Below are 568,825 nucleotides of genomic sequence, written 5' to 3'. Positions count from 1 at the left end.
TGGGTCTGGCCCAGTTTGGCAGGGATAACCACGAGCAGAGAACAGTCTGGCATGAATTTACCAATTGTTCATACATAAGGAACTTGGTACTTCCAAAGTACTAGCAGGGACTTGAAACCGTATGTTAAACTTCTCATTTACATCCTTACAGCCATTCATTTGTCTAGTTCAACCAACCAACCAATGAACCAATCACTCATTAATCAAACCTTCTTCCTAGAAGGTGCCTGAGGCCATTCCATCTTCCTCTTAAAAGGATCTTAGATTCATTGCCACATTGCCCGAGGTGGGGGAGGGAGGCACAGTTCCAACTGTTTCTGTCTCTGAGCCTCAATCACTTCATCTGTGAACTGGGGTTGCTGACACTGGTGAATTCTGGCTCCCAGTGACAAAGTTAGGAAAAGGCGGTGAAGACCGTCTGCTTTATAGGCAGTGCGAGGATTCATTGCTCTGTATCACACTTATTAAGTAGATGGAGATTAATCACCGAGCATGGAGACTGTGAATTGGATTAACTGCTCTGGGCTAGATTCTATTATCATAAGGGTAATCATTTGTTCATCCAATGAATATTTACCAAGTGCTTTTCCTGTGTCAAGCACCTTTAAAAAGGGTCTGTCCTCCTCTATGGAAGCCATTGGAAGCATTTTGCTTTCCAGATGTCTCTGGGGAATGCACCCAGGGCATGGCAGATCCTCTGCAGGACCTGATGGTGGGGGCTGAGACAGCCTTCGTGATCCCTCCTCCCTCCTCCCCCCTGCCTTGCAATAACCTCACGGGGGGGGGGGGGAGGGATGTTGCTGGGAGCACAGAGGCTGGAATCCATGTGAAGAGTGGCCGCCGTCTGCCTCAGTCAAGGCTGTAAGTGCTTTGTATCCGTTAACACCTTTCACAACACAGCACCCATTTTGCAGACAAGGAAAATTAGGTTCACAGATCACATTTTCCCATAGACTTGAAGCAGCTAAGAAACGGAGCCAGGGTCCAGCCAGATCAGTGCCGCAGCAAAGCCTCTGAGGTCTCCTGAGTGCAGATATACTCAGGAACATGTAGGTTCCAGAATGTGCCCTCCTTCCAGCCATCCTTCTACCCCGTGCCTCCACCCCTGCAGCGGTGGGTGTTAGGGAAGGAAGGGAGCTGCCTGCCACTTCCCCAGGGCTGTTCTGGGTGCTGTGATCCCTCTCTTTTAATGGCCACGGTAACAGAAACACTCAAACAGGAGACGGATGGGCAAACAAGTGCGTTTGGGAAACGTTTCTTTAGACCGAACTCTTTCCACCTTGACATTACGGACATTCAGGCTGGACTCTGGTTTATGGGGGAGGGGCTGTCCTGTGCACTGTGGGCTTGTTAGCAGCATCCCCACTGGATGCCAGTGGCACCCCTCCCCCCAGTTGTGACAACCAGAAGTGTGTCTGAACATTGCCAATGTCCCTGGGAGCAAAGCCACCCCCAGTTAGAACCAGTGCTGAGGGAGCCCCAGGGGCGTTGTCCCCTCCTAATCGAAAGGGGAAGGATCTTCTGAGAGCCACAGGGATATCCCAGCTACCTGGGCCTGGTGCCATGACCTGAGACATTTGACAATGCGACCAGCATGAGCGAAAGCAAAGGCAGCATCTATCCTGGGCCGGGCAGCTTTGGGTCTGGCCCAGGAGGCTGGCTTGCACACCTGCTCAGAGCCCCCAGCCAGAAGCCTGTGCTGGGGCCTCAGGCTTCCCCCCTGAGCCCATCCCCTGGAGTCCCCGGGCTGGCTGTCCTTGCCCCTTCACTTGGCCTAATCCCAAGGGCCCTTTCCATGTTCTTATGACCATACTCTGCCTACAACAGCCCCAAGCCACCAAATGTCACTCCTCCTCACTCCTAGTGTCAGTTTTCCTGGCCTCTGTGCATTTTGAACCACATGTCCCTCTGTGTCTTGCTTTTCCAATAGTGTCATGGGGAAGGGGGCCTCTGGGCTGCTCTGCTTTCAACCCTCACTGTCCCAGGCAGGTGTTCCCTCTGTCTGGAAGGGGCTCTTCCCTTCTCCTCTTGCTGAACTCTGCTCTGCCCTCAAAGCACAGCTTGCATGACACTCTCCAGGCGGGCTTGTGGTCCCTGTGCCTGCCTAGCACCCCAGGCTCCTGTGGTTTTTGTTCAGGAACCCCCTCCTGCAGCCCTGCGAGTGCCCCACAGATCTGGCTGGGCCTGGTTCCTTTCTGGTCTTGGCTGAGATATTCAGGGCCTGGCCTGGTTCTGGAGCTGGACTTAGGTGATGTCATGCTGCCTATGGTCTGGGGGACACCCTACACCACTGTCCTGCCCCGTGGTGATGTGGACACCACGAGAGGGACAGACAGAGGACAGGGCATACCCAGAAGATGTTGGAGCCCTCACAGTGGAGGACCCATGCAGGACTTCCTGGTGGCCAGGCCCCAAGTGGTGGTGCGAGCACTCTTGGACAGGCAGAGGCCCTGAGGAAAGCATCAGCAGAAGCCCAGATGGGGTGATCACTCCCCTTCCTGGAGTTGAGGGGTTGCAGGGAGTGGCACAGAATTTTGAGGTCCTGGGTTCAAACCCACTGTGTAATCTTGGACAGTTCCTGTCCCTCCCTGGGCCTCAGTGTCCTCACGTATAACATGAGGTTGCCAGTAGTACCCCCACTTCAGTTAGTCATAGGGGACTGGGGGGAGCTGCCCCACAGGGCTCAGCACAACAGCTCGTACCCCGTGCCCACTCCTGAATCTCCATCACCAGCACTGGTCAGGGGGTCCATCCCATGGCTGTGCTGGGAAGGGCCAGGGGCAGATGTATGGAGGCGGGACTTAATTCCCAGCTGTTCTATTTGGGAAGCAGGTACAAGCCCTCCTGGAACTGTCCTTTAGATAGATGTTGGTGATGTGCCTGTTGGACCCAAGGCAGGGAGGCTGCTGTGGAGGATGTGGCCGGAATTCCAGGGTCATGCAAGTCTGACAAATGCTCCCACCCTTGCAGCTCTGAGCAGGAGAAATGCCGGCCGCCGAGCCACCAGAATGGCTTGTAATTACCTTCATTGATCTGTTTGTTCTGTTTCACTCATCCCTGCCCATGGTGGCCGGGGCTGGGGCGCTTCAAAACCTGTCCAGGATTTGGCAGTCTGTATTTACTCCCCTCATGTAAGGAGCCGCCAAGAACACACCACATTCAGGGAGTGGGGGTGGAGAAGGTGATGGATTGATTTTTCTCCTGAAAGGTAATTTCTGGGGAATTCTTTGTCTGGAGGCAGGGTGGTGGGTGGGAAGACAGAAGACAGACTCTGCTGTTGTCAGAAGGCACTGTCTTCTCTCTCTGGTGGCCTGGCTGGCTGACTGTGCCTCCCAACTTTCGGCCCCCTGGGGTGCTTTTCCCCGGGCCATCGGGAAGAGTGGCAGAGAGAATGCAGGGACAGGGCTCCCCCCACCCTGATCCTGTCCTGGGCACAGCCAGGTGCAAAGGAAGGTGAGGAAGCCACGGGGGCTCTGGGCACATGCCACCTGGCCGTGGTGGCGGCTCCAAGCCCGAGACCCTCCCCATCACTTCCTCATGCCTGCTGCAGAGCCGAGAAGTACATGCAGGTGTCACTCTTCTTTAGAACTTAGTCCTTTTAGGACGGCATAATGGGGTCCATTAGCATGTTGATAACATTGCTAATCTCCAAGAGGTAGACCCTATTTCCCCACCCACTGGGGCTGGCGTGCTGCTTTGATCAGTTCAGAAATTGAGGTTTGCCAAGCAAGACGCAAATGGAGAATTCTAGTTAGTGGCTTCAAAAAGCGAGACCAAGTTAGCTTTGGGGATGGTAATTAATGGGCAGCAGCAGTGGCGGTGGTGGGGGGGGTACCTAGATTTGAACACAGACTCCTTCTGTGCCTGGCCGCCTTCCGCATGCACCCCGTGAGCCATTTGGATGTCACCTCATCCCCAAAGCCTTCCCAGATGGCCTCAGGCCATTGCAGCTGCATCTCCCACCCAGCCCAGGGGAACGCCGGTGTCCAGGAACACCACCTCTGGGCTCCCACGGCAGCTTCTCCCTGTGGGACCTGGGGCCAGAATGCGGGGCACATGCTACTTTGTGCAAACCCACCCTGTTTTTGATATGGTCACATGGGGCCACCGGGGCCTGGAGTGGGAGGATCCCATGAATCTCAGGCCAGGCAGGTCCCCAGCCCAGGTAGGATCCCAAGACTAAACTACACACAGAGAGAGCCCTTGGAATTAGGTCCGTTCACGCATTCACTCATTCCTCCAACAACTATTTCTACAGGACTTTACTGATCTGCACAAGGCACTGGGTGGGTCCTGTGACTTCACCCCTAGCCCAAGGAGTTGACAACCCAGGGTTGGAGCAGGCATCGAGGGAATGATCACTTGATTAATTACAGATAACTATGGATTCTAATTAATTATCACCAACTGGTCCTTGTTCTTGGTTACTGCTATGATGGTGTTGAAGAGGAGGTCACACTGTCCGGGCAAAGGTTCCCGGGTGGGGGGGTGGGGGCGAGTTTTCCGACCTCTTCCGGCTTTTGGTGGTGTCAGCAAACCTTGGCTTGTGGCCCCATCTCTCCAGGCCCTGCCTCGGTCCTCACATGGCTTTCTCCTCTGTGCATGTCTGGGTCCAAATTTACCTGTTCCTCTAAGGACACAGCAATGATAAGGGCCACCCTGTTCCCGTATGACCACATCTCCACCAGTCATGTCGGCAAAGACCCTGTTTCCAAATAAGATCACATTGTGAGGCTGCAGAAAGGATGTGATTTTTAGGGGGCACTGTCTAACCCAAGATACAATCCTTTAAAAATATAAAAAGAATTCTTAGTTGCCCAGCCAACACAGACCAAGGGCAAGGTCCAGCCTGCAAATGGCAGTTTGCCAGGCTCTGGTCTAGACAAACAGGATGCCGTGGATGGGAGCCCTTCCTTCTGCACTGGTGTGTGTGTGTGGGGGGTGTTTGAGGGATGAGACTACAGGATAGGGAGGAGAGAGGGGGGTGGGGACCAAGGCAGGGCAGGCTTGGACGTGCAGGACTCCTCCTTTCTCTATTCTGCGATGAAGCAAGTAGTTTCTGTGTCCTGTAGGTCAGAACTTCCTTCCCTTCCTACTAGATGGGCAATCCTTCCAATGGTGGAGAAGCACGCACCCCAGAACCCCAGCATTTGGAAGGGAGACTGACGCCCTCTGCCTCTTCTTACATACTCCCACTAACAGAGGGCTCACTGCCTTGGATGTAGAGCTTGGCTGGGGAGTTCTAGCTAATGCAGAGAACACTTATTCCCTCTCCCCGCACAAACACAACCCCAGAGATAAACACTGCTTGTTTACCTCTGTGCACATACGTGTCCCAGGCCCCAAAACATTCCAGTCACTTACGTAACTTTGTGACTACATAAGGCTCCACTGCTTTTGACTATCGCTAAGCTACACAAAGTGGGAACAATTTGACTAAAATGTAAACAACCTAATTTTGGTGAAATGGCACTTGTTAGAAATTACTTTATGAAACATAAAATGTCAGGTTAATTTATTCGATAACATGTTTCTCTGGCTTTTTTCCCCAAGCTGGGTGTTTCTTTTTGCCTTAGCACAAAGTAACCAACCACAGAGAGCTCGTAGGCTGCTTGTTGGTGGGAGATGAGAGATCCTTGTCCCTAGCTTCTGGGAGACCTTGGTGGCTGGGCTGTGTCCGACTGTGATGTGGGTTGTGGGGCTGCAGGCTGGGCCTCTGTCTCTGCCCCCCCGAGTGTCCAGCTGCGGCTGGGTGCAGGCTAGTCTCACAGCTGAGGCCGTTTGCCCCCCTGGGAGACAGAGATTATTCTGTCCCCTGCTCTGGGTGGCTCAAGCCCGAAAGGAGATGACAGCATGTAAAATCTCGAGGTGTGGTTGCTTAAACAGAGTCGGTGCTCAGCAAAGGCTCTCCTTAAATGTTTTTGGTTTGGCATTAGCACATGATTGATTAACCTTCTAATGGTAGAAACAATGATTTCTTTTCATTGCTGGGCCTGGGGGCTGTGGAGCTGTCTTCAGCATGAAGGGGGCCCTCAGTAAGCGCCTGGTGAATGAGCAGAGCACTGTGGGGAAACCAGGGCCATTGCGATCAGACCAGCTCCATGCTGCATCTTAGGCCCGGCTCTCGCAGAAGCCCAGGAGGGGAGCAAGGCCAGCGGGTTCCTCCTCAGAAAGCCCCGCCCTTTCCTTCCCCACCTGCCTCGGAGCTGACACCCATGACTGTGAGCCGGTACCGTGCGCAGGGCCCCCCGTGGGGTCCTCCTGAGGAGGAGTGCCTGTATTTTTTCTCCCTGGGACATGTGTGTCCCCACTGCTCAGAGCAGGAAGTCCACTCAAGGGGACTCAGTGGGTCTGTGGGGATCAGATTCGAAAAGGGGACATCTTGGAACAGCAGCTCTGCGAGGGCTCCAGTCAGTGGTTGGGGGTGGGGGCAGAGCCGCCCTGGTGTCTGGGTGTCCTTGCCAGCAACCACCTCTCACAGCTCCCAGCCAGTGGAGGGAGACTCCCTGGCTGCCTGCAGGTCACAGAGGATACTCATGACCAGCCTGGGGCTCCTCCATCACCTCTTCCAGGAAGCCTCTCGCTGCCAGAGCTCTTGGGACTCTGAGGCCTGCCGTCCGTTTGCCAGGCTGCCTCCCCAGTTCTGTCCCTGGAGGAGAGTGTCAGCCCTTCCCAGGGGAGGCAGGCAGGAGAGTGCTTGGTGCACCCCTAGACGAGTAAGCATCTCTGTGGTCTGTTGTATTCCAAGGTACCCCGCTCCTGCCTGTCCGCACACAGCAGAGCTCCAGAACACTTCCTGGCAGTGAATGAACAAGACAGGAAGGGGAAGGACGCGCTGGGAGGGAGGACAGGATGGAAGGAAGGGGGCAGACTTTGCCGGTGGTCCTGGGGTCCTGGGGTCCTGGGGTTGCCCTCGGCCAGAAGTCCAAGACTGACACATCAGCAGATGTTCCCCCTGAAGCTATAGGGGAAGATCCTTCCCAGCGTCTCCCCCAGCTTCTGGGCTTTGCCGTCGTCCTTGGCGCTCCCTGCCTTGTAGACAGTCCCCCGTCTCCGCCTTTGCCTCCCACCGTGTTCTCCATGTGTGTCTGTGTCATCATGCCCCCTTTTCATAGGGACACCTGTCCTGTGGAATCCGCACCCACCCCTAATGACCCACTTTAGCCTGATCACTTCTGCAAAGACCCTGTCCGCATCAGGTTGCATTTGAGGTAGTCAGGGTTAGGACTGCCCGTGAATTTGGGCCCCCGACTTGCGGTGCCATTGCCCCCACTGGCCGCTCTTCCTCCGTGTCTGAGGGCCCCGGGGGACCTCAGGGAGAATAGGAAGTCTTGTCTGAGTGCTCAGGGGGAGTGACTGCTACCTTGCCTTCATCCCGGACCTGTCCCCGTGGAGCAGGCCCCACGAAGCTCTTTGTAGAAGGGAGCCCCGTAACACGGTCCCTGTCACAGTGAGTATTATAGATACTGGATTCCAGAGAAAGAGAAGCGAAGTCCCAACAGTGAAGAGGAAACACCCCAATTTCCCGGCAGCCGTCTGGCCTGTTCTGGGCAGACGCCTCCTGCTTGCCTTCCTGGCATCCACGGGCTCGTGTGACCCCGAACTTCATCACAGGGGCTGAGCTTCCGCAGGGCCCTCCGCTTCTGAAGTTAATCTCCCCTCTGGTGTGCCTCCACCTGTCACTGGGATGGCTTGCTTGTTAGCAGCCAGGAGTTGGGAGGAAGGGGGAGCCGGGCCTCCAGCAGCTCTGGATTCTGCGGGAACGCCCACATGCTCTGTGCATTTGTTTCCCCGGACTGAAGATCGATGAGACATGATTTTAAAAATAAATAACTGATCCTGAAGAAGAACTGTTTTATTTTATTTATTTTTGAAATAGAGCGCATGCACATCCGAGTGGGGGGAGGGGCAGAGGGCGAGAGAGAATCTCAAGCAGGCTCCCCTCTGAGTGCAGAGCCTGACGCAGGGCTTGACCTCACGACCCTGAGATCATGACCTGAGCCAAATTCAAGGGTAGGTCGCTCACCGATGGGGCCACCCAGGCGCCCCAGAAGAACTCTCTTAAAACAGTTTCCTGGACTGCCCTGGATGGGACATGCCTCCGTCGTCCGGGGCTAACCGGCAGGGGAGAGGCTCGCCCTGCCCTTGGGGTGCAGGCTGTGGGCCGCGTCTCATCAGGGAGCGGTGGTAGTGGTGAGGGATGATGATGATGAAGATGATGGTTGGTTCATGACACCATGAGGGGTCATTTCTCCCCTGAGAAGTCTGGGGGCTGTCGCTGTCTGCCTTCCATCCTGGGTGAGGCACTCGGTTCTTTGCTCCTCTGGTTGGGAGGTGACATGCCCACATCGCTCAGTCAGGGGGCTACAGCCAGTAGTCACGCAGTCACGCTTCCAGTAGCTTCCAGTAGCTTCCAGTCACGCAGGAGACTGGGAGCTAGGGGCACGTGGGAAGTTTGGTGGGCGCTAACTTCTCCGCCACCCAAGCCTCTATTCGGACACGGATCTGCTGACTTCAACACCCACATTTATCTCTAAAGTGTATTCTTTCTTAGAGTTCTACATTTTGTAGCCGTTTTAGATTTACAGAAAAATTATAAAGATAGTGAAGAGAGCCCCTGCATATCTACCGCCCAGTTCTCACTGTTACTAATTTGGGACCTTGGTCACAAATAAGGAACTGATTCTGATGCATTATGACTATCTATACTCTATTCTGTGTTCGGATTTCCTCTGTATTTCCTCAGTGCCCACGTTCTGTCCCAGGACCTCATCCAGAACGTCCCAGGACACTTAGTGGTCACGTGTCCCAAGGCTCCCCCACAGTGTGGTGGTTCTCGGACTTTTCTGCCTGTCAATGACCTTGACACGCCTGAAGAGTGCTCATCAGGAGGTGTTTTTTTAGAGGGTTTCTCAGGATTTGTCTGATGTTTTCCCTGTGATTAAACCGAGGTCATGGTTTTGGGGAGAGGAAGACCACAGAGGTGAAGCGCCCTCCTCGTCACATCATTTGTGAATGTGACCTGTCACCGTGGCATTGACCTTGGTCTCCTGGCTGAAGTGGTGTTTGTCAGGGGTCTTGACTGTAAGGTTCCCCTTTGCACGCTTTGCTCTGTGGTGGGAAGTCATCGGGGCAGCTCCCAACTTAGGGAGTGGGGAGTTGTGGCCCCCTTCCTAGAGGGCAGGGTGTCCACACCAAGTACTGAGAATTCTTCTTCAAAAGATGTTTGTGGTGTCCCCTGCCCTCCATGTGTTTATTTATTCCATTGTTTCTTTACATGGGGATGGATGCATGAATGTTTATTTTATGCTATGGGTTATAATCCAGTCCTTCTGTATTTACTCTTTGGCTCAGATGGGTCTAGCATTGGCCTCTGGGAGCTCATTCAGTTGGCTCCTGTCCTGTGGGCACACTCCCAGCATTGTGATTTTTGTTTTGTTTTTAGCACTTCCTCACTTTCTGGTGATGCACTGGGCTCACTGTCCACGTTCCCCATCCAGTCCCAGAATCAGCTCCTTCCCCCCTGAGCCTTGGCTGCTCTGTTGAAGGCTGATGGTAGAAGCCAAGGTCAGAGCATCCTCACCCCCAGCATGGGCTCCCAGAGCTCCGTAGCTCACGGGGCCCCCGGTGTCTCTGTGGATTCTGCACCACAAAACAAAGTCGACAAGGTCTATTTATTCAGTAGTCAGGTCCACACAACCTAGTTTTAAGTGTGTATGTCCTGACAACATCACAGTCATCTTGAAAAACACATATAGCCCGAAGGAGTTTATTTCTGTTTCGTTCCTCACCATGACTTGTTGATGGGAACGCACACATCCGTCAGACTCTGCTCCTTCTGGAACCCTGGGGTCACAGCCCTGTCACACGTCAGCACCCTCCTCTCCTCCTCCACTCCCTCCTCTGCTCTTCCTTCTTGTCACAACACCTGCCAGAAACCCGACTTGGCAAAGGGAGGGTGTCATCGAAAGGGATATGGCGTGATCTCATGTGGAAACTGGAAGTGGGTGCAGAATCCAGAAAATGTTGAACCTCACTGTGTTTTTCTCAAAAAAAAAAGAAAAAAAAAAAGCCACTGCGTCCCTGTGAGCTCGCTACAGCACCCTCAGGTGCCTTGGCCCGCAGTTTGGGAACCGTGGCACTGAATGGTAGCCTGTCTGCTGCTGTGACAGAGTGGCAGGGGGACACTGGGCCAGAGTGGCCAAGGTGGCTCATCTGTGCCCGTAGGGGTCAAGGAACACACATCAGGAGTTGCAAACCTTTGCTCAGCACCTGTAGAATGCTCCCTGGGGGTCATAAGGGAATGGCTCTGAGCTCACCTGCATCTTGGATCTGTGGGGACCGTGGCATCCCACCATCCTGCCGGGGTCTTCCGTCTCTTGTCAGCATCTACATCTGTAGCCCTGTGGTCAGCCGAGGAGCCAAGGAGGCTGCCCAGCTCCCTGTATTTTCAAGGACAATGCTGTCCCCCTTTTTCCCACACCTGCCAGGTGGCACTGATGATGCAGAGGTAAAAGGTCAGGAGGCATGTGTTCCGGGCTGTATGCAGGCTCAGTGCGGTGCCCCATGCTGACCCCTTTGCACAAGCCCCCAAGCATCCATCCGGGAGGGGTACAGGCAAGGGCCCAGCTTTGCACAGCCTTTCAGGGTGTGCTCCTAGGGGCCGGGCTCACTGCTAGCCAGGGCGAAGTCCAGCCTCGGGGGATTCTCTGGTAGAAAAAGTGGCTGGACAAAGAAACATGGGGACTGGCCTCCCAGGCACTTTCTGACCTGAATTCTACCTGCCCACTTTCCAACAGGTGTGACTCTCCCTTTTGAGGTCAGGGGCCGACATCCAGACTCCCCAGCCTATCTGCTCTCTTCATGTCATGCTTCCAGATCAAGCCCTGGGGTGACAGCAAAACCAGGGCCACTGAGGGAAGTGAGCGGCCACTGAAAGGGACCAGGAGCTGGGCAAGGGGTAAGCTAGAGTTATCAGTTAGGGCTGGGCTTGGCCACTTTCTGACTGTAGGACCTTGGCTACAGGTCCCTCTGAGCCTCAGCTTGCTTCTCTGCGAAATGGGTAGCAGTGCGGCAGCACAGGGACTCACATGTGTGTCCCTGTGGGCAAGTAGAGTGACAGCAAGTGTGGCACAGTGCAGGTGTTGCCCACCCCCCATGTGGAGGACAGATGCCTTAGGGTGTGGATGGTGGGACACCCTGCGTCTCTGTGCTCAGAGGTGCCCAGGTGACTGGCAGGCTGAGCCCCTCCCTCTGCTGAGTGTGAGGCCAGAGCTTGGAGAACCCATGTGGTCTGGCTGTGTTTCATAAAGTATGCGTATTTTATACTGTCCACCCTGCAAACATCCCCCATGTGTGCACGTGTACACAGACACAATGTTCCATCCATCATGCGTGGACATGAGTGCTAGATATAATGCACCATTTGTAAGGGGCGTGTGTCTTGCCCACACAACATGGTGCTCCTCCCTTTGTGGAATTTTAATGGCTCTTCAAGGTCCTTCTAACTTTCCCAAGCCCCCCCCCCGCCCCCCCCGACAAAGGGCTCTACCGTGCCCCCGGGGTATGGCAGGGTGAGTATGGGATACAGGGGGAAGAGGGTCCTTTAAGTACTCCTTTAAGTGCTCCAGTAAGTGGCCCTTTCTGAGCCAGTGGATGGATGCGTCTGTGTTGGACCCTCCTGTTCCCCGCTTGACAGATGCGACCTTTAAAGACAACCGGGGCGATCAGTTAGCAGGGGACAAGGTGCTTTGTCTCCAGGCCTTCTGGGAACAGACGAGGCCACACAGCCCTATTCCTGCTGCTTCAGAGCATGAGAGCAAGGACCCCGAATCCGGCCTGGCTCGGAATGCTAATTGCCTGGTCTAAAGTGTTATTGATAAAGGCGGCCAGAGAGAGCGGGTAATTCATTATTTAGGGCTTGTGATGTCCATGGAGGGAATGGCAGTGAGTAATGGATTGGGAAACTGTCTGTTGGCTCTGGAGTCCCAATTTATGGGCCCGTGAAGCAGCAGCCAGCAGAGCCCGGGGATGGCCAGGCGCCAAACATGTGTCTCACAATGTGCGCGGGCCCTGGACCCTCTCCGGGCACAGCAGGTGCATTCTGAGACTTGAGCCTTCACCAGCCACTGCTGGAGGCTGCCGGAGGGCCCTCCTTGTCACATCGATGCCCATGCATGGTCCCCTCGTCTGACACCTGCCCTCCTGTGCAGCCCAGGCGGCACCACCAGAGAGCCCCTGGGCCCATCCATGTCCCCCACATGTCTCTGTTTTCAGAGGGAAGTGAATTTATTTCCATAAGCCTCCGCGCCTCCGCCCTGTGGGTCAGCCACCCCTTTCTGAGGACCCAGAGGGAGGTGGAGGCCCCCCAGGAATGAAGGGGGTGGATTTAGCTCTCAGGCACCCAACTTGGAGTGTGGGTTCCTGGCACGGACTTCGCCCTTTCCTCCATGCCAGACCGCATCTGCCATGCCTTGGCACCAGACCTCTGGGTCTCCAGCTTTCTTCCAGAAGGGAGGTTGTCATGGGTGTAGGAAGCCACGCTCCATGCAGCATTCAAATATGGGCAGGACGGGGGCGGGGAGGGTGGCTGGCGGTGCGTGGCTCTGTGATCCAGAAACGAAATTCCTGACGGGTGTTATTCGGAGAAAGCAATTCAGCAAGCTTATCTCCCTGTGTGATGTGGTTGCGCTGCTGGGAGGAGGGACAGCATCCCTGGCTGCCGGCCACCCGCTTGTCTGTCCCGCATCAGCCCAGAGGGATTTCAGAGGCCAGGGCGGGCATGGGGCACTGCTCTCCATGGGGATCTCTGTTTGCAGATTGAATGGCCCCATCTTCCCGGCTGGAGCACCCTGTATTTATTAAAATAATGAACTCCGGGGAGCCTGGGTGGCTCAGTCTTTTGGGCATCTGCCTCTTGATTTCAGCTCAGGTTGTGATGTCAGGGTCAGGAGATGGGGCCCTGTGTTCAGCTCTGTGCTCAACAGTGAGTCTGCTTGGGATTCTCTCTCTCCCTCTGCCGTCCCGGACCCCCCACACATGTGCTCGCTCTCTCTCAAATAAATATATCTTTAAAAAAATAAAAACTAAACTAAACTAACAAATCCTGGAGGGCAACCCCCAGCCCCAGACACCCCTTAATGCCAGTGTTTGTTCTAGAAGCTGACAGAACAGCGAAGAGCCTCTACATATTTGCTTGTTGGGTTTTTCGGCAGATGCTCTCCTTGCCTTGGGCTGGGGGCTGCAAACACAGAGAGAGGGCTCAGACATAGCCCCAGTTTCAGGAGAGGCAGACAAGATGTCTTTGCTGGCTGGAGAAGCCTTGAAACTGGACCATGAAGCAGGATACTTGCTCCTCCGGGAAGGAGGGGTCAGGCGGGCACTAAAGGAAAGACTTCCCCGGCATCCAGCTTGGAAGAGGCAGAGACACAGAAGTGGGAAACCGAGCGGCAGGTCCGGGGCAAGCCTGCGCGGGGAGCCTCCGCTCACCCCTGTGTTTACTGATTGTACACGGCTGGGCTCGCCCCCTGACCAGTGAGGCGGGAGACACTGGGGGCCACCAGTGAGTCCAGTGTGATCTGGAAGGGGAGGAGGAGGTGATGGGGACTGGGAAGGGAGGGTCAATGTGAGGAAGGGGAGGAGCCCGCTGCCAGCAGGAGAGGGCCCCTGAGGCAAGCGGTTTCGGAGCCTCACAGCTTTAAATCATGAACATTACTCAGTGTTAATAATGGTGATTATCATCAGTAATGGAAAGGGACAGATGTATCCTGTTAACAAGACCAGCTAGTTGACTTCCTGGGACCCGCCAGCCCCCGCGTGGGGATGGAACCTGCTCGTAATTGCTCTTCAGAGAGAGAAGCAGTTTCTGGTTCCATTCACTGGGCATGAGGAGGACGCAGCGGGAGCTGCCCGCCTGCTCGCTGCTGGGGGGCGCTGGGCAGCACGCGAGTGCCAGCGGGAGGGACTTAGCAGTGCGCATCTCCCGTGTTCATATCTGATGCCATGTCCCTCCAAGCTGGAAGCGCTGCGATGCTCCGCACCATCCCCAAATCAACCACGGACCCTTCGGCCTCAGAGCCTCGTCCTGCCCCCCACCCTGCTCCCTGTCCTCAGGGCTCCTGACCTGCTAGGCCTGAGCGGGGAGGAGGGATGGGCAGCAGCCCTGTCCCTCTCCTTTCTTAGCTCCTCCCCATGCATCCTGATCTCTCAGAACCAGCTGCCTCCTCCAGGCAGTCCTCTGGGCCCAACCAGGCCTGGTGTCCTTTAGAGGCCCTACATACTCTTTCATGAGCCAACACGGTCTTTCATCTCTTGATGGGACAATGAGACTCTTTTCTGTGTCCTCCTCCAGCCCATTTGCTCCCCAAGAGCAGGGCCTGCGTTGGTCTGGTTCACAGTTGGTGCCCATTGCTTGCCAGTGCCTGGAACCCACCTGGCTCCACACCTGTCTGCCTGGGGACCACAGACTGCACGGCAGAGGGGCCGGACATCTCTCTATCCCCCTGCACAGCAAACTCATGGAGAGGTGTTGCATTTTTCATATTTTTAACCAATGGGCTCCAAAACATACTAAACCCCTTTAGAAGACTTCAAAACAAGATAGAAGTTTTTGTTTCCCAGAATTTATGGTCTGCACATTTGAGAGATTTCGTAAGCGACGCACATTTCCTAACACTGGCGAGACTGCCAAACATCCATTTTCAGAGAACTCCCTCCAGAAACGACATCTCATTGGAAAGGAAGGGTTTTCTCACTTATTATTAAAGCAATTCTTGATCGGAGGGGACCAGTTGCATGTGTTGATTCTCTGTGAAAACATAAGCAGGGTAGCATTGGAGTGATAACAGCCTGCCTTGGGTTCCACTTGGAACTTGTGTCTTTTGGTAAAAGAAAAAAAGCATAATTCATCTTCCAGCTCAATGGCCCTTGAAATCACCTTGCTTAGGAGACGCACCTGCAGCGGGGTCCCGGGGTCTCCATGGCCACGCCCCCTCTCGTGGTGGATGGCTTTTGTGGAAGGGTGCTGTCTTTATAAGGAAGCCCCCCCAGGGACTCCCCTGGGTGGGTGAATGTCAACAGACCGGACTGCGGTGCAGCCAGGGGGTCCACATCGGTCTTGCAGCTGAGTGGGTGAAGCCACTTTGCGCCCCATTTTTCAGATCAAATAGAAGCACGCATTGAATTCTGCTAGTTACGTGTTGCATGTCAGGGTCCCGCTCAGCGGTGAGGAACAAGGACAGAGGCAAGCCTAACACAGGGCAGCCACATGTGCTGAGCTGTGGCTCAGAGCCCTTGGCCTCTGCTGGGCTGCAGGTTCTCTGCCCCTTACAGTAACTCACGGCCCCTTATGGTAACTAACACACAGGGAGAATTTCAAACAGCGGCCCCGCCCTCAGGGCCGGGCTCTGCATGCACACTACGTCCCACCAGCCTCCTGGCTTTTCCTGGGAGGCACCAGCTGTCCTCGTGCTGCCCCAGCCTGTCCACCCAAGGCCCTCAGTCCCAGAGACTCCCCGGGGCCTCCCTCTGTGGCCAAGCTGTCCTGACTGGCGTGCCTCGTCTCCCCCAGGCCTTCTCTTTTCTCTTGCTGACTTTTCGTCAAAGCACCTGTCACCTTTGGAAGTCATCTTCCTTTTGTGCGAGGCCCACGGGGAAGACTCTGTCCCATGTTCTGCCTCGGTGACAGGACACCCCTGTACAGATCCCCCCTTCTCCCCGTGGTGACCTTGATGACCTGCCTTACTGTCTGCAGAGCTGGGCTGGGACAGCATGAGCCAAATGCATGTCTTCACTTAGAGGACAGTGAGGTCTTTAAGAGCGAGATGAAATTCAGCTCCCTGTACCCCACAGGCACTCCTCTCACAGTTCCCCCGATTTCAGACACACTCATGTCACACAGAACGTCAGAGTGGGGCAGGGGGTGATGGGGCTGTTCTCGTTATAGGAAAGGGACAGGGAAGGAGGAGGGAGGGGGAGGGGAAGAAAGGGAGCAGGAGGAAGAGAGGGAAGCTGGCCATTTGCAAAAGGAAGCAGAGTGATCCTTCTCCCCCAGGGCAGGACTTTTAAAAGTCAGTGTCTATGGACTCTGAAAAACAACCTGAGGGTTTTGAAGGGGCAGGGAGGTTGGGGTAACCAGGTGGTGGGTATTAGGGAGGACACGTATTGCATGGAGCACTGGGTGTGGTGCAAAAACATTGAATACTGTTACGCTGAAAATTTAAAAAAAAAAAAAGTCAGTGTCAGCCACAGACCTTGTAGCTTCCTTGACTGAGTCCATGGAGACAGCCACATTGGTGTGAGAGGTGCAGCACGCCACAGGCTGTCCTCAGCTGTGCCATGAGTAAATACAACGGTCCTCAAAGGCTTTCTCGTCCTCGGACTCCTCTAATCTTACCATCATCTCCTTGCCCAGAGGAGGAACTGCCACCGACTGACCTGCCTATGGACGGCTCTTTTCCTCCTGGGCCTACTGCCTTGGACATTCCAGAAGCTGTGGGTGCTATGTGGTCAGAGCTTCAAGGGAAGGTGACAGTGAGACAGATGAGGGTTCCCAGGTGTGATGTCACACAATAAAAGTCCGGGGGCTGGAGGCAGGATGCCCTAGCAGGGGGCGGCCATAGGGGAGGGTGGCCACGGCAGAGGGCAGCTGCAGGGGAAGGCCGTGGTCCCTGGAGTCCGCCACAGTCACCCTCTTGTGAAATGAAGAGTCTGTGAGGAGATCTCATGCAGCTTTCCCCCTAAGTTCTAGGCTGGCTCAGTGCATAGAAATATCATGTGAGCACACAAATAATTCCACAGTTTCTAAAAGCCATGCTCAAAAAAATTAAGGAGAAACAGTGCAATTGCTTTCAATAGTATATTTTACTTAATGCAATATTATGTTGTAGGGGAGGAGAAATTTTCCTCTATAGATTTTTCTGACTGGTCTAAGATTTAAATTGATGTGAGACAGATTAACAGAAGAAAATCAAATTTAATTTTTACATTTGGGAATCCTCTCACCCCCATACATGAGAGGATCAAAGTCGGAAAGGAACAATACGGTGTGGGTCCCATCCTGACCTAGGGGATGGGGTGGGGGCCTGGGGCTTCAAAGGGGAGGAGGGCAGGTAAGGGAGGGGCCAAAAGCTTCCCTGGAGCCCTCAGGGTCTGGATTGCCTTTGGCTGAAAATAGTCAACACACTAATGTGGTATGTGGTGGGGAGACCTGCTCTGAACCCCTTCTGCTGAGCTTTTGAGATGTGAAAGAGGTTGCGTGGTCCCAAAGCTGAGTGGGTGGATTGCTCCCTGTGCCGTTAAGAGCTCGGTCCTGAGAATGGGTCAGGCCAGTTAAACCGATGTGACTGGTTTCACGAAATGGTCTTGTGGGTGAGCTCCCAAAGTTAGGCCTCAATCGTGCAAGCAACCGGGTAATTAATAAGAGGTATTTCTGGGGCACCGGGGTGGCTCAGTGGGTTAAAGCCTCTGCCTTCGGCTTAGGTCATGATCTCAGGGTCCTGGGGTCGAGCCCCACATCAGGCTCTCTGCTCAGCAGGGAACCTGCTTCCTCCTTTCTCTCTGCCTGCCTCTCTGTCTACTTGTGATCTCTGCCTGTCAAATAAATAAATAAATAAATCTTAAAAAAAAAATAGAGGTATTTCTATGGAAACTAGACACACACTGGTTAGCAGAGCGAATTCCAAGCCCCATGTCTGAGTGCCGTCGGTGGGATTTCTGGGTGTCAGGCTCAAAGCACGCGCACGCACAGAGAGGGCAGGCGGTGGCAGTCTGGTACGGCGTCGTGGTTTGCCGTTTGCTGATCGCTGGAGGTCCCTCTGCGTGGCCCACGCAGCAGCAGGCAGGGGTCTGTCTGAACAGGGCTGTTGCAATGATTCCTCTCAAGCTTGCATCAGGCTGCCTGGTGTGCAGGGCCTCGGGGGGAAGGGGCAGTTCTCGTTCTCGGTGACTCCAAGTCAAAAGGATGGGAGAGGATCGGAAATGTTGGTTTGGAGAGTCATAAGCAGATATTTGAGGACATCAGAAGAATTCAGGATCTCATCCAGTTTAGGAGCAAATAGCAATGCCTGAAAGACCATTCATCAGATCTAGAATCATCTACTACCCAACAGGGTATGTCGGGGAGACATAATTTTTCTCTATAAAACCACCCTCCTTCCCACCAAAGATAGCCAAATGAAGATTCATTTGTTTGCAAAATAAGTCTGGTTTCGGGCAGACTTGTCCTGACAACTTGCAGAAGTGCCCTGAGAATGGTCTTGGGCCATGTAGGCTGTTTTTAAATCTGCTTTGCTGGAACTTTCCATAAGGAATCTTCAGACCGAACATTGAACGGCCTCTAGAGACAAAACCAAACTCTGACCTTGCGCCAAGTGCACTTTTGGCGTTAAAGCTCGCTGACTTGATTAAGTCCATCCCTATCTTAGCCAGTCCTGCCCATGCGTCAAATCCCCTTCCGAAGAGTCCTTTCCCACAAGCCTTCTACTCCGCTCTGTGTTTTCCCTTTTAAATAACCAGACTCAACTTTAGGACCAAACTACTTTCTTCTCCCTCAAGCACAAAAAAAATTCGTTTCCATTCCTTATCCCGTTTCTTGCCGGAAGCCCACATCTCTGTCTCTCTGCCCACAGAGATGTTTCCCTTATTGTTTCTGGTAGTTTACGTTCTTTGTCAACAATTAATGTTTCTTTATTTTCTCTTATTTGGAATCAAACTGGATCTTCAATGAATTTAACTTCACTCAACGCTCAATAGCAAAGTTTGAAATTTCAGGTTATTACCAAAAAGATTTGGGGAGACTGGCTTAGAAATGTACGTCTGTTCAACTTACTTGTTCTTAACAATTGTGTTTTGATCAGTCACGAAAATCTTACAAAGCATGAAACAGCTAAACTGCGATACTTATGTTGTCTTTCCTGCTGACAAGCCCTCTAATGGAGGTGACGGGAGCTGATTTTACTTTCAGTGAAGGTAAGTAGCATAAAAGGATTATGTTTAATGCTAAGGACTCTAAACCCATGCTGATTTCATTATACCAGCATGCTTCAACCAGCTTTCACGTGTTAGAGACCAATCCTAGATCACATGAACTTGAAGAACACTTGGGTTTGTTTTGATAATTTCTGAGAGTTTTGGAACAGCCAAGCCTGTAAGCTCATGTCTCAAGACAGCTCTGTGAAGTTACTTTACAAATGAATTTTGGCAATGCCATCCAGACGTAGGAGACTTAGCACACACCCACGATACACAGGCATGGACACACATGAACAGGGCAAACAGAGGTCTTACACTTTCTAATGTATGTGCTCATTTGCCCCATCTCCAAAGACATCCTCTTTCCCTCTGTCTGTCTCTCTCTTCTGGTAAGAAATCTCTCCCTAATGTGTGTGTTTCAAAGAATGGCTCTTGGGTCCTAGAGGAGATATGGGTAGAAAATCTCTATCACAAAGGCACTAAGTTTCTCTAGGAAGGACTTGGGATTCCTAAGGACAATACTTACAAGAGTTTTGAGATAAATAGGAAGGGTTTTAGGATTGGTAAAAAGGACAGGTTAAACAACTCTGAATTATTTCTGAGGCTGTATTTCTAGTTTTGCAAATATTTGTAAGATAAGGACAGTTGCCTGCAATCCCTTAAGAAATCCCTTTGGTTACATCCCCTAAATGGCATCACGGGTTGATCTCCCCACCTAATTATCTTCAGTTTGCTTCTTTCCCTTTGGGAATGTAGCTCTAATTTTAACTCAGGGGTGAAGGCCTTAAGAAATTCCAATCACGGGGGCGCCTGGGTGGCTCAGTGGGTTAAAGACTCTGCTTTCGGCCCACGTCATGATCCGGGGGTCCTGGGATCGAGCCCCACATCGTGCTCTCTGCTCAGCAGGGAGCCTGCTTTCCCCCATCTCTCTCTCTGCCTGCCTCTCTGCCTGCTTGTGATCTCTGTCAAGTAAATAAATAGAATCTTAAAAAAAAAAAAAAGAAAAGAAAAGAAATTCCAATCACGTTCTGAATATCAGCTTCCAGTATGGCTAACTTTTAACTACAGGGCCACTTAAAAATAAAAGCATTCTAGACACCGCCTTTGGGGTGATCCATGGTGAACATTTTGAGGACAGCTGACGCGCAGCCTGTGCACCCTGGTCCGTCCCCCATGGAAAACTGAGCGGGCTGTGTAGCTTTCTCCCTTTGTCTCATAACCATGTCCACCAACGAGAATGCTAATTCACCAGCTGCCCGCCTTACCAGATTCAAGAACAAGGGGAAAGACAGTATGGAAATGAGGCAGTGTCGAATGGAAGTTAACCTGGAGCTGACGAAAGCTAAGGTTGACCAGATGCTGAAAAGGAGAAACGTAAGCTGATTTCCTGATGACGCAGGAAAACTTCAACAACCCGGGCACCGTAAACTGGTCTGTTGATGACATTGTCAAAGGCATCCATAGCAACAACTTGGAAAGCCGGCTCCAGGCTACTCAAGCCGCCAGGAAACTGCTCTCTAGGGAAGAACAGCCCCCATAGATGCCATAATCTGGGCTGGTTTGATTCCAAAATGTGTGTCCTTCTTGGGCAGAACCAATTGAAGCACCATTCGGTTTGAATCTGCTTGAGGCTCACTACCGTTGCTTCCAGGACATCAGAACTGACCAAGGCTGCTGTAGATGGAGGTGCTGTCCCAGCATTCATTTCTCCATTGGCATCTTCCCATGCCCACGTCGTTGAACGAGCTGTGTGGGCTCTAGGAAACATTGTGGGGGCTGGCTCAGTTTTTCAAGACTTGGTTATCTCCTTGCAGTTCCTGGCGTATCATCTTTATTTAGCATGTGGCTACTTATGTAACCTTACTTGGATACTTTCAAACCTTTGTTGGAACAAGAATCCCACAGCCCGGTGAGATGCTCTTGAGCGGATTCTTCCTACCTTAGTTCGTCCCCTGCATCACGATGATCTAGAAGTCTTGGCAGATACCTGCTGGGCCATTTCCTACCTTCCTGATGGTCCAAATAAATAGACTGAAATGATTGTGAAGACAGGAGTTGTGCTCCAACTTGGGAAGCTTCTAGGAGCTACTGAATTGTCCATTGTGTCTCCCGAGCTAAGAGCCATAGGAAATATTGTCCCTGGGACAGAGAGACAGACTCAGGGTATCATAGATGCAGGAGCACTTGCTGTCTTTCCCAGCCTGCTAATGAACCCCAAAACTAATATTCAGAAGGAAGCTATGGGGACAATGTCAAGCATCACAGCTGGTCGCCAGGACCAGATGCTGCAAGTTGTGAATCGTGGATTAGTCCCATTCCTCAGTGGTGTTCCCTCTAAGGCCGACTTTAAGACACAAAAGCAAGCTGTCTGGGCTGTGACCACCTATGCAAGTGTCGGGACAACTGAACAGATTGTATACCTCGTTCATCATGGCGTAATAGAACCATTCATAAGCCCCTTGGAGGCCATTTCAAACATCTTTCCAGCTGCTGAGATGCTAGGTGAAACTGAGAAATTTAGTATAATGTTGGAAGAATGTGGAGGTTTGGACAAAATGGAAGCTCTACAAAACCATGAAAATGGGGCCACCTGGGTGGCTAGGGGTTAAAGCCTCTGCCTTTGGCTCTGGTCATGATCCCAGGGTCCTGGGATCGAGCCCCGCATCGGGCTCTCTGCTCAGCAGGGAGCCTGCTTCCCTCTCTCTCTCTGCCTGCCTCTCTGCCTAATTGTGATCTCTGTCTGTCAAATAAATGAATAAAATCTTAAAAAAAAAACCAAACAAACCCATGAAAACGAGTCTGTGTACAAAGCTTCCTTAAATTTGATTGAGAAAGATTTCTCTGTAGAGGAAGAGGAAGATCAGAAAGTTGTGCCAGAAACTACCTCTGAAGGGTATTCATCCCAAGTTCAGGGTCACACTCCTGGGATCTTTAAGTTTTAGACTGTACAGCTGTGGCAGAAAGTTGTTTGTTGTGTACTCTGTTTGGCAGAAGTTTTTCTTCCTGTTTCTCTACTAAGAACTCTTTTTAAATGTGTTTTGTTATTGTAGCATTTTTAAAAAGATTTTATTTATTTATTTGACAGAGAGAGAAAGAGATCACAAAGAGGCAGAGAGGCAGGCAGAGGCAGGTGGGGGAAGCAGGCTCCCTGCTGAGCAGAGAGCCTGATGCAGGGCTCAATCCCAGGACACTGAGATCATGACCTGAGGCAAAGGCAGAGGCTTAACCCACTGAGCCACCCAGGCACCCCTTATTGTAGCATTTTTTACAAGGAAATTCTACTTGACCAGTTCCAAACCATATAAACGGTATGAAGTTCCTCCTTTCAGTGGGTTTCTTATTTCTGTGTGGAATCTCTTATCTTGTGGTGTCCTGTAGATAAAGGTCAAATTCTGCCCTTTTCTTTTACTTATATATATATTATATTTAATTCCATATTTTATATATATAATATTCTAATATATATGTATATATTCTAAATATCTTGCCAGTTTTCAACGAGGACACACAGTAAATATTCCGGCAGTGTTGAATAACCTCCCCCTTCTCTTGGGTCTCCAAAGAGGGTGCAAATGATACCATTTTCCCAAGATCCAGAATCACTCCCAAGTATCCCAAAGGAAGAGCCAGCAACCTACCTGTCCAAGGCAGACACAGCCCAAGCCAGGTTCTCTCAGGAGGTGAAGTGAGACCATCCACAGGGTCAAAGCTGTCCCTGGGAGAGAAAGGATCTGTAACCGATGGGTCTGGATTTGGAAAGGAGGGGGCATCCTGAAATTTTATTTTCCTCTTCTGCGAGTTTCTGAGCAACATCTGGTCATGTGTGAGAGAGCCTAGGAGAAATTCTGGTCATGTTTCCTCTTGGGACAATGAGGGGGATTCGTGAGGGGCTATCAATCTTTCTTTTCTTTTCTTTTAGTTTCAGAGGTAGAGATCAGGGGTTCATCAGTCGCATGTAACACCCAGTGCTCATTCCATCATGTGCCCTCCCTAATGCCGGTCACCCAGTTACCCCATCCCCCACCCACCTCCCCTCCAGCAACCCTCAGTTGGTTCCCTAGAGTTAAGAGTCTCCTGTGGTTTGTCTCCCTCTCTGATTTTGTCTTATTTTATTCTTCTGTCCCTTCTTTTATTCCTCTGTCCCTTCCCCTATGATCCTCTGTTTCTTAACGTCCACATATGAGTGAAGTCTTACAGTATTTGTCTTTCTCTGATTGACTTATTTCACTTAGCATAATACCCTCTAGTTCTATCCACATCATTGCAAATGGCAAGATTTCATTTTTTGATGACTGAGCAATATTCCAGTGTGTGTGTGTGTGTGTGTGTGTGTGTGTGTGTGTGTGTGTGTGTCTGTGAGGTGATGTATCTTCTTTATCTATTCGTCTATCAATGGTCATCTGGGCTCTTTCCATAGTTTGGCTCTTGGGGACATTGCTATTATAAACATGGGTGCCCTTTTGAATCACCATGTTTGTTTCCTTTGGGTAAATACCTAGTAACGCAATTGCTACCAGTCTTTCTAATTCTTCTCCAAATTTGCTAGAATCTCTTAGAAAAGATCTGCTGTTGTCCAGGGGACATTTATTCTTCTGGTGGGGTTCTAGGCTATATTCACGAAGGACTTGCACAGGAAGACCAGAAGCTGGTGGAGCCTGATTTACAGGGCAGGCCCTGCTGCCCATCCCACTGCCTCCACTAAGCCCACCTCCTGGCTTTCAGCTTGTACGTGAGTAACCCGTGGACGCCAGGCCTGGAGATGGGGCTGTGGGACACTCTGTAAATCTCATAAGAAAAAAAAAGGAAGCTGAAATAGGCAGGTGGGGCCAGATTTTGAGAAGGGGAATTTCTGTTGAATTTACTTTTTGTTCAAGTCTGATTTCTCTTCTTTCATCCTGCTAAGGGAGTCCCTAAGAGGATTTGTATTTCCTTGTGTCCTCTTTTTAATTCGGTCTCTCTGAAGGTGCCAAGAAATTGTTTAGGATGAGAGATCTTTAAAATATTTTTCTTTGCTCAAATACAGCCAATTCAGAGAATCAGTCATTTGGCCATCAATGAATAGGATCTGTCAATAGTGATTCAGACTAATAAGCCTTTTCATGGAACGACCCAGAGGTAACTTTCCAGGCTCAAGATAAATCTGTCTTGGATGCAGGTAGCATCCTTGGGGTGGGTACAGATGAGGTACCCCCATGAGCACAGAAGTTTCTTCTCAAAGCCAGTCTCAGAAAGCAAAGGCCTTTGTCCCACCAGTGGTCATGGGTGTCCAGTCTCCCATGACAATGGGATGCCTCCAGTCTGAGACCCACTGATTTGGGACACTGGGCAGGTGCTCCTGGAATGGGCTTTTTCTAACAGTAACAGTGAAGGTCAAGACAGCAACAGCTTCTCATGAACCGGGATCTCTGATCCTGACACAGACAAAGATTGTCAGATCCACAGCCTCTGGGGGTGCCCAGCAGATGGGCAAAGACACCCATCCTCTGACTGGCAGACCAGAGAGGGCATGCTCACTGGCCAGAACGCCAAGCGTTCGGGCCAAGGAACAACACAGCAGACAGAAGCAACGTCCATTTCTGGGAGGAAAAGGATGGAGAAAAACATGGAATACTCTTGCCAAATACTAGACTCACCAAGCCCAAGGAGCCAGCTCCCCCAATATTTTCTGCTTCTCTAAATTTTAGAAAAGGGTCAAAAGGACCCTCACTGCTCTGCTTCCTTTGGACTCTGCAGGTATAGACCCAGGATCTGCTGTGGGAATGCTGACCTTTTGCCAGCTGTCAGAGTGTTGAATGTATCTCTGCTGCAGCCACCATGGGGTAATCCGTAGTCAGCAGACGGGGCTCACCAGAACTGTAGGGGAGGAAAAATATAACTCTTCCCCTCAAATGTTCCTCTGGCTCGTCTAAGAATCAAATTGACATGAGACAGATTAAGGGGGCGCCTGGCTGGCTCAGTTGGTTGAACATCTGACTCTTGATCTCAGCTCAGATCTTGATCTCAGGGTTTTGAGTCCAAGTCCTGTACCAGGCTCCATGCTTCAAAACAAAACAAACAACAACAACAAAAATAAATAGACATGAGATAGATTAACGGAAGAAAATCAAACTTAATTTCATACATTTGGGAACCCCCCTGTACATGAGAAGGTCCAAGTCAGAAAGGAACAATATGGTATCAGTACCATCCTGAGCTAGGGAGTGGGCTGGGGGCCTGGGGCTTCAAAGGGGAGGAGGGCATTCACAGGGCAGTCAGAAGCAGGTGTCTGGTGGTGTCATGTCTCCCTGCCTCATGGATAGGTCTCTCAGATAAATTTATCTCTGTACTAATTCTCATCCTGGGGAAGATCCTCCACATAGATTCTTCCGGGTGTTAAGGGAGGGATCAAAATCTTCCCTGGATCCCACAGGGTCTCGATTGCCTTCAGTGGAAAATAGTCCATGTGCTAACATGGCACGTGGTGGGGAGACCTGCTCTGAACCCCTTCAGTGTGGACGAGTAACTGATGTGACATTACCAGTGAGATCCTTTCCACTCTATTTTCATTCTAAGTCTTTGAAATCCAGTCTCTCTCTGGGTCTTGCAGCACATCTCCATTTCTTTAGCCACTACAATGTCTTTGGGAGTACTTGGCTGATATTTTGACCTACGAAATTTACAGTCGGAGAAGCGGACCCACGTGCCCGAGTTGTTCCGCAGATACTTCAGTCTCCCAATAAGCAAACAGAAACCATTTTCAAAATTAAAACTAACTTAATTACAATTGAGGTGAATTAACATTGCTGGTCCTCATCCACGCTGGTGCATTTCAAGTGCTCAGCTAAGTAGTCCCCAGATCGGATGGCGTGCTTCTCACTCCTCGGTCTTCCGAGGCCTCAGAATTCACCTGTGTGTTTAGACATTGCAATTGCTGCCCTGTGTTTCCTGCAATTGCTGCCCTGTGTTTCCTGTTCTAAGGGGAATCAAGCAGAAGTCCGTGTTTGACTGGTGAGGTGTTTATCGAGGGACGAGGAATAGGAATTATTTGATGTTTCTGTTTCTGTTCAGTAATTTGACAAATGAATGGTCTGAGTTCATAATTAAGAAATTAGTTTTTAGAAAAGCTTCATTGGCTCGTGAATTGATGAAGTTAAGACTGTCACATTGCGGCGGAGGGGGAGTCACATCTCGGCAAATAAACAAGATTCTAATGACTGGTCCACAGCTGTGTGTGTTAGGAGGTGGCAAGTTGAAAGGACAGGGAGGAGCTCCAGCGTCAGAATATTCTCCTAGAAAGCAGGATTAATGGCACCAGAGAGTTCCACTCCAGCAGCATTCCTCTTCTGACCAAAGCCACCCACCCACTCAGCCAAAAAGCCGTTGTAGCAAAGGAAAAAACCTTGTCTTCTGGCCCCGTGGATCACGGGGAGGAATTAGTTGCCTACATGCAGTAATAAGCCAGTAGGGACCTATTACTGAGTCATTTCATTCTAAAAGTATGAGCTTACTCTCAGTTATCATTTTTAAAAGATCTCTTTACAAGACGTATTGGCCTCCCCTTGGATTTAGCAAAAGAAAACAGTAGGAGAGGGCCAGTCAGTGAGAACAGCCCTTGAGTGCCTACTGGGTGCCAAGCACTATGTAAGTGAGGAGGAGTGGTACTCAGCCTTGTGTGTCTTACTACCAAGGTGACTTTTATGCTGGACATCAAGGGATGAATAGGAGTTGGCTGGAAAAAGAGATTTGAAGAACTTGTGATCAATTTGGGAACTGGTGACAGATGTAAGGCGTGGAGGTGGAGAGTGGAGAGAAAGAGTAGAATCTGGAAAATGTGGCTACTGTTGGAGAGGAAGGTCCCAGAGCACCAAGGCAAGACATTGAGACTGTCTTGGAGAACTAGAGGCTGCAAACTCCAGAGGCTACAGGGTGGGGCGGGGATATAGGTGAGCAGGGCCGGCCCAGCTGTGATGCGAGCTGGGACTGTGGCAGGGGAGTACGTAAACATGGATGGGGCTTGTCGCCCCAGTCTTTTGAGAATTGTGGTATTCGTGTGAAACGTCACAACTGTCAAAACCTTGTGAGGGCAGATGTGGTCTTCTGGCAGCCCGTTTGCCGTGTCTGTTAGATTCCAGCAGGGGAGGCTGAGGTAGGGTCCCCGTAGAGCCGGGGTCAGGCTCTGGAGAGACCACAACCACTGTGGCAAAAGACCAAGTAGGGGGCGTGGACTTCCAGTGGCTCCAGGTGGGAGATTGTGGTGTTTGTCCAGAGCAGAAAAGGTAGAGACAAGGTGACAGGTATAAGGAAGGAAGACAACGTGCCTGAAAGATGACACCTTACAACTTCTGCCATCAGCTTTCTGGTGGGTAGACACGTAAAGCAGGTGGGCAAACCATGAAGGCAGGTGGATGGACAGGTAAGGCAGGTGGGCAGACAGGTGAAGGCAGGTGGGCAGATAAGGTAAGAGCTAGAGTACTAAAGTACTTTGAAAAGTACTATGATCTGAAGTCCTTTAAAGGTTTTCTACTGAACTGGAGCTCCTGTCTGTCTCTGTGAATTATGACCAAATTACCCATCATGATTACTTCCGGTTAATTTGTCCTGCTAAGCCTGAGCCGGTTGATGAGTTTTCTTAATTTTGATTATATGCTCAAGAGAGTGTTTAGTTCCTGTGCATCTGAAGGGTGTCTTAAGGCAAACGAAGTCAACAATGAGGGGCGGCACCTCAGAAGCCACCTGGGCTCCTGTTCCAATTCCACGTCTAATGACCTTGGTTAAGATATGTAAGCGCTCTGGGACTCAGTTTCCCCATCTATAAAATGGAACAAGGGGAGTACCTGGTCTCAAAGTTTCCCCCAGCCCTGGAATCATATTCAGTTTCCTAATTTCTGTGAAATGTTGGTGATTTAACCCTGATGTCTCTGTTTACTGGATACAAGCCCACCTCACCCCTAAGTTAACCCCTTGCTGACTCTAATGTCTAGCTGAGGGCGATATCAGGGTCTTTGAGACTGACTTGCTGTCATTCCAGCCACACACAAGTCTTTGTGTCTCTCCCACGGTGAAATGAATGAATGAATGAATGAATGAGTAGTTGTGATTTCAGTGCTCATGGAGCCTGAGCATGCCCACATGACAAACCAGCTCTCCCAGGCTTTCCCATCCTAGACTCTATCACAAGGGTTTGCATCCCTCAATGAAGAGTTCCCTTTTCCTGACCTTGAATAGCCAAAGGAATATTGAAAAAGAAAGCCAAAGTTGGTGGCATCATAATTCCAGACTTCAAGCTCTATTAAAGCTGTCATCATCAAGACAGTATGGTACTGGCACAAAAACAGACACATAGATCAATGGAACAGAATAGAGAGCCCAGAAATAGACCCTCAACTCTATGGTCAACTAATCTTCGACAAAGCAGGAAGGAATGTCCAATGGAAAAAAGACAGCCTCTTCAATCAATGGTTTTGGGAAAATTGGACGGCCATATGCAGAACAATGAAATTGGACCATTTCCTTACACCACACACGAAAATAGACTCAAAATGGATGAAGGACCTCAATGTGAGAAAGGAATCCATCAAACTCCTTGAGGAGAACACAGGCAGCAACCTCTTTGACCTCAGCCTCACCAAATTCTTCCTAGGAACAGTGCCAAAGGCAAGGGAAGCAAGGGCAAAAATGAACTATTGGGATTTCATCAAGATCAAAAGCTTTTGCACAGCAAAGGAAACAGTCAACAAAACCAAAAGACAACTGACAGAATGGGAGAAGATATTTGCAAACAACGTATCAGATAAAGGGCTAGTGTCCAAAATCTATAAAGAACTTAGCAAACTCAACACCCAAAGAACAAATAATCCAATCAAGAAATGGGCAGAGGACATGACAGACATTTCTGCAAAGAAGACACCCAGATGGCCAACAGACACATGAAAAAGTGCTCCATATTACTCAGCATCAGGGAAATACAAATCAAAACCACGATGAGATACCACCTCACACCAGTTGGAATGGCTAAAATTAACAAGTCTGGAAATGACAGATGCTGGCGAGGATGCAGAGAAACACTGTTGGTGGGAATGCAAGCTGGTGCAACCACTCTGGGAAACAGCATGGAGGTTCCTCAAAAAGTTGAAAATAGAACTACCCTATGACCCAGCAATTGCACTACTGGGTATTTACCCTAAAGATACAAATGTAGTGATCTGAAGGGGCACGTGCGCCCGAATGTTTATAGCAGCAATGTCTACAATAGCCAAACTATGGAAAGAACCTAGATGTCCATCAACAGATGAATGGATAAAGAAGATGTGGTATATATACACAATGGAATACTACGCAGCCATCAAAAGAAATGAAATCTTGCCATTTGCGACGACGTGGATGGAACTAGAGGGTATCATGCTTAGTTAAATAAGTCTGTCGGAGAAAGACAACTATCATATGATCTCCCTGATATGAGGAAGTGGAGATGCAACATGGGGGGGGGTTGGGGGATAGGAAAAGAATAAATGAAACAAGAGGGGATCTGGAGGGAGACAAACCATAAGTGACTCTTAATCTCACAAAACAAACTGAGGGTTGCTGGGGGGAGGGGGGTCGGGAGAGGGGGGTAGGGTTATGGACATTGGGGAGGGTATGTGCTATGGTGAGTGCTGTGAAGTGTGTAAACCTGGCGATGCACAGACCTGTACCCCTGGGGATAAAAATATATGTTTATGAAAAAATAAAAAGTGAAAAAAATTAATTAAAAGAAAAAGAGTTCCCTTTTCCCATCCACGAGTGATGACCTGTGGGTGGTTTCAATGTTTACTTGTGTTATGATTTTTTTTAAAAAGTTTATAATAGTGCCCACACACTGAGTACCTAGAAGATTCTATGCACTTGGCTAGGCCACCTCCACCCCCACCCACACACATGCATGTAATCCCATGACATTCTCACATTTGGAAATGGGCATTGTTATCCCCATGGTATAGACAGAGAAACTGAGGCCCAGAGAACTTACTTTGCCCACATAACTAATCTTTAGAGGGGCCAGAATTAGGACATTGGTCTGGATTCTTTTAATCTCCCAGGCTGCCTTCTTGGATCCCACTTATCTTTTAGGATGGCCTCAAATGTCGCCAAGGTCCCGAGACCAGTAAGACACAGGCTGTGTTTCTCCATGTGTCTTCTATGTCATGTTGGCTCTCAGTGCAATGCACTTCTGATGAGTGCTTGTGCTTTCTGGGCCTTATGAAGCACCGAGTATGCAGGGGTGAATGAGGCCTGACCTGTCTTCGGGAATTCACCTTCTAGTGGAGGACACAAACCGGTGCATGTCTGGGGCTCCCAGAACACAGAGACACAAAGTGCCAGGAGATTGTAGATAAAGATTTCTTCTACCTCTAGGGATGTAGGAGAGCTTCCTGGAAGAGAAGGCAGCTATGCTTATCATTAAGAGCGGGATGTGATTTGTTCATGCCAGAGCAGAGTGGCATGATTCCAGACAGAGGGGAGAGGGTGAGCAGAGGCAAGGAAGAGGGGACATGCAATTAGTTGTTGCTCCTGAAGGTATGTATGTAGATGGCTATTTGGTTAAACCAGTTCACCCAGTCAGCCATGCAGCCAAAACCCAAGCTTCCTGCAAATGCTTCCAATTCATGGCACATTTACTTACCATTTTCTACACAAATAGACAAGAAATACTTTTTTTCCTAGCTGGTATAAATGGCTTTGCATAGTAACCTACTTCTTTATGAAATTGTCTCTTGATCTTTAAAATTTTCCCCATAGAAAGTCTCAAGGAGGAACTGACAATCTTTACTGTCTACCTGATTAGGAGTTATTTGGGACAACAGCAGAGGCCCTCACATAGCAGTGGGGCTGGCTTGGGGAGATGTGGGAAGAGTTGGGAAAGTGTCTGGACCAGGGAGCCAAGTGTCTTTGGGTATGAATAGAGACTTCTGGACCAGAATGTCAATCTCAATTTTAGGAGATACAGAATAGTGGAAGACCACTCCTAACTTACAGTAATAACTATTGCTGGGTTGTATTCTTTGTTTTGTACTAAAAGTCATACAATAGTCTTACGAGGAAGACACATTACCATTTTATGGGTGAGGAACCTGTGTTTCAGAGAAAAGAAGTTATAGGCAGCTGGAGAGGGTAGACTTGAGAATCAAACCCAGATCAGTCTAGCACAAAAGCCTTCTGGCCTTCCTATGTCCTTAATTAAAAAAAAAAGTTACAAGAAGAATTTTTTAAGGGAAAAATTAAAAAGTCACTTAAAAGGCAACATACAGAAAAATAGCACGTTCTAATACAAATTTTAAACACGCATGTGAAAAGATGTTAAGCCTCAATGTAAAAGCAAACCAAATAACTAGATACCTCTCTTACTCCTTACATTGGCAAAAACAAAACAAAACAAAACAAAAAACAAACTAAGATAACAACAATAATGATACCCTGTTTGACAAGGATGGGAGGGAGTAGAAATTCTGCTGCGTTCATCTGACTGCCTATGTTATTGTTACTTCGTTGTTCAATGAAACACTAAAGAAAAAAGGCATCTGCCATCTTCTGGGCTGTTGTGACATCCGGTGCTACGGGAATGCGGGAACCTGTCGAACAGTAGCTGGTCCTGGTCTTTTGGGACCCCCAAAACCATAAGAGAAGAGCCTCCATGGAGACAAGGCCATTGGTTGCCCTGAGCGCTGTCCGTGGTGCTGACCCAGCTGAGCCTCTCTGGCCACTTGGTTGGTGCCCTTGGGAGGCACAGCCTGGCCCTGCTGACCCCAGCATGGACTCCTGCTGCCAGAAAGCTGCCCAGAATCTAAGTCCTGCCCCTCCCCCAACAGTAAAGATTGCCTACTACAGAGAGCTCAAACGCTGAAAAACAGAGTCACCTGTAAATCTGCCATCTATTATAACGTTCTGATGTATTTTCTTTCTACAAATCTTTGTTATATAGTTGAGATACTTTAATACTCTTAAGTTTCCTCTTGGAAGTATTCTCCCACATTATTCAGAATGCTTTGTGAGCATCATTTTAATGACTTCAAATAATCTGAGATTCTGTTAATGATAATTAGCCATTTTTGTAGTTAGGTACTATTTATTGGAGATGTAGTATGTTCTTAGCATAATACTAAGGCATTTCCAGATACTACTTCTCATATGCAAGAAGACTTTGAGATGAAGGTGTTATTATCCTCAAGTTTGCTGATATTGAAACTGAAGTTCAGAGAGGGAAGTAACTTGCCCAAGATCACACAGCTAGGTAATGGGCAGAGATGGTTTTGAATCGATGGGTGTCTGATGACAAAGGCACTGATTTTGCCATTGCCCCACACTGCCTTCTATAGTTTTTACATAAGATGGTTTAAAAAAAATCTATCTATCACAATTTAATATTCATTCCCCAGATACTTGGACATCTAGATGGCTTTGCACTGTCAAATAGAAGGTTGTTAAAGACAAAAAGATCACAGAAGGTTGAGATTAGGATATCCTCAGGCAATGTCAATGTCTTCTAGTGCCCCTCCTTGGGCAGGTCACATCTTGCAAGAAAATGTGTAGCCTCTACTTGAATTCCTCCTTGCACTGAAAACTCACTATCTGGGTTAGAGAGTTGTATTAACAACAACAACCACAGTTTTAACCAAGAAGCAATCTGAGTGGCCCGGTTAATCAGGGTCATTTCCCTGCCTACCCTACCCACCCCCCAGTGGCAGGTCCCCATCCACTCTGGGCTCATTGTTGAGCATGGATGGATGAGCTGTGGCTTCAGGACCTGTCACATAGCCAGTGTTGATACACATGTGTTGACATGAAGGTGGCTGGCTCCAGGTTCCCAAGGACCTTGGGAAACTTTCCAGCTCCAGCATTTGTCCAGAAGTGACTCTGCCCAGGTCAGCCTTGGTTGTAGCTGCCTCTGTGGGGAGGTAGGGGTGTTGCAGCACACCTGCCCTTGTCATTCTGAGCCCACTCTAGGTGCTTTCTTTTCCTGAGGGCCTGAAGGGCACTGCCAGAGAGGATGCCTTAGAGAGAGGACAGACATCACAGGTGGCTTGCTCTGGGTAACATGACAGGGCCATGTGTCCCAGTGTCCCTCCATTCCCTGAGACTCAGTCTGCCCAAGCCACCTAGCCATGGAACGATAAAGCGGGGCTACAACGCGGCCTTATCCTCAGGTCACGGCTCTTTGATCTCACTCTGAGCCTCAGCACAGCACAGAGAGCCCAAGCTCTGGGGCTGGAGGACCTGGATTCAGCCTCTGTGATGCTGTGTCTCATGTGTACATGTGTCTCATTGTCTTAGCGTCTTCATCCACAAATAGGATTCAGGAGACCTGTTCCAGAGGCTAGATGCTCAGGACTAAGTATCTGTGGCCGTGCTTTGCAGACTCTAACCTGAGAATGTCCCGTGTTATGGCAGCATCACCATCTTCATCACCTGCCATGTGCTGCCTCCCGACATCATGTCTGTCATGCAGCAGGTGTTTTATAAATGCTGGCTGAATCAACTGTCAGTATTAAGAGTGGCCAATAAGTGTTGCTGATAAGAAGGAATGGGAACAAAGAGTGGGTGAGAATGGGAATGCCTCTGGTTTATGAGTCCAGGCACAGAGGGGCACAGATGGAATGGAGAGGTAGGGATCTTTGAGGTGTGGTCTTTGGACACTATAGCTGTGTCTGTGTCCAGCAGGGCTCCTGTTTGGAAGCCAGAAGAGTGCATGGAGAACCAGGTGCTTCAGTGCCATGGCAGGCTGAAGGAGATAGAAAGAGCTCAGAACTCTCGGGAGGGTGGACAGAGTGGGCTGGGCTCCGGGGAGTAAATCTGAGTCTGGGTAGGTTTGCAGGCAGAGTTCTGAAAGCATCATAATTCTGCAGCCTGCAACAGACTGTGCGAGATTTTCTAACGTGGAATAAATTCTGCCATTACCCAGTTGAACTGAGAAAATCGATGTCATTAGCCTAATTACGTGGGCTCTGTTTATAGACTCTGATGCTAGGCGCTAGGGGGGTGTCAGAATAAGGACAGTGCATTGCAAAACACGGAGGGAGGTGGGTGTAAATATCCTGCTGTGATTCTTGGTGCCACTTGGTTTCTCAGTGTGTCCATACCGACAGGGAAAGGGATGACATCATTCTGGTCTGATATGTAATAGGTCTTCAAAACTGCTTTGTTGGATGGATGAAAAGAAGAGGGAGGGAGGGAGGAAAGGAAAGATCTGAGGCAGTCGTATAAATCTGAAAAATGTAATTTCCCCTTTGGGGCCGTGTGATCTTCAGCAGGAAATGGACATAACAGGCATGAAAGCTCTTGCATCTCCCCAAAACGCCTCCTAATGTGGGGGCCGGGGCTCCTCCAGGGAAGAATGGGGGTTGGGCTGAACTGTCACCCCTAATGGGGTCTGCAATTCTGCCCCACACCTCAAAGCTATCGGACTTCAAAGGAACGGTCTGCGGTGGCACATGGGTGGGGAGATGGATAGATGGATAGCAGCTGGAGGAGGAATGTCACCCTGGCCACCCCTCCGGGCTCTGGAGACAAAGGGGAGCCTCCCCCCTGTGCATCAGATGCCCGTTTCTTGGGTCTCCTGCTGACTCCGGAGGCAACAGCAGAGTGTCTGCCGGCCGGGTCCCATGTGTCCTACCTCCTCTGGACTATATAGACACAATTTACAGACCATGGTCCTTACATGACTACCTCCCTATCCTGGATCTCTGCGCTGGAGAGTGGACTGCAGCACATTCAGGGTTTAGAATCCCATTGGCCGAGACTGTGAGCCTCACACATGAGCTCACTCCCATTTGATGTGTCCATCCCCCTCTGGGTTGGTAATTGTGGTTCCCCTGTCAGTGGCCAACAGACATCTTCAAACGCTGATGCTGAGGACGTGTGAGGCTAGGACCATGAAAGCTTCAATGGTAGAAACGGGGACAAGGTCAGGATTCTCTGACCCGGGTGTTGGTCTTGCATTCTGGGATTCTTCTTTGACTCCAGCCCGGTTGGATGGTGCCCTCACCAGATATAGAATTTCAAACATCTGGAGGGGGGTCCTCTGGTGGTCTAACACTTAGCATTAGAGAGGTATCTTCCGCCAATCCAATCATTCATTCATTTGCCTGGTTTTCTCTCTCCTTGTGGTTAAATATCTCCCCCAGGTGGATCTGATGGCCAGTGTCTTCTTGGGGACTTTGTCTGGGGCGTGCTGAGCTGCTCCCCGTGCAGACTTCATTCCGTGTCTCTGACCATCTCTCTGTGACACCTGTGACTCCTTCCTTGGGAACACTTTCAGTTTTGAGGCTAGATTCCTGTGTTCTAACCTCCAAGGACACATTTTGGTTTTTTTCTCCCCTCCTGCTTATTTTATTTCTTTGTCTTCTTCTGCTACCTTCTGGGAACGTTCCACATTCTGCACTGTCCCTGATTCCTTTTCTACACATAAACTCTGCCTTTCCCTGCCCCCCTGCCCCCACTTTGGCAGTTTTATTTCTGCTCTTACCCTGAGATTTTCCTTTCACGTTTCTCTCACTCCCTCTGAAAGCCCGAGGGTGCCAGCCACGAGTTTCCTTACATTTTCTTCAGCTTTCGGGGATAAATCCTTTTCAGAGAGGATGCTTTTCTCTGAATCTTGAGGGTTTCATTCCTTTCAACTGGGCTGTCATGTCCCTTCACAAGCACCATGCTGGGGTTTTCTTCTGTTTTCCTGCTTGCCCATCTTTGACAAAGAACATCGCCCACAGCAGAAGGAGACGTTTATCTTCTCAGCTCCCCCGCTGTCCACTTGGGCTTGGACCCACCCCCAACCCCTACCACCGTGGCCCTGGCAGGATGGTCCCTGCGGTTGGAAACCTGTCACAGGGTGTCCACAGCGCTGCTGGACCAGCTCAGATCTTCCCCTTGATAAGTCCCTCCCGCTCTGGTTTTTGAGAAGTGACCAGAAGTCACAGACCCAGCATGCCCTGCTCCTAGGGGGCTGTCTGCCTCCAGCCAGGATGCAGTGGTCCCCTTACCAGACCCCCAGCCCCTGTCACATGTGCACAGAGAGTTGTGGCCCCTAAGAGAATGGTCAAGGGAGGGTCCTATAGCAGGACTTGGGTCCCGTCACAGTAGCCCCCACTGTGGCAGGGGTCACGCAGCCCAGTGGTCCCGGCTTGGGTGTCCGTGGCAGACGGTGGGCGGGGCAGGGCGGCCGTCTGCCTGATGGGCTAGAGCCGTCCATTCAGCGTACACGGGGGCTGCCCCACTGGCTCCTCGATCCAACTCTCGCGGTGTCATGGTCGGTGGGCGTTTCTCTGGTGTTTTGGCAGTGGGTGGGCTGTCGTTGGGATTCCTGTCCAGGTGGAATTCATCATTTTCTGCGTGTCTGTGGGCCAGGTGCGGCTCTAATGAGGGAGGCTGGGGCAGCGTTCTGGACTCAATATTTTGTGTGCATCACCACAGGGAGCGGTGTTCTCATGGTTGTGATGGCCCCCGGAGCTGGGCGGGGCAGGGCCTGTCCCGGTCCCCATTTCTCCAGGAAGAGACAGAGACTCAGAGACAGCTAGGTGAGTGGGCAACCAGGGGCTGGAAGTCAAGAGTGCCCCATTCTTAGCTCTCGTTCTTTTCCCTGCAAAGAAAGGAGGGAAAATCAGACCAGCGCCTCTCCAGCAGGCCTCGCCATGCTTACTGTCTTGTGCAGCTCCGTATAATTGCAGGCAGTCGGAAAGTCACCAGGTCCTTCGTCACACATGACGTCACCCTCCCCATCACAAGCTGAGACCAAGAAAGACTGTGGAAAGGAGCAAGAAAGCTCCTCTGTCTGTATTTGAGTGCAAGCGTTGTTCCAGATGCACCAGTTGGCTCATTTTCTGTGGTCTTGGGCTACTCTTCCCCATGGGGAGGATGCTCCCCTGCAACCCCGGGACTTCCCTTGAACTCACTGCTGTGTGACCTCGGGCAGGTCACCTCACCTCTCTGTGCCTTCGGCCTCTCTGTAAAATGAGCACGATGGGGCGCCTGTGTGGCTCAGTGGGTTAAAGCCTCTGCTTTCAACTCAGGTCATGATCCCAGGGTCCTTGGATCGAGCCCCGCATCAGGCTCTCTGCTCAGCAGGGAGCCTGCTTCCTCCTCTCTCTCTGCCTGCCTCTCTGCCTACTTGTGATCTCTGTCTGTCAAATAAATAAAATCTTAAAAAAAAAAAAATGAGCACGATGGTTCCTCCCTTCCAGGGCTGTGGTGACGATGAAGTCAGCTAGTCCCGTAGAAGAAAGCGGGAACACATCCGGGTACAAAACCACAATAGTATTATCAAGAGAAATTGCTCCTTACAACCCGATGCAAAGGCAGATCCCCCCAGCCCACATCGTGGGGCCTCCTTCCCCCTCCACATGCCTCATGTGTCACAGTGGAAGGGCCAAGGCACACCCCACCCTACGCCTCTCCTGGCTGCTCTGTTCTTGTTTCCAGAGCCGGCCAGAGCATCTTTGGAGCTGAAATAACCAGAAGGCCAGGGAAACTCAGCTGTGATGTTTCAGTCCTTGGGGACCAGAGGTGCTTAGAGATACAGAGTTCGCTCCTTCCCCCAGATCTCAGAGGCACAGGGGAGCCGATGAAAGGCGGGCAAACAGCTTGTCTGGAGGGACTCCAGTGCATGGATTTAGGTCCCTTTCTCGGAAAAGCCTCCTTGACTGTGAAGAGGGACCCAGCTTGCTCAGCAGACCCAGCTTCCCCTGCTCCCAATTAAGTGGCCTGGCCATGCTTTTCCAGCCTGGGGAGGAGTCCAGGTTTGGGGCCCGGGATGCAGAATGCACAGGGGAGGGACTGACTCGAGGGGGGCTTAGATCCTCCCCCTCCCGCCTTGCTGGCCATCCCTTCCACCTGCCTCCCTCCCCTCCAGACCCACCACGCCCTCTCCTTAGAGCCCACCATCCCTCGCAGCCCCCGACCCTTTGTTCCCGAGGTTCTCCCGGCCAGCGCTTTGTCCCCTCCCTCTACTGTAGGTCACCCCCTGGGTGACAAAGTGGCTGGTGTCCTGTGTAGGTGGAGAGGGAGTGGGTATTGGGACTCCTGCGTGGGAGGACCTTCCTCAGGTTCTGGCTCAGGCCACAAAGCAGCCATGGAGAGAAATACAGGCCATGTTCAGTCCTATGATTGATAATCAACCTGGAACGTCTGCAGGAAGGCGAAGTATTCAAATGCTTAAACGCATGATTTCAAAGAACCTTTAAGACTATAGGAATATGCTTGCGTGAAAAAGCCAGTCACCAAAAATATGCATGTCAATCTCCTAATTTTCTAAAAGTGGAACGTATGTGCAAAGAATAAATCTCATTTTTATGTATTTCTCTACATTTTTCCTGTGTTGTCACTAATGAACATGTATTTCTTCTACCTGGAGAGAAAGGACTAGACTTTTCTCTATGTCGTCCTCCCTATGCAGTAGCCGTTTTTGTTTGTTTATGAAATTCACATAACATAAAATTAACCATTTGAAAGTGAACAATTCCGTGGTATTTAACACATTCCCAGCATTGTGGACCCATCCCCTCCACTTAGTACCAGAACTTTCTCATCTCCATGGAGCCACCCCTCCTGGCTCACCTCCTGCCATCCTGGCTGCCATCTGGACCCTTTCCTATCCGTGGATCGGTCTGTTCTGGAAATTGATCTCTGCATCTGGCTTCCTTCCTCACTGTGGTGTTCCCACGGCTCATGTGCCTTGCAGCCTGGGCCCCCATGTCATTTGACTTTATGATCGAACGATGTCCCACTGGGTGGATATGCCACAATTTGCTGATTCCTTCACCAACAGATGGACATTGGGTGGTTCATACCTGTTGTGAAGGCGTGTGTGCCTTACCTCTTGGAGTACTTCTTTTCTGTTCTCTGGGGATATAATTCATGGACGTCTGTTATTCTCAAGAACCTAGAGGCCTTTCACAGAGGAAAGGAAGGAATGGCAGATAAGAGGGTGTCTGTGATGGATGCCGGGGCCAGGGCGGGCTCTGAGCACCTATAGGAACGTGTTCCATCCGCAGGATGGCCCTGCCAAGCAGAGACCCTGATCACCCCATTTGGAGATGAGGTCACTGAGGCCCCAGGGATTTTGGCTAACTCCCCAAACCTTAGTCAACCAGTGAATGGCAGAGGCAGGTTTAGACTGGGCATGCTGGCTGGTGGATGAGGTCCCAGGCGGTGGCCCATGGGGTTTCCATAGAGACCCACCCTAGCTGGAGTCACCTGCACTGGGCCTCCCAGGTGGGTGCTCACAGCAGGGAAGGTTGGGGTACAGTCACGGCCTGGGTTCTATTCTGTTTGCCCATCTCCCCATCACCTGACATATATGGGCTGGCGAGTTGGGGACAGTCTGTCCTGTTGCCCCCCCTTCCTGCAGAGGGGCCTGTCTGACGGCATTGTCTTTGAGGCTGGGGTCTCCGGGAGCAGAGCTGGCCTGTGCCGAGAATGCTTCCGACACCCTCCTTGGAGCTCCGGCTTCTTCCCAGCAGGACAACCCTCGGAGAGCCGGCACCAGGACATTTTTTTTAAAAGAATCAATTTGTCATCACAGTAGCAACAGCTAAGTAAAGATGGATTGTTTTTCTGGAACAACAGAACACTTTATCGGGCCTTTAAAACCAATTTCTTTAACTGTCAACAGTGGCCCTGCGGGACTTGTCAGAGTGCCTGGGGACAGAGCTCTCCTGTCTGTCTGACAGTCCACAGCGTCCTTTGTCCTCTGTCCCAGGGTCCCCAGAGAGGGGCGGAGCGGGCATGACAGCGGGAACTGCCACCCAGTGCCCGGCAGCATCTCTTTGACTTGTCACCGAGAACAACTTCTGTGGCCCGAAAACCCTGTCTTCTCTGCCAGCGGCCGACCCATGCTGCGGCCCCATTCCCTAAGCAGCTGGCTTCGGGCTGTGAAATGTCCCGCACCACACTGGCCTTGGGATTCTTCAGGGGGATCTAACATGTGGCCTCAGGGTTGTGTTTGTATTATTATTATTATTATTATTATTAGAAGGAAAGGCTGCATTTTAACTTAGACTCCGAGCATGTGGAAATCTCTCCACGTCTCCCTGGTTGTTAGGCTCAGAGCCCAGGGTCTGCTCTGGCTCCTGCCTGTTTGATGCGCCCCCGAGGAACCAGCTTTTCAGAACATTTTGGGTCAATTTGGTGCCAAGGGAGCAACAGCAGGAAACCCAGTTTGGAATCTATTGGGCGGCGCTGAGAAGCTAGGCTTCGTCTGGGGCCGAGGACACATTTCTGAGGGTTTGTGGGGGCCCTGCCTGGTCCACTGACTCACGACCATCCCTGGGGTTCAGAAGTCCTTGTGGGGACCTTTTATTTTCCATTTTGGAAAAGTAGGGTCCGATATGCCTTCAGTGAAGAACTAGTCTGGACTCGGAGGGAGGGGGCTGGCAGGGAAGACTGACACGTGTTGGTCTTCCACTCACTCATTCATTCATTCATTCATTCACTGTGCAGTGTGGCGAATGCTCAGATGACAGTGTGGCCAAGACTTCTGTGTTGTCTGTGTTTTGGTTTCTTTGTTCTGCTTTTTTTTTTTTTTGAAACTCTAAGCAACTCAGCCCAGGTCAGGACTCTTCACAGAGGATGTGGAAATCTAGTTGATTCTCGGGGCGCCTGGATGGCTCAGTCGGGCCAGCATCACCGTCTTTACTCTTGGTTTCAGCTCAGGTCACCATCTCAGGTTCATGAGATGAAGCCCCGCCCACTCAGGACTGTGCTCAGGACAGAGTCTGCTTCTCCCTCTGCCTCTGCTCCTCCAACCCCTGCTCATTTTCTGCCTCTCTCAAATAAAGAAATGAATAAATACATCTTTTAAAAAAAGGAAAGAAATCAAGTTAGTTCTCTAGGGGCCATTGGTAATTCAGAGCAAAGAGGCCAAGCATTGGGGGCCCAGGAAACACAGAGGGCGAGGAGTGTTGTCTTTCGGGGAGAGGGCAAGCCTCTCGGGGTGCCTGGCACACGGGGGGTGTGGGACAGACTGCCGGGCAGGGTGGGTGGGATCGTGGGGCCCCTGGGCGCCATGGCACTGATGCTAGGCTCCCCCTGGCAGAGCCTGTGCATCCCATCGGGGGGCCAGTGAGATGAGCGTCGGAGCCGTGGGTGGTGAGCACAGCCTGGAGAGTGAGGACGAGGAGGCTGTGCTGGGGGCAGTGACAATGGCAGCGGCATGTTCTTGGGGGCACCCTTGTCATAAGTACCCTTGTAAGCCCCATGCTCTGGGGCTACCCACAGTGACCTCTGCAGGGGGAGCTACTGCACCCCCTTCTACAGATGAGGGGACCGAGGCTCAGGGAAGCCAAGGAAGGTGGCACAGCTGAGAAGTGGCAGAGTGACGTTTGAACCCGGACCATCTGGAACCCCCACCGTGGTGCAGATCTAGCAGATCTGTGGGTGACCCCGGCGAAGGGATGACGTCACTGCCGGGCGGGGGGTGGGGGTGGGGGTGTTGGTCAGAGGAAGTGGGACAGTGTTCCCGGCTGTCCTCTGTGGGCGCGCCTTCAGCATGAGCAGAAAACCAGAAAGAAACCTGTAACTGGAGCACGTGTTCCCCATCAGGGAGTCAGCCTTGCTTATTAAGAAAAAAACATTAAACCGAAAACATGACCTTCTCCAGCGATTTGTCCCAACATTAAATAATGACTAATTTGAATTTAAATATGTGGCAGCAAATTATGCTCGGATCCCTTCTTCTGGAAAGGATTCGGGGTGTTTGATTGCTGAATGCGTCATGCATATTCATAACTGGGCTTTAATCTTGCCAGTTGGATTCCCTGCATTGTTTGCTGACTTGGACGGAAAAGCCTGTGCAAGCTCAGTGCAGGGAGGTGTGAATCAGGGCGCGTGCCAGCATTCCTGCAGGACGGACAAGAGCACTGAGCTTGGAGTCCAGGGCCCAAGGGGCTGCCCCACTCAGGAGCGGGGATGGGGGCATGCGGGGTGCCTTGTAGTATGCTGTGGGTCACTCACATGCTGCACAAAGCTCTGTGGCGAAGGGAGCTGGATAAATGGACCCATTCTTGAGATGTGGAGACTGAGGCATGGAGGGAAACCGGTAAGGTCGAACCTCTAATAGGGAACAGGACTGGGCTCAGCGTGACCTTACGTGTGCTTTCTTCCCTGCCCCTGGAGACCTCCATTCATTCCTACAGTTCACAGAGATCGCTGAGCTCCTTCCAGGAACTTAGCACGGGGACGGTGGCTACCTACCTGCGTCCCCAACGCACAGTGGCCTCAGTCAGCAGTGGACGTGAGCCGGGTGGCTTTCAATTACGTGCGACGCCTCATTTTCCCATTGGCGGGGAGAGGGTAGCCCAGACAAGCGGTTGCCCACACCGCCTTCCAGCCAAAAGTGTATGAGCTGGTTGTTGGCTGGGGCGGGGGTGGGGGGTGATGCAAAGAGCTGCTTGGCATTAGGTTTTGTGTTCATACGCTGTGCGCAGCCCCACGTGGAGAGCAGCGCCCCTCCCAGTGGCCTGGGCTCTCATCCTGGGACGAGGACAGGGTGGAAGGATGATCTCCAGGGATCCTGGGGGCCCGGGCCGATAGTGTGCGTCCCTCAACACAGAGACCCTTTCCAGGCTCTGGTGAGAGGGAGCCTTGGCCGTGGACAGAGGGCAGAGATGTGCAACTTGGCCAAGTCCGCTGGTGGGTGAGGGGCCCCAGGTCAGCTGGGCCTGTTCCATGGGAGCTGGAGCTCCCGGGCCTGGGGGCCCACCGTGGGGCTGACCCGCGCCCTCTCTCTCAGGCTCTCGCCAGGAACCTCTTGGGAAATCCGGCTTGTGAGGATTAAAGGAGACGCTGGGTGGGGTTGGCTTTGGAGGGATCCCTTCCCCACCCCGTGGGGCCCGGCCTGTGGGAGACCTCTGGGCCGTGGGTCTGTCATCAGGGGCCACCACCGCCACCAGGAGGGATGGGCCCGCGATCTTCAGCACCCGGCTGATTATCTGGGGCACTTGGGAGTGGCTATGACACTGTGCTTGTGTGTCAACCTCCAGAGCGTATGCAAGGCGCCTCAAAGGAGGACATGGGGTCATTTCAGAAAACCCCAGTGGGCCGCGGCAAAGGGGAAAAAAGCCGCTTTCAACGGGCAAAGCAGCCAGGCAGACGGCATGGCTTTCCTGCGGCCTTGAGCGTCTCCCCTTTCTAGTTCAGAAAGACCGGCCTCCGGGTTTCGGCCGCTCGACAAAGCTCCTTTCATTTTCTCCAGGGCTCTGCTGTTTACAGAGCCCCTTCCTCTTCATTAGCTTTGTGGGTTTTACCAATAGGCCACATGCATCACGCTGTGGCTACTGTCATTATTATTTAACCAAAAAAAAAAAAAAAAAAGGCAGGGTCACCTGGGGGTCTCGGTCGTTAAGCATCTGCCTTCAGCTCAGGTCATGATCTCCGGGTCCTGGGATTGAGCCCCATATGGGGCTCCCTGCTCAGCGGGGAGTCTGCTCCTCCCTCTGCCGCTCCCCCTGCTTGTGCGCGTGCTCACGCTCTCTCTCGCAAATAAACAAATAAAATCTTTAAAAAAAAAAAGGGTACAGGCTGTTCTGGGATATGATGGTGTATTTGGAGATGAATGGGTCAGTCTCATGGGTGACTTTGCAGCCCTGTGGCCGCAGCAGTGAGCTGAGTCTCCTCCAGCCTGGGCTCTCCCATGCCTGGATCCTCTTCCCCTGTGGCCCTAGCCCCCCACGGGCGAGCACGCTCCTCAGCCCCCATAGGGCAGGTATGTCCACAAGGGAGTGGAAGGGAGGAGGGTCACTTCCAACCTGGGACCATGAGAAGCTTCGTTCTCTGTCCCCGTCACCACAGCCGAGAAGGTCGAGGGTTGTGGGGTCCCAGGCTGTGTCAGCCTGGATCCCAAGGGGCCGTGTGGAGCCAAGCCTTGGTGGGCCCACCACAGACACATAGCGTGAGTGAGTCGCGATCCGCCAACGTGTCCGAGTGCCGGGCCCACAGCAGAGTTTGCACAAGACCTAGCCTAGCCTTCCTAAAATAGAATCCCCATTTCATAGGATTGCGGGAATTTTTTGAATGAATGAATGAATGAATGAATGACGTAAACCAGCAAATAAAAGGTCTGGCTTCCGGTACAACAGAAGCCAGTCATTTCCCTGCTAGAAGGTAGATCCCAGTGGGGGGCTGCTGTGGCCCCGTACTGCTGCATGACAAAGCTGCCCAGACCAGCTGGCATTGCCTCCTTGGTCCTGCGGGCTGAGCCAGCTCGTCTGGGGTGATTTCACGCATGGTTGCCATTCGATGTGAGCTGCGTGTGACCATCACCTGAAGCCGGGACGCGGCCGGATGTCCAGATTGGTCACTCCGTTGATGCTGGCAGGTGGCTGAGGGTCCAGCACCTGGACACCTCTGTGTGGCCTGGGCGTGGGACGTGGGAGTCCTGCTGGCTGGGTTCTAAGAGGGAGCGCCTCTGGGCGTCCTGGGAGGGCTTCTTACATTCAAGCCTCAGACGTCCTGGGACATCACTTCGCTATATTCCTTTGGCCAGGGAAGGCAGCGAGGCCAGCCCTGAACCAGGGCTGGGGAGATGGGCTCTGCCACCAGGAGTCCTGGTCCCTTCCGGGGCCCTCCAGTGGTTGCTTCTGCTATCCACGTCCTGACCAGGCCCCAGCAGCCCCGGGTCAGTTCCAGGTGACGCTGCTGCTGCTGCTCAGAGTCCTGGCCAAACTGTGGGCCCAGGGAGGTGGGGACAACCCTAGGGGGACCCTGGACAGCACGAGCGGAGGCTGGCACTGACCGGCAGGGCTGTCACTGCCGATTAGTTCCAGAATGCTGGAGCCTGGCAGTCGCTAACTTAGTGTACAGAAACTGCTCAGTTTTAAGTGGGTGATATTGTCATGATAGTGGGGCTCCCTCCTGTGTTCCCTTGCCGCACCTCTGCCCCCAGGAGCCGGCAAAGAACCAGGGGCTGCTCAGGCCACCTGCTTGTAAATCAAAGCACTCTCATTGCGGGAAGCCCATGGGTATTTACTGAAACCCTTCCCGACGTTCTGCACTTGGAGGCAGGTTTTAGTTCATTTTTCTAGCGTCTCTTGAGCATTTTTGTCTGCCTGGACCCGAGCGAGATCCAGTGATCAAATAAAGATACTCAATTCCTGCCTTCAAAAGGTCCCGGTCTCTGGAGAAATAAAACAGGAGAGAGAGGGGCTGGGCTATCAAGAACAAGGGTGCTGGCCCCCACCCCAGCCCTACCCTCCTGGCTGTGTGCAGGTGCCTTGGAGCCTCAGTTTCCCTCCCGTGTTTAAGACAAGGATGCCTGTCGACCTGGGCGGCTGTGGGGTTCACAAGTGTGTATGTTCCTCTCCTGATGCCCTGTCTGCACGTGGCCTTGAGTGGGAAGGAAACAGGAATGCATTTTCAGAAACTGCAGAATGAACGAGGCCCGCTCTTCTTTCTGCCCCCATGTGCTGGCTGAGGGGCTGGCCTGAGGGGGAGCCCCAGGCCAGGCCTTCTCTCCCGTGGTTCTGCCCTGCCTGCTTCCAGGATGGGTTTCAGGGTGGGCGGGAGATCGGAAACCAGTGGGTGCGAAGGAGCTGACCTCCGCCTGCAGGGAACGGCCCCGCCTGGGATGGCATGCTGGGTCTGCCATGCAGAGGCTACGTGACTTCTGACGGGCTGCTCCCCTTCCTCCTCTCCCTCTTCCTTTCCCTCCTCCTCCTCTCCCTCCTCCCCTCCTTCTTCTTCCTTTCCCTCCTCCCCCCTCCCTCCCCTTCTCCTCCTCCCCCTCCTTCTCCTCTCCCCTCCCTTCCATGCTTCACCGTCAGCATGCAGAGGACTTGCTGTGTGTCAGGTGTTAAAGCTGCAGAGGTTAGGAAGGTATGACAATATATGGCCCCCAGAGCTTACATCACACAGACAAAGATGGACCCATGGAGCTCAGGAATGGCCATGAGAGCCAAGGACCAGCCCCCATGGGACATGGTGGAGACCTCTGGCTTGCGGTGTCGGGGGGTGGGGGTTCCTCCTCAACACAGACCGTGCAAAGGGGTATGAGGTGGAGTTCTGAGCATGTGAGGGAGCGTGCCCGCGGTCTGTCACTCACTCACTAGCCGTGTATCCCCGGGCAGGGGTTGCCACAACCCTGCCTCAGTGTTCTCACCTGCACAACCAGGACAGTAACAGCAGTGGCTTTGCTGAGTTGTTCTGAGGACGGAAGGAGATGGGACGTGGACTGCACCCAATTGACACCGGTGACCGTGTCCTCCAGCCCCATCTCTCAGCTCTGACACTGGCAGACCCCTGACAGTTCCACTCCGTCCTAATGCCATTGACCTGGACTCAGCATCCAGCCCTGCAGCCAAGGGCTTAGGCCCATGAGATTGCCAACGTGCCAGGAGAGAGGTGTGCCCGGAGAGGGCGTGGAAGCTTCATACATTGGTGTGCTCGCCAACCAAAAGGCCCTGGAGACTTATTTCGGGGGGTCTTACGGGGGTTTCCTTGCTTGGATGTGATTGATTAGATCGTTGGCCACTGGTGATTGGCAATCAAGCCCCAGCCCCTCTCCCTTCCTGGAAGTCAGGCTGCGGGACAGACAGCCCTCCCAGCCCAGGTCTTTTGGACCACCAGCCCCATCCTGAAGCTCCAGGGCCTCCAGCACCCAGTCCTCCCATTAGCACACAGAAGATGTCCCTGTCGCTCCAGAGATGCGAAGGGCTTTATCTGCAGCATGCCAGGAACAAGGGATGAAGACCAGATGGAGATGTCCTACGAGGCCACGGTACACGGAAGCCCTGGCACGAGGCCCAGGACTGGCTATGCGCTCCGTTCCAATTTGCCACCCCGATTCTGTGACGCCCTATCTTGGTCGTTCTACCTGCGTGGGGGGTATTCGTTCTAGTACTCACGCACCTGCCCGTGCTTATTGAGCACATACTGTGTGCTGGACCCCGTGCCTCCCCTGGCTGTTGCAAGAGGGAACAGCCAGCCCGTCTCCGCCCTGGGGGGGAGGGTCCCAGCCCAGCATCTGTGCCCTCCCCACCCCGGGCCCATTGGGGGGTACATGGAAATGCCCTGCAGCTGCCCCTCCCCATCACGTGGTGTGCTGTGGAAAACAGCAGATACCCATGAGGGCCGCACCCCTGCAAATGAAGTTTCAGTTGGCTGGAGGGAGCACTTCCTGCTCACAGAAGGGACTCAGCGGCACCCTGTGGTTTTTGATGGGCCATTTGCTGCTCTTGGAAGATGCAAAACAAATGGATTTTGCGTGAAGCAGAAAGAAGACGAGAAAGGAAGGGGTTTGTGGCCTGGTATGGGTGTGCGCCTGCAGGACAGCTTCCTGCTTGGGAAGGGGACTCCGGAGGGTTCCGGTGAGATGCCTGCCCACCAGCTTGGCCGGGGTGGCTGGGGGGCCCAGGGAACGGCTCCTTCCAGGAGGAGAGCCTCGCCTCCCAGCTGACGTGCATGCAAGGAGCCTTCGACCAAGGAAGGTTGCTTCACACAGGGACTCGCCAGACCCGTGTGTCACACTGTCTGCGGAGCGCCCTTCGGGTGCCAAGACTCAGCTCTTTGACTCGGGTAAAATGCTGGTTAATTATCCGGCTCCAAAAGACACCCAATTAGGAGGGAAATTGGGCTGGAAGGACCTATTTTTTCAATTTTCTCACCTTCTGTGCTGAAGCCCATTCCATCCCTCTAAGACCCACTTGTTAATTATTTAATGTAACTTTAAGTGGAAGTTCTAGGAGAAATTCACATTCTTTTGGATATGGGCTGAGAGCTGTGTGCTTGCTTCAGCAGCTCATGGCTCACTGGGGATGCTGGTGTCTCCATCAGGGTCTCTCCACTCTGTTTGCTGGGTTAGGGGCTTGGCCCCACACCCACATGGTCCAGCATTTCAGAAAACTGTCTAAGGCTGCTGGGCTCCTCTGTGCCATCGCCGGCCCCCATCAAGCTCTCACAGGTGTGTAGGAAAGATGGAAGGAGGGCTCCCTCGAGCTGGAGCAAGAGGGTCACCTTCTCAGAAGATACCCAGGGAGGAGACTACTGCCTCCACCCTTCCGTGAGGGTCACGCTCATGGTCACGGTCCCCTGTCTCCATCTACCGGGGGCCACCTGCTGTCATACCCGCCCCAGGCAGCTGTGTAGACAGGTGTGGGCGGCCCAAGAGGCCAGTCTGTCCACTGCACTTGGTGGACTGGTAGGGACTCAGCCACCAAGGGAAGAGATCCCCTAGACCTCCAGACTCAGGTGGCGAGGGGCTCACGGGACACTCTGGGGGTTTTAGAAGAGGAGGGGCTCAGCTCTTTGACTCTGGAAAAATCCCAGCAGGAGAGCCAAAGGACCTTGGCATGGTGTCACACGGACGAAGAGGCACTACTGACCCTGTGCCTGGGGCTGGTCCCTCTGTCACGTACACAGCAAGCTGCACTCGGGGCGCCTGGGGGGCTCAGTTGGCTGGGCATCCAACTCTTTATCTTGGCTCAGGTCATGATCTCAGGGTCGTGAGATGGAGCACCAAGTCGGAGTCCTGGAGATTCTCTCTTGGTCTCTCTGCCCAGTCCACACCCCTCCCCACCCGACCCGACCCCTGCTTATACATGCACGCATTTTTCTCTCTCTCAAAAAAACCAACCAAACAAAAAAAAAGTAAGTCCGGACCAGGGAACCAGAGACTTGATTTGAAGACTATTGCAATAGTAGGAGATCTTAACACGCCTCTCTCAGAAATAGACAGATCATCGAAGCAGAAAATCAATAAAGAAATAAGAGCATTGAATGACACATTGGACCAGATGGACCTCATAGATATATACAGAACATTCCACCCTAAAACAACAGAATACTCATTCTTCTCAAGTGCACATGGAACCTTCTCCAGAATAGACCACATACTGGGTCACAAATCAGGGCTCAACCGATACCAAAAGACTGAGATTATTCCCTGCATATTCTCAGATCACAATGCTTTGAAACTGGAGCTCAATCACAAGGAAAAGTTCAGAAGGAACTCAAATACCTGGAAGCTAAAGACCACCTTGCTTAAGAATGCTTGGATCAACCAGGAGATCAAAGAAGAACTTAAACAATTTATGGAAACCAATGAGAACGAAGACACTTCACTCCAAAACCTATGGGATACAGCAAAGGCGGTCCTAAGGGGGAAATTCATAGCCATCCAAGCCTCCCTCAAAAAAATTGAAAAATCCAGAATACACCAGCTGTCTCTACACCTTAAAGAACTGGAGAATCAACAACAAATCAAACCAACTCCACATGTAAGAAGGGAAATAATCAAGATTAGAGCAGAGATCAACGAGGTAGAAACCAGAGATACAGTAGAACGTATCATCGAAACTAGAAGCTGGTTTTTTGAAAGAATCAATAAGATCGATAAACCATTGGCCACACTAATCCAAAAGAAAAGAGAGAAAGTCCAAATTAATAAAATTATGAATGAAAAGGGAGAGATCACAACTAACACCAAGGAAGTAGAAACAATCATCAGAAGCTATTATCAACAGTTATATGCCAATAAGCTAAGCAACCTAGATGAAATGGATGCATTCCTGGAAAACTATAAACTCCCAAAATTGAACCAGGAAGAAATTGACAACCTGAATAGACCGATATCTAGTAACGAGATTGAAGCAGTGATCAAAAACCTCCCAAAAAACAAGAGCCCAGGACCTGACGGATTCCCTGGGGAATTCTATCAAACTTTCAAAGAAGAAATAATACCTATTCTCCTGAAGCTGTTTCAAAAAATTGAAGCAGAAGGAAAACTTCCAGACTCTTTTTATGAAGCCAGCATTACCCTGATCCCCAAACCAGGCAAAGACCCTACCAAAAAGGAGAATTTCAGACCGATATCACTGATGAATATGGATGCTAAGATTCTCAACAAGATCCTAGCAAACAGGATCCAACAGCACATTAAAAAGATTATCCACCATGACCAGGTAGGATTCATCCCTGGGTTACAAGGATGGTTCAACATTCGCAAATCAATCAATGTGATAGAACAAATCAATAAGAGAAGAGAGAAGAACCACATGATCCTCTCCATTGATGCAGAAAAAGCTTTTGACAAAATCCAGCATCCGTTCCTGATTAAAACGCTTCAAAGTATAGGGATAGAGGGAACATTCCTGAACTTCATCAAATCTATCTATGAAAAACCCACAGCAAATATCATCCTCAATGGGAAAAAGCTTGCAGCCTTCCCATTGAGATCAGGAACACGACAAGGATGCCCACTCTCACCACTCTTGTTCAACATAGTATTAGAAGTCCTAGCAACAGCAATCAGACAACAAAGAGAAATAAAAGGTATCCAAATTGGCAAGGAAGAAGTCAAACTCTCTCTCTTCGCAGATGACATGATTCTTTATATAGAAAACCCGAAAGACTCCACCTCCAAACTACTAGAACTCATCCAGCAATTCAGTAATGTAGCAGGATACAAAGTCAATGTCCAGAAATCAGTGGCTTTCTTATACACTAACAATGAAAATACAGAAAGGCAAATTAGAGAATCGATTCCATTTACTATAGCACCAAAAACCATAAGATACCTCGGAATAAACCTAACCAAAGAGGTTAAAGATCTGTACTCGAGGAACTACAGAACACTCCTAAAAGAAATTGAAGAAGACACAAAAAGATGGAAGACCATTCCATGCTCTTGGATGGGAAGAATAAACATCGTTAAAATGTCTATACTGCCCAGAGCAATCTATACTTTTAATGCCATTCCAATCAAAATTCCACCAGTATTTTTCAAAGAGCTGGAGCAAATAATACTAAAATTTGTATGGAATCAGAAGAGACCCCGAATTGCTAAGGAAATGTTGAAAAACAAAAATAAAACTGGTGGCATCACGTTACCTGATTTCAAGCTTTACTACAAAGCTGTGATCACCAAGACAGCATGGTACTGGCATAAAAACAGACACATGGACCAGTGGAACAGAGTAGAGAGCCCAGATATGGACCCTCAACTCTATGGTCAAATAATCTTTGACAAAACAGGAAAAAATATCCAGTGGAAAAAAGACAGTCTCTTCAATAAATGGTGCTGGGAAAACTGGACAGCTATATGTAGAAGAATGAAACTTGACCATTCTCTTACACCATACACAAAGATAAACTCGAAATGGATAAAAGACCTCAACGTGAGACAGGAATCCATCAGAATCCTCGAGGAGAACATAGGGAGTAACCTCTTTGATATCAGCCACAGCAACTTCTTTCAAGATATGTCTCCAAAGGCGAAGGAAACAAAGGCAAAGATGAACTTCTGGGACTTCATCAAGATAAAAAGCTTCTGCACAGCAAAAGAAACAGTCATCAAAACAAAGAGGCAACCCACGGAATGGGAGAAGATATTTGCAAATGACAGTACAGATAAAAGGTTGATATCCAGGATCTATAAAGAACTCCTCAAACTCAACACACACAAAACAGATAATCATATTAAAAAATGGGCAGAAGATATGAACAGACACTTCTCCAATGAAGACATACAAATGGCTACCAGACACATGAAAAAATGTTCATCATCACTAGCCATCAGGGAGATTCAAATCAAAACCACATTGAGATACCACCTTACACCAGTTAGAATGGCCAAAATTAGCAAGACAGGAAACAACGTGTGTTGGAGAGGATGTGGAGAAAGGGGAACCCTCTTATACTGTTGGTGGGAATGCAAACTGGTGCAGCCACTTTGGAGAACAGTGTGGAGATTCCTCAGGAAATTAAAAATAGATCTTCCCTATGACCCTGCAATTGCACTGCTGGGTATTTACCCCAAAGATACAGATGTAGTGAAAAGAAGGGCCATCTGTACCCCAATGTTTATAGCAGCAATGGCCACGGTCGCCAAACTGTGGAAAGAACCAAGATGCCCTTCAACGGATGAATGGATAAGGAAGATGTGGTCCATATACACTATGGAGTATTATGCCTCCATCGGAAAGGACGAATACCCAACTTTTGTAGCAACATGGACAGGACTGGAAGAGATTATGCTGAGTGAAATAAGTCAAACAGAGAAAGTCAAGTATCATATGGTTTCACTTATTGGTGGAGCATAACAAATAATATAGAGGACAAGGGTAGATGGAGAGGAGAAGGGAGTTGAGAGAAATTGGAAGGGGAGGTGAACCATGAGAGACTATGGACTCTGAAAAACAACCTGAGGGTTTTGAAGGGGCGGGGTGGGAGGGTGGGGGAACCAGGTGGTGGGTATTAGGGAGGGCACAGATTGCATGGAGCACTGGGTGTGGTGAAAAAACAATGAATACTGTTACTCTGAAAATAAATAAAAAATTAAAAAAAAAAATGAAGACTATTGCAATGGGGGAGGGGCTCTCACAATAGGAGGAGGGGCCTCAAAACAGGGGTGGGGCTACCACAAGGGCTGGGGCTGTCAAAGGGGTGGGGCTGTCACGGGGGTGGGGCTATCAGAGGGGTGGGGCTATCACATCAGGAGGGTTTTTTCCAATAGAGAGACCTTCTGTTCTATCATCCAGAGTGTATTCAAGGCAGGGAGAAAGCTGTTTCCTTTGGGGAGGAGCCGGGGGACGGGGTGGGGGGGGGTGGTGAGGGGCTGGCTGGAGGCAGGAGCAGGTGGCAGTCTGCTTTGCAGCTGCTGGCTCTCAGGAGGGCTATGCAGTGGGCTCATTCTGTGTTCCAGAGCTGGGCAACTGCGGTCCAGTGGGAGTTGGGCCCACTATGGGGAGAGACACCTGACAGAGGTCCATCTGGCTTGCTACCAGCGTTTCCTCTGGCGTGGTCTGCTGGGGCCAGAGTCTGGCTAATCTTCTAGGAGCAGAGAGTGGGACCTTGGGGATCCGTGTCTGGCCTCATCACGAGGGAACAGGGGGTACCAGCATGACGGGTCTAAGTCGGGCTGGGCTGGGGCTTCTCGTGATGGCTGTCTTCTGGAGCACATGCTTACTCCCAGCATTTCTGAGAGCTTAGGGCTCAGGGAAGGTGCAGCACAGTCACCGCAGCACGGGTCCTGGCCACTGCTGTCCCGGCTCGGATCAGTGGTGTTCCTTGGGTTCCAGAGGAAGAGCTGCGCATTCTCCCCAAAGGCCACCACGGAGCCAGCCCTGCAGACCGCACTGGGGCCACCGTATCGAGCCCCCCCACTCAGCTCCCTGGCTCAGTCTGGGGATCTGTTCGCTCTCCACACTCTGTTGTGATCACGTCTCAGGCTGGGTTGGACCAGGCCCAGCGTAAACCCAGGGAGCAGAAGATGCGGGAGGCCCGTCAAGCATGCGGGGAGCCCTGGTGCCTGCAAGACGCAGGCGGGCTGTTGGCAGGCTGGGGAGCGGCGTGCTGGAAGGCGAGAATGGAAGCAGCCCGAATGCTAATTTCCCTCATTTCTGCTTTTCTGGCACTGAAACATTCTTCCTGCCACGCTTGCTTAAGCTTTTTTCATGAAAACCTCATGCGATGGTTTCTTCTACTCTATGTGGTATTCCTCAACCTCTCAGAAGCGGTGTGTGGAAGCCACAGTGTGTCCCCTGGGACTGGGACTGTATTGGGAGTGGACGGTGGTGGCATCCTCTTAACCGAGTTAAGGGTGAGCTGCACGGTGTCCCATAGTGACGGTCCTTTCCGTGGCCCGTGAGCCCCTGCGATGTGGGGGGCCCCAGCCTCCCCGATGGTCTTGATGTGCTTGGCATTGGTGCTCTCGCAGGCAGAGAGACCAAAGTGAAGGTCTGCGAGGAAGGGTGCAGAGAGGCTGCTTGTGCCAGTGGGGCCTTGTGGAGACCCATCCTCCAGGAGCACGGCCTACTTCCTTCTGCAGAATAATGTTCACAGCGCCCTGGAGACAAGGAGCCTGGCTCACCCCGGGGCCTCACAGCTCCAGACTCCCCGGACGGGTGTCAGCTCACTCCAGAGGGCAACAGAGAGGATCTAAGCAAGGCACTGGGCACAGAGGGCTCCTTGGCAGCCTCAGGAATGGCCCCGTCCTTACCCTAGCCTCCTGGCCTCCACTTGGAAGTGGATCTTAGGAGGTGGGTCTCAATGGAGGGGGTGCTGTGAGGCACCAGGGAGACAGGAGTACTGATGGAAAACTGGATAACCCCAGGCACCTCACCATCCACCACGAAAGTGCCCTGGCCATGGATTCTTTTGTTGTTCTTGCCGCCTCCAGGCTGCCCCCCAGATTGCATGCATCTCCTCTGTACACGGTTCCATTTGGCACCTCTGGCTGTGGTTGGGGTATAGGCCAGGAGCAGAGCATCCCTGGGGAGAGATGAGGGGGCAGGCGGGGGCAATCTCAGAACCCTGGGGAGATCCAGGGAAGGTATCCTGAATGTTTAAATGTACGTGGGGTTTTGTGCGACCTTTCTTTAGTTAGTTTCTAAGCTGATTGCTTGTTGTACAAGCTTCCCTTTGCCGCTGTCACCAAGTCATATGCAGTCGGTGGCTCAGAACAAGAGGAATCTGTTCTCTTACGGTTTTGGAGTCAGCAGTGTGAAATGGATCTCACTGGGCTGGGATCAAGGAGTCTGCGGGGCTGCCCCCTCCTGTCGGCACCACGGGAGAGCATGCTCTTGGCTCCTTCCGCCTCTGCACAGCCTGTCCTTGGGACTCTGGCCTTCTGCTTGCCTCACCATGCCCCTGTCACACTCTGACCTTCCTGCCTCCCCCCTGTAACGACCTGGGGTTACAAGAGGCCCCCCAGATAATCCAGGGGCCTTTCCCATCTCAGGATCTTAAATTCATCACATCTGCAGAATCCCTTTGGCCATGTAAGGTGAGATATTCATGGGTACTGAGGATCAGTGCACAGACATCTGGGGGGAGGGGGGCATTGTTCCGCCAGCTGCGCAGGTGGTCAGGGAACATGGCCTGATGAGTCCTTTAAATCAGCAGAAACAGGCTTTTTGACGGAGTGCACAGTGTATTATCCTGAGTGTTCCCAAAGCCCCCGGAGAAGCTGTGCGTTTTCCACTATCTGTTGGTTAGAACGCTGCAGGTATATCCTTGGATTGAGCTCATTAAAACTGTGCCTCCAATCTTCTATATTCTTACTGACTTTTGTCAGTTTAGCTTGTGTTGAGAAAGGCATGGTAGGATTTCTCCACTGGGTGTGGATTTGTGAATTTCTTTGCTTGAAGTTCTGTCCACTTTTGGGTTGTTTTGAGGCTTATTCTCTTATAAGATGGGCACATTACAATATGTATCTTTCTTGTAGATTGAACCATTTATCATCAAATCAGGGAACTTTCATCCATCTAGCAATGATTTTGTTGTGTGTGTGCGCATGTGCTTTTCTCTTCTTTCCAGGGACAAGGTAAAGATGGGTGGGTTTCCTTCTACACTGTGGATTTATCTCCAGTTCACACTAGTACCAACCATGTAGGCCTTTGGGCCCCAGCTTTAGGCAGAAGCCTTGTTATAAAATTGTTATAAACTTCTTGTTATAAGCTTCCTTTCTTGGCTTTGTCCCCTGATCCCCAGCCCTCATGCGGCCATCAAAACAGAGATCCAGGATCTCCTGTTATATTGGGGTCCACTTTAGCCATGAGTAAAAACCCAAACCAGAGTAGCCTAGTTAAGATAGAAGTTTATTAGCTTCTTTCTTTCTTATGGGCCAGTAAGGCCGAGGTGGTCAGTGCAGGGCTGAGAGCTCTTCTTTATGCTTCAGTCGGCATGACTTCCAGTTCCAGGGGCCTCACAGTCCAGAATGGCTGCTGCTGTACCAGGCATTGCATGTGTATTCCAGAAAGGACTAAAGAACAGCATGCTGTCATTTCTAGGACACTCCCCCCTTGCTTCACGCAGTACTTCTGCTCACATTCTTGGGCCAAACTTAGTTACACGGTCACCCCAAGTTTCAGAGGAGCCTGGGAAGTATAGGCTGTATGGTGTAAGATCGCATGCCCAGCTGAAAACTGAGGGTTCTGTTATTAGGAAGGAGAGGAGGATGGTCCCTGGGGGCCATCGAAGCTAGCTCCCTGCTTTCCATCTCCATGACCTCTTTAGGATTTGACCCCCAAAGATTCCTATTTCCTTAACAGGTCAACAATGCACATTCAAATATTTTAAGATACATTCAATCAAGCTTTATTGTGGCTTCCATGGGAAGGATGTTTAACGTCACCGAGTGTGCCATCTTGCTGGTGAAAGGGAGTCTCCCCAGGCGAACTTTTCTGGATAACGTGCTATTTCACACCTGCCTCTGTTCTCCCGTACTCATGCATTTGGCAGTTGGTGTTGGTCCCTCTGGGGCAGAAGTCAGGGTGGGGGTGGGGCACGGGGCACTCTGCTGGGGGAGAAGGGAGGGGAGGCTGCTGCTCCCGGAAGATTGGGCAGTGGAACCATCTGGAAGGCCCACATACAGTCCTCTGGGCAGTGATCTCAGTGGGGATGGTCTGGGGACCAGCAGGGGCCATGGATACAGAAGGGACACATGTGGGACCTCCGGGCTGGACTGAAGGCTCTGCACACTCGGGCAGGCTACGAGAGTGACCCAGTGAGGCCCCCTTCACACCACAGAGTGCGTTTCTTTTTATGACATGAAAGCCTCGAGTCCGTCCAGCCAAGGAAAATACCCATGCAAACCCATTCGACTGGATTTCATTTTCTAAGAGTATTTATTAAGCGACTGTCTCTGTGGCCTTGAGACTCCAGTGATTGTAATTCAAGCATCAAAAGGGTCCCCTAGCCTTCTGGCATCTTGCTCTGACCCCCTGCTCTTGGCTTTTTGCTGGGACTGGTGGTTCCCAGACCTGGAAGATTCATTTGTCCCGGGTGGAATTTTCCAGAGCGCCTCTTTCTGGTGGCAGGCTTCTGAGAAGGGACAGCTTCTGCACCTTCTCTAGAACGGGGCACTGTTTCCTTTAGCTTTGGGGCTACCTCCTCGGGTCCTGCTGGATTTGGCCCTTTCGTGTCCACCCCACCTGCCTTCTGCACAAGGTACATGGCAGTGTCACTAGGAAGGTGAGAGCCCAGGTGTCGGTGAGGACCCTAGTGTGGCCTCCGCTGGCACATGTGTGCCTGCAGTCATACAGTCCGCTAAATGTTATGGGGGCCCCTGGGGCTGTTGGGGATCCCTTGACTGCATTCTGGAACAAACAGGGTGGGTGGGACTGGGGCGGCTGTTTGGCCCCTCGTGAATCACACACTCCCTACTGAGCTCTTCCTTTGAAAGAGGGCCGTGCTTAGAGCCCCAGACCCCCGAGACCAGAGTCGGTCTTCCTGTCACCTGGTCATTCATGGAAAGCCCTGCTGAGAGCTTCTGACTTTGGCATTGTAATTGACGGTGTGACGCAGCCCCAGACAATGGGCTGTCATCCTTGAAACCCAGCTCTCTGTGTTTCTGGGATCATTGCATGTCTTTGGTTGAGTTTCCTGTAACAGAAAGGAAAACTGTGTCCAGCATTTGCTCATCTGGATTTGAGGCAGGTCCCCTTGTGTGCCTTTATGGAGACGAGCTCCGATCTAGAGGCTGGTGCCCCCATGGTGAGGGGAAGGGGTCACGGGGAGGAATTCTGTCCCTCCTCCCTGCTCAGGGCCTGTCACTCGTCCTCTGCGGAGCCAAGCCTCCAACCTCCTACCGTTTCTGCCTCACGCAGCCTCTAGGATCAGCCCTGCTCCAGGACCAGTCCTGACCACGTCCCCACCCTGCCTCAAGCCCAGTGGACTTGCCCCTTCTTGGCGTCCCCCTTCACCCCATGCCTGGGCAGGAGCTGGCCTCTGAGGTCTGCCAGTGGCCTCTCCCAGGACAATGTGTCCTTTATCTGAAGGTGGCTCCTTCCTACTTTGGGGGTCCTTAAAGGGTCCTTTCTTGGGGTGCCTGGATGGCTCAGTCGATTGTGTCCGATTGGCTCAGGACATGATCTCAGAGTCATGGGATGGAGTCCCCCATCAGGCTCCACACTGGTGGTTTGAAATTCTCTCTGGCTCTCCCTCTGACCCTCCCCTTGCTTGCACGCATGCATGTGCATGCTCTCTCTCTCTCTTTCTCTCAAATAAATTAAAATAAAATGTCCTTTCTTCTTTTTTTTTTTTTAAGATTTTATTTATTTATTTGACAGACAGAGATCACAAGCAGGCAGAGAGGCAGGCAGAGAGAGAGGAGGAAGCAGGCTCCCCGATGAGCAGAGAGCCCGATGCGGGGCTCCATCCCAGGACCCCGGGATCAGGACCCAAGCTGAAGGCAGAGGCCTTAACCCACTGAGCCACCCAGGCACCCCAAAATGTCCTTTCTTCTATGAATTGGTTGAGGATAGTGGTTTTCTTTTAATAACATCCTTGGAAAAATAAGAGACTGCAGTTTAGTGGGCCCCACTTCGCTATTTCTGTAAATCGTGATGGTTGGCCTGCATTTGCACCTGCACACTGGCAGGCCACCCATCACCCCTGTGGGGCTTGCCCACCCCCCACCTGTCTACCCTGCTCCCCCTGGGGAGTTTTCCATATTCACTGTCACCACCTCCCGGAAGCCTGTCTGATAGCGCCCTGCAGACTTAGATGCTCCTCCTCTGGGCTCTACCTCCACAGCCCCTGCGACTCCTTCACATCCTTTCCCTATTTGGTCATCAAGGGTGTTTCCTTTTCTGGACCCTGAGCTTCCAGAGGGCGGAGGGCGGGAACGATGTCCTCTAGTGTGTCCTTGGGCCAGGACCATCTACAAACCACCAGCCAGGAGGCAGCAGGACCAGAGCAGTGCTGACAATGGCATGGGCTCCAAAGCATGGGCTGGGGGCTGGTCGAGTCACCCCCACACCCCTGTTCACTCGGGACAAGCTTCGGGAGATAGAGGGGGCCAAGCTGGCCTGAGGGGTTAGCTGGACTTGCTGGACTCCCTCTGGGCAGACCGCTGACCGCACTGAACACAAAAGCTATCTGCCTCTTGCTTTGTATTTTATTTTTGGCTAATGCAACTTGGCATCTTATTTTCCTTCATTATTTGGCAATTGTGCTCAAGGCAGAGAGCTCCAGTAAATTCGTGACCGTACTCATCTGCGGGTCTGTTTTTCAATCTGAGGCCGATGATTAGCCCCCTAATGCCCTCTCCCCGACGGTCTCCTCGGGGCCCCAGACTAATTAGTGCAAGACGTGCTCGGTGATGTTCGGGGCTGTGGATTGTTGTGGAAATCTTTCCAGCTCTGAAATCGCAGAACATCCAACGTATTCAGAAGAGGCCGTTAGCTGTGGTCGGTGGGGGTTTGTTGGAGGAGGGGCCTCAGGGGTCAAGGACACCCCCGACCCTGCAGCCTGAGCACTGTGTGTGTGTGTGTGTGTGTGTGTGTGTGTTAGCTGCTTACTCCATGCCCACTTTTCCCAGGCAGCCAAGCCATTGCTCCCATAAGCCTCTCAAAGTGTTCTGAACCCGGCAGGGTCCAGCATCACTGGTTGAGCAAAGGGCCCCCAAGTGAAGAGATGCTACGTGTTAGGATGTGGTGGGTGCCGGGATTGGCATAAAGCTCCCGGAAGAGAGCACCTGCCTGGTCCTGGGGGAGGCGCGCAGGGAGCAGGAAGGCGGGTAGGGGTGTGAGCAGCAAACCCCAGGAGTACAGGACTTGGTGTCGGGGCAGGGTTTGGATGTCTTCTCTTATTTCTGTTCCTGGCGTTCATAAGATTTCCGGCAGCCCTCCCTCAGGCCCCTGCCCCCAACACCTCTGCACACACCTGGGTGAAGCAGAAATGGGGGCGGTGGGCCCACTGGCGCCCAGAATTTGGGAAGATAGCCTACACTCCGCACTCAGCACAGCGCCCAGCAGCCGTGAAGGCCCACGACAGGCAGCTGCCCGAGATAGAGACCGTGAGCTCCTTGGCACCTTGCCATAGCACCTGCCTTGGACCTAGTGTTCTGCGGCACTTGGTGGAACATTGCATAAAACCAGAAGCTCTGAAGTTAGCAAAACCTGGAGGGACTTGGGCCTTGGAGCTATGGACCTGCAGGGGTTGGGGGGTGAGGCCCTTGGCCGTCCCAGGACCCAGCTGCATGGGAGATCCCTTGCTGCTGCCGGGTCCCTCTGGAAATCTGACACGACTGCCCAGCTGTACCTGCCTGGGGGCGTGCGGACCATCTTCTCCTCTGCCCTCTGCTTTTGCCCAACTCACACGACTCACATGCTCACGTACACATTTGGATCAGAGATCACTGCACTGACCGTCAGCTCACAGACATTTTCGAGGCTCCACCTGTGTGTGCCACAGCCGTTTGTCTAGAGGCTGCTGTGGCTCTCTTGGCTCCGTGGCAGAGTGGCTTGGTTAGGACTGGGGGCCTGTGGCCTGCAGGCTAATGGGTTGACTCTGCTCTTTTCAGAGCAAGTGTGCTGAGCCTGGTCCCTGGAGGAGGCAAGTGAGGTGGGAGCAGGGATTCTGCTTGGCCCAGGCTCTTCTCTACTTTTATATTTAATATTTAGTCATTTATTTGAGAAAGAGAGAGAGAGAGCATCAGGGGGAGGGCAGAGGGAGAGGGAGAAAGGAACTCAAGCAGACTTCTCGCTGAGCAGGAAGCCTGGTGCGGGGCTCGATCCCAGGACCTTGAGATCATGACCGGAGTTGAAGGCTGACGCTTCACTGACTGAGGCCCCAGGCACCCCTGGGTTCTGCTCTCGATTCTGCTCTTCACTTGTCATACTGGGAGCACCTGCAGAATGGAGGGGGACATGGGGATGGGACGTGCTCAGCTTTGCACTGGCGTTTGGAGGGAGGCCAATGTGGGGACAGGGGGAGCCGGCTGGCCCATGTCCATCTCCCCGAGGAAAGACCTCTGCCTGAGCCCCTTGGTGTCCCCAGCAGGTCGAAGGAGATTGTCACCTGCAGCCCACGGGAGGTCCTAAGCCAGGTCTGCTGTGCTGTCCTCGTCCTCCCTGCTGTGAATGGACAGAGTGTTCAGGTCCCTGCAGGAACCCTCCTCTTGCCCTCCGCAGCCTACCCACACCTCGGCTCTCCATCAGCGGCCTGGCGTGCTGGCAGAAAGTGCCATCTGTAATAACCCTTCACATCGCTACAGCGATTTCCAATTTGCCGTGTACTTTCCCATCCATTATACCATTTAATCCCGCCCCGTGGGTAGCTGCTGGGATAAGGGAGATAATGCAAGCTAAGCTCTGGTTCGGGGCCTTCCCCACCATCGGCACCTGCGAGAAAACACAGCTATAACTCCAGGGGTGGGTGGAGGGAGGGGAGGCGGTGGGCAGGGGCAGCTGTTCTCCAAGCTGGGCTGGGACCAAGGCCAGCAGCACGGGCTCTCTGGCCAGTGGTCCCTGCACCTAAAGGCAGGGCCCTTTCTCCCCACCCCTCCCTTCTGGAGAGGAGCCTCAGGTCCCAGGACCAGCCAGGGCTGGAGACTTTAGCTACTATGCTCCAAGGGGGAGCCTAGCATTCTGGGCAGAAGGAGGGTTTGTTGAATACATGAACAAGCACTGGGGATCCCAGTCATGGTCGTCTGCCTGAAAAATACATCTTTATTCCACATGAAGGATTAAAAAGTATTAACTGGTGCCCATTTCTGTGTGTGTGCTCACACACACAAGCACAAAATGCAAGGGGACTTCTAAGATGACCTAAATAACCCAATGAGTAAGACAGAGCAGAAAGCATTGAGAACAAAGAGGCAGTGGACAGCTGCTCAGTGGGGCAATTGAGTCTGGTCATCTCTGTGCTGTCCCTTGGAGACAATCTGTCCCCACTCATAGGAGGGTGGAAAGTCATATCCACCAACTAAGGTACAGACTAGCCCCAATATACACACATAACTCTGAGGTTAGCCTCAGAGAAGGGGACCCACTAAAGACCAAAGGAGCACATGCATCCCACACAATTTGCCAGATATGACCCTTAAGAAAACTGCTTGTGGAAATAGCCCAGGTCCTGGAAAATGGGGGTCCCTCCAATTCCACTGCTGTTCCTTGATTTCCTAGTGCAAGCAGCTGCTCAGCACCTAGATGTGAGGCCCTGGATGGAGGGTCTGAATCCTGCCATCCTGAAACTTGTGATTCGTCCATCCGCTCAACCACCCATCCCTCTTTCCATCCATTCATTCATCATCCACCCACACTTCTCTCTATCTGTCCATGTATCCATTCATTGATCATCCATCCAGCCATTATCCATTCATGCATCTTTCATCCATCCATGCATTCATCCATCCATTCATGTATCCATCATCCATCCAATCCATCCATCCATCCATCATCCATCCAATCCATCCATTAATCTATCCATCATTCATCCCTGTATTTATCCATCCATCCATTCATCCATCCATCCATCCGTCATCCACACATCCATCCATTCACGCATCCATCATCCATCCATCCATCCATGTATCCGTCATCCATCCAATGCATCCATCCATCTGTCCATCATCCATTCATGCATCCATCATCCATCCTTCCATCATCTATCCATCCATCCAGTCCATCCATCTATCCATCATCCAACCATGTATCCATCCATGCATGCATCCATCATCCATCCATCCATGTAACCATGTATCCATCATCCATCCAATCCATCCATCCATCCATCCCATGTATCCATGATCCATCCATCCATGTATCTATCCATCCATCCATGCACCCATCCATCCATCTACTCACCCTCACCCACTCAATACTGACTTACCAGAGATTTATCTGATATAGCAGTGAGCAAGATAGACAAGGACTCACCCATGTGGGGCTTAAAGTCAGGGCCACCACACACTATTGGGCAGGCTGCGCACTGCACAAGGGCACTTCACTGTGGGTGAATGCGGCTGAAATCTACTTGCCAGGCTATGAACTCTGAAGTGGGCTACCTTGGCCTGGAGGAAGGGAAATCTTTTTCCCAGTAAAAAGATGCCAACCATTCCTCAAGGAACATGCCCTGGGGGCTACTTGCACCTTTTAAATGGCAATAGGAGCCATATTGCATCCTGGGCAATCTCAGAGGGAAGGTGTTACATCCCTCTCAGTCCCAATGCCCTCCAACTCCTAACATATCTGTCAAGTGTCCTTATGCCCACCAATGTTACTTTTCTAGCACCTGAAATAGCTTTCTCCTAAAATAATACTCCCCAAGTAACTCATTCATCCTTCAAGGAAACCTCCTCCAGGAAGCCCTCCTTAACTACCCTAGAGAGGCTCGGTGACTCCTCTGAGCTGCCACAGATCCAAAGAATTATCCTCCATCTTGGTGCTTACCACTGAGGCAATGAAGGGCCACCACTGGCCTCAGGGCCAGCCAGAGGTGAGCAGCAGGTCTGTATTATCCACTCCAGTGCCTCGAGTCCTTCACAGGGTTACCAGATTGAGCAAAAACAAAAACAAATGCAGTTAGTTAAATTTAAATTTCATCTGAACAGTAAATTATTTTCAGCATATCACAAATATGGCATACTTGTACTAAAAATATGCAACATTGGGGAACTACTCAGACTAAAAGCTTACTTGTTTATCAGAAATTCAGATTTAAACAGGCATCCTGTGTTTTCTGTCAACCTTCACTTCGGTTGGACTCCAGCCTCCAGAGCAGGCCTGGAGCAAAATGAGGTTGAACGTGCTGGATGACCCCAGCAACACTGTGCCACGTCCCTGCCCCACAGCAGCCCCAGCTAGAGAACAGCCTTCATCTGGAGGCTTCCTTGACTCTCCCCATCCAGGCTGGGTGGGATGCCTCCTCTGAATGTCCCCGTACACACCTACTTGAACACCCACATATGTGCACGTGCACACTCACACACAGCCTGTGCCCCTTGCTGTCCCTCCAACCCATCCAGGCTGCCCTGTGTGTTGTCCATCATCCTCTGCACCATGAACCCCTAAAAGACTCCTGCTTGGTCTAGGTCCTGAGGAAGCCCCATCTCTGTAAGTTGGTGAGGTCTCACCAGACCAAACAATGAGTTTGAGAAAGTGTCCTCAGCCCAGGAATAGATTTTTTTTTTCTGCCTAATTATAAAATCCATTGCAACAGAAATCACAAAACAGAACAACTTGGCTATTATAGGGACATGCTTTATACTCAAAACTTAAAGAGCTTGTTTTAAAAACTGACTATAAAACCACTTAATTACTTGGTTTTAAAGCCAGCCATGTGGAAATTATGTCCTCTCGATGTAAGTTTTGGAGGTGATTTCTGGCACAGAGAGCTCCATGGTGGTGCGTAATGTGCCAGGCTCCCAGGGGCTGCCTCACGTGTCCATAGCCCCGTGCACTCCCTGAGTTGCTCTCATGGCCCCGCTGAGCCTCTCAGAGTCCCAGCAAAGAGACAACCGGTCACTCATAAAGGTGAGGAGCCCAGGGTCCAGCCCTGGGGGCCTTGTGGTGCCTGCCACCCAGCGCATAAGAGGCCAGGACTAAGTTCTGAATGTTTCGACTGCAAATCTTAATGTCTTTCCAGCAAATCTTATTGTTTTTCAGATGCCATCCATCTATCCAACCACCCACCTAAGTGCCATGTATCTGTATATTTAGCTGTCTGTTGATTGTCCCATCCATATATACAGTCCCATCCATATATACATCCATCCATTCGTCTGTCCATCTGTCCATCCATCCATCCACCCATCCATCCATCCACCCATCCATTCATCTGTCCATCTGTCCGTCCATCCATCCTTCCATCTATCCATCCATTATCTACCCACCCATCCATCCATTCGTCTGTCCATCTGTCTGTCCATCCACCCACCCATCCATCCACCCATACATCCTTCCATTCAACAAGCCTTATAGAGTTCCTCATGTGCCAAGTTTCTGGGTAAGCAAGGAGGTGGAGTAGGAATAGAACACATTCTCTGACCTCAAGGAGCTCACAGCCCAGTTAGATTACAAGTCCCTCTCCTGAGGTGGACTAAACACTGAGGTGGAGGTGGGTATAAGCTTCAGTGGACCTGCGATGGAGGACTGATCACCATGATGCGGCAGGGAGTGTTTCATAGGAGAGGAGAACTTTGGGTTGGCTTTTGAAGATGTACAGGTGTTGACCATGTATAAGAGGGAAGCATATTCCAAGCAACACTTCTGGTTCTGAAGTTCAAGTTTAAGAACTTTGAGCTCAAAATCTGCCCCCCCTCCCTGGCTGTGTTTCTGGGGATGAGTCTTTTGAGCTCAGTTTCCTTACCAGTAAGAGGGGGAGAGTCATACTTACTGTGTGTTGCCCACTTTCCTTCCATTCTGCTTCATCTTCTCAGCTGGGACTTTCCCTCTGGGGTGGGATGTTTACCAATCCGCCGGTTGTCCCCCTCTCCCTGTGACCCTACCAAATCCCATGGCTTCACATACTGCAGACACACCCCAGTTAACCTCCCAGCCCTGCTGTCACCCTCAACTCCACACTCAGGTCTCCTGCTGTCCCCATGACCCCTGGAAGCCATTACTAATGGGCATCTCAGACACGTCGTGCTGCACTCAGAAACTTCCAGAGGGTGGCATCACTCCCAGGCAGGCCAAAACCTGGAAGTCAAGTGCATCAGCAAGTTCTGAGCTGCTGTGTCCTGAGCACACTGCCCTTGTGCCCGATCAGCACCCTGGTCCAGCCACTCCACATTGTCATGCCCCATCCCAGCAGGTACTTCTCTTCAAATAGCCTGGAAGCCTCCTGGCCTGCAAAACCTGCCCTGGACTGGCCACCTCTTCAGTCCCTACCCAGGGACAGGACAGGAAGTCTCCTGTGGGGAGGGTCTCTCATCCTGGCATTTGTGTTAGGCAGCCTCGAGTGTGGACTTAGGCGAGGTGGGAGATGGCTCTCTCTCCTTGGTCACTAGTGTCCTCAACAGTAAAGTAAGGCATTTGGACTAGGTGACTGACCTCCCTGCTCCAAGTCCTGATGGGAAACAATCTGGTGTGGTTGCCCTGCCTTCCCTCCTAAGGGGGGTCTAGAGGCTTCACCAAGAACAGGTGTAAGGCTGCAACTCGTGTCTCATACTATGCTTGTGTTAGGGGCTGCTTTTTGGAACGTAATTGTGTGTGTGTGCACATGTGTGGACGTGTGTGTGCTTCTCTGTGTATGTGTGTGTGACTTAAAACACATCAGGATTTTGTCAGCCCTCCCCCCACCAGGCCCAGACACTTAATTTCCTCCCACTTTGGAAGCAGAGCTGCCTCGGTGGGAGTCTCCCACCAGCACCCCTGGCCCTCTTCCTCCTCTTCTGTATCCTGGGCTGGGGAACTGCTGGGCATTTCTCAAGCCTGGTACCTCTCCTGCTGCTAAAAGTTTTGCTCCTGCTGGAGAAGAACAATACAGGATCACCTGCTTGCCAAGATCAGCCCCCTTTCTACGTCACTATTGATTCTTTTCCTTGGTCTTAAAAATAGGAGAAAAATGGCCCTTGTTTTTGCTAAGAGTTTTGCTTTATTACATGGCGTGATTCATTGCACGGACACCAGCGTCCAGTGGACCCAGTTTTCACAGGGAGTCCTCATCCTTTCCCACAGTGCACACTGTGTGGATTATGGAGTCCTCCCTGCCACATGCCAGACCCTGGGGGACACGGAGTGACCAAGACTGCCAGAGCCCCTGCTCATCAGGACATTCCAGCTACCTGGGGAAATGGCTGCTTTGAGAAAATGGAGCAGCGTCAGGTCGGGTTCCCAGAAGCAGAGCCTGAGGCAGGGATTCAGTGCAGCTGTTGTACTGAGGGTAAACACTCAGAAGGACCCTGAGAGAAGAAGCAGCTGAGGAAGCATGTGCTCTCAGGCAGTGTCAGACCTAGGTCTGATTTGCAGCAAGTTCAGGAGCACAAAAGAGAGTGGCCTCCTTGGAGGCAAGGAGGCCAGCCTTCCCCCTTCTCTTCATAGAGCTCTGCCTGTGGACCACCAGGGGACAGTTTAACTTCCCAGGTGAGGGGCTCCTGTCAGCGGAGGGCAATTTTCTGGGAAAGAGGTTTGCTGTGAGATGTTGGTGGCCGGCCCCGATGGGGTAGGGGGGTGGTACTCCCCGCAGGGTCAGTCACGAGGCAGAGGTATCTGCCAGCCTGGCATCTGTGATAGGGGCTTGATGCTGCTGGCAAGTCTGGGTTTGTCTTGGTTTCCACAGGTCGGCCTGCAGATCGACTGATCACTCTCTTCATATAGATTAGACACGGCAGTGCAGGCCTGGGGGTCGGTAAGCAGAAGGACCAGGATGGCAGGTCCCACTTCAAGGGTCTCTTCCCCACTGCTATGCTGCCTTCTCCACCTTGGGCAGGCAGGCAGGCAGGTCAGTCTTCCAGGCTCTCCTGCTTCTCAGAACAAAGAACGGGTGCTCTAGGGGGCTCCCCTCACCAGCTCGGCCTCCTACGAGCTGACGGAGTTCTGGGCAGGGTGTTCACCCCTCAGGAAAGTGGACATAGCCCTAGAAGATCCTCTCAGGAGGAGCCAGTGGGTGAGTGTGCTCAGAGCACTCAGAGCAGTGTCTGGACTCAGTGAGTGCCTCCCCCCATGCATGGTTTTCCTATTACTGTTATTTCTATATTCATTGTTGTTCCTGCCACGATCAGTGTCATTGCCGTGATGCCCACCAGGCTTGGTGAGTTCTGCACACGCTCACATCTACACATGGGCACAGCCAGTAAATCAGAGACAGGGTGGGAGTTTAATGGCATTTTGGGCTGAGGAGGTCCCAGAAATACCCACATCCTGTCCCAGGGCACAGCCCTTCACCCAGGTTGGCTCCCACGGGGGACAGAGCCACCATCGAGGAAAGCCAGGGACCACCATGCTCTGTGCCAGGCTCTTCTACCAACCTGAGGCTTGGTTGAAGAGAGAGGCCAGAGAGGGGGGCAAGGAGGGTGGATGGTGCCCCCACTTTTCCTGAGACCACTGAACTGAGTCAAGGTCACCCTGCTGTATGCTCATAGCCAGAAGTCAGCAGAGGTCTGCCAGATTCTGAAGCCGTTTTTTTCTGTGCCTTGCGGAGTTGAGCTTGTTTTAAAGAAAAACACTGATGCCATCTGTGAGGTAGGGAGCCCCTTGTCACTGGAGGCATCCAAGGGACACGGCTGTAGCAATTCCAACATCAGAAGTATGCAGGTCTGGCTGGCACCAGCTGAAGCTCTGCACCTTAGCCTGCCATCTATTTCTGGGTGTTACTGCCTTAAGTGACAGGAAGCAGCTGGACCTGCCCCATTCCAACTACCCACCCCGACCTTCTCCTTGGTCTGTGCCTATGGGAGCGGGGAGGGCCAGGCCTCCACCCTGAGTGCTGTGGGGGTGGGGTCTTGGGAACCTGGATGCTGGCCACTTGTCCATATGTCTCCATCTGGAAACATCTATGCTGAGGGTCCTCGCCGGAAACCAGAGCCTTGGTTCACAACCGTTTCCACATGACCGCTGAAAGCCCTCAGGAAACCTACTCCAGAGCTCTTTCCCTGAGAACTTTAATTAAATCATCGTTCATTTGCGGTGGAAGGATGAGAAGGAATTGACAGAGGAGACCACTCATCTCTCCTGTTATCACTGTGTGTTTGTACAGTTCCCTACCACTTAGGAGGTGTCTGTGGTAACCCCTGGGGCCATTCCTTGACCCTATGGAGTAAAAGCCACAGGACTTACTGGTGACTGATGGCATGTGGCTAAGAAGACAGAAAGAGGGGATGAAAGATGGCACTACCCTGCACACCATCTTTCCCCATGGACACAAGCGCTCATCTTTGATGATCAGTGATGCCCGGGGACATCAGGACCCCACCTTTGACTATCAGTGGTACCTGGGGACACCAGAGCCCCACCACTGACCATCTGTGATGCCCAGGGACACCAGTGCATACCTTTGACCATCAGTGGTAGGTACCCGGGGACACCAGAACCCTACCTTTGACCATCACGGGGAATACCAGTTCCCCATTTTTGACCATCAGTGGTACCTGGGGACACCACTGCCCACCTTTGACCATTAGTGGTACTTAGGGACACCAGAACCCCACCTTTGACCGTTGTCCTGGGAACACTAGTCCCCCACCTTTGACAATTAATGACACTACTGCTGGCCCATGGCTTCCCTCGCAGTGTCCTCTCTGGTCCTCACCTCACATTCCTGCTCAGTTGTTAGTCTCTACAGGCTCTTGTCCAGCACCAGGAAGCACCCAGCCCCCTTAGTTCACTGCTTTTCTTCCAGCGCTGCAGGCAAGAGCCGGAGACTCTTCCAGATTCCCAGCTGCCTCCCCTAGGGGACACCCGGTCCTGCTACCTCCACCCTCTTTACACCTGCAGCCCTCTCCTTGCCCCATGGCCTCCTCATCCTCCTGCCAGACCTGGCCCATCTCACTGTCTCTCTGGTCTAATGGGTGCCCTCCTAGACAACGCTCCCCCCCATTGTTAAATGGCTGGGCCCTCTTTAAGGTTCATAATTGGTCATTCGTGTACGTCTTTGGTCATTGTCTCACCACGAGACTGTGGGCTCCATGAAGCCCAAGGACAGCAAGGCTGCCCCACTCGGTCCCCAGCATGAAGTGACATCGGTTCCGTGGACACCTGAGTGAACAGTGACGGGAAGAGCACTCTGTGCCCCTTGCCCATCTCTGCAGGTGCAAGGTTCAGCCTGGATGCCTTGGCGGTAGCCTGTCTCCAGCTCACCACCTGTGTGTGGTTGCTGCCCTCCCTGGGCACTCCTGCTTCACCCACCAACAGGGGTAATGATAGTAACTACCTCATTGGAGGGCTGTCCAACATATAGGGAACATCTAGTGTAGTGCCTGGTATACAGTAAGTGCTCAAGCCATGCTACGTACAAGCATGTCATGACCCGTCCTCACCCAGAAGAGGACTTTCCACTTGAATCTGTGACCACGGAATGTCAACAGCCCTCGTGTTGATGACCGTGGCCTTGACCATCTGGTGTGGACATGGATTCATGTCAGACGTCCACCTCTAGGGAAGGGGAGGAGAGTGACTGCTGGTTGACTCTATTATGACATTTTCACCTGCCTGACCGGTGCTGGCAACCCTGCCTTGGTCTCCATTCTCAATTCTCAAATGTTTGAGGAGAAAGCCTTCAGCAATCCCACAGTTACTTCTGAAAGCCGCCGTCTTTCTCCCGGAGGCTGCTGGGTCCCCGTCGAAGAGGCGTAGCAGGGACTGACCTACGTCCTTTTGCATGCCACTGTTCAATCAGGGAGCGGATGAATGAGCAAATTGTTCACAGATCTAATCGTACGTAGTTAATACAGCTGTCCTGATACAAGACAATCTTCCAGAACCAGTCATTCCGGAGAATTAGCCGTCCACCGCACTCCGCCCCAGCAAGCGGGCTTTTAGCTCTGTCTGCAAAATACCTTCAGACAGCCAAACAAAACACAATTAGACTGTGCTCACTCCAAAAACTCCGTGTGAGCCCTTTAGAGAACAGAGATCATCAATAATTACGGGGGAGGGGCCGGGGGGGGCCTCTCATGTCACAAATGCGGTGGGCAAGATTATTAATAAATCAAGGATATAAAACAGTGGCGATGAGCTCTTTTTTTTATGCCCTGAAATATGTTTGCCTTATCTAGTTACTATTGATCGACGCCAAGACATTCCAAGTCAGCCTCCGGCCAAAGGGAAAAGGTTCACCTCTCTGTTGAATTTACAAATGCTCTTGGAGAGGTTTCCTGGCACGTGAGTGATTGTCAGGCTGGTAATTAAGTCCGAACCAGCCCTTTCCTGACAATCCATTCATTAATTGTGTTTGTGTGGACGTTTTCCTAAATTGCGCTGGATGCCCGTCAGCTCGAGGGTTGACCTGGAGGCAGGGGGAGGTGGTTAGCCTCAGCCAGTGTGGGGTCTCAGTCCTGTGTCAAGGTTCTCAGCCTGTGTGGGTCTGAGCGGGTCCTTTCCCCCTCTTCGCTTCTGGGTGTTCTCTGTGAAACAGAGCCAAGCACATTCGCCACCTCGTCGCTGTTGCAGAAAAATGAGAACCTATGTGTCGAGGCCAAGTTCAAAGCCACTTCGGGGTCTTAGCAAAAGCCCTGGATGCTGGTAGGTAAGGGCTAAGATGTCTTAAGGCTTGGACCTGAGCCAGCCGAATGACCTTTCTGACGCGAGACAGTGGCTGGAAGTAAGGCCTGCGATGGGTTGGCCCGAGAGAAAGGAACCAGGGTTTGCTCCTTATGTCGGGTGGAATAGTTCCAGAGAGTTCTGCATGGTCAGGGCTGGTCCGGAAGCCCTTGGGACATCTGAGCAGGGATTTGGAGGCTGACGGCTCAGGGGGCTCTGGGTAGGGGTCAGAAGGCTCAGTCCCAGGAGGCGGGGTGGGGGGCTCAGAAGGGCTGCTATCAACCACCCCTCCCCCCTCATCTGTTAAACATTTGCCAGAAAGAGACTTCAGTGTTATTTGGTCAAGAGTGTTCCACACTGATCAGCTCAGCACCTGCTCTGTCCCAGGTGGGGGTTTGGGATCCAGCAGCGAGCAAGAGAGATGTGATCCCGACATTGTGGTCTTAGGGGGGGCAGACAGTAACGGCAGGGGAGGCAATGTGAAAGGAGGGCATGGGGAGCTGGTTGGGGAGATGGAAAAGTGCCAGGACCAATGACTGACATCACCCTGACTCTGTCTAATGCCGCTGAACCGTGTGCTCAAAGGGTTAAAAGGGTGAGTTTTGTGTTACTATCTTCACCGCAATTAAAAAAATAATGTAAGCAGATGTTTATGGAGAGTGTTAATAATTGTCTTTAAGACCAGAGAGTATGTTGGCATCAGGGCCTGTTTAAGTGCGGAAGGAAGAGCCCCCCACCCCCCCAGAAGGTGGTCTCTGAGTTGAGGGTCTGCCCTGTGGTCAGGAAAGTGCCCTTCAGAGCGGGAGCCCCAGCAGGAAGGGCCTGGGGCCAGCAGGACTGAGTGAGGGAGGGCTGGGCTCTGAGCCCGGGGTGCAGGCCCACAGGAGGTGGGCAGGCAGAGGTGTGGGGCAGGGTGGGGGGACTGGGGAGAGGGTGCCCCCTGTTGGCCCCCAGGTGCTTGCCTGTCCCGCTGCCCCACCCCCTCCTCATGGGCTCCTCTTGGCTCTCTTTCCCCACCCCAGCTAGCACTTACATCATTCTCACTACCCCAGGTGGGCTCCTCCACCCCCAGGACCCCCAGCCCATGTGACTTCCAGACACCTGTCCCCAGTGCAGATTTCCAGGGAGCTGCGCTCCCCCCGGATGTCACCCCAAGCCCCTTCCTCCACCAGGTGCCCCTCAGGGCCCGCCGCCCTGATGCGGGGCTCCCAATGGACCACCCCTCCGTCTGCCCTAAGCCGGCTCTTCCTCCTGTGCCCTCCTCTCCGGCAGCTGGGCCAGAGCTTGGGTGAGTTCCCACATTTCCTCATTCTGTTCATTCCGTGCCGAACCCACTAAACTCCCGATTCGGCAGTGTGTTGGAGCCTGGCCCCTCTGTGGCGTCACGGGGCTGTTTTACCCAGGTGACCTCCGTGGCCTCCATGTCAGCCTCCGGTCTCCCCAGGCCTCAGCCTTCACTTCAGTGGAAGGGAAGACAGCCAAGGGCGTCTGGGCGAAGTGGGAAGCATTCTTAAGTTGGGCGAAGTGGGAAGCATTCTTAAGTTGATAGTGAGCGTGCTGCAGCGGTGGGGGTGGGGGGTGGGGGGTAGGGTGGCTGGAGGCCATCCAGGGTGGTGGGAACTCAGGCTGTGGGCTGGTGAGGTCACCCGGGTGAGGTCATGGGACAGGGTCGTGAATGTCACCCTCAGGAGTGACCCTGAAGGGGTTTCAGCAGGCTTGTGTTTGTGTAAATTCCGATTATCCTGGACTTCTCCAATAATGGATCTTTCTGGTTTAAGAAAGCACAGAAATAATGATGAGCCTTTGGGTAATTCTCCAGCACTTTCGAACATGGTAGCTAATTTGGGATCTCATCACGGAAGAGATTACCGTCTCCAATTTAAGGTTGAGGAGAGCGACTTGCCCAAGGTCATGGAACACAGAGATGGCAGAACCCCCGGCGCAGTCAGACTGTGTCCTGTGACCTCTTCCATGCTCCTGGTCACCCACACGGAGACTGTCGTGGGGTGATGAGTTCCGACGACTGTGGATAGCTGATCCGAGGGCGTGCGGAACCCCAGCAGGACGCATCCGTCCACAAGAGCGAGGCTCTGGGTGGGAGAGTTATTTTTGCTCATCATGACTCACACAGGCGTGGATGAGACGCTGTGCGCGGGTGCTAATTTAAGACCGGAGGGTGGATGCTGCTGGATCTGTTGGTCTCCGCTGTCTGCCTCTCCTGGCGTCAAAGCCGTTTTCTTCGTCCCTCTCTGGGAGCATCTGTCTGGCCAGGAATAGACCGGGTGACTGGGTTTTAAATAGGTAACTGCAGATGACAGGGAGCCGGGGGGCCGGGGTGGGGACCCTTGTAGGGATAAACTTGGTAAAGGGCAGACTAAAATAAGAAATCCTCTCCTTGCTGCAGTTCTGAATGGAAACCAGAGATCTGTGGCGCATCCAAAAGGAGCCCTAGCAGAGGCGAGAAATAGTTTCTGGATGCTGTTTGTTTCCCTTTTTAAACGTGGAGCTCTGAGAGCCGTGACGTAGGCGAGTGCCGTGGCCACACAGGCTGGGAGGCTGGCACCACCTTTCGGAGGAAAGGGGCTGGGAGATCTGCAGGGGGAAGCCTTGGCCTCGGGAATGCGATTTGGCGGCCTGAGCGGGGCGGGGCCACATGCAGTTCCCACGGCGGGGGTGCGGCTCAGGCCGGCTTGTCCTAACCGGAGTCAGGGCCAGCGGGGGCGGGAGCCGGCCTGGAGGCACACGTATGGGAGGGTCAGAGAAGGGCGTCTGGGCCCCTGGGTTCAGATAGGTCTCCCGACCTGGTGGAGAGGAAAACCTGAGTCCCGCAACAGGATGGCACATGGGCAGCTCTGTCCCCCTAGAGTGTCTTTCTGCATGTGGCTGTGACCCATCTCCACTGGGAGCCTGGGGTGCACCTCCTGCAGAAACTTCCAGAAAGTCTCCCGTCTACTCCAGTCCAGCCTAGGGGAGGGCCCCCTGCCTCCACTATTAAACGCCTTCCACTGTCTTCTGTGAGCTCCCCCGTGGCAGGCATCCTGAGGGGCTTGTTTCCCGGCTGAGGTCTGATGTGCAGCTCAATGACTCAGTTAATGATTTGTGAGAACAAGACCAAGACCGTGGGACAAAGGAAAGAAGGGAAGGATGAAGAGGAACGGAAGTCCCCCGCCCCTCCCTTTGCGTGGCCAGAAGTCCATTCCCCATTCCCAAAGCTCTGGATGGACCTGCAGACCTCTGGAGGCCAGTCCTCATAGCCCTTGAAGGTGGCAGGGTCTCTCTGGACGGCACAAGTGTGTTCCTGCAGGAACCCTAGTGTTTACTGCTACTTACTGAGCAGACCGGCCATGCTGTGTGCTAGCGGTGCGGGCAGGTGATGTCGGGAGGGATGAGGCCGCAGACTCCGGCTGGCAGTGTGACCTTCCACAGGCCCTTGGCTTCTCTGGCCATGCTCCAGCCCATGCGCCGGAGAGAGAGGGGTCATTCCCCCGGGGGCAGCGTCTGTACCCTCTGCCCACGTCTGTCCTGGGGTCTCATAGTGCAGGGGGGCGTACGCTTCCTCTCGCTCTCATCACCGCATATGACCTGCCTCAGCAATGTGATCCTGACTCACAACAGGGCTTGGTGACCTCCTGCAGGGAGAGTAATCCGAGTTGTCCCATATGGCGAGCTCCCGCATGTTCGGGATGCTCGCTGTGTCCCAGGCACCAGGCTGGTCTGCTACACACTTTGTGCATTGACTCCTCTGGTCGCCTCGGCGACGGGGATTCCTCTCTACTTACAGATGAGGAAACAGCAGCCCAGAGAGGTACACTAGCTTTCCTAAGGCTGCACACCTCACAGCTCAGGGGGGTAACAGTGGCCTGAAGCCCCACTCTGCGTGCCCCCCATGTTTGTGTTGTAGCCTAGCTGGACTCCTGGGGCTCTCATCCGTATTTTCCCCACCCCGTGGAGCATCTCATCAGAGCATCTGTGAGGGTGGCCGTGAGCTACAGAATCCCAGGGAAGGACGCGCAGCATGGGAGGCATGTGGCTTATTTCATGGTTACTCGGTGGGGAACAGAGCAGAGTCAGCCACTGTGCTCAGAGTCACACAGCTGGTGGGCTCAGAGCTGAGAACCAGCAGGAACGACAGCCCAGAGCAGATGTCCCAAGGCTGGGAGCTCAGGGCTCACCAGGGACTTTGAGAAAGTGCTGATTTCCACCTGGGTGGGGCGGACACACTGTGCTTCCAGCAGCTTCCATGCCACTGGGGCTAGGGGTCCCAGAGTTTATTAGCAGAATCCCTGTGGGATGATGGAGGCAGGCTCCAGACCCAGACCTTGTGCTTGCTGTAATGCTTGCTTGCCCCCGTGTTGGAATTCCTTATTCTTCTTGAGCAAGGAGCCCTGCATTTGGGGCCCCGCGGATTACATACGCAGTCCTGGGACTCACACTCAGTGGGGCTGGCCGCTGGTCCTCTAGAACCTGTCCCATATTTCTCTCCAACGTATGGCCTCTGATTTCCAAACACCCAGCCTCGTGGGCCCCCGGAAGCCGGTGCAGGTACCATATGCTGGCCCGGAATAGTAAACAGTAAAAATACACCGTTGAAAATAGTCTGGTTCCCAATTTGGGAGAACAGTCTGCCAGCCTCCGCTCTGCACTATGCTAATTGATTTGTTTTCTTTGCTCTAGTAATCCTCTCGTTGTCAGCACTTTCTCATCCCCCAATCTTTCCTGGCTTACTTGTCCCACTCCGAGGCCCAAAATAGCCCCCGATCCAGATTGCTGGGCCCCCGGCCAGAACGACTTCCTCGGGTTCCTGTTTCTCCACTGCAGTTCCACCGTGGGTGGGGCCTCGGCCATCAAGGAGGGCCGTGATGGAGCGGCAACCCTGTCCCCGAAGCCCTGATTCTGTGTGGAAGTGGCACCAACACCTGTTTATGGGTACCTGGTGCCTGCTCTGGACCAGGCCCTGTAGTCCTGGCTGGAGGCATGGCCCTGACGAAGACACAGGGCTTTCCTAGAGGGGGAGGCAGACTCCCAAAGAGAACACTAAGAATGCTGGGCTGGGGCAGATGAATGCCTGAGATGCTGGGGGGGGGGGGAGGAGGTATTGGAATAAATCTACTGGAGGACTTGTATCATGGAGGGCTGCCTGGAGGCAGTGACCTTTGAAATGAGCCTCAGTGGATAAGGAGGTGTTAGACAAGCAGATACAAAGGGGAAGGGCATCTCAGAATAAAAACAGGCTAAACTCATGCTGGAGGCATCTGCAAAATTAAGTGAGAAATATTCAGCTTTGCGGAAGCGGCCCAGAATTGGGGTCTCTGATCATTTTCACAAGCTGTTTTAAGTTCATCACATGTGGGTTTTGTATCATTTTGAAATTGTCGGATCTGAATCTGAATTATCTGAGATGAGGTTGGGGGAGTCTTGGTCCCACCACATGTTATAGCCCAAGGGAACCGTGCGTGAAAAGGCAGTCAAGATGTGAACAGTCTCGGGGAACTGGAGAAACACAGCAGGGCTCTATGGGACTGACACCTGGAGGCTGAGGTGGGGGGTGGGGGGAGAGGCGGGTCAGGGACCCCCACCCTCCCGTCATGCTGTTCTCTCTGACTGAAAAACCCTCCCCTGGGTCTGCCAGTCAAATTTCCATCCATTTTTTGAAGCTCACCTTGGGGTGGGGGGTCACCTCTGCTAGGAAGCCTTCCTTTGGGCCCTGTACCTGGATTCTCCTTTCCTCCTTGGCTCTGCTGCCACAAAGTCCTGGTCACACCTGAATCTTTGCTTGACTCTGTGGTCTTAGCACCAACGGAAGAATGAAGGAATGAATGAGTGAATGAATGAGTCTTCTCTGATGTATGAAGCTCTGGGTAATGGGGAGAAGTGAATGAGGTTTGTTATGACGTCCAGTCTCCAGGCTTCTGCCATAGCTCTAGGAATGTTCTCCTCCCAAAGGAGAAGAGCGGACAAACAATTCCTCACGGAATCAAGGGTTGAGATGGACTACTTTATTCATTCACGCGTGCATGCATTCAGTTGGTATCCATCAGGCAGGGATTAACCCACAGTGCTCTGGGCTCTGTGCCAGCACAACAAAACAGGAGTTAGATGCCATCCCTGCGCTCAAGGGGCACAATCTCCTGGGGGAGGTGGATAAGTCAATTGTTGCATCATAAGAACATTGAGAAATCGTCATCATGAAAAAGCGTTTTGATGAGTGATGTTTGGGTTTCCCGGGCCAGATGGCCCCCAAGGAGCCAGGTGTGTGGGCAGCTGCCCTGGGGTGGGGCACAGAGCCTGGGCCAAATGTTTGGGTGGATGCTGAGTGAACCCAGCCATCTCCAGTATGATGGGTGAGAAATCTGGGTGACTTGTTTCATTCTTCCCGATTATCCAGGGAGACCAGGTGCAGCCCAGAGCAACATTTAGAAGTAGAAGCTGGGTGTTGTGGCAAAGGAGACCGCCCAAGGCACCCCCCACCCCAACTAGCCAGAGCGGGAGCCTTGGGGCAATGAGATGACAGAACAGCCTTGAATTACAACTCAAAGTCTGACATAAATATTCATGAGTTCATAGTGACGTAAATAAATGAGTCAGTAAGTGGGGGCGAGGAGACCAGTCTCCCATGCAGAAGAATTCACAAGAATGCTCACAGCTCCTCTGCCTCAAGGAGGGGAGCCGCCCTCCCCACCGCAGGTGTGGGCTGTGCAGGGGGCTGTCCTCCAAGAGGACATCGTGGACGCGGGGAGGAGAGGAGGGCCCGTTCCCCTGGGGTGAGGCCAGCACCATGGCTGTGGGCTCCCCTCTGGGCCCACTGCGGCAAGGAGGGTCCTCACCTCTGTGCCTTTCCTTCCTCAAACCCCTGACGCCTGTGTCACCGCGAGGAAAGCCTAGATAAGCCAAAATCAGAGTCAGTCTGCAAAAGACCCAACCAGAGGTCCTCAACACTGTCAAGGTCAAGAGAAACAAGGTGCGTCTGAGAAAGTCACCGCCCAGAGGAGCTAAGGCGGTGTGACGCCTGAATGTCATGTGGGCTCCTGCGTGGGATCCCAGACCAGGAAAAGCCACTCGTGGAACGTAGCGTGTGGTTCAGACCGTACACATGTGGGTATGCTGGCTCCTTAACCGTACAGACGTCTGACACCGACCTGAGCTGTCCTGGCAGAGGATACTGCATCAGCGCTGTGGGACTCTCTGTCCTATCCTTGCCACCTTTCTGTAAAGTTAAAACTGTTCTAAGCTACAGTGTTCATTGAAAACAAGAACAAACTCCTTCTAACTCCACCACTTAAAAACAACCACTATTAAGGTCCTCGTGTTGCTTTCATTGGTTTTTTCAAAATTAAGGTGTAATTGACATGTAACATCACCTTAGTTTCGGGTGTAGGACATTATGATTCGGTCATTACGGGGAAGCGATCGTCCTTGTACGTCTGGTTACCATCTGCCGCCACACGACGTCACAGCGATGCTTTCCCGCGAGGAGACCGTTCAGGATCCCCTCTCTCAGCCACGTCCAGACACGCAGTCCTGTGTGTCACCACACTGGGCCCACGGCAGCCTGAGACCCGCTCACTTGGCAATGGGCAGTGCAGGCCTTCTGACACCATCACCCCTCGCCCACCCACCCCCTGCGGCGTCCACCTGTTCTCTGGAGCTGGGAGCTCAGGCTTTGCTTTGTTTACAAGAGTCTACCTGCAAGCCTGATCTCAGGGCATTTGTCTCCCACTGGGCATGATGCCCTCAAGGTCCATCCCTGGGGTCGCAAGTGGTGGCGTTTCCTCTTATATGATGGCTGAACAGTGAGCCCTCCACTCCTGTTTCTGTGCATCTCTGCTGATAAGATCACGTGTACTCTCATACGGTAACCATTGGCAAAATTATCATAGGCTTCCTGACGTTTTGTCTGTGGGAGATACATAGTTTCTCGTAAATTTGTACTTGCTTCTTTTTGTGAGTGCGTGAGCGCCCTTGTCATTCCACATTTCCTGAGATGATTATACGTGGCCGTTCTCGGCCCCTCCACTTCTCCTGTGTGGAAACCACCCCCGAGGGACACCTCCCACAAGGCTTCTCCACCTTCCGAGAGCACGGCCGCCTAGAGGCAGGCACCGGGAGCGCCCTGCCTGCCCTTCTCCTTCAGCCCCCTTGGTTGGCCGGCGCAGGCGGGATCTGTGCCAGGGGAGACCAGCTGTGGCTTGCACAACTCCTCAGGGTTCCCTGGAAAGAGCGCATCAGATCCTCGTTTGTAAAGACAGGAGCTCGTGAAATTCTTGATTTCTGGCCCATGTGCTTCATCGTCTTCTAGAGGAAATGTTGGGGTGTGGGGAGCCCATCGCAGTGGGGCGTCCACATGATGGGGGCTTAGTGTCCCATAGACCCCGCCCCTGGGAAGGAAGAGCTCATCTAGGTGCCGGGCTGGTCCCACCCCCTTGCCCCACCGGCACCCCACCCTGCATGGGCTCCCTCTGAACTCCAGACCCTGGCTCCGTCCTACACGGTGTGTGACCTCAGGCAGTTTGCTTCCCCTCTCTGTGCCTCAGTTTCCCCATCCACCGAGCAGAGATCATAACTGCCCCACTGAGCTCTAGTGAGGATGTGGTCTTGAACACTCACAGTAGACTTTAATTGCAGGCTCGCCCAATGCCAGGCACCATATTATTTCCCCCATTTTACAGACAAAGAAACTGAGGCAGGGAATGGCCAGCCAGCTTGCTTCAGGTCACACAGACATGGAATTTGAACTGGGCTATCAGGTTGAGTGTGCCCTGACCCCTATTCTATCAGCACATGGTATCTGTTTGTTCATTCATTCATTGATTCATTCGTTCATTGATTTATTCATTCATTCAATAAGTGTGTGGAGTCCCCAGGCCCTGCAGGGGTGGGGGTGGGGAGGAGGATAGCAGGAAACTCCACAGACCTGGCCGCGGTCCCAAGGGACCACAGTCCTGGGAGAAGAGGCTACCTCCATGACAGGTGGTGAGCTTTTGCTGGGCAAATACCAGGTTCCCTGTGGCCTTGAATCAGGGGGCTCCACTGGGCCCCGGGGGTGAGGGGGAAACAGAGGTAACAGGTGTTGGGGGGAGGGGGCTGTATGTGGGTGGACCCTACTGGCTGTGGCCAGCTCACAAGCAGGAGGCAGGGAGGGAGGCCAGTCCAGGAGGAGCCTGCAGACCCTGTCACAGAGGTCACAGTCTCCTTGGGGCCGTGAGGAGCCCAGAACTTTCCATGAGGTGTGTGGGTAGGAAGACCACCCCCAGCTTCATCGTGGGAACTGGGTCTTCCAGAAGAGGGTGGAGGTAGAGACTGGGCCCACCCATGCTGCTGGGGGCTGACCATGTGGTCTGAGGGGGTGGGATCCACTCACAGTGGTAGGAGCCCACATCACCTTCCCAACCCTCCAGGCTGGCCGACCCTCTCTGGCCTCAGAGGAAGGAGGAAAGCCTCTCCCTCTCCCCCTTTTCTCTCTTTCTGAGGGTCCCTTTGGTCCCCTGTGTGTAGTTAGCAGGGCCAACCTGTTCTGACCCATAGTCGGCCTTTCCTGAACTTTCTGGAAGGCCTGGGGCACCTCACAGCCCAGGAAGTCATGTACCTGTGTGCTTGGGAAGTGGACAAACTCAGAGAGGGCCACAGGCTGGCTTCCCCAACTTCCTTGACCCTCTGGGCGGAGCCAAGAGAGGCCTTCCGGGACCCCCACCCACGGGAGAATTCTGCAGGTGGCCGGGCTGTCCCTCATCCTCTCCATGGGCGCCTTGCCTGCCAGTTCCCAGGATGACCTCATTCTGAGATGGTTAACTTGATCCCACCTGTGCAGACCCCGTTTCTAAGTGAGGTCACCTTCATAGGAACCAGGGTGAGGACGCGGGGACGTGGTGTCTCTCCGGGGTCCCCGTTCCACCCACCACGGTGCCCTCTAAGGCCTCATGGAGCCAGACACGCTGTTACTTATCCAGTCCCCTCTCCCTCGGCCACCTCACATCCAAGTTCCTGCCCGGCGCCTGCTGTCCTGGGTCACCCCCCTACCTGGTCCAGTGCTCTGCTTCTGCACGCAGCCCCCAGCCCGGCCTCCCCAGCCCCCTGCTTTGTCTCCTCAGGCCGCCGGTCAGGCCCACAATGGGCGACGCGGTGATGTATCTCACACTGCCCCCATAGGACGGACTATTCACGGCAGAAAACCCCAGCTGGTGGTCAGCCTCGCCCTGTGGACGGTGCCTGGCTTGGGGACAGAGTTGTGGAGGGAATTAATGAGTGACTAATTGGCAGGAGTGGGTGGGGCAGGGTGGGAGGAGGGGGCGTGGTTCCGGCCTCTCCCTTGGTGGCTGAGCACAGGGGCTTGGTGCGGAGTGGGGAGCTCACGTCTCCCCTGCTTTCTGTTCCAGATCGTCCTGCTGAGCTCCTCGCTCAGCGACCGGGACCAGAGTCTATTCCTCAGTACGGACGAGGGGGCCACCTTCCAGAAGCAGCTCATCCCCTTCTCGGTGGAGACTCTGATTTTCCACCCCAAGGAGGAGGACAAGGTCCTGGCCTACACCAAGGAGAGCAAGGTAAGCAGAAGTGGAGCCGGTGTCTGGGCCCCAGGGCGCCCACAGCTGCTCTTTTGGTGAGGTCACGGGGCAACGCAGGCTGCTCCTCATGGGGCCCTGGGAGCCCTTCGCCCCAAGGCCCGGGGGTCTGGGTGCTGCCATCGTTGGCCTCGGGGTGTAGGAACCAAGCAGGCCGAGGTGAGAGGTGTACTTGGCACAAGTAAGCACATGAGACAGGATTGAAGAACAGTAGGTAATTATTACCGCGCTCCCCCTCGGCCTCCCCTCCGGGTGCACCGCCATAAGGCCTTCTTCCACTTCCAGAATATTCCACACACCCTCCCACGCTACGCCTTGCCGGGCCCTTCTGCTGGCCTGGGATGCTTTTCCATCTTCAGTAGGTGTGACTTGTCCTTCAGATCCCAAGTGCATGTCCTTTACTCTGGGGGCTGTGTCACCAGGGCCCCACAGGAGCCCAAGGGACCCTCCATCGGCTGATGGAGAGAACGTGGTGGAGGGTTCTTTCCAGGCCCAGGGAGCGGAGAGCCCGGGGCTGGCCCCAGGAGGGGGTGAGGCCTGAGCAGGAGGTGAGGCAGGGCGCAGAGAGCACGGGAGGACGAGGACCTGCCCTCACTGCCACAGAGACCAGGATCCGTTCCTATCACCAAGTGCTCCGTGGCTGGCCAATCCAGACGTGGGGTCTCCCACAACTTGGGAGACCAGATGTCCAAAATGTGTTTCGCTGGATCAAAATCGAGGTGTCTGCAAGGGACACGCTCCCCCTGGAGGCTTCAGGGTGGGGGTGGGGGACTGGGCCTTTTCTGGCTTCTGGTGTCCATGTGGCTTGTGGAGGAGCCACTGCAGCCGGCGTGGGGACTGCTCCCTGCATACACACTCTGGGTAAGCCCCTTGCGGGCACAGACTCTGCCCAGTTTCTGCAGCATTTCCTCACAAGCTCCTGGCTGAGGCTATTTGTTGGCTGGATGGACATGGAGCTGAGGATGGGTGGAAGGGTGAGTGGGTGACGGACAGGGGCTGTGGGGTGACGGACGGGGGAGGTGGACAGATCGATGGAGGGGTGTCCGTTGGTTGGATCAGTCGGTGAGTGAATGATGGATTTCTCCCATGAGGGTTCCCCCAGGTCAAGGGCCTCCCAACGCCAATTTCGGCTGGTCTGAGCCATGGCTTGCTGCAGGACCTGGCCTCCTTGCCATGGTCTGGACCTCACCGACTGGCATCCCCAGGATCCTCTTTGCTCCCAACGCCTTCTTCTGGGACAGCGTGTGCTTCTGGGTATTAATAGCACTACTTAGCCTTCCATGTAATTAGACTAAAGCACAATCACGGAGACTTATTTTCCTGCAGAAATTGACTGCGTTGCAATTGCTCTTTAATTTATGGTGCCCTGAAAAATTAATGGAGCTGAAATCTCAGTGATTTTCCTCGGTTCTTTGCTGTGACTCTAAGGAAAGAAAAGGGGAGGAAAAAGGGCTTCGTTGTAGTTACAAAAGGAATGAAGAGTTTGAGGAAATTAGTAATAGCAACAATAGGGCCTTGGGGTTTTTTGGTTTTGGGGGGTTTTTTGTTTTTTTTTTCTTTTTTTTAGGGTTGTATGGTTTTCAAAGCTCTCTGACTTCCAAGAGGTGGATGGTCATGTGGTACCACACTGGCTCTCCATTCCCACAGACCTGGTGCGTTAGGCAGGCGTCTGCTAATCAGAGGAACACACAGCCCCAAACCTCGGTGGCACCCAGCGGCAAGCCTTATTGCTGGTCCCGGGTCCTGAGCTGGCTAGGGTTCTGCCTGGTGCTGCTATGTAGCTTAGGGTGCTGTGAGGCTTCCTTATTCGGAGCCTGGGCAGTCTGCTGAGGGGAGAGCCTGATGTGGTAGGTTTTCTTTCAAGGCTCAGCAAACCGCACTGGGGTCCTGAGATCAAAGGAATGTGAGAGCCGGGCAGCCCCTTCCCACCCCAACTCTCTGAGAACCACGGGCGCCAAACTGACTCGCCTGGTTCCCTGTGCTCGTCCCTGGGACCTGCTTACAGGTACAACCCTCTAACACTGTTAAGTGTTATTCTGCTCCCCATCAAGAACCCCTTCCATTTCCCAGCACTGTGAGAAATTAATCTAAGCCTAGGACTGCCTTCCACAACCTTAGTAGTGAAGAAAAGACACCTTGGATGACCAATCTGGGAAGCCTTCCTGGAGGAGGGGGTGTGAAGAAAGGCATAGGGAATGGATTGGGAATAATGTTTACTTTTTTTTTTTTTAAGATTTTCTCTATTTATTTGACAGAGAGAGAGATCAAAAGTAGGCAGAGAGACAGGCAGAGAAAGAGGGGAAGCAGACTCCCTGCCGAGCGGAGATCCCGATGCGGGGCTTGATCCCAGGACCCTGAGATCATGACCTGAGCTGGAGGTAGAGGCTTAACCCACCGAACCACCCAGGCACCCCAGATGTTCACTTTTTTTTTTTTTTAAGATTATTTATTTTTTTATTTGACAGAGAGAGAAATCACAAGTAGGCAGAGAGGCAGGCAGATAGGAAGGGAGAAGCAGGCTCCCTGCTGAGCAGAGAGCCCGATGCGGGGCCCGATCCCAGGACCCTGGGATCATGACCTGAGCCGAAGGCAGAGGCTTAACCCACTGAGCCACCCAGGTGCCCCAGATGTTCACTTTTTACTTCAGAACAACAGAGATGACTGCACGAGTGGTTCAGGAAAACCGAGCACCCACCATCCTCTAGCCCCCGTGAAACCAGGTCTGCGTTTATACGCGTGAAGCAAAATGGAGTAGCTGTCCAGGCAGGGGCGGTGGGGGGCCAGCAAGGGTTCCCCTAAGAAGGGGCAGGCAGAGGCATGGGTTCACAGCAGCTGCCGGGAGCGTCCGTCGGCAGACCTACTGGCTCGCATGTTTTCGAATGACCTTCCTCTGACCTCATCCTTCGCCTTCGTTTCTCCCTTGCCCTGACTTCCAAGCGTGTCGTCTCTGTGTCGGAGTGGCCTCTGTTGTTCTGGGAGGGCCGCCTCTTATACTTTCCTGGACAAGTGACCTGGAGTCAGTCAGCCCTTGCACAGGACATCACTGGGTTGGGGTCCGCTGCAGCGGCTAGGATGTCCCCCGTGTGTTTATTCTTATTTATTTGCCAGTGTTTGTCTTGTATTAAGTGGGAAATGGTCTATTTCTGCTGCAGTTGATGGTGCATTATAAAATCACCTCCCACAAGAGCAAATTGGAAATGCTTCACCGTGTCCCGGGGCGGGCGTCCTCAGCGCACGTGGGCATGGCAGGCATCATGCCGTCCACGAACGCCGAGGCTTTATTACCAGACTCCCGGAAATTGATGGCTGCACGCCCATTTTTAATTGCTCACTATTCGAGGACGGGAACGGTTCTCTCCCGATTTGTAGAGGGGTAAATTAAGACCTGAGGTGGAAGGGGCCCCTGGCTGGTCACTCAGATGGCCCAGAGAAAGGACGAGAGGGGATCTCGCATCTTTCCCAGGGGGACCCCTCAGCCGCAGGGGTATCACGGTCAGGTCCACGAGCAAACACTGTGTGACCTTGAGCGGCTTAATTACCTCTCTAAGCTCCCATTCTTTCACTGGTAAAGGGACAGAGGCCTGTCTTATATGCCTGCGCATGTGGATTAAGTGAACGGAGACTGACAGGCTCTTAGCGCAGCACCTGGCCTCCATGAAAGGCTGTACCTGCTGCTGGGCTCTCCCACTGAGGCCCTTTCAGAAATTCAGGACCTCCAGCCGCTCGAGCCATTAGCTATTTACTAAGCACCTACTTCATGACTTGGCATGACTCCACGTGCTTAGCAAGAAGGGATGAGTTCCTTGTGCTCCTGGATCTTACGTTCCAGGGCATGAAAACTGTCCCAAAAGCCCTTTTTAAATAGGAAAGTGATAATTTCATATCGTGTGACCTGGAGCAGGCATCAACAGACGGTGGCCTGGCACCCACTTTGTAAATTAAGGTCTCGCTGGCACACAGGCAAGCCCATCCGTTTCCGTATTGTCTCTGGCTGCCTGCCTGCTCCAGGGGCAGAGAGGAGTCGTGACAACAGAGACTGCACAGCCTGGAAAGCCAAAGATATTTACCGTCTGGCCCTTTCCAGAAAAGTGTGCCAGCCCCTGTGCTAGAATTGAATTTGTCCGTTCCTTCAGCACACCCAGTGGCCATCAGTCCAGGACTAGGCTGGGGGAGAGGTGAGCCACAGAAGCTTAAGCAGAGGAGCAGGAAGCAAAACTGCCAAGAAGGGGGAGAAACCAAGCACAGAGCTCTGGGTTGGAGGGTGGGGTTCTCTCAGCCAGTGTGAGGCTACGGGTCCGGAGAAGCTCCCAGAGACGCAGGCAGCAGAAGCGGGCCTGTGGCAGGGAGGGAGGGAGGACACCAGAGGTGGAGTGGGTAGGAGGTTGGCTTCTGGGATGTGCTGTGTTGTGTCCCCCTCCAAAATCTATATACCACTCCCCAGCACCTCGTATGTAACCATATTTGGAGATGAGGCCTTTAAAGTGGTATTTAAGTTAAAATGGGTCATCTGGGTGGGACCTGATCGGGATGACAGGTGTCCTTAGAAGGAGGGGACATCAGGACACAGATGTGCACAGAGGGTTGACCACATAAGGACACGGGGGAATCATGGCCATCTACACACCAAACAGGGAGGTCTCAGAGGGAACCAACCCTGCCCACACTTTGGTCTCAGACTCCCAGCACCAGGATGGAGAGAGAGTCAGGCTCTGCTGCTTAGGCCCTATCCATGGTGCTTTGTTTGGGTGACCCCGGCATCCACGATGCTCACAGACGCTCAGCCTCCTTGTGGAGCAAGATCTCATCGTCTTGGGCATTTTCTTTGTGCTGCTGACAGCAGGGGATGGTGGCCTAACAGAGGAAATCCCCGCATGTGTTAAGAACAGGGACAACCCTCACTGTTGCCATGGACTCACAAATTCGGGAGTCACAGCCACACAACACGACTCTCCAGGGGCTGTGGTTGAGTGTCTGGCAGGGACAGCTGTCCTGAGGTGGGGCATCTTCTTATGGTAACCTGTGGTTAGGACACCATGGTTAGGATGATGTGGTTAGGGTGCCATGGTTAGGATGCCATGATTAGGACACCTTGGTTAGGATGCCATGGTTAGGACACTGTGGTTAAGATACGTGATTAGAACAATATGGTTAGGACACCATGGTTGGGTGCTGTGGTTAGGACGCCATGGTTAGGACACTATGGTTAGGATACCGTGATTAGAACAATGTGGTTAGGATGCCATGGTTAGGACACTGTGGTTAGGATACCGCGATCAGAATGATGCGGTTAGGATGTCTTGGTTAGGACGATGTGGTTAGGATGAGGATAGCTCACTGAGGTGGGATCCACAGGATCTTCTTTCTAGAGCTGTGGGGAAGGAGTCCTGAAGGGGGTCTTCCAGGGGTGGTGGAAGAATCCAGAATGTGGGACTTGAACCTGTGGCCTGAAAGGTAGGACATGTACTAGAAGCCAGGTGGCGAGGAGGAGGTCCCAGGTGGAGGTGGAGGGGGACTGACTGAAGGGTACAGGAGGGTCCTGGAGACAAGGAGTGGAAGCACCAGGGCCTTCGGTGCCAGGTGGATGACAGCACAAGGGGGCATGCCCTGGGACCCTTTTTCCAGGCCAGAGTGGAGTGTATAGCAAAGGGAAGGCATTGCAGCCCAGTTCTCTCTGGGTCCTGGGCTCTGAGCCCTGACACAGGCTTCTTGACCTGAGGGACTGGGTTCTGAGCCTGGCTCTGCAATACCAGGACCTCTGAGCTTTGACCTTGGCCAAGGCCTGACCAACAGGTGACTTTCGATGGAGTCCTGAACACTGAATGAAGACAAGGAAGGGCATTCCAGCCAGACTGAACAGCAGGTGCAGGTGCTCAGAGGACCTCATGAGACATATTAGCACCACCGTCACTCAAGAGCCCAGAGCTGGGCATGATGGAGGCATGGGAGTTACGGGGGTTGTATGGGCCGGGCAGCCCAGGGGCCCTGAGTGCCCACACGAGGAGTGTGGGCTGTATCCCAAGGAAGGTCTGTGGCATCCCCTGGCAGATCTAATGCAGGAGAGTGATGTGGTCAGGTGTGTGTCCCAGAAAGAGCCCGGTGGCTCTCTCATGGAGCAAGGGCTGGATGGGAGGGCTGAGGGCTGCAGGTAGGAGACCCAGAGGAGGGGTGCAGGAAGCCACAGAGATGCAGGTGGCTCAGTAGGCTCAGGGTACAGCAGCTGTGGGTTAGGTGGACGACATTAGCTCATTTGGACTCAGTGAGTTACTGGGGTGGTGAGGACAGACCTGGAGTCCTGGCCTTGGGAGCCAGTGGGGGATCGGCATTAGGCAGGTCTAGGGCAGGCTTCCGGGATGGGGGTATGTTTGCCCACACTGAAGGCCAGGGCGGCACAGGGCTGATGCATGAAGAGCCCGTTTCCCTTCAGAGATTCCATAAACCCTTCTTTCGGAAACAACAGCAGGGACAACACCATGACCTCACTTCCTCTCCATCACTTGGGTCCCTGATGGGGACAAGCTGGGTCAGAAGAGGAGCATGTGTCCTGCTGGCCCTGAAGCTCCAATCCTGGCGACTCTTGTCATGTTTATAAGACCCATTTCACAGACAGAAACACTGAGGTCCAGTGGCTGCCTTCAGCCTTCCTTCCTCTCGAGGTCTGGCTGTGAAATTGCTCTGCTTAACTGATTTATCCCAGACAGGTCTTGAGTGCAGAGGAATGAAGGAAGGGGCATTCAAAGCACGGAGAATTCAAATCCGGCCTCTGCCAGTGAACTACCCCAGGGCAGATTGCTCAGCTGCTCTTAGCTGCCATTCCTGATCTGAAAAACAGGTTGATAAAAGCGTCCGATTCACAGAGATGTCATGAGAGGGTCTGAGAGGGGACAAGCTCGGCACACGCTCACACGGTCAGCCCTCGGCAGCAGCCCTGGGTCGATGAGATCCCTGCATGACAGCGACGGGATTCAAGGGGAACGTCATTTGTGCAAACACTTTGCCACGGTGCCTGGGATCAGCCCACACATCCCAGTAAGGCCAGAATCTGGATCCCCGTTTTAGGAAAGTAGGGACCTGAGGTTTAGGGAGCTTTGGGGGGTCATGCATCTGGGTCATACAGACTGTGAAGTCTCTCGTGAGCTACAGCTACGGGACCCCATGATCTCTCAAGCCACGGACTCACCCCTGTAAAACATACCATCTTCTCAATGGGGAAACTGAGGCAGCACAGCGACTGCCAGGCAGAGCTCAGGGGAACCAGGTCTTCTCTGTCCCCAAGCACAGCGGCCCTCTCAGCTGGGGAGTGGGCGCCGAGTGTCCCCGCCCAGCCCTGCCTCTGCAAGACAATGCTTGGGTCTCTGGGCTCCGTGTAGGCTGTGTAGGATTTCCGTGTGTGTCCTGCTTCATGGGCGTACAGATCCCTTAACACCCTCGCGGCCTACCCTGCTCTCAGGAATGGAGGGGACGTTTCAGTGTTCCCACGAACCGCCCCCCGCAACCACCCCCCAACCAGGGAGGGTGGCAAAGGAAATTTGGCAAAACCACCAATGAAAGATGCCTTGGGACCTGGACTGTAGACCTGCCCACGTCCCAGCTCGGGGGGTGGGGTGGGGTGGGGGGCAGCGTTAGTTCTTGCCCCCAGGCTGACTCAGGGCCTAGCTGGAGGGAGATGAGGGGAGTGGCAGACAGGGCGCCTGTGTTCTGGGAGTCCTGCAGCCCTACAAGGGCCTCATCCTACCAGCTGCACGCAGCCCGGAGGTCTCCGCGGAGCTGGATGTGTGCCCTGAAGGGTCCAGCATATATGAGAGATGTTGCAAAGTCAGGAAAGCCTGCAGCCTCTCTCAGCCCAGCCTGGTGGGCTGCTTCTATTGCTGGAGGGACCCACAATGCTCCATCCGTTTCTGGCGTCCTGCGTAGTGACCGGGCAAGTCCCTGCATTATGCTGTGCTCTCTGCAGGTGTAGCTCCCACCTGTCACCACGCGACAGTATCCCAGTACCCCTGACTGCGTTCCCTCAGCTGTGGCTCTCTTCCCCTCCAAGGTGGGCACCGGCAGCAAGGGGTTGGGGGCAAGCTGTCACGGTGCTTTTTACGGGCTATTTAACATCACATGGCCCTGTGCCCAGGGACACTGGTGTGGCAAGTGCAGACCCCTACCCCCAGGCTCCCACAGCCCTGCCTTGGGACTCAGCGCACAGGAGGCTCACCCTGACCGTCCCCAGCCCAGGCCTGGCTTGGGGATCTGCCTGGCCAGTGTCCCTCAGTTCCTACCAGCAGGCCTGGGGGGTGAGAGTGGCTCTTTTTGGAGCTCCTCTGCCTGACCCTTGGCCTCTCAGAGGTGTGGGTGCGGGGCCTGCCTGGGGCATATTCGTTGTCCAGGAGGGGTCACGCCAGCTCAGAAGAGGCTCATCCTCAAGGCATGACCAGACTTCTGTTTCTCTTCTCTCTGCCAAGCTCTATGTGTCATCAGACCTGGGGAAGAAGTGGACACTTCTGCGGGAGCGAGTGACCAAAGACCACGTGTTCTGGTGAGAGCCTCCCCACACTGGGGACCCCCCAGCTCCGAGGGCCGGGGTTCCCCTTCCCTCCCCGCAGCCCCCAGCTTAGGGCTCCCCACCTTCTTCTGCCTCTGACCCCAGCCATGGACCTCCTCACCCCAGGGGGACCTCCAGGTGCTCTTTCCACTCTGCCGGGAACTTAGGAAATGGTGGAGAGGCCAGGCTCGCTGTCCCTCAGGTCAGCTGTGCCCCCGTGACCCAGCTGTGCAGCCTGATGTGGGCTGGTCCCTCTCTGAGCTCCTGCTTCCTCCAGGGCACAAACAGGAGCCAAGTACCTCAGGCTGGCACAGTGCCCAGCACACAGTAGGCCCACCACCTGTCTCCCCGCCCCACCTGCCCTCTTCCTCCTCCCTGCTCCCCTGCCTCCCCCTCCTTGCCTCTCTGGCCTCCTCCTCACCACCCCTGCCTCTCCTTCCCCAGCACACCTGCCTCCCTCTCCTTGCCTCCCCTGCCTCCCCCTCCTTCCCTCTCCTGCCTCCTCCTCCTCACCACCCCTGCCTCTCCCTCCCCAGCACACCTGCCTCTCCCACCTCACCTCCCCTGGCTCCTCCTCCCTGCCTTCCCTACCTCCCCCTTCTCACCTTCCCTGCCTCCCCCTCCTCACCACCCCTTCCCTCTCCCCTCCTCACCTCCTCTCCTTCTCTCCCCAACACATCCTCTCCCTCTCCCCTCCCCAACTCCCCTGCCACTCCCTCCTCCTCTCCATCTCTGCCCTCTCCCCTCCTCCCCTCCCTCCCTCCTTCTTACCCCTCCCCTTTTATCCTCCCCACCTCCCCTGCCTCCCCTTCACCACCCCTACCTCCCCCTCCTCACCTCCCCTCCTTCTCTTCTCTAAACCCCCTCCCTCCTTCTTACCCCTCCTTTCTCCTCCCTACCTCCACTTCCTTCTCCTCCTCACTACCCCCTTCTCCCCTTCTTCACCACCCTGCCTCGCCCACCTCACCACTCCTGCCACCCCCTCCTCACAACCTGCCCTCTCTCCTCCTCACTTTCCCCCTCCCCCCTCCACACCTTCCCTCCCTCCCTCCTTCCTACCCCTTGCCCTTCCTCCTCCCCACCTCCTCTGCCTCCCCACTCCTGCCCCAGGTCCTAACTCAGCCCCTGACTAGCTGCCCCCCTCCCAAGCAGCCTCCTCTACCCCATGCTTCCTCCACCCCCACCTGCCTTGGCCCCGCTCTCCCGCCAGATCCAGTGCCCGGGCTCCCCTCCCACACTTGGTCTTTCTCTTGGGAGCCACTCAGCGATCCATCTGAGCCATGTTCTAGCCTCACTGCGTCAGTGGGGAGACTCTGGCACTCAAGACTGGTCAGTGGGGCTGCGTGAGTGAGGCCCGTGCGGGCTGAGTGCTGGAGGGCAGTGGGAGGGCGTGGAAGCTGGGAGTCCCACTGGCTCAGGACCCCCATTTGCCGGTCGCCAGCCATGGCCATGGTCCCTTCTTCTGCCCAAACTGCCCCTGGAGAGACGTGGCTTACACACATGTTCCTCCGACCAAATGGCTCTTTCTAGCACGTGTGCACACACACACACGTGCGCGTGCACACATGCTCCTAGCCTTTCCCTTTCTCATCTCGTTTGTAGGACAGACTATGCACTGGCCTTCTCACTGGGCGACAGTCCTGTCTCCCCAGCAGAGAAGCCCAGTGGCAAGAGCTCTCCTTTCCCTCCCGCGCTCTGTGTGTCAAGCAAGGAGCTTGTTTCCTGGTTTACGGCCTCGAGGCTGGAGGGAAGCCCGCGTCACTAACCGGCATATTGGCGGCTGGCCTGTGGGGCTTCTGCGGGTGGGGAGGGGGGCTGGCTTCCGCCATGTGGCCACCTGTGGGAGGGCCAGGTTCCTTACTTGGCACCCCGAGTGCCTCATCCATCACTGGCCTTGTCACTGATGTCAGCTGTGGCCACCCCAGAGCCCCCAGGAGGTGGGGAAGGGCAAGGAGGTGCCATTTCCCAACAGCCAGGGCCTGAGAGGTTGGCAGAGTGGCGGAGCACAGCCATGCGTCGGTCCCCAGCGGGACCAGGTGTTCGGGGATCTCTCAGGCCCGAGAGGCAAACCTGCCCACAGTTACTGCAAGGTATATTGGCACTAATTCAAACATGTTATTATCTTGCACAAATCAAATTATTTCTCCCCCAAGTTTCTCAAATTGCCCTGAGTTGTTATGTGTGAGAGATTATCAGGCTGGACACTTGGCCCCTGGGGCCCAGGAAACTCTCCTGGAATGCAGTGACAGGCAGCCGCAGGCCCTCCTCTTGCAAGCAGTGAATAATGCTGTTTTGACAGCGTTTCTAGGGCGCTCTTTGTCCTTGAACTGACAGCGGGAATTGCCAAAGCCTGTGTTCTGTCTGAGGCTCGGACCCCTTCGTGCTTTGGGCGGCCGAACAGCAAGCAAGCTCATTAGCGTGATCTTGGGGGCCCCTGGGAGGAGCAGCCCGGGGGTGGGAGGCCTGCTGCGTTCTGGGCCCACCAGGGGCACTTGCTCACTGCCTTCCCTGTGGTTTCTCAGTGGGCCTGGAACAAAACCAGAACATTCTTCCCCGGGAGTGGCCACATCATGGATGCTGACCGTCTACCAGGCACCAGACTGGGGGTCTGCATGCGTTGTCTTCTCAGACGCTGGTCGTCTTCCCCTCATGTGACAGCAGGGGAGACTGAGGCTCAGGGAGGCCAGGGCACAGTTCTAGGGTCCTGCCGCCCATAAGCAGCAGCCCGGGACCATGGCTGCCTCTGTCTGGGGCGGGGGCATGCTGATGGCCACACATCTGGGTCTGATTCTCTGCTGGGGCCTGAGCAGACCCACAAAGCCGCAGTCTTCCTCTTCCATCAGCTCAGTGCCTGTCCAGGTGTGGGACAAGTGGCAGGGCCTCGGCGGTGGAGGTTGGGTGAGGAGAGACCTCGCCCCACTCCTGGTCTGGTGCAGAGTCCTTGAGGGTTTATAAGAGCTGGTGGTATTCAGCAGGGGTGAGAGCTGACCGCCCGTGTCCCCAGAGCACTGAGGTTTCCAGAGATCTGCCTGCCTGGGACTCGTCTCATGTGTCTGCTGTTTCTAAGCAGTACACCAAGGAGCTTCCCCACAGGCCATCTTTGGGGACCCCAACAAACCAGAAGGCATGGAGTCAACACTGGGTCCTTCCCTGCAGGGAGCTGGGCTCTATCTGCGTGGCTGGACACCCAGCCTTGAGTGGTCTTCAGAACCCATAACCAAAGGTGTCTGGGGAGGGACCCCTACCCGCTGGGCCCCTGCCTGGTCCAGGACCTGATGTGGGCTCCTGGAGTTCAGTTGTGGGGATGTTCCAATGGGAGAGCCAGAGAGTTGGGGGGGGTAGAGCCCTGCTAAGGGGAGGCAAGTGCAGACTGAGGGGTGAGTGAGTCTGTGCAGGAGTGAGCAGGTGAGTGAGGGAATGAGGGAATGAGGGAGTGAATGAATGAGAGTGAGGAAGGGAATGAATGAATGAATGCGAATGAGTGAGCCAATAAATTAATGAGTGAACGAGGGAGGGAGTGAATAAGGGAGGGAATGAATGAATGAATGAGGGAGGTAGTAAAGGAGTGAGTCAGGGAGTGAATGAATGAGGGAGGGAATGAATGAATGAGGGAGGGAATGAATAAATGATTGAGGGATGGAATAAATGAATTAGGGAGTGAGGGAGGGAATAAGGGAAGGAATGAATGAATGAGGGAAGGATGGAGGGAATTCATGGGGGAGTGAGGGAGGGAATGAGTGAATGAATGAGAGTGAGGAAGGGAATGAATGAATGAATGCGAATGAGGGAGCCAATAAATTAATGAGTGAACGAGGGAGGGAATGAATGAGAGAGGGAATGAATGAGGGAGGGAATGAATGAATTAGAGAGTGAGGGAGGGAATAAGGGAAGGAATGAATGAATGAGGGAGGGATGGAGAGAATTGGTGAGGGAGTGAGGGAGGGAATGAGTGAGGGAATGAGTGAGGGAGTGAGTGAGGGAGTGAAGGAGCCAGCCGGTGTGACTACCGCACCTGCAGATGACCGGCAGTCACACTAAAACCCCACCAGCCGGCTGAGGACCGGTCAGTGCCCCTGTTAAAGGGAACAATGCCACTTTATTCAGAAAAGAGAAAGGTCAGGCAGGAGACCTCGCTCCTGGGAGTGCACAGGAGTTAACAAAAGCCTGAAGCAAACCTCACCTTGAAATAGACCCGGGGGCCTAGCGGCTGGTGCCACCGGATTGGAGCACCAGTGGACGGCAGGGGGCGCCCCCCCCACAGGGTCTTCTCACTTGGAGAGTGTGCCCTTGACTTCTCAGGTGCCAGGCTCTGTGCTGGGTGGGTGCCAGGTGCCGAGGGTCCCAGAGGCTGTCGGCCCCGTCCCTGCCTCCCCCGCAAGTGGAAACCCAAGGATGCACCTTCGTCTGTTCTCCTCGGCTCTTGTGGAAGGCTCTGTGGGCAGGCACAGGCCCCGCTGCGTCCTGGGTGCTGCCTGAGCCCTGGGCCCACGTGGGCAAGGGAGGAGCCGGCACCGTGGTGGGTGGTGGGCAGGGAGCAGCGTGGTGGAGGCAAGGGAGCCTGGAGTGAGTCCCGGCTCTGCCTGTAGAGCTGTGCGCCCCTGGGTGGGAGTTGGGGGCCGTTTGGCTCCTCTGAGCCTCAGTGTCCTAATTTGCAAGCTCAGGGTGATATTCCCAAGGCCCACCTAGTCTCCTCGGAGTATTTGGATCACCAACAAAACAGAACAAAAGCAACCATGGTCAAGATGCAAGGAATGTGAAGGCCTTTGGTAAAGGGGAGTCTTTTATAAAAAGTACCACAAAAAGAAGAATACCAAGTGAACCCTGAGTTCTGGCTACCTCCCCAGGAGCAGGTGGGGAGGACTGTGCCCTCACAACCACAGAGTAAGAGTGGCTCCAACCACGGGAGGCCTGGTAGCTACCTGGGACTCAGGGACGGACATAGGAACTGGGAGAGGGGCTTGGGACTTGGTCCAGCGCTGGCCTCCATGTACTCTCTTCCAGGGCCGTGTCTGGGGTGGACGCCGACCCTGACTTGGTCCACATGGAAGCCCAGGACCTCGGAGGAGGTAAGCCGGAAGGGGTGTGTGCACCCAGTGTCCCCTGGTGTCCTTACATGCCCTCGTTCCTTTCCTGGGCTGGCCTTGCAGAGCCGACCTCGCTATGTTATGATGTGGTGTAACTTTCGATGTGCTTGTTTTCCAGCTGGGAGTAAATTGAAGTCAAGGAGCTCGACTCCAGTGGAAAAGTCCATTAAGAGGGTGATTTGTTTCGGCCCCTAAGCACTAAGTGTTTCCTGCTCTCTCTGCCCCCACCCTTGCTAGTGAGTGTGGAGGCCTCTGATGGCTTCCCCTTTAGCGGGGCAGGGAGCTTGTCCACCCCAACCCAGCTGGCTTAATGCCAGAATGCGCCCAGGGGCCTTACATGCTATGAGAGAGATCTTTTGTGCTCCTGACAGAGGAGCAACGGCCCTAGAACTATGGAATATTCTAGAACCATGGTGTCTTCCAGGATATCAGAGCCCACTATTCAGCAAGGGCTTATTGAGTCCCCTGTGGACCAGGCCTAGTGCTGACCCTGCCAAGGACACAGGTGAACAAGGCACAGCCCTGCCCTTTTCATGGTTGGGGACGGTTGGGTGCCGTCTACACTGCAGAAGCCACAGGAGCAAGGAGGGGAGGAGTGCAGAGCGGGTGCCGTGCCAGTGATCTCACAGCTCTGACTGCAGAACCCCGCAGCTGGGGACGTTAAGCCTCCCCCTGCTGGGCTTCTTTCTGAGTGAACCTCTGTAGGTTCACATTTAACAAATAAATGGTAGGAGTTGACAAGTGCCAAGCTGCAGAGCTCTCTGGCTAGGACATACTAGGTGGAAGGCAGACTGAGGGCCAGGCTGCAGAGAGACCTGGCTAAGCACAGAGCAGTGGCATCAGCTCCCAGCCTGCCACGGGCCAGCTGCATGACCCTGGGACGTCACCTCTCCTCCCTGCTCCCCGGTGTCCTCATCTGGGAAAAGGGTCAGTGCACACGTGGTGCTCAGTGTGGGGACGTCATGGGGGAGCGCTCGGTGCTACTGGAGGGAAGCTGCAGCCGGGGCCCTTAACCTTCTCCAGGCCATCAGCTCTTTCTAGGATCTACTGTCCTGCGGGGAGGTGAGGCGGGTGTTATGGTTGCTTCTGCTTCTCCACAACAAGGCTCAGAGGGGTTCCAGGCTGGCTGCACTCACAGGGTTGTAGGCCGGTAGAGACCACAGCTCCCACTGTGCTCCACCCACAAATCCGAGATCATCCCAGGGTGATATGGGGACTGACCCCCCAACCCAGGGCTCAAGGTGGCAACGACGGGCATGGTTGTCTCTCGGGATATCCCCACATCCAGCGAGGAGGGGGGACAAGCCAACATCCTGGATGAGGGGAGCCATTTTCACCAAGCGGTGATGTCTCACCACTTGCCCTCTTCAGGGGGAGGAGGCCTTAGCCGCAGACCCCCCAGAACCGACGTGCCACTTGAGTGGTGTCCCCTCCACCAAAGACCACATGTGCCCCTGTGCTTTCTGACTCGTGGCACCCCCACCCCAGCCTGGGAGCCCCGTTAGAGTCCAGTCCAACACGCTCAGGGACATGGCGCCTGGACCTTCTGGTCCTTCCCCCAGTTGTCACTCACCTACCCAAGCCAGCCTGAGCCAGTCACTCCTCATGCTCCCCGGCTCTCACCCCTACTGGTAGTGCTCACCCCACCCCTCCTTCTTGGGTTTCTTGTTGTTCTTGGACCACCTTCCCTGCCTGTCACCTTCTCAGTGCCTGGGCTGCTGTCACAGCTCTGTACACCGCCCCACGCCTGGAGCCCTGTGGGGACAGGGTGGGGTTTGACTGATTCACCTCCGTGTCCGTGACAGAGCTGCCACGTGACTCAGCACATAACCAAATGCCCGCTGCCCTGAGCAGTCGCAGGGTCACTGTGAGCGAGCGAATGAAGGAGTGAGTGAGGGAATGAACGAGTGGGTGAATGAGTGAGAAAATGAATGAGTGAATGAATGAATGATTCAGTGAGAGAGGGGTGAATGACCGAATTAATGAAAAAGTGAGTAAATGAACAAATGAGTGAGCGAGTGAATGAGTGAGTGAAAGACTGAGTGAATGAGTGAGTGAATGAATGAGTGAGCGAATGCGTGAGTGAGTTAATTAGTAAGTGAATGAGTAGGTGAATGAATTAGTGAATAAGTGAGTGAATGAACAGATGAATGAGAGTGGGTGAATGAATAAGTGAATGAGTGGGTGTATGAGTAAGAAAATGAATGGAGTGAGTGAATCAATGAATGAGTCAATTGGTGAGTAGATGAATGAGTGAATTAATGAATGAGTGAGTGAATGAACAGATGAGTGAGTGAATGATTGAGTGAGTGGGTGAGCCGGTGAACGGGTGCGTGAGCGGATGGTTGGCCTTGAATTGGGCCTGGAGGAGTATGCCCACCGTGTGCCCAGCAGGCGAGCCCGGGACCGGAGAGTCCATACTGAGCGCAGGGAGTGGCCAGGCTGTTTGGCGGGGAGGTGGCCGGGGTTCAGGTGCAGTGGCACGGCCGTGCTCACTGTAGGCCCCCTGCATGCCCTCTCCCTAGATCTTCACCAAGTCGTTTTACCACAGAGCACCCGAGACGGAGATTATCCTGCCCCTGAACGAGGGCGTGGGTCTTCTTGCCCTGAGGCGGCCCCTGGGCACTGTCCACACTGTCCAGCCATCCAGGGCCGTGGGCAGGGCGTGCTCCGAAGGTGCTGACGACCTGGAGTGCCTTCGTGGGCTCCCTTCAGTGCCCAGGGTTAAACCCTGCTGCGGCCCTGCAAGCTGGGAGGGGTCGTTTCCTGCGGCATGTAGGCTCACCCCTGCCCTGCACAATTTCGCTGGATCCCCCAAACCCTGGAAAAACAGGGCTTGAAGTAAAAACAGTGGCCACCTGTGAAGTGTGCTTTCCATTTTGCCTGGCTATAAACACTTGCAAAGGGATGGAAGTGTTCCCCTGAAGTTAGTGTCCCGCCCACAGTCTGCCTGGGTTTGTCAGAGGTCCTTCTCCCAGCAAGACAGAGCCTGCGTATGAGATGAGATGAGATGAGATGAGATGAGATGAGATGAGATGAGATGAGATGAGATGAGGTGTGAGATCTGAGATGAGAGCGAGCTGAAGGGGGACGAGGTCCTCTACTCACATCCTGGCTCTCACTGGCACAACTTTGGCCCAGGGTCCACAGACCTTCCCCATCAAGGGCCAGCTGCTGGATGCTTCCAGCGTGGCAGCCTCTGCCATTGCCGCAGGAGAGCGACTGTCCCCGACCCCCAGAGGAGCAGGTACAGCTGTGTGCCCGTGAACCTCTCTTTACAAGCAGCTGGCGGCTGGCCAGGCGACCCTGCTGTAGATACATTACCTGACCTCTCTTGCTTTAGTTTCACCATCCTGAGGATGGGACCATGGTAGGGCCATCCCGAGGATTCAAAGTGCCACTGCTGAGCGCTCCTGGCACATCACTGCCATGGATCAGCAGCAGGTGCCATCCCAGGGCGGGTCCTTCGAGCCTCAGCCCCACAGCAGGATCCGGCCAAACCCAGAGCGGGCCTATGTTTCTCCGCATCTGAGGCTGCCGGGCTCCTCCTGTGGCCAGAGCCAGAGTACATGAGATTCATGTGTTGTGCTGGCTCTCATCACCTGCAGAGTTTCGCTATGTCACCTGCCGGATCCACAACTGCTCTGAGAAGACTCTGACGGCTCCGTTCCCGGGCCCCATCGACCAAGGCTCTCTGACTGTGCAGGACAATTACATCTTCTTCAAGGTCAGGCTTCTTCTGGGCGCCTCGGGATGGGCAGTGGGCAATCGGGAGGGCAAGCCACACAGGGGAAGCTGGACTCCCCGTTTGACTTTCAAGCGCTGCTTTGTTGGTGCTTTCCCCCCCCCAGGGCGTGGTGGCCTCGGGTCACCGCAAGGCTGGCAAACCCACCACCTCGGGGCAGGGAGGGACCTCCCCTAACTCGGAGTCCCCGAGCCCGAGCCTAGTTTGCTCTGTTTGGTTTCGCTGACTTTGGAACTGATAGGGGCTGTCTCTGGTTATTGCCCTTGGTGGCCAGGCAGCAGCTGGGCAGAGCCCAGCACCCAGGACCCTGCTGCCTGTGCACACAGGTCCTCAGGTCCCAGTTGGGACCACCCGTAAAAGACACAGGGCCTGACCCTTTGGAAACCCCAGTGAATAGCTGCTCACACCACTTCTTGATGACTTCCACGGATGGGGAGCTCACTCACTCCTTCCCAAAAGCCTAGCGCTCTCCTGGAGAGCTCAGATCTTTAGAAAGTTCATTCTGACACTGAGACAGAACGTTTCCTTTTCTTCTGTCGGGGGCCCCTGTCCTGCCCTCTGGGACTCCTTGAGACAAGTCCAAAAGCTCTTATGGAGAAGGCTCCACACCACTCCTAGCCCCTCCTTGTCCCTTAGGGCTGTTCTATTACCCCAGCTGCCCTGTCCACCCACAGAATACACCAGGATCTCCTGGGAAACTGACAGGGGCTTCACAGCCCATTAGAGCAGGCCAGCCAAGAAGATCTTGTCCCTGTTCTTCTTTGGCTTCTGTGATGTCCCATGATTTCCAGTCTCCTCTGTGTGATTACATACTCTGGTTCCTGTCCCTCAAATGCCCATGTCTCTTTCTCCACCTGTGCTGCCAAGGCTTACTCACATGCCACCTCCTCCAGGGAGCCTTCCCTGACTTCCACCTCTATCTCCTTCAGGTCCACTGGCACAGCTAGTCCTTTGCCTTCCTTGGTCACAGCCAGGCCACAGGTGTCATCCTCTACTGTCTACATTAGTCTCTATATTCAGGGCGTGAGCTCTATGTACATACTTAGAGGGAGGATATGTGCCAGGGAGCTGGGGGGCAGCTCAGTCAGAGGCCTGACTGTAGGGTGGGGCGTGGGGAGAGATGGGGCACATGCAAGGACGCAGGGCGCTCTGGGATTGGGCCTCTGGTAAGTCTGATCTGGAAGAAGCCAGGCTCGCCAAGGCCACAGATAAGGTGGGATAGGACGTGGAATAGGACCCACTCACGGCTGCTGGGACGGGCGCCTGGTCATTGCTGGGGTTTGCCCTGTGTGTTCTCAGATGGAGCTGCAATTTGTGCTTGGCTCTGTCTCCATCCTTACAGCCACAGTGGCTTGCTCTGACCTTGGACATGCCCTACCTTGTGAATGCGGGCTGCCCCCAGCCCCGACTCATGCCATGAGGGGCTGCGGGTATCCATCAGACTCCTGTCCTGAGTTGGTTCTCAGCTTTCTCAACAACTGCCCAGAAAAGTTGTTCCTGCGCCCCGGAGGTCGCCCAGGGGCTGCCCCTCTGCAGACTCTTACCATGGTGGGTTCCCTGGAGCCCACGGTCAGCCCTGGGACCTGTCCTGCCTCTGCCTGCCCTCCTCCCCTCCCCTCCTTCCTGGTCCTTGGAGGACCCCGGCGCAGAGCCCACTGGCCCCTCCCGCCACTCCCCCTACCAACGAAGCGTGCGATGAATGTAAAGGTTCACTTCCCAGGCCCCCAGCCAAGGCACCGAGCAGTTCGTGATGCTGCTTCATTTGCTAAAGCCATGCTGTGGGCCGGTGATGGGACTTTAGCCTCCAGAAAGAAGGGTCTGGGCCTCGGGGGACAAGGGTGACACAAGTGAGGGTCTGACTCTACAGGTGCCCCTGCTGGCTTTGGGAAGAGCCATCATTCTGCCTCTGAGCCTTGATGTGCTGACCTATCAAATGGGCCTGACTGGTCCTGGCCGCCCAGAGGCCCGGATGGACGCCAGCTGTGCTCCCGACCGGGGAGAGGCCCTGCGGGATCTGGCAGAGGACCTGCCGCTCAGGGAAGCAGTGCCACGGGTCAGCCTTCTCGGCCTGCTCCTACTGGTCAGTGGCCCAGTAGGAGGTTGGCAGTTTTCGAGAGGCAAGTGCCGTGCAGGCCGGCTCCCCCATGAAGGCGTTGCTGTGTTCAGTGTGACCCACTCCCCAGGCACAGGTCACATTTGCATCTCAGGGATGGCTGTGTTCCTGCTCGTCCCCCCTCTAGCCTCAGGCCTAAACCGCAAGCCCCCTCAGCCTGTGGCCTGCCAGTAGCAAGGCTGGCTCTTTGGGAAAGGTTTTCTGGCCTCTTTCCTCCTGCACTACGGGCTGCCTACACCCCCAGCTCCTGGCAGCAATGGGCCCGGCTGGCCCTGGCTGGCTGAGCATCCCCCCAGGACTCCCCAGAGAACGCGATCTTGTTGAGGCTGAGTCTGGGAGGGCTGCCGAACTTCTGCACCATCCAAGGACCTCAGCTGCCGGCAGACGGGGCTCTGAGAAGGGGCACTGACTTCCTCAACCTCCCTCTCCAGCGTCCTCCCTAACCTGCTAAGCAGGTCTTTCTCTGGGCTGCATGGCTCTTCCTTCTGAGGAAGCAGGGTGCCCCCTCCTCCAGGAAGTCTGCCTGGCCTCTCCCACCCCAGGGTACTCTCTCTGAGCTCCATGACCCCTGTGCTTCCCCCATCCTGACACCGTCTGCTCAGGGGACCCCGAAGGCCAGACCACCACAGACCTCACAGCCCCTGCCCTTGGGATGGAAATGCCTAGAGAAACCTGGTCAGCCTTGTAATCATGTTGCTTTGCATACCGTGGGCCTGTGGTAGTTCGTTGATTTGTAGTAACAACAGTTCCTACCAGGGCCTCGTGCTGCCCCACGTGCTTCCTGAATGCTAATCCCCACAACTGCCCCATTGCTTTGCTTCTGTTCTTGTCCTCCCCACTTACAGAGGGGGAAACTGAGACTCTGAAAACTCTCCCAAGGCCATGTGTCTTTGGTGGTAACACTGGAACTTGAGCCCAGGCTGTGATGCGTGATGGCCCAGGCTCTTAAGCATGGCACTGCGTTGCCGCGCATATATGTGTGTACACACATGCGCACGCACACATGTATGCGCACACATGCACACACATGTACATGTGTGCACGCACACATGACTCGGGCTCATGCACTTGTTCATAGAGTCCACCTCCACATGCCTGCACATAGCAGACACACATGTGCGAGGTTATGTGTTCACACTCACACGTGTGGTCCCCACACCCACACACATGCACACACACAGTGAGATGCAGAGGTCACCCATCGTCTCCTGTTGGGTGGCCGCCCTCTCCCAGCCCGTTTGCTGCCCTCACCCCTCTCCTCCCACTCTCTTCTCCTCGCCCTGTTCAAGAGAGAGCCACCGTGATCACCGTCGGTGATCACGCACAGGAGACAAGCAACTCATCTCTGTGCTCGATATTCTCTTTACAACAGAAGCGATCGCAGTTTGTGGGGCTGGTTGTCAGAGGAATGGCACTCAGGACAGTGCTGCCATGTGGACCATCTCAGCATGGGTCACCCCTCATTTTGATTCTCATGCCTCGTGGCTTGATGGTTGTTTTTGTGGTTTGAGCTTAACTTTGGCCCGTCTCTTCCTCCACCCCGTACTCTCCCCAAGATCATTTCTGGGGAGGAGAACTTCCCCACCTTATTCTATAACATGGATATAGGGAAATGGGTGCCAAGAGAGCATGGGGACAGTGGTTGGTTCTAACAGAGAAACATAGAAGGGGAGGGGTTTTTGGTGTGGGGCTTTGAAGGGTGAGTAGGAGCTTGTCCCTTTTGGGCAGAGCAGGTCTAAGCAAAGTAAAAGGGCGTTCTCACCAGCTGAAATACAATTTCTAGTTTTTCATTCATGAAGACCTGGCTTGAATGGAACCTAGCTTCTTAAAAGGATGTTTTTCTTTCCTGTTAGGCAACCTCAACCAACCAGACCAAATACTACATCTCTTATCGTCGCAGTGAATTTGTCCTGATGAAGCTGCCGAAGTACGCACTGCCAAAGGTATGAGTTGTTTCCCTGTCCCACCTGACCCTGTGGCCAGGGCCCGAGTCTGTACTGACTCATGCCTGGCTCCATCCGGTCGTCAGGCCTTGGCCGCACTCTCCCCTCTGCCCGGTCAACCTCTACCCCAAACCCCGGCACATGTGATGTTTCAAACGTCTCTTACGAGGGCCTCTCCAGGCTGGTCCAGCCCTTGGTTTCCATCTTGCACCCCATCCCCCACATTCCTGATGCTCAGTGTGCTGGTGAGCCCCTGGATCCATCTCCTGCTTTCATCTGGAGTTCACAGGTGTGGGGCGGTTCTTGTTTTGTTCACCTCTGCATTCCAGCTGCCCCAATTTGGCCGCGGTGCCTAGTAGGTGCTCAGTTAATGTTACTTCTTTCCCCTTTGCTGGGCAGGCAGCGAAGGGGGTCTTGGGGTTGCGCAGACCCTGCCCCAGGCCTGCCCCAGGACCAGACTCCACAGTGCCCTCCCTGCTGATGTTGTTCCCAGGTCCCAAAGGAGGTGACGGACATTCAGAGAGGCTGAGTAACCTGTCTGGGGTCACACAGCTAGTAAGGAACTAAAGTTGGTCTGAGAACAGCCTCATACCACATCTCACGCCAGAGGACCTTGGATGGCCCACTTCCCAGACCTCCATCCTGTGTGCTTATGATTGAGAAGCACAGATGGGAGCAGCCCTTCCTCCTCCACATATTTATTGAGCACCAAATATAAGCTGGGAAGCATGCTAGGGTCTGAGGCTAATAGCTGTGGATCATATACCCCGGTTCCTGCCCTTGGGGTTTTCTAGCAAGGAAGCAGGCAGAAAACCAAGTAGACAGAAAAACATGACTTGATCTCAGGGTGTACTTTGCCTGGTGAGGGATAGAGGGGCAGAGGCCAAGGCTGATGGGATGGGGGGACATCCCCCAGGGGGTATTTCCTCTGAAGTCGGAAGGTTATAGGAAAGCTGTGCAGGTGGAGGTCTGGGCTTGTGCAAAGGGCCTGGGACAGGAAGGAGCCTGACAGTAAAGCAGCAGGTGGGAGTGGAGAGAGGAAATCTTTGCTATGGGCCTTGCAAGGCCAGGGGCCGTGCACTATTGTAAAAGTCCACCACACCTGCCCCTGTGCTGGGCTGCACCGGGCATGGGCACACCTTTCCTGAGCCAGGAACAAGGAGAGTACTTGTGGGTTTTCTTTAAAATTTTAAGAAAACTTTGTAAAAGTTCTTAAGAAAAGGAAAGGGGATAGAATGGGAAGGGAAGGAAGGAAAGAAAGAAAGAAGGAAGGAGAGTAAAGAAAGGAAGGAAGGAAGAGAGGGAAGAAAGAAAAGAGAGAAAGAAAAGAAGGAAAGGGAAAGAAAGAAGGAAAGAAAAAAGAGGGAAAGAAAGAAAGAAAGAAAGTTGCAGAGATTAATTCCAGGCTGGACTGAGCCAGGAAATAGAAAGCTAATGGTTCCGAGGAGGGCAAATGCATGCGTGTTCTTGGGGTTGAAGGGCCCTTTCAGCTTGTGGGGCTTTTCTCCCCCACCCCGCCACCATCCCGGGGTTGGGGGGCCACAGCATCAGAAGCACCTGTGTCCTGGGCCCTATGTCCTGGAGTTGGGGATGGGGGCCCTGGGCACTGGGGCAGCTGGACTAGCAGCCAGGCCATTTCTGAAGGAATTCTGAGGAGCTGACGGCCACAAGTCATGACCTCTGTGGCCTCGAGTGCTGGCCTCAGAGTCCTTGTCTGCAGAGGGGCTGAGGTGGGAGTGTGTGTTTCTCCAAGTCACCCGTGGGGTTTGCAGAAAGCACCCTGTGTGTGTTCCACTGTGACCCCTCAGTGGTCGTACCACCTGCCAGCTTCCTTTGTCTCCAGGTCTGGGGACAACGGGGGTCATTGAAAGGAATCTTGAGGCTCTAATGGAAGACACAGCCTTTGCATCATCAGTGGGTGGCAGGAGTGAGACTCCTACAAGTCCCCACGTCATTGGTTTCAAGGGAAGACCAGGCACCCATTCGGATCATGGTGATCACATGGGCCCTAAGTACACTCGCCTGGGGCCAAGCCCGGGACCCATGACAGGCAGTGGGGAATGATGGCTGAGCCGGACTGCTCTTGGGAGCTCTCCCCACCCCCGGAGACCATGTTTCATCTTGCTGAGCACTTTGCCCAGCCACACGGCCCATCTGCTTCCTCTCCCCCAAATTCAGGGAAGCGGCCAGACCGCAGGGTTTCCCGCCAACAACCTGTAGAATTGGGTAGTTTAATTTCCTAATCAGATTTTGTTGTTCTTTGGTAAATTTAAATATCTGTATAGCTTGGCGCCTTCTAAAAGGGTCCCCACCTTGCTACTGGCCAAGTTAGAACAGACTGGTGTCCACAGATCTTTGCTAGATTCCGTGTTGGGTTGGTTCTTCCAACAGTCCTTCTGCTTCAAAAGGCATGTTTGGTACCATTCTACTATTGTAATTTACCTGTCTGCAGAAACTGGAAAAGGTGGACAGGTTTTATTATATTTGCCAGCATCCTTTGCTTGAATTACTTACTTGTAATGATTTTTTTTTTAAATGTCATGTTCCTTAACAGAGGAAAAAAAATAGGCAAAGGCTGTAAACAGACAAGGGGGAAAAATCCAGAGAACCCTTGATTATATGAAATCATTCATAAGCATGGAGTACATGCAAGTTTACTTTAAAGTAAGATATTCCTTTATTTGTAATAACCTTTCTACAATAAAATGAAACCTGTAAAACATAAGAAGGAGGAGGGGGTGCCTGGGTGGCTCAGTTGGTTGAACATCTGACTCTTGGCATTGGCTTGGGTAGGGGTCTCATGGGTTCATAGGATTGAGCCCTGTGTTGGGCTCCCCACTCAGCAGAGGGTATGCCTGGGAGACTCTTTCTCCCTCTGCCCCTCCCCACGTGCATGCTCTCTCTCTCTCTCCCCCAAATAAATAAATCTTAAAAAAAAAAAAAAAAGTAACGAAGAAGGACAGGACGGCACGGATGGTGGTCGAATGCCAGCATCTCAACTTCTCACTTAGAACTCTGGAGTCTATTCAAGGGCTTGCAGTACCCAGGGGAATGTTTGGACAGTAAATCAAAGTTAATTTCCACAATTTCAGCTCTTCCCATGATAGCAGGAGCCCATGCCCCAACATCAGTCTTTTTTTTTTTTTTTTAAAGATTTTAGCTATTTATCTGACAGAAAGATCACAAGTAGGCAGAGAGGCAGGCAGAGAGATAGGGGGAAGCAGGCTCCCCGCTGAGCAGAGAGCCCGATGTGGGGCTCGACCCTAGGACCCTGAGATCATGACCCGAGCCGAAGGCAGAGGCTTAACCCACTGAGCCACCCAGGTGCCCCCAACATCAGTCTTGCGGCAGGCAGCTGTGCTCATGGGCCCAGAGCAGCATGCACACCACTTACAGGAGCCAGGGTGGCTGTGGGGACCTTGTTCTCTGAATACCGGGGGTCTGCATTGGGGGTTGATGGCTTATTCTGGTCATGGAAGTACAGATATCCTGGTGGAAACAGCCATTTTTACCACCCGCACCAGCCAAAGCAGCTTCCACAGGATTTAAAGGACCAGACCCTGTTTCCACCCCCCACCCCCTTGGACATTTAGGGACCATGACATTCAAAAGCAACAAGTCGTATGTTGGAATTTAGCAAAGTCACCGTGCATACCCAGGGAAAAGCTCAGGCTCAGGTAACTTTCTACCTCCACCTGATCCCTGATACAGAAACAAAAAACCAACACACCCTGGGGAAGGGAGAGAACATGATTTCCAGAGTTACCACATTATCAGATCACAGTGTCCAGTTTTCAACAACAAATTATAAAGCATAAAAAGAAAATACGATACAATCACAGGAGAAAAGGCAACAGAAACTGTCCCTGAGAAGACCAGGTGGCGAACCTACCAGACAAAGACTTCAATACGACTGTCCTACAGATGCTCAGAGAGCTAAACAAAACCATGAGGCAAGTCAAGATAGCCAAGTACAAATGACCAAAATAGAAATAACCAAGAAATAGATTGAATACGTAAAAAAGAACCAAAAATAAATTCTGTAGCTAAAACGAACAATGATTGAAAGCAAAATTGACTAGGTGGATTGAAGAGTAGGCTTGAGCAAAAGGAAGGACTCTGAGAACTTGCAGGTGGGACCATTGACATTAAGGAGTCTGAGCGACAGAAAGCGAAATGGATTGAGGAAAGTGAGCACCCTCTGAGGTGCCAGTGGGACACTAGCAAGTAAACCAACACATACATTGTGGGCATCCCAGAAAGAGAGGAGACAGGTGATGGCGGGGGATTATCTAAAGAAGCAATGGGGATGTGGTGGGGGGGGTGGTGCTCCTAGGTGGCTCAGTTGGTTAGGCATACGACTCTTGATTTTGGCTCCAGTCATGATCTCATAGGATCCAGCCCTGTGTCAGGCTCCACACCCAGCATAGAGTCTACTTGAGTTTACCTCTACCCTTCCTCTCATTCCCCTGCCCTCCCTGCAAATATATAAAGTATATTTTTAAAGGAGCAATGGCCCAAATTCTCCCAAATTAATGAAAGACATGAATATAAATGTCTAAAAAGGCCTGATGAACTCCAAGGAGTGAAACACAATGTGTTCCACACCGAGATGCATTGTAATTAGACCACTGAAAGACAAGGAAAGAATCTTGAAAACAGCAAGAGAGAAGCAGCTTGTCACGTATGAGGGTCCTTAATGAGGTAAGCAGCAGATTACTCATTGGAAACCTCGGAGGCGGAAGGTGGTGATTTGCTGTATGCATGGATGGAAGTGGCGGTCTCTCCCATGTGGTGGGCATGGACAGAAGTGGAGGTCTCTGACATCTGGTGGGCACGGACGGAAGTGGAGTCTGTAACATTTGGTGGACATGGACAGAAGTGAAGTTCTCTCCTATCTGGTGTGCACAGATGGAAGTGGAGGTCTCTCCCATCTGGCGGGCAAGGATGGATGTGGAGTCGCCATCAGAGACTTCCCAGAGCCCCTCCCCCCCACTTTAAAGATAAGCCTTTGTCTCATCTTTGCTTGCAAGATCTTGCTTCCAAGTCCACATGGTGGCTGCAAGTCTAACCATCATCTTGGACAAGGGCCATGACATGGGGCAGTGGAATAATGAGCCAGAAGAAGCCTCTGTTCCTGGTGACTTTGTAACGGTTCCATACCAGACTCTCCACCTCTGGGCATCTCTTACATGTGGGGGAAGGCGCTATTGTGTTTGAACCTCTTTTCTTTTCTCCGGTTTCTGCTACTGACAACCAAACCTGATTCTACCTGATGACACGTATCAGCAACGTTGGTGTTTCCTTCCACGCATGTCTCCAGGCCATCCAGACACATATGTATGTATTTATATACACAGATGCACATCATGAATCCACAAATACACATGCGAACATCTGTTCCGTGTCCTTTGTTTAAAGTCGGAGTCGACAAACGTCTCTGGCTTCTGACTTTCCCTTTCAGAGATCGAATTCCATAAACTCAAACGTAAGCCACCACCACATGTATTTATGTCTTCTCTATTATCCATTATTGTAATTCTCTAATCAGCAAAGATTCTTTAAAAACCATTCTTGGGATTGGCAGGAAGTGTGGTGGGCCCCCTCCAGCTGTGTTGGCGAGGCAGGAATGAATAGAAACTCTCAGGACGGTCATTTAACAATGTAAGCAGAGCTTTAAACGTGCTCGTACTCTCCCACGCAGCAATTTCCCTTAAAATTTATGTCTGGGACGTGATCGGAGAGGCAGAGACGTCTGTCTAGAAACATTCGTAACTGGTTTTTTTTTTTTTTTTTGCACGTCATGTTGGAGACGCTAAAGGCTCAGCAGTGGGGAAATCGTTCAAAGACGCCCAGCACAACGGGGAGCTGGAATAGCATACACTATTAAAAATGGTGTTTGTGCATAATTGTAATGAGAGAGGGACATGTTCCCCATATCACGTGAGAGAACAGGTGGCAAACTGTCCATGAACAGCACACGTGAGTCACATGTGGCAGAAAGCCCCAAGGTAGACGTTTGTAAGTGTTGGAATTCATGCTGTAACAGTAAGTGCTGGTGGCGTGCTAGGTGTGGGCGCTGTTTGAGCTGGAAACCCAGCCTGTGCCCCTGGAGCACTGTCCCCTGCTGAGGCGGCAGGATGGCCAAACCCCAGTGGGCATGGTGCGGCCTGCCCTGTGGCCGAGAGCGGAAAAACGGGAGTGGCGGGGGGAGAGAAGGATAGCGATCAGCTTGCTTTTGTGCCAGGTGCCATGGGACCTGGCTGGGACTCCCCACCACTCTCCTCTCTCCTGTCATGGTTGGGGATGGCCAGGCCCTGTGGCCCTGACCTCCACAGTGTTCCCTAGTGACAAGCTTCTTGGTTGCAGTGATTTCTGTGTGTTGGATTTAAGTCCGTAGACAGAGGGCGCCGGCTCGTGCTGCCAGGGGTCCTCCCTAGGTGGGAAGGGCCTAGTTGGGGCTTCACACCACCAAGTCCTTCTTCTGCAAAGCCTCTGCTTTTAGTGGCACAGCACTGCGGCTGGGCAGGGGGTGGGGGGGCAGGGCCATCAGCACCGGGTCCCACCCAGGCAGCCAATCCTTCCCTCCACTGGAGGACACGCCCCACCAGACGGAATAGAGACTCGGCGTGTTGTTAGAGGACCGAACCTGCCTGTCCACGCCTGCCCTAATACCAGATGGGAAGACGCAGACAGAGGATTCCCCCCAAAGGGCCGCAGCCCTGCACTGGGCAGGGGGGAGGGGAGCGCCTCTGCTCTATAGGTGCTGGGTGGCGGGACCAGCCTCATCTCTGCCCTCAGTACCTGTCTTGGGAGCTGCCTTGCCAGCCCAGCGATTGGAGTTTCAGGGTGATAGAAGGGGAGTCACAGACACTGGAGGAAACGCTTGTTACGGCTTTGAAATTGGTCTGTTCCCGGGGCTCCCATGCAGCACCAGGCGCTGGCTGGGAGAGAGAAGGCAAACAGAGCAAGGGCGGCCCTGCGTTCCATTTTCTTCCTTTTTATATCACTGGGTTTTGTTCTGATTATAAATCTGGAACTAAGCCTTGAGCCTCGAGAGGAAACGCGTGACTTAATCCGGTTCCCCAACCACCCCCAGGGTATGTTCCCAAGGGCAGAGCTCACCTGTGGCTCCCCGCAGAGCCCTGGTGCCTGGTACAATACCTGGCACACAGTAGGTGCCTAATGAATGCATGCTGCGTGAATGTACCAGCAGAGGACTCGCCTGATCCTCAGGGGGGGCCAGTGGGGGGGGACCGGTCCCCTACCTCCCAGGGGTGACTGCTGAGGGTGCATGGAGGAAGAAGTCCTCTGCACAGGCAGGACAGACAGGCAGACAGCCTGACGTGGGGTGGGAGGATGAGCCCTCAGGGTGCCCGCTCCATGCCCGGGCCCTCCCTCCCCCAGCCCAGTACAGAGGACTGGAACATCACCCCCATGCTACAAGGGGGGAAATGGGAGGTCAGGGGATGTGTCTTGGGTCACAAGGCTGAGGCAGAAGCAGGGTGAAAGTCTAGGTCAGCCCGATTCCCAGAAAACCAGGACCAAGCCCGGCCAGGCCCGAGCCCTGCCCTGCCCCCTTGAGCTCAGCCTCCTGCCCCTGACGCTGCGCTCTCCCCTCCTGTCCACAGGACCTGCAGGTCATCAGCACGGATGAGAGCCAGGTGTTCGTGGCGGTGCAAGAGTGGTACCAGACGGACACCTATAACCTGTACCAGTCAGACCCACGTGGCGTGCGCTACGCGCTGGTCCTGGAGGACGTGCGCAGCTCCCGGCAGGCGGAGGACAGCGTGGTGATAGACATCCTCGAGGTGGGGCCCAGGGACTAATGTGGGGGCCCCAGCAGGCGTTGGGTGTGGGGCCAGGCCTCACCCTGTCCTTGCTCCCTCCTCTCTCCTTCCCTCCTCCCCCATCCGGCCCCATCCCTCACGTGCTCCCTCTGCGAACGTTTCCAGAAAGCACACCTATCTGAGGCTTTGCGGGCGAGAGAGACTTTGTTCCCTTGATGACTGCAATTCAGTCCCAAAGTGGGGTTTCTCCATGATACAGATCTACCTCGGAGAAGAGTCTTTGGGGAGTGTCTTTGGGGAGTACTGTTTTGCTGATCTGGGGATCCACGTTCGTGGTCCTTGTTGTGGGAACGAGCACAGGCCGTCATCCGTAAAGCTGCTCCGGGTTTACGATCTGAGGCATGAATGCAGGTGTGGTGTGGTTTAGCCTGCGGGACAGAGGCAGCAACTCTGAGTGTCCCTGCCTCTCTACCTCTCCCCCTACACTCCTCCCTGCCTCGGTTTTCTCCCTCGGAAGCTCACGCTTGCTCTTGGTGGACGCGGGGCTCTGGCTCCCAGGCCCCCCTGCACCATCTCGCTCTGTACTTGGATTCCACGGACATCCATGACCCTGGGCCCCGCCTGCACTGGGCTCTCGTGGTCACCTCCTCTGTCCCGGTCCATACCAGGGCCAGGGAGGGGCCGCTCAGCCCATTTCCGGGTCAGGAGCCTGAAGCTCAGAAAAGGTAAGCGACCTGCCTGGACAGACCCAGGAAACCAAGCAAGGAAACCAGAACCAGCCCAGGCCTGTCCCCACCGAGCTTGGTTCCAGACTCTTAGCCAGCCCTCCCCAACTATGCCCTTCACCTTTACGCTCTCCCCTCAGGCCTTGCCTTCAGGGATCCCCCGCCTGTGGGAACCTCAGTAAGTGCCCTGATCACAGTGGGTACGGGGGGTGTCTGTGGGTGCATGGGTGAGAACGGAGCCTGGGGCAGACAGCGGGGCTCATCAGCATGGGAGGCAGCCTCCCAGAGAGACCCAGGACTCCAGCCTTCACCTCTGAGCTGTTCACGAGCAGCAGGGAACCATTTTCCCCAAGAAAGTAATGAATGTCATCATTTGTTTACAACAAGAGCTGATGGTCAGGGTTCACTTCTCTGCTGGAGGACCCAGGGGACACAGTGAGCGGCGATTGCCCAGCCCAGGGTGGGAGTCGGGGGATGCTTCCTGGAGGAGGGGGTGCAGACAGAGACGAGGCGGAGCAAGAATTAGCCAGCTGGGGAATCAGGGAACATCTGTGGACAAAGACCACGAAGGAAGAGGACATGAGGAACCAGAGGCCACGTGCCAAGGGGATACCTGCTGTCCACCCACTGGGTGTGCTCCCAGGAGACATCTCTTCTCTGAAATCCAACTCACAGGGGTCATGGGTGGTGGCTACAAGCACAACTCTGGAGATACACTGCTTGTGTTCAAATCCCAGTTCTGGTATGTGTTTGCTGTGTGACCTTGGGCAGGTTACTTAACGTCTCTGTGCTCCAGTTTCCCCATTGAGAAATGAGGATGGCAGTAGTGCTTTCCCCAGGACTTCCATGCAGTTTCAAGGACATAGTCCTCCTCAAACATGGAGACCAGCGTCTGGTGCGAGTCAGTGCTTGGCGGGCTCTCCACGGCTTTCCCAGTCCCTGGGGATTTGAGCTACTGTACGGGAAGGACCTGGCCCAGAATCCAGCTTGTGAGGTCCTGCACACGAGCCAGTTATTGTCAGGGTTATCATTCTTCCTATGGTGTGTCTGGGAAAAACACGTTGTCCCAGCCGTCCCAGGCAGATACTGCCCAGAAAGTGCAGGCTGTCCGGGGCCCTAAGTTGACATCTCAGTGCGGTGCTCCCTGGGTTCACGGCAGGATGGTGGCCCTTTTCTGGGCACCTCTGTGCTGGAACTTAGGTTAGGAAGGGGGCTCAGAGGACCCCACTCTTGCACCTGCCCGTAAAGAGCCCCGGCCACAGTTGGGGAGGCAGCCACTGTCAGGTGCTGAATGGGGCCCTACAGATATATGGCCGTGTCTGTCCCTGGAACCGGTGACCATGACCATATCTGGAATAAGGGTCTTCGCAGTTGTCATTAAGTGAAGGACCTTGGGATGAGACCACGCTGGATGGCCCCGCTGGGCCCCAGATTCAATGACAAGCATTCTTCGGGATCAGAGGAGGAGATGTAGGCACAGGGAGGCGGCCACGTGAAGATGGGGGAAGGGGAGGAGAGGTTGGATAGACACAGACAGAAGCCCAGGGCCCGTGGAGCCTCCTGAAGCTAGAAGAGACAAGGGAGTGTCTTCCCCGGGGACCCTGGAGTAACTCCTCCATTTTGGCCTTCTGGCCTCCAGAGGGTGAGAGATTTCTGGTTAGTCCCCTAGTTTGTGACACTCTGCCTCAGCAGCCGCGGCCATGAATACCACCCTGGACAGGGCCCGTAGTGAGCATGTTGCTTTTGGGAGCTGGTCACCCTGTGTGGGAGAAGGGGCTGTGGTCCTCCACACCCCGGGCTGTCCCCGTGGGGGGACCCGCCCCAGCTTCCTGGGCAGACACCCTTCCCACCCACAGCACTGTCCTGCATAGACGCACATGACCTGGGCGATTAGGGTTGGCAGGGCCCGTTGTAACCAAGAGGGGCCCCGGAACGGGGCCAGTCAAGGAGGATCGGAGAGACCCATGTGATCATGGATGACAGGCCAGAAAGATGCCGCCCCACCTGCTTCGGGGCCTCCAAAAGCTGGGAAGGCCAGGACCTGATTCTCGATTCTCATCTGGAGCCTCCAGGTCAAGCTAGCCCTGCGACCCTGGGGACACCTGTGCTAGACTTCTGACCTCCAGAACTATAACCATATTACTCCATTACGGCAGCTGCCGGAGGCGTGTCCACCCTCCACTTGTCTGTCTTTCCGCCCATCACCTGTGTTCTCCCCACGTGGGGGGCTTGCGGTGGGCCTGTGTGCTGGGTATGGGGGAGTACTGGCCCCAGGCACCGGGGGAGCTCCTGGATGGCCCGCCACAGAGAAGGCACTGGGGAACTGTGCATCGTGACCTTGACGTAAGCAGATCCCTCAGCCTCGGACCTCGGGTACATTCTTTGGCTCGTCGAGGCTCCATTTTCTGGGCTCGCCTTGAAAAGCAGTGACGTGATGCCCACGCAGAAGACCCAGCCGCAGGGACATGGGAGGCCATGCGGACGGGTCTCGGAGGCTGTGGGCCTGAGGCCCCTGTGCGTGTGCAAGGAGCTTGCAGGCACAGGCAGCCTCTATGGGATCAGGAGGCTGACCGACAGACGTTTGCTGATCTCTAACCTTTCTTACCGGCCGTTCCGTAGCCGACTATCGGCTGTCTTTGGGTCATTACACGGGTGCTTAGGAAACCCTGAGAAAGGGAACGAGGTGAATCCGAGCCCCTGGCCAGGGCGGGGGGGGCGGGGGGTGAGGGGGGTAAGCACCCACCTCGTGTCCTCACTATTTGGCATTTCCGTGCAGGGGGCTGAGCTGAGTGAGCCTGGAGGGGAGCCCACAGCAATGGACCAGGCCCTGTGGGTCCCGTGGAGGGAAGCAGGGGCTTGGGGGCTGTGGAGCCAGAGCTCTGGGGTGTAGACGGGGTGACTGTAACACACAGGCATGGCAGGACCAGGGCTGTGCTCCTTGTCTAACAGCCACCGTCTGGATCTGGGAGGACAGCACTGTGTCATGGGAGCACCCAGGCTTCGGGGGTCACCGGGTGGGCTTCCCTGAACCCCACTCATCTCCTGTGTGTACACAGACAGCCTCAGCTCTGGGACTCTTGCCGGTGTGACACATGGCCCCATGGGCAGGGCTCGGAGCAAGCGGCTGGTCCATGGTGGGAGCTCCGTGGTCAGAGAGTTCCGGACCCATGTGTGTGTGACACTTCTTATCCTGCTGTCCCAGGTCCGAGGGGTGAAAGGGGTCTTCCTGGCCAACCAAAAGACCAATGGGAAGGTGGTGACACTTATAACCTACAACAAGGGCCGCGACTGGGATCACCTGAGGCCCCCGAGCACGGACATGAATGGAAAACCCACCAACTGCGAGCCCGTAAGTGCCTCTCCCATCCCACACCTTCCCTGGGGCAGCTCAGGTAAGGCCATCTGGAAGGGCTGTGTGAGAGCCGGGGGCTGCAGACATCTCCCCGCATGGCAGAGGCTCCTGTGAAACCCTCTGCTTTACAGAAGGGTCCCCTGGGGCTCAGAGAGGGAAAGCGTGTCAGTCAGCATGGGCACAATGTTGCTGCATAACAAACTGACAATCCCAGGTCTGGGCTGGGTTCCTCACCAATGTGGGGGTTGGCCAGTGTTGGAGGGGGTCTGCTCCCTGTATCTGGCCTCCTCTTCATCCTCCTGGGACCAGCCCTGGCTCCCTCTCGTGGTGATGGCAGAGGGCCAAGAGGGCGAGCACAAGCGGGCAAGCAAGTGGCAAGCCTCTGTTACGCCTGCTGCATCCACAGGCCTGCTCGGAGGACCAGGAAGTGCACTCTGTCTGTGTGTGTGTGTACACATGTGTGCCTGTGTGTGGGGGTGGGGGAAGGGACTGAGATAAGCCGCCAGCCCGGGCAACAGCCCAAAGGCTCTGAGCTCCAGGCAGGTCCTGCTCTCCCCGTGGGGCCTCTCATAGGAACACTGGTGGAGGCAGCCTTAGTACATCTACTGCCCTGGGGAGCTTGGCCCCTGGGAGGTGTGGATGGCAGGCAGATCCCTGTCTGTGAGGACGGCAAGAGGGAGCACCAAGAACCCTGGCTTGAGGCAGGCTGCTCAGCTCCCCACGGACCCGCCTCTCCTTGCTCCATGGGGAGCTCACCACCAGTACCAGCACCTGGCCTTCCCCCACAGGGGACCACTCTGAGTGGGGCCCAGTGTTAGAGCTGCATAGAGCAATCAGGCAGGGGAGCACTCATCCCTTCGCATTTGGACTGCCCTCCTTCCCATGTTGTCTTGTAGCCTGGAATGCCTTTTCCTTTTTCCTTCATCCAGCAAACTCCTATTGATGCCTGAAAACCTTGACCAGATAGCCCCTCCCCTGAAAAACCTACGCTGGGCATACTTGCTTCTCTGTTTTCCACTGACCTTGACTATAAGTTCCTTTGCAAGTAGGGACCATGCTCTTGGGATGCCTGAGCCCAACCATGTCTCTGTCTCCACAGAAAGGACAGTGTCTGTTTTACAGGGATATTCATTCAAAAAGCTATATGGGTAGCTACTATGTGTGAGGCTCTGTTCTGGGTATCGGGAATACATTAGCACACCCAACCCTGCCCTCCCAGGATCCTGCCTGGATCTCTCTGCAGGGCCTCTCAATATGGTAGGCCCCCAGCCCACCAGCCACGGTGTGGACATAATCCAGACAGAATCAATGCCTTCCTCCTACTTGGGGACGCTGACACCCGAGAGCCCCAGGGCACCCCTGCCCCAGCCTGGCAGGGACGGCCCTCGCTCCATGAGCCCAGGCCTGGGCTGCCCCTCACCCCCCACCCCGGGACCTGCACCCAGCCTTGGCGTGAGCCCCTCCTGCTGAGACCCATGGGGGTGGTGGCGGGGGTAGGGGGAGGTGGGGAGTCGCACCTGTCAGCCTGTGGGAAGAAGTACTTACCTCCGCTTGTATAAAGTCTGCGGAGAACAGGAGTGCTATGAAGGGCTCAATTCCATATCGTCCTCAGCCAAGTTAAGCCATATTAATCTGTCAAAGCAATTTTTTTTGCTAAGAATAGATTCTTGTCTGCAATTATGCAGCTCAGCGAGGAGATAACGTTCCTGAGATCCATGTCCTCGCTTTAAAATAACACAAGTGGGAGCCGACTGGTGGGGCGTGCGGTGCCATCAGCCTGTGGGGGGCCCGGGGACCTCCAGGCAAGAGAGGATGGGGTCTAGGCCTGGCCACTCGCCTGGGTTTCTTGTCTGTGTCCTCCACGCGTCCTCTGCAGGAACGGAGGGTTCGCTTCTCCGATAAGAGGTTCCCGCTTTTCTACCACATCTCCCACCCGAGTTCTGACCTTGGCCCCCTTTCTCCCTACCCCTGCAGCCGGACTGCCACCTCCACCTGCACCTGCGATGGGCAGACAACCCCTACGTGTCGGGCACCGTGCACACCAAAGACACTGCCCCGGGCCTCATCATGGGTGCAGGTAAGAGCTACCATCAATGCCTTCAGGAAGTTCTGTCCTCAAGGGGAAAACTGGATGTCTATGGGCCTGGGACCTTGCTGTGTCGACTGGGGGGCAGGGGTGCAACATCTCCAGGGAGCTCAGCAATCATGGTTCACTCCGAGGGATGAATATGTGGCCCAGAGTGGGCATGTGATACATGTTGCTGTGTGGGAAGCTGGATGGAAGTTGGAGGGATGGGTGGATGGTTGGACATATGGATGGATGTATGGATGTTTGGATGGATGGGTGGATGGATGGATGGGTGGATGGGTGGATGGATAGTTATTTTGACAAAGAATGATGGGCAGGGGTGAACAGTGGAGGACAGGTGAAGGAATAGGCAGGCGGCTGAAAGAGTGGACAGTTGGATGACCAGGTGGAGGGATGGATCACACAATGGTGAATGGGTCAAATGAGGGATGGGTGGATGGGGGAATGATTTGAGTCATGGCTGACATATATTGATTCCTGAAGAAGATTCTAGTTTAGTCAAGGAGAGAGACACATACAACTAGCATGAGGAAAAAAAAGATCAAAGCAAAGTCGTGCCTGTGGCTGTCAACGTGGGTAAACTAGAGCCTCCTTTGGGGGTGAGTACATGCGCACAGATGGGACAGGAGCTAAAATTACGTTTGACTTCAGAGAATCTTTCAAAATTAAAAGCATGTGTTTTCAAAACAAATTGCTAGTCAGTGGCTGGTGTCTTTCTTTCCTTGTTGTGTTCAAGGTTAAGGGCTGTCCCGCACCCAGCACTAAGACAGTCCCCACCTGCTCCCACTGCTTAGGTGCGGGTAGGAGCACTCGGGCCACTGATGGGATGGAAGGGAGGACAAGACGTTGTAGTGACCGGGCCTTTCCTCCGTCCAGGCACTGAGTTCCTAGTCACTGCACCAACCCTGAGACCTTTGCCCCTCTCTTTACAGGAGAGCAGGTGGGAGCTGGAAGAGAGGAATTCCCTGCCCCACCTGCAAGGTGTCACTCAGGAAGCCCGAAATCCAACCCAGGCTCCCGGGGGAGGGGACACCCATAGGGCCCTCCTGCCTCTCAGCCCCTCAAAGTCACTATCCTGGTGGTCTGAATCCCCAGATTCTTGACTAAAATGACAAATGCACAATTTTAAATGTTTCTGTCACCCAAAGTCCTTACAAACCCAGAATGAGCTTCCTGGCTGTCCAAGCAAGCCTCACGGATCTGGAGGGGGTCACTCACCACGCTCAGTCTCATGGAGACTGTGGAGCCCAGCTGACCTGCCGGGCCCTACAGAGAGGAGGCAAGCCCATGGCAGCCTCCCCGCTTCTCCTTTAGTCACATCCTTGCCCCACACTTGGGGCTCAGTTTCCCCATCTGTAAAATGAGGGCACTGCCTCCGTGTTGCTCAGGTCTTTCTGCTCTGACAGCCTGGGGACACATTCTGTGGATTTCCCTTTATTTTCCCCAGTGCCTGTTGGGTGACTGGCAGCCTGACAGCTTTGGTAGACGAAGCAAGGAGAACAGATAGCGTCCCTTAGAAGACAGACATCTGCACCACAAAATCACAGGAGCTCGCCTGCCGAGTCTTGTTGACACCGCGACATTCGCCTCGCAGCTCCGTGTGCCATGTGTGCATCCCAGCGTGTCTGCTGGCGTCTACCATGCTGCGGAGATAAAGGGCAGCCCTCCTTCCTTCCCACCCCCGTCATTCCATTCATTCATTCATTCATTCATTCAACTTGCTCCTTTCATGCATTCACGGCCATCTCTCAGCACTGGCGCCGGTTTGCCAGGCAGGGAGAGGGGACCTGGTTCAGCACCCGCCCCTCCACCCCCACCTCTGCTGTGCGCCTTCCCACCTCCATGCCATTAATCCAGCCGTTCCTTCCATCTGGCACACCCTTTCCTTCTCTCTTGGCCAGCACGCATTTGTCTCCCCAGGCACAACTTGGAGGTCACTCCCTGCAGGAGTCTCCTCTTGATGGCCTCCCTTCCTGGGCCCATTAGCTGTCCCCTGTCTGCTGTCACAATTCCGTGGGCTTCCAGATATCCTGGCTCTGTGTGCAGTTGCATGGCATACTTCTTTCCCAGCTGGATTGAGAGCTCTCTGGGAGCTGGGGCTGTGGTTTATTCAGTTCAGACCCCCTGTGGCTCAGGACAGGGGCTGGGCAGAGAGCAGGTGCTCAGCAAATGGTGTTGAACAAATGCAGGTATGGATGAGTGGGTGGGATTGATGAAGAAGAGAAATGTGGGGATGGAGGGATGACGGGTGGGTGGATGGATAGGTAAACTAATGAAGGATGCATTGGTGGATGATGGATGATGGATGAAGAATGTATTGATGGATGATCGATGGATGGATAATGGATGGATGGGTAGATGGATGGATAGATGATGGATGGATGGATAGATGGGTGAATGGATAGATGATGGATGAATGGATGGATAAATGATGGATGGATGGATGGATAAATGATGGATGGATGGATGGATGATGGATGGATGGATGGATGGATGGATGGTTGGATGGGTGGATGGATGATGGACGGATGGATGAATGGATGGATAGATGATGAATGGATGGATGGGTGGATGGGCAGATGATGGATAGATAGATGGATGGGTGGGTGGATAATGGATGGATAATGGATAGATGGATGGTTGGATAATGGATGAATGGATGGATGAATGATTGGATGGATGGACATATTGGTGTTTGGTTGGACTTCAGCTAATATGGCAGGCACAGAAACTGTCACTCTGCTTAGAACTCATATTCACTCATCTCTTTGAGGACAATCCATCTCCTTTGGAATTTTCCAAAGACATACAAACTCAACTGTGTATAAGATGCTCCTGAGAGTACCCCATAAACAATGCAGCTAATGGCCAGTGATGTACAGGTCATGCAGGACAGAGGCCTCTGGGGCTCTAGGCTAGGATCCAAAAGGGCTTCAGTGTCCTTATTTGTAGGCTGGGATTGGCTTGGACACTGAGCTGGGCATCTTCCCACTCTGGTACCACCCCAGGATTTAAGTCTGAGTCTAGAGAGTGGCCTTGAGGGTGGTGAGCCATCAGCCAGCCTAGTACCGGGCTTAAATGAACTATGGATAGATAGTTTGGTGCCCACCTCACATTCCTCCAAACATCACTGAACATATTTAATGAGTAATTCCTTGGTGCTTAGCCTGCCTCTCACCTGTACGTCCCATGCTGCCCCGGACTTCTGGTCTACCTCGCACTGCTGCCCCCGGGAGCTGGCTCCAAATGCAAACCCAGCTGTGTCCTGGCCTGGTGTGAAGGCTGTCAGGGGCCACCACAACCCCACACCAGCCCACCTGGAGCATGTCCTCTTTGCCACTCCCTGATCGGCCCTCCACAGTTGTTCTTGAACCCCTCACTCCCCGTGGACCCCTAAAGCACCCAGCGCAGCCCGACACTAGCTTTCCTTGCAATGTTAATCCTTCCTTGCACAGACTGGGATGCAGGCCCCAAACCCAGTGGTTCCACAGGCTGGTCAGCATATGAAGAATGCAGAGAGGGCATGTGCACGGGCAGCTTGGGTGTGAGAGATGTAGACCTAGTGCACACGTGACTGTCACGTGGGCATTTGTCTGGGCACAGACCTCGGTGAGGCCAAAAGTGGGCTGGTCCTAAGGGCAACCCTGCCCCTGTTCTTTCGGACCAGGTAACCTGGGCTCCCAGCTGGTGGAATATAAAGAAGAAATGTACATCACGTCGGACTGTGGCCATACCTGGAGGCAGGTAAGGAGGCCGGGGGCCTGGTACCCGCCACACACGGTTTCTGCCAAGAACCCCTGCTGATGCATCCGATCTGTGGTTTCCCTGCCCCCTGCCCCAGACGTGTCCCAAGACATGAGTCTTCAGCCTGCAGCCAGCCTGCCCAGCTGGACAGGGAGCTCCTCATAACAGGTGTTCATGTCTGCTGCATAAGCCCCTGCTGGGGAGTTAGAGATCTGACATGCATCTTTGATCGTTCAGACCCGTTTCCATCAGGCTCTAAGCAATGGGAGTAAATGCCAGGCCCAGGGGGTCCTGGCGCATGCCACATGGGGCCTTGGAGGCTGGGGCTGAGCTCTCCTGGGAGCCTAGAGGCAAGGAAGTGGGGGCCAGTGGTGCTCCCCAGGTTCCCATCGGGGGCGGCTGTTGAGGGAGAGCAGAGATGTGGAAGAGAAGGAGAATCTGGGGGAGAGGCCGGCTCAGGGGCCCTTGCTGAGTCTGGGTTAGGGAGGCATCTGCGGGGGGGTGATTCGAGGTCACGGCAGGGCCTGAGAAGAGAAACAAAGCCGGGAAGCTGCTAGCCACGAAGGTACCCTGTTTACCTACAGCCTGGGTGTAAGGCCCTGACATTTTTAATAATATGCAAGAAACAAGGAATTCTGAAAAGGGCACAAGAGACTTACTGTGCTAGAATGTTTCTATTTCATGAAAGCCCGTGAAAGATGCCTAAACTTCCTGAAAGGTCACCATCCATCCATTTATTAGAGAAACATGCCCCCTGTTAGATGGAGGAGGCCAGGGTGAAACAGACAAGTTGTCTGAATATTCGAGAAAACGATGGGAAGGTGTTCACAGTGGGCCCTAGTATCCTGCTGTTTGCTGGCATTCCATGCTCGGGGAGTGTGGGGATTGGTTGGGGTAGAACAGGGGCCTGGCCTCCGTGGGTAGGGGCAGGGGGGCTGGAGCCGGGGAGAGGAGAGGTGCTCCATGGGGATTGGAGCTGGGGTCGGGGGGAGGGGTGGCAGAGGACGGGCTGAGACGGTCACCCAAGGCAGGACAGCGTACTGGGCGCATGCAGACTGAAGGATGTAATAACACGTGTCTGAGAGGAGAGCTCTTAGAATATGAATTACAGATGACTGCGTGTATACTGCTCAATGGACATAAGCTTTTGAAAACACAAGTTCCCTAGGACGATAAAAAAAAAAAAAATTAAAAAAAAACCCCAAAACAAACGAGAAGACATTCAGGAGCCCGGGGTGCGGGGAGTGGGGAGAAATGGGGATGGGAGGCCCCCTGCCCCTGGGCCCTGCTGCCGGGGGCTGATGAGCCACAGAACGACCCCGTTGGTGGGGGTCAGACCCCCACCCCTCTTGCAGAGTCCCAGGCTTATGGGAGTGGAGTCGCTCTGGGTGGTATCCAGGGGGGTAGCTTGGAGACCCCCCATCTTTGGGGTGAGGGGACATGGTCAATGCTGTCTGTCCTCCGGGGAGGAGCCCCCAGCTATTTGCACACACAGAGCTGCACCAGCGGGTATGAGCCTGGGCCTGGGGTAGAAGCGGCTCCTGCTCTGGGACAGCCAGGCCCTGGGAACCCACACATAGTGGTTTCATGACTGCATTCCGCTGCTCCACGGCCTGAGCACCCCAGGAAGAAAGTGGAGTAGGCCCCCCACAGAGCAAGAAGCTGGGTGCCCAAGGTGCCAGCAGAGGTCTCTGCAAGTTCAGAGCGACAGGACCAGCGCCCCCGGGGAAACAGCTGTGTTTGCGGCAAGGGGCCCCCAGCACAACCCGAGGACACAGCGTGGTTCTGCCACCATGCCTGGCAGCCCGGGGGTCCCAGAGAGGAGGCTCCTTGAATAGTCCCTGGAACAGGGAGCTCTCTCTTTCCTGGAGGAGAAGCCCGGCTGCTTGGGAATTCAGTTTCCTCAGGTGGGCCTCTGTCCCTCTGGCCTGTTGTACCCCAGTGCCCCAGGATTCCTGGGGCGCAGACGTTCATCTCTGTCGCTGGATCCCAGCACCCAGACGGAGAGGACCTGGAGCACCAATCCCAACGCCACCAGAGGTGTCTCCTCCTATGTGAGCCCTGTCCGGGCCGCTTGACTTTTGTCACCTGGAGACTTAGTGACAACTCATCCATTCATGCCCTTATGCATTCATTCATTCATTCCCGCACATGCTCCCTGAGCACAGGCCCCCTCACCTCTGAGCTGAGTCGTGCTGGGCCATGAAGAGGACCCAGAGGCAGGCCCCGCCTGGGAGGACCTCCCTGGCCAGAGGTGACAAGGACAAACAGTGTAGTAAGTGCCCCTGCCGGGGCCCAGAGGCGCTCCCCGCCCAGCCTGGCTTCAGGGAGGGCTTCCTGGAGGAGGTGGCACATCTGCTGGGGATTACTGTCAAATAGAGGTTTGCCGAACTCCCTGATCTTTTTCTTGCCTTCACGCCATCCACCGTATTGGTGCGCGAGCCCTTCCTGTGCGAGGCTGCCTGTGGTGTTTATTCCCAACGTTCTCGCCTCAATGGTCTCATTCAATCATCCCTCACTCACGGAGTCTGGGTGGCGTGGGAGAGCATGCGGAGGGCCTGGGGGACGCAGGGAGTCCTTGGGCTGGCCCTGCCTTGGGGAGCTGGCATCTGCTGGTGACCCCCAGCCCGTGCATTGACAGCTCTGCCCCCAGAGAGAGTGACCTGCCCTCGGGGTGTCACCCGCCCCCTCTGCAGGTGTTCGAGGAGGAGCACCACGTCCTCTACCTGGACCACGGCGGCGTGATCGCAGCTATCAAGGACACCTCCATCCCCTTGAAGATCCTCAAGTAATGCCACAGGGGCCCAGCATGGGGGGTGGGGGCAGGGCCAGGCACTGGGACACAGGGAAACAGGGAACAGCAACGCAGCATGGTCTGGGGGACTGGAGGGAGAGCTTCCCAGAGAAGGTGATGTGCCAGCATCCACAAGAGTTAGTCAAGTGGAGAAGGTAGGGCCAGGCAAGGAAGCCAGCTGGATGTGCCCAGGTGAGAGGGCGTTTGGATCAGCTTCAGACCTCTGAAGGGTGCTTGTGGGGGACTGAGGGCAGGTGTGAACTCTGGACTCAGAAGTCAGAGGACGCCTGGGTGGCTCAGTTGGTTAAGTGCCTGTCTTCAGTTCAGGTCATGATCCTGGAGTCCCAGGATCGAGTCCCACATTGGGCTCCCTGCTCAGCGGGGAGTCTGCTTCTCCCTCTGAGCCTCCACTGCCTCATGCTCTCTCTCTCTGTCCCTCATTCTCACTGTCGAATAAATAAATAAATAAAATCTTAAAAAAGAAGAAGAAGAAGAAGAAGAAGAAGAAGAAGAAGGCAGAGGTGGGGGAGCTGCCAGGAAGTCAATATCACTTTAGTCTGAAAAAGAGTTTTCTGCACTGCAAGCTTATGACACCATGATACAATGCATTGGGAGGCAGTAAGCTTCTGTCCCTGGCCTGGCACCCCTGGGCTGGGCTCAGGCATCGCGTGGGGCTGTCCTGGATGTTCCAAGACCCTGATAATTGCCATCCACGGGCTGCAAAGCAGCTTCATGGTACTCAGACAACACGCGTGGAACTTCTTGGTCATAGTGTTACTAAGGAGATGCGGAGGCCACTTGGTGCTGGCGGGTGGCTGATGTGACCCCACAGCCCCTTAGCTGGGCAGCGCTGGCCTCGGGGCTCAGGCAGGGCTGGATCCAGGGACACGGGCCGTGCTCCCGCCTGCCTACGGTGGTGATTCCCCACTCTCTGCAGGTTCAGTGTGGACGAGGGCCTGACCTGGAGCACGCACAACTTCACCAGCACCTCTGTGTTCGTGGACGGGCTGCTGAGTGAGCCAGGGGATGAGACGCTGGTCATGACGTGAGTGCAACAGGAGGGGGACGGGCAGATGGCCTTGCTGCTCCGGGGCGCATGCAGCGCTGGCCTTCCTACCTCCCTCCCCGTCCTCCTCTCCTCTCCAACCTCACGCCTGTCTCCTCCTATCTCCCTGTCCCCTGCCCACCTCCCCGCCCCTGGGGACGTCTGTCCCCTGCCCAGGATCGCCTGGGTGGTGAGGGCTGGAACCAGGTCAAGGGCAGCTCCTGTCCACCGCCCCAAGCTGCCTTTGGAGCTTTCGTCCTCATCATCACCATTATTATTATGAGCTCCTGGCACTCCGAAGGGCTCCCAGGCCCACTGCGTAGGGAGGACCCGACACACACACATGGACCCATGCAGGGAGGAACCAGGCTGTGGCCGGGGGCAGGCTGGGCTCTGGGGCTGCAGCTCTGGGCTGTGAGGCCTTTTGCCAACCCGCAGGGGGTGCCAGACCTTACTCTGGGCCAAACTCTGCCCTGGGCACGGTGAAGAGGGGTACAGGGGCAGCCCTGTTTGGATATGAGAGAGCAGAGCTTGACTGCCCTCCACACGCCCTCATATGCCAGGGAGAGGGGCTCTAGCTCTCGAAGTCTCTTCCTGGGCAACCGCCCTCCTGGGGATTTGTTCAGGTCGATCCAAGCACCGGGGCGGGGCCTGAGAACCAGCATTTCTAATAGCCCCCGATTCTCGGTATGCCTGGTCACGCTTGGCATAACCTGCTTTTACTGATGACACCTGTCCTAGGGAGACCACGTTCCCCAGAATGCACAGCGACCCAGAACCTGTGACTTTATTTGGAAGCAGGGTCTTTGCAGATGTCAGGAGGTCACACTATCCTGGGGGGAGGGATGCAGACCGACCCATGGGCAGACAGTGACCCAAGGCGGACACTGGGGGGGTGGGGGCCATAATCCCAGGGCTGCCCGGAGCCCTGGGAGCTGGAAGAAGCAGGAGGGACCCTCCCCTAGAGCCTGCGGATGGGGCCCCGCACTGTGAACACCTACATTTCGAATTCATGGCTTCCAGGACGGGGAGAAAATAAGCTTCTGTTACTCGCGGCCCTCAGTTTGTGGAAATGGTTGGGGCAGCCCCAGGAAGCTCTCGCAGGGCCCTGCAACCTTCCCTGCTCTGCTCAGGGCCGGGGGCTGCGGCTTGTGGACAGGGTGCCTCCACTGAGACTTCCGACTCACTGCGTGCAGTCAGCCTCCTTGCGTTCTCTTTGTCCGGGTGGACGGGGCCGAAGCTTCCCCAAGGCCCAGAGAGTTGAGGGAAGTGCAGCACCTCCTCCCGCTGACCGGGCCCCCTGAGCTCCACACCTCAGAGACTACGGAGGCCAGTGCTTCTCCAGTCTTTCCAGCATGGCCCGCCATGTGCCGCGTGCTGTTCTGGGCACCAAGGATCCCGAGGACCCCCAGAGCTGGCTGTCTGGTGGGCAGATGTCGAATTTAAGTAGAGAGTGGCCCCCTTTCTCACTAGTGTGAATGATGCCGGTGTCCCAGGGCCAGCTGGTGGGGTGGGGAAGGGCCGTGCTGGGGCCTGGCAGTGTCTTGGGCATCTTGGGGCAGCTGACCTTGAACTGGGATGGGGTGGATAAGACACAGGCTCAAGGACGGGCTGTGGGTGGGGAAGGAGTCAGTGCTTCCCCCACGTTAGGATTTGGACGGCTCATCTGCTCTGCTGGCTCCGTGTTTCCTGGAATCGACAGGCCTGGCCAGGAAAGCAGCCGGCAGCAGGACCCCTGTCCCTGCGGGCGCAGCCTGGGGAGGCCATGTGCCCTGCGGCAGGCCGGCTTTATTGCCTGGTTAGAGAACAGTTGGCATGTTGTGTGCTTCCAGGGGGCCTCCAAGCCGTACCCCCACCGCCCTGCAGAGGCCTACGTGGATGAACCCCCAACCTTAGACCCAAAATAACAAAAAACTGCCCAGCACAGACAGTACTACCCGCCCCGCCTGGCCTCCCTCCGCTCTGAGCAGGGCCAGGCTGTCCCTCCATTAGCGGGGAGACTGGGGGAAGGGAGCCCTGAGCTCCTCTGCTACCTGGGGGGTGTGGCGGGGAGCACGGGCCTGGACAGCCCCCCATCACTGACCACCACGGACCCCCCCCACTCACCACCGCGGACCACCCCCACTTCTGCACACACGTCCCAGGCTTCAGGGAGCTACGGATGGCATGGGTCAGGACAGGAAGCAGTGAGTGTGGGCTCCTCTCTTGGGCACTTGAGATGATCGGGGTAGGCAGCCATCTGAATTCCTGGCAGATGGAAATCCAGCACAGTGACCCTTCATCGGTGGGGGAGGTGTGGGAGGGAGGACCTTTCCTGTCACCAGGACAGAGGCAACGTGGTGCCCTCCCAGCCTCTTGAGCAGTGTGGCCCCTTGCACAAGGGCTCTGGGGACGCCTTGCTGAGCACCCACTGCCTGTTACATCATGTCCTTTTGTCCTCATAAGAAATGTACACGGAAGGAGGTGTCATCCACCTCACTTCTGTAGGTGCTTAAATCTCAGTAGTTCGGCACCAAGGGAGTGGCAGGCAAGGGGCCCCTGTCACCTCAGCTCTGCCTGGTCCCCAGAGCTGGAGGCGACCCCATCATGCTGTCCTGGAGACCTTGGCTGGGGTGCTTCCCTGAACACCCAGCCACCACCATGCCCCCACCTGGGGACGTGATATGTTCTCTGTGGCCCCGCGTATCTGTGCTGTCGCAGGTTCAGGTCTGGGTTGGGGGAGTGGGTCCTCCTAGGAACACAGCAGAGTGTCAGCCTGTGTGGGAAGCGGAGGGAGGGCTCCAGCCTGGGGTCCGACACAGTGCTCTCCGTCTGGGGTGTGACGAGAAGGCTGGTGTCTGCCTCGCAGAAATGCCAGTGCTGAGGGTGGCAAGCCTGCCGGGCCAGAGGCCTCAGTTTCCCCAGCTGAGAAATGGGGACACTTTCGATCATAGAGCATTGGGCTTGGCGCTTCAGGACGCCAAGTCCCTGGTCCCACGTGTCACAGCACCAGGACTGGGTTTGGTCCCAGAAACAGCCCTATTTTTCGTCTCTTGGCCACAGACAGAGTGTTTGATCCCCAGAATGCCAATGGCCAAATTCACAGGCAGATACTATAACTTGTTAAGGAGGAGGGATCCTCCCTCACGGAGCTGCGTCTCCACACGCTTTCCAAATGCCAGCTGACACGGGCCAGGTCATATGGCACAAGAGGGAACGCACGGGAACCTGAGAGCAAACGTGTATGTCTCTGGGCTGTGGGAGTGTCCTCGCTGGGACCTGACATCCTCCCCCCAGCCCTTGCTCCTTCCTCTCTCCCTCTCTGTATCTCTGCGTCTCTCTCTCCCTCTCCATGTCTCTGTCTCTCCCCTGCTGTCCTGTTTCCTACAGTTGAGAACATTTTCTCAGGTGACTTTTATCCAAATCTACCCAAAGTTCATGTCCCAGCTGCCCGCCGCCGCCGCCTTTCTGGACGTGTCCCCCCCAGCTGGCTCCCCATTGCCCACCTGTACCTCCTGTGCCGTGCCCAGGGCCGGGGGGCTGTTTATGGGGGGGGGCTCCTGGCCCACATTGCCCAACGTGGCCCCTTCTCCCCTATTAACCGTGAGGCAATTCACGGGCTGCCTTGGGCTTGTTCATCCTAAAACTCAGAATGAACGGGGTGACAGATATTTCTGCATTTCAGCTGCGTCTCTGGGAGGACTGCCTGGAGCTGACTATGGAGATCAACCCAACCAGCCTCTTTGGGATCAGGGCGGGAGCACAGTGAGGCTGAGACTTTCCTGGGTGGGGACAATGCTCTGTGACAGTCTCACCCCGCCAGCACTAACCGTGCTTCCCCAGCACCTCGCCCCAACTCCAGCGGCCAACAGGGCTCCTCCGGGCAGTGGCCTTGGCTGCGCCATCCTCAGCAGGTCCCTTGCCAGCCTGTTTCCTTGTCTGTAAAGTGGGAATGGCAGCAGTATATTCCTCACAGTTTGGGAAAGGAGAAGGTGAGACACTGAGCCAGCACCTCGCACGTGGTCAGTAGGTCGTGTCAGCACACGTCCGATGTGCACTCGCTGTTCTCAGGATAACGTGATTTTCAGGAGGGAGACCGGTCCACTCGGCATCAGGGGGCGCCATGAGTGCTCCATAGAGAGTGTCCCTATTGAGATAGGATCCCCACACTCTGTTTCCGTAAAGCCTAGCAGGCTTTGTTCGGGAGACGGGAGACAAGGCTGACCATAGGGGTGGGTCAAGGCTGAGACAATGGGAGGCTCAGGGGCCCCAAGGACCCGAGGAGGCCCCGGCCAGCCTGCAGAGCTGGGGGCTTTCATCTGCAAAATAAAGACAGTAGTATCTACTTCAAGGCCTGTTTTGGGGAGCAGAGGAATTGCTTCGTGTGCATGTGGGTGAAGCCCCTGGTGTGTGCCTGCATACCACACAAACCATTGCCAATCCGCCAGCAGTCCTAAAAGGCCAGAGCTATGGTCTCCACTCTAAAGCCAAGGAAATGGGTACACAGAGAGAATGAACCTGCCCAAGGTCACAGATGCAGGAAAGGGGGCATTGACCCAGGCCTGCCTGGTGCAGAGCTGCCCTGTGAGAGCAAAACTCTTCAATATCAGCCTCGGACCTTCAGAGCCAGCTGTCAGGTCCCCAAGAAGATACTCAAGACACTTCTCACCTACCATCCTAGAAGGGGGTTAGGATCCTTCCAGGTCATGATTGTCCTTCACTGAGTATCCCGTCCCTGTCAGCCTGCTTGGAAGGGGATCGAATACAACAAGGTGTATCACCTCCGCCACCCAGATGCTCAGCCTCTGGTGATATATCCCAAATGCAGCAGGTTGGACTGGGAAAGGACCCAAGGAATGCAGGCTAGGCCCCTCTTCTGTGGTGGCCTTTGGAGCCCCTGAAATAGCAGTCCTTGACGAAAGGAAGGGATCTATATACATGGTAGGTGCTCAGCAAGTGACTGCTGAGGGAGAGGAGATGGTCCAAGCAAGCTGTGTGACCTAGGGCAAGTTACTCAACCTCTCTGTGCCTCAGTCTTCCTTTCTGTGAAATAGGGGTGGACTCATCTCACGAGGCTGTGGTGAGGATTAGACCAGACAGCATAGAAGGGACCCCTAGCACACCATGGGTACCCCGTACACAGCTGGCCTTTTAAGAGCACCCATGGTGTGCTATTGCCCTGCTTTCTCCACTCACCAAGGCGGGGTCCACATGATGAACAGGAGGTGAGCACAAGGCTGGGGGGTCTTCCCATCCTGCTACGGTGACCCCTTATGGTGGCTTGTTACCTTTCCTTGGATGGCTGGTTGCACCTGGAAAAAACAGCCTGTGGCCCAGCTTTGCAGAGTTGGGTGTCCATGGCTCAGGTCCCTGGCACGGTGACCTCGGTATCCGGGGACAGACCCCCCCAACACCGTGAGGCCAGCCTGGGTGTCTGTGGGTCAGCCCCCCGGTGTGGTGATGCCAACAGAGGCAAGAGAAGCACCCTGCATCCAGCTGACCCCTGTCATTTGGTGGAACAGAAGCAAGGACCGTGGAAGGCCGTAGAAGGGCCCGGGCGGCTGCTGCGGGGTCCAGGCGGCCGCTGGGGGGCCCGGGCTCCTGACACGACTGTGCCCACTTCCTCATCCACTGAGGGGAACCATGGGGGTGACCTCTACCTGTGCCGTCCGCGAGCCACAGACAGCTTGTGACCCTTGTGGGGACACTGGGGGCACCACCGCCAGGAACACAGGCCTGTAGAGGGCTGGGCACAGTGCTGGCTGGGACTCTGGGAGAGTGCAGGAGAGCTGTCACTGGGCCCGCAAGCAGGGGTGCCCCGAGGCCCCGAGGGGAAGCGGTTCCCACTGTGACACGGGCCGGGCCAAGGTGATTTCCCTTCCCTCTTCCTCCCTCCCCAGTGTCTTCGGCCACATCAGCTTCCGCTCCGACTGGGAGCTGGTGAAGGTGGACTTCCGGCCCTCATTCTCCAGGCAGTGCAGCGAGGAGGACTATGGCTCCTGGGACCTGACCGACCTGAAGGTGGGCTGGGGCCCGGGCTGGGGCAGGAGGTGGCCTCCTCTGCCCAGGCACCCCCTATCCTGCATGGCACTGGGAGCCTCACCTCCAACGGGCCCCCCAGAACCCCAGCAGCTCTGAGATACGCAGTCCTTCGGCTGGATTTTCTGACCCCTTTGGTGCCTCTGTCACGCTGAGTGTTCAGGGACACGGGGTCACAGGCTGTGATCCCACTGTGCAGTCCAGTGTGCTTGGGGTCCGGGGCTTGGGACATGGTGGGTGGATAGCACGGGGCCTGTGTCATAGATTACCAAACACCCGGGGGGGAGGCGGTCTGGGGCATCCCCACCCCGTAAGCTCAAACACATAGATGTTTCTAGAACAAAAGGTAGACTGGTCACACTAAGTGAAATAGGTAAGGGCTGGAGCGGCAACAGCACAGTGACCCCTCAGGCCCAGGGGAAGAGTGAACATAATGGGTGCTAAATGGATGCTTGTGGGTCAGGATGGGAGAGAGGTTGCTCCCGCTTGACCTCAGGCATACCACTTCTGCTCTAGCCCTCAGTTTCCCCATCTGGGAAAGGAAACTCACCCCTGTCCTCCATGGCTGCCTGGGTGTTGAGACTCAGCTGTTTTCTGGGGGCGGGCATGAACTGCAGTCCAAGCCACTGGAGGGCAATGGCCCTTCTTGGCCTGTCCTCACCCCGCGCTCCCATGGCAGGGCGACCGCTGCATCATGGGCCAGCAGAGGAGTTTCCGGAAGAGAAAGTCCACGTCCTGGTGCATCAAGGGGCGGAGCTTCACGTCGGCGCTCGAGTCCCGGGTGTGCAGGTGCCGGGAGTCGGACTTCCTCTGGTGAGGAACGCGCCAGCGGCTGGGCTCTCCATTGCCCCAAGCAGCTTCACGACCTGGCAGCTGCGGGTCAGGACTCAGTCCTCCCACCACCTTACTCTGTGCCTTAGAGCCAGGCGTGAAGCCCAGCTGTGTTCCCGGGAGGAGCGCGGGGAACTCAAGGGCACTCGGCCCCCACCCACCACAGTGACCCGCTCGCAGCAGGAGGGGCCCTAGGAACCGGGGAGGGGTCCCCAGGTGCAAGCAGTGCCCACCCAGCCCTTCTGCGAGTTCCAGAGCCTGGTTCACGAAGACTCAGGCCGCCTGCCTCCCTGGCCACCCTCAACCCTTGCTCTCCTGCTCCCCCTCATGTGCCCAACACCTCCACCTGTACCTCCCTCACTGGCATTGATGGGGCTCCTTGTGCAGTGCTCCTCCCCTGTCTTCCCCCTGGCTGTCCACTGTGCTTCCTTTGAGATTCAGTGCACCTCCTCCAGGCAGCCCTCCAGGACACCCAGGCTGGGGTCAGTGGTCTCCTGGATGTTCCTAGAACCCCTCTGCAACCCTTCTTACCTGGAATATAACCCTAATTTCCAGGCTGAGTAGGGCTGTGTGTCCCCACAAATGGGTGTATTGCAGACCCTTGTGGTGCGGACCCCCACCCGCCCCTGACCACTCCCATCCCCGCCCAAGCCTGTCTCCTGAACCCTTCTCCTCTCCTCCAGTGACTACGGATTTGAGCGCTCCCCCTCCTCGGAGTCTGAGGCCAACAAGTGCTTTGCCAGCTTCTGGTTTAACCCCCTGTCCCCACCAGATGACTGTGTCCTGGGCCAGACCTACAGCAGCAGCCTCGGGTGAGTATGGCACGGCCTCCTTGCGGTGCTGCAGGGGCAGAGCTGCAGGAAGAGAGGTCAGCCGAGGCTGCCCTATTGGCTGGGCCCCTGGGTCACCCTGGGCACCGGGCCTGCAGGGGCTCTATCTGCACCCACATGGGGCAGCATCAGGGACAGAAGGTGCTTTGAGATGGCTCTGAACAGAGAACGAAAGCGTCGGGTACATGAAGCTGTGAGCCTGTGGCTTCAGGAGGTCCCAAGGCGCTCTACCTTAAGGTTTCTGTTTCACTTTGAGGCAGTTTTGGGAGGGAAGAAAACGTCAATGGACTTATTACAAAATCCCCATTACCTCCCCTGGGGATGGGGCAGGGGCAGAACTTGAGGAAGCAGGATCAGATGTTGTAGATTTTGGCCTTAGCAATGTAAGTTCTACCATCCATCCATCCATCCATCCATCCATCCATCTTCCTTCTATCCATCATTCACCCATCATCCCTCCCTTCATCTTTCCCTCCCTCCCTCCTTTATTCTTCCATCCATCATTCACCCATTACCCATCAATCCATCATCCATCCATTCCCCTTCCATCGATCCATCCATCCAGCTCTCTCCCATCTATTATTCACTCATCATCCATCTAGTCAGCAGCCACAGCCACCTCTCTTGTGCACCCACTAGGGCTTGGCAAGCAGGGACTCTTATCAGAAGTATCAGAGCCGGGCCACACATCATGGATGAAGGATTGCGTGTCATACCATGTGACATTCTGGGCATCAAGGCACCAGGGGGGTGGGGTAGCTCCTAGACTCTATTTTCTTCTAAATTAATCTGATGTGTTCTTGTGATAAACCCCTGAATGTGTGTCTCACTGGTTGAGTTCTGGGCACAGGAGGGGGCACCAGGCTCAGGGAAGGGGGCAGAGCCAGGCTCTTGGGCCGTGATGCTAGTTTTATGGACCCAGAGTCCTAGTGTAGCCCGAGGGAACTTCACAATCAGCAAGTCAGGTGATGCCACTCTAGGCATGGTTCGCCCCGGGGTCTCCTAACACGTTCATCAGAGCCCATGGTCTCTGGACCCCAACCCCTGTCCAGCCTCCTCCCAGTCCTGTTCTCTACTCTGGCTCCAGCCGCCCATCCCAGGACCTTTGCCCATGCCAGTCCTGCTGCCTGGATGCCCTTCCCTCTCTTGCTCACCCTTCCGACTTCTGCCGAAAGCTGCTCTCTCGGGGACCGGTTCCCAGAGCTCATGGGTGGTGATTTTACCTTGAGGGAGGTAGTGTGGCGCAGTCTGCCACTCCCACTGGGCGGTCCGCCCGGCAAGAGCGGGGGCTATATGGTCCGCCCGTCCCCCTGCAAATACGCTATATGAAGGAGGCACTGGGTCAGGTGTCCTCTAACTGGATGGTGGGGGAGGGAGCCCCGAGGGGGTGCGGCAGCGTCAAGGCCACGGCTGAGCCCCGGTCTCTCTTGGGTGCATTTCTCGGCAAGGCCCCAGCATCCGGACTGTGTCCAGTCACACCCTCGGCCACAGGGACAATAGGTGTTGAGGTTGTCACAAGTCCTGTGGCCGCACAGGGAAGCGGCCAGCGCCGGAGCCGACCCCGCCCTTGCTGGCTGCCCCCCCGCCATGCCTGGCCTCTCAGCTGCGACACAGGGCAGCGATGGCCCTCGGTGGGGCTGAGAGGTGGCTGGGAGGCCAGAGGAAGCCACCAGTGAGAGCCACATCTCGCCACCAGTGAGGCCCCACCAGGCCGTGGGGCCCATGCCCTCCCCCCACCATCCCACCACAGGTGCAGACCCTGACCCTCCCTGTGGCCACAGGTACCGGAAAGTGGTGTCCAACGTGTGCGAGGGCGGCGTGGACCCCCGGCAGAGCCCTGCGCAGCTGCAGTGTCCGCTCATGCGGCCCCGGGGCCTGCAGGTCAGCATCCGCGGCGAGGCAGTGGCCGTGCGGCCTGGAGAGGACGTCCTGTTTGTGGTGCGGCAGGAGCAGGTGAGCGCCGCGTGCTGTCCCCCTGGGGCCACTCCCACCGGACAAGCAGGGGTGGTGTGGGGGGTAGGGTGTGTCTTTTCTGCCTACTGGTGCTTTGGAGCAGAATCTTCTAGGCGGGCCTTTTCCGAGCTGAGGGGGTAAGAGGGGGCCGGAAGCCCCTCCCCAGGCCCCAGGCAGTAGGGAGAGGACGGAAACCAGATTACAGAGAACTGTGAAATATGGGGTGGGTCACTGGGCCGCCGGCACACACGGCGGGGACCCTTCTGTGCACGGCAGACTGTTTACTGGACTCTGAGGCTTCTGAGATGTACTCATTCCTGTGGACGGCAATTTTGTTAAACCTCTAATTATATTGATTTAATTAATCTGGAATCTTAAGAAAAGCAGAAAATTTAAAAAGCAAAACAAAACTATTATTTATAATCCCAGAACCAAAGATAAATCCTGTAGGTAGATGATATTGTATGGATTTAATTCTATATCATATATACAAATATGTAAATTCCCTCCCTACGTTCTCTCCTTTTCTCTTTAGTACAAGTGTTACATATTCTTCTGTCTTAAAAAAGATTTTATACTCATGGTAGAACATTGGAAAAACACCCAAAATGTCAAGAATATAAATATCCCCCCAAACTCTGTTCTCCCTGAAAAGGTAACAACTGCGAGGTTTTGTATTTTCTTCTAGCCTCTTAAAATTAATATACAGCATGCTTATTTTTCTGATTATAAAAGCAGCAAACTCCCTGTAGAACATCCAAAAACAGAAATCAGAAAAACTTACCAAGAGGCAGGAAATTCAAAGCGACAGAATCGCACAGAGGAGACGCTGCTCCCACCCCCAGGGAGATCCGCCCCCCAACCGCTGTCCGCACACATGGCTCCGTTGGACACTCAGATCTTTGGTTAACAAATACACTGAATGAAGCCAGTTCAGCTTTATAACTGTGTGTGTGTGTGTGGTTTAGCACATGTCCTTCCAAATATGGTGCCCAGGTGATGACAGAAGTCTCTGGTGTCCAATGTGTGCAGATGGGGAAACTGAGGCCAGAGGGCACAGAGCTGTATGTGTGAGAGCCCATGGGCCGTGCTGGGGAAACCCCGGCTCAGAGAGGTACAGTGACTCTCTCGAGGCCACGCAGTATCAGGTGACAGAGCTCCACGTGGACAGGACCTGGTCTGTGGTCCCCAGACTTGGGCCTGGCCCGGGGCAGGTCCCAGATCCACCTGCTTCCAGGCCCTGTGCTGATGAGTCTGGTCCTGAGATTCATGCTCAGGGCCTTGGGGGTGGCCTCAGGGTAGGGATCGGGCATCTGTTACAGCAGCATCTTGATGTGGCGGGAGGACAATGCCCCCTCCCAGGGTGGGACCCCTGGACCCTCAGAGTGGACCCACCAACTGCCCAAGTTCTAGCACAGACTTCCAGGAAAAATGGCTGTTTGCTGCCCCCTAGAGACTTCCATCTGGGCAACTAGGTCACTTTGGCTGATTCCCTGGGCAGGAGCCAGGCCAGGCCAGGCCAATCAGCCCCACCGCCCCGTGGTCCCCAGCCTTGCTGCATGGGGTCGCTGGCGTGACCGAAAGGTGTCCTTGCAAGAGAGGTCTCCCGGCGCACTCCCCTATGTGGAGGGGCCGCTGACTTCCTCCTGGAGGTAGCAGGGGGAGAGTGGGAGCTCAGTGGGGGTGAACACGTACTCACGCCTGCTCACACACACTCAGTTCTCACACACTGACCACAGGAACTTGCACATGCCTTCCCCACGTGTTCAAACAGTTGTAACCAGTCACACAGACACTTCTTCATGCTGACACACAAGTCACACCCACGCGCCCTCCTGCATGGGCCAAACTGCCTGCGGAACTAGCTGGATCTGGGGCGGGGGCCAAGTTCTGTAAGCATCCGAGACTTAGAAGTAAGAGCTGATAGAGATCCCAGAAATAGATGCGCACAGAAACAGGAGTGGAAGTGTCCCAGGGGAGGGAGGACGGTCCTCAGCAAATGGACCGCCAGCAAAAATGAGCCTCAGCTGGAACCTGACGCCTGATACCAGATCGTCTCAGGATGGACCACAGAGGTCAACAGAATGTGAAAAACTAGCCGTCCTTTGGGAAAAAGATAGAAAATATGCAGATCCAGGGCCAGGCCAAGGGTTCGTAGAGTGGATGCCAAAAGCAGCATCCGTAAAGGAAATTTAGTGAATCTGACTTTGAGTGAGACACCCGTGTGCTGAGGAAAGCCCTGTAGAGAAGGTGAAAAGGGGGCTATGGAGGAAATACGTGCCTGGCACGCATCCAGTGAACGCTGGGAACTAGAACACAGAGAGTAGGAAGAAACAACGCTCCGGTTAGGAAATGGGTCAAGGACATGGAGGGTCAGTTCATCGCAGATGAGGAGCAGGTGACCGGGGAGTCCACAAATGTCATTCAGCTTCACTGGCCATTAGGGGAGTGTGACTCTAACCCCGATGACAGGTCCCTGCAGGTCTAGGAGAGTGGCCCAAGTAAGACATAGCGATACCACCAAGCTCTGGCAAGGGTGCGGAGAAGCCGGGCCCCTCATACTTGGCGGCTGGGAGCAGAGGAGGGGACCGCCACTCTGGAAAACCGGGGGGCAGTTTCTTAGAAAACTGAACACGCAACCACCCTGTGACTCAGCACATGTGCTCCTGGGCATGTGTCTCGGAGAAATGAAGGCCTGTGTCCACGCAGGACCCTGCACATGAATGTTCCCAGCAGCTTTCTGGCTGGAGAGCCGGAACCTGGGAACACCCAGACGTTCTCCAAGGGGCGTCTGTCTGAACGGTGGCAGCGGCCGCCGACTGGGACACGACTCCGCGGTGAGAAGGAGCAGATTACAGACACACCATGACCCGGGTGGGGCTCCGGAGAATTAAACTGAAGGAGAAAGAGGCAATCCCAGCGAGTCCGTGCTGTCGGATTCTGTTTATGGGATGTTCTCAAGATGACAGCATTACAGAAATGGAGGACAGAGGAGTTGGGGGCGTGACGGCGGGGGCCGGTGGTGGCTCGGTGGCTCTGTGTCCCGACATTCTGGTTTCGATGGGCGTTTGCTCCGGGCGTGCGGTAGAGGGCAAACGGGCTGTCTTGGTTCCTACAAACTATATGGAAACTGGCGGTTGTCTCAGAACAAGATGTCCACATCTCCTTGACGTGCACAAGATGCAGCAGTGTGCAGGACGGGATTATGGGGATGGGTCTCCTTCTCTATGGCCATGGCTGCTGGACTCTGTTCTGATCGTTGGCAAAAATGACAAGTTATTTTAATGAAGTAAAATGTTTAAATCGTTCAGCGGGCACCCGTCAGTGGCCTACAGGCAGGAACATGGGGTCCCAAGGCACGCAGTGACGCCCTGCGCACCTGGGAGCCACGGGGCTTCCCAGGTACGTCTGGCTTGCAGGTGGTGGGCACCAAGACCCTGTCCCCCTGGAGCAAGGCAGGCTTGAGACCGCGCTTCCCTGGTCCCCATGAGCCCGTGTGTCCACAGGAGCCCTGGACGGTGAGCCGATCTGTCCCGTGGTTCTTGCCCAGCACATGGGAACGATCGGATGGCACGTAAGCTGTCGTCCCAAGTGACGTGTGCTGCAGGCACAAAACCCCACAGGCTTCTCTCCCAGTTTCAGAGGCTTGAAGCCCGAAATCAAGGCATAGGCAGAGCCGGGCTTCCACTGGAGGCTCTGGGGAGGGATTCTTCCCTGTCTCATCAGTTTCTGGGGCGCTGGTTTCCTTGGCTTGTGGCTCTGTCTCCACGGTCTCTGCCCCATCATCATGTGGCTGTCTCATCTGTGTCCCAAGCCCCCACCTCTGCTTGTAAAGACGTGGCCACTGGCTGGGGGCCCGTCTTACTTCGGCGTGACCTCATGTTAACTAATCGCTTCTACAAAGACCCTATTTCCGAATAAGGTCCCATTCTGAGCTCCCCGGGGGACGTGGATTTGGGAGCACAGACCCTGTTCAACCAGCCACCGTATTTGTGGAACAAGTTGAGTGAACATAATTTATGGGAAAGATTTCAAGGCTCCACAGGTGTAGAATGAGGGGATCATAAACAGCGTGAATCCTGTGTCACTCTGGGTCAGCAGGAGATTATTTTGGGGGTGTTCCTGCAGGGGTAGGACGGCAGGAAGGGGTGATGGGGCAGGGGAGAGGGGCAGAGGGAAAGTGCGAGAACTCTTTCTTGACACCAAGTGGAGAAAGATACTGTTTCCATTTCCTTTCCTGGATTTCCTGCGCCACAGCCCATGCCAGGTGGCGGGTGTAGCTTCTGGGGGCCCCGGGGCCCACGCCCTTTGAGGGGAGGAGGGACAGGATGGAGAGTATGCAAGCTGCTGCTGATCCCTTGGCTGTGCCAAGGGATCCCTTGGCTGATTGGCCTTGCGGGATTTCCTGCAGGGTGACGTCCTGACCACCAAGTACCAGGTGGACCTGGGGGATGGCTTCAAAGCCGTGTACATGAACCTGACGCTGACTGAGGACCCCATCCGGCACCGCTACGAGAGCCCTGGTGTCTACCGCGTGTCTGTCAGGGCGGAGAATGTGGCTGGGCATGACGAGGCTGTGCTCTTTGTCCAGGTCAACTGTAAGTCAGCACCCCCTTTGAGGCCCAGAGTCCCCACTTCCCGGGGCAGAGAGAGAACCTGGGCCCCAGGGGCATGCAGGGAGTCCCCTGGGGCGGCAACAGGACCCCAGGCCGGTGAGCCCGTGGACAGGGAGCAGGCAGGCGGGCTCAAGTCCACGTCCTTGGCGGTGTGTGCGGTGGTAGGGTGGGGGTGATGCGGGAGGAAGTGATGAAGGTGACCAAGAAGCCCCCTCTGAAATAGCCAGGGCCTTGGTGTCCCCTAACCCCGGGCTTTCCCGCGACCTGCAGCCCCCCTACAGGCCCTCCACCTTGATGTGGTTCCTGTGGTCGGCGTTGACCAGGAGGTGAACCTCACGGCCGTGCTGCTGCCCCTGAACCCCAAGCTCACTGTGTTCTACTGGTGGATCGGCCATAGCCTGCAGGTGCGCGGAACCCCAGGGTGGCCCCTGCTGAGAGCGGGGGGCCGGGGCAAAAGGACACGTGGGGTATGACTGTGCGGAGCTGACACGAGCACAGCCTGGACTTTCTCCGGAGCCGCTGAGCAGGTCTGGCCATGTCTGCATCTGGCGGCTGCGGAAGAAAGCAGACTGGCCCCTGCTTTTTCCTGGGGAAAGAGATGTGAACAGAGCAGGTGACCTGAGTTGTGATGAGGATCACGGGAAGGGGACTGGGGGGTGCTGTGAGCCCCAGGGAAGATCGGGCCGTTTCTAGTCTGGGTGTTGGGTGTGGTCAGGGAAGGCTTCATGGAGGAGGGGACCCTTGGGGCTGGATCGGATGTCAGAGGCCTCACCCAGAGCCCTAAATTGTGTCTGGAAGCAGTGGGGAGCCACAGACAATGGCCGGTTGGAGGCCTAGAAGGTCTCTTTGGGCAGGGCTGCCCATCCTTAGCCTGAGGCCCTCAAGACCCATAGAGGGCTGTCTTTTCCTCATTCGGAGGGCTGCTGCCCTGCGTTCCATGCAGAATGACCCCAACAGTGGCTGAAGGCCCAGACGCAGAGGCCCGGGTGGGGAGGAGTGGTAGGCCCCAGGTCATGTTTCTCTGGAATGTGGAGGGTTGAGAAAGGTGCTAGGCTCTGGATTTAAATCACAGCTCAGCTACTTCGAGCCCAGCAATTCGGTCAGGTCTGGAAGGAAGGGTACACTGGGACACTTGGTCCAGGCTGCATTGGCTTAGAGCTGGTGGCTGGGGGTGGGGGGCCCTCCCCATGCCCCCCAGTGCTGCCCCCACGTTCTGACCGGAGCAGGGGAGACTGAGCATTCTCGGTGAGGCCCTAGGCAGCGGGGCGGCTGGCTGTCCCATGTGGGGCTGCCCCCTGACCCCTGGGCCTGACCCCTACTCACGTCCCCTGCAGCCCTTGCTCTCCTTGGAGAACTCCGTGACCACGCGGTTTGCAGACCCAGGGGATGTGCGCGTGACGGTGCAGGCGGCCTGTGGAAGCTCAGTGCTGCAGGACTCCACGGTGGTCCGTGTGCTGGGTGAGCCCCTTCCTCGGGCGTGCCACGTGTCTCGTCCCTTTTGGGGACCCCAAGCTCAGGTGACGTAAGCCACAGACGCCCTGGGTATGCGGCGGGGCAGCCGCAGGCTCGGGGAGGAGCCAGTGAACACTGCTCAGATGCTCCCCGGCTCCCCGGGCTCAGTTTCCCCCATCTGTAAAATAAACACAGACACGTCTCTGAGTCTGTGGCACTCATGGGCCTCACACAGCACAGACCAGGGGATGGCTGAGTGACCTGTCGAGGGCACCCGGCGATGCCTCCCAGGAGCCTGACCTTTCCTGCCACCTGTCACTTGATCCCCCTAACACAGCCTTTGTGGAGACTCAGTTCTGAATCTGCACCCCATTTTCTGTGCTCACTGGGGGTCCCCCGACCCTCAAGGGAGACATTTACCATAGGAAATTCATCCTAAGCATGGAAGAGACCCCACCCCTCACCCAGTGTGCTGTGGCCCTCCTCAGCCCACCAATGAAACCTTGTTTGGCTTTGAGAACAGCCTCGCCCATGGACAGCAGCCATCAGTTAAATATTTAGCAGGCCTGCCCGTGGCTGTTCCTTCATTCACAAACACATGCGCAGAGGGTCCTGAGCCTAGAGCTCGGGAATAGCCCCTCCCTCCCAACCCGCTGTGAGATGCTGAGTTCTCTGCCCCCCGAAGCACGCGTCCCTCAGGCCATTAATCCCAGCAAAGCCTCTCCCGTTTCCCAAGTGGGAAACCCAGGTTTCAGGAGGAACGTGGGGAGTATAGTGAGCCCCAAGTACCACCACTGGCAGGTGGCTCTGGAGTAGGCCTCTGAGCCAGGAACCCCGGGACATGTGCGGGAAAGGGAAGGTGGGGCCTCTGTCCTCGCAGGACTCTTATTCTGGTGGGGGGACCAGCCCAGTGAAGTCCGTGGATCCCTGGGGGATGGAAGCCCAGCCTCATGGGGTATGCGTGTCCCTGAGAACAAAGGGGCAGATCTCATGGTGCAGTTGCCTGGCCCTCCCTCCCTCTCTCTCTCCCCAGAGGGCACCGTTCAGCATTGTCATCGGTGCTGCAGTGATCACTCCTTGGTGCCGGTCAGTGAGGTCGGCCCTGCCTGGGCAGCTGCCAGCACAGGGAGGACTCTCATTTTCCAAAAGCAAGCTGCCATGTCTGACCGTGGGCGGTCCTAGGCCATCCCGGGCTGGCGGTTGCCGGGAAACAGAGCCCCGCTGCCCAGAGCTAACCGGCTCCCCATCTCTGCATCTCTTCAGACCAGTTCCAGGTGGTGGCTCTACGCTTTTCCAAGGAGCTGGACGCCCACAATCCCAATACCCCGGAGTGGAGAGAGGACGTCGGCCTGGTGGTGACCCGGCTGCTGTCCAAGGTGCCCCCGCCCCCGCGGGTACCCAGGAGAAGTGGGGGGTGGGAGGGTAGGGCAGAGTGAGGGGGCTGGTCTTTCTTTTGCTGCGGGACCAAGGTATCTCTGTGACCTCTGCCCACCCTGAGTCATCTCTGCTGCCAGAGGCCAAGCCTCGCTCTGGCCATGACTCCCCTCAGTCTCTTAATAATGCTGGTGATACCATCCTGAGCATTGAAGAGCGAATAGGAGTTCGCTAGATGAAAGTGCACAGAGTGGGATTCTCAGGAGGCAGAGGGACCTCTGGAAGCTAAACTCCGTGGGTTGAAGGATTTGTATGGTCAGGAGCCCTGATGTCTGGGAAGACGTTAGCCAGAGAGGGGCCTGCTCTCCTTTACCCCGGCCATGGTGTGAGGAATGGACTAGAGGGGGCAGGCCTGGCCCAGAGGAGGCTGGTGTTGGTGGGGGCAGGGCAGAGGGACCAGGAGAGCTGCAGGAGGGGAAACGTGGTGCTTCAGGGTCCTGGGGCTGTCCCCGTGTGTTCAGGGGTCAGGAATAGCTCACAGGACAGACAGCTGGGACTTGGCCAGGCCAAGATGAGTGAGAGGATATTCCTGGGGGCCCTGGAGTACGGCAGGGGACAGAGAAGGCAGGTGGCTCAGAGAGGCACGTCTGTGTCCCCACAGGAGACCAGCGTCCCTGAGGAGCTCCTGGTGACGGTGGTAAAGCCAGGACTGCCCACCTTGGCTGACCTGCACGTGCTCCTGCCCCCTCCCAGGCCCACAAGGAAGAGGAGCCCCACCAGTGACAAGGTATCCCTGCGGCCATGGGCCCCAGGTTCTCTCTGCACTGCCCAGGGTTCGAGGCCTAGTGCTGGGGGCTTGGGGGAGAAGTCTCAGTGGCTCATCATCACGGAGAGGCCCATTTCTCACAAGTCACTGCCTGACACAGGTGGCTGGCCCTCCTCCATAGGTGGCTACCCCCCTCCCTGGGACCCAGATGGCCTTCAAGGTCACTTTTGGGGACTGGGGAGGCACAAGGGCACCCGGTGCCGGACTGCCCCACAGGGGGACATGCGCCATCTCCTTTCTCATTCTGCTGGCTGGCGCTGGTCACCGCGGCCCAGGCTGACAGGGAGAACCATGGACTCCCATGGTGCGGGTCTCAGGACAGAGCAGAACTCAGCCTCCATCCAGTCTGCACACGTCTTCACTGCGTGTCTCAGCCTCCGAGTAATAGCCCTCACCTGGAGGGCCAGGCCAGGCATGGGGTGGAGACCCGAAGAGAAGTTGGAGCTTCTTCACGCCCCCGGGATGGCTGTCACTCTTCCCGAAACCAACAGCACTTGGGGTCGCGTGCAGAACCAGGACCCCTCCCGCGCGGCTGAGCCTGCCCTTAGCTGCTCCCCGAAACCGCAGGCAGAGTTAGCAGACGGCACAGACATGGGAGCACGCAGCTGTCCGTCCACATGCATGCACACAGGGAGGGTCACTGCAGCCTGGGGTGGCCACGTGTGCCTCCACAGGCCTTGTTGGATGAGATGCATCCCCGCATACCACAGGCTCTTACTCGGCTGTGAAGAGGAGGGAGCTCTGACACCTGCTACCATTTGGACAAACCCCGCAGAAGGGGTGCTGAGGGAGGGAAGCTGGTCAAAGAGGCCACCTGCTGCACCAACTCATGGATGGGAAATGTCCCTATTGGGCCAAGGCCCGGGGCAGAAGGTGGAGGTGGTTGCTGGGGGCCGGGGGCAGGGCTGCTGGCGGGCACCAGGTTTCTAGAAGGAAGAATGAAGATGTTCTAGAATCAGTGGTGATAGTTGCACAGATGCAAATAGACCAAAAACAGTGGAATTGTGCACTTGAAGGAAGTACATGTTATCTCAAAAAAAAAAAAAAAAAAAAAAAAAAGAGGAGCTCAGCTACTCCCAGACTAGTCTGAGAGAGATGCTCAAGGAGGCCATCTGGAAGACAGAGCAAGGCCCATGGCACCTCGGGGGCTGGGCAGGCGTGTCTCCTTCTACAGCTCAGTGGGAGGTGCATCAGGAAGGTCGGAGGGGACACAGACCCCCAAGGTCACTCTGGCTGCCACCCTGCCACACCCAGGCTGCCTCCTGGTCAACATGTGACTGCCTGGGCCTGACCCCCAGCATTTCCTGAAGGGCATCTGCACTGGGACCTGGGGGTCCCTGCTTATGAAGTGTCTCTGGGGGTGGGACGGCTGATGATGGAGAGTGACTGTACCCATTTCTCAGATGGGGCGCTGACTGCAGAGGCTCGGCACTGCTTGGGGAAGGCACGGCAGGGCTCAGGGACTCCCCTCGCTCTTGCCCCCCAAGTTGGTGGGAAGATGAACTAATTTTGCAGTAGTCAGGTGTGGGCACTCAGGAGAGATTTGGAAGGAGGCGGGGGGAGGACAGACAGGTGCCCCCACCCTCGTTGTCCTGAGCGCTGAGAGTAAGCCGCGGGCCTGAGGTTGGTGAAAAGTCACAGGGACTCATCCTGGCCACGGACGACACGGCAGGCCCCTGGCCCTTGCTGGGTGCCAGGTGCTGGGCACGGGGCTGGAGGCCTCCCACGAGGTGTTCCTTTGAAGCTTCACATGGACCCCCGGAACAAAGAGGTGCTGGGGTTCCCCGCAGGACAGAGCTGTGTGCCTTCCTAGATCCTTCAAATCTGGGCTGTTCTGGCTTGTCCGGGCCCGGATGTGGACTTCTCTTTTCCACAGAATGCCAGGTGCTAAAACGCTGTGCATGGAGGCTGAGTCTGGCCCCTGGGAATGTCCTGCCCAAGGCACCCTGGAGGGGGTGCTCGGGGACCGCCAGCTCTTGGGAGGCCCCCTTCCCCAAGGCCTCAACATCTGCCTGTGCGGACGAATGACCCCTGGGCACCCACAAGGGCCAGTCGGTTCCCTTCTGAGCCCCAGGAAAGCTCCCTCTCGTGAGACGGCAAGCCAGCTGTCTCTCCCACCCCATGGTCCAGCCCCATCCCCTCCTGGGCTGGCTCTCCCTCGCTGGTGGGGTCACTCCCTTGCCTGGGTCACCTGGCCTGTCCCCATCTTCCTCTCTTCTTGGTCCTCCTCCTCTGAGAAGCCTTCCCGGACCACTGCCAGGCCTGGGGGCCCTCCTGGAGCACCCCTGGTTTCCCCAGCTTTGCCACACACTATGGTCCCAACCAAAACAAGAGGCTTTAGGCCCCTGCTGGGTCACCTTTCTAAACCATTGTCGGCTTTCGGTGAAAGCTGGCTGGTGGGTGAGCATTCCCATGTTACAGATGAGGAGACTGAGACCCAAGGAGGCTGAGTGGCCCCCAGCCCCTTAGCTCTGAAGAGTCAGAGTGGATATTCGCCCAGCTCTCCGCTCCCTCCAGTGGGTTCCACGGGATCCTCCTCACTCTCCCCCTCCTGCTTTCAGAGACTCACCGCCATCCAGCAGGTGCTGAAGGCACAGAAGATCAGCTTCCTTCTGCGGGGCGGGGTCCGGGTCCTGGTGGCCATGAGGGACACGGACACAGGTAAGGGGCTCTCCCCTGCAGGGTAGGGTGGGCATGCAGCTGGATGCCCCCCACCCCGACCACCAGCTGCTTCCCTTACAGGTTCTCAGAGGCTGGGAGGCACTGGCGGCTACTGGGCAGTGGCGGTCCTCTTGGTCATTGGACTCTTCGCGGTGGGCATGTTCATTCTCTACAAGTTCAAAAGGCAAGGCCTCTTGGCAGGCCGGGCACGAGGTCAGGCCTTGGGTAGTAGCGGCAGGGGGCAGGGACTTGCGGAGACAGAATGGTTCCAGCCCCAGGAGCGGGTGGGAGACAGCTGCTTTGGACCCCACAAGCATCTTCCAACCCCACCTTCCTCTCTGCCAGCATCCCGGCCTTATCTCCCCCAGGTCCACCCTGACTTGGAGGAAGGCCCCTCGGAAAGTGGGATTTGTCATGGCTAGGAAGTGGCATCTGAGACTAGGATCCCCGGTACTGAAGCGGGGGCCCTCCTCCCAACCCCAAAACAGCATCAGGTTCCAGCTGGTATGGACAGAGCCCAGGACTTTAACCACGGGTGTCCACTCTGTTGCTCACCCCAGGCTGGGCAGACCCCATCCGGGACCCCCTGAACGGCCAGGTCTTCAGATGGATGAGAGATGCACTTGACCCTTCAAGAAGGGGCGTCCCTGCTCCCGACCCCACTCCCTTCTTACTGCTTCACGCTGTTCCAACAGGTTCCCTCAGAGGCCACGGGAGTGTGGCCTTGCCAAGTGGGACTTGTTTTAGAGCCTCGGTTTCCCGCCCTGTGGAATTGGTGCACCAGGTCTCCCTGCAGTGTTAAGGGCAAGCATCCGGCCAGCCCCTCCCATATCATGCAAGTGTGTGGGGGAGCTGGCGTCCTGGATATTTGCAGAGATGAAACAAAAAAGGAGAGGCTTCCAGCCATATCTGCCCTGTCCGGGTCTCTGTCTCAGAGTACCCTTCCTTCAGCCTGCGTGCAAGGCCCCTCCAGACCGCGGGACGGCCCAGCACAGTGCCCAGGGCCCAGCTCCTGCCCTGCCGCTGACCAGCTCCATGGCTGTCCCCACCCTGGGCCTCAGCTTCCCCATCTGTAAAAGGGGACTAAGAAGAAGGGGGTGGGAAAAGGGAAGGAGGAAAAGAACAGAAGGAAAGGGAGGAGGAGAGGAGAGGAGAGAGGAGCAGAGAGGGAAGAGGAGGGAGGAGGACAGGGAGGACGCTGAGTGGGCCCCAAAGGTGCCCTGGACAGGGGTGAGGGTGGTCTGCTCTGGAGGGACAGGAATTCGAGACCGCACAGCCCCAAGACCTGGGCAGGACTCAGCAAGTCCCTCTCGGACCCAGTGGGCATCCCGTCTGCCCCAGGAACCCATGTCCCTCCCACCCGTTCAGAGCCCGGAACACTGCTCTCCCACAGATGCTGGATGACGGGGACTAAAGGACAGTGAAACACCCCCTCCCTGCAATATGACCTCAGTCCAGTCCCAGGGGGAGCCACACAATGCACACTCGTGCCCTGGGGCTGAAGGAAACCCTGGGGCTACAGGAGCTTGCAGGAGGGAGGGCTTCCTGGAGGAGGCGGTCTGGAGCAGAGATGGGGCAGGAGAGCAGATCCAGGAGCGCTGTCTGCCCTGCGCACAGGAGTGGTCCAGGGCCCAGTGGCCCCGGGCAGCCTCCCCTGAGCCCGGCCTCCACCCAGCAGGAAACGCCCCGGGAGGACCGTGTATGCCCAGATGCACAATGAAAAGGAGCAGGAAATGACGAGCCCCGTGAGCCACAGCCAGGCCGTCCAGAGCGCCATCCAGGGTGAGGAGTTTATAGATGATGATCTCGACTCGCAGACTTTAGGTAACGCCCGCCCTGAAAACCCCCTCCCCACCCTCCTGTGGGACCTGCCGGGCCACCACTGGCCAGCTAAGGGCGAGGACGAAGCCCAGGCAGATGGTGGCGCTGTGTCCCCTCCGTCTGATGGGGGAATGACCGGAGCTTTGATCGGGGCCTGGGGACACGTGGCCCCGGAGCGCCCCTTCCAGCCACCCTCACCTGGGGGAAGGCGTCCTGGTCACTAGAAGCGATGACTGTGTGAGCATGTGTCCACCACCCTGACATGGTGCCCTGTTACTGTGGTCTGCCTGCGTGGCCCAGCGCATCTCCCCTACATCTTCCTTGAGGTGGCACTGACAGTGGCTTGAGTCCCCTCCGGGCTTCTGCGCTCAGCCTGGGCCATTGGCTCAGCGGTCAGCAGTGCCCCGCCCCCTGGGGTTGTCCCTGCAAACACCTGCTGTGGCCTCTCCATGTGGCTTGGGCTCCACACAGAGTGGCGGCCATGTCCTCAGAGCCCCTAGAGAGTCAGCCAGCTAGGTGGTAGCCACATCACCCTCCATGACCGTCACCACTGTCACTTGTGTCACGATAGATGGGTGGAGGCGACCACAGAGTCTGTTCCTCTTCAGGGGAGGGGACACGGTCTGTACCTGCGGCAAAGAGGGCCCAGACCACACTGTATAAGGAGCATGACACGTCCCCAGAGGGGAAACTGAGGCTCTGGGAGCTTCCCGGACCTCCAAGGTCTCTTGGAGCTTGTGCTGATGGGGCCATGGCTCTGCTCAGCTTTGGGGGTGGGGTGCGTTGAGCATCTCGTGGATTGTCCCACGTCGGCCAGCCTGGGAGGCAGTCTCCTTTCCAGAGGCGAGGACACCCAGGTGCAGGGAGATAAGGTCGCCCCACTGGTGGGGAGGGACTGGGATCCCTGAGCCCATGCGCTCCCTCTGGCCCTCCCAGTTCCCACTGGTGCCCCGTGGCACAAGGGCCCTCATCTCCCACACTTGCCAGCCCTGTCGCACTCCCCGGGGGTGGTGCCTCTGTTCCCTCCTGGGACATGGCAGCCACTCTGACGTCCTGAGCGTGGGCTGCATGTCGGTCCCTGGGCTGAGGGGCTGCCAGGAGCCAGGTCACTGGACAGATGAGAAACCCGAGGTTCAGAGTGGTCACACAGCCTGCCACCTCCCTTAGCTGATTAGAGCCTAGTTTAAGCCCAGCTCTGCAGCTCCAAAGCCTGTGCCGTCCCCAACACTGCAGCGCCCAGGCTTGGGGTGCCATCCCTGTGCACCCCAAAGGCCCCCTCCACCACCCTCCCCTGCTTGGGGCTCCCCACTGCCTCCCACGTCAACTGGTCCCTGCCTTCATGCAGGTGGTATCACAGCCCCATGACCAGCTACAGAGGCTCCCAGGCGACCCGGGGCCTCCCAAGCTTGGCCGGAGGGCGGGGTGGCCTGGGAAGACCCGAGCTTAGCTCTCCTGCCTGTGGCCCCTCTTTGCTATCAGGCTCCTGAAGAACAATGAGGGCATAATAACAGGTTGTTTTAATGGCACACTTAGTATGCACCAGGTGCTTTTTCCCATGTAATCCCCATGCGGTCCGCAGAGGGCGGCACCGCCATGCCCATGTTTCAGATGACAAAACCAAGGTCGCAGGGTGATGGACCTTGACGAGGGTCTCACCCAGCTGGTTGGGCTCGTGGGCCCGGCATGCTGCAGCTGGGCAGCTGCCACAGAACTGTGAGCCGCCTTCTCCTGGTGCCCCTGGGGTGGGGGGAGGCAGCGCACAGACACCACTCTGGGTCAGGCTCCTCCCCTCCACCAGCGGGCCAGGCCTCTGTCCCCTGACCTCCTGCAGCTGTCCCCTCCCAGGACCAGGCCTCCCCAGGAGTGTCCTGCAGCGCCCCACCCCCACACAGCCCTTCCCACCACACAGCCCTCCCACAGCCCCTCCCCCCGCAACCCCTCCCCCCAGCCTCTCCCATGGCCCCCTGCCCTCCCTGCTATGGTGCAGGTGCCTATCTGCTGGCCTTGGCATCACCTTCTGAGGCCTGCTGGGGTGCAGGGCTCAGGAGGGCACCGGGAGAACCCACCCTATCACGCGCCCAGGAGAGACCCCCACACCCCCAGCGCGCTCGGGCACCCCCCGCACGCCGGAAGGACCCTCGGACCCGTGGGATTCCCCCCAGGTTGGCTGCGGGCGCTGCTGAGGCCACCCTGGGTCCCCACGCCGTCTGTGGGGGCGGGGGGCGCGTGTGCTCACGGGCGGGCGTGTCTGTCTCCCAGGGAATCACTCCGGCGTGGTCCTGAGTATCAACTCCCGAGAGATGCACAGCTACCTGGTGAGCTGATGTCCCCGACGCCCTGCATGGGACACTCGCCTCTGCGCCGTCTCAGCCCCGGAGGGCACCGGTGCCCGGACCCGCGTCCCCTCGGAGACCTGCGGAAGCACCACCTCCTCCAGCTGTCCCCACGCATGGGGGACAGACGTCCCCTCTTCAGCTCACGCCCGCCCAGCCCACAGGACGCACGGGGAGGGGCCTGCAGACCCCTTCCCCGCCCCCACCCCCTGGACACCAGGCCCAGGGCGCCTCCCTCTCCCCACCCCGCTCTGGGCTCGTCTCTGCCCCTAGCCCCCTGTGGACCACCAGCTGCTCATGCCCATTGTCCCAGCCCGAGGCCTGGCCTCCCTAGGGGGAGGTGAGCCCATCAGGCTGTCCTGCCGGGCCCTGTCCCAGCACAGGGCATGGGAGTCCTGCTTTCTTCTTCATCACCCCGTGGAGGGCAGCTCCTACCCCGCATGGCCTCCTTCCTGGGATGTCCCCCAGAATCCAGAAAGCCTCTGCCCCAGGCCCCACCCCTGCCCCAGGCCCTCTGAAACAGCCCTCCATGTCTCCCTCTTTCCGCCTCTTTTCAAACTGCAGATGATGTAAATACCTCTCTAGGCAGCTGTTTGCGTTTTGGGGGGTCGCTCCCCTTTCTAGTCTCAACGGCCAGGCAGTAGCCATCTGCGCCAGGCAGTAGCCATCTGCGTTGCTTTCTCAGAGGCCCCTGCTCGCCGACCCTTCCTGGAGGGCCCAGCACCACTCCTCTGCTTCTCCAGGCTCCGTTCCTAACCTAGGGCCCAGAGGGGCCAACACTCTCCCAGCTTTGTCCCCCCTGCCCCCGCCCTTGCGCTCCCCAGACTCCCCGCCCACCCACCAGGTCTCCTCCTCCCCACAGGCATGGAGGGAGTCCCCCCGCCCCAGGGGCACCACGGGTCCCATGCTTCCCAGCAGTTGGAGGAACCTGGGTGGGAGCCCAGGGACCAGCCAAGGTTTTGGATGGCAGAGCGGAAGGGCCCTCCAGGAGTCCGCCCCTCCTTCTGAAGGTGGAGAAATTGAGGCCCAGAGAGGGAGTGACTTTCCCCAAGTCATATAGCAACACCACAGCCACCGAGGTGCCCCAGGGACCAGCCCTGCCCCTGTACCCCAGTGCAGGGAGTCTGCTCACTCACAGATGCCTAGAATCAGGGACGCTAGCCTCAGTCTACACATGTGAATATATGGGGGGGGGGTGTTCACCTTTTGCCTTGAAACCGGAAGTCAGTATTCTCCCTCCCTCCCTCCCTCCCTCCACCCTTCTGCCTCTCCCTGTTGTCTTCCCTCCTTGCCCTCCCTCTACCCCTCCTCTTCTCCCCTCCCAGCAGGGCTCTCCCTGGCCCAGGGCCTTTCCTTAGGGGATGGGGACACCAGAGCCCAGACTAGGTGCTCCCGGGCTCCTAGTGAGTCCAGAATGAAGCCTAGCAGGGCACTGCCCCATGTCTCCTAGAAGAGGACCATGGCCTGCGGGAGGGGAGGCCCAGGGACGCACCCTCACACCTGCAACAGCCCCCCACCCCCCCGCACGCAGGAGTCACTTAGTCTTTGTGTGTTACAGATAGGGACTCTGAGCCCCTGGGGAGGAAGCGGTCACAGCACGTCACCCGCCAGGGGGAGGAGGCCCCCTGCTCACCAGCTGGTGCTCCCGGGCCCCACTCCAGAAGTTACCCTCTAGGTTGTTCTCAAGACCCTCAAGAGAAGGGCTGGGGCCTGAGGACCCGGGAACAAGTTGCAGGTGTGGTCACTGTGGGATTCTTTGGACTTTTGCCACCACCTCCTTCCAGCCCATTAGCAGCCTCCAAAGAGAACTTCGGGAGCCCAGTGTCCTGCTGTTCACCCCCACCCCACCTGCCCCATGAGCATTAGACGCACAGGGTCAGACACCTGTCAGCACCATCCAGGTCCAAGGTCAAGGTCAGCATGGAGTCCCCTGGCCACAGCTCCCCACCCCCCAGCTCACCAGTGCCTGCGGGTGACAACCCCTTGATCTTCTTTGACCACTCGACTTCATTCTCTCTCCTGCTTGGGTAGGGTTGTGGTTGTTCTTCTCCCTTAGTTATTTGTGTTTTTCTGGTATTTTATTATTTCTACGAAGAGTATTTTGAGCGTGTGGACCCAAGAGTCCGGGAATCAGGCGGCGTCTAACATGACCTTATGTGTGTCCATGCCCATGACCGTAGAGATGAGCGTGTAGGTCTGTGGGGGAGCGGGGTACACACTTGAGGTGCTGCACATCTGCAGGCCGGTGTACAAGGCGCTGGGGACACGGCGCGGTCTGCACAGGCAGCCGACGCTTCATTCGAACGGGCTATGCCCATACTTGGTATATGCACATAACAAAGATGCGAAAAATCCTTTCTTATTTTTCCTTTTTAAAAATCAATAAATCATTTGTGATGCTTTTAACAAAGATTAAATGAATATAATCAGCTTTTGCCTTATTATGAAGCGATTCTTCCAGATTTGCCTAAATACACAAACACACACACACATACACACACACGTGCGTGTGCAGACCCCCAGAGCTGTGGTCTCAGGGACCGGGACGAGGCTGTGGGGCCGTTCCCGACACTGGGAGCACGTGGCAGTGACATTAACCTTTTCGGTCTCTGGATCTGGGACTGTCCACCTGTCCATCTGCGAAACCACAATACTGCCCACCAGCTTTCAAAGTTCTCATGTGCGGGCTGGCGCCCCTCCTGCCCTCGAGGCCAGCAGAAGGGCCCGCAGGCATCAGCCTGTCTGCCGGAGGAGGGACAGAGCCCAGCTAGCCCTACAGGGCACACTCCGGGCTGACAGTCTCCTGATCTCTGAGGTGTCATCTGGCCTGTCTCAGAGGAGATGGGGCTAGACTCCCCCTCCTTGGCCCAGGCTCTGATGTCGGCACTGCCCAGACTGCTCAGGAGTTTCCTCTGGGAGCACTCAGCGGGCAAACACTTCCTTCCCGCTCTCATCCTGGGTCAGAGCTGTGGAAATGCGCCCCAGCCAACTGTGCAGGTGCGCGCACATTTCCCACGTGGTCGGAGCAGGAGGTGAGGTCCGTGTTGGGCCGTGGGGTGGGGGGAGGAGGGTTGGTGGGGTGCTGACCGCCTGCTGCTCATCCTCGAGAGGACTTTACCGGGAGCTGGCTCTGGGGTCCCTGGGAATCTGCCTTGGGTGTGAGCCAGTGTCCATGGAAGCCCCGGAGCGAGGATTTTCCTCTCGTTGGTGCACATCTCTGCTGCATGTACATTTGGGGCAGCTTAGAAGGAAATCTGCATTATGGATTCGGGTCAGCACTGGGCCTTGAGGGGATGCAGCACCGCAGGGTACCAGGGGCTCTAGGATGGTGACTCGTCCAGGTCTAGGAACTGGGAAGTGTCCTAATTACTCTGGGGATGTAGCCGCCCCATCACTGTACCCACCAGGCCTGGACTATGCTTGCTTTGTGGGGGCGGAGCTGTGACTTCAGGGGGCAGTCCCCTATTCCAGTCCTGGGGAGGCTGCAATCAGTGCATTAGTCCCCGTGCACACTCCTGTGGGCTCAGCCACCACGACCACGGCTGAAACTGGCTTCCCACCAAATGTGCCAGGCCGACGGGTCTCTGGAGGGTGCCAGCTGCCATCCAGACTCTGCAGTCTGGGGTCCCACATCCCCATGGAATTCGGGGACCCAAGCTCTGTGCTGACAGCCCTATTCTCAGCTCCCACCTACGAAAAGCAGCCACCACACACGTTTCCACAATGTTCCCTGCACCAGCAACCCTCTTCTGTGTCGCCAGTGAAGGGAGTGTCTCCTGGACACTGTGGGTGCAAGATGATGGGGGATGGGGAGTCATCCACCTAAGTCCTGACCTCAGGTTTCCTCACGGAACGTGGTTCCATGGTCCTAGCACGCTGCAACCAGAGGGCGACATCATTCCTCATGGCTCCCACGGTCTCTGGTTGCACATGTATTAGTGGGGTTACTGCTTCACATCCACCCCCATACCCGGTGGCTGCAGCGACGTGAGGGTTCTGACTGCTTCTTCCTCATGTGTCTGCAGCCCTCCCCCCGCCCACAGTGGGCATTCAACAAATGGAGAAATGAATGAAGGATTCGTTGAGCAAACAGAGTGTCTATCTTGTGGAAAAGACACCCCACAGTGAGGGGGTTTGTGCTCCACTGAAGCCCTGCGGGGGCAGCTGGAGAGCACATAGACCAGCGGCCTGCCCTCGGTGCGCACGAGACGGACAGTCAGGCCACCGTGGAAAAGTGTGGGCTCAGTGCCTGGCTCAGTGCCTGGCTCAGCGCCTGGCTCGCTGCGTGCCAGGCACTGAGCCTGGGGCCAGTGTGGCGGTTGTGGTCACAGCTGGCGTGCTGTTGTCACACTGGTGCTTTGGGACGGCTTCTCAAGGCAGCCTGGGGCTCCCAGCATCGAGAAACATGGAACGTGTTTAAAAACAAGAGCAAAAGGCTCAAGGGCTTTGGACATCCCCTCCCCCCTTCCTGGTGGATGCATTCAGAGGGAGGGGACAGGAAGGCACATGCATATTGTGTGTGGCAGCAGCACACAGGGGTGGGGGGTAGGGTGGGCAGGGAGGGAGTGGGCAGGGCACACACCTGGGTGGCGCCCTGATCCCTAGGGATGCCCAAATTGTTCTGGGGATGCAGATTCTTCACCAAAGAGAAAGGGAAGGGACAAATGGGAGGCACAGCCACTGGTAGGGACATTTCCTCATCTTATGGTGGCTTGTGGAGTGCTCTGGGATGGGACAGGAAGGGGAGGGGGCTGGAAGGGGAGAGGGCTGGAGGAGGGGCCCAGGGGCCCCCCAGCGGGGTAGGATGGACACCATAGAGCACCTGCCAGGGGCCTAGGGTGCCTGCGATTTCCAGGCCTCACCCACTGACTTCTGAGAGCAGGCAAGCCAGTGGGGGCTCCCCTCTTACTCTGTGGGGGACGGAAGTCAGAAAACGCTCCAGAATGCCAACCAGAGACCCGCGGACTTTGGGGTTCCTGCCGATCGCCTAGGACTGGGATGTCTTAAAATGTAGGCTTTGTTGTGACTAGGAATGGAGAGGCTTCAGATCAGGGGAAGGTTGCCATGGATCAGCTAAGCCTGTCGTACTCAGTTCTCAAGAGGACGGCCACGCCACGCCACATGTGGGGCATGTGGAGGAGGGGTCAGTGATGGGAAAATGTGAACAGAAGCCTCTGTTGCAGGTTCACAGGAAGGAGCAGGTGGGCAGAGCAAACAGGCTGAGCACTGGCTAGTGGGAAGAATTTCCGAGGGCTCTGGGCCGGAGGGGCTGACCCAGGGTGTCTGGCACCTGGCCCTGCAGGAACTGGGGAAGGGGGTGGTGTCCCTGCACTGGAGATGGTTGGGAAGTGGGTTCCAGAATGGTCAGTCTGCGCGTGCAGGCATGCTGGTGGGTGAGCCCTTCCCCATCTGTAGGAACCGGCTGCCCTGGGAGGGCAGTCTGTCTGTCTAAGGCTGAGGTTGGCCACCCCTGCAGATAGCTCCGGGATAGACCGGCCCCCTTGGGGGTCAGGACCAGCTGGCACTAGTCCCCCAGGTCACGAGGTGGGTGTACCAGACCTGCTGCTCTGTGGACGCCCTCCCTCTTGTGCTCCCCACCCCACTTCTCTGCTAACTGGTCCCTTTGTACGAAAAGATGACCATTTTAGCAGCATCATGGAATTGACGAAGCCTCCATCGAAGCCTCCTTTTCTGGATCACACAGGTCAGCTAATGTTCTCCCTGCTTCCCAGTAAGGAAGCTCCTGATTTACACTGGGGAGGCTTTGTGTCGCCTGCCCCCAAAACCATAACACGTGCGATGAATGTCCCCGAGTCATCTCTGTGGTTTTGAAGAGCCAAGGCAGGAGTTCTGGCCTCTTCTAGCTAAGTTTGAAAAGAAATAGGAGGCACCTCCCTTTCCTTCGGCAGCGCCCCAGGACGTGACCGGGGTGCGGGACCCAGGGAGGAACATCAGTTAACACAGTCTTAACCCGCCTCCCCGGGGAGGGGGACAGACTGCCCATGCTGAACAGCAGAAGTTGGGGCCCAGAAGACTCTGTCCCTGGTTTTGCACCTCCAAGTGCACAGGGTGCGCTGAGAACCCCTTCTTCTAAGACGGATGAGAGGGCCCCCCTCCTGCCTCCCACTGGAACCAAAAGGGGCCCTTCACCATCCGTGATGTGCCCAGGTCCATCCCACACCACAGGGAGACAGAATTTGGGTTGTGGGGTCCCACGGGGCTGTCTGGCCCTAGAGCCTGGAAGGTAGGTCTGGGGGGACACTCAGTCCCCCACAGATCCCTGGCCCCGGGATCAGACCTGGCCTTTCCCCCTCATTGACCAGGGTGTCCTGCAGACTCCGGTCCAGCGGGCCCACACCGGTCTCTCCACCTGTGCGGCCCTTGCCAAGGGCCACTCCTCTGTGTGTTCTGCCAGATGCAGGCCAGCCCAGTTCCTTGGGCTGGGCCAAGGAGAGCTCTGGGGGAAGAGCCAGCCACGTGGGGTGGGGTGGGGGTGCTCGGTTGGCTCAGACTGGGTGTGTGCACCTGCAGGTGGCCTTTCTGCCTTTCTGGCCCTCCCTGCCCCCCAACCCGGGCAAGTGTGGCCGCATGGACCTGCCACAACGTCATTGTGACTCATTCTGGTCCCAGCCGGCAGGGGGCTTCCCCAAACCAGAGATCAGGCCATCCCACCCACACGGGGAGGCTTGGACCCTCCAATCTGACTCCAGCCACTTGTCTAGACTCACCTTCCACCTCCCCCTGCCCCCGGCTGCCAGTGTCCCGGCCTCACGTGGCTGCTGGCTACGTCCCTGGTCCTCCCCCTCCACCCCCTGCTCCTCCTGTTGCCCCCAAGGCAACATCTTTCCTTTGCCCAGCTCCCTGCTGAACTCCTGCTCAATCACCATGACCTAGCTCCAGGACCCCCCTCCTACACGCCCCACCCACCCATCCAGAGGGCGGCTGCATCTTCCCAGGAGTGGGAGGGGGGCGCACGGATGTCTGCACGCAGACCTACGTCCCCAGGAGGCACTGAACTGGCTGTTTGTGAGAAGGATCTCCTAAGAGGCAGGTACCATCTGATTCACTCCTTTCTCCAGCACCTGGCCCGGAGCTTGGCCCTCAGTGGGGGCACAAAGGTTTCTACATTGAATATTCTGATCCGTGGACTAAAAACCACTGGAAAGCACAGTAGCTGAAGCTCTTCAGGGAAAGAACATCCTTGCTCATAGAAACAAGGCAGAGCCCCCACCCTCTCCCTCACCTGCTCCTTCTTACTCTCCCCCCAACAGGTGTCCATCAACCCTGTGCCTCCATCCAGCGGATGGTGAGGCCGGCGGAAGCAAGACACGGAGGCCAGCTGGAAGCATAAAGCTTTATTGATAACACACCAACGAGGCACGCCGGAGGGCGCCAGTCCGTGGGCTACACTCCTTCAAACAGTAGAAAAATCCGTTAGTAAAGCAGAAAATTCAGGGGGAGGGGACTACAACATGGAGCAGACAGCCTGAAAACTGGTATTTCCGTTGGAAGTTTCCTTTGATAAAAGTCCTTGATGAATTAAATACATTGAGAAACACAGTGAAAACATATTTACAGTCCTTTGAAACGGGCACCGCCAACATATTTAATTAAAAAAAATCTTTGCTGTTTCTTGCTGGTTTCGTTCAAAGAGAATTTTAAATACGACTTTAGTGTTTAAAAAATACAGTAAGGAAATAATTACAATCTTCATATGAAAACATTTTACAACTTAGAGCCATGGTCAGTGAATGCTAAATATCCATGATTTAAAAGTTGGTGTTAGAATTTAAAGTCACTATTTCCTTTCTCGTTAGAAAATCAAATAGAAAGATTATCTTATTAAAAACACCTTTGGTCCCTAAGAATTGCGATCTGATGATCCCACGTTGGAAACGCCTTCCGACACCCAGTGATGCTTGCCAGCGGGGGGAGGGAGGCAGCCAGCGCTGTTCCCTCCCTGTTCCCAGCACTGATCCCCGCACTGTTCCCCGAAGAGGGGCCAGATAATGTTTGGGCGCCCCTGTAGCCCTGGCCTCACGGGAGACGAGCTTCCTGCAGGGGGCGCTGGCGGGAGAGGCTGTGCCCGCCAAGGGACACAAGGTAAAGTTCACCTTCAGGTATTCACAGTGCGGACCCAGCCCGTTATGGGGATGGTGAAGAGCCAGCAGTGACAACAGGAACAAAATAAGGAATCACTCTCTTTAACATGACGCCACAGATATGAAAAATTTCCCGTTAAAAATTTATTTTAGAAAAAGACAAAATGAGGAAGGCAACAGTTTAACATCTGAGAAAGCCAGGTGGGCGGGGGGTGGGGGGTGGGGTGGTGGAGATGACAGCCTTCCCCTGGGAGAGGCCGCCTTGAAGGGGCCCGTGGGCTGGCTGCAGGGGTCTTTTCTGGCACCAGAGGCCCCGCTCTGGGCACCCACCTCGCTGCCCACCCTCGGGAGGTCCCGTCGCACAGCTGGGCCAGTGAACGAGGGCACCCACCGCCTGCTATGAGGCTGTGTCCCTTTGCAGCCCCCAGACTCACACCTGTCCCCGTGCAAACCTGCACACGCGTTCCCAGTTGTTGCCACCGTGAAAATGGGGCTGGGTCTCCTTTCTGGGGGCAACCCTCACGGCCGAAAGCATACACTGACTTTGCAGAAGGTGGCACATCTCCAACCTGAGTGGCTTGGGGTTTCTGGATCTCGGACAGTTGAAGGGAACGAGAACGACAGTGAGGTTTGGCAACACGGAGGTGCGCGAACGGGGGACAGGACGGCTTTATACCACGGCTATGCACGGTCACCCAGAGAAGACTCCAGAAAGGTCCACGCCCATCTGGACCCTTCCCCAGACCCGTACTGGGTACCAGGCAGTGGAACCATCCTGAAGCCCGGCGAGGGCGGGGCTGACTGCTCTGACTCCCACAGAGGGACTTGCCCCCTCCCCCACTGACTCCAAAGAGGGGAAAAGTAACCGCTCCCACCTATCCCACGCCACAGGTGACACAGTGCACCCACAACCACCGTTTTGTTTCTGTGCAAAAGGTCAGTGAGTTATAAACACACAAAACTCAAGGGGATTTGAAGGTTGAAGATACCTGACCAAAACAGAGCTGGAGGCCGAGCCCCAAGGCTGACGGTGGGGCTGTGGGGGGTGGGGGCAGGGAGCCGCTGTGATCCCCAGAGGTGGCCCCATGGGCACAGCTGCCACGCTCCTCCACTTTGGGTCAGGATTCTGTCACGGTCTGGGCAGCGCTCGGTGAACAGGTGACACCTCGAAGGGAATGGGACTTCTCCTGGAGAGGCAAGCCTCCCGTGGCCAGCCTGCCCCGTGCCTCATCTGGTGGCCGCCGGCCAGGGGCTCGGGGAGGGCCCTAATGACCTCACCACCTGAATCCTGACAAGACGTCTCATGTGTGTCTAATATGTACAGATATAAATTAAAAACTCTATTTATTGAACATATACAAATAAATAACTTATTTGGAAGCAAATCCTTTCGCCTTTCTGATTAAAGACACCGGGGGGAACACACAACACAGCAGGAGCCCACGGGGGCGGCCGCGGCCTAGGCCTCTGTGTGACCCGCTGCCAATGGCTCCGAGGAACCAGCAGGATCCGTCTAAGCTTGCCATCCTCTTTACAGGGCTGATGGTGAGGAAAGGGAGTGTGAAACCTGGGTTCTGCAGACACGGAATGCACACGCCAGAGTCTGAGCCCAGGGTCCAAATCCTGGCTCCCACTCCGACGGGCCGTGTCCTTGGGCAAACCCAGGGGGTGGGGTCCCTGTGCTGCTTAGGGTCTCCCTGGCAGGGGCATGGGCAGCTCACGCTTTTTCCTCCTGACGGTCGGAACCTGTCAGTTGCTTGGGCTGAGTTGGCTGACAAGCAGGGAGGCCCAAGAGCCTTACTTTGAGAAACCTTCTTTGACTGGAAGGCAGCAAAAATCTACAGGGGATAAAACCTTTTCGTTTTACAGAAAATCAGCTTTGTAGAGTGCAGGGCGGCCCAGCTTCCCATGCAGACAAAGAGGACAGGGTTCCTTCCGACAGCGCTGGGAAGATGGACCCGGAGGCTTTGGGGGACATCCTCCCTCGATTTCTTGGGGGTGCTCAGGCAGGAGGGGGCCTGCATCTCCACTGGGCTCTGCTGCAGCCCCCCGCTCCCTGTTGGAAACTGTCTCCTGCCCGGGAGGCCGCTCACTTGCTCTCCAGCCAAAATCTCATGGGGCCATGAGGGCCCTATGCTCGCCTGACTCCATGCAGAAGGAAGGACTGCGTGAGTGTGGCCAAGCCCGGGAGGGACTCTGGAGGCGTGCCGGGGGCATAGGGGAAAACATGGGAGACCGTTTCTTGCCTTCTATCCCTAAGGTTGGTATGAAAGCTTCTAGATGCGAGGCTTGCTCTCAGCAGAAAGCGCCCACATGTACTCCTGAATCCATCTGTAGAGGAACCCCAGTGTGACTGACTCTGCCTGTCCCTGGAACTGAGGATCCCTGAGAGGGTCTCTCTGGAGGCCCAGCAGAGTTGGGTGGGTCTCAGAAAGGCCACACGGGTGCAGAGACCTGGCCTTGGCCCTCAGGCCTGGGAGCCACCCAGGAGCACCGCGCTCTGGGCCTGGGTTTGCAGGGGAGGGGGCAGGGGCCCGGGGAGGGACTGGAAGCTGTCGTTCTACTCGGGATGCCACGGTTCTATGGCCCAGTGACTTCCAGAACCTGTTTCCCTCTTGGGGAAATGGAAATCCCACCACTATCTGGGGAGGCTGCCCGGGGTTCTGCGGGTCTCCTGCAGGCTCTGAGGGGCACATGGGGACGGAGGGCGGGGACACACATCAGTGAAGCAGCAGAGATGCTCCGCCACCTTTCGAAAGCAGTACAAATAATTAATAAAATAGGCTACAGAACCTCTGAAAAACCCTTAGAGCTAAGTGCAACACACGATAAAAAGAGACATTTTTAAAAAGTTTTAAAAGAATGGCAGCTTTTCGCATCGTGGCGACAAAAGCATTTGTCCAGAGAAGAGACAGTTAAAAGATAACAGACGCTTCACAGCACGGGTTTCCCACGCACCCGCCTCAAGTGACATGGGGGACGGGACGGGCACGTGGGGAGGGGATGCCGAGACACAAGGAGGACGCGGCGCCGCTCCCCCGTGAGGGGCCTCTGCAGAGACACCTGCAGTCCGAGTGCGAGGGACCCAGGGAGAGCACTCACTGAGCTCAGTCAAAAGACGCAGCTTCCCATCGGCCCCGGGACTCCTCTACCTCCCTTTCTGCTCTTCAACAGAGAGAGGTGGGAACCCCGGTGTCACAGGTGAATTTCTTTACAGGGACAAGTACAGTAGGAGAGGACACGCGGGCGGGTCTGGGCGCTGGCGGCGTGGGGGCTCGGCCACTGGCCCTGTGGCATCCGGCGCGGTGGCCACGCAGGCGGGGCTTCCTGCGGCAGCGGGACAGCACCTGCGAGCGGGGCGTCCAGCCGTCCCTCTACGTCCCATTCTTCAGCTCCCATTCCTGGTGTGGCGAGAGGAAGGGTACGGGTCAAAGCAGCAAGGTGCCAGGAGACAGGCCTGTGGCCGTGGATGGTGCGGAAACCCGTTTGGTGGCTGCTCAAGAGTTCGGGAATCACTGTTGAGCCGGGAGTTAGATCAAGGAGGGGAGTGTTGTCCCGGGGCCCAGAGGCCAAGCCACACCCCTGACCCTGGCTGCAAGTCCCTTGTCACTGTTCTCAGGAGTCCCTCCCTGAAGCTGTGCGCATGGTTGCTGGCCCCATGAGCAGGGACGCCTTGGTCCCTCCAGGTGTGTCGCTGGGTTCGGCGTCACCACGCACTGACCCACCGAGACCCCATGTTTATCCTGGGGAAGTGGCAGGAGCTGCAGTCCCCAAGCCGGTGACTGCTGAGCACCTGCGGGACACATGGCTCACGCATGGGCTGCAGCAGTGCCCTCGCAGGTCTGACCTGACAGTCAAGAGACCACATAAACCAGACCCTTTCCTGCACTTGTCATCTGCAAATGGTCAGGGGGGTGGCCCCGGACAGTTCCCTCCTGAGACCCCTGCCTCCACAGCCCCCCCCGCCCTCCGCACCTGCAGGGACAGGCACAGACCCAAAACACTCCATGCCTGCTGAGAAAGGGAACAGAAACCTGTGGCAGCTCTTCCTTCCCCAGACTTGGCGGGACCCACAGCTTTGGACACTTGCCTGGGAGGGCACGAGGTCACAGACGCGTCTGCAGCCATGGCTGCCAGGGCTACCCTGAGAGCAAGCCCCGGGGGGTACCACCTGCGTTCCTCCATGCCACAGGCAACCTCTCTGAAAGCCGTGGACTTCTAGCCAGTTTGGCCCAGGTCCTGACGTGGCCCTGGGACCAATGCCACGATAGCAATGCAAGGCCTGGAGGCCACGGAGGGAGGCCGGCTGCCTTCACACCCACCAGAGCAAATTCAGTTCCTCCACTGAACTAATGTAATTCTTCCAGGCATGGTTTTTCTGAATGACATACTTGTAGTGACCACCGTCAAGAACTGTTTGCTTTGATAACCTACAAATGGTCTTTAAGTTTTCTGAGAACTCTAAGTTCAGCATCCAAGATTCTCAGGGCCAGTCCCATGTGGGGACTGGAGACCACAATAGGCCCCGGGGTGGGGGCTCACTGTATGCCCCCAACATGAGGTTCTGGGCTTTTCACTTTTGAAAAGGAGGCCCCCTGTGGAGACTCGGGAGACAGTGAGGACACGATGTCTCCCCCCACCCCCCCCACATCCCTCTCAGGGCGGCAGGCACGCCTCAGGGCAGGTGTCCCCACTGCAGGAGGGCGAGCTCACCTTTGCCTTCCGCAACACGTGTCCCCGGCAGGGGGAGCTGCCTGCCGGCTGGCTCTTCCTCAACACAGCCGCGCTGTTCACCGGCACGGGGCCCTCGGCGTCGCTGGTCTCACAGCTGGACATGGGCGAGCTCTCCAGAGTACGATGCCTAAAAACTGGAGACTGTCCATGCAGACAGAAGACCCCACATGAGGCGTGGTCACCAGGCCCGCTGTATGTCCCAGCGCTCAGGAAAGCGTGCTGGCAGTGAGTGGGGTCTGCCTGGAGGAGCCCCTGGACCACACTCCCCCTGCCCCCGTCACTGCTGTGCAGCATATGACCCAAGAGGAAGCCGCCAGGCCCCCCGGTCTGGGTGGGGAGGTGCAGACAGACTCATCCTGAGCCTTCGGAAGGACAAGTTGGCTATTTGGGCCAAAAGAGAAGACCTGACAAGAAGGGCCAAGATTGGGACCCCTGGGGGAAATACGGAGCACCACTGGAAAGAGGGGACCCCCGACGGGTGATGGGGCTCACCCTAGAGAGAGGGGACCCCCGGGGGGGTGTAGGGTCATGCATCAAGAAAGTAGCCAGTGTGGAGAGATACCTGGAATTTGGAGGCAGGGGTGAGGTGGGGGATTTGTAGTTTGGAGGCAACCGAAAGGGAAAGCAGGTTCAATGAGTGGTGGAGAGAGCAGGTGAATAGGACATCGTGGAACAGACATCTGTTTCCAAAAGCTTAATTTGGAACGGGAGGGGCAAAAGGTAGGAGGGGAGCCGCAGGAGGATGGGGTGGGGCCAGAGCCCAGGGAATGGGTAAGGGCTCTGAAGGAAGGGAGTGGGGAGGAGAACCTGGGACGTGGCAGAAGAGACCCCAAGGTGGGTAGGCAGCCACCCCTACAGGCGGCCAGAGTCCATGGGGTCCACAAGCCCGTGTGCCTCCAGCAGGACCCCCCCTTCCAGTTACAGCTGCCTTCACTGTGCCCGGTCCTATTCAAGCAGGACGCTGAGACACTGAGGGCGAGGGTGGTGCCCGCCCTTGAATGCCAGCTCCCGGGATACCCACCCTCCCTGCACCTTGATCTCCCAGTGGGACTCCTCCCTTGCCAGAACACAGGCTCCACGGGGGCCCCTGTACCTGGGACAGTGGCCAGCACCCCGCAGGTGCATGGCCTGGGTATGTCTTCCTAATTCATTGAATGAATGAATGAGCTAACTGCCACATGATGAGCCCACACCATCCGGCCAGGTGCTGTGCCCTGAGCTGTCCCAGATGCAGCCATGCCATCCCCATTTTGCAGATGACCAAGTGAGGCCTCGAGAAGGGAGGTGACCCCAAGCCCTCTGAGCCCCGAGCCTGCTTTCCTACACACTGCAGCTAGAGGAAGTGGTACGCAGCAGGGGGTTCTGGGGTCCTGGTGTCTGGTTCTTGTTGCTAGAACCCGCTCTGCCAGGCAAGTGCCAACTCTATAACGTTGAGGGGTGGCCAGTGGAGAGGGATGAGGGGCTGTTGTTTCAGAGACGGACAGGCTTAATGCAGTGGTGGGATTTCAGGGAGGTGGGGATGGAGAGCTGGGGCCCCTGGAGACAGAGCCCGCATCCGGGGCTGCCTGGCTGGCCTCGAGTGCTTGGGCGGCTTCACATCACTACTCTGGGCCTCTGCTTCCTGGTTTGTAAGATAGAAGCGGTGACCTGTGACTCCCCAGGCCCCAGGGACCCAACGGCACTGTCACGAGAAAAGGACAGCAGTAAATTCTCAGTGACTGTTGGTCCAACGAGAGCGAAGGTTAAGTCACTGAAGGGGATCATGCGTATTGGAAAGTGATTTCCATTCGTTCTGTGAGATTGGAGGGGGACGCTGTGTTTCCTGCCCATGTTTCCCAGCACCCAGCAGGACCCCCGGGCCGCGAGGCACGCCTCAATCTACCCGGCTACATGGGATTAACATCTTTAGCTGATGAACTGGAATCGAATTAGGACATGGTTCCAAAGGGATCAGAGACCATGCCTTTGATCAGTGGCCCAGAGGAGGGAGGGGAAGGGGGCTCGAGTGCCCACCATCCTCCCGCAGAGAGAAGCACTGGGCACACGGCCCAGAACACGTCTAAGGCCGACCCGAGGCTGTGTGTCCACTGGGAGGGCGCAGACTTTACCTGCGGGCTCGATGTCCCCGACCTGGGCTCAATGGCCAGCCCCAGGGTGACCCCGCCGGCCAGGGCCTTCTTCAGGCTCTCCGTGACCTCCGTGAGCTCCAACTCCAGGTTGACGCGCTCGGCCTCCTTCTGCTTACATTCCTCCTCCAGCCGCCTCAGCTTGTCCTCCAGAACCACCTGGGTCTTTCTGCCTGAAACCCCACAGATGCATGGCTGCTGTAGCCACTGGCGAGAGGCTCCGTGGACGGAGGCCACACGTAACCCCGCACAGGACCCCGCGGAACTCTCCAGCTCGAGCAGCCCCGACCTGGGCCCTTTCTACAAAACAAGTCCAGCTGTGCTTTCACAGAGCCGAGGCCCTTCCTAACCACTCTGCTCTCCTGCAGCTGGGAGACCCAACCTGGAAGCCGGAGCCCTCGAGTCTGAGAGCCCAGACAGAACTCTAGGCCCGAGCCACGGTGTGCTCACCTGAACACACGGGCTCCAACGGACGGCCTGCAGGGGCGCCTTGGACTTGGAAAGTCTGGCTATTTTCCCCGTTCTGCTGGTTCTGCCTGTTCTTCCCGAGTCCTCTCTCTTGCCCGGGGGGGGCGACTACAATAAAGCTTTGCCCCTCGAGGCTCCACGCACACTAACTGAATTGCTTTTGTTGAAATGTGTGTCAGTGACACAAGGAGACAGGTCACATATCCACTGCACGTGCAGGATAATGGGTGCCAGCGGGTCTCCTGACTTCTGTGCGCAGCCCCGGCCTCTAATGCTCACGGCGTGGGAGCTGGTCTAACCTCTCTGCGTCTTCCCTATCCTGCAGGCTTGGGATAGCAGAAGCAAGAAATCCTCCTTCTGTCTTGTTGAAGCTCCTCCCAGGGTCTCTGACTCGGCATTCGGTCCCCCCACAGGCGGCCGGATGTCACATCCCCCGTCCCTCCTAGGGGTTATCTCCCACCTGCTCAGCCTGTACCCGACCCTCCAGACTCGAAACTCCAAAAGCACTTCCTGTCATAAGGGTCACTGAGGCACAAAGTCCGGAAGTGCCGACGGACTGTTCAGGCACAGGTGCACCAATGCCTCCTTCCGGATCCCTTGCGCCCCTGAGGCCTGCCTCGCCCAAGCCTGAAGAGTGGGTCTTGCCCAGGATAAGAGCCAGTCTCAGGCTGAGGTGACTACGTTAAACAGGTCCATCCCCAGAACCGGGAACCTCATTCCCAGCTCCTGCTGGAGACGCCCATCTGGGCCCGACTCCACTCTCCAACAGCTGCTGTTACTCTGACTTGCCCTTTGAGAGTGTCTCTGCTAACCTGGCCTATCGTCCTGCTCCCTTCCAAGAATTCAGACACACTGTCCCTTCTCGGGCATGGTGGGCCCCTTCTGTCCCTAGAGACCTCTTACTGGGTTCCTGAATCTTACCTGTCCCTGTGGACTGTCCTCTTGCCAACAACCACCATCCCCCCACCCCCCCACCAGCTGCTTCATCAGACACATGACATGAAACTCCTGAGCATCTCTGTGGCCAGCACCTGAGGCTACGACAGCCCCCAGCACCACCGGCCTCCTCCAGCCTGTCCCAAGGTCCCCTTCCCCCTGACCCCATTGCCGCAGCACTGGCCCCAGGCTTACCCACGAGGCTTCCAAATGACAGGCAGCACCACACGGGGAGGTGCGGTCTTCCTAAGGTGAGAGCCCGTGGGCAGAATGGGAGGAAGAGGAGGCGCTATGCAGGGAGGTGCCCAGGCCGCCCAGAACCGTGCCCCTTGCCCCGTACCAGCGTTCACTTCGATGGCAGCCCGCAGGTCCCTCCTCTCTTTCCGGAGCTGGGCCAGCCGGTTCCGCAGGGTCTCCTTCCGCTTCAGCAGCTCCTCCTCTTTGCTCTGCAACCGCTTGGCATCAGCTTCGACCCGGTTCTTGCCGTATTTGTACTGGTCAGCATCTTAGGGGGAGAAAAGGCAGCAAAAGAAAACTAGGGGTTTTTTTGTTTTTGTTTTTTTTGTTTTTTTTTTTAAGAAAACTAGGTTTAACCACCTAACAGGGTGAATCATAAAGCCTGTTTAAAATCGGCCAACGCAGGGAAAGAAACTCTCATCCGGTTATATCGCTAGTTCGGTAAGAAAAAGAACGAGGCCAGTTTGGACGGAGCAGAACGGGGAGTAGTTCCCATTTCCCGGCGCAGGCAAGAATGGGAGGAGACGTAAGGCTGGGATGAGCACCCCACCATCAGCATCGAGGGTCACCTCTTGGGTTTGCGTACTTCTGTTATTTTCCAGAATGTTTCCATAAGACGGCCACCCCTGAGCCCAGTGCCTGCGCTGTCTGGCTCTGGCCGACTGGATGGCAGCTCTGTCCCCGGGGCCTCGGTTGGTGCCCGGCCTGGAGCAAGCACGCGGGCATCTGCTGAGTGAGCGAATGAGGAACGGAGAGCTGGGGAGTCCACGCAGAGCAGCGTCTGGGCCTGACCGGCTGGGTTAGAGCCCCGCAGCGAGGCCCCTCGCCTCTCTGTGCCTCAGTTCCCCCATCTGTGAAGTGGCCACTCTCAGGGCCATTTTGAGGGTCCACTTAATATTTACGAAGTACTTGGGACAAGCACAAGATGGGCAGGATGCCAGGGCTCATTAAATAAAAGGAGTGATGGGGCGCCTGGGTGGCTCCGTGGGTTGAGCCTCTGCCTTCGGCTCAGGTCATGATCCCAGGGTCCCGGGATCGAGCCCCGGGTGGGGCTCTCTGCTCAGCAGGGAGCCTGCTTCCTCCTCTCTCTCTGCCTGCCTTTCTGACTACTTGTGATCTCTGTCAGATAAATAAAAATAAAATCTTAAAAAAAAAAAATAAAAGGAGTGAGTGAAGGAGGTGGAAACCAGTCTTCGGGAAACCCTTCTGAGAGTTGGCCAGTGTCACCCTAGTACTTAATGTCACCTTAAAATCCCCACCCCAACCTCTTCTCCTCTAATCACACTGGCTTTTGATAAGTATTAAGCTAGAAGGACCCTCTCTGGAAAAAGCCCGTGAGGCGAGGACGATGTCACAGGCGTGATTTAGGGTCACCGATTTCTGCCCTTCTGCTTGCCTCCCACACCTGATTCCCCCCCGGGGGGCCTCCTGTGCATCACCACCCCCCAGGCTTCACACCCCACAGCACACCCCACCACAATGTTGTTGTTGGCCTGCGTGTCTGCAGCCCCACAGGACATGCAGCGACTTCTGGGCAGGAGCATGGGGTGAGAGTCCCCAGCGGAGGCAGGGGCCAGGGAGGCGGCCATGACCCTGGGCCACAGTGTATCTCCCGGAGCCTCAGCTCTAAAGTAGGAGTGGGGTGTAACCAGCCACATCTTTGTTCCCCATGCCGGAAAGCCTGTCCGGTCTACAGTGCAACTGGCTGAATTCAGCAAAAACACAGAACGCAATTATTTTTCTCTTTTGTCACCATTAGATGTCACCAAAGTTAATAAAGAGTCCCTACAGAAGGTCTCGTAGGGAGACCGGAAATGCAACGAGCACAGGCACGGGGAGGAAAGCTGTTGAGAGGAGATCCCATGAGGGTCGGGTTCCACGTTGCAGAATTTCGGGGGCCAGCTACCCCCTCCCCAAGTGCACAGCACGGAAACTTTAAATGACTATAAAGAGACCCAACTGCGTCAGGGAAACAAGACTGGCCAGAAAGATAAGGTCAAAATAAGCACAATAAAACTGGCTCCTGAGCTGTGTGCTTGAAATGCAGATGTGAGGACGAGGGGAAGTGTAGACAGGCGGACGGACAGGCTACACGTTCCCTCAGGGCAGAAGTCCGAGGCTTGTCCGCATACATGGCGAAGGAAGAGGCCGGCCTCCCCATCCCCATGTGCTCTCAAACTCTGAACGCCCATCACGGGGCCCAGAGGGTCAGTAAGTCAGGGAGGGGTGCCTGCCTGCAGCCAGGTGGCCTCGTCTTCATGGACATGGACGCTGGTCTCCTGGCCACACGGAGCCAGATTCTGAAAGTGTAGACACTACTTACTTCCCAAGCGATCCTCTCAAACCCATCACTGGCATCTGACTCCCATCCTCCCTGCAAGCCCCTTAGGAGCTTGAGACCCTTTTGACAGCCTGCAGCTCGGCCTCTCCTGCGAGCCCCAAGCAGCTCGATGCCCATGGCCCAGCTGACCGTGTGGCCCCGGCGGCAAGGATGCCTCACTCGGGTAAGCACTCCCGGCTGGCCAAAGGGATGGGCGCCCACCCCCCAGGGCTGAAGCAAACCCACAGTGTTGTCACTACCACGAATCCTTCTGTGGGAGTCCCTCACTTGTATCTGCTGCTTCTTGGCTCAGCCCCCACCCCCCAGATTTGGAGCATGACGCCTGCTCGTCCCTCTGGTTCTGTCACGTGCCAGCTGTGAGGTGCAGTGGGAGCCCCTTTGGTGTCTCAGAGAGGATTTCTGCCTCACATGGTGGGGCAGGGGATGACACCTACCTGAGGACAAGGCTGGGAGAAGGGAGACTGTTCCTATGAGCTCGCAAACCACAAGGCGAAGTGGGAACATGCGTCCCTTAGTGACCCCTACAGGGCTGTGGTGCCTGGAGGCCCGTGCGGCATATGGATTCCTTCAGTCCCAGAAACCACGGCGGCCACTGGTCTACACCTCCCACATAGGGACCTGAGCTTAGAGTGTCTACATGGCTTGACCGAAGTCACTACGTCACTTGTAGATCAGGTGCTCATGCCAAGGTCTCCTGACCTGAATCCCCAGACCCCTTGCACCTATGACCACCTCCTCCTGAAACGATGAAACCCCTTTACACAACGGTCATAAGAGCTGGGTGAGAAACAGCACCGTCCTGCAATCTGGCAAGGAGGGAGGGTGACGATGAAGACAGTCCCCTGTCTCCAGCTGACCCCCACACCTGGCGTCTCTACCTGTGCAGGTGAGGAGGAAAGATGGCTCTTATGGCTCCACCTCTGTAAACCACACCTGAAACTTGCACTGAGAAGCTGAACCTTGAACTTACTTGAAGATGTTCGCTTCACACCGGCTACAGAATCCGCCTTTTTTTGCTGGTTGCTCGGGATCTTCCCTTTTCCCATAACTCCATTGGAGGCCACTGGGGGCTTTTTACCCTTCAACTGTTGAAATAAACAGTAAGAAAATTTAAAAACAAACCATAAAACAAAAAAAAAAAAACCGAAAAAACAACTTTTCTTCTTTTTCAGTAAGTTGTCTCAGTCCCTGAATCTTGCATTTAACCCACCACACACAGGAAACAAGAAAGGAGTAGAAAACCTGTCTGGCTTCCAGATACTGAGCTGCTGTGGTTTTCCTGCGCTGGCCGAGGGGTCTGGAACTGAGGTCCAAGGCAGGTGAGGGACTCGGACTTGCCCAGTGGGATGCAATAAAAGTCATAGATTTCTATGGGATCATGAATGCTCATCAAGAAACTGGACGGGCAGTTGGTATCCAAGAGCATTTGGTTGTGATTAGTGAAAGCTTGGGTTTCTAAACATGGATGGCTTTTCTTTCCAAAGGATGCTCTTTAGGGGAGCGGCTTGGCTGAGCTCCAGATTTCAGCCTGAGTGGCTATGCTGTTGGCTAATGTCCCCATGGGACAGAAAACCACCTTCTGCTTCACTGACAGGTCAGAGGGTGGAGGCAAGGGGAGAACACGGAACCAGTATGAACGGGGTCTGAAGTAGCCACAGGTTCTTAAGACCCAACCAATGGCACTTTCGCCCTTTTGCTACAGGCTGACAAATGCCATGGGTCCCCCAGCTGTGTCATCGATCGGGCTTGGTCGCAGGTGCTGACGGGTGCTGCTGCCGTGGGACTCACTTTGGGAAGAATGTCTTCCCTTCAGATTCTGGCTCTAGGATTTGGGACACACTGGAGCAAGTCGTTAAAGTTTTCTGAGCTTCCATTTGCTCATTAAAAAAAATAAATAAATAAAGATACTGAATCCTGTCCACAGCATTCCTGAAAAGGGGCAGAGGACACACCAGACAGGGGTACAACCTGTGGCACGCTGGGGGTGCTTGGTAATTGGAAGGTGTCTCCATTAACCAATAGGTGCCCTATGAGAACGACCAAAGGAGCACAGGAAAATGAAAGGTGCTATAATTCCACTTACAAATGTGTTCCCACTGAAAATAGTAAAGATGAATCAACACAACACACAGAAACAATGTATCAGACCATTCCAAACTAATCTGGGGACAATGCAAGCACGAGGTGTCATACTCCGTCCCACGATTTCTACCTAACAGAAGCAAGTATGGAGATAGATGCATATTCAGTGAGTGAATCTTGGTTAAAAATCAGAAACAAATCCTAGGCTGTGATTGGATGGAGTCGACAGGCTGCGGGGAGCTGCCTTGAGCTAGCAAACCTGAGATGTTAGGACCCTATCAGGCACTCGGTGTTTCTGAAAATTACCCAAGAAATGGAGGGGAAAGAATGTGAATTAAACTGTGTCCCTAGAGGGGCCTGTAGTTTAAGCCTCTGCTTTTGGCTCAGGTTATGATTCCAGGGTCCTGGGATCGAGCTCCGCATCGGGCTCCCTACTCAGCAGGAAGCCCGCTTCTCCTTCTCCCTCTGCCTGCTGCTCTGCCTACTTGTGCTCTCTCTCTAGCTCTCTCAAATAAATAAATAAAATCTTCAAAAAAAAAAAAAAAGTGTGCCCATCTGTTTCACGTTTGCAGAGAATTCTCATGACACCTGGACTCGTGAGCAAAGCGCACAACGTTCGTGGGCGGAAAGCGCGTGAACACACGCAATGAACATTTACACTGAGCCGTCATTGTTTGCCGTAACTATGGGGTACAGTGCCAACAGCAGTTCAACACCAAGGTCATCATTGATCATTCAATCACAATCCAAAATTCTCATTACCATCGACTCGTTTTTAGGCATCCCACTTTCAGACTCATTACAGAAGAACCCTGTCGTACCCTGAAAATCCTGCTTAACATGGAATGATCGGAAGCAATTACTACCTGGAGTCCAGCATTCCTCGTGTACCTGTGATGGAAATCTTTATAAAAAAGCTTGTGGTGCAAGAATTTTCTGGAATGTTTTAGTGTTCCTGTCCTTGTTTAAAATCTTTGGCTTTAGTCAACGTACCGCAAAACTCACAGGGGACTTTTCCGGGAACAATAAGAGAGCCAGATTTAGACCACGAAATACTGGGCTTCTTCAGCCGCGAGCTAGTTCGGGGAGCTCCATCCGCCCCTGGGCAGCCCCACGGGGATTGCATTTGCAAACTCCATTCTGGTGGAGACAAAAATCCCACCTGACCCTTGATGAGTCTCATCTGCTACGGGCCAGTGACCACCCCCGCAGAGGACCGTGATTCAGACAATTCTAGAACAGGATGGAAGGAGATGCTGTACCTGAGTGCTGAGCCCGAGAGACGCCCTCCCCAGAGATGAGGTGTTAGTGGGAGGCAGACTGCAGGAGGGAGGGTATTTGTAATGGTTACAGGACAGTTTGTCGGGAGGCGGCCTAGAAGCCTTTCTGTCAGCAGGCGGGTAGCGCGCAAAGATTTTCGGAGATGGCAAGTTATCATACAGGACCGCGTTATCATAGAGCACCTCTTCTCCCAGGCCCCTGGCACCGGAAGCAGGAGGGCCGTCTTCGGGGTCCCACTGCAACACACAGCTTCGTCGTTAGTGCCCTCGGTCACGGAAAGCATGGCAGAGATTTTAGTACATTGAGATATTATTAGTACCCCCAGAACACATGCACGTACCACGTAAAACAGGTCAGCAATGGAATGCACACGCACACACGTGTACCCCCAGAACACATGCACGTACCCCGTAAAACACGGCCACTGATGGAACACGCACACACACACACACACACACACACACACACGCAGAGGCAGGCAGACAACGTTTCAGCTTCGAGGTTTCAGCCAAGGTTTCTTTTTCCCTTGAATCATTCCCAGGGTAACTGGCTTAGGAAATTTTTGTGTCATTCTGTTTTTTTAAGATAAAGGGGAAAAAAAGAACTGATTTGACATTTCTTTCTTCGAAGAGCCAGATTTTGGAAGTCCTAATCTGGAGAGCAGAAGCCATGGGACATAAGGAGAGGCCTGCCAGCCCCGGGCGGGAGGTGGGTAGGTGAAACCCAGAGCTCTGGCCGCCTCCAGAAAGCACCTTGTGATCCCAGCGAAGCACTTTCGTTTATAGTCGTGACTACACCTGGATGTTGTTTGAAGTCCTTCACAATTGCTGACCCATGTGGTTCCCACGGGACTCTCAAGAGGCGGGGGAAACTGAGGCAGGGCCGGGCTCCTACCCGCACAGGGAGCTGCCTCCAAGCTGCAGGCTCTCCCAGGGGAGAAAGGCCCCTCCTGACCCTCCCCATCCATCGGGCAGGCCCCAGGGACTTGGGTGGCACAGGTGACTGTCACTGTGCCCCCAGGGGCCACACTCTTATGCCTCAAAGAAGCCCAGCGACCAAAACATAGTCTGTCAAAAGAAAGAAATGCAATCATCGTAGAAAAGAGGACCTTTCAGCATATAATGGATATAATGGCATCGTCTTAGCAGAAAACCTTTTTACAAAGGACTAAAATAGCTACAGGCCGCTTCAGAGCCTGGACATGAAAGCATAAATGGAAACCTAAACTTACAACTGCAGCTAAAGCCCTTTCCATTTTAAAGGTCTTTGTAAATTGCTTTGCATTTACCAAAAGGAGAGAGAAATATTAATTCCTATGTTGTGTTCATCTTACCCTATTTTTGTACCCCTCTGGCAGCGGCTCCTTCTGCCAGACTGTAATCACAGCCTTTTGTTACGGAAATAGGAACAGCTTGAAACCTCAAGGGAGGGGCACTCTGTCCCTTCGCAGCCACTTTGAGGGGTCTATTTCTGTGACGCGGGGACACTCCTACCATCTAAACACAGCAGCCCACGCGCCCCGTGAGGGTGACCGGCACCTGCTCGTCCAGGCTCATTTCGAAGCTCTAGGAGGACCATTCCCTCCCCACACACCAGAGGATCGGGCTATAGGGGGCGCTTCAAGAACAGGCTCCATAGAGGTTTCGGGTTAAATCCTTTTGGAGACTTCCATCTGGGGCTGGTGTCACGGGGGCCAGGGTGACAGAAATCGATGAAAGGTCAGGGTTCAGCTCAGAAAGTCCAGCAGGAAAGGACTGCCTGGTACTGGGGCCCAGTGTGGAGGAGCAGACTTTAAGGAGAGGCCCGAGCTTCAGGACAGCCGTCACTAAAGCCAGTGAGCCGCCGACACCACACACAGGACCTTGTGTTGTCTGCCATCCTCGTGCAGAAGGAATGGCTCACAACTGCTGAATGCAGAGCATTTGCAGAAAGGTGGGCCTTTCTCTCTGAGACAGAGGGCGCTGTGGGGACCCTAAAGCAAGCTCCTTCCTGGGGGCTGGCCTGAACCCGTGGGACCCACGCCGAGGTGCATGGGCCGGTGGGTGGGGTGGTGCTTGGGTGGGCCTGGGGCTCTTCCGGGCGCTCAGCCCGCCCTACAGCTTCCGTGTTGAAGGGAAGGAAGGAGGGAGAAAACCCTTTTAGGGAAAGAGGCCCAAAGGGGGCCCGGGGCGGGCAGGGCCAGAGGCAGGTTTGTGTTACCGTCCAGCCGCGGAGGCTGAGGGCCCAGAGCGGCAGAGCGCTCCGTGGGAATGGGTCTGGGGGCTGGGCCCACAATGAGGGCAACACTGCTTAGGGGAGCTGTAGGCACCCAGAACCGTTGGGAGCCAGCATCGCCGGGGGCCACCCTGGACGTGGCTTGTGTCCAGGAAGATGCAGAGAGACTGCTCGGGATCCTGCTCTCACAGAGGTCACCATGCAGCCATCCCTAAGTCAGGGGAAGAGGGCTGGGGCCACTGTGGGCAGCAGGAGCACCTCAAACTCTGGAGATCCCGGGAGTGAGGGTGGAGGTGGGGATGGGGGTCAGGAGTGCACATTTTCTCATTGGGCCGGGACTCACTCCCCACCCCAGCCCTGACCACCCCAGTCTCAGACAGGAAACCAGCTCAGGGACCTGTAGGCAGGATGGGGTTGTGCAGTGGCTCTGCTCCAACCCCTCCCCCATGTCTCAGCGTGGCCCCTGATCTTCATGTGAGCCTGCCAGGCCTGGCCCTCACTCTGCGCTACACCCCCACCCCCTCTTCAGCCCTGCTGGACCAGGTGCAGAGCCCGGGTGCTGGGGGACGTGCAGAAAATCGGGAAGGAGGGAGAAAGGATGGGACACGGGACACAGGACACATGGCATCTGGTGACTGGCTGGCCACCTCTGACCTAGACCACAGAAACCTTCTTTTCAGTCTGTTTCTATCTCTGAGATCCAGGAGTCCTTGCCTGACCCCTGCACTTCCCTCAAGAAGGCTGGGGTCTCCCCATTCCTGCCTCGGGCAGGTGTGGATTTTATGACCCTGGAAAACAGGGAGCCGACTGGGGACTGCCACCGAAGTATGGAGAAAAGAATGGGTGAGCAAAACAACAAGAAAAAAATCTAACAGACTTTCCAAGCTTGAAAAAAACCAACAATCAATACATCCTATGAAAACTTTCGAACTAGATCTTGACACAGATGCCCAGACTAAGCCCACCCAATCCTGGGGGACCAATGGCAGGCTCATATCTTGAGTGCCCCTCCAGGAGTCTGCGGACTCCGCGGGCCTCATGCCTGGTGGCCCAGGAGACGGCTCGGGGCCTGGCCCAGGGAGCATTTAGGGCGGCCTTGGCTGTGGCAATACTTCCTTGTGATGGGTGTTCCCTGAGCTCTTCTCCAAGCACTGACTGCTGAGCGATAACCTGTACTGTACTCTCTTGTGATGTATCTGGGTTACAGACCCTAACGTGCTAGCCTTCACTCGGTATTCTGGGCCGTGCAGAGACACTTAAGTGATGACGAGGACCCTGAATGACACTCAGGGTCCTGAGGTCTGGTTTCCTACTTGTGCAGATGCAGGTGGATGGCTAGTCAAAAACCAGCAGAGGCGGGAGGGGAAACAGTTTTCATCCTTGCCCCAGAGCATGGCGGAAAGCTCTGGGGTTCCGGGCTGGAAATCAGGGGTCCCCAGGCATAGGTGTGCTCCCACTGCCCCACGTCTAATGCACCAGAGCCCGGACTGTTGCCAGGAGGATGCACTCACCGAGCCGTTAATGCACGGGACGTCGTCGTAATGCAGGGCCGTGCCGCTGGGGTGTGCGTAGCCGTTGGCCGTGCTCCCCAGGTATGGGTTGGCAGAGATGCCGCGCCTGTTCATAAAACTGCAGGAGAGGAAGGGGGTTAGACCCTCCCCCAAGCAATCCAGAATCTTCCCTGAGTCCAGCTGGATGCTCAGGGCCCAGCCGGAGGTGGCAGGGGACGCAAGCACCAGCACCCCCAGCAGACATGGTGTGTCCAGTGAGTACCGAGGACAGCGTCGAGAGCAGCCACCCTGCAGGATGGTGGCAAGGACGGTGGTAGAGCATGCTGGACATGAGACACCGTTTGGCACGGGACCGTGCTCAGTACATGCCATGCGTTCGGTGTCTGCAGGGCGCAATGAGGGTGTCTAGCTGGCCACTGGCCAGCTGGGGCACTGGCCCCACCCTCTGAGGGGCACATGCCATCTGTGGCTACTCTCCAGCATTTTCCCGCCTGCCAACGCCAGTGGGCAAAAGTGAGGGACTGACCATCTGACGTCTCTCGGGAAACTTCATGGACCCCCAGCTCTTTACAGTACCGTCCACATGCATTGCTCTGGTTCCCGTGTTCGTGTGGCACCACCGCCGCCCACCTCAATGCCACTCACCTCCCACCGGCCCTCCCACCGCTGAACTTTGGGGAGGTGGCCAGCAGCCAGCGCACATCTCTGGGAGGCCAGCTGGGGTGGTCACTCTCTGCGCACACAGCACTGGCGTCCACTGTGCGCCCAGAGCAGTCAGAGCACCGTGTGGCCTGCGGGGCTAGGTGGCCACCCGCCACCTCTCTGCTTCTCTGTCACTCCACGGTCCCCTCAGCCCAGCAGCTCTCCTCCCGAGCCCCCCACGGTTCTTCCCGCCCCGGCGGGGACTCACTTTCCCAGGAAAGCCCCACCTGAGCCCCTACAGTAGGCAGCACTCCCCTGCCCCTCGGTGTCGCTGTGCTTCCCATCCATGTGTGTGTTGCTCATCACCCCTTGATGTGTCCTGTGATGAACTCGTCCCCCAGAACATCAGCCCCCACAGCACAGCCGTGGTCCCTCCTGCTTGTTCTGGACCTCACATGTTGGATCAGGAGGCTCTTGGTCAAGGCCTGCTGCACCCATGGATGTGCCAGTGGCTGACTCATAAAGTTATGTTTGTTAGAAGTGGGTGATATGAGTGCCTAGGGAAGAGAGGACCCCGAGAGCACTTCCTCTGAACTAAAATAGCTAAACAGCTAAACTACAATAGTCTGCAATATATATATATATATAAGCTTTATTTTAAGCCCCATACTGGGTGTGAAGCCCAACGAGGGGCTCAAACTCACGACCCAGAGATCAAGATCTGAGCTTCAATCAAGAGTTGGAGGCTTAACCCACTAAGCCACCCAGGGGCCCCAACCCCAAAATGATACTGTGTTCCTTCGCAGGATCTTACATTTCTGGGATAACCAGATGCATAACAATGGGACGAAAGTACACTGATGAGGGCAGGACAGGGAATGAGGTCTCTGGGGAAGCCAGCCCCTGGTTCCCTGGGGAAGCCCAGGAGCCAGCTGTCCAGGGGACCCCCCCCCCTCTGCGGTTCCGCGTGCAGGTGCGCCCTCTACTGGGCGAAGGCGGGCACTGCAGTCCCGCCTCACGCAGGCTCTTCAATGTATAACAGACAAAACCTATAGCATTATTCTGTACCTACAATACAGATAATTATGTATAGGAAAAGGAAATGTGTAGACAAGGAATAAGCAAGAAGGAAAGACAGAGAAATTTAAGCACGTCAGTCTTCTGCCACGACAGAGGATTTTTTGTTTTGAAATACATATTTAAGTTTTTCTAACGTAAACGTCTCATTAGAGGGGATTTGGGTGTTAGGCAGCAGAGGCACAGCTGACCCTGCATGGCAGTCACTGACTGGACAACCAGAGCCCTGGTGGTGGGGACTGTTGCATGCTTGCTGGGTGCTGGGACACCAGTACAGATCGGGGCCCACCAGGGACGGACAGACCTCGGAGCAGACACGAGCAGGGTGCTGCGAGTCAATGGGGTATGGGAGGGAGCGACGTCCCACACATGGGCGGTCCAGCTGGAAGTGGCCTGGGCCTTTCAGAGAGGGACCTGTGCTCCCAAAACAGACATCTGGGCCCCAGGCAGCCTGGGAGCCCCGTCTGCGGCCCGGGACCCCCTCCTCTTGCCATAGAGGCTTTAGCCACATATAATAGTGGAAATGACATAAGAGGGCCCAGGCCACTTGTTGAAGACATAAGCCTCTCCAAGGAAGTACAGATACTATGTGAAAAGACAACGTAAGGTCTACTGTCTAACCATGGCCAAGTGTATGGTTCTGGGGCAGGACGGGCGTTGCTGTGGCTGGGAGGCCGCCCCGCCCTCCACCCCCAGCGCCTCTCCACCCACCCCGCAGGAGCCCATATCTGCCTCCCGTCTCTGTGGACTGGTCACAGCAATGCATCAGACAGAATATGTCCCCTTGCCTCTGTCTTGTTCCCCCAGCACAACACCCTCGAGGTCAATCCCGTTGTAAGGGGTTCCGGTGAGAAGGCAACTCCGGTCGACGGGTGCCTCCCCGTCTGTCTGCTGCCCTCTCTGCCCACACTGATCCACAGCCTTTCAGACCCTGTGCCCCACCCCGCCCACCCACTATGACTAGCAATAGCTCATGGGTCTCCAATGGAGCATCACTTAAAACGGTTTCAGGGAAAAAATCCAGAATGTTTCCCTTGTGTCATATAATCTATGCACCTCATTTAAAAACAGGCTAGGCCTGGGGAAAATAACTTCCAACTATTTACCATTATTGATATTCCTAAATACACCACTTCTCCCGGGAGAAGTTAAATGACTGTTTCTTCTCTTACTGCCTTCTTCCCAAAACATATCATTGTCCTCCCCCTTCAGACAGATCCAGCTCACAGACACTCCCCCGATGACCTTGAAAGCTTTCATTAACCAGCTGCCAATTTGCATAAAAGCAAAAATTAATTTAATCCCAGGACATTTATGACACTCGCAAGCTGCCATATTTCATATTTTGAACATCATTTGCTTGTTAAATCTCTTCTCTCCAGTTGTATGCACGTGTTCAGCTAGAACACCAAAAAAACGAAAATCACCTTTATTGCAAACTAACATTTATAAAGGTTTTAATGAGGTAGCAAAATTCCTGTAGCCCTAAACTCCTTATGCATGTATTTTTAATAAGTAATTTTTCAATGTTGCCATCTACGTCCTTTCTCAAAACTGGGACCTTCCCCCATTTGGTTAGATGATTACTCATCTGGAAGGCAGAGGCGGAGTTTCGTTCTAGGGGAACTGTTCTAGGGGAGTTTCTTTTTAGGGGAAATGCTGTTACTCGGGCTGCTCTGCGGTGTGGTTACCAGTGGCTAATCACAGCTGGAGACACACATGCACAACGACAGGCTCTGTGCTCCATGAGTGAATCAAGTTCCGAAGAAGCAGTTAAGCACCACAAACTCCTTTCTCTCAGGTCGCTCTAGATGCAGAGATTTTGCAAGACCCGGTTTATGGATATTACATTTCTTGAAGAGCCACTGGATTAAATGTGCTCGTTTACTGCATGTGCTGAGTGATCAGGGGGCTCGCTGTAACCCACGTATCCGTGGCTGAGGGGACAGAGTGTGGTTATGGAAAAACAGTAAATAAGAACAGAAGAGTCAGTACTTGACTGTCACCCCGATTTGACACAAAGGACAGTCTATAAGAATGGGGCGTCTGGACTTTAGGAAACCTCTAGGGTCACTGGAGATTTTCTGGAAGAGTTGTATGCAGAAATTAATTCATGTGGTCAAGGCTATTCACCTGAGTTGGCTGTAGCCTGGGCCTGATCCCTCCTAGGAGCCCACATTGTCTCCACTGGCCCCAGAGCGTCTCCACCAAGCCCTAAATGTCCCTTTTATGGCACCACCTGAGAGACACACGGAGACTGTGCGAACTCGCTGCATGCACCACGCGTGTGTTCAAACTAGATGGTGGAGCTCCTGGAGAACAGGCCAGCGTCGCATGGACACTGGGTCTCCCCATCGCAGAGCACCGGCGGGTCTGCCCACAGCAGCTGCTATGTCCACCATCACAGGCGGACGATACGACCCCATCACCTGCTTTGTTGCGAGCCACCTGTCCTCAGCCTCCAGTGCAGACTCTACCAGCAAGGGAAGCAGAAGCAGGGGTCCAGGGATTGGAGACACGAGACCAGGGCAAGCTCCCCACATTGCCTCAGATACTGCCTTCCCAAGCCTGGTCTCTACAAAGGACAGGAGGCACTGAGAGGTTACAGATCCCTTGTCCCGACTTTCCACTAAGTAAAAAGCACACAGGACCAGAGCCCGAATTCCCTCCTCGTCCAGCACCTCTCCCCTCTCAGCCCCAGGGCACAGGCCTTCGACCAGCACTGTCACGAAACCAGTTTAGGCCTACTGGGCTGTCTGAATCTCAAATGCCCTCGGGGTACGTGGACCTAACCTCGAGGACTGCTGCTATGATTAGCTTCGTTGCCGCTACATTACAGAAATATGGTTCAGAACAATGTTTTCATACATACATGCCTTCTTAAAAAATAAAACCACAACTTAAGTTTTGAAAGTACATGACTGATGACCTTGAAAATTCAGCCCTCCTTACAGCAAATGTAAATCATTTGTTGCACAGAATTCTCCCCTTAGTACATGGGTCAGCGAACTAAGGCCATGGGCCACGTCCTGTCCGCTGAGTGTTTCCGCAAATAAAGTTTTATGGGAACACAGCACATCGGTTCCCTTACCCACAGTCTGTGGCTGTGATGGCAGAGCGGGTAGTTTCAACAGGAAACATTTGGCCCCTGAAGCCAAAGATACTTACTGTCTCGCACCTCACAGAAAAAGCTCGCCACCCCTGCTCCGATAGAAAACACGGAGGGAGGAAATGACAAATATTTCAGCGGAGTCTGGATCAATATTACACAAAAGCGACAGTCTTTAGTGGGTTTCTTCCCCAAGTCTATGCATGCAAAAAGTAACAATTAGGGAAAGAAGAGAAGATCTTACCAGAAGGTCTGTTTGGCCGTCTGGATGACATTTGCAGACGTCTCCACGTCGATGTAGTCATAGTGCAGGGCCCCGGGGTCTGTGGAGGACCCCGTCTCGGCCAGCAAAATCCCAATCCATCTGCCCATGTCCTCCGAAGAGGAGGCCTGGGGAGAAGGGAGAAGTGGGCACGTATTTAAGTGGCAACAAGGAGTCTCACATTCCCCCACACGTCTGCCCAGACCCTGCGTAGCAGCAAAGGGCGGGCATGCGCCTGGAAGCACATGGGGAACACGAAGAGGCACAGAGATGCGCTCCGGCCCACGTGATGCCCTCACATGTGTGCACACTAAGTCCTGGCACAGGATGTCACGGCATGACTTCCACCTGCGGAAACAAAATCGGAGTCCTGGGGTGCCGTGCTGTCACTTTGGGGAAAGGCAGCAGGTGTGCGGTGTGGAAATTACCATGGGGAGTTAAATCTCAGCTGAAGGAAGTTGCCTAGAAAGCGTCATTAATTCAGCAACAAATTCTGGCCAGAAGGAGGAGCTCCTCTAGCCTCTGCTGGCCTGACCTGGAAACCCCATGGGGCCCGTGCCTCCCTGGGCCCCGAACTCTGTCTCTAACTCCCCAGACCCTCTTTAGCCCTTGCTGGGGCCTCCTAACCCGGCCTGAAAAGGCCATCTTAATTCTCTTGATTAGATGGTACAAACAACTTTCTTTCCATCCGTTGTGTTTGTACCAGTGGGATTATGCTTTCTAGTCAGCAGCTGCTTTACGCGTGACATTTTTTAAGATGTTTGAAATGGTCCCCACCCCAAATTGAACCTGTTGAATGTGCAGGTTTGAGTGAGAGCCCTAAGATCCTGCTCGTTAAATTTTTAAGTTGTCTTTATTATGTGATTTAGAAAATCAGAAATTTTACATTTATACTGGTATTCAAAACATCTGATTCGTCAGAATATAATGTTTAAGGTTTAGGGGACACTGAGCTATTAATAAGTGCGTGAGTTAATGGAATGTGAAAGAAAAAACAAATTTTTCATTAAAATTACTAATTTTTAATATAAAGATCTATTTTTTAAATTTGTTTATTTGAGAGACACGGAGAAAGAGAGAGCACAAGCAAGGGGAACGGCAGGCAAAGGGAAAAGCAGGCTCTCCGCTGAGCAGGGAGCCCGACACGGGACTTGATCTCAGGACCCGGGGGATCATGTCTTGAGCCAAAGGCAGACACTTAATGACTGAGCCGTCCGGGCTCCCCAGAAAGATCTATTAGGTTTAGCTTAAGGACTAAAGAGAATGAGATTTTCTATTTATAGCCCTGACAAGTTGAACATAGCTCAGGATACATGTAATCGTAAATATTCCCAGAGCCGTTAACGTGACAGAAGCCATTTTCCTGCACTCATGCAGTTGGCTGTAACCAGTCCTCCCCAGCCAGGACTGAGTGAGGCCCCAGGACAAGCGGCAGGCACTCCAGTCCCGCGCCTCATAGAGGGAGAGTATAGCCAGTGTTCGTGGAATTAAAATGAATTCATTTGAACACTTGGGTAAATAAAAATCCCATATGTTATCTTCACCGGAGGTCCTCCTGTCCTTCCCCAAAACAAAATCTGCAGCCAGGCTGTGTCTGCGACTGCGCCCGTACTGACTGGCTGCTACTATTCTATCTAAGCATTTTTAACAAGTATTTGAACGCTATGTAATGTGAGATTGATACAATTACTCTGGAGCTTATTAACTGTTCCCTTCATAAAAAAATATTCTTGTAAAATATTCTCTTGTAAAGCCTGGGTGGCTCAGTGGGTTAAACCTCTGCCTTTGGGTCAAGATCTCCGGGTCCTCGGATCGAGCCCCTCATCGGGCTCTCTGCTCAGCAGGGAGCCTGCTTCCCTTCCCCTCTCTCTGCCTGCCTCTCTGCCTACTTGTGATCTCTGTCAAATAAATACATAAAATCTTACAAAAAACAACAACCCTGTGATGTTGGGCTGAAATGAGAGGTATTAGTTACAATCCCACGGCTCTTAATAAGAAAGATACGGAAGTGTATGTGTGAACGCACATCCATGTGTCTACGAAAGCTCACAAATACGTACATGTGCACGCTCACGAAAGCTCACAAATACGTACATGTGCACGCACGCGTGCACACACACACACACACACACCTGTTTCTGAGTCCCACCAGGAGTCCTGAAGACATGGCTTCATGGGCTTCATGTCCTTGGCCTGGGCCAAGGAAAGGTACAAGCTGAGCCTAGAACATTCTTACCAAAGAATGACAGGGCCCATCGCTTCTTATCACAGGGACATAGCAAGGGCCGCAGGGCCTAGTTCGAAGTACCTTCCACTGACCCAGTCTGGGATGATTCCACCCAAGTAAATCACAATAAGAAAGCATTACAATCACTGATTAAAGCGATACTCTCAGAATCCCCACCGATATACAGAAAGGGATTAATAATTAAATGGGAGGGAGGGGAAACCTTTCTCATAGCAGATGCGAACAATAAGCATAGAGGCGTAATGGGGTTACAAGGTCCCCACTGAGCACCCGTCATTCTGGTAACTGCCCCAGGCAAGCATCATTACTGGAAACAGACATTAGCAGGTGTAGCTGGGAGGCTAATGGGCTGTTTACATAGAGGGCCTCGAAGTACCTTCCCACGTGAGGCTTCTAGAGACGAAGGGGAAGTCTGGTGAGTGTGCGGTGGGAAGCACACAGACACCCTGCCCAAGGGGGTGCAGTCAAAACCCCTGGCAGTGGGGCAGAGCGACAGGTGCGCCTGCCGGTGGGAGGTGCTGTGCCACCCACCACCACCTTCATGGGTGCAGGCCAGGAAGCCCGCCTGGAGCCCAACAGCTGGGAAACGGCATGTGCACCCAGACCAAGTGGGCTTCTACACAGGAACTGGTCCGTACCCTCCACATGTCTCACCACCGTGAAACCAGCCAGCTGGAGAAAGGGACAGCGGCTGAGGCAACACACCGTCTGGGGTCTCCTCCTGCGTGCAAGGGACACCATCCAACTCGGAAAAGCTGATTAAGGTGCACAAGGGGGACTTCCTCCCCAGGCTGCCCCCAGGGCTGCCCCCTCCCCCTCCCGGGATCAGGCATGCGCCAGCTCAGACCTCCGTCCCCTTGCTCCCTGTCCCTGGGCTGCTGTCGAAGCTCACACGGGAGACCTGCCTTGTTTCATGCCAAGGCCACAGTTTCCCTCTTTGTGTTCTTAGCTTTCTCCCCAGCACCCACACCACAGTTTTCAGCCTGCATAAATCTTACTAAGTACAGACTTTGGATCAGTGCTCACATTTTACAGGTGAATCAAAAAGTTGAGGGAGATAAAAAGATGTGGTGTGATCCCAGTGTGGGCAGAATGAGGATGAGGGCCCAGACTTGCAGATTCCAGGAGGTCCCAGGACCACGAGTCTGCAGTCGGCCGCAGTCCATACAGGCCAGACTCACGGGCTATCAGCCCGGGGCATGAAGAACTACCCCCCACCCCCCCGGCCAAAAATAGTCATTTCTGCGAAAAGAGTCTTGGAAACAATCTCCTATCTCCTATCAAGACCTTTGAGATGGGCTCATGAACCACCGTGATCTTGGCTCCAAGCCCTGGACTCGCTCCCCATCCATCTATCACTACAGTTGGTCAGAATCTGGCTCTACGCTTGAGTGAGTGCCCACGAGCCATTCCAGCAAACCTAAGGCAGCCTCGTTACCGCCACCAACGCGGCCCTCATCCGCCAACTCCGAGGGTTCACACCCCTGGTACGCGGGCCCAGGTGTGTGTGCGTGCAAGTCTTTGCATCTTAGTCACGATAACGTAAATGCACAAAAAGAGAAAAGGAGGTCTGAATTCACAGTGGGCAGAAAATATATAGTGTAACAGAGGGAAATAAAACTGCCAGTTTTCAGCAGAGAGCTAAGAAACCAGCTCCATTTACTATTCTGCTCTGGAGAAGAACTCATTCCAGGAGAGCAGGCAGACATGGAACGAACGCACACAAAGCCGAGGGCTCTTCAGAATTAAAGACGTTCTTTCAGTTTCTGTAGGACTGGCACATGAGTCACAGTCTATAAGGTTGTCTAAAAACCCGTGTTTCATCTGTATAGAAGGATATTCCTAAGGGCAAGTTAAAGAAATAACGTTGTTTCACAGTGGACCACAGTCAGGGGAAAAATGAGTTATTTTTCTGCTGCTTTTAGGAACCAGTACACTGTACACAGTCCTGTATCTCATCTCCACACAAAGGCACGTGGGGGAAAGGAAGCCTGGTGGAGGGCTGGCACAGGACAGCCAGTAAGAATGGGCACCGGCCCAGGGAGGAGGTGACAGAAAAGGCTGGCAGAGGCCACCACCGGGGGTATGAAGGACATGGCTGGAAGCCACGGTGCCCCAGGGAAGGATCTTGGAGCGTGGCCGCGGATGGCACCTTACCTCCAGCACGGCCACCTCTTGCCCGTTGCGAAGCAGTCGGAAGGTCAGGGGATGCTTGGAGTCCAAGCCTGGGATCACGTCACAGCCGCGGAGAGGAACAGATACGATGTGGGTCTTGAGATCGGTCCTGTCCTTGTGGAAGATGAGTCTGTTATCCTTGACTCGGCACCAGCGCTCCCGCCAGCGGCTGTTGGAGAGCACGTTGAGATAGCCTGCAAGGGGACCGATGGTGGGCGATCAGCATGCGGAAACCAAACCTGCACCCTCCGCGGCCCGGCCACTCCCTTCAGCCAGCTCTGGGGCTCCTCGTGAGGCAGACAGCCCACCCCAGAAGCCCCCGCACTCCTGCAGTTTGAGGATGTTGTCAGACAGATGAAGCCCACCCAGATGGGCTTGAAAGGCTTCGGTCTGAAAGCCCATGTCTCTGACCCTGCATGACACCGTTACCGCTATGGGGAGACCCGCGTACCCCTGTGCACGGGATCGAACTGTAAGAACAGCAACCGTCATTTCTAAAAGAGGAAGTCTCAAATACGAGAAACTGATCGCCCTCTTTTGTCACAAACAAATGAGCAGGCAAGCACACACCATGGGAGCTGAGGAGGCATGGGATCCAGGTTTCACGGGGTGGCGGCCTTGCGTACCAGCTCCATAATGCGAGGAGGCGACCGCCCCCTGCCTTTGACACGGAGGAAGGCAGCGACATGGCACAGAAAACTCAGGTCCAAGAGGAAGAAATAAAACGAGGATGCTTTAAGTCATCCAGCCACCTTGTCAACTTATGCACGTGTGCGCACATGTGCCCATGCCCACACTCCCCGAATCCTCTCCAGTTCTGATTTTTAAGATGCCTTCCCAAAGGGTTTGGGAGGATGGATCTGGCTTTTCTCTGGGTCTCTACCACACTTCATTTCTGCAACCACACGTGTTAGCCATGGATAAGTGCTAGGCAGTCCCATAAAACAGAACCCCAAGTACTCAGGTAAGTTACAGGGCTCCATGACACTCTTTGCCCGACAGATAAACCTTTGCTCAATGAATTCCTGAGGTGAACACGCAGAGTGGAAGTTTGCCTTTGGTTCAGGGTGACATCCGTTCTACTGATAACCCCTAAATGTCAGAAACGCTGCTTCTCCCGGAACCAAAGCTTACACTTGGGGCCCATGTGGCTGTGTTTATGAAATAAGTGAGAACGGGGAGAAGCCAACCCAACGGCTCAAGGGCCAGGGACCCAAGTCCCTTGTATTTTGCATATTTAGGAGGGAGTGCAGGGAGGAGGAGAGAGGCTGGGGTCTGACTGGAGTCTGAGGGGGCTCCTCTGCAACGGAGTGGGGTTACTCCTGACCTGGGACTGGGGCAGGCTACCTGGCAAAACCGGACCTGAAGCTTTTTAAAAAAATTTTTTTAGAAGATTTTTATTTGTCAGAGAGAGAGAGAGAGCATGTGCGCACAAGGAGGGGAGAGGCAGGCAGGGGGAGAGGCAGGCTCCCTGCACAGCAAGGGCCAGATGCGGGACTCGATCGATTGGGACCTGAGACGAAGGCAGACGCTTCACTGAGTGAGCCCCCAGGGCACGCCCCCCCCACCCCCCAAATCTCTTAAAAGTTGAAAATGCATATAGAGAGTGGTTATTTTCATTCTGTAAAATACTATTTGTGAACACTGTTCTCATATACTTACTCTAAAAAAAAAGAGAGTTCTGCTTAAAAACACAGTCAACAACCGCATCTGACCCGAGTAGCGGCCGTGAGAACTGCAGACACCTGCGATCACAGTACCGCCTGTCCGTACAGAAGCACACGGAAAGCCCTCTTCTTCGGAGGGTTTTGAGAGGACTGTGCCAAGCATGAGCCACCACACGGGGCCAAGGCCAGATGTGGTGGCATATCTAAGAGGAAGCAGGCAGCACACGGCAGATGTCCAGGAACTCAGGGAACTCACAGGTGAGTGAGCTTCACAGGGAAGTCCTACACTCTAGGATACTCACAGACCTTGTGGCTGGGGCTGGCGGGAGGGACACCCCCTGTGCCCGAGTGGTTCAGGGGCAGGGCGCCCTCACCAAGTTGCAGGGACGTCTACAGGCCTGGTGGCAAGCGAGCACGGGAGACAAAGGCTTGGAACATCCAATGACTGGGTGACAGGAGCCTTGGAAATGACCGTAGGAGCCTGGCCTCAACGCACAGGGGACAGGGAAGTGAGGTGTTAAGATGTCTCTTGAGGAATCTAAGCTGTAAGACCTAAGAGCACAGCGGACTTCTCGGTGACAGTGACCAGGTTCCATTCAAGCTGGTACGCGACTTTCTACTGAAGAACTCGGCACTTGGGGACATTCTGTCTCGGGGGCCCTGTGGCCATGTGGAGGGAGCAGTTACTGAGCACACTCTACTCAGCAAGGGGATGGTCATCCCTGGGACAGGTCAAGGCACTCTCGGGACATTTCCTTCCCCAGCTGAACCCGGCCCAGTCACCAAAGTTATGGATCTCTTGACATTTGAGTCATAAAAGGGATGATTATATTGGACAAACCCTCATTTTATTAGGAGCATGACATCATAGGAAATGACCACGTCTTAATGCCTTTCTCAGATTTGTTTTCAGTTCTGAAAAGGGAAGAGCAAAAAGAAAATCACAGCGGGTAAGGCCCGGTTCTACAAACAGGAAAGCCCGTGGTAACCAGGCTCACTGCCCTTTGCTCTTCTCTGAGAGGGGCAGCCCTATAGTCCCATTTTCCGGCGGGGGGGGGGGGGAGCCCAGGGAAATGAAGACAGTCCATTGGAGGCATCTGGGGTCACAGGGTAGGTTCCCATGCCCCATGACATGCTGATGGGGTGGGGACACTGGGTCCCAATGGGCCCCAAGCATAGTTCAGCTGGACCACAAACCGGCCACCAGGTGGTGCCAGAGTGCAGCCAGGCCTGGGGATGTGGGGACCATGGGGTCCTGCAGGAGTCCTCCAGGGGTCCTCCAGTGAGAACGGCACTCCCCACCCCAGGCTCACCCACCAGCCCAGGGCAGTTCCACGAACTGCATGAGGTAATTTCAATGCAATTTGATTTCTTTTTAGATCCCATCCGTCGTGCTAGGTGAGATGTTATCGGTAATATCTTTGCAGTTGGGAATGTCACTGGTGTTTTGAGATTATTCTTGCTCTGAATTCGAAGATTGCTCGCAAAACCATGGCAAGAGGCTCAAGGTTTCATTAAAGCTATAAAAGTAACGTTACGGGCCCGAGATTAAACAAATATCCGAGCAGAGTGGGGACAGACACAAACGCTCTGGCATTCCACCATTTTGAGCCCCGGCATCCTGGCCTCCGCGCGAGCTGCTCTTGAGTTCAGGCAGCTACAGAAGGACAGGCAAAGTGGGGCCAAGTGTCCCCAAGTTCCCCTCCGTGAGGCGGAACACATGGCGTCTGCCTGCCAGGCCTGTCTCGGTTTATAATCAGCTGCGAGGAGACATCAGGGGGAAAGGGGGGCCGGGGATACCAAAGGTCATGATGCTGCCAACGGCCAGACCCTGTCCACCCGGCGCCCAAGCCCCCACCTAACCTTCTTAGGGGACTGTCTGCCAATAGGCACACACGCCCCAGAACGGGGATGCTGATGCCCAGCTCAGTGACTTATACCAAGAATTCCTTCCACCTCTTTGATGAAAGGTCACCTGATTTTTTGTGGGGTAGATTGTGATAGAAGGTAAGAAAACCCCTCCCGCTGGAAACTACACAAAGTCCCCGAACAGCTGAGCTAGGAGGGGCCCTGGAAACATCCAGCAAGGCCGTGAGGCTAGGTCAGCTTCTGCTGCCCCCTGGGGCCACCCACCTGGGACCTGGGACCATGTTTCTGATGACCCAGGCCACGCACCGGCGCTGCCGTGATGCTGCCTTGAATCCGTCTGCGTGCTCAGGTCTTTTTAAAAATAAGCACATCAGGGGATGCCTGGGTGGCTCAGTGGGTTAAGGCCTCTGCCTTCAGCTCAGGTCATGATCTCAGAGTCCTGGATCGAGCCCCGCATCCGGCTCTCTGCTCAGCGGGAAGCCTGCTTCCCTTCCTCTCTCTCTGCCTGCCTCTCTGCCTACTTGTGATTTCTGTCTGTCAAATAAATAAATAAAATCTTTAAAAAAAAAAAAGCACATCAGGTGAACCAATGAGTAATCACAGCAAGCGTTTACTGAGCGTAAATTACGACCTCATTATGAAACACCGAGCTTAGCGCTCGTGATTTCATCTTTAATTTCCTTAGGAGAGCAAGGTAAGGGAAGAACCCGAGGCTCGAGGAGACAACGCAATTTGCTTAAGCTAATTCATTCTGTCCGCAAGCTGGCTGAGCTGCCCTTGTCTGCCAGGCTCTGTGCCGGGCACCGGAGCACGGCTGGGGCGCTCAGTAGTTCTTGGTCTCACCGCGGAAAGCGGAAGAGACCGCTGCAGCGTCACCCTGAGATAGGACCATCAGAGGCTCTGACCCGGGGCCACACAGAGACTTGGGTTTCAGTGCAGGACCCTGTTTGCGCAGCTCCCAGCTGGTAGCCGGGACGGTGCAGAGAAGGTGGCCAGTCAGGAGGCCGGAGTGCGGGTCCAGCGGGGGACAGATGGGGCAGAGAGGGAGAGGACATGCATCTCCAGACAACAACTGCTGAGTTCATAGAGAGGCTCATAAGCACCAGCAAAGGGCAAAGAGAAGGTCCTTCTTTGCTCAGGGGACTGGCACCCACCTCTGACCATGGCATGCAGTGGCTATGCACAGCGCTCACCCAGCTGACACTCCCATCACTGCCCAGCCTCAGGGCAGGAAGGAGAAGCGCTGCCAGGCTGCCTAGGGGACTCACTGCCCCCCTCGCTCCCTGGGGGAACGATCTCCGATCCCCCAACAGGATTGTTATTATGCGTCTAGAGGCCCACCTGCCCAGCTACATTTCACAGAAGAGCTGGACTCGAACCCAGGTCTTGGTTGCTCTCGGGAGCTCTCCTCTGCCTGCCTAGCAGCACGGTCCCTCTGGCCTGGCCCGTTCGGCTCTGCTCACCATGCACGGACCATGGCTGCACGGCCCCAGCTTGGCACGGCAGGTGTCTCGGGCCTTCATCCAGCTGACCTTTCCTGCCTACGACTTTGCAGCTATACCCAAACTATTGGGAACAGTCATTTCCCCCTTCCTTTCCCTACAGGTCCCTTCTCTGGCCCCTGGAAAAAGGGAAGAGCCACATGACAGTCTTAAAATCTTTTGGACAGAGGAAGTTCTCTTAATAGAGGCTAAAGATGTCCCCTAAGCTGTTTGGTAGAAATCCATACATGGGTAATTACAGGCTCCAGATTCCTCCCTTCCCGCCCTCAGCGCAGCCGACTGTGTTTCCAACAAAGTGCCAGAAGCAGGATTTCCTGTAGGGCCTGCTCACCAACGCAGGGAGGCTGGTTATGAGGGTTTATGAGTGGGCAGTTGCCGAAGGCGGGGGCAGAGCTGGGTCAGCAGGCCAGCTTACCCCTCTACCCCCCATTGGCTGTGCCACGGCTTTGCGGGGCTCTGCGTTCTGGTTTGTAATGAGGGTCTGGACCCCACTGTCTGCCTTGCCTGCCACATGAATGTGGTTTTTCATGAGAGAATTCCTACTTCTGCTGCTGACCTAGAGCAGTTTAAAACACAAAAACAAGGGCCTCCTGGGTGGCTCAGGCGGTTAAGTGTCTGATTCTTGGTGTTCTGGCTCAGGTCGTGATCTCAGGGTCTTGGGATCAAGCCCCATGTTGGGCTCCACACTCGGTAGGGAGTCTGCCACAGATTCTCTCTCCCTCTACCTCACCCTCTGGCCCTCTCCCACTCCTGCACACACTCTCTCTTTCTCGCTCTCTCAAATAAATAAACCTTAAAAAAAAAAAAAGTCACAAATGAAGCTGAAAAAGCAGTTCCCTTTGTTGGATAATTCCTTCCTTTCATTTTTAATCTCTGACTCCGCTGTGGGGCCAACCCGTGAGGACAAAACATCCCACACCAAGTGCTTCTTGCAGCACCGAGGAAGGCAGAGTAGACAGGAAAGAGCACTTCGGCTCCAACAGATTCACGTTTTTCCTTCTGCCCCTTGGTGCCAGAGCTCTGTGTGGTCCAGTGTTGTTCTGCCCCTCGGTGTACCACCACCCAGGGCGGCCAAGGCTTGACAAAGGATGCGACCGTACTGGGCCCACTGGAGTCTCACGCATGGGGCTGCCTAGATCCCCATCCATCAAGGCCAGAGGGAGCAGGGACCTGCCCCAGACCTGCTGTCGGGGCTCAGCTCACACCTGGCTCCTGTAAGCTCTGGCACCCACCCACTGTGACACCCCCTACACTCCCCCTGCCACAGCGCCAACTCCTCCTATCGCCCTGACACAGTTCACACCCTGGGACATGATGGCTGTCCAATAGGTTCATATCTGTCTGTACAGCCAACGTTGGGCGCTTGGGGCGGTGTATCCCCCAGCTAGGCCCCATCCCCTGGGCAGACGGATGCTCACTGTGACACCAGGGCGAGCAGAATGAGTTTGCAGAAGGACGAAACCGGGGACCTGGTGACAGGACATGGGTTGGGCCACTGGGGTGTCTGGGCACCACAGCCCAGCCTCGGTTCCTAATAGAGGCCAAAGCCTCATCGCCCAGCTTCTAGGGCTGTTCTCCCTCAAAGGGCTGCACGGTGGCCAAGGAAACAGGACCCCTGTACAACCCCAGCCTCCGTCCCTCCCCAGCGGCCGCCCTGTGCGCCTCTACCTCAGGGACCCGGGGAGACGCTCGCACTGCCCTGGTTTCCCTCCTCTCAGTCATCGGGTCACAATGCACGTCTCTGCCCGTGACCCCTCATTCAGACCCGTCTCTGCCATGTAAGCAGAAACCCTAGGAGGGCTGGGGTTGCATTGCCGGTGCCCACCCTATCCTGGGGATGCAGGGGGCAGCTGTTCAGACAGGACTCCCGTTGATTGGCTGAGGATGGGGTGGTCCAGCAGGCTGCACTTGAAACTGAGGTCTGAGACATGCAGTCTGTCAGGATGCTCGGTTTCCTGCGTCAGCCTGGGGAAGAGCACCAACTGTGACCCTGCTCTTGTGCCACGCTCCGTGCTCCTGCCATCGCTCACCAAGGCACATGCCTGCACCCCAGCTGAGAAACGCTTAAAAGGAATTTGGGAGAACTTCATGGGTTCAAAGAAAGAATTTTTTTTTCGTCTTGAAAGAACCTGAGATCAGGCCAAACCCCTGCGAGATCTTTTATTACGAAGCAGTAAGACACCGCATATCTCCCACTCTCCTGCCATGCTGAGGATCACCAGCCTGACTCGAGCAAGCCCACAGGAAGCAGAGGCCACTGCAGAAGAGGCCACGCTCATGGCCAGGCCCCCTCCGTCTTACCGCAGGTGGGGACATCCTCCTCCGCGGATGAGGTCTGCTCATCCGTCGAGGGCTTTTTCTTCCCCAGGCCGATGATCTTGGTGATCTTCTTCCCAGTGACTTTGGACACAGTGCCCTTGGCCTCTGATTTGGAACTTTTTTTCCTCTTGACTGTCAAGAACAATGATGAAAATAAAAAAGGGTGTTTTGATTACAGACTTCAACTGAGAACATTTTTTAAAAAGCCTAAATCATGGTCAATTTTATCTTCCTTGTTTTTCACTCACTGAGCACCTGCTGTGTGTCAGCGATTGGTGTGGGCCCAGAAGAGAGCAGGGTTCCTCCTCATGGCTCAAAGCAAAGAGGTTACATTTACTTTCAATTCTGCTAGCGTTTGCTCCTATTGGAAAAGTACCTGCTGGAAAGAGATCTACGAAGAAAAGAGATCATACTTTGAATTCCCTGAAGACCCCTGATTAATTTTTTGCAAAAGCAGAAGAAAGGGACTCCTTGGAGGAAAAAGCCAAAGTACAGAGGAATGTGAGAATACGTGTTGCTATTTACTACACGAAGGCAGCATGCGGCACGTGTAATAAAATTATGAAGAAACCCTCAAAACTTAGGATGTTCAGCCCAAGTCAGAGCAGGAAAGCCACAGGGGTCTGAGCGGCACACGCCGTGAGCGCACGGCCTGCAGCGAGGGACAGGCTACAGAGGCAAAGCTAACTCCCAGTGTTGGCAAAGTCGTAACTGTCATCAGCGCGGACACTGCCTTGCAGCTTGTGGAGAATCTGAGCGACAACACAGCTGGGATCGGGGGAGCCCTGCTGAGATCTGTCACCTGCAAACAGCTTGATAGTGAGCAAGGGGAGAAGCTGAGGTCGAAGCCACAGTGTATTTAAACTACCGGCTTCCTTCAGCAACGACTTAGCATCTGCAGGACACAGAGCAGAGCAGTTGCGAACCCGGGTCACCGTCCTCGTGGAAACAAAGCAGGGGAGTTCTAGATACAGATGCATTCTCTGACACAGACACCCAGACATCTGTATCTTTCTGTGAACCTGATTTCCAGCAGGGAGCCAGGGAAGAAATGGCAAACGAGGACAGGGACCAACAAAGCCTGTGTCTGCCACGCCCCACGCCTGCATGGGAACCTGAGATTGTAGGTTTTTCTGTTTCAGGGCAAAATTTAAAGATAGCTTTCCTGGCTTTGATTATACGTTATGTGCCTGTGGGAGGACACAGACGATGCCTTCCCCTGAGTAACTTCCGATGGCGAGAACTAAAACTGCACTCTGACGCGACCGCGTCAGGGAATCACATGGGCAAATGCAGAGACCGTGACCTTTTGGCGTGAACCTGGTCGTAGCCCAAGAGTCCAAGTTACTTGGATTTCAAGGTTCTCAGTGGCCTGGCTTGCTGTGTGGTTTAAGGGGATGTCATTTCAGAGCTGGGGGGTGTCTGTTCCCTTCTAGCGCAAGAGCACAGATGAGCTGGGTTGGCGGCCTTCTCCTCTGGGATGCAGAGGTCCCAGGGCCAGGAGCACACAGGCTGTTGGCTTCGCACAAGGAGAACTCCCCTGTGACCTGCAAATCCTACCATCCTCTCGGTCCACACCCCGGGAAGGAAAGTGAAAGTCAAGCCATGTACCGGGAAAAGTTCTATGTGAGACACGCCAATAAAGGACTTGTATTCAAAATACATAAAGAGCTCTCAGTGGTCAGTAAAGATGAACAAAATCCAATAAAAATACGGACAAAGATTTGGATAGACATTTCATCAGATACGTGGTTGGCAAAAAAAAAAACACATTAAAAAAACTTCAACATCGTTCATCTTTACGGAAATGCAAATTAAAGCCACAATTACAGAGTACTACATTAAAATGGTCATAATTTATGCTTGAAAAGCTGACTTAGAAAAAAAAATAATTCAAAACCCCAATTCCCATGTTCACAGTAGCATCATTCACAATGGCCAGAACATCGGAGAACCCAAGGGTCCACTGATGGATGGACAGATAAACATAGTGTGGTCCCTCCGGAGGCTAGAATGTCATCCAGCCTTAAAAGGAAGGACATTCTGACACCTGATAACCATGCGACAGCCAGCTCTCCTGGCTGCAAAGTCCTTTCAGTGACAAGTCAGGTGAGGAAATGAGCTACGGGAAGCCTGGGACTCGGAATATAGGCAGGCTGCCAATGCCCGTGCCAGGGATCAGTAGGACGGCAGGTGAAGACACATGGGGCTCCCGTCAAACACAGGGGTTTCTCTGCACTTCCCATGTGTGACCCAGACCATGCCATCTCTGTCGCCAAACTTCCAAGGAGACCTGTCACACAATCAGGGCCTGCGGAGCTGGCCCCCGCTTTTTGTTGATTACTCTCGTTTTCGTGTTTCAGTGTTTGAGGTCGGGGTGCAAGTAGAACTCACCTTGTTCTTTTCCTTCACACATGGTGACTCCGTTCTCCATGACGCCCTCCCCATCCGAGCTGGGTCTCTCAGAAGACAGCTTCTGTGAGGGTAAAAAGGATGAAATTACTCTCACCGTGGCTCGCACTGGCCACGTGATGTCTCGTGGATGCGTCCACAGTGATCCCCACAGTGGAAGGAAGTGTGGCCAAGTCCACAGCCGCACAGAGAAGCCAGGGCTCGGGGACAGACAGGCTGCCGGGTGGCTCGCTGCTGAAGCCTCAGAAACAACAGAGGAACGAAGAACAAACTCACCAAAGTACAACAAACATGCTCTCTAGTACCGCCCCTATCACATCCAAATCCTGTTTGCTTGTAAGTAATTTTGAAAAAATATTAAGATTACAAAAGATATTCCCCTCAGCAAACCATGTTATCCTTCCAGAAATAGCTCACCATGCACTCAATTTCGTCCTGTCGCCAACCAATAACCGGGTGAGGTCAGACATCGCCCGTAACACACACCCTCCGAATATACTTGCTGAGATGAGCTACTGTCGAAACCGCCCAAGAGCACGCCTGACAACTTGAAATTCTTTCAGGCTTGAGATCTGGATGTAAGGAGCATGATTAGGACCCCAAGCTGGCGCCTGAAGAGGAGATGTTGCTGGGAGCTGGATCCTCCATTCTGGTGGGAGACTGTGGCATCGGGGGGCGGGGGGGAGGAAGAGGAAGTGGGCTGGACCCCACCCCGCCCTGGTTCTGTGCATCATAGCCCAGCGCCACAGAGCCTGGCCAGCCGGAGACAAACAGAACGTCTGGACGACACGAGGGCAGCAGGGAACACGACGACCAGCTGCTATCAAGGGGTCCGGGTGGTGGTGACGCCGGGAGGAGTCGCAGGGAGGGAATTCGGGCATTTAGAGGGTGCCTATCATGGGCCAAGTACCCCAGGGACAGCATCACGAAAGCCAGCATTGCCCCAGCTCTCAGGCCAGGAAGCAGCCCTGGGGCCCGGGTTGGTGGGTCCAGCCAGGTGCTCAGAGGACGGCCTTAGACGTCAGAGATCAGAATGGCCAGCACCCATGGGGAATGGGAGCCCTGACGTGCTCCGCAAAGAGGCATGGGGGCAGCCTGTCTGGAAAGCGGAGTGCTTAGCAGCGTGAGGCAAAATCATAAGAAATATCTCCACCGTTTGGTCTAGTAAGCCAGCTTCTGGGAGTCTCTTCTTGGGTCACAGAGACACGGCGAAGACTCGTGAGCGAGATGCCAAGGACCGCGCTGTGTTAAACTGTCTGAAGAAGGAAGACAGGCCTGGGGCAGGGAGCTCTGATACAAATAGCAGAGATGCACAGATCCAGGGTAACGTGCCTGGTGAAAATGTAGACGCGCTTGCTGGTTATTACAAGTTTTCAAAAAACTGGAACACTGCTAACAGGATAGAGGGAAGGGAGGGAGAGGCAGCGTAAGAAATTTTATGCACCAGAGCACCCCGCTGGTTAAACCTACACAGAGTGCTGCGGGGGGGCTGCCTCCTCTGGGCGGCAGACTCACTGAGGACTTCTTTACTCCTCTTCCTGTTCCTCTGCGCTTTCCGAATTTCTAAAGTGAGCAGGCATGGGTTTTGTCATCAGGAGAAAAACAAACAGGCCAGCTGCGTCACAGTGTCTGGGTGAGGACTGGGAGGTTAATTTATTGTGTCCGCTTGAAGGGGGCTGGTGATGAGACTAACACTGAGATCAGTGGATGCGAGTAAGCAGGCTGCCCGCTATAATGCAGGTGGGCCTCACCCAATCAGGTGAAGGCTTGGAGCGACTGGAGAGATCCCCTTTCCCCCACAAGAGGAGATTCTCCAGAAGACTGCCTGCAGACTTCATCTGCACCATCGGCTCCCCTGGGTCTCCAGCCCATGGACCTACACTGTTGAACTGGACCTGCCAGTCCCCATCATCACATAAGCCAATTCCTTATAATAAATCTCTTCAGGGGCGCATTGGTGGCTCAGTTGGTTAAGTGCCTCCAGCTCAGGTCATGATCCCAGGATTCTGGGATCAAGTCCCATGTTGGGCTCCCTGCTCAGTGGGGAGTCTGCTTCTCCCTGTGCCCCTCCCCTTGCTCCTGCTCTCTCTCTCTCTCCAATAAATAAATAAAATTTTAAAAAAATAAATCCTTTGTGTACATATATATATGTATTTGTGTGTATCTGTATACATACTTACATAACTTTGAAATATAAGCCATATTTTACATTTAAATAGTATATGTACTTAATCACACACACACACACACACACACACACACACCCATATCAGTTCTGCTTCCTGGAGAACTTGGGCTGAAACAAGAACAGACAAAAAGGGATCTGTTCGCTGGCAGCAGGGGTTAGCCAGGGAGGACTCGGAAGTTTCCAGGGCCACAGGGTGCTCCACCAGACCACCGCCTGGCCTGCAGAGAGAGGAGATGTGTGTGTGTCGTGTGTGTGCCGGCATGGAGGACACAGCCAGAGAAAACCGGGCATGGCGCCCAGCAGTGCCGGGTTCACACATTTCCTGCAAGAAAGACCAACCCTTCAGCCCCACTGCTGGGCTCTCATTGCACCTTCCAACCAGCTAACCGAATACAGAGCAGAAATGGATGGGGAACGCATCCTGGTCTGTGGGGAATAACCCTTCCAGAAGGCACACCGACATGGTGCCCACCGCCTTCCAGACATATGCGGACTAGCACGCAGAGTTCAACTCCGCCACAGGCCAGCGAGCTAGCCTTGAACCCCTGAAATCCTTCTGCACGTTTCAACCCATTTCTGCAGCTATGGCTGGGGGATGATCAAACCAGCCTTATGGTCTGTGAAAGGACTAACTGAAGCTTCATACAGAAGTAGGCACTCGAAATGCAGAAACAGAAGGATTGCACTTTTACTCCTACCTCCAAGGGCTAAAATTCTCAGAGAATGCTATCACAGCACCAAGGGAGGACTAAATCCATGGCTAGAGCACTGTTCCTGGGGAGAAAGATGTCCTTACCTTCTCCAGCTCTGTCTTGTGCACCGGGGAGCTCGACGGGGGAGGGCCTTCTGACTCCGCCTGCCCGCTGCAGCCGCTGTAGACGTCTCGGATCACCTACGAGAAGTAGAGATGGGCCTGAGTGCTCTCAGAGGTGGGGATGCTGACCTACAGGGCTGAAGCCGGCATGGACAGACAGAGGTGTACAGCGCGGCGGGGAAGTCTATGGGCCCAGAGGCACTTGCTCTAAGTCCCAAGGTGCCAAGTGCTCATTTGTTGACTCATTCACTCATTCACTCAGCAAATGTCTCTCCAATCCCAGAATGGATGCAGGGTTTAGGATACAGGGAGAATGCATGGCCTTGCTTTCCTGGGGCCTGCATTCCAATGGAAGTTAGATATCACAGCAAACGGTGAGGATCACCCAAACACGAAGGTCAAGTAAGATGGCAGTAGGGCTACAAAGACTGGAAGGTGGTGTTTAACTAAAAGGGAACAGCGAATTGACAAGATCAGGAGGCCTCACTGGGATGACAGGTAGGCTGGGAGGCAAATGCCCAGAAGGACCCAGCCACATGAGGAACCAGCAGAAAAGGCTTCTAGACAGAGGGGCCAGCTGGTGCAAAGGCTCTGTGGTGGATTGGAGTGTTTAAGGATACTGCCTGGTGCCGTGTGGCAGGAAGTGGGGGCAGGCCACCAGGAGGCTTCCACAGTGCCTTCAGGCCCAGTGAGAAGGCTGGGTTTGAGCAGCCCATGCCCAGGAGTGACGGGAGTGATGTTCTGGGAGGCTGTATGCACCAAGGCCCAGAGAGCTCCATTGTCTGGGGTTTTACCCCAGCCTTCACCTTGGGCCAATTTAATTAACTGCTTGGTGCTCCAGTGCTCCCACCAGTAGAGCAGACACAATGGTCCTACCTGTGGGACATACACAGCCTGAGACAGTGCCTGTGACGCAGGGGGACACCAGTGTCAGAAGTCACAGACAGCACACAAGAACTAAAAAGGAAACATGCCAGGCCTCCTATAGTGGCCTGGAGCCAAGAGTGGGGCGGTGCAGGCTGTGGCAATGGCAGGAGGGAGCAAACCAGTGGTTTGCGGAGGATTCTGAAGACCCAGCAGGCCCTGCTGGTGGGTCAGGCGGAGCAGGAGGAAGTGTCACCTCCCAGGCAGCTGGGTGCTACCATTCAGATGGAGGAGGCAAAGAGAAGCAGCAGGTAGGGGAGAAGCGAGGCAGGTGACAGCAGAGCAGAGGAAATCTAGGCAGAGCTGGAACTAAACTGGGAGTCAAGGGAGAAGAGGCTTGCTCCCAGCCCAGGAGGGGGTGAGTCGCAAGAGGGAGGGCAGACAGAGCAGAATGCAAGTCCAGGACAAGGACCAGAGTCAAGCCAAAGGGGAGAGGCTGGTGCAAGAATGAGCTGGAATGGCCAGGGAAGTGGGGGCGGGGTGGGGGAGTGGTGCAGCTCCCAGGAGCAGGGAGGAGGAGGAGGGAGGGGCAGGCCCTAGGAAGCCCCTCCAATGCGGAGGAGGGATGGGGGGCGGGAGTGACTGGAGGGGCTCCCGGAGCGGAGATGAGCAGAGGAGGAATTTCCAGAGGAGGCCTTTCTGGAGAAGGCCAGTGTGCTTGGTGGCGGGAGTTTGAGGACACCCCTGTCCGGCTGGTTCTGTCTCTGGTGAAATGCGAGACCAGAGCATCAGCTGCTAGTTCAAAGGCCCAACCTTGCTGAGCCTACTTCTCCTCACCAGCAAAGAAGGAGCATCTGGATGACTGTCCTGCTATGTCAGAACGGTGACATCCATAAAAAAATGAGACTCTCTCTGCAAAGTGCCCAAGCCAGTGCCTGGCATGTGGCGGCTGCTCCTCAGGCCAACACCGTCACTACTGTGAGTGTCCTCACCATTGACACGGAGGGCTCAGAAAGGATCCCGCCTGAGACTGATAAGCATGGGGGGTCTGGGGCACACAGGTAGTGGTCCTTGGCCGTGCCAGTGCTCACAGAGCCCCCAAGGTCACCCACTGTCCCCGCTGTCACTACTGAGCTCCTGCCACGAGCTGGACATGGTTCTGATGGCTGGGGACGTGCAGGGAGCAGGACAGAGTGGGATCCCAGGTCGGTGGAATTTGCAGGCTAGCAAGGGAAAAGTTAGGCAGCAGTTCCTTCAAAACATCTTCCGTTCTTTTTGGAATGAAGCTGCAAGTTGAGTCCAGCCCATGTGTCTTCAGGGCAGAACTGAAACACCAAAGTCCCAGATATCTGGGTCGTCATTTTGCAACACGATCTCTGCAGACATGCCCGAGTGCCCTGGCTTATGCTGGGGTTGGGATCAGTGCCAGGACCCGACGGGGCCCCAGGACAGTGTTTGCAGCCATTCTGCTGCTCAGCTGTCTTATGGAAAAGCTATGGAGCAAAGTCCACATTTGAGACTAAAACAGGACAGAGGGAAAAGAAAGAAAAGCCCAGAGAGTTTGCTGCCATGTTTTTCTCCCTATCTCTTCCAAGGAGTGAAGCCGTTGTCCAAGTGACATCCACCCAAGGACCTGGGCCTTCTGGACGCCTGCGTCTCTGTCCATGCGGATTCCGCTCCTGCCACTCTGGCCGGGTCTCTACTCCCACACCTCCCCCGGGACGTCATCAGGTCTTTAGCTGACAAGGCAAATTCTCACTCGATCTAAGGACAAGAGTTTGTCTTTTCTCCAGGGAAAGAGCACACTGCAGAAGAATCTCCTGGGCTCTGGTGTCGAACAGACACCTAACTCTACCTCCTGCTGCACAGGGGAGGCTGAGCGGTGCAGACTCAGGCCCGATGTCCTCGTCCAGAACATGCACAAAAGAAGGTCTCTGGCCCACCGAGGAAAGCAGGATCATGCAACGTGAGGTGCCCAGCCCAGCTTCTCCCAGAACAGGCACGAAGCTCGCATGCGCCCCTTTCCCCAGACAACAGCCCTAAACAGAGGGTGTGGCTCCGACAATCACACAAACTAACCCAAAACTTACAAGTTCCTCATCACGCACCAGAAGGCTGAAACTCACAAAACAGAACCTGCAGAATCCTCTCTCTGGCAAAGGCATATCTGCACAAAGCAGCTTTCCTCTTTCCTTCTCTCTTTTTCCAAAGAGCGAGGGGCCACAACGTGCGGCACCGTTGTTCCTAGGAACCCCCGGTCCCAGCCTCATGCGAGAGTGATGTGAACTGCATCTTCAGGGATGGATCCGGCTTGCTGGATCGGGTTTGTCCTGCAAGCCTCAGCCTCTGTCTCATGTGCCCTGGAAGCAGGCTCTGCCCCCACAGGGCACATGGCTCAGCTCTCCCTGCCCTTGGCCACAGCCAGCCGCGCGTGTCTCACATGGACACCACTCCTGTGCCCTGTATGCCCACGGGGCTCTTTCTTCTCTTCAGCTGGGATTGCTTTCAGAGACGGGACTACGCCTTGCTTATGCGGGCATTTCCAAAGCCTAGCACAGAACAGCAACCTAAAAAGTGTGATGAAAGAAAAAAAAAGGCGGGAACAAGGAACCCAACTGGACTTGACCTTTTCTCCAGGCAAGAAAGATGAAGGAAGGAGTGAAATCCAGAGGGGAGGAAACCAGGCCATCACGTCCAGTAAGTAAACCCTCAGGACAACCTTCTCCCAGTCCTCTGCAGAGGTTTCTGAAATCCGTGGAGGGAAAAAGGAAAAAAAGAGCATTCAGCTAAGACCCATGCCTGCGGCACCCGGGCGAACTTCCTCGCCCTCTCCTGGTCCCTGGAATGTCTCCTTTCCAACCCCCCACCCCCACCCCGGCCACACTGGGGTCCGTTCTGCCTGCAGAACGGGCAAACACAGGCTGGAGGAACGGCAGACTCGTTGAATGGCCAGATGAGATGACCTGGCCATGGAAGCGGCAGAGCATCCCCGACTTCCCTGAGAAGACTTCCCTCGTAAACCCAACCCATGCATCCGTATGCTTCGAATTCTGTGTGCAGATAAAGGATACACTTTTGTTCTCTACTGGGGTCCCCCCGACTGACCTTACGCGGAGTGCAGCATCACCATGGTGCTTAGGAAACAGACAAGACTTCGGTGGCCACAGAGACCCAGACACACCTAGGGCTAGGCCGGTGTGTCTGGGAAAGAGAAAAGCGCTACTGAAACATCAGGGAGTGTAAGCCCGTCTTTACTCCCATGGGTTTCATCCACTAGCCGGGCCGACGGGTGACGTCCGTGAAATGGTCTTTCTCCTCTGATTGCTATTCATTGCCCAATTGCCCCCACAGAGTTAATACAGAAGGAATCAATAAAGGGTTTATCGCCCAAATTCTTTTAATAGCTGCAGGTGAAGATTCTGTATTAATATATATTAATATATTTAATATATATTTATATATATTTTTTAATATATATTCTATATTTGTATTTTTATTTATTTATTTTTAAGGAGTCCTGTTCATGAGAAGTTAAGCATGTATTTAAGAGAACTGGGTCCAAGTTCAGAATCACATATCCTTCAAAAAACAAATTGTTATATGTTCTGTGGTATTTTTGTTTGCTTTTAACTTGGGCCCTCATTGCCAGAAACACAATCTCTGCACATTTTTTAGGGAAACCTGACCACTCTGTTTCTGGGAATATTGGCTGTTGTCTTCTGACTGACCCCTGCAACATGGCTCATGTTTTCGGCATCTGTATGCACATGCACGCGTGCACACACACACACACACACACACACACACACACACGGAGTCAGTCAGCTTTGGCAGGAGCTGCTGGTAATGGAAGTTGCAGACTTAAGGAAGAGAAACAAATCTGGCCGTGATGCTTGAAGAAGCGTGGGTCCAGTCAGGTGCTGGCCACATGCGGCCCTCCTGCTCTCCACGCCAGACAAGAAAGGCTGAGTGTGACTCACATTAGAGACTGTCAGCTCTGACTTAAAGCCACATGTCACAATACCAAAAGCCTGGGTAATCATTTGGGACGTTGTGGATAACAGCAGTTGACATTAACAAGGACTTAGCCCCTATTTTGTAAAACAGTTTGTGCCAGAGAGTTGTTCTAGGGTTTTTACGAAAGGAATCCTAGGGGGTGACTCTCATGGAACCACTGACATCGCAACACTTCATTATAGTTCTGGAAGCACATTTGTGTAATTTTTTCATTCTGCCTTTGTGATCATTCTGATCAGTAGTATTTCCATTCGATAAGTGGGAGTTTGCTGACCCCAAAGATCCTGATGAGTTAGAGGACTTCCAGGACTATATTCCAGATTTCCAGACCCTTCCTTCACGCTCCATCACTCTAGCATGCTATCTTCAAGATAAATAAGGACTGTGCCTCCAATGAGAGTAGTTCTTTAATTTGGGAAAAAAAAAAATCTACTCCAATCATAAAGATGTGGGCTTGACCAGACAACATAATAAGCTATGACAACAGCATTGACTTATTTTACAGAAAACTGTCATTTCAAAGTTTTAAATCATTTCGAAAAAAAAATAGAGCAAAGTTAGAAGGTACAGGCTAGCTGATTTCAAGACTCTGTAAAGCTGCAGCCATCAAGACAATGTGGCATTGGCACGGCCACGTAGACGCAGACTAATGAAGCAGACAGGGGCTTAGAGAGGGGCCCACATGTATTCAATTGGTGGATTTCCAATCCAGGCAATTCAGGTCCTCAGTGGGACTGAAACAGCTGACTACCCATATGAAGAAAATCAATTTTGACCCCTACATGCCATCCTATACACAAAACCAATTGTATGAATCAGAGACCAGTCCATAAAGACAGAGCCATAAATATCTAGAAGAAGACGCATCTTGGTGAATGGATTATGCTAAGATTTTATGGACAGAAGGCAAAAAGCACCAACTGTAAAAGCAAAGACTGAAGTAATGAAGAAATAACAACTTCTTCTCATCAAAGGGCACTCTGAAGGAAAAGAATTCATCCGTGGCTTAATCAGAGTCATTCTTTGAGGTGAGACACCCTGACATCAACAGGAACATTTCATATTCTTGAAAGGGTTTCAACTACCATAAGGTATCGCCACTTAAACTCTGTATGCAACCACTAACATTGCCTCGAAACAAATTAAGCAAGAACTGATGGAAATAGACAAAGAGATACATTCATAATCAAAGAGGTAGATATGACCACATCTCTCCCTTTTATTAGCTGACAAAATGAATTAGTAGAAGATCTGAAGATGACAGTAAGTGTGACCTGACAGACCCGTGTAGACGTGTGCACCCAACAACTGCAAAATGCATGTCCCTTGGTGTAGACACGAGCATTACCCACCTTGACTACATGTTGAGCAACAAGTCAAGTCTACAAATCTCTGCGATGTAAAATCATATCAGGTTCTGACTACAGTGAACTTGAACTGGAAACTCAAGGCAAATAGATTATTTTTAAAAACCGGAATGTTCGGAAAGTGGACAATATATTCCCGAAGGAACCAGTCATCAAAAAAGGAGTCACAACAGATTCTAGGAAAGATTTTGAACTAAATGACGATGAAAACACAAACAGCAGAACTTACAGGCCACAGCGAAGACTGTGCTCGGGGGGCAATGGAGAGCTTTAAATGAACGTGTGTATATAAGAAAAGGACTGAGAATCAATTATCTAAGCATAAACGTCAAGAAGTTGGCCTAATTACAACCAATGAAGCCAAAAGAAAGTAGGAGTGAAGAAGGGAACTGAAAATAGAACACGATAGCACCACAGAGAAACACCAAGAGCGTACATTTGGCTTTCTGAGAGAGCTGGTACACTGGGGTCCATCTGGAAGGACCACTGACAAAGTAAAGGTGAACAGGTGTCTCCATTCTGGTGACCACACAGAAAGGCACCCAAGACCGCCACTCTCCCCCTGACAGATAAAACGAGGTGGGTATATTTAAAAAATCAGAGCCATTTTTCACTCATTGGAGGACTAGGATGTAAAGAAACCTGGACACACCATGTCCTCACAAGGGAAGAGCACTTCGCAGGAAAGAAATGACCAGGCTGCCCCCTGGCTGGCAGGGTGGCGGGAGGCAGGGGTGCCCACCACAGAGGGTAGGGAACAAACCAGCCACATCCTAGGAGCGTATGCAGCCCAGCGTAACGGTTGTGGGCAAGGGAGTCGAGTTTAGGGACGTCCTCCTGGGGGACACACACGAGGCGTCCTGGCGGTCCTGGTCCAGGAGGGTGCGAGGCCATGATGTGGACACCCCTAGCTTGGGCCCCTGACACATCCCACTATCATGATTTTTAAACTGTTTTCAGCCAGAACTTGTGAGTTTACTGGGACCTAGAAGTGGTAGCATAGCGATAACAGGAACCAAACAATAGTGAACCAGCTTACGCTTACCTGTGGGCTCACTGCAAGCGAGGTGTTCTTCTAAATGTTTCTATCTTGTTATTTTATCCTCACAACAAGTCAGAGAGGCAGGCACCATCATGACCCACCCTCCCTCCCATTGCATGGAGGAGAAAACTGAGGCACAGAGGAGCTAAGTAGCTCAATCGAGACCATCGAAGCGAAACGCAGATTCAAGAGAGGGAGACCCACCCTTCCCCATCTCACTGGTGAGCTCCCCATGGCTTGCGGACAGACAGTGGGCGAGGCTGTGAGGGAAAGGCACTCAGATGTGTCGCTAGTGGGAAGCCGAGCTGGCAGACCTCCCGTGCACATGACGTGGCTGTGTATCAAAGTCACAAGTGCCTGTGACCTTCACGCAAGCGCACATCCTCTCTGGGAAGTCAGGCCACATGCCAGCAAGAGTGTGAGCTGAGATGTGCATGGGGTCGATTATTACAGAGTTGTGTGCAAACAACCCAATAGCCACGAATCAGAGAATAGTTTTAAAAAATTATGGTCTATTGAAACAATGAAATGGTAGGTCCTGTAAAAAAAAAAAAAAGAAAGAAAGAAAGAAAGAAAGGAAAAAAGAAAGCGAAAGGAGAGGCTCCATTCTCTAAATTGGAAAAATCTGCAAGACACATTGTTTAGGTGCAAAAAGCAAGAGGCAGAACACCACATCTTGTCTATGGGGGTGGGAACTAAAATCTGCATTTCTCCTTGCCTGCATATATATGTAAATAACCTCGGAAAGGATACGCACAAAATGCTCGCTCTCACACGTGCTGGCAGACGGTCTAATGGCACAAGCAAACCTGGAAAGCCATTTGTCAAGATCTAGTAGGGTTGAAAATGTGCACATACTAAAGTCAGCCATGCCCCCGTAGACAGCCATCCCAGAGAAGCCATGACACGCGAGACCAAGGACCATGCACAACAACGCTCCCTGGAGCGCTCCAGAACAGTGGCGGGGGGTGGCAAACCACACGGCCATCGACCCCCCAGAGCAGACACGAAACAGTGAGTGGAAAACGCAAGGGGCAGGAAACGTGCAGTTTGAAGTCGTGTACATGGACGTGTTTAAATATTAAAAAAAAAAAAAAACCACTTCTGATTTTTAAGTACATACATAAGTGAAAAAAAGTATTTTTAATGCATACCTCAGTAATAATATTCAGGATAAAATTTACCTTTGAGGAGGGAGACAGAGTTAGTAGGGGAGGCCTGTTCCAATCCTAGCTGCAGCATTTGAGGTCTTGAACAAGAAGATACAGGGTGAAAAGGAGAAGGAAAAGATTCTTAGAACCTTCATGAGTCTGAGTCACTGGGAGTCTAGGCTTCTTGAGTTTCTAGGCGATATCGATAAAACAGCCCATCTAATAACAGTACTGAGAAAACATGACCCCATGTCCTCTCCTGTCTCTGCTGGTCTTAAAGCAAGAAAATTCTCTGACTGAAGGTAGTTTTGTCTCTGTCCATTTCTCTTCGGGACTTCTTGGCTTCTCCCACTGACACACGTTTAACGGGAGCAAAGCATAAACATTGAACTAAAAAATTAATTCAAACTCTTTAGAAGAAAGTAACTTACCGTGTAGTATTTACTTCCCTTTTAAGAAATACCAGCAGATGTTAAAAAAATTCCTTGCAATCAAGCTTCTGTCGGCAGAGTCATCACTGTGTAATTAGCTGAACGGCTCTGATGTGCATCTCACATCTGGCCAAAGAGGAGGTAAGACTGTTCTGCTCCATCGGTGCCCCACGTCTTGGACACATTTTCTCTCTAAGCGCCTACTTGCGAGCTGCGTGGTTAGCTCAGGGCCAGGTCCCAGGGACACAGAAGCTGGCTATGCTTCCCAAGGCTCTGTGTGGAGCGAGTCACAAAGAAGGGACCGGGCAAGGAAGAAAGCCCAGGGTTCAGGGTGGCCCTTCTTGCTTCTCCGCTAGGGAATAGGGAAACCGGAGCTTGCGGAAGGATGGACACCACTCACCCTGCGTGGGACCAGGCCAGGAAAATAGAATCACAATGAAGCCTCCTTGTTTCCTTCATCTTTTTCCCCTCCTTCCTCAAGGGATGGTGCTGGGACCCAGGAAGTAGGAATGAAGGGAAAATGGCCAAGTGGTGGGCAGCCCAGCACAGGAAGGCGGGATGCGAAGGGGGAAAATCCAAGGTGGACTCCTGGCTCCGGCACTCGTTGGCCACTGTGTCACCCGCCTCCCCGGGACTTGGCCTCTCGCCTGAACAGTGAAGCTGTTTCTGAGAACACCACCCTCAGGCGGCCGTTCTGTGTGCTAGGACATGATGACGGCGGAAATGCATTTTGTAACCGTGAAGGGGGCTTCAAAGATATTGCTGACAGACGTGGTGGTGTGCAGCACACTCAAATTGTGTGTGGGGGAGGCCAAGCACACCGAGCCACAGGACTCCAGGAAGAAGACAGACACTCTGTTCAGGCTCTCCTGGGGCAGCCATGAGAAAAGCCAACTGCATGTTTGGGGTGATGGTGGGACACTCTCACGGGGGGCGGAAGGCAATGAGGCTCGAGGTAGAACGGACACCGGCACATCGGAGAGCCACTGTTAGAGAGAAGGTCTCATTTTCCAAGGCCTTTTCCCACCCCATTTTCCCAAAGCAGGTACCGGCCGGCAGTGAGGGACTAGACGGTCCGGACTCCCCTTCCTGAGGAAGACCATCAGGAAGGCCAGAGAAAACAGACACAGCTTCTCCCTAGAGCAGGGAGGAGCTATTACTGCTGTGGGGGAACAACTGTGTCACAATGTGGAAGAAGACGGAAACGTGGAGAGGTAGGCTGGCCATGGGATGGCCTTGGCCTCCGGAAACAAGGCAGTTGGGAGACCAGGCAGCGCCTCTGTGGGTCTGGGGGGCCAGGAGGCAGAGGCTGGAGTCCGCGGCATGCCAAAGATGAGGTGTCTGGCAAAACCCCCACAGTTCGGCTGGGGACTGCCAAGGAATGGACCCGGAGTAACAGTGCAATGAAGATCAACCTGCCCTTGAAGCAATCGCAGGCTGACTTTGACTTCTCTGCGGGGCTCTGAAGAAAACTCAAGCGCAGAAATTATAAACAGATTTTGGAGAGCTAATACCCTCCAAGCGCACGGCAGAGGCAAAGGAAAATGCCGTCTGACAGAGGAAAGCGTAGGGCCAAGGATCCAATTATTTCTGCAGGGACAACCAGATCCGTGCAAGAAAAAGATCGGAATTGGACCCCTATCTCCTGCTACATGCAACAATGAGATCAAAGTAGACCACAGATGAAATTTAAGGCCTGACATCACAAAACAATCAGAAGAAAACACCGGTGTACGTCCTTAGGACCTTGGAATAAGCAATGGTTTCTTAGATATGGTCTGAAAGCGACACAAAGGAAGTACTGATACAGTTAGCAACATGGATGAACCTGGGAAACATTACGCCAAATCAAAGCCGCCTGTCCCGGAAGGACACGGGCTATTTATATGAAGTGTTGAACACAGGCTACTCTACAGGAACAGAAAATGAAGGAGCCTGGGGCTGGGGTTAGGCTGGGCATGGGGGCCAGGGCTGCTCACATAGTGTTTCTCTTCGGGGAGATGTAGAGGCTATGAAAAGTAGGTTATGGTGAAGAGACTCATAGTCACCGAATCGTACTTTAAAATCGTAACTGTATGGTATGAATGATACTTCAATAAAGCTGTTATATAAAAATTACTGAATTAATTTTTTACCCACGTAGAAGGCGCAGCATGATCATCAGAGAACCCGGCATGCAGGAAGGACAAAATGACAGGAACAAGCACACTGACAAGATGACATGGCCAGGTTTCCACACCACCCCAACCACTGTCCAACAACCAGGCCTGTCACCTGCCTGCTGTGGAGATAAGGTACAAACATGTCTACAGGAAATTTAACACTGTGTTAACTGGCATTCCCAGGTCAAAAAAGAAACTCTAGAACTATTAGAAGTCCCTAACTGACATTCAGAACCCAGTGGAGAGGGACAATTTTAATAGCAGATTTGGCACAGTGAAAGTGAAAGAGTGAGCGGGGAAGTAACAGGAAAATGTTAACCAGATTAAGGAGAAAAGAAAAAAAAAAAGGATACTAAGATACAAAGCAAAGATAAGTAGAATATAGTGAAAACTTCTAACATGTATTTAAATGTAGTTGAAGGGATGAGACTAAGTTGTATTTTTAAGAGAAATGGCTGAAAATGTGTTTTCTAAACCTTAGAAATATGACAATCCACAGATTTAGAATTTCAGGGAACTCCAAGAAGAATAAATAGAAAAGAATACACCTCCAGACACATAAGAAGAAAGAACGAAAAAAAAAATCAAAAGCAATCAAAGGAACAGAGAAAGTCATAAAGCAGCCTATAATCTTGAGGCAGACTGCCTTCCAAGGACCAGAGCTGGGGAGATCAGCAGCAAAGAGATCAGGACACTCTGCTACCAAAGACAGAACTGCTCATCTAGGTTCATCTAATCTTGCCTACGCTTGAGAAATAGACAAACTGAACCAAACACAGGTCTGGGGGAGAGGACTGGCCACATAAAGGGCTCAGAGGCTGGATAAGCGCCTCACCTTCAGCCATTGCTCGGCCTGCTCCTTGCTCTGGACCGCAAGAACCAGCGGGTCCGTGCCTTGCTGGGTGATCTTCAGCTCGTGCTTCTTCTTCTTGCTGTCCTTCGGGGTGTAAGTGATGTTGCAGCCTTGGAGGGGCAGTTCCATCTGGGGCTGCTGGTCCTTGGAGCTTTTGTAGCACTGCATTTAACACAAGAAAGCAGAGTTAGGCCGAAGAGAGTTCGAGGAGAAACACGGATACAGCTCCGGCAGGATGGGAAGGCCGGTGCCTGTGAGGTCCCCGAGGTCTCCCGAAGACCCCAGAGGGAGGGTCTGCAGATGCAAACGCGTCACCCACGTGGGGCGTGCTCCACACCACACGTCACCCCCACGTACATGAAAATACTCTTTAGTTTGGCCAAGTTTACTGAGCATCGATGACGTGACTCAGCGGGAACTGGAAACTCCTTCCTCCCCCAGAGATCACAGACCAGTGGAGCCTCCTCACTAAGTCACACGAATGTGACATACTAAATGTGCCGAAAAGCACAGCCCTCGTGTGGGCAGATAGTCATCTGGATGCCTTCTTCTACAACCTGTGTCATTTGGTATCTGCCAGTCTCCTCTCTATCCCCTTTTGGAGAGATGGATGAAGGACTTCCACAAGAGTATCCAGGGCAACAGTTCCCAGGCCCCATGTCTGCAAAGGCTGGCTTTCCAGTCGAGTATGGGATCTAGAACTCACACCGCTCCATTTACGCAGCAAGGCGTCCCTTCTAGAGCTCAGTGCCATGGCAAACGCTCAGATTGAGTTCCCATCGTTTGTGCGTTGGTGCTTCACCTGCCTCTGTGAGACCTGGGGTCGCATCCTGTCCAGAGGCTTCCCCTCCCTCTTTGGGCCTAATCCTATGACTTGGGACCAAAAGCACACGTCTTCATGGAAATGGACATCTGAGGATGCAGACGTCTGGGTCCCAGCTCTGCCCCTAATGTAATCCAGCTCCTGGCAAGTCTTTCCAGCTTGCTGAGCCTGTTTCCTCATCTGGAAAATGAACTATTGCCAGGAGCATCGTGATTTTATAGGGTCACAATAAATGATTAGTTATAATAACACCTGCTGGGGGGCTTCACACTTTCACTCGATGGCCACTGTTGTCCATTCTGCAGATGAGGAAACTGAGGCTCACTCGGTTACGTGGTTTGCCGAAGTCAGATGCGTGAAAAGTGACTGACTCCAGCCCCAGATGGCGAAAGCTCCCAGGGGTCCCTCCGTGGGGCGCCATCTACCAGGGAGGGAGCGAAGGAGGAGACACCTGTTTTCAGAAATGACTTCCAGAGTCCTCTCATATATTAAGGTTCTAAAACCCTGGTTTCTGAGTGCCACACATATGGAACAGAGCCCCTTTTTACAAAAATCCCAGTGATAGTGGCCCTGTTGGAAACAGAAGAACAAAAAATACACCAAAACCAATTAACCCCAGATGGCTATGAACAGTCACCATTTGGCAGGTTTTTGTATTCTCAGTAAGTGCAAGAAAAAAACAGAACAGCGAAAAATAAACTAACAGCACAGTGGATGGAGTTAGACAGGCAATGCCTCAAAATGGGTCTGTCACCAGCCCTGCGTTAAAGTGTGGGCTGGACATCCTTGCCGTCGAACCCCCAGGGAGCGGACTCTCAAACAGAGAGTGCAGTGTGTGCCCTGAGAGCCAGGCCTGCAGGAGGGAGGGGCAGGAAGAAGCGGCAAGGTTGTCTTGGCGCAGAGCTCAGGGGAGGGAGCAGGACCTGGGCAAACTGTCCTGATGGGGGTTCTGCCTATCACCGTGTCCACCAGTGTTGCCTGGGCCTGGAAGAGCACAGAAGCCAGACATGTACCCAAAAAGCCACGGAGAGCAGTGCCCACGGGAAGACAGGCTGGGAACATAGAGAGAAGAGCCTGATTTGGGGATTTCTGTTTATAGGTTTCTGTGCTATTCAGACTTGGAAAGCATTTATGTGTTTTCATTTTTTTTTTTTTAAAGATTTTATTTAATTATTTGACAGAGAGAGACAGCGAGAGCAGGAACACAAGCAGGGGGAGTGGGAGAGGGAGACGCAGGCTTCCTGCTGAGCAGAGATCCTGATGCAGAGCTGGATCCCACGACCCTGGGATCATGACCTGAGCCCAAGGCAGACGGTTAACGACTGAGCCACCCAGGCTCCCAAGCATTTGTTTTGATCACTGTTAATTTTTTTTTTTTCAGTGTCAACAGGGGTCATTGGGGCAGTTGGGTCATTGGGGATTTTTGAAATAAAAAGAGCTTCATAATAAAAATAATTAACTTTGATTCTGCATTTTATCAAAGGCAGTGTTTTCACATGGTTTTCCATTAATTTCTCCTGAAATGTTTACCACTACTCTGAATGGTAGGTGTTTTCATCCTGGTTTTGAAAGCAGAAATGCCAAAAATTCGGAAGCAGACGAAGGAATGAGGAATGAGAGGGGAGGGGTGGGGAGGGGAAGGTGTGGAGGAGGAGGGCTGTTGGGGAGGACGCTGACCCCCACCGCACAGGCACAGGGTTCCTTCCCGGGGGCCAGAGCTCCTCTGGTACCTGAGAGCCCCCTGCAGGTTTTTTTTTTTTTTTTTTTTTTTTTTTAATTTATTTGTTAGAGAGAGAGAGCGAGTGAGAACAGGCAGACAGAGTGGTAGGCAGAGGCAGAGGGAGAAGCAGGCTCCCCGCCGAGCAAGGAGCCCGATGTGGGACTCGATCCCAGGACGCTGGGATCATGACCTGAGCCGAAGGCAGCTGCTCAACCAACTGAGCCACCCAGGCGTCCCAACACGCCCACATCTTGCCTCCATTATGTCCGACTGAGTAAGGACCACATGAATCCTTTTCATCCTTTTTTCTTTCTTTCTCATTCTTTACTTTAAAATTCCCTCATGGCATCATTCTTGGCATATTCTAAATTTGGGAGAAAGTCAGGCCACACATGTGGAAAAAATATGTATCCTCACTGTTTAAAAAAATTTTTTTGAAAACCACTAATTTAAAAATATACAACATCCTCAGACTCTAGTAAAAGAACATTCCCATAATTCACAGATGGAACTATACAGAGTAGGGTTAGCCACTCCACTGAAGAGAGATACACAGAATCATACACTCTCCTGGGTTCTGTTTGAAGGATAGAATTCTGTGATTCCCGCCCCGCCCCCTAAAGTTAGCTTGAAGGAAAAACACCATGCAGAAATGCTCTCTGAAATTCTTCATCCCAATAATCAACCACTGTTCCTAAAGCTGGCGGGACTGGAGGAGGTGGGAGGAAGGATAGTCCCACGTGCTCAAGGGCTCCAGCTTCCTAACGGGGCCCCTTGTGAGAAGGACGGCACAGCAGAAGGCCCAAGCATCCCCGCAGCCCGAGCCTCTGCTACTTAGTCCATCTTCCCACTCAGCCCCTTGGATTCAACCAGAAAAGACTCTGCCTTTAGCTTTCCAAAAGAATTTCCTTTCCTGGACACTCTCCTCCCGGCCGCAGCTGGCCTGCCCGTCCCACTCGATGACCTGGCTTTGAGGAATTCACTGACTCACTACAAATGAGAAAATCCATCCTGTGACTTCTGGTGAGTTAAAGCCTGTGCCTGTCTTGCGGCACACGCTGGCCCAGGACGGGAAGGACTCTGCGTGCTGGTGGCTGCAGGGACTGAGACCCAGAGCGTTGAAGGCTCAGAAAGCCCCAAGGGCTCGGACCATGGGGCGCTCAGGCTGTGCCCAGGCCAAAGCCTTCCAGCCCCCCGCCAGCTGATGCCCGCCCTGCCCGAGCCCCACCTGAGCGCCACTCCCATCCCACAAGGCTGCTGGCCAAGCGCGCCAACCACACGAGCCCGGGCGCCCGAGAGGCCTCACCAGCAGCCTGGCGTCCTTGACCACACACAGCAGCTTGCTCCACTGGCCAAAGCGCTTCTTCCTCAGCAGGAATGCACAGATCTTGGCGTCCTTCACCAGGTCCATGGAGGCCTCCTCGGAGGGCCACTGGTGCCGCGTCTTCTTGCCCTTTCCGTCCTCCTCCTCCTCGTCATACGACTCGTAAGAGCTGCTCATGGCATCCGAGTCATAATCTGTCAGAAGGAAGGACAGAAGGAAAGGTAAAGGGCCTGCCCACAGACAGCTGACCCGGAAGCCGGCCTGTGGGGCCAGGAGCACGTTTGTGGCACCTGTAAACGAGGAAGGGGCCTCTGCGATCAGCATGCCGGGGAACAGTTAACTAGCAGAAAATGGGGAAAAAATAACCACGCTAGGTGGTGCAAAGTAACGCCAAGTTTTTTTTTTTTTTTTTTTAAAGACTTTATTTATTTGACAGAGATCACAAGTAGGCAGAGAAGCAGCCAGAGAGAGAGGAGGAAGCAGGCTCCCCACTGAGCAGGGAGCCTGATGCGGGGCTCAATCCCAGGACCCTGAGATCATGACCTGAGCCGAAGGCAGAGGCTTTAACCCACTGAGCCACCCAGGCGCCCCAAAGTAACGCCAAGTTTTAACCTGAAGCATCTTAGAATTCTTTCTCTGGGACAACCAGTCCTAGATGGCTCAGTGAGGGCTGGGCTGTCGGCAGAACCCGCATTGTCCGATTCTGGCCATGCCGCCGCCAGGCGAGGGGACCCTGGCCAACAGGCTGTCCCCTGCAGGGTACGGAGCTCCCATGCCATACATCTAGGTCAAGGTCCTCTAGGTCTGCAAGGTCCTGCCTGCACACATCGCCACATGCAGGCCCTCACTAACCATCCAGATCAAGCCCGCGGCCTCCCTTGCCTTGGGACTTCCGGAAAGACTTTTATACCTCTCCTTCTCAGTGTACGAGGTAGGAACACTTCCTATCAGATTATGTCCCATTTCCCGAACGCAGTTCTCTCTCTCTCTCTTGCTGCTGGGGCCCTGCACCTGTTGTCCTCTCCCACAGGTTTCTGGCTCATCTGTTCAACCTCTTGCCTTTACCTGGATAAGTGCTCTTGCCTTTCAGGGTTCAATTACAGACACTGCCTCCATGACGCCCCCCTCGAATCACCAAAGCTGGTGCCTGGACTTGTGTTCCCCCGCCCCAATTCACCCCAGTGAGACTATATTTGGAGACAGGACTTCTAGGAGGTAATGATGGTTAAGCAGATTACATGAGTGGGGTCCTAACTCAACAGGACCCATGTCTTTATGGAAAGAGGGAAAGAGAGATATTGCTCTCTATCATGTGAGGACATGGGGAGAAGGTGGTTGTCTGTGAGCCAAGAAGAGGTGGGGGGCAGGCTGGGTGCCAGGAAGTCCCTGCAGAGGGCTGCCCAGGATGGGCCTGGATGCCCTTGTGGGGGGCTGACTCCAGGCCCACAAAGGGCCCAGCCTGGACTACCATGGCCAGTGCATGAGAGAGAAGCGTCTGACACACAGCCAGCCAGCCACGGTCGAGCCTTCTCCTCGAGTCCACGTCTCCCTACCCGCACACATGCACACCGCCATCACCGTTATACGTACTAGCCACAGGGGGCTACTTAAGTTCAGTTCAAGTTAAAGTCCGATGAAATGATCTGTTCCGTTCCCTGATGGCAGGAACCTCATCTCCAGCACTTAGCGCTCTCTGGTGGCTGAGGGATGTGACACCAAGGGCACAGACAGGGAGGCTGTCCTGGCCTGGGCTGGAAGGACCAACATGTACCAGGGAGCATGGTGTAGGCCGTAGCACACACAGGGCAGGGACCACAGATTACACTTGACCTAGATCTTTCGTGAGTCAATGCAAACAGGACAAAAAAGTCTAGAAGTAACACAGTGAGCAAAAGCACTGAAAAATATCAAACATTTAAAGAACGGAGTGGATCTTTTCATTTTCCAGTAGCATCTAGGTACTGGTCACAGATGCCAAGTCAGTGGTTGCATTTGTGGGGAGGGGGCTATGACGAGGAAGGGGCCCGAGGGAGGCTTTCAGGGTGATGTGCTCTAGTCCAGACTGGGTGTCCAGAAATAGGCTATCTTTCTCCTATCGTAACATGAGGACGTCGGCAGTGGCCTCACACTGCAGCACGTGCCCACGTCACCGAGCCCTGCATCTCCTCCTGTGGGCAGTTTACCATCTCACGTCATCGCAGGAAGAAGGGTGAGCGCGGGACAGTAAGATCAGAGACAGCACGACCACCAGTGCATCCCTCAACTCGGCCACTTTTAGGACAGTGTGTTGTTACACTTGTTCTATCGTCCATCTCCTACTGTGCCTCATTTATTCATCACACTTGGTCACACGGTGTGTGGATAGGGAGAAATGCGGCACATGTAGGGTCAGGTACTATGCGCACCTTCCGTCAACCACTGGGGGTCCTGGGACATCTCCCGCGGAGGAAGAGGTCTGCTGACAGAGCCCTTGGCACCTAACAGCCCATACAGACGTCTGTATTTCTTACAGAACAAGGGGGCAGATCCAGGTGCCAGCCAGAGATCTGTGGGGACCTGTGTGTTTATGGGATTTGCTGGTTAGGGAATGTTTTTCACACCAGACACTTTTCCATGGGTGGTTCTGGCGGAACTGAAGAACATTCCAAAGAATGATGACTTTCAACTCTAAAACATTAGAATGTGTAGGGGCACCTAGGTGGCTCAGTGGGTTAATCCTCTGCCTTCAGCTCAGGTCATGATCTCAGGGTCCTGGGATCGAGCCCCGCATCAGGCTCTTTGCTCAACAGGGAGCCTGCTTCTCCCTCTCTCTCTCTCTGCCTGCCTCTCTGCCTACTTGTGATCTCCCTCTGTCAAATAAATAAATAAAATCTTTAAAACAAAACAAAAACATTAGAATGTGTATTTTAGACATAGACCCTTCAGCAAGAAATCACAACGGGTATTTCAACCAGTTGACCTTGAGGAGGGACAGGATAAGGGGCGAGGGGAACCAGAAAACTGAAAATAACATGAAAGCCAGGTCTGAGCTCCAAACCCCAACAAGATGTGCAGTGAGGGTGCCAACAACCAGCCCGGCTAGAAATAGCTCCCCAGGACTCCCGGCCACTATGGCCAGGTGGGGTCAGCACCAGGGAGTGCTGTGGGGAGATGGGACTGCGGCAGCCACCACACCTCCAGTAGCTGCCACGATCGCGTGAGGGCCAGCCCCTAGAACATATCTGTTCCACGTCACAGTGGCTCTGGGTCTCTGATCGCACCCTGTTCTTGATGGTGACAGAAGCCCGATGGCAGCAGGCTCCTCAGGTGAAGCTCAGCACAGACCTTCAGGATTTCAGAGTGCGGCTAGATAAACCTCTGCAAACAATTATTTTACCCTTGAGAAACTGCTTTTGGCTCTCTGACACCCAACAGCTTCTAAAGGCTTGGTCATAGGTGCCTCAGTTGCCCAGCAAGGGCTCTGGGTCACCTCTCCCACCACAGAGCCAAGCAGTCTGTATCCATTGGGCTCACAGGCCGTAAGGAACAGGTGCAAGCTTGTAGTTCAAGGGCATGTGCCCCCATGCCTGCTGCATGGGCTCCTTCCCTCAACACGGACTCCTCAGCCTGGGCTAATAGTTTGGTTCGATGGTCAAGACTGGGGGGACCTTGCAGCGAGCCTGGACTGCAGGAGGGACTGTGAACAGACCTCCCAGATGGGCTCAGAAAGTGAAGATTTACACAGCAGGTGAGCGCTTAGCAAAGCCTCAGATTTTCACAATCAGGTACATAGCACGGTCTGTTACACGGATGTTGGGCGGCCTCTCTCCCCAGACTTCCTGTCCAAAGGGACTCCCAAACAAGTCACCAGGGCATGGATGGACCTCCACTTGGCAGGATTAGTCTGACTCCTGACCCTTCTCAGTGGCCTGCCTGCACACGACACTGTCCCCTGGGGTGTCAGCCAGCCACCTAGGACTGGACCACCACCATCATGGGAGGGATAGCAGGGACGCTCATTGGAAAAGATCACTGAAGAAAATTTGCCTTCCCTGCCACAAAGCTCCTGCCCAAAGCACCAGCCACCGTCTTGTAGAATGCCCTATTCACTAGCCTGGCATCCTGCGGCAAGGCTTCCGACCAGGGAACTCATGTTCTATCAAATGGAAGTCCACGCCATGGGTCTGTGCTCCGGACAGTCACAGGTCTCACGTGTCCCCATCACCTGAAGCAGCTAACCCAGCAGACCAGTGGAATGTCTTCTGAATATTCAGTTCCAAGACCAGCTTGACTGGCCGCCCCTGGGAGGCTGGGGATGCTATCTTTCAGGACACCTTTGAGTAGATCCTGCTCTGCCCCACTAGGGCTCTTTCCCCCAGATCCGGGGCTCACAGATCTGGGAACCCAGGGCTGAAAATGGCAGTGGCTCCCCTCATTGTTACCCCAGAGACCCCATGGACAACATTTCTGCCTCAAGCCCCCAAGTCTTAGTTTCTAAGGCAGAACGTTCCCTCCAAAGGACACAGTCATTGCTCTGTTAGCCCGGAAGTGGGGTCAACAGGCAAAGATGGCATTATCGGCAGACCAGTCACGGCCACACCGGTGGGGAGAGGAGGTCCCTGGGGGGGGCTCTCAGTACTCTCGTGCCCCATAAGTGAGCTATCCAATGTAGCCAGACCTTCCAGGAAGGAAAGACAAGTCATCTCACCGGGTGATCGACCAAGGGGCTTGCCGAGGGCAATGAGAGCATGAAGGAAGCTGTCGGTATGCGGTATGACCATTGACTGGTTGTAGAAATGAGGGCCAGGCTGGTGACACAGCAGTCTTTTTGTCCTGACGCTGATACTGCGTGTGTAGAAAGAAGTTCCCCTCCCCACCCCATTCCCCACCACCCCTGGCAGCTGGCCAGGGACCTCCACACTGAAGCCACAGGCTCTCCAAGGGGAGAGAGTGGATGTCACCCCAAAGTCAATAAAGGGATTTTGTGTCCCCTGGAGCGGTTAGGGAGTTTTCCATGAGGCTGGCAACAGTGGAATGATGTTCACCTGCGCTGTCATTCTGCTCTTGTCCTTAGCTGGAAATTCAGTGTGGTTAAGAGAAGCAAGCTCGGTCACCAAATGGGCACAGGAGAAACGGTGGTGGCTTTATACCAAGGCAGCTTGGCACGGCTGGAGTTACCTTGCCCCAGTTCCCTTCCTTGGGTGGTGCTGGGTTAGGGTCGGCTGCCAGCGAGGTCTGTGAGCAGCCTGGAAGCTGGGAGGGAAATGGGGCAGCTCACACCTGCCGTTGCTGGTCGGTGCTCTGCTGGGCCTACAGCCCCTGCAGGTCCCCTCCCTGGTCATCCGAGGCCTGGCCGAGCTCCGCGTTGCCTCCCAATGGCCAGCCCTGCTCCACGGACTTTTCCACCAGTTTCAACGGCTATATCAGGTCTTCCTATCATGGACCCTTTATTCCTCTGCTAGAACCACACCAGATACAGGGTTCAACAGAGCTGCCGCCGAGTCCCGAGCAGGAAGGCAGCTCCCTGCACTGCTCCTCTGCAGGAAGGCGAAGCCCTCGGCGCCTGCTGCTCAGCCCCCGATACCTGACTGAGGGAGCCTCGGTACTCTGTCCCTGTGGCTGCACTGCCCTGAGCCTGCGTCCTTCTGTTACCCTTTCTTCTGGACCTCGTTCCACAAAAGCTGCCCACCCATCAGCCGCTACGGGACGGCCTCTCTGAAGAAGGGGACAGAACACAGCACTAAGGTGAGGCTTCTCAGATGGAAAACGGCCTCAGGCTCCCAAGCCAAAGGAAATACTGTTTTCAGCCTTGCAAGTGTATTGGTGGGAGTGGGACGGATGGTGGGAGCAGGCTAGAGCCCCATAGTCCCGGTGCTGGCAAATACCCTCGTGGAAAAGCTTTTTTTCCCAGACACACTGCTGAGAAGGAAAGGAAGCCAGTGAGGTTCTGCATTACACCGAGAGCCGCTTCAAGTTCTGGGTTTTCTGATTAGTCTCCTGACTTCTGAAATGGTGGCCATGTAGAAATTACCTGAGTGCATTTTCCGTGGATGGTTTTTAAATAACAGAGAAACTAGAACAACTTGACTTAGAGGCCTTGAAACCTAGCATGTTGGAACCCCCTCCAGAACCTGTTCCTTTCCCTCTCTGAACACGACCGCTCCAGAGGCTGAGCAGACCAGCCCGTCCTCAAGGGGCGGCCATCCAGCTCGCATGCAGAAAGCATGTGCAGAGAGGCTCTCCAGGGACACTCCTCAGCTGCAGCGTCTCTGTCTGTCAGCCGCCGGGGAAGACAGAGGCAGAGACGTCAGGCAATAGGAGGACGGCCCCGGGAACTGGTGTGCACTTCCATCAGAAGACAGGATAGGTCACCATGAGTTAATGTGCCCGAAGCCTCGTGACTAAAACAAGCAAATCTTGGGGCGCCTGTGTGGCTCAGTGGGTTAAAGCCCCTACCTTTGGCTCAGGTCATGATCTCAGGGTCCTGGGATCAAGCCCCACATTGGGATCTCTGCTCAGTGGGGAGCCTGCTTCCCCCTCTCTCTTTGCTTGCCTCTCTGCCTGCTTGTGATCTCTCTGTGTCAAATAAATAAATAAAATCTTAAAAAAAAATTAAAAATAAAACGAGAAATCCCCGACTTTCTGTTTTCTCTTTTATGAGAAAAGCAAGGTTTCCTCATCCACGGGGATGAGGACACCCTCCCTCCACTGCACTCAGAGACACAGCTCCTGGCCTGACAGAGCGTTGAGTGGGGAATGAGGCCAGTGATCCCAAACCAAACCACAGAGGTTCTTGTGATAGAAGACCAGAGCTGGGCCAGGACAACTCCAGCGCGGCAGGAAGGTTCTAGAAGAACCTGTATGAAAGCAGGAAGAGACGGACAGGTGGTTTTATACCCAGGCTCTTTCAGCCTCCTCAGCACAAGGAAAGCAGGCATGGGGCCACAAGGGGCACCACAAACACATGCCATGCAAGTCTCTGCCTTGTGATCAAAGAGGACACATTTCACTGAGACCCAAGACCCAGAGCAACAAGGTCTCACCCGGCATGAGTCAGAGAAAGACGACCATCTGAGTTTCCAAATGCACTGCAGGCTTTCAAAGCCCTGTCTCTGTTTACCCTTTGGGGTCAGCACTGCCCAAGCTCCACATGCCCCGGGTGTTCGGTACTGCCCCGACGCCCTTCCACACCACAGGAGCAGGCCATGCTTCCCACAGTCCCACACTTCCAGAGGCTGGCGGGGCCAGGCACCCCAACACTCACTTGACGTGATGTATTCTGGAGCCTTCCCTGGGCTCAGTGGCACAGCTTCCTCGTAGTAACCTTCCGGGAGAGAGGACGTCGGGAGCGGTGGTGGCCCACTGTCAGGTGGCTGAGGAGAAGAAGGAAGAAGCCACAGAGATCAGAGCCATGACGAGAAAATTCTGTAGCCTGGACTAGAATGTGTTGACCGGCATTAGCCATGTCCCTTTGTCAAGTCCACGGCAAGAGAGAGCACTGAGCAGAGAGCTTCTGAGTTCCGTTCCTGACTGGCCTCCTCTCCTTCCTCGCCCATGTCCACCATCAGCTCAGCCATGGCCACACGCCACTCAGTCCACACTGGCTCACTCATGGCCAGCAGCCTTGAGCATCCCAGCACAGCCTGCTTCAGGGGCAGGGGCTAACTCACAGCCCTCTCTTGGGCCCCACCCAGAGCTGAGATGGGGGTCTCCCTCCTCTGTCCCCCCACGCCACTGACCCTCCCGCATCCCCTGGGCCCACACCCCTGCATGGGGCCTCTGGGGCATGGGAACTGTCCAGATTCCCTGGTGCTTATAACTATGTCCCACCAGGTGAGCAGCGGCTGGATAAAGGAAAGTGGCTTGCCCACGATCTCACCACGCTCCCAACACGGGTGCACTACTCCCTAAAAGAAACTTGTGTCAAGAAGGAATCTGCTTATAGCAGAAACCAAGCACGTCATGGCTTCCTCTCAGACTATGGGACTGACGCTCTGGTTTGAAAGCCACGACGTGGGAACACAAGAGTCGGCAGGACTGTCCAAATGTGAAGCCCCGCTCTGCTCATGTGCTCCCAACGCCTAGCACACGCTGACCCCTCTTCCAGGAATACCTGGGAGCCTGCTGCTCCTGTCACTCGCCAGCCCTCTCCACAACAGCAGGGTTAGATGGGAAGGGCGAGGAAAGCCAGCATTTGGCAAATGCCAGCTATGTGCCTGCTGCTGCACCAGGTGCTTCTGCATTGGCAACAGGTGGCGTCAGGCACACCCCTCATGGCAGGCCTCAGCTTACCTCCTACGTCACGACACAGAGTGGGCTCGGTGTCCACAACAGCCTCCTCGACATCGGGGGCAGGTAAACGACCGAGCTGGCTTCTCCCGCAGCAGGTCTGTCCACTAAAGCCCTCTTTCTGCTCATAGTCAGCCCCTTCCTTTGGTAGCTAGCTCACATAACCTATATGCTGTACACACAGTGGACGGCATCACCAAGCACGGAACAGAACAGCAAGCCCAAACTGAAGATCTACCAAGTTAAGTTTCTAAGCAGAACGCTGTTCCGAAGGAACCAGAAGGATTTACACCCATATAAACTCTCTAGGATGGGAAACAGCTCAACTCTGAATCCAAGAAGCCCTTTGTGAGTGACTAATCAACCTCTGGGCATCCAACCCACTCCTTCCTCCAGCCAGATGAAGGGTCATTTACACAATTTTCCTCCATCTGCTGGAGACCAGTTATCTCCCCTCCAGCCCCAGGCCTAGGCCCCAGGCTAAATAACCCCTGGCCCCATGCACGCCTCCTGCAAGGCTGCCTTCCCTACTGTCGTCATTCTGTGGTCATGCGCTGGATGGTCTCCAGCGCCTCCCTACCCTCCCCAAGAGGCAAGGCTTAAAAACGGAACCTGATCTACAGTGCTCAGCCCCAGGCGAGGTCTGAACAGCAGCCCATGCCCGGGTTAAAATCTCTGCTTGTTGCTTTTGGAAAAGAGCTGCTCGATTCACTGGGTGTCTTTATTCATGAAACAGAGAGTGTTTCAACTTCCTCTTGGTATGTTGAAACAGTCGAATGATTCATGTCCTGGGAAAGCATCACGAACAGCTGAGTCGGACAAACGCTTGTGAAACAGCACAGACTCCCTTCCTAGGGCCATGAGATGAGCGAAGTGTACCAGCTGAGGCCGCCGGCTGCCTAGCGCACGGCCCTCTCAGTGGGCTCTCGGACCCTGTGGGCGGCCGTGTGTGTGCGGCAGCTTTTCAACAGCTCTGCCCTTAGATCCAATCATTCTGCTTCTGGAAACGCATGCTGAGAGGTCAACTGGTCAGGCAGGCAAAAACGTGCAAAGATGTTCTATAGAAGATTGTTTAGCAAAATTTGAAAACCACCTAAATCTTCACCCAGAGAAGACGGCGTGCGGACACCTTCATGTGTAGTCATTGGAAAGGACGGTGCTTACGTGTTGAAGTCGTTTCCGTGAAAACCCTCCACCAGACACCGTTTAGTAGGAGGAAACAGGTATGCTAGGAGCCCTTGAAATAACTGTGTGTGCTGAGGCTCAAAGACAGGAGGTCATCCAGCAAAACGCTGTAAGAGTTTGTGTATCTCTATGGCTTGGCTCTCCTGCACAAAACGTGTCATTTCTAAAATTTAAAAATTTATCATTTTTAAAAACAGAAAAAAATTAAACCATTTTTGCTTTGAAGTAATGCCCCTCAAAAATGAATTCTTTTAAGATTTTATTTTTATTTATTTGCCAGAGATAGCGTGTGTGCACAAGCGGGGAGGGGGGGCAGCAGGCAGAGGGAGAGGGAGAAGCTCCCGGATTGGGCGGGGGGGGGCTCGATTCCAGGACCCTGGGATCATGACCTGAGCCAAAGGCAGGCACTTAATCAACGGAGCCACCCAGGAATCCCTCAAAAACAAATTCTTATAGAGGAACACCCTCTCTCTCCAAAGGGACCCACGCTCCTCTCCCAAATACCACTTACCCATGAAATTCTGGGTTTCAGACACTCAAGTAGAGAAATTATGGCTTGTTAAGGGCAAGTGGGGGGGGGGCGCAGGATTAAAAAAGGTCCCCGAACTGTTAGTACCATTTCTTTCAGAGGAGAAACTTCCTTCAGAGCCTTTACAATAGGTAGGAATTCACTGAAATCACCATCAACAGGAGTTTTTTAAAAGTACAAAACCATGGAAGACAGATTTCCAAAAGGGGTCATTGGAAAACCCGAGAAAGCAGAGTATGGGCAGGAAGCGCGAGCACAGCACGATAAAGCGAAGCTCGAATCCCCACGCCGACCTGAGGCCGAGCGACCTCCCACGTAACTCTGGGCCCCAATGTCCTTGCTGGGAAATGAGGGCGCCTCTGACGTCCAGCCCTGTGCTGAGATTCTGATGCCGCAGTTCTTACCAAGTCGCAGGTCAGCAGGCCATGCCAACTTGACCAGTCTCAAGACCTTCATGAGAGCTGATGTCAGGGACTCGCTGAACAGTAATGACATAATGACATGATGGCCACTGGCTGGGGCAAGGGGCTGCGGTGTCCCTCTACTGATGACACCACGCACTAGCGTGGCACCCCTCCCGCTGGATTGCATACCTCCCCCCAACACCAGAAGACAGCGAGTCTGTGCACGGACCCTGACCGCCGTCCTGCCCCCGTCACCTGTTTCCTGCACTGGTTCCCACAAATCACTCCAAACACACAGCCTCGGAGGAGACTAGAGAAGAAACATGAGAGACCGTCCTCCCTGAGGAAGGGCTGCTGGTGGCTCGGCCGTGCTCCAGACATGAGAGATGGGAGCAGCCCAGTGCCAGGCACTAGGCAAGGTCAAGTACTGGAATGCTTCTCTGACAGATTAGGTTGTCAGTGGCAATAACTCTACTTTAGGGAAGATTCTCCTGCCAGGGGTCCGTGTCTCATTAGAGAAGCCCAGACCTACAACTGGATAGGAACACAACCTACAGGCTGACTTGGCCATAACTGAATTCCCAACTTTTGCAGAAAAAAAGCCCATTAGAATTTGCCTTTGCTGATTTAAGGAGAAGCCTGACATTTTCCCATTGCTAATAATAAATTTTTTTCCCATTGCTATTAATAAATGTCATGTTTATATAATTATATGGCAGAGACATAGTTATCATTGTTATCGTGACTATTTGAGCACTCGAAGAGTGATTCCTAATGTTTCTGGTTTGTCTGCATGTGGCAGACACTGCCCTGGGACGCTTTAGAGAGATTTTTCTCCTGCTCAGAAATTAACACTGAGATATTGGCATTTTGATAGATCTTACAAAGGAGGGAACAGAGGCCCAGGAGGTGAGTGGCCCCGACAGGTTCCCACGTGAGGACGTGTGATGAGCTGACCACTGGAGGAGCTGGAAGTCTGCCCGAGTGGCCTGGGAGCAGAGCTGGAGCCCAGGGAACGGCACGCACCATATTTCTGTGTCACGACTGGACTGCACGGTCCCTGCTCTACCCACTCCAGGAGGCAGCCAGCCAGCCCCCTGAGCCCACTGGGTCCAGCCCGCATACTCGTGTGTCCTCCACCATCATTCCCTCCTGCTCTTCAGGAAAGCAAGCATTCCTCGTGCCCTGTGCTCTTCACAGCTCCCTCTCTGTCACCACGGGCATCTGTTCCTCCATCCTCCCCTCCTCCCCCAGCCATCACTCAGCCTCTGCACCAGAATCACCAATAAATGAAGAGCCCTGATTCTAGCAGAGGAAAGTATCAGCCCAGGATCGAATCACTTTCAGACCTGAATCCTGTGTAGACGGTGGGTACCGGACTGTTGTGCCTACACTGACTGAACTCCATTAAGAATAACATAATCAGAACCCAGAGAATCAGAGCTCAGGGTCCAGATCTGTTCCATCACTGACACAGAGACTTCAGAAGCTCGGCAGGCCCCCATGTGTGAGTCCGAACCTCCTCCATGGCCGGGCCTCATTAGGGAGGTGTCCATGCTGCTGGGCGAGCCTTATGAGTGGGGCAACAGAATTTTACAGTCTCCACTGCAAAAGGGGCTCAATCCTAAATAGCCCGAATCCTGAGCACTTTTCTTGGCAAAATAAAAGTTTTTATCCAAATTATGCCTTGCTCCATTCCGCTCACTACTCAACTTGCATTCCACAGGGCACGTGCATCAAGAGAAGGCAGTGAACCGCGTTGTCAAGCTCCCTCTGGCTTCGTTCATGCACACAAAGCGGAGCCCCGTGGGGCTGGGTCATCTCCCGCCTCCACCAGCAGGAAGGCAGCTGCCAGAAAGGCCAACAGCCCAATGGGAGTGTCCACAGGATATGTATCTGGAGAGCAGCCACAGATTAAATCTTTAAAAGATGCCGCAGGAATTACCCATGAGACTGAACTCCTCAGAAAGACAAGAGGAAAAAAAAAGAACAAATGATTCATGTTCACTCAGAGGATCACATCTGATTTCACCAGGACACAAACGGTTTTCTTGTCTTAAATCTTGGGCTTTTGTCTCAACTTTGCAACTGGGACAATGCTTGATTTTGTCATATCATCTCGAAGAGCTCCATAAGCTCATCTATCAGACAGAATGCGGTTGCCATGAACGTGCTTTAGAAGGTCTCGGTCAGGGTGCGCCTGGGTGGCTCAGTGGGTTAAAGCCTCTGCCTTCAGCTCAGGTCATGACCTCAGGGTCCTGGGATCGAGCCCCACACTGGGCTCTGCTCAGTGGCGAGCCTACTTCCCCTTCTCTCTCCACCTGCCTCTCTGCCTACTTGTGATCTCTGACTGTCAAATAAATAAATAAAATCTTTAAAAAGAAAAAAAAGAAGGTCTTGGTCAGGCAGTGCGCGAGGGTGGGATGGGGGCAGACTGCATGTTCACAGTTCCAGGAACACAGGCAGGAAGCAGAGTGGATGCGGGTGGGATGGGGGGGTGGGTAGTGCTCATGGGGACAGAGTTCCAACGGGGGAAGATGGAAAAGGTCTGGAGACGGCGGGTGGGGATGTCTGCACAACACTCTGAAAGCTCTTGCCGCCACCCAACGGGACACCTGGCAGTGGTTAAAATGGTAAAGCTTATGTCATGAATATCTTACCACAATTAAAAAAAAAAACCTTCATTATTATCTGTTGACCTAAGAAACGATCACATTTATGTAATAAACTCTGGCCCTATACTATCAAAGAGCTTAGTTGCTCTCCCACACCCCATCTGAACACCGTGTAACACCCTGCCACTAAGGGATCAAATAAAAGAATTTCTACATGCCTCAATGGGGTAGCATACCGATGTGGAGTCCCAGAAGGGGTCCCATTGCTCTCTTTTCTCAACCACAAAGATCTGAGAGACTCCTGATCGGGGTTCTGTGCTGTTCTGAGAAGAGGGGGGAGGAGGAGGCATGACAGGTGCTGTGGGCATCTGGGCCCCTGGGAAACGGCTGCCTGAGCGTGGGCACTGGCCAGCAGGAACATCCACACGGACGGGATCTATTTCCCAGGGAGGAGGCCGCCGCTCACACATGCTCCACACCCACGCTCTACACAGAGAATAGCAGCGGGATGGCTGCGCACTCTCAGTGGGAAACAAAATGAACCGTTCCCAGACAGGCTCTGATGAAACACACGCATAGCTGGGCCTAGTCCAGTCTCCCGTCGGAAAGTGAGGGAGCTCAACTAGACGGTCCAACATGTCGCTTAGCCCGTCTGCCGTTTCCAGGATTCGGGAGAAGTTGTGAACACACACACAGCATCCCCTGCTGCACGTTCCCATGGGCACTTGAGTAAGGTCTGCTGGCCTCGCTGAAGGGCCACCGGGTCTCATGGGACACCCTTGGCTGTCACCACGTCACTCCCAGGACCGGACAGAGAAAAACAGTCCAACGTGCTCTCCGCACAGGGAGGCATCATCAATGTTACAAGACAGACGTTTGGACGTGCTCCCCGCCCTTGACAAGAGGTCGGCCATTTTCTACCGCACAACTCAAGGAATCCAAGGAAGCATAGAAACAAACACCATCTCCACAGGTGAACATTTAGTTTAATTAAAAGAACATGAAAATGAGGTCCCGCTGTTAGATCTGCAGGTGTAGAGTCTCAGCTACCAAGAGGAACAGATCTCAGCGATCCCTCGGGGAGGAGGAATGGAAGGAGATGGTTAGGGGTGGTTGCATGAAGCCCTGCTGGGCACCGAAAGGGATAAAAAGCTCAAAGATAACTCATCATCTAGAGTCTGCAATGCCAATCCGAGGGAGAAACGGCAGCCTGCGTTCTATCGTGTACCACAGATGAGGCAACAGGGAAGAGCGGTTCAAAGGGAGAAGGCCTGCTGGGAGTGTTGTTCATCCTTCCATCCTTCTGCCATTATCAGCGGCATTGCTGGGACATCCCGTGGGGCCCTCGTGACTGGCCCCTGCAGCCTCATGGGCAGACCCTGCCCGAATTCCTGCCCCCAGCACCCAGAGCCGCATGCCCCACTCCAGGCGGCCCGTGTCTTCCTTCGTGGGCCCTCCATGCCTGGCCATACCATCTCCAGCCCAGCACACGCAAATTCACCTGAAAGTCAACCTGCAGACAGATGACCGGGCGGCCACAGCCAATCTGCCAGCAGCAAAGTGAATCTGCCCAATGTTCACCTTACTTGCTGAATAATGAATTCAGTGAAAACTCTCAGACAAATACAGTAGAAGCATCGTCATCAGTCTCTGCTTCCCTGACTTGCAAAAGGGACATATGTTCTTTGTTTCCTCTGCAGAGCGCCCTGACAAATGTCCACAAACAAACATTCAAGATCCGTGAAAGGCTCCCCTCCAGAGTGCCTCGCACAGAGTCCTCCGAGCTGAGCTGCTCATTTACCAAGGCTCAGCCTCATTCTGTGAATGCTTGTACTCACTACTATAGTTACTTCGTTAACTTGATTAGCTATTACATAAATAAGCCAGTGAAATAATGAGTGCAAAAGGAGAGGTGATAAATCCCCGAGATGACCCTCTTTAGAAAGCTTCAGCCAAGGGGCACCCGGCTGGTTCACTGGGTAGAGCGTATGACTCTTCATCTCGGTGTTGTGAGTATCAAGCCCCATGAGGAATACAGAAATTAGATAAAAATAAAATATGAAAAAAAAATAGAAAAGAGGGGCACCTGGGTGACTCAGTTGGTTAAGTGCCTGCCTTTGGCTCAGGTTATGATCCCGGGGTTCTGGGATCAAGTCCCACACTGGGCTCCCTGCTCGGTGGGGTCTGCTTCCCTCTGCTCTGCTCCCTCTGCCCCTCCTTCTTGCTCGTGAACTCCCTCTCCCTCAAATAGACAAAATCTTAAAAAGATTAAAAAGTTTAAAATACTAATAATAAAACAACAAATGACACATGGAAAAACTGAAAGTCAATCAAGTCAATTCCCATAACAAACAGGATGAGTTAAAAAAAGGAAAATAATGAAAAAGAACCTTACAAAGAGGAAAAAATATATAACAAATAATGTTAAAAAGATAAAAACAGCACACAAAAATTCTGCATTCAGTATACTCTCAATTGCAGAAAGATTAAATATATAAAACAAGAGCTAAACAGCGAAGGTCTCCTGTTCCTCATCCCCAGCCTTGCGAGCCCAGTGTGCCCGCGGCACTCCCAGCACATCTCCACACGGACTGGAGGTCCGTGGCCCGGCCCCAGCTCTGCACAGGTGAAGGAAGTTGGTGGCTCTTCCAGCAAGAAGGAAACAGAGATGGCTTTTATGCCTTTCAGGGCTTCTCCCCAGTTTTCTATGGTGATCTTGTTGAAAATGCAGCACTTATGGCCCCATGCAGCCCTAGTAGTGCGGAAAGTTCCCTTTCAGCAGATCCCTGGGGACTTGGGGACCGTCAAAGCTGGAGAGGCCCTGCTCTGCTCCACAGCAGCCCGCTCTCGCACAGGGCACAGAGCCGCAAGGCCCCTGCTCTAAGCCCTCAAGGTCTTCCCGGTTATCCCGTCGCACGGGCACCACTGGGACAGTCTCTTGGGAACTTTGGCATCTGCAGCCAGAGACACTGTGGACACCGAGCCCCGTCATACAAGGACATGGCAGAGCTGGTGCTGGCGATGGCAACGCTCGGTGTCCCGCCGCCTCCCCAGACCCCAGCTCGGGGGCAGGCTGCCAGTTCCTGATACAACTTTTCCTGATCTGCAGGCTAGGCCTGCCTCGGCTTTGTGGCCACACCACCCAAGTAGTATTACGGAGAAAAGGCTGCATTTGAATCCAAAGAACCATGACAATTTCTGCCTTTTCCTGCCTAGTGTCTGATCTTGAACAAATCACGTATATTCACTGATCATAAATTTCCTTGTCTGGAAACTGGGTGTGTGTACTCTTCACATGGACAGGCTCTCTGAGTTCAAGCTGTGAGGATTCAGTGAAATTACAAGGGAAAAAGTAATGAGTGCAGTATGTAATACGCGGTAGGGACCTGTGAGCACTAATGTCTTCCGTCCCCCTCTAAAATGGTAACGAACGGCATCTCTGGACATCAGCCACTGTGCTGGGGTGCAGGCAGAGCCAGGGGTAAATGGAACCCAGGCTGGGTCTCCTGCAGTCCTCGTCCCGGTGGTAAGTTGAAGAAATGACTCATACAGAGGACGCCTGGGGGGCTCAGTTGGTGAAGCATCTGCCTTCAGCTCAGGTCGTGAACTGGGGTCCTGGGATGGAGCCCCGCATCGGGCTCCCTGCTCAGTGGGGAGCCTGCTTCTCCCACTCCCTCTGCCCCCTGGCCCTGTGCTTGCTAGCTCTCTCTCTCTCTCTCATGTGGCGCTCTCTCTCTAATAAATAAATAAAATCTTTTAAAAATTACTCATGCAGAAAGCAAACGTTACAAAGAGAATTGCCAAGTCACTGAGTTTGATCTGATTCTGAATGAAAGTCAAATTTTCCTGAGGAAGCAAATGAGCCAACAGCCAAAGGCAGGAGAGGCTAAACAGCACACGTGAACATCCCCAAACCGCAAAGGCGGCGAAGTACTCACATAAAATACTCATTCCTGGAATGCACACAACTGTTTTAACCCAGAAGAAACAGAACAATGAATATTAAAGGTGCCGACTACAGTATTCAAACCCAGAGTCAGCCCAGAGAAAGGGTCAAGTCCCCACATTCTACACCACTGTTGTGCCTGCTAAAGCCTCTGATTGAAAAAGAAAAGCTCTGACTTGAGAACAGATTTCTGTGAACCCGTAGCTCCAGCCATTTCCAAGGAGACACCAGCCTCCCACTTGGCTGGTACCAGCAGCCCTAGAAATCCATCCAAAGGAGAGTCTCTGGCAAGGCGAGGCCTCCTTTCCTCCAGATCTGGGCTGTTACCACCTGCCCAGAGCCCCGAGTGGCTCAGGGGCCCAGCAGCTGCGACAGCAGGACTGTGCACTCACCAGCCACGGCTGGGGGATCTCCGGCAAAGGCATCTGGGGAGGCGCTGGCAGGCTGTTGGGGGTCTCTTGTCTCTGAGCATGGTCCTTCACATCGAAACCTGGAAGCATCGACCAAAACCAGAGAAGGTGAGGAGGAGGAGGGTGCAGACAGTGTCCCTGGCTGCTGCCCCTCCCTCGGCCCCACTGTGAACGCTGGGCAAACATCTGTCTCCTCTAGGCCTGTACAACAATCCTGTTATTCTTCTCTAGGTGGGAGATCTGTGGCTGGGAAGAAGAAAAGAGGTTACAGAACTAATCAAAGCATTTGCAGGTGGAAACGGTGGAGCCAGCACTGAAGCCTGGGTTCCTCCAACGCCTTGCAGCCTCGCAAAGGTGAGCTGCTAGGCCTCAACTTCTGCTCAGGCAGGTACTTATCCGTGGACCCAGGGGTGGGCATGGCCCCGGGGAGCCGTATGTTTGTATCAGGTGCCCTCCTGAAGTCAGATACTGGGACACATGGGCACCGTGTGTGTCCCGCTGGCTTAAGCTCGAGCTCTTGGTGCAGCTGTGTTCAAGTTGGGAAGACAAGTTTATACCCAAGTGCTTTAGGAAGCGTGATGGGCTGAGCACTGTGGCACAAAGGCAGGAAAGAAAGGAACCAGTTTAATCTGGGTGTGGGACTCCTTCCAGGCCAGCCACCCCTGCACCCCAGGAAGACCCACAAGGACCACAATGCAAAAACAGTCACCTGTCCTGGGTCACGCAAGAGGTGCAGGCAGGGAAAGGGCTATGAAGGCACAGAGCCTGACCACCAGAAAAACAGTGGGGATTTTGGGCAGAGAAGTGGGCATGGTAAAAAAGGAGAGAAGAAAAAAAGAACAAATGGGAATTCTACCACAAAAAACATGCAGCAGACGGGCTCAAGGCTAATGAACTCAGGGGAGAATGAGGGAGTTGGAAAGCATCGGAAGGCATGTGCGGGGAGACAGAGGGTGGGAAACCAGTGGGCAGAGGAAGAGGACAAGGCACCAGCGAGAGCCAACACAGCCCCTGAAGCCAGAGGCCTGAGCGCTGTGGTGCATTTGGACCAACGGTGGGCGATAGCCGAGCAAAGGGAAGGGGTGCCTCCTCTACTAACAGGAGCAACGGGAGAAAGGAACCGTCATGGCGACTGTGGGTTTACCATGGGTCAGGCACTATTTGGAGCCATTTTCTGTCCTCTCCTCCACTACCCCCCCTGCAGGATGTCCCTCCAAGGCAGAAGCTCCGGGGGCGGTGGGGTGGGGAGAGGAGTGGACAGAGATGAAGTTCCTGGAACACAGTCACCCACTAAGTCCATCGGCTCCCGAAAGGCTTTGCCTTCCTGTGGCTGGAGACCGCCAGCCCCTGGCACACAGGGACACACCCAGGGACAGTGTGACGAATAAACAATAATGAGCAAACAAATGTATCCAAGAAAGACGGTGGATTAAGGATGGTTTAGAGACAGAAGGAGACTGGAAGACAAAAGAGCAGACGCACCTTTGGACGACTGTATCCTCAGCAGGATGTCTGTGATCACTGCCTTCTTCTCCCTGACGGTTGATGTTAGGTATTCGTGGTCCAGGAGCTCAAGAAAGAGACGGAGTTCAACGATTAACTCTTCCATTGCTGCAAATGAAGGAGAGGGACGGGAGCTGTTAGACCCAGTGGGGGGCAAACGCCATAATAAAAATGCATTTCATTCTAGCTTCACAGGATACAGTATTCCAGCGTGAAGAGGTGTGTCGAAGCCAGGACGATGAAGATTCATGCGTGATCTGGACTAATGCACTGCTCCTTTGCTTTGGCTCTGAGACAGTGATTTTCTAGGAGAAGCTTCAGTCATCTAGGAGAAGCTCCAAGCCATGCTGCCAACACATGGAGTCATGACCCAAAAGCCTGACATCATCACAGTGTCAAATGCATGATATTAAATTTCAATGTCGAGGAGGAGATGGGAATTTAAAACGCCAAATAGTTTTCACATAACCACCAGGACGTGGTTTCGGAAACTCAACCCCCAGCTCTGCCTTTGCAGGGCTGGCTCCATCCCCGGGAAGGCTGTGAGCATGTTTGTGCAGTGATGACAAAGTTGCCGGATGCCGAGGAGGACTTGGGGGCGGACTCCTGACCATGTCTTTTCCTTCTAGGATCACAGCCGACTCAGGATCCGATGACACGGCTGGTGTCAGCAATTTACAAATCATGGTGTGAACCTTCCAGGGGCCCCCTAAGCCCCTTTAGGGCACGCAGGAGGCCCGACTATTTTCCTAACCCTGAAGCATTATTCTTCTTTTCCATGTCAATGGTGCGAAGGCAAAGGGGCTTATGCTGCGGGCCTCCTACCACATATCAAGGCAGGGACAGCAGAAGAATCTTGCGGTCACTGTATCCCTCACCACACACTTGCAGGAAAAATGAAAATGTCACTGTCACTCAAGAGTGGCTTTGATGGAGCGGTACAAATTGCTGCTTTTATTCTCTCTTTTTTATTCTCTGCTTTTATTCAGCCCTGGATGATGTACTTTTTTGGGATCCCGTGTGATTAAAGGATAAGTATGCAAACAGCCTGTCTCCTGCCAACTGGAGGACAATGGCTGTTGGAAGAAAAGCACGTGTGCACTGTTTAAGGTGCAAGTCACCCTACGCTGCTTTTCTTGTGCAGCACTGAAGAGGAAATGATACACAAACAACAAGGACACAGTTTGAGCGTATGACCGACATCTTCCCAAAAGGGAACAAAGTGACCTGACCATGTCAAGGTAAACAATGACAGCCTTGGTTGCCAATGATAAAATTTGAGCTTCCAAGTGGAAGTGAGAATTTCGAATACTTGTACCCACCCCCGTAAGCATGACCGCTTCTCAGCAGAGACTTTCCTGATCAGATGGGGACAGACACTGGCCAACAGGCTCTTCTGATCGGGTATAATGCGGTGTGTCAGCATTTAGAAGCTCTGAACCACTCTGCGATCAGTGAGGTCATGAAATCACACACAGGCAAGGATCTAACATACAAAAGAAGTGGAAATATTTGATTGTAACAGAGAATGAAGTGTTCTATGAGTCAGCTTCAGGTCCCATGTTGCAACTAACCCTTAAGAAACTACCCCTTGCCAGTTTTGGTGTAGGATCAAAGAATATTGACAGCTTTCTGAAGGGGCACTGAATTATTCTTCTCTGACTATGTAACTGTGCAAGCCAGATTTTCTTTTTGTGCTTCCTCTAAAACAATGCTTCACAACAAGGTGAATGCAGAAATACATACGAGAATCCAGCCATCTTTATCAGAACAGACACGGGAGATGCTAGCCAAAATCTGAAACAGGCCACTCTCTCCCAAATCAGCTCGTTTTGGCAGACGCAGTTACTTTTTGTAAATATATTTTTAATGAGTTAATAGATACCTTAAAAATCTGCCACTTTTTAATTTGAATATGATAAATATAAACAGATGGACCCACGTAAATAAGAACTCTTTGGAATGTTCAATACGTATTTTGGGACCAAAAAGTCCTAAGCAAAAAGTTGGGTCTGTGCGATTCTTTCCAAGTCGACAACACTCTTCAGGATTAAAGGTCGTGCTGCTGTCACTACCAACACTCTCACGGTTTTAGGTAGGTCTAGGATAGAGAAACGGACATGAATCCAAAGTGTTCACTTGTCCTCACTGAAAGTTCCCTCTATGAAACGAAGAGGTTGGATTAAATAAGTCTTAAAAGTCCTTTTCATTAGTAAGACAACTAGATGATTCTAAGGGGAAAACAAGCTCATCTGTCCTTTAAGAAAGAAGGGCTGCTAGCATTATTCAGAATAGTCGGAAGGTGGAAACCACCCACACTCCCGCTGGCGGATGGCTAGGTAAAGCGACATGGTCTCCACACTTGATAATCCGGATATCGATAATGCGGATACTGCTCCTCTTTAAACAGGAAGGGCGTTCTGACACCTGCTAGAACACGAGGAACCTTAAGGACATCGTGCTGAGTGAAGTCTGCCGGTCACGAAAGGACAAACACTGTCTGATTCCACTTATACAAGGTACTTAGAGTCATTGAGATCACTGAGACGGAAAGTGGTGTGATGTGTGCTGGGGACCGGGAGGGAGAATGGGGAGTCCGTGACCCATGGGTGGTTTCAGTTTGGGGAGATAAGTGACTGCTGGGGAAGATGAAGTAGCGATGGGACAGATGGTGGTGATGGCTGCCCACCAGCATGAGTGTGCTGAATGACACTGAACTGTGCATTCAAAAAAGGGTGAAAATGGCAAATTTTACAAAACATATATTGTACCACAATAAAAAATATCAACCTCATCCAAAAATCAAAGGGTGGCCATTAGCAAAAATGTGGAAAATGCTTAGGAGCCTATGTGAAACTCACAGCAGCCCGTCTTCATTCACACATTTTCTTTTCCAGAGAAGCCTCTCTTATATACAGCACGATTACATTTATCCTGAAAGATTTCACTTAGAGGTGGCTCGCAACATCAGAATGTCTGAAGAGGACCCGGGACTGAGCCTGTCCTGTCTCTGCCCTGGGCTCCCTGACAGAGTTCCCACAGAGGATTCACGCAGACCCCTCCTCGCTGGGAGTCTGCCGTAACCACGGCCAGGGGACACCTGTCCAGCTGTGCTCCGTGGCTCAGAGACCAGCACCTTTGGCCACAGGTGGCCTCTGGGCAGCCAGAGCCACCCTACGGTGCCAGCAGCTCCCTCCTGCTCCCAGGTTACAACTCTCTGGGCCGCCCTAAGCCAAGCCAGCCTGTCCAATGCTCCTTCCAGAGAGTGTGCCTGGGACCAGGAACTCATGGGCAGCTGGGATTTCCGGCGCTGAAGACACGTAGACATGGGAGCCACGTTTCAGCATGTACATGCCAGAGCGAGGAGCTTGTACCAGCGGAGGAAAGGACCCAGAATCAGTACCCAGGGGAGCAAGGGCAGACCTGCTCAGATGCCAGAAACTAGGTGAGGAGAGAGGACAAAGACACACACTGACGGGCTTCCCAAGACCTTCCTGGGCTCTCCTTGGTCACCTGGGCACTTGAACTACACAGCATACCTGCATCATTATAATGAATGATCATGATGCTGATTTTTACTAGGCTGCCCTGTATGGTATTCTTTTTGCTGAAATCTCAGACCAAGGCCACAATGCATAGATAGCTCTCCCCACTACCGGGTGCAGGACCTCCCAAATTAGAGAGTGTGATCATCAGAAAAGTTACTCCATTTCAGGATTGTCACAGACTCCACAAACCACATTATACCCTTAAGAGTCCCTTTGAGCCTTACAAGCCCACAGCATCCCCTTTCTCCCAGCCTGCTCTCATTAATCACCCCCCCTCGTTTGTTCCTTCCCGTGGCAGTCTTCCTTAATTACCCAAGTTCACCCGTCTTGCAGCAGCCATACCAATAACTGGATATCAAGTGATATGTGGGTCGGTTTTTGTTTCGCTTTTTTTTTCTCCAAACAGCGGGTCTGCCCGTTAAGAGCGTGTTTTGTGCTTGGCTCATCTCAGGATAACCAGTCCCCTGGTCCAACGTGCATGGAAAGCCCGTGCTTCTGGACGCATAGCTCACAAGCAAAGAAGTGATAGTTTCTGATGGCCTACTATGCATGACGCCTCCTCCTCCTCCTGGGAGTGCTGCAGGGACCCCCTCGTCCCCATCTGCAGGGGTACGAGAAGCGAGCAACGGTCTGGTCACTTGTCTTCAAGCAAATGCTCCCCCAACAGCCTCAAGCGCCCGCACTGTGCTCGTCCCTGGATGGGTGTGAGTTCACTCTGCTCCCAGAGACCCGGAGGGGTTGGATGGTATTATTAGCCCCTGTTCACAGCTCAGCAAACAGGGGTTCGGAGGGGTTGACAAAGGCTACTAGGCAAATAAGTGGCTAAGCCTCTGCAGCTAATAATTTTTTAAAATTTGTTTTTAAGATCTTTTACTTATTTATTTGATAGAGAGAGACACAGCGAGAGAAGGAACACAAGCAGGGGGAGTGGGAGAGGGAGAAGTAGGCTTTCCGCTGGGCAGGGAGCCCAATGTGGGGCTCAATCCCAGAACCCTGGGATCATGACCTGAGCCCAAGGCAGACGCTTAATGACTGAGCCACCCAGGTGTCCCCGCAGCTAATAATTTGCTCACAGCCACACAGCGAGATGGCAGCAGTGAGAACCTGAACACAGATCAGATTCCAAAGGCCCTGATTTGACCCTTTCATGATAATCATTCCACGACTACTCTCTGAGATGATCCCAGCCTGGAGAGATGCCACAGCCATTTTTTTAAGAGCAATAACATGGTCAGTTATAATTAAGAACACGCATCCTAAAAAAAAAAAAAAAAAAAAGAGGGTAATTTATTTCACCAGAGCCTCCACAGTGCCCTGTAGAGAATTATAATCACGTACTGAGCCATCTACCTCCCCCACGGGACTCCCTGACCCGATGTGCACAGATAGCATCCCATACAACGCTGCATTCCTTCTGGTGCCCATGCACTCGGCAAATGCAAGTTGAAGGTCAAGGCACAACGTCCCATAGCTCACGGACATGCCACCACGGCAAGGGAGGAACGAGAAGTTCCTGCCTGCGGTCTCCCGGGTGGCTCAGTCGTTAAGCATCTGCCTTTGGTTCAGGTCATGCTCCCAGGGTCCTGGGATCGAGCCCCGCATTGGGCTCCCTGCTCCACAGAGAGACTGTTTCTCCCTCTCCCACTGCCCCCATCTACCCGTGCTTTCTCTTCACACTCTCTCTCTCAAATAAATAAATAAAAAGAAGTCTCTGCACCCAATTTTCAGTTTAAAATTCTTTTTTTTTTAATATTTTATTTATTTATTTGACAGACAGATCACAAGTAGGCAGAGAGGCAGGCAGAGAGAGAAGGGAGGAAGCAGGCTCCTCACTGAGCAGAGAGCCCGATGCGGGGCTCGATCCCAGGACGCTGGGATCATGACCCGAGCCGAAGGCAGCGGCTTTAACCCACTGAGCCACCCAGGCGCCCCGTCAGCTTAAAATTCTTAATATGAGCATGCCTTTCCTGTAAATCTGAGAACAACAGGAGGTGGAACAGGCAGGCTTATGCATGGGGATGGTCTCGTAGGACAGGCATGGCGGTCCAGCATCCAGGAATTCAAGTGAGGTGTTCAGAGACACATCCCAAGTGCTCTTCTCCACGTGCGACCTAGCTCTTATCTTCCTGATATCCAGTTTTTCCACTGCCTGACACTGGTTCCCTCCTGCCTCTCCAGGGTCAGGAACAACTCACAGGAGGCCCCTGACCTCCTCCAGCACCCGTGGCCCAAGTCCTCATCCTGATACACCTCTATCCTCCCCCACCCCTGCCCCGCAACGTCTCATTGCTTTCTAGAGACGTCACATAGAGAATGACGGCAACCACCCAGAGCTGACCACATGCCAGGCAATAGGCTACGGGCTTTGCACACATTACAACAGATCGTCCCACTAGCCCTTCGACACAGGACTTACTTTCCCCATTTCACCGATGGGGAAACCGAGCCTGAGAAACATTCTATTCTTGCCCAAGGTCACGTTGTTCAAAATAAGAGGCAGGATGGGAGTCGGAACCTAGCTGCTCGATTTTCGTGCCTCTGCTAGCGACCCCACCACATCGTACATTTCGCTCACGGTGGACGAGGACATTCAGTACTCTTATGTCAAGTTCCTCAGTGTTTACGCCCAAATAACCTCTCCCGTGACACAGAGCAGGCTCGCTACACAATCACAGCCTTCAAGGACGTTGCTCAAATTGTGCCTTCCGTAGCTATTTTACTAGCGATTTTTAAAACAAATATTAAAAACAAAAGCATCTTACGACTGTAGATAATTCGTCCAAATCCCTCAACCTCCTGATGAAGAAAAGAAGGCTCAGAGAATCAGAGACTCACTGAGGGCACAGTGTGATGGACCACTTCCATCTGTGTGCCCAGAACGTGGGCCAGAGGGCTTTGCATTCACAGTAACGATCAGTTACAATCCACCATATAAAATACTCTCAGTGTATTTTATCCCTCGATCCTCACACTCCTGTTATCTTAGAAATACCACAGATGGCAGAGATATAATGAAGAAAGGTGAAGAGCCTGACCCAGGACAGGAAGCAAAGCAGGAACATATCTACCCTGGACTCTGGGTTCCCGCCTACTTTGTTCAACCCCCAACCCTCACACCCGTTATCCTCCTCTGGGCACAATGGGTGTCACTGAACATTGACTGGGATCAGGACACAGGTGCAAATCAGTAACTTCCAGAAAAAAAAAAAAAAAAAAAATATATATATATATATATATATTTTTTTTTTTTTTCCCAAGCGCCCACAGCCACACAAGAGACCTGGCTACAGAATTTACGATTCCCAAGGCAGCAGGGAAATCACCTAGAGGCATTTCAGGATATATTCTATGCATCTGAAAAGCAGCACTCCCTTCTCCCTAGCCAAAGGATTTCTCTACTAAATCAAGAGATTCTGCTCTCTTGTAAGTGGCCAGTGTGTTCCACGGTCCTACATGAAAAGGGAAAGTGTGAGTAAAGGCTAGACAGCACAGCAGACCAGTAATCGAGTCTAGCAACATGCTTCCTCTTTGATCAACCCCCTATTCCTGAAAGCAAACCTTTCAGGTTCGCCAGTGGTTCCTTCATTTCAACAACATAAAAGAAATGGGCAATATTATCTGTGGGACCCAAAAGCCACTTTAAAGGAATCTGATCCACCTTACTGCCTAAATCACAGAATCTGAAAGCCAGAAGGGCCCATCAGATCTAGTGCCTTTATTTCACATGGGAGGAAGCTGGGCCCCAGAGAAAGGAAGTGACCTACCTGTGGAGTGCACACAGGATTTGCTATAAAGGCTTGAATGGGGAGCCGGGTGGCCTGACGGCCAGGCAGGAATGTCCTGGTCTGCACGGAATGGTCTTCCTCACACGCCTCCTCCAGGGGCAAGGACGGAGCACCCAGGGTCCACCTGTAGTTGCTCAGGAAACCAAACCACTCTTTGAGAGCAAATCCTGCAAACAAGGAAAAGAAATGCCTGCTGTGACTAGCTCCAGAAAGACACAGTTTACTACCCAGAACTTCCTGCTGCTTGGTCAGAAAAGGCAAGGACCTGACATCACTCCACGGGTCACGGGCACAGACCACACACGTTGCCCAGTCCACGTTCTCCTCAGTCTGCAAACTTCAGTGATGAGTGAGAGACCTAGTGCTGTCTGTGTCCTCAGTTCTAGCCAGTGTCTCCAGACAACCACGAGGGCAGCAGGGCATCTTTTCAACACTATGTGTTCATCAGTGATCCCTCCCGGGCAGCTCTTACCTTCGGGGTTCCTGCCTAGTGCACAGAAACTTGACGCAACTTCCCTCACCTAGTCTCCGTTGAAAACAGGCACATGCTTCCCCCAACTCCCCAGTGTCCCTGGCTCTCCCCTTGCCAGCCACACCCCCAGCCCCAGCTGGCACCCTGACCTGCCAGCCTCCACGTGCCCTTCTCACCATGTGAGGCTCTGGGATTCCTGTCTACCGCACCCAGGGCTACCTCCTGCTGCCAGCCAGCCCACCCGGATCACCGGGCTGACTGTCCTCCCTGCCCCTCCAAGTGCTACCAGTCCTCTAGAGTGGCGTGGACATCTAGAGTGGAGTGGCCATTCCATTCATCCCGACCCCCTCCTTCCCCTAATCTGTCTCTACTTGGTCCACCTCATCTACTGCATTCTTAGAAGGAGCTCAGCCTTCACAGCTGTACAAATCAGATCCAAATCCCAGTTATGAGCCTTCCTACTTGTGTGACCTTGGGTGAGTGAGTAGTAAGTCCCCCAAATTATCCCATGCTTAAAATGAGATGCTGATTATGCATCTCAGTATCATAATGAGGATTAAATGGGCTGCTCTACACATGAAACCAAGTATTTCACAAATGGTAGCTGTCATCATTACAATTAGTATATGCTTCTCTTTCTAGAACCTTGCTGTATGACTTGGGATCAATGAACACAGTAAGTGAACAGTGCTCACATGCTTCTTATCTTCTTAATGATGACTTCCTTAAATATGTGCCCCCCTCCCTTAAGAAGAGTCAGGAAACACTATTCTGTACAACTCTGTGCAAATACATGTGAAATTAGGTGAAATACATAATTTCACAGAAAAGAATACAATTTACCAACTATTTTAGAAAGTGTACACAGATCGATTTTCCATAGAAGTAGAGAAAGTTGTCAAGGATTTGCCCCACAGATAAAAGCTCCAGGCCCAAATGGTTTTACAGGTGAATTCTGCCAAATCTTAAACACCAAACCTTACTACCCAAATTGTTCCAGAGGGGAGGTACGGAAAATTTTCAAATACTCTCTTTTTTAGAAGTAGGTTACAAAAGCGATGCCTAAACCTGATAGAGACAGCACAATAAAAGAAAACCAAAGACTGATGTTACTTACAAATATCAAGGTACAAATCCTAAATAAAATATTAGCAAACAGAAATCCACACAATACATTAATAGCACACCATGACCAAAGGGGTTCATTCCAGGAATACAAGGATGACTAGATATGAAAGATTCAAAAATCTACTAATATAATTCATCATATTAATAAATCTTGTAAGAAGATCATGACTCTCACCATAGATTGTGAAAAAGCCTTCATCAAAATGCAGTACTCATTCCTGATTTTTAAAAAAGTCAGTAAATGGGCATTGATATGTATTTTCTTAGCTTGATAAAATACGTGTACTAACTGTTATAGGGTGCATGTCTGTATCCCCCCAAAACTCATATGTTGAAACCTAATGCCCATTGTGACAATACTGGGAGGCACGGCCTTTGAGAGGTGATAAGGTCCTCAGGGTAGAACCTTCCCCAAGAGGATTAGTGCCCTTTCCACCGGTTGAGGAGGAGAAGTAGGCAGCCCACAACCCAGAAAAAGGCCTTCATCAGAGCCCGTCCATGTTGGAACAATGATCTCAGACATCCAGCTCCAGAACTGGGAGAAATAAATTTCTATTCTTTACCAGGCACCCAGTCTATGGTATTTTGTTAGAGCAGCCCCAAAGGACTAAGACACCAAGAGACAAAGACAAGAACAGCATCCTAGCCAGGCATTCCGGGTAAGGTCAGAGACAAGCCAAGGATGCCTGTTTGCTCCACTGCCATTAACACAATACTGGAAGTGTTAGCCAATGCAATCGGAAGTGTTAGCCAATGCAGTTAGAAACGAGCAGGCAATGAGAAACTCAAGGATGGAAAAGAAAAAATAAAATGATCTCTGTTTGCAGCTGATGTGAAATTATACACAGAAAATCAAAGGTAGGGGCGCCTGGGTGGCTCAGTGGGTTAAAGCCTCTGCCTTCGGCTCAGGTCGGGATCCCAGAGTCCTGGGATCGAGCCCCGCATTGGGCTCTCTGCTCAGCGGGGAACCTGCTTCCTCCTCTCTCTCTCTGCCTGCCTTTCCGCCTACTTGTGATCTCTGTCTGTCAAATAAATAAAATCTAAAAAAAAAAAAAAGAAAGAAAATACATGGGAATCAATGATAAACCTACTAAAAATAATTTTAAAAACTTGAATATGTAGAAACTATTGCTTTTCCCATATTAATTTTTTAACCAAACAATATATACTAGAAGACAGAGTGAAAAAGATTTCATTGAAAAGCAATGAAAAAAGTAAAACACTTAAATTTAAAAAAAATGTGCAAAACTTCCATGCCGAAAACTTAAAACATTCCTGAAAGACAAAGAAGTAAATCTAAACAAATGAAAAATTGTCCCTTGCCTATGGAAAGGACAACATCAGAAAGATGTCAATTCTCTCCACGATCACGAATAAATGTAATATACTAGCAAGCATGCAAGGACATTTAAGAACAATGAAGAGGGACTGGCCCTATCCTCTATTAAAACATAATATAAAGTTTCTATCATTGAAAAGGGAAGAGGAGCCCCTGGGGGGGCTCAGCTGGTGGAGCATCTGACTTGATTTTGGCTCAGGCCATGATCTCGGGGTCCTGGGATCCAAATCTGCATAAGGCTCTGCACTCAGTAGGGACTCTGCTTGAGATTCTCTCTCTACCCCTCCTCCACATTGTGCGCTCCCTCTCTCTTTTTCTCTATAAAAGAAATAAATAAAATCTAAAAAAAAAAAAAAAAAAAAAAAAAGGTGTGATACTGGTACACAAATTCCCAGTTGGATTGATTCTACAGAAAAGAATGTCAACAAAGAGGCCTGTATACCTTGTGGCCTCTGAGAAAGGCAGTGTCCCAAACCCAATGGGGAAGACATGGACCTCTTAACTGGAGTTAGGACAACTCATGATCATTTGGGGAAAGAAGAAAGATCAATTTAAATACTTACATCATACACCAGAAAAAACTGCAAAGATACTTGAGGGTCAAAATATAAAATGTGAGGCCATACAAGTCCTCAAAGATTTAGAAAGTGAATTCTTCTATAACCCTGGTGGGGGAGAAGATTTTCTCCCTAGGATTCCTAATCAGACATCACAAAAGAACACAGAGCAAAAAAAAAAAAAAAAAAAGAACACAGAGCAGGCAGGACTGCGCTGTGCAGCTCATGGCCACCTCCTGCTGGCACAGGGCTCACACCTGCCGTGCACCGGGGCTCACACCTGCCACGCACCGGGGCTCACACCTGCTGCACACTGGGGCTCACACCTGTGGCACACCAGGGCGCACACCTGTGGTGCACCAGGATGTACATGGGGGTGCACACCTATGGTGTACCAGGGCTCACACCTGTGGCGCACTGGGGCTCACACCTGTGGCACACCAGGACGCACACAGGGGCACACACCTGCGGCGCATCGTGGCTCACACCTGTGGCACACCAGGATGCACACCTGTGGTGCATCAGGACACACACCGGGATGTATACTAGGGCTCACACCTCAGCGCACCTGCCGCCTGGCCTGCACACCTCTCTTCAAGCTGCCCGTCTCCAGAAGCTGGATCACTGCACAGCTGGAGCTGGTTCCACAAAAGCCCCCTCTTCCCCCCACTCAGGACCATGGTGCTGGATTTGAGGGTCCAGTTGGGAAGCAGTTGCTAAACAACAGCTGGTCCTAAGACCAACCTGTTTCTCAGAAAACAGCCTTGTCCCCTACCTTCTTCTTTTCAGAGACTTATCCTGATGTTGTATCAGAATTTTAACGAGCCTCTGCCCATTCTTCCAGACTCCTCTTTGCACTCCCACACTGTGTTTCACACTGCAGCAAACAGCGTGCTTTTGCACACGCATCATGCTCACTGGAGCCCATGGACCACGGCACGCACAGCTGCCCTCTGTGGTGGGCCTCGCCCCTGCGCACCTGGCTCACCTTCGCATGCACCCCCTGCCACACCTCTTATCCTGGAAGCCTCTTACCTGCCCGCCCTGGGAGGCAGTGCTGTCCACACCAGGTGGGCCTGCCTCCATCGCAGCCCCAGCTCCCGCTGGAATCACGGGTAAATCTGTCTGTCCACCGCAGCAGGCAGCGGGCCTCTGAAGTCAGGGACTGCTGCCTCCTCTCTGTGCCGAGGGCACCCGGCAGCGTGCCCGACGTGGGAGCCGGGACTCACCCGACAGTTGCGGTGTGTTTGGTGAATCTGTTCACTCGTTTGTTTCTACATCTCCATAACAGACAAAATTCCTGAGATCTGTTTGGAAGAGAAAGTTGCAGAGCAAAATACCCCAGACGGTCCTCTCACAGCAAGCGTGTCTTCTGTGATATTCTTAGAACACGCGCATCGAAAGTGGCGAAAGAAGGATTCTGACAAGGTCACTGTCCTGGACAGGTTGACCACCATCCGGTCAGGGACCTTCTGTCAGCAGGGACGCCGAGGAGAATATTTGGGGGCGCGCTTTGGACAGACAGAACTCATGCGGCGCGGACGCAAAGGAGCGGATTCCCTAGCACCGCGTCTGCATATTTTCCCTTATAGGGTTACAGGGAGGACTCTCAGGCGGACTTGCAAATACTTCCACAGGCCCCTGCAGATGATCTAAATGGGCTGCCGCAGGCCAGGCCAGGCTGAGCCATCTCAGGGAAAGCAGCATAGCTTTAAACCCTGTCTGGCTGGAAACGTTCCCTCAGCTAGACCACATCTGAAATTCCTCAGGACTCAGATGACCGTGATTTGAATGACCAGACGGAGGGCTCTGAGCACAAGCCACCAAACGCCTTTGACTCCCCATGCCCTGTCTACACCGCAGGGATAATAACAGCTATGGGCCTTGCAAGACTGCCAGAGATCCAAAGACGGCTATAAATAAAAGCCGGGGACTTTTGGGGCATTCCATTAAGGCTAGTTCAATTTGACCCTGAACAGTTACAGTAAATAAGGTTTCTTCTTCTCACTCTCTGGTGTCTAAACCTATGACAGTCATGGGTAGTTCCAGCACTGACTGAAAAGTGGATCTTAGAAAGATTTATCCATACCCCAGGGGAACGCCTGCATTTCTACAAGAGTATGTATATATATGCATAGTCTAAGTCCTGAGAATCTTCCTTTCTGGCTTACAGAGAGCCAGCAAAAAGCCCTCAAAGGAATTCATGTAAAAATCTGCAAATCATATTCCTTCCGACAATCATGATTCACAAAAATCAGATTAACACATGGCTAGAAAAAGCAAGACCTAAAGGAAAGATCCTTCTATTATTTCGTAGAAAGGAAAAGAAGAGGAAAAGCTAGATCAGGCAATGTCTTTCATAATCCTAATAACATAGGTAACCTGACTTCCTGCTTCCTGAAGCCTCATTCCTAAGCTGGGCGGAGAGACTAGGGATGAAAATCAAGCTGGTTGCGAGCAAAGTTTTCGGCATAGTATCGAGAGCGCAGTAGGTCTAATTCCATTTACGCCAGTTCATTTAATTCAGCAGTAAGTTGCGAAACACCAACTGTGCTCAAGACACCAGTCAAAACTGAAAGCAAGCCCGGCTTCCAAGGGTTCATTATCTAGGGCAGCAGATAAGCACTGGGACTCCTGATCATTAGTCTGTGAAAGGGAGAGTCACCGATGCCTTTCAGCCGGCATTGGCAGGTCTCCGTCTCTGCAAAGGTGATTCTGATAGTGGCTTTCAGGAGGACCCGGCATAGGGGGGCTGGCGCAGGAAGAGGCACGCTGGGCAGAGGGACGGAAGAATAACAGTCATAGAAGTATGGAGAAGGAAAATGCAAATCTGTGTGCTGTTCACCATACTAGATTTTAACTATTTAAGAAAAACCACCCCCGTGTCCAGATACTTGGGTACCTAAGCGTGGGTAGACAATAATAAGTGAAACAAACACGATCTCTTACACTCAAATTAGACACACCAAGAATGTGCAAGTAAATAAAAACAGCCGGGAAGGGGGATGGGTGCTAGGAATGAAGCATCTGGCCAACCATTTTATGTCGAATTTTCTAGCTCCAAATGGCCACTTCATTTCTGAGGTCCTTTACCCTTAAGGATGGTTCTCTTTAACTGGAATCTGAAGTTTTGAAAAAGAAGAAAAAAAAGAAGAAGAAGAAGAATGGTCTGCAGTCACAATGGTCAGGAGATGGAAGCCAACCACGTGTCCTTCAAAGGATGAACAGATAAGCGAAGTGTGGTCCATTCACTCCACAGAACACTATTCGGCCTTACGAAGGAATGAAACCCTGACCCACAGGATAGCACGGGTGACACTTTGCTAAGTGAAGCAAGCCAGGCCCCAAGGACACCTAGACGAGGTCTTTAGGGACATCATACCCACAGATGCAGAGCGTAGATGAGGACAGCCAGCAGCTGGGGAACGGATGCAAGGGGAGTTAGTATTTCATGGGTACAGAGTTTCAGTCTGGGACGATGGGAAAGTTCTGGAGATGGGAGGAGAGGGAGGCACAAAAGCATGAACGTGCTTAATACCACTGAATTCTATACTTAAAAATGGCTAAAATGGTAAATTTCATTGCAATTTTTTAAATTATTGTATTCGTTTTAGGTAGAGCACACAATTCACAAATGAATGAGGGAGGGAGTGAGAAGGCTCCAGGTCCCCCGTTCGCAGAGCTCCCAAGCACTCCCGAGCAGTGTAGCCTCGTTTGGCCATGGACCCCCGGGAGTGAGGCACCAGCATCCTCACAGATGCAACACCTTCCACACCCCACCACTCTGTGCTTCTAGGCCACCCGATCCAGCTACTGCCCCTTCTTCTCAGAACATTGCCGTGTTCCTGCCTCCAGCTCCGCTCATGTGTTCTGCCACAGGCCTGCCCTGGCACTCAGCTTCTCTGCCAAGCAAGCTCGCTGTGGGTAAAACCAAGTGCGTCCCCCTCTGCAAACCCTTCCCAGGCCACCTCCGGGAAGCGTGGATGCCCTTGTCTGGCAGTTTCCCTCCAAAATCATCAGCTTCTTACTAGCAATGAACAACTGAGAGGTGGAAGAACAAGAAAGGCTAGTTCCAGGTGTGATGGCATTAACATACAAGCAACACCCACCAAGTTTAACAAACTATGAGAAAGAGCGATACACCGACACCTATGAAATGTTGCTGAGAAAATGTAATGAGGACCCAGATAAAAGGAGAGATACCATATTCGCAGACTGGAAGATTCTGTACTGTTCATATAGTCATCGTCCTCCCAAATTATTCTAGAGACTCAACACAATCCCATTCAAGAGCCCAGCAGGGTATACGAAAAGAAAAGAAAAAGAAGAAAAAGGCTGATTCTAAAATATATGAAACAAACAAGAATAGATGCCCATGGAGCGAAAAAGCAATGTTGGGGGACCTCACTGAGCTTCAAGGCTTCCTACATGCTACAACAACCAATCCCCGGTGGTACTGGCATTAGGATGGATAGCGAAACAGAGCAGAGTCCAGAAATAAGCCCCGACACAAACGGCCAGCTGGGTTTCGACCAAAATGCCAGGGCACCTCAACAGGGAAGGAAGTGAACTTGACCACCTACATCACACCACACACAAAATGAACTCAAGTGGACCAGAGAAATGAATATAAAAAGACCATCAGGCATCTAGAAGAAAATGTGGGAGCAATTATTTGTAACTTTGGAGTAGCCCAAGATTTCCTAGGATCACATAAAGTACTAACATAAAGTTTAAAAATTGATGCATTGGACTTTTTGAAAGAAATCACTAGGAAAATATTTGCAATACACACGTTTGACATTTACACGCTGAATACTGAGAACGTACAAAAGACCCAACCAAAAAAACCAAGCAAAGGAGCCAGGCATTTCACAGGCAGGAAAGGACACAAATGGCCAGGACACATGTTAAGGACATGCTGATATCGTTAGTCATCAGTGTCAAGCAGGTTGAAGTCACAATGAGACACATCTCTACCCGCAGCACAGGGAGATTCTAAGCACAATGAGATTCATCACGAGATGAGATTCTAAGGCTGATAACACCAAGCTCTGCCAAAATGCAAGCAAGCAGTCCCTCCCACCTTCCCATCCAGAGCCTCCGCGGCCCCACCCCCTCCGAGAACAGTCTGACAGTTTCCTGCAGAGTGAAATGTACATTCACCATGTGGTCCAGTAATTCCACTCCTGGGTATTCACCCAGCAGAAATCACTGCATGCGTCCACACAAACACATTAGCAGCTCCACTCCTAACAGTCAGAGACTGCGCACAGCCTAACCAACCATTAGCAAACACGGGATATACAAATTGTGAGGTCTTCACACAATGGAATATTTCATCGCAGTAAAAAGAAATAAACCATCCAAATGCGTAACTTGTGAAAAAATCATAAAAACCCATACTGTCTGATCCCATTTTTATGAAATTCCAGAACCAACAAAGCTAATGGAGAGCAGCAGAGAGCAGATGGGTGGGTGCCCTGGTCTGAGCAGGCAAAGGACACGTCCTGTTGGATTCTCAGGACTCGGACTCTGAGAGCCAAAGCTGACCATGTTAGAAGAGACAGTTCAAGGTCTGAGAGAAAACCCTACCTAGTTAAGGCGAAGTCAATTATACAGGGGACAGTCTGTATATAGTATGTGATAAGACCAAATGCCAATTTTGAGAAAATCCAGGTAAACAGGATTTTAAGAAATGATTTTGCCGCATCACAACGGGCTAAGAGCACTGGACTGGCACGGCACATCAGGGCTAATTCTGCTTTTATAAAGAAGAAAGCAGGGTTCCTAAATCACAGAAAGCTCCAGGGAATGAGTTCTCTTCATTACCATAAAGCTGCACTGCATCTTTATTCATGAATGGCTGCTTCTTCTAATCAAAGGAAGGAATAAAAACAAACAAAAGGGGAAAGAGCAGCAGACTGAACTTGTAAACTGGGTCTCATTCAAATAACCACAGGCTACTGTTGAAGCCAAGGGAGTTGGGAGGGGCTCACAGCCCACTGGGCTGGACAGGACAGGAGCAGCCTACATCCTAGCCAGCTCTGCCTTCCCCCAAGGGGAACAGAATCCCGCTGAAGCACAAAGCCCTCAAAGCCCTCTGTTGGGCCAGGTCAAAGCTCTTTGAAAAGCCAGGTCAAAGCTCTTTGAGCTGACCCCTCCCCTCTCCAGCAAGCATGGAGAGGCCACGAGTGGCCCCGACCCAGTGGCCCCGGCCCAGTGGCCCCGGCCGGGAAGGGAGGAAGGGAGGGCCAGGTGCAAGGGGCCGGCTGCTGCCTCCTCACCCAGCTTGAGGGAGCAGGGCCCACCCTCTCCAGGCACATCTGTCTTCCTGCTGACCGAGTTCTCTCTTCAGCAGGGAGGCTCCTCAAGTCAAGGCAATCTAGAACAGTCTAGTATCTAATACTGGGGTTTCACGAATGCAGGCCCTGAAGCTCAGGGAGGAATAGGGACCTTCAGATCAAGGCCACAGAAAGGACTAAGAGGCAAGTCTGGGTGCCCAGAAGCGCTCCCTCTGGTCCGAACCTCGGGGATGGTAGCTAATTTAGGGCATGAGAGAGACCCTGGCACCATCTCCCGAATTGGAGAAGCATCACTTTAAAAAAACACTGAGGCCTCTCAGCACAGAGTGAAAGCTGAGCCGGCAGCCAGCGCAACGGCCCCCAGCTGCTGGCTTGGGGGGCTAATGGCTCGGCAGATGTCCACGGTCACTGCCGGGACAGCAGCTTTGTGGGGGAGGGAGCAGGAAGAGATGCCAGAGTGGGAAAGCTGCTCACAGACTCAACACTCTCTGAGAAGAGGGGCGGGGGTAGAGGGAGAGGGAGGCCCCAGCCATCAGGACAGGCCCCCCCATGGTACGCCACCTCGTTTCCAGAAACTGAGACAATAGATGTTTGCTCTTAAACACTGCCCTTCACACTACCAGCTCCGTTCTATGCACATCTGCAGCCTACTTTACATGAATTAAAAGGCCTAACCTAACTAAGTCATCGGGGACGGCAGCTTGGGGCCGGGCAGTCAGGGGGGCCGCAGGGCCCTCGGACTTCAGACTCGCATGGTGGGCAAAGCTCGCACACCTCCAACAAATTGAGAAGTGGCCTCCCCACATCTGAGCTTTTCCTCACCACAGTTTGAAGCTCCAGAAAGACACTGCATTTCCGATCGCTCCCACACCCCAGACCTCAGCCAAAAGCGGGCAGGGAGGAGGGGTCACCCACAACTCAGGGAAGGAAAGCATCCTCCTTGAGATGGCAGGGGCGGGAGGCCAGGATTAAGGCCCGTGGCCTGACAAAAAGCAAACAGAATCCTTGTGACCATGAGAGCTGTAAACGCTGGCTGTCCTCCGTCTCTCCTATCGTACTGGGGAGACTGAGGCACAGGACAGCAAGGCAGGGCACCTGGGCACACACCAAGGGGCAGAAACTTCTGCCTTGTGTGTTTTAGGTAGTCTAGAACTCCTGATGTCACTCCCCAAGGTGAGCCGGACAGCCCTTTTCTGTCAGGAAGAAAGCACTCAAAGATGGTTCTAGTAGATGTCGGTCTAGACACAGCTGCCTACACAGCAATCAAGTTCTGCAATTATACTTTAATGTTAAACAGCTGGAGATAAAAGCATTTTCAAAACGCTTTCTCTCTGTCCTTCACACTGGAACACCCCCCACCCCCAAAATCAGGGCTTCTGAAACTTCCATGGGAATGCTACTGCGGGGTGCTTGTTAAATTGCAGATTCTGTCTCAGCAGGTAAGGGGGCTCCGAGGGTCTGCCTTCCTAACAAGCTGCCAGGGGAGGCGATGCTGCAGGTCCCAGTGGCCCCAACCCACAGGGGACTGGCTGACTGACAACAGGGGTCCTTGAAGAAGCAGTGACCGTCCTGCTCCATGAAGCACCCAGCCAACCACAAGTGACAACCTTGGGGGCCCCAGGGATCCAGACCTCCAGCAAGGCCATCAGGAGAGGGGACAGCTGAAGAGTGACACTGCCCCCGAAGACATGCTCGGCCTCTGGCTGATGTCCTCCCAGAGGTCAGGTTCAGCCAGATGCAGGTCTTGGCAACAGGTCTCAATCTGTAGCTTCACCATCCCAGTGAGGGGTGGACGACAGCTGTGGGCCCCATCTGGCATGAAGCCTTGGTCTGTAAACAGGGTCTTACTGGCACACAGCCACCCCCACTCACTGGCTGGCCACAGGGCTTCCATGCCACAGCAGCAGACCAGCATAGTGGCCACGAAAGCCAGAGGCCTGAAATCTTTGCTACCTCTGCTCTGGGGGTCCAGGGAAGCAAAGTCTAGAAAGGCAAGCCTGAAGGCCGAGGCCCAGCCTCCAAGGCCGAGAGAGGCTGTTGGGACAGGCCCAGGACTCAGAAGGCCAGTGCCCTAAGAGCTGAAGCACAGCTGGAAACGGGAGGCCAAACTCCACTCCTTGGGCTCACCGTCGTCTGGCTGTTCGTGCAGAGGTGGCCTGCCCTTAGAGGACACACACACTGGGCAGGATGCATGTCCCAGTACCCTGTCCCCCCGCCCCTGCTGACGAGTGTTGCCACTCTGCATGTACACCTGACCCTGCACAGACTCCGGGGCAGGGGTGGGGAACCCCCAATGGAGAGGCTGACCTCAGGCCTCGGATGAGTTTGTTCCTATCCTCTGGTCATGGTGAAGTGCGGAGGCCACAGACCCTGCTTCCATCCAGGTCCTCCAGAGAGGAGAACAGGAAATGCCTCTGGGGCTCCCGGTAGCAGCAGGCACAGAACTGGGGCTCAGACGGCATGGGGAGTGTGGGGCTGATGGGCCTGTCTCTGGGGAAGGCAGGCTGGAAGGCCGTCTGTCGCTCTGCCCCTGTTCCCCCTCCCCAGCAGATGGGGCCCCCACCATGCCCACATGGACGGGGAGGGCTGGCAGGCACCGAGGGCTGGGGAACATATGTCCATGTGTCAGTGGAAGCCAATTAAAGAGGACAGTCACCTTCCCATTAGCTTCTCAGGGCTTGGAGCCTCCGGGCTCACAGAACAGATGTGACTCAGGTTCCCAAAGAACGTGATGATGGACTTGTGCTCGCCCAATGAACCGGCACAGACTCTGGAGTTGAAGCAACTGGGTTGAAATTCTGCCCCTGTACTTCCTAGCTGGGGCCTCAAGTGCATAGCCGCGTCACTCTCCTCTTTCCGGAAAAGGACAATGATGGAGCTCATCAACACATCTTCATGTGAAGAACTTGGCACACAGGTTTAGTCCTCAATAGATTGTGACGGTTACCCTCCTCGTCATCAGTATAATTATCTGTCGGAAATATTTGCTCAAGCATCATCTCAGCTTTAAAGCGTAGGTGTAAGGGTTAAATAAGACAATCCGTAACTTGCCCGGACAGAGCATCATCTCTCAGTGGGGCCCTTGGTTTGGAGAAACCCAACCTCATCTCCCCTGTATATTTCATGAGACACCCCTCCCCAAACCTAGTGAGAACCCCTCCTCCTAAGGAGTTAGTAACATCATTTCAGCAACAATGTAATCTGCAGAGGAAAGGCTGTATTTCAGAGAGAAAACAAGCCCCCCGGGAAGGGGGACTCACTCCCGCAAAGACACAAGGCTTGCAGGTGACAGACCAGCGTCCCCTCAGTAACAAGAGGCACCTGGCCAAGATGCTAGCTAGCAGCTTTAGTGAATGCTACCTCAGTAACCTGTGCTTCCATAAAGCAGTAAACTGTTCTGTCACTTTAACCATTTCTGTATGAAAGTGTGTGTCCCTCTTGGAAGTGCTTCTTGACCCAAAGGGCCCTAGTTCCAAAGAGAAAATGTCCCTTGTAATGTCCAAAACATAGCCTGAGCCACAACTAAGAGAGTTTTAATACACGTTTAGTTTTCCAGCTGAAGGGTGTTCATCTGCTCCCAGCTAAGGATCCAGAGCTTACGAAATAAACGAAGTACTGTTCATAACATCATGACGGACCATCTAGAGCAAGCCTGACTTGACCAGATCCCTCGAAATAGAGACCCACACTGCCTCCCCCCAACTCCCGTCCTTCCCACCACGTCGGGCTCCCTCATCGCGTTGGCCCCTCCTCTGACGGGCTCCTGTATAGTCAGGGACATCTGCCCTCACTTCACTGATGGGACTGCGTCTGACCGTACACCCGTCACACGTCCTTCTGGACACAGTTTCTCCACTTGCCTCCCAGGCCTGACCTCCTCTGCTCTTCCCGCTCATCTTCTTGGACCGGGGCTTTTTCCTCATCAGTACACTCATCCCTGGGTGACTTCCTCCAACTCTGACTCCACCTACCATTTACACAGTAATCTTCCCTCAATTCCCATCTTCCATTAAGACCCCGCCCGCACTGCCAGCTGCCCTCTGTGGGGAAAAGAAGCTGAATCTAGCCTTCCTGAGGAATGCTGGGGAGATGGGGTCGCGTGTGGGAGACACCCAGGGGCAAGTGACAGGAGTGGTGACAAAGAGCTGTGAAAGCAAAGGCCAAGGGACACAGATGGCACATTACGAGAAACAGGACATGGGGGTGAGTTCCATGCATCTGCAGATGAAAGCCAGCTGCTTCCACCAACAGCGGGGACCGTGTGATACGAGCAGGCTCAGCCCTGTCTAGACGAGCTGGGGACTCCTCATACCTCAGTGGCCTCTTTGCTTACGAATGAAATCTGCTAACTCTATCCTTCTGAATTGCTCATGTTCTTTGAGGTCTTGTTTTTTGCTCTTTTCCCCCAATGCTTCGGGCCCTCTGTGCTTGGGCCTCAGTCTTAGCCCTACAACTGGCTTCTGACTCCCCCTGCCAAACCCCCTCCTCCTGGTCGTCCCCATCTCAATAATGGCATCACTAGTGTACCAGCCACTCAGGCCAAAATCCCTGAGGACCTTCATCCAACCTGTGAGCAAATCATACAGCAGATGAACCCCATCTCACCTCTCTGGTCATTTCCCACCAGGCCCAGTCACTGTGTTCTCCTGCCCAGATTGCTGTGAGAACTCCCAGCCCACCTCTCCTCTGCCACTTCTTCACCTCATCCCTGCAATCCAGCCTCCGCTCCAAACAGTTTGGTAATGAATGAATGAATGAACACACACACACACACACACACACACACACAGAAGAGAGCGAGTGAGAGAGGGAGGGCAAGCGGAAGTACTCATGTTGTAAAACGTTTGGGGAATCTGGTGAAGGGCATACAGGAGTTCTCTGTGCTATTTCTGTGATGTTTCCCTAAGTCTGTGTGATTGCAAATGAAAGTTGAGAAACAAAACCCACTCCCTCCCTCAGTGAGCCCATCCTGTCTACCCCCCGCTCCCCCAACCATGGGGACCCCTCCTTCAGCCCACGTAGTTTCCATGAAATAGTAAAGAATCCTTGTCCATCTTTTGTCTTTACCATGCTGGGCAATGGGAATGTAACAATAATGGGTACATAGCCCACATCGTGTCCCTCGAGAGCTCTCCATTTCATGGGAATCCAGATGAGCATATAAGCTAAGAATTTCAAAGCATTGTGGTGAGGGCTCTGGCGGGCATGCAGAGCTATGGGGACAAGCTGCTTGGGGTGGGTGGGGACACGGGAGCTCAGCCCCACACCTTGCAGGAACCCCGTTCCAGCACTCTCAAAACACCACCAGTTCTGCACGTCTGTCTGGGCCAGGCCATCCTGGGGGACAGTGCCCCTAGGGGTGAGTCCCAGGGGCCTGCAGAGCAGCTGCCACAGCGCGCACACGTACTCAGGTCAGCAGACCACGGCTGAGTGAACGAGGAGCTCCAGGATAGTCTGTCCGTCGATACCCAGTGATACAAAACAAGATGATATGCGAATCATGCTTTTCCTGTTGGAAGTGAGGCTAGGTTCACGAAGCATCCTTCACTAAGGAGGGCAGAAGTCAAGCATTCTTTAGTACTAAGCACACGGCAAGTTGCCTGTGCGGGAGAAAATCCCATCGTTGTCAAATAGCACGCACAGCCCCTCCCTGAGCCTCAGCCTCTCCGCCATCCCCAGGGCCTGATAAAACAAGATTCAGAAAACCCTGGAAACTGTGAGGGTGCTTCCCAGCTGCAGGAGCCTCCGACACCAGGAAGGAAGAAGGCAGGCCGCCTGGGGACAACAGGTGTCTGGGAGGTAAAACAGAAGGGGCAGTGAGCTGGGAAAGTGCTGGAAGCAGACATGGCCAATAAAGCTGGGGCTTTAAAAAGGACACGTGTGTATGGATGGGTGGGAGGGGGTGTGAGTGTGGGCGGTGTGTGCACACACGCAGGAGGGCTCGAGGGACCCTCATCCAGAGTCTGACCAGGAGGTGGAACAGTGATTAATAAATAATGTGGCCAAGGGCACCTGCCTGTGTTTCGCTTACTCATAGCTCAAACAGATTCAAACGCACATTGCTCCCTCATGTCAGCCCTAGCAAACCCCTCCACCGGCCCCGCAAGGAGGACATCCGACCTTCACACGTGGCCGGAAATAAGGCTGCTGTGAGCAAATGAACCCAGAATGAACCCTGACTGCCCACAGCCCGTAGGAGGGCCGTCCTTGGCATTTCCAGTTACCCCGAATCCTCCAGAAATCTGTAACGCTGCCGGGAGGGCTGTAAAGAACATGCCACACGCAGAGCACATCCCATGCTACCCGTGCAAACTGTCTCCATCCCAGGTTACTCGGCGAACTGTCTTTCCAGTATATCTCTACGCCGGTTCTGGCCCCTCTTTTCCCAGAGCCTTGAACTGTATGCTAAAATAGCGAACTCAGGAGACCCACGTGCTGCCGGCCAGGTGCCTATGCCAGAAAGCCCGGGCACCTGGACCGTGTAGTGACAGCACTCTCTCTCGACCAGCAGGAACACTCTCATGTTGCATGCGGCTGGAGGCCTACAGTACGAGGAACAGCATGACAGAAGAGGAAGAACACTGTGGTGGGAGCTGAAACACAATCGCCAGATGAGTTCCTAAGTCACACGTGGGATGCAGCCCCGCATCTACCGGTGCCTAGCAGGGAGATGCACAGCATGCCTGTCACCCCTTCAACTCCCTGCTCCGCTGTCACTCCACGACAAGTCCCTGACATCCCTCTAACCCCAAATTTCAGGAATCACATGTTTTCTCATGGCTTTCCAGCCATGATTAAAATACTCAGAGCATCCTGACGAAGAGATGGGTCTTGCCATCACTTTGACCTCTGGTTTTGCAGAAGTACGTGCTTTCGGTGCCACTCGGTAACCAGACCGCAGCACTAGCAAGATGAACGCCCCCCCCCCCCATGGGACAGCTGGCAGCGACCCCTCTCTTCCAGCCACAGGAAAGCCAAGGCAGGGGCTGATCCCTCTGCAGAATGCCCAGAGGAGGGGAGACAGGTAGGGAAGTCAGGTAGGCAGGACAGGGGCACAGCCTGTGAGGAGAAAGGCAGGGAGCACTCCCACCCTGGAAACACCTTTGGATTGTATAAAGGGAAGAAGGAGGGGCTGGGCCAGTTCTATGGCTGCATTGCTAAATACTGATGCAAAATCCGAATTCAGACAAGATGAAAGTGTCTCTCTTTAATAAGCATGTGCTCTGGTGCTCCATGTCACTCATTAAGAAAGTCATTTAGAAAGAATTCCCATTTAGGCGGTCATTTAGAAGGTCCAGGTTCTGTTCTAAGCACCATATCCTCATGTAAACAAAGTGCCAGGGGCTATGCCATGGGGCACACCCCTGTTCAATCAGGAACATATTCAATTACCTATTGAAGAAGACCTTAATTAGCTCATGTAAACCCTAGATACGGGTTTTTGAAAGCTCTGAAGCACAAAGAGAAGACAGCCTTTGGATAGCTCTCTCCCCTTCAGATTTTTGGATGGTGCAAACAACCCTTCATGATTTCAAAACAATCAGTGATCCATCTTCGAGGACTGCAGGAGAGCAATCCTTCTGGACCGGGCGAGAAAAAGAGCCCAGCTGGCAAGGGGACAGATCATAATCAGTTCTCCGAGGGCTCAGCCAGTCCCAGGTCCCGAAGTAACATGCGGAAGCAAAGAGCTGTCAGTGACCAAACATCTAAATTCTTAGCCCACCTCGCCATCTGCTGCTCCTGTCATTTGCATTTAAAATGAGTAAGACCGCCCTTAGAGGGGAGAATTGGTGGCAGCATCTGCTGTTCTAGAACAATGGGTAGTCACTGGCCTCATAATGGTCCAAGCTGCAGAGCGGGTGAGACTCGGAAGCACTTAAATGCTAGGCTGACAATAAAGCAAGAACTGCAATTCTCTCTTTGATTTTTCCCCCTTTTCCTAAAGTCACCGTTCCCCAAACCCCTCCGATCGTCTTGTATTATAAAACTTATGAGAAAATGTAAGGTCCTGTGAAATTTAAAAGTATTGTAAAAAATCACCCCTTGCTCTCGGTACAAGACGTGTCAACGTGATTTGAAGCTGCTGGGTTTTTTGTCTGCACCAGTGGCACAGGGGTACATTTTCTCCCTGGTTCCTGCATTTTTGGAGTGGAGGAAGATGGTGTGAGCAGGAGAGAGGGCGGGGAGGTGAGCAGCAGTGAGGCTCTGGGAAGGACACAGGTAGGCTCTGGTCTCATTCTACCTGGTGATGCTGGGCAGCTCGTTTTCTCATGCCTTGGGCTGTATATTCTCTCTGCACCACGACAGAAGCCCGTGGCCCACGGGCGCGCGCACGCACACAAACACACACGTGCACACATACACACGCGCACACACGCACACAGGGCAGCGTCGCTTACCTGTGTGGAATGCAGAGACCACCTGCTAATTTCCCAAGGAAGCGATCCCCACGTTTCCACTCAAGACTCGCACCTTCTTCCGGGTTAAGTATTTGGGCTGACGAGACATCCCCCAGGGACGCGTGTGGCCTCATTGCCTACAGTCCCCTACTCCCTGCTCGCACAGCGTCTCCCATAAGCATTTTTCAGGACCTGGCAGAAGAGGGAAGAGCAGCCGTCTCATCCCTCCCGTTCATTCAACAAACACAATTCGCTGTGCTTGGGTTGGGGGTGGGGAGCAGCGGCTCCAGACACCAACCTGGGCCTTCGGGGAGCCCACGTGTGTGCCGGCATGAATAGACAAACCGGAACACACACCAGAGAGGGACAGATGCCAGACAGAACCATGCCACAGAGAAGAGGAGAAAGGACGTCTCCACCTGACCTGCAGTGATGCTGACATGACAGGTCAACAGGGAATAGGACAGACGGTGACAAGAGCCCCTGTAAAGTGACACCTTCCTCTCTCCGTTCTTCTCTCCTCATAATGGAAAAAAAGGGCAAGGCGGGGGGCGGATAAAGCTGTTTTAAGATGGTTTCAGATTTCAGACGTCTGGCCATCAAACCCCCTGTATTTCAAGGGAAAGCTGATCAACCATATGGCCAACGGCTGACTGTCTGTTTTGAAGAGCGACTCTTAAAGATGGGCAAATGTGTTTGTTTATGTGAACGCTCGGGCCCGCGCTCGTGCAAACTGTGCTCACAGAACTGTCCGTGTTTTGCCAGATCTGCCAGCTTGCCACAAACAGCCTTCCACGCCTTTTCTAACTGTTTATAAATAGCACAAACACCCAGATATGCAAATAGAGGCAAGCTGTCCTTTCCGCTGATGCCGCTGCTGTGACAATGGGCCAAATCTGCACAGGACAGACCACGTGGGGTTCTCTGGATGCATTCTGCTCCCGCACCCACGTGCCCCTCACCATCGTCCCGCGGCTTCCCTGATTGCTGCCTTTCCTGGAAGGCCCCTGGCCCTGCGGTGGGAAGGTGCTATGGCTCCCAACATGTGTGGGAGGAGCAAGGAGCTGCTCGGGACTGCAGGCTCATCAGACAGTCCCATTCACAGCCAGAGTCTCTTGGTGCCCAAATTATGCTTTTCCATCACACTGTTTACAGGGAGCTAAATTCAGGTTCTTTCTACAACGGCCCGAGGACAACCTGTTAGCATTCTCTTTCTTCTAAAATGTTGAAATGATAGCATTTATTATGTCCTCGGGAAGTGCCAGGCCCTGAGTTTAATCTCTCAGAACTCTTGAGACAACCGTATAAAATGGATACAACACCACTTCCCAACCGTGGCACGGGAAGGCTGAATAACCAGTCCCCGGTCACAGGTTATTTCACATTTTTTTCAAATTCTCAGAAGTAAATATTGCTTTCATTACAAATGTGATTAATGTGTAAACATAATTAAGAGGCGCTAAATAATAAAATATTAAAAATTGAAATTCAGATGGATGAGGGGCTCCTGGGTGACTCAGGGGGTTAAGCATCTGCCTTCGGCTCAGGTAATGATCCCGGGGTCCTGGGATCGAGCCCCACATTGGGCTCCCTGCTCTGCGGGGAGCCTGCTTCTCCCTCTGCCCTTCCCCCCCAATGCTCGCTCTCTCTCTCTCTCTCTTAAATAAACAAAATCTTAAAAAAAAAAAAATAAAATTCAGATTTATGCAAAATGGGGACATTCTCCCTCCACTCTAACGTCCCACTCCAGCCCCTCCTGGGGCCCTCCAGAGCATTGCCATGGATGGCTCGCACAGGTGACGTACTAGATGTCACCGCTGCATTGCTCCAGGGACCTGAGGGGGTGTAGCAACTGTACCCCCCCAAGACACACCTTCCCTAGCACCTCCTCTAAACAGTCAAGGTGAGGAGTCAGCCTGTTGCACAAACACAGCTCCTGGCCACCAGCTCCCCTCCCTCACCCGGTCGCTGCAGCTCCAAGTGCTCAGTCATCTTTTCTGCCAGCAGCCGGAAAGTACTGGCAGTCGTCGTTGTTGTGGACACAAACATGCCCCACAATCAAGTCCACTTTGGGCAGGGACTCAGCACTGGGGACAGAATTCTTCTGTGCCTTTGTGTCCCTGCTACTGTCCCATGTCACTTTTGCAATCACACGGGGTTAGTGAGCTCATTAAGGTTTTCACATTCTGAATCTTTCTATATTTCATGAGAAATACACGGACACATCCTGGTGGAGATATTTGTACCATCATAGCGAGTGATAAACAGATAAAGGCCCCTCATTGCCCCTCTCCCCCATGGAAACAGCTGCCTCTGTCCCCATCCTCCGAGGGAGGCCATGGTGTCCTTCAGTGGCACGTATCAATTCCAGGGCACACATTGGGGCTTTCTTTTAAGGAGGACCTCATCAATGGGCAACAGAAGTCATGCTTCCCACCATAAGGAAAGCCCACTTCTCCAACACACACCATGTCAGAGGCCTGGAGTGGGTACGGCAGAGGGAGAATACAAGGCTTCTCCCTGGGAGGTCACTATCCTAACCCAGAAGCATCACAAAATATCTGGGCAAAGGATGGGAAATGCTCAATCAAAAAGACATGATGGGCAGGCAAGTAAGAAAAGAAAATCATTCAAACCTCACTGATAACTAAAAATGCAAATCAAGGGGCTCCTGGGTGGCCTTGTTTGTTAAGTATCTGCCTTCGGCTCAGGTCATGATCCCAGGGTCCTAGGATGGAGCCCCACCAAGCAGGGAGCCTGCTTCTCCCTCTGCCCCATCCCCCGCCACCCCTTTCGTGCTCTCACTCTGCCCGTGCCCTCTCTCTCTGTGTCAAATAAATAAATATTTTTTTAAAAATGCAAATTAAAATTATATCATCTATAATTTATCCAGTTGACAAATTGCTTTGCCTGGTAATACTCAGTATTGGTGAGGACTCAGTGAGGCGGCTGTTCTCGAACGCGGCCAATGACGGAGCCGGCAGAAAGAACTTCTCTGCAGAAGAGTTGAAGGTGTCTGCCCAGATCACCCACACCACCACACCCTCTCCAACCCACCCCAAGGACAACCTGCGCTGAGACGCACACCTAAGTTCTGCAAACAAGGGTTTTCGTTACCTACAATAGCTCTATAAACTGTAAAGCCCAAACAGCCAACGTTACGTAAAACTTTAAGGTATAATTTAAGTATAAACCATGTTTTGAAAGAATATTTCATGATGTAACAAAACACTACTTTATGTTTGTGGAATAAAAAAAGATCTCAGCAGATGTCACACCTGTTTTACTAAAGAAAAAAAAAAAACAAACAAAAAAAACAAAGTTTGATGCTGAGAAAAAGAAAAGGACTAGCCCTTGGTCAAGGGTCTCCAAGATCTCCTGCCACCTCCCCCCAGCCCAGAGGCTGGATGACTGGCCAGGAGAGCTAGGCGCACAGGCACCCTGAGAGCTAGATTCATCCCTGGGAGAAGGCACAGAGCCCGGTCAGCAACAGGGAAACGCATAAGGTGCGGAGGCCCCCAGGTGGGCGGCTCCGGGGTCCTCTCCCTCAGAGTTTCACAGGAAACTACACATGAATTGCTGTCACCAGGAAACTCATTAGAGATCCAGCATCAGGGGTTTTACTGGGGGCTGCACACACGGGCCCCCCTGGCCTGGCGCGTACAAGGTTCCAGACTCCCAGGAAGAGAGCGGGTCTGCAGGCACAAACTGTGCTCTCTGCATGAAGAGCTCAGGCTCCGGGAGCCGCTTTTACCTGTCAGGGTGGTGGGAACCGTCCCGACATGGAAGTTCCAGACACCAGCCAAGCGCCCAGCTTGCAAGCAGGCCTCTTGGAGGACAGCATTCTCGGGCCTGCTGTGGTAGCGCTTTTCTGCCCAAGGCTGACTCGGTCCTAGTTCTGATGTCTGCTGCTGAGACTTATTTTCTTCTCTTTCTTATTTCCAAACACTCTCCAATGAACATGTGTTTCCTTTTCCAGTGGGGAGATGTGTTACACACTTTTACAAAGCTCTGTTTTGCCTATGTGAATTTTCAGATCACACGCAGGGGAATTCTGATATTCATAAAAGCCGCAAGAAGACAAATGCCAGTGAGAGAGCAGAGCAGGGCTGGCAAGGACTCGGGAGAGCCACTGTGGGATGGGCTGTCCTGGTGACGAGCAGGGACAAAGGTTCTTACCTGTGTCCTCAAGATTTCCAGCTTTACCCCCAACCAAACAAGCCGGACAGTCATACTTCATCTCTGACATGGTTATGAGCAGACACTATCTTGGTTTTAATGCATAACCTCTATTATAAGCATTCCCAGCAGATCACGCAATGGCTCTTGCCAAGATGGGTTAATTTCATTTAAAGCCACTGAACTGGAAGACCATGAAATCTTCTTACCTGTGCCTCCTTCTGACGACCCTCACCAAAGAAAGAATTTCAGAAGAATCTGAAAGGTGAAAAAAAAAATTGTATGAACTGGAGATACATAACCCAGAACTCAATTCCAGACTCTACAACATCATTTCCTCATGCGCAACAGGGGAGGGAAACACTCTGCCTCCCCATTGTAAGGGTCAGGTGAGAAAACAAATATACGAGAATGTTAATGATAAGATGCTAATATCAGAAACCCCTCATGTCATCATTCCACAAATGCCTACTATGTGCCAGCTATTAGATCAGGCCTGGGCAATAGAGTGTAAATAAAACAGACACAGCCCCATAGAGCTCAGAGGGCAGGTGGCTCCCTCAAAGATGAGATCGTAAGGTATGGGGGTGACAGGAGGCAGCCTTTCAGCAGGGGCTCAGAGAAGGCCTCTGGGACCAAGGTTTGGCTTGCCACCCCAGAACTACCACACGAGAGCTCTGTGACCTTGGGCAAGCTTGTTCAGTTTCCCTGAGCCTCAGTTTCCTTATCTGTAAGGCAAAGATCCAAATAACATAGAGACTTGAAACAGCATTCGAGAATTTCCATGATGCACATGCGTCTTGTTCTCCGGCTTTGAGAATTGCTTCGCTGTCCTTTGGTGGGGGAGGCAGAACCCAGACCGAACTCCCGAGAGCCGTAAGCAGAGTGTTTGCTCCTCGGTAGGGTTAAACGAACAGGAGATCATTCCACAAAATTACCGTTACGCTTCTCAAAAAGGAAGTGTGACTTTCACAGAAAAATCTGTTCCATTTGGGAGAAAGGTCCATGAAAGCCACAAAAGCATAATACGGTCATACAACAACAATTAAATTCATCTGTCACAGAGCGAAACCCCAAAGCCCTCGGGGACACAGCTGCTTTCTGAGCTGAAATTAAACTCCAGCTGAGAAACAGGTCAACTCTCTAAAATATTCTTTTGCAAACATCTTAAGTAAAAATTCCTTTAGCTTGCTTGTCATTTTCCAGATGCAATACCTCTGCTGGCCTTACTTGAATTTCAGCAACCTTAACCACGGCCTGGACACCAAGCCAGCCATTGTGGCGACAACACGGAGGGACGAGCTCACACTGAGGAAGGGACAGCTGCCCAGTCACAGTCTGAAAGCAGCATACTGATTGCTATCATCTATTTCAGCTTTGGCTCTAACTAGCTTGAATTATTAAAAAAAAAAAAAAAAAAAAAAAAGGAACCCAGCACACTAGCATATCCCATTTCTAGAAGGAAGTGATCAGATCTGAACATTACATGGAGCGCGGAGGCGGGGGGGGGGGGGGGGGGGGCAGGAGGGGGCGGTCCCTGTAGGGCAAGAGCTCATTCACAGGGGTTAAAATAACACGCATACAACAGAGAGGTGGAGGAGGCCCCCAGGCACAGGGCCAACCCGGGGGCTTCAGGAACGCATCTGGAGGAAAGAACCGAGGGCGGGATATCGAAAGGATCCAAACTGGACAGAAATGCCCAAGAACTGCTCTGGAGCCCCGGTGGAGCAGCAAGGAAGACACGTGGCCACCTTAACTCAGTCCATGACCTTGGTAAAGCCTCTTTCTCTATTTACTTTTTATTTTTAAAATCGAGGTGTGATTGACACACTGCATCATGTGAGTTTTGGGTGTATAACATAATTTGTATAACATATCTGTGTATCTCACCAACGACCACCACCATGATGAATCTAGGCAACGTCCCTCACCACACACAGTCACAAGATCGCCTGTCCTTGTGAGGAGCTCTTTTAAGATCTACTCTTAGCGGCTCTCAAATATGCAAAATAGTTACTAACTCAGTCACCATACCGTACCTGAGAGCCCTTGGTTAAGTCCCTGATCTTCTGTGAGCCCCACTAAAGTCACCAGGGAAAACAAGAGATGTGAAACCCACCCGGCTTCCACACAGAATCACCAAGGGGATAAAAAGAGATGTTAAACTTCTTTGTGAACCATGAGGCAAAACACAAACGTAAGAAGTCATTACCGCCATTCATAACCACCACATAAAACAGAGTTCCTCCCACCTCGTCCCAACCAAGAGCACCGTGAGTGCGGGCGATCTCACTGGGCAACCTTGGGGGGCCCTGGGCAGCCCTGGACTTGAGTTGTACCCCTCCTCCAAGGGGTCAGGAAGCGCTCTCAGAGAGAGAACCAAACCAATGTATGAGACCACACTTTCTCGGACAGGCCTGAGCTCATCCCAACTCAGCACAGCGAAGCCGTCAGGTATTGCTGCCTGCTAACTCAGAAGCGGGTGCCTGTACATTTCCACAGCAGAGGCCAAAGGGTGTTCAACGTCCCATGATGATAGCAAATATCCTGGGCCTAAACCATAGGAATCACACGAAGCTAGAATCCCCGAAAAAGGTACTCACAGAAGAGAGTCAGTGAATTCCGCTTCCAATACATCATGTGTAGCACTCGGTCCTCTGCCTCCTCTTGGCTGACTCCACTGATGCTCGGACCTTACCTAGGTGTTTACTACCATCACAGAACACAAAGACGCCTGCGTGCCCCTCACAGCGGAGCACGGAACAGACCACCAACATTTCTCCCGGGGCGTTCCCCAAAATCCGGCCACTAAGTCCCAGTAAACGTAGGTCAACAACTCCCCGGTTGCCATGTTCTTTCTCTACTCCCCAGGAAGATGGGTTGAGATGATGGTTCTTGAAGTCAGAACTACAAAAGGCCATAAGCGTCATCTAACCCAATCCTCCTGCCCCAGAACAGCACCCCAACACCCAGACAGTGGCCAGGGCAGAAGAGCCAAAGCCAAAACCCGCTGGCCCTAACTCGGGCCCAGAGCTCCTGTAGCAATGTTGCTCTGATTTTCATTTTCCTCATGAAGGAAGATAAAGCAAGGCCTGGGCAAAGCCATTCCATCCACATAAGGCCACTCAAGAGTCTACTTCGCACGTATGTAGGCACTTCCCACCAACTGTACAAGCATGGATATACAGAGTCACTCCAGCTGTGTTTCAACTCACTGTCTGTGTTCATAAAGCACAAATGGGTCGGTGGTCCCAGGTGTGTAAGGGGTACCCCTCCATCATCATACTCACCCATTTATCCTGCAGCCATATGTCTGTCCACTGCCTAGACCTCACCTCCATGACAGCAGGGATCAGCTATAATCACCTCTATCCCCAACACTCAGCCTATAAGACACCCAGTCAGTGATGAATGAACTAAGATAACTATTCAAACATTTTAATTATTTTTAAAGATTTTATTTATTTGTTTGACAGCGAGAGATAGTGAGAGAGGGAACATAGGTAGGGGGAGTCGGAGAGGGAGAAGCAGGCTTTCCACTGACCAGGGGCTCAAACCCTGGAACCATGACCTGAGCTGAAGGCAGAGGCTTAACCGACTGAGCGACCCAGGTGCCCCTACTCAAACATTTTATATCCACGTTAACAATGTGGATACAGATTTCATACCACACAACTTATACCTTAACTTGTGGACTTATCCTGTGTTCTCCTAGATTTCATTTGCTAAGTATTCAGTGAGCACCTAATACGTGCTGGACATTGCTGAGTGCAGATGGCCTCGCTGTGCCTGGAACCAGAGTCCCTGTTCAGATAGACCTTGGAGTCGGACAGGAAACAGAGGAAGAGACAAGGCTTGGTGGCAGAGCTGAGGAGAATGAGCCCTGGCCACTGAAGGATGACTCACTGGGTCCGGCTGGTGGGCAGATAATGCACACTTCCTACAGCGTGCGATTGCATCCCCTCGGCAGCTAACAAAGCCGCAGTGCGATGACCCCCTGCATGCCAGACGTCACCGCAGAGCCGGGTTCAGGAGAAGAAACCAAAGAAACAAATAAACCTCCAGGACTGTGCATGAATACAGATTGAAACCAGCTTTTTTCGCGGCAACGTTCCAATCAGGAAATCCCCCGGCTACACTTGCTTGAAATTCAAGGTACTCTCGAGGCTGATATTCAAGTGATGAATTAACCCTACCAGTTAAGACCAAAGACATCTTTGATTCAAGGGCTACAGATGAATTATCTTGGGCAAATTTATTAGCTCTGAGTATTTCCATTAAGAAAATTATGAAAATTACAGAGCACTTATCATGTGCTAGGAACAGGCAGCAAGCTACACGCTTTAAAGATACATTAGTATTTAAACCTCAGAACAATCCTGGAAGATGACAATGGCTCCTCTCATTCCACTTCATAGGTGAAGAAAGCGAGATTCGCACAAGTTCTAAAACTTGCCCCAGATTACACAGCGGGCAAAACCCAGGCAGCCTACCTCCGCAGCCCTGCCCGAAGAGGCAGTATTTACAAGCTGTCCAGTAGAAAGCCCATATGATTGGCTACAAGAAATACCAACAGACCGTTTCACACCCAAGATTGTCTTGGGCCAATCAGACCAGATTGGCTTTAGTTCTGCAAAACTAACTGCCAAATGATTCCGTAAAGAGAAAGCAGACTGGGTAGACACTGGAATAAACTGGCAAGTGGGTAGACATTTGCAGGGTATGGCATTACTGGAACGATATTCTTCACTCACTCTGCAGTACCCAAAGCCGGTGTAAGCTGGTGAAAGCAGGAGGGTCTCGTGCTGCCTGGAGCTCCCACTCACCTTGGACTCAGGTTTGTAACCTTCACCGTCCATCAGAATCCCCTGGGCAGCTTCTTACACCTACAGGTTCCCAGGCTCCGTTCCTGGAGATCCTGTCTGAATATTGTGGAGGGAGCATGCCTGCTCTTCCCAGAGCCCCCGCGCAGCCCCAGACGTTCTCCCAGACGTTCTCCAGGGTCGGGAACTGCCGCTTGCACCCTTCAGCTCTGTTGGCCAAACGCTCGCTGGGACTCTAAGCACTAGGGATCCAGGCTGAGTAAGAGGAATCACCAACTACCCGCCCACCCCTAAAAAGTATTTACAGTCTACTCTGCTTTTAGCATAAAGAAACTAAGGTCGGAGATTTATTCCAGTTCAAATCAAAGAAACCCCCAGTGAAAAAACATTCTCATACAGGTTTACGTAAAAACGACTTCCTTCATCCTCCCCGTCAGCAGCTGGAGGCTTAACTAACTGAGCCTCGAGAAGCCTGCAGGGATGAGAAATTCAGGTCGTGGCTGTTTGCCACATTCCACGCACACCCGTCCCCAGGAGGTGGTCTCGGCTACATGGTAGATGTACCGTTTTACCAAGCAGGGAAACGGAAAAGCAGGGTGCAGCCCCAAGTCAAGGGGCTGGGGACTCTGGCCCAGGCCCCAGAGCAACGTCCTGTCAGGCATGGCCTGCCTCCTCCCCAGTCCTGGTCTGGCTACCAGCGGATGACAGGGAAAGCAAGCATGCAGGTGTCACTGTAGGCTCCAGGCTCTAACGGGGATAAATGGGATTTCTGCCAACAACCAGGTAAGAAACCCAAGTCCCTTTCCCCATTACTTAGAATCTGAAGTGGGAGCAGAGAGCACAGCAATCATCTAATCAGGTGGATCGGGCGCAGAACACACGGGACAGGTTAGGGGACGGGATCAGGAGTGCTGCGGCCAGAGGCTCCCTTGTCCACCCACTCACACGTCCCCCAGATGGCTGTCCTGTCCTGGCAGCTGTCGTGGGCTGCTCTGAGGCCCTGAAGGTCACAAATGCACAGGGCTAGTGTGGTCCATCGGTCTGGAACAGATCTTGGACTTGTCCTTCTGCTCACTTCTGTGGGCAGATGGGTTCGGATGGGCATTGGCAAGTTTTGACGGAGAGACTCCCCTCGGTTCCTCCCCCAAGAGTGCAGACTGGCTGTCAGCAGTGAGGACAGCTTTCTTCTCCACCTCTCACTGCACATTCCCATCCCTAAAGCACTCGGGCCATGCCAGCAAATGTAGGCAGGAAGGAGCCTCCTCTCTCTAGGCCAACGTGGGGGAGTGGGGGAAAGGTCCCCTGGGACAGCTCTAACTCAGCAATAAAATAGAACACCACCCCCATGACACAGGATGTACGGCACAGGGGCTCACTTGTGTCACCAGCCAGAACCACAGACATGCTTCAGAGTTTCATACAATTATTCCCAAAGAGCTGTTCACACGGCATCACTCCCCATGTCTGTGATGTTTACGGGCAGCCAAGCCTCGCCACCATGCACCGTGTCCACACCTCTCAGCACCTTGGTGTGATACGGTATGTTTCATTATACCCATTGTCTAGCTGGTGACAGCAAAACTCATAGCAACTCAGTGACTGTCCCCAGGATGCCCAGCTAGTGTTAGACCCGGGGCACGAGGCCTGGAGTCCAGAACTGATATCGTTGCCACCATCCAGCACAGTCCCTCTGGGGATGCTTGCCAGCTCGCAGGAGCGCAGAAAGTGGGTCTGTCCTCCAAAGCCCTCGCAATGCGGGGACAAGGGGGGACCAGCTTCCGATGGAGAGAACACGCATACTTGCGAAGGTCACACGGGACCACGCAGTCCATCTGTGCTTTGGAAGGAGGCTTCTAACGGCCGTGTGGAGAGGGACATGCGTGAGGTGCTCCCTGACCAGACAGAGGGCATGAAAGGGGCTCTAGAGGTGCACAGTAGAGAGGCTTAGTCACCCGTAAAGCATCACGAACATGTGTAACTGCTCAACAGCACCAGGCCGAGACACTAAGCCGGGGCTGTAAGGGTGAGACAGGACTGAGCAGACAAGCCCTTGAGAGCAAGGTGCGTGAAGTCTGGTTAGACAACCAGAGGGAGGGGAATGAGGAGGGCGCTTCTAATCTGAAGGACTGATGAGTAAGGATGTCATTACCCAAGTAAAAACTGGGCAGGAGAAGCAGGCTTGGAAGAGAAATGCGTGTATGTTTTATTTGAGAAGCCCGGGCACCCCAAGGTGAGGATTGCTGAACCATCCTGGATTTCCAGAATCTAGCACAGACCACACATGTGGGGATGTCTGCAGAAGGGACAACAGGAGGAAGGAAAGGAAAAGAAGCCGGGCGGAAATGACCACCGGGTTGCTGATCTGGATCCTGGAGGTGGGAACAGAAACCAGGCGGTCATCCACAACAGTTCTCTGTTCATGGACTCAACGGGCCAACAGCTAGCTGAGAGCCCAAATGTGCCAGATGCTGGGTCAGACGCTGCAGGACCCCACTCAACACCCGGAAGCTCCAAGGGAACAGAGTAGGCATGTGGCGCAAATGAGTAGGCAATCCACGAATCAAGACAGACACGAGGACTGCGAGGGAACAGCGGAAACAGAGGCTGACGTGTGTTCGTGTTTCCCAGTTTTCACGGTACCCTGAGCATGGCTCACGCATCACCATAACGGCCTCCCACCCTCCAGAATCATTCGGAGGGCTTACCAGACAAAAAATCCCAATTCCAAAGGTGGGGGCATGACAACGTGCATTTCCAATGTTTCTGGGTGACAGTGGTGTGTGGCCAGAGGACCACGTTGGGGAACGAGGGAGGGGACAGAGGCAGGGCAAGCCCCAGTCAAGGTATTAACGATGCCTGGGGGCTGGTTCTGCTTCTGGACACTAACTCGGTACCTGACCTTGACCCAAGTCTCCAAGCTTTGGATTCCTGACGCCAGAATGAGGACAAGCACAGCCATGACCGTGCTCGGAAGGAAAGAACAAATGAAGGTGTGGTGAAGGAAACACCACTGTATTTTAAAAATTTACCTTTACGGTAATTTTTGAAGGACAAGTTTTAGGCGATTTATCTGTGTTTTTCTGCATCATTTGACTTCTTCACGACATGCATATAACAGGTTTTACAAGAACATAAATAATTTTTTCAGAAGCAAAAAAGGTTCCCATTTCAGTTCTCTAGGAGAGTTTTCCAGTGGGTGATGAAAACAAGCAAATGCTTCACAACAAGCTTCTTTTTCATAATTAAACTTTTTATTTCAAAATAACTGTAGCTTTACAGACAAATATGGAAGAATCTCATGTACCCTTTACCCAATCTCTCCCAGTGGTAATGTCCTTGGAGAAACACAGAGCAATGTCATACCAGGATCCTCACATGGACGCAGGCAAGATACAGAACATTCTGCCACCACCGGCACCCCCCCCTCCGCCACCGTGGCCCCCTTAGAGTCATGCCCACTACCTTCCCGCCTCCTATGCCCTGACCTTACTCTGTCCTCTATTTCTGTAATGCTGTCATCTCAAGAACATCCCATAAACATAATCCGACAGCACAGACTTGCTGGGGTTGCCTCTTTCTCTTTCAGTTTAATTCTCCGGAGCCTCACCTGGGTCATGGCATGTCTGTAATCTGCTCCTTCTCACCGCGGAGTCGTGTCCCACGCGGCAGCCGCTGCCACTCTTCAGGCAGACACCCCTCGGAGGACGTCTGGGTGTTCCCAGGTTCCGGCTCTCCGGCCAGAAAACTGCCGGGAACATTCACGTGCAGGGTCCTGCGTGGACACAGACCTTCATATCTCCGAGACACACGCCCAGGAGCACATGTGCTGAGTCACAGGGTGGTTGCATGTTCAATTATCTAAGAAACTGCCCCCCGGTTTTCCAGCGTGGTGGTCCCCTCCTCTGCTCCCAGCTGCCGCATACGAGGGGCCCAGCTTCTCCGCACCCTCACCAGCGCTTAGTGGTGTCTCTGTGTCTTACTTGGGCCACTCTCCTAGACCTGCAGGGACCTGTCATCGGGGTTAGAGTCACATTTCCCTAACGGCCAGTGAAGCTGAATGACGTTCGTGGGCTCCCCAGTCACCCGCTCGTCGTCTGCGATGAACCATCCCTCTGTGTCCTTGACCCGTTTCCTAACTGCATTGTTTGTGTAACTGCTTTTGAGAATTTTTTTACACATTCCAAACATAAGCCCTAAATCTCAAAGGTTTCAGGGTTTTCCTTCTCCAAGTTTTATAGCCTTACATCTTGCATTTAAGTCCACGATGCACTTTGAGTGGACTTAGGTCTGGGCTTCTCGGGTTGCCCACAGATGTCCGAGGGCTCCTGGCAACAAGATCTGCTTTGTGATAGGGAGAGAAGCAGGCCAGCACACACCCCCCTCATAGGCAAGTCTTGTTTTCTGAAACTGTAATTCTAGTTCTATGCTGGGCAATGTAAAATGTCCAGCTTGAAGGTTTGAAAAATCACAGCTCTGAGTATTCTTACTGTAAAACTCCTAATTCTGCCTTTGAGGTCAGATACTATGATCAGCATCACAAATAATACTAAACAACAAGCTAAAACATATAATAAGAAAAACAACTAGCATGTGTGTCTACTGATTAGGATCTTATTTACCAACTATTGGGGGGAAGAAAGGCTGTGACCACAGACAGCTGAGGCTGGACAGAAAACACGTGTGCTTCTGTCCACCGTCAGATGTTAGGGCGGAAAGTTAGACATTAAATATACAAATTCTTCACGTTCACTGAAGGCAGGATCGTGTTGTTCAAACTACCATCTAGGGTCGATGACAAAGATATGAAAAGGTGGCCACTTCATGGCCATTCCAGCCCAAGTTTGGCTTTCTGACCTCCAGGAGTTAAGAGCCCAAGGAATCGGGGCGTCTGTCTGACTCAGATCATCAGTGCTTGGTTCTGCTTCGCCACTTTCCAGCTGTGCGACTTTGGGAGGATCCCTCAACCGCGTGGAGCTAACCACCCTCATCATTCATGGGGGATAAACACCACCTCTCTCAGCCAGCGAAGCCAAAAGTGAATGCGTGCCCAGCTGTCTCCCGGGGCCCAGCACGCCATAACCCCCTCCATCAGAGGGGCTAGCCTCAGCATCCCACAGAAGTAAAAGCTTTCTTTTTCACTTCCCCATCCTCCGCCTGCATGCCATCAGCAGAGAACAGCCGAAGAAAGAACAAAAAATACTTGCTCAATTTTAAAAAAGAAATGTTTAAAACAAAACACAGCAGGGGGAGGCAAGGCGAGAGATTCCCGGGACTGCCCTCATTACCCCCCTCCCCAGGGTGACCATCAGACTCCACAGCTGGGGGGTAGGGGAGGAGTACCCCTGCTCAGAATGGCCTCTCCCCAGGTGTTCAGAAACAACCAACACCTTGAGATGGGCTGGCAGTGTGCTTGGGGTAGGACAGCTCCAACTTCCTTAAAGAAACCACAGCACAGAAAGTGACCCACATAGGAGGTACCGACCGCTATAAATACTTGGTGGCAAACACTGATGTCATGCTTTCTCTACAGGAGACACCCAAATAAAACTCGCCCAAACAGCAGAGAGGGCGTTCAGCAGGCGCCCAGAGCCATGGCCACACATCTGATGCTGCTCTGTCCCCGAAGCCCTTATGACCCCGTCGCGGTGACCTCTAGCACCTGGCCCCAGTGCTCTGTGCTCTTCCCACATTTTGTGAAACTTTCCTACCGTGCTGGTGTCATATGTGTGCCAACCATCACACTCCAGATCCCTGCTGCCCCGACCCCCAGCCCTGCATCCTAACTCAGGGCTGAGTGAAATGTCTGTTTGCAAGTGGGAATGAGCAGGAGAGTCTGACCTACTACAGCCAGCGGCAAACCCTCGCAGCCACTCGGAAGCAAACAGTCTAGTTCCGGATGACCCTCCTCCTACACAGAACCAGCCGGGCGTTAGCACTGACCTTGACTCCGGTGGTTTGAAACAAGGGCCACTCAGTGTCAGACAAGCCATCATAAAACCCAAGCCAGATCTCAGAAAAGCGTACAAGAGGTAGACAGTGTGTAGCAAAAAGGGCTGTCCCAAGGGCCACCCAGCCACCTCCTCTCTGTGACCCTTACCCCCCAGGAGACCCCTGGGCACCTGGCGGTCCCTTATCTACCCTGTCCCAAACACACTTTCAGGAAAAGTTCCTCAGACGGCACCCCACCCAGAATGTGATCAATCAATGATTACCGCAGTGAGTAAACGTCTATCACTTCAACTCAACAGAATCCTTTCGAATGTGTCATCCCTCTTGGAAACAATGCCAGGAGCTAGAGCGGGAGGTTGTCTCATTTGTAAAATGATAAATGCAAACAGCACCCACACTGACCCACAGAACTGTTGTGGAAAATCACGTGACCTGGCTTGAGAACCGAACCTAGCATAAAGGACCAGCCATGTTCAAATGCTCAGGAAAGGTCAGTTATCCTTAGCTACGATTACCCAGCACTCCACGGGCAAAGAGCCAGTTAGATCCACATGGATCATCACAGAAGGATGTCTCTCTATACCACTGGGGTGCAGGTGTGAGCAGTGTGTATCAAATACTATTTATTTAAAAAAATACCTCCAAAAGGTACATTTCTATTTGTGTGTACACTGGAAAAGATCCGGATGGAAACACACCAAATACTAATAGTCGCTGCTCCCAAAGACAGTGAGAAAAGAATCATTCGCCTTTTGCTTTTTGTCTCACTTAATGATCTGAATTATTTTCCATGGGCATCTCTTCCTTCTGTAGAGTTTTTCAGAGGAACTCACTGCCACTTTTCTGGAGAAGCCGGTCGCATCAGGAGGGCAAAGAGAAGACGAAGCGGATGGACCTGAGGGTCAAGTCCAGGCTTGCCGTGCACGTGTGCACCGCGGGCCCAACTCCTGCGCAAACAGACCACCGTCCTCTCTTGTGGCCTCACCAAAGATTTGGAGATTGACATTGTTCTAAGCAACCTCATGCTTTTTGCATGTGTCTTCCTCAGAACAGTGGGGAGGTTTGGGGCCACCCACCACCCTGAGGGACTTGGCACCAGCCTTCCAAACTCCTCCAGGGTACGCACCTGCCCAGTGCCACTAGCTGGCCCCTCTGCGTCTGAAATTGGATCGCAATGTCATTCCCGCCACACTCGGTACAGTGCAGACAACACAACAGTAATAACTATGCTGGAAGTTACCTTAGAACACATGCCATCGCCATTCTGCTTACAAAGACATGGATCGGGGAAGGGACAGGACACGCCTTTGGTAACTCACGAGTTAGCACTCAAAGTGGGGCAGAGCTGGGTCTCCTGACTCCCAGAAGAGTATGGGTGTGCAGTCCCACAACAACTATTCGTGTGTGTTGTTGTTGTTGTTGTTTTTTAATATTTATTTGAAAGAGAAAGAGAGACAGTGAGAGAGAGCACGAGAGGGGAGAAGGTCGGAGGGAGAAGCAGACTCCCCATGGAGCTGGGAGCCCGATGCAGGGCTCGATCCCGGGACTCTAGGATCATGACCTGAGCCGAAGGCAGTCACTTAACCAACTGAGTCACCCAGGCGCCCCAACTCTTTGTGTGTTTTGTGGGCCTTGAAGGTCCTCCCCGATACAGAGGGTAAGCACAATGTCTCTGGGACTGCCTGGCCCAGAGTCCTGAATGCCCATTGCTGGAAAAAACAGTGAAGTCCCATGACTTATTAAGACGATCCGTCCAAAAGAGAATGTAGCTGATGGGGAAGGGAGCGCACACAGATTATAATTAGCTCAGTGAGCAGAACAAACCAAAAAAATTCAAAACAATCCACCTGAGTAGAAAACTTAAGTCCAATGAGCAAATTCAAGAGAGATCTACAACACTGGAAACATGATCGCTAAAACACAGAGCTATCAGAAAACAGTGCGCACACTTTAAGTACAGATCTAAAATGTCCATACTTTGGGAACAGGAGGGCTATTTGGAATTTTTCAGAAAGTCCCTTTTAAACAGTATTATTTAATTCCTACCAAAAAAAAATAAATAAATGTCCATTTATACACACATACACATAGTAAGTTTGTATATGAATTATATTGTTCAGTTCATATATTGGGAAGCTGGACAATATCAGAATTGTTATGCACAATTATTTTGGACTGAATTCATAGCATGCTAGGCAATGGTCCATATCTGGGGGCAAAACCAAGGGGCTTTACAGGCAGATTTTAGGCTGTCACTAGACTAGATAAAAGAAAGAAGGAAAAAGAGAATTTAATCAAGGGAGCAAATTTAATTGCTCAACTGTACTTGCTTCCCAAAACAATCTTGTAAGTCACATGGAAAATATAATTTACTGAACACAGACAGCTGCTACAAGTTGAACCTGTTCCTAACAAGGTTCCCTTTCTCTTACCAAGAAGCTGGAATCCCTCAAATGAGTGGCCTAGACTTCACTCTTAGAATCAATCTGTATCAAAGGTTTGAGAAGTCAAGACAATTTATTTTTTTTTAAAGAATTTATTTGAGAGAGAGAGAGAGAGCAAGCAAGCAAGAGAGCATGAGGTGGGTGAAGGGCAGAAAGAGGGGGAGAAGCAGACTTCCTCCTGAGCCAGGAACTGGATGTGGGATCCCAGGACCCCAGGGATCATGACCTGAGCCGAAGGCAGATGCTTCACCAACTGACCCAGCCAGGCGCCCCAAGAAGTCAAGACAATTTAGATATGTTTTGAGATTTAAAATCAGAGGAACCTACTAATGTTATTTTACCATCTGCACTGTCTTTTGAGGTCTATCCTAGTCTCAATAAAAAAATTCTCTTACTCTGAAAATCCCCTTTGCGCGCGCACACACACACACGCATGGCCTATAATTCCAGGAGAAGGAGTAAAGAGTACATACTTATTAATTTGTCAATGGCAATGTATATTTTTATGCCAGCTTGCCTCCAAAGAAAACACAATTTGAAATTTAAACGGCTAAATTCAGGTCATGGCTTAGCCAGCTCTAGCAGACCAGGGAAATTCCCTAACTGCTCTTAGCTTCAGTCCCCTACTTTTTAAAATAGGCTTAATTTTTTTTTTTTTAATCTATCTATTAGATTGTCAAAGAACAACCTGAGGACTTACCATGTTGTCGAGGGGAAGGAAATGGGCACCTTAGACATTGACAGGGAGAGGATTAAACGGTCCAGCCCTGATGAACAGGAACCTAGCATTGCCCAATCAGAATTTTGGCAGCCCCGCTTCTAGAACCATCTCACTAACATACTTACGCACCACACAGGGATTATGTACAACGCAGCATGGCTTCTTGTTCCAAAAGACTAGGAACAATCTCAACATCGAATAATAGTGTTCACACTATACCGATATCTGTGTTTTTTAAAGCAGACAAAATTATCCATAAATTGACCATGCTCAGAAAACCCTCAAGGATGCAAACGCAGCTGGTCATGTGCTTATGGGAGACTCCCTTTCGCTCTCAAGCACCCTTTGAATGTTACTATACTGCTCAGGTCACATGGTCAAAATCCAAAACCGAAGCAAACATTTCTAACCTGACTATACAAGAAATAAGGTACCTAGGAAGAGCTAACCCACAGTTCACTGTGTTAATTCAATAATTCACAGTTGTAAGGACGCCGATGCAATTTTAATCGGAGTGTTGGGAGGGGGTCGTGGAGAGGGAGGACTTCACATCTCGAAGGATGGGCAAGGTTGGAAGAGGCAGGAGAGCGTGTGCCCTACGTGTAGCTCTTACACTGGGCTTCAGAGACGGGCTCACATGACCAGCTGGAGGGCAAGGTTGGCAACAGTGAGAGACAGAGGAGCCCAAACCTGTAGACGGTGCCTAGATCACAAAGGCCTTGAATGCCAAGCCAAGGAAACTGCCCTCTGTTAACAACAGAAAATCACAAAAGGGATTTGTATAGATGAGGAATGCTAAAAGCAAGACACCATGCATGATTTATTCCTGATGTGGGGTAGGATGCAGAGGGGTGAGGAAGCTGTCCTAACACAGACAGGACATCATTGGGAGGACCTGAGTGAGGGTACTAGGCCTGGGATCACCGTGCTGTCTCCACCTACAAAGTCCCATGCATTTATTTTATTAGCACAGCCAACTTCTATACAGATGACAGTAGTCTAAATCATGTCCATATTCATCATCTCAGGCCATAAACAACAGAAGTTGATTTCTCCCAGTTCAGGAGGCTGGAAGTCCAAGATCTCAGTGCCTGTCGATGCGGCTCCTGCGGAGAGCTCTACCCCTGGCTCGCAGACGGCCACCTTCTCACAGTGTGTCCACACCGTGCAGACCGCACACAAGCTCTCCGCTGAAGCTGGGAGGCCCATAACAGTGTCTTGTCAACCATGTTGAATCAGTAAATGAATGAATAGGAAAAACGGCAATCTGTATGTCAACAAGTCACTATTGTTTACATTTATAACATGTAAAGGCCAACTTAAAATTTCTGTGCTAATAAGAACGAGAAGCAGAGCTACATGAAAATCAGTTATAAAAATATTTCCTTTTGGGGGGTATGTTTGGCCTTCCCTGAACCACACTGGCGGGCACATGGACTTTTACTCCCTGCTTTGCCACCAAAAATGCTAGAACATTTCCCTGCATCCCAGTTAATCAGTGCTATCAGTGGACTGATCCACAGTTCAATAACCTGGTACCAATCAAGGTGACAAAACTCAACCTCACTGACCAGGCAGACAAGCCAAGACCAACCATGAAGGGCACAGGAGATGAGAAACACAGGGATGTGGACTAACCACAAAGTGATGACAAAGACCCAACCGCGGACAAGAGCAGATTTTTATAACGACGAATGAATCTTGTAACCACACCAAGGGGACATTACTGAAGCCTTTCTATTGTAAATCTTGGTGGTAATGGTCCCACAGTTTACAGTCAGTGATGTCAATGTCAATGTCAATGTAAAAAACTTCCTCCAGGGGTCATATGACAGCTACAAAATTTCTGACATATCTGGCATTTAATGCTGTTACCGGTAAGAGAAAGATGAGAAACTGAGATATACAAAAAGACAACAAACAGACACACAGCCCACAGGGAGACCCTTACCCAGAGCAACCTGGCCCCTTATCTGCAGCAATCCAATCAGGGAACTGGCCCCTTACCCACAGAGATCCATGCAGGGAACCTACCTGCTATAAGTCAGATCCGCAGGAAGACAGATTACTGTCTCAAAGGACAATCCAGGAACCCAACAATGACCTCTGTGACCATCGGCCAGGACTGGATTGATACCAGACACCTTCCCTGGTTTCTGTCCTGCCTCGGACTCAGGACCAACCCAAGAAAGCCAAACCCGCTCCCCTCACCAGCCACCTGGGATGGCCCCTTCCATCAGGCTTTCCTCCGAGAGCCCCCTTTCCTCCTCTGGGAAGCCTCCCCCGCACCACTCTGCCTGCCTCTGGGTCTCTGCCAAGTGCAGGTGGCTGACCCCCTGCTCCAGCCGGCGCTGGGTACACAGCTTTGCCTTTCACATATGTTTGCTCTTTATCTATTTCCACAAAGAAAAGTCTTAAACCAGGGGCTTTTCTCCAGGTGGTCACTCTGTAACTTGGAAGCGTGATGCGGCATGTCCCAAGTCTGGGGACCCTTTCCACAAAGCCCCATGTTTTGGGGTTCTTAGTCCCTCCCTCACCACCATGGAAGTGACCGGGTGTTGAGGAAAGTTCAAGGACTTTGGGGTTAAGCCCCAGAGTTCATCAGCATCTCACTTTTCCACTTAACAACCACACAACTTTGAGAAAGTCCCTTAACACCACTAAGCTTTTGTCTTCATCTTTTTTTAAAAAGATTTTATTTATTTATTTGTCAGAAAGATAGAGTACAGGCAGGCAGAGTGGCAGGCAGAGGCAGAGGGAGAAGCAGGCTCCCTGCAGAGCAAGAAGCCCGATGTGGGACTTGATCCCAGGACGCTGGGATCATGACCTGAGCCGAAGGCAGCCGCTTAACTGACTGAGCCACCCAGGCATCCCTCTGTCTTCATCTTTAATAAAAATAGTAATTACTCCTCAGCTTGTACATAAAGCGGTTCACACACACTCCCAGCTGTGGGCACCCCCATCCCCGCCCCCTGTCCCCCAGGGAGAATAGTAAGATGCTTCAGGATGAGGTTGATGGACCCTCACTCAGGCCTCTTTCCACCAATGATGTGCGATAGCACCCAGACTCTCGGAGCATCACCAAAACACAGCATTTGTGTCCACTCTGCAACTTAGGTACGGGTTGTTCTAACCCACACTCACTGATCCATAATTAGGAAATTATTTCTCCAAGCTCGGATGGAGACTCGGGTGTGCTCTATTCACTCCCTCTCAAATCCCCTTCAGAATCACAAACAAAACTTTAATTGCCCATGCCGTTCTGGGCACCTTTCCTGCGGAGCTTGAGCCCAGACACAGTGCCAGGCAGCCTGGGCTCCCTCACTCAGAACGGATGTGCTGCCCCACCAGCAGCTCGGGCAGGCTGCACCATCCAGCATGAGCTGTGTGTACCCAACCCAGGAGGTCCTCAGGTTTGCAGGTGGCTGCAAACCAGGGATGTACATTTCACCAACAGTGACAGATCCCACGGCTCTGTGCCGAAGCTCGCTGTGCAAGTCAGAGGCTCCCACGCCTGCCCCTGAGCTGTTGCAGCCGGTGTCCCCAGGCTGGGTGACATTCTCCACCAGGGTGCACCCGAGTCAAAGCTGTGACTACCCCCAGTAACTCCAGCCATGCCATTGCACTCAGCAACCCTCCGCTAGTTCGCACGCCTCGCGCACACAAAGCACTTCAGGTTCATTGCCTCACACACCTGATCCCATTACCAAGAAGGCTGTGTTTCCACATCATCTAAGAGGCCCACAGAAGTTACAGACGAGCCCAAGATTCCACACGGCTCATCAGCAAGTGGCAGGGCCAGATGCCAGCCCAAGCCTGGGGGCCGGTGTCTCGGCCATCACCCCTGGCTGCTCTCCCTAAGCTCCATGGGCAGCCGACAGACGGCCAGCATCTGGAGGCTTTGGAAATGCCCTCCACAGTGGTACAAGGAAAGGTTCAGTGTCAGGGAGGCCAGATGTGGATCGGTAGGACCCCTCTGTTCTCTGAGGTTATCGCACCCAGAGGGTGGGCTAAATGTCACAGGCGGTGGCCCTCATGCACAGTACAGCAGCTTCCTTTGTACTCCCCCAAATTCAGGGGCAGCTGGCATGTGGGGTCCAGGCATGATGACCTCCACCAGGCCTCACCTGACAGGTGTCCAGCCGGGTGGGCGGCCCAGGCTCTTCTCTCACGGCCCAGGCTGGCCCAATCTGCTAGACACTGAAGACTCACCACATTCATAACACACAGAAGCCTCCCTTGCTCTGGTCCATTCCTGCCCTGTCCATTCCTTTCCCACTAAAAATACTGTGAATTCGGGAAAAGCCATCCAAGTCGGACCAACTGCCTGGAATCTTCAGAGGGCCAAGAAAGCCTCTGGGAACCCCACTGCTCCTCCACAGTCTACCTCCAAACCACATCCTCTGGGGCACCATGCCCCCCACCCCTGCTAATGTCCCAGAGCACCTGGTTCCTGCCTCTGCCAGCATTTGTCACAAGCCCCAGGAGCCAATCGACACACGTCTGCCCCTCTCCCCGCGCAGCTGGACAGGCTGCCTGGGCCGGGACTCATGCTCCCAGACGAGGCAAGCTCACTGCCACATGGCTGACACAGGGAGTGCAGGGGGCATGGACACTGAGGACCCACCCATACCCCAAGGAGCACCCTGAAGGTCAAAGGCGGCAAGAGCCACAGGGCTGCCAAGCAGGAGTTGCTGGCACTGTGAAAAGCTCCATTATGACAGGTCCTGGGCACAGCAGTCAACTCTCAGCCAAGCCACCAAGGAGCCCAAGCAGATAAAAAGGCCTCATAGCATGGAGTCAGGAGTCAGGAGTCAGGAGCCCAGGCTTTGGAGTTCCGCTTACCATGGGATCTTAAGCAAGTTATTCAGCGTCTCCTCCTCTCTGGTGTTTAAACTGAGATGCAACTGACAAACGACAGCGGATGAGTCTGAAGGGTAGGACATCAGGGTTTGCTACGTGCGTATATCGGGACATGATCCCCACGCTAAGTCTAGTCGATATGGATCATTCCTAAAGCATTACCAGCTTTTCTTCTACGTCATGCAGACTGCTAACTCTAGTCCCTAGGACTCTCATCTCGTTTTGTTGCCTGCAAAATGGGGACATTACCTACCCCACAGAGTGGCTACAGAGACAAAGTGAAGTACGGATGGAAAGTGCTGGGCACAGTGCCTTGGGCACAGTAAGCACTCAACCCACAGAAGAGGTAGGGATGGGGAAGTGATACAGGACCCCGAGCTTCTCCAAAGGTCCTACAGACCAAATGTTGGGGTTCCCCCAAAATTCCTATGTTGAAATTGAAACCCCAAGGGGATGGTCTTAGGAGGCAGGGCCCTCAGGAGGCCACCAGGTCATGAGGGTAGAGCCACCCTAAATGGGATTAGTGCCCTTATAAAGGGGACCCCAGAGCACCCTGTTATCCTTTCATCACACAAGCGCAGGGCAAGAAGACGCCATCTATGAGCCAGGAGGGTCCACGCCACACACTGAATGGGCCAACACTGATCTTGGACTTCTGGCCTCCAGAACTCCAGATTTAAATTCTGGGGGTTTACAAACCACTTGGTCTTCGGTCTTCTGCTATAGCAGGCTAAATGGACTAACACAGAGGGTCACGCCTCCAGAACTGGAAAACTGAAATAACTCAACTGGAGAAAAAAAAAAAAAAATCAAGTAACTTACATAGGACCTCCCAATATACAAATCTGAATTAATTGGGAAGAGGGGATTTTCACAAGAAAATATCATGCCAAGTGTCCTCAAGATTCACCCTGATTGTCACTTTCACTTTTGTTTCCACATCAGAGAGTTAACATAACTGAGAATTGCGTGTTCTAAATGTTCTGGAAAACCCTTTACTTTTCAAGAGCCACTCTCCATGTAGGGTTCCATGCATTCTCCTTTCTTCTTTGGACATCTGTCACACAGGTCTTCATCAAACACCCCACCACCACCAGGAGGCCTCTGTTCTGCTCCCAAGAAGCCATTTCTGCACACTGCTTATGCTAGAAAGTTCCAGACTAGCCGACAGCCCCAAACCTCGCCCTATCCACCACGGCTAAAAATACCGCCTGTTTGTGGCACCATTACCTAGGGTCCAGAACAAGAATCCAGCATTACTACTCCTTCTTTTTTTCTTTTCCCAATATTTTTTATGGTTAAAAAAGACCTCGAAAAAGAGATTTCTCAAGGTTGCCTGCCGCCAGCAGTGCCGCACACCACACGTATGGGCACGATCAACTAGGAGTGTGCCAGGTCAAGTAAAAGGGCACAAGGATTTCCAAACTCGAAACTCACTGACGGCAGCCACACATAGAGTACTGAATGGACGTGCTTAGGTTTATGAAGTGGAGGGCAAAATTTAGCTGCGACATGCATGGACGGGAAAGAAATGTGTTTGAAGAGGGTGTTTGGAAACATGCAAATGCTATGTCTCATGCCTCCAAGGACTAAAAGGTAACCTTTCTTTTTCCACATTGAAAAACAGATAATGGGCCGAAAGGAAGTTTTTCTCTCAGACTGCAGTAGTGTGATGAAACTACTATCAGGTATGCCAGGCTTTGTTAGATAATCAAACTGAGAAGCTATGTAAAAATAAACCTTTCTTCCAGGATGCCTAACGCAATAAAACCACATCTGACCACATCCTCAAAACCAGAAAGGATGGTACTATAAAAAATATATATTTTCGGGGACTATAAATGAGTTCCTAATACTAAAAAAATATGTATATAGCAATAAAAAATCATAGGAGGGTTTAGAGAAAAGGCTGGAGAAATCTTCCAAAAAGGAAATCAGAGGCAAAGAAGTAGGTAAATAGAAGAGTGCAGAAGACCTGTAGGGGCATGTGAGCTCAGAATAAAGGGTAGGAGTCCACAGATGGGGCAGGCCCACTAATGCCCAACATAAGGAACAAAAACAAGACCCCCATCATGATGTGACCATCACAAAATTTCCAAACACCAGGAAAAACAAGGGTCTAAAAGATTATGCAAAGGATTATGTGGGTCACGTACAAAGAAAAGGCTTTGGACACATCGACTGTCCCATCGGAACTTGAATTCTGAGCAGAGTGTTCAAAATTCTGTAGGAAAATTATTTCTAGCCCAGAATTCTTTTTTTTTTTTAAAGATTTTATTTATTTATTTGACAGACAGACAGATCGCAAGTAGGCAAAGAAGCAGGCAGAGAGAGAGAGAGAGAGGGAAGCAGGCTCCCCACTGAGCAGAGAGCCCAACTCGGGGCTCGATCCCAGGACCCTGAGATCATGACCTGAGCCAAAGGCAGAGGCTTAGCCCACTGAGCCACCCAGGCGCCCCTCTAGCCCAGAATTCTATACTCAGACAAATGGTCAATTACATGCAAGAGTGAAATATTTCAACATTATACAAGATCTCAAAAAATATATATATCTTCGACAGCTACTGGTAGGTATGCTCCACTAAAGTAAGAGAGAAAACTAAAAAAAGGAGGAATCTTGCTTAAGCCAGGAGAGAGAAACTCACAGGGTGATGGGGAAGATCTAGGAGGAGAGTCACAGCAGGCCTACCAGGCAGACACTGGAGAGGAAAGGCAGCAGGATGGGAAGTTCAGAAGGATTATTACCCATGGGTGTGGATGTACTGAGAGGAGACCGACACTTCTCGGGTGAGGGGTGAATAAAGGACAGATACAAAGAACACTAAGCAAAACAAACTCTAGGAAAAAGAAAGGAAATGTAATCAAAATAGACCCAACATCTCAGCTGTGAATAACATCTCCACAGTTGTCCTAAGTGCTGCTAAACTCTCCAGCAAAACCTTTAACGTAATTACACACAGGACAGGGCAGAAAGAGGTGGTAGCGGGAGGAGGCAGTAGGATAAGGGACCCAGATCAGCTTCTAAATAGTAGGATGTTTCACACACACCAAATCTGAAGGAAAGAGCTGAAACTTTAAAATGATGGCCTCTGAGGAGCACGAATCAGGGTGGAGAAGGGCGGGGTAGGTGATTGCTGTGTTTTTGTTCTCAGTCTCACAGAACTTTTGACTCTTGTAAGTACGGGCCTGTAGAACTTTGTTCAAAATGAGTATTAAATTTTTAAACAAAACCTGATACTTGAGCGGCAGGAATATCACACTGAGTGGTGTGTTAAGCCTTCCAGAACTCAGCCCCATTGAAAATGAATGGCAAAGCTGGAACTCCTCTCCCCGCTAAACACACACACGGGCACGGACACACAAAATGTTTGCCCAGGGTCTCAGGCAGTTCATAAATTCCTGGAGGCCAGCTGGAAAGTCTTAGAATTCTAGATTCTGCTTTCTTACAGGAAGTTTATTTCAAATCAGAGCTTGTCATTTGTTCTAAGGGGAAAAAAATCCTTATGAAAAACAATTAAAAACAGCCACATGATCAAATGAGGTCACTCTTGGTCTTAAATACTTGGTGATCATCACCAATTGTCTCCTTGACCAGCCAGTGCACCTCATTCCTGATTATCAATGAAAGTGAAAACTTTGTTTACTAGACTTTGCCTCAGCCTTGAAACAGACTCTCTAAAACTCAGGAATGCGAATCCCCATTGGGTTGACTCAGCTGTTTCCATTCTAGAAGTGGACGTGGAATCCTGCACTCTCTACCCCATGAGGACAGAGTCCTTCGTGTAAACCTTGAAAAGGCAAGGCCCCCACACCAAGGCTGGTTTTTCTAATGGAGGAATTCCTCTATTGACTTCTTGGCAAAACTTCTCTGATCAGAGTGGACCACTTAAGTAGCCCAAAGCCCAAAAGTTACTATGCCTTTGACTGACTTGTCTCTAGGGCTGTGAATCACGCCCACAGCTCAACAGCGAAGCGGAACCATCTTGTCACTTAATAGGGATCTTAATGGTCCTATTGGTCGGCTTAAAATTTTGGTGCGTTCCTTAACTTATGTATCAATCAGGGTAATGGTCACAACTTCATTGGCTGCTGTCATAAATGGATCAGCGAACTGTGAAAGGCAGAACGACAGTCCCCAAAGATGTCCCTAACTCTGGAACCCATGAGTATGTCACATTCACGGCAAAGGGACTTCGCCATCAGCCTTAGATGGGAAGGTTATCCTGGGTTATCTGGGTGGGCCACATCAGATCACGCCGGCCCTTAAAAGCCAAGAACTTTCTTCAAGTAGAAGAGATGTGGCAGGAGAAGTCGGAGAGCTTGGGGCAGGCTTTGGGGGTCCCTGCTGGTTCTGGGCCCGGTGGGTTGTGCGCAAGGACCAGAAAGAGGCCTCTAGGAGTTGTGGGCGGCACACCGGCTGACAGCCAGAAAGGAAACAGGGGCCTCATTCCAACGACTGCAGGAACTATATTCGGCTGATAATCTGCACGAGCTTGGAAGCAATTCTTCCCCAGATTCTCCAGGACAGAGCGCAGCCCTGCCCACACCTTGTTTTTTGCTGGGTGAGGCCAGAGTCAGACTTTTCACCTAGAGAACTGTGAGATAAGGAATCTGTGTCGTTCTAAAGCCATTCAGCGTGTGACACTTTGTTCCAGCAGTCACAGGCGCCCATACAGCGGGACAGGTGAAAACACCCCGCAGAGTGCCTATCCCCCAGCTGACCTTCAGAAAGAGTAAAGTGACTGCAGTCGACAGACAGTGACGGCCGTCCAGACATTAGAGATCTGTTCTGGCAAATGCAGATTCGGGGAATTGAAAAGTCCCCAGAACATTCTGCAAAGTTTAGATTTGGGTTAATCCCCTGCTTTTCAACTTAGAAACCTGCGGACACCCGTCTTGCCCAATAAACTCTAAGCAGCAGGTAGGGAAATGAATGTTGGATTGTGCATACCAACCCACACTCTCCTCTGGACTTCTGGCCACACTCACTGCACTGCACGGTGCTGAGACCCCGCCCAGGTCTCCTGCCCCTCCCCCCCCCCCGACCGTGGAGCCCCCTGCCCTTCATGCTCGAGTCACTGCGTCCCATCTCATATGTCCACACCTACCATGGGACTTGGGCACGTCACAGGTAGCCCACGTTAAGGTTTGTTGAGCTGCATGATGGTATAATTAATATCTGTGCATAAAAGGTGGATTCTTAGAGGAGAAGCGCTGTGTTTTATGAGCTGTTATACCCCTCCACAAGGAGGCAGGCACAGCTCAGAGGCACTGAGCAGTCGGCAGAGAGGAAGAAAAGGCAGGAGAGAGAGAAAGAGACCCTGGGAAGTACTGCACATTCTCCAGAGTGGGCTGGCCAGAGTGGGGAAGGCTCAAGAAACCCTGGAGCTGATTGATGCCCGCTGCTCCCTCGAGCCGGGTAGCTTTGATGTGAGCTGGTGAGCGCTGGCTGACCTTGACCTCAGAATGCCTATTGCCTCCCCCCACACCCTGCTCAAATGCATTAAAGGAGTACACATGGGCTCACACAAGCCTGAAGAGATGGTAAAGGTTACATCCCACACGTGCTGTTGTCCCGCTTACAAAGGATTAAGGGTGACTCAACATGACATTGCCGCACAATGCTGAAGTATCAAACACTGGCCAATGAAAGGTGAAAAACAATCCTAAATGAAGTTGCCTATCACAGCACCCACTAAGGACCAAACATTTAGAGACCTAAGAACAACCTGGGTTCATTAAATTGTGCATGAAGCTTTTTTTTTGGGGGGGGGGAATCCTGGGCAATGTAATATTTTACAACTTAACAAATTGCACCACGTCCCTGATTTCATTTCATCCCCAGAACAACCTCTTGAGCTACACAGAAGAGGCATAACTAACAGCTCACTCCTTTTTACCGCTGGGGGAGCTGAAGTCCAAGACGCACTTGGACTTCACGAAGCCCTACTAGGACTGGGGGTCTAGTTCACATCTCCTGCCCAAGAGAACCAAAGGGAGTGGTCGTCACTATGTCACTTGTCTTTATATCCTGCCAACAGGCAAAAAGATCTTGTGGTAGCCTGTGAAAACAGGTATATACATCAGGAGCACTTTAAAATTAAAAAGGGAGAAGAAAATCCATTTGGTGGGTGATATGGGGCTTGGGGTGGAAATTAGGCTAGAACATCAAAGACTGACTTTGAGGTAAAAATAGTAAAAGAAAAAGGTGTTTTATAAAATATCATAATCCTAAAAAGAAGCAGCAGCAGCAGTAGCAGCACCATCAATCCTTGAAAGCAGGTGAATGAGGCTTCGTGTTAGGGCTCCTGGGTCAAAGAACAAGAGAGGACAGCTTTGAAATGCAGAGTCCAAGCTCTGCCATCTCTAACCCCGGGCATTCTATTCCATGGGAGACCCCTTTTCATTGAAACCATATAAAGGTCCAGCCAGCTATGAAGGAAATGGTCATCTCGACACAGAAAAAGCATTAACTGGTTAAGTTTCGGTGGGAATATCAAAACATCCTGAGAAACCCACAAAGAAGATCCAGCTGAGTTTTTGAAGGCCTCTCCTAAAATAAAATTGTGAACAAAACAAACCACGTACAGCATGTAACAAAGAGCTTTTCTTTTTTTTTTAATTAGGAAAGGATGCGAACCAAAAAAAGGACAAAACTCCTACTGAGTTAAGTGAAAATCCTAATTCGGTGGTATTGCTACCAGACGGTTTATCCTATTTTTAATCCCTGCAATTACTCAAATAAGAATGGCAGAGAAAACTACCTATCCTTTCTACAGACAGACATGGGGCTTTCAGGAAACCAAGCCCGCCAAATTCCCATCTTATGAAACAGAGAAACTAGAGAGGAGATTTATAGTTTAAAGGATTATTACTATATTTCTTAGAAGCGGAGTTTCCTTTTAGGCCGTTGAACATAGGACATAATTTTCTGCAAGCAACAATTTTAAACTGTGCTTTAAGCCATCATATAAAGTCACACACACCTACTCAAGGCACTCTCCAAATTCCACTTATTTCAGACTCCCCAAATTAAAAAACTCTGTGAGAGACTAGGACGTACAGAAGCCCACAGTTGGCCGCCTTCATATGACACTCAAAAGTTCAACGAAATGCTCCAGACCAGAGTTCTGCACCCAATGACTTCATTAAGGAAAACATCAAACTGATTTGATACAATGCAGATGTTACAAGGACAGTATAATTATAAAGAACAGGCAAGACAATCTTGAAATGTTGCTTCAGTTTCCATCATATTCTCCTGTCCTTAAATTTGAGACAAAGTGTACACCCACGCACCTAAACTTCTGGAAGAAAAAGAAAAGAACTTCTACTTCTGGATCTGTATTTTCACAGATCTCCATTATGTCTACACTCCTGCTATGAGGGCTTTCCTCTGCTCTATTAGGTTAAAAGCTTGAAAGGTTTAGGACTAAGAAGATTCTTCCCCCGTGTTAAGACTCTCAAAGGTGAAGAAAGTGAAACCCAGAACGGGTAGCTTTGCAGGAACTAACAGTACCTTGAATTCTGGAGACAGAACGAGACCAAATGAATGCTAATGAAGAACTCTGTACTCGCTAGTGCAGCAAATACTAGGAAGTAACGACAAATATTATTCTAAAAACCATTCTGAGACTTGAAGAATCGCAGAATTGTGAAGAAATAAATCACATGAACTATCTGGAACCATGGTATAGGGGGAAAAAAAAAAACCCTCCCATTTAAATATGCCTCTTCTCAGCTCTGGATACAAACTGTGCCCATCTCTATCAGAGACTTTATCACTCCACTAAAGCTAGCCACCCTGTCCTCAAAGACCATAGCTCTAGAGGGTAGGACATAAGATTTCAGGGAAGACTTCCAAGAGCAGGCGTCACCTAAACCGACAGGTAAGAATGGATAAGACGACCTAGAAGGACAGCAGTTGTAGGTGGGGGAGAGGGGAAGAGCTGAACACGGGGGAGGGTCTCCATGCTAAGTCTGGACCATATAAAAGCAACAACTCCATTATTACATTTTTGTCTGGCACTTGTGTTACTCATACACCATCTTGTTCACAATGATTGTGAACAAAACAAACCACGATATTTGGATACAACGATTGTAAACAAAACAAACCACCATATTTGGATATTAGAACTACTGCTGCCTATGCCTCAGTCTTCTGTCTTGGACCAGAACAAAACATCCTAAAAGGAAGAGGCCGCCTTGTTCAACTTTGCGATCCCCAAGGAAGAGAATCATCCCCGAGACATTGTAGGTGTTTCCCCTTTATTTAAGTGGCTGAAAGATACAGAGCCAGCAAGGCAGTATCAAGTCTTGACATCAGGCTGAAATCTGAGTTTCTCCATCCTCAACCTCACTCTCCCTATCCCTTTGTCAACTTGACCTCTAACTGTAACTGCCTTGGCCTCATTCCGTGGGTGTGGATTCTCCTCCTTCAAATGCATTTTCCAGCCCGCCAAATTCTTGCCAGAGTTTCCTCCAGTCTCCAGGCGCTGAACGCTGCAAAGTTAAATCTGGCTTTAAAGATTTTTTTTTCTTCCCAATCCTAACGGAAGAAATCAAGAAGCGCAGGGCAGAGGGGCTGGGCTCCATCCAATCAGAGCCGGCTCTCACACTGCAGCAGGAAATGGAGCGGCCTGACGCGTGGTCCCCCTGGCTGGTGACAGCCCTGCCATTCCCCTGGCCCGGGGCGGGGCCGCCGAGAGGGGTGGGTTCCCGGAGAAGGGCAGCCCTGAGATGCCGCTCTCCTTTCCCCTCATTTGGCAAAAAACCAAACCAAAACAAAAAACAATAAAAGAGAGAGTCAGCTGTCCTAACCAGGCCAACTGCGCCCCCATGCACAACCCACTACACCCTGCCAGGCTCCACTACATGCACAAGGACCCCCTCACCATACAGACCACCGCCCGCAAGCCCGCACAGGCGCAGGGTGGGGGGTGGCGGGTAGTGGTGGTGGATCACACCCCTACAATCCCGGAGAAGGGGAACAGGGCCAGACTTTCCCAACTCGCGGGGTGGCCAGGACACCCGAAGCGCCGTCCCACGCAGGGCCACGGTTGGCAACGCATTCATTTAACCAATCATGGGGTTGGGGAGCAAGAGAAAGAGCCTCTCACTCTCGGGGTGGCCAGGACCCCCACAATCAGAGCCCATGCAGTCATCCTCAATGAGACACCCAGGCACACCCTGGGGGTAAGGAAGACGGAAACAGTCTCTCCCACTCGCAGGCGGTCTGGGATTCCCCACGCGCAAGGGCCCACGCAGAGCTACCTTCACAGACACACTGAACCAGCCACACCATCGGGGAGCGGGGACCGAGGACCGAGGATCGAGACAGTGCCCTCACTCTGAGTGATCAGAAGCACCGCGCGCGCATTCACGCGCGGGTCCACAGAGGGTCGCAGCGGGCGCGCAGCCCCCTCGGTGCGCCCCCCCCAGGCGCAGACAATGCCCGGGCGCCCGGATGCGCGACGGCCCGGCCAGTCCTGGTCCCCATCCTACTAGCGCTCAGGGCGGCGGCCGCCTCCTTCGGCAGCGACCCCGCGATGGCCCCGCTTGGGCATGCCACACCCGCCCCTGGGACCCCCGCCACCCCCGGGTCCCTGCCGCCTGGGACCTCCACCGACCCAGGACCCTCGTCCAGCCCCGGGAGCCCTGCCGCCTGGGACTCCGTCCGGCCGCTGGACCTCCACTTCGCCCCGAAACCCCGGTCGGGTCCGCGGACCCCCACCCAAACGGGAACCTCGCCCAACTCGGGACCCCCGCCGGGCCCGGGACTCCTGCCACCTGGGACTTCCTCCAGGCCCAGCCCGGCCGCTCTGCCCCGGGACCCTCGTCCAGCTCCTGGACCCCGTCCGGCCCCGGGACTACCGTCCAGCTCCTGGACCCCCGTCCAGCTCCTGGACCCCCACGGGCCCTGGCCCCTCCCCCGGCCGCGGAACCCTGCCCGCCGCGGACCCCGTTCAGACCCCGGACCCGACAGGTGCTGGCCCCTCTCCCGCCCCGGACCCCGTCTTGCCCCGAGACCCGCGTCCTGTCCCTGGACCCACACCAGCCCTGGCCCTTCGCCCTACCGCGGACTCCTGCCGGTCCCGGACTCGGTCCGGTCCGGCCCCGCCGCCTCACCTCAGGCCACCGCCTCGGCGGAACTCGCTCGGGGCCGAACGAAACAGAGCCGAGCACCTGGAGGAGCCGCGGCCGCCGCAACAATGGAGCCCCGGGGCGGGGCCGCCTCCGCCGCCGCCTCAGCCCGACTCCGGCTCGGGATCGGACTCGGGCTCCGGCTCCGTGCAGAGCAGCAGCCGGCGCCAGGCTGCGGCCGGGCTGGAGCACCGCGCAGGCGCACACGTCCCCCCCTGCGCCCCTTCGCTCCGCCCCCGGCGGTGCCCAAAACTCGGGGCCCGCCCCCAGACCAATGGGGAGGGAGCCGCGCGCAGGGGGCGGGGCCGGGGAAACAAAGGAGGGGGCGGGGCCACGCCGGGGCGGGGCCACGCCGGGGCGGGGCTGCGAGGCTGCGGGCTGCGGGGCTGCGGGGCTGCGGGGCTGCGGGGCTGCGGGGCTGCGGGGCTGTGGGGCGGCACAGCCCGTGGCCGAATTCACGTCCCCACCGGGGAGGGCCGAGCGTATTGTCCACTCGGAATCGGCTCAGCAGGCAGTGCTCACCCCAAACCCCAAACTCAGGTGTGTAGGGTTGGCCTGGATTACAGAAAGGGAAACTGAGGCCCAAGGAACGAGATCACCTGCCGCCCCAAGTCACATAGCCCCCCTGTTCACTCATTCTTTTATTCATTCGGCAAACATTTTAGCAGCACAGAGGATATGCGTTAGGAGTGGCATAGAGACAAAAATCCGCAGAACCAGAGATTTCTGGGGGTCACTTTAACGCATGATAAAAGAGCCAGGCGCCAAGCTCTTGTCCTCTCCTACCTCAAAGTCTCTGTGGTTTGCTATTTTATACCTGAAAGTCCCTCCTTTCCCCACATGTCACCTGCATGTATTCAAGTGTGGATCATCTCGAAAACCTGTGTCCTCATTGTATTTTATCTTTCAGCGTTGTCGGAGACAATGCTGGTTTCTGGGTTTCTGTCTACGTGACCCATCCCTTGCTCTGCCCAACCCCTGCATTTTGGAGTGTTAGGGTAACACTGGTTAAGAGAGTTCATGGCTGGGGCCATGCCGTCCTATCCGCCATGAACTCTCTTAACCAGGAAATCCCATGCTCTTCCAGGCTATGTACTGTGGAGATTGCTGGGTCTCTATCTCCAGCCCTACTTGCTCTCTCCCAGATCCCCAGCTAGATGCCCACCAGGCGCCCCTAGCTTCTCATGGCCAGCACAAGTGCTTTATTCAACACTTCCAACCCGCTTCTCAGCATTCTTTCTGTTCTCAGTAAGGGGCCTCCATCCACACAGTTGCTCAGGCTGAAATCTGAACTCCATCCTCAGGTGCTTTATGTCCCTTGCTCCCCCATGCAATCTCTCTCTGCATTCCCACCTCCCTCACAGCACTGACTGGAGTTTCCTGTCTGTGTGGTCCCCCCCCATACCCCACCCTACCCCCGCCAACCACCCTCAGTGAAGTGTGACCTCTCCAGGACAAGGCAGGACTCTGACTCATTTTTGTGCATAGAACGGAGCCTGGTGCCCTTAAGGTACTCGGGGGGGGGGGGGGGGATCAGGTCCCATCTCCCTGCACATGCAGACACACACACACACACACACACACACACACACACCACTGAAAGCCTGACTTCCGAACTGATTTGCTAAACAAAGTCCTCCATGAATGTAAGAAACTTCCCTCCTCCTCTCCAGCCAGGACCCCGCTGTGGTTGGGGGATGTCTTCAGACAATAGGAAGATACTATCCCAGGGAGCAAAGTAGTTACTACAAAGGAGGGTCACTCCAGGCCGCAGACCTTTGCACACACTGCCCTCTGCCTGACACACTTTCTCCTTGTACCAGCCAGCTCCCACTGACCCTTCCAGCCTCTCCCTAAATGTCACTTTTCCCGGGAAGGCTTTGTAACCACCCCTACACCAGGCAAAACTGTGACAGACCCACCATCAAAAAGCTAGGCCCCCTATCGTGTAGGCCCACAGGTGTAAATTCAGGCATCAACCTGAATGATCTTGGGAGCGGATTCTTCCTGGCCAACAGTTTGAACGAAGCCTGAGCAGAGGACCCCGCTAGCATGTAACCCAGAACCAGAATTAAGACATGTGCGCACTGTTTTAAGCTCTTACATTTTGCGTTATTTCTTCTGAAACAATAAAGAACTAATACCGGGTCCCCTCCCCCAGACACACATTCACAGCTCCCTGTACGTCCCTCTGGCATTCATCACAACCACTCTTTTGCCACCCATGCTGAAAGCCCTGGGAGAATAGGAACAGGACATGTCTTCCTCACCCTGTGCTCCAAATGCCCAGCACAGTTCTGGTCCAGGGCTGTTGGCTGGAGATAGACCAATCAGTCAACTTGTTGGCTGGCCCTACTGTCCTTTCCAGGCCCTTCTCCCTGGCTATATTCCATTCTATAGACCTGAATAGTATCTTGTCTTCCTGGCCTCCCTCACAGCCTGAGGTGGCCATGTGACATCGTCCTGGCCAGGGAAACGCAGTGGAAGTTGGCTGAGAGGTTTCTAACAGTGGTTCCCCCTGTGCCAATTTGGACTGGACCCTGAGAGCGGATTGTTCCTTGTGTAAGAGTTTTGCAAAGTCAGTTCTTAAACATAGTCATCACTCAAAAATCAAATGATATAAACTTACAATTAAAAGTTATATTAAAAACAAAAATAAATATTCGAAATTAATTGCTAGTTATTTTACAGTGGCTTACGATCATCTATGCTATAGAGAATTTTACATCCTCTGTAACTGTATGAGAGAAGTGCCATACGATATGTTCCTGGAATCTCTTCCCATAGTCTCAGCCAAGCAGCGTCCTGTTGGTAGCTTGAAATTCGATTTGGTAGGAGAATTTATAGCACAGGAATTGGTAATGACTCTAGATCAGGATGTTCTTCCTTGCTCTTATCCCCCAGAGAGCCAGTAATGGAAGACTTACCAGCATACCCTTAATTTCCAGGGGAGGTTTTCCTCTTCGGGAAAAGGAATCAGCATAGCTGATGCTGCTTTTTCTCTGCAGCAGAGATCATTACCTTTGGATGCACATGTGATATCTGGATCCACAGCAGCCACTTTACAACCAGAAACAAAGTCAGAGTCAGAGATTCTGACCCTTGCCCCCTTGAGCCACCGAATCAAGACAAGGGATCTCCTACCTCCAGATTCTCTATGAGGTAGGAAAAAACAAAACTCCTTGTTTGTGTAAGCAAGTGTTAGTCCATTTTTCTGTTACTTACAGAATTCCTCACGGTCACATAGAGGTATTCAATGAATGTCTGTCACACAGAGAAACACAGCCTGACTCTCCTTCCTCACCGTTGCCATCCTGTTTGGGCCCCATGTTCACTGACAAAGCCAACAGCCAGTGAACCTGTCTAAGCAGAACTTCAAAGCTCTGACTAGTAGAATTGTTTTTTCGCATATGAAAATGAATGTTGGGACCTCTTGGAACCTCAGAAAATGAGCCCAGTACCTGTTTGCCACCCCTCGACCCAGTCCTTCTGACGGAAAGAGAACATTTACCCAATAGGAAAATAAATCAGCATTCATTGACCCCAAAGGTGGAAAAACACTCTGTGGAAACTCCTGATGGGATCTGATACCGTGAGGGGTTCCTTGATGAGGTCTGTGACCTGAGACCTCTTCCCAGACACTTCCAATGACATGTCTCTGGAGGACAAACATTAATTCCCAACTGTTATATCCCAAGTAAGCTACGTTGCCGTGACACTTTGGACTCAGTCTTCCTAGATTCTGGGGCTGAGAGGGAGCAAAGACCACCCACGGCAGCTGGGCCCAGCTTAGGAAGGGTGGTCAGCTCAGCAATGCAGTGAAAGCCGACAGGCTGCTCCACTAGCCATCTGTGGTAACGGAACAGGTTACCGCCAAGCCCAGCAGCTTGAAACGATGGACGGTTTGTGTGGGACGACCATCTGGCATGGTTTGACTGGATGCCTCTGCTCCAGGTCGCCCACAGGACTGCCATCTAGCTGTTGGCTGGGGCGGCGGTCTCATGGGAAGGCTTGGCCGGGGATGTTCTGTCTCCAGGCTCACTCATACGGCTGTTCGCGGGTCTCCCTCAGCGGCTCACTGTGTCAACCCCACACAGGGTCGCTTACATGGGCACTGACTTTGCTCAGAGGAAGGACAGTGGAAGCCACAAGTGTTTTGTACCCGATACCACAGCTGTTTAAAACAATGGTTGAAAAAAAAAATCTTAAAAGTAGCCATAGAGGGGCGCCTGGGTGGCTCAGTCAGAATGTGTCTGCCTTCGGCTCAGGTCATGACCCTGCGGTCCTTGATCGGGCCCTGGGTCAGGCTCAGTGGGGAGTCTGCTTCTCTCTCTCCCGTTCTTTCTCTCTCTCTCTCTCTCTCTCTCGCTCACTCTCTCAAATAAATAAAATCTTTAAAAAAAGTTTAAACAGTGATTTAAAAAAAAAAAGCAGCCATATAAAACAAACGTCATAGTCTGACGAATAACAGTAAGAATTAGAGATGACTTCTTACCAGAAATAAGTGAAATCAAAAGACAATGAAACAGTCTTATAATATTGAAAGAAAAAGGAAAAAAAAAAACCCTGTTAATTCGTCTCCTCCAAACCTACCAGCCAGGCCCCCTCCACCCCACCCCCCCCGCCCCACCATCGGCCTCCTCTGCCCCATGCAGCTTGGTCCCATTGGTCTTGGTCTTGGTCTTGGTCTCACCTCACCCCCGGCTCTGTTATGGACCCTGCCTCAGCTCGACCACACCCTCCTGGCTCCCCTCCCTGTCCTGCCGCCCTCCTAGATTGCCTCTGTCCTCTGTTCATCCTCTGCCAGATGCCGGAAGGCCAAGTACTCAAGAAGCCAGTGTTCCCCTAGGGCCACTCTGCTGGTCCAGCACCTTCCCCTGCACTGTCCCTAGGGGCGGCTCATATTCTGGTGAAACCAGAAACATCCTAGCCAGGGCACCATCCACTGGGCAGCCCATGGGCACCTCATCAGCGACAAGCAGCAGCTCGAACCCACCTTCCGCACTCCAGACCTGCTGTTTCTCTTGGGTTTCATCACTCATGAGTGGCGCCCTTGCCAAGGAGCAGGGTCCTGCCCTCTCCCCCATCCCCCACCTCCTGCTGCCAGGTCCTGCTGCCTCTCTTTCTGGAATCCACATCCTCCCCCCACCCAGCCTTTGCAGCTGTCCTCAGTCCTTATCAGTCTCCCTCTCCCCGATCAGGCCCCTCCAACCCCTCCTCCACGGGATAACCCATGGCAAAGGAAGAAGGGTGGCAATAGTTCTTTGAGAGCAAACCTCATAATTTCTTTCCCAGAGAAAAGCACATGGGTTGGTCAGGGAAGCCACTGGAAGGGAAGCTTACAGGCAGCTAGAGGACATGGGTGCATGGGTTGAGAGGCAGAGAAACTAACAGAGCCATCCTGCTCTGAGCAAGAGTGGACTGGCAGGTGTGTTTGGGAGCTCCCAGAGAAGGGCGTGACCCACTGCCCAAAAGGTGACCTCTTGATTATAAGGCAACTAAGGGCCGCCCCTTAGCAAAGTTGGGGATCTGAGAGAAATCATAGCTGGTCAGCATTGAAAGAGATAAAGGTACAGATGGAACGGCCTTACCCCCCAAAGTAATGAGAGATGCCTCCCCACCCCCCACAGTGCTAGGGCCTCTCTTTGGCCTCTGGGAGAGCATCTGAGCCCAGAGAGTGACCATAAGCCCCAGCTGAAAGGCTGTCCTTTTAGCTACTCCTCTAGGGCAGAGAAACTCTTGGAGACATTTGAAGGACACCAAGTGTTTTAGTGCAGAGAAGGTAAGAAAGCATTCAGGCAGGCAAGAGGCACTGCTCGGCTGCCCACCTGGTCACCAGAAGCCTCACAGGACTTGCTGGAAGTATCTTAACCAGAGGGCAGTATTGGGGGGCAGGAAAGCTGGTTCCTGGCAGCCCTTGCCAGCCGGAGGCCTTGACGTGCTGAGGATCACAAGCTGGTAGACCACTGGGGTACATGCACATGGGGACTCGCTGGTGCCAGGGGTCCCGTCAGGAGCCCACCTGGAGCTGGTGGCCCAGGGCAGCTGGAGAGAGATCCCCTTGAGGGAAGGTGGGCCAGATGGAGCCTAAGTCAGGAGGTCCACAGGAGCTGTGATTTCAGACATGATGGATAGAAGATATGGCTGTTCTTCCTGCCGCCAAAGGATCTCAAGAGGGAGCTGCAGAGCCCCGCAGACCAGCAGCTTCCTGTGGGCCCTCCAGGAAATTCCATCATGAGATGCAGAAAGTGTTCTCTGTAGGCTAGAGAGATAATGAGCCTATCCCAATGCTTCTGGGATAGGCCATGGGGCTTTGATTGTGGGGTAGGGGTCCTGCCATATGGCAAAAGAAGCGGTGGTGACCCCCTCCCCCCACCTTCCAAGGCCCCAATTCCATTGCCAGACAGTTGCACTTATTCCTGGGTTGGTTTTAAGGATAACATCTTTCTAACCCCTAGAGGTGAGGCTGGGGGGCGGGGGGAGGCAAGACAGGCATCCGCAGAAGTAGACCCAGAACCCAGGACTGAGGACAAGCCGTTTAAGCTGGAGGAGATCCCAGGAAGCATCGGGACAGAGGAAGGAAGGTCAGGGAAAGAAGGGAAGGAGCCCGGAGAGGTGTGTCCGTGAGCAGGTGGCCCTGGTGGGCAGCGGGGGTTCAGTCCCAGTGGGGACGAGCTCAGAGCTGTCCCAGTCAATGAGGAAGACCTGGGAAGCCTTACTGGTTGAGAGCTTTATGTTTTAATGCCTTGGTGCTCTGGGCCTGCCCCTCACAGAGGCTGAGTGGATCCCACGGCATCGGGGCCAACACATTATGCGGGAATGGCGTGTGCCCAGCAGCTCTAGGCAGGGCACGGCCACATCTCCCCAGTGGGGGGCACAGGTAGTTATGAGCTGATGGTGACTGTGTCCTAACCTAGATCCAGCCAGGCTACTATGGAGCACAGAGAAAGGAGCACGTCCCCTACCTCTGCTAGCCACACTGGCAGCTCCTGGAGCTTCCTGTCCTCTGACCTTGGCATGTGCTGTGCCCTCGGCTGGCAAGGCTCCGTTGGTCTTTCTCTCTCAAACTCCCGCTCACTGTTCTGGACTCAGCACTTGGTGTAGACAACCTTCCCACACACCCACCTGGTTCCGGCTAGGCTCCTTCCCTTACCCTCCCGGAGCTCACTACCCATACTGCCGTGGCCCAGTCCTTTGACCGTCTTGTATCTGTCAGATGGACTGTATAACAAAATACCACAGACTGAGGGCTTCAACAACATGGATTTGTTCCTCACAGTTCTGGAAGCTGGGAAGCCCGTGATCACCTGTCAGCAGGTTTGGTTTCTAGTGAGGGCTCTCTTCTTGGCTTGTAGAGACCATCTCCTCACTGTGCCCTCACAGGGCCTTTTAGGAAACTCTTTTCCTCCTCTTAAAGGGCATGACCCTATCAGATCGGTACCCCATCCTTATGAGCTCATTTAAACGTAGTTACCTACTTCTAGACCCCGTCTCCAAATATAGTCACACTGGAGGTTTCCATGGGTGGATTTGTGAGGAACACAATTCAATCCACAGTACATGTCCTCCATGGGTTTGTGATCAGTTCTTGAGGTCAGGGACGGTGTCTCTTTCACCTCTGTTTTGTCATGCCCAGTTCAGCAAAGATCTGTGGATGAACTAGGCTATCTGGATGGAAAGAAGAATGTTAACAGTTTGGGGAAGGAGCTCATATCATGGAAGTCTTTGCAGAGAAGATAGTGTCTGCTGGGTATTGAAGGATGAAAAGGAGTTTGCTAGATGGGGCATTGCAGGAAGAGGAAAGAGCCTTTGCCAAGCGGGGCACTGTTCGTGGGAGGGAGGTGGGGGCTGCTACTTAAGAAACAAGAGCGATCAGGGAGGAGGAAGGAAGAGTCTGGGGAGGGAGTCCGTGGCCAGGTGGTGCTTGTAAAGGAGTCAGGGACCAGCCCCAGAGGTCCTCCAGGGGTGTGCTACAGAGAGATTGCCGTGGGCTCCTGAGTGCAGGATGTACCAGAGGGAATGATGGATCCCAGAGGAGCAGAGGCCAGAATTGCTGTCAGTGGGCAGGACCATTAAAGGGAGCTCTTGGAAATGACCTTTAACTGAGGAATATTCCTTGGACCTCAGGATTCAGATGGAAGAAAAGGGAGCGTCTATTATTCAGGAAACCTAGTTCGGTAATCACCTGGCAGCCTCTGGAGGCCACCAGGGCGGCTCTGCTGCCCTTCCTTGTTAAATTTGCAGGAAATGCGCTCACTAGGGACGTGCCCCTCCCAGGAGGGACTGCTGGGGGCCAGAACTCACAACACAGCTGGGCCACCTCCATGGCCCCAGGATTTCTTCCATCCAGAAGGTGGGGGTTGGGGAGAGGAAAACAACGGGGATGAGAACTAGTTTTGCAGTGATCCAGGTTTCACTTAGTAGTGGATGGGTTTCCCCTTTGGAGGGCAGTCTGGGGACTAAGGACCAGCCTGGGGTCAGCCCTGTGTCCCAACGGGCCCCTGTTTCATGACCAAGTATTCTAACCACATCTCAGAGCATGGTTGATAAAACCGTCAGCCCTCCCGGCTTTACAGGTGGTGGAGGCAAAGAGTCAAAAGACAGAGGTCAGTGTGGGGATGGGGACAGCAGGCGGGCGTGATGAATCCTGGCACGGGTGGGGTGCGGATTCCCTAAAGAGCCGGCAAGGGGCTTGTGTGACGTGGGGACTTCTGAGCTGAACTGGGAAGGGAGAGAGGGGCCTGACCTGGGAGGAAGGAGGGCCCATGTGGAAGCTCAAGACCTGCTCTCTTAGGGAACTCAAAGAAAGGTTGCAGGACTGTGACATACGAGACAGACCTCAAGACCTTGTGCGGAATGGGGTGCTGAGTGGGGACCCTGGCTGTCAGCTGGGAACGGCCTGCCAGGAGCCGCTGTGTCCGTCCAGGGAGGGGTGAGAGTGGACCCAGTGCGGTCCGTGTGACCACGTGCCCCGGACTACCTGGGATGGGCCAGGTGCCGGGGCCATTGGGTTAGAGTACCAGCTTCCCGGCTGTAAGTGCTTTGGGTGGGAATGAGCCCATGACCGTGTCTGCGGAGCTGGAGAGAGGCCAACGGACATGTGCCATGGAACCAGGACTTCCGGGGGGTGGTCCTTGGGAGAGAAGCGCACCCACTTCTGACTTGCATAATGGTGGGGGGGGGTGCGTACAGTCATGCCGTTTACTGAGATGGGCAGACAATATATGTGTGGCCCGCCTTCTGGGGGGATACCCCAAAGTTCACAAGAGCCATTGCGTTCACTGGGATGAGACTAGAGGGAGCTATAATGTCTGTGTCCCCCAGATTCATATGAGGAGAAGAAGCCCTAACTGCCCCCATGTGATGGGGCCTTGAAGAGATGATGAGGCCACGAGGGTGGAGCCCTCACAAGGGAACCGTGCCCTTGGAGGGGGAAAAGCTGGATGAAAAGTGTCTGTGTCCGCCAATGAGGACACAGTGTAGAGGCAGGCGTCTGCAAGACAGGAACGGGCTGTCACTAGAACCCAATCCCCCCCCACCCCCCCCACACCTGGTCTTGGACTTCCAGATCCCACAACTATAAGAAATCAGTGTTTGTCATTTAAGACACCCACCCAGTTGATGGGATTTTGTTATCAGAATCTGAGCTGGCTGAAACAGATCAGGAAACATTTAATCCCAGGACAGCAGGGGTGACTGTGGTGGGGCAGACCAGCAGCGCCCTCCCTCGTGGGAGACCTACCTGCATTTTCTTCCCTTCCTGAGCCCTGTGCTCCAGCCATAACCAGCTCCGGAAGTTTCCAGAACCTGGGAGGCTAACTGCCGCTCAGTGTGTCTGCTCCTGCTGTTCCCTCAGCCTGAATGCCCTTCCCTTCATCGGCCGATAGGAATGCTTCCTCACTGTCAAGACTTTGGGACTTTGGTCGGAAAGCCTCCCCTGCCCTCTGGGGTGCTGCTGCTTTCCACAGTAACTCTCCTCATGCGCCATCAGCAGAAGGGGGCCTGTGTGCTGAGAAATGACACACACAGCAAAGTGGCTTTCACTTTCACGAATTAGGATACACCATCCTTTATTTTTCCAGGCTCCCCTGGGAGCTGACGGGACATTGCACTAATGAAAAAAACGGGGGTTTCCATTTGCACGGGGCTCAGATTGCTAAAGGGAAGGAAGTGTATCAGGTGCCAGAAACGCCTCCCTGGCCAAGCCGGGCTGGTGGGAAGCCGGTGTGCAACAGGGTGTGTGGTGGGGCTGGAGGGATTGGAGTCACGCTGACTCACAGACGGGACGGCCAGGACACACAGAAAGACACAGCTCCACAGGAGACAGGGGAACAGACTTGGGTGACACCTTCCCAGTGTTTCGTAAATCTCTCCACCCACATTACAAGCATCCTGTAACAGGCGTTAGCACTTCCCGTGCCTCATCAGAGATAGGGACGCCTTTGCGGTGCGGGGGGGGGGGGGGAAGGGGGCGGCTAGCCTTCTGTGGCGGGACCCTGTGCCGACATCACAGGCCAGAAGAGGGTGGCGTCTCCCTCTTCCTTCCCCAGCAGCCAGGTGCCTGTCTCGGGACTGCGCAGGCACGCACGAGGCTTCAACCCTGGGGGGCTATGTTTCACTGCAGGAAAGACGGGCACAGCAAGGGCTACGTTGGGTATTAGGCTGGGTGCATGGAAATCCTTTATTCTGGGGCTTTGGCCATCAGAAGAGGGCGTTTTCTCTCCAAGACGCGGAGAGTAACAGCGAGGTGGACAGTGGCAGCTACACGTAGAGACAGCATTACACGGGCGAGGACTGCCCTTCAGGGCACCTGTGGGACAGGTGAAAAAGAAAGCAACAATAACAACAACGACGACAATGGAAAGAAAACCAGCAAGGAGCCCTAGGGGTTAGGAGCCCACCAAGAAGCAAAAACACACAGATCCAGACAGTGGAGAATAAGGCTGGAGGCGCTCCCCTTCCATGGGCCCGTAAAAGGGAACTCTATATATGTTGTCTTATGTTTAAGTAGGCTATGCTCTTTAATAAAATAAAAACTTCTGTGTTACTTTAAAGATATCATTTAGGCATCTAGGGGATGATTCGGAAGAAAAATGCAGTGCATGGAGGGCCCTGGCCGAAGGTACCCTGTCAGGCTGACGTTTGTCCCTAAAAACAGACGCGTCACAAGCGGTTGCAAAAATCGTGCACCCCACGCTTGGCTTCATGCAGCCCTGGGCGCTCTGCGGCCCCCTCCCTGGCCTGGCCTGTCTGTGCGCAAGGCTGTGCCTCCCCCCGCGGTGGGGGGCTGAGCGAATGGGTGGGGGGCGAGCAGACCCTGGGAGCCAGACGCCCATCTGTCCGTGATTGTGTCAGCGACTGTCATGGACCAACCTCCTGAAATCCCAAGTCCCAGGCATCTCTGTGCCCCCAGGGCCTCGTGCGGGGGGTCGGAGCACTGCACAGGGGTTGGGAAGGCAGGCTACACGCCGTGTAAATGTCCCTTGATCTCCTGGGACCACTACTTTGCAGCGTCTCCCTGACGCCAAGCAACAGCGGGGAAGGAGCCGTGCAAAGCAAGGCATCTGGGCTCTGAACCAGGGGCAGGAGCATTGCTGGCGGAAACAGAGGTCGCACCGGCTCCGGGACCTCCTCCTGCCCAGCCTCCAGCCCAGCCCTCTCCAGGGGCCCACCGCCCGCCCCCCGTGGACACAGAGAAGCCAGAGCCAGGTGCAATAGGAGGGGTTTTCGTGGTTCTTGCCGGGCGTCCCGTGCTCTGCCGCCAGGCGTGCACGTGGTCACACATGCTGGCGGCAGTCAAAACAGTAGGGCTTTCTTCTTGAGGTCATTCCTCTTCCAGAGGGCCAGGCGGTCAAACTCTTCCATGCTCATCCCAAACACTTCCTGGAAATCCTCGGGCGACAGGTGCCTCTGCAAATCAACAGGAAAACCCAGAGAGGAGCAGTGAGCAGCTCTGCAACGGGCGCTGCCAAACCAGCTCCGTGCTGCTGGGAGGTCCGCAGGCAGGATCGGCGTCCAGGCGGCCGTGCCCCCCCCCACCCATGTGCCCTATGGGGCCATCTAGTTCCCTGCGTTCCCTCTGCATCCCTGCTATTCCCACGCTGCAGCGCTGGTCACTGAGCCTAGAGAAAGAGACTCGCTTAGGGGCCCGACCTTAGGGTACACAGGACACACAGGACTCACACAGGGTCCTGCGCACCCCTGTTCACAGAAGAATTATTCCCAGTGGCCACAACATGGAAATACCCAGCTGCCTAAGTGGGGTCCGTGCACACAGAGTGGAGCACATTCCATCCACGAGAAGCCGTGAAGGCCTGACGCACAGGGCAACACAGTTAAGACATGCGTCAGGAGGGCCGGGGAAGGAGGCTGGACCCAAAGGGCCCCAGAGTGTGTTGTTCTGTTTCTGCGAAGCTTCAGGAAGGGGCAATCCACAGGGACCAAGAACGGAGAAGCGGCTGCCAGGGGCTGGGGATGGACGTGAATGGGGGGAGAATGCTCTACGGGACAGCATTTCCTTTCAGGGGGATGAAAACATTCCAGAACTTGATTGAGGAGGTGGCTGCACACGGGATGAATGTGACAGGAATTTTACAATGAAAGGGAACAATTCTTGTCGCTCCCACCCATGCGGTTTCCTTGACTTTAAAACAAAACTACTCATCCTAAGGGTTGTGATGGTCCGGAGAGAAACAGAGGTGAAAACATTTGGTGAACTAGGAAAAGCACAGACACCCATGCCGACTGTTCGTGGTTTCACAAAAGTCCCTAGATCCGTGCGGCAGGCAGCGGGTTTTAGAGCCGGATGTCGGCATGATCCGGAGGAGGGAATGCAGGACCTCACTCGGTCTCCTGTGAGTCACCGAAGGGCCTCCTGGTTGAATCGGGACCCGGAATACTCAGTGCATTCATGTGCACGCACACACGGACACACGGACACACACACAGACACACGGACACACAGATACACACACACATACACAGAGACACAGAGACACTCAGGCACACACACACAGACACAGAGACGCACAGACACACACAGAGACACAGAGATACATGGACACACAGACACAAACACACACGGACACATGGACACACGGACACACAGGTATGTGGACACACATACAGACACAGAGAGACCCCCAGGCGCACATACACAGACACATATAGACACAGAGATGCATAGATACACACACACGGACACAGAACACACACACACACACACACACACAGATACATAGACACACACAGAAACACACACACACACACACACACACACAAACACCCCATCAAGGGAGACTCTGCCAGAAAGGGGCTGGCTGCCCACCACTCTCTTGAGCTTGAGCACAAGAAGGGATCCTGGCGTGCCACAGAAGTGAACCATCCACATGGCGTGGACACCAGCATGCCATGGGGCTCACAGCCAGTCCATGGAGACACGGAATTGTCATCAGACAACAGCACCTCACTTCTAGGTACCAAATCACAACCTTCCCCATCACTGTGGGGCAACTGCGATGTGAAGAGGACAGGACAAGAGCCAAACCATGTCCCCTGCTCTCAGCACCGACCAGCGGCCTGGCTGGGAGGGGATCACAGGCCCCTGGGGGAGCAGACAGCCGTGCAGGGGATCCAGGGACTGTCCAGAGCCCGAAGCTGGCGTCGGGGGAGGGTGTCTCACTTTCTCCATGCTGTCCTCAGTGGATGACCCGAGAGGTGCCCCCAGGTGGCCCTGCTGAGTAGGCAGGGACCTCCAGGCCGAGCCATTTGAGGGAGTCGCCAGGTTGGGTATACGCAGGAGGGGGATGAGCGGGAGGCATGGCACCCCAGCGGTAGGAGGACAGTGGCGAGGGGTAAGTGTGCTCAAGCCTAGGGGCCCACCCCACCCAGGGCAAGGGGGACCGTGGCAGCTGGGAGACGTCCTGTGGGAACCCGGGGGGCAGAGAGCCCTGTCCCTGCAGGTCCCATGCAGCTCACCTGCACCCTCGGGACCAAGCTGGCCTGGGAAATGAATCGGAAAGCTGCACAGAGCCCAAGTCCGGTGGCCACGGAAAGGCGCACCCTCTGGACCTGTACCCTGGGGACATGTGGTGGAGCAGTGGCACGAGAGAGTCGGGCAGGCCAGAGGGCCAGAGGAGCTGGTGTGGTGCTTGTGCCCAGTGCCTGAACACAGGCGGGCTGCTGGAGGTGGCTGGCCTGTCCTCTGGCAGGAGGCCCGACACGGCCCTTGAAAGAGATTCAAGGCTGGCTCCCGCCTTTTGGGCTCCCTGTGGGGACCCCGGGGGCAATGTGTACTTAACCTTGATGATGCGGTCCCACATTCCTGCTGCCTCCAAGAGCCCACTGCGAGCAGGAAGGCAGGGTGGGCTTAGGAAAAAGAGGGGAACTCGCCCCGATGCATCTCCCTGCCACCTAGGTGAGAAGCAGCTGAGGCATTCGAAATAAACTTGCTCAGGGTCATGGGGCTTGAAACTGGGGTTGGTGTGAGAAGGAGGCCTGGGGGCTCTGGGACTTTGTGGCGAGGGTACAATCAGGAGAGGCTTCCTGGAGGAGCTGCCATCCATGGCCAGGTCTGAGCAGTGAGCGGGAGGGGCTGACATTCCAAAGGTGAAAGAGCACATGAAGACCCAGATGTGCTTCTTCCCATTTTCTAGAATCGTAACCCAAGTCACGTCACGAGGCATAGCTGGACCAGGATGGAGCCAGGACCGGAGTCCCAGGGGGCCTGTCTCCTGGGCAGGAGGTCCCTGCATGACACTTGCCCGGAGGGGTCGTATATCAGCAGACCCCCAGCAAAGCATGTAGGGCCACCTTGCAGAAGTGGTCTCCTGAGTCTACCCAGGTGTCTTCCTTCACCCTGTGCCCCATGGCAGGTAGGACACATGGGGCACAGCTCACTCCAGGGGCCGAAGCCAGCTTTTTGGCCCCAGGTCAACTCCCCTGGCCCTGGCACCCCAGGAGGAGGGGCAGGCCAACCCCCAGGCGCTTGCCAAGGTCAGGCATGGCCGAGCTCCTTCCTGAGTGAGTAGGGAGGAAGCCCAGGGTGGGGCACCTTTGTAGAGGGGTGGCTTGGCCTCATTCTGACACAGCCTCATTCCTGGAGTACACTGGGCTTCTCAAGAAGTGCTCCTGGGGAGACCACTTCTGCAATGTGGCATACTCACGTAAGTGCTCACTGCTCAGACCTGGCCATGGACCGTGGCTCCTCCAGGGAGCCTCTCCTGATTGCACCCTCGCCACAAGCTCCCAGAGTCCCCACGCCTCATTCTCACACCAGCCCCGGTTTCAAGCTGCCGCTGCGATGTCACTGATGGCAGAATTAGGGAGTTGGGTCCCTGTGAAGGCTGTGGGATGACCCAGGAGGGCCCTGTTGATGGGACACCTGTGACCCAGAAGCCTCGTTGCCTTATAAAGCATTAATGATCTTTCTGCCAGTCTCTTGGGGCTAGAAGGGGGTTTTCTAAGGGAAACGAACTTCTGACTTCACTCTGTGATCTGGTGCCCTTGGTGGAGGCTTCCCGAACATGTAAGTCATAAGGACCAACCACCTGCTTGCTGCAGGAGCTCATCTGAGGAGACGGCCCTACCTCCGACGCGCATACATCTTCCCACGGAGAGAAGGGCCATGAGTGGTCGGTGTGCGAGGCACAGGGCACTCCCACAGTCACCTCCTTTCTGCAAGGCTGCAGACCCAGCTGCAGGCAGGGGACGCCTCGCTGTCACAGAGCCTGCAAAGGGCACATTGGAACTCCGCCTGGGGGCCCAGGGCACTGCGCTCCCAGACCACTGTGTGGCTCAGCCCAGCAGATGCCCAGAGCTTCCCATGGAACGAGGGCCCAACTCAGGCCTGCCAGCCCGAAGCCTGGCCATCCAAGCTATCCCTTTGGTGGCAGAAATCCCCAGCTTTTTCTGGGTAACATGGGTAAAGCAGCCCATCCCGGTAGAAACACATCTCTCATACAGTCTTGGTGTCCAGTGTCAGGGAGCTCCGTGGACACCGTGAGGCCCACGCCAGGATCCCAGTTCGGGGGGCAAACCGCATAATTCTCCTGCACCGACCGAGGACCGTGGGTCAGGCTGAGCTGAAAGCCTTCACTGCACCTGCTACCATCCTCACATCCTGAGATTCTCCTCCTTTTATTGCCCCAGGAAACCCTGGCTCAGAGAGGGCATGGGCCTCGCCAAAGGTCACACAGCCAGGAAGCTGCAGGTCTGGACCAGGGAGCTTGGAAGGGGGCCCAGTGGCCAGAGAGCCCCTCGGGGCCATGCCCCCTCTGCCCCACGCTGTGACCAGCCTGACCTCCTGTGGCCTTCACCCCGCCGGGCATTTCCAGCAGCTCCTCACTTCTCTAAGCTCAGTGGTTCTCCTGGGAGGGGCCCGGCTGACCCTCAGCCATTCCTTCCGCCCAGCCCACGAGGCAAGGCTAACCCACGCACCCATGTCGGCAGCCCGGGGCTGGGGTAGGGGGCTCAGGCCGCAGGCTCGCTCAGCCTGCCTCTCCTGGGCCAATGAGGGGCCGCTTTTCACAGGAGGACCAGCTCATCACCATCATCATGACAATGGCCCCCGCCATCTGTGAAGCTTGGCCTGTGTCTGCGGAATGCTGGGAATGCTCCACCCACCGTCCGGTGAGCCCTCCCAGAGTCCATGTGGCAGGGAGGGGATGCAGGCTACGCCAGGTGGAATGACGCGCTGTCCGGTGTTTCGAGGCCCTGCACCACGATCAGGTGTCCTTGCCCACCTCTCCCACCACCACTCTGCTCCAAGGGGGCCCTAGAACATGTCAGGATCTTTGCCACCCCAAGGCCTGCAGTGCTCTTTCTCTCCCTTACCACAATGGCTCCTCCTCATCCTACATGTCCCAGATCAAATGCCACTTCTCCAGGGAGCCTTCCGGTGTTGCCCTAGCCAATCAGGCCCCTGCTGACCTGGTTACTGATTACCTCATCCAGCTTCCAGCTCCACAAGGGTGGGCATGGGCCTGCCCCTTCAGCCCAGTCTCCCTCCCTCCCTCCTCCAGGGACAATCTGGGTTGGTCACGTGTACCCCTGAATCCAAATGTCTGTTCCCCCCATCCCTGTCATACTGTCTCCCAACTTCCTCCCCTCTCCATGGGGTCTGCCTACCCTACTCGCCCCTGTGGTTCCCTCTTCCCTCGCCATCCTCCATCCTTGCAATCGCTGCCCCTTGGCCTGGCCTGGGAGCACTGCTCAGCCTTGGACCTGGGAGCCCCCGAAATGCCAGATTCTGGTGCATCCCACGCCCATGCGCTGGGCACGCTCTCGGCTGCTGCCATCAGTCTATCAGGTTCTCACTGGACCAGTTGGATGAGTTTAAACAAAGGATGCATTCTTAACTGCAGGGTCCTTCCTTTCCAGTGGCATTCTGACTTGGGTTCTTACTGCTGGGGCAAACTCAGGAGCGCATTCAGCCTCAAGGTCTGGTGGGGGTAGTTCTGAAGCCACAAGACTCCCTTCCTGCAGACCTGAGCACTTGCAAACCCTGGAGAGGAGATGGCAAGTCTGGAGGGCCCTCCAGGGACTCCCTGGGCCAGCCCCCAGGTCCCAGGCTGGACTAGAAGCCCCTTTTGTTCCCATTCTCTCGTTGGCTTCCCGGGATAACTACCCTTTCTGTCCCAGCCTTGCCAGGCAAGGTGCCCGGCTGTTTGGCCAAACACTAATCTTGGGGCTGCTAGGAAGACATTCTGTAGATGTGGTTCATGTTAGTAAAGGTTAGCCTCAGTAATGGGGACGGGGCAGGGGGGCTCATCCCATCTGCTGGAGGCCTTGAGAGCAAAACCTGCCTGCTTCCCGGGAAAGAAATTCTGCTTCGAAGTGTCAGCTCGGGCCTGGGTCTCCAGCACGCCAGCCTGCCCTACAGATTTCAGACCTGCCTGCCCCCACGACTACTCAAGCCAGTTTCTGAAAATACGGCCATGTCCGTGTCTGTGTGCTCCCCTCTTTATCTCCCACTGGCTCTGTCTCTCTGGAGGGCTTGGCTGATACAGCATCCTACCTACGCAGCAGAATGTCCCTCGGTGTGGACTGAGGAGCGGGGCACACCCGCCAGGACATCCTGATTCTAAGTGTACCCTCTCTTTCCTGGGATGCCACCCTTGTGCAACAAGACACTGGTGCGTGAACGGAACAGTGATGTCTTCTGGCAAGTGCTGGGCAGAAATGTGCAGGGAGTGGCCCCAGGATATCTGATTCTGCCCAGGGACAGTCAAGGCTCCTTCCATTCCTGGAAGCAGACCCTCAGAGGGTAACCTCCAAATGCAGGAAGGATGTGAGAGCCTCCAATGCATGAGGCCTTCAGGTCCTTGGGACAGGAGCCAGGGCCCAGACCCTCTAGGACAGAGAGCCCTGGATCTCAGGAATGGCACTCAGCCGGGGCCCCGATGGGTCTCCTGGGAAGTCTGCCTGCCCATTGGGGCTACATGGTTCCTCTGACCACACGTCCCTGGGACCACACTTCCAGAGCTGCGGAGGACTGCCATTCTTCCCCCAAATGGCACCAACATCTCAGAATACCTGCGGGCTCTGTGCTACGGGCTCCTATTAGGCCCCTTTCATTTTGCCAGGCTAAGCATCCTGAATTCCCCCAGCCGAGAATCATGTCCATGATCGTTAGGGTCCCGGCACATCCCGCTCCACCCAGGGGCCACCAGCACAGCCACCACCCCATCCCAACACCCTGGAGTGACCCTAGATGTGTCCCTGCCCCTCGCCACACTGCACGCTCCATGACCCAGTCCTGCCACCTTGACGTCCCAAATAGTGCCCAAACCCCAAATCCACCCACTGCGTGCCTCGGCACTCCACCACACTGTCCAAGATGCCCGCATCTCTTGCCTGGATGACTCTATTGCCTCCCAGTCTCCCTGCACCCGCAGAGCCAGTCTGGGCTTCACGGTGTAGCCTCGCTGTTGTTTTGAATTACAAATCTGATCAGGAAGTCCCTCAAATTAAAAGCCATTGTCCTTAAGACTAAAATCCAAACTGCTTAATGTGGCCTGGCCCGGCAAGACCTGGCCCCATTCTTACCTTGACCCTGCTCAAGTACAGACACCTTAGCATCCTAAAGTTCTTCCTCAAAGAGCTCCTGTGGCTTCCCGCCCCAGGGCCTTTGCACATACTGGCTGCTCTTCCTGGAATTTTTCTTCCCGTGGGCCTCCCTCACCTTAAACATGTGCATATATGGACACATACACACACCCCAACACAACACTTCTTTTTACCCAGTTACTTCCTTTCTCCCAGTTAACTTTTACCCACTGTTGCTGGCCCACATTCCTCCCCTTTAGGAACCTTATCGCATACTCATTTGGGTTATCAGTTGGTTGATTCCGCCTCCTGCATCAGACTGAGTCTGGGAAGGCAGAGCTCAGGCCCGCGTCTGCTCATCACACATCCCAGGACCCAGCTCAGGGCCTGAAACATAGTCGGCAAATGAAGGAGAGAGTCAGCTAAGCATTCTGGGAGCAACAGTCAAGAACTTGACCGAGCCTGCTTCTCCCTCTCCCTCTGTTGCTTCCCTTGCTTGTGCTCGCGCTCCCCCCCCAATAAATGAATAAATAAAATCTTTTTTAAAAAGCTGATATCAAATTCCATAAACAGTATGAAGCTACTCATCATAAATGGAATTCAGCAATTTGGGGTATTTGTGCCAAAAGAGATCTCCGGAATCATGTCCACCAGCGTGGGGCTGACGGGAGTTATAACTTGGTGGGGGAATTCCGTGTGATGTTGCCTTCTTCTTTGCATTTTTCTGGAGTTCTACAAGAGTTATAAAATGTTTTTATATTAAAAATAAAGCTCTCTCCCCCGAAATAAAAACATCAGGGGCCCTCCTGTCCTGCTGGGATACGGCCCCTCCTAGACCATTCCTGGCTCACCTCCCAGCTCTAGCCCAGAAGAATGTGGGATGTGCCCCACCACTGGAAACATTTCCAGCTTGCCTTCCGGCTCGGCGGGGATGACAGGAGAGTGAATACAGAGACGCACCCTTGGGTGTGTTCTTGGAGAATGTGTGATTAAACCCATGACCCCATCCTCCGAGTTTGCTCAAAGGAAGTATTTAGAGGCACTAACCGCTATTTTGCACCTTTTATGTGATATTTAGCAAAAAGAAAAGGGGGTATCATTTAAAGGGCACCCCAGTCCCAAGAGGGAAACAGCTAGTCCTAATGAGCTCCTGGCCCCAGGCCCCGGGAGACCCGGGCATCTTGTTCTGGGCTCAGCTCTCTCCATGAGGCAACAAGCCCACAGGGCTTGGCCCTTTAAGGAACAAAAACACACAGCAAACAGGCACCCTCCAGGCTGGGGACATGACCACGCGATTAACAAGGACTCCACTGAGCAGGAGCCAAAGAGCATGTCTGCTGCAGAGCAAGTAGGGACTGTCATATCTGAACCCCACGCCAAGGCCACCCAGGACCCCGTCTCCCCCAAAGCAGGCACCCTGAAGATTCCCCTAAGGAATCTGATCCTGAGGAAGGACTGAGCCACCCCTGCGGGGAATCCCTCAACCCTATAAGCTGGTGAGGCCCTTTTTGCTTGAGTCACTTTGGGTCACTTGCAACAGGAAAGGTCCACATGGATGTGTCTCTGCACAAGGCTGCCGCCACACCAGCATCCCCAGACCCTCTCCCACTACCGTTACTCCCACTGAGGGCTGCTGTTCCCAGCTGTGGGCGAGGACCCCAGAGACCCCCTCAGTAGAAGCTATATGTTCATCTGGAGGTGCACACATCAAGGTCAGATAGTGTGGGGAAATCGGTGGCCGACCAGCATCACTGTGAGGCTTCATTTTTGCCTGGGGACAACCTCCAAGTGCCCCCCACCCCGCTCCTTGAAGTCTTTACTTGTGGGTCCCTTGGCCTGGAAAGCCCCTTCCCTGCTCTCCCTTCTTTGCTGGTAAGAGTCCCATCCCTCCTTCAAAGGCCAGCCCTGTGTTTCTTGCTGAGCGGCGGACGTGCCCCCCGCTCCCCCAGTGCTCCCCGCCGGGGCTGCCAGCCATCCCCTCTTAGGTGGCAGTCCCATACAGATGTGCCTGGCCTCCCGACTTTTTCTGGCAGCCCTCCCGCTCTGGCTGGGCGCCCCTCCTACGACTCCCTCCCAGGAGGGCGGTCTGGCGACTCCTGCCCTGGCTGGACGCACACTTCGCCTCAGATGTTCCCCGTTCCCCCCCGGGGACCCAGCCCTGGGGCACGATGGGGGCGGGGGCAGGGGCAGCCCTGGGTCCCCAGGAGCCTCCAGACCCCGCACTGCCCAGCAAAATGGTGGCTGACATGGCTCGGGAGGGGAGATTCAGTGCATGGACAGTGATTATCCAGTAGGACGACAACGGGGGGACTAAGTCCTGCACGTCAGCCCCCGGGGACCGCGGCTCATTGCACATGCTCGGCAAAGTCCTTTCAGTCAACAAATATCATCCCAATATCTCCTCTGAGCTGACACCCTCTGGGCCTTCTAAGCCTCTACTCAAAGATGAGCTTATTATTCTTGATTGGTGTGAACGTGGCCAAACGAGAGGCCACAGATCGTGACCATCTTCTCAGTGTCAGTTCCCAGGGGAAAAACCAGCACCACCGACTCAGCATTGTCATGAAGCCTTTCTTGGCCAGAAGCACACAGTTAGAGCCCTCGGCAAAGCCGTCTGTGTTGGGGCACACTCCCTAGTTCTCAGGCCCTTGAAATAGCTCGGGGTGTTGGCTCCGAGCCCACCGTGGGCCTCACGCCACCCCCACCGCGGGAGCACTGGGGGGTGTTCAGCGCTGATGCTGGGGACAGATGCGTTCGGAGGAACCACCCCCCCCCCAAGGCCTGAATGCGCATCTCCCACCTCTGGAGATGCCCTCCTACCTCCAGCCGGGTCCGGTCCACGTCCTTGGGCAGTTTGACACGAATTCGGTTGGTGACAATGAGAGCATCATAAGGATAGATCTGTGGGGAGAGGAAGCTGCAGGTTCACCCCAGGCAGCAGGCGTGGGCCGGGACCAAAGGGCGGAGCCGAAGGCCAACGGAGAGTACATACTTGCACCGGCATCAGACACACACATTTCATAGGAAACCACAACAAAAGGAACTTTTAACCTGGGCAGCTGTGTGGTGGCGGGAACAGGTCGGTGCGGCAGCGGGCGGCCCCTCTTACCTTGTATTCTGTAAGAGACAGAGCAGAAGCCACGCGTGGTGGTTTAGAAAGTGCAGGAATGCGGTCCAGCGGAGTAAGCAGTCCCGTCCTGGGGACACCACCCCCCACCCCCTGCACTGGGTCGCTAGTCCTCGAGGGGCAGATTCTGTGGAAGGAACCGGGGAGCAGCAGGCATGGTCAGGAGGTTGGAGGCCAGACTGGGAGCCGGATGCAGCACCATGTTTCTCGGGCACGATAATGTCTTCCTGGATTCCGGGCCGCCCTGAGAACGCGGCCTGCCTCGGTTTACCCACCTGAGGAGCCGACCTTCCAGGGTGGTTTTGGGGGCATTGCAGAGATGGACAGTCGCGCAGGGTCTGACCCCTTGGCCTCTTACTCTCTTACCTTCTTGACCCTGTAGCTCCTCCTTTATATTCCTGAGTCCCCCACCCTCGCTTTTTAAAAGGTTTTTCTGCCAGACTAAAATCGCCGTGTCAGAAAATAGACTTGTATGGGTCAGAGGGCCTCTGTGAGCATGTAGAACCCACAGAAAGCAGAACCCTAGGACATGGGCCGCAAGCTGGTCTTGGGAGGGGGACCCTGACAAGGGGCGTGGGCGACATGGGCCAGTCCCTGAATTTCCCAGCGGGCCCCACACAACACCCAGATGTGCCAGCTCTAAGCCACGTGCAGGGGGCTGGCTGCGAGGCCGAGCGTGAGCCAGCAGCCTATGAGTGCACGCTCCCGCCATGCGGGGTGACAGGGGCGAGTGAGCACCCCACCCAGGAGGGGCTCAGAACCAGCAAAGCCCAGCCAGGCTCCTGCCAGGCAGCCGGGGTCACACCAGGAGCACCAGCTTCTGGCAAGCAACCTTCCTGGTTCGAAGCCCGGGAGCCCCACACAGCCGGGAGGAGTGGGAGGCAGTCTGGGACCTGAATTCATTTGACTCAGGCCCCAGAGGCATTCTGTTGTGATGCTTTCCCCCTTATTACCACAGAATGTAATGGTGGGTGATGGGGTTGGCCTCAGTCCTGGTACAGGACGGCGATTCTGACACACAGCTCTCTCCCCTGGTGACCGGAGTGACCCACAGATCGGGACAGGGTCAGCTGTCCTCAAGGATGAGGAGGAGGGAAGGGAGCACGTTATGTAACATAAGAATGGAAGTAACCAGCTCCCCAAGGGGTAACGAGTGCCCCCATTTCCCCCTACTGCGCGATGCTCAGAGCCTTTGCCAGGTGGTCCCAGAGGGGCCCATCTCAGAACGAGATTGTGGGAATGTGTAAGAGACCCCTGCCCAGCCAGAGACCCACAGGGGTCCCCGCATCTTGTACCTCGAGTGCCCCAGCTGGCATCCAGGTCTGCTCCACCAGGGGCCAGATTGGCATTCTGGAAGAGAAAGAGAGAAGGCGGCAGGAGGCAGGTTGCTGGGGCGGGTGGTCGTGCCTTGGTGCTGCCTGGCCTGGGTGGGAGGACGGTGGGCTCCCCAGAGTCCCTGGTGCCTCAGCTCTGGAAGGGCCATGCTGGGACACCCTTGGTGGATTTGCTCGCACGCCTCCCCCTTGCCTTCCAGGCCAGCACAGACCCTGCCTGGCCCAGCTCTTCTGCCCGCCTTCCGAGCCTCCTCCCTGTGCCCCATGGCCCCCTAGGGGTGCAGCCTAGCCTGCTCTGGAGGCCAGCCCGCGGGGGCCTCTTCTCCCCTCCAGACCCCGTGGTCCCCAGGCACCCAGGAGGGCCGGTCCGTACAGCCCCCGGACAGAGCTCTGTGCACCTGAGCGGCCGTGACAGAGGATGGCTCTCAGGTGGGGACATGCCGAAGGAACACGGGCCACAGTCTCAGGTGTCTGCCTCCCTAGTTCACAGCAGTCGTCAGCGGACTGCCATTTCCATGCAACTCCACCACCCAGCTCGGGAAGTCTCTTAACTTCCGCTAGCCTGAAAAAAATCACCCCACACACCACTAAGGGGGGGGTCTGGGCTCCCAAAGCAGGTGCCGAGCCCCTGTATCTCTACCCCCAACTCCTATGTCTGGCACGATACCACGAGTCCAGCTCTGCTATGGCCCCTGGTCCACAGAGCCGCTGGAAGAACACGGCTCCTACAGGCCCAGCACCTGCTCTGGGGTCTGACATGGGCCCTGGGATCCTGTGCAGGGGGGCTTCAAGGGAGCCCTGCAGTCCCAGGGCTGGGTCATGCCTCGCCCTGGACAGGGCGACTGGTAAAACACGGTCAGCACTAGTTCCTGAAGCACAGGAGTGACCTGCAAGGAGCAGGTGTCATCCCAGAGAATGTGCGGGCAGCGGACAAGCCCCAAGTCCTTCAACCCAAACAGGGGAGACAAGGAGGGTGAGTCGGGCAAGCACGTCAGTGGAGGATTGGAGCCGGTCTCTATGTAAATATTTGGTGTTTCGTTCATCATGAATTTTTTGCACTGACTTGGATTTTAAAAAACACTGCCTTAGAACAAGATTTACATTGATTATGGAGCCTTTTGGCAAGTGCCCCACTCACCTCACGTAGTGTCAGCCCTGGGCCAGGCACCCTCACTCCCATCCACTCTCCTGACCGTCACAGAATCACTCTCCTTAGCAGTTTGCAAGGACAGACTTTGAGACATTTTCTCATGATGCTGAGAAGCACCCCTATGCTGTCTGGTCTGGAAATCAGTTCCCGCCTAAGGCAAGGCAAACCTGCTCTCCAGGTGCCTTCTCTACCACCTGGCCCGTCAGTGATGTGAAAGAGAGAGGCTCCCCCTAGTGCCCACTGCCCTGCATCACAGGCCACTGACTCTCAGGTCACCACCACCACCTCAGGCAGTTAGAGCGTCCACTGGTCTGCCAGGCTCTGAGGCCGGACAGAGACTCCCAGGAGAGAGGGAAGGGCATCTTCTGGGTGGACGGGAGGGGGACCGAATCAGTCCAAAGCAGGGGAAAAGCAGTCTACCTTTGGTCCTCTAAGTGCCCAGGATCCCCAAGACCTCTCTGGTGCAAGGAAGCCTTGTGGTCATTCCTTAACAGATGGGGTACCCAGGGGAGCCCCACAAGGGCAGTGCCACCAGGCCCACCACTGGCTAATTCCCTTGTGGTTCTCAACAGAGGCACCAGAGAATTGAAAAGTAACAGATTATTTGCCTCTCCCATTGGTTTGGAGTTTACTAGTCGCCCACTACCCCTACAGATACGTTCTACAAGTTTCGCTGTGAGCCTAGGAGGTGGGCGTCATCCTTGTGGTTTTATGGATGAGGCTCAGAGAGGTCAAGGAATGAGCCCAAGATCACATAGCAATACACAAAACTGTAAACGTTTTAACCCATGTCTTTGGCTTCTCAAAGACAATACTGAAATCGTTAGTAGTAGGAATGAAATGAGCCCATTCAGAGCTCATTGTTACTGTCTTGCCAAGCTGGAATATGCCACTTAGTAGCCACCAGCATGGAAGGAACAAGGGGTTGGGATTTGCTTTTGTAACAATTACTCTTGTAGTAACCAAGCTATAGAGCTTAGGATATTTCACGTGTTTTAACCGTTACTTGTCCTCACACTGATCTTAAGAGGTCAGGGTAACTTTTTTTAAAGCCAGGAAATAGAGACTCAGGAAATACAAGTGGCTTTCCCGAAGACATACACCGGGCTGGTGGCAGAGCTGGGATTTGAACTCGGGGCTCAGTCCTTTCCAGTGTCACCATTGGAAAATACCAGACCTCTTTAATTTATTCAGGTTTCCTTGTACACAGGCATTTTTGCAAATGCTTTACAGGCATATGAAAACCTGATTCAAAAGATAGTGATTTTTCCCATCTACCTAGTAGATGGCTTGCTGTTTGCACTACTCAATTGCTCCAAATGACTTTTACTATTTTTTGTTGTTGTTGTTCATTAGATCCACATGTCTGATTCCAAATGCCACATTCAAAGTGCCTCCCATCTTGAATTTAATGAGGGTCCCAGCACAGGCATGCTGCTGGGTGTGCTTAAATGTACGAAGGCTACGCCTGCTGAATGACGTGTCATCATGAACTAGAGTCCCCGCTATTGCTATTAGAATCTGTCATCCAGCAGGAGAATTCAGTCTCTATGTATTCGCCATCAGGGTTTTTCTGTCGGTGGCAAGTGGTCATTCTGTTAATAACAGACCAGGGCACACATGCTGAGGGCCATGATGCCTTACCCATGGGAGCGCCTGTGACAGGTGACTACTGTCCAATTTATTCCACAGAGAGGAGAGCTTCCGCCATGAGTGGAAGGCTGGTTAGCGGGACAATTAAATGGGCTCTGGGACTCAGGGTGCTGGTCCCTTATGACAAATCTCTCTCAAAGCAACAACTTGAAACCTCTCCCCCAACCCTGCCCCCGCCATGAATGGATCTTCTTCCATTGGACAAGAACTAGACACTGGTCATGTTTGCCTCTTTGCCCTGGTTACTAGGAAGCTCAGAGCTAAGCTCCAGCGGTTTGGCTCATACAATAGTCTTTTGTTTCTGATAGGATTCTGATACATAATTTCTTTCAGAGCTTCCTTCTCTGCCCCTTTGTGATTTGGGGTTGATGGGTTTCTGGTCTCAGTGTGCTTGTGTTTTTCCTTCAGGCCGCCTAGAATCCTTTCTGGAAGTAGAGACACACACAAAATAAAACCAACCTAACAAGTAGCTTGTGAGGACTGTGGGCAACAGACAGTAGCGGGTGACCACATCCAGGTGCTGAGAATGGCCGCACCGTGAAAGGCTAATCATTCAAAATCTCAAGTATCTGGCCTTCCTACTGAGAAATAGGCATAAAATTACATAAGAGTCTTAGAACATCTGAAAAAAAAACAGGAAAAGAAGCTTCATAGGGAAAAAGAACCCTAAAGTGAAGTTGCCAGTGCTCGTCCCCAATTTCCCATATCAGCAACATGAAGAGGTAGCGATCTTCCCAAGAAGACACACCCGCTTTTATCAACCACCCCCCAGCATCTGCAGGACACATGGGCTTCCCACCCTTGAGGCCACAGGAGGAACATTCTCAGAGGCTCAGCTCTAGACTCTATAAAGCTCTGTCTAGCCCCTGCTCTCCCTAGTTCTGAGAGAGGGAGTGAAGCCTGCGTCCATGCTGGAATGTCTGATCAGCTCTTCCCAGCTCGTTTGGGGCTGGGTGCGTGTGGCGGCTGCGGCCTTTTCTGCAAGTGCTGGGAGCATCGATCCAAGCCATTCCAGCATGAACCAAGGAGGACATCTCCCCAGAAGATGTGTGGCCCAGGCACCAATGAGGCAAGGCTAGAAATGTTGAGCGTTCCTCCCTTAATTGTCTTCCACATATTGAGGGACGGTCCCAGGACTTGGCTCGATGGCTAGAACACCGCTACCCTCCTGGGCCCCCGAGTCACAGAAAAGCTGTTCCAGGTGCAGAGGACATTCCGGAAGGCTCCCCCACCAACCTCAGGTCCCCAACCCTAAAGCCCAAGGGTTGACATTTCCTGGTACTGTGGGGGTCCTGTGGACGTCCTCCTGCCCCTCGCCCTTGCCGTGCCCACCCCGCTATCCACTGAAGAGGAAGCATGGAGAAATCCTTAGAAGAAAATTGAGAGAAGCATGCGGCATGCGAGCCCTGAGTGAGCCTGTTCCAGAACGGGAAGTGCGGTTAGTGGGAAGGGGGCTTCGCTGGAGTCAAGCCATGCAGAAGTGGCTGGGCCCCGGATGCGAGGTATGCCCTGGTGACCGGAGGTGGTGGTCCAGGCATTACACACTATTGGCGAGACCTCTGCTGTGCAACACATGGGTGTCTTGAATTCTGAGCACCTTCTTTGGTGGAATGACTTGCCCCAGTTTTGGACAAACATCCAAACAGGGGAGAGGCAGCCCGAGAAGGGGTGTCCTGGGGTTTTATAGGGGGGACCTCTGGTACCATCATGCCCGCCCACCCCAGGGGTCGTCACTGGGGACTAGTGAAGCTGTGGGAACAGCGACGGAAAGTTGCCCAGCCCCCCCATAGGGACAACTCAGGTGCCAAACTCTCTGGGCTCACATTCCAAGATCCCAGACTGGGAAGACGGGATGGGGAAGTCCAACTAGCCTTTAGCTGGGAGTAGCCAGAGAGAGCCAGCTATGGAGTGTGGGATCCAGGAAAATTATGGGCGCGAGTGGCAGCATTAGCGGTGACGGCAATGGTCCCAGATGAAAATGGCACTGTTTGTGGTGACAGCTGGAGGCAGTGGCAGTGAGGGGATGATACACTCCAGGAAGGAAGTGGATCCATGTCTCATGTTGCTCACCAACTAGCTGATCCTGGAAGCCCCTCACTAGGCTCTGGGTCACAGAAGAAGGACGTGGTTCGGAAGGGGCCTTGGGGTCGGAATGCTCTGCGTGGGTGCTGTCTCTCCCTCCCCCACACAGGGAGCCGGGGGCGGGGTTAGACAGGAGGAAGGGAGGGGGTCCCAGTTCTGGTCTGACAGTGGTCTGCAGAGGGGCCAGCACAGCCCCCAGGCAGGGCAGCAGGTGGAGGCAGTGGGCAAGCAGGGTCCCCAGGCCCCTCCTTCCTGCTGCGGGGTCAAGAAGCTATGGGCACCATGCTCAGGCTCCTGGCGTGGCATGGTTAGTATACCGCGAGCCAAGGAGGCGTTGAGTACCTACCCGATGGTCCAAGCCATTCTTTCCGTGTCCTGGGGGAGGGTCAGATTTGGAATAGGGGAGTCCTGAAACAGACACAGCATAGCCCTGTCATGCACGCATGGAGGCCCCACCCCTGCCGGAGGGGCCACGCCCTGCCTCCATCACGACCTCCTTCCCCAGGAAGTCAGCCAGCAGGGGCGTGAAGCCCCTGAGCCTGCCTAGGACACCAGGAACCCTGTGGCACCCTCTTGGGCACCTATGTTTTCCGGCAGCCCCAGGCCTGGGCATCACCTGTCACCCAGGCTGAGCTCCTCATCCGGCAGACCCAGAGACCTGGGGACAGGAGCAGAAAGGACTCCCCATTGTGTGGGGGGGGGTGGTAAGGGCTGTGCCATCCTGTGCCAGGGCAGCAAATGGAGGCCCGCCATCAACTAAAGGCTGTGAACTGTTTTATTTTTTTAAATGATCGTGAGCTATTTGCCATTGGGGGATTTCACATTAAAATCCTAGTTTGGCTTCTCTTGAAACAAAAAAGGGCGGGTCTGAGACCATGGGAATCCCACAGTTGAACCAGCTGTACCACTCGTATCTCTGGCTGCCCTGCATGGGCCCCGGGCTCTGACTCTCCCAGTCACCCTCTGCAATGTGTCTGGAGAGAGTGGTGCGGGGGTTCTCTACTATGGCCTTCTGGCTCAGGGGAAGGATATGTGGTAGCACGGCAGAGCCGAGCCCCCTGCAGGGGCAGGACCTCCCTTCCCTGGGGGAAGCTCCGGGGGTCCTTGCTCCCAGCACTGGGCTGACCCTGAGCAGCTCCAGCAATAACACACAGGGCCAAATGCCAGTGCCCACTATGGGAGCTGTGAGGCCCCTAGTCTGGGCCCAGTGGGTGGCATATCCTATCTCCTGGTGTCCACAAGGCCATGTGCATCTGTGGAACCAAGAACTGAGCCTTGGCCAGAGTTGAGGTGGGTACCATGCACAGAACTGCCCTCCCACCCAATCCAGGACCCAAGGAGGCTCATCCAGAGGCCTTTCCTCTCAGGGAATCCTCACAAACTCTGGGGTCTGAGACGACACTCTGCACTGGTCACGAGTGGACCCAGGAAAGACTGGTGGTGATGCCTCAGCTGGGGAACCTATCCTGGGTGCTTGTTTGCACCTACATGGCCTGTCGGAAGGTCCCGGATGTGGGTCTGAAAGGGCCTTTTACTACATCAAGGTCAGGGTTCTCAAACTTCTTTTAGCAAAGAGATTTTATATGAAATCCAACATACAAAAGAGGGGGGCAGGGGAGCTGGACACAGAAGAGGGGCAAGGGGCTAGACCTGCCGTGCTGCCCCTGTTCCTCCTAGCCCCACTGAAGACTCCCATTCGACAGAGGGGGAATCAAGGCCCAGATCAGGGGGCCAGCCATGGTCACACAGCCCCAGGATGCCAGACGAGGCCCCCAACTCACAGTCCTGGGCTCCCTCCTAATTTACACATAGAGCCAGGCACGCTCGGGGACGTGAGGCTGTGGGGTTGAGGATCTGAGGGACCCTCCACTGAGACACAGGAGCTCCTGATCCACCAAGATGCTGGAGCAGTGGTTCTCAAAGTGGGATCCCTGACCAGCAGCATCAGGCTCCCTTGGAAATGGGTAGAGAGGCAAATTCAGGGCCCGCCTCCAACCTGCTGCTTTGGAATCCCAGGGCTGGGGTCCCATGAGCTGTGGTTTACAACCCCTTCAGGGCATTCTGATGGACACAATGGTTGGGGACCTCGAGAAGAGCAGTGCCCTAACCTCTGTCCTGTGCCTAGAGGTGCTGCTGTCACCCAGACCGCTGTCACAGAGTCTCATGCTCAGGCTGCCCCCTGCGGTCTCTGCATCTGACCGCTTTGTATAAAGCCCAGAGACCCTACTTCAGTAGGTCACTCTATTCTCCTGACTTTGTGATGACGACTGTCCTGGGTGTCTCTTCTACCTACCTGGAGCCCCCATCGCATAATGTCACAAATTCTGCTTCAACCATCAGACAGGATTTCAGAACCTCGTGGAAAGGAGAAGAGTCGATGATATTTGTCCCATTTTTACCTCTTCAGATGTCCTCTCTGTTCCGAGGCCCAGAGTCTTCTCTTACCATGTCTCTCTGCTTGGATACCTGCCGCCTGCAATTCTTTAAACATCTGCTCATGAAAAATGCTTAGTGTTCCTTTGAGAATTTCTTAATTTCCCCATTCATTCCTGCAAGATAGGCTCCCTTAGTGCAGAATTTGCATTGACAGCAACCGTCCTTTGGCACATGGAAATAGGCCCCTTCCTTCTGGCCCCATGGCTTCTGCAGAGAAACCCCCTGTCTCCAGGTGGCCTTGTCCTCCGGGGAGTCCATATGTCTTCTGCTGCAGCAGCTCTCAAGACCTGCCACCCTCTGTCTTCAGATTTCAGCCGTTCTCGTGGTAACTGGGTTGGGCGTGAACTGCCTTGGATTCATCCTACTCGGGGTTCTTGAAGTATCTTGAACCTGTAGGTTTAGGTCTCTGGCCACCACCATTGGCAAGTGTTCAGTCGTATCTTTGAATGCTTTTTCCAGCCTGCTCTCTTCTCTCCTCTCAGGATTCTACCATGACAGATGCTGCCCCCCAGATCTCTGAGGCTCTGTTCAGCTTCTCCCTGATGTTTTCTCTCTGTTGCTCAGACAGGGTCATTTCTGCTGCTCCATCTACGATATTGCTGACCGCTCTGCCGTATTCTGCTATGCTGTTTCTGAATCCATCCAGTGAATTTTTAATTTTGGTTATTTTATCTTTCAGTTTCATAGTTTCCACTTGATTCTCTTTTTTTTGGGGGGGGGCGGTAATGTCTCTTTCTTTAGTGAGGTTACCTTTCTTTATTTTCAGGTGTTTCCAGAGAATTTGTACTTGTTTGCTGAAGCATTTTCTGAGTGGCTGCCCTAAACATCCTTGTCCAGGAACCCCAACACCCAATTCTTGTCGACATCGTATCTGTCACTTGTCTTTGCAGGTTCAAATTGGCAAGTGGCTCTTGGTGTGGGGCGTGGTCCTCTATCATCTCCCAGACATGATGTCAGAGGACACTGGATCCTGGAAGAGCCTTCTATTGGAGCAGCTGCTGCCTGTCTGGGCCTGGTGCATTGCAGCCTGTGGTTCTGAGGACAAGGTGGTTTTCAGAATGCTTGTCAAATGTGCTCTTCTGGTCTGCCTAGTCCAGCTGGGGTTCCTGGGATGGCCCGTGGCGGGGTGGGGGGGGGAATGTGCTTCCCCATTTGCTCTATGCTCTGAGGTGGAGATGGGAGACACAGGCTGCCATGGGGAGAGTCAACTGGGCCCATGCTCCAGGCTGCCCCAGGCCTCCTACTTCATACCTGCCCACACAACCTGGGGAGGAAGATGTCACCTGGCCACCTGGAGCTGCTGCATGGGAGGTGGGAGACACAGGCCCTGTGTTTTCCTTCAAGTCCTGGGGTCCCTAGCCAGCCCACCTTCCTCTTTCCACCCTTGAGATTTCTGTAATTTGTCTGCTGTATTGTTTTGTGGGGGGCTGTTGGGGTTATACTTAGTATGGATGAGCAGGGAGAGAGGAGATTCCCCTATCTTCCCCTCCCCCCCAGCTGCCATGCTGACCCATCAAACTTGGCCTCTCTGGGGCTGGGAGGGCCATCAGCAGATTTTAAAGCAGATTTTAAAGGTCCCAGTGACCTTTATAGGTCCCAGTGCAGTCAGGGCTGAGAGCCACTGGCTTAAAAAGTCCCTTTACACATTCAGAGACTTTCTCTGGCCCTCTTAGGCCTGTGCATTCCATGGGACCTCCTCTTATAGGTAAGGAAGCTGAGGGCCCGTGAGAATAACGACCCCTACAAGGTCAATGCGTGCTCCCGCAGAGGATAAAATGAGAGCCTTGGACTTCTGGCTTCACGAACCAGTGATCCTGTCTGCACCAGTGGCTCTGTGCCTGTGTGGGTCTGCAGGTGTGGGTGTCTTCTACGCATCTGTGGGCCAGATGGCAGCAGGTAGCTGTGGGAGTGTGTGCTGTGTGTGTGCACAAGAGAGAAGGCAGGTCTGTCGGACCTGGGACGGGCAGCAGCTGGGGAATTTTGAGTCTCATCGGCCCCGTAAGCACTGAACACTAGCCATCCTCATGTCCGTACTCAGTGCAAACAGACTCCCTTTCCACCTCCTCTCGGAAGCCCACTTGTGGCAGCCTTGCACTCAGCATTCTGCACAGAGTCTCCTGGGGTCTGTAGTTCTTCTGGGCTGGCTGGCCAGAGGTCAGTGGGTCTGCTGGACGTGCAAGGAGAGGCTCAGATACAGCTTGAAACAACCAGCTCATCACCATCTCTGGGGAGGCCTGTGCAGAACTGAGCAGGAAGGCCCTTCCCTGGGCACATCTTCCACCAATACCCAGATATAGAATGTGGCAGCCACATGGCTCTGCGGGGGTTTGGGTCCAGGAGGGGGCTGGAACGGCCTTCAGTTCCGAGTGACTATGAGCAGGAGACCCGAGGATTACCCAAGCTCCAGGCTTCCAGAAACAAGCAAGACGGGCACACTGCAGCTAGGCTTGTGGTCTTGACCATGCGTTGCCATGACATCCCCGAGGCTCAGGTGATAGGATGCCTGAGGGCTCACAGGTGTGCCCCAACACCCTGATGCTTCCTGCCAGCATGACGGGATCATCCCCGTTTTTACAGATGAGGCCATTTTAAACAGACAAGTTTGCTCTTATGCCCAAAGTCACACAGCAAGTGACAAGCTGGGATTCAAGTGTCCATGGACCAGCACCCAGATCTAGCACCCTCTGCTGGCCCATCCTGTGATCTAGAGGAGACTGTCGCTGTCTGTGTCAGCAGTGGCCACTGTCATCCCCTCCACCCCACCAGGAGCAATGCCGCGTCCCACTGAGGGAGGACGGCGCTGCTCTGGGAAGGCCCAGGTCCACCCAGTGCTCTGTGGAGCACTCACTGAGAAGCTGCCCCATGCAAGTGAGGGAAGCCCAGGGACATCCTCACAGCACCCCACTCCCTAGGGGCTAACAGTCCACAGGGAAGAAAGGACACAGGGTTATAAAGAGCCCCTGGCCTGGGTTGAGGGAATAGAGAGAGCTTCCACTTGGGTGGGTGTCTCAAGACCCCAACACAAATTTGGAGGGGAACGGGGGTGGGTGGGCCTCAAACATTGGCTCCTTTCCCCAAACACTGCATCACCTGTGGCTTGGGTCCCTGCCCACAAATCAGAGGCCACACCCTGTCCAGTCCCAGAGGATAAGCCTGCTGGAAACAGGGGCACAGAGAATTTTGCTAAACTTCCCCCATCAAATGGCAGTAGGCTTTGCCCAAGGATGCCCCACTTTCGCAGCCGGGGGTGGTCTCTCCCATGAGAGGCCAACACTGTTATCTGGGCCAGGGTCCTGTCCCTGATAGCTGGAGTGCTCACTGCTCTCTCCATGAGCTGGCCAGGAGCAGGGGCAGAGAGCAGTCTGTCCATCCAGTGGGAGACCACGGCCTTGCAGAATGACCTGGCTGGCCATGCCCTACCCATGAGTCTGTGCACCAGGTGACCTAACTACCTGATGAATTCCAGGGTGCCCCCCAACCCTGACCCTTTCCCCTAGCCCTGACTCTCTCCATCCCCTGCAGATCCTCTGGGACCCTTCCTGCCCCAACATGACACAGCACCTCCCCCACCTGCTCACTCTCGATCTCCCCTCTCCTGCAGCATTTGGCAGAGACAGGAAATGGGGGAGAAGAGGACTAAGAGTGAGCTGGGAATGGACCTGGAGAATCGCACCTTCTTTGGGCCTCACTTTGCAGAAAGTAACACAAGCTCAGGATCATGTTTATCAGGAAGAAAGTCCCGAGTTCAAAGGTTACCCACTTGCATCTGGTAGCTGAGGACCTGCAGGGACTCTGCTTCCCGTCCATCCATCCAGCTCTGGGCATCTCGGCCGGACGTCCAGTCTCCTGACTTCACGTGGAGAACCACCCTATTCTTTCCTTACCTCTGAATAAAGGTGCCTCCATCTACCTGAGCCAGAAATAGCCCGTGTCATTCCTGATTCTGTCCCCACCATGCACCCCTAATGGCTCACATGTGGTCTTGCCATTCAGACCCCTCAGGGGGCCCCTGCTGCTTATGGGGACACCCCAATCCCTTGTGCTTGGCCCAACAGCCTCCCATCGATCCTCTGTGAAGCTGCCTGTCTTTGTTTTAAATATGAAAAACAGTCCGTCTCATCTGCCTGCTCACCACTGACCCATTCCCGGCAGACAGAACAGCTTCCTAGCACTGTCCACAGACCAGCTGGGTCCTGGCTAGTCCCTCTTCTGCCACCCTTTGCCTTCCTGTTGCCCGAGTGGCCACCCTGCTTCTTGCCTTGGCACATGCTTGGACATGCTGTTCGTGCTGTTTAGAACATCTCCTGGGGACACCTCCCCCTAGCAGCCCCCCAGGGTGCCCCCTACCAGAGCAACCCCTCGGGACACCCTCCTCATAGGACACTCTCCCCAGGGACACCCTGTTGGGACATCCTTTTAAGATACCTCCCCCTTGGACACCTCTCTAGGACACCCTCCCAGGACACTGTCCCCCAACCTGGCTGATGGCAATCGTCTCCCATGGTCTTTCGTGTCCCTACTCAGGCCTGTTGAAACCTGCATCAGCCGAGGTCGGGGCTCTGCAGAGATCCCTCTGCGGCCACGTCACCACTTGGATGCCAGGCTGGAGTCCTCCTCAGGCGACCCAGTCCTGTGCGCACCGCTGCCTTCACCCCTACCGCACAGGCCCCAGTGCCGGCCCTCAAGCCCACCAGGCTTCCCCCGAGCAGACTCAGTGTTCGAGCCTATGCCCCCGTCGAGTCTTGCTCAGTCTTCCTCACCCGACTATACTGAAAACTGCCCCCAGCACCTCCTGACCTCCTCACCTGTGGGGCACTGATGTGTACTCCCTAACTTTGTTCTGGTTTCAGCCCCCGTCCTGCTAGCACACAGGCCCATGAGGCAGGGGACGGCGTCCTTGGCACGATCCCCAACACCCGCCGCGTGCCATAACACTGAAGACGCTTGGAAAGTATCTGCTGAGGGTTAGGCCTTGTCCTGCCTGTCGAGAAGGAGAAGGCACTGACGGGCTTCTCCAGTCCTGCCACTGGTGGATTCTAGCCCTCGAGGCCGCGGGGAGACCTACCCACCAGACGTCCGGCTGCCCACAGGCTAATCTCAGAGATTGGCACACAGCAAATCTCGGCGTCTCGTTCTTTCACTCGTGGACAAGGAAATGCGGGAACAATTTTGCCACCACTCCAGGGGAATGACAGGGAACAGGCCATTTCTGACCAAGCTTCATGCCCAGCGAGCCCTGGGAGGGAGCCGTGGCCGTGACCCTGAGCCCAGCCCCAAGCCAGGCCCCTGGCAGTGACGAGCAGCAGGTGAAAACAAGCATGTCCCATCAGACACAGGACTCCACGGGAGGGACACACAGAAGGAGACACAAAAGCCAAAGCTATGGGACCACCATCTGGCTGCCTCAGTTTCCAAAGCAGAGCTCTCCCCACTCAACCCCCTCCTCCATTCCTCTCCTGTTCTGGTGCCTGAGGAAGGGCCTGCATCTTCAGAAGCCCCGGGCTTTTTCTAGGGGATCACTGAGTCCTCTGGACGGGGTCCCCCGCCAGCCGGGCCTTTGTCTTAAGGGGGCGGGGACCTACGTCCCCTTGTGTTCTTCTGGGGACAGTGAATCTCCTCCTGAAAGGCTCAAGATCCCCTTTGCATAACAAAATCCCAATGTCAGCCCTTCCCTGTGCAGAAACCAGGCCAGTTGGGAACACAGTCCGTTATGCATTCAGCCCTGATAAGGCACGAGGTGTAGGATGAGGGAGGAGTATGGTCGTCTATAACACGACGTGTTTTTCTGGGAGACCCTCTTCGGAGGCAGAGGCAGCAGTGGGCCAGAAAGAAGGGCGTCACACTGGCTTGTCACTGCCGCCCGAGCACCTGCTTCTCCACTGGGGAGCGGGGACTGGACCACACTCACACCTGCCTCTCTGCCTAGCCCTTTGTCCAGCACGTAGCAGGTGCTCAGTAAACGTCTGGGGGTGAGATGGATGAGCGAGTGAAGGGTGAACGCAGTCCCGGGTGAGATGTGCCGATGGGGTGGCGAATGGGGTGAGCCGTGTCTTGGTCCCATCAGCCCACTGAGGCTCTGGGGGGAGGTTCGGGGGGTGGGTGGTGCGCGGTGCTCGCTCCCGTTGGCGTCTCTGCCTCGCTCAGCTCCCTGCACGCTTCTCCGGGGGCAGGGGCTGCTCTGGTCGTTTCGGCGCCCCACTCAGCGTCTGGCACAGAGTGGGGGCTCAGTAAATACCCGTTGAATGTAGCGCATCTCAACTCAACAAACATTTACTGAGCGTCCACTGTGTTGAGAGTTGCAGTCCTACCTTCCTGGGGCGCGCAACAGATGGGTGGCCCCAGGGACGCGGGTGCGGGCGTGCCTTGCCGCGTGCAAGTGCCCTGCTCAGTGACGCTTGTCTCCGAATGGAACTGGTGTCCCTGGGCTCACTAGAGGGGAGGGAACCCTGAGAAAAGAGGAGAGAGGGTACGCAGCCCCCCATTGGGGAATGCTGCTGCCCTTCTCGCCCCAAGTTCTCAGCAGGCGAGCACGTGGCAAGGCATGCGTGATGGAGGCAGGACCAGTAGCCCACGTGTCGGCTGCTGTTCCCATGCCCATCGGAAAGCAGGCAAGGTCTTCGGGGTAGAGGTGAAGGCATGGCTGCAGCGATGCGTGCTGGGTTCCCCGCTCAGCAGAACTGGCATCAGAATGCCGTGGAAAGTGGAGAAGGACAGTGCTGTCATAATTGCCCTAAGCGAGTGTCCATGAAGGGGAAGGCCATGCACACGCACACATGTGCGTTATTTGTACTGTGGAGGGGTCTCCCCGGTTAGAGCATGGATTTTAGCACAGGCGAGGTGCTTCCTGCCAGCCCATGCGCCCTGGTGAGAAGCACTGGGACCCCGACCTGTGGTTGCTGTGCTGCCAGTGACGGGGGAATGATAGTGAGGGCAAGGGGACGGAGCTGAAGCAAGACCTTGCAGGTGTGTGACTGGCCAGTCAGAATGGTATGTGCACAGCCTGCGGGCCTCGTGGGGGGTCTCCCAACTACAGGGCTCCTGGGACGACCTGGGGGCCCCTGATCCCAGCACATGCGGGCGAGGAGACTGTGCACGGGGACAGGGCAGGTCAGCAGCATGGGGAGAGGGGGCTGGCCAGGCTTTTCACCATGTGGTAGCTCCCTCCTACAGATGGGCTGTGGACATGAGTGGGGAACCCTGGGTCAGTGGGAGGTGGGAGTCTGAGCACCACCCCACAAGGGGAGGACGGGAAGCCATAAAAGTCCACCCTGAGGTCCCCAGACACTCACTTCCTGAGAGCTCCTGGGCCTCATGGGTAACAGGATGACACCCCAGGTGCGGGGGGCTGTGCAGGTGCTGGGGGGGCTGGCGCAACAGGAGCCCACCACCTTCCAAAGCCACTGCCATCGGGAAAGAGACCATGGAGCAGCAAGGCCCACGATCAAGTCCTGTAGTGCCCAGGGCCGTGGGTGCCTGGGAGCAGAGAAGATCCCGGGGCCAGATGGCTGCTGCTGGGCTGGTCCGCGCTGTGACCTGCCTGCAGGTGGGACGGACAGCCCGATGTGTCCCCCCTGACACCTGCCCTGGCAAGACGTGCTCGCCACAACCTTGGACGAGTCGCTCTGGGGGACTGCTCTGACGTGGCCTTCCTGGGGTGGCACCCACCCGGACACCGGCCCGGAGAGTCCCCATCTAGAGCGCTGCACCCTTGGAGGGGCCAGAGTCATGGGGCTCCCGATGTCTGCTCGCAAAGATCACACAAAACAAGGCACCTTCGTTTGGCTTCAAGCTCTTCTTCAACAAATGGCAGCACCCAGGCCGCCCTTCCCTCTTCCCACAGAACACTTGCATGTGTAAGACAGGTCACACTTCGGAGTCATGAGGATAGGAATGGCAATGACAGTCTGTTTGCTGAGCATCTACTATGGGCGGGGCAGAGCGCCCACACGTGTCACCTCCTTTGGTCTCTACTGACCTGGCCAGGCAGACAGGTGGGAAAGGAGGCCCACCGGAGGGTCACAGCCCAGGGTCCCACAGCCCGTCAGGGGCGAGCCCAGATCCGCGCTCGGGCCCATCTCACAGCCATGTCAGCCCCTGCGCTCTGCCTCCTCACATCCGCATCTGCCCTCTGTGTCCCGGCTCAGCCTCATGCGTGCCCACAGGAAACCACCTGCTGGGACCCAGACACGCCGTCCGGATCTCCTGAGGGCATCACACCGCAGCCGGCTGTGCCCTTCACCTCCAGCATACAATTCTAGGACCCTATGTAGAGCGTAGCCCTCCATCTGAAAACCCCTCCTCATTTAGCCCTCCCAACCCCCAGAGTCCGGCAGCGGTCACATGTCCCATACTCCCTGCAGACGGGGTGTCCCCGTTCCTTGGTGCCTTGCTCAGGCGGAGTGCCAGGAGGCTGTGCCTGTTGTCGACTCCCAGTCTGGACTCACCCGCCTAGACCATGCTTACGTCTGCTCTGGAGGGAAACGGGCCCCCACTTTCCAGCCCGGCAGCCTGGGACGCCTCCTTTGCAATAGACCCCAGGAGCCCCATTCAGCTTTCTGGACTGTCTCCAGCTCTGGAGTGTTCCAGGAGACACGTCCATGGGCGACATGTGAGCTAACCATGTCCAGGGGGAACTCACTCAGAAAGGGGGTCTGCTCTCCTACCTGGTTTGTTCCTTAGCTTTCTTAATGAGCAAGGCTCAGGTCTGGGGGATGGGTTCCAACCTGTGGGCCCCCTTTACTGCGAGGCCTCTCACACTCCAGTTACAGCTCCTTGCTCAGAAGAACCACTCACGTGAGTAAAAGTTGTCCCCTTGCATTGTCTGGAGAGGGTCTCTATCGGTCCCGCTACTGTGGGACAAAGACTGGCTGTCTAGGTCTGGAGAGTTAGTCCTAGTGTCTGCATCCCCCTTGAGAATCAGCCAGCTGGTCTTCTGCGGAGGGAGGAAAAAGCCACGTGAATGCTGAGGCCATCGGCAGTGGGACTGACCGCGTTACAGACAAGGAAATGGGGTCAGAGAGCTCAGGGGCCCAAAGGGCTTCTCCTGGGGGCACATGGGGGAGCCACACACACCTCCCTCCCTTTAAGACAAGCCAGGGGCCCTTGCCCTCCCTGGAGCCAGGATGGGGAGACTCTGGGGCCAAACCCCTCCCATAGAGGTACACCCATGCCTCTGCACTGCCTCCGGCTGCTTTTCCAGCAGAGCCGCCCAGCCCCAGGGCCTCACTCTTGACCTTCAGACCCTTTACTGGGAACCTCTGTCCAGCCTGTTCTCAAGCCAGCACCCCAGATGCCCCCGGAATGCCCTTGGACTAATTCTCCTTTCTTTTCAGACATGCATCCGTGATAGAGCCAGAACTGGGTTACAGGGGCACGGAAGGAGGACAGTGGGAGGAGGCGGCTGGGGGGGCCACCTCTGAAATCTGGTCCCGGCGCGTGGACCCCGTGGGGCCCCTCCAGAACAGAATGCAAGCTGGGGAGCCTGAACTTTCGGCTGGGGAACCCTCCCCAGAACCAGCCTGCCTCTGGGCGAGGCTGTGTTCCACCAGACCTGCCCCCGAATTTACCTTCCTGTTATCCTGCTCGAAGATTCCATCCTCGCCATCCGGTCGCCTGGCGGCTGGAAGAGAAGAGGCGGCCTGTCAAGGAGATACACCTGCTCCCTGGGCATTGCCCGTCACGGTTCCCGCTTCCCTTCGTGCTCAGAAACAGAAAGGAATCAAGCCAAGGTCAACAGGACAGGAGCTTTTGAAGGACCAGGGAGCGGGAAGCGCCAGGGAAGCATCCCACGGGAGCCCCACAGGCGGTGGCCATGCACCCTCCCTCAGGACGGGTCTTCAAACCGAGAGCAGGTGTGTAAAACGCCAGCCCCCCCCAACCCCGCCCCGAGATTACACCATGTGTTTAGGAGCTTGGGATTTTTAAGAACACATGCTCTACTCTTCTAGTCGAACTCCAAAGGGTCAGGAGGGCTTGGTCCCCAGTGCCTGCTGGGTCCGGCTCAGCTGGGTGCACCCCCGCTGATCCCCACACCACCCCGTTCTCAGATCGGGAGACTGAGGCTCAGAGACATGACAGGACTTGCTGAAGGCCATGCACGGGGGGCTGGCAGAGGCTGACCTATGAACCCAGGTGCTCTGTCTCCAATGGAGCCCCCGTTTGCCCCCCTCACTGCCTGCTGCCCACAAAACAGAACGGTCAGTGAGCTCTGCCACTGAGAAAGTCCATGAAGAGATAGAAAGGAGATACAATCTATAGCCAGAGGTGACCTCAGGGACTGGAAGGAGCGAAAACTCACTTTGCCACGCTGTGCCCACCAAGAACGCTATCTGGGCCCGAGAAGTCCGACTTTTATAGTCTCCACTGGCATTTTTTTTTTGGTGGCGGGGGTGGGGTGGTCACCCGGAGGGGCTGACGTTATCCCCAAGCCAGTACGATCAAGCCCATCACACGAGGGGCATATGACGGCACTCAGCGCCGGTGTGAGGACTTCCCATACGAAGCCACGGACCCCGTGCATGGAACAATGGAAGGAAGACCCCGGGCCCCTTCCCCACCCACCACAGAGACTGAGGGCACGGTAAGGACACGCCAGGGGTGGGCTTCTTACCTGCAGCCTGTGGAGGGCTTGGACCTTCGAGCCTTTTGGAACACCCTGCCTTGTGCACCACCAAGGACAAGACTGACATCAGGCCCGAGAGCTTGGAAATTGGGGATTGGGCTACAGGACCTTGACAAGATAAGGTCACAGTTGAAGAGCGTTCTGGATACGTGGACATTCTGTTACTCCCGATGGCCGTTTCTCCTTCTTCCAGGAGAGACCATGATTTTTCCAGTGCGAAAATAAAATCCCTGCTCTCTCCACGGGCAGAGGCAAAATTACAGGGAGCCTGCGCAAGGGGCGTCATGGACAGAGGCAGGGGCAGGACGGATGCGTGCCCACTGCCTAGGGCTCACCCGTCGCACAGACAATGGCGGTCGCCAGGCAGCAGAGCCCTGAGCATCTGGCTATACGTTCACTGTGACCCTTGGCGGCCGCCCAGCAAGCTCTGGGGACGATCAGGCCAGCGGGACTTGGAGCACCAGAGCACTGCCACTGTCCAACCCAGAGGAGCCTCTCAGGCTCGGAGCGCCAGTGGGAGTCAGTGGGCGCACCCCTGAGGAGCCCTCAGTGGCCCCCAAATGGACCACTACAGTGGGGGTAATTTACAAATATGAAGACAGCAAAGGGCTCTTTGGGATATGAAATCCCATCCCTCTGGGTCACAGGGCCCAGAGGCTACCCTGGGTTTGAGCACTTCACGCAGCTGTGGGTGACCAGTTGGGTCAGACACTCATGGTGGCAGAGAGACCTCGGGGCTCAAGAAATGCCCCCCCCACCTGATGAGGAAGCTATCCCATCAGGATTGAGCATGTTTCCTCTGCAAATGTTCTTCCCACAATCACCAAGGGCTCTCCAAAGACCAAACATGCCAGCCCATGGCACACGCGACAGATGCCCAGACGTGGGAGCAGGGGTAGGAAAATACAGGCATTCGGCACTTGGTATTATTTGCAGCCTGCCTCCTGAACAGCTCTGAGCCTCAGTTTCCCGATCTGTAAAATGGGCAAATGACGCCCACCACCCGACCCCGCTCTGAGTTGCGAGGCTCCCGCGGGGTAATGTGTGTAGATGCTGTAACACACTGGGGCACCCAGGTCTGAAAAACGAGGAATGAACAGAGAACAGCCTTGAGGCAAGCTGGCAGCCTGGCATTTCAGAGAGTAGGGAGAAGACAGATCGATTCAGGACGACCCAGGAAACTGGCCTGAGTATGTCTGTTCCAGCAAACAAGGCTGTGCCTCCAAGCCTGGAATGTATTTGCCATGAGGGGCCCTTCAGGGAGAGCCCCAGGGGACCTCTTTTCGGGGCATCCCCAGGAGATTGGCTGGCCTCTGATGTTCTTTCTGGACCCAAAACCCACCTGCCTTCTCCTTTCCTCCCGTCCCAAGACAGGACCCCAAAACCAAGATGAGACTATACCCCACCACGGAGGAATCCCAGAGAGTCCTGTGAGAGGTGACTGCTTCCCATCTTACATCAGGGAGCATGTACTGATGAATTTGCAGGGGAGGACGGAGAGAGCACCCCTATGCTAGCAGGCGGATGCAGGTGCAGGGCTGAGGTGCCCTCTCTGTCCTCCGGGGCCCTGGCATCCACTCCCATGGCCGTTGCTGCCAAGCTTCCTTACCAAGGACACAGCTACAGCCCTGTCCCTGCATCCGGACACAACTTTCTGGCTGGTGTGGGGGGAGGCGTTCTGGTTTTCCCTGGAATCCCTTTCGAGCAGTCTGAACCTAGCATAGCATCCCTCTGTTGAGGGGACCTACTACTGGCATGTTCCTGCTCTGCGCCCCCACATCAGTGGGGCCTCAGCCAACTCCTACAAAACCTGATGGCAAGGCAGTCTCGAACCCACTCTCACAGGGAGGAGACAGGGAGCGGCCGTGGCGGGAGCCGCACCTGCTTCACCAACGTCAGGGGGCCCCCGCCGTGAGCACCTGCACACGGCTCAGAAACACCATCATACCCCAGTTCCATGTGAACTCTGCGTCCCGCCGCTCCCTGCCTATCCCATGTCTGCCCCTGACTATGCAGGAAAGGGCTCTTCCGCTCCCGTCCTGTCCTGCCCCTCACTGTTTTCAATTTTCCATTCACTTCCTCTTGCTTCCTTTCTTCCTTTTTTTTCTTACTACTTTTTCAAAAAGCCATTAAATCATAAATAAGCAGACTGGAACTAATATAGTACAAGGCATAGCGTTGGGCCCTAAATGCTGTACAGCGAGAGCGGAAGGGTCAGGGGCTGGGGGTCGGGTGGACGAGCCCCAGTGGAGCCCAGAGCGGCTACTTCTCGGCCCCAGCCTTGGGCTCCTCATCCTCAGGGGTGCTGAACCCAGAGCGGACCAGCAGGAGACACGCTGGCAGCTGTCGAGCGCCTGCACAGAATAGGGGTGTCCTTGCAGCAGCTGCTCAGGCGAGGACACCCTCGTCCTCCACACTAGTGCCCCACCACGAGGCCAGGCCACCTCACCGCTGGAGCTCATGTCCCCAGAACGGGAACAGAATGCAGGCACCAGAAAAGAGTGGTGCCAATTAAGAACTGTGTGTGAGTTTGAGATGGGGCTTTGGAAAATAAATAAATTAATTAGACACTATGCTTTTTAAACTGGTTGGACGTATTATCTTCAATTAGTTAATGGTTCAGTAATGCGACATCTTCGCCCACACGATCTCAAGAAAGGTGGACGTCAGCGTAAAAGTTTCTGGAGTCTCTCCCGAGAGACAACAGGGTGGTGACTTTGCTGAGTGTGTGTGTGTGCGCACAAGCACATTCATGCTCACACACACGCTCACGCTCACTCACATGCTCACACACATGCTCACACATGCACACGCACCCACATATGCTCACACATGTGCTCACACACATGCTCACACACCCACACACATGCTCACAGATGCACACATGCTCACACACATGCTCTCACAGACTCATATTCACACAGGCATGATCTCATACACATGAATTATCTCACATGCATACACATGCTCTCACATGCTCACACACATGCTCTTACACGCTCACATACACGATCTCATACATGCTCATACTCATGCATATTCTCACACAGTGCGCACACATGATCTTACACACAAACACACTTACACATGCACGATCTCACAACACATACATGATTGCACATGCCTGCTCACACGTGCGTGTGCACACACATATACACTTCTGACAGGACGTGCTCTACCTGGAATGGGGGAAATCTTGTAAAATCAAGACATCTCAAATATATCAGGGGCCAGAGACATCCTAACATAAACGTTATTTCTGGAGAGTTCCCTGGGGACACCTGGGGAAGGACAGTACACACACGTTCTGAGCCTCTTGCACAACCCATTCCCATTCCCGAAGGGACGGGTGGTGGTCACGTTTACCCCCCGGCTGTGGCCGGATGCTGGGTAGAGAGCAGGCACTCTGGAAAATATATTTGCTAAAAGAATCAGGACACTGGATTTCTGAAACGATAAATGGGCTTGGGTTGTTGCTCAGCGTTCAGTCATACAGGAATTCCCCTGCCTTGGGATGGGACAGCCCTTCGTATCCAGTTTAAAAGCAACAACACAAGGATTCACGCTGATAACGTAAAATAAAATGTCTCTCCAGGGGACGATTTAGTTCGTCAAAGAACTTGGGGCTGGAAGCTCTTTGTCTTAGATCTGGCTGGTTCAGAGGCTGCCAAGCAATTTCATGATCTTATTTACTGCTTCCTCTGCTTCCTGAGAGGAAGGCCCCTCCTATACAATGTGTGTGAATTCCATGTTTGAGGTTAATAAAAAGCCAAGTCAGCCAACGCCCCTGTGACAAGCACAGGACACACACCTTCCCACGCAGGCGTGAACATGGCCACCATGATGGTAAGACAGCCTTCAATGAGGCTGCTCCTTCCTTCGGCTGGGCCTCGGTCTCCCCACTTGTCACAACAAGGGGCTAATCCGGACAGTCTCTAAGGGCCCTAGGGTTTCACCAGCCCACCCCTCTCTGATCCCTCCAGAACATCTGAGCTCCAAGCTTCCCCAGGTGAGCGGGAATGGTAAAGGTCACTGCCTTCTGGGAACCCAAGAGTTTAATCCCTTCCTTTCTTTCCTGGGACAAGGAAGAAATGCACAAGGCACAGGGCCTACTGGCCTCAAGGAAAAACCAGAAATTCTGTTTGTATAATCAGACCACCGATGGGTCAGTAAGCCACAGGAAGCTTTCATAGGGTCGCTTCTAACAGTGGTGCAGGTGTGGACGGGGCACGGGGGCTGTTTTCTTTGGGTGCCTCCAGACAAGAACTTTAAAGATGGGAATCCCTCTGCCCATCCCCCCATCATATGCACAGCACTTCACAGATTAGAGCCTATTTCCACGTTCATTATTTCATTTGGTCCATAGCCAGCCTGTGAAGAGGGCAGGGTAGATGGGTCAGTTCCACTTTGCAGAAAAGGAAACAGAGGCTCAGGATGGTGAAGCCCCATGCCCCAAATCACCCAGAAATTCCATCAAGAAACAGAGGGAGACCCGGAGCCTTCTGGCTCCTGCTCCGCAGTTCCAGCCACCTGCCACCCGAGCCCCTGTCCCAGGCCAATAGGGCGGAGCGGAGGTGGGCAGTCATCTTGGAGAGGGAAACCAGGGGCTGAGAGACCCCCTCACCGCCAGACCTGTCCAGCCCATACTCACTGATGCGACAAAACTCTCTGACTGCAGGCTCGCTATTCACTCCCTCCTCAGAAAGTCCTAAAACCCGGGAATGAATGACTACACCTGGTTTGTTCTGTTTTCCAAAATCCCAGCTGGGTTGCGTTGGGGTCCAGGAAGCCTTGTCCCCCCGCACCTCGGCTGATGTCAGCCTGGCTGCCTCCCTCCAAGGGGCATTACGGAAACCCTGGGAACCCGCTGTCGCTGAGGAATTCCCACCCCAAGCCCGTGGACGTGTGCTCGCCTCGGCTTTAGAGCACACGGAACGGTCCTGACTCAGAGTTGCCCGCCATGGTCTCTGACGCAGAGGCTCCTGGGAGCCCACTTGCCAACCTATGCTTCCCACTCAGGCTGCCCGAGGTGCCTCCCCATCCCCGCTCAGAACACAGCGAAAGGAAGCATCCAGGAGCAAAGGGGTGGCAACAGACATGCAGGGAACACGGCAGCAGAGGAGATCCAACTGTACCATGCTGTTTGTAGATAGGAGGTTTCCTATAGATGTTATCTTTTACGCCAGTGTCTGGGAAAGAAGAGAGAGAGGAGGAGAAGAGCGGGGTGAGCGAACACACCGGTTTCCATTCCGCTGCTTCTCCAAAGCAGCCATCAGCCACCAGATTCCACACAGCCAGAGAGGCTCACAGGGACTGACTCCTGGGACCCACGCCTCAGACCAAGTGTTCCTCAGCCCCAGCCCAAAGCCAGAACCTAATTCAAGGGGAGCGGGGGAGGGAGGCGGCTGGAGTGGACAGCCGGTCAGACAGAGCCTTCTCTCCAGCACATTCCCAGGAGGGCCAAAGTGGCTCCCTGGTGTTTGTGTGGCTTTGGGGGAAACTCCAACGCACTCCAGTGGGGGGAAGTGCAAACCCTCCGAATTGGGGGAGGGGGTGGTCGAGAGGCTTGGGAGTCATAGCCATTCCGTGCAATCGGGCGCTGTGCGTGGCAAGCCCAATCACGCGTCCTGGGTGCCTACCTGGGACGTGGAAATGGCGAGGCGCCTGCTGGTAGGTGCAGGGGGGAGGTTTGCTGTCTGAGAGCACCGAGAGGCTGGGGGTGCTCCGACCACTTTCACTGCCTCCAGACGGAAGAGCAAAGACAGGCAGAAGGGAGGAAAGGGAAAGCAAAGGAAAGTAGGTCAAGTAGGAATGCTGGTTCCCAGGAAGCCCGTCTCCCCCCGCTGGTAGAGCCCCACAGACACTCTACCCAGGGAAGGGAGTGGCCCCCTGTTGACACTTCCAGACTGGACCCCATGGCTTGTTAATCCAACCTTGAGTGGACCCTTTCAAATGGCCCCATTTGCAAGCACTAGTGGGTCCAAGAGCAAAGGTCCTGTGGTTGCCAGTTCACCGGAAGGTTGGCCGGGCTCTGGGCTGACCCCCACTCTCCTCAGGGTGCACAGCTGGTCTGCCGTTCAGCCCCGACTGGAGCTTGAATCCAGCAAATGGCAAATTCACCGAAAACGAAAGCCTCCCTCCCTCAGTATCCTTGCGTAAAAAAGATGCCACTTTCTTGGAGGATCCGCAAATCAGTCATTCAGAATAGGATTACAAGATCAGTCCCTAAGGGCCACTGAGTAAAATTTTACCAGCTAGAGAATAAGAGCAAGTTGGTATTCATTAGCTGCTAGGCTCCTAAATAAAGCTACTTTTGGCAAATTCAATGAAAGGAATTCTCCGATTCTGGCTCCAATTTCTCATCCCATCTGGATTTGTAATTCCTGTTTCTGAACAAGGTTGGATTATCAAGTCACAAATTTAGTAGTCTCCCTGGGTGACCTCCCCGCCCCATGCCCTACACACACCTATTTAAGGAACGACATGATAGACAGAATGCAATGGGCATCAAACACTTTGGATGATGAGGTTTATGATTCATTTTAGCAAGACACTCCTGAGGCACGCCTCGTTTCCTCTCCCCTCAGCCTCAGGAAACCCTCTGCTACCTTGGATCATAGTCTGGCAAAGGGGGTGCCCTCCTGGCTTGGAAGGAGCCCCTGCGAGCTGCAGCTGTTCCAAGTGGCAGGGCCCTGAGCTGACCCGGCAAGGAAACAGCCCTCCCTTGGGGCTAGACGTGTGCTCAGAGCGCACTCTTGCCTGCGTCGGGTGCACCGGGAACCCAGGAGGGCACGTAGGGGCAGAGGAGGGCACCCAGCCCGAGCAAGCCCCCATCTGCAGCCCAAATCGGGCTGAGACCACAAACGGGGCTGCTGACCACATCTCGGAGCATCCATCCTCCTGCGCTGGGCGCCAATTCCACCCGTGAGTGCTGAAGGAACTCCCAGCCCTGCATCGCCGCATGAACCCTGCCTTCCTCTGAGCCATGGCTTCCCTGCAGCGTCAACCCTTCCAGAGCCCCACACTGGTCCAGGATCCTTCCTGCAGTTCCCCGAGGGGCAGGAGCCTTCAGGCCATGTCTGAGCCCCTGAAGGAAACCGTCCCCATGTGCACGTAAAGGGAACCGCAGATCACTGATTGTTTCTGGCAGTGGTGGCTGGGACGGGATCCACGCTCAAGGGTGGAGAAACATGGCAGAAGTTTAAACAGTCTCCTTGCTCAGGCTCCGGGACAGCCGAGGACTGCCCACTCCGGGGGTCAGCACGAAGCCGGGTGTGCCCCAGGCACGGCCTGGTGAATCCAGGAGGCTTTGAATGGCTCACTTTCCCCTGCCTAGAAGTCACGTGCCCTCATGCACCCAGCTCCCACCCACGTGGCTGCAGACGATGGGATACATGGCGGGGCTCCTGGCCCCCAGTCCCCAAGCCTAGAGTGCTCTGTCCTCCTACAGCCCAACCATCAGCCTCTGTGTGGGGGAGCACCCCCAGTGCAGGTCCTCATGGGGCCTGAGACCCAGGGGCAGCTGGGGACACAGACCCAGAAGCAGTGGCCATGATGCCCACCCACACCTGCCACCCAGCGGTACAGAGATCACCAAAGTCTGCCAGGCCTGGTCCCAGGCTGAGAAGTCTCTCCTGGCATCCCTTCCTCCCAGCCTCCCTCCCCACCCCCAAGAGAATCCCCTTTGCAATGCCCCCCACTTGTCACAACCCTTCTGGGGTCATGGCCCAGTGCAAAGCCTCCCTGGGAAACCCAGGCCACTGCTGGCCATTCCCCTGTCTGGACTCACTGGGTTACCTCTTCGTAATAAAACACACGGTTAACATCAAGCCCCTGCCCCACTGCCCCCAACTCTACCCCGTCCAGGGCCCCCCGCGGTGCTTTGCCCACATCAGCTCCCGGAAGCTCACGGAAATGCCCACAGCATCCCTGCAGGACTCACGGCTCCCTGGCTCCTTTCTGCAGGAGGGACAGGGCTGGGGTGGGGTGCCCAGGGCCAGGTCCCCGGGTGGCCAGCTTCCTTCCTGGGCCTCAGCAGTAAAACCCCAAGCCACAGATGTGGCCACGGATGCAGGGAAACCCAAGGAGGGCCCGGCTGGACTTTAAAGAGAGGACTCTGCGGACCAGGCTCTCATGGCCTCTGGAGGAGCTCGGGAAGGAGGTCCGATCCTAACGTCTACTGGTGGGGGGGAGAGGCTTCTTCACACAGTGGAAGCAAATGGTCTCTGCTGCAGGGGTTCCAGCAGTCCGAGCGGCCTCTGCTGCCTGTCTCTCCGCGGGGTAACAGCTCACATCACTGTGGGCGTCACTGCCTTGGTGTTGGCTGAAGGCCACCCTTCATTCAGGCTTCACGTCCCCTCCCCCGTCCCAGGTTCCCATCCGGAACATCGCGTGACATGCGGCCGTCCCATCTCCCCAAGCTCCTCTGGGCTGCAACGATTTCTCAGACGTCCCTGGTTTGCGATGATTTTCGTGAGGAATCCTGGCAGGTGTTCCATGTGGCGTCCCTCCGTGAGGACTGGTCTGGTTATTTCCCGTGATCAGTGGGGGATCGTGTGTTCTCAGGAGGAAGACCCCGGGGGCACAGTGCTTGCCCATCCCATCAGGTCAAGGGCACCTGCCATCGACGTGACCGATCACTGCAATGGTGACCTTGACCCCCTGGCCGAGGTGGGCTTTACCAGGCTTCCCTGCCCTCAGTCCCCCTCCCAGCACTCCCACTCCGTGCCCTTAGTGGGGAGGTCACCATGACCCGCGCAAGCCTGGGGACTGGGGGGGCCCTCCTTGAGGGTGGCACATCCCCATAAGTCATTGGGAGCTCTCTTGCTTGGGACCTTTGTCCCTTCTCCTTCATTTATTCATTTGCTCATTTATCTATGTCAGCGTGGACTTGTGGGCCCTCATCTCGCTGGCTGGGTGACAGTCCAGTGTCTCATTACTCATTCTGCTCTTCAGTCGTCCCAGCTTTGCCTTGGGTCAGCTCCTGCCAAGTCCTCTCAAGAAGGCCAGAAGCAAAGCCAGCTCCGGTCCGCATGCAAGGGTGTGTTAAGGATGATGAGTGAGCCGTGCATGAGTTCTCACGTGTGCAGCACATCTCTGCGGGCTGTCTGAGCCTTGACCACAACCATCCAGTATAATGCATGGCCCTGGGACTAGGGCCAGATAAAGAGCTGCCTCTGGGGCACCACGAGTGGATGGGAAGCCGGCCCTGAACTGAGGCTCTGCCCCGGCAGCCCTATCCCTCTTGTCCTGTCCCCTCCCACCATGGCAGAAGGAGGTCGCTGGTCAGGAAGTGGCACCTGCCCGGCGAAGGGGTCCCGGCAACACCATCTCCCCTTGACCCTCCATACCTGCCTGCTCCTTAATAGGTGAGAGCCTTACTCTGCCTCAGGAAACATCCTCGGGTCTGTAATTCATACTAAAGTGCAAATGACTGCCACCAACACAGATGCTGCTTGTCCATCTTGGTTGGGGGGGGAGTCTTGGGCACTGAGACATGGCAGGAGGAAGGTGTGTCTGGGGTGGGGGTCCAGTGAGGAGAGAGGAGGAAAGCAAGGGCCCCTGTCAGCAACCAGCTGGGTCAGGCTGGTGAGGGCTGGGGTGAGGGCAAGCCTCTCCTTGGGGAGCCCTCCCCCCCACAGCAGCATTCAGAGAGTAATCTCCACCTAGAGGAGCTAAAGATGTGAAGGATGCCATCAGGAGAGGCCTGATGGCAGCATGGCTGTCTCTCCCCGTGCTCCCCGCCGGCCCTCCCTCACGGGGTGAGGAGAGGGCTCTGCTCCGCCTGATGTGCCTGGAGCGGGCTGGCTGTAGGTCTGAGACACCGTCCCCGGGCCTGCCCTTGGCTGAGGGCACATGCTGGCGTTCCTCACCCTGGAGGGCTGAGAACTTGAGGGTAGAGGGTCAGAAGGGAGCAACGGAGGACAGGGTCGCAATGTCTGCTCTGGCCCCAGAACCAGCCTGGACTCGTCTCAGCCGGAGCGGGTCCCCATGCAGTCCAGCCAGCTCATGGGCAGCTGCTGGGACAGCATGGCTACCACAGCAGAGACAGTAAGTACCCCGTGGCTGGGCCTTGCCTCTGGGCCACCCCTCTTCCAGAGCCCCCAGCAGGACAGCCCCATCCAAAGCAGGGCCATGGCGGGTGGGGGTAAGGCTGTGTGTCTAGGGGCCTGCGGACCAGTTAGTGAAGGGAAAAGAGGCATCTCCTTTGTGACCTGCCGTGACCTGGCCATTAGCCAAATTCCCCCTGGTTTGCAGGGAGTATGCGTTCTGTTCACAGGACATGCGCGGGCCACCCAGACACGTGTCCCAAGGCCCTGCTGGCTGCGTCCACTCACGGGATGCACCACGTCGGGCTTTGCTGCTTCTCGGGAGCGACGATATGTCCAGAAGATTCAGACTGTGAGCTGTCGGGTCCCAATGCTTGGGGGCTCGGCTCTCCGTAGACCGAGGTTGGGGGGGACGCGCAAAGTAGGTGACAGTGATGTACGGAAGGGAAGGCACAGGTGCCAAGAGCCCCATCTAAGACTGTCAGATGGGGGCATGAGCCAGCTGAACTTGGCTCACCTCCTGGCCCCATTGGGAGGGATATGTCCCACCGGGAGGGACATGTCCCATTCGGCATCTCTACAGAATCAGGGCTCAGCGGCTCTCTGGGGACATCAGTGAGAACATGGCTGCAGCTTCCTCTAACACCAGAGCATCTTTCTGCGGCATCTCGGGCTGCTCGTGCTGCATAACAACGTGCCAGACACGTATTTCTTACTGTTCTGGAGGCTGCAAGTCACAGACCAAAGTGGGGCAGGGCTTGGTTTCCAGTGGGAGCACTGCTCCTGGCTGGCAGATGGCCACCCTGTCCTTGCATGACCGTGAGGCCCTTCCTCTGAGCACACACAGAGGGCGAGAGCTCTTCCTGTGTCTGTTCTTCGTCTTGTAAGGCCACCGATCTTACGGGATCAGGGCCTCACCTTAGTGACTTCATGTGGCCCTAATGGCCTCCCAGAGACCCCATCTCCAAATGTAATCCCAGGGCGGTTAGGGCTTTAACATACAGATCCTGGGGACACAAGCAGTCTGTGACGTATGGGAAATGAGCATGGCCATTTTCCTGGTGTGATTGGCCTATGATGTCTGTGCAGGGATGTGGATGGCGGGTGGGTCCACGGCCTGGGAAGGGGCAGGAGCTGGAGTCCGTGCAGGGTGTGCCTCCGGCCCCAGCCACCGTGAACCCCGAGGCCACAGACAAGTTACAGCCTGCTCTGTTTTGGCCCCTGATAATGGCTTCAAGCGGTCCCCGTGCCCCAAGGAGCCTATGTGGGAAATCAGAGGGGGTCACGGGGGAAGGTTTCAGAAACAAGGCCCCAGGCCGAGCATGGGGGAGATCCTAGCCTCCTGACCCACGGCTTTCACTCAGCTCCTCACTACTCACTTCTTCCCACAGCAAGCTTCCTACGTCCTCGTCCCAGGAACACTGACACAGCGACAGAAACGGGGCTGGACCCACAAGACACACAGCAGGGAGCACGGGCAGAGACACAGGGCTTGGGGAAGCCATGCGGCGGACACAGGACAGCAAGACACAGACGCGTGGCTGGACGCCCTGCGCGTGCCCGCGGCCCGGGCACTGCGCACCTTACCTCGGAAGTAGGGGATGTAATGATGTCTGAACACGGATGTAGGGCTTGGGTGTTGGGACAGGGACAGGCAGCTACTGGTACCAACACTCACAGTACCAGCTGCGGGCGACAGAGAGCAAGTCAGAGTCCACCCCAGGCCCACGGGCCGCACAGCCACCAAATATTCCTAGGCCCCACTCCTCTAGGAACATTTGCTCTTCCTCTCCCGAGGAAGGGACACCTTTTTGAGACAGCCAAGGGGGACTCAGCAGATATGCTTTAGACCAGTCTGCTCCGGTTCTGAGCAAGGAAGCCCGGCCACCTGAGGGATAGGGTGGCATCCCCGGCCCTGAGCCCCGGCCTGTCCCTCCACTCGGGGGCTCCTTGGCCTCGAGACAGCTGACAGCAGCTGGCTAGAGCGGGGTGGGCATGCACCTGACGGGCACCAGGCCTTGTCCCGCCGAGACCCACATCTCAGCTCCCTGGGGGCCCCACCTGGCCAGGCACAGCCAACAAGCCCAGCTGAGCCAGGGGTCGGGGGTCAGGGTTTGGGGATGGGGGATCAGGAGAAGGGCCCTCGGAGAGGACGCCTGGGGAGGTGGACCGCCCTTCAGCCCTCACTCACCTGCTTGCCTGCTTACTCATCAGTCATTCATCCATTCATTCACTCTCACACCTGCTCACTCATTCACTCACTCATTCACTCACACACTCATTCACACACTTGCTCACCCACTCACTTGCTCACTCACTCACACACTCCCTCACTTATTCACTCATTCACTCACTCACACACTTGCTCACTCATTCACTCACACATTCATTCACTCGCTCACTCATTCATTCACTCACACACTCCCTGCCTCACTCACACACATGCTCACACAACCTGTGGCTCACTCACACTAACTGGCTCACTCACATATACACATTCACACTCACATGACTCTTGGCTCACAAACTCACTGGCTCACTCACACACACTCACACGCCCGACTCACACACCTGCACACACACACTCGCACACCCCCGGCTCACATGCTTGCACACCCCCTGACTCACACACACACTCGAACACCCCCTGGCTCACACACACACTTGCACATCCCCTGCCTCACACACTTGCACACATGCTTGCACACCCCTGGCTCACACACTTGCATACACGCTTGCACACCCCCTGGCTCACACACTCGCACACTGATCCATCCATTCTCCACTTAATGAGCAGGATGTTCCAAGAACATTGCAGGGAGTTGACAAAAATAACTTTGCAAATGAATGAGTTGATTTTTCCACAAAGGCTGTGAAAATTAGAGCTGTAGCCCGTGGATGTGGACATGAGTCATGCAGCAGCTGGCCATGGAGGAAGCAGCTTGGAAAAATCCCTCACAAAGGCAGTGTGCACGTGGAGTGTCCCTGGGCCTTGGACACACTGAGGCCAATGGTGAGTTTTCAGAGCTAAGGGCGAGCGATACACAGCTGGGTGCGAGGCAGGGAGGGCAGCGGGCCAGGGAAGGAGAGCGCCCTGCCCTGGGTGTCCCCTTGCCAGGAGGGGGCAGTAAGCCCTCATCAATGTTCCCACGGGGACGGCTGCCGGTCTTCGGGGCCACCAACCCAGCCATAGGTGAAGGGTGTCAATGGATATTCTAGCTGTTTTTGGCCATTGACACTGCCTGCACAGCTCAAACCCCCTAGCCCCACGTGAGCCCGGCACTAACAGACCCCTGGTCACCCACATTTATGCCCCTTTATCTCCCTGGCATCCCTTGCTAGATTCTAAGTTCTCAGTGCTGCCTGTGTGTTTCACCCAGGTAACCAGCTGCCTGCGCAGCAGTCCTCCCCTCCCCTCCAAACACGGGGGGCCAACCTCCCCGGACACGTGACCTGGTCAGGTTCTCCCATCACCCGCTGGCCATCCCGCACCCAGCCCATCATTTTTCCGGTTGTGTAAAGGAAGAGACAGAGTCAGAAGAGGGAAAGCAATAAGAAATACTGCTTCATCTGGGGTCCTAGAAGCCACGGGGGCTGAGTACCTGGACGGCTGTAGTGCTGGGGGGACCTTGAGGTTGGGGTGTAGCGCCCGAGGCTGACGGACCCGGTGGAGCTCGGGCTGGAGGTCCGGCACTGCTTGTAAGAGCGGTCATCCTGATCCCCCTGGGAGGGAAGGCAGCCTGGTGAACAGCAGAGCTGTGGGCACTGCCCACCCCCATGCATTCACCCTCCTCCTGGTGTTGGCCCTGTGGACCGGAGAGGCTGACTCAGTGTGGCCCCAGGATGACACCCTCTGCACCTGTCAGGGCACCCCGGGGTAAGCCAGGTAGGGGCTGGGCCCTGCGCCAACGCTCCCCGTGGCCTGAGCACGGCCCCAGAACCCCCAGATCCCAGAAGGCAGAGTCTCCATTAGCCCTCCCTATGGCTGGGCTCCCAAAGAGGGTTCCCCCTACACCCCTCAGCACCCCTCCTGCCCCATCCTTCCGGCCACCCAAGCTCCTTACAAGCAGGACCTTTTGAGATCCTTGAGAACCATGAGATTCTGCATTCTCTCCCCGCCTCCCGCACAAGGGGGGCTCCCAGATATGGGACGTAGAAGACACCCCTCCCAGGCTCAAAGGCCCAGTTGAGTCAGACACACAAGCACTAGCCCATGAGACTCCAATCAAACGGGACGAACAACGGTTTGGAACAGTCAGAGCAGGCTGCAGGTGGTGTGAGATGGCATGACACCATGGTGCGGGGGAGGGCAGGCTGCTGGCCCGCCACGGCAGGGACCACCGGCCAGAATCCTGGAATGGCCCAGCCCAGCAGCCCGCCATGGCGTAAGCTGAGGCCAGGACGAGAGTAAGCCCAGGAGAGGGGAGAGTCTGGACTGGAGCTCAAGGCCCTCATGCTTTCTGAGCTGACCTTCTGCCTCCAAAAGCATGTCTTTCAGCAGAACTAGCTGAGCCACTGTCCTAACACCTGGCCATGCCCCCACCTCCACGCCTGGCCAGGCCAGCTCCTGCACTGGGATCTCACCTGCCAGCTGTCCCCCGGCTTCCCCCTGAGCCCACCTGGCCTGTCCCACCCACGGTGATGGGCGCTCTCTCCCTGCTGACCAGTTGCCATCCCACAGGAGTCCCATCTCCTTGCTTAGCCTGTCCATAGGGCTGGCCAGCCACATGTGGTTTTTGAAGCTCAGCATGGATGGCCACTTGTCTGGTATGGGTGGTGCATTCCTGGATCTGAGAGTTTGATGCCCATGCAGACTGGAGTCTGATTGGCACCTGTCCAGACCCCTGAGTGGCTCTGAGAAATAGGCAGACAGGGCTGCGGACCAGAAATGCTATTGGATAGAGAAATGCTCTTGGAATACTCGTCCGCAAGGACCTGGGCGCTCTGTATGTCCCGCCCAGAGGAGCGTGAGTGGGCCCAAGCTCACCCGGGCTCCTGGGCCTTTTATCTCCAGGAAGCCACGAGCCAGACCTCAAAGGAGCCACATCCCAAGTGTCAGCCACTGCAGGACCGACAGGTGCACCATGGAAGCATGCAGATGAGACGTGATTATAAAAATAACCAACACCCAGGACGGCGTTTCAGGCCACCGAGGACCATGGCCCCAGACCCCATGGCTGAGAGCCACAGAGGCCCTCTCAGGGTTGCCGTGGGTGGTTATGTTTATAACCCCGGTGTCATTGCCATGAGCAAGAGGGGGCGTTGGCCGGGGACAGGCAGTTACCTCCGTCAGCGTTGGCGAGAGTACCTGCGGGGACTGGGGACACAACATGCAGAGTGGCCTGTTAGGTCACTGGTGGGGGTGGGGGGGCACACACATGCCCTCACACCCAGACTCTCCTCCAGATGGGAAATGAACCCCACCATAAGACATGATGCAGGATTCCAGAACCTTCTTTTTAGAGAAATAAGGTCAATGGCCCTCCAAGAAAGGGGTCCCCAGGACACTTGTTTGGGCCATGCCTGGAGTGTCCCTCCACACTGGCCCACCCTGATGCCCACTGCTCTCCCGTGAGGATGTATTTTCCAAAAGGAAGACCATCAGTTCAGGGCATGCGGGACAACAACATCTGAGCCCAGCACCTTGGTTTTCTCCAGACAGGAGAGACAAGGGGCCCAGAAAAAGGAGGGGCTGTTGGGACCTCGGGTCTAGGGTTCCTGTTCTCTGCAGAATGGAAAGGGTAAGTGTCCCCAATCTTCCCATTTCACAGAAGGGGAGACTGAGGCTCAGAGAGGCTCAGAGAGCTGAAGCCTCCAGCCTGCTGATCTTTTCCCCACTGGACCCCTGCTCTGGTGGCCACTGGCCAGAAGGCCGCCATCCCAGATAGACAGGGCCCTCCAGCCCTGAGGCCAGCGTCTGCTCAGCTCAGTGCCTGACCCTCCTTCTGGGCCTTCTTGTCCCCACCCCATCATTCACCCACAGAAGGGCCCCCTTAGAGATCTCCACTGTGCCAGCTTCCCGCCAGGGTGCGGCAGGGCCTGGAGAGGGGAGAGGCCCAGGGCCCTGAGATAGGGGAGTGAGGGGACTCTGACACCCCCGGGGGATGGCGGAAGCCGGTGGGGAGGCCACAGTGACCAGGGCTGGGTAACCCAGCCCAAGTCTCACCTCTGTCTCGGTGAGATGCATAGCCCTAGGCCGGCATGTCTGTTCTCTGAGCCTGTGCCCTCATCTGCACCTTGGGACACTTGCTCCTACAGTGTGGGGCCATGGGCCACGGATACACAGGAAAGCCCAGTGTCCGTACAGTGAGTAGGCCGGAGGAGTAAGCAGTGACCTGGATGGTGGGGACACTGCCCAGCTGCCAAGCGTGACCCACCAGCTCACAGACAGTGCACCACGGTAGGGGGTGTGGCATTGGCGACCATGGCTCAGATTTGGCATGTGCCCCGGGCTGTTGTGCTCTGCTTGTTTGTTTGCGGATACTTCTGGGACCTGCGGGAACAGGACTGAGGGCAGCAGCAGCCCGCACCCACGTGCACATGTGGCCCTCCCCGGCCACAGGGCTCCATGGCACTCGCAGCAGCCCTACGAACGGCTGGGGGCCCCATGAGCCAGCCTGCACAGGAAATCTCAGGCTCCAGCCGGGGAGGGTGGGGTGTCACCCAGGGCCACCAAGGGGTCGGACGGGAATTTGAACCCAGGCCTCTAGATTTGGCTCCCGTGTCTTAGAGGAAGCATGAGGGGCAGCTAAGGAAATAGCCAGCAGATGGTCTTCGGGGCAGAAAGGCCTGGATTGGTCTTGGTTATGCCGTTCATCATTTGGGGGAGCTTGGCCAAGTCACTGGACCTCCCTGACCCTCTTACAGTGCTGTCTACTGGAGCTGACAAGATGCTGGAGAATAAAGCCCCACGCACAGCTTGCATGCATGGTAGGTGAGGGCAGGTTGGGATCCCTCCCTGTCCTGCCTCTGAATGGGGCTTGTCGCCCAGATCCTCAGGGTCCCAGGTGTCCCCTGCAGCAGAAGCCAGCCAGGAGGGGTGCCTGCTGGCTGCTGAGCAAACTAACTGGGGTCGTCATCACCCTCCTGCCCCATCCTTGTGTTGCACAGCCCAGAGAACCTGTGCCCGGCTCCCAACAAGTGGATAGCACACACGCTCGGGCCACCAGCTGGCAAATTATTCTTCCCACCTATCCCAGGCATCCAGAGCCACACTCCAGTCTCAACACTACCAAAGAGCAGGGAAAACCAACACGGACTCCACGTGAGATGGAGAAAGGCCATGAGAACCAAGTCATCAGAGAAGGACGCGCCGAAGGGACTCTAGGGAGTCCATCGTGTGTGGTCCCCATAGGTGGTCAGACCAGCGCGTGGGATTCATGAGCCGGGAGGCAGGCCAGCCTCAGAGGGTGGCAGCTTTCCTTCATACCAGCGTGTCTCCTACTTCCTCCCCTGCCCAAGCAGACCCTCTGCCAGGGTCGGGGTGGAGCCCTTAGGGCCTCTCGATAGGGGATGGGCACAGGCCATCAGAGGGGACAGGAGGCCGAGGGTCAGAAGGGGAGGAAGCAGATGCGACCCCTGCTGTGGGCACGCCACCTGCCATGGGGGCCGCACCTCATGGCAGCTCTGCCTGCCTGTCGCTGAGTGGCTGATGTATGGCGAGTAGGAGATCATGTCAGGGCGGTCGATGTTATAGATGGCCTTGCTTTTAGGAAGAGCAGCCAGGTCCCTGTAGTCAAGAATCTCATCGCCCAGCTTGGCCTGAGAGAGAGAGAGAGCAGAGGGTGCTGTGACTCACAGCCCAGAGAGGGCAGCAGGTACTCCAGTGGCCGCTTGGACAGTGGGGCCCTGCCCAGGAACCAGGCTCCATGCAATGGGGGTGAAGGGACAAAGGCAGCGGTGAGGGGGTCCTCATGGTCACGTGGGCCTGGGTCCCTCGACCCCACCACGGAAGGTCACACGGTCCTAAGGAAGTTTATTCTTTGAGCCTCTGCCTCTCACCCTCCAGAGTGGGACAAACAGTTGCATAGGACAGCCCCAGGGGCAGACAGGTAGAGCCGCTCGCTTGCTCGGCACACAGCCCAGCAGACAGCGAGACTCAGCCCACAGCCTAAACATACCTATGCATACCTGTGTATGCACGCACAAATCCATAGGTGCATGCAAATCATGCACACACACAGATGCGAATGCACATGTGTGTATATGGACATGCAAATTCTTGGATGCATATGTGTACATACACACCCACAAGAATAACATGCATGTGTGTGTGCAAACACAGACCCACGTGTGAATATATGCAAACAGCATGTGAAAACATGCCCATAAACACACATGCACACATGTGTGCACACCTAAAACACATATGTGCAAATAGGCATGTGCAGGCACTTAAAGTCGCATGTACATGTATGTGTGCATGCAAACACGCACATTCATGCACGTGCACACACACGATATATACACACATAAGACACGTGTGTGTGCATGCATTTAAATATACACCCAGTAGGTGTGTGTATGTGCATGTGCAAACACCATGTACACACTTATGCACACATATTGCATGTGCACACAAAGGACTGCCTATGGCAGAGGTGGTATATGCACTCACAGACCTCTACCCTCTCACTGTCACTGCCAAACACTAGCACACACACTTGCACAAGTCATAAGTGCCTATACCCTCTCACACACTCACGTGTGCAGGCACAACGCACACTCCTTTTCTCACCCACCACTGCACACCAGCACAGACGCTCACACATGCTCCTGTCCCCACACCAGTGCATGTTCACATCCCCATGTCCACACACTTGCTCATACACACACACACAGTCCCACCCTGGCACACATGCTCTTGGCCCCAAACTCACACCTACACATGTACATGCACACACTCCCATGTGATAACACACATTCATACTCATAATCACACTCACCTGAACCACTACACACTCACTCACACAGGTATTCACACTTCCACAAGGTTGCACACACACACACATGCGTGCTCAGCAATTTCCACTTGAGATACGGCAGCAGAGTGACTGACACCTGTCGGGCTGGCTGGGCTAGGACCTCTGGTGGAGCTAGGACTGCACCTGGCCCCCGGCAGGTGCTCACGGGGGGTGCACACAGAGCCACTGCATTTGCTCAGGGAACAGCCACCAGACCACTCGCTCTCCTTCGACCTGGCCTTCTCCAGCATCGTCCCACTGCTCTGGGCTTCTGCTCCCACTCTGCTGCTCCTCTCTGCTCCAGGGGGCTGCCGGGGGCACGTGGCAGGCTGAAACAGTTCCTGGAGCTGGGCAGGACCACACCCACATACCCCTCAGCTGTCACAGCAGAATGATCATCTATGTCAGTTCCCGTGTTCCTGTCGTGGGTACCAACGTCCCCATCCATCCCGGAGCAGACACCTGTGGTCACCTCCTCCCCACCAGGACCCCCTGTCAGGATTAAGGTCAGCTTGGCCTTGCCGGATGTCAGGATGCCTCCACCGGCTCGGCTCTACCTGAACCCCGAGGGAATCTTTTGCTCAACCCTGGTGTCCTGCAGTGACCAGGGTCCAGGGCCAGCATGGGCCCACATTCTTCTCTGCGGTGGAACCAGCTGCCCCTTTCCAGCCCAGGTGGCTCTGGTCTAGATCCTCGCTGCTCACATCTAGACCCGGCCAGAGCCTCCAGGGTGTTCTTCCCACAGTTGCACCAAACAAACATCATCAACAGAGGTTGCTAACACTGTGAGCTCCTCCCTGGGATGGCATTGGCCTGAGCCTTTTATTATCTGCTCCCCAAATACTCACGAAGAGCCCGTGATGGGGGCAGCTAGTTACCGCCTTTCACTGATGCAGAAAGCAGAGCCAAAGAGGTTAGGTAACTCACCCAGAGTCACACAGCCAGGGATGTGGGGTAGGAAGAGGCCTGGGTTCTTGGACTCCAGAGCCGTGCTCCCCACCATCGCCCTCTGCCGGGCCCCAGTCTCTGGAGCCCCAGCTACGGCACATTGTCTGCCAGCTCAAATCTTCTGCCAGCCTCTCCGGGTAGGTGACACAACCCCTCACTACGGTCCCCAAATGCAAGGTTGACGTTCCTGGCCTGCTCCCCTCAAGGTCTCTCCTCCCTGTGGCCCCAGCAGGCCAGGGTTCAGTAGGCCCAGGCCACCTCCCCTAAGAAGCCTTCCCTGACCACCCTACTCCAAGGCTCTCATGAGCTGGTGGGTGCTCTTGGGGTGAATGCTGCCATTTGTGGTGTAGGTTGAGAGATGGAATGTCGGACGTCTCAGACCTCTGACTCTTCCCCATGGAGCCCTGGGCAGGGCTCAGAAGACCTGAGTTTGAATCCTAAGCCTGTTGTTTGTAGCCAGGATGGACCCTGATCAGAATTTTTGAGCTGTTCCTCAAGGGCCCTTGTGCACCTGCTTACCCTAGGGGCTCACTCCACAGCCCATGCTGCCTACCAAGATGAGCTTCTTATGAGGCCCAAGGGCTTGGCACCTGCTGCTCTCTCCCAGGCCTCTTTCCCTGCTCCCCCTCTGGTTCTTCTAGACTCAGTCCAGGTTGCCCTCTCTGAGGGACCTGCCCTGCCCCCTCCATTATTTGGGTTGGGTATCTTGTCTCCTTCAAGTAAAAGTGCTGATGTTGGTTGACGCATCAGGCTCCCACCAGGGACTGGTGGCTCCTGGGGGTCCAAGACTCGATCTGATTCATTACGGAGTCCCTCTCCCTAGCTCTGTCCCTGGCATGGCAGGGTCCTTGGGGCATACTTGCCAAATTCAAGAAAAATCCTTGGGGCATTTGCCAAAATTAGGTGGATTCTCTGGGCCATTTTACAAGATGAGAATGCCACCTACGTCTTGTCCATCCACTGGATTTCATGAACCTCAAATTAAAGCTGATGCTGGAATGGGGGGCTGGGCGAGGTCTGGACTCACGGGTCCATGTGCAGATGGACACCCTTCCCTGCCCTGGACCCCACTGTGATCAGAGCATTTGCCCTCCCGTGGCTGTCAGCCCCCCTCTGCACAGGTCAGCGAGGCTAGCCCCGCCCTGGGTTAGCCCCTGCTGATCCCGGAACAGCACGGATCAGGGAGGCAGCTGGAGGGCACCAATACTGCCTGCTCCCACCCTGGACAGGTGGCTCTGCTCCTGGGTCCTCAGCATCTGTCCTGCCTAGTACACACACAGATGCATTTCCTCCCACAGCTGGCCTCTGGGTGGTCGCCATGACAACGGGCTATGCTCTCTAATTGGCGGAAGGCCACTGGGATGCATATATGTTCCTGGGACTTCTCTTCACTTTTTTCTCTCCCATTCTCCATCCAGCATCATAAACAATAATAACATATGGCTGTCCACGACTGTATAGTTACAACAAGCTGTCCCTAATAATACATTATAACATGATAATGCTGATTTTCTGCTTCCTTTGTTACTGATTTACTGCCGCGCTGAAGAAAGGTTACAACAAAATATTCAGCATGACCTTATTTGGGTTAAAAAAGAATACAGCACAAAGGGAATTAAGGGGCGTGTCACACAATATTAGCAGGGCTACCTTGGCTGGCCGGAGAGCACATGGCATCCATCGTCTGCACAGCTGGGCTGCTGGCATCCTTCCAAGCTGCAGCAGGGCTCAGGCTCCACCCCCCGCCACTGCCCCAGGGCCCAGCACTGAGCATGGTATCGGGCACACAGTAGGCCAAACACAGATCTCAGCAGAGAGACGAAGGAAAAAGCAGGGCATGGACGCGTAGGTGGCTCAGTCGGTTGAGCATCTGCCTTCAACTCAGGTCATGATCCCAGGGTCCTGGAATCGAATTCTACATTGGGCTCCTTGCTCAGCAGGAGTCTGCTTCTCCCTTTGCCTGCTGCTCCCCCAGCTTGTGTGTGTTCTCTCTCTCTGACAAATAAATAAAATTCTTTAAAAAAAAAAAATGCAGAGCAGAGCCCCGAGAGAGAGGAAGGGCTTGCTTCCCCAGACTCACGCCTCCCCAGTGAAGGAGTTCCAGGGACGTGTGCTGCCGATGTGGTGCCCACACCACCCTGATTTGGGGGGAAGGATGGCTGGATGCTCTGGCCTGTGACCGACCTGGTGCCCTGGAGGGCAGATGTGTCCAGGCTGTGCGCTGGCCATGGTGCTTGGAGCCCATGTGTTGGAACGGGACATGGGCGCTCTTAGGTGGGGGGTACGAGGCTTGGCAGCTGTGATGCAGATGAATTTCTGCAGGTCTCTGAGTGGCATCTGAGAAGTGGGTGCAGTGACCCGGGGAAGGAGGAGGAGGAGTGTGGCGTACATCCCAAGGTCCCCCGTGCTCACAGCCTCTCTGTTGTGTCATGAGCATGTGTCACGCTCAGATTCGGGGGACTAGTTGAAGTTAACTTGCTCGAGGCCTGTTGAAAACTGGAATCCAGGGCACCTGTATCAGCCGAACGGAAGTTTATCCAAGCTGATACCGCCCACCTCAGGCCAATGAGCATCAGTAACCCCCAGTGCAGACGGTCACGGCGCCTTTCAAGGAGCTGTGACCACAGGGCCCAGCATTGCGGCTCATCGCACGGTCCCGACTGTACCTCAGTCCTTGACAAATGATGGATCGTTTAAAAGAGGAGCTCACACTGAGAGAGCCGTTACCGTGTGCTTGCAGCCATGGCAGCCACAGAAGCCGGACGCCCCCTGCCTTTGCTAAGCGCGCCACTGACTTTGTCTCACCGAAGTAACAGGAATCGTAACTAAGATCTTCCGTGACATTGATGACATCGTGGGCTGAATTACATCCTGCCAAACCTGTATCTTGAAGCCCTAACCCCTAGGACCTCAGGTGGGACTGTGTTTGGAGATGGGGTCTTTACAGAGGTGAGTAAGGTAAAAGGAGGTCACGAGGGTGGACCTCTATCCCATCTGACTGGTGACCTTAGAAGAAGAGATTAGGACAAAGAAAGACACCGAGGGATGACCACGTGAGGGACCAGAAGAAGACTAGAAGCCAAAGATGGTGGCCTCAGGACAGCCAGCTCTGCCCACACCTGGATCTCAGCCCCAGTCTCCTAGACAGGGAGAGAATGCGTTTCTGAGGTTGGAGCCACCTACTCTGTGGGATTTATTTGCTATGGTGGCTGGGCTACGAGCACAGACATCATACTGATCATCGAAGTGCGCATTCCCAAAGTCCTGCCTCTGGCCAGGGCTGCAACTCAGGGCTCCCCACCCCAGGCCCTGGACAGCAGGAACTGTGAGTCTCCTTTGGTACAGATGAGCCCTCAGAGGCTCAGAGAGGTTCACTCATCACCCAAGGGCACACAGCTGGTCTGATGAATTCACACCGCCTTTCTGAGCCTCTGAGGGCATGTTCACAAAGGGCCACACTGTGATTCATCCTTGGGGCTCGTAGTAACCATGTTCCCCCAAGGACTAGAGTACTCGGGATTGTTACCCATCAGAATTCAGATCAGGAATGACTCTGCATCCAAAGAGTATGAGATTCAGGGCTGAAAAGGTGTCAGAAAGAGCTGATTCAACCCCCACAGTGTCCCACCTGGCCAGGTGGGAAGGGGCTGGCAGGAGGGACATGCCCCAAGTCACCTGCTGCTCCTTGCAGTAGCAGAGCAAGGCCCAGACGCCCAGCTGCCCCTCCCCAAGCCTGTACCAGGAGCCTCGGGGCTCTTCCTCCCAGCACAGTTGGTGCTCACGGGTAAATTAGCAGAAGTACCGACCTCCCAGTGCCCATCCTGCCACCAGAGATAGCTGCTGTGAAAGACCTAGTGATCATTTTAATACTTTGTGTACACACACACCTGCACACACACCCATGTGCACATGTACACACCTGCACACACACCCACATGCACATGTACACACCCATGCATACACCCACGTGCACAATACATACCCACGTGCACACGTGCAACATACCCCCACATGCACATGTACACACCCACACACACCCACATTCTCACACACCCATATATACACCCATGTGCACACGTGCACACATATTCACATGTGCACACACGTCTGCACACACCCATATGTATACATACACACCCATACACACACCAGCACACACACCCATATGCACACGTACCACCCCCACACACCTGCACACACACCCATATGCATACATACACACCCACACACACCTGCACACATCCATATGCACCATGCACACCCATACACACACCCATATGTACACGTATACTCCTATACACACACCTGTATGCACACCCACATGCACATGTACACAACCACACACACCTGCACACACACCCATGTGCCACCTACACACACCCATATGCACACATACACACCCATATACACACCTGCATGTACACCCATATGCACACACACACATCCCATATGCACATGCACATGCACCCATACACACATATATCCCTCTTCCTTCACACATGTACACACACACACTCTTTAATGAAAATGGGATCACATAACGTATATTATCAGTAACACGCTTCTCGTAGGAACACATTAGCAACACTTCCCAGGGCAACAGGTGCACATCTGTACCGCTATTGGCCACGACTGCCCAGTCCCACATGAGCCTGAGTATTTCTTATTCAGGCAAGACTTAGCTGTGGGACAGGGACACAACATCGATTTGACACCCCCATGGACAACAGCTGTGAGCACATCTGTTTGGGCACCATCGCCCTGGAAATAGGCAGTCCCCAGGTGGCATGGCAGTCCTCGCCAAAGGATCTGAGTTGACAGCATGAAGTCTGCCCTGGTCTGTGCCCTGTGGCGGGGATGAGGGCACCAGGTCCACACCCTGATGTTCAAGGATGCCCAGCCCCTGATGGCACCTCCAGCAATGGCCCAGGCTCAGACCATCCCCCCCCACTGGCCTCCCCACTCTCCGACTCACATAGATCACGCGGCTGGGAGACCCCGAGGTGCTGGAAGCAGGTACAGAGATGATGCTCTCAGAAGAGCTTCTGGTTTCCTGGAAAGGAAACAGGAGGAGACTGTAGCAGCACATGTCGGTGCCAGAAGCTTCCAGACACAATCATCACAGGTCACGCTCCAACAGAAATGCCAGTTGCGAGACTTTTTTTTTTTTTTAGGTTGAAAGAATTCTTAAAATAAACACTTGGGCTTGAATGAGCTGCTGGAAAGCTATAATCAGACAGACACAGCAGGTGACATGGGCTGCCAGCACCCCAGCGAGCTCTCTGCACGGCTGGAAACACTCCGATGATCACCCGGCTTGCACGCACAGAAATTATCTGTGTTTCAGGGGACAAGAGCAAGTGATGCATTTTCAACCGATTCTGCATGCTCTGGTAGCAAAGGCCATCACTTTTACACACAATGTTACTGCTCAGAGGTGTTATTTTCCACCTAGATTATAGGGGTGGGTAGTCATTGCTCATTCTACCAGCCTGGTCTTTTGCTGTCGGACACTGTGGCCACGTCATCTGTGACCTGCTCCTCAAACGTCCACCCCATCCCTCCTCCCTCCCAGACCACATCTCCTGCTTCATCCAAGGGGATGGTTTCCCTGGCCCTTCCTCTGTCCCCTGCATCGGGGCTGCCCATCCCTGCAAGGACACTCTCCTTCTCCAGCTCCCAACCCACTCTCTACGCCTGCATCTCTCCCCACCTGTAGGGTGTGACCTGGTAGCTGTCTGCCCCTTCTGGTCCAGCCTCCACCCCTGCCTGGACCACCCACCACCTGGCTTTCCCATGCCACCCCTACCAAGAATGCAGACCTCCCTCCCCACCCCGCAGACAGCTCCCCCTGGCTGCCTCCTTTCTTGCTGCCATCCCTCTCGGTGGCCTATGCCCCCTGCAGTGAAGCCAGCAGCCTGGGAAGGGCCCCGTTGTAGGCTGAATGATGTCTCCTGAAATTTCTATATTGAAGCCCTCATCCCAAGCACCCCAGAATGTGACCCTGTTTGGAGAGATGTAATTAACGTAAGATGAGGTCACAAGGGTAGGTTCTGATCCAATCCGATAGGGGTCCTTATAAGAAGAGGGGATCAGGACACAGATGGGCACACAGGGACAACTGTGTGAGGACACAAGGAGAAGGCGGCTGTCTACACCCCATGAGGGGAGGCCTCGGAAGGAACCGTTCCTGCCTGCACACCGAGCCAGGACCCCAGCCTCAGGGACTGGGAGAGAATACATTTCTCCTGGTTGAGCCACCAGTCTGCAGCAGTGGCCCCAGGACACTCTCACGGGCCATAGGGCCCTCCCCTTGCAGGTGCATCCAGCTCCTCCTTCCCTTGGCAGGACAGCAATAAGAACAGGACAACATCCTGTCATGCCTATAAGGCACAGGGGTGGCAGCCTGGGGAATCTGATCGCAATCCCGGTTATACATTTGGGGCAGAAAGAGAAGAGGGAAAGGGCACAAGGTGGGGGTCCCCGCCTCACTCGCCCACGCAGCCATTCTGGTCTGTCTCCGTCACCCACACTCCTGGGGATGGCCTGCTTCCTCCAGCTCCAGGTGTGGGGCCGCCCCCTCCCCTCAGGGCCTTCCCTGCCTCTCTGGGCCCCAGCTGTGCCCCAGCACTGGGTGGGGCACTGACCCAGGGCTTCCGAGGGCCAGTGGGACTCAGCCTGACCCTACTGTGCAGTCTCGTGTCCTTGGCCTCCCCCGCGTCAGACACAGCCGCGTGCTGTCTGCAGAGAAGATCCCAAGACAGCTAACGGGTATGTGTCTGTCCCTGGCCCTGTGTGCAGGTGGCCCATCATACTGGCCCCAAATGAGGTCCGTACACATTCTATATACTCGGAAAAAACCCTTTGAATCTCTGCTTCCTTGTCTATAAAGGCAATTTCCCTGAGGATCCGACCAGAGACATGGCGTGCTGGGGGCCCAGTGCTGGCAAATCATCCTGGCTGTCATATCATTTCAGCCTGGGCTCAGGACACGAAGCCCCTTGCTTGTAAAGCAGATGAACTCGGGGTGTTTTCAAGGAAGGGGTGCTGAAGCGGGGAGACCCAAGGACAGCCCCATGCCAGAGGAATGTCTCCTGGCCCCGGGGCGACACCACCACTGTGATCCCAGGCACTTGGGCTGCCTCCATGGGCACAGGGGCTGGCAGTGTCCCCGTACCTGCAAGGCGTCCCCAGCAGCCAGCTCCTCTGAGGTGAGTCCTGGGAACCTCCTCCCGGGCCCGGAGACCCGGTTTTCTCTCACTCTATTTGGACTCCAACACGTCCCAAGGAGCCTCACCATTAATTAATACTTACTTGTGTTCTTGGGGGCTTGTTCACACCCATGGAGACAGATGGGGCTGGGCTGCTTGCCCAGCCCCTTCCCCAGCACTAGGCCTGACCCCGGGCAGGCACCGGTTCCTGTAACAGCGACTGGGGAGTCTGGTTCTCGCGGGGTCGTGTACAAGTCACACTGACATGGTGCGAGGAGTGCAACACCCATTCATCTCCATGTTAAAGCTGAGGGCTGAGGCTCAGAGAGGGCTGGCGGATGGCCCGGGGTCACACAGCCTGGTGGTGGCAGAGCTGGATTGTAGCTCTGAGGCTTATTCTACTACCATTGGCTGCCTCGGAGAATTCCATGGCCCACATCTGGCCAGCCTGTCCTTGCATTGGGGCCTTTCCAGCCTGTCCCACCACAGCAGGTAGCTCAGGGCTCTGTGTACAGGGAAGAGTGGGGGGCATTGCCTCTTGAACTCCAGCCAGGGTCCTCACAGCCTGTGGGATCAGCCAGGCCAGGCCAGCCCCGCCCCCACAGCACCCCAGCTGGAGCAGAAGCCCACCTGACCCTCCTCCAGGCCACCTTCACCTTACCTGTGCATGGAGCCCCTCTCCAGCTACCTGGTTGGGACATCCCTCCCTGTCACCCCTGGAGCACCCTGCACCCTGGAGCCTACCCTTCCTGGCGCAGGAAGTCTGCTAGGGGCAGGGACTGGGCCATCTCACTCATCTCTGCATTCCAGCCACCAGCCAGTAGGTACTCAGTAGGAGCTCAGTGGCTGGCTGTGTCCGGAATGAGCACATGACCCAGTGACCAAGGACATACCAGGGATGGGCAGTCAGGGTGAGAGCCTTCTGGAAGGTTTTCCTTGGGCACCCTCAGTGGACACCCAGGAGCTATCCTTGTCCTGCAGAGTCACCGTGCCCCGGGGGGATGTCGTCAGGGAGGACAAAGAGCCCTCCCTTTCCTAGCCTGTCCTTACAGGGATCTCGGTGCCAGCCTCTCCTGCTGGAGAGCAACTCGGAGGCATGGACCGAGCTGGTCCCATGGGTCCCAGAGCCTGGCAAAGAAGGCCCTTGTTAAAGGACTGGTTACTGGTCAGGTAATACTGAGCTAGCTATTGTCTGGATTACCAGGTAGCATGGGGCTTCCTCCACCTGGGGGCCGCTTCCAGAGAGAGCTAGGGATGCCCGCACCAGCTCTGCTGTGCTTCTCAGGGGTTGGCCCCGCTGAGATGTCCCTGACACAGAGCTGACCCGGGGCTGACCAGGCCTGGCTGTTTCATGCCCCCTAAGTGGCTTGCACAAAATGAACAATACAGGAAAGTACAGTTCAGTCTTCCTGTCTCACAGCCCAGAAGCAGCCAGCCTGGCTGGGAGAACTCTCTGGAAGGGGACCCGTGGCCCAGGCCCGTCCATTCACTGTGAGCCCCCACCCTCAGTCTGTTCTCACTTGGGTAAGACAGAGGAGGCTCTGAAGGGCTGAAGGGTGAAATGCGGGACAAGCAGGGCATGACCGGGGCCTGGATCCTGTCCCGGGACACAGAGGGCAGGCCCTGTGCACCAGCCCCGGGCACAGCACCAAGGGACAGCTGTTCTCAAGGGACAGTCTCAGCACCGGATGTTCCCGGGGTGTCAGCAGAGACACAGCCCAGGAAGCCAGGCCCGGCTGTGCAGCAACCCTCTCCTTCCCTGTCTGGCAATCAGAGGACCTCCCATCCCTTGGGCCAGCAGCCATGGTCACATCGGGCTGACCTCTGGGCTGTCTTTGAGTGGGCTGGCCATGGGCCTGAGTCCCACCAGTCACTCTCGGGAAACGGGTCTGGAGGCTTCTCAGGTCCCTTCGGCAGGCTTTTGGGTGAGGATTTGGGGAGGGGTCCCACCGACAAATGTCAGGACCATGCGGTCACTTCAAGATCAGGGATGCTGCCTGGCTCATCTCCAAGGCCTGGAGTAGCCCAGGGGCAGGGGCTTGGGAGCTCCATGAGCCATGCAAGACAACGGTGCCCCTGCCACTTACTGCAACCCGAGTCGTGTACATGACAAACTGGGCATATCTGTCCTCCGCGAGTACGCCCGTGCCTGTGAACCTATGACCACGCGCGACCAAAGGGACGCTGAGTCTGATGGGACTAAGGAGAGCCTAAGCTGGGAGTCACTCTGGACGACGCGGATTGGGTTCCTTGGGATCTCGGGGTCCTGGTGAGGAGGGCAGGGGGCGATCGGGGCACAGGTAGTGACAGAGGCGAGGCCTCCAGACATGGGAACAGAAATGGAGGAGTAGAGGGGCCCCCCCTGGAGCCTCCAGAGCGAGCACAGCCCCATCAGGGAGCACATCTGTGGTTCTTTAAGCCACTAAACATGTGGTCACTCAGTACAGCAGCCACAGGGACAAAGGCAGTCACCAGGCCCCTCCCGTGGTCTCCATGCTCTACGTTCCTGGAGCTGGGAAGATGGCTGCCCCTCCGTCCTTATGTTCACATGGCTCCCCAGCACCGGGCCTGGGGACAGGCCCCATCCTGCACATGCTCAGTGTGAGCATCCTGGGCCCCGGGCAGTGGGGGACCCCGGGACCCAGCCAAGGGGCGGCAACCACGGTCCCAGACAGGGAGGAGCAGGAGGGCAGGGAAAAGGCTGGGTGGGCGCTCTGGGCCCCAATCCCAGTGTTCTAGAATTTGGGCTAGAGTTCTAGGAATTCAGCCAAACTGGTGATAGGTGTCATCTGTGTGCCTGGGGAAGAGGATGGGCCTGGCCACCAGACACTACTGGTGTCCCTTCCCAGGCTGGGGGGCTTCCTGTGCCCCCTGTTTCCTTCTGCACGGTCTGAGAGGGCACCGTGCACAGGGAAGCAGACACGGGTGTGCTTAGTCCAGGGTCCAGGGGCCACAGACCTGCCCTAGGGCTCCTCGCCCCTGCACTCCAGCTCCTGCTACTACCTACACCCCGGGGCAGGGATCCCTGGGCCTCTAGCCCTCGGGGGACTCCTCCCCGTCTGCACCCCCGACCCAAGTCTTGAGCAGCAGTCCCTTTAGGTCCGTGCCCACCAGCCCTAACAAGGGGGCTCTCCAGGCTGAGCAGGCCTCCTCTTGGTGGGCATCAAAACTAAACTAAACCAGAGCCCCATGTAGACACTCGGAGGACTCTGAGCAAAGCAACTGGCACCACCCAAGAAACAAGGTCACAGGTGAAGGGCAGGGCCAGCCCTGGAGAGGAGAGCCCCAGTGGTGAGGTCCCCACTTTTGGGCCTGGCCTGGCGTCCACAGAAAGGGTTGAACAATGGCGTGATGGTGCCACAGATGAGGGCAGGCCTGGGGCCCACAATAGGAGGTGCCTCTCCTCCACAGAGTCCTCCTGCCCTGGCCCAGGGGCGCCCTGTGCTCGGGTCCCCATCACTGTCACATGACATGAACGTGTGCCCCCCACACCCTTCTGCACAGAGTATATGGGGGCAGGGTTCCATCACCTCTGGACCCCAGGCCAGGAGCAGGGCCTGGCACAGCCAGACACTTGGTGACGTCGTGCTGAATGACTGAGGCTACCCGCGAGGGAGGCACGGGAAGCTTCCAAACACACTGGAAGCAATTTCTAAGGGAAAGGGGAGAACGTCCCTCTGCTGGTCTCCTTCAGCGAAGGCTTACTGAGAGTTTGCAAGATGGGGTTGGGGCTCACCCATCCTGTGGGGGCCGGTACAGAGAGGGTCTCCTCCGCCAGCCAGCATCCCCTCAACCTTGCACTTGGTGCCCATGTGTGGACTGTCTGGGGACTGCTTGGAGACCCGCTCATGTCTTTGCTGTCCCCAAACTTTTGTAGCCCTCATGCCCTCTAGACCCACGGAGAGGTGGGCGAGCCAGGACAGGGAGGCCCTGAGATGCCCCCGCCTTGGCCTGCACCATCCTCAGCACCCCCGGGCCTCATGCCACCTGGCCCGTGGCGCGGTGCGACCGGCCAGCAAGCCATCAGGTGCAGGTGACCACACACGGGCGCCGAAGAAAGCACAGGAGCAAATTGTAAATTCCACCAACCTTGTTTTTGTCTTCAGTTCTGGCTGCTTGTCGGCACGCCGGGTGCCAGATGGAGGAGCCTGCGGACAGATCCCCGAGAGGGAGGGCTCAGTGTCACTTCCCACGATGCAGGGGCCGTGCAGGGAGTCAGCAGCAGGGGGCCGGCTGGAGTGCTGGAGTGGGTGCTGGGCCTGGGGCAAGCAGACCGCCGCCCGGCCCCAGGGGCTCACGGCCCGGTGTGGGGGGGCGGAGGTGTACAATGAACAGGAAGCACATCACTGTGAGCTATCTGCCCAGCGGGGGCACCTGGGGTGCCCAGAGGCTTCTCGGAAGAGGGGTGTCAAGTGCGTTCTCGTTCAAAGGGGCGGGGGTAGAGAGGATGGACTGCCCGTGGATGTGGGGGCAGCAGCCAGGCCCAACCACCGGCATGGCTGGGGCTGGGGCCGGAGCCGGGGATGGGAACCAGCCTTGGGAATGAGGGCTGGGGGGCGAGAGCTCTTGGCTGGGAGGCAGGTGGGGAAACCAGGGTGTGGGGTGAAGAGAAGCACCAGGGGCTGCGGGGGGCCAGGCATGAGGCTCCGGCATTGGGCCCATCCCTCTCCCTGACTCTCTGGGTCCTGAGCCCTACCCTGCCTCAGTTCCCTCAGCAGCCAGCACGGCCCCAGCACCCACGCTGACACCCAGCTCCATCAAGGTAACGGGAACACCACGTCCCTCCTTTTCCCACTTCAAACTCAAGTTCTCCAGGCGTTGGATTTTTCCCACCTGCCAACAGGGCTGATAACATTCCTCGCTCATCAGGGCCTCAGGAGAATTCAGGGAGGTTCATCTGGGGTAAGGACATAGCAGAATGGGCCTGCTGAACCGTGCCTTAGGCGTTTGCTGTCTCGCTGCACTATGTCCGGTGCGGGTGGGCTCGGCGCACGTCAGCCCTCCAGCCCTCCCTGCGCCCCGTCCTTCAGGGCCCTGAGCACCTCCTCTCCCACTGGGGCCTCCCTGGGATCCCAGCCTGGCCCCCTTGCCTCCACGGCTCTGTGTCTAGGTTCACGCCCCATCAAAAAGGGGGCTGAGTCTGCTCCACGCCTGCACCCCCCACCCCAAATAAGCCACACAGCGCCTGGCACGTGAGAGGCACTGGAGACTGTGGGAAGGAAAGAGTGGCATCCTATTTCTTGCTTGCAAATCCTTCCCAGGAGGGGAACCTTTTATTGCCCCCACCAGGCAAAACATCTGCATCTCCTGGAGAGCCCGGAGAGACCATGATTGAGGGGTGTGTGTGTATGTGTGTGTGTGCGTAAAACGTTCCTCTTGACAACTATGATTACCAAAGGAATAGGTAAGTCATTGATATTCCTTATTAAAAATTAAAGACACCCAACAAACTATAAATCAGAAAATTAAAACCACCTATAACCTCCTAGCCACTCGGTTAGGGCCGCTTTCCAGCGTTTTTTTCAGAGAACGTGGATAATGTTGTATAAACATTGTTCTCTGGGCTACGATTTTTGTTTCAAGTGTCTGAAATGTTTCCCCCACAGAAGTAAATATCAGAAGCATAACAGGGAGGGCCGTGGGACATCCCAGCGCATGGAGAGTGGAGGGTTTTTCTGTCCCTTGCCAGCTGGTTGTGGTGTTTTATTTCTAAAGTCACATTGGAGATGGGGGGTTCCGTGGCACGCAAGTCCTAGCACACCCCTCCCATTCACTCAAAGACTTCCTAGAAATGGAGTCGCATGGGCATTAAGGTTCTTGATCCATTCTGGCATTTTCCCAATTTTTGTTACACCAGCCAGGTAAAAGGCCCATTTCCTTGATTTCTCACAATGGGGCTGTGACCTTCCTTTTAATCCTTGTCAACCCAGTGGGGAAAAGCAGCGTCTCATTATTCTTATCATCTGGGTCTCCCTAATCATTACTGAGCACCCATAGCCCTTCCCCTATATTTCCTGGAAATGTGTGTCCCAGGGTTGGTGGTGCTGATGGTCATGGGGCGGGGGCTGGCTGTCCTGCTGTCCTCGAAGGCCGTGAGGCTCACTAGGGCCCCTGCTTTGCAGAGCTTTGACTGTATGGGATTCACCTGTCAACACATGCATGGAGCCCCAGTATCCAGGTGGACCAGGCACAGGTTCCCAGGGCAAAGAGGCCCGAGCTGGTGCTCCACAGTTCGGGGTTGAAAACCTCTGACCTGGGTCCACCCCCTTGTCACACCGACTGGGAAACTTGAGGCTGGGAGAGGGGAAGGGACTCGCTTCCACGTCCCACACAAAGTCACGGCAGGACCCGCCGCCCAGAGCCATGAAGAGCATCTTTATTCCCTGAGACTGGGTCCCCCTTGATGGCGAGCTTCTGTCCCCGTGCTACGGTCCCAGCACCATTGTGCTGGGTGTCAGGAAGGCCTGAAAGCACTATTTACAGTGAGGACGATGCTGGCGGGGGGCCCCCTCCTTCCCAGACATCCCAGCAGCAACAGGAGGGGTGCAAAGGACCCCTTTCATGGGCTTTCAAGCAGAGACTCAAGGAACAAGAGGGGACACCGGGGACGAGGCCGGCCTAGCTGACGTCACCTCACGAGGTTGGGCTCAGAAAGGCAGGCCTGTGTGATACACAGCTCCAAGATGAACGGCCCCTGAGGTCATGAAACAGCCCATGTGGGTCTCTCCCATCAGCCCAGCCCTGCTCAGCCTGCCTCTGGGACCACTGGACACAGACAGACCATTGAATAGAAACAGTGGCTGAAGACGTGAGGTCTCCATATTCAACCCATCGTCTTGGGGAGGGGCCAAGCAGCCCTGGGTCCCTCTCCATGTCCTGGCCATCACCAGTCCATGGCTCTGCCTCCCGCATGCTGCCACCGGGCTGGTTGGGGGGACCTCCCACCTAGTGAGTTGACACAGGCCACCCACCTGTTCCCACCTGGCACACAGTAAGGGCCTGGGGGGCCGTTCCTGTCTTGCCCTAGGGGACTGGGTGGAGCGATTTTGTCCTTACCTTGAAGATACATCTCCTCGCCTTCCGCAAACATCCGGCCGCACCGGACGCATAGTGCACACAGCGGGTGGTAGTGTTTCTCTCCTGCCTGTGTAGACAACAAAACACAAGTGTTTCTGCTGAAACTAAAGGGGCCACAGAAGCAGTCATACTTGGCTGGTGGGCACGGCCTGCCCACATGTGGGTTCTCAGGGGGTGCTGAGTGTGTGCTATGTTCCGTACCCATCGGGGGGTTCAGGATGGCGCCCAAGAAAGCCTGGGTCCACCAGGTGTGGAAGCAGACCACGTGCACCAGGGCCACCTGCACGGGGGCCACGTCTGGGAGCAGAGACCCAGCTGCACTGCCCAACATCCTGGGGAACAGGGGTGTCACCCAGGTCCTCCGGCTCAGTGGTTGATGGCTCTGCCTCCCTCATGGGTCAGGGGGCCAGGTCCTGTCAGTCTCTGTACCTGGGGGTGGGGAAAGGGCTCAGCAAGGGAGAGCAGAGGGGAGGCCGAAGCTAACGTGATCTCCCCAGGTGGAGGCACTGGAGGGGTGGGCTGTCTTAGGCATCTACATGTGGCTCAAATTTCTCCATTCGCATTTACTGTTTTTATAATCCCTAGCGTCCATAAAATTAGGTGCAAAGATTAATATGGGACATCACATGAATTAGTTACATAGGCTGGCATGGCGTAGTTCTAGACGGCACAGACGAACTGCCCCACACTATCGTCTTGGACACCCCTCCACGGCAATATTGGTCAGGTGGGCAGCAGCCGGCTGCTGGCCATGGTGCTGACACCACCTTTCACTCTTTCCCTGACATGGGACGATCCCATGATCACTTCCGGAATGTGGGTTAGTAACACCCCTTCCCCACATGAGCACATGATGGGGTAAAATGCATGCATGCACCTCACACTCCTCCCCTCACCACTGAGCTGTCAGTGACCACCTGCCCGAAGGTGACCCCTGCAAAGGAGAGGAGAGGCCCTGAACACGCTCTCTCCCGCAGGATGCACCCTGTGGCACGGCCCACCAATGCTTACGGGTGAAAGGATTCTTGCTGGGGAGTGCAAGGACACTGCAGCCTCAGTCCTCCTGCCTGCTCTGGGGCCTCCTCCCGTTCCCTCTGCTGGGAGCGTCTGACCCCCCTCCACCTCTCCGAGGCCCTCCATGTTCTTCATCGCAGCTCAAAGGCCACCGCCTCCTGAAAGCCTCCCCGGTACATGTCCGTAGTCTGGGTTTCTGCTGGTTTCTTCTTCCCCACTAGACAGGGCGCCCCTCGGGGGCAAGCCCTAATGGGGCCGCTTCAGGAACCGCTCATTGTGGGGACCTCTCTGGGCAGCAGGTCAGAGGGCAGCACTGGCTCAGACGTGATGAGGGTGAAGCGGTCATTTCGGCGATATTAAACATTGCGCCCTCTGACCTGTCCTCGCGCCCACCTCACCCAGGCCCCCTTCTCACTGGTGGGGGACAACCCCCATGACCTTAAACAGTAGGAATTCTGTGAGGGCCACTTGGGGTAGAAAGCATGCCCTGGAGGGCAGACAGACCCTGGCATCTCCATGGGGTGTCTACACCTGAGTAGGAGGAGAAAGAATACCATGGGGATGGTTTCTAAGACGACAGGTTGAAACTCCAACTGCACGGATGAGAATTAACAGAGTGGAGATGCAGCCCGAGGCTGTTGTGAGGGGCCGGCCCTGCGTCCACAGTCTTCTGCCATCAGGGAAGCACTCCCACCCAGACCTGGTGAACGCCCCCGGTTCCCCAAAATAACAGCAACTCCACCACCTTTTCCACAGCTCGAGCTGAGGCCCTTTCACACACTACCTGGTCTTCACCCTCCAGAAGTCCTACGAGCTACATTATTATCATCATTTTCCACACAATGCACAGAGAGGTGGAGGCAGATGGGAAAGGTCACACAGCACAGAGCTGGTAGAGTATGACTGGAGCCCAGGGGCATGGCCTTCCCGTGGCCTTCCAGCCCCAAGCCAGGCGGTCCTGGCTCCAGGTGATGACCCCAGCCTCACATGCTCCCCCGCCTAGGCCCTGGACAGTCCTGAGAACCTGAGAACCTCAGGAGGGAGGAAAGAGGCAGACACTGAAAGGCACAGATTCTATTCACACCAAGTGCAGAACCAGGCCTACGAGTGTCCTTTACTTAGAGTTAGGGAGGTGGCTGCCCCGGGGGGGATCTCGGGGGCTGGGCACGTTCTCCTTCTTGATCTGGGTGGATTGATGACTGAAATTAAGACCTAAAACTATAAATCTCTCAGGAGAAAACACAGGGGTACATCCTCACCACCCCAGATTTGGCGGTGAGTTCTTAGATTACACACCAAAAGCATGAAGAGCACCAACAAAAATAGTTATGTTTTTTCCCCACAAAAATTAAACTAGTGTGCCTCTGAGGACGTGGTCGAGAAAGTGGAAAGACAGCAATGGGAGGAAACGTTTGAAATCCCAGACCCAGGAAGGGCTTAGCACTCAGAACATAGAATTATTTATCTATCACATATATAAAGAGCTTATAGCTCAATAACGATAGAAAGTGGGCGAAGAACTCGAATAGACATTTATTCCCAAGAAGATACACAAGGGGCCAAGGACCACATACAGGATGCTGGACGTTCCTGTCCCAGAGGAAGGGCAAGTCCAAGCCGCCATGAGATGCCACTCCACGCCCATTAGCGTGGCTGTAATCAAAGCGAGACCCAAGGGACAGTGCATGTTGGCGAGGATGTGAGAAGAGGAGGGCCCCGTGCACCTGCTGGGGGGACGTGGGTGTGGCTGCCAGCACCTGGAAAGGAGACGCAGAGTTACCACTGGACCCAGCAGTTCCACTCCTGGGTGGGAACAAAACGGAGACAAGAGCCCAGCAAGACACGGGTTTGCACAACTTGGACGTGAGTGTCCAAGACAGCCATTTTCATGGTGGCTCCAGGGAAAATGGCCCCCGGGTGCGAGTGCGGGGGAAAAAACGGTTTGGCCACACAATGGAATATCCTTCAGCCTTAGGAAGGACTGGAGTCCTGGAACTTGTGGCCCCGAGATGTCCTAGGAGGACGTCAGTGTCCTGTAAGATCTGCCACATGACGGCCCAGGGAGAAGGTGGCCGTCTGCAGTGCGAGCAGCGGGCCCTCCCCGGGAACTGAAGGGGCCGGGCCGGCACTGGGATGGCGGACTTGCGGCCCCCAGCACGGAGAGGAATGCTGTCTGGGGTTTCAGCATGCAGGGCCCGGAATGGCTGCAGCAGCTCCGGCGAACTAAGACCTGCTGTAGAACCCAAAGTCAAAGCGCCCTCACTATTTGGATTGGGCCCCATGGTCACTCCCATCCTCTCTCCTGGTGGTCACAATGACCGGATGTTCCACATCATCTGAAGGCTGCTGCAGCCCCTGCCCTTTCAGAGCCTCTCCTCCCCATTCCCGTGCGCTACGGGCCTGGAGCGTCAGCACCAGCGTGTGGTCTGTGCAACCGCCCAGCCCCCAGCCAGGCAGATGGCCCAGCCCCGCGCCAGGTGGGTCTCAAGATGGCTCAGCTTTCTGAAGAATATTAAAGACTCATGAGCTTCTGCAGTGCGTGGTTTTAAAAAGACGTCTGTGCCTCTGACAAGTGGCTGTCATCTTTAATAAGATGGAACAAGGCTCATTAGGAACACAGGAAGGTGGGCTCCAGGGGCCTACGGAAAGTGCTGCTCCTCATTCAGGACCAAGTCAGCACAGAAGGACCAGATCACGTCCCACCATGGACACGCAGGGCACGGCCAGCACAGGGGATGTGGGCAGTGTCTCTGGGCTCCAGAAACTCATGCCCCGCCTTCCACGGCCAGCTGTGGGCAGCACAGAGGGACACCCCCGGCACGTGGGAGGAAGGCGTCCCATCATCCTGGGCCCCTTCCGCTCCCTGGACAACAGGCTGTGCCCTCCTCCCCCCCCCCCCCGCTGCTCTCTGCATGCTCTCCTGGACACTGGCACCACAGGAGCCCCCCACTGAGACCGGCCAGCCCCCCGGGGGCTACTCATGTGCCTCCACTAGCCCGAATCAAAGCTTGAGTTTCCTTGTCGAATGGCCAGAACCAAACCCAGATCTGAAAAGACCTCATCACCAGCATGCGTCCAGATAACGAAATGCACCGTGAAGCCAACTGAAGCCTTGGGCAGGAGCGTCTGGCAGCCGCACAGACTTCCCGGATCGGCTCCACAATCTAGAGCACCCCCAGGAGCTCCATCCCCCCCAGAAGAAGAGCCCTGCTCCTCACCACGCGGGGCCCTGCACACGAATCCCTAGAGCCATCGGCAGCACCCTCCCCCGAGCCCCTGTCCTCACCCCTGCCATTGTCCCCATTGCTGACCCCACGTGTTCACTCTCGGCTTGGGGTCTCCACCGTGTCACAAAGACGGTACCGTGTGCTCATCTGTGTACATGTACACACGATCTAAAACAGTGATTTCTAAATGCTAACACTGCTTAGTCTGGGTGATGGCGTTCATTATGGATGAGCTTTCAGTTTATTTTATGACAAACAGGTGTTCCCTTTGAATATATATATTTTTTTAATAAACACATTCATCAAATTACAAAAAGAGAGGGAGCAGTGGGGCCTTGGGAAGTTGCCTTTGTTTCTGTCCTGAGGAAATGCTTTTGTTTCTTTAGAATATATTTTCTCCCATTGATTTTTATCAATCATACCTACTTAAGAGGGTGAAAGGGAAGCACACCAAAGGAGGACAGGAAAGCAAATAACCCAGGTCCTGTAGCCCCAGGGGATGGCTTATTTGAAATGAAGAAATGTTTAGGGGCTGCCTGCCCTGGGTGGGACCTGCCTGCGAGACGCCCCCCCCTCCCACCAGGGCTCCTGGGAATGGGTCAGGTGCAGGCAGGAAGCCCAGTAGCTGCCAGCCTGGGACAGGGGACACAGTGAGTGATCAGAGGGTCTGTAGGTGGGGCGGGGGGGGGGTGGTTAAGGAAGAGAGAAGGGAAGGCAGGCAGGGGGAGGGAGAGAGGGAGGGAGGAATAAATAGTGGTCCAGGAGAGACCCTGGGCTTCTCATGGAGACAGTGGGCTGCTCCAGGCAGGTGGGGCTCAGATAGCAGCACCTCAAGGGTTAAGGAGGGCAGGGGCTGTCCCCGCCCCCGCCACTCCCACCTGTATGGGGAAGCACTCCAGCTAGCAGAGAACAAGGCAGGGGTGGGGTGAAGGAGGGTATTGAGCAGGGACTCCCCCTCCTCCCCCTCACTCAACACCCCCTTATCAAAGTCGGGGTCCAGTTGGTCTGGCCACACCACTGTCCCTGGCAGACAATCCCATAGCCACCTTTCAGCTCTCCTATGGGGCGAGCCCACTGCCCCAGGCCCCCCACCTCTTCCCCACAGTCCCAGCCTTCCATCTCTGTAATAGGGCAGGGGCGTACAGCCCCTCCCAAGTCCCCACCAGACCAAGAGGGCTCCCCCGCCTGCACTCCAGCATGGAGCTGGCTCCCCGAGACAGACACCCCGACAGACACAGGCTCAGAGAAGGCGCCGGGAAGATGATGCTACAGATTTAGGATAACTGAGGAAGGGGAGGAAGGGCTCCAGCGTCGCCGCGAGATGCACATTTCACGGGCGGACAGGCCGGCGCTGCTGGCGCCCGGCATCAAGATGGCACTGTGCCCGCCACACACAGACGCAGCAGATTGATGGCTCCTGCTGGCAGGGAAGGGGGCCTGGGCTGCTCTCCTGCTCAGGCTCCGAGGAAAGGAAAGCTCTGAGTGGGACAAGCATCTGGTGGGGGACAAAGCAGGGTGGGGGGGTGACAGCTGCCTCAGGGAGTCTCACCTGGAGGATCTATCCCAGCTCCCTGCAAGCCCACCCACCTGCCACCCAGCATGGCTTCTGCAGCCTCCCCATCAGCCCTCTGAAGCACCTGGCCAGGTTTCCTACCTGCACGGGGTCCTCGCAACAGAGCCCGATCCAATCAGCCAGCCCCCACGGCCCCTCTCCGGTGCCTGCTCCCCAGGCAGGTCGGCAGGAACGGGCAGTGTGACCGTGAGGACGGGCACCCTCTGCCTTCAGCCAGACATCTGGGTCCTGTTCCTTCTTTTTCAGATCCTGCCACCTGTTGCCCCCCAAGAGCCTGCTGCCTGCCCAGCGGGGCTCCAGCACGCTCTGGGCCAAGTTCAGGTGGTGGCGCGTCGGCGGCAACAGCTCCCCTTCTGCGGAGCCAGGCTCGTCTCTGCCCGCCCGCAGCTGCCGCCTCGCGAGGAGGATGCTCAGAGCTTTGCAGAGCCCGCCGACTCAGCCACGCCGGGGAACTCGAAAACAAAAGCATTAATCTTCCCTGGGAGGCCCTGCATCCCCCACCACTGACAAGGAAGAAAATCCAGACCTGTTTCTCTCCTGTTCTTCGTAATTAAGATGGTCCCTTCCTGAAGCTAAACCTGAGAGTACGGGAGGGGCTCCGTTCGCGGGCACCGAACCCCGCCATTCTATATTTGGTCCAGCATTAAATATCAAGGACATACAGTGCACATGGGGTCACCCACGGAGGGGAGACCTGCTGATGATCTGGTGACAATAAGGAAGCCGCCAGCCCCCAGTATTTACCACGGGGCCAGCACTGAGCTGGGGACACTTCGGAGAGGATGTCTCATTGACATCCTCTCTGAGGATCCCTGAGCTACTAGAACGTTCTCTTGCTCAGCACAGTGCTTGCTGAGGGCATGCAGCAGGGCTGGGTTCGGGTCTCCACCCCCGCCCCCCAGGGTGCAGGGGCCGATGCCTGTGAGTGCCCCGAAGCTGGCTGGGCTAGGTCCACACACCAGCAGTGCAACAGCTCAGCCCACCTGAGCCTGAAATGCACCCCACTTTCTGCCATCAGGTAGCACAGTGTGGCACAGTGCTCAAACAACGCACAAACTGATGTCTACATGTGGGGAGAGGCTGCACGCCAGGAAAGAACAGGTGCCAGGAGCCCGGGTAGCCCCAGTTCAAGTCTGGCTCTGACACCTGCTTGGGGAGGCCAATGGCCCAGCACACATGTGTGGGGAGCCCAGGAGAGAGTAGAGGGTCTGGAATAGCCTTGCAGGGAATCCAGACACGTGGTCTGAATGACTGGCAGTGGAGAGATGGGGCCGTGTCCCTAATACTTATAGGGCCACGGGTCCCGGAAGAAGGTCATAGTTTCCGTTCACATATTCAGAGGATGTGGGTTATCAATATTACATCACCACCCAAGACCATACGTACAAGATGCCCGCCGGCCCTTTGCCAACAGCTTCATCTTGTGACCTGCACGGGCAGATGGAGCTGCAGACCATGAAGACCCCGCCCCCGTGAAGACCCCGCCCCCATGTAGAACTAACACAGGCGCTGTGGTCTAGGGGTGGGGGTGGGGGGCTGTCAGAAGGACCCGCATCGAGGGATGTAAGGAAGTCACCAAAACGAGTGAGGACCGAGGTTCCCAGCCGCAGACCCAGCCGCAGACACGCAGGGATTCGTAAAGACTACACTCCCCCGGGGAGGGGGTGCGGGGGCACCACGCTATGTGGGTTAGAGTGGAAATTAGGGTCATCTTTTTGGAAAGCACTTCCTAAGTGACAAGACCCTTCAAAGGGTCCTAGTTGTTGACTGAGTGTCCGCATTTCGATGAAGAAATCTTAAGAAAAACTAGAAATGCCAAAAAAAAAAAAAAAAAAAGATGTTCGTCGCTGTGCTGTTTATCGTAGTAAAAAACTAGAGAGCCAGGCCACGTCCGACGATAAACAATCAGCTTACTACATTCTAGAATAGTCCTGTGATGGAATCTAATGCCAGATGGATCCACGCCGACCCCTGGAGCACCCTGGACACCCCACCCTGTGAGCTAGCCTGGCACAGAGGACCGCACACTGACCCCGTTCACATGCCCCGTGCAGAAGACAGAAGCCCATGGAGACAGCAGGGAGACCCATGGGGCCGGGGTTGGGGCCGGGGCAGTGGCAGCCAGGGGATGGGGTTCTTTTTGAGGTGATGGAAACACCCCCAAACGGAGATTCGCCGAGCATGCGTCTATGCGGATACCGACCGCCGGCTCGCGATATGCGCTGAACGAGCTATGTTCCCATGAAGCTGTTTAACAGAAAGGCCCACCATACCCAAAACACACCAGAAACAAAAACGTGGGGACCTGCTACGTAGGAAATGCAACTTGGACAGACTCAGAATATGATGTCCTATCAACAGTTTGGTCTCAGCCAGAATTACATGGAGACAGAAAAAACTGGAAGGAAACCAGCCAAACAGTTCAGCTACCTGTGCCTGCGTTATCCGTGATCTGCCCCCAACGTGTGCTGTGCACAGTCTCCGCGGTCCATGAGCATGTGGTCACACCCACCCGGAGGCCCCTCACACTATGCACTGGCCTGAGGCGTTTCCCTTCCTGGGAATGAGGGGAGAGGTGGTCCTGCCCTGTGGGGTGCGTGTGACACCCCCTCCCCTTTCCCCTTCCCACTTGGAGTGCTGAGAGGGAAAGTGGGTGGAGGTTGAGGCCCTATGACAAGTCTGTCCCTGCAGCTCAGAGGGACATCAAATGTAATTTCGAGACGAACAGCTCAGCGCTCAGTGTGCAATTCCGCCGTGGCAATGGGGATGTCGAATATGTGCCAGGCACCGGCTGTGGGGGCAGGCGGGGCAGGAACCCTTGGGGACTCAAGGGGTACCCCCACGCATTCCGCTGTCCCCAGCCTCCAGCCTCCGGCCTCAGCAGCAGCTCACACTACTTAAAATGCCAGTGTGACCCAGGCCTTCCGAGGCTCAGAAGTCTTTGTCGGGGATGGTGGTGGGCGTCCGACAACCTCATTCCCCCGCCCATCCTCCCATCCCCAGAGGCCTCTCTGTGACCTGGTGGGAAAGGGTCCCTAGCCCCTCAGCAGGCTCAGGGCACCATCCTCATTCCCTCAGGTCCTCTGTGACCTGTGCCTTCTCTGGGAACAAGGGCAGGCCCCAGCACAGAGCCGACGGGGGCTGAAGAATGGGGAGAGGGACAGGCTGGGTGTGACAAGCAGGTGTGTGGGGTATGGTCATCTCATGGGGTTTATCTTACTGAATAACGGTACCAAAGTGCATGTTATGTGTACTTTTCATAGAGACAGAACCTGGAAATTCCCACCAAGATCAAAAGATGATCTGTCAGCACCCCCCAGAAAGCCTGCCTACCCCATGACCACTGTGTGACCGGGGCTGCCAGGTGACCACTCAGGGTCTCCTGTGGGCACGTGGTCTTGCCTCCTGGGTTCACTTTCACTCCTCCAGGCCTCAGACCCCCATCTAGACATGGGAGGGCTGGACCCAAGCTCTCAACCCCCCAACTCTCCAACTCCATCAGCTTGCAGAGGGCACGGGAGAGACAGCATCCAGGGAAGGCTTCCTGGAGGAGCTGGCCATCACGGAACAGGCCTTGTAAGGCTGAGGAAGCTGCCCCTTGGCAGAGCTGGGAGGATGGGGGAGGCAAAGTCTCAGGGGCACAAATTCTTGCACAAACACACATGAACATCGGACACCGTGAGAGGCAGGGGAGCAGGGCATGCCTCGGAGAGGGCACCCAAAGGCCCACTCACCTCCAGCACATGCCCTGTGATGTACTTCTCACAGCCGTCGCAGCGGATGCCGAACTTGGTGTGGTAGTCGGCCTCGCAGTAGGGCAGCCCGTCCCTGCAACGAGACAGGCCATCAGGATGCGTAGGGGGCTCACCCAGGGGCCCTGTGGCTGAGTGAAGGCTGACAGCTGCCTCGAGAGGCTCAGCTGTGGGGATAAGGGCTGCATCTGAGAAACTGTAAATAGGCCATTTCTCACCGACCATGGGGCTCTTCCTTCTGGTTCACTCTGTGCCACGTTGGGCACGTGGGTGGGAAATGGACTATTTACTCTCCAGGGGATGCTGAGTAAAGAGATTCCCTCCGAAGGGGGTCCGGGGTGCCTTCCAAAATCATGACCCACTAAGCATGTGTGACAAAGGTGCTCATGCCAGGGACCACGTTTGAGGAGGACGCAATGTCACATGGCATAGGTGGTAGGTGGGACAGCGCCTCTCTGTCCCCTGGGTGAGGCAGCAGAGGTGTCCAGTCATGTTGGAGGGATCAGGAAGGCCACGGGTGACCTGTCCACTCTGCACGCATATTTATGGCATGCCCACCACGTTTGTGGTGTGGGGAAGCGGTGACAGGTGACACACAGGTTTTGGGTGCCGCTCTGAGGATCTGGGCAGCCTGGGGCGACTCACTTCAATGCTGAGCCTCCCCTGAAGGCACACTGAGGGAGGCAGCTGGTTTTCCAGGCTGCCGGTGGGAAGGCAGTGCGGGCATACGACCAGGCACAACATCTAGCATGTGGCGGGAGCTGATTTGAAAGTGACTGGAATTAATTATTACGACAGGAAATGGCAGGAGGCTTTGTGGCGGCCAAGGGAAGGCCTGGAGGTGGGGCCAAGTTTCCTGGCTTGGTGGCCGTGCTCCTTGCGGGAGGTGCTGGTGGGTAGCAGCGATGTGAACAGGCTCACACGCCACCACGCCCCTGCTCCGTGCCCTGGGCAAGTCGCATAACTTCTCTGAGCCTCTCCTTCCCCAACCATAAAGCGGGAGAAAATACAATAAGTTCTAAAGACAAGAAGGTGTGGCCATCGCCTAGCACACAGCAGGCACTTGCCAGTTGGTGGCCAAGGTCACTGTCATTATTAACCAGGCTGATGCCCCCTGGCCTGGCCGGCGCGGCTCAGCAGGAGTTGGGTGTGGAGGTCACTGGCAGGCAGGGGCACCCGCTGCATGCACACATCTCCCCTCCCCCGAACCGAGGAAGTTGCCCCGTTACTCCAGGTTGGGTTTTTTACTTTTACACAGCTGCCAACACAAGGTAAGAGTTCTTGACTTTTGGGAAACCAGAGCTAAGACCCCCTCTGGACATTCTGTAGGACATAGGACAGGAAGGCTTCCTGGAGGAGGTCGCCTGTGGAGGAAGGGCTGTGGGGGTTTATGAGCCCCTGGGGCTGCAGAGGCTGCAGCGTAAGTCTCTGACCACAGCCCCAGAGAGGAGGAAGCCCTTCCTTCCAGGAGAGGAGGAGATAAATTGAGCCCTCGGGATCTCCTTTCAAATGCCGCTGACCTCAGGGCCCTTATTATCCCCACCATGGGTGTGTGTGCCCCAAACCCAGGAGGCTCAAAGATAACATCTCCATAGCAACACCAACGCACCTCCCTGTCAATTCCAGGACCGCTCTGGAGGCTGCTGAGTGACAGGCAAGCCGTGTGGGTGAGCTACCTCGGTAGCGAACACCCTGGGGGCTGGGCACGTTTATTTTATTTTATTTTGAAGTGCTCTGTCTCCTGGGGCTGCCTTCATGGGAGTCACTCCCCTCCTTTCCTTCACTACGACAGAGGAGAGGCCAGCACCTTCCCCCGCCTGATCCAGCCCGGACAGAGGCTCGTCTTGGCTTGGGGACTCTAACTGAGAATGTTTTGTTTTGAGATGAGTATGGACTCACCCGGGGTTGTAGGACAGCAGAGAGACCCTCCAATACCGTCACCCCTCTTCCCCCGCGAGTGGCCTCCTGTACAGGGAGGGTACAAGAGCAGCCAGGAGATGGAGGGTGACCTGATCTGGATGCCCAGTGACATGTACTCATGCTGTACTGCGTCTGTGTGTATGAGAGTGTGAATGTGTGTGAATGTACATATGTGCATGCATATGTGCATGCATGTGTACCTGTGTGTGGGTGTGTGCATGTATGTGTGAATATGTGTATGCACCCATGTGTGTGTATGTGCATGTGTATGAATGTGTGTGCATGCATGTATGTGTGTGCATTGATGTGTGTGGATGTGTGTACACATGCATGCACATGTATGCATGTGTGGATGTGTGCATGTGAGCATGTGCATGCATCTGTGGATGTGTGTGTGTGCACACACGTGTGAATGTGTGCCCGTGCATGTGTGAGAATGTGTGTGCATGGATATGTGCATGCATGTGTGTGGATGTGTGTGCATGCGTGCATGTGTGTGTGAATGCATGTGCATGTGCACTTTGTGCCTGCATGTGAGGACGAATGTGTACATGCGGGTGTGTGCATATGTGTGCATGTGCATGCATGTGTGTGAATGCATGCCCACATGTCTGTGCATGTGTGTGCATGTGTATATGCACCCATGTGCGCATGTATGCATGTGTTTGTGAATGTGTGTACATGCATGTGTGTGCATGTGTGCGCACACACACACAAGTTTCGTTCTGTGTGGTTCTATCACACAGCCAGTTCCTGGGCCAGTTCTGCTCCCTCTGGCATCATGAACCCACAGGCTCTCTCACATGAGCTGCCCACAGAGCCCCCTAACTCGCAGGAAGGAGCCTGCTCTGCACCTTTCAGCTCTCCCCCTAACTCTGGGCAAGAGGGGCTTCCCTGACATAGTCCCCAATGCCAGGGGCTGAAATGTACCCCTTCCTGGCAAACCAGCTGCTTCTGCTCGGGGCTAAGATCTCCCAGAGGCTCCATCTGCACAGCTTTCTGATAAGATGTGCCCTCTGACCCCCACCCAAAGCAGCCATCACGGCATCCTGGCCACGTGTCTGGGGTCTGGGGATATGGGGTCGGCTGAGACCAGCAGCCAGATGATGGTCAGGTACTGCAGAAGTTGGAGCTGGGGCTGAGTCCTCCAACAGCTCTGTGACAGCTGTGGTGGCTCAGCCCTCTTCCCCTCACTCCCGCTGCTGGAGTCAGCTGGCCTCCACCGTGCAAGCTACAGGTGACCCAGGCACCTCATGAGGGTGACCCCTGGGGACAGGCAAGGGGACGCATTTACAAAGGCAGAGAGGGGGGCATGGTCTCTGTTTCGATCACTGAATTGGAGCTGAGGTTTTTGCAGAGGAAACCAGGCTGCTAGGAAGAGATGCCAGGTGGGGGGACAAACACGTAGGGCCTGACAGGACAGGAGCGACCACAGGAGGGACGTGGGAGGAGCCCGCCACTCACTTGCTGATGTACTCTGCGTCCAACTGCTTTCCGCACGTCTCACACTTAAAACAGCCCAAATGCCAGTGTTTCTCCAAAGCCACCAGGGACTGGCCATTTTTTATTTCTGTGCCGCAGCCTCCACAACCTGAAAGAAAAAAAGAACAGGACACAGACATCATCACAATGGGCCAAAGGCGTGTGGGACCAGACCACTGGATCACCAGAGGCAAAAGTGCCTAGAGCCAACCTGTGGGAGGGGACAGAGGGGACAGTCCATCTGGGTGTGCCGGAGGGACCCTGTGACACACCAGCCAGTGTGAACATGTAGAAAACCAATCACAAAGTTCACCCCCACATGCATTGAGCGCTGACTGCATGCAGCCTTGGCTGGGAGCTGACAGAGGCCATGCTGGCCTGAGGCTGGGCGCCCACCCCCCCACAGCAGGTGTGCCCTTGAACAATAGTGCACTGCAGGGTGGGGGCTGCCTGGAGGGGAGGCAGCAGGTCTGGGGTGGGGAGCCCATCTGTTATCTTCTGTTGACAAGGAGAATGTGAACCTAAGTGACCTGGCCAACGTGCCACCCCAAGGAGTTGTGCCACTCCTTCCCCTGGGCGCTCCCCTGCCCGGATGCCCCTCCTAGGAAGCCCTCCCGGCCCACCCGTCTGGACCTCTTTCCATGGCCATCTGTGCCGCATCCCAGACACAGACAGACCGCCCAGTCTCCCACCCGTGTTCCTGCTCCAAGTCAGCCCAAGTCCGAGCCAGGCCCCAGGAGGGCAGCCTCGGGGATTCCTCCCTTGGCAAACTGCCCTCGGGTGATGCGTGCTTCTCATCCCACGGTCCCCAACTGGGCTGGATCCCCGCACCTCCTCTCTCCCTCCCAGTGTGCCCATCCCTGCTCGATGGCTCCTGGGTCCCAGGGCCTCCAGGTCCTGACCCGGCCCAGCTGCCTCCAGGCCTTCCAGCTGTGGGCGGCCACACCAGGGCTCCCAGCACTCTTTGGGTCACACTGAGCCAAGCAGCTCTGTCTTCTGTGGGCCCACGTTTCCTTGCGGGTGGGGTGGAGTGGTTCCATTAAATGACAAAAGGCAAAGACCACACTCACCACGACTGCACAAGGAGGTGCCTCCCACCAGGACAGGAGGGGACGGGACGTGGGCAGGGTGCCTAGCAGGCTCCACAGATGCCCTTTGGTCCCCTGCTCTTGCCCTTGTCCTTGGCGGACAGGGCATCATTGGCTTTAAGAAGAGAAAATACTTGATGCCCACGAAACTGTTGGTCAAGCTCTGGCTTTCCTAAGTTACCACACGGTTCAAATGCATGTGCAACACCCGACGCTTGGACCCGCGCTCCGAGATCCAGGGTCACGAGGGACAAGAGCGGCTTGTTCATCTGGGGACCCTGGGGGCCCAATGTGGGCTGGCAGCTCAACCTTGCCGAGTGGATACACTCATGAATGAGTGAATGAATGAATGGGGACCAAGAGAATGCCCTCCCCTCTCAAGCTCAGGAGGCTTTCAAACCCCAACCCCAGCCCACTCCCTCCCTCAGTCCCCCAGCAGCACAGGGACAACGCAACTTGCAACTTGCCCGTTGTAGATTCGAGCAGTCTGGCTTTGAGTGCAGGCTTGCTCTATAAGCTCCAGGTCACTGCCTTGAAACCGAAACCAAGGATGACTATGCTCCCCAGGGGACCCTTGGAAATGTCTGGAGACACTTTGGATGGCCACAGTAGGAGGGGCGTACTCCAGGCACCTGGAGGCTGAGGCCAGAGATGCTGCTCAATGTCCTCCAGCAGAAGGGATGGTCCCACGGCGAGAATCATCTGGGCCCAGTCAGTGGCACCCGAGTCGAGAAACCCAGCTCGGAGCCTTAGCGTGCTTCTCTGGAAATGCATAGAGCAAAAGAGCACGCCACCCCACATCACGCCTGGGGTGGCGGGGCAGCAGGGTGAGCAGCACTTAGAAATATGGCCCTTGGAGCCAGGATACCCTCCCCAGCTGTGTGACCATGGGCAAGTCACGCATGTCTCTGTGCTCAGCACAGTGGGGATGCATTTTATGGGGGTAGTGAAGGTCTAGGCTCGCACACTTGTTACGCGGCTGAGGACAGCTAATAGCTCTAGGCCCACGGGGGTGTCTGACAATCAACTCCGTGCACACAGGGCCGAATGCTGGGACTCGTGCTGCTGTTGTCACGACGGGAAGACAACGGTGGCCCGATGTCCCGCGGTCACCATCTGAGGATGCCTCCGACAGCACACTCTGCCTCCTGCCCCAAGGGAGGGCCCAGAGGCTCTAGGTCAGCATGCCAGCTGTGGCTGCAGGGGAACGCGGACCCGACACCGGCCTCAGCCCCTCACTCATCCCGGCGACCTCAGGAAGAGTCTCAGAACCGCAAGCCCTGACCTCCGAGATAGAGCAACGTGCTCGAAGGACCGTTGTCATGGAAACACCATCCTCACTTTCCAAACACAACTGGAGCTCAGTGTGCCTTTGCAGGGCTTTGCAAATGACAGCACAGGATCTGGTGACAAGTCGTCAGCAGAGGGGATGTCCTCGACGGTGTGTGTCCCCACTGCTGAGGGCAGAGGTTGCCAGGAAGGCCACCCACTCACCCACACACCCTGGACTGGCTCATCACGGCAATGGCAATGAGCCCCAGCTGTGAACTGGGAGGGTCGGGCCCACTGTCGCTCCTGCCCTCCAGGTCAAACCTGGTCGGGAACCAGGAAGGGCTCCGAGTCGAATCTGAACTTGACTTCGGAAAGCATGGAGCCCACCGAGGTCTAAAACATGCAAATGCTGACATGTTATGAGCGGGACCTGTCATTTCTCTGAAAGCCCCAAACAGTGGAAAAGTGGGAGCAGCTGCTGGGAGAGAGAAAGCGCATTCAAGTGTGCCCCACGCACAGGGGCTCAGAGCTAAACCGGCGACACCCACCCCTGACTGCTGTGTGAGGGCGTGAGGTGCGTGGCTGGAAGGCGGCCAGGAGTGGGTGTTGGCTGCTGGGGGCTGCAGCACTCCACAAGGCAGGTGTACCCCAATAGCAGTCATGGTACCCCACAAGGCATATAGCTCACAGCCTCGCTGCCCCATCTCCCAGGCAGGAGTGGGCCAGCCAGGGGGTTGGGAAGCCTCTCTCAGGGAAGAAGACATAGAAGCTCCAAGGGCCACAGACCAGGTGGTCTCAGGGGGAAGGGCTGTGGACCCTCGACCCCGCCCCCCTTCCTCCCAACTCTGGAGGGGCCTCCAAGGGCCCCAGCTCCAGTATGACCCCCAACTCTGGGTGTCAATCCATCGATGCCCTGGTTGGGCTGAGCCCCAGCGGGTAAAGCATGGACCCAGGGTGGGTACAGAACAGGAGGCCAAGCCCAAGAACAGGTCCCACGTCCGCTTGGCTCAGACAAAGCTGCTCCCCACTCCAGGCCCCCAAGGCCTCACCCCCTGCCCACCCTGCCCCAGACCCCTGCTCACACATATTTCTGATCCCGTGCCCAGTCCCAAGGCCCAGAGGGGGACACAGCTTGCCCTGGGCAAGGAGGGGTGAGTGGGAGGGTTCACCTGGGGCAGCCAGGGCCACAGCTGTCTCTGACATTACAGTGCCAGGCCCTTGGGAGGGCTGCCCTGTGGCAGTGAGACCAGCAACCTGTTCAGAGCTGAAGCCTGGAGGAGGAGAAGCAACAAGCTCTCCTGGGGAGGAAACCCTCCTCCAGTGGGGGAGGCGGCCCAGGGCAGCCGCTCTTGTGCAAGCCTCAGAAGGAGGGTGTGCTTCTCCAGGGATGGAATGGCGTGGGCGTCCAATGCCAAGTGCTTATCCTGTTTCTAAGCAACAGACCCAGGGCCAGAGAGCAGAAGAGAGACTCCAAGGGATGCTCAGAGCCCAGGATTCCAGCTGGACTCCTACCTCTACAGCTGCCCCAGGGAAAGGCAGCTTTCCCCTTCCACCCCACTGCAGGGAGCCACAGCACCTCCCCCAGCCCCGCAACCTGCAGGCAAACCACACTGCTCAGGCTCCTCCCAGCACCCCTCATTCAACAGCCCTCTATGGCTCCTCGTTGCCTCTGGAACATGCTTGGGACTCTTGGCCTGGCTCTGCCCTCTGGTTTTCATCTCTCCTGCTTCCTTCTGTTCCCTATCTCCACGCAGCAGCCCCCCTTGTCCACTCACAAGGGTCTGAGGGTGGCCCACGGCACTTCCCATTTTCTCCCTGTTCTACAGAGCCTCCTCTTCAATGCCCACCTACCTGAACCCTTGTGTCAAGTTTCAGAAACAAGGCCATCTCCTCCGAAAGCATCTGTCACAGCAGGGGGAGCTCCCCGGCTTCAGAGTCTGAAGGCCTTGGCTCAAGCCTCAGGGGCACCATTCCCTAGCTGGGTGCCTGGCACTCACCCACCTCTCCCCACCAGACTCAGGGCACTTCTGCGCCTGTAGAAGGAGAGGAGGCTTCCTGCATGGCACGGCTGCTCTGGGCAGAAAAGGAAGCAGGAACTTGGAAGATTTTGCAAACGTCCATGCAGGAACCAAGAGCTGGTGATGAATGTTTAGCACTTTCTAGGCACAAAGGAGGTGCTAAGCTGAAGAGTCTCACTGAACTGGAAGAGGGGACAGGTCACATTATTAGACCATCTGAGGGTCAGGGGAGCATTTGTTCTCTGGAAAGGTAAATTTGATATTTTAAAATAAATTTACATTTGGAAAGGGCAGAGCCTTTTTAAACTCTCACCAAATTCTCATTGAGTCTGGGTTTGGGCATATTTCCCTTTATACTCTGGCTGCCAGGGAGCTCTGGACAAATTGTTTGAACTAATCTTGCCCCCTTTTTCGATTTTGCTTATTCGAGTTTTTTTTATTACTATTTCAGATTTCATTATAACAGTATCAATTGTGAAGCAAATTCTCAGAAGTTCAGGCAATCCTGTCCTCCACGGGAGAGAAAGTTTTGAACGGAGGACTCTCCTAGTGAGCCCCAAATCCAGAGCCTCACTAGCAGGAACTGCTCTTCGCTTGCCTCTCCAGGGTATGAAGTCTTCGCCTCCTTTCACTACTACCAGACCCCTAGGTCAGCCCTGAGCTTCTGGAAGCCTGCAGGTGCAATCTCCTTCGTTGAGAGGCACACGAGCCCAGCACTGGGGCGCCACTGTGACCACGGCACGCAGGGCAGGCACTGAAACTCCCTTCCTGTCCAGGGAGCATGGCAGCAGCGGGCCTTGGAGCACCAGGCCCCTTTTCCTGTCCCCACATCCCCCATCTGGCCCAGAAGAGCCGTGGAAGCCATGGAAGGCGGCTCCTGCCTGCCCCACGTTGTTCTCTCACTGCCTTGCACCCTCAGGGACACTCCAGCCCACATTTGTTCTGTGACAGTCTGCTACTGCTTCCAACAAGCACCTATTGAGTACCCACTGCATACAAACCTGGGCCTTACTCCTGGGGCATGGAGCAGTAAACCCAGGAGCTCTCAACCTCAGGCGCCCAGAGTTCAGTGTTCTCCCAGTGACTCCCCCAAAGGGTTTCTGAAGGGTCTAGAATTACCTGTGGAGCTGAACGTTTGTGTGTGTGTGTGTGTGTGTGTGTGTGTGTGTGTGTGTGTGTAGGGGAGGACCAGAGGAAGCTGGGAGGCTTCCTGGAGGAGGCAGGCTGGAGGGCAGAGACTCCCAGAGACTTCTGTCTCTGGTTCCCTCCCTGTGTCTGTCTGTCCACAGTCACCGTTCACTCCCATTTCTTCTGCTTTGGGTCCGGGTGGTCAGGTCCCTCCTGCTTCCCCTTCACCCCAACCCCTCTGCACCCACTTACTCCAGAGGCCCTGGGACAGGTGCGCGCTGCTGCCTGCTGTCTTGGGCAGGGAGCACTTCTGACACATGCATTCCTTCCCGTTGAAGGTCACTCGGTCCCCCGGCGGAAAGGGCAACCTGAAACAAGAGAGCACATGACCAGCCAGGATCGCCTCCTGCTTTTCTCCTGGGTGGGGGCGGGGGGAAAAGACACCCCCCCCCATATAGCACCACCTGCCTGGGGCCTCATGGAGACAGGCACCTCAGGCTGAGGATACAGCACCTCCCCATCCAGGCACCCCTGCGTTCCTGCCATGTGAGTCTCAGCTCATACCCAACACCCTAGCCTTGGTTGGTCCCCTTCTGCACAAACAGGCAGGATGGCGGGGCCCTGGTGAGGAAGAGCGAGGGCCAGCCTGTTGCTTGGCATGTGGCAACGGACCAGGCAGCCTCAACCACCCCCTCCTCCATTCACCCCTGCCTCCTCTGACCATCCAGGATGCTTTGTTCATATCAGTTCAGCAACAATGGCACCTGCCAGCATTTATTGAGCACCTACTGCGTGCCAGGTGCCACAAATTACAGTAGCTACCCCATATTTGTGCCTCATGTAATAACTCCAGGACATTTGTCCAAGCTGAATTTTCCTTCATTTTTTTCTCTGCAGGTGAGAAAACTGAAGTTCAGAGAGGGTAGTTAACTTTTCCAAGGACAGACAACTGATGCATGTCAAACCTAGAGTCAAACCTAGACCTGTTCAGACTCCAAAGCCCTCTGATTTATGTACCCACTTGGACCTCGAAGAAGTCAGTGCCTTGTACAAGCCTTGTAGACACAAAGGTATCACATATTCTCTCCCTTCTCTATTTAAGTTCGGCATTTTGCTTATCATGGATGTTTTTGTATTAATTTTTAATTTTTTTAACTATCACATTAAAATATCATGTACCTTAATTGTTGATTTTTTTTTTTTTTTTTTTGGCATCGCTGAAATCCCTCATCCAGACTGAGTCCCAGCCCTGGTGCAGGCTGCGTAGAAGCAGCAGAGAGCCACATTGCGTCCCTGCACCAAGAATGTCCCCCCTGGTGCCTGAGAGATGGGTAAGGTGGCTGTTCTCCAGCAAGGGAGGGACAGGCCACCTGTAGGCAGGGCTGGAAGATCGATTTCAGTGTCCTGCCAGTGTCCATCCTGGCCACCTGCTGCCACTGAGCTCCCAGCTGCCCCGGGGGCCACTTTCCTTCCCCAGCAGAGCCTGGCCAGGGAAGGGCTCTGGGGCAGTAGCCTGCAGGATTCTCTGCACCAGGACATGCCCTTTGCTCAGGTTAAACCTTCGTGTCTGCCCTCTGCCTTCTCGGGGCTGGACAATCCCATGGAGCAACTGGGTGCTCAGTAGGTACTTCCTAATGAGTGAATGAGTGAGTGAGTGAGTGAATGACTGACTCAGAGCCCCCTCCTGCCTGGCCTCCCCATGCAGCCTGCCCGGTCACACCAGCCCCTGGCCAGTCCCAAGCCGGCAGTGTCCCTCCCTGCAACAGAGCCTGCCCTAGCCCTCACCTTGCATGGCTGGTGTTCATCCAGCAGATGTGTTCTGGGGCCCCAGGGGCCAGTCCCTGCTCTTGCGGACCCAGAACACGTACAGGATGAGCTAATCCCCCTCCCCAGGCTTGGGAGACGAACCCGTAGACCTGACTCCTCAGGGCCCAGAGCTTTTGCAGCTGTGTCACCTGCCGTCAACATCGTGCCCTGCTGCTCTCTCCTAGAGTGCTGCTGCTGGCTGGGTAGTGCGGGGTGTTGGGTATTGGGCTAGACTGAGCATGTGCTCTGACAGGGTCTCTGGCTGTGTAACCAAGAGTAAGTTACTCACCCTGTGTGAGTCCTGTTTCTCACCTGTAAAGTGGGACTTAAAATATCTATCTCATGGGGTTCTTATTCAATCCTCCCACCCTCCCTCCCTCTCTTCACCCATCCGTCCTTCCATCTACACATCCATGTATCATCCATCCATTCATCCATCCATCCATCCTTCCATATCCATCTATCCATCTGTCCATTTCCCTTCCTTCCATCCATCCATCCAACCATCCATTGGACAAACTGCATTGAAAGATCTAGCATACTGCCTGGGACCAGGTGGGGCTGAATAAATGATAGCTATTATTTTATTAGCTCAACTTTATTGAAATATACTTTGACAAATGCACTCATTCATGTTAGCAACACCACAGTCATGATATGGGACATTCTGTCCACTGCAAAAAGTCCCCTGTGACTCTATGGTCACCCCCACCACCACCCATGGCCCCAGGCGACCATGGTGGGCATTCTGCTGCTGTGGATTGGAAATGCCTTTCCTAGAATTGCAACTGCAGGCACATGGAATCACACAGTACATAGGCTTCCATGGCTGGTTCAGCGCCCTACCCCTGACATTCACTCCTGCAGCTGTGTACATCCACAGCTTGTCCCTTGTCACTGTGGAGTGGTGCTCCACTGGCCAGATGAGGGACAACATGATTCCATTCATTGCTGAAAGGCATCTGGGTTCTTTCCAGTTTGGGACTGTTACAAATAAAACTGATAGGAACATTTGGCGACAAGTCTGTCCATGGACATGTGCTTCCACTTCTCTTGGGTACATACCTAGGAGTGGAATCACTGGGTCACAGGTTAACTCTCCATTTATAACAACTGCCAAACTGATTTCCAGGCAAGTTGTACTACTTTGCAGTCACCCTGGCAATAAATGAGCATTCCTTCAGCTTCATATCTTCGTCAACACCCACCTTTTTAGCTTTAGCCATTCTGGTGGCTAGATGATGGTGTTCTACCATTTTAATCTACTCTGTTGCATGTGCTTATGGTTATTTGCATTGATTCTTCTGTGGAGTGTCTGTTAAACTATTCTGCCCATTTTTAATAAGGTTTTTGTTTATCTTCTTATTGATGACTTACAGAAATTCTTTATATATTTTGGATGTCAGTCCCTCATCAGACATATTTTATCTACCAGTTGATGGGTTGCTTCTGTACTTTACCAACATCTTTTGACATCATTTTTCTTCTTCTAACTTTACTGTCACTTAGGTGTGCTGGCAACAAGTTCTCTCAGCTTTTGTGTGTCTACAGAAGTCTTTATTTTGCCTTCATCTTTTTTTCCAGGGCAGACACATTTATTCATGTTATTTTAATCACATACATCTTGGAGATACTTCAGTTTCAGTTCCAGACCACTGCAATAAAGCAAATATTGCAATAAAGCAAGTCAAATGTATCTTCTGATTTCCCAGTGCATAGAAAAGTGATGTTTACACTGTAGTCTATTAAAGGTGAAATAGCAATAAGTCTAAAAACCAAAGTACATACCTTAATAAAAAGTCCTTTATTGTGAAAAAATACGCTAGCCATCATCTGAACTTTCAGAAGTCGTAATCACTGATCACAGACCAGCATGAAAAATATAATCATACAAAAGTTTGGCATTTTGTGAGAGTTACCAAGAGGTGACACAGTGACATGAAGTGAGCAAATACTGTCAGAAAATGGCACTGACACACTTGCTCGATGCAGGGTGGTCATGAACCTTCAGCTGGTAAAAAAATGCAGTATCTGCAAAGTTCAATGTGCCGGTACATAACGTTCATACCATTCAGTGTGTGTGATTCAACGGTTTCTAGTGTATTCAGACTCACGCATGTGTCCCCATGATCAGTTTGAGGACTTTTTCATCACCCCAACAAAGCAACCCCATACTCTTTAGTGGTCTTGCCTTCATTTATTGAAAGTCTTTCTTTTTTCCCTTTCCTTCCTTAATTACTTTCTCTCTTTCTCTCTCTCTCTCTTTCTTTCTTTTCCATGGTATGGAAATTGTTTGATTTTTTTTTTCCTTATAGCTCTTTAAAGATGCTATTGTCTCCTGGGGGTGCATAGTTCAGGTAAAAAATCTGCAGTCATTCTTTCATTCCACTCTTTATCATGTGGGTCTTTTCTCTTGCTCCGTGTTAGATTTCTTCTTATTATTTTTCAGAAATTTGGCTATGATGGACTTAGTATGTTTCTGTCATGTTTTTCCTGCTTGGGGTTTATCAAGATTCCTGGATCCATGGGTTTATAGTTTTCAACAGGATTGGAAAATTTTCAACCATTATCTCTTCAATTATTTGGCCTTCCCCCACCTCCAGGGTTTCCCCCTCTCAGCCCAGACAGGCAGAAAGATTCTTTATATGCAGATCCCTGAAGCTGTCTTCATGTGTTCCAGTCTTTTCTGTCTCTTTGCTTTAGTCTGTATAGTTTCTGTTCTTATGTCTTCAGGTTCACCAAGCCTTTCCTCCTCAATACCTAATCTATTGCTAATTCCTTTGAAGGGATCTGTCATCTCAGAAATTGCCTTTTTCATTTTCAGAATTTCCACTTGGCATCTTTTTATTCCTTCCATATGACTTCTCTTCTCCTTTAAATACCTAAGCATATTTTCAATACTGTTTCAAAGCCACCATCTGCTGGTTTCACATCCCTCTCATTTCTGGATCCCACGGCTATTGGGTTTTTCTTCTGGCTTTGGGTCTCAATGCCCAGCTTCTATGGCTAGTAACACCTGAGTGGATGTTGGGTGCTGTCAATGCTATGTTGCTCAGGGCTGGATTTCCCGTCTTCCTGTGAAGAGTGCTGGAAGGCAGTTAGCCCATTTGCAGATCAGTGCAAACCTTTGGGGGTTTATTCTGTCCTTCATTTCAGTAGGTGCTTGTAGCCTTTGCTCTTGGGCTATTTTACTCCCACTAATAATGCAAAACTTTTTTTTAGCATCCCCACTGCATACCTGGGTCACATCTTGAATGTCTCCCAGCCTTGGGAACCATTCAGCTTACAGCAATCCAGCCACTCTTTGTCCACCTTGTGAAATGTCCTCTATGCCTACATGGCTTTGTGTTCAGTGATGTCTCAAAGGTGCCCCTATGTTGCTCTCTGCATTTGCTCTGTGTGGCCCCCTCCCCCTGGCACACAGCCCCTGCTGCTCTTATCACTGCCTCCTGACCCAGTCTCCTCTCCCGGTAGTGCCACTCCAGGAACTGTTGCCAGGCAAAAAGCTGGGTGGTTGCAGGGTCCGTTGCCTTTGTGGTCCTGCTCTTAGTCCCAAGCAGACTGTGCCCCAATGCCCCCAAACAATTAATTCATGTAGAGTGTTGCAATTGTGTACAGAGGGTGTAAGTCTGGCCCAGTTACTCCAGTGTGACAGAGCTCTCTGTTGTTATTTTAAAAATGGAAGATTATCCAGAGGTGATCTTTCAAACTTATTCTGATTATGTCCCCTTGTCTCTAAGCTGCGTGCACAGCAATCAAACATTGGATTGTCCTTGTGGGAACTCTGAGACCCACACATGCTGCAACAGCACAGTGACTCTCATTAGAAATATTCCCTGTCATTGTTCCCTCCTCTCTGCATCCCTCTGATGAAAACATCCACTTCTATCCAGCACACAAGCCCTAACCACAGACAACAGCTTTGGCAACAACACTCAAAAAGTCCCCCTTGAAACTGGGTGTGGTGAGACCGAGAAAACAGAGCAGAAGATAAACTCAGGGTTCTTTTTACTCTTTGCATCTTCGACATAGAACTTCTTCCTGGGAGTAGTGTGTCTAGGGCAGGGCGTGGGGTGCAGGAGGTTGCTCACATGGGAAAGCTGCTTCTGGGCTCTCTCCTAAGTCCCCAGAGGTGCTGGGTGGAGCAGGGAGCTGGCTGAGCCCCTGCTGGGAGGGTTAGGCTCTTTCTAAGTGCAGCAATCCTCCACCTCCTCCCTGCTTTGGGCCTTTCTCATGGATTCCAGGGGGCAGTAGGGAGGAAAGACAGAGAGAGGGGAGGTAGGGACCCAGTGCAGAGGTCGTGGCAGGACCCCAAGTAGGCACACTTTAAGACCTGCATGGGGGTGGTGGCTGGGAAGATTCTAGAAAGAGACGGACCCTTCCCCAAATCTGGAAGACACCAATGCTTAGGGGCCATGCACCCAGTGGGTGGGTGAGGGGCCACCCACAGATCAAGGACCTGGGAGCAGCTGAGGGGTGGTGGCGGGTGGGCAAGGATGGGGTGAAGTGTGGACCCCACAGGCACCAATGTGAGGGAAGAAACACATGGAGGATGCTGGGAGGAGAGGAGCTCAGCAAGGGGGCCGAGGAGGGTGGGGAGTGAGCTCCTTCCCAGAGCCCAAGAAAGCCCCATGTTGGCATCCTCTGAACCTGCTTCTGTGCCATCACCACCACCACCACCCCCAGGAAGGAGGGCCTGGTCCTTCCCTTCAGGCAAAGGGTGGAGGCCTGCATGTTCTGGGGCTGGACAAAGGTATGTCTTGGTGTATAGCCGTCCTGTGTCCACCTGCCACCTCGGGGTTGTGCTCTACCTCCCCTCCCAGCTGTGGCCCAGCAGAAGGGAGGAGGGATGGAAGGAGGAAGATGGAGTGAGGAGGGAGGAGGCAGGAGGATGGGGGGAGGAGGGGGAAGAGAAGGGAGAGAGGAGGCAGAAGAACAGGGGGAGGAGAAGGAGGAGGAGGGAGGAGGGAGAAGGGAGGAGAATGGAGGGAGGGAGGAGGATGGAGAGAGGAGAGAGGAGGGAAGGAGGGAGGAGGGAGAGGGGAATAGGAGGGAGGGAAGGAGGGAGGAGGGTGAGGGGAGGAGGTTGGAGGGAGGGAGGAGGACAGAGAATGGAGGGAGGAGAGAGGAGGGAAGGAGAGAGGAGGGAGGAGGACAGAGGGAGGAGGGAAGGAGGGAGGTGGATGGAGGAGGCAGGAGGGAGAGGGGAGGAGGAGTGGCGCAGGAGCCAGCAGCCCAGCAGTCCCGACTCACCGGCACGTGGCGCACACGAAGCAGTCGGGGTGGTAGGTCTTGCCCAGGGCTGACACCACCTCACCCTCAATGAACTGGTCGCAGCTGAAGCAGCGAGTCCCGTATAGACGCTGGTAGTCCCGCGTGCAGATGTACTCTCCCTGCCGCACAAAGAAGCCACCCTCGGCCAGGTCACAGCCGCATGCTGGGGGGAGACACAGCATTGGCGGGCTGCTGACTGCCCATCAGGTCCCGCCACACACAGCTCCCCCTTGATACAGATCCCAGGGCAAATCTGGGGTGACTCGTTGAACCCCTGGGGGGCCGGGTTCCAGGAACAGACCATGGCTCTGACCCCCCAGCCTGGTGCTGAGTGGACTTTCTTGGGGAAGCTTCCAGAAAAGTAGCACCGATCCAGGACAAGAAGGAGGCTATGCAAAGGGGCCAGCACCTGCGAGCCCAGCAGGGGTGATGTGTGGATGCCCTCAAGCCCCTCTGTGACTTCAATAGGGCTGTTCCCAGCAAGAAATACAACGAAGCAGGAAGGTGCTCTGTTCTGGGTGGGAAGATCCCAATCCCGTGTGGTGGAGGACAGGTGCATCCCATGGTTGCCCCTGGGGGGCAGAGAAACCCTGTTGCCCCCTCCCCGACTCCGGCCTATTTCCGTGTCCCAATGTCTGTCTCCCACAGTGCAGACAAGGCCAGACCTCCCACAGGAGGGAGGGAGACAGTGAACACTGGAACATGAATCCTTTCTGGGCACTTTGCCAGGTGGGGAATGGGGCGACTTTCTCTGGACAGCCTGCCAGTCTGAGTGTGGGACACCCACTCATCCAACCCCCACACACACCCTCCAGCCCAGGGGCATGTGGGAGACACACATGGTTTCAGAGGGAGCTGCCTCTACCCACCCCTGCTGGCCCAGCCCCTCCTCGCCAGAGGCGAGGAGGACACCCTGCACCCTGGTCCTGCCAGCCCGGTCAGCTGGGTCCTTATGGGTCCCGGCCCCCAGGCAGCATCCTGAAAACCATGTCTTTCCTTCCTTCCTGTCTCCCTTCCTTCTTCCTTCACCATATTTTTGAATCAACACTGAAAATGCTTCATCGACCGAACAGCTGATTGCAAAGGATGCTATTTCTGGTGAGTTCTAAGGATCAGCATCTTGACATTTAACTCATGTCATCCTTTTGGGCACATCGAGTGGAGGGTAGATGTCAAAGCAAGACCACCAACGCCTCCTTGCAAAACCCATAGCCAACTCTCGGTAAAAGCAGAAACTTCACCTTGTCCCATTTCTGCTTGGAAACCCACGTCCGCTCAACTTCCCTAAAGCACGGTGCATGGATATAAGGCCCCCGATGTTCATAGCAGCAGTGTCCACAGTCGCCAAACTGTGGAAAGAGCCCAGATGGCCACCAACAGAGGAATGGATAAAGAAGATGCGGTGTATATATAAAATGGAATATTACACAGCCATCAAAAGGATGAAATCTTGCCATTGGCAACGACATGGATGCAAGTAGAGGGTATTAAGCTAAATGAAATAAGTCAGTCATAGAAAGACAATTGTCATAGGATCTCACTCATAGGTGGAACTTAAGAAACAAAACAGGATCATAGGGGAAGGGAGGGATAAATAGAACAAGACAAAATCAGAGAGGAAGACAAACCCTAGTAGACTCTCAATCATTAGGAAACAAACCAAGGGCTGCTGGAGGGGAGGGAGGTGGGGGATGGGCAGTAAGGAGGGCACTTGGTGTAATGAGCACTGGGTGTGATATCAGACTGATGAATCACTGACCCCTACCCCTGAAACTAATAAAAAAAATAACTAATAAAAAGAGTGGAAGTGCCACATTGTGCTCTCTACAACAAAAAATTCCAGAGTCAACGTGGACATTGGTTTATTAGGAATTTCTTGTGGTCACAAGGCTCCAAACATTTAATAAGTTATCTGGATTGGGTTATTTTTTTCCCCAAAGATTAGTAGAAAGCTATCAAAATAACACAGACGTTATACGTGTTGGTAGGTCAGTTGAGACACAAAGGAAAGCCTTCATGCATCAGCACAAAGGGCGGGAGTGACGGAGGGAAGCTCCCAGTGTCTGGTCAAGGGAGCCCGCAGGCAACCGCTCCCTGGCTTAGGGCCGGGAGGCCAGGAGGTGAGGGCGGCCCAGAAGCCCCATGCCCAGCCCCAGGCGCCTTCTCAGGCAGGGCAGGTTTCAGAAGCGCAGCTGTGGAAGGTTGGGGTCTGGAGATGGAACCTCCAGGGAGTCGGGGTACCCCGGGGCCTGGTCTGCTCGGCCCGGTCAGCGGCGGCCCCCCTCAGCTCATGCCTCACTACTCCCTGCCTGCCACCTGTCCTTTCACTTGCCACCTGGGGGCCCAGGCGTCCCTGCAGAGAGGGGTGCACCCTCAGCTCGGCCCATCCCCCATACCAGGGGAGGTAGTGGGCCTCTCCGGGGTCCCCCTGTCCCCTTGCCAGGGCCACGGGGCGGCACATGCTTCTCCCTGTTCCAGACACCGGAGCGGTGCATGGAGGAGATGTTAGCTCTGCAGACAACTGAGAACCCAGAGGCTGGAGCAGCCTGGCTCTGGATCCCTGCGTCACCTGTGCACTTGGCTGTGCACCCTGGGCAAGCTCCTGAGCCTCTCTGGCCTCTGCAGCCTCCTTTGGAATCCAGCCCACTTCCAAAGTAAAAACAGCTGCACAGAAAAGCATCCTCTGAGCCCCGAGTTACGCAGGGCCCCATCAAGGCTGTGGATGCACCCATGTGGCTCATCCCCGGAGGCTGAGGCTGTGGCCAGACCTGAACTCCCCACACCCAGCAGGAGAGTGTAAACCGTTGGTGTCATCTTGTATCACGGTGCATGCCCAGCAGAGGTACCCCGACTTGGGAAGCATAGCCCACCGGGGCCCTGCTAGGCATCTTTTTCTGTGAAAAGACAGCCCTGGAGCACCAGAGGGCCCAAGAGTACCCGGACTTTGACGTCTGGCTCTCTTCCTGATCTTTGCAAGCATATGCTGGCATACCCTGGATGGAAATGTGCCCAGGCTGAGACCCCGTGAGTCAGCATTGCAGACCCTGGGAGAGTCAATGTAGCCACTTTCCCGGCTCGCCTGTCCCTGCTGGTCACCCCCGCTCCTGGCCAGCCTACAGCTGCCCCAAGCTCGTCAGGTCATAGTCAAAACCCCGACCTCTGCCCGCTCAAAATCAAAACTCCAGATTCATTAGTAATCTAAAAAATTCTCATCGGGGCAGTCATGACATTCTATCTTCCCTGTCGAATTAGTCAACACCGATACAGGTGAGCGGAGCAGCTGTGGGTGACCCCGAGTGTCGGTCTCCCCCACTTCCCTATGGTCATTTACAAGAAATGCTCAGCAGCATGGGCAGCGGTGGGGAGATAATTTCTGGAACACTGTTTGGTGCTGACTCTAAAGAACACGAAAACCACTCCTACCCTCTGACCATCAACCTCCTTTTGGGGACTTTTTCCCCAGGAAATGACCAGGAACCCCCTAAGAGTTGTTGCTGCTTCATTACACACCCTGGCACACCTACACTGGGTTCAGAGTCTGGCAGTCTGGGTGTGAGCAACTTGACGTTGAAGACCTTACATGATGGGATCGTGGGCACAGAAGTAGGGCTATGACATAACGTCTAGGTAAAGAGACTCACAGAGGAGAGGACGGGGGAGGCTGCACACTGAACCCGACAGGGATCCCCTTGAGTGACCCCGGAGGGATGTGACCCACTATCCCCTACACCTCTCTGTGCTGGGGGATAGAAGAGGGAGCAGCTGGAGGTGGCCCCCACGGCCTGATCAGAATGAGCCAACCCTGGGGTTCATGGCCACGGCCAGCCAGGGCTTGCCCAACCCCTGCCCTCCGGGACCCTCCATCTGTACCAACAGTCCCCTGTCGCCAGTCTCATCCTGCCACGTGGTCTGTGGATCCTTGAGCACCCTGCGTGGGCCTGACTGTGTGGAAGGAACGTGCCCTGGGCAGGTGGATGGTGCCCATGTATCTGAAGCTTTCCTTCGGTTCTGGAAGCCCTTGGCTGGTTTCTCATAAATACCCCGGGAAGGCCCCAAAAGGAGAAAATGCAAGCACTTTTGCACCATGTTTGGCACACTTTTATACTGTTTTGCAGCATGAGAATAGAGCTGACTGGATTTCCACTCCAGCCAGAATCACATGTCCTCGCAGGGTGGACACGATGGGCTCTGGCCCCTAGGCCCTTCCCTGCATGTCCACTGCGTGCCCACATGGCACACCCAAAGCGGTCTCTGGAAACAAAGGTGGACCAGAGCCCTCCTCTGTCCATCGTCCCTAGGTGTCAGAGTCAGGTGTCTCACAAGAACCCCCCTCCCCATCGTTCATTCTGCTCTGGCCTGTCCCCGAGTCCACCAGGATGCTCCCTCTGTCTGCAAGTCTCTTCCCAAATATCCCTCAAGTCGTCACTCAGTTCACCTCCTCCATGAGGCCCACCCTGATTACCCAGTTGGAAATAGCAACTCCTCCCTCATTCCCATGCCTGCCTTTCCTGAGCCCCTCTTCCACATTCCCTATAGGGCACCTAAACAAAATGTATCTATCCTATCCAGTGTTTTATGGTCTGTCCCCCGCACTAGGACATGATCTCCACAAGGACAAACATAGCCATTTTGCTCACGAATGCCTCTCAAGCACCCAGAACACGGCGTGCATACAGTAGGTGCCCAAGAGATCATTGATGCATGAACCCCAAGGTTAGGAAACGTGTATGAGACCCACATGAGCAGCGGTGACAGGGGTGAGATTTGTACCCAGGCCTCCAGGCATCAAAGCACAAGGCTGGAGCATCCATGAAGAAGAGTATAATTACACAACCATTTCATGGATTTTCCCAGGTAACCTGGGCCCACCCAATAAGTGCCAAGGTGGCAAGAACCCATTACACTGGGGCCTCTGGTGAGAAGCTGTGCTAAACATGTTTACCTGGCAACATGCCCACCCGGGGACAGACGGGACTGGTCTCAGGGAGTCACCGCCCTCCTTTCCGGTCCTCTGTGCCGGTGTGGGTGGGCCTGGGACCCAGTTCTAACCAATGAATCCTATTTGAAGACTTTGGGGGACCTTGGGGAAAGGGTTCTCCCTGGCCAAAGGGAGAATCACGTCAGGGGAGAGCCCTTTGCCTGTGCATATCCCCCCCTCTCCAACCCCTTCTCCAGTTGGATGCTACCCTGGGAGGATGTGATGCTTGGAGCTACAGCAGCCACTCTGAGACCATGAGGAGAGGCACTGCTGCCATGCATAGGATGAGGGAGGGGGAGAGGGGATGGTGAGGGTGGGGAAGCAGAAAAAGAACCCGGTCGTTAAGGACCTTGTTGAGCTGTTACATTAACCAACTCTCAGGGGTTAAAGGGGCCACTTCCAGACTTCAGGTTAAGACAATCAATATCCATGTTGCTTAAGACACCGTGAGTTGGGTATTCATTTTGATTCATCCAAAAGTAGCCTCAGTGATTCCTAGGCTTTGCATTTTCATGAAAACCTGGATAAAAGACCAGTCCGAGACTGTGGATTGTCATGCTTCAACAAACACGGCTTTTCTCAGCTAGCAGGTAATCTAGAAACGTCATTCCTCAGCCAATGAAGCGGGAGCAGCTCTGATCCCTATGGCCATGGGCACAGCTGCCAGGCATGGGGTGAGGCTGTACAACTGGCCTTGGAATGGGGCCCGCATGCCCACAGGTCCTGCCACCAAAGCCTCTACCACAGGAACCACGGGGCGGGGCAGCCGCTGTCATGGGGCCAGTCCCAGGAGCCACCGGTCCCGCCCACCACCTACCATGAGGAAGGGGCACAGCTATTCCCGCATCTGCTCAGGAGCTAAAGGTTGGAGGACAAAGTGATCTGGCCCAGATGATGCTGCGGGAGGTGGGGAGGGCTCCTGGGGCAGTCCCCACCCTCCCTCAAACCGTGTGGGTCAAACCAGGACTCGATTCCGGAGTCTCATGCCTTCTCTTGCATTCCTAAGGTCTGCGCTTACAGACAATCCTTTTAAACACCGTGGCTGCTTCCCCTGTGCCTTTTGAAATAACCTTTTAAAAAGAGCATTTTAATGGATTTTACTTTCCAGACACAGCAAATTTGTCTTTTAGAGAGTAGAGAAAATTAAACCAGACAAATCTCATAATAGGCTGGGAAGCTCTGGGAGAGATGCTTCAGGTGGGGAGAGGGCACTGACCATGGCAGAGGGTGGAGCACTGAACATGGTGGGGGGTGTCAATGACCAGGGTGGGAGGGAGGGCACTGGCCATGGCGGGGGGATGGGGCACTGACCACGGTGGGGGTGGGGCAATGACCACAACGGGAGGTAGGGCAGTGGCCACGGTGGGGGGGGGTGGGGCACTGATCAGGGTAGGGGGGCACAGAGCACGGTGGGGGGGGCATCCTCAAGGGCAAAGGCATTGTTCACAGGACACTGAATGATTGCTAGTCTCACACCCTCACCTGGGGCTGCTCCATCCTTTCCCAGAAAACAGGCACCTCCAGGTGTGCCCCTCTGAAGGGCAGGGAGAGGGTCACCCTCAGACTGAGGGTCCCAGGGTACTCTCATCCTCTGCCAGAGATAGTGCCACCCCAGAGGTCGCTGGCTGGGGGGCACCGGGGACACTCAGGTCTCCCCTGGGTCAGCGGCCCCCACAGACCCCCATGTCTCCCATGGTACTCTGCTCCTCTCCAATGGCAGGGGACTTCAGGGCCATTTCTGGGGTGCCCCCCTCACAGCAGAAGAGCCCGGCCAGTTGTTCTCAAGTTTTCTTTCCAAACAACAGAACTCAACATGCAGTCTTCACAGAGGGCCTGAGGCCATGGTGTGGCGATGGTGCAGAGCTCCTCTGGGGCGGGGGGCTCACCCGCGGCCTCGCACCCCTACACCCAGGAGATGGCTCCGCAGAAATCTCCAACGGACACAGCTGGGGCCACACCCAGGCCTGGCATCCAGCCGGAGACAGGCTCCCCCATCTCCAGGCCCCAGCTGCCCCCTCAGCTAGCTGTTGCACATTGCTCCTAGGGCCGCTGGCACAGGGAGGAGGCTGGGCCCCTAGTGTCGCCCCTCCCCGCAACAGCACTCTGTGGTCACACCCATCTGCCCCTGCCACCTGGACTGGCCTGGAACCCTCCAATCACCGGAGTCCTCCTTACTCCAAGTTAGATCCCAAACACCACCTCCTCTGCCAAGCCCTCTCTGGAAGCTTCCAGATCTTTCCCTGCCCCTGCCCCCAGCAAGGAAAAAGAGCAGAGGCCCGAGAAGCTCACCTTTGCACACGAAGCACTCGATGTGGAAATACTTGTTCTGCACCCGCAGCACCTCCCCCTTGCACACATTCCCGCAGGTGTTACACAGGATCGAGGTGCTCGGCGGCTTCTCCAGGGGGCTGTGAGCGGCCTGCGGCTCCGACACTGCATGGAAGGAACAAGGAGCCACATTAATGGGTGGGGCACACACCAGGCACAGGGGAGCAAAGCAGCAGGAGCGTGAGGCCGTGGAGGGGGGCACCCCCCAGTTCAAGCCCCATAGGGGGTCAGGGGACAGACGCATCTTCTTTCCCAGGGGACCAAAGGGAACTGGATAATGTGAGAGGCCATCTAGTCAACCCCCAGTGGAGGGGGGGGTGCTCCTCTGTATGGCAGCCCCACCTGATGGGCCATCTGCCCCTGTCCAGGTGCGCACACATGCAGTGGCGGGGAGATCACACCCCCTCCCAACGGGCAGCCTAGTCTCTTGCTGCCCTGACCTGGTAGGACCCCGGCTGGCAGGGCATCAGAAGCAAAGCCCCCACCGTGAGCTTGGCAGCCCTCCTGCAGCCAAGAGACCCGGCACCCTCTCTTCTGGGAGTACAATAACCACAGTCCTCCTTTGAGCTTGCTTCAGATTCCCTCTGTGTCCTGGGGCCATTGACCGCAATTTTGCTGCTGTCCTCCTCAAAGCCAGCCATGGTCTGGGATGCTTATGGAAGCACTGGAGACCCACTGAGGGCCAGGTCAAGGTGGACGGTTAAAGGGCCCGGCCGTGGGGCTCTTGGGGTCTGGGGGGGCATCCACATGCTCCTCAGCCACATCCTCCAAAAGTACCCTGTGACCCACGGCGGGTCTGCCCCCTTGAGGATCTCCAGCCGGGCAGTGGAGATTCAACACGTGGCAGAGCTGGGGTGAGGGGAGGCCCAGGGGCTGGGGACCAGCAGAGTTGTTTGAAACACAAGGAGAAGCTGGTTGGATGCTGGACTTGGAGGCCAGCACGGAGGTTTGCCGGGTAAAGAGCATGTCCCACACAGGGACCTAAGCAGGCTGGATCCTTGGACCAACCCAAGAAAGTCAAACCTGGTGCTTCCCTCACCAGCCTTGTGGGATGCTCCCTTCCAGCCTAGCCAGGTCCCCAGGCCCCATCAGGCTCCCCTGAGAGCTCCCTTTCCTCCTCTGGGAACTCAGCGCCCCCCCTGCCTGTCTCTGGGTCTCTGCCAAGTGCGGGTGGCCGACCCCCGGCTCCAGTCAGCACTGAGTAGACCTCTTGGCTTTTCTCATATGTGGGTGTCTTTACTCATTTCCCCATCTTCTAATACCACCCACCTTTTGTTCTGGGGGCCCTGCATGAGGCCGATACAAGGACGGGCTGTAGGTGTGTATCAGTGTTGGCAGGTGGCAGGAAGGAGTGAGGGGACCCAAGGGAGGAGGTCTGCAGGTGCAGATGAGCTGTGTACCTGGCTGTAGTGGAAACCCCAGGTGGGCACGGGGGTGTGGGCTGGCCAAGGAAGCACCTGCCACTATACGCTATTTGCATATGCGTACCCATTTACACAACGGTCTAACACTAGTTTTGAGCAAGCAGCAGACCTCAAGTTCTCCTCATCCCTGTCTGAGAAGGACACTTGTCTACCCGATTTCCCACCTGTCCCCCACGCCCAGCACCCTACATCCCAGCAGCCCCCGATCTGCCAGAGCTGGGCTCCTCTCGGCTGCGGTCCCTGCCCGAGGTGCAGAGTTTGAGAGCAGGCGGCACAAAGGGGAGGGGCTGGGTCACGCTGGGGACAGCGAGCTGTCCAAGGAGGAGGCTGTGAACACCCCAAGGGCAGCAGAGTGCCTGCTGTCTGGGGACAAGAAGTAGGTGCAAGAAAAGAGGTGAGCAGCATGAAAAGTAATTCGGCATCTCCCTGGGCTCTCCAGACCCAGAGTCAATGCCTGTCTCTGGTTTCCAGAAGAGTCACACTGGAGGGAGCAAAGCTGGGACGGGGGGTGGGGGGGGCTTTGTCTGCTCTCCTATGGCCCCAATGACATTCTCCATTCTAGCTTAAATGTCAACCACAGGCTTGCCCTTCGCTTCTTTTTCCTGTAGAAAAGGTGCAGAAATGGCCTTATCTATTATTTAACAAAATTGGTGGAAGGTGGCATTTCCTTGGACTTGAATTTACAAATCCCGGGCAGAATGAGCACTGGAATCCAGGTTTAAAACCTGTGAACAGCCCGGGGCCTGGCAGGCTCCAAGTCACCCTGTCCACCTCCTAGGCTTCGCGGAGATTGTGGGGGTGGGGCGTGGGGGTGGGACACGGATCCTCCACACTATCTTCTCATCTGTCCGGCAGGCAGAGAACAATAGCCTATCATCTGTCCACGAGCAGACAAACAAGTTTTTATACTACTAGAATCTGGCTCAAGTCCAATACGAGCCGAAGGTCACCCAGCCACCCTGGGGGTCACTCTGAGCCCCGGGGGAGCACTGGCTGCAGGGGCAGATGACTCAGGTGCAGCCCAGCTTCCCCTGCTGCGTGCTGTGACCTGGAATGTCCAGCCTTCCATGTGTCTGTCCATCCATGCGTCTGCCCTCCGCTCACATCACCTGCCCTGAGGAGGGGGGCGTGTTTGCCAGGAAGATGGCCTCAATACACAATAGCTATTGTCATTCACAAAGACACACAGCCTGACACCACCAGTTTCCTGGTTACTCGAGGTCGATCTGGTCTAGGTTGGGGGAGCTGCTTTAAGATAGGCTTTGCTGGGGGGATCCAACTCTTGCCCACCTGGGGCATCCTAAAAACCTCCCAGGGTATCTGGGCGTGAGAGCTGTGGTGCTGCCCTCTGGTGGCGGGAGGCAGACACTGCGCTGTGGGCATGGGTGGCAGGTGCCGCTCTGCCCCAAGGATTCCCATCTGGGCATCCCGTGCATTTGTGGCAGGAGCATCTAACCTCCCAAGGTGACTCATTCCTTGCACCTCTGCAGAGGCCCAGTTGAAAGAAATTCCTGTGTGCGGACTCGGATGGGGTGTGTCTCCGCGGGGAGCTGTTGTCCCTGCTGCCGAGGGAGCTGAGGCCCGGAGAGGAGGCCCAGGACCCGTAGGGGGCAACACCCAGGGTTCTCTCCAGGGGGCCCCAAGACAGGGATGGGCTGTTTTGGCCAGCCCTGGTGTCTGGTGTGTGGGTCTTACATAAAAAGGGAGCATAATCAAGAAACCAGATATCAAGCCACAAAATGACACGGGAGACAGCCAGATGCATATTACCGAGGGAAACAAGCCAGTCTGCAGAGGCTGTGAGCTGTGTGAGTCCATCTACAGGACATTCTGGAAAAGGCAGAACCACGGAAACGGGAAAAACAATCAGTAGTTGCCAGGGCTTTGGGGGAAGGAGGGGCGAGTAGACGGGGCATGGGGGTGTTTAGGGTAGAGAAGCCAGTGGGGTGGGACACGGTGATGTCATCCCACCCTTGTGGGAACCCACAGCAGGTTCAACCATCACTGTGGACCGAAAAGCACTCTAAGGACTAAAGTTTGGGAAAAATGTTAAAAGAAAAAGAAGCGGAGGAAGAGCTACCACATACCGCCAAAGGGACAGGCTCATTTGGCTACGGTTGCAAGTTGGGCTCCAACCTCTGGCTTCATGGGTCTCGAGCTGGGATAATAACCCAGCACGTAAACTCAGGTGGTAAGAACTGATCGCACGGGGCTGCGACTATTTGATCGCCACGTGATAAGGAAATCCTGGTCCTGGGGAGCCTTGCAGGGAACGGGAATTATTCCCGGGATCATCAACCTGACCGAGGGCTGGTCCCACGGTCCCCATGACGCCCTAGTGGCCCTCCAGGCTGTGACCCTGCTCTCTCCCCAGGAGACAGGAGCTGTGTGCTGCTGGGCCTGGGATGGGAGCCAGCAGGGCCGGGTGTGGGCTTGCATCCACATCCGGGGGCAGCTGTGTGACCTTGGAGAGCTGACCAAACCCCAAGAAGCCTCAGGTTTCACATTGATGAGCTGGTGCCTGGTCTCATGAGGCATTTTGTGAGACTCCATTAAAGGAGAAAAAGCACCCGGTGCAATGCCTGACAGGTGTCATCAACCACTGCCGCTGGCCTGGTTGTCCCCAGGCCCTCCAATCTCAGGGTCCCCCCTACCCCTGGGGATGGGGAGGGGAGGAGGCTATCAGGAAGGAGACCAGGAGTACACTGGGGGCAGGGACATGCCTTTGCTTACACGTCCACCTGTCAGGAGATCTTCCTAGATTTGCTTCCATGCTTTGGCTACCTCGTGATGTGGCAGGGTGGGCAATGGGGAGGGGGCAGCTGTACTGATCCCAGCAATGCCCCTCCCTACCCTTGGGCAGATCACATGCCCTCTGGAGCCTTTTTCCTCCTCCAGGAAACGGGGACAAGTATTCCCAAATGTGGGACCCTCATGTGGATCAGACCAGATGACGTGTGCGGAGCCCGTGACCCAGCTGAGCACCTGTCGTGTGTGGGGATGCAGGAGGCAGTGACAGTGATGGGGCCACAGATAGTGCCATTAGTGACCTACAGCAGGTGGGGCTCCTAACTTCGGCGTCCGCACCCAGCTCTTCACCCAGCAGTGCCCAGTGCTGACACCGTGAGCTGGCCCGACCCAGACCAGAGCCAGGCCTCGCCGGCCGTTGGCTTGGGGGGCAGGGTCGGTGGCTGATACCCACCAGCACGCCGGCTAACGTCGGCACCAAGCTCTGCTCCCTCGCCCATGTGGCTGGCGGGCGGGGCTCCTAGACACTGGGCAAGTGGGCTTTTTACCCTGATGAGCTGGGAACACACCTCTGGCCTCTTCACCCACCAAACCCTTCCATTCTCCTCTTCCCTCTGTCTCAGCCCTGAGTGGGGCCACTTCCCACTTTGTTCCTAGAATTTCACCAACCTGACGTCACTCTAGACGCCACAGCCGGATGCCCCATGTCTGTTCCTATCATCAAAGCTGAAGACCCCGCCATGGTGATGTCCTTGGAACGCATGCCCGGAGTGGTCCCCCTTCTCCCATGAGATCCTCCGGCCTTGGAGCATCTGGCCTGAGCCTTCCCGGTGCCCCGAGCCCCTGGAGACCACCACGAGTCAAAGCACTTCATTGTGAAGTCAGAAGTGCAAGGTGCTCAGCCAAAGGGCGCTCAACTCCAGGAACTCAAACCACAAAGCTGTTCTTGCTGTTACTGTCTGCTGACTCCGTGGTTCACCCACCCGTGCCCGAGGGGGCGTGCCTGAGGACCTAATAGGTGCCCGGATTCCAGAGGAGCCAAACGGACCCAGCCCTGGCCCCCTACCTGCAGGAAGGGTCTGTCACTTCCATTTTACAGGGGACGACCCTCAGACTTAGAGATGCCCCTCTCGTTCCAGCAACGCATCTCTCGCTTCCCAGACCGCAAGGCACACGTCATTCGTGACCTTCAGGGATATTTCCAACTCCAAGGGCCCAGGCCACGCTGGAGCCCAAGCCGATGCGCCCGATGTGGCCAAACATCCCCATTCCTGCTCATCTCGTCGTCCAGGGTTTGGCCTGCAGGTCATGAACCGCAGGACTGCCTGAGGGGGCCCTGTGTGCTTGGGGTCTGACTGGCCCCCAAGCTCTGTCAGCTGTGACGGCTTTGCTGCGCTCCTTACTCTGCTGAGTGCATCACACAACCACTGGCTGGGGCTCCAGATGGCACGACTCTGCTCTAATATTGAATAGGCCATACGGTCCTGAGACTCCAGTATGCCCAGGGTGGGTCCTAGGCACACAGCTCCCATCCTTCCCCAGGCCTTCACTTCTAACCATGACAATGAGCAGAGAGCCACAGACAGAAGCCCAGCAGGAAGATGAACCTGTGTGCAATCAGAGAGGACTCCTGGGAGGAAGTGACATGAGGTGGGCAGGTGCTTTCTGGGTCTTCAGTGAGTACCCATCCCCATGCTCATCTCCACCACAGTATGACCATGCTGGGTGGCCCTTGTCCCTTGGTCTGTGGCTGTCTTCCCTGGCCTGGAAGCCCCTCTAAAGTCAGGGATCCGGAGGGGACGGCTCTCACACCACGTGGCCAGAAGCATCCTTGTGTCTGGTGCATGTCCTCCAGCATGGGTGTTTGTTTGGGCTGGTTTTCCCAGTGTGGAGTGGAGGGCCCACCCGTGCCTGAGCTCGGAGTGTCTGCCTGGCCTCAGGGCGTGTTCTTCTGCGGGCTGTGTCTCAGGTCAGGAATGGGTCCCCACTCTGTCCCGCAGACCTCCCCTGGGCTACGTCTTGGAAAATCACACCAACTCACACAAGAGCACTCCCTTCCCTAACCTACTTATGGGCCAACTGCTAATTATAATCACGAAGCGGGAACTGTCCTCTGGAGCAGCCATCCCGGCCATGGCCGTGGCCGTCGGCAACCTGGGCCCAGCAAGCAAGCTCCCCCTCGGCCAGAGAGGAGACCCTCTGCCTCTTCAAGTACATCATTCATCCAGAATGTCCATGGGCTCCCACTCCCTGCCGAGCCCAGAGCTGGCACAGGGTCCAGGCAAGCAGAGGAGTCCCCGCCCCCTGGGGGACAGAAAGCCTCCCTGATGGAAGCCCGTTGCCCCGGACGCCTGAGCTCCCAGCACCCACCCCACATCCGCTTCCACAGTTACACCATCAAACTGCAGGGACCCCACTGGGATGCCACATCCATGTGAAGCTGTCCTCCCGCCCCCACCCCTGGAAACGACCCGGCCCTCTTCTGCTTCCCCACGGATGTGGTCTTTGGTTTCTCCTGTGGAGCTGAGTGGGTTCATCTGAGCCCCTGACCTGCCCCAGGGCAAGGCTGCGGTCAGCTGTCCGCAATCCGCTCCGCTCAGCCAGAGTTCTAAGCAATGGACACAGGCTCGAGCACACATTTGCAGACAGAACTGATTATGTGAAAATGCTTCATATTCCCGAACTGACCAACTCCTGCCTGCATCTCGCAGCTTCTCCATCAGCCCCGGACCAGGACGTCTGGGGAGGCTGACCCACCAGGGGTTCTCCGAGCCCTGCTCAGGGCTGGCCCAGGGCACAGCAGTGAACGTCTCTGGGTGGGTGAGCCGCCCTCCTCTCCTGTTCACCCCCTGCACTGAACATCTTTCTGACGTCCTCTCCTCTGAAGGGGTACAGGCTCCACGCCTGCCCGGCTTGCCCTCAGAGGGCCTGCACCCAGCCCAGCGCCTAGCACCTGGCAGGTGCTCCAGAAATGGGATGAATCAGCACGTATCACACTGAGCATGTGCCGTCTCCCCCTGCACACAGCTCGCCTCAGCCTCTGGCGATGTGACCGGCACTCCTAGAGATTGTGGCACACTCATCCCTCCCCAGCAGGCTTCTGAGCAGCCCCTGGAGGCAGGTGTCCACCCCCCAGGCTCTCCTCCACTGTGGCTTTAACATGCCTCCCACTCAGCGGCGGGGACTGAGACCCCTCCCTGGGAACACAGGTGGACCCTGGAACTGCCTTGGCCAATGATGTGATGGGGGCGACACCGGGTGGCTTCCAACCTAGACCAGAATGCCATAAACTGCCTTGCCTTTAAGGACGCTTGTTCTTGGAGCCCAGCGGCCATGCAGAGAGGAAGCCCAACCACCCCAAACACCGAGCGACCACACGCAGGGGCCACAGGGATCTGTTCTCCAGAGGCTCCTGTTGTCCCCAGCTCTCGGGTCACCCCAGCCTCTAGGTCTTCCCAGATGAAACCAGAAACAGCATGGATAGGACAGAAAACATCCCTGCCATGTCTTTCTGAATTTCTGACCCCAGGATCCCCTTCCCAAGTCCGGACATGGTATCCCCCCCACTTCTGCACACAACCCGCCTGAGGCTCACCAGGACCTTTCCAGAGACAGGAAAGTCACTCCCTCCACAGCCTAAGTCCCAGAGAAGGTGCTGGCTGCTTGGATCCAGGAAAGAAAATGCCCAGAGTCTGGCCTGACCTTGCCTGGAGTCTTCACTAACCCCTTATGTTAGATACTCTTGTACCCATTTGGCAAGAGCTAGAAACCAAGCTCAGAGAGGCATGCTAACCAGCCCAAAGCCACACAGCCAGGAGAGGCAGAGTCAAGATTCAACCCCAGGTCTGTTCTCCTACCCTGGCTCCAAAGTCCCAGGTGTCTGAGTAGATCCCCATTTGGACCCACTGGGAAAGTGTCCCCTTGAGCCCAGCGAGCTCACTGCAAGGGGGCAGCTAGGACAATGGGGCCCCCAGGACGAGCTCTCCCAGCTGGCATGAGGGCAGGATTGGGGAGGTGGCCTTGAGCACAGGCACCATTTACTCAGGTCCCTGCCCTGCTCAAGCATGTTCTGTGGCTCCCCAAGCCACCAGAACCCAACTCAGCCCCCAGAGGGACCCCCACGCCTCCAAGCCCAGTGCCCAGCTGGTTCCCTGACTTACCTCCCACCACTCCCTGCCCCAGACTCTTTCCCAGAGTTGCCGCTGATGGCCTCAGCTCTGGCCCTGGCTCCCAGCATTGCCTTTGCCGGGAGTGCTGCCCCCCCCCATTCCCCTCCACCTGGGAAAATTGAGCTTCAGGGACCATGTCCAGGGCCTCTCTGGACCCACAGCATGCTCACAGGGAGCCCCACATGCTGACCCCATGTCCCCCTGGGCTACCAACTGCCACCTTGGACGAGTCATGTCACCTCTCCAAACGGCCGGTGACCCTCTGACCTCCTCAGAGGGAGACCCCACTAGAGGCTCCTGTCTATTCTCCAGGATCCCCTAAACATCAGCGTGGGGCTGGGGGAACAAAGGACCTGGGTCATCTCAGAGCACCTGGGTCATGCTCACCATCCCAGTGCAATCAGCCTGCAAGGGGCCTCAGTGTGGGTGTGAGCCCTGGGTCACCCTACCTCACGTGGGGCCCCTGCTCCCCCAGGACTGATGCGGGGGGCGAGTTGGGGGGCTTCACAGAGCCACACCCCTCTAGACCTGGGGAGGCCGAGATTGGTCTCTGCCTGGGTGATAACGGCTTGGCCTCTGGATGCCAGCAGACCAAGAGCAGACCCCCGGGACCCCACGGGCTAGCTGTCGGGTCCCCGGGCCCTGAGACAGCAGCACATTCTGACACAGACAATCTCAGCCACACCCAGGCCATCAGGGAGCCCCATGCAGCCCGGGAGGAGCCTTGAGCTTGATGGGGGGAGGCCTAAAAAGGAAAACCCGCCCAGCCGGCCGAGTCTCCCTTCCTCCACACGGAGTGTGCGAGCCGTCAAAAGGGGGGGGTCCCGGAGGCCACAGAAAGAGCCCCTCTGTGACGGCTGAACTGTGTCCCCCCAGAGTCACAGGTCAGCCCCCCAGTTCTAGCACTTCAGACTACAACCTGGTTTGGTCCTCACGTCTGTCCTTACACCCAGGGGACATTAGGACACAGACACAGACGCACAGGGGAACCTGTGCAGATTCAGGGAGAGGCCCACTGTCTGCAGGCCAAGGACAGAGCCTCCCTCACGGCTGATGAGGGAGCAGGAGGCTGGCTGAGGACAAAGCAAAAGCTGGCACCTTGCACCCCCTCTCCACGCGCTCCCCTCAGTAATATGTGTGACATTCCTCAGGCACCCCTGACTGCCCTAAAAGAAAAACAAATAGTTAACTTGCAGAGATCACAATCCTGCAAGGCAGGAGTCTCCCTTGGTTTACAAATGTCCTTGAGATTTACCACAAAGAAGTTACCTTATCAATAGCCCAATTTCCAGAGGCACATAACTCAGTTCCTCAAGCCCTAATGTCATCCTCCCCTCCATAAACAAAACTGAAGGAGGCTGAGGTAGAAGGGTAAGGACATAAAGTTAAATTTCTTGTAAACCTAAATCTCACTAACAAGGACGCTTGATAGCAGGAATGTGACATTCCATCAGGAGACTCCCAATTGCCTTTATGCTAGTGCCTCATTAGAGGGAAAGCGGCCTTGGCTTGATAGTAACCAGGCCTATCAATATCCTGACAGTCTCTTTACCCTGATAGCCCTTCTGAACACCCCCTTTGTCCTCACCTACCTAACTCCTGTGTATATAACCAGCCACTTCTCACATCCCCGGGGCAGCAGCTCTTTCTGCCCATGGGTCCTGTCCCCGCGCTTTAATAAACCACCTTTTTGCACCAAAGACGTCTTAAGAATTCTTTCTTAGCCAACGGCTCCGAACCTCACTTCACTGAACCTCACTTAGGTTCAAGAACTTCATCACAGCCACCAAAGGAACCACCCTGCAACACCTTGATCTCGGGCTCACGGCCTCCGGGAGGTGAGCAGAGGTCCCCCGTGAAGACCCGGTCTGCACTCAGTACTTTGTTACCGTGACCCCATGAGACGAGCTGGTGGAAAATGCTGGAAGCCAGGCCTGGCGTGTGCTTTCTGGGGATGGTGACGGGGCAGAGCCAGCTCATGGTGGGGTCTCAGCGCGTGGCAGGGAGCTGGAAACTCAGGCTGGCCACCGGGCTTGGCACACTCCAGTTCGAGCTTCTGGCAAGTCCCAGGACATGTCACGCCTCCAGTAGCTGGTCCAGGCAGCCTGGCCACCCACGTCCCTGATGGTGTCACCTTGCGGCTGGAAGAACGGCACTTCCTGACCGGAGAGGCACCTGAGGATCTCATGGGTGGCCCTCTGGAAGGCCCGGGCACAGTGGGCATCTGGCCCATTCTCTCCCCACACTTGCCTGGGGGATATGGCCAAGGGCAGAGGGGGTGGAGCCTGCCCAGGGCACATACAAAGTCTGGCTGGGCCAGGCGCAGGGCTGGGGGCTCGAGGCCCTCAGGCCAGTCTCTTGTTCCTCTTATCACACCACCACTGGCCAGTGCAGCCCCCGCAGCAGCAGCGAGTGACCTTGTCAGGTCACGGCCCACTACCCTGTAGATGCGCAGTAAATGTTCCTTAAATCCAATGGGAATGGGACTCACATCTGACGGCCTGAAGCCATGCGTGGTACATCAGCGCGGTGATGGTAACATGTGTGACAACATCGTTTTTCAATCCCCGGGCCCGGGCTGAGTGCCAGGTGTTGCCCTCAGCGGTTTCCACCGACGACCATCACAGAGCGGAGAACGCGGGCCCTGTTCTCCCTTCCTCTGTATTCAAGCCAATGCAGGCTGTACGACTCAGGCATGGTCAGGCTGGACGTGATGATGCCCTCCATCCGTGATGGGCAGACACATCGGCTCCAGGCCACGACGAGAGCCACGACCACCCCACAGCACAGAGAAGGAGCCTGAGGCCCGGAGACATTCAGTACTGTGGTGCGATCACACAGCCTGTAACTGGTGGGGGCCAGTTTGTGTCCCCAGGCCTTCTCCCTGCCACACGATCTGTCTCCTCAATACCGTCCTCCCATGTGCTGGTCCACAGAAGGCTGGTGGCAGAGAAGTATGTTGGAGTGTCTAATTAAAACTGGGCATCCAGAGGGTCGGCTGGATGCCAGGGAAAGCTGAGATGTGCAGGAAGGCGTCGGTTCAACACGCACACCACGCTCCCACTCCTTCCACCAACCCCAGGTCCCCTGGGGCATTTGGCTCGTACAGACTGGACTCCCGCGCACAATCCGATGTCTGAGGGTCCCATCTGTCCTCTGAATGCGGACGGACTGGGGTTCATTTACACCCGGTGACACAGCCTGTGGGTGGCGATGGCCCCCCACTCCATCCGGTCAGGCCCAGAGGTGTGGCCCTGGGGGTCACCCAGCGCTGCATGGGAGCCCAGACCCTGCTCCCCCCAGTCAACAGTTCCTTAGGTTTCAACAACAAAAGTAGCTGCTTTTGGGGGGAAAGAAATAATACCATTCATCACCACAAACCCAAAGAGCGCAGAGAAGTTGAAGGAGAATTGAAAGCCCAGGCTAATCTTCAACCCTGAGATTAACCACGGCTAAGCTCAGTGGCCATGCCGGGTGGCAAGGGTGTGCCACGAACGACACGTCATGTGTGTGCATTTACACAGGCAGACACATGCCTAGGACATGTGGCGTGACAGGATCCACAATAAGACATAACAGAAAGACCCGATATTTGCAGGGAGCCTTGTCCTTATGTCCCGGACGCGCTCTTTCCTAACAATTTCCTAAATTCTTGAGCAGAAGCCACCCCGCTCGGCAGAAGGGGCCCAGTGTGCACTCAGAAACGTTTATTGAGATAACGTCCACAGACCATACGATTCCCCTAGTTAGAGGCACAGTTGTATGATTTGGGGTGTAAAGTTAGCCCCGGAGCCCCATAGGAATCAGAGGCATTGAGCAGTCGAAAATGCAGGCGTAACTTCCGACTCCCCATCACCCTAACCAGGATTTGCCGCCTGTGGACCAGAGCCTTCCTGAGGACGGAAATGGGATTAACACGTGTCCCATACGTGGCACGTGTGATATGCTGGCTTCTCACAAAAAGTCACCTAGAGAAAAGTGCTGTGACGAAAATCACAAGGAAGAGGGCACACATTTACCAGAACGTATGGATACGCACTGAAAAACTGCGTGGCAGTGGATGGTGGACCCGCATGGCTCCAGTACAGAGGTCATCTGTACTTGCGGGGCCGTGTGTCAAGCGGCAGAAGCAATTGTAGAACAAGTTCGTCGTCCCCAGAAGTAACCCCTTGCCCATCGCTGTCCTTCCCCACTGCCCGGCCTCCTCCCTGGTGACAGATGATTTACTTTCCGTCTCCACCGATCTGCTCCTTCGGGACATTTCACACACGGACCCGTACGACGGGCGGCTTCCATGTCTGGCTTCGCAAGAATGCAGAATGTTCCCGAGCTTCACCTGTTACAGCAAGAGTTGGGCTCTCCGTGACCCTAATGTTCCACTGCGTGGACACGCCCGCGTTCCGTTCCTTGAGCAGAGAGCTCTGGGGTTGTTTTCGCTTGCTGGTCATTGTGGACCAGCTGCTGCGATGACTCGGGCGCAACCCCTCGGTGTGGACATGGGTGCCCGTGTCTCCGGGGTGCCTCCCGGGGTTAACTGGGAGTTGGCCATTTGTACGGTGACTGTGTTTCAGCATCTGAAGCCCTGCTAGACCTTTCCCTAAGTGGCATCCCACCAGCTGCGGCGGGCGAGGGTCCGGAGTCCCCGCATCTGTGTCTCTCTGACCGCTGTCGCGGGGCAGGCAACCCCGTGGCCACCGACGGCCATCTCGATTCACAGCAGCAAGGACCAGGGATGCTCGTTCTTGCTTGCCTGTCTCCTTGGGAGAATTGCCTGCTCAGACCCTCAGTCCACATCCTGTGGCCGTTTCTCCATTCAGCGTCAGAACAGAGTCCTAAGGGTTGTTTACGTGTTCTGGACACGAGTCCCTTACCACATACGAGATCGGCAAACACCGTCTCCCACTCTGCCGGCTGCTTCCGTCTTCTTCATGCCGTTCTTTGCAGCATAAGAATGTTCCATTTTGATGAAATCCAATTTATTTGCGTTTTCTTTTGCTGCTCGCGTCCTTGGTGTCAAGGCTAAGAAAGCATTTCCTTTCTGAGTTCCACCACGAGCTGTTTTCGGCTTTACTGCAATTTCACATAAACACAATCACACTTCCTTTGCTGCTATTTCTTCATCTGTGTAGCAGGAACAGCAGCTTTGGATGCAGGAGGTTGGGGCTACTTCTGATGATCCCTGTTTCCCCTCTGCCCTTGGCATCACCACCCACTGCCCGGTGGGAAGGACATAGGGTGCGCGGCCGAGAACGCCCGGCCACCAGCCCGGAAACTCCGCTGCAGACACAGACATCATGCTCGTGTACCACAGCTCTCAGGACCACTGGTAACATTGGAACACTCCAGTGCACCCCTGAGGCCGGCCGGTGCACCCCCCAGGCCGGCCTGTGCTCCAAGGCTGGGGAGGAGAGCCCTGCACAGGGCTGCATCTTGCCAGCCGGGGAGGATGGCGGGATGGCCACAGCTTTGGGGAAACGAGTATCAGATGTCTGTTATGCCTGCTCACAGTGCCCTGGGAAGAGGCGCCACAATCCAGCCCAGGTTACAGAGTGGGCCCCCCAGGCCCCCGGGACTGGTGAAGTGTCCAGCCCCGGGGCGCAGTGAGGGCAGGCCTGAGACCTTCAGCAGCTCGCTGGTCGGCTTCCGGGCAGCCCCCAAGCACCCCAGGTCTCACAGGCTCTCCTGTGCACCCTGGCCTCCCTCTGCTCCCGGGGTCCAGGCTCCCTCCCTGAACTCACTTCCCCTTCCCCACATGCCTCCCCAGCCCCCTCCAACTCCTCCTCCCACCACCCTGACTGTTGGTCCCCTGGCTGAGTCCTGAGTTTGAGGGGATGAGGAGATCACTGTTACGTAAGCGGGTGATGGCCTGACGCTTCCCGTCAGCCCCAGCAGGAACGCTGGTTTATGACCATCCCTTCAAGCGGGTTGCCCAGCCGGAACTCACCTGACATTCTGGGTTGGACAAGTCTTGCTGCGGGGGCCATCCTGGGTCGGGAGCACCCTTCCCCAAGGTGTGACAAACCAAACTGCCTCCAGACATCACCAGATGTCCCCAAGGAGAGCAGAATCAGCTCCAGCTACAAGCACTGCCTTATAGGAGAAAAGAAGGAAGGGGAGGCGAGTGCAGATGGGCTGTGGGCCCAGTGACTCTGGCCCAGATGGTGGGGTCTGAGGGCCCCAGAGCCCACCGCTGTGTGATATTGGACCATAGTCTCCCTTTTCCTGGATCGTAGCTTAGTCGTCTGTAAAATGGGTCACCCCACAGGGTTGTCATCAAGCTGCCGTAAGAAACCCCAAAACCCGGCAAACAGCTGGTGCTCATGTGTACTGGCCCTCACCACACTTGTAAACGGCAGAGCTTGATCAGGCTGCCTCCCTTCAAGTCAGACCCCCAAAGCTTATCTGTGGGACTCCAGGCTTCCAGTCGGAAAAGCAAGCCTTCCCCCACAAGCCAGCCGGTCTCAGCCATGAGGGTGGCAGCGAGGTTTACCTGTCTCTCCTCCCGGCATCCCCATGGAGCGAGGCCTCCACACCAAGGACTGGCTGTGGTGGCTGCGGGCGGCAGCTGGGCAGTGGGACAGCCTCTGTGGCCAGCACAACTCCAGATGGCCACAGGGTCACGTGGGACTGCCACCCTCATGCCCCAGGAAGGGCAGGGCCCACCCCTTCCCGGCACACTGAAATAGACTCCCCCCCCCACACCCCAAAGATGCACCTGTTTCCCAGCCATCCGGGAAAGCGACTTTAGAAAGACATGCAGCGGGAGTGGAGGGGGGAGGGCAGGGCCCAGGGCCAGGTACGGGCAGTGGGCACCGGGCACAAGCCCACGTGACCCTCACCACACCCCGCGCCCATGGTCTGGGGCTGCCCAGCAGAGCTCCACACATGGGGGGCTTCACATGGCTCTGGAGGCCAGGAGGCTCCTTCCCCCACAGCTTCCAGCCCCTGGGCTTTCTTATGTGGCTGCTCCCTGTGCATCCGTGTGTCCTTTTCTGTCTCTGCTAAGGACACCAGTCACTGGATGGACAACCCCATCGCCAGCCCTACCTTAATCACATCTGCAAAGACCCTTATTCCAAAGAAGGGTACATGCCAAGGCTCTGGGTGGGCATGATGGGGGGGGGTACTTTCTACCCCACTACACAGCCCCGATGTGCCAGAGGGGAAACTGAGGCACCACATGGAAAGCTGTGGCCATGAAAGGTGGCTTTGGGGCCCCACTGGGACTGGCTGACCACATGGTCCCTGAGCCATCTAGCATCCCCAGTGTCCCTTCGCTAGCTTCAGCTTTAAGGTGCCAAATCATGCATTCTGGGCACGGAACTATACATTCTCTTTGCTTATAAATGAGAGGCAGTTCTGGGACCCATGCCCTGCATCCCCGTGCCCAGCTTGGGGCAGAAACCAAGATGGTGACAATGATGTCAGCTCCCCTCTGAGCACTCAGCAAATCCTATATGCTGCCCCATACCAAGGCAGGAGTCATTCTGTCCCTACTGTTCCTAAGAGGAAATTGAGGCAGAGACAGGTGGGGTGCAGCCAGCTTTGGTGAATGAGAGGGGGTTGTGGGCTTGGAGCCTGAGCGTCTGGCAGGGCCCTCTGTGTGTGGCCAGAGGCATAGAGGGCGCCCGGGAGGAAGGGACCGGTGGACATGCAGAGGCCAAGGGGCAGCTCGCTGCTGGGCCCTGGGAAGGCTATGCCAGGCATGGGAACAGCCTGTGTGAGGTTGGACAGGAGATGTTCCCCCCTGGGCAGAGGAACCCCGATCACGTGGCTCATGTGGCCGACTGTGGCCCATGATGCCTCGCTGGAAGGGACAATGAGTCACAACATGCCTCACTCATCTCCGCCGGCCCTGTAGTGCCTCTGCCTTTGAACAAGGAGAACATCCCTGGGCCAGTGTGCTGGTCCCGGGAGGAAGATTCGAGATGGAGGGGACCCACCACCTGGAGCCTGGCCTGATCTCACTGAGCCCCCGCCAGCTGGCAGGCCCCCATTTATGCCTCCGAGCACTGGACTATTTGTCCCACCGTGCACAAGTTTCCCACAGCTGCTGTCACAAACTGGAGGCCACAAATCCAGGATCAGTGTTACTAGGCCCATCTCAAGGTGTCTGCAGGAAGGCCTCATCCCAAGGCCCCCGGGAGAGTCTGTTCCTAGCCTCCCCCAGTTTCTAGGGGTGACTGGCCCTCCCTGGCTGTAGCCTCGTGTCACGTGGACTTGTTTTCTGTGTCTGTCCCTAACCTCCGTCTGCCTCCCTTTCCAGGAATAGTCGTGACTGCATTCTGGGCTCACACAGGTCATCCATGATGATCTCCTTGCTGTGACCCCCTTAATGCAGAAACCCCATCTGCAGAAACTCTGTTTTCCAAATAAGCCCACCCTCCCAGGTCGCAGGGCTGAGGACCTGGTCTATTTTCGGAGGGGGTCATTCTCCAGCTGCCATGTGCAGCAACGGTTTATGTGGGAAGTAGACAGGTAACAGTTCTCTTCACCAAACCCAAGCCGCTCTCCTCACTCGTGATGGGCTCTGCGGTTTTTCCACTCAGTTCCACTTCTTATGTAACCCACGCAGCTCTGACCCACTGAACTGATTTCGTGCCCACAAATGGGTCGCCACCTGCGGTGTAGAAAGTTCTATCCCCACTTCCACACCTGCCAGGGTGGGGGACCCGAGCGAAACTGAGTGATTTAAAGGAAAGAGAAATGTGTTCTTTCTGCACAGTGAGGGTGGGCGAACTGACAGGTACCCAGAAGGATTCTCTCTCTCTCTCTCTCTCTCTCTCTCTCACACACACACACACACACACACACATAGCCGACTACATGGTCCCAGCCACCCTGCTCAAGGACGGCCTCCCCCAGCCACCCACACAGCAACCTGCATCCCAGGAGCAGCGGGGCTCACTGGGTGGCTTGGGAAGGGGCTCTGACCGAGAGGAAAGGAGAGCACGGTCCCAGACGGCCCCAGCCTCTCCAACCGGGATCTGCCACTGCTCCCTCACCCTCCTCCCGGCACACCCCTGCCCCATTTTCCAGCGAGATCCTTCTCTCCCTGACAGCCCCACGCTGTTTCCACCAACCATGGCTCTTGTCAGTGCACTCACTCACATCTTTACCAACGCTGCTGGAAGATGAGAAACAAATGGGACCAGGGCCTGGAACTCTCCGACAGACGGTGCAGATCCTCAAGGTCACTTTAAACCAAGGAAGACACCAGCACTTTTTCAGGGGCATAAAAACTTAGGTCTGGAGGGAACTGCGACATCGTCCAGACCCCAGACGGGGATTCCTAAGGCCCGGCCCTGGCCTCTCTGAGCACTCAGCCCCCACACCAGCGGCATGCTGGACGCCTCTGCCTGGAAGCCCTCCCGTGCAATTCATAGTGGGAAAGAGACCGCTTTGCCCTTTGCATCTGCTCCCACCACACTCACCTCTCCTTCTGCATGCAGGCAGACCTAGGTTTGCAACCATCGCTCAGCCACTGGGTGACCTTGACCCAGAGACTTAACCTCTCTGAGCCTCAGTCTCCTTGTCTATAACATGGGGATGCCTACCTATCAGGCTACAGGGAGATAAATGACAGGTTTTACATGAAACTGCCTGGCACCCAGCCTCATTAGGATGCCTGTCACAGTGGATCTGACCCAGCCTTCTCTACTGTGACCCCCTAAAATGAGTTACAACCCTCCTTCCAAATAAGGTCCCATCCCATGGTACCAGGTCCCAGGATTAGGACTTCAGCATATCTCTTTGGGGAACTTGCTTGACCCAGAACATGGGCATTCCCATTTTCAGCAAAATCACCCACAGTCTCAGACTGGCTGGCACAAAGCGTGGATGTTCTCTGTCATGTTTCTCCCCTGCATGGCAGAAGGCATCTCTTCTCTCTGCCCCTGCCCCTGTGCCCCTGTGCCCCCCATTTCTCTCCTGGTAAAGACCCTGCCCCCCCCCGCATTGGTCCTCCCCTCCCTGGTGGTCTACCTTCCCTGCCAGGGCCCCAGCACCAAGTGGCAACTCTGAGGCCTCCCATGGCCTCCCAGACGGAGATCCAACTCCTCGCTCTGGAGCTGGACCCTGGCCTGGCGGAGACCTCTCCAGACGCCGCAGCTCCTGCCTCCCTCCCTCTTCCTCTCTGCACAGCTGCTGGGCACTGACCCAAGAACAGGCTTCCAGGGCCCCCAAGGTATCAGCCAGGAGCTAGTTGTGGTGCGAGGCCCCCAGACATCCCAGGGTTGGGCCAGGCAGGAGACAGATGTCCCATCGGTGCCATGGAGCAAAGACTGCATCCACGCCGGTGCCACGGGCCTGCCGGGAGCTCAGTACCGTATGAGGTACAAGACGCAGGGGCTCGTGGGCATGGAACAGGCAGGCTGGCCAGGCAACAAATGTGGACAGGGGAACCCTGAACGTGCAGGTCCAACATGTGATCGGTGTAACCGTGGAGGAACACGGGCAGCCGCCTTGGCCGTGGCTGCGCACAGGGTGCAGGAAGGCGGCTGCTGTGTTCCGGGGCTCAGGGGTCTCCCCGAGGTCACACAGAAACTCAACTCTGCCAGCTTCAGAGTAAGACAGAAAACATTTCAGAGCAGGTGGGGCAGAGGGTGGGGTTGGGGGGTGTCCAGCTTGGGGATCAGCAGCTGTGAGGACCCTGAGGCCATGGGGGCCCCGGAGCAACAGGGAGGCTGCAGGAGGCCCAAGGGTCGGCCTGAGCTATGGGACAAGCACCTTGGTGGCCCCCAGAGCCACCAGCAGGGCACAGTGGTCAGCGAGAAGGGTGGGTGGTGACGTTCTGCCACCCCCACAGCCATGCCCCTCCCTTCCAAACACACCCGCTTGCCCCTCCCGAAGCACCATCCCCCTCCCTGCCCTCCCAACCCCTGGGAAGGCCATCCTGCCCTGAGCTCAGCAGGGATTCATCTCCCCGCCCACACACCCACCTGCCTCCCGCCCCAATAAAGACAGACAAGTCACCGATAGAAAAATAAGCAAAGGGGGCAACAGGAAATCCGCAGAAAGACAAGCGGCCCGGAAATGTAGAGAATGTTCTCGGCGCCCCAGGACCGGGGGAGGTGACTCAGAACTAGGAGGAGCCCCTTCTCACCCGCTTGGCAAACATGAACACACGGACACTGACCTGCGCTGGGCTAGGAGGGGACAGGGACAAGGGACCCACATGCCCCTTGTGGTAAAGGTATGAGGTGGGACAGCCTCTGGGGAGAGCAGTTTGGCCTTAGAAATTCTCATTTAGCGATTGCAGCCCTGGACCGCCTCCCTCGGGTTCTACCCGCGCGTGGGGGCAGAGGCGCACGGGTAAGCCCCCTCAGCCCTGCTGGGTATGGCCAGTCTGATCACATGTGGGGCCAACGGCCCGCGTGCCTCCGACACATGTCACAGGGCTTGACAATAGCTCGGCCTGAGCCCTGGAGCCCATCCCCGGGCCTTCCCTCTGTGTGAGTCAGGACGGCCCCACAGACCCCATTCAGCCAGCCCAGCACAGGGCAGAGAGTAGACCCACTCAGGGTTCAAGGAGCAAACCACTGAGCGAGAGAATGGATGCACATGGACAGGCCACTGGGTGCTCTCCAGGAAAAATGGTGACATCGGTGCCACACGTGGCAGGTCTCCCACCTCGGTGGCCTCAGTTTCCCATCTGTGCACTGGGTTACAAAGAGCACCCAGCTATGGCAGGGCTGGGGGAGGGGTGAAAAGAGAGTCACGTGCTCTGTGCGGGCCTGGCCCCTGGTCCCTGCTCCTGGCAGGACCACAGGACCAGCCACAGAACTGCTAACAGGACCGCTAAAACCTGGACGGCACATGAGTCCCAGCTGCTGAAGTGGGAGCAGCCCCAGCTCCCACCACCAGGCAAACGGATAAACAAAATGTGGCATGTCCACGCAATGGGACATCGATCACCCTCAGAGAGGAAGCTGGGATGTGAGCCCCGACGTGGATGAACCTACCCCTTGCACGAGGGACCCAAAGAGTCAAATCCACAGACAGAACTAGATGGCAGGGACCAGCAGCCAGGGCGGGGTGGGGAGATAGTGTTTCCCGGGGACGCAGTCGGTTTGGGACGATGACAAAGTTCTGGAGACAGTTGGGGTCCCGGCACAACAGCGTGAAGGCATTAAATACCACTGAGCTGGACATGTAGAAATGGTTAATATGGTCAATTCTGTGCCAGGTATGTTTTACCGCGATTAAAACAAAATGTGCCAACAGATGTTTTCTGGGCCGAGGCAGCGAAACTGCAAAGCCCAAGGGAGGCGGCTTGGCTGGCTGTGCCCCGTGTGGAAGGGTCTTGCCTGCTGCCCTCGCCTACCGGAGTCCCCGGGTCCCAGACAACGGGGGGGTGGGGGATGGCCTGAGTGGGGCTTACAATAGGGGCCGCCCCTGAGTATACTCACAGGGACAAAGGGAAGTGGAGGAAGGGAAGTGAGCACATTTTCCAGCTCAGCGCAGCTAAGTTTACACCTTGGTGCCCAGAGCAGCATCCTGGACCGTGCAACTTTCCCAAGTATGGCTGTGTTTCCCAGATGAGGCCTAGGGGAACCCCAGACCACCCCACCCTCGTGGGGATGCTTTCTCAGGTCCTGGGATTCGTGGCCCTGGGTCACTAGCCCCGACCCAGGTCAGGACTTCAGGGGCGAACAGGTGCACACTGGTTCTGAGGATTCTGAGGTGGAGGGGTGGGGAGCCACAATGGGGCAGACAGGGGCAGCTGGAGTTGGAGAGACGAAGGGCCTCCTGTGGAGTCCCTGGTCAAGGCAGCTGGACAGGAAGGGAACAGATTATGCCCACACAAGGGGACAAGCATGTGCATCAGCTGGGGGAGGGGATCAGGGAGAGCCTGGGGGAGGGGATCAGGGAGAGCCAGCTGGAGGTCACCCACGGAGCAGATGCTGGCTGACGGTGGGGGGGGGCAGTTGCAGCGGAAAACACCCCCCTGAGGCAAAGTTGTGGGGGCAGGAGGAGGAACCCCCAAGAGCTCAGCACAGCCTGGACATGGGCCCTCACGAAGACGTGACGGGCAGTGAGGTGTGGAGAGCCTCGGCCAAGCCAGGAGCCCGTCCCTTGATCCAGAGATCCCATTTCCAGATTGCGCCCAGAGGAAGGGAAAGCGAACAGATCTGTGCGCCCCCGTGTTCACAGCATGAGTCACCACAGCCAAAAGCAGCCAAGGGTCCATCAACAGAGGAACTGATATGCACAACACCGTCCACCCAGTGCAATGTTCCTCAGCCTCAAAAAGGAAGGACGTTCCGACACCTGCCACCGCCGGGAGGAACCTCGGGGATGCTGCTGCGCGCAGGGAGATAAGGCGGCCACAAAGACAAACAGTGTGTGAGGTCCCTTGCACGAGGTCCCCTGAACCATCCAATCCACGGGGGAGAGAGCGCCATGGAGGCCGCTGGGGGCTGGGGCGAGTGGGCAGGGAATCGTTTCACGGGGTCCCATGGGCAAGCTCCGGAGGTGGATGGTGGGGAAGGTCTCGCCAGAATGTGAACGTCCTTAACGCTCCTGAACCATCTAGCTCTGGTTAAAATGGCAGATTTTATGTGATTATATTTTAGCACAATAAAAAAAAGTCTAGATACAAAAAAAAAAAAAAAAAACAAACAAAACAGAAAGCACTTTGTACCTAGTGAAGGCAAGAGGGAAGGGGTCCAACAAGGCACAGAAAACCTGCTCGGGGCCAGATTCCACGGGGCCGTGTGCGGGAAGGAAGGAAGGCACCCCTCCCGAGGGTCGAGACGGAGGGAAGAGCGGCTTTTGCAAAAACACATGCGTGTTGTGTGTGATACCATCACACACACTGCTGCCCGCCCTCCTGGGGATGATAAAGGTAATACACGGACTCTAAGAAATGCGACTGAGGAGGACACCCCCGGAAGAGCTTGGGGTCCCTCAGTCGGGTCCTCACTACCCAGATGTGTGTTGGAGGCAGGAGAGAGCTGGTGTTGGAGGTCAGCAAAGCAAGAGGCTCGGGCTGGTCAATTAGCGGGGGTCAGGAGCGTGCTGTGAGCACCAGGACTTTCAAACCAGAGCAGATGGGGCCTGGGTACACCAACGTGTCCTTTAAAACCTCCTTTCTCCCTGGAATCGTCGGTGACACTTGATGCCTGGTGGGAGGGGGCGCAGGGACACTGCTCCTCCAAAGGGGTTCCACCTGGTCTGGAGCTCAGCTGACCAGCCCTCCAGCCCCGCCATCAGCACCCCGCCCCCCAGTGTTCCCATGAGCCATCTGGGGGCAGAGACAGGGCTCAGGCCAGGGGACAGGCAGCCCTGCCTCCCTGCGGCCAGGTGACCTTGGCTTCCCACCTCCCCATCAAACCCAGAATCCAGAGTATTTCTGAGGATTTGGGGGAAAGTAGCAGTGTCACCAACACCCGAGTTTAGAAGACACAGGAGCTATAATCTTATGGGACCCCTGCATGGCCCCGCCGGTCTGGGCCCTAGACGTGTCTGGCCTTTAGTCACCAGCCCCTCATCCCCCTTCGCAAGACCACAGCCACGCAGGGCCGGGTTTCCCCCTGCAGTTCATTCCCCTTCGCCGGAAGCTCATGGGCACCCAGGGAAATGGCCTTTGCCCAACGCGAATGAGATTCGGGCCTATCTGTTGGAGCAGAGTCGAGGGATCAAATCGGTATCTGAATAATTCAGCTCTCCCAGATGACGCGGCGGGCAAGGGGGGTTGGATGTGTTCGGGATTCGGAGCGGGTCCCCTTGGCAGGTTTGCGCACAGGAGAACTATCTGCGAGGCTGCCGATTTTGAGCACTAAGCCAAAGGACACCTGTCAGTAACGAGCTCGCCATGCTGTCCCCGGGCTCCATGTCACGCTCCTCTCCTCCGCTTGGCCCAAGCATTCCAGATCTCCAAATGTTCAGCCTGAGCGCCGAGGCAATCTGTCACCCTGGACAGAGAGTGGACAAGTGTCTGAGCAGAGTTCCTGCTCACTGGCTCCAAGTAGGAAGGCACACCAACATCCTGGCACATTCCGCAGAGCCCCCCCGCCCCCCCGCCCGCCACAGGAGGGACCCAGGGACCCTCTCCTCTGCTGCAGAGCTGGGCAGGGAAGGAGCCATGCTGGCGTAGGGGGGCTGTGTTGCCTGCAAATGCTGTCCTATTGCTGCCACGGTGGCCAGTGACTGGTCCTAGCTCCCGCCCAGCCACGGATCCCGGTGGCTATAGGCGCGCCTCTCCAAGTCACGGCGGCTCCAGAGCCAGGCACGCCGTGGGAAATGAGAGGTTCTATTCCTGGCCTAACCCTCTTTCCCAAAACTGGGCCAGTCAGGGCCCAGCTACTGCTTGGGTCTTGGGACTGGCCTGAGACCCGTTCCTGGGTCTCCCTAATCTCTGTGGCCCCGAAGGCTATCTGCTCCCAGGCCAGTCTCTCCACAGGACCACACACCCAGGGGGCAGGATCTCATGGGCTTCGTGTAGCCGGGTCTAAGCACTGAGGGCTCAGCAGCCCAGGCCGAGTCCTGCCACTGTTGCCATGGCTCTCCAGCTCCATTACCCCAGACACACGTCCCTGTTACCTAGCTTCACAGATCGCGCATGCCACCGATTCCACAAGATGTGTGAAGCTGATGAGGACAGAAGGACTGTGGGCCAGATTGCAGTGTGAGTCCTGCTAGATGGGAGGGAGGGGCCCACCTGCACCCCGGCCCTCTCTCCTGGCCAAGAGCCAAGAGCCAGCTCCCACCCCAAGGACAGTGCCCTGTGCCTGAGCCAGCTTCAAGGGGTCCTGGGCCCTCAAGAGGTCGATCCCACATGGCCCTCGAGGAACCCCCATCTAGGGAGGCGAAAGGGCCAAGGAAGACAGGTCGGCAAGAGGAGGGGAGAACAGGGCCAGGGCCTCGGCACCAGGTCCCCTCTGTTGCTCCCACCTCCCTCTCTCACCCACAGGGAGGTGCCAGCCCTCCCTGAGCCAGGCCATACCAGCTCTTGGGCTTTTTCTCTCTTACAAATATTGTGACACCAACAGTGCCCAAATCTGGCCTGGAATCGTTGGCAGAATCACCAGCACACTCCTGGACCCCACCAGCCCTATCAGAATAGCCAGGAGTCCATCCTTTGCAGAACCTAGGTCCCTGTGTTCCCTCTCCTCTCTGACTCATCAGCTCCTCACGTGGTCACTGAACTCCAGCGGTGAGCCTGGTGCCACCCAAGGCGCGGGATGACCACGGAATGCGAGAGGCGGACAGGGCACGGAGGCCAGCCGTGTGCCCAGCACCTCCCCCAGAGCCTAACCAGGGGCGTAGGCAGAAATGAAGTTTCTCCAACACACCCTCTACTCGCTCCTCCAGGGCTCTGTACCTGCTGCCAGACGCCCTCCTCCCACTGTTTTGGCTAACTCCTGCTTGGTGAAGTATACCTCTTTCAGGAAGCCTGCCAGGATTTCTCTCTCATCACAGGTTCACCAGCCACCTTCTCTCTGTCCCCAGAGCCTCCCCGAGAAGTGCTTTCTCATGGTGTGTTTTCATCACGCACCGTCTGCCTTTCTCATCAGGCCTGGAGGAAGAACTGAGCTAGGTCACCTCCAGCACCTGGCCAGCAGATAGACACCCCAAGTGAAATCAACTCTTCCTCCCACCTCCCCCTACGGATGCCTGGTTGCTTGGCTGCCTGTTAGAAGGAGTCCCTGTCCATGCGACTCAGAGCAGGGCCCCACCTTTGGGGCAAAGGGAAGAGTCCCCTGTGAAGGGGATGTCCTTCCTGAAGTCGACCCCCCTGGGGAGGGGCAGGTCCTCACAGAGGGAATTAGAAGTTGGAAGGGGAGGTCCCAGGGAGAAGCCCCCCCTCCTTCCTGCTGGCCAGTGCTGCGGCTGGGAGGCTGGCTGAGGCTGAGGGGCTGTACCACCAGCCCTCCCAAATCCAGAGCGAAGCCCTGCTGAGATCCCCGCTGGGCCACAGGGGTTAGGGGGAAGGGAGGCATCCAAGCCCAGAGCAGGGCATCCGTGGTGGAGAGTTTCCAGACCCCTGGGACCCCCAGGGGCACAAGTGGCCCTCAGGACCCCGCTTTCCAGCAAAATGTTCCTTCCAAGGTACCCAGCTTGGAACCTGTGGGTCATATTTTAAGTTAGAAAAACAATGATTTATTTATAAGACCCTCTCAGAATGTGGAAGAAAACCACACACACACACACACACACACACACACACACACACACACACAAGCTTGCACTGAGCACAGAACTCTGAAGAACCCAGGAGACACGCACCCAGGGACAGGTGAGAGCCAGGCGGGGCCCATCTGAAACCCCACCCTGGCCTCCCCCCTCCACCGTGTTACCAGCTGGGTGACTTTGGGCAGGTGGCCTCCTGAGTGGGAGCACCCCAGGTACGGAGTGGGAGCACCAGTCCCCTCCCTGCAGGGATGTGTGCACTGGAGACCAGCCCGGACCACTCGTCCCCCGTGCACCCTGGGCTCCTAGATGCTCAGTAAAGGCAGACATTGATTTTTATTAGAGGAGTCAATGCCTCCCAAAGCTCGGGTCCTGGCCAGTGCGGGCGGGGTGCCCCATGGTTAGCACACACAGGAGATATATTTAGCTCCGGCTGCAGCGGCCGGGGGCAGGCATTCCAACTGAGGACGCAACATTTCAGACCGGCTTTCGGGGCTGCCCCAGAACCCGGAATCCGCCGGTCCGCTTGTTTGTAGCGGGAGCCTGTGTTATCATGAGTACACACTCCCGCATGTCGGGGGCCTGCGCTTCGTAGCCTGTGGATGCCACCCACCGCCCTAGTTCCACTGTGAAAACACACCTCCCAAAATAGAGGACGCCGTCCCCGGAGCAGGAGCCGGGAGCCAGGCAGCTGCTCTCCAAGCAAACCTCCTCCTCGAGCGAAAGCCTGTCTCCGGCAGATCCCTAAAGTGAATCAGCAGGAAAAAATAACACAGCACAGCACTAGGAGGAATAACAAAAGAGCCCAGAACCCTATGGCATTTGGATGTATTTTCTTCTAGGGGGATTTTTTTGGCAGGTTTTCAAGAAGCCGTGTATAACATTCCATGTCCCGCATTCATTCATGGGCAGCAGCGATGCCCAAGGCTTACGGATCCTTGGTGATCCTCTTAACGGCCACATACTAACTTGCCTTTATCAGTGCCTCCCCAACACCCCATCAGGGGGTTGGCAGGGTCAAAGCCATGGCCGTAATAAGATTGAGACATTATTTCCCCTCTCCACTTCCACCCGCTCCCAAGAGGAAAGTTCTACAGGGGCTGGTGACAAATGATGGCGCACAGGCAGGACTCGAGAGCCCAGCTGTCCCCCATTAGGCCGGACATTAATGAGATTTGCAAAACTGCAGAGCGAGGCCTCTGGGCACTAAAAATATGATCACACATGGAGGGCTAGGATCCAACAAATTAGCAAGGACCTTAGAATTTCCTCCATTTTAATTTCTAGCTCAGTCAATCCCAACAAATACAACGCACTCCAAAGCTCTTTGGGGCCCTCAAGAAATTTGAGTTGAGGCACTCAGACCTGGGTGCCACGGCTCTGGTTGGACAATGATCCAGGCACCCAGCATCGCGGGGCTGGATGGCTGTGGGGCTGACTGCGCCGGACTTGCGGCAAGTGAGGCTGTGTGTCTAAGTTCATGTCCGTGTTCCAGAGCCTTTGCAGAAAGATTCCCAGAATCCGCCGTGCCTCTCTCAAAAGGCAGGAGTGTATTTAAGGCCCAAAGCGTGTGCTGAATTGCTCCCTTAAAGCTGATACGAACCGAGGCCCAGTCAGCAGCCTGTGACAGCATGTAGCTCACAGGGTCTGGGGATGTTTAAATTGAGCCCAGTTAAGAGTACATTTGTTTCCTTGGAGAGGTCGTTCTCAAATCCATGTGGGGAGGGGAGAAGGTGTGGGTCCCAGAAATGGCGTGCTCCAGAGGCTGCCTGCAGGATGCTAGGGTCTGGCCCCCCATTGTAGGTGTGATCAGGTGTGGGTCTGGAGTTGGGGAGCATCCCGGGGGATCCAGGTGGGCCCCGATGCACTCACAAAACTGTCCTTGTGGGCAGGAGGCAGAGGGAGGATGGACACAGAAAGGAGGCCTAGGGGAGACGGGGAGGGGAGGGGTGCAGAGTCGCCACCCCCGAGGCTGGAGGAGGCAAGAAAGGGATCTACCTGGAGCATCGAGAGCAGGTGGCCCTCGGGCAGAGGAGGGATTTGGGGTGGCAGGAAATGGGGGCCGAGGTGGTAAGGGGAGAGGCAGCAGGGGTGGCAGGACAAAGCCTTGCATGGCAGCCCCGGGCCTGCCTTGGCCAGACGGGAACTAGAGGGCTTGGAGGGAAGGAAAGTCAGGGCAGCACAGAGTCCCAGGAAGACCTGCCCGAGGACCCCAAGGGTGGCCTGCAGACTGTTGGCAGTGGCACCCCCTGTCCCTCAGCCCCGGGAGCCCCGGCCCACGCTGGGCTGCACCCCACACCCATGCTGCGCCCCCCCTTCCCCCTCGGAGACAGGTGGGGAGGCGTCCAGCTGGACATGTGGCTTCTCGCATACATATCACATTTCCTGATTTCTGCAGCAGCCGGCAAGGTGTGCAAGGGAGCTGATGTGTAATTCTGCACCCACAACTGCTCCCTGAGCATGCAGCAGGCCAGGCCTGGTTTCAGAGCTGCAGGTGAACTGCTGGGTCTGAACCACAGATGAGAAGTTGGATCAGAGTGCATCCAGGCTCCAACAGAGGGCCCTGGGGAGGCAGCAGGGTGGCCAGCCCCCGATAACGTTCATATCAGGTCAGACACACTGACTTTCCCTCCTCGCTGCCCAGCCCTTCAGCCTCCCTGCTTACCACCCATGTGCTGGTCTCAGGACTCAACTCCATGTCTACTCCTCCAGGAAGCCTTCCCTGATGCCATGTGGGAGGGATTCTTCTTGTCCTGTCCCCATTCTGTCCCTCGGCCCGGTTCCGATGACACATGTCCCCCGTCTGGATTATGACCTCCGGGGGGAAGTGTCCCTGTTGCACTGGTGTCCTCAGCACCCTCCATGTGTACCCCACAGGCTCATGCACCCAAAACCATTTCTTACCCCTTGGTCAGACCAGACGCTGCTTCATCTGAGGCAGGTGAGAGGAGGGGAAGGGGGTCAGGGACCCAGAGGCAAACACTGCCTACAATGTCTCATGGGAAAGAGCCCCAGCTATCACAGGGTGTCAGTGGGATGGGTGCTCAGAGATGCTGCCCCATTCCCTGTGCCCCAGTTAGGAGTGTGGGTTTAGGGGTCAGCTTGGCTTGCCAGCTGGATAGCCTCAGACGGGTGACCTGATTCTTCGGGCTTGTTTGCTCACCTGGGAGGAGGGAATCTGTTAAGGGTCATGGTAAGTGGGGGCCCAGGGCCCTCAGACAGCACTGGAACCCCTGCTCCCCGGTGGGAAACACTGCAAGCCGCGGCTCATGGTGGGGGCTGGCTTTCCTGACAGCAAACTCTGGTCCCACTGTGTCCACACACAAGCACGGGGCTGGCAGGACCCGGAGGACAACTGAAGGCTCGGAAGGTGGAGGGGTCTGCTTGGGGGGCAAGCCAAAGCCCAGTCTTCTGGCTCTCCAGGGGACCAGCTCTGCCTTCCTACCAAACCCATGGCACACCACGCCAAGACCCAGGCTCACCCAGGACCAGTGAAAACCAGATTGTGCCAGACCCTTCCCCATTCACCAGGGGACGATCAGACTGTGCAGACCCCTCCCCACCCACCAGGGAGTGTCAGACTATGTCCCCCAGAGCTAGAGAAAGGCATGGATCCAGACCCTACAGATGTGGACCACTGAAGACTGCGGGGAGGTTGGGGTTTGGGTGGGACACTGGCCAGGAGAGGAAGGCTAACGGAGGTCCGAGAAGGTGACGTGAGTAGGGGTGATGTGGGTTTGGAACCAGGAGCTAACCAGGCTGGAATCCTGGCTGGCGCGTCACTGGACACACCACAGATGTCCAGCCCCGGCTTCCTGAATAACCGGGAGTTGTGATCGGAACATGTACCCCTAGTGCTGGCCACACCCACCCAGTGTGCTGTGCGCCGAGTCAGGCACCCTGGAGCCTGGGGCATGACCCCCTGCCCTAGGCGTGGAGAAGCCCACGTGAGCCGGAGTATGAGCCCAGAGGTTCTCAGTAAACATGGACCCCTCCTTGCCCCTCCTCCCTCCAAGGGCAGTCCTCCCTAATTCCTTATTCATGAAGGTGCTCCCGGAGCCCTTCCAGCAGCAGGAGAGCCCAGCGGCGTGTGTGCACGGATAGGACACTGCCTCACACCACCGAGGAGGTCTGGAACAATCCTCCCTTTGCAAAACGCTACCATCCTCCTCTCCCTGGACCTCCCAACCCAGCAGCGGGGAATGAAGGGAAGGTGGACCATCTGTCTGAGCATCCAGCAGCTGCTGTGACAAATGGGCACAGACGTATAGGCCTAAAGCAGACATAATCCCCGACAGGGGATGGGCTGGGGGATGGACTCTGCAATGGGCCTGCAGGGCTGGGTCCTCCCAGAGCCCCCAGGTGAGGATCCCTTGCTGGCCCTTTCCAGTCTCAGGAGGTGCCCTGGTTCCTAGCTCGGGGCCCTCCTCCATCCTCCCTCCCCTCACCTCTGCTTCTGCCCTCCTGCCTCCCACTCCTGAGAACTGCTGATCACGAAGGGCCCACCAGGCAGTCTCCCCAGCGCGAGGTCTCTAACTAAATCACATCTGAAAGCCTCTTTACAGCAGAGGCACAGGTTCTGGGGATAAAGACAGGGATATCTTTGGGGGTCCATTACTCAGCTACTCCCCACCATCTGAGATGAGGCATTCGGGGAGGGGCAGCACCTGGCCCTGAGTCACACCAGAGACAGAGCCAGACCCAAGTCCTCCACAAGAAACCCCAGCCCTGTCCACTGTCCCCAGCTCCAAGGAGGGCAGACTGTGTCATAGACAGCCTGGAGTTTAAGATCAAGGAGGAGGACTTCTGGGATGGGGGGAAGGGAGGCAGATGGCAGCGCAGCTGGAAAAGCACAAGCAAGGGTGTTTGGGCATCAGGAGCAAGGACAGTGAGTTGCACACAGTAGGTGCTCAATAAATAGTCCTCGAAAGACTCCAGGAGCATTCCGGAATGGCTTTAAGCCCTTGTGGCCTGCTGAAGGCTGGGACCAGAGGTGGTCCCGACCCAGGCTGAGTCTGGACCGTATCTGGGCACAAACTGGGACTTGGAGACATTGTTTTCCAGTCTGATGCTGGGGCTGCCGAAGCCCGAGGAGAAGCAGAGAGTCAGAGAGAGCCACACGGCGGGGAGCCCTTGGCCCAGGATGATGGCAAACCCTGAGGGAGGTTGAGCGCGACGAGGGGCCCCGAGGTCTATCCTCCATTCATCCCTTCCTTGGCCAGATGCTCAGGGAACACCTGTCAGAGGCAGCCTTGGGGGGCTCTCCAGGCGAATATCCTGAGGTCTGCCCTGAGTTTTAGAGGGCACGGACAGCTGAGACAAAGACCATGTCACCTGCTTCCCAGTGCCCTGCACGCCCAGCACCCTTGAACAACCACAAAGCGTGGGAGGCAGAGTCTCCGCTCCACAGGTGTGGAAACTAAGGCAAAGAGCCACAACACCATCCAGTTGCCGGGACACAACTAGCAGGTGATGACTGGGACTGGAGCCCAGGTGAGCCTGACCCCAAAGCCACTGCCGTATTTCCCAAGCCGTATTTCCCAAGATGGCCCCCTCATTGCTTAGAAATCTTCAGGCAAGGCACATGGTGCACGAAACCCCCAAACACACCCTTTTGCAACAGAACCTGTTTCGTATATGCCCCCAGCCTAGAAGCCCGCCGAGGGCGGAAGGCACCCAGGATTGGCGCTGGCTCCCGGTGGGGCTCCCCAGTCCTGCCCACAGACAAGGAGGACTGAGGACAAGGGGGACCCAGGTCTCCCGGCTCAGGCACCAGACATTCACAGACATGGCTTCCCTCCTTGGCAGGCAGCGGAGTAACTCCCTTACAGTAGGGACCCTCCGTGTGAAGGGCAAGTGCTTCCTGCCACGAAATTGTCTGATGAGGTCTATGTGGCAGGAAAGGATGACAGGTGGCCATGGTTCCCTGAAATGCTGGCTTAGCCTCAAACCCAGACAATCGCTCTGGGAACGGTGGAGAGAACGGGATTATTGTCAGAAGCCGATCACAGCCCTGAAGATGGGGTGGCCCCCATCTCTGCAGATGGGGAACCTGAAGCCCAGAGAGGGAAGAAAGCCTGCCTAAGGTCACACGACAGCCTGGGTCGGTGGGGCCAGGATTCCCAGGAGCTCAGGTACCAGCAGTGGGGCTGGGCCGGCCGCCGCGGCCTTGGCATGGGACAGCCAGGACTGCTGTCTTGCAGTGGGAAGGGACAGCTCCAGAAGGCCTCAAGGAGCTGGTGGAAGGGAGAGCTGGGGTCAGAGGGTCAAGGTTACAGAGAGTCACACAGGCTTGCCAAGGTTGCTTCATGGCCCAGGGAGAAGACAGGCCCTGGGAACGCCCATCAGGAAAAAGCACTGTCATGATGTCCCAAATGGTCAAGCCTTATCCATCCCACTCAGCCCCACACTACGAGGGGGCAGTGAATCACCCACAGAAGCCGGCTCATGTGGGCACAGGAGCGGGGCGGGGGCAGACGGTTGGAGACCACACGGTGGGAAGATGAGCATCCGGGTGCAGCAAGGTTCAAGTCCAGCTCTGCTGTTCCGAGGTGCTGTGGCATGCTGCCAGACAACTGACAGCCCCTTCTTGGGCATCTGCATAACCTACCCATGAGTGGGGACACCCTAGCAGCCTTTTGAGGTGCTATGAGGGTTTAGGATGCCCGAGGGAGCATCCCCTGAGCCATGGCTGCCGTGACACTGAAGTAGGGTGCTGCCCGACACCCTAGAGACCTCAGGGATGGAAACATCCCCAAGTAAACAAAGATGCTCTGCTCAGGTTGCCATGCGCTGCGCCCTCGCAGCCTCGAGGCCTGCTGTTTGCTGCCCATCCGGGCTGGCCCGCACCCGGCTGGTCCCCTCAGCAGCCCGCAACGTGATCGTCACCCAAAAACAGGCTGCTATCTGAACACCACCCATGGTCTCCTGTTGCAAGCACTCTAATTGCCTTTGCAAGCACTCTAATTGCCTTTGCAAGCCTCTCACACCTGTTGGAACCTGCACCTTCGGTCCCTACGGAGACCCCGGGGGAGGCAGCTGCAGAAGCACAGGGAGGTTCCATGATCAAGAATGCTAGCAGGGGGCAGAGCAGAATGAGCTCCTCAGACCCAATTCAGGGGAGGCCTTCCCATGTCCTGCCGAGGCAAGTGCAGAGCAGGGGGTGCGAGGAAGCCCCCTGCGCCAGGGCAGGGCCGAGGAAGGGTCAGCACCCTGGCAGCTGCCGCCATCATCCACCGTGGCCAGTGCCAGGACAGACCCCGTCAGCTGGACCCCTTCCCACCCTCTCCTTTCGTTACCCGGATGTGCCTATCTTCTCTGGCCAGCTTGCAGCTCTCCCATGCTCCAGAGAATGCTCTGGGGGGTCAGGGAGCCAGACAGGTAACTTCTCCATGAGTGAAGGTCATGCTGCCTTTTCTGAGACAGTAAGGCTGGACTCGCCAAGAGTTCATCAAAGTCAGAGCTTGATTCTAGAAAACATGCCCTCTATCCCCAAACTACCCCATTGACAGCAATGGTAAAGAATCAAAGGGTCTTTGGTGGCAGGCTAGGGAGTAACCCTGAACCTCTGGGGAAAGAAATCCGAGCTTGGGGATGCCCGTGCTGAGCCTGGGAGTGCCAGCTGGGTCTTGGGCAACAACTGTCCTTTTCAGATGATTTTCTGGGTCAGGATGATTTGTCTTCTGCCGCATCTAATTCAGATGGAGTCACGCAGGGGAACCGGGCACCAGTCCCCTGCCTGTGGGAAGCTCCTGAGTGCTGTCCGCTCCGCTCCCAGCCAAAGGACAGTGGCCCCTGCAGAACACAATGGTCTGGGCCTCCCGCCGAGTCATGGACTTTCCACGTGCCCTCCTTAGACCTGGCGGCAATGCTTCCTCATTTTCACTGGATTTTTAATCGCGAAAGAGAAGGGTGGACTCCTGGGACTGCCAAAGAAAATTTGGGAAAGCCACAGAAAGTATAAAGACGCAGATGTGGGAAAACTGTTTCTCTTCTTTCCGCTCGAGAGGGAGACCCCAGCTGACATCTGGACGTGGATCCTTCCGATTTCCCTCCTCTACAGTGCTCACAGGCTCAAGATCATCCAGGATGGACAATTGTGGTCCACTGTTTTTGGAGTTGAAACTGGTTTGCTGGAGCTTGGCGCCTCACATTAAAATCTCCTCACACACCGTTGGCTAGAATGAGCCCCCTGCTCTCCCAACCTGTGAGAAACTTTGGCAGGATGCAGACTTTGTCTATTCCTGCTGGGCCCACGGAGGGCGGGTGGGAAGCCCTTGGTCACTGAATGAGGGACAGCATAGCTGGCTGATTTCTGTCACTCCCCTTCACATTGGGGCAGCCTCCAACTTTCTGTCATACTGTCCTCAGCATCTTTGTGGCGACGTCCTTGTCCACACTCGGGTTAGGTGAAGAGATGTGTCCTGTTCTAGAGACCCAGGGCTGTGCCAACCAGAATAGGCGACTGGGGCTCCAGTCCTAGATCTGCCACACTCTCTCCTTGACCCCGGTCAGTTGCTTTTCCTTCTCTGGGCCTTGGCTTCCCCTCTGGGCACATGAGTATGTTTGGATGGCAGCATCCTTCTAGGTCCCTTCCAGCTCTGGGATCCTAACCAGGCAGCCGTGACCACAAGACAGCTGAGCCAGCACCACGCACCCCCCCCCCCGCCCCAGGCTCTCCACCTGGCCCTGCCCCCCATTATGAATTATTATTCCCCCCTCCAAATCCAAATGCTTAAGTTCTAACTGCTAGGACCTCAGAACGTGACTGTATTTGGAGAGGGGGACTTTATGGAGTAATCAAGGTAAAACGAGGCCAGGCAGGTGGTCCTAGTCTAATAGGAACGGTGTCCTTACAAGAAAAGGAAGTTTGGACACACACGTACATAAGGAAAGCCCTGTGGACACAGAGAGAAGATGGCCATCTACAAGTCAAGGAGGAAAGCCGCAGCAGGAACCAACCCTGCCTGCACCTTGAACTTGGACTTCCAGGACCTGGCACCCAGTGGGGGCCGAGCCGGCCTTGGAGCCCCTTCCAGCTCAGGTCCCCTTGTCTGTCCCACTTCGCCCATCATGACTCCTGGGACTGCCATGTTATGAGGCCACCATCATATACTGTGGCTCAACTACTGTGCCCCATACGCATGGGCCGGGGCTGCTGGCAAAGCTAAGGGAATTCCCTCCATACACTGGGGAAAATGAGACACAGGGGACCCATAGCAAGTGCACTGGGTTTGGATCTAGGCCTGACACAGAACGCCACCTCTGACAATTTCCCCAGCTACCTCAAAATCAATGAGTCACAAAACAAGTAGGCAAATACATTGGGCCCAGAGACAACACCAAAGCCATCTCCAAGGTGCCCTGGGTCACCTGACTGAAGGAAGACATGCCTGCAGCTTGGTGGCATGAGGGAGAGGGGAGCCTCCAACCCGGGGAGGTTGTGCAGAATGTCTCAGGCTTGGACCCAAGGGCCCATCTGGGCAGCCGGACACTGGATCAGCTGATGTCCCCCCACACCAGCTGACACCAAGCTCTGGGACGATGGGCATCTTCTTAGTGGGAGAGCATCAGGGGACCTGCCCTCATTGATGATAGAGTCCCCTGACCTGTTGGACATGCACAATGGCCAGACGTGAAAGCCAGGTGCCAGGCACAGGGCCACACTCTCCCCTGCTGCGGGGAGGCCTAGGGACGCATCTGGGGCACAAGCCACAGGCGGACAGGGAGCAGGCTCACTGGCAGTTCTGAAGGGCTGACTGATGCAGGCAGACTGAGGGGAGCAGGACCCTCCGGCAGTGACCATCACAAGCTACTGAGGACCTACTATGTGGGCAGTTTCCCACTCGAATCTCATCCTCTTCAGGCAAAAGGCATAGTGCTGCTTTTGCACGTCAGGAAGCCAAACTCGGGAAGGAGCCACCATTTGTCAAGACAATTTGCCACCAGACAGATATATGGGTCAAACCCCAGACCCCTGGCTCATTCGAATCATGACCCCCCACCAACAGATACCAGTGCCCACACAGCCCTTCTCCCAGGACAACCACAAATGCCAGTGCTCCTTCCAGGGCTCCCCCTGATTACAAGGGGGACCGGAGGTAACAATTATGATCATAGAAAGCCTAGAATTACCCCGTGTGCACCCTGCCATTATCCCCACCTGACATTAGATGAACGTGTCTGGAGTTTCTGCCAGGTCTCGGGGTGTCCCGCTCCCTGGCCTCCTCCAGATAACAGGTTGGCCATTTCAGAAATCCTCTACAGAATTCTGCTTCTCGCTGCCTGCCATTTGCTCTCAGCCACTCTCCCAACACCCACTGCCAGTGTGGTCCCTCCTTCCTGGGTTGGAGGGGGAGGGCAAGATGTCCCCTGGGAGATGGGTCCCTGGAAATTGGAAACAGCCCTCCCAAACCATGAGCAGGGAGCAAGCACTCACCAAATGAACACTAATCACCCACCGCCCCGCCCCCCCCCAGTCCGATTTTTCCTCCAGCTTGTCCAGGCTTTTTTCTGCACCATGGCCAAGGGCCATACTGCAGTCTGTGGCCAGACACAGAGGAAAAAAATCACAGGTTCAGGGAGCACCAGGTTCGAATCCCCACCCCCCTGCGTGACCTGGGCAGGTGACTCAAGCTTGGTGAGCCTACATCGCACCCTGAAAAATGGGGTGACGGTCCCTCCCTGCCTGGAAATGTATGGACCAACCCTCAGCTCAGTGTGGGGCCACAGGAGACTCTCAAAACCGGGATCCTCCGTCCGCGTATCAGACTCTTCCTGCCAAGGCCTCCCTGCTGTTGGTCTCAGTTTCCCCAAGCGCAATAGGCGCGGCTGGCTGGTGACGATGTGGGATTTTCCAGGGCCCGCACAGAGGCGGTCAGATCCGGTGGGTGCGGCGGGAGGCAGCCGCCGGGAGCGCGAGGAGGTGGGGCGGAGAGATGCTGACTGGAGGAAAATGGGGCGGGCTGCACACACCGGCGGGCTCTGCGCCCCCAAATCTGCAGCGGGCGAGCCCAGGGCGCCGGGGCTCCGCCGGCCTCCCCCAAACCCCCCGGCTCAGGCTGAGCGAGCGCCGCGCAAGGGCGGCGGCCCCTGCCGCAAAGACCCCGGTGTGACCACACCTCTCTATAGCAGGGCCTGCGGTGGCCCTGCGCCCCTCACCCCTACCGGTCGCTTTCTGCAACCTACAGACGCCCGGGACCCTTGAGAAGCAAAAAAGTGGCGCCTTCCAGACAGCCCGGCGCAGTCAGCCTGGCCGGCGCGGGGGAAGCAGGTCCCTAGACGGCCCTGCAGAGCCGCACGCGCCCCAGGCGCAGGGGCAGGGACCTGCGGACAGGCCCTAGGGTTTGCAAGACCCTGCGTTGAAAGTTGGGTGGAGCACTGGGTGATTTCGCCTGTGCTGCAGGTGCAGCCCCAGAATGCCTTCACAGTCCTTGCTGCGTCCAGATCCAGCTCGGGGACGCGCCAGTCCCTCGGTCCCCACACTCACCTGCACTCATCTCAGCGGCAGTTGGGAGGCGGGCGGACCGGCGCTGCGGCAGCCAGAAGCTCCTGCCCGCAGGTGCAGCGCCCGCGCGATCGCCCGCCCGCCCGCGGGTCCGCAGGCCTTGGGTAAGGTCCGCGCCCGCCCGCAGCGCCGCCGCAGCCCCCCGGCGCGCCGGCCCCGCCCCGTCGGCCCCGCCCCCTCCCCGCCCCCTCCGGCCCCGCCCCTGCGAGCAGCTCCGCCCCACCCCACCCTCGCCGCGATGCGGGCGGGACGCACTCTGGGAAGTGTAGGCGCAGCGCCCCCGCCGCTCCGCCTTCGCGGCCCAACCGCCGCATGGACTAACTACAAGTCCCGGCAGGCAGTGCGTCGCGCGCACGCGCAGGCAGGCAACGCTGCTGCGGCCTCCCGCAGTCGCTGGAAGGTCTCTGTGGGTCTGTCTTCTCAGCCTTGCTGGCGTCCTAGCTGGCTGGCTGGCGGCGGCGGTGACGGCTCTTGGGAGTCCGGGAGTGGCGCGAAGGGAGGCCCAGGGACAGACGCTTAGAGCAGCTCTTCTTGTTGTGGAGCTGCAGGGGGCCCGAAGACCTGGGCCAAACTCCCCCCTTCTAGTTTACAGACGGGGAAACTGAGGCTGGGCGGGGCGCGCGGGCTGGCATTCTGGCGCCGGGGCCCTGACTTCAGGCTTAGAACAGCACGCCGCCAACTCCCGGCGCCCTGCACTGGCTGGCGCCCGAGGAGGGGGTGCGTCCCACCCCAAGGTAGTCCTGGGGCCCCAGCCCCCCCCACTGTCACCGACTGACCTCTCTGACGTCAGGCGCCTAGCACAGAGTGGGGTCCTGGTACAGGAGAGGGAAAGACTAGGGTTGGGATTTAGGAAATCAGAGGGAGCAGGCTGAACCTGCCTGGTAGTGACAAAAGGGGACTTTAGGGTGCAGCCTGGACTGGGGGAGCATTCAGGAGGCAGAGTCTCGGAACCTGGCCCGGTGGGGCGAGGTGGCGGGAGGACGTTTGGCTTGGGCCAAGGCTTTTGAGAGATGCTGACAAGAAGAGGGCTGACTGCAGGAAATGTGGACTTGAATGGATTACGGAAGCAGAAGCAGATGTTCTAATCTGGCCCTCACCAGCATCCACCTAACCCCAGACAGGGGCTGCGGGAACAGGTGCAGTCCGTCAGAATCAGCCACAGGCCAGTGAGTCCCTGCCCTACACACCCCGCTGGCTCTAATCCTTGCCCCTTGGGCCTTTTTCCCAGGACACAAGTGCCCTGTGATGGAAGGAGCACTAGAAAGCATCAGATATCTCCCTCCGACCCAGCTTCCCCTCTTCAGTGCGACCTTGAGCAAGACCCTTCCCTTATGTGGGCGTCAGGACCACGAAGCTGAGTGAAGGAGCCACTGTTGGCTGGGAGCTCCACAGCTGGGTCATGGGTCTTGGCCACGGCAGCAGCAGTCTGGCAGGCCCCAGGGAGCCGGACCACCTGGTGGAGAGCCTGGCTTCACCTGCTGGTGCAAGGTGCCTGATCTGCCTCCGTGTTCATCATCCATCTAGACAGAGTTCCCGCCTTTTAGGGTGGGTGTGAGGATTACACTGGGTAACCCGTGCCCTGCACTGCTCTAAAGAGAGATCAGTAAACAGGTTTGACATTATCCTGCCTTTATTAGTAGGATTCTTAGCCTCGCACACGGCCTGGTCAGAGGGGGCACTCCACAAACACCTGTTGAATGAAGGGAGCGAGGACGGAGGAAGGAGAGACGGTGGGAGGGTTCCCGCCGGCAGTCACCCCCCTCAGGGAGCTCTCTGCTGAGCCCCTGAGCCCCCGAGTCCTGCTTCTGCCCTGGCAGAAGCATCAGCACCTGCACCCTCCCCCATCCCGGGTGTCTCCAAAGGCTCCTAAGAACCTTGTCAGGGTGGCAAGGAGGCCACCAGCATGCTAATGGCCATGGGAAAAACCAGGGTGGGGACGGGCACTTACTCCCAAGTCCCCCTGAGTCAGAGGGTGGACGTAGGTGGCCTGGTTCCTGGCTGGTCCCAGGTCTCAGCCTGCTATGTGGCTGTCCTGGGCCTCCCCATGGAGCTGGCCTTGCCTCTCCAAGCAGCCACTGGCAAAGAGAGCAGCGACAGGCGAGTCCCAGCAGTTCCCAACCTGGAAGGACCTCGGTCCTGTGATTCTGGCACATTCTTTCATGAGGACAGAACCTAAGGCTCAGGGAGGTCCTGCCCAGAGTCACCCAGCAAACCAGCAGTATGGGGAGGGGGCTCGACCTAGGCCCCGTAGCTGTGCCACCAACCTTCTGCTCTCTTGGTGGGTCCCTGAGCCAGAGGCGCTCTCGCTGGGGCAGGTCTGCTAGTGTGTCCTCTCCTGGGTAGAGCCCAACTGACACTGGTTGACCCAGACTTTGGTTCTCCCCCCTGGTGCTGTGCCCAGGTGTGACCTCGGGCAATTTGCTTGCTCTCTGTGCTTCATTTTTCTTATCCTTCAAAGCACTGCCTCAGCCCCAGTAGGACTCGTTAAAGGATAATGGAGTAATAGGAACACCTGGCAAAAAGTCAGGGCTCCATAAATGATGGTTGTTATCATTATTGATACGTTATTAAATCAGACCTGGAAGAGGTGGGTGCCATCACTTCCCCCAGAGCCTGTTTTCTCTTTTTACATGTATTTCTTACATCCACCCGTCCATCATCCATCCGTCCATCTGGCCTTGTGTCCACATTTTAAAAAAGATTTTATTTATTCATTTGAGAGAGAGCATGAAGAGTAGGGGGAGAGGGAGAAGCAGACTCCCTGCTGAGCCAGGAGCCTGATGTGGGGCTCGATCCTAGGACACAGAGATCATGACCTGAGCTGAAGGCAGACGCTTATACATCTCAGCCACTGGGTGTCCTGTCCATCCACATCTGTTGGACCCCTTTAGTGTACCAGGCACCGTTCCAGTGAAAAAAACAAGAATTTGTTTCTCAAGTCACATGACTCACTGTAATAAAGGCCAGGGCCCGAGGCCCAAGGTGGGGGGTGTCAGAGGGCGTTCAGGGGGCTCCATGACACAGAGAGGTCCCAGACAGACTACCAGTCAAACCAAGACCGTGTGATCTGTACTAAAAGAGTGTACATTCAGAGGGACAGCTGGGCCTGGGTGGGTGTGGATACAGAAAGAGCTCTAAGGTGATAGGAGCTTACCCTCCTCTTCCTGCCCTCCTCTTGCCCTCCTCCCACCAGGCTTATACCTCCTGCAGACAGAGGGAAACCCTCATGCCCCCGTCCCCCAGCAGGCAATGTAGGGGTCTCCTTGGGGGCCCCTCCCACCTCAACATTTCATGGTGGGGGAATGCCTTCAAACCCCTCGCAGGAGGGCGCCCCAGGCAGTGGCCCTGCTGGCCAACCCCACCCCCGCCACCCAGCTCCATGCCCACTCTTGCCACAGATGCCTTTGCCCCATCAGTCCCACCTAATACTCACACAGTCCATTCAGTTTAATCCTTCCACGACCCTTGAAGCAGGGCTGTGGTCTTCTACCCTAGAGGCTTGGGGAGGGGACAGAGCCTGGCCAAGCCTCACTCGGGCAGCCTGTAAAGGGCCGAGCTTTCCAAGGGCCCTGTGGACTAGGTCCTCTGTCCCTCCCGGCTGGGCCTTGGGTGCTGCTGCGGCCACCTTGGGGTCAGGAGGCTCTTAAGTGTGGACACTGCTTTGTGGTGGTGCTGGAAGGAAAACGGTGATGTAACTGGGCCAAGATGATGGGGCCGGGCAGTTCCAGGTGCCCAGGAAGCCGGGAGGGGACTGTAAATGCCCCCGGGGGAAAGACTCTCTCCTTTTCATGACAGATGTTCCTGGGACAAGTGCAAACACCTGTCACTGTTCCGCAGGCCACAAACTGCTTCAAAGTGAGGGTCATTTGTCATGAGAAAGTGTATTGCCCTTCTGTGGAGCACCAGGGCCTTGGGAAGTAGAGAATGTTGAGCGGTGGGGCGGGCCTGGGCATGGCTGGGTGGCAGTGCTGACCTCAGCAGTTTGCGTCACGTAGAGATTTGGGTTGGGTTCCTAAGGTCAGCCCAGGAGGACCTGGGAGGGAGAGGGGCCAGCGACCCATGGGCCAGGGGCCTACTCTTACGGAGAAGAGCCTGGATGGAGGGGTTCTGTCTTACCCCCAGGGGGGCCGGCCTCCTGTTCAGGTGCCAGGAGCCAAGAGTCAGTGGAAACTGCCCCTGAGAATGCCCAGGGCCAAGCCAGGTGAGGCGAGCAGTCAGGACCTGGGACAGCTCAGTGCCAGCAGACCCATCATCATCCTCATTTTGTAGACACGGAAACAGAAGAGCTGGGATGCATCCCTAGGCCCTTTTGAAGAGGCTGTGGGCTTTGGCACAGTGCCCCCAGGTCTGGCATCACTGCCAAGAGGCATTGGGGAGGCCAAGTAACAAGGCTGAGCACCTTGGGCCAAGGATGGGGTGCACGGCCCAGAGGGACAGACCCCTCCGGATCCAAGCCACGCCAGGCCCACTGCCCCCCTGGGCTGCTGGAAAGGCTCCTACCCTCACCTGGATAGCACAGCCTTACCCTCTGGACTTCAGTGGAAATTTCCTCCCTGGAGGAGCCCCCTGACTAAGCCAGAGGCCACCTCTGCTCCCCATGGCCTTGCCAGTCACGGCCACATCACTCCCCGGTCTTGCCATCTGGTTTCTCTCTGACTAGGTCATCCTGGGGTTTGCAGAGAAACCCAGGGTGTCCTGAGCATCTCAAGGTCTGCAGAACATCCTGGGGTCTCCAGCACACAGGTGAATAGCCACTGACCTATGGAATCAACATGCTCCCTACTGTGGTCCCCTTGGCCACCTCTCACTCAGTATATGGAAGGGAAAAGAGGTCATACTCCCCTGAGTCCCTTCCCAACATTCCCGACCTCCCCCTGGGTCTACTCAGGCTTCCCACAACTTGCTTCCATAGAGAGCAGCACGGGGGCGCTGAGCTCCCCTGGGGCCTGGTCTAAAAAGGTATTGCCCTGAGAACCCAACTTTGCAGAAACCCCCCTAGTTGAAGTCACCCAGCCGGTGGAAACGGACCAAGTCCAGTGGCCCAGGAGGACTGTGGGGCCCCTCTAGCCATGCTCTCGCCGAAGCTGTAGGTTCTCTGTCCTTCCTCCACCTCCAAATACAGCCTGAGGATTGATTTCCTTCACAGCCAAGTGGGGAAACAAATGAAATATGATTTCATTGTGGGCTCCTTCCAAGCACTCAATAATTTAAAAGCATGCCATATGAAACCCAGAGTAAAAATAACATGTGACTCACATCTTGGAGGCTTGCTCTCTCCAATGCATATCCACGCACCTGGACCAGCCCGACCCTGCCGTCACACACCTACGACTCACCAGAGTTCCCCAGGCAGCTGGTGAAGGGACGTGTGCTGGTGTGGGTCACAGGTGCCCCCTAGTCTGCAGCGGGGAGCTGTCCCACACTTGAATCTGCCCGGTTCGCTCTGCGTGCTTTGGTAGCCCAGGAAGCATTCTGCTGTCACGGAAAAGTCTCGAGAGCTGGCTGATCGTGGTGACGGAAGGAAGTCGGAGACGTGGGCCTGATGCTGGAAAGGACTCCGTGCAAGACCTGCTGATCGGAAAGCCTTTTCTTTAATTAAGTTGTGTGCATGTGCCGCAGAGGTGGATGAGGAGAGTCAGGAGAGAGAGAGAATGAGAGAGAGGGTAGAGCGAGCTCAGAGGCAGGGTGACACATTGAATGAACCCCTACAGTGTACCAGGTCCTTTTTCAGAGGCCAGAGATCAGAAGCGCTGGTCTGGGCTGTGGGGAGTGACGGGAGTGTGCAGATGGAAAGCCCGGACACTCTGGTTGTGGAACGAAGCACACGGAGCAGCCTTTCAACAGCAGAAATTTTGGGATGCTGGGCTGCTCTGTCAGTGAAGCGTCCGTCTCCTGATTTCAGCTCAGGTCGTGATCTTGGGGTCCTGAGATCGAGCCCCAGGTCAGGCTCTGAGCTCAGCTGGGAGACAGTCTGCTTGAGATTCTCTCCCTACCCCCCCCCCAAATAAATGAATAAATCTTTAAAAAATAAACAAGAGAGATTTGTCCTCCCACTGTCCTGGAGGCCAGATGTCTGAGATGCTCCCAATTTTCAGGGAGAGTCCTTCCTCACACTTCTCCCAGCTCCTGGGGGCTCCCAGTGAGCCCAATGCCTGGCGTCCCACGGCTGGTGGTGGCCCTGCTCCAATCTCGCCTCCCCGTGTGTCCCTCCTCTTCCTGTAAGGACACCAGTCCTGGGGTTTAGGGCCCAACTCCCGCGTGGCCTCACCCCGGGAGCCAGGTCCCATTAGACTGGAGTCCCCTGCTGTCCCCAGCTTGCTGATGACAAGGTGGGCACCTGGACATGCAGAGGATGCAGGGGCAGCCCTCCCAGACAGGGAGACCAGCTCTTGTTCTAGGCAGTGAAAGCCTCCCTTTTGAAGCCTCGTGTGGCACCTCCTCGTTCCTGGTCCCAGGCCCATCAGAGCCAGACACTCATCACCTCCTAACACCAGGGGTGTGGGCATGGGTTTTGGGTGGGTGAAGGGGTGGGTTTTGAGGGAGACTAGTCACTGCCTCACCTCCTGCAGGGTTACCAAGCATCTAGCTCCAGCACCCCTTTCCAGCCCTGACACTGAGCACCACTCAGTGTTACACACGGTGGTGGGGTGGGGGGCTTGGGTCACGAGGCTAAGCGTTGTGCAGAAGCCACACAGCAAGGACAGGCCTGACTGAGGCCAGATATGGGTTCCTCCAATGACCATCACAGGACACTCACTGCTAGAATTTTGGGGGGGGGGCGCTCTGACCAAGCTGCTGTGAGCAGACACCAGACTTCGTGATTCACTGATAATGCCAAAGGCCACTGGTGGGGGACGCTGAAAGATGCACCTTCTGTTATCTTTATAATACAAACAAAAGTGAACAGTGCCCCCCCACACACTAACTTTACCTGTCCCCACATGACCTTCTTAGTCATGTTTCTTGGAAGAAGCATCTACGCTTGCTGTCTGCACCGCCTCACCTCCCATTCACTCAAAAATCACCTCCCACCTCCACCCAGCCGCTCTCAGCCACACACTGAGGGCCCCCCTGGGGCTCCATCCAATGGACAAGTCTCTGCTGAAGCTGATCTGCTATCTCTGCAGATAGCCACTGACCTATGGAATCAACATGCTCCCTACTGTGGTCCCCTTGGCCACCTCTCCTGAACCTTCCATCGTCTCCTGCTCAGTCTCTCCTCCCTGTCCCCTTCACTGGCTTATCCCTCCCTGACCCCCTCTTGGAGGGTCTCAGGAGAACCCCTTCTCACAAAAAGCACACCCACCTACTTCTGTGGTGGTCAGTTTCATGGGTCAATTCAGCCAGGCTGTGGTCCCTGGTATCATCCACCCACTGACCCATCCATGTGTCCATCCACCCACCAAACCATCCATCATCCATCAACCCATCCACCCATCTGTCCATCCACCCATTCATCCATCAACCCACTCATCCATCCATCCAAAATCCACCCATCCATCCATCCATCCATCCATCCATCCATCCATCCATCCATCATCTATCCATCCACCCATCATCCACCCACCCATCCATCTATCCATGCATCCTTTCATCCATGCATCCTTTTATCCATCCATTCATCATCCATCCATCCATCCATCCATCCACCTCTGTTTGTTCTCTCTGGAGAACCCAGACTGATACAACCTCTGACTATGACAGCTCTGGGGCTTAGGCCCCAAGCTCAGCTTGGTCCTCACTATCTCCCACCTCCTCGCACCTCCAGAAATAGTGCCTCCAGCTATGCCATTGCTCTCTCTCTGACACCCACGAATCCTTCTGAGGGCCTCTCTCCCTGGCTCTTCACATATCCATCCTACCTCCACATCCTTCCACTTACACCCAGCTCCCTGCAGAGTCCTGGTCTAAGCCCTCTCTCACCTGGACAGTCACAGTCTTCCCCTTCTGGTCTTTCCACTCCCACTCCCAGCCCTCAATTCCTTCCCCTGCAGCCAAGGCCTCTGGGGATACCTCTACTTGTGGCTTCCTGTTGGTCTTATTATAGCATCCTTGGTCCGCTTTCCATGGCCGCCCTGGTGCATCCTTGCCATCCAGTCTCCCCCTCTGGTCTCCCTCCATCTCAGCCGCCCTGCCCGCTTCCGACACTTGAACTCAGGCAGCTCATTCTTGCCTCAGCCTTGCCACATCTGTTCCCCTGCTTGGACTCTCTGTCCTCATCCTTCACCTGGCAATGCCCCGTTCTTTAAGATATCAGATGATTGCTGTTTACTTGGAGATGCTCTGCAGGACCCCACACCCCTATCTAAATTAGATTCTCGCATCATAATTTCTCCTCCTGCCCTTTACCCTTCCTGTTCCCACTGACCATACATATCTTTGTGTGTGCCTGTGTGTGCATTTGTGCATGTGTCTGAGTGTGTACACACCTGTGTGTGACCACTGTTCCTCCATCAGACTGCAAGCTCCATGAGTACAGGGACTGTGTATCCTGTTTGTTGCCTTTATAGCCAGAAACCCAATGTTTGGCACATAGTTGGTACTTAATGAATACTTTCTGAGTGATCAAGGGGCCAAAGCTTATAAAAGCAGTGAGGGTGTGGATGGAGGAGTTGTGACAGCTCAGGATGTCACCAGGGCAGGCTAGTGACAGGGAAAGAACGTTTTGTCACCATCATGGAGGGCAGGCAGGGAAAGGACTTGGCTGTATTCCTGAGGAGTAGCATGCCTAATCCCTCTGGGGGGCCACCCCTTTGCCTCAGGCCTCAGTGGGTCGCGGCTCTCCAAATGCTCCTCTCCTCACCCCCTCACCCACCAGCCCTGTTCCCATCCCACTGTTTCCCACCCCTGGACCTAGGTCCCATTGCTCCACTGAAATCTTCCCTCTCCCCTTCTGTTTGGCCAACTCCTATCAATCCATAAGATTTGGTCCAGGCATCACCTGCAGGAAGCCCTCCCTGACCACTGGGCTGAGCTGGGTAGTCCTCTGGGTTCCCACGAGTGCTGGGGCTGCCTGATTACCAGTCTGCTCACATGAGATTGCTGACGAGTGTCCTTATGTCCCGCACAAGATGGTGAGCTTTGAATGTTGTGAGATCCTCAGAGAAAGTCTGGGATCTCAAGGACCAGGAACGACAGGTAAAGTATGGGGCCGGACAGTCCCAGTAGGGGACAGTGTTTGATTTGTTTTAACTCCAGTTCCTGGAGTCTTAACTTATTCTGGAGAGTACTAGGGGTGTCTTTCAGGGTAAACCTTAATAGAGAAAGATTTGAAAACAGTGAGTAAGAAAGTGGGGTTAAGGGAAACTAGGTAAAGAATAGACGGAACTTGGAGCTAAGGTCCCGCCCCTGGCCCCTGTCCTGGGTGGGGACAGCAGCGGAGGGCAGCCCCACCTGAGCCCCGGCAGAGAGTGGAACCGGTCTGTTCCATGACACTCTCTGTCCACAGGATTATAAACAGTTGCTGAGAAGAGGTGTGGCTGTCCTGTCCTTCCAGATCCCATGGGATGAGGAACCTGACTTCACCCACACCCCATAGCAAACCACACCATCCCTTCCTTCCTGTCCCCTTGTGGGGCCGGCACACAGAAGGCCTGGCCCATGGCGGGTGATGAGCAAGTGTTTCCTAGAAGGAACTTAGCTGGGTTCATGAAGAGGCATATTTTGTAGCAGAAAAGTGACACATAATTTCATGGGGGAAAAATGCTACTGATAACCTTAAAAAAAAACAAAACACACTACCGGTTATTTCACCAGCAAAAATGGGTTTATTTGGGAATAGCAGAGAATTGCAAGGGAGGATCGAGAATGTAAGACAAAGCCATATGAGATTCTGGGGAACAAGAGAGGGGAAGCTCTTTCATGGAGGAAAAGGTGGGTGGGAGAGCTGTTCTAACAGAAAGTCTGTTGGATGAAACTGGAAGTACAAAGCATACTGGTTTCTCATTATCTGGGTTGTGGCAGTAGCTGGACTGTAGCAGTCTCTCATTGGCTGAGCTGTGATGTCTCATTGGCTGGGCAGTGTCAGTGTCTCATTGGCTAGACTGTTGCTGAGGAAGGAGGAAACCTTCCTGGTCCAAGGTGCATCTCTTTCTGTTGGGTATGCAATTGACCAGGAATGATAGGGCTGGGAGCTCCCCGTTCAGGGCTCCCAAACCTGTTATAAAGGTTTCCTTCTATTAGTTTTCACCCTAGCATCCACTTCCCAGGATACTGTTCTGGGGGAAGCCTTACTGTTTCAAGGCCCATCAGTCCCTTTTGTCTCAACCCCTCCCCACATGGCAGAGTCCTCAAATTACAGGCACACCAGCAGGGAGCCCTGAATTCCTGCCCTCCCAGCTTTTCCTCCAGCCCACAGAGGGGGACAGACAATGCCTCAGCAAAGTGCAACCGGGCGCCTTCAGCCTTCATGCACCACGAAGGGTCAGATAGGAAGGGACAGTTTCACGCAGGGTCTTTAACCATATCCCACCCTTTCGTGATAGTTGAGGTCCTGGCTTCAGAGGCTGGACAGTTTGTGATCATGATCTGATGAAGCTTGTGGGCGTGTAGGGTGCAATAGTCCATTGGGGGCTCCTTAGTCTCTGCTTCCTGACTGCTGCTTATCTAACTCCTGTTTCCCTTGCTGCCACTCTCTCACAGTGTCCGAATTTCTGTTCAGAGGCCACCATTCCTCCCCCACGCAGCCCATGGACTTCCCAGCAGCTGGCCCTTGCTCAGAAGGTTCTGAAGGGTCCAAGATTGACAAAGTTCAGATACACCAATCAGCACCGAGGACTCCCTGGACACTGGACTTTTTCCAGGAATGGCACCCAACCCAGATCAGACCACTGGCAGGTGAGCAGCGCCTTGCTGAGGAATGGTGGAAAAGATGTTCCTGACCTTGAGGACAGATCTCCCGGAGACCCTCCTTTCCTGGTGTGGATGTTGTGGTGGTAGATGTACACCAGTGACAGGTGTTGCAATTTTGTCCCCACACAGGAATTTAGCCAGATGCAGCTGTGGAGAAGTGGGGCCAGAGTTCCTGGATCAAGCCAATCCTGAGGCCCACATACTTCTGGATGTCCAGGTCCAAGAGCCAAAAAGGACCTTTTCATTTGAGCCACTTGGATTTGAGTTTGTTGTTGTTTATAATACCTTCAAGCCCCTAAGTCATCAGTGTTTGTGACATCACCGAAACAAACAGCTTTAGAATGGTGACAGGCTCTCCCTCCAGATGGCACATTGTTTAGATTGCTTCTGACTTAAGCAGCAGAATCATCTGGGGGGCACCTTACTGCTCACCTGCCATGCTTGGGGAATTCTAGAGAGCCTGTGGCTTACCTGACCCCTTGTCAGAGCTGGGAAGAAAAGTGACGCCACTCGACTCTACTCCAGATAAGACTCAGGGAGAAAAGGCTATCTCTCACCTGTCAGGGAAACCCCTTAGAATTCAGCTTACTGAGAAAAGAAAGGAGATACATACCACATGGGTGCTCCCTGGGTTCCCAATTTTCTACCCAATGGGGTGAATAGAAAATCATACAGACCAGAGTCTACGTTCAATTTATGAATAATTGACCACATCGTCCATACAGGCTCCTGAGGAAGAGCTCAGACCAGGGGTTCCATTTTGTAGCAAGGAAGGTGACACTGAACCCTAGACCACAGGATCCACTTTTTCTGCCTCTAACTACATCTCTCCAGTTGATAGCGTGGCCCATCCAAGGCTTGGTGTGGGACCGTCCACGATGTTCCCTTTTTCCAGGATGCAGTATGTGCCCCGAGCCAACAGGTGGCACGTGGGGCCCGAGACAGGGGGCAGAAGTGTGACCGGTCCCTGCTGCTCCTTCTGGGAAACTTCCATGTTGTGTGGGCTGCCAGCTCTGCGGGCTCAGCTGGACTGGCGGTCCTGGTCCAGGACGGGCAGAGGGGATGGTGACATCCGGGGACAAATGACCTCTGTGACATTTGAGCTGCAGCTTGTTCCCGGGCCCACCACAGGCTATGGTCGAAGAATGGGAAGAATGGGGGGGATGGGAGAGCCTCAGGGAACTCGAGTGAGCAACCGGACCTACCCTCTCGACAGCAAGCCCGCTGCTTTCCTGCACTCAGTGGGAGAGAGACGAAGAGAGACAGAGAGACAGACACAGAGAGAGACCGAGACAGAGACAGAGTGAGAGAGATAGGGACAGAGTGAGAGAGACACACAGAGATAGAGAGAAGGACAGAGAGAGACACAGAGACATAGAGAGATGGAGACAGACTCAGACAGAGACAGAAGGGCAGAGGGACAGAGTGGGCAGCCCTGGGCTCAGGTCTGAGGAGCAGGGGCTCTGCAGTGGGCAGCGCTGAGAACCAATATGGGGCGCTCTGGGCGGAGGGACCTGACAGGCTGCTTACTGGAGGCAGGTCTGGGGCAGACATCACTGGGGGCCGAGAGGACGAGGAAATTGACTGATTAGCGGGGCTCTGGCTCCTGAGACATGGCCCTAAGACGGGCCTGGTCGAGTAAGGACACATGGAGGAGCCCGGCTATGGTTTGGTGAAGGAGGGTCCTCACCGCGCACCCTGGGGTCAGATCAGAACAGCACGGGCTGGGGGCCGCAGGCCGCATGGACCAGCCCGGCAGTGCAGACGGCACAGGCACTGAGCTCGTGGTTGAAGAACCTGGTTCTGAGATGTGATGGGGCAATGTGCATGTGAAAATTCGGAGAACTGTACACCAAGGCAAAGGAATTGTTTTCTGTGTGTAAAATCTGTAAAAATAATAAAAGTGACAGCAAACAGCCATGCCCCCTGTGCTGGGCACACAGGCTTTGACTTATGTTCCAGCCCTAACTCTATGGGATGAGCCCTCTGAGTTGAAGGCAGAGAGCAGGGGTCCTGGGGGGCCTGGCAAAGGTAGCCTAAGCCTTGGGACCAGAGCAAGGGAGGGCAGCAGCCAGCGTGCCCCGGGGGTCTTCGCCCCACCCCCCACCATGCCTTTTTTGGGGTCTCCTGGACCCCTGCCTCACCTGTGGCCTTGCTGTGCTGGCTTTCCGGAGTCCCTGCAAGAGGCAGCACTTGGGGGCGCCAGAGACCCGGGCTCAGCCCCTGCAGGGCCCCGCTGTGCTGCCAGACCTAGATGAGCCTCCTGATCCTTCAGAGCTTCGGTTTACCCATTTGTAAAACGGGAATGATAACAGGGCAGTTGAGGGGGAATAAGACAGAAGAAGGGAGAGCTACAGGGTCCTGAGCAATCAGGCAGGACCTGCCCTGATGACCAGGACCTATGAGTTTTAAATAATTGATTGATTGATTGATTGATTGATTTAAAAAGACTGGAACTCAAATGAAGAGGCAGATGAGGGACCCTGAGGGCTCCCAGATGGACTCAAAGGGACAGGTAGGGGTGGGGAGGAGAACGCTAGGACAGAGCTGGGGACACCCAGGCTCAGAGAGGGTGAGCACCCTGCTGGAAGTCACACAGCCAGCCATCAGCAGAGCCGGGAACATCACCAAGATCAAGGGATTTCTACTCCCCTGTGCTTTTTTAGTGGATTGTAAGGGGCCTGCCAGAGCATGTATGAGGTCACTCTCTTCCTCGTTCTTCCAGAAAATCAGGTCCCATTTCTCATTTGCTCTACCCAGGTGCAAACAGCCCCACGGCAAGTCCTGTGTTTCTCTCGTCAAAGGAGAAGCTAACTTTCCGGGGTGCCAGGGGGAAGGGAGTGGATGGCCCCCATCACCGAGGGCACTGCCTGTGCCCTGTCGGCCACCCTGAGGTCGCTGGCTCCACTTGGGAGACGAGAAAACCGAGGCTCAGTGAAGGTGTGCCCTCCCCCAGGTCAGCTGGAAGCCAGCACGTGGTGGAGTCCGTAGATATGCGGACCCCAAGTGGCTGGGTACCACTGCTGTAGCCTGGAGCATGTTCTGTTCTTTCCTGCATTTGAACTCCCTTCCAGGGGTGTGTGTGTGCGGGGTTGTGATTTTTAGTGTCTTGTGAAACACACATTTATCACACAGTTTCTGTGGGTCAGGGGTTCCTGTGGGGCTGTAGTCAGGCTGTCGCTGGGGCTGTGGTCCCCTCCAAGGTCTGTCAGGGGAGAGGGCTTCTGAGCTTGCTCACACACGAGCCCCATTCTGAGATAGAAAACAGAAGCTTAGCGGGGTTAAGGGTCCGACTCAAATATCGCGTAAAGGGTCAGAGGCAGGTGCATTGATTGGCCTCTTTCCACCGCCCACCTGCCTCCTCTGCCAGGTGGGTGCAGCTGAGGGGCAGCACATGCCTGTCCAGGTGGGAAGGACACCTGCTCCCTCTCTGACGGCAGGTGCCACCACTCCATAAATGTGGCTCTGCTGAGTCCTGGCATGGCCTGGCATGGCTGGTTCCTGCCCTGACTTCACACATGTCCCTTACTTACACCAGGAGGGGACATCGGCCTGGCGTCTGATGCAGGTGGGGCTGGAGCCAGATGTGCAGGTGAAGTCCCTACTCTCTCTTCTCCATCACTCCCCTGCCTGTCTGCAGCAGCCGAGAGCTAGCACAGGGCCCTATCTGGAGGCAGTGAGCCGATGACCCTGTCATCCTGAAAAGCGCACCACGGGCATGAGCCACACTGTGCTGGTCCCGAGTCCTGCTGGTGGGGCCGGGGTCCCTGGCTGTCTGCATGCTGGCCCCACTCACTGCTGTGTGAGCTCAGGCTCGCTGCACCCCCCTCCACTCCTCACTCTTAGGAGGGTGCGGCCAGAAGCCCACCTTTGTGGGGGGAGCTGTGTGGTCAGAGGAGGTGACCCATGGGAGCGGCAAGCACAGTGGGCACAGGCTGGGGACCATGCCAGATCACTGCAAGGGAGCCATAGCCTCATCCATCACTGAGTTAGTCATGCCATTGCATGATCAAGGGGGGATCCGGGGCAGGGTGAGAGCCAGGCGAACCCTAGCTCACCACCTGCTGGCTGAGTTGTGGCTCTCATCAATGGAAGGTTGATTAGAACAGCAGGGCCTCGGGCACCCCCCTGCGTGGGAGGCCCACCGGGGACTCACCCAGAGCAAGGATCAAGGTGGCCTTTGTGCTCTGGCTCTGGTTTTCCACTAGAGGGCGTTGGTGGGCGGGAGCCATCACTCCAGGTTTGGACCTGTGTGGGGACTTGGGAGTTGCGGGGAGCTGGCTGGATGCCTCGGTCTGGATGGGGGAAACCAAGGCCCAGTTGTTGGGAGTGGGGTCTTGCTCAAAGCCAACAAGGAGAGAACGCCACCCGCCCCCGACTCCCTGGGCTCTTCTGTGGGCTTGTTTGTAATGGGGCATGTGGGCAGAGACACCACAGGCAGGTGACATCTTAAGGAACCACAATCTGGGGGCAGGGGAGGAGGTGTCAGGGGATCTCAAGCCTGGGACCGCTGGTGCGGCCAACTCCAGGAGCCTAAATTTCAAGGGTCTGCTGCCCACCCTCCTGCTCAGAAAAGCCTTCACTCCTACACTTGCGTCCAAAGGATGGTTTTTATTATCACATTGATGGCATTTTTTCTGATTACAGAAATATCACCTCCGGGTTATGAAAGCAACCCACACTGAAGCCACGGAGTGTCGTGAACGGTTTGTCGCCGACACTGTCACTTTGACGACCATGGTGAACATTCTTTTCCCCTTCGTTTGATTTTGCTTCTCTAAAGAACGTTCTCAAAAGAAGACCAGGGCTCTAGTCATCCGTGGTGTGTGAATACCCACCCCACCCTGGAGGCTGTGTTGAGAATATCTCCATGTGCCCAGTCACGGTCCTGCCAGGACCCAGTCCCTCCCAGCGCCCCCACGCTGGGGCCACAGGGCACCTGAGGGGCTCTTGGCCACGTGTCGGGGGTGTGGTGAGGACAGCCCTGCAAGCTCAAGTCCGTGGCCGTGGGGTGTGCGGGACCCCCCCTTTCATGTGCAGAGCTGGGATGGCAGCTACTGGAGGCACCCGGGTCATCCCTGGTGCCCGGCCTGCTGATGTTTCACTCCGGCTGCAGGCAGTGCTGTGTATCCCAGAAGGAACTGGACCCAACGGTCCTTTCTCCACACACCTGCTCACGTTCTGGATCTCCTGGCCTCTGTGGGTCCTCTGCACTTGGCCATGTGTGCCCTCAGGGCTCCCCCACGAGGCATGAACCTTGTCTTGCAAACGGCCCAGTCCAGTCATGTCCAGTTGTGTCCCCTCGGGTAACAGGTGGCGAGGTCAGCCTTTTCAGGTCAAGGCTGCTGAAAGGAAGGTGCACTTGGCTTCATTTTTTAATTTTTTTTAAGCAAGATTTCTAATATGGTCCCTAAAAGATGAAGACAATACATTTAGGACTCAGGTGCTTTGTTTTTAAGTGAATTCTGGACTCGGTGGGGAAATCGCCTACCATCTCATCCACGTCAAGGAAACCCTGGTGTGTCTTGTCCTGATTCTCAGCCCATCCACGCTGGGTTGGAGATGGAGGTGTGGGAGTACTGTGTCACTGAGCGAATTCTCAGGACCACGCACGGGGATGTGGGAGGGGGGCATGACCCCTCAGGGTGCTGTCTGGCACCTGGGTGAGCCCCGGCTCTATGACCATGACCCGCAGAGCTCCCAGCCAGCCACTTCTAGCTTCACACAGGGAAACTGAGGCCCAGAGACAGGTGTGTATTGTCTGCAATGGAGCTGAGATTAAGAACACTGGGGGCCCGACCCAGCTCGATCCTATGAGAGAAGCCACCAGGCTGGGGGAGCAGAGGTTCTAGACCCCAATGCTCCTGTGGTGGGAAATCCCACAGTAGGTCCTCCCAGCCTAAGAACTCTCAGGGTCAGACAGTGTCCACAGTGCTGTGGGGCCCGGGACCTTTGTCATCCCACCTGGGAGCAAGGCCAGTGCCAACCCAGCTGGCTGGTCAAAGCCTTTGCAATCAAAGGTGCAGGCAGGGGAAGCCTGAGTGAGGGGCTGGGCCCCTGCAGACCCTCGATGACCTAACCACCTTGAAGCCCCAGCCTGGGGACCCGCACACTCCCCTGGGCATAGATGGTGCCCTGAAGGTCAGCACAGGCCTGTGGCATTGTCCAAGAGCTTGGAGAGTCCCTGGGAGCCCCAGGACGCCGGGCGGGTCCCTGGGAACTGGCCCCGGGGGAAGCCAGGTCACAGCTCTGTCCCTGCAGGGCACCCACTAGTGAGCCCATGGAGCTGCCTGGGCTCCCCCTGCCAAGTGGGCCGGGTGGGAACGCTGCCCCATGTAGCCAGGCTCCGGGATTTTCCAGAAGAGCAGGATATCTGGCTTACTTATGGAGTCTCTACCCCTTGAATTGTGGAAAGGGATTCAGAGACTCTCGAAGCTGTGTGGGCAGAGGGCAGCTGGTGGCGGGTAGTGCTCAGCGTACGGGGATGGGAGCTCCAAACCCTGGCCTCCTGCCTGGAAGAAGCCGTGTCCTGGGACCAGACATACAGCAAGCCCATGAGACTCTGCGCAAAGCCAGCCCAGGTATCTAGATGGAGGGATGGTGTCGGGGCTATCGGCCAGCAGAAGCCCATCCAACCCTGTAATGGTAACGGGAAGTGGGCACCCAGCCCCCAGGCTGGGCCCGTCCTGCCCCCTCCACGGAGCCAGCAATGACCCCAGCCCCCAGCACATACCACCCCTGTGGCTGAGAGGCAGTCACCAGGATGCCATACACATTGGGGGTATGGACGGGCACTGGCTTGGGGCCCCCACACTTGCTAACCTGTTTATGCTCCCAAACACTGATGAGCTGAGTGTCTGCCTCCTTCTGTCTCAAGAATGGGACAGGAAGCACAAAAAGGTTAAGAGACTTGCCAGATGAGAATGCAGTGGCCCTGGTGGGGGTGCTGGGAGGTGACTCTGCCCATGGCCTGATTATCTGAAGAAAGACGTGCCCTTTGGGACTGGGATGCTGCTCAGACTCACCTGAGGACCCAGGTCACTTGGGAACTTGTTAAAAAATCTGTCTTTCTGGGCCTGACCTGGGAAATCCAGATATGGCAGGTTTGGAGTCTAGAATCTGATTTTAAGGACAGCCCAAGTGACTTATGATAAACAAATATGGATCATGGGAGACCCTGCCCATCTTTACTGACCCACTGCTGGCGTTACACTGGGGCCCAGCACACAGTAGGTACTCAATAAATTGTGTTGGCGGAGTTCCCCAGCCAGCTACCCCCAGGCCCAGCTACAGAAACCAGGCCCCAGAGAGTGGGGAGCTCTCCTCTAGCTCAGTGAAGGCGTGGCCCTCCCAGACACTTCCCAAAGCACCTGCACCCCCGCAGGGGGTTGGGGGGGAGGTGAAAGCCTCTGGGATCCTACATCACCCCCCACACCCGCCCCAGGCTGCTCTTCTCCTCCCAGCTCGGGAATGCTGACCGGGGACTTCCAATACAGATACGCAGGAGGAAGGTCAGGGAGGAGACTGGGCCCCTTCCAGGCAGGGCGGGCCGCTGCTGTGGGCGTGACCAGTGACCTGGGCTGACTGCTCTGGCCACCTGACTGGGGCCTGCGAGGGCCTGGCGGGCTGAAAACATGCGCCTTCCTGCCCCGCCTGCGCCAAGTGGCGGGCCTTCCTGAGAGCCCCGGACAACAGGCTTGGTGGCAGCCCCAGGGAGCCTCCCTCCCTCCCTGGCCGGGTAAGTTCTAGGGGCCCTCCCCGCCAGGAGGAGACGCCTCTGCACTGCAACCCCCAGTCCCACGCTTAGGGCCACTCCCAGGTGGGTCCTGGTCAGGCTGGGGTTCAGGTGGCCATGGGAGGGCCACCCTGGTGTCCCCACGTCCAAGAAAGGGGCAGAGAGCTGGGCGGGTGAAGCTGGGTGTTGTCACGGTGGCCATGGTGAGACGGGGTTGTGCCTCCCCACCTGTGGGGGCCTCTGTGGGGTTCAGGAGACCGTCGCCCCAGGGGCTCTGATCCTGGCTGAGCACCTGGGAGCAAGTGGTTCTACATCTCTGTGCCTCAGTTTCCCTGTCTGTAGGGTGAGAGCGTCCCAGGGGCCCAGCACAGGTCTGTACTTGGCTAGCGGCTGCTCTCCAGTGCTTATGACCTGGAGCAGAACAGGAGCCGTGGCTGGTGGTGGGGGGCAAGGTTCCAGCTTTCCCTTGCCCTGATGCTGCCCTGCCCCTCTGTAGACTTCAGCACCGGGCTCTCTGCGCCCCTCTTCCTCCAGCCCCCATCCTAGCCCCCAGGGGCTGGAGTCCCAGCAGCCCCAGGGACAGCGGCTCCTTCCTTCAGGGAATAGCGAAGGGGCAGCGGAAGAGGGATGGTGCCTGATTTGGGAGGGACAGAGGGGAGGCTCTGCCCCCATGGTCCCCCCACCCCGCGGGGGAGTTTGCACAGGCTGACGGGGTGAGGGGCCTCTCTGGGAGCCCGGGGCCAGGTGCAGCTCCTCTCCACACCTCCATTCCTGGGCGTGCACAAGAAGCCTCGTGACTGCCCCCTCCACAGTGGTTGTAAGCTTCCCAGGGGACCGGTGGAGGGGTCCTGGTCCTTGATTCACAGAGAGGCCGAGGCTGTGGGTCATACACCCTGCCCGAGGGTAGCCACTGGACTAGAGTGGTGACTAGAGTGGTCCTCCCAAGGCCTGCCTGGGTGAACCCAGATCTTTGGCTCTGCCCACCCCCACCCCTGTGTCCTGCGAGCCCCGCTGAGGGAGGCTCCCTGGCCGGCCCAAGGCCACAGCCTGCAGACAGGGGACTTCGCCCGGGGCCATCGGGTCCAGGCCTGGCTGCACCTGCGGAGTCTTCCGGCCGTAAAGTTTCTCCACACACCTTGTGAGTGTTCCAGCTTGCTGGGACTGTTTGATTTTTTGGGGACAGTTTTAGATTTACAAAACAATTGCCAAGATAGCACAGAGTTCTCATAAGCCCTCCCACCCAGTCTCCTTTGACTGCTGACATCTTACATTAGATGGGTACATTCGTCACAATCGAGGAACCAGTATTGATCCATTACTATCAACTAAAGCCCACACTTGGTTCAGATTCCCTTATTCGTCATCCAGTGTCCCCTCCCCAGTCCCAAGATCCTGTTGGGGTCATCATGTGACATGTGGCTGTCCCATCTCCCCAGGCTCCTCTGGGCTGCGACGGTTTCTCAGATGTCCCTGGTTTGCAATGACTTTCGTGAGGAGTCCTGGCAGGTGGTCCATGTGGCATCCCTCCATGAGGACTGGTCTGGTTATTTCTCATGATCAGTGGGGGATTATGGGTTCTCGGGGGGTGGGGGGGAAGACCCTGGGGGCGCAGTGCCCGCCTGTGCCATCAGGTCAAGGGCACCTGCCATCAATGTGACCTGTCACGGCGATGGTGACCTTGACCCTCTGGTCGAGGTGGGCTTTGCCAGGTTTGCCTGTCCCCCAGTCCCCCTCCCGGCCCTCCCACGCTGTGCCCTCAGCGGGGAGGTCACTGTGACCCGCGCACATCTGGGGCCTGGGGGAGCCCTCCTTGAGGGTGGCGCGTCCCAGTAAGTCACTGGGAGCTCTCCTGCTCGGGACATTTATCCCTTCTCACTCATTTATTTGGTCATTTATTTATGTTGGATAGACTCACATACTAATTTTATACTTTGGGTTATAATCGAATACTGATTAATTCAGTTGCTCAGATGTTTCTAGCCTTGGTCATTGGGAGCTCTTTCACTGGCTCCTCTGTCCTTTGGCTCACCCCAAGTGTGTGATTTCATTCATTCATTCACTCATTCATTCACTTCCTTACTCGCTGGCGCCACAAGCCAGGCCCATCGTGTATTTTTGTGGGCCTAGTCCTGGAGTCAGCCATCCCTCCAAGGGTCCTGGTTCCTTTAGTCGGAGAATGGTTTTAAGAAGCGAGATCTGTGCACACTCCGAGTGTGCCTGTTGCTATCTGGGTCTTTTGGACGCAGATCTGCAAGTATGAGTACACTAACCTATGTATGTGCATCTCTAAGTTGGTGGCTGCGTGCATCTGGTTTGGGTGTGCGGGTCTAAGCACTTCCCCAGGTAAATGTGTCTCCACATCTCATCCGTCCCCACGGGGACTTTCAGGCCCCTCTCCTTCATTCCCTCCGGCAGTGAGAAACTCAACTTTCACATCTGCCCTCTATCTACTTGGTTTTTCAGACTCCCGCTGCTCTTCCTGCGTGGGGGGTATAAAAATTCGTCCCCCTGCCCCGTGGGGAGCCGGGTGACCAGCTGGATCCCAGTGCAAACTCGTGGTTCCTTTTGGCCGCTTCCGAGAGGCTGGCTCATGTGTGGGTAACATGGTCCTCGTCGTGTCACACGGCCTGCATCCCAGCGTCCCCTGGCCTCCTGCACCCACAAGGCTTCGTGCCACGTGCTGCATGCTGCCGTGGTCCTTGACACACGTATGACGTCATGTAGCCGCTGCCATGGCTCCTGTGACTGGTTCACTGCCTGCATAATGCCCTCACTTCCCCTACTCAGCCCTTTGGGAAGCCGGCCAGGGGGCACCCCCACCCGCAGGTGCTGGCTGGAGCCTCATGATTTGACAGCTGGGTGTTTTCCAGGTGCTGCTGTTAGGAGGAGCTGGGACCTCTTGTAGTGGGGGCAGTGGGTGGTCCTGGGCTCTGGAGGCGGGGCTGCGGGTTAAGGATGTGGTTTTCTAGGCCCTGGTGGCTCCACAGCCCTCAGGTCACCCCCTTGCACCTGCCCTCCACGGTCCACTACGAGTGTGCGGACAGGGGCTGAGTGTTGCTGACCCGGGAAGAGGCGGAGGCACTGGGGCTCATTCTGCACTTCTCACTGCGGGGAGAGTGAGCACAGTTTTACCTCTTCACATCCTGGGTCCTCACTCCTTCTCTGTGGAGTGCTGGGTCCTCTCTGGCACAGAGTAGGGCCGCGTTGACTGGGGCCAGATTCTCAGGGGCCGTTTCACTAAAAAACGCCTTGGGGAGGGGACCCGGGCCCAGCCCAGCTCTGAGCCAAAATCAGTGACACGTTTTGCTGGTTGAAAATTCGAAGGAAAAGGGGCTGGGGAAAACACCACACAGATCCCGACGGAAGAATATGCTCCAAACACGGACCTGGCTGGGGCTCCTCAAAAGTAAGGTCCCGAGAAACCAGGACATTCAGATGGGGTGATGCCTCCATGGCTCCGGGGACAGACAGGAGGGAAACACGGACGCACTTGCATGAAGCATGGACCCTGGTGCATAAGGATGGGTCCGTGTTGTGCACCGAGTGTGATAAACGTGCCACAGGAGCGTGACGCTGTCATTGCCTCACTTGCCACGCTGTCTGCCTTCCCCGACCCTTACACACTCAGTTTGTGTTTGTCTCGTGCCTTTGTCGTGCTGACGCTGGGCTTTAGCTCAGGGAGGAAGAGTGTAGGGGTGACGTGCCATCCTCATCATGTCACAGCAAGGAGGGGGCCAGTCGCTGCTGGCGTCACCCTGATCGCCAGGCCGAGCTGGCATTTGTCAGGCCCCACGGAGAATGAGGCTTTCCTGCATTTCCACACGGCGCTTCCGGGGATGGGGGTTGTGCTCCCCACTGGAGGATGGAGAGGCAGCGTGCGTTAGCTGGAGTTTTTCTGCTGGGAATATTTGTCTCCTCTCCATTTACTTAGATATCAATCACTTACTTACACTAGTATGGACTTCTGGGTGTTTCTTCTGTATTTCAAGTTATAACCTACTACTACTCTGTTCTGTGCTCTGAGTCTCTAGCTTTGGCCACTGGGAGCTCTTCACTGGCTCCTGTGTCCCATCATTGTGGGGGTCTATCCATCCATCTGTCACTTATCCCACCCTCCCTCCCACCTCCTACAAGGTGGCACTACAAGATGCTCCGGGCTTGGTGTTTAGCCTAGAGGGGAGTGTATTTCTCATGCCAGGGCCCAGCTCAGAGCCCCCTCCTCCAGGCAGTCTCCCCAGCTGTCTCCAGGCAGGATCCCGGTTGTCTGGTGGCCCCTGGCTCTCTTTGTGTCCTCTGTCACGCCGGTTCCAGCGGTGCTGTCTGGTCTCCATCCATTTCCTGGGCTGTGGTTACCAGTAGGCTGAGTGTTCTGGGAGCAGGGCCGTCTGATGCGTGCATGCCCCAGTGTGTGGGGCTGGCAAGTTCAGGATGGGCAATGCTGCTAGTCCCCCACCCCTGCCCTCATTGAACAGCAGTGACAGTAGTGCTCTACTTTGTGTGACCCTCCTCTGCATGCCAGGAGAGGCTAGAGCCCTTGAATTTTGCCCTTCAGCACCCCTGCATGGTAGCATGTGGCCAGCATGGGAATTCACGGGACGGGCATGTGGGGTGACTGGACAGCAGAGCTTCCCTCTGGGAATGCAGGAGGGCTCTGCCAGGGAGAGGGAGTGGAGGACATGCCCATCCCGCAGTGAGTGAGGGGGACCCCAGGACTGGCACCCGGGCTGCTGCCAGAGCAGTGTCTCAGCCTGTGAATCCTCACAGCTGGGCAGCTGGCGTGGGAAGGGCGCAGGTGGGATGTCCGTGGGCGAGGGGCAGCGGGGCGGAGCCCACGTGGCAGGGGGCCGAGGGGAGGAGATGGAGACCCTGATCCCACCTCTCCTGCGTGGGTCAGAGGGCAGGAGTGCTGTGTCCCGGCCCTGCCAGGCGCCTTCCCAGGCACTCCAGGTCTCACCAGCTGAGGCTGGGAAGCTCACTGGCAGCCGTGCCCGGCTCCAGGCCTGAGTGCTTCCCTCTGGCCCGGCAGCCTCCCCAGAGAGCTGGGAAGAAGGCCAGTCCCTGGAGAGTGGGCAGCTGGAAAACTCAGCATCTGTCCAACTTACCGCATCAGAGGTGTGTTGCTTAGGGGTCTGCCCCTTTTGTGCCTCTAGACAGGTGGCTCTGTGCCTGAGGGCTGGTGTTCGGTGTCCTGTGGGGTGTGAGCCGCCCCCGCCCCCTTTACTGACCCTGTGTCTCTGTCATTAAGCACATTCGTGTAAGGCCCAGCTATGCCCCCAGGTGCTCCCATGGTGGGTCCTTCTGTGCTAATCAGGTGACGGTGTCTACAGGGACCCCAGTCACAGCACCATGGGCTCCGGACGCTCCAGGATTGCAGGAGGGTGGGCTTGTGTGCTCGGGGCAAGGCTGGGAGGAGGCAGTGCTGAGGGAGATTGTGGGGAGTGGGGGTCAGAGCCTGGCAGAGCAGGTGACCAGGAAGAGGGACATGCGGATGCGGCCAAGGCTGGAAGCTCCGTTGTCAACAGGAAGAGGGGGCTGCTGGTGCTGGTGACTGTGGCTCAGGGGAAGGTGGGGAAGCTGTGGGCAGTGGGGGGCAGGTGTCCTGTTCCCCTCCCAGGGGAATGCCCTGTGGCTCCAGCTCTGCCCCCAGGTCTGAGATAGATGGCACCCTGGGCTGATGCATGCAGACAGGAGGTTCTAGAAGTCCTGACCTGCGGGAGCTCACAGGGCCGGTGTAGACAGAGAGGAGTAGCAGACACAGGAAGAGGAACACCAGAAAGGGGGAGGGAGGTATTCAGAGGGGTCCTGAGGTCAGCTGGGCTGAGGAACCAGGGAGGAGAGGGCCGCTGGAGGTGAAACATGAGGGAACTGGCTGTGTAGACGAGGTCAGTTTTGAGGGGTGATGGGTGGGTGAGGCCAGGCTGAGGAGGGAATGACGAGGTGTTGCCGAGAGGGGAGCTGAGAGATGGGAGGCAGCCAAACAGACCCCCTGAATGCCCTCAGTGATCTGGGGGCCGACAGTGTCCCCCTCGCCTGCCCCAGCACCGCCTGAGGGGAACTTCCAAGGGGCCTGCGGAAATTCCCACCTCAGACCTCCACCCAGCTGCCTGCCTTGACCTGGGCCTGGTTTCCAGGGAGATGGGTCCTGGCCGGGTGGACTTGCGCGCCCCAGGAGGCTGGGGTTGGGTTAATGTTTGCATAAGCCTGGTTCCAGATCCACTGCCTGGTGACTGGGCTGCGGAGAATGTCCAGAATTCCAGCCCAGAATTCCAGCCGGGGGCCCACCCAGAGTCAGGAATGCTGGTGCTCTGGGCACTGAGTTTCTGCGGGATCAGGGTGTCCCTGGGGTTTCATCTGTGAGCAGGGGTGGCCGAGACCTCTCTACCCCATATCCCCCATTCTGCCCCCTCTGGGTCACCCCATGACTCACAGCCAAACAGTCCAGGGATTTGGATGTGCCTGTCCCGCAAAGGGAGAAACTAGGGTGCTCCTGAGACTGGCCACTCCCCTATAGTAGAGGAGGGCCCCCCTGCGATGTGATGGGAGGACACGCTCCCAGGGCCTTGCTCCCCGGGTGGGCCGTGAAGACAGCCTTTATGCATTTCTGACCAGCTTCCTCTGAGGACCCAAGGTGCCTTATTGGGGATGCTGAGAAGGGACACCCCACTTCTGAAGGCTCTGTTTCTGGCCAGGTCAGATGAAGGAGCATGGCTTGGAGGACTGCCTGGCAGATATGCCCGGGCACCTGGCCAGCTCTCGGGCTGGCCCTGCCCAGCCAAGGAGGAGCTGCTGCACCGCCGAGTCAGCAGGTCCCTGGCTTGAGGGCGCTGCCTGTCCTGATGGGGCCAGATGACCATGACCCGGGCCGGGGTATGGGTGTCTTCAGTCCTGGCTGAGCTCGGGAACTGCTGACAGCTTCCTGCAGCCCTGTGACCCGGCCCGGGGTGGCCGTCTGTCATCAGAAGCCTGTTTGGTCCCAATATCCTTGTTTTGCAAAGTGCAGTTCCTGAAATCTCGGGGACTAGAGCTTTGCTCATCTTTGGGGTCATTTCAGCCACTAAGGCCAAAAATAACAAACACGGGCTGAGTCTCGCTGAGCACGGCCCCCTGTTCTAGCCCTTTCTGTGTGTCCTGGGGAAGCTGGGCGCCAGGCCCCAGGCTGGTGACCTCTGTCTCTGTCCCCAGACCCCGGCGTGCTGAGGACAGGCATCTCTAGCCCCACCTTCCCGGTTCTGTAGACCCAGGCGGGGTTCAGGGAAGTGCACATGCTCCTTGGAAGGTCTGAGGTGGTCCTTTGCCTGTTTGCCTGGTCACTAGGCCAGGTCACATCGGTATCTCACAGATGTGGAACCAGAGACCAAGACAGACGATGGGGTGTTGCTTGGTGTGGACCATGCAGACACTGGGGACCCGCTTTCCTGCGACCCTGGGGGAAGGGCCTTCCCTTCCGGCATCTTGGTTCCCCATCTGTAAGCCTGTTACCCAATCACCCATCTTTATGTCGCGCTCATCTCCTGTGCTCTAAGTGCTGGGTCTTGGTGATCTGTGACAAGTTAGCTGTCTGTGTGTGCAGTGACTGTCATAAGCAGGGTGGTTGGCAGGACCCAGCTCCGTGGATTTGATCCTGTGCCAGCCTCAAGCCCGTTCCTGTCCCCGGCGCCGGGGCTGGCCTCCACCTCCTCTGCCTGAACTTCTGTATATCCCAGTCCCAATGCGGCAGGGAATGCCTGTGAGCGGACTCCTTCCTGCTCTGGTGGGGGAATCCTGAGATGCTTCCCACAAATCCCCACCCCACCCATTCTCTAGAGCAGGACCCACTAGAGGGCTGAATCCAGCCCGGGTTTGTAAATAAGATTTTACCAGCACACTGAGGCCCTGCTTGTTGACCGTTTTGGGGACTGCTGCCTCCTTGGCCTCGTCTGTTCAAGGTATCTGGGACCCACCCAACAGCCCTGTACAGAAGGCGTAGCCACTGGGCTCTACACTTGCCTGTGTGGCTCTTGCTTGGCTTGTTTCTACTGCCCAGGGCCCCAGGTGAGTGGGGAGTGGTCACATAGCCTACCCCCACCCACCCTGAGGGTCTGCACATTCCTGAGAGTCAGAGTTCTGGCCTGTTGTGGATTAACCCTTAGGGCAAGAGTGTGACCCAACCTCTCCAGCTTCCACGATGGAGCAGGATTGTCTAGGAGGAGGTGGGGTTTACGTGCTCTTCTGTCTAGTCCTGACCCTGGGAAGACCTTTACAACCCCTCTTTGCCTAGGTCCTCTTCCTCTGAGACTTGCCCCAGAGGCGTCCACCTCCAGGAAGCCTTCCTTGATTTCATCATCCTCTCCTTTCCATCCCAGGCTTCCCTTTGCCACTGCAAGGATCGAGCTACATCTTCCCAGTCTGTTTCCAGGTCTGTCTCCCCAACTTGTCTGCGAGTCCTGCATGGGTGGGGACCTGGAAGGCAGAGCTCAGACAATGGACCAAGATAGTGGGTAGTGGGGAGAGGTCCAAACCCCAGAGAGCAGAGCTATCTCAAGGTGGAGTGTGGGACCCACCAGGAGCCTGAGCCATGTGCCAGGGAGGCCGTCGGGGGATCCCAGCTGGGTGTCAGGGAGGCCTGGGTTGTCGCAGTCCCAGAGAATCAGGGGTGCTTTAAGAGGACACGATAAATTCAGAATTGCCTTTTGTCTTCATTTGACTCCAGTGCTTGCTACCTACTCCCTGAGCTAAACAATAAAAATAAGCAGAGGGAGGAGGGTACCCCTCAGCCCCTACATCTGGCTCCTGCATCGCAGCCTAGGGCTCTGTCCCTACTGAGCCGGCGTCTGGGTCTGAGCTGGGGTCCAGGTCTGAGCCAGGGTCAGGGTCCGAGCTGGTGTCAGGGTCTCATCTAAGGTCTGGGTCTGAGCCAGTGACTGGGGCGAGGGTCTGAGCCAGGGTCTGGATCTGTGCTGGGGTCCAGGTCCAAGCTGGGGCCAGGGTCTCAACTGGGGTCCGGGGTCTGAGCAGGGACCAGGGTCTGAGCCAAGGTCTGAGCTGGGGTCCAGGGTCTGAGCCGGGGTCTGGGTCCGAGTCGGGGTCAGGGTCCAAGCTGGGGTCCGGGGTCCAAGCTGGGGTCAGGGTCTGAGCTGGTGTCCAGGGTCTGAGCTGAGGTCCAGACTCTGAGCGGGGGTCTGGGTCCATGCCTGTGGTCCTAGTTTCTGGCAGGAGCTGCCTCAGGACTCTGAGGAGGGGAATGTCTGCCTGTCAAGAACTAGATTTAGGGAGAAGGAGGGGCCCCTATATACACTCGGAGAATGCCCTAGAAGTTCCTGCAGAAGGTTTGGCTGAGGGCTTCAGGGCTGTACCCCTCCCAAGGTACAGAGTTTCCCAAGGGAGGGACTCAGAACCGGTTTGGGGACTTTCCAGAGCTTCCTGGGGCCCATTCATCTTGAAGGAAGCCTTTAACCGTCATCCATGCAAAAGATGCTGGGGAGACAGGGACCCAGAGTGGCAGTGTGGGCTTAAGGGAGAGCAGAGTGCCAAGTTCTCCCTTGAGGAGGCCCTGCCAGGGGATCCTCGTCCGTGTGGCTCTCCAGACCTCCATTTCCTTGCGTGACTCCCTGAGGCTGCAGGGAGGACGTGGCCAGGCCAGCCTCCTGTCCTGACTGTGGGCTCTAGCTCTCGGCATGCAGCAGTCAGTCCCTGGGCCTCCGCAGACACACGTGCTTTCCCGGTGATAGTAGCCGTGCCCGCGGTGTCCACACTGGCTAGAAAATGTGTCTCTTGCCTTTGTCCTGGGAAGCCATCCCTCTTCCCCAAAGGTGCCTGCTCCTTGGCCAGGGAAAGCGCCTCCCTGGGGTGGTTTGGTGGCTTCCTCTGTAGCACCCTCAGGGGGACGGAGAGGCTGCCTGAGGAGGAGGGCCTGAGTGCCTGAGTGGAGAGCTCCGGAGACGCTGAGGCTGTGGACAGCTGGGCAGCACCCACACGTGCCCGCACACCCTACAGTTCAGTGAGATACCACCCGTCCCTGTGATGGGAAAGGGACCAAGGCGAGTTCTCTCTCTCTGAATTGCTGCCTGAAGAGAGTTAAAACCAGGGTTTGGTGCTGGAAGACACAAGGATCTGATTACAGCGGAAACCCCAGACTCGGACGGGACTTGCTCCCCAGAGCTCCTGGGAATTGGGCTGTGGTTTCTCTGGCTGTTTGTCTCAGACCTTAGAGACTCAGGGCATCTCCTGTGGCGCCGGGAGGACCTGAGACCCCAGCTGTGTGCAGGTGCCGCGGGGTGGGGGGGCAGACCCGAGACCCCAGCTGCCGGCACTGCCCTCGGGCAGGTGACCCTGGACAGTTGCCGCCTCATACCCATCTGCCTCAGTCCAGCGGATGGTGGTAAGACTCACGCCGGGAGGGCTGTAACCCCTGGATCCAGCATCTCCTTGGCAAGTGACGTGCCAGGCACCCGAGGTGTCGCAGGTGTCGGGAGGCACTCAGAGTCCTCCAAATCTGATTCCACCATCTGCACGGGGCAGAGTGAGGCCCAGGGAGTGATGGGCTTTCCCAGAGGGACTTAGGACTGAGCTGTGCAGGCCTGCCCCATGCCCACCCTGTAGGAAGGACCCTGGTTTGGAAAGTCCCATGGCCTAGAAAGCTCATGTTCTTCCTCTGGAAGGCTCTTGGGGTGCACTTGCAGAATGGGGGTATGCCCTGGAGTTGGGGTGCACAGTGCAGAGTCAAGACCCTGGCTTGGGGTGTGCTGTGTGGCTTTGGGGTGCAATGTGCAGAGTCAGTGCTGGGCACAGTTGGGGAAGCCCTTGGAAACTACTCCCGGCCTGGGGCCAAGAGCACAGCTGTGGAGACAAACAGGATACAGGGTCCTGGGCCCCCGGCAGGGGACAATGGCCAGGAGAGGAAATGTGTCCAGGCCCTTTTATGGATGTGGAGCCCATCTGGGACTTCTTTCAGTATAATTTCCAGAAAAACAGAGAAGAAGCCAGGCATATCATGTTTTGCACATTGTGGGGTACTGAACGTGGGCTGAAGGTCCCAGCTCACAGACAAGGGACGGAGGCTGAGAGGAGCAGGAGCTCCTCCCTCCTGCAGTGGGTTGGAGAGGTGCCCGTGCCCAGCTTCCGCCTATGGCCCCCTGGGCCCTGCCTCACCCCAGGACTGAGAAACCAAAACCCCAAGGTTCTGTGGCCAGCACAGCGGAGCTGTCCGGCAAGGTGCTGTGCTTGGATGCAGGTGCCCACCTCCCATCCCATGCTGCAGCCTGAGCTCTTCCCTCCAGTGAGCTGCCCAGAGGGTGGTGGATTGGGGGCCCGGGGGAGGCTGTGGGTCCATCTGCAGGTCCCAGGTGCCAGTGCCAAGGGGGGCTGGGCACCTGTGTCTGGAGAGAGGAGGCAGGCTCGCCCAGGAGAATGGCCCCAGCGGGGGAGCACCCACCCTACAGAGAACGTGCAAGGAATCCAACTTCTGGTCCTTGCCAGGGGTAGGGCATCACCGTTTCCACGGCTGTGAAGACAGGGGCTCAGGGAGCTGGCTGCACAAGGCTGGAGGCAGAACTGGACTGGACAGAGGAGGGTGGGAGAGGGAGGGGCAGGTGTCTTCCAGGAAGGGGTGATGAGGACTTACCCCCCCAGAGGAGCTTGGGGACAGGGTACCTGGACCTCGTTTGTCCACCCCCCCCACCCCGGGCCCTAAAGGTGGACAGGAGGATGGGGCCTCCTGAAGGCCAGCACGTCGCTGAGGCCGAGGGGAGCCGTGATGGGTGGGCAGGCAGGTGGACATCACCGTTCACAAGCCGCCCTGTCCTCCGCCCACTTCCTGTGCCCGTTGGCATCTGGGAGTACAGGGCGGGATGGTGGCCCCACAGGTGTATCCATGGGAACCTCCAGACATGATCTTGTTTGGGAAAAGGGTCTCTGTGGATATAATTAAGGTGAGGGTCTCAAGATGACGTGGGCCCCAGATAGAATACGAAGGAGAAGAACCACAGGGAAGGTGGCCGGGTGCTGATGTGGGAGACGGAGTGATGTGGCCAGGAGCCCAGGTGCGCCCTGGGGCTCTGGAGGCTGGAAGAGGCAGGAAGGACCCTCCTGGAACACCCAGAGGAAGCATGGCCTGGCCCACACCTTGGTTTAGAATTCTGGCCTCCAGACTGGGAGGGATTAGGCCTGGGTGACTTTAAGGCTCCCAGTCCATGTCCCCGTAGCCCCAGGGCATTGTCACAATGACCATCACAGCTGTCCTTCAGAGAGACAACTGCTCCCACTCTACGGAGGGGACAGCCCAGCTTTGAGCGGCCACACCTCCCAGTGGAAAGGAGGAGCTGCCAGTGGGAGCTGCCGCCCCCGGTCTCTGGAACCCACTGTGTAGCTTCCGATTGGCCCTGTTAGTCAGCTCGCAGTTATGGGGACGGTGAAAAAGTCCTCCCCGACCCCTGGATCCCTCTGTGTGGTCTCCATGCAGTGGGACCTGGCCGGGTTGGGTGTGCTGGGGGCCCAGGTGTTAGGCCTGGCTTTGTGGGTGACCTGCTGTCCCACCTCCGAGGTGAGTGGCTTGCCTGTTCTTGGCCTCCATGGCCCGCTCTGCCCAGTGAAACACCTGGGCTCCAGCCCCGTGGGGAGGGAGGGGACTTCAGGACCTTGGGGCAGCAGTGCATGACCCCAGGATGGGCAGCGTTGTGTTACCTGGAGGCAACTCAGCCTGGAGCAGTGGTTCGGCCCCACGTTGTTCCCGGTGACTCTTAACCTGGAGGGGTGTCTGGTTGTCATGGCTGGGGTCTGGAGGGTGGCCTGGGGTGGACTGGCATCTAGTGGGCGAGGCCAGAGATGCAGCTGGGATTCCAAGTGTGCACAGCAGCCCCTCCCCCATGACAAAGAGGCATCACCCATGTGTCAGTTGTGGCACCCTTAGTACCCTGGCCTGAGGGCTCAGTGTCTGTCAGACTTGGTTCTGGGCCCTTCTAGTCATCACTGGCCTTGGGCCTATCCCACGACCTCTCTGACCTCAGTTTCATGTCTGCAAAGCAGTCACATGACCACCAAATTAGAGATTTTTCCTGGTGTTAATCCAGACTGTATGTGCACGCCTGGTCTGTCCCACACAAGATGGAGGAGGAGGTGGCTGTCTTGCTCCCAGTCCCTGGGGCTGGGTCGGAGCCGGGCCTCTGCCTCAGGGAGGGTGTGAGGCTGCCCACAGTTCGTTTCCTGCTTGTCCCAACTCCCTGGAGCCCAGAGCCCTGGGGGGGGGAGTCCCAGACCCAGTGGGAGGTCAGCAAAGCGGGGGGTGGGGGTCTGTGGTCTGAGAGGCTTCTGTCCCTGGTGGGCCAGTAGGCGGGGGCAGCACCTGGACAAGGGAAGGGGGTGCACATGTGTCTGTGTGTGCGCGCACATGTTTGTTGTGTGTGTGCAAGTGTGCGTGCATGTGGGCATCTTGGCGTGTGCACACTCGTGTTGTGTCATGTGTATATAGTATATGTGTCATGTATGAATGTTGAGTGTGCACACAAGTGCCATTCACACGCATGTGTATATGTGTATCGCGTAGCGATGCTGTGTGTGGCGTGTGTGCACACGTGTGTTGTGTGTCGTGAATGTGTGTACACGTGTGTGTCGTGCATGAGTTGTGTTGTGGTGTGTGTGTGTGCCCGTGTGTGGTGTGTGTCTGCACCGAGTAGAAGAGGAACAGAGTAGAGCTGAGGGTGGCGGGGCCGTGGGGAGGGCAGCTGGGCACTTCCCCAATCCTGGGGGCTGGGGCGGGAGCCGGGGTGTTCCCTGGCCTCTGTCTCTGAGCTGGTGGGGGCTGGGCGGTGGGTGGGACGGGGCTTGGAGCCAGTCCAGGGAGGAGCTCAGGATCAGAATGAGGCGCGGGGCCTGCCTCTCACCACCGGCCCCAGCTGTGGTGCGGTGCAGGGAGGAAGTGTGGCAGGAAGCAGGGGGTGGTGGTGGCCGCTGTGCAGCCAGCCGGGCCGTGGGCGGCCGCCGCCTGTCCTGGCCGCCAGAGACAGCCCGCAGGGCCAGCCAGCCAGGAGCCTGGAGCGGCCCCCCGGGGGCTTGCCGGCCTGCTGCCTCCCACCTGGCTGGGAGCTGCCTCTGGGGAGTGGGAAGCAGGTACCAGGGGGTGCTGGGGCGGGCGGGACGAGGATGGTCTGGGCAGGCATGGTCCGTGGAGCTGGGGCCTGCTGCGCACGGGGGGCTCGGAGACTAGCCTTCCACTTTCACTTTCTTGAAGACTCTTCTGTTTCTTGGGACAGTGGGGAGCAGAGCTGAAGTCTGGGGAGTCCGGAAGGCTGTGGGTGCCTGGGAGGAGACGGCAGCCAGCCGACAGAGCCCCTTGCTTCTGTGATCTGGCTTGATATTCTCCCTTCCCGCCGGCACTCAGCGTGTGCCAGGGTCTGGATGAGGCACAGAGCCTAGCCAGCAAGAAGGGAGTGGGCCCCCACCCTGAGGAGGTTGCCACATGGGGCATACACCCCAACAGACACCACGAGACAGCCCAGGGCGGCTCTGCAGCTCTGACCTGGCCAGTCTGAGGTCACCACCCCAGGGCCTCTTTTCTGTCTGCTGTGGGGATGCAGGGGCACCAACCAGATGGTTGTGGGGGAGGGTATGGACCCAGGCCTTGTCATGCCAGGTCCCGTGCTGTGTACGTGCTCCCAGCACACCACTGAGACCCTCTCTTGGCTTCCAGGAACCCCCCCACCCCACCCCCCACCAGCCAGCTCTGTCTGTGGCAAAGCAGCATTGCTGGGAGTAGATGGAACTGGCTGGTGCTGGGAGCTATGGCCGAACTCCTGGTGGGAGGCCGGGCGGGGCCGAGGCGGGGTGTCTGCAGGGTGAGGGCAGGCCCTCCAGCCCGTGTTGGAACCCCGTCTGAGCCCCCTGGCAGGCTGTGTCCCTGGGGCAGCTCACCGAGCCTGGGAAATGGGCGCAGTGGTGTCCCTGCCCACAGGTCATCAGGAAGATGAGATGGACATGCTCAGTTAGCACCTGAGGGAGGCGGCTGTCCGGTGACGGTCAGGGCCACCGTCGGGACCAGGACGCATGATGTATGGGGCATTCTGTGCCCATGAGTCTCACAGGATGCCGCTATGTAGGTGAGGTCCACCTGCCCCCCCCCCGCCCCACGCAGAGAAGGAGAAGGCACAGGGGTCACAGGAGAAGGCGCAGGTGAACAAGTGTCCCCGGGCTTGGCTCGCTGGGGGGCTCACGGTGCTGGGAATTGGCTGAGGGGGAGAGTCCTTGTCTTCTGGCTATTGGGGCTCTAGGCGCTCCTGGGCTCCTGGCCACACCCCTCCATCTGGCCTCTGTGGTCCAGTGGGCCCCCCGCCCCGTGTCCATCTGCGTCCCTCCTCTCAGAAGACACCGTCACTGGATTAGGACCCCCTCCCCACCGGTGCAGCGTGACCTCATCCTAACGAGTCAGATCTGCAAAGACCCCATTTCCAAGTAAGGTCATGTTCCGAGGTACCAGGATCTGGGGCGATACCATTCAGTCCCAACCAGGGGTGACCAGACAACTCCCTAGAGGTGAAGTAGACAAGGCCTCCATGCGCCCACGAGGTATTGGTTCTGTATGAGCCCCGTGAGGGCTCCGATCAGAACCCCTGCCCCCAAGACCTGCTCAGGGCTGGAACGGTACTGCCTCTCCCTTTGTGGAACCCACACATACTCGGTCCCAGCTGTGATCTGGAGTGCCATCAGTGTAGTCTGTCGACCTCGTCATGGGGCAGGTGTGTTTGCTCTCACACTCCCGGTGGCGGTGGGGGGGGGGCAGAGTGAGGCAGGGAGAGCTCTCCCAGACCAGTAGGAGCGCAGCTCGGTGAGGCCAGGCGGTTACAGGAACCAGCGGGGAGGGGACTATCCTGCAGAGATTGGGCCTACTTCCTCATCTCCGCCGGGGACTAGGAAGTCCCACACTGAGATTGTTGCTGGGGCTCGGCCTGCTCGGGCCCATCATCACTGGGCAGGTGGGAGGGTCTTCGAGCCGGGGAAGCCTTCCCTTTCCTCAGGAAGCTGTCTGTGAGGCAGTGGGGAGCAGGCCCACGGGTGGGACTCAGGCACTGATGGGCCAGTCCTGACCCGGGGCGGAGGTGGGCAGGACGAGCAGCTGCCACAGGACGGGGCAGGATCCTGGGAGATGCCTGGCTGGCTGCTGGGGGGATGTGGCCCGGCGGGGTGGGAGGCTCAGACCCCCTGTGTGGGCTTCAGAAGGGAAGAGAAGAGAGAGGGCAGGCTGGCCTCCCAGCCCTTGTGCATCCTGGCCCCGACACCCGACTGGCTGGCCGTGTGCGGGAGCCTCGAGGGCCGGGATCCCAGTGGGTGAAGCCAGGAGGGAAAGCACCATCAGGCTGGGCTCTGGTGGGGTCTAGGGAGGGCGGCCAGCACACAGAGCTGTGTCCCTAAAGGTGGTGGGGGTCTTCAATGCCTTACGAACATGGAGACAGCCCAGGGACCGGGGCGTGCGGGGTGCCAGGGCCTAAATGACATGTAAGCCCTTTGACAAAGCTGTGTGAAGAAGGTTCTGGGCATCTGCAGTTCCGACGGGCCTTCTTCCCCTGGAACAGGGAGCAGCCACCTTGCCCGCTGCTCCCTGGGCCAAGCAGCTCCGCTGGAGAGGAGCTGCTAGCCAAGCTGTGTGTGGGATCCCCTGTGTGCTCCCGGGGGTCAGGTGCTGCCTTCTCCCCGCCCCCCCCCGGCTGTGCCCCATCTCTCCGAGGTGGTTCCAGATCAGACTCAGGTCCCTGTTGGGGGTGAGGGTAGGGGCTGCTGGAGGCATGGCTTCTGTAAGCCTTGGGGGCCTCGGGCTGCTAGGGGCCTGTGGGTCCCTCTAGAGGAACAGACAGCCCGCTTCACCCCCGTTTCTCTGCAGTGAGGGGCTGTTTGGGACCAAGGCCGTGGGAGGGGCACCAGATTAGTTCCAGTCAGAAACATGGGGTGTCCTACTTCTGCAGCTCCCGGGGCCACTCCAACTTTTCTGTCTCTTTCTCATCTTTTTCATTTGGATTGTAGAAGCAATCCTGGCTTGTGATGGGCTGAAAGGCCGGCCTTGCCAAGCCCCAGCAGTGATGATTCTAGACACTTAGGGGAGGCTCCAAGGAGCTACAGACTGGGCGAGGCCCCTGTGGGCGGAGGCTCCCCCAGGTCCTGTCCAGGGAACCCAGGAGGTGAACTCAAGGGCTGAGCGGTGCCCCTGGGACTCCTGCTGGGGTCTGGTGCACGGAGGTTTGGGGACGGGAGGACACAGGTGGCTGGACTGGGTGTGTCTGGTGCCAGGCAGTGGCTCCCATGGGACCTCTGGCCTCAAATCCCCAAGGACCAGGAAGGAGGGTGGGCAGGAGGCCTCGCTACTGACCCTGTGTGTCCTGTCCAGCCTGGGGGGAGCAGACGGCAGGAGGGATTGGCCGGCTCCCCTGGGATCGAAGGGTTGGGAGTTTGGGGGTCTGGGAACCCGTTGTTGCTCTGCAGCTACCCAGCTATGTGGCTGCTTGGGCCACCCGTGCTTTGCCTGGTCAGTTCTGAGCCTTTGGGACAGTCGGAGCCAAGGTGACCTCGGGCCTCTGGCTGGCTCTGCCCACCCCACCCCCACCCCCATGCTTGTGGCAGTGAGGATGGCCACCTGTCAGGCCCTCTAATGTGGTCTCCATGGCCCCCAGGGGCCTTGCTGACTACCCAGCCCCCTCCCCTCTCCTCCAGTGTTGCCGTCACAGAACTCGCCCTGGACTAGCAATGGCACATACAGGAGGTGACGAACCCCTGTGTCTGAGGCTCTCTGGGGACCTGGTCCATGTCCAGTCCTTGGGGGAGGTCTGGAGGGATGTGGGAACAGGACCAGGGGCTGGTGGGGGCTGTCCAGGCTCTATCTTGAACTGTGTCCATCATGGGGGTCCGGCTCCCCACCATCCACCAGGACGGGGGGTGGCCGGGAGGAAGCCTGATTTGCTTCTGGGTTGGCATTGTTGTCCCTGGAGAGGGGGCAGGAGGGTGCCTTCCTATCCCCGGGTGCTCCGTGCAGAGGGAATCCCTGCCGGGCTGTCCTGGGTTTGGTTTGAAATCTGAGAGCTCAGTATCAGGGCTCAGGGGGCCCACAATGAGGGGGTTCCCTTGCTTGTGCTATCTAGCTGTACTCTTGGAAATGTTCTGGGCAAGCCAACAGGACCATTCCTTGTCTTCTCTGTCCCCGAGTTTGCTCCTGTCCCTGTGGCTGCAGCGGGAGGTCTGCCCCTGCCTTCCTCAGCCCTGGCCCCCCTCTTGCCACCTTTGCCTCTGCCGCCACCCCGACGTGTCCCATCTGAAAGGGGATTTAGTGTTCTGTGTCCTGATTGGTGACAAAGCCCCAACCCCAGGAGCACGGTCTGTCCATCTGTAACAGCCTCTCGTCTCTGACCCCAGGAAGGAGTGAGGCATAATGACCGCTCTCTTGGCGGTGGGGGTGGGGGTGGGCGAGGGCACCCTGGAGTGGGGAGCCATTGCCTGTTCTGCCTTGTTCTGCCTCGGCCACTTCCTTCTTCTCTGCCATCCGCCACCTGCTTCCTTCCCTCCCTGGGCGGCCCTTCCTTCCTGACCCATGGCATGGGACGGTGTTCCGGGGCCCTTCTGGAGCCCAGGCCTCTTCTGGTGGGCGAGGCAGAGCCCCCTTGAGCCAGCTGAACCCTGGGAGTGGTGTTATAGGGAGCAGCAGGATCTCCTGGGAGCCCGAGACCAAATCACAGCAAAACTGGTGCTTGTGGGAAACGGAACTAGATGGGAGTCTCCGGGGTGGGGGGGGGGTGTCTGTTCCTGCCGGAGCTGGACAGGACGTTTGGTGGGCCTGCTCGTGTCCGAGGCACCTGGGTGTCCCCCGAGGACTTCTGCTCTGGTTCCCGTGTCTGTCCTGCATTGGTGGGAATGTTCGAGCAGCCGTAATAAGTCAGGCTCTGAGCTGCTTCCTGGGGTCTGTGGGTGAGTTGGAGCAGGAGCCCCACCTGCCCGCATGGCTTCCAGCCACGGCACCTGGGCAACGCTGGCCCGTGTCTCCGAGAGAGTCTGTGGCTGGGGCTCGTCGTTGCTGGAGAAGCAGCGACAGACTCACGAGCAGAGCTCTGACAGACGTGCAGAGGGCGGCACGGCAAAGGGGAGGGCATCTCTCCTCCCGACCCCAGCCTTTGTGGCAGTGTTCTCGGGCACCTGCCTGTGTTCCCGGGGAGGCCTCCCTGCTGACCAGCACCCTGTCCTCTTCCCTCAGCAGCCAGTGGGCATGCGGAGCCCCCGGTGCTGAGGCCACTGCCGGGCATGGAGGCCCCAGCGGAGGAGCCGGCCCCGGAGGGGAGAGGGCCTATGGCGGCACCCTCGGGAGGCAGTGGTGGTGGTGGCCGCAAAGTCCCAAGAGTGACCATGAGCGCATCAGTGGTCTGGGAGCGAGCAGGGCCCGAGGAGGCCAAGGCTGTTGTCGGAGGTGGTGAGTACAGCGCACGCCGTCTGCCCCATCGTCCCGCAGCCCACGAATGGCACAGGGTCTGCACGGTCATTGTGTGTGTGGGGACAGATGCCTGTGCCCAGTGAGTCACCGTGAGGGACGAGTGCCCCAATAGTGTTTCCACAGGAACACGAGTGTGTCAGTGATAAGGAAACCGGCTCATCAAAGGGGGAGTGTCCAGAAAGTTCTGGAACGGCTGCCCCCTCCAGGCCGAGTGGGCACGTGACCCCTCGGTGAGTGACAGGTTCAGACGGCTGAGATGCAGCCCTGTCAGCCCCAGAGCCAGGGTTCCTTCTGGGCTGCCCCCTTCCCTCTGTGGTCAGCAGACAGTCAGCAGACGGTCAGCAGCAGGACAGCAGACCCTGAGCAAGTCCACATCTCTGTCCCCAGACATGTAGCGAAAGTGATTTTGTGGGTGGGGTTAAGTGAGAACCCTAAGATGGGAAGGTAAGCCCGGGGTCAGAATCGGAGACCTTGATGTTGGCCTGGCTTCTGGCTGGGAAGGTAGAGTCAGAGCCACAGGCCAAGGGTGCAGACAGACTCCCCTGGGAGCTGGGGACATGCTCTCCCCACAGAGCCTCCAGGAGGCACCAGCTCTGCTTGTGCTTTGGTTTTAGCCAGTGAGATGGTTCCAGAATCCAGCCCAGCAACACAACACACTGGTTTGTTTTCAGAGGCCTCCAAGCGTAGTCTGTTAGAGCCAGGGAGAGCCTCATGCCGCCTCTGTCCTCCTTGGGCCTTTGTGACCTGGAGGCAGGGGACGTGAGGGGTCGGGGTTTGTACTGGTGTGGACACACCTTCTTTCTTCCAGATTACCGGGGGCATTATGCCCGCACAGCTCAGAGTTGCCTGTTCTGACCTTGATCCCACTTTGCTCTGTTGGTCTGACCTTGATCCACACCATCCTCTGTTACAGATGACACTCCTCCCCCTGGTGGCTCCGGGCCGGCTGCTGGGACCCCTCCAGTCCAGATGGGCGCGTACCCCACAGGTAGACCTGCGCGGGCACCATAGGGTGCGGCAGGGTTCAGTCTGGGCGGGGCTGTGCATGTGCGCTCCCTGGGTGTGCCCCCTTCCCACTGCAGGTTCAGGATGTCTAGTCCCCAGACCCCCAACCTGGGGATCACTGTGGGGGAGGGGAGAATGCTAACGTGAAGATGGCCAGGTCCTGCACCCAGGTTCCCATTTGGCCTTGCTGGAAGATAGGGCCCAGGACTGCACTTCCGCTGGGGGCCTGAAGGCGGAGTCCACTGCCCCAGAGGCTGGGCCACATGAGGGGGTGAGACTCTGGGGAGGGGTCGCATGTGGGACGTGTGGGAAAACCAGACCAACCAGCTCACTGTGTTGTGGGCGGGTGGTGGGGGGCGCAAAGGGAGGGGCAGGGTCCCTGGGAGAGGTGGCCAAGACAGCATCTAGGGAGGGGACTCCGAGGATTGGCAGGATTTCTGCACTGCGCACACGAGGGGAGGCAGCCCTGTGTGGTAAAGGAAGATGGGGCGGTAAGAAGCCCCCGGACCCTGAGACCCCACTCGCGGCCCCCAGCGGTGGTGGCACAGAAACCCCACTGTTGCTGGCGGTTCACCTCGGTGTCGACATCTGCCTGTCTCCCGACGTTCCTTGGGGCCCGGTGCTGCCTGTGGTCATTCACGATGACCAGGGGGTGTTGAGCAAGCAGCAGATTATTTTGGGTCTGAAGATGCCTCCCGCCCTCTTACGGGAGTAGGAGGCGTCATGTCTCAGAACCAGTTGTGAAATGTTGGGCTTGCTTCCTGCTGGGGAAGTGAGACTGATTCCAGACTCCAGAGGTCTCCATACTGCCCTCCTCTTCCTCCCCCTCCTCCTTGGTCTCTTTCTCCCTGCTCCTTCTCTCTCCCTTCCCATCTCCCTCCTCCCCTCTCCCTTCTCCTGCTCTCTCCCTCCTTCTCCCATGTCCCCTCCACCCCTTGGGAGCAGCTCATGCTCTGGGGCTCTGAGTAACACAGTTGGGGGTCCTCTTAGGGGGCAGGGGTGGGGGCGGGCAGGGGGCATTTGAGAGTAGATGTGAACTGTAGGGCAGCCTGTTGGAGGCCAGGATTTGGTCTGGAAAGAGTGCTCCACATGGACCACGTGCAAAGGCCCTGGGGCAATGTGTGTTTTGGGGGGAGGGAGGGTGCTTTGATGTCCTAGAGAGCCTAGAGCAGCCCCAGCCTAGAGGGGAGGGAGAGAAGAGGTGATGGGGGCAGAGTAGAGCCAGAAGCTCGAGGCTGTGCTGGTAGGAAGGTAGAAAGAGCTTGTATCTTACTATCCCTGAGAAGGAAAAGCCTGCAGCCATGCTGCCCAGTAGGGGAGCCACACAGTTTATGTTTGCATTTAACTTAAATAAGATGAAAAATCTGATTGCCACAGTTGCAATGGCTGTATTTCCAGAGCTCAAAGGCTCGACATGGCTGGAGGTGGCCTGGGAGGGTTGAGAGCCCTGGGGCTCTCCATGGACCAGAGGACTGCATGGTGGGAGGTCAGGGCCCAGACAGCTGCCTGGGGCAGACCTATAGGACCTAGGCCACAGGGAGGGGGCCCACCGTGGGTTCGCCTGGTTTTGCAGTTCACGGGGGGACCCGGGTGCTGTGTGGTGCAGGGAGGTGTCCTTGGTCTGAGCCAGGCAGGGGCTGGGGGCCCCTTTGGAAATGGGAACGAGGGGGTGGGGTTGGGGTTGGCTTAGGGGACAAGATGGTGAGTTCTGGGACACCATGGGTGATCTGCTGGAGCTTGAATGCCCCTGTCTGGTGTGGTGGGGAGGTCGGGGCTGGAGGTCGCAGTGACTCTGGCGGCTTTGCTGAGTGCTGGCTCGGTGCTGCCCCTCCCAGACCTGACCTTGCAGCTATTGGCCGTGCGGAGGAAGACGGGGCTGCTGGACGCCAGCCTGCAACAGACCGTGAGGAGCCGGCTCCGCCTGCTGGAAAATGACAGCCGGGAGGTGGCCCGTGCACTGGGGGTGAGACCGGCTTCCCCGGGGGCCTGGGAGGTTGGAAGGGGTGGGGCCCCTTGGAGGGGCTCCAAGGCTGAGAAGGGGGACAAAGGACGGGGTGGACCTAGGAGGAGGGCCGTTGATGCCCAGGCCTCTGTTGCTGAGGGGCCAAGGCCACAGAAAGGGAGAACGCCCCTGGAACTCACCATGTGGTGGCACTGTGATTGTCCCTGGTTGTTCTCCTGGATGTCTAGGTTAGGGAGCCACTGATCACACCTGCTGATCCAGCCACATGTGGCCCATGATGCTCCCAGGGTCTCATCCCTTTCTCCATGCTCCCAACCCTGCTGAGATTCTTAATGTCTCTGTCATGGGGAGCGGAAGGGACTGGCGTGTGCTGATCTTACTCTGATGATGGGGCCAGGCTCCTGTTGGCCTCTGCACAATGGACTTTCAGGCAGGACCATGGCCAACAAGGGGGCTGGGCTGGGCAGCCACCAGGTGACCTTGTAGTCAGCCTGCCTGACCTTGGCCTCTGTAAACCCAGTTTTCCCAGCCACCCGTCAGGGATGTTTGGTGAGGTGTGGATCCTGCAAGTGGCACAGGAGTCTCAGCCCAGTGCTCTGCCGCGGGGCCACCCTGGGTGATGCCAGGCCAGGGGCAGAACCCCAGCCTTGCCATGTACTGAGGGTCAGACCTCAGATAAGAAATGTGGCCTTAGTTTCTGGTCTGTCAAGCGGACCCCAGAGTAGCACCCTTCCCCCACACACGTACCCTGTGCCTTTTAAGTGCTGGTGTTCTGTTCATGCCCGATCGCCCCCTGGGCATTCATGGGATGGGAGTCAGAGGAGGGGGGCGCTAGAGTCCGGACAATCCCCGTGTCGGTGCTATGGGAAGGCCTGGTAGGCAGGGTTGGGTTGCACAGGGCTAAGAGCCCAGCCTGCTGAGAGAACCTGCTTGTCGTGGAGGGTGGGGTGGAGCATGGAGCCCCCAGGGGCTCCAGGAAAGAGCAGGGCTTGGCACAGGCACTGGGGAGCCACGGCTGGCTTGAGAGCCCCCCTCGGTTCATAAAGGAATCGGCTCTGGGCTTCCACCCCTGCCTGGTCACCTGTGCAAAATGTTTCTATTGTGCGACTCTATCCTCTGGGTGATCAGATGCCCAAAAGCCCCCCACTTGGGACTGTTTTTTCCCCTTAGGAGTTGTCTGCCAGGCTGCTATCTATCCACAGTGACCAGGCACGGATCGTGGTGACCTTTAAGACTTTCGAGGAAATCTGGAAGTTCTCTACCTACCACGCTCTTGGTAAAGTGGGGCCCCTCCCAGAGCAGTTGTGGGAACTCCACTCAGAGGACACTTGTCACACACTGACCAAGCACTTACTGTAGTAAATCGGGCTTCAGCCAGGATGGCTCACAGGGAGCATCGGGACGCAGGAGTCAGTACGCACCTGCTCTTGGGGTGTGATGGTGTGACGGGAGGGGGGCGCAGAGTCTGTGCCAGAAGGTGGGCCGCCTTCCTCGTCCTTCCTGGGCTGAGCTGGGTACAGGGCTTTGCATAGCCAGACCCCGAGGGAGGCTGAGCTCAGACCCGGGGAGCACAGACACGGTGGTTTTCAGCCCAGACAAAGAGCTTTCTTTCTAAAGCAGTCACGTCTGTTGGGCGGCGTCTGTGGGGTCTGGCTGCGTCCTCTGGGGAACTGTGCTCTGATACCTCGGTCCAAGGCTGGGAGACTGGAAAATAAGAGTGACAGTGTCTTGAGTGTCTTGTGCTGGGCCCGTGCCAACCCCCAGCGCATGTTCTCCCCTTGAATGCTCCTGTCCCATCTTGTGGATGAGGAGACTGAGGGTCATTCAGGTGACTTGTCCTTGTCCACACTCGCCAGGACGCAGGGAAGTCCAGGCTGTCTCCCATGGTCACACACAACCCTGACGGTCAGACCTGGGGCCTGTCTGGGTTGTAGATGTCCCGTGAGTCCCCAAGGCAGAACAGGGCTCCCCGAGCCTTGCTTTGGAGCCTGCTGGTGACCTGGCCTGTCTGGCCCCCAGGCTTCACTCATCACTGCCTAGAAAACCTGCTCATGGACCAGGCCTTCTGGCTGCTCTCGCCTGGTGAGGACGAGGAGACAGCTGTCCGCGTCCACGTGGACCAGGAGGCCTTGACACGGACGCACGAGAGCCTCCTTGCCCAGGAAGGTGAGCGCCACGTGGAGACGGAGTCATCGGCTGGCTCCACGCTCTGCAGGGGATGCCCGGGGGTGGAGAGCCCTGGAGGCTGTGGTGCACCTGGGGAGACTGATGGGCCTCACGCAGGGAGAAGTAAGTATGGGTGACCCAGGCCCTATCATTCTGCTGTGACAACCTGATCAGGCCCCTGGGGAATAATAGTAAAAGTGCTTCTGAAGAGGCACGCCCACCCCGATGTCCTGACCTGAAACTGCTTTGAGTGCCGAGGTGGCCTCATCCTTGGGTGCGAGTCAGCAGCAGACAGAGCCCAGAGCTGCCTGTCTTAGCCTGGCCTCAGAGAAGAGGAGTGGAGGCCAGGCTCCCAGCAGTGGTCCCCACACACAGGACCCCTGAGATCGCAGGTCGGGCCTTCAGACGGGGAAACTGAGGCCCTGAGGGTCTAAGGCTGGGGGAGGCGCACAGAGCAGGTCTGAGTGGAGTCTGGGGCCAGGGAGACCCAGCAAGGCTGCCTTCACACGTGTCACCTGGCAGAATGGGCGGGTCCCACCTGGAGGACTGTCCAACCACACTGAAGGACGCTCTCTGTCCCTCTAAAGGTCCTTTCTTCGTCTTGTGTCCTGACCACCGCGTGCGGGTGAAGAGCAGCCCCCAGGGTGCAGGGAGCGGCCCCCAGGCACTCAGGCGAGCCTCGAGTGTACTCCAGGGAGAGGCAGCCCTGACAGTGAACCCTTCTGCTCCTGGCTCCGGCACGTCCTCTGAGGACATGGCAGCGGCAGCGGCTCCAGAAACTTTGATTCCATTTCATCAGTAGGTACCGACCTTTGTTTCTCTGCTTCCTGCCCATCCCACGGGTTGTTGGGCCTCACGGAGGCCCATGTGTGCTCCTGTTCTGTGGCTCCTAGTGTGTGGCCGTGGGCTCCCACCTGCATGAGGAGGCTGTCATTCCCGGATGGAGCTGTACGGGCAGGAGGGTACCGCACAGAGCTCTTACTTTACGTTCTGGCTCATTATTATTATTTTTCTAAGTAGTCGGCTTCATGCCCAGCATGGAGCCCCACACGGGGCTTGAATTCATGACCCTGAAATCAAGCCCTGAGCTGAAATCCAGAGCTAGATACTTAGCCCTTTGGAGCCCCCCAGGTGCCCCTACTCTGGCTTGTTCCGGAAAGCTTCTGAGGGAGCTAGCTGCGTAATGTGTACCTATAGCCAGGAGGCACAAGGCAGATAGTCTGGGGAAGGTGAGGACGGGTAGTACAGACACTCCTCACATGCTGAATGTGGGGTGTTAACAGGACTTGGAGCTTCCTGGCAGCCAAAGCAAAGAGAGAAACTCGATGACCTGACGTTCAGAAGCTGTGAACTAACAGGCAGTGGCTCAGCTCCTGTCCTGGGTGAATGGAGGGAGGGCTCCCAGAATGCCAGCCTGGGGCGGGCAGGAGGCACCTGAGTGGGGCAGCACAGGGATCCCTGCAGGTTGTGCTGCATGCATGGGCCTGAAGTGTGTGTGTGTTTAATTGGCCAGGTAATGGAATTTGCTCGGGTCCCTGGGGGCTGCTGACCTGTCCAGTTGACACAGTTCGAACTTTCCCTGAAATCCTTTCTTGTCCCACTCCAGGTGGGCTCTTAGGGTCCCCTGGGACCCCATCGACGACTCTGTGAGTGGACCTGTGACTTCAGATATCCCACTGATGGGTAAATGCTTTCACTGGCCTTTCTCCCCTGGGAAAAGGGGTGGGTGATTTGGGGCAGGCACCAGCATTCTGGAAGCTTCTGTGTTCACCCTGAATCCTCCATAAGCTGGAGGAGGTGGTTAGACTCCTGACCAGTTGGTGCTGCAACAGCTAAGGCTCAGAGAGATCCCACGGGCTGGTCCAAATTCATGTTACATGGTATGGTGAAGCCGGGGCAGGTCCCTGGCTTGCTTCTTAGGTCTTCTCTTGAAAAGACAGCCTGGGCCCTTGGCTTGGGCTCCTGGTCCAGTGCTCTCTGCTCTGCCCCAAGCTGACTGCTGCAGAGATGGCCTTGTGTACCTGCTCAGTGAATATAATGCCCCATGGGAGAGGGACCTGTGTTTACTGCATCTGCCCTGGGGGGTTTCCTGGCATGGCCTTGCCAGCATAGGACAGAGGAGAGATCCCTGGCTGTGGTGGGGGGACACCCCTGGGCTTCAGTTTCTCTTCTTCAGTGTAGGGATAAAGTGCACCCTCCAGGGACCACTAGAGGCCCATTGGGTGCAGAGGCCATGCTTCATCGCAACCTTGATCACCCATTCCTGGCAGAGAGCCCCCGGGGTCTGCCTCCAGCGCTAACCGTGTGACTCTCCCCTCCCCAACCCTGCAGCCACAGGCCTGGCCACGGCGGTGGCAGACTACCAGGGCTCCGGGCCTGAAGAAATGACCTTCTTCTGTGGCGATGTCATCGAGGTCCTGGGTGCCCAGGTGCCCGGCCTGCCCTGGTGCCTGGGCCGGCACATGGTCTCGGGCCAGGTTGGGTTTGTGCGGACAAGTCTCATCAGTGTGCAGGGCCAAGTATCTGAGTGAGTGGCTGAGGCCCTGCCCCCTCCCTTTTGCCCTAGTGGGGGGCTGCCGCCCTTGCCCTTGGCTGATGCCCTGGTGACAAACCTGGATGTGGTCCTAGATGGCGCTCCCTTCCCTGCCCCTCCCCCTGCCACGGTCCAGGCACCGTTCGCTTGTGCCCAGAGCTGGCGTCAGCTTCCTGTCTGGACCCCTGTGTCCTTCACCACATGCAGCCAGGCAGGGACCGTTCCCTGAAATCCAGTGTGGTCCCGGGGCTGCCGTGACTGTCAGGGGCTGAGAAAGCAGAGGGCTCTTCCGTCCCAGTTCTCTGCTCTGTCCTCCTGTGCCCCCCACCCCCACCATGGGTCTGTGTATCCCTCTTCCTAGAAGGACATGAAGCACTGGGTCAGGGCCTACCTCCTCCAGTGTGACCTCATCCTAGCTAATTACACCTGCAAAGACCCTTTATTGAATTCTGCATGTCCCCACTGTGTGGCCCCGGGCAGCAGCAGGGGCGTCCTGGAGAGCGGTCCACGAGCACCGCTGTGCCCCTCTATGGGGCCTTTCCGTTCCCCTGGCCTTGAGCTTCTGTGGTGAAGGCCTCAGATGGGGAGCCTGGCTGGCAGTCCACGGGGGCTCCTAGCACCAGGAAGGTGCGGCGAAGTCTGACCTCCTCTCCCTGTTGGAGTGTGTTTCTGCACTAACTTCACCTTCAGGACCCTCTCTCTCCCAGCCCTCGCAGCTGGCGTTCCTTGGAGTGCTGCCTGGGGACCCTGGGTCTAGACGATTCCTGTCATGTCTGGGGGTGGGGGGCCACAACTTCTGCACTGATGGCTGTGCTCTGCATGGCTTAAACCCGCCCTGACCTTGTCCGGCCACTGAGCTGGATGAGCTCATCTGTCCCCTCCCTGACTGCAGGGTGATGGGGCCGGTGGAGAGCCCCTAATGACCCCCTTGTTCGCTCAGCACGTATTGACAGAACATCCATCCTATCTATTCCAGACCCTGCGTTTTCATCCTTTGTTTAGTGAGCAAACTGGTGGCCAAGCTTTTCCCCCACTCTCATGCATTATTCCAGACTTAGGGAAAAGTTGCAAAGAGGGCAGGGAGTTCCCGTCATCTCTTTACCCAGATTGCCCAGATGTGAGTGTGTTAATGACAGTTTTCCCTGTCTCCTTGCGTATGAACCCCACGCAAGTTGGCTCTAACACGCTGCCTCTTTTCCCAGCGAGTGGGGTGGCGTATCCCCGACACTGGGGCGCTCTGCTGCGTCCCCACAATCGGGAGATGACCCTGCTGCAGAGCCACTGTGGACCACGCTCAGATTATGTCAGTGTCCCAGTCCTGCCCTCTAAACCCAGAGAAAGTTCCAGACCACGTGGCACCAGGCTCTCCTGAATTCGAGACGGGTCCTTCATCTCCTTGTCCTTCGGGACGCCCGCCCCTGAGAAATACAGGCCTGGTGTTTGGTTGGGTGTTCCAGACGCTGCTCTGAGATTTTCTGCAGCATCTCAAAATAGCTCCTTCCAGTTTCAAAGTGCTTTTCAGAGTTTCATATTATGCTGCTAATTTAGTTCTATAAGGTGCAGATCGCCTGTTCCTTCTCTCCCTGCTCTGTGTCCCATTTTCCGTCTCCCCGAGTTGGAGCAGGCTCGAGCCTGGTGTTTGTGTGGGGTGCCGTAGGGAGCACCCGCACAGGCCGTTATTGGAGCCGCAGGAGCTCAGGATGAGAAGGGACTGATTCTGTCCGCAGCTATCAACCACCCGCTTGGCAGGGGAAGGGGCAATTGAAGTGGGGCTTTTCAGGCTGCCTAGAAGCTCACTAGAGAGTAGAAATGGGTCTTCCTTTGGAAATGTGCCATTTTAAATAAAGCACCTTCTTTTTTTCCAGTCTGGAAAATGTGATTTTTCTGAATGAGGAAGAAAGGTCATTCTTCAGCAGTGAAGGGCGCTTTTCTGAGGAAGATGCCAGGCAGCTACTGAGGAGGGTTTCTGGTGTGGACGTCTGCACAGTGTACAGCATGGGTAGGTCACAAGACCTGCAGCCAGCACCCCCCTCCGGCCAGGTGCCCAGGTCGGTTTCTGTGGGAAAATTCCCAGAAGGACAGGGGAGGGTTTGGAGCTGGACCGCTTTCCCACAGGGCCACACTGGCTGGTGGCCTCCAGCCCTAGCTCCCCAGCCCCAGATATGGACGTCCCCCTGTCCCCTCAGTGGAGTGGGATTGTCCTGGCTTCCGTGCACTGCTCACGGTAACCCCTGCCCCCGTTCCCTTTCCAGGAGGCCCAGCTTCCTCCATTGGTCCATAGAGTGCATGAATGCCAACCTCTGGGCACTTAAAGTGACCAACAGATGTTCTTGCTGCCTGTGGGGATTCTGGGGCAGTAGACAGGCCAGACACAGAGAGGGGGACAGAGAAAGGGGCCCGGAGATACCCCCAAGTGACCCTGAGGCTCCTTGCTGCTCAAGGAGCACTGGCCTAGGAGCTACTATCCCCCGGGGCGGGGGTGGCACGCAGGCCTGGGGCTGGCCCACTGCCCACAGGCCTCCCCTCCCATGGTCTGTGTGGGAGTGACCGTTCCCCCATCACAACAGGGCAGGCCTGGGCTCCTATGGCTGGGGTCAGGTCGGGTTGCCTGACCTCTGTGGGGGCAGGGCTGGACCTGAGGGCTGCCACCCCTTGAAGATAATGCTTCTCCCTTTCACCACACCACTCTGTCCTCAGGGGAGCCGCTGCCGTGGGTGAGGTGGGGAGCACGCCAACAGCAACAGGGGGAATGGCGCTGGAGCAAACTCGCTGGTAGACAGCCGGGGTGCCATGATAGCTGGTTCCTTCATCCCACAGATGGAGGGGAGTACACGTGTGCTCACACAAACACACACACACGCACACAGATGCACACACCTACACATTACGTGTGCAAACACACGCACACACATCACACACCTGTCCACCATGCATGCATATCCACGCACACACCCACACAGTATGTGTGCAAACACGTGTGCACATGCCTACACACACATGCATGCACACACCTACACATCATATGTGCATATATGCACACATCGCACCTCTATACCATGCATGCACATGCACACACACGTGCAAACACACATGCACACACACACACCACACACATCGCACTTGCACACACGTGCACATTTACACACATGGTCTCATGGTCTGCATGCTGACGTGCGCCGTGGGAACTTTTCCACCAACAGCCGAGTTAACCTTTCTAGGTTCCCGTGGACTGGTTCTCTTCCTCAACAGGCAAACTTAGATCTCAGCTGAGCATGTAAGGCCGGCATACGATGTCTTTTTTTCTCAGGAAGTCTGTCGGCACCCGTCAGTGGGGGTGGGGTGCACTGGGGGAGAGGACCTTTTCTGCAGGGGGCCGCGGAGCTTCCCGTGAGCACGCACATTTGTCGTAGCTGACGTCACACTTCATAGGACATTTCCTAGTCAGCTGCTAGCATCAGCCCATTTTCAGGAGGTGGAAAGCGAGGCTTCGGGAAGACCTGGCCCTGGCACGAGGAGGATGGGGATGCAGGTGGAGCTCCCCCAGATCCTAGGGAGAGCCCGTGAAGCTGAGGGCTGCCTGTGATGGGGAGTGCGCCCTGTTCCCAGAGCAGTGGCCGCAGAAGCACGTGGTCCCGGGGGAGGGTAGGGGCAGGCAGAGCCTGCTAGGCTAGTTGGGGATTCTCAGCCCCTCGACCAGGGGAGGCCCCAGCCCCACAGCCCCTCAGGCTGCTGCAGTGTTCCTGTGCAGAGTCACCACTCCCTCCTGACATGGCCTCTCCCGGGGTGCTGGCCAAGGTTGACGCTTCTCTTCTCTCCCATTTCAGACAGAATAGAAGAAGCCGAGTTTGAACAGCTGGGAGATCAAGGTAGGTTCTTCCCACAGGGCAGAGTCCTGTGTCCCCATGGGGATAGGGCAGGGCCTCTCGGGATGATGAAGGCAGAAGGCCACAGAGCTGGGTTCGAATGGGGTGCTGGGCAGGGACCTCACACCTCCGTGGGGGAGGACGGTCAGGTGGGGCATCCCTTCCATTGCCTGAGCCCATGCCTGACCGGGGGTTCCTTTCTTGAAACCTAGACCAGCTGAAATCTCTATTTGGAGAGGGTAAGGGGTGTAGAGCCTGGATTTGGAGCTTTGAGCTGCAGAAACCCCTCTAGGACCTGCCTCTTCTTCCCCTGGGAGCTGGTTAAGGGAGACCCCCTCCTCCCTCCACACCTCCATCTCATCCCCTTCCTCCCCCGAGACGGTCAGATCAGCGAGATCCTGGGGACTTGAATGCCAGGGGCCCCACTGGGGCTCCCTGGGCATGGGGTCCACTGAGATGGAAACAGGGAAGGGCCACTTTGGGTACTGGGCAAGGAAGGTTCTGGATATTCCTGGGCTGCCCCTGGCACCCCCTGAAGCTCAGGGCTTGCTGAGTGAGGGGAGGCAGGACCTGGTGGCATTGAAGGGCTGGGGTAGCGTTCACAGCCACACATTAGGTAGTTGGGTCAGACATTTGCCCCTGAACCACACTGAATTCTTTCTTATTCATTTAGTTCTATTTTATTCGTTCAATCCTATTTTAACTAAGATAATTAATTCTGAACCTATTTTTTGCAAGTGAACTTGAGAGAGAAGAGTGTTTCGATGCTGGTTCCTTCTTCGCAAACACACTCCCCTTTAAGCTTGTGTTTTCACAGCAGGGAACTTAGCTCTGCACTCCTGGGCCCTCGGAATGCCTCCGGGCACTGGCTCCATCCAAAGCCACAAGTCCGGCGGGCGGGCACAGGGGGCAGCAGGTGCCCCAGATTCTCCAGCACCTCGTCCCTTTAGTAGCTGTGGGCCTCCGATTCTCAAACCAGCCAGGGGGAACACTGGGGTGTCTGGGAGCCATTCCTCAACTTTCCAGCCAGGCATGGTCCCAGGCACCAGCGGGACAGAGGGACACAGACGTTGCTATCCTCCAGCGGTATGGGTTTCATCCGTTCTGTGGGTGGCTTTTGAACACGTGTTGACCCATAGCTCTGATTGGCTGGTAATGATTACGTGGGGCTCCTGCACCTGACAAGAGGCACCCCTCCAAGCACTGGGAAGTCCCTCAGAGGCAGCCGTAGCTGGGAAGGTGGACATCTCTGTCCATCAAGTGGCTTTAATTCTTTCTGGAGGGAAAAGAACTCTGAGTGATCACTCAGAGTGCTTTCAGATGAGAAGCATACGAAGGGGTTCACTGGGTGAAAAGCTTATCCAGAGGGATCCCTATGCTTATAACCATGACTGAGTTCCCACTGAGCGCTGGGTGCTGGGCCCTGGGCTCAACCCTTCATGTAAATTTCGATTCCTGTGTAGGGGAGACTGAGGCAATACCTGATAGGAACCCTGAGGCTCGGAGGGCTGTCTCTACCCCAGCCTAGACCCAGATCAGACTCTAATCCATCCGGGGGTTTTGGTGCTTTGCAGAAATGCCTCTGCCTGGCCTGCACCCAGATCCATGTGAGACCCTCCAGAAGGTGAAGAATGTTCTAGAACAATGCAAGTCTGGCCAGGGCTGCCTCGAGGAGCCAGTGTCCTGGGGTCTGTGCATGGCGTCCAGTGGTACAGGCTCCCCGCATAGTGAGGAGCCCTCCTTCTGCTTGGACTCAGGGGCTGACTGGGCCCACCCCGAGGTGCTGGGCTCGCTGCTGCTGTTCCTGGACGCACCCGGGTATGAGGCTTGCTTCCGTGGCCTGTATGACCTCTCCCTGCCGGGGCTGAGCACCCTGTTCCCGGGCTTCACCGACGAGGAGGAGCTGGCTGAGCACCTGGCACAGGCCCGGGGGGCGGCCAAGAAGGCTGGCTTCCCCATGGCCCTGGCCAGGCTCTGCTTCCTCCTGGGGAGGCTGTGCGTGCGCAGGCTGAAGCTGTCACAGGCCCGAGTGTACTTCGAGGAGGCCCTGGGGGCACTGGGTGGCCACTTCAGCGACCTCTTCCTCGTGGTGGCCGTGTATACCAACCTAGCCACTGTCCACCTGAAACAGAAGAACAGGGACAGGTGTGCCCAGGTGGTCCCCAAGGCCTTGGCACTGCTCCTGGGGACGCCCAGCCATCTGTGCAGCACCGAGGCAGAGTCGGCCCTCCTAAGGCTCGCCCTGCGGCGGGCCATCCTCTGCCACAGCCCCCAGGCCGAGGCCCGGGTCTGCTTCCTGCTGGCCAAGCACCACGCCCGCCTCAAGCAGCTGGAGGAGGCCCTGCCCTTCCTGGAGAGGCTGCTACTGCTGCATGGGGCCGTGGGCGCCCCAGAGGCCACATGGCCTGTGGACGGCTACCTGCTCCTGGCAGACATCTACGGCCGCCAGTGCCTGCCGCACCTGGCTCTCGGCTGCGTCCGGGGGGCCTCGCTGCGGGCCCGGGGCTCACCGGGCAGCGCACTCCGGAGTGTGGACCTGGTCCTCTGCAACTCGCCCCGGCTGCACCGGCCGCCCGCCCAGACGGCACTCTACCTCAGGCAGGCGCTGGCCTCTGTGGCCCCCAGCCCGAGCTGGGCGCTGCGTGGCCTGCTCTGTGCCAGTCTGGCCCAGTTGTACAGCTGCCACGGGCAGCAGGCCACAGCCATCTCTTTCATGACGCAGGCCGTGGATGTGGCCATGGGGGCCGGCAGCCACCTGGCCGTGGACTACATAGTGGCACTGGCCTGGCTGTACGTGCTTTGTGGCCAGAGCACGGTGGCCCTGGACATCCTTGAGTCCGTCCTGGACATGGCCGTGGCCAGCATGGACCAGGAGGGCGTGATCGCTAACATGGTGGCCGTGGCCCTACGGAGGACAGGCAGGACCCGGCAGGCGGCTGAGGGCTACTACCGTGCCCTGCGGGTGGCCCGGGCCCGGGGCCAGCTGCAGAACCAGGCGGTGGTCCTAGCCAACTTCGGGGCCCTGTGCCTGCAGGCCGGCGCAGAAGGCCTGGCCCAGCACTACCACCGGGAATCTGTGACGCTGTTTGCACGGCTGCCCAGCAGAGAGTGCGGCCCAGACCTCACCTGGGTGCTTCTGCGGCTGGGCCACCTGTACACCCGCCGGGCCCTCGCCCGGCAGGCCAAGTGCTGCTATGAGTGGGCCTTCCTGGTCGCCGTGGAGACGGACCACGTGGAGGGTAAGCGTCCGCCACACCTGGCTCCTGGCCCCACACTTCCCCACGTCCTGACTGCGCACGCCGGTGTCCTGGGAGATAACGTGTTTTCTTCCCTTTGCTGCCTGGAGCACACCCACCTGGGGTTTGTGACCCGGAGGCAAGCGGTGGTTTTCTCCACCATCCAGGGTGTTGAATGATGGAACCCTGCAGATGTTTGCAGCTGCTGTGAGGCTGACTGTGCGGTGGCTCTCAGAGTATGGCAGGCTCCATGCCAGCTCTGCCAGAAAGGGCACCCACGTGGGCTGGTGGCCAGGTGTGGGAACCCGATACCCAGGTCACAGGAGGCACAAGAGGGGGTACTCCCTGTGATGACGGGAGGCTCCTGGCCCTAGACCTGGGACCTGAGGGTTGAGCCACACATGGGATGGAGGGCAGGCAGAAGGTGCCATCTGTGCAAAGGCTCTGGGGTGAGTAGGCTGGGCCATGCAGGGATATGCAGTGTTTGGGATGGGTGTGTTGGATAGCGGGTGATGCGAACCTTGGCTGAGGATTAGGCAGGGGCCAGGGAACCCAGACTGTGGCCTGGAATTTTCCCCAAGAGCACTGGGAAGCCATTGAGGGATACAGGACACTCACTGAGCCTGGAAGGGGACCCTCTGGACCTAGGAGGAACCAAGAGCTGGGTTCCCAGACGTGCCCTGCAGCCTCAGGCAGGTCCTGGCCATGCTCACAAGGCTTCTGTCCCCCTTCCCCATGCTGAACCTCGGGGACACTGAGAGTCACGCTGAATCCTCTGTGAGCTGGTTTCAGTAGCCTGTGTCTCCCCAGGCTTGTCTGTTTTATCGAGGTTGACCTTTGTCGGCATCTCTTCTGTGATCCTTTCATTTCTGTAAGATTGGTGCTGAGGTCCCCCTTTCGCTGCTGATTCTAACAATTGACAGCTTTTCTTCTGGTCTGGCTAAAGAGGAGTCCACTTTGCCCATCTTCCCAAAGATTCATCACTCGGTTTCTTTCATTTTCTCTCAGTTTTTCTATTCTCCCTGTTACTAATTTATCTTTGCTCTGGAGCCTCTGTTGTTCCTTTCCTTTCGGGTCTAGTTACCTCCTCTTCTTCTTGTTCCCTAAGGTGGACATTTTTTATCTGAAATTTTTCTTTTTTTTCCTTCCTTTTTAACGTAGGTGTTTATAGCTATAAAGTCCCTTTAAACGCTGCTGTTCTGCATCCCATAGGTTTGGGTACATTGTCCTTTTATCTCCACTCATCTCCAAAACCCTTCGATTCCTGTTGTGATGCCTTCCGCCGGCCACAGGCTGTCTAGGAACCCATTCTTCGTGCCCGCCTATTTGGGAATTTCCTGAACTTTCTTCCTACTGATTCCTGGTCTCATTCTATGCTTTTTATAAGACATCTGTCCCCTTACATGTCTTGAGAGTGGCGCTGGGATCCGGACGACAGGACGCACAAGGTCTCATGGCCATGGGGTTGTTCTGGTCATCTGTGTCCTCTTCGATGTCTGGATTGGTTTAGTGGGGAAAGCGCTTGACCGTTCTCAGCTCCCGGTTCAGGCAAGGCAAGTAAGGCCGTGGGCTTGGATCCTGGCTTCGTGAAGGAGCTGGAAGCCGGGTCGGAGTCCCAGCCCCGCCATGTGCTGTGTGCCCCAGACTCGGAACTCTGCTTCAGACTCCGCGTGCCCGCCTGCTGCACGGGAGGCCAGTGATCCCTGCCTGGTCAGCGTGGTGTGAAGGCAGCCCCTGTCCGGCCAGGAGGGGTTTTGGGAAGCAGAGAAAGGCAGGCCAGGACCCACAGGCCTAAGAATTGTAGAAGTGATCAGCAGCATGTCTATGGCATGTCCTGCCCAGGTTCATCACAGTGTGCGACCTTGAGCAGGTGGCCTTGCATGTCTGGACTCAGATTCCCCATCTGCCGTGACCCCAGCTTGCGGCACAGAAGGAGCAGGCACAGAGCAGAGGCCTCTGAGCTTAGCAAACATCCCATGTCACTGCAGTGTGGGACAGTGATGTCCTCCTCCTGTCTCCCCTACCCAGGCCAGCTGCGAGCCGTCCAGAGGCTCTGTCATTTCTATAGGACCGTTATGCCCAGAGAGGCCCAGTGCGTCGTCTACCACGAGTTCCAGCTCTCGCTGGCCCGCAGGGTGGCCGACAAGGTGCTGGAGGGCCAGCTCCTGGAGACCATCAGCCAGCTCTACCTGTCGCTGGGCACTGAGCGGTGAGGATGCCGGCCCCAATCCTGGCGCAGCCTCTCCTCGGGGACCGTTTCATTCCTAGTGTCAGTCAGGCTGTGAGCCAGTAGGCCTGGGGGGTCGTCATGGCTCACAGGTCCCAGGACAGGTGTCCTCTGCCCACACACCTCCTGACCGCCCGGTGGAGGAAGAGTGAATTTCTGGGCCATTCTTCACATCCTAGTGGCTTTTGTAAGCTGACTGCTGCCTGCCCTGAGTCTCCTCCAGCCAGCGCAGCTCTGGGCCGGGCAGCCTGTCCCCAGCAGTCCCCCCAGATGTCAGGATGGTGTCCATGTGGACCCGAAAGATTCTTCTCCCTGAAGAGGTAGCTGGCTGGCCCACCTGCTTCCCATGGGCAGAGTTCCAGGGTCACGTGTCCTGGGTGACACCCACACTGAGCATCCTGAGCAGGTGGGGTGACAGGATGGCCCGGGGAGACCGCTGACCACACCCCCTGCAGCTGGGGACTCCCTGAGAGGCAAGGAAGGAGCCACGGGCTGATCTTGGCCTCCACCCCACACCCTTGGGCCTCAGTTTCATGACAGGTCTAATGGACAGTGGCCTTGATCGATATTTGTCAAAGTGGGGTCCCCGGACCAGCAGTAGGTGCATCCCTGGGGAGCCTCCTGAGAATGCACCTTCTCAGGCCCCAGCCCAGACCCACTGAGTCCAAAGCTCTGGGAGCAGGGCCCTACAATCATGGCCAAGTGTGAGAACCACTGGCTAGATGTTTGCTGAGTCTTCGCCTGGAGCTAAGGGTCCCAGCTATGGGCGGAGAGCTCGCATGCCCATGTCTAGGGAGCAGGGGTGGGGGCAGAGACAGGGTGGTCCCCTCCCCCTCCCTATGCCCTGCAGAGAGCCTGGTCCCCGCTCAGGTGCCGGGAGGAGCCGCCCTGGTCTGGGAGCATGCTCTGAGCGGCTGGCTCTCCTTCCAGGGCCTACAAGTCCGCGCTGGACTACACCAAGCGCAGTCTGGGCATCTTCATCGACCTGCAGAGGAAGGAGAAGGAGGCGCACGCCTGGCTGCAGGCAGGGAAGATCTACTACATCCTCCAGCAGAACGAGCTGGTGGACCTCTACATCCAGGTGCAGGGGCAAGGCGTGCGCTCACTCACCCTCCATCCCTGATCTGCTGCAGGCACCTGCTACATGCCAGCCTGCCTCTGCCAGCCCCACCCTGGGCCCCCAGTGCCCAGCATCTTCCACAACAATCCCAGCCCCCATCTGCATGCCCGCAACAATGTTGGTATACAGCAGGTGCTCCCTAGATGCGCAAGTGATGCTTTCCCTCAAATGACACACAGAAAAACTTGCTTCGGCAGCACGTGGCCTGTTTTCTTAAAAAACACATTCATCACGGGAGCTCTGTTTCCAGTCACATTCCCAAACATGACACGATTTGGAGTAAACTGGGAGGCTTGTGAGGCTCATGAATGTTTTCATTTTTGAGCACCTGCTGTGTACTTACCTGGGCCAGGGGTCCAGAATCACAGGTCGGCAGCTGGCGGCTGAGAGGGGGTGGCAGTTCTGACAGCTGTGGCTCGGGGCTGTTGGGCAGGGGTGTGGTGGTGCAGACAGGAGCCGCAGGGAGGGTGAGCAGAGGCTGCTTTCTGTAGCAGGGTGAGTGGGGCCAGTGCCCACGTGGGAGGAGGGACTCCCAGTGGTGGGAAACACAGGGGCAAAGGCCAGCGGTGCATGGGAGTGTGGCAGGTCTGGACTGCCCATGGCGCCTAGTCCACTCTTGTCTGCTCACATGGTGTTTGCTGAGCACCTTGCTGGGCCCAGCAGAGAAGCGACATCCTGAGCAGGGGGTGGTGACAGGATGGGAGAGACAGGAGATGTGTGTGGGCAGGTGTTGCCAAGGGCAGTGGAGGAAGATAGTAGAGGGGAAGCTGGAGGGGAGCATGCCGGGGTCTGGGAGCCGTTGGCAGGACTCAGAGCCCCCTCTGAGCTCAGTCCCAGAGTCCCAGACTCGGGGCCCCAGCTGGATGGTGCTCCCCCTGGGATGTCGTGGGAGTTGATGTCTCCAGCTGCACAGGGTCTGGAACCAGGCCAGTCCCCACTGAAGGACGGAGGTGTGAGAGAGGAAAGAGATACCCAGTGCATCCTCGGGATGCCCTTGAGGGTCTGGGGGCGGCTGGGGAGGCACAGAGCACTGTGGTCTCATGAGAGTTTCTCCATGCCACAGGTGGCACAGAATGCGGCCCTGTACACAGGGGACCCCAACCTGGGGCTGGAGCTGTTTGAGGCAGCTGGGGACATCTTCTTCAACGGGACCTGGGAGCGGGAGAAAGCCGTGTCCTTCTACCGGGTGAGCTGGGTGATGAGGGCGGGCTGGGGCATGGCCCCCCACAGGCCAGGGCCTAGGGGTGGGGCAGCAGAGGCCCCATGCACTCACTTCCTTTCTGGGTGCCTTCGCCTGGAGTGATCTTGACCCCCCCCAACCTGGGAGGGACAGAGAAAGGAGGGACCATCTGAGGGACAAACACAGCTCTAGGCTTCCAGGCCCTCAAACAGCTGGGAGGCGAGCCCTGCTCCGTCTTGCCGATGAGGAAGTTGAAGCTAAGGGAGGCACAGGACAGCACGTCAGTCGGGGGACCGGCCCCAGGGCCCTGAACTGTACAAGCCTCCGAAAGAGGCCGGCTTCTCCCTCCCCACCCAGCTCTGCCCTGGGGACAGAGAAATGCATTTTTAGATCTTGGTAGGGGGTGGGTGTTGGATCCTCCGGGTCAGACTCTCATCGCTCAGGGGTGGAGAGCTGGGCTGAGGTTCCCAAGATGGGCTGTGGGTCACACCACAGCTTGCTCATGGCCCAGTAGCCCTGGGGCCATCAGGGCCACTCCAAGCTGACCTTTCCCCAGGGACCAGAGCTGAATAAGATGCAGCAGGATGATGGGGTGGGAGCTCCCCGTGCACGTCCGGGGCTCTGGGGATTCTGGGCTGGGGCTGGCTGCGGCGGGTGAGGCCTGACCCGCTGCCTGTGTGGCAGGATCGGGCGCTGCCGCTGGCCGTGACCACGGGGAACCAGGAGGCGGAACTGCGGCTGTGCAACAAGCTGGTGGCTCTGCTGGCTGAGCTGGAGTTGCCCCTCGAGGGCCTGGAGTTCGCCCACATGGCCCTGGCACTCAGCATCACCCGGGGTGAGCCCTGCACCCCTGCCCCAGTGGGGCTTCGGCCTCTGACCCCTGCAGGGTGGGAGCAGAAGGGGACAGCCCAGGATGCCTGTGGGGTTGCTTGGGGCTGCGGCCATCCTCTCCCCTGCCGGGGGGCTGGGCTGAGCGGCCCCGAATCCGCCCCAGGGGGAAGCTTTGGGTTTCTCACGTGTGCCCCCTCCCCTGCGTCCCTAGGGGACCGGCTGAACGAGCGTGTGGCCTACCACCGGCTGGCCGTCCTGCACCAGAGGCTGGGCCACGGCGAGCTGGCAGAGCACTTCTACCTCAAGGCACTGTCGCTGTGCGGCTCACCCCTGCAGTTTGATGAGGAGACCCTGTACTATGTGAAGGTGTATCTGGTGCTTGGTGACATCCTCTTCTATGACCTGAAGGTGGGTGGGGGTCGGGGGGTAGGCTTAGGCACTGGGGGCCCTCTTGGCGTGGGATCGAGCCCAGACCCCCAGGACGGGGTCCTGCCCTCCACTAGCGCTGGCCCTGGTGTGTCCCCGAGCTCCAGGCCAGGCTGAGAGGAGCAGGCACGGTCAGCAGACACTGTCCGAACTCCCATACCAGCCAGGCCCTGCCCTCCAGAGCTCAGCGTCCCTGGAGTGCTGATCTGTGAACAGACTTTGGCCACCATGGGGTCAAAACAAAAAGGCGTGTAATCAGGGGAGCTTCCTGGAGGAGGCAATGCAAAGCTGAGTCTAAAGCAGGAGGAAGAGAGGGACATCCCAGGGCGTCAGGGAGAAGTCAGTGCTATCCCCAGAGACCCACGCTGTAAGGTGCTACCCAAATCCTGGCACCTCCTCCAGGAAGCCTGCCCTTATGGACAGAGCAATTCCTTCCTGGAATCCTGAATCCCAGAGAGGGAAACAGGCTGGGGACGGGGTGTGACCCGTGGGGTTTGGCTTAGTTCCTGCCCTGTCGGAGCTGGAGGAGCTGGAGCTGGCCCCTTTCCCATCTGCTCCCAGCCCTGCAATGGACGCAGACCAGAGCCTGGAGGTGTCTCCCTTGCTCCCCTACACAGGCTGCTGCCCTATCACCCCACCCGGGGTACAGCACTGCACTGCACAGTGTCCCTGCTCCATGTTCGCTGAAGTGGGGGGGCACCCCAGCTTAGGGCTGACTTTTTCCCCTCCCTCTCCCTGCCGAATGGCATCAAGGAGCTGGGTGCCTTTGGAAGACCCTCACCCAGTTGGAGACCTGTAACTCCCTGCCTGGGGCAGCCTTGGCTGTGCACTAGTGACACCTTGTGGTCAGAGGTGGTCACTGCGGCCTCCTGCTCTGTGAGAGTCCCGCAGTTCTTGGGGAGCCTGTGGGCAGTGGTGTGTACTGCAACTTAGCCTCACTGCCTTCCAGTCTGCATGATTAAGGCTCTGCGACATCCAGGCTCTGTGTGATTCAGGCTTTGTGTGTTCCAGACTCTACGCAATCCAAGCTCTATGCGGTCCAGGCTCTGTGTGATCCAAGCTCTGTGCGATCCAGAATCTGTGTGATCCAAGCTCTGTGACATCCAGGCTCTGTGCCTTCCAGGCTCTGTGATGTCCAGGCTCTTTATCATCCAGGCTTTCTGCGATTCAGATTCTGTGCAATTCAGATTCTGTGCGATCCAGCCTCTGTGACATCTGGGCTCTGCGTGATCCAGGCTCTGTGTGGTCCAGGCTCTTTGTGAACCAGGATCTGTGGGGTCCAGACTCTAGGACATACAGCCTCTGGGACATCCAGGCTCTGTGAATCCAGATTCTGTGCAATCCAGGCTTTCTGCCACGCATGACCTGTGACATCCACATTCTGTGTGATCCAGGCTCTGTGATATCCAGCTCTATGTGATCCATGTTAGGGTCCGTAATCAAAGGAGCGAGACTGATAAAAAGCGAAGGTCAAGCAAAGCTTTATTTCGCGGCAAGCATCAAGAATCAAACTGACTGGTCAGGGCCGTCTCTTGCAAAGAGGCGTCCCCTCCCAGCCTCAAAGACTAACTTTTATGGAGGTAGTTTAGCCGGGCTATACACAGGTGGCCAATGAGATTGCAATACACAGAGAAAACTGCACAGTCATGCTAGGTCTACCACACAGAAAAAACTGCTAGGTCACACACGGGTGGCCAATTGAATTTCAATTTACCCTAGTAGATATATGCACACCCCACTGATTGGATGTCTTCAGCTGGCCTGAGCCGCCCTTGTATCTAGGCTTTGCAAGTTAAGTTCCTCTGGGAGGGGCGGGGTCAATCTAAGTTCACTGCATAAACACAAAATGACTCCCTTTGGCCAACCAGGCCCTTACATTCTGTGATCCAGGCTCTGGTGATTCAGACTTTTTGAGTGGTCCAGACTGTTTGATACAGATTCTGGGTGATTCAGTCTCTGGTGATCCAGGCTCTGGGTGATTCAGGCTTTGTGTGATCCAGACTGTGTGTGATCTAGATTCTGGGTAATCCAGTCTCTGGCTGATTCAGAGTCTGTGTGATCCAAGCTCTGTGACATCTGGGCTCTGTGTGACACTCCAGACTTTGTTCCATACAGGCTCAGTGTGATCCAGGCTCTGTTCCACCCAGCTTCTGTGTGATCCAGAAATCTGGGTGATTTAGGCTTTGGGTGATCCAGACTGTGTGATGTTGATTCTGGGTGATTCAGTCTTTGGTGATTCAGGCTCTGTGTGATCCAGGCTCTGTGACATCAGGGATCTGTGCCATCCAGATTCTGTGTGATCCAGGATCTGGGTGATTCAGGCTTTGTGTGATTCAGGCTTTGTGTGATTCAGACTGTGTGTGATCTAGGTTCTGTGTGAATCAGTCTCTGGGTTGTTCAGGGTCTGTGTGATCTATGCTCTGTGGCATCTGGGCTCTGTGTGATCCAGCTTTTGTGTGATCCAGGCTCCGGGTGATTTAGGTTTTGGGTGACCCAGGCTCGATGTGATCCAGGCTCTGGGTGATCCAGGCTCTTTGACATCCATGCTGTATATTCAGCAGGCTCTGTGCCATCCAGATTCTAAGTGACTCAGGCAATGTGACATCCAGGCTCTCTGCAATCCCTTCTTTGTGACATCTTGGCTCCATTTGATGCAGGCTCAGTGTGGTCCAGGCTCTGTTTGTGCAATCCAGGCTCTGTGTGAATCAGGCTCTGTTCAAACCAGTGTCTGTCTCAAACATGCTCTGTGCCCTCTAGGCTGTGTGACAACCAGCGTTTTTCATTTTGGACTCTTAGTGAACTAGGTTCTGTGACATGCAGGTACAGTGTGATCCAGGCTCTGTATAATCAGAGTTTGTGTGATCAAGGCTTTGTGTGATCCTGGCTCTGTGACATGCAGACTGTGTGTCATCCAGACTTGGTGACATCAGACTCTGTGTGATGCATGGCCTTAGTGCTCCATGAACTGTGACATCCAGGATCTGTTATATCTAGGCTCTTTGAATCCAGGGTTTGTGACATCCAGGCTCAATATGATCCAGATTTTGTGACATGCAGGCTCTGTGACATCAGGGCTCTTTGTGTTCCAGACTCTGTTCCATGTAGGTTCTGTGTGATCCAGACTCTAGACCATCTAGGTTCTATGTGATTGAGGCTCCTAGTGACTGAGGCTGGTTTGATCCAGGCTCTGTGTGAATCAGGTTCTGTGTGAACCAGCGTCTGTCCCAAACACGCCCTGTGTCATCCAGGCTATGTGACAAACAGCCTCTTTGATTTCAGACTCTTTGTGATCCAGGTTCTGTGACATGCGGGTACTGTGTGATCCAGGCTCTATGACATCATAGTCTGTGTGATTGAGACTTTGTTTGATCCTGGCTCTGTAACATGCATACTCTATGTCATCCAGGCGCTGTGACATCAGACTCTGTGTGGTCCACGGCCTGAGTGATCCAGGCTCTGTGACTTCCAGGGTCTGTGATATCCAAGCTATTCATGATCCAGGCTTTGTGACATGCAGTCTCTGTACAGTACAGTCTCTGTGACATCCAGGCTTGGTGTGATTCAGACTTTGTGACATCTAGGCTCTGCATGATCCAGGCTCTGTTCCATACAGGTTTTCTGTGTTCCAGGCTCTGTGCCATCCAAGTTCTGTGTGATTGGGGCTCTGGGTGACTCAGGCTCTATTTCATCCAGGTTCTGTGTGATCCAGGCTCTGGGTGATTCAGGATTTGAGTGATCCAGACTTTGTGTGATCTAGGCTCTGAGTTATTCAGTCTCTGGAGATTCAGGATCTGTGTGATCCGGGCTGTGTGACATCGAGGCTGTGTGTGATCCAGGTTCTGTGTGATCCAGGGTCTGGGTGATTCAGGCTTTGCATGATCCAGACTGTGTGTGATCTAGGTTCTGGATGATTCAGTCTCTGAGTGATTCAGGGTTTGTGTGATCCAAGCTCTGTGACATCTGGGCTCTGTATGATGTAGGTTCTGTTGCATCTCAACTCTGTATGATCCAGGCTCTGTGTTTTCCAGGCTCTGTTGCCATCCAGGTTCTGTGTGATCCTGGCTCTGTGACATATTGGCTCTGTGTGATCCAGGATCTGGGTGATTCAGACTTGATGTGATCTAAACCCTGGGTGATCCAGGCTCTTTGATGTCTAGACTCTGTGATGCAGGCTCTCTGTGATCCAGATTCTATGTGACCCACGGTCTGTGACATCCAGGCTCTGTGCAATCCCTTCTCTGTGGCATCTTGGCTCTGTTTGATCTGGTTTCAGTGACATCCAGGCTCTCTGCCATCCAGATTCTGTGTGATCGTGGATCTGGGTGATTCAGGTTCTGGGTGATTCAGGCTCAGTGTGATCCAGGCTCTGTGTGATCCATGCTGTGGGTGATTCAGGCTCTATGTGACCCATGCTCTGTTTGATCTGGGCTCTTATCTGGGATCCTGGAACCCACAACCCTCTGACCCAGGGATCCTGCATGCTCCATGTCTTTGCCCGCTGTCCCAGGCTAGGCTCTGGGCTGGGCCTTCCCCAGAATAGGAGCTGCAGAGGCTGGGGTCTGGCATGACTGTGGCCCATCTGCACTCCTTATACCCAGAACCTGCAGTCATATGTGATATGTCCTCCTGAGCCATGGGTCATCTGAGGAAGGGACCACATGGAGATTAGAACCCCAGGTTCTATGTGATTGATGACTAAGCAACTCTGCAGAAGAAGGGGGAACTGAGGCTGGGGAGGTGAATAAACTTGTCCAAGATGGGAGTCAGGGAGCCAGGCCCAGAGGTACCTGACCTGATGCCCAGGTTCGGGGACGGGACCTTAACCTTCCACGGTCTCACGGGGCAGGAAGGAAAGGTCCCTGGGCCTGGGAGGCTGGGGTCAAGGGGCTTCTCAGCTGTGCCATGACCGCCATCAGCACCATGTCTGTCTTCACCACGAGCCAGTCTTAGTATTCCATCAGGAGCCACGGGTCGACTTTATCGTCTCCAGCAGAAACCCAGGAAGGAGAGAAGCTCTTTCCTGCACCCCTGTACAGAGCAGACATGCACACATATGTACACAAGTACACACCACTACCCAGCTGCCTGCCGTGGCCAGTTCCTTTATTGGGATGTCCCCTCCTCCAGGAAGCCCTCCATTCTGCCCCAGGCTGACTCAGGAGCCTCCTGGTGCTCCCACAGGCCGCTGGTCACCCAGTGGTCAATGTGGCCCCAAGACTCAGCCATGGTTCCCGCCCTGCACAGAGTCCAGTGTCTGGTGGGGGATCGGGAGTGTTTGTCGAATCACTATGTATACCTGCTTTGATTTTCTCCTGAATCCTCTCTGTGTGGGGCGGCGAGGAGCCAGGGCTGCCAACGCTGGGCTTGTCCTCTGTTCCGGGAGCCATCTCAAGGGGTGGAGGGAAGGGTTGGGTCTGGGTTTCAGAGTGGCTCCTCAAGAGGGTCTGGGGTGGGCCAACTGGGGAGGTGGGGCACAGACTCGCACTCCCCCGCCCTCACCCAGCTGTGCATTAGTGTGGAGTGTGGCTAAACGCCTTCTCTCCTTCAGGACCCTTTCGACGCGGCCGGGTACTACCAGCTGGCACTGGCAGCGGCTGTGGACCTGGGCAACAAGAAGGCCCAGATGAAGATCTACACGCGCCTGGCCATCATCTACCACAACTTCCTGCTGGACCGCGAGAAGTCCCTCTTCTTCTACCAGAAGGCCAGGACCTTTGCCACTGAGCTCAATGTCCGCAGAGTCAACCTGGCCCCAGCGCGGTGCTGGGGACGGGCACCCTGGCTGGTCGCCGGCCCCCCACCCTGAGGCCCCTGTGTCCATGAGAGTGGGCTGCCTGCCTCTCCTGGTATCTCTGCGAGGCTCCTTTTCTGGGAAATGGAGGCACAGAGCAGGGGGTCACAGTACTCTGTGTCCATTATTTTACGGGAGCGTGCTCATGTCTCCCCTGCTCCGCCTCCAGGGCAGCGTCCAGGGACCAGGCCCCGTCCCTGGGGACCCACCCTGCTGCTACACCTCGTCCGCGGCCGTGAACTGGAAGGACTGGCCCGGGCCAGGGTCCCCAGCTGGCCCCACACCCCAGTTTCCCTGCATCAAAGCAGAAGCCAGCTATGGGATTCCCTGGGCACTTCCTCCCTTGCCCTTGCCGTCACCATGTGTCCGGCTCTGGCTCTGCCTCTAGTCCTCAGGCTGACCTCTCAGGGGCTGCACGGTTGGGACTGTTAGTGTCTCCATTTCAGTGGAGGATATGGAGGCACAGAGAGGGTAGGTGCCTAGCCCACCATCACACAGCCTATAGGTGGGGCAGAGGGCATCATGGGCTGCCTACCTCGAGGGATGTGTCCACGGTGGGACACAAACGTGGGTCCGAGAAGAAGGTATTAACACGTCAGTGTCCCTCTACCCCTTGTCCGTGTCCCGAAGGCAACAGAAACAGTGTAGGGGCAAGGTGGTCCCAGCGCTCCCCGACCTGAGTGTCCTCTGGCCCGCCCCACCAGGTCTGTGAGGGGTCTGCTGCTAAGCCTGTTTCCAGGCTCATCGGGGCGGCCAAGCACCAGGAATCTTCGATTTACACGCAGGGAAACTGAAGCTCAAAGAGGCCATGGATCTCCTGGCTGCCTGTCACCCACATGGCGTTATTTCAATCTCCTCTTTTTTTCCTTTATTTATTTTGTTAAGTAAGCTGGAATACACATAAAATTAGCCATTTAAAGTGGACTGTTCAGCGGCATTTTGTGTATTTACGGTGAAGAACAACTTTCCCCTCTGCCTGTTTGGGAAACCTCCTCACATCCCCATGGAAACCTGTGCCCTGAAAACATCACCCCCCATCCCCCCTCTGCTGAGACCCTCCTTCAGCAGAAGGGGAAACTGAGGCCAGCAGAGGGACTGGCTGGTGGGGGCGCAGAGCTCTGGGTTTGGCTCCAGGCCCAGAAGAGGTGACAGACCCTGGAAGGCCCCAAGGAAGGGGGGCGGGGGTTCTCTACCAGCCTTCCTGCCCCTGGGGTCCAGGGAGCCCCCCAGCTCCTGCCCTGCTCAGAGGTGGCCTACAGGCCTCATCCTGGACGTTCCCGCCAGGGGGCAGCAGAAAGCCTCCCAAAGCTGGCTCAGCCCTGACCCCAACCTGCCCTCTTGGGCTGGGCGCAGAGAGCGGGGGAGGTTGCAGGGTAATTGAAAACAGGACTATCTGATTACCCACGCTGGTGTGGAGGCCACAGCCGGCACAGTGACCCCGGCACAGATCTCTGAGGTCACTGACCGCTGGGCAGTGCCTGGGCCTGGGCCTGTAGCCACCCCGTGATGGGTGGGACCTGCTGGCCAGGCCAATTGGGGCCCACCGCCTGCCTGGGAATTCGCACCTTCCCTGACCTTCCTGGAGCTGTCACCCCCGCTGCTCCTGTCCGGGGTCCCTGCCCCCACCCCCCACCCGCTGTGACCTAGGGCTCTGGGGCAGCAGACCCGGCAGTCTGAGGGGAGCTGTGGTCATCCCCACCCTGGGGATCTGGGGTGAGTCCATTTCCCTGAGCCCCAATGTGGTCAGCATTTAAATGTGACTGATGACCCCGGTGCCGGGGGCTCGAGTGAAGGTCCACGAAGCAGAGGCCTCAGAGCCAGATCAGGGCTGAGACTCGCCTGTTTGCTTCCGACGATATACCTCATACCGCGGGAAGAGTGCCAGCAGCCATGGGCTGCAGAACTCTGAAGGCTGAGTCATCTGCTCAAGTAGCCCAGCTTCTCAGACCCTCAGTCTCTTCTTCATCCGTAGCCAGAGACAAACCCCACCTCAGGGTCCTGAGATGGAGGAGCAAAAATGTACCAGGAACGGTGGGGGGTCGGGGGGGCTCGCAGAATCAGGCAGCCACTCCCTTTGTTGTGGCCAAGGCAAGGAGGGGGTGGGCCGAGCCCTAGGCAGCAGCCCCCCCCTGTCAGCAGAGTGGGTGTGGAATGGGCCTATGCCTGGCTCCTATGCACCGAACAGGCACCCAGCCTAGGAGCCCCATGGCCCTTGCTGTAGAAGGTGGCCCTGCTGGGCCCGTCAGGTAACCTGGCCATGCAGTTCACCGGACCCCGGTGGAGCAGAACTACTCAGTTACTCCTTTAACTACTGCAGACCCTGCTTAGGCCTGAGCCACGTGGGGAGGGGGGAATGGACCCTCCAGGACGAGTCCCTGTCCCTTGCCGGGGGTCCCTGGAGTCTCTCTCACCTGCCTCCCCAAAGAGAGAAGGAAAGTGACCTGCCCAGGGTCACACAGCCCCACTTCCTAATGTCAGGGTGCTGGAGCTCCTCCCCAGCATGGCTGTCTCTGCCCTCCTTGGAGACCACGTCTTTCTCTGCACAAGCTTCATACGAGTGACAAATGTGCACCCAAGTCCAGGTTGGCCTCTGGCTTTGGACAAGGAAACGCAGAGAGAGGGATGGTGACGGTCCCAAGGATGCTCAGCATGTGTCCCCATCACCTCCGTGGAGTGCCAGTAGACCCACGGCCTCCAAAAGGGGGGCAGGCAGGGGCGCAAGACATAGGTGTGCCTGTTGGGAAGCTGGGCTCTCTCCAGGCATGGCCCTCCTCAGTGCGAGGACCCCCTTCCTGTTCCACTGGGCCTTGTCCCCTGTGTGCTCGGTTTCCTGGCATGTGGGAGGTTGGAGAGAGGGAAATCCAGTCATCAGGAGCCCAGACTCTGGGCCAGCCTCCCGCACAGCTGTGGGTTTTCCCTTCCCTAGCAGAGGGCAATCTCCTGGACGGGTTCACATCTCTGGGCAGCTCTGCAGAGCCTTGTTCCCTCCACAGGCAGCCCGGCCCTCCTCCATTCACTGCTGGGCTCCCCAGGCCGGCCCTCACCTCCAGCCGGAACCAGAAACATTTCACAACCTCTGTGGCTTTGGTCAGCGTTCACACAGCCTCCTGGGAAGAGGGGATGTGGCGCTAGGGGTGTCTCCGGGAAAGAGGATGTCCCTTCCAGAACACACAAGGGTGGGCTCCGCATCTGTGATGGGTCTGGTCTGGCTGTCTGCAGGGTGGGGGGACCTCTCTGGGGACCTATCAATTTGGGGAGGTAGTGAGGCTAGGGGAGGACAGGGCTGGGTTTCCAAAGAAGTCCAAGGGAGGGATATGATGCTGTGTCAGGCTCAGGAACGGGCCCCACCCCTGGGGCAGGATGGCAGGGGCGGCAGATCTTTCTCCAGGACTGGCCAGGTTGGAAGCAGGCCCCTCTCCTCACATCCCACCCATCCCCCACCCCGTGGGGCAGGGCCCGCATGCACCCCGCTCTGAGCCGGCTTCTACCCAGGCCCGAGGCCTGCGGGCCAGCACGGAGGACTCTGCAGGGTGTCGTCCCCACTGGTGCACCCCGGGCTTCTCTGTCCAGCACGGCAGACACACCCATTCCCTACCCGGCCTGGATCCTGGAGCCCAGTGCGAGGTTGGACAGGCCCCAACTGAATGGACATCTGCATTCCCGGACAAGCCCAGAGGGTCATCTCCCATCTCTGCCGGGTCCTGGGGCATAGACCACCCTGTGCCAGGAGGGTCCTGCTGGGAGGGTGGAGTGCTGTGAGCTCAGCCGCTCATGTGTCTGCACCCCGATCTCAGCCGACACCATGGGACAGACCCAAAGAGAACCCCAAGGCCCATGGAGTAGATGTGGGGAGGCCTCCGCGCCCTCCCATGCACGTACGGGATAAACATTCCCAGCAAGTGAGGAACAGACCCACCTCAGTGGACAAAGGCTTTTTGCCCACCATGGAGCCTGAGCAGGGTTCCTGTGAGTCCAAGGAAGGGGCCAGGCTGCGCCCCTCACTTCCCATCCACATGATCCTGAAGGTCCCAGAAAAGCAGCAAACCAAGGGAAAAAGAGGTTCAAAGGGTTGATAAAGAAGAAAGGATCAGATGTTATCACAGATGGTCCAATCACTTGCACAGAAAACCCCAGTCCCCGCAGCCTCTGGGGTGAACAGGAAGGCTTCCCAGCAAGTGGCCCTCCTGAACCCTGATCCTACAGACCCGCAGCACTGAACTGGGAAATGCATTTTAAAACCCCTTCAGTTCCCAGTATCAAGAATATATACAGATATCAGGGAATAAGCCTAACCCAGTATTTCCTGCGTTCCTATGTGGGAAATGTCAGTCTGGTAAAGACATCCGCAGCTTCGTGACAACTGCAAAATACAGTCCCACAGAATGGATGTAACCTTCGCACACAGACTCTGGAAAGGCAGGAGGAACAGATGTTAGGCGAGCTGACCGCACTCAGCTGAAGAAGAGGACACGTTGCAGCGGGGCCCTTTCCCTGTTAGAGCTGATGGTTTGTTGTAAAACCGCTTCAGACTGTAGGGCACTATCAGGACGGGGTCAGTAAATAAATATGAAAAATCAGAAATGCCCAGAACTGAGTTCACAGACGCGTGGACCTGGCGCCCAGAGAGCTGACCTGTGGCTGGCCATCTCGAGGTCCAGCCTCGGCAGATGCTCGCTCATCTCTGAGCATGGGAGGGGCAGTGAGGACGCAGACGCGGGAGCTCCCAGACACTGCTGGGCTGGGCTGACCACTGGAGAGAGCAGTCACCCAGCGCTGCCTATCGTCATCTAGAAAACCCAGAAATGAACTCCCCTTCCCATGCACGGTGTTCAGGTGTGCACGCCTCCGTCCACAGCGAGCCTCAGGCACGAGCCCTGGAGATGCGCCCGATCACACGGAAACCCCCTTTGATGGCAGGTGTGGCAAAATGGATACAGCTCTTCCCTGGAGAGGTGGTGTCCCCTCCCCTCGTATGTGGCTCTGGCTGATAGACATTCCTGCTCGGGACATAGGAGAAGGCCTGGAAAGCATGGCCGCATGGGTACAGGCTGCCTCCTGTGCGTTGGGAGCCCTAAGCCTCCATGAGACCTGGCTGCGCCTCCTGGAGAACAACGAGGCCGCCGACAGGAGAGGCCAGGTGTCCCCAAAGGCTGCTGTCCATGTGATCGCGGCCATCCCAGGTCATGTGGTCACTCAGGCACCAGCTGGGCGCCCGGGCACAGGACAGCTCGGTGGTCACCGGCCACGCTGGCCCAGGGACTGACTTCATTGAATGGCTACAGATTGGCCCCACGAAGTGTGGGGCTGGCTTGTGTGCGGCGGGAGCAGACGGAGGCAAATCTCCTCCAGGTCCAATGGCAGGAGCAAGGATGTCATGTCTGTATGGGGAAATGCCATCCAGCAGCGACAGTGAATGAGGGATGGCCTGGAGCCTGGGAAGGGGACTGGCCCCCTGGGAAGGCTGGTCTGTGTGAGCTCCGGGGCGCTTCCGGAGGCAGGATCCCAGATGGGAGCTGGCGGTTTCCTCCGGGAAAGCTGGAGGCTCAGGGCCTCCACGGTGTGCGTAACTCCCTCTGTCCTTCACAGCTCCTTCATTCTGGGTCGAGGGCCTGGATTCTGAGAGCCGGGTGTCTTTTCCTTCAGGAGGGGCGATGGGGGGAGGGGGCAGATGGGAGCTGTTCAGGGGCATCTGGGAGACCGGCCCTTCCGTAAAGCCATCCATCCCTTGATGCCTGTCTGGCACAATCCTACCGGGCACTGAGGGGACCCGGGCCATGATGGGAGTGACCAAGGCCACACAGCCAAGAGGGGTCAGAGCTCACAGTCGTGGGCGTCAACCCCTTGGAGTCTTGGTTTCCACTTCCGTGAAGTGGGGATGACGACATTGCTTTGTGAGAGTGTGTGTTTCAAGGACATGCCCTCAGTAAATGGTGCCATTACTGTTCTCTTTTTACTGGGAAAGATTGTCTTGGGGTTGACCACAGGCCCCGGGCAAAAGTCTACCACACGGCCCCTTGCTCATGCTCCCTCTGCCTGGCAAACTCCTACTCAGCAGGCAGGACCCACTGTGAAAGTCCCCTTTTGTAAAATCATCCCTCTACTCCTCCGTGTGCAGCTCGCATCACGCCAGGTTGTTGCTGCCTGTGCACCTGCTGCCCGGTCCCCCCAACCCCCGCTCACTGTGAGCCCCACTGGCCTGCCCTGGGTCTCATCCACCATCTGTGCCGCTACCGGCACTGGGCTCAAAAGCTTGGTAGGTGTCTGTTGAGCGAATGAACACCAGAGGCAAGAGTGTGTGTGCGAGACGTTGTGAACGAAGGTGGCACAGGAGAAGTGAGGAGCCCTCCCTGGAGAGGGAGACACAGCCAGAAGTCCCCCCAGGGGCTGGCACTGGGGAAGGTCCCAGCCTCCCTGGGACATGGTGGGACAAGTACATCCTGCAAGATTGGGAAAGAGCTCCAGAACCCTGCAGAGGAAGACGGGAATCTCTGCATTGAACCAGATGTTCTTTTCTCAAACCACCCTTAAGCTCCCCTTTCTGGGGCCCTATGATTTGCCATGAGTTGTTGTTGTATATTTTCTCCACTGAGGACAAGCCAAGCAAGTATCTGTTGGATTTCTGACATGGAGAACTCTGTCCATTGTCAACTGCTTGTTCGACAGATGCCTGTCATTGAGTCCCTGGTCTGAACCGCCACTCACATTCCAGGTGGGCAGAGACCATGTGACCACAGCCCCTTTGCACGGCTGAGAGAAAGGAATAGCAGGACTCATACCCTTCCTGCCACTCCCAGCGGCCCAACTCCCCTCACCTGGGAGAGCGTTTCCATGGTAACCCTGGGGGTGGCCTGCAGGCAGGTGGTGGGGCTGCCCCTCCCTGGGACAGCATCCAGTGGGAATGCTTGGGAGTCCCAGATCCCGCCCCTCATTACCTGTGTCTGTCGATACTTTGCTTACTCGTGGATGATTTATTTCTTTAATGGTCATGAGGCCCCTTGGCCTGCAGCCGGGGGGCAGAAGTGGCAGAGGGATTTGGAGTCAAGGAATCAATGGCACGTGCTATTTGCCAGCAAGCTGAAAATCTAGCTTGGGACTCCAGGAGCCTGGGGAGAGCCTGAGGACAGGTAATGGGGTGAACAGTGTCCCCAAAATGTCTGCCTGGAGCCTCAGAAGGTGACATAATTGGAAACAGGGTGTTTGCAGATGGAATTCATTATGGATCTGGAGGTAAGATCCTCCTGGGTCAGCATCCAGAGGGGCCCGAAATCCAGTGGCTGGTCCCTAGAGAGAGAGAAGAGAAGACACACGAGAGAAGGCAGAGGGGTGAGGCCCAAGGCTGGGTGGGATGGCCATGGCCCCAGGAGCCGGCAGAGGCAGGGAAGGACCCCAACCTGAGCCCGTGCTGACACGCTGGTGTAGATTTCCAGCCTCCAGACCGAGCGGGGGAGAGCACACATTCCTGTAGTTGTGAGCCCCAGGCTGCTGTTCACCAGACACCATGTGGCAGACCCCGTGCCAGTCACCGGGCCTCACTGGCCAGGTCAGCACCATCACCTCCACTTTATGGATGAGGAAACGGTATCTCAGACACTTGGATCATTTGCTCAAGGCTCACAGCTGGGGTGTGGCTGGGGTGACTCAGAAAGGGGCATGTGGTCACCAGTGCACTTTCCAACACTTGGAAGCACTTGGCCGAACATAGACTGGAAATCACATCCCTTTGTCAGTCCTGGCTGTATGCAGTAGTGCTCACTCAATGCTCCTGGACCACATCTCCTTGAGGGCAGGGCTCACGTCTGCTTGATTCCACATGGCCAGTAGAGGGGCCAGGAGGAGGCACCCCAGAGGCAGGGTGGGCTGCTGGCCACCCTCTGAGTCCAGGAGTCCATGCCCCACCAGGATGCCCATTTGCTGTGATCCGGGCCGGTTTCACGCTCTCCCTGGCCCTCAGTTTTCCCATCTGCATGGCAAAGGCAGATACATCTCAGGCCTTGCCAAGCTCTGCCCCTCCTTTCTGCAGCGGCAGATGGGAAAGTAAATGTTCTTCCCCGAGGCTGTTGGTGGCCCCGGGCTTCCGCCTTCCAGGAGCCGGAGGTCAGTGCGGAGCTCTGAGCGTCCTGGGCCCCGCCTGCACCCAGCTGGAGGCAGCGAGCCCCCCCTCCCCCCGCCATCCGGAAAGAATCCCAGGACCACAAGTCTGGGAAGAAGTCTCATCCTGGCCCTGGGAAGGGCCCTGGGGACCAGGACTGTCTGCTGGACAGGACGGTGCCTGCAGTGTAGACACTAACACACGCACACAGAGCAACACTCACACAAGCACACACAATACACACCGAGACAAAGTGATACACACACACAACTTGCACTGACACAATGCTCACACACACGTGCACGCCTGTATGCACACACTCATGCCTGTGTTGCACACGCATACACGAGTGCATGCACACGCACATTGCTCTAACATAAATATGAACGGCTCTACCCTCCCTGTGTGTCTATGCAGAGAACGGCAATCAGTACAAAAGAGTCACCCAGAGTCCCATCAGCAAGGTGTGCTGTTTGGACAACTTCCTTCCAGACCTTGATAGAAGGGATGGGCAGGCATCTATTCTTTCTAATTTCTACAACAATGGCACCCAACGGCCCTTCTGGGTGGTGACCTCTCCATCCCAGGAGGTGTGGGGACACCTTTCATGGAGACTGTGGAGGAGGCTTTGGGCTTTGTGTCCCGAGGGGCGCCGCTTCCCTGGACGGCCTGCTGGGCAGTACACAAGGCATCCAGATCCCTCTACATCCTGAAAGAACCGTGGGAAGGGTCCAGGGCTGAATGTTTGTGCGGAAACTTAACTCTTTCCTCAGGATAAGCTCCTGGGAACTGCAGGGCTGGTAGTGAGCAGCCTGTCTTTGAAGGAGAATCTGTCCCTGTCTGTCCAGCTCTCCCTGCCTCACCCCAAAAGGCGCCCAGCACAGAGGCACACCCCAGAGAATGCCACGGCCATAGGTGAGTGGGCAGGGACCTTCCCTGAAGCCTCCTGTAGTTTGGTTCAAGAGATCACATGGCTCTCCTTGCATGGTGCCCACCCTGAACCACTGCACATGGCCCTCCTTGCACGATGCCCACCTTGAACCACTGCACATAGCTCTTCTTGCATGGCTGCTGCAAACATGAGGGTGTACCTGTTGGTCTGAAGCCCTGTTTTCAGTTCTATGCGGCATTTACCCCGAAAGCGGAACGACTAGAACATACGGCAATCCCGCCTATGTCTTTGAGGACCCGCCACACTGGTTCCCGCAGCGACACGGCCCCCTGTCCTACTCGCACCTACAGCACACTGGCTTCCAGATCCCCCACGTTCTTGCCGAGACTTGCTTTCTGTCTAGTTACTTATTTATCATAAATCCCAGCTGTCTTAAAGGGTGTGAGGGGGGATCTTGTTGTTCTTCCAATTTGCGTTTCCCTGAGGACGAGGGATGTGGAGCATCTCTTCCTGTGTCTGTTAGCTGTCTGTCTTCTTCAGAGAAATGTTGACTCGGGTCCTCTGCCCATTTGTAAACTGTTTGTTGTTGCTGAGCTGTGAAGTTTTCCATCTATTCTGGACGATCGCCCCATAACGGACCTATGACTGGCAGACACTCTCTCCCCAGCTACGGGTGCCTCTCCATGCGCTTCGCTGTGTCCTTGACACACAGGATTTTTCATATTGACGCAGACCTGTGCCTTTGGTGACATAGCTGAGAAGTCATCACCAAATCCAACAGCAGGAAGCTTTTCCCTAATGTTTTCTCCCAACAGTTTTAGACTCTTCCTCTTATGTTTCGGTCTTTGATCCATTTTGAGTGAATGTTTGGATATGGTGTGAGGTCAAGGTCCCACTCCATTCTTTGCCTGGGGATGTAACCAGGAAATTTAGGATGTATATACTGACCGCAGAAGCAGTTAATAAACACTTGTTGTACAGAAAACTGCTCAAAAAAATAAAAGAACATTAAAGCCACAAATCATCTACCGAGAAGTGGCAACTTTAAACATTAACTTTCAGAAACTGTGTGTGTGTGTGTGTGTGTGTGTGTGTATATGTGTGTGTATGTGTGTGCGTGCATGTGTGTGTGTGCGTGTGTGTGTGTGTGTGTGTGTGTGTGTTGGAATCATACAGGTGCATTTTTTCCAAATCCTTTTCTCTTCCTGCAGTGTCTGGTGAGGGCTTCCATGCATCTCCCGAGCTCTGTGTCCTGTAGACCCGGGTCTGGTCCCCGCAAACCCTCAGTGGCTCCCACACACCTCCCTCCACCCACTCCCACTCCCTTCTTGAGATGTGCTGTTGGTTTACTCTCTTCTTAGTTTTCTTACTGCTCCTCTTTCGAGCAAAACTGCAGGAAAATAGTGTCTCTTCTCTCTGCCTCCTCGACCTCCCTCCCAGCTCCCAGACCCCCAGCCAAGCTGTGTGGTTGGTGGCCAGGTGTCCTCTGAGCGGCCCATCCCTGTTGCCCCTGTGGGACATGCTCCTATCACTGGACCTCTGGCCCACACCCTTCTGTCCCTCCATCTCCTGCTGTCCCCCTCCATCCCCTGTGCCCCTACTCTTTACCTGCCATGATGGGCTGGGTTGTGTCCACCCAAAATCCAGATGTGACGTCCTACCCCCAGCACCCCCAGGACCTCAGATGTGACTGTGTGTGGAAAGGGGGCCTTTCAAGAGGGGATCAAGGTAAAATGAGGTCAGCAGGGTGGACCCTGATCTGTGATGGCTGGGACCCTTATAAAAGGGCAGGATCAGGACATGGACATGCACAGAGGGATGGCCATGTGAGGACACAGGGAGAGTACAGTCATCTACACACTAAGGAGGGAGGCCTCAGCAAATCCAACTCGTCCGCACCCAGATACCAGACTGACAGTCTCCAGAATGTGGGAGGAGAAATGTCCAATGTTGAAGCCTGGCCTGAGTGCTTTGTACAGCGGCTGAGATGCCTGCCCAATCTCTGGTAGTGGAGGCCCCTCTGTGATCCATGGACTTCCCGTCTTTTCTGTCCACACTGCCTTCCTGGGCAGATTCCAGCAGCCCCACAGATTCAAACACCATCTCTGCATCCAGGATTCCTTGTGACTTGCCCTGCTCCAACATATCCCCAACCCCAGACCCACCTGCCTCCAGTGTGCAGAGCCCCGCCTGTAGAGCCCTGGCCCAGCCTCACAGAGCAGGTCAGAGAAGGTGAGTGCAGGGCCCTGTGTGCAGAACCCCAGTGTGCAGAGCCTCCACCTGCGGAACACTAGCCCAGCCTCACAGAGCAGGTCAGAGAATTATTTACCAACTAGCACACGGTGTGCATTTGGCTGCTGGGCATCTGTGCACATCCCAGCTGCTCCTGTGCTTCCACCTGAGAAGATGACACAAAGAGGAAAATGTAAAAGCCATCCCCAAAATGAGAGGTAGCCTACGGAGTGGGAGAATATATTTCCCAAGCACTTATCTGATAAGATGTTTATATCCAACAGAAAAGGAACTCCTACAACTTCTGAAGAAGACATGCACATGACCAATGGGCATGAGAAGAGATGCTCACATCATTATTCATCAGGAATTGCAAACCCAAATGACACTGAGCTCTCCCCTCTCTTCTGTCAGAAGGGCTGGTATCAAGGACAAGAAGAAACAGGTGTCGGCAAAGATGTGGAGGAAAGTGCCCCTTGAGCACCATTGGTGGGAACGCAGCTGGTGCGGCCACTCTGGAGAATAGGGTGGAGGCTCCTCAGAAAACTAAAGGTAGACATTCTCTATGATCCCTCTTTGGGTGTAGAGGCCAAGGGCATGCAAACAGGGTACGGAGGATTCACAGGCACCCCCACATTCACGGCTGTGTCTGTACAACAGCCAACACGTGGAAAACACCCCAAGTGCCCACCGAGAGACGAGGGACTCCAGAAGATGCGGCGCGTGCCGACAAGGGAGTGTTCTTCAGCCATTAGCAAGAGCCAAATCCTGCCACTCGCAGTCACACGGATGAGTCTGGGGGCACCACGTGGACGAAGTGAGTCAGACACAGCCGGGTACTACAGGTTCTCATGCAGGATCCAAAGCAGCTGAGCTCCAGAAACAGAGACCAGAGCAGAGGCTGCAGGGCTGGGAAGGGTGCATAGGGAGATGCCAGTGCAAGGGCGGGAACCTTGATTCAGAGAGGAATGGTGGCTCAGGGTGACGACATAGTCCCACACGTGTGAGCTGCAGAGAGATCCGACATCCTCACCATAGAGACATGAGAAGAGGGGTGACGGCATGTCACAAGGGAGGCAGGAGTCCCCACCTGCTCCTCCTGCATGTCCTTGTCTTGGGGACGGCCACCCTGTCCTCCAGGAGCAAGGACACATACCCTATGTCCCGGCCTCAGTCTCAGCTTTGTTCCATGGCCTCAGGGGAGACAGGCGGAAGGGCGTCTGTCCCCAGACCTCCAGACATGTCCTTCGAGTCAACATCCACAAAGTACAGATTTGGGTCCACTGACCGTGGGCCATTTTTCAGGCCTGGCTGCGGCAGTCGGGACAATACAGGTCACGCCCCCACCCGTCTACAAAAAAAAGTGTGTCCTAGGGGGATAGTCACAAGATCAAGGCCTGGAGGCAGGAGGAGATGGAAATGTCCACGCAGGGAGCCCAGCAAGGCCCGGGGTAGAGATGGGGGCAGTGAGGGTAGCCTTGTGTAGGCCTGCCGGTAGGGGTGAAACACGGGTGCAACACGGGTACAGCAGGGGTGCGGCAGGGGACATGCTCCAGGGTAAGGTCACCGAGGCAGGCTGTAGCCAGGGCAGGGACGGAAGTGCCGCGTCTGCACAAAGCCACGGCTGGGCTGGGGGTGACATGGCCGGGCCTCCCTAGGGCATGGAACTGTGGCGGCCGGCGGCTGAACCCTCCTGCCCACGGTGCAGGGTAATTACAGGGGCCCTGCCACATGCTGGCTGGGAATATGCCACAGGGCGCCGTCCTTCACGGGCTGCCTCCTGGGACTTGCCTGGAGGTCTTCCGGGGAACACATCTATGCGGGAGCAATGAAGACTGAGGGGGCATCGTACCGGAAACCACAAGGCCCACAGAGGATCTCACCCATGATGGATGCTGTCCTCTCTGGGCTCTGGCCTCGCTGTCCCCTGCCCGCAGCCAGTGCCAAGCCAGTGCCAGCTCGCTCACCAGCCCCACAGTGGCCCCATTACACTGAGAATCAAATCCAAGCCCCCCACTGGGGTCTGGCATCCTTGGTCTGAGCCCACCCACCCTTCTCTGTGTGTCTCCTGCCCAGACTCCAGCCACAGAGAGTGTCCCTCAGCTGCTCCCTCCTGGCTAGCCTGTCTCGACTTCCCAGGGCTGGGACATTCTGGATATGCTGGGGGCTGGCGGCTAGGGCTATGCCCTCTGGCTGGGCCTGGGAGGAGACCCATTCTGGACCCACGTCCCCTCCAGGGCAGTACTCTGTAAGCCTCGAATGCAGAACCCATGGTGAGGCAGCCTCCTCCGTGTGGGCTGCAGCCATAGCCGCAGAAGGGCCAGACGTGTCCTGGTCTCCATGGCTCCTTCCCGGCCTGGGTTCCAGCCTGACCGCAGGCCCCCAGGCCGTGCGCTTGCTTGACCTCGCCCCATCTTGGTTGGGTTCCTCCAAAGCAGAGCTGAGTCTGACTTTGGTCTCATGCTTGGATCAGTACGGGGGTGTACTCAGGACATGCCTGCTGAGGAATTTAGGGGTAAAGGGACAACATGTCTGCAACTCACCCTCAAACAGTTCAAAAGAAGATGTGCAGGAGGGAGAGAGGCAGAAACACTGGGGGAATCTGGTCCACGTGTGCGGTGTCCTTTGCGTTGTTCTTACAACTTTTCTTCAAGTCTAATAGTCTCAAAATAAGAAGCCCATAAACGTGGATGAAGGTGGCATTACCAGAAAGAAATGCAGTGGGAGCAGGGCTTTGGCTGGGAGTCAGGGACCCCTGCTCGGCAGTTGGGGCAAGGGGGCCACAGCGGTGCAGGTGCTCAGTGGGGCAGGGTGTGGGGTGCTCCAATGGCAGTGACGGGTGGTACAAAGCTGGCGGGAAGTCGGGGGCAGAGAGTGTTTGCCTCTACACCTCTGTGGGGTGTCAAGCAAGGTGGGTGTCTAGAAGGACAAGTCTAGCTCAGCAAGAGAGGCTTAAGGCATAACAGGGTCACCTTTGGCATGAGACCCTGAGTTGTGACAAGAGGGAGGCAGGGCCATCCACTGAGCGAGTGGCTGGAGTGGGGAGGCTTGGGGCAGATGGGGGGACAAGCACCCTGGGGGGCTTCAGCAAGGTGACCATCCTGGGTGTTCCTCAGCTCCCAGTTACAGGGAGAGATAGCAAGAAAGGGAGGCAGGTCAGGGTTCTTGGGGTAGGGCTTACCAGATGACCATGACAGAGACAGACAGAGAGACACAGAAAGAGGAGGAAAGGAGCGGAATTGCAAGGACGTCTTGATGGCTAAGATCTGAGCCACCTGTGGAAGGGCAGGCAGAGCGCGGTGAGGCCTGCCACCCAGAAGGTGGGTCAGAGAGTCGGGACAGGTGCAGGGGGCATGTGAGCATGCTGGTGGAGGGACAGAGCATTAATCCATGTGGGGAGAGGGGAGGTCTCCAGGACTGTTCAGTGGGGAAGGGACAATGTCCTCAGAAGGCAGTGCTGGGACAACTGGATGTCTCCATACAGCTGAGTGCGGCCAGACCCCTACCTCACACCACACACGGAAATGACCCAGAAGGCGTCACAGACCCAAAGGGGAGAGCTCAGGCCATAAAGCTCTTAGGGGAGAACACAGGAGTAAGTCTTTGTGACCTTGAGTTAGGTGAGGCCTTCTAGGTATGAACCCAAAAAACACAGGCAATAAACACAGAAACAGATTGGACTTCATCACAATCAGACTCTTGTGCTTCAAAGGACACCAGTTAACAGACCACCCACAGAGTGGGAGAAAAATATTGGGAAATCATATATTTGATGAAGGGGCTTTTATCCAGAATACACCAGTAACTCTTACAATTCAATAATTTTAAAAGACAACCCTAGTTAAGGATGGGCAAAGGATTGGAAAGATGCTTCTCCAAGGAAGATGCACAAGTGGCCAAAGAGTGTGTGGAAATGTGCGCCACATCGTTCGTCGCCAGGAAATGCAAATCGAAGCTACAAAGAGATGTCCCCATGTATGTGTTAGGACGACTATGTTAATAATTTTTTAAAGAGTGGAAATAATGAGAGTGGGCAAGAATGCAGAGAAACGGGAGCCATGTGCATCTGCTGCTGGTGGGAAGGCAAAGCTCTGTCATCACCTGGGCAGACGGTATGGCGGTTCCTCCGATGGTTGAACTCAGAGGCACCACGTGGCCCAGCAATTCCGCTCCTAGGTCTGTGCTCCAAAGAACTGTGAGCTTATGGCCATGTACAGCTTGTACAGAAAGGTCCATAATAGCTGAAACTTGGAAACCACCCAAAAGTTCACCAAGGGATGGCTGGGTAAACAATGTGGTGTGTCCACGCCATGGGATGTGACTCAGCTCTAGAAAGGAACAAAGCACGGACAGGTCCCTCCATGTGGGTGAGCCTCAAAAACATCACCGTGAGTGAAAGAAACCAGTCACGGAAGGTGGCCTCTTGCAGGATTCTGTTTGCATGAAATGTCCACAATGGGCAGACCTAGAGAGACAGAAAGCACATTAGTGGTTGCTGGGGCTGGGAGAAGGGGAAAAGGACCGTGACCGCTAACAGGTACAGGGTTTGTTTGGGGGAGATACGAACATTCTAAAACCAATTCTGGTGACAGTCGCCCATCTCTGTGAATTTACAAAAAAACATGGGATCATATGCTTTGTCATGAGGATTGTATGACACGTGAATTGTATGTCAGTGAAGCTGTGATCATTTTCAAAATGGAGTGGGGGTCAATTTTTGGAGGCTGAGTTTTGGAAGTGCAGTCGTTTCTGGCGATGCCAGCTCTGGGGTGTGGATTCAGAACCAAGCAGGGATGGAGGAGGAAGTCCCTGTGGGGAGGGTCCTGGGAGCAAGGACACTGGATGAGCTGGCCAGGACTTGTGGGGGTGGGGGGGTGTTGGTAGGGGAGTGGGTGAGAGCCAAAGGAAGAGCAGGTGGGTGGAGGGCAGAGACCATCATCCAGGAGGGTGGGCAGCATGGGGTACATCTGCCCTAGGGAGGGCGGGACTCAGGCTGTGGGGGGGTGCGGATCTCAGTCAGCTGATCCCCTGTCAGCCACTGGGCTGGAAAGGAGCAGGACACCACAAGGCAGGAGCCAAGTGTGTCCACATGAAGGAGGAGCAACAGGGCTCCAACAGTCACATGGCAAGACAAGGCAGAGCCTAAGCCCTTGGGGTCGCGAAGCTGACTCGTGGTTCTACTATGTGCTCCCCCAGAGCACCAGGCAGCAGTCACACCCAGGCCCCTCACCTGCAGCCAGAGGCTCCCTGGGTCCAGATGTCCAGGGAGGCAAGGCTCCGGGCTCCAGGCACGTGCAGCACTGGGGAGGGGCTGCCTGCAGAGAGGGAACCCCACAGGCCCTGGGAGAGACACACCAGAGTTCCAATCCCAGCTGTGCGCCTTGGGAGATCCACTCCACTGCTCTTACCTGCACGTCCTCGCCTGTAAAGTGGGGACTTTGTGTGGGCATGAAGGACCGGTACAAGGCACGTTATGGGCACTCTTTAAATAATAGGTGCATAATTCCCACTCCTGAGTTGAGAGCTCCTCATCGAAGTTTACTGTCGGGGTCTGGCTGAGCACAGCCTCTGCACAACAGTGTAAGCTGCAGGTAACCACAGGAAACCCAACCCTGCTCATTTCAGTGGCATAGGAGTTTGCTGGCTTAATCTACTGAGAACAGAGTACAGCTTCAGGCATGGCATGATCCAGGCTCCAGACCTGCTTGTTTTCTCTCCTTCTCTCAGTTCCACTCTTCACATGACTTCATTCCAAGGCAAACAGTCCCTTCAAGATCATCAGACGCTACTGGTTACAGCTTTTCCTGACTCTCGAAACCAAGGAAAGAAAAAGACTGGATTGGAGGAAAAAATGTCTCTTCCCACAGTGCCAGCAAACAGATCCTTATGTGGAATTGGCTCTCATGGGTTAGAGGACCCACCCCGAACCGATCACCGTGGAAGGGGGTGGGACCTGCTGATGGGCAGGGCCACTCAGAGCTTACCCTCCAATGGTGCTGGGGTCAGTTCCCTGGAGCTTCAAGAAGGCAGTGAAACTTGGTGCCTGTTGACTGGGAAAATGGCGAGCAGTTCCAGGAAGATAGTGGGATCTGTGTCCAGAGCCTGACGCAAATGCAGGGTGGGCACTGGCTGGGAGGTCTGCTCTGGGTGCAGCCTGAGAAGCCTAGGTCACTGTGGGGAGACCAGCATGGCAGGGGCCACATGGAATGTGGGGTGCTGCCGACAGGGGATGTTGGAGGGACAGAGCGGGCAGGTTGCCCCGGTGGGTGTGTGAGAGGGGCACCCCTCCCGGAAGCTGTGCAAGCCCACTGGGATGACACCTGGTGGGCTTCTAGCTCTGGCTCCTCGTGACCGTGTAGCCAAAACCTCCAACTGGACATGTTCCACATTCTCAGCCCACACCACCCCCAAACCAGGGCCCGCTGTGTGATCTGGGGCAAGTCACTTCACCTCTCTGAACCTCCGTGTTCTTCCCTGTGACATGGGGCTGGTGAGAAATCCTCCATAGGGGTACATGAGGACTCAAACTACAGGAGACATGGCAGGTGCCCAGACATGTCCTGGCACTGGGACCGTTGTGGGGGGCCAGGCCTGGGGGCACCTGTGTCCCCTCACAGCATGAAGGCTTGGAGGGGAGCCCCAGATGGCCATCGGTGCCCTCCTCGCCCTCAGATCTCAGGCACAGCAGGCACCTGGGACCCTGAGGACACCGCTCAGGGGACCCGAAGGATAGCTTGGCCCACGGCAACAAGAAAGGGGCTCCAGACCCCTGCCCATCATTCCTGACAAGCTGGCCCATGCTCAACAGCCTGGATGGCCAGAGCGACCATTTGGGGACATTGACTGGCCCCCAGGTCCTGAGAAGATGGGGCAGGGCCTCGGGGACTGAAGGACTGGCGCTCCTCCGAGCTGTGGCACGGCCAGCTGAGTGGGTGGGGTTGGCCATCCTGAGACTGAGCAGACAGAATGTCCCCTCCCAGGAGAGAAGTCACGTCCAACTCCCCCCATCGGAGATGGGGTGGAGTGCAGAGATTTCCAAGAAGATCCTGGGCTGCAGACAGTCAAAGCTGAAGGTTGTTGTCTTACAGAAACCAAGCCCTGCTGTCCCGGCAGTTCTGATCTCATCATTTCAATCAGCCAGACCCCTTCCCCACCCATCTTGTCTCAGCTCCCTGACCGAGCCTCCCAGCCAGCTAAGTCCCAAACCAGCTTTTGCATAGGAAGCCCAAGTCCCACTGCCTGAGTTCTAATCCTGATTCTGTGGCTCACTTGCTGTGTGACCCTGGGCTAGTCACTGAACCTCTCTGTGCCCTGTTTTCTAAATGTGTGAAATGAGCATGTCAGTAATAGCAGCCTCTTTGGAGGATCTGGTAATGGTTTGTGCTGCTACATGGCAGAGGCTCGGTCAAGGTGACCTGTCCACAAGTCTGGTTGTCTTAGCAACCCATCTGCCCTTCCTGGGCCTCGATTCCCCTTCTGTAGAATGGGTATGAGCAGGGGTATAGCGCTGAGAACAGAGCATGGACTTTGGGGTCAGACTCAACTGCTTTCTAGTCCCGACTCCATCACCCAGGGGCTTAGGGACCTTGGGAAAGCTGCTCAAACTCTCCTAGCTCAGTATCCTGCATCCACGAAATGGGTATAACCAGCACCCCTTATGATGTTGTTCCCAGAATTTAAGGATATGCCCCAAGAGAGGGCAGATCTGGGTGAGTGGCTCGACACATCCTGATGGCATTGGGGCCCCTCCCCTTCTCCAGGCCTTGTCCCTACCCTTGCTGGGCCATTGCCCCCCATACTTCCCCCAACTCACTCCCCCTGTGCCTTTAGGGTTACCATATGCTCACTCAGCCCTCACCCCATGTTGGTCTTCTGTGCTATGTCACAAATGGTCACAAACCCAGTGGCTTAAAACAACACCCACTTAGTGTTTCACTATCTCCATGGGTCAAGGAGTGGCACACTTGGCCGGTCCTCACGCACAGTCTCAGGGGGTCAGCTGGTGGCACCCTGGACTGGAGGTTCAGTGACAGGGTTGTCACTGAATTCACTTGTGGTGTCGAAAGAATTATCTTCCTTATGTCTATAGGACTGAGGTTCCCATTTCCTGGCTGGCTGTCAGGTGGGAGCCCCTCAACTCCAAGACATCACCCCAGGTTCTTGCTTCATGGCCCCCTTCATGGGTCCCTCACATGTCCATGCTCTCTACAGTTCAAGCGTCTCACTTCAGGCAGGGACTAGTCTCTTTTAAGGGCTCACCTGATTAGGTCAGGCCCACCCACATTCATGAAGGGATTATGTGGAGTGTGCATACCAGGGGGTCAGGAATCTTGGGGGACATCCTAGCAACCTGCCTCCTGGGGCCCTTGGGAGATTGCGCTGATGGGTAGGAGCTCCCCATCATCAGAGGTGTATGAGCAGAGGCTGGCTGGCCCATCAGGAAGCCTGTGAAGGGGAGCCCAGGTCTGCTGGCACCAGTCCCCGTGTGTCTTCTTCCAGCTCAGTCTCTCAGACATGCCTTTCCATCATATCGTCCCTGCTGGAAAATGCGGAGCCCAGCAGGGGATCAGAGCTGGCCTGGACGCAGCTCCTGACTCCGTGGCCTCTGTTACTGGGTCTGGGATGGACGCGAGAACCACCAGGTCCTGTAAGATGCGCTTAGACTTTGCCGGGTTGCTGGAGGAATCCGCTCTAGAGGGGGCCACCTGGTACTGCCGGCAGCCATCCCACAACCAGCACCATGGGAGCACAGTCCATACGGTTTGTGGGGCCAGAGGACATCAGTGTCCCTGGATCGGGCCACACCTGATGCCAGAACTCTGCGCCAGCAGGGAGGGAAACTCCCTGCTGCTGAGGCCATTTTGAGCTGAGCTGTCACTTGTGCCAAAGCACCTGGAGCTGAGGCACCGTCTTGCTCCCGAATGCCAGCAGCTGCCCCTCAGGGTCCCCCACCTTCTGTGCACCACTTCCAGCTAGCCCCAGCCTTCATGTAGCCAGCACAAGCTGTCTTAGCACAGCTGACCCCGTCCGCTGGAGAGAAGGTCTGCCCTCCTTTGCCTGGCGAGGCCCCTCTGCACCCCTGCACCATCTCCTTGGGCTCTCTGTCTTCTGCTCTGCCCCGCAAACCCTTCTCTAGCTGTCAGAGCAGCTCTCGGACGCCCCCACAGGGGAAGGCCCTGGGTTCCTGTGGGCACTGGAGTGCCCCCCTGCTAGGCCCCAGGTTCCCCTCTGTCCCCACATTGCCCAGGCGTCGTGGTGTGGCTGTTCTCATGGCCTAGCACGCCAGCCACGGGCCTGTGCTCTCCAGCCAGACAGCCTGCCAGATCTTGGCTCTGCCTCAGTCAGGCTGTGTGACCTTGAACATGTTACTCCACCTCTCTCTGACTCGGCTGCTGCCCCTGCCAAATGGGATCCTAATGGCACCGATTTCACAGGGTCCCCGAGGGCAGTATTGAGTGCTGGCCTCCACTGCTCATTCCCTCTCTCCCCATGGAGGGCAGGAGGCCCCACGTGTCACAGGAGGAAGAAGGAAGCGGGCAGGGGTGAGGAGGGAAGTCTCCCCCTCGGAGGGACTCACGGCCTCCAAGTGCAATGAATGCCCAGAGAAAGGGGCTGAAGAGAGATGTGGCCCGTGTCACTGCCCCCTCGCACCCCACCCTCTGAGTCACCCACTGATGCGGGCCCATGAGCCTTATCGCAGTCCTAGGTGTGGCCAGGGATGGTCTTTGAGATCCCCGGTGACATCAGCTCTGACCTCATCCGATGGGAAGCCTGGGCCTGAACAAGGGTCAGGTGACAAGGCAGAGCCTGCCCAGAGTCTGAACAGCTTGTCCTGAGGCCCAGGGCCCAGCGCCACCGTCCGGCTCCCTGCAGAGGTGGAGGTGCGGGGAGGGGGTGCCCCAGGGGAAGCCGACCCCGGCCCAGCCCAGATCCGGCCCGGATGCACTCAATTCCATTCTGATCCCTGTAGATGACATTGTCGGACACCCAGTGTGCACCAGCCCTGGGGAGATGAGATCGTCCCGTCTCGGCAAGGGGCTGCCATCTGGAGCCGGGTCAGGCATGACCTAGATGGTGGTCAGAGTATAACCCAGAGCAAGGACACCATTCCCAGCCAGAGCCCCACCCATAGGCGCAGGACCTGGAGCTCCATGGAAAGTATCCCCTTTGCTCCAGAATGTTGGGGTGTCCCCCAGCAGGTGCTGGTCCCGAGCACATGGATAAGGCAGGGTGCAGCACCAGGATGCCCTCCACTGGCTCTTGCTGTCCTGGCCTGCCGCAATGCCGGGCCCCCTCCCTCGAGAAGCTGACATGCCTCTGTCCCTGGGCTACGTTTCATTAGAGGTGCCCATGGCAGGGTCTGGGGTCCTCGTTACACAGTTCTGAGGGCCTCCAGTCCCCACAGATCCTCTCCCCCACTTCTAGAACCCTCTGGCCCTGCTGTGTTGTGTGTCCCACGTCACGTGGGCTGACCCCAGCGCAGTCACTGGATTCAAAGGTTCATCGAGCTCTCCGCCTGTGGTCATGTTCTCTGGGGAGGCCCGGCGTGTGGCAGGCATGCTCACAACTGAGCGGGTCAGGCAGCTCTCTGCCTACTTCAGTATCTCAGCCGCTGCTCCCGAATTAGGTTCCAGGACTTTCTGCCAAGCTCAGGCACTAGTGCTGAAGCAGTTGCTCCCCCCCCACCCCCATCCAAACTGGCAGAAGAGTGAATGCACACCTGCTGACTAGCAGAACTTCTTGTGGAAGCCCCAGGTCATGTTACCCCGGGTCCCCTCCAAGGAGTATTTATTTTATGGGGAGCCACGTAGGACTTGCTGTCAGGACACTGGCTGCATCTTCTTTCTGAGGCTCCCTGGAAACCCTTCTCTCCTCCCAATGGTGAGAAATGACAGGCTGCTTTGGAGAAATGGGCTTGTTTTCATCACTTGGGCATCATATTTCCCTCTTTGCCCTGGCTACTAGGAAGCTCAGAGCCACGTTTATGGGCCTGCACCAAAAAAATATCATTTCATGGTAAGAATTTGTATCAATTGTATCAACCTCACCTCTGGCTCTCCATTATTTTTCTACCCTTTTTTTGTTTGTTTGTTTGTTTGTTTTTTGCTTTGCTTTGTGTCTCTCTTCTCCTTTTTATTTGTCCCTGTTTGTAAAGAGCCTTAAGCATGGGTAAGGGGGAGTAAGTAGACATGAACAGATGATAAATTTACGCAGACAAAATAGCCTCCCAGCACTTGCAGGAGATTGTCGGAGGGGCCGGCCGGAGCGAAACAGAGGGCCTGGCTGGGTGCCCAGGCCCGACAGTCCAGAAACCTGGACTGAGGAAAGGAGCCTCCCGTCCCTCATATGTCCTGATGGCAGCAGAGCCTCCGCCAACCCTCGGAGTGTCCCCCTTCAAGGAACATGCACCCACAGGAGGACAGGATTCCAGGAGAGACTCAGATTCTGGGGAAGGGGTTCCCAAGCCAGCGCGGACACTCCTCGTGGTGTCCTGGTCTGTGGAGCAGGAGGCGGGAAGCAGCAGGAGCAGCAGGGGGCGCTGCTCCCACCGTCTCCCTGGCAGCTGCCCCTGACATCTGGAAATGGACTCCCCCCTGTAAGCCTGAAGAGCACTCTGGGCCCCCCCGCCAGCGCCTGCTCACTATGGCCTCTGGGAGCCCAGCCACATCAGGAGAGAATAAAGACAACCCCGGGGACCACACCCTGCTTCCAAGTGCGGGAGGGAAGTTTGTATGTGTCCTTCAGCTCTGGCCCTCAGTTTCCCCATCTGGACAAGTAATAGATAGCCCATGGACCAGGTGGTTGTAAAGGACGTAGGTGGCCATTGGGGGCAGTGTGGTCTTGAGGAAAGAGCTCTGACCCGGCTGGCAGAAAGGCCCAGAGCTGAGTCCCAGCCTGCTGTGACCTTTACCTTCTGCAGCTCTCCCAAAGGACCTTAATACCAGTCTCCTAGGTGTGTGAGTATTGAATCAACGGAGGCAGGCATGGTCCCCCAGGGCCCAGAAGCACCAGTGACTGTCACTCGTAAGTCACAGGGGGTCGTACAACTCCCGTCTGCAGCAGTAGCCAGCCCTGGAGCCCCTCTGGAGACTCAGTTTCCCCATCTGTACACAAAAGGGAGAGGAGAAATGAGTTCTTGGCCCCACCTGAAGGTCTCTGCTCTTTTGGGCACAGTGGCATCCAAGCACCCAAGAGCCCTGCCCTGAGGGGTGGACGTCTGCAGTATGATATGTCCACCCACTCCCCAAAGGGTGCACTCTGGGTCATGATGCCCCCCTTGTGTGGGCCCCTCTCTCTACCCCCGAGACCTGAGCCCACCCTGCAGGAGATGCAAACCAGGAGCCATGGCCAGGGGTGGGGACAGCCGGGCCCAGCCCAGCCCGGGGTCCCCAACCCCTGGCATTCCAGCTTATTCCAGGGAAGGGCCTGAGATGCTCCATTTGAACATATATTCATTGAACATATAGCCATTGAACATATAGCCATTGAACATATATATATATATATATATATATATTCAAGCAGAATATATGTTTCATATTGCTCTTATACTAGGAGAAGCCCCACCTCCCTTCACACCCGCTGCCCTGTTGTCCTTCACCTCCGTGGTCAAGGCCACTGCCTCTTCCAGACCCCATGGGTGCTCATGCCCCGGGTCCCCCAGCTCTTGCCCCCACGACCTTCACAGTCGGAGCCACTCCCTCCAACACACCTGGCAGGGCCTCACCCCTCCTGACCTGTCAGCAGTGCCCAGTCCTTGGGGATGGGACCCACCCCCAGCCCCATCCCTGTCCCCCTGCTGCCTGTCCCTCCTTTGGGGGGAGGTTCCTAACCTGGGTGTCCATAACCTGGATGAGAACACATGTCCTTATTTTCGCCAACACCTCCCCCTGAAGCGCATTTCCTTCACTGGCAAAGTAGGCTCGAGCCAAAGAGCCACCCGGGACTGTCACCGAGAGAATGCTCATGTCCAGGCCACGCTGGCTGCTGCAGCACCCCCTCCCCCAAGAATCCCTTCTGCTCAGCACTGCCTGGAAATCTTGGCTGGTGACCCGCCACTGACCAGATGTTGTCACTGAACACGCTCACCCAGAAGCCCGTGTATATATCACAGACTGATTTGTCGTTCTGTATACTTAATGCCTGTGTTCTGGTAGTGCTGTATCCCTTCTAACGCTGTGCAGTTTGTTTTAAGAATTTTTTTAAAAAGCATCGTGCTGCGAGCCAGCCTTCCCAGGCATTACAGGATGAGGACCCCCAGGTCCAGGGTCTGCACATACACGTTTTCTCTTGTGCAATGAGTTGCCACTCTGATTTGCCTCTGCTTCCGGAGCCTCTAACCAGGTGGTGGCCAGCTCCTGGGGTGCCCTCTGCCAACTCCTAGCCCCGTTCCTGCCTACATCACCCACCCCTTCCTTTGGGGTCCTCCCAGCAATCCTGGGAAGGAGCAAAGGGCTCTTCATTGCCCTTCTGTGCAGGGGGAAACCGAGGCACAGAGCTGTAACCCACTCCCAGGGTCAGAGAGCACAGAGAGCTGGGACTGGAACCCCCAGGCAGACAGATGGTCACATCCTCCAAGCTGTAAAGAGTGAGGACAGAAGTCAGGCACAAGGTTGTTCCTTCTGGAAGGTGTATCCCCAGTGGAGGTGGGAAGCCAGGAGGGGTGACATCTGCCCTCCAGCGCTGGAGCTGGGGGAGGAGAGCGCAATGGGGAGGAGCAGGGAGAACTGACTTGCCCACGTCCCTGGGGAGAGGAGTAGCTCTAGTCCTTGGAACCCTGGACACCGACAGGGCGGGCACAAGGATTCTGCGAGGGCCCCAGGCCTGTGCCTTGAGGTCCCCTCCGCCCCGCGCGGCCGCGCCTCTCGGCCCGCCAGCTGACCTATATCCCGCCTTTCCCAGACCAGGCAGGCTAGTCCCGCCACTGCCTCTGGGCGGGTGGGTCCAGGCGGGGAAGGCCCAGGGCGGGGCTGGCGGAGGGGCCAAGCCGCCCCTCTCAGCGAGGGCGGGCCGCGCGCGCCTTTAAATGCGCTGGGGCCCCGAGCGCGCTGAGCGTCGGCCGAGAAGGAGCGGGCGCCTCTGAGGTCCGGGAGCGCGGCATGTCCCTGTGGCCCCGCGGCCCGCCCGCCTGAGCCGCCCGCGCATGTGGCCGCGCGCCGGGCCCTGTCCCCTCCGCAAGCGGCTGCCGCCCGGCCCCGGCCGGTCCCTCGCGCTGCCGCCCGCCCCCGGTGCCGCAGCTATGCCGGCGCGCGCGCTGCTCCTGGCCGCGCTGGCCGCGCTGGCGCTGGCCCGGGAACCCCCAGCGGCGCCGTGTCCTGCGCGCTGCGACGTGTCGCGGTGCCCGAGTCCCCGCTGCCCCGGCGGCTACGTGCCCGATCTGTGCAACTGCTGCCTGGTGTGCGCGGCCCGCGAGGGCGAGCCGTGCGGCCGCCCTCTTGACTCGCCCTGCGGGGAGAGCCTGGAGTGCACGCGGGGCGTGTGCCGCTGCCGCTGGGCACACGCTGTGTGCGGCACCGACGGGCACACCTACACCAACGTATGCGCGCTGCAGGCGGCCAGCCGGCGCGCGCTGGAGCTCTCGGGGACCCCCGTGCGCCAGCTGCAGAAGGGCGCCTGCCCATCGGGTAAGCGCTGTGCTGGGGCAACGGGCAGGGGGTGGGACTAAACGTGCCCCACGAGGAAACTGAGACGCAGAGCTGGGGAGGAAACACGAGGTCCGCACTGGCTGTGCAGGATGGGCAGAAATTATCTAACCGGATTCCTGGCCTTGCGGGTGGGGAAACTGAGGCCCAAAGTCGCAGAAGTCGTGAAGGGTGAAACCCGGTGCCCTCCTGATCACCCAGGGGGTCTGGTCTAGCTCCTTCCTTCCCTGTGTCTCTCTGGCCTGGTCAAAACATACCTGTCTTGTGTCTGGTTTTGGCTGGTCCCATAATTCCTGCTCTGTCCCGGTGCTGGCTGGGAAGCAATCTTTCCTGGGCTTGAATCTAACCCAGAACGGATGTTCTCTTGAGCGGCATCCAGTGTTTCCTTTCTTTTTAGCGGCACTTAGAGTTCAAGTCTCCAGGGGGCTGCTTGGGAATGGTGAGAGAGGGTGTGGGGTCTCTGCGTGGCTTGGTGCCTCCTGGGACAGGCTGCTGAGGGGGGACTTCCTTTGTCCCTTCAGACCCTGGGACAGCCTCCCCCCACCCGCAGCTCACCCAGGACTGCTTCTTGCCGCACCGTTGGACCCTGAGCCTGGAAGAAAATGCTAGAAAACCCTGCTGCCCCTTTATTGGTTGAGGGCACCTCTTAGGAAGTCAGTTCAGTAGGGACCCATGCACGGTCGCCGTGTGCTGGGTGCTGAGCCCCAAGTTCACGGAGATGAGTAGAGCCCTGTGTGTGCCCTCAGTTTACAGCCGTTGGGGGGAGACGCTGACCACGGGGCCCAGCTTTGCCGGGCCCTAGGAGCACGGTGGGGAGCCTAGCTGCCTAGGGTGCTGAGAAGACTTTGGGGGTGAGGAGCATCTGAACTGAATCCCACGGATGAGGGGGGACAGGTCCTCCAGGTAGTGGTAGGGAACGGTTCTCTAGGAAGGGGGTAGAGCGTGAGGCCCCACGTGGAGAGCACGGAGCCAGGAATAGCTGGCATGGAATGGGGTTGGGGGTTGGGGGGCAACAGCCACGGCTGGGCAAGCTGGCGGGGATGGGGGGACGAGCGGCCACGACTGTCCTGTCATTGGCTTAGACTCCATCCCGTAGGCCAGACTTCCCCGGGTTGGGTCTGGTATTCTGAAAATGAGTGTCTCACAGCCCGAAAAGTTTAGGAGCATAAACACCATCCGTGCGGTGCTGATTCACACTAGCTTTGAGTCTATCAGAAGTTCTGAGAGAACCTGCAGTGAGGAAAACACACAAACGCACACGCACAATCATAAAACCCAGGGTTTTCCTGGCAGAACACGTATGCGCTCTTCCGGGCACCCTGGGGTTCTGGGGAGCCCGGTCTGGGAAGACTGTGTAGGATTAAATGTGATTATTTGGGGGAGCCGGTGAAGGGCTTTAAGGAAGGTGAGGGTGATAGGGTCAGATCTGTGTTTATACTGTGCCCCGGAGAGCGAGGGATGGAGGCGGGGTGCCCTGCGGAGTGTCTGAGACGGGCGTTGGCATTGAATGAGCGCTCGCTATGGCCCATCCGCCCAGGGGCTTGGCACTGGCTGCCCTACTTCGGGCAAATGGCTCCGAGAGACAGCTTGCTTGTGTCCATGGGGCCCCCAACCCTGACTACTTCTTGTGAGGGACACTACTAGAATAAGGCTCCAGGGCTGGGGAAGGGAGGGTCCCAAGCATTTCAGAACCCACATTTCTTGAGGATAGAGGCCCCATTTGTAAAGCACCTTGTGTGTGTGTCCAGCTGGCGACACGGGCCCCCATCCATGCCCGGAACAACCTCGACATGAGGGCGGTAAGAAGCTGGGAGGAGCCTGACCCCAGACAAGTGCAGAGGTCAGTCGGCAGGCAGGAGGGGGCTGCCCGCACAAGGTCAAGGGCTGGGGCTCTCACGTGGGGCCTTAGACACGCTGTGGACCCCGGTTTCCTCTTCTGCAGTGACAAGTGCCGGGGAGAACCGTGACAGGGATCGTGAGCCCTGTGGGTACATTAGCACCCTCGGCAGACGACTTATCTGTGTTAGGACCCCCACCGTGTCTGGTCTACCCAGCCAGGTTGGCTTCTGTGCTGAGCTGCAGAAGGTGAGCCAGACGGAGCTCTCCTGGCAGAGGATGGGGCGGACAGGAGGGACCAGAGCAAAGCAGAGGCAGAAGGAGCAGCCTCACAGGCATAGGAGACCGCAGCCCTGACCTGGCCAAGGGCCCCGGGAGGGATCTGGGGCCTGCGAGAGGCAGGTGGGGAGGCCTCGGTAGTGTGGGGCTGGGGTCCGTGCCCATGGGGCATATTCTGGTCTCTGTGGGCCCACCCTCACTCCTGGGGCCTGTGCTGTCAGCATCACCCATGGTTGAGGACCGCAGATACCAGGTTTCTGCCAGTTCCCTGCGCTAAACCCAGTCTGTAGGGAATGGTTGCTGCACTGGAGTCCCTGGCTTGCGCTGTTTACCTGCCTCTGCCAGTCTGGCCCTTTGCACGGCACAGATGCACTCAGGGAGGAAAAGAGCAGTCAGGTGATCGGTGTGAGTTCACCGGGCCAGGAAGCGACCGAGCCAGGCCAGGACCCTGGTCTGGCTGGCTCTGAAAGCTGCGCTATCACGGGGCCCAGGCTTTCTTCTGCAGATGGGGGCAGCAGGGTCCCCAAGCTCCAGAGTCCTGGTCAGGCCGGGGTCCCTGGCTCCACGGGGTTCAGCCTCCATCGAGTATCACTGGCAGCATCGTCCACTCTGCCCCTGCCCTTCCGAGGGTCTGGCCGGAGGTGGGTGGGTGATGTCACACGTTCCGTCCAGCAAGGGGCTGCCCATCCCAGGGTTTCCCGCACAGAACTCCTGCCAGCTCACCATCCTTCACCGTGGCCTGCCTTCGGATGTCCAGGCACTGACAATGGGGGTCCAGTCCCCAGTGCCTGGCTCGTCCCTGGGCAGGAATCCTGTGTCTCTGCTGGCCGTGTTCCTCAGCCGGCAAGTTTAGGACACACGTGTTTGTCATGTCACCTTCCCCTGGCTCCTTACTTCCACCCACAGGTGAACCCTCAGCTCTCCCTGGAACCTGACCCCGAGCCGTTCTTGGCCCACCTCCCTCATCCTTCCACACAGTGGCCCCAATAACCTAGATCAATCCATTCTGCTGGTCCCCAGCAGGACCACCCTCAGCAACTCCCCAGTGCTGAATAACCCATGAGGCCCTGTGCTGTCTGGCCCCTCCCACCTCGTAGGGCCACCTCACCCTCCGTGCTCCCTCCCACCCACCTGCTCCCTGCCACAGGGCCCTTGCACGTGCTGTGCATGCAGCCTCAGATGCCTGTTCCCTCACCTTCATGGAACCACATCCTCATCTGTCTGGGCCTAGATGTCCTACCACCCCCGAGCTGCCTTCCCTGACCACTACGCCCAGGCAACCACTTCCTCAGCACCATGAGCCCACCCTAGGGTCCCTGCAGACCCTCTCTTCACCAGTGGGACCAGGCTTCTCTGCCGTATCTCTGTCTCACCAGCTCTGACCCTCACAGGGTGGGAGTCTGGCCTTGATTCTTTACCAGGCCCACTCCAGCACCTGGCACACAGTAGGGACTGTGGAGTGAATGGATCATCTGTGCGACAGGCGAATCCCCTATGACCCTCTGACCCTCGGACCCTCCTTGCCTGCCCCCTAGGGAAGAGGGCTCACTACCCTTCCAGGAGCTCTGCGGAGCCCCGTCTCCACAGGCGGCCGGGCGACTAGCTGGGTAAACATGGAGATGAATGTGCTCAGCGTGTCTGTAGGGAGAGGAGGCTTCCTTGTCCCCCCAAGCAGAGCCCCGTGACCCACAAAACCTCCCTGCCCCCAACTGCAGACACACAGGTCTCTGCACTCACAATTAATTCAAAACTTAGAGCCCGAGGGCAGTTCACAACTGGTGTTCGATAATCTGCCTGGATTGTGCAAGCCCAGTGCAGGTTCCGACGGCGTCTCTCCCTGTTTTATTTATTTAAGAGCTTTGCTCGGTGTTTGAGTTATAATCCCCTTCGTGGCTTCCTGCGCATGTCTTGGAATTCAGCCACGGGGACCAGGCAGTGTGACGCTTCCCGTCCTTCTCCGCCTGCCCACACGCTGGACGGCAGAGCCAGGAGCCCCATCAGAGGGGGAAGCAGAGACCGGGGTGCTGAGCAGCTGGATTCTCTGACCGGGGTGGGGCCCAGGGAGCACCCCAACCCTCTGTGCTCTTGATGTCAGCCTGGAGGGACGGCCGGGGTCCCCTGGAGTCTGCCTGCTCAGGCTTCTCCCCGGGCCCTGCACCTCCACACAGCAGTCCAAGGCGAGTGTCGTAAGACTTGGATCTCCCTGCTCAAAGCCCAGCCATGGCTCCCACTGCCTTCAAGACCAACCAGGCACAGATTTCTGATGCCACCTGGCCTCCCCTTCCTGCCTGGCTTCATCCCTGTTAGCAGGTCCCTATGAAATCCCCACTCCTGTCTCGTGAGGGACAGATGACTATGCAGAACCTCACTGCACTGAACCTCACTGCACTAGGGCTTCCTAGAGGACGTGGCATATAGACAGCCATTTAGAGGTGGGCACAAAGAGCACCTGTGCAGAGAAGGATGGCAGGAAACACTGTGAGGGTGACCCATCCTCAGGAGGCAAAGAGCCACCGAAGGTTTATGGGTAACAGGTGTGCAGAATACAGACGGGGCCCAGCCAGTGGGAGGGAGGCCAGTGCCCTGGGTAGGGAGAGCTGATGAGACCTGAGGATGTCTGACGGGGGCTGGTCGGTGGGCTGATCAGGTATAGGGGGCACCTTGGCGTCCGTGGCAACAGACTGGCTGGTGAGCGACCACGTCCACGTGTCCGTGGCAGGCACCTGGTTAAGTGGGTGGCATGTCCTGCCCTAGGGTCTGAGTATCACCTCCTCCCAGGCCTTGCTTTAAGGAAGAAAACCATCAGGTTTACCAAGGTCAAGGGTGAGACACCAGGCTTGTCTTCGGGCTGTCAAAGCCTTACACATGCATTATTCAGGTCTTGTTGTCATGGCCCTCTATAAGAAAAAGCTCAGCCGGGGCCAGACCTACCCCAGGTGGGGAGGGACAGCTCTGCCCAAGCCCAGGCCCCCTGAGTCTCCATCTGTGGCTCTGTACACCGGGCCAACCTTCAGCGCCTTGAGGAAGTGGCTTTCCTGTTTGATTTTGATAACGGTGTTAGATAAACTGGTAAGAAAGAGAATAAAGTCACAGACTCCTTGTCCTCAGCGCAGTGAAGATGTGGCTGGGACATACATGAATGTGCCCTAAACCGAACACCATGTCTAGTGTAAGAAGGAGCCAGAGAACCCTTGGAGTTATGCAGTGCACAATGTGCCCAACTGTATGCTTCAGCCCCTGTAGTGCATGGTAGGCAGAGCCAGTACTGAGACTCAGTTCTGTTCTCACGTCCAAGTGCTCGGCGGTGAGTCCCAGCTACCCCATCTGCAAGTCTCCTAAGCTCTCTGCACCTCGGATTCATCTGTGAAATGGGACCTTTCTGGCTGGGTCACTGGACAATCAGTGAGGTGAGGCATTAAAGCTAACACACTTGAGTATGAATAGACCTCAATACCAACAAGTGGGTGTTTCTGACATGAATTTGTTGGAGAGGAGAGATAGTAGAGGAAGGAACATGCTGGAAGGCAGTGTTCATGGAAAGGCTGCCCTGTGTCCAAGGGAATTCCACGGTCCTTGTTCAGTGCACAACCCAGCTGGGGAGCCTGGGCCCAGTGGAGTCATCCGCTGGAGCAGTTAGGGCAGGAAGGGTTTCTTGTCAGAGGAGAGCTACAGGCTGACCCCACCTTGGCTTCCAGGTTACCCTTTCGATAAAGGTCAGATAAGCTGGTGGCAGAGCCCCTCCTCCATGAGGCTGGCACATTAGAAGATCCAGACTGACCCCAAGTCGAAGTCTGGCCAAGCTGGGCGCCCCTGGGCAGGACAACCCATCACTGGCTAAGGAGGACCAGCCCGGAACAGAGGAGGCACCTGGGGTCAGCGTCAAGGGACCTGGCTCTGGGCCTTAGTGGGTGGGTCTCCTGGTCTGTGAAATGGGCAAAGATCCTGCCTCGCATAAGGGCTTTGAGACTTCACTGGTCTCATAAATGCCCGGAGCTCCCTGTATGCGGCTGCTGGGCGGGACTCATGCGGGTGGAGCCCTGCATCCAAGGGCAGGAGCCTGGGGCCGAGGGCCACAGACAGCAGCACCTTGCCCCCTGGGAGCCACAGTGGGATCTGAGACCCCTGTTCCTGGCTGGGTGGGGAGATTGTCACATGGGGACAGGCAAGTTTTCAAGAGCAAGAAAAACACAGGGAACTGTTCTGGGAACTAGTTAAACCCGGGAGACGGCTCCTGGGGCTTCAAAGCCTGCCCCTGGTGGGCGAGTAGGGCCTTTGGGAGGGGGGCGCTGGGGGCCGTGGAGGGGCCCCTGAGATGGTGCATTTGTCCCCACAGAGCCTTCATGCACTCCTTGCTTATTCATGTGTTCTCTCCCTGCTCCCTGCTCAGTGCTGTGGAATGGGGGTGTCCAGGCCATAGGGACCGTCAGAGGGGCACGCCTTGGGAGGGGTCATGAGGGGCTGTGAGACCCAGAGGGGTGAGAGCGGTCACTGAGCCTGCCAAGTCGGGGCAGTCTCCCCAGACAAGGTGTGCTGGCCCCGGCTTGAAGGATGAGGGAAGGGGCATTCCTGACAGAGGGAACCGGAGTTGGGGGTCTGGGGGAGAGGGGCAGCAGGTGAGGCTGCAGATGCAGATGGAACCCAGATGCCCGGGTCCCTCAACGCACTGATAAGATGTTGTCATCTGGTCCACAGGCTGTTTAGCATTATGGACAGATGGGCACAGGTGGGGCTTTGAGGTCATCTGCAGACAGCCCTCCCATCCCAGTTCATAGCTAACCACTGGGTTAGATAGGTGGAGGCTTTTCTGATAGAATAAGGACAGTGACCTCAGAGTTAGAGTAACAGAACTGGGTCTCAGTCCTGGCTGTGCATTATGTGCTGGAGGGCTAGTGCATACAGTTGGGCAGGCTGTGCACTGCACAACTCCAAGGGAAGCTAGTCACACTGTGATCTTTGTTAAGAACGGTTTTGCGCAGTGCACAGCCTATCCCTGAGCTCTGCAGGCGCAAGAATGTTGGGGCGGAGCCCAGAAGCCCAGCTTCTCTTCCTGCCTCCCCTGGTCCCAGGCGCTCCCATCCTGGCTGTGCCCCGTCCTCTCCCCAGAGGCGCCACAGGACACCTGGCCTTGATTGCTTCGCCCTGTGTCAAATTCCTCCTGACTAGAACTTCCAAAGCCTGTGAATTACAGTTTATTTTTGAAAACAAAACAAAACAAAATGCTAACAGCTGAATCTGGTCGGGACTGACTGTTGACTTCAGAACTTTGGCTGGAGGATGGGGTGGGGGAGGGATTGTCAAAACCCCAAATAAACAGAGTCTGCTTTCCAGCCGTGGGGCCCAAGGTTTTCATGTGGAAAGAAGCGGTGGGAACCGAGTCCTCCCTGCCCACTGATTCATGGGGTGATTCATCTCTGTGTGGGGAGGAGGACCAGGAAACAGGCCCTGCCCCGCCCCACCACCCCCCTCCCCACCGCCCACCACGGTAGGTCTGCTTAAAGGGACAGGACCTGGCAGGGCCCAGGTCCCCAGCTGGCTGACCCTGGAGCCCCACCGGGGTGCCCCAGGCCCTGGCTCAGGTCAGGCTCAGGCTCTGAAGTCCCTGGAACTTGGCTCGAGGTGTCGCTGGGCTTCCCTCTGCCCCATCCGCTGTCACCCCTGGGCTGTGCCTGGCTGGTCACTTGAATGCCCCACATGAGAGGGCGTGCCATGGGCAGGGCACTGTGCTGGGAAACCCTCCGGGAGGGAGAAACTCATTGTGCTGGGGGCCTGCCTGGAGGAGGTGGGATTTGAGTTGTTCCCCCAGACAAGAGGGAGCATCTTGCTAGGGAGCAGTGGGGAATGGTCTGTGTGGGTGAGGCACAGGGAGGCAGGTGATAGAGCAGAGACTTAGAGTAAATGGCCCAATGGGCGGGGACTGCCCGCCCCAGCACAGCATGGTGGGCATTCACCTTGGCCAGGGTGAGCCCAGCACACGTGGGAGAGGTGCAGACTCTGCCAAGCGCCCACCCATGGAAGGGAGAAGGGCCCGGGACAGGGATCCTCTGTGCCTGGGGCCACAGAAATGACCTGGTGAGGAGTGTCCTGGTCCCGTCAGAGACCAGAACCCGGACAAGCCAGCAGTTTCTGTGGCTGGTTTCCTTCCCTCTGCCTGGAGGCAAGAACAGGGTTTGGGCTCCCAGGCGCCTTGAGGTAGGGGGACAGAGCTGGCCTTAGCCCCCACAGCTGACGGTTGGCTACGCCTGCAGAGTTTCGGGGATGATTGGCAGTCCTGCGTGGAAATCAATGCATGGGACAGCCCCTGGGGCCCTTGTTACTGTGAGCCCTGAAGCTCAGATCCCACCCCTCCAAGGGTTTTGCCAACTGGGGGGGAAGGCTCCCAGGCAGGGTAGCCCCTGGCTGCCTACAGTTGGGTGGGCGAGGGGCTGGCTGACAACAGGTCCCGTCTCCCAGATGGGCTCCGGCCATCCCTGCACAGGCCGCCTTTGGTTTAGGCTGACCGCAGTGGCCTGGGCCCCTGTGTCCCTCGCTGAGAGGCAGACGTCACAGAATTGGTGGGTGGGGCCTCCTCTCCACCCCGACCTTGGAGCCTAAGGCGAGCCCTCTCCTGACCCACCCAGAGTCCCACTCTGGGCATAATGGGGAGTCGGGGCATGGGGAGGCACTGGGGATGGGTGAGGGACCCCTAAAGGGAAGGGCCCCTGGCCAGAGCTCACAACATGCTTCTCCAACTCAACCTGCATCTTTGGGCAGGAGGATGCATGTCAGTGAGCCACACGGTCACCCCACCTTTGAGGGGGAGGCAGGGGCCCCCACCCTGGCTGCCCCCCTCAACGTGGGGAGGGTGGTCGGGATGTGGGGGGGGCCTGCGTGTGCCCACACATGTTTATGGGGCACGCGGGGTGGGCATACTCACCAAGCCTCTGGACAAAACCAAAAACCAGAGTCTCACTAGATCCTCATGCCTCCCAGAGACTGAGAACAACCTCAGCTGCGGAACTAGACTTAGCAGGCTGAGCCCTGCTGGCTCACCCACACGGGTGCTGGGGGCATGGTGGGCCCCCCGGGCAGGAACCTCACCCCTGCAAGTCACACTCATACCTAGTTCCCACGGGTCAGCAGGGGCGGTTGGGGAAGGGGGCATCCTCCATCTCATTTTCAGACCAGCAGTTAAGGCTCAGAGAGGGTGAGTGGCTTGCCTAAAGCCGCACAGCTGCAGGCGGGGGTTCCCCGCCAAGCCCGGCACGTGTCCAGCTCCAGCCATCCGCTCACTCGGGGACCGATCACAAACAGTGCCGGGCAGCATGGGTTCCAGGGGTCACCAGTCTCCCGTGGGGACCTGAGAGGCCTCGGCACATGGCCGAGCAAGGGAGACCAAAGGGGTGTGGGCCCCGTGCCACCCACATCCCTCAGGCCTGTGGTCCTGGCAGGAGCTGCCCCTGCTGCTGACAGCAGCAGAAATCTGAGCCCTCGAGGGTTCCAGAGGAGTTCGTGAACCGCCCGGCAAGTCGCACTGGGGCATGGCCAAGTTGGATGGGGGGCCCTGGCGACTCAGACATCCGGAGTCCCACAGGGCCCAGGAGGGGTTCACGCTGTGGCCAGACCGGGGGGCGAGACAGGGGCCCCTGCTGGACCCTTGCCCGATCACTGCTCCAGCCCAAGGGCTGGAGGGACGGGCCAGAGCCGCAGGGGACGGGGGAGAGGATGGTTGCCTCATGCCACGGCACTGCTGTCTATCCGAGAAAGGGTCAGGGCCCTGGGGGCTGGCCGAGATCTAGCTCAAATGTCAGAATGTCAGGTTACTGCCAGCAGCTGAGGGAGAGTGTCCCAGCCTGCCCGGTGGCATCAGGGAGGTAACAAGAGGGAGTTCAGCAGGAAGACCCCTCCTCAATGTCTGGGTGTCACTGGACAGTGTGGGGTATCCCTGAGGGGTTCTGAGTCCCGTGGGGTCCTTCCCTGGTGGAGCGTCCCCCCTGGGTGGGGGTTTGGGGTGCTCTTGGTGGTGTCCGTGTCTCACTGAGGTGCCTGGTTCTTTCTGCTAGTGCAGGTCTCCACCAGCTGACCAGCCCGCGGTACAAGTTCAACTTCATCGCGGACGTGGTGGAAAAGATCGCACCGGCCGTGGTCCACATAGAGCTCTTCCTGAGGTGCATGAGCCCCTCCCAGCAGCCCCCCATTCTAGCCCTGGGGTGGGTGAAGTCAGGTGCATGTGGGGTGGGTGGGCCTCGTGGACATCTCCGGTTCGTGTGCCCCCGGGGAGGGACGCCCCTCTCTGCCTCTGGTCTGCTCACCAAGGGGAGCCCCCCAGGCTGCAGGTTTGCTAAGCAAGGGTGTCCCATGGCGGGAAGGGAGGGAGTGCGTGTCTGAGCTGGGAAGCACCACTGCCCTGGAGTCCGATTGGCCGTGGAATCCTGGGTTCTCCTCCCAGCGCGACGTCTACTCCCCAAAGAGAAGACACGGGCAGCAAGACGTCTCAAGTTGAGTGCTGCTTCCTTCTGGCTGACCTCATGTGTTGGCCCCTGTGTGCGAGGAGGGGGCCACCAAACCACCCTGATGAGGCATGCAGGGTCTGAACCCCTCCACACTGATAGGGAGCAGAGGGAGCCAGGCCCATGTGCCCCAGAGTGGAGGGTCACCCCATGGCCTCAGGCCAGGGTGCTGGGGCCTTGTGTGTTTGCACAGCTCTTTCCCCGGGTGGTGGAGGCGGGCTGGTGTCATGAGGTCAACACTGTGGCCCAAGGGGGTTCCTGGGGGGGTGGGCGCGGGGCAGAATCACTCACGCCCTGATCTCTGACCCTAGTACGGGTCTCCCTGCTCACTGGGCGTGGCGCTTGCGCAGTGGGAGCCCTTGTCACCGGGCATCACCGCCCCCCGTCTCTGGAGGGCAGGGACTGTCTTTACCCCTGCTGGTGCTCCACGGGGCCAGCAGCCAATGCCACAAGCGCCCTGTCAGAATAGCAATGCCCTTGGACCTACTGTGCGCTCTGAGCCCTGGTGGCCGCTGTGCCAAACTGTGTCCCAACAGCCCCAGTGAGTGCACACCTCTTAGAGGAGAGAGCCAGGCACAGGCACGAGTCACCCCAAGTCAGGACTGGGGGGCCCAGCCCTTCGTACTGACTGACACCCTGCACCCCGAGGCCCTTTCCGCTCTCACACATGGCTGAACCCCAGATGCTAGGCTTTGAGGTTCCCATTTCCTGGGTGGGGACCCGGGACCGGGGATCCTCTCCAGGCTCCCAGAGCTGCCGAGGGCCCAGTTAGGGTTTGACCCCAGGTCTCTCAGGCCCCAGAGCTGACCCCTTCCTGCCCTTTCTGCAGGCTCCAGACCCCGAGACATGTCATTGAGGAAATTACAACTGGACACACTAAGTGGCACGTCCCTGGCCTTGCCAGTGGCTCAGACGGGGCCAGTGTCTTTCTAGAAGACTCCGGGCACCGGGCTCCGAGCCAGCTAATTGCTGACTACAGTCCAGCCTGGGCAGATGGCGATGCCTTTGCCACATCAGCCTTGGAGGCCCATGTCCCGGGGAGGGTGGGTGGGCAAGACCAAGCGGGCCAGATCCCAGACACAGATGAGATGCTCACGGAGCCTGTGAGCCTCCACTGTGACCCCTGACCTGGGGGAGGAGGCCGCCGGCTGCCTCGGGCTCCTCCTGCAGACAGTGCCAGCTCCGACCGTGGGCGCAGTAGGAGGTCAGGTGCAGCCCTGCCCAGGGCCACACCCAGAGCTGGGCGAGGGCGGAAGCTGACCGCGAGTATACACAGAGGTTAGGGTCCCCCCGGGGCCCAGTGGCCAGGCTGCCTGACCCAGCCCAGTCCTTCGTGTCCCAGGCCACGGCATTTGCACATGTAAACTCATGGCCTGCTCCCGTGTTGGGGGTTTGTGAGCATTAAATCACTTGTGTCTGGCTCGGAGCACTTGGTGATGTGAGCCCCTGTCACTGGTCCTGCCCACGAGGCAGCCTTTCTGCACTCCCTCTCTTCCCTGAGACATCCCCCCGTCTCTTGTTCCTTCTACCCTGCACAGTCCCAGGCCCTTCGGGCTACCCTTTCTCCCTCACCTCTGCTAAGCGGCCTCAGGCACTGAGGACCCACTCCATCCAGGCCCCTCTGGAGTGGTGGAGAGGGTCCTGGGCTGTGCCTGGTGCCCCTCCTCCCTGGCATCCTGGCCATGGCCCGGGGTCCTCTCGGCTCTAGGGAGGCTCGGGCATTGTCCTGCATCCGTGAATTCTGACCTCGGAGCTTTGGATCCCATGAACGGAAGCAGATGCATGTCTGCCTGTGTCTAAGCGTGCCCTCTACCTGCCATGGTCCAGTGTCCCCTGCCCTGAGTCCCCTGGAGGACGGCGCCGGTGCAGAATTCATGGAGCGGAGCCTGCCACAGGCACTGGGGGAGAACACACACCCCCTGCCCTGTGCCATGTTCTTCCTGTGTAGGCTGATCTGTCCTCCTGCCTGGGAAGTCACTCCCGTGGGGACCTGCCGCGGGACAGCCCCCCAGAAGCTACGTGCCCATTAGTGCCAATAGCCGTCCTGTTTGCTGAGTGACTTCCTGCCTCCAGGCATCACACTCAGCAGGGTACTGTCCCCATTTCCTAGCTGGGAGACTGAAGCCTGCCCCCAGCCACGCAGATAGTAAATGGGATGGGCCCAAGATTAGAGTCCTGGCCTGTGTGGCTCCGGGTTTGAGCAGTCAGGGCTGAGCACGCCTGCCTGTCCCAACAGGCCTGACGCGCATAGGCCTCCATCTCCGCCCAGAAAATTGCAAGTCACAGATGGTCGTCCCTTCTGGCTGGCTGTGAAATGGGTCCAGGAGTCAGTGAGCTGGCCAAGGCCACAGCTGGAGATGGCAGAGCTGGGGTTGGCCCCGGGCCCAGAGACTCCAAACCCATGATCTTTCACCCGACGCTGGGCTCTGCTCCCCAGCAGCTGGTGCATGGCTGCAGCTGGCCCTGCGTCTGGGTCCCCTAGGTTCCTGCGTCCAGGTCCCCGCATCCGGGTCCCTGCGTCCGGGTCCCTGCATCCAGGTCCCTGCGTCCAGGCCCCTGCATCCAGGCCCCTGCATCCAGGCCCCTGACCGCCCGCCTGTGCTTACCTCCCCACAGACATCCTCTGTTTGGCCGAAACGTGCCCCTGTCCAGTGGCTCGGGCTTCATCATGTCAGAGGCTGGCTTGATCATCACCAACGCCCATGTGGTGTCAAGCACCAACGCTGTCTCTGGCCGGCAGCAGCTCAAAGTGCAGCTCCAGAATGGTGACAGTTACGAGGCCACCATCAAGGACATCGACAAGAAGTCAGACATTGCCACCATCAAGATCCACCCGAAAGTGAGTGTGTGTGGGGCACCTCCCCAGACCCCAGGGTTCAGAGCTGCGTCAGCCCAACCTTCCTGGGGGGCACTGGGAAGAAGGGGCCCAAGTCAGACCAGAACCAGGGTGTAGGCCCCCCACCCTGCTTCCTGGAGCTGCCAGGTACAGGCAGAGCTGGGCTGCCGTCCTCCCGCCATTTTCACAGGGATGACCTCCAAGGCCCAGGGACACTCCCAGTGTCCCTCCTGGGCCCACTGCAGGAGATGCCGCTGTCCCTGCATGGCCGACAGAGGCTGTGGAGAGCACTGGGACATAGGCCCCCGGTCCCCCTACATCCGGTCTCCCCAGCTGGCTAGGCAGCCCCCAGCGGGGCCACCGTGATCCCCCATCCGTGCCACTGGCTGTTCCAGAAGTCCCCACAGCCCTTGGCAGAAGGGGTGTCAGTGTCCTGCGATTTCAGAGGGGAAACTGAGGCTCAGAGAGGTTAGGCCACTGCCCAAGATCATGCTGACCTAAGACAGAGCTTGTCCAGTGTCGTACATAGGACCATTGGACAGGGCCACTACGGGGTGCCCCTGCCATGATGTCGGCAACCCGTGGGGCTGTCTGTGCTGATGACTTTGGCATGACTGACCTTGAATCTGGCTTCTGCTCTTTCTGAATGAAACCGGAGAGTTTTGGTGATAATGAATCGTTTATGAGGAGGTTTCTTCCTACCTGATGCAGGGAGAGGAGATTTACCCCAATGTGGACCCTTCCCCACATTTGACACTTTGACAGTAGTTACTGAGCCGGGGGACACCATGTCTGTTCTAGGGATGAGGGCAGTCAGGCTGGGGGGGACAGTATGCTCAAGGACAGGCAGTGGCAGTATTTGCAGTGAGGCTCCAGGTAGTAAATGCTCCCAGGCTTTGTGGGGCCTGCGTGCTATGTGGATGCTTCCCAGCTCTGTGACAACCGCAGGTGATACAAACACAGGGCTGTGTGCCAATAAAACTTTATTTACAAAACACCCCAAGGGCCACAGAATGCAGCCCCCACCCCACCCCCGCCAAGGACCCTGGGTCTGGCTGCCACTAGGTCTCTCCCGTTCCCAGGGCTGTGGCCGAATCCTACGGCCGGGTGCACCCCAGCCGTCCTCGGGGGCCACAAATGCTGGTGGAATCAATAAGGCCCATGCGCCCTGGTGCCCACAGGCACCATCAGCAGCCAACACTTCTCCTCGAAGCAGGATCTGCCTCTCGGCCCCTGAGCCCTGCATGGGCCTCTGTTTCCCTGTGTCTATACTGGGAGATCAGGTTGAGCTGGATCAAGGATTCCAACAGTAGGGTTCCATGTCCTCACCTGGGCTCCAGGCTTCCTGCAGGACTCTCAGTCTTAATGCTTCAGTCTGTGTGTGATACGTTTTGGATGGCATTCACAGCGCTCATCAGATTTCAGAGGGACCTGTGACCACCGAACCACTGGGCTCCATCACCTCAGAGGCCATGCCCAGCTGGATCCTCCAGGCATCCTCCCTATGTGTGACCCCTACAGCTGCCTAGGGAACCCATGTCGGTCACAGAGCAGCTGAGCCCCCATTGCAAGGACCCTGGCCTGGGTCTCTCCTACTGTGGGTCAGCTGGAGGCCAGCCCGTCCTCTGTCTGAGTTGGCGACTTGCCTTGGCCTTGGCCCCTGACAGCTCTGTCCAGCTGCTCCCGCCGTACTGGGACCACCCCGCTGGGGGCCTGGCCTCGATCTGGCTACGGCCCCAGCGAAGGCAGACAGCTGAGCCTCCCTCCCCGTCTCTCCCCTCCAGAAAAAGCTGCCGGCGCTGCTGCTGGGCCGCTCGGCAGACCTGCGGCCCGGTGAGTTCGTGGTGGCCATCGGCAGCCCCTTTGCCCTGCAGAACACTGTGACCACGGGCATCGTCAGCACGGCCCAGCGGGACGGCAAGGAGCTGGGCCTCCGGGACTCGGACATGGACTACATCCAGACGGACGCCATCATCAACGTGAGTCCCTGTCCCCAGAGACTGACCCATCACTCAGCACTTCCGCTCGCTACCAAGCTCCTTCTTTACGTTCAGCAGTTCTCGGGCTCCCTGTGACTTCTGCACCGGGGTGCCAGGTCTGCCAGAGGGGTTAGAAGCTGCTGCCCTGAGCCGGGACATTCAGAGAAGCAGAGAGTCTCTGCTCAAGTCACCCCCCCAACCCCAGCATTCCTTTTGTCGCTGTTAGTATCGTCACTGTAGCTCACAGAGTGCCCAGCCTTGTGGGTTTGCCGAGCTCCGGGCCCTTCTGGAAATGCAAACCTTTGCAGAGGTCCCTCGTGGCCGAGCCTGGAATGAGCCTGTTAGTTTGTGCGGGGCGCACGGGTCACCTCACAGCCGTCCGTGTGGCCTCTAGGGCCTCAGCTCCCTTACCTGTGAAATGGGGGTGAAGTGAGGACTTTCCCTGCCATTGGGGGTGAAATTCGATGACCCATCTCTGTGCCGGTTGGAACGAGGGTCGGAAGACAGAGCTTCAGGGACCCTCGGGTGGGCTCAGGGCTCAGCTCACATCAAGTTTCCTCCCCTTGCAGTACGGGAACTCCGGGGGACCACTGGTGAACCTGGTAAGTGTCCCCAAGGGCAGAAGCCTCTAGTTTTCTGGGACTCTGCTCACATGACAGTACAGCCTCAAGGCAGGGATGGAACCCTAAAGAGGGGCCTTGAATCTGCACACCCAATAGCTGAGCTGGAGGCCCGGGAGGAGGACGTGTCCCCAAGCACATGCTGCCCTGGCCCCCCGGGGCCCCCAGAGCAGCTGGGCTGCCCAAGGAGGGAGGATGACCCAGAACAGCAGCCAGTCAGGGGCCACGGGCTCAGCAAGGACCTGGGGCAGAGGACACACAGGTCAGGGCTGCTTACTGTTCTGGGTCCCCCATCCTTGCATTTACGCACTGAGGAGTATCCTTGTTCTTTCCCAGTCCCCTTAGGTCCCCCCCCCCTTGATCCCATGCCCACCCTGGGTGCCAGGTCAGGCTCATTCTCATCCCAGGTGAGATTTCTAGAATAAACCAGGAGTTCAGGTCAGAAATCCGTTCAGCTCCTGGGGCCCCGAAGTCTCGTGTACCATCCCCACCCCAGGAGCTCCCGTCCATGCTGCAGCATGTCAGACGTGAGCATGCCTGCATGACATGAGGAACAGTGCAGGGACTCTGGAGGAACCCAGGCAGGGAGGGCTTCCTGGAGGCGGGAGCACCTCATCTGGGCCGTGGAGAAGGGACATGCAGGAGAAATAGAGTCTGTGGAGAAGGCACAGCAGGAGCGGGAGGGCTCAGAGGGTGCTTCACCCTGTCCCCAAGCAGCCTGCAGGTGCTCAGCGGGAACCACAGTTCCAGCACGGGTGTTCTCTGTGCCCGGTCTTCATGCTGGAGGCCAGAAAACGGGTGCACACCAGGCTGTGTCTGGTGACCCAGGCTGTGGCCTTGAAGGGGTGCAAGGCAGGTGTGGGGTGGGAGGCCAGTTCCTGGGGGACAGAGAGGGTGGGGGGCTGGGGAGCTGCCCTGGCCACACGCCCCCAGACCCACTTCTAGAAGGATGGATGAGAGAAGCTCCAGTCCCAGAGGCCTCATCACGCCCTCCCCAGGTTGGGGGTGTCCTCCTCAGTGGGCACTGCTTGAGGGGCAGACGGCAAGCTCCCTGAACCGGGGAGAGGAGGGCCGGGTTTGGAGGGAGAGGTGAGGTGAACCCCAGAGGGCCTTTCCGGAACAGCTTTGGGACTGCCCTGGGAGCCCCTCCTCCAGGGGCAGTGATGGCCGGCTTGGCCCTGGGAGCCGGAGGTGGACACGGTACTTGGTACTCGGGCTCCGGGGTGACCACTCCTCTGGCCTCCCCGCGCAGGATGGCGAGGTCATTGGCATCAACACGCTCAAGGTGGCAGCCGGCATCTCCTTCGCCATCCCCTCTGACCGCATCACGCGCTTCCTCGCAGAGTTCCAGGATAAGCACGTCAAAGGTAGAGTGTTGCTCTGGGGGCTGCTGAGGCTGGGGACCCCTTCCCTCCCTGCCCACCCCATGCCCGTCCTGAAGTCCCCAGACCCCGTATCTCTCAGCCGTGGCTTCTGTCTTCCTCCCCTTACCTCTTGGCCCCATGCACCCCGTCCCTCCCGAAGTTCCCTTTCTAGCGGTGAAGGGGGGGGGGGTCTCCCAACCACCTCCCACCTCCAGTGGCTTGGGCCACCAGGATCCACTTCTCTGGGCTGCTGCAGACAGGACTGGTGTGTCCTTTCTTCCTTCCTCCCTCCTCCCTTCCTTCCCTCCCTCCCTCCCTTCCTTCCTTCCTTCCATCCATCCATCCATCCACCTATCAACCCACCCTTCCTTCCGTCCACTCATACCCCCACCCACCTATCTGCCCATCTGTCCTTTTACCCACCCTTCTACCAGCCACTCACCCATCCTCCCTCCCTCCTTCCTTCCTACCTCCCTCCCCTCTGCTCATCCCCAAGGATGCCCCCTTTCAGCCTGCTGCTCATGCAGCCTGTCCAGGAGGATAGTCTCTCCTCCAGGGGAGTGGAGCCCAAGCCCCCAATCCTTGGAAAGCATCTTCCACTCAACCCCATCTCCCTGTCCACGTAGGGATGTCCGGCTCTCCCTAGCCATGCCTGGATGGCCGTGAGCACCCACCTGAGGGAGGCCTAGGACAGGCACGGCTGACTCTCCCCAGTGAGGGCCTGCCCATCACCTTCTTAAGGCTGGTGGTCACAGCTGCCTTCCAGAGGAGGGTCTTATGTCTCCTGATCTCAGGAGCTTTCCTGGTGCCCTCCACTTTCCCGCTTTTCATTTTAGCCCAAGTGAATGTCTCCCTCCCACCATTTTGTCTCCCGTGCCCACCTGGCAAGTGTCCAGACCTGGGCCACTCCACTAGCGCCACCTTCAGATTGCGTCCATGTCTTCTCCCAGCCCCTTCACCGGCAGTTCACTGAGAGCAGGGGGCTTTCGCATGCTTGCCCGATCCTCCAGGATCCCACCAGCCAAGCACATGGAGCCCAGTGCAGCCAAGGCCAGTGCCGTGAGGACTGGTCATGTGAAGAACCACTGTTGAGGACTCCATTGGGCTCATCGGTGTCCCTCATATGAAGATGGCCTGGAGAGCCAGTCTTCCCTGCAGAAGCTGAACGTTTCTTCTCTTGGACGGGTGGGGGAGGGGCGTCTAACTCCACATCTTTTCTCCTTGGCTGCTAGGAAGCTCAGAACTTAACCCAGGGTTGCACCTTTCGACCTGTCATAGCCTTGGTGCTTTCTCTAATAACTGAGCTTTTCTAGTGTAATTATCCTACCCCATAAGGGTACCCTTGACTTTAGTTCCCTTCCAGGAAATTGGTGGATCTGCCTTTTGTACAGACTGAGCTGTTGGGTGACTGTTTGTTAGAAATCAGATGATAGCATCCCCTGGCTTCTTGCCTCACTTCCTCTCCCCTCTCAGAACCCACCAGGGGCCAGCAGGGCCCTTTCCTTTGCTGGGCAGAGACTCTCCCTGTCAGTGCCGACCTCACCCCAGACACCCTGGGAGACTCAGCCCCTGTCCCCAGAGCTGTCTCCTCCCCCGGGACATGTGGACTGATCAGAGAGCCCAACAAATCTTAGCTGGACGACTGAATCTATAATTTAAAGCCTTTCTGAAGTTGGTGTTCACTTCTGCTGTTTTGTCTTAATAAAATCATCAAAATACTTAAACCAGGTTAATCTAAAGTTTTTTAAAACAAGGCATCCTCAAGTTAAACTAAGGAGACATTAAGGGGGGTTTCTTGTTCCTGTGTAGGGCTATGGGGCACAGAGGGCTCTGGGGGGTCTCTGGAGGGGAGAGGGGACACCATGCTGGTCCAAGGGAACCTCAACTTCAGGCTCCAGGAGGGTTTGGGGGTTCACTCCCGGGGGCGTTTGGGTCAGTGGGGCTGGGTGGTTATGGATGTCAGGCCCTCTGTGAACAACGGGGTCCCATCCAACCTGGGGAGTGGAAACATCACTTGTCTCCTGCCCTGGGGGTCTCTGTGGACTGTGCGCCCAGGGAGAGCTGCAGGGAGGCACTGGAAGGCACATTCCCTAGCCTCCAGGATCGGGCAGACTGGGGACACCGGCGGGCAAGATTGTTTCCTCTGGACCAGGAGGCAGCAGCCAGAGGCAGGGGTGTGAGGGGACAGCACCCATGCTTGGAAGCCTACGGTCCCTTCTCCAAGGTACCGGAGGCTCTCCTGAGCTCGGCTCGCCCCAGCCCAGTGGTCAGGACCAGTGCTAAGCGTTCACTGGCTTTGTTGCCTCACACTGGTCCAGAGTGGTTCCCTAGCATGTGGAGCAGGAAACAAAGTCAGGCCCCCCAGCCCACCACCTCCGGGTTCCCAGCCCAGTACGCGGGACCCTCCACATTTGGGTGATCTCCCCGTGAAGGAGGAGATGCAAGGTTGTCTGCTGACCCAGAAACTCCATCAGGCCACCCTGCCCCAGCCCCACTGCCCGGGGTTTCTGGAGAAGCCACATCTGGCTGAGCCTGCTGGCTCTGGGGTACACAGTGGGCTTCCGACCAAGGGCCCTACTCTGCCTCACAGGGGGCAGGGCTGCACCTCTGCTGGCCAGGGTGCTGCTCACGCACAAGCACCGGAAGCTCGGGCTCCTTCCTGTTCTGAAGCATGACCTCGGGGCTCTGGGCAATGTTGACCAGGGGCCAGCACCGAGGCTTCTGCCCGGGTCTTTTTCCTACCTCTGAGGACCTCAACCCACCTGCGGATGGAAATGCCGTCTAGGGAGTGACTCCCAGATTCCCATCTCCAGCTTGGCCCCATCATGGAGCGCTGCACCAGAATATGCAGCTGCCTTTGCCTCAAAGACTCTTCCCAACCGAGGGGTCCTTTCAAAATATAGGGCAGACCATGGGCCCATCTCCGCTGGGAGCTGTCCCGGGGCTGTACCTGCTGGGGGTAAACACCAGAGCCACCAACCCAGCAGAGCCACCAGCAGGCAGCTTCCCCTCCCTCCCCACCCCCAACCCTGCTGGCCTCCTCTCACTCGGGGCCATCGATCCCGACCATCGATCTTCTGTGCGAAAACGGCAGTTGAGATCTTTTGCCCACTTTAAAAAGTTGAGTTGTTTGTGTTCTTCCCAGGTTTTGAGAAGGGTCTGGATGCATTCTAGATGGGAGCCTTTGTCAGAGAGATGAGCTGAAATGTCTCCTCCTGCTGCTTAACTTTTCATTCTCCTGATGGCGCCTTCAAAGAGGGGTGTTTTGTCAATTTCTATGAAGTCTCCTTTGCCAATTTTTTTTTAATGTGTGTGGAATTGTATCTAAGAAATCTTTGCTAGCCAAAGGTCAGGACTATCTTCTATGTTTTCTTCTAGCAGTTTACTTTCTGAGGTCTTCACATTAGAGCAATGATGCATTTTGAACTAATTTTTTAAGAGTGCGAAGTATGAATCGAAGTTCTCCTTTTTTTTTTTTCCTGCCTTGGAGAGTCAATTCCAACATAATGTGTTTTTCTCCACTGAATTGCTTTTGCACCTTTGTCAAAAGTAAAATGAGCCCTTTCGGTCCCACTTGTCTGTCTGTCCTGAATATCACGGCTCTGCTGTGTTTTCAGGTCAGGCGACATCAGTCCTCCCGCTTTGTCCCACCTCCAACATTGTTTTGGTTTTGCATTTCCAAATGGATTTTAGAATCAGCTTGTCAATTCCTGATTTCAATTCAATTGTTTCAGTTATTCAATGTTAAAGTTCAATTTCCAATTATTTGTTACCAGGATATACAAGTAAAGCTGATTTTTGTATGTCAATTAATCATAAGAGATCCCATGACATTGACAGCTTATGCTGGTAGGAATTCCTGTGGGTCCGTCAGATTTTGCACACAGATGGTTCTGCAGGCTGTGCACAGAAAGAGTTTTGCATCTTTCTTTCTAGTCTGGATGCCTTTTCTTTTGTTCTTGCCTGGCTGGAGTCTTCCTAAGATACTGAATAGGAAGGTGGTGAGAGTGGATGCCTGGCGTCCTTCTCGCCCTTGGGGGAGAAGTCTCGAGACTCTTACCCACAAGTAGGATGCTCACTCAATGTCTCTTGAAGGTGTCCTTCATCAGATGGAAAAAGTCCCCTTGAATTCATAGTTTTTCCTAGGAACAGATAGGGTTAGAAGATTTTGTCAGACACTTTTCCACACCTTTTAAGATGACGGCTTTCCTTTGTACTCTGTTAATGTGAATTGCATTGGCTGATTTTTGAATGTTAAACCGTCCTTGCATTCCTGGGATAAAGCTCCCCCATCGTGATGCATTATCATTAGTATATATTGCTGGATTTGATTTGCTGAAAATGTTTAAGGGTTTTTTGCAGCCATCTTCCTGAGAGATGTTGGTCTAGTATTCTCTCACAGTTTTGGGTACAGGATGATGGTTGAGTGGTTTTTAGGAAGAACACCCCTCCTGTGCCTCTTGTCTGTCCTCAGTTCTCTGCTATGACACAGCTTCACTTCTGACATCCTGGTGACCAAATGCAAGGGGATCCCCCGCACCAGCAGTCTGCCCTACCGTTTCACCCAAGTCTGACACTGTCTACTTGGAGAGGGTGTCAGAACCCATGGTTAAGGTTGCACAAGACCACCCCCCACTTCAGGTGCCAATCAAAAGTCCAGCCAGTGCTTCTGACCCACCAGCTGGAGATGTGGGTTTCCCACAGTCCCCTCCTTGGTTTTGATCATTTGCTGGAGCAGCTCACACAGCTCAGGAAAACAGTTTACTTGCTAGATTGTCAGTTTGTGTGTAAAGAGGTAGAATTCAAGAACAATAGGAGAGGTATACAGGGTAGGTCTGGGAAAGGACAAAGAGCACCTCCATGTCCACCAACCTGAAAGCTCTCTGACTCTCCCTCTTGGGGTTGTATGGAGGCTTTACTGTGGAGGCATGATTGGTTCAACCACTGCCATTTGTCATTATGTTCACCTCCAGCCCCTCACCTCTCCGCAGAGGTGTCATGGAGGTTAGGGCTGAAAGTTCGACCCCCTAATCACATTGTAGGCTTCCTGGCAACCAGCCCCAACCTTAAGGTCTTCTCAAAATCACCTCGGTAACATACACTTGGGAGTGGTTGAAAGGGGCTTGTGTTACGAGTAACAGAAGACACCCTTTGCACATTTATCACCGTGAGGCTATTTCAGGGGCTGGCAGCAAAAAGATGTCCCCAGAGTGCTTGTCACAGGGAATTACAGAAGTTTTAGGGGCCGTGTGCTGGGAACCATAAATGAAAACCAAAACACATATTTCTTATTATAAATCACAACATCACAGAAGTATTCACTCATTTTCAGTTTTCCAGAAGAGTTTCTGCAGAGCTGATACTACTTCTTTCCTAAACATTAGGTAGAGTTCTTCTGTGGGACCACCTGGCCCTGCCGTTTTCTTTGTGGGAAGATTTTTTAAATTTAAAAAAAAAAATTTTTTTTTTTTTAGATTTTGTTTATTTATTTGACAGACAGAGATCACAAGTAGGCAGAGAGGCAGGCAGAGAGAGAGAGAGGAGGAGGAAGCAGGCTCCCTGCCGAGCAGAGAGCCCGATGCGCGGCTTGATCCCAGGACCCTGGGATCATGACCCGAGCCAAAGGCAGAGGCTTAACCCACTGAGCCACCCAGGCGCCCTGTGGGAAGATTTTTAACTACAAAATAGAGATGGGGCTTCTGTGGTTATCTGCTTCTTCTTGAGTGAGGTTTGGCAGTTTGGAAAATTCAAGAAATGTGTGCATTTTATCTGAGCTGTCAAATGTGTTGGCATCCAGTTGTTCATAATTACATCTTCTTACCCTTGCAATACCATAGGCTCCGTGGTGATGTCTCTTCTCCCATGCCTAATCCTGATATGGATAATTGTCTTGTCTTTTTCTTTTTCTTTCTTTTGGCTGATCAGTCTGGCTGAGACCTTATTGATTTTATTAATCTCCAAGAATAAGCTTCTGCCCTCCATTTATTTTGTTTTGAATTTGTTTTCTATCTCATTGATTTCTAGTCTTTATTATTCCCTTTCTTCTGCTTACACTGGGTTCATTAAGTCTTCTCTTTCTAGTTCTTATGGTGAAAGCTGAAATCAGTGATGTGACACCTTTCTTCTTCTCTGATATTGGCACTCTGGTACTATTAATTTCCCCCATGTACTGCTTTACCTGCACCTCACAAATGTTGATATGTCATTTTCTCATTTTTATATAGTTTTAAATACTTTCTAATTTCCTTTTTGATTTCTTCTTTGAAGATGAGGTATTCAGAAGTGTGTTGTTTCATTTCTAAGTTATTGGAAATTTTCTAGATACCCTTCTATTACCGATTTCTACTTTAATTGTGGTCAGAGAGCACGTTTTTATGATAAGCCATTTTAATTGTGTTGAGACTTGTTTTATGGTTCCAAATAGGAAAATATTATTTCTGGGGCTGAGACACCTCCTAAGTCACAGACTGGCAGAGCCAAGGGGATAGAGCTGCCAGCTTTGGAAGTTGTGTGTTTAAGTCTCCCAACTGGAGGGCTTGGCACATGGCCAGTGCTCACTGGGCATTATTGGCTAATGTTATAATTTATGGGGAAGGCAGGAGAAGGTAACAAGTTCATATCTGAACAGGCAAGTTTGGGGAGCCTGCGAGATGGAGGCTGGAGAGGAGAGCTCCACTGGCTGCTGGGGTTTGGGTGTGGGGTTCAGTGGCAGAGCATCTGCGGGAGCTGCTGTGGTTTCATGGGGCCTGTGGGCAAGGGTGAGCAGGAAGTCACCAGACTAGGCAGGACATCTCTGAACCCCTCAACAGCAGCCTGGAGAACAGAGACAGTTCTATGCCTGTGACCACATGGGATGAATCCTGCTGCTTTTTGCTCCTGAGGGGAGTTTCCCACCCACCTGGCCCCTCAGGGAGGGCAGAGGCTTTCATAGTGACTCTAACAAGGTCCTGTCATGTTTTGTTCCCAGATTGGAAAAAGCGATTCATTGGCATACGGATGAGGACCATCACATCGAAGTGAGTGTCTGAGGATGCAGCCCTGCTGCCCACCCACCCTCATCCCTCCCCTCTCTTCCCAGACCTTGCCCAGCTATACCCAGCTGCCTACAGGTGTTCCTGTGGGCCAGATACACTCAGAATCCCAAGCCTCTGCTCAGACCAGCCCTCTGCCTGCAATACCTTCCCCAAATTTGTCTAATAGGTTCCTTCAGTTCCCTCAGGACTTCATTCAGGTGCCCCTTCCTTCAGGAAGCAAGCCTCTGTGGCTGCCATAGCAAATTACCACAGACTCGGTGGCTTCAGACAATAAGAATCCATTCTCTTGACATTCTGGAAGCTAGTGGTCCAAAATCAGGGTGTTAGCAGGTCTGTGCTCCCACTGGAGGCTCTGTGGGGAGTCCTTCCTTGCCTCTCCCTGCTTCTGGGGGTTCCAAGTGTTTCTTGGCTTGTAGCCACATCACCCCAATCATCCACACATGGCCTCTTTCTCTTATAAAAACACCAGTTCTTGGATTTAGGTCCCACCCTAAGTCAGGATGACCCTACTTAGATATCCATAACCAATAGAACTTTAAAGACTATATTTCTACACAAAGTCACATTCTGAGGTTCTCAGTGGACACGAATTTTGGGGGAACACTGTTCTACTCCCCTTGAAACTCAAGTGGGAGGAGTACTACCTTTCCCCCCTGTATAGCTGTGCTTCCCTTCCAAGCATTGCACTGGTCCCAGGGGATGGAATTACCTGTTGTGCCCTGCCCCCCTCAACTTTGAACCTGAACTCCTTGGGAGTGAAACTGTGTCCTACTTATCGGTATCACATCTGTAGCAGAGTGGGTGGCTGGAAACACCAATAGTAAAATAAAGGGTGGAGTGTGTGAGGGAAAGGAGGGAGAGGGAGAAGGAAGGGAAGCAAGGCGAGAAAAATATGTCAAGTCAAGTCCAAGGATCTGGGGAAGGAGGAGGAGCATTGTGTGCTGTGGGGAGAACTAAAGCATGCTCAATTGATTATATCCTTAAAACTATACAGTCCCTAAAATGATCATTCTTCTCATTTCATCAACTCTTAATCTAGAAATTAAATCTGACAGCCATTTATAATCCAGACCAATATACCAACCTTTCTATTAAATCTGCTCTTTCTTTCTGTCTTTTCATCCATTCACCCATCACACCATCTGTCTATCCATCCATCATACCGTCTGTCCATCCATCCATCCACCCATCTCTCCATCCATCCAACCATTGGTTCATCCATTCTTCTACCTTTCCTTCTTTCTCATCCCTCCTCCCACCCACCCTCCCATCTATCCAACACCCTCCCCTATCCACACTTCTAATCAACCACCTTCAGCAAACTTTCTCTTGAGGAGCCCATGTCAAGTGGGCAACACTGAGAAGAACAAGTGACAACCCAGAGTGGTCAGTGGTAGGACAGAGCAGTGTCAGGGTCTAAAGGAGATGCCTCTTCTGGCTTGGGTGGTTGGGGGGAGAATGGCAGAGTTTTGTGCCACAGAGTTAGTTCAGAGGCTCAGAAAAAGTGCATTCATTGTGAAACTTCTTTTTCAGTTTGGTGGAAGAACTAAAGGCCAGCAATCCAGACTTCCCTTCGGTCAGCAGTGGGATTTACGTGCAAGAGGTTGCTCCAAACTCACCTTCTCAGAGGTAGGCTGCCCTATGGGAAGCAGGGATGCTGGACAGGAGGAGGAGGGTGGGGTTGCATGGGCATGAGGCCTAGGGTGGGCCCGCTTCAGTCACCTTGCATGACCTTGAACCCCATCCCAGCACATGACGTGGCATAGAAGTAGCAGGTGGGATTCTGGTCTATTGCCTAAGCCGGAGTCAGGCTGGAGAGATGATGTACCCCCTTAGAGAATTAGCAATGTCCTTCCTTAGCCCAGCATGTCCTTTCCTTTGGGTCTTGAGAGACAGAGTTGTAGAGAGCGCCCCCCTCCCAGAGCTCAAACCCCAATCCAGCCCAATTCCCACCAGCTCAGTGGGCCCACCCGGGTCTTCCTGGGCCTGTTTCCCCATCTGCAAGTTTGCAAGGCATAGTTTGGCCTACTCTTCCTCCCCTGAGGAGGCTTTGTCAAGATCAAATGAGACAAAGCACCACGTTCTTTGAAACCGCCGGGTACCAGAGAACAGCTGACCGTCTGCAGCACCTTGAGCTAAGGCAGCCCATGGAGTGCAGGTGCCTCATGCTTGTATGGCTGATCCAGGCCCCAGCTCTGTGTCTGGGTGGTGGGTGGGCTGCATTTAGTTAGCAGTCTACACAGAGATCCCTGGAGCTGGAGGTCATGCTCGGGGGCTCCGTGAAGGGCAAGGGCAGGGTATGGGGTAGAGAGGAGCCAGGCAGGCCGGCCTCCAGCCCCACAGGGCCCCCTCCACCAAGCAGGACCCCTCTTCCTGTTTTCTGTGGTGCCGCTTCAGAGGTTGTATGGGGAGAGGCGGACCCTGGAGCACAGGTGCTCGATCTGCAGCTGGCGTGCAGTAGAGTTGTTGAAACATAGGTCTGTGAAGCCAATGAATAGCCACCAAACTCAGTCCTCTTATTCAGGGTTTCAGCAGTTATAGGGAGGGAACACGGGCAGGCTTCCTTAAGAGCCAGAGCAGTGGGCTCAGTGGCAAGGGTGGCCGCTGCCAACCGCGGCTGCCTAAAGAGTCAGCCTTCACTGCAGCCTGGACCTCGGAATCTGCAGCGTGTTCCCACATGGGACTGTAGAGGTGGAAACTGAGGCTCAAAGGGGCCAAGGCCTGCCCTGTAGCAGCCCAGCCAAAAAGGGTGCAGCCAGAACTTGAACCCAGCCCTCATAATGTAGAGAAGAAGCAGGCTTACAAAGCACTAGCCTATACTGGGACATCGTTTCCGGCTGGTATAAACACCTGGCAGTCAGGATGCTATTCTTACCTGTTGAAATGATTTTTCTTAAACCGCTCCTGTTCGATCAGATTGTCCCCTGAGCAGGGTCTGGGCCTCGCAGGGATGTGCGGTGACTGGGTGTCTCTCCATTGGCAGAGGGGGGATCCAAGATGGCGACATCATCGTCAAGGTCAACGGGCGCCCTCTGTCGGACTCGAGCGAGCTGCAGGAGGCTGTCCTGACCGAGTCCCCTCTGCTGCTGGAGGTGCGGAGGGGCAATGATGACCTCCTGTTCAGCATCGCGCCAGAGGTGGTCCTGTGAGCATGGGACCCCACGTCGCTGAGTGCCAGAGCCTGCAGCCCGGGACAGGTGCCAGCCCAGAGGTCCCATCCAGAGCTGCTGCCTCCCACAGAGTCAGGACGAAGGACCACTGACGGTCCTCAACAGAGCCGGTGGCCTCCTCCTGGCTGTCCAGGGGCAGAGCCACAGGCAGGGTTTGGCCAGGGACCCACTTCAGCCTTCGGGAGGGTTGGCTTCTGGATCAGAGTACCACGGGGCAGCCAGATATCCCCCTCGTACAGATCCTCCTGAGGGCCACCTTCCAAGTGCCCGGGATATCTCAAACATTCCTCTAGAGGTCCCCACAGGTCCCAGCCTCCCTTTTACGGCCCTGCCTTTACACCTGTCCAACCTCTGTCTAAATGCCCAACCTGCTCCTAACCTCCCCTCCCCTCCGAGTCTCCTGCTCAGGTCAGTGCCCCAACCCGTCCTCCCCTTGGAAGGCCTCTCAGCTCCTGCCCCAGACTCCGTGGTGCCCACCACACTGAATGACCAGGGCTGTGGCATCCACATCCCTGGAGGGCCGCCATATCTGACCACCTTGGGGAATCAAATGTGGGCAGCTTGCTCAGAGCAGGCCCCAAGGGCATGTCCCCTGGCTTCCCAGCCAAGCCCTGTGACTGGTGATGATGTCACCTTCTGAGATGGGACAGAGACTGGCCAGGAGCAGAGTGTCTGACACTGTCTGGAAGGCCACTTGTCCCCCCCAGAGGTGACCATGGGGCACTGGGCAGAGGAAGCCTCCTGACAGGGATGGGGTTGCAAGGACTGAGCCGGCTTCGCCTCCCCTGTGCCGCTCTGCGAGGGGCCGTGGACTCACGGAATCACCCCTAGAGCGGCAGGAGGGCACATGTGTGTCGAGGTGTACATGTGAGCTTTGCTGCACAATGGATTTCCCGTGTTGCTTGTACTGTATGTTTCTCTACTGTATGGAAATTAAAGTTTACAAGCACATGGTCCTTAGCCAGCAGGGGTGCTCCAGGAAGCCCACCCCCGCCAGCCACAACTTCTTTTGAATAGAGAACTGACACACCAGCCAGCCGAGGGCCGGGGAAACCACCCTGAGCACAGGGGCATCGGGCCAGCTCCCCCACCTTCTCCTGGTCTGTGGTCTCAGGCAAGATGCTTTCCTGCCCTGGCCTTGTCTTCTCGCAGGTGTCGACAGGGCACAGATAGCACCACCCCCAAGGCGAGAGGGGCGGGGTGTTTGGAAAGGTGCCCGGCTTGCCACAAGCCCCAGCTAAGCTGCGCTCCATGTCCCCCAAACCTTCTCTGTGTCTGCTCCAGGTCACCTCACCGAGTGATGGGGAAACAAGGCAGGAAGAGACAAAGGGGATTGCCCAGGACCCAGCCGGGGGCAGGGGGCATTGAGAGTTCTGACTTGCCCGGGGCAAGCGCCCCCCACCCCGGGAAGCAAGTGGGGGCCCCAGGGTAAGGGTGACAGGCACCCAGCTGATCTGAGAGGGAGGGGCCCAGGCCTGGGTTCTGGACCGTCAAGTCCAGGAAGATAGAGAACTCCCTGATCTAAGCCTCGCAGGGTGACAGGATCTGTCCCCAGCGAGCCTCTGGACAGCCGTGTGACCACCGGCCACCTTCCCCTTAGGGAGGGGTGGACAATTGCCGGTCTTCGCGTCCTTCCACACTCTGAGAGCCTGAGGCTTGACAGGTCCAGATTTTTTTTTTAATACTTTATTTATTTATTTGACAGAGATCACAAGTAGGCAGAGAGAGAGGAGGAAGCAGGCTCCCTGCTGAGCAGAGAGCCCGATGTGGGGCTTGATCCCAGGACTCTGGGATCATGACCTGAGACAAAGGCAGAGGCTTTAACCCACTGAGCCACCCAGGTGCCCCGACAGGTCCAGATTTAAATGGGCCTGCCACAGGGCAGTTCTGGAAGGCGGCCTCAGCTGGCGTGGCAACAGCAGGAATCCCGTGTGGTACCTGGAGGGACTCACGGGACATCCCTGGAGATGGGCATACCAGGCATTGGTGAGGCTGCGTGTGTGTGCCCCGTGGCGGGCCAGCGAGAGGGGGAGAATCAGACCAAAGGGCATGTGGCATCCACACCCGGGAAAGGACCAGGAACTGTCGCAAGCAGCTTTTAATGAGGACACCATGCTGTGGTTCAACACCCCAGTTTCGCAATCCTTGGGCTCCGATTACCACGTGCACTGAGCACTCCTCCCCACACCCAGGCCACCACGAGGCCTCGGGTCTGCTGTGGGGAGAGTGAGGTCCTGGCACTGGGCTGGCCTGCGAGAGACTTAGCCACCGTGTGCCATGCTGGGGAAAACACTCAGACTGGGGGGCAGAGGGCGCCGGGCACCCAAGCTACCGCAGATGATGAGTCCACAACTGTCCCTTGCAGCTGTAGGAGACCTCAAAGGTGGCAGGGGGGTGGGTTGCAGGCAGGGCACCAATGTTCCCGGCTGTTGGGGATCTTGGGCATCTCAGGCCCTTGGCCCCAAGGTCTGCATCTGGGGTGGACCGGGCTCCCTGAAAATGGCCTCGGAGGGCATCAGTGGCAACCAAACTGTCAACCTCACCCCTCCCCCACTGCTGCCACCCTAAAACTCTTGAGTCTGGAGGGGAAGGAAAGAAAGGGTCCAGCAAGGAGGTGGCCACTGCCCAAAGAAGAGCAGGGCTTGGCCAGAAGTCACCTGCTTTGCTGCAGTCAACACTGAATTAAAAGTCACATAAAGGCTCCTGACTCAGGGTCTGACGCCCAAGGTGCTCCAAAATGTCACTTCGCATCCTCTCACTCCCTGCCATCAGCCCCGTGGATGACCAGAGCCATCCCCCCTTGTCTCAGGTTATCAATCTGGGAACTGGGAAGTGGGAAGTGGGATGTGGGGGTCTCTGAGCTCAGGAGTCAGCCAGGCCTGGGCTGTGGTCTTGGCTTTGCCCTTTCTGGCCAACCCATGTTGGGGACTCCAGCTCTGGGCTTCTGCACCCGGGGAGGCCTATGTCTGCCGCTCCCAATGGAGGAAGGCGCCCTCCCCCGATGCGGGGCCTGCAGCAGTGGGATTGGGCTCTGTGGTGTTCAAGCCCTCCATCCTCCACCAGCCACCCTGCCCTGCCCCCACCCCCCACAGCTGGGAGAAGCCGACTTCCCTGATGCTCCTCCAGCTGCACCCAGCGAAAAACAACTTTTCCAGAGCCTGCCAGCTGCCAAGAGCTGTTGTGCAACCTTCAGGCTCCTGACGCAAGCCCCGGTGGCTGGGTTTACAGGCCACCCCTCCACTCTCTGTCCTGGGAGCTGTAAACGGGATGCTGACAAGGGCAGGGCCCTTGGGGAGAAGCACCCCGTTCCAGCCTCAGGGGCCCCTGTAAACACCTGGAATCCAGGAAGGACAGGACCAGAAGGAGCATCACACGTCCCTGGCTCCAAAAGCCCCATTGAACAGGGGTGGGAACTGAGCCCCAGAGAGAGGATATGGGATCACTTGTGAGCTCCTGGCTGGCCTCCGGGGGACCAGGGCTGGGCTGGAGCAGACAGCTGTGGCCACAGCTGCACAGGACCACATCCGCTGCCTGAGCGCATGGGCCTGGGCCAGGCTCTCCAGGAGGGCCGGTCCTGAGGGTCACAGCTTCCTCCTCCTTCCAGGGCCCCTCCCCACCCCCAAGGGGATTACTGGATTCAGAACATGGATGACCAGAGATGGAAGCTCTGGAATGGGTCAGACGCCAAGGAAACAGCAGGGCACCTGCCACTGTTAACCCTGGCTTGAGCAGTGCCTAGGGACACCTGCTCTGGCCCCGTGTCTATGTGGACACGCCTGTCCCCCGGCTGCCCTGCTCTTGGTCCACAGTCTTCAGGTCATCTGGAGTCCAGCTCTGCACTCTCTCCCTCCACTCCACCTGCTTCCTCCCGCTGTCACCTGGACGCTGCCCAAGCTCTATTCCCTCTGACCATCAGTCTGTATAACAATCCACAGCCAGGGAGACCTCACAGCCATGGTCAAGTGAAAGCTCCTGCCATGGGAGCTTATCCTGGATGATCCAGGCAGGACCTGGGGTCACAGGGTCCCAACTGGAGGGAGACAGGGTGGTCAGAGCGGAAGACGTAGGGACAGAAGCAGAAGCTGGCGGGATGTGAGGAGGGGGCTGGGGAACACAGGGAGCCTCTAGATGCTGGAGGAAAGGGTTCTGCCCTGGGGCCTCCGGCAGGAGCCAGACCTGCCAACGCTGACTTCAGCTCGTGGCACATTTACGCGTACACGACACTATCCACAAAACTGTTTGGCTCTCAGCTGTACCCATTTTTGGTGTGACGCATACCTGGGGACATTTCTTTTCACTCCACACATCAGGGTTACACCTACTTTTCCTGGATTCAATTTCCTCCTCTTTTATACATTTCTTTCTCATTTGGGTTGAAATGTTTCTTCCAGAAAATGTTTTCACAAAGGAGTATGGGGGCAGGATGATGAGGGAAGGGCTGACATGCGCAAAACGTTTTTGTTTTCTTCAAATCATTTTTACTGTGACGCGTGACCCACGCACAGAAAAGTGCCCAAACTGAACCTGTGAGTGTACAGTTGGCCCTTAGACATAGTGGGCGTGAGAGGCGCCAATTCCTCCAAAACGTAACTACTGATAATCTACTGTTGATCAGAAGCCTTACAATAACAGAACACGTGCATGAACACATATTTTGTACATTACACGTGTCTTATACCAGATAATAAAGTAAGCTAGAGAGAAAAAAATATTACTGAGACAGTCGCAGGGAGGAGAAAATACGTTTACAGCACTGCTCCGTGTCTTTGAAGAAACTCCGTGTCTAGGTGGACTCTCGCAGTCAGACCCGTGTTGTTAAGGGTCATTAGAAAGCCAATGCGCATCACCACCCCCAAGTCGAGAGCCGGGGCACTGACAGCACCCCCCCCCCACTGCCACATCCCCCCCTCAGAGGCTCCTGGCAGCCCCGCTCATTGGTAACCACCCCTCGGGCCCCTTCGCATTCCACGGCCGGTGTGCACTCACTCCTCATGAGCGGGGGTTTGCCTGCTTCTTACGGCTGTGAATGGAGTCAAGTAGTGTGTCCTCACGGGGGTCCGGCTCCTTCGATCTGAGATTTGTCCACGCTGCTGTGTGTTGCGGTAGAGTGTTGCTTTTCATCATTGGGTGACATCCGGCCCGCGTATCCCTGGCCTCTGGCTGACAGCCATCCGGTCTGCCCCAGTAGGGGACTGTGGCCGCACCGTGAAGATGTGCCCAACTCTGTGCACATGTCCAGTGTCTTGTGTGAGGGTTTGTTGGGCATGTGCCTGGGAGCGAAGCTGCCGGTCTTTGGGTGTGTAGGTACCCAGCTTTGGTGGAAACACAAGGTTTTCAGAGTGCTTTTACTAACTGGCCGCAAGGTGTTTGGTCAGCCTTGAGGTTGAGACAGTCTGTGGATACAGAGCAGGGTGATTTCAGTGTGCAATTCCATGGCCCCACAGAGCTCAGGTGAGTTTCCAAGTGCTCATCAACCTCTAGGCACCCTTCCTTGTGCATACCCTTCAAGTCAAGGTTGTTCCCTACACCTGCCTCTTCCTCGTTGCTGGCTAGCTCTCTTACACACCATGGAAATGAGTTTTTTTCTGTTTTGTGCCCTGAAAATGCCTTCTCTCTCTCTGCAGCTTGCATTTCTTTCTCCAAATGGTGTCCCTTGATAACAGAAAGGTTGGTTTCAATAGCCCAACTGACCAATCTTTTCCTTTATGGCTCGTGTCTTCATGTCTGATCTAGAAAATGTCTTCCTGGCCCAGCTCCCTACCTTCCCGTTAGCTTCCTGACGCTTGACTATTTCATGTTTTACACAAGATGACACTAGGGCATGGAGCATAGGAGAGTTAAGTTTCGTTTGTTCCATGTGGATCTATGGATATCTAACTGTGCCATAAGCCATTTACTTGAAAGGCACGTCCTTCCTCCTTTGCCATAACCAAGCTCCCATATGCGTTTAGATGTGTGTCTGGACTGATCTTTCTCTGTGTCCTTGCCCCAATGCCACCCCATCCTAGTTATTTCAGCTTTATGATGGAATTTCTTATCCAGTGCCGTAAAGCCTCCATGCTGTACTTCAAGACTGCATCACTATCCTTGATTCTTAGCTTTTCTGCATACATTTTAGAATAGATTTACCAAATCCCACCCCTTGTGAACTTGGCTAGAAAGACATTGAATCTATACATCAGTTCTGAGAGAGGTGACACGAGCTTCAGTCTTCTAATACATGAACTTGGGTGTCCCCACATTTATTTACATTTTCATTGATTTCTCCAGATGATATATAGTTTTCTGTGTAAATAACTTCCATTTGATATTAAAAATGGTATCCTTTAATTTTTGTTTTAATTTCCCACTTTGCTTGTTTTTAAGATTTCTTATTTTTCATCATGTTTTATACTGGCCTTATAGACAATGATCTAGCCAAAATCACCTGTTAATTCTCACAATTGATTATTTTGGATTTTCTACATACTCAGTCACATCACATACAAATAATGAAATAAAAAAAATTTTATTTGTTCCTTTTCAATCCTAATCCTTTTCAGTCCTTTTCAAAATTTAATCCTTTTCAATCCTTTTACTTCTTCTTGCCTCACTGCACTGGCTAAACCTCTGTTCAATGTCATGCAGAAATAATGAGAATGGACATTTTAATCTTGTTCCTGATCTCAATGGGAAATCTTTCAACATTTCACCATTAAAAATAATGTTTGCTGTAGGTGTGTTGTACTTACACTTTGTCAGCTTAATAAAGTTCCCTTTTATTCCTAGTTTGCTAAGGGCTTTTATTATGCATGAATACTGACATTAACCAAGACTTTTCTGCTTCTACTAACATGATTAAACAATTTCCTCCCTTGTTCTGTTAATGTAGGGAAATGCATTGATTTAGAAATACTTTACCAGGGGCACCTGGGTGGCTCAGTGGGTTAAAGCCGCTGCCTTTGGCTCAGGTCATGATCCCAGGGTCCTGGGATCGAGCCCTGCATCGGGCTCTCTGCTCAGCAGGAAGCCTGCTTCCTCCTTTCTCTGCCTGCTTCTCTGCAATCTCCGTCTGTCAAATAAATAAATGAAATCTTAAAAAAAAAAAAAAAGAAAGAAAGAAATACTTTACCAACCTTGAATGACTGGACAAAATAGAATTTTATTGTGATATCTTATCCTTTTTTTATATTCTTGCTAATATTTTGCTTGAGGTTTTTGTGTTCATAAATGCACTAGGTCTGCAATCTCCCTTTTTCCTAAAGTCCACATAGGGCTTTGCTCCTAAATCAGCCTTCTATGACTCAGGCAATTTCTATTCCCCTTCTCTTCTCGGGGAAAGTTTCGTGTAAGATTGGCATTTCTCTCCTGAATGGTGATAGATTTTAAGAATAGGGATCTATTCCTGGAGTTACATTTGTGAGAAAGCTTAAATAATGGTTTCATTTTCTTTAATAGCTACAGGACTATTTCAATTTTCTATTTCTTCTTGTGTCAGCAAAGGTAAGTTGTATTTCTCTGGAAATGGGTTCGTTTCAAAATTTTCAAAGTATTGGCATAAAATTATTCATAATTTCCTCTTTTTATTTTTTTATATATTTTTTATTTTTTAGTAGTTTCTATATCCAACATGGGGCTCAAACTCGTGACTCTGAGATCAAGGGTCACATGCTCCACCAACTAAGCCAGATAGGTGCCCCTCCTCTTTTTATTTCTTGAATATCTTCAGTTACTATAGTTATGTCCCCATTTTTATTCTTGACATCACTATTTGTGTCTTCTCTCTTTTTTTTCTTGCTTAGTCTTGCCAGGAGGTTATAAATTTTATTACTTAAAAAAAAACACATATGCACAGAGCAAGATTTGGTTTTGTTCATCCTTTCCATTGTGTATTTGTTTTGTTTCCTATTTTATTTCTGCTCTTACCCTTATAATTTCTTTTACTCTCTTTTTGGGGTTTCATCGACCTCCCCCATTTTTCAATATATGCACTAGAAAGTAGAACTTCCCCTGATGCTGCTTCAGCTGCCTACTCAGGTTGTTTTTTCTGGAAATCCTTTTAGGTGATGCTGCACACTGTGTTTGGAGTTGGGACCAGACAACCTGCATCTGAATTTCTGCTTCACAACTTTCTAGCTGGGTGGTCATGGCCAGGTGACTTCTCATTCCTCAGTTTTCTTATCTCTAAAATGGGGATAATCATAATTCCTACCTGGGATTAAATAGTTAAAACACTTTACATAGTGTCTGGCATAGGGTACACGTTCAAAATATGTCACTAGCTGTCACCCCTCTACTACCTCCTTCTCTCCATTCCTTTGTCTTTGGCTATCTAAACTCAGGAAGATCTCTTTGACTTTTCTTTTAATTTATCCTCTGTAACTTTTCCAAAAATCTTTCTTGTTCTCAAATTGACTCTTTTTTTTCCCTATAGTAACCAGTTCTTTTTTTATGGATGCCAAATCCCTTCAGGATAGTAATTACTATGTTTTAGGTCACTTGTCTGAAAACAGAGTGAACTCCATTTTCTTTGGAGTCAACTCTGCTTCTCCACCTCAATCCTTCTCCTGGCCGTTCGTTGCTGTTTCTCCTCTAGTATCAGCTGGTCTTTGTTTGTCTGCTGGAACATGTGACTTAGGGACTTGGCTAATTAATGGAAGTGCATCATAGCTGGCAGTTTTCTCTGCTGAGAGAGAAGTGGGCCATGATCGGTGGGTCCCAGGCTCTGTGCCTCCTGGAAGGCTTCACTGAGGGTTGCAGGATGGGGCAGCCAGGATTCTCACCCCACTGACAAAATGAAGAGAACTTCCTCTGGAATGCCACACTGCCTTGGAGACTTTTCATCTGCAGAGGAGCTGGACGGTTGCCTCTGCAACCAGCTCAGCTCACCAGCAAGCAGGCCTCCATCCTCTTCCTTCTTCTCCCTCTTCTCTGCGAACCCACGTGGCTCTTCTGGCAACTCGGGGCTCCCTTGGCCCATTCCCTCAGCTGTGACCCTTCTGCTCCCAGCAGAGACTGGTTTCCCAGAATCTTGTTAGGATCTTCCATCAGTTTGTGGCCACTGCTCAGGCCCAAACAGCTTTTTAAACTGCTTCACTCTGTACCTCCCTCCTGTCATTTCCCTGGGACTGGGAGAAAGGAGAGTAAATGCACACCTGAGTCCAACAACTTGGATAAAAACGTCTTTAGTTTTATTTCTAGCTTTCTTTACGAGGTCTCCTCCCCACCACCCGACATGAGACTGTGGGAGTCAGCACTGTGCAGGGAAGGAGCAGACTCCCGCTCAGACCTGGCTGCAAATCCTGGTTCTGGCCTGCATGGTAGATTCCCTGAGCCTCATCACATGAAGGTTGTTAATATGCGCGTCACAGAGTTGTCACGAAGCTCCCTGAACATTCCCTCCCACCTGAGTGTGTCCTGGTAGAATTAGGAAAAGCTTACTGATCCTCCAGAAACTTCACTGCTGCTTTCCAGGAAATATAGCAGTAGGGAGACAAGTCTGCTCTGACCTTGGATTTCAGTGGCACAGTCTAGAGGTGGGCTAACCAGGCGGTGATGTGGCACATAGACAGGCCCCAAGGTCCAGCCCACAGTGGACCCCCAGTGCCACCAGTCGCACTTCTGGTTCTGAAAACAAACTTTCCAAACAGCCCCAGCTCTGCCCCCTCTCCTCCTTCAGCCGACAGGGCTCCCAGGAGCTCCTGGCCCTCACATAGGCACGGGGACAGCATTCCTTCAGGTGGCACGGGGATGCCTGGATCTCATAGGCAGAGCGTAGACGTGGTGGCTTCCCCACCATGACTTGCCCACGTGGAGAATGGCTCTCACATGGCTTCTTCCCCACCTGCGAGGGCTGAGCTCTGTGCAAACCTCTTGATAAAACAGGAGCCTAGTAAACTACAGGCCTCTCCAGGCAAGGGGGACAAACAGGACCCCTTGTGTATTTTTGCATACACAGAAATAAAACAGTAAAGACCACCTTTTAGGTAAATGGAATGTCCATGACCCAAATCACAGTGTTACTGAGAAACACACAATCTTTACAAGCCCTGCCCTTTGTGTCTGCCTTCCCCCAGCTCACCTGTTCTGTAGCCTGCCACACAGAGACCAGCCCTTCCTCTGTGTTACTCCTCTGCAGCCGTCTGATACAACCCTCTTCACCCATACTTCAGGCCCATTCGGGTCCTTGAGGCAACGTGTGACTCCAGTACTTGGGGCACTCTGGGCAAATTCGTCCCACAGATGGGCATCCCCCACGGGGCCTGGGCTCTCCTCTTGCCGAGGCATCTTCCCAGATCCCCTCCATGCACCTGGAGGACCATGCAGCTCCAGGATCCAGCTCACCCACGCGCTTCTCAGCCTCCTCGAGCTCTCCCGCAGCTTCCCTGCAAACCCTTTCTACTGCTGCCCTGCCTTTGGCTTACCTCTAAGTTCTGCCCCAACCAGGACCCCCTTTATCTACTCACTGTCAATAGTAATGACAGACTTGTCTGATACCAGCAGTAACACGATTGTCACTGAGGAACAGGTGTGCAGAAATAAATGCGTGTCATGGAATGGTGACAAGAGGAGCTGGCAGGTGAGGGTTGGGGGGATGCCCACATGCCAGCACTCACACACACAGGGCTGAGGCTGGGTCCCCAGAGGCAAGCCCAGAGACAAGGACACGGGCATGAGGGCTCTGTTTGAGAGGTGACCCCAGAAGCACTGTGACAAGCGAAGAGTTTAGCCATGGAAGAAAAGGAAGCTAAGGGGCGGTGAGCAGGTCATTGCTGTAGCACCTCTGGGAGATAGTGTGAGCCACGCAGCCTGGTCCACCCGAGGCGACTGTCCACAGCTGACTGTGGCCCAGCCCCCACTGTCACTGGCTAAGGGCTGCTCTGCAGGCATGTCAAGCTCACTTATACAAAGTGGCAGTAAGAAATGCTGTCCACATGCCCACATGGGGAGGGCACACAAACAGCTACCCAGAGTATCTGCAGCATATGGACATGTCCCCGGGGCAGGCAGACACATGAGATGCTGCAGGAGGTTAGAAATTTGGCACCCCTTAAAACACGTTTTAAATCCTTTTTGCTTTGTCAATATTTTTGTTTTATTTATTTTTTTAAGATTTTTATTTATTGATTTGTCAGAGAGAGAGCACACAAGCAGGGGGAGTAGCAGGCAGAGGGAGAAGCAGGCTCCCCACCGAGCAAGAACCCAGATGCGGGACTCGATCCCAGGACTCCAGGACCATGATCAGAGCCGAAGGCAGATTCATAACCAACTGAGCCACCCAGGTGTCCCTGTTGATATTTTTAATATGAAAAAGGGTTTAATTACAAAATATCCCAAGTTCACAGAAAAGAATAGAAATATAATTAAATTGTGACCTTTCGCCTAGCCCTGATACACTGTAGCATCCTGATACATGTGTTCCCTGTACTCTCCTTTGAATACACGTAGCCTCCCATCTAGCCTCCCATCCACCAGAGGCAGCCGCTGCCCTGATTCCTAGCAGCACATGAGTTGTCACTTGGCCAGCAAGTTCTGCTGTGGCTGTGATGGACGCGGGGGTCAGTACAGTGGCCTTTTCTCTCTAGAGTACAGGGCTCTTTTCTCTCTAGAGGCTTGACGATCCTATCTCCGTCTTTGGTGCTTGGGGGGAGGACGAGCACTGACAGCGGTTCTAGACAGTGGACAGAGTGTGGAAGGCTTGCTGGCTGGCCCTCTGTGGAGGGGTGTGCAGACCCTCGCCCTCGGCCTCCCCAGACACTGCGATGGCAGCCGCTTCCACACACAGCTGTCTTCCCGTGAAGAGCTCCGGCAAGTACCGTTGTCTTGCCGTTGTTTCCTTTCCAGTGGGGCTTGAACACCTCTCGTGCTTGGTGTCCCCAGCAGCCGTCAGCTCATCCACCCTCTGTCCAGGTCTGTGCGTCCCCTCCCATAGACACCTGTCCCCACTGCATACACGTGTGTGTGCCTGTGCGTGAGTCTGTGTGCACACAGTTGCTGATGCCGGGACTCTCCATGCTCAGTGCTTGCCGCTCTGAGGGTGTGTGAGCTCACCGGCCAGGTGCTCAGGAAGTTTGCTGAGTCACGTATCATGACCTTTTCATGAATTGTTCTCCACGTCAGAGGACAGAGGCCCAGACCCAGATCCTGGAAACCACCCAAATATCCATCGATGGAGGAATGGCAAGCCAATATGGTCTACCCATGCAGGGGAATGCTTTTCAGTCTTAAAAAGGAAGGACGTTCGGGACGCCTGGGTGGCTCAGTTGGTTAAGCAGCTGCCTTCGGCTCAGGTCATGATCCCAGTGTCCTGGGATCGAGTCCCACATCGGGATCCTTGCTTGGCGGGGAGCCTGCTTCTCCCTCTGCCTCTGCCTGTGCTCGCGCGCTCTCTCTCTCTCCCTCTCTCTCTCTGACAAATAAATAAATAAAATCTTTAAAAAAAAAAGAAAAAAGGAAGGACGTTCTAACACCGGCTACCCCACGGATGACCCTGGAGGACACGATGCTCAGTGAGATGAACCACTCTCTGGAGGACAAATCCTGGGTCATTCCACTTAGAGGAGGCCCCCAGCAGAGTTGAATCCCCAGAAGTAGAAAGTAGGTGAGGGAGGGGTCTTTCAGGGTCTGGTTGGGAGAAGAATGGGGAGTTAGAGTTTCTTGGGGACAGAGTTCCAGCTGGGGGAGATGGAAGGCGCTCTGGGAATGAGGGTGGGTTGGTCGTACAACACGGTGAGTGCACTCAACGTCACGGACCCAGACACTTAAAAATATGGTTCAGATGGGCCGTCTTGTGTTATGTGTGTTTTACCACAATAAAATACTTTTAATGGTTAAAATGTTGGATCTTATGTTATATATATTTCACCCCAATTTTTAAAAAAGTAAAAAAAGAATCCCCCCTCTGCCCCACTCCTGCACATTGGTACTCTACGTAGATAAAATAAGACAGTCGGCTTCCCCTGGCTGGTGTGAAATTGGGGTCTGGTTTTTCACATCTGTGAACACAATCATCTGCGGAGCTTGACCATGTGCCAACTGTGTGTCAGGCATGAGATGCCTTATTCTCAGTTGGATGAGCACACCAACCCCCAGTAGAAGAATTGCCATCACCCCAAACACACGCGGGAGACCAAGGCTCCACATCAAATGTGTAAAATGTGGCAGCCCATACATTAAATCCGGATCCCTCTGACCAATGTCCGGCCCACTGGGCCTCAGCTTCCCACCCTGTGGAAAAGACAAGCTGTATTCAATGACTGCATGCTCCAATCTCTCTTGAGTGAGTGGTCTGGGCTGGGCTCAAGAGATAACACTGATGATCACAGAGTCTGTGCCCTCAAAGGACTCCCAGTCTGGCAGGAATGGTGTCTCAGTACAATCCCCACAGAGCCAGCACCCAGCCTGGCCTGGCGAGCAAGGCATGCCTCCTGGAGGAGGTGACATTTGAGCTAGCTTTTGGAGGTGACTAGGAGGAGGAAGTTCTGCAAAACAGAGAAACAATGTCATGGAGAAATTAAATCTGAGATCTTTGCAGTTCAACAGACCTAAATTCAAATCCAAAGCCTCCCATTTATTAGCTGGAAAAGCAAATAACTTCCCCTCCCTTAACCTCAATTTTCTCATCTATGAAATGGGAAACCAGTGCATTCATTGTGGGTTGATGATGTTCATTGAGATCAGATGCGGGTAAAATATCTAGTGTAGCTCCTGCCAATAGTGGGCATGCAGTAAGCAAGCTGGGGCTAATATGGTCTCTGTATTGCTAAGATGGCCCAGAAGGTCCTCCCTGCTCCCATCCAGTGGCTTTCTAAATTAGAATAATGATAAGAACAACTAACTCTCTCAAGCACACTCACTTCAAGCAAGTAGGATTTGTACTTTCTCCCTGAAGTTTGCTGGCACCGTCGTCCGCCTGAGTAGAAAGCTGCCTTCTTACGAGGTTAACATGCTTCTGCATGCATTTTTATACTGTATTTGGGTAGGAAGCATTGACGTGTCAGGTCATCCAAGGGCTGGGCTGTAATCTGGCCTCCGTCCACTGGGAGTTAACACCTCTGCCAACAGTCCATGTCATCCACAAATAGAGCCATTTTCTATTTTGGTATCTCAGAGAGGGCCTGTTCATGGATGGGACCCAAATTGGCCACTATCTTGACAATGTGTTTGCATTTAGGGCAGAATTGGATCTAAAAATATGCTTTGGAAAGGTGGCTGCTGAAGACAGTATTCTGCATGGCCAGTGACAGGTTTAGGGCTCAGGATGGATCCTTGGCTGAGAATGTGGGGAGAGCATGTACAACCTTGCCTGCTGCCTCCATGGCTCTGCCGTCTGAGCATGCTTCCCTGTCTCCGAATGCTGCCTCTTCGGGGAAGCCCTCTAGACCACCTGGCTGGGGGCAGCCTCCTTGATCCTTCCCTATTATCCATTTACTGGCCTGTCTCTCCCAGGAGACTTAGTTCCTTGAGGACAGGGTCCATGTGATTCATTTTTGCTTTCCTAGCACTGACCTAGGTGTTTAGTGAAAGCTTTGAGTTTGAACTTACCTTGCCTCTGCCATCCCCAACTCTGTGACCTTAGGCAAGTCACTCACCCTCTCTGGGAATCAGTTTCTGGACCTGGGAAGCAGAAAAGCAATTCCTCCTCACAGAGGCTCAGAATATCCAGGTGCCCCCTATCTTGCTGCCCTTAGACTCCTGTACCTAAAAGAGCATATCTTTCACTTGGAGCTCCCTGGGTGTGGGACTCACACTGGGAATAAGAAAGGTACATTTTAGAGAAGATTCATTAGGATTAATGGGATAATTCAGGTCAAATAAAATTAAACTTCTATCTGGCACTTAGTAAGTGTCCCCAATATATTAG

General features: G+C 55.3%; 5 protein-coding genes and 1 pseudogene across 7 annotated transcripts in view; 4 read left to right on the top strand and 2 right to left on the bottom strand.

Moving 5' to 3' along the window:
• SORCS2 (sortilin related VPS10 domain containing receptor 2) overlaps positions 1-149,033 on the top strand; it is a gene marked incomplete at both ends in the record, with an annotated part of 422,366 nt that extends 273,333 nt beyond the window's left edge. The window contains 24 exons of the mRNA XM_080797075.1: positions 81,194-81,358; positions 89,824-89,897; positions 94,905-94,969; positions 98,596-98,714; positions 102,699-102,788; positions 110,420-110,599; positions 114,506-114,652; positions 116,630-116,732; positions 120,412-120,488; positions 123,185-123,276; positions 124,220-124,327; positions 130,207-130,327; positions 131,025-131,158; positions 131,860-131,988; positions 133,788-133,959; positions 138,371-138,557; positions 138,846-138,979; positions 139,910-140,033; positions 141,291-141,403; positions 142,063-142,188; positions 144,789-144,888; positions 144,970-145,072; positions 146,567-146,670; positions 148,969-149,033. Coding sequence (XP_080653201.1) covers positions 81,194-81,358; positions 89,824-89,897; positions 94,905-94,969; positions 98,596-98,714; positions 102,699-102,788; positions 110,420-110,599; positions 114,506-114,652; positions 116,630-116,732; positions 120,412-120,488; positions 123,185-123,276; positions 124,220-124,327; positions 130,207-130,327; positions 131,025-131,158; positions 131,860-131,988; positions 133,788-133,959; positions 138,371-138,557; positions 138,846-138,979; positions 139,910-140,033; positions 141,291-141,403; positions 142,063-142,188; positions 144,789-144,888; positions 144,970-145,072; positions 146,567-146,670; positions 148,969-149,033 — 2,832 coding nt within the window. The remainder of the gene's footprint in view (positions 1-81,193; positions 81,359-89,823; positions 89,898-94,904; positions 94,970-98,595; positions 98,715-102,698; positions 102,789-110,419; positions 110,600-114,505; positions 114,653-116,629; positions 116,733-120,411; positions 120,489-123,184; positions 123,277-124,219; positions 124,328-130,206; positions 130,328-131,024; positions 131,159-131,859; positions 131,989-133,787; positions 133,960-138,370; positions 138,558-138,845; positions 138,980-139,909; positions 140,034-141,290; positions 141,404-142,062; positions 142,189-144,788; positions 144,889-144,969; positions 145,073-146,566; positions 146,671-148,968) is intronic.
• Positions 20,191-21,911, top strand: LOC308339177 (importin subunit alpha-1-like; annotated as a pseudogene). The gene is made up of 2 exons: positions 20,191-21,554; positions 21,768-21,911. The product of its transcript is annotated as an importin subunit alpha-1-like (transcript).
• Positions 149,034-156,383: 7,350 nt separating the features above from the next.
• On the bottom strand, positions 156,384-290,820 carry AFAP1 (actin filament associated protein 1). Its single transcript, XM_080797616.1, has 19 exons — positions 290,616-290,820; positions 261,894-261,942; positions 239,285-239,472; positions 231,952-232,080; positions 230,452-230,549; positions 220,356-220,464; positions 213,095-213,306; positions 209,228-209,407; positions 197,341-197,436; positions 194,339-194,420; positions 191,927-192,076; positions 184,570-184,781; positions 180,147-180,292; positions 175,075-175,192; positions 168,957-169,071; positions 165,749-165,913; positions 163,987-164,177; positions 161,858-162,019; positions 156,384-160,545 (listed from the first exon to the last, which is right to left on the bottom strand). Exons 4-19 carry the CDS (start codon positions 232,076-232,078, stop codon positions 160,519-160,521), a joined length of 2,190 nt encoding a protein of 729 aa, XP_080653742.1. The 5' UTR covers positions 232,079-232,080; positions 239,285-239,472; positions 261,894-261,942; positions 290,616-290,820; the 3' UTR covers positions 156,384-160,518.
• Positions 290,821-300,665: 9,845 nt separating this feature from the next.
• Positions 300,666-436,317, bottom strand: ABLIM2 (actin binding LIM protein family member 2). Its single transcript, XM_080796991.1, has 20 exons — positions 436,154-436,317; positions 399,150-399,293; positions 391,862-392,045; positions 385,055-385,170; positions 379,279-379,405; positions 375,877-375,970; positions 366,308-366,395; positions 363,341-363,399; positions 357,016-357,093; positions 349,744-349,890; positions 345,732-345,852; positions 343,717-343,815; positions 337,720-337,821; positions 337,216-337,269; positions 332,069-332,188; positions 331,026-331,078; positions 330,253-330,391; positions 319,370-319,431; positions 312,498-312,578; positions 300,666-302,540 (listed from the first exon to the last, which is right to left on the bottom strand). The coding sequence occupies exons 1-20, from the start codon at positions 436,161-436,163 to the stop codon at positions 302,427-302,429; spliced, it is 1,992 nt and encodes a 663-aa protein (XP_080653117.1). The 5' UTR covers positions 436,164-436,317; the 3' UTR covers positions 300,666-302,426.
• An 18,347-nt stretch (positions 436,318-454,664) lies between these two features.
• On the top strand, positions 454,665-501,447 carry SH3TC1 (SH3 domain and tetratricopeptide repeats 1). The gene is made up of 18 exons (XM_080797073.1): positions 454,665-454,760; positions 473,950-474,162; positions 475,097-475,171; positions 477,024-477,151; positions 478,322-478,427; positions 479,171-479,317; positions 479,905-480,115; positions 480,924-481,000; positions 481,649-481,844; positions 483,716-483,849; positions 485,675-485,716; positions 487,288-488,952; positions 490,978-491,158; positions 492,107-492,257; positions 493,360-493,482; positions 494,161-494,311; positions 494,519-494,715; positions 500,282-501,447. Exons 2-18 carry the CDS (start codon positions 473,997-473,999, stop codon positions 500,537-500,539), a joined length of 4,008 nt encoding a protein of 1,335 aa, XP_080653199.1. The 5' UTR covers positions 454,665-454,760; positions 473,950-473,996; the 3' UTR covers positions 500,540-501,447.
• Positions 501,448-525,787: 24,340 nt separating this feature from the next.
• On the top strand, positions 525,788-554,942 carry HTRA3 (HtrA serine peptidase 3). 2 transcript variants are annotated; one of them, XM_080830855.1, is made up of 9 exons: positions 525,788-526,361; positions 536,539-536,638; positions 539,597-539,819; positions 541,601-541,795; positions 542,365-542,397; positions 543,668-543,782; positions 550,747-550,795; positions 552,347-552,442; positions 553,797-554,942. In XM_080830855.1, the coding sequence occupies exons 1-9, from the start codon at positions 525,881-525,883 to the stop codon at positions 553,960-553,962; spliced, it is 1,458 nt and encodes a 485-aa protein (XP_080686981.1). In that variant the 5' UTR covers positions 525,788-525,880; the 3' UTR covers positions 553,963-554,942. The 2 variants fall into 2 exon arrangements, with proteins under 2 accessions (XP_080686981.1, XP_080686982.1); XM_080830856.1 differs by lacking the exons at positions 550,747-550,795; positions 552,347-552,442; positions 553,797-554,942 and adding an exon at positions 544,730-545,501.
• The last annotated feature ends 13,883 nt before the right edge of the window (positions 554,943-568,825 follow it).

This window comes from Martes martes (assembly GCF_963455335.1).
Source record: "Martes martes genome assembly, chromosome: 2".
Taxonomy (NCBI): domain Eukaryota; kingdom Metazoa; phylum Chordata; class Mammalia; order Carnivora; family Mustelidae; genus Martes; species Martes martes.
Note: the sequence above shows the minus strand (reverse complement) of the source record. Positions and strands in the feature narration are given on the sequence as shown.

Bases quoted from the DNA above. Each gene is read 5' to 3' on its own strand.
- AFAP1 (XM_080797616.1), bottom strand. From the start codon at position 232,078: ATGGAAGAGTTAATCGTTGAACTCCGTCTCTTTCTTGAGCTCCTGGAC. The intron at 213,307-220,355 runs GTGAGTGTTGGG...TCCTTCTGACAG, and splicing joins TCCAGAATACATCACGTCAA to ATTATGACTCGGATGCCATG. The intron at 162,020-163,986 runs GTAAAGTCTGCG...CTGCATGGACAG, and splicing joins CGGGGACATCGAGCCCGCAG to TCTCCAGTTTTTAGGCATCG.
- SH3TC1 (XM_080797073.1), top strand. From the start codon at position 473,997: ATGGAGGCCCCAGCGGAGGAGCCGGCCCCGGAGGGGAGAGGGCCTATG. The intron at 481,001-481,648 runs GTAAATGCTTTC...CCAACCCTGCAG, and splicing joins TTCAGATATCCCACTGATGG to CCACAGGCCTGGCCACGGCG. The intron at 481,845-483,715 runs GTGAGTGGCTGA...CTTTTTTTCCAG, and splicing joins GTGCAGGGCCAAGTATCTGA to TCTGGAAAATGTGATTTTTC.
- ABLIM2 (XM_080796991.1), bottom strand. The intron at 363,400-366,307 runs GTAAGGACAAAA...ATCTGTCCGCAG, and splicing joins CGAGGAGATGTATCTTCAAG to GCTCCTCCATCTGGCACCCG. The intron at 349,891-357,015 runs GTGAGTCGGAGA...TCTCTCTCTCAG, and splicing joins CTCCCAGCCGCGTGATCTAT to GCCAAGCTGGGCGATGAGAT.
- HTRA3 (XM_080830855.1), top strand. From the start codon at position 525,881: ATGTGGCCGCGCGCCGGGCCCTGTCCCCTCCGCAAGCGGCTGCCGCCC. The intron at 526,362-536,538 runs GTAAGCGCTGTG...CTGCTAGTGCAG, and splicing joins GAAGGGCGCCTGCCCATCGG to GTCTCCACCAGCTGACCAGC. The intron at 542,398-543,667 runs GTAAGTGTCCCC...CTCCCCGCGCAG, and splicing joins GGGGACCACTGGTGAACCTG to GATGGCGAGGTCATTGGCAT.